Here is a 493,828-nt window from a genome sequence, read left to right on the forward strand (position 1 = left end):
TTTCAAGGTTTTTAACTTCTTTGCCATGGGTTCGAACTTCCTTCTTTAGCTCGGAATAGTTTGATCATCTGAAGCCTTCTCTTAACTCGTCAAAGTCATTCTCTGTCCAGCTTTGTTCCATTGCTGGTGAGGAGCTGCATTCCTTTGGAGGAGGAGAGGCACTCTGATTTTTAGAGTTTCCAGTTTTCTTCTCTGTTTTTTCCCCATCTTTGTGTTTTTATCTACCTTTGGTCTTTGATCATGGTGACGTACAGATGGGGTTTTGGTGTGGATGTCCTTTCTGTTTATTAGTTTTCCTTCTAACAATCAGGACCCTTAGCTGCAGGTCTGTTGGAGTTTGCTGGAGGTCCACTCCAGACCCTGTTTGCCTGGGTATCAGCAGCGGAGGCTGCAGAACAGCGGATATTGGTGAACAGCAAATGTTGCTGCCTGATCGTTCCTCTGGAAGGTTTGTCTCAGAGGAGTACCCGGCCATGTGAGGTGTCAATCTGCCCCTACTGGGGCGTGCCTCCCAGTTAGGCTACTTCGGGGTCAGTGACCCACTTGAGGAGGCAGTCTGTTTGTTCTCAGATCTCCAGCTGCGTGCTGGGAGAACCACTACTCTCTTCAAAGCTATCAGACAGGGACATTTAAGTCTGCAGAGGATTCTGCTGCCTTTTCTTTGGCTATGCCCTGCCCCCAGAGGTGGAGTCTTCGAGGCAGGCAGGCCTCCTTGAGCTGCGGTGGGCTCCACCCAGTTCGAGCTTCCTGGCCACTTTGTTTACCTACTCAAGCCTTGGCAATGGCAGGCGCCTCTCCCCCAGCCTCGCTGCCACCTTGCAGTTTGATCTCAGATGGCTGTGCTAGCAATGAGCGAGGCTCTGTGGGCATAGGACCCTCTGAGCCAGGCGTGGGATATAATCTCCTGGTGTGCTGTTTGTTAAGACCGTTGGAAAAGTGCAGTATTAGGGTGGGAGTGACCCGATTTTCCAGGTGCCATCTGTCACCCCTTTCTTTGACTAGGAAAGGGAATTCCCTGCCCCTTGTGCTTCCTGGGTGAGGTGATGCCTCGCCCTGCTTTGGCTCGTGCTCGGTGCACTGCACCCACTGTCCTGCACCCACTTTCTGACATTCCCCAGTGAGATGAACCCAGTACCTCAGTTGGAAATGTAGAAATCACCTGTCTTCTGCGTCGCTCACGCTGGGAGCTGTAGAATAGAGCTGTTCCTATTCGGCCATCTTGGCTCCCCAGGCTGAAGTTTTAATAGGATGGTTTTATTTTATTTTAAATAGGATAGTTAGAAAAGGTTTTTCTGAGGAATTATCATTTTAGCTGAGTACTAAAGAATGAGAATAAGCCAGTTACTCTAGGCACTTTTAGGCAAAGGGAATTGCAAGAGTAAGGGTTCCGGGTGGAAGAAGTTATTGGCATATTCAAAGAACAGAAAGGATGTGTTTGTTGTGCAGTAGATACTTGAGGTAGTATCATGTGATAAGGAATGAGTAGGGAGAAGCCAGATCATGTGAGTCTTTGCAGAACATGGTAAGGCATTTGAATTTTATTCTATAGGCAATCTAAAGACGGTACAATTTTTAAGCAGAGAAATGATATTATTTGAATTCAAAAGTCATTTTGACTGTCATACGGATAATGGATCAGAGAGGCATAAAAGGGGAAGAGAGGGACCAGTTAGAAAGCAGATTGGAAGAATGTAAAAGGAGCAGGTAGAGAGAAGTAGGTGAATTTGGAATATATTTGGGAGGCAAAATTGGCAGAATTTTGTAATAGAATGGATGGGGGGAAATGAGAAAAGGAGGAGTCAAAAATGACATAGTTTTGAACTTGAGCAAGTTGAGTCAATGGTGGTGCCATTTGCTGAAATGGAGAAGGTTTGGAAGATGAAGCTTTGTCTTCTTGTTGGACATATTAAGTGTTAAATGACTGTTAAAATATCCACAAAGGTATCTCAGGGAACAGATAATTGTACATAAGTAGAAGGAGTCATTATCCCAGTGGGTCTACTCACCTGGAGGGTTTGTTAAAACATCAGTTGCTGGGGGCCACCCTTAGAGTTTCCAGTTCAGAAGCTCTGAGATGAGAGCTCTGGAAAACATGCTTTTCTAATAAGTTCCCAGGTAATACTGATTGTGCTGGTCCTGGAGCCACATTTGAGAACCACTACATTAATATGAAAGTGGATAAGATTACCTAAAAAGAGAATGTGGGTAAGGAAACAAAAAGGACATGGGATCAGGCCTAGGACCTTCGGAATTTAGATGCCGGGACAGAGAATTGTCCAATTTTTGACATTATCCTCTTCCAAACCTCAAGCAAACTTATTTCTCTGGGTCGCTAACAGCTAGAAAAAAACAAGAAGTTCTTAGCTTTAAAGTAATAATTGAGGAATTTTAACAGTTTGAATGACCCTCATCAAAAAATGATTCATTTGTAATAAAATTGATATGTATTTCATTGCATTTCAATCCTTTCAAAAGAAATTATTTATGTAGGAAAACTTTTTAGCCAAACAATATGAAAATGGCCAGAATTTTTTTTGCTTGCTCCAAATATTTTGAACAGAGAGGTTTTGAATTTTGATTTACAAGAGTGTGGGAGATAATGTTTTCCCTGTTTTACCAGAGACCAGTGAAGGAGTTTGTGTTGCTTTAATGCCTGTTTTCTCCTGTGCAGAATATTTGTTCAATTTCTTTCCAGTTGGATGTGATGTATTAAAATCAACCTGAAAAGCATAGATTTGTCTCATTAAGGGGGATAATTCATAATGGATATGTTGGCAGAAATGAAATATTTAATCAACTATTTAAAATAAATCCAAATCATCAGTGATTATTACACTGATTACAAAAGAAACATTATGTTATGTAGGACAGAATATTTATGAAAGCGTGCTTTCAGTTATTTTGAATACAGATATGCATTTATAAAACATTTCAGATTGATTAAGGTTTCTCTACCCTAAAGGACCAGTTTTAGTTATTAAATTTCTCATTATCCTCATCCCTTTGATGGTGCACATTTCAAGGAGATCTAACAATATTTCTAAAGTGACTGCTGGCTATAAAAAGTTATTAGAAAATTTAAGATATTGAAATGAATAATGGGAAAAACCTTATATTTGCAGATGTAAATAAACCTTGCTTTTAGGTTCTTGAACCGTATGCTTTATTTTCTAATTAGAGATAAGTATAACTACATAAAATCAACAAAAAAGTTTCATTGCTATTATCTCTATTTTATGAGTTATTTTGCTATTTCAGTTTTCTTTTGAAACCTGGTATATTAAAGTCATTTGTAGCAAGTATCAAAATACCAATCTAGACCGGTTTCCTAACTTAGTCTGAGCTTGTCCTTATAATTTGATATCCTTCAATTTCTTGAGAAATTTGGATGCTTTGCATTTATGGGATCAACTCTCACAGGAAAGTGTTGATCATCCATGTTTTGAAGAAAAATGCTGTGGCTTGGTAGAGACCCTGCCTGAAAGTTATAGGAGGCTTTGTTAGTTTAAAATAACGCACAGAAGAAGTCAAAATATACATGGCCAATTTCTCTACAGAGTTGAGTTCTCTGCTACTTTATTGCTAATGCAACGCCAAGGAAAATATATGAAGTCTATTTGGCAGAAGCACCGTAAACAGGCACTGTAAGAATACCAGCAATATGAGAATAATTTAGAGAATACAGGAAATCCACACCCCTTCCTCTATCTCTAAATTATTCCCTTTTAGCCATCTTCTTGGTGTTTGAAACTATATTAGTATACAAATATTTATTTCTTTGAATTAAGATATCATATGTACAGAAATCCTTGACACATGATAAATACCGTTCAGTAAATGTTTTACAGAATTGTCTGTCAAACACTACAAATTGTTGGGAACATAAAGTTGAATGAGGTAGCATCTTTGTCAATGTTCTCACTGTCTAGTAAGGAAAGGCAAACCTGTTAAAAACTGTGTAATGAACTTTTGTATGTGATATGATAGAAGTGCAGAATATTGTGAGGGCACAAATGAGGGTATGATAAACTCTATTTGTTGGGATGTTTAGAAATTCCTTCATAGAGGAAATGACAATTGTGTGTTGAAGGATTAATAGGTATGTTCCAGGTAAACAGGGATCTAGGGTATCCTAGACAAGAAGAGCCTCTTAAATTGGGAAGGCCTGGAGATGGAAAGCAGACTGCATTATTTAAAGAGATTGCAAGCCGCTGGACACACGGGGAATGAAAAGTGAAAGTGAAGAGGTGGTGAGGCATGGACAAAAGATGAAGTAAAATAGGAGAGTAGCTAAGGGTTTGAGTGTGGAAACATTTTATACCATGACAAGGCATTTGGAATTTATCCCATTATCCATATGGAGATATGGAATTATTTTAATCAGGGAAATGATATGATCAGTTTTGTGTCTTACATAATTCTAGTCATGTTATGGAAGATGGAACAGATGGGAAGACTGGAGACAGAGAGACCCTCAGGGCATCATTGCAGCTGGGGAGCTCAAGTATGAGAAGGAGTTGAACTAAGGCAGCAATGCAGAGGAGAGGAGCTATTGAGAGTTGGGCAGTGCTTTTCACAGAAATAAGGAGTACATCAGCAGGTCCGATTTGGAGAGAAAGATGATTTCATCTTTGGCTGTGTTGAGGCTCAGGTATTGGTGAACACCCATTCACATAGGGGCACTTGATTTAGATGAGTTGAATGAATAAATGAATAACTACATGAGCATGGGGCTAGCAGAAGCCTGGGCTGGAAATAGAGATGTCATGAGCACATAGTTGGTAGTTGAAGTCAAGGGAAAGGCAAAGTAAATCAGTGACAACTTGTAAATCAGGAAGTGATGAGGACTAAGAATAGAACCCTGGGGAACACCACTAAATAAACAGCAAATTAGGAGCAAGAGCTTAAATGGAGATTGAGAAAATATGACCTGAGTGATAGGATGGGAAACCCAGAAAGCATAAAGTCACAGAAACCAAGTGGGGAGAGAGTTTTAATGATGAGGGAACAGTCAGCAGTTAAATGCTGGGGAAAGGTCAAGTATACAGGAACTAAAAAGATCCTATGGATCTTTTAGGAGGCCATTGATGACTTTTTTCTTGGAGAATTTAAGTAGTGGTAAAAGGAGAACTTGCTTGCAGTAGGGCTGAAGATTGTTTAAGAGGTGAAGACAAGGGGTTGTCCAGTGTAGAGTCTTCTTTCTTGGAGATGGTTGTGAGAGATACAGCAAGAGATGAAGAATCTAGGATCAATGGAAGAATTTTTGTTTATGTCTTAAATTGTTTATTTTAATTGGGGAGAATCTGGAGAATGATTATAGGAAGAGGCTCGAGGGAAAGATGCATCAAAGAGAAAAGTTGAAAATAAAGAGAGACGTCCTAGAGCTGGTATGATGCAAAAGCACAAAAGGGAACAGCCTAAAATATGATTTCTGTATTATTCTTGCCGGAGTTTGAAGTCCATTTCTGCCTTCAGCGCCACGGTCTTCCCAAATAGGGATCCATCCTGTGCTACTCATTCCATTCCCAGGCAAATCTACCTAAAACAAGCACTGAACTAGGAATGAGGAGACCTGGATTCTAGTCTCACATCTTGTCCCAGTGAGTTTTATAATCCTGGGTAAGCCACTTAACTTCCATGGCTCTCAGGTTTCTTATTTTTTGAAACTGTACCAGTTGAGTAGGCTTTTTCCAGGTCTCTCTTTCTGTTTCTTTGACTGTTCTTGCATACTGAAATGTAAACATATCTGTTAACTGAAAACAGCTTAAAAGGCATTTGTCTTCAGGGTCATTTGTATTGTAATAGTATTCAAAACCTTTCAGAAAAGTTCTAACAATGTGGATTCCTGATACAAATAAGAAGTGGGAGATTTTGGAGGGCATTATAACTTCCTGGTACCCTGGAAATCATACCATGTAGACACTTTTTCTCATGTACGTAGAATTGGCCCTGCTTGCTTCTGTTTAAGATGAGAAGCAAGCTAAAGAACAGTCATTACAGTTTGTTCCAGACCTTGATAATAGGGTAACTTTTCAAGCCTACTGGTAGTAACAGCTAATGATAACTACATCTTTCCAAAAATTCCTTGTCAAGCCAAAAGTGTTGGAGTCATCCCTGATTCTTAATTTCTTAAATTTCATCCCATGTTCAGAAAATGCTTTTGGCTTTACCCATAACATACGTCCAGAGACTGCTCATTTCTCACTATCTCTACTGCTACCAGCCTGGTCTAATTAAGGCACCATTATCTTTTGTCTGGATTATTGTAGTAGTCTCCTAACTAGTCTCACTGCTTCCACTCATGCCTTTGTTAAGTGTATTCTTATCAAAGCAGCCAGAATTATCTGATTAAATCATAAGCCGGATCTTTCCCCTGTTCACAATCTTTCAATGGCTTCCCATTTGAAAAAAACAAAAAACAAAAAACAACAACAACCAAAGAACCAAACAAATCCTAATGGCCTACAAGGCTTTACATGAACTGGTTTCCCATTTGCTTTCTGACCTCATTCCCTACTGCTCTTTCCCCTACTCTCTCTGTTCCAGACGAAATGACTTCCTGGCATGTCTTCAGTCACATCGGGTACCCTCAAGCCCTAAGGCCTGTCACTGGATGTTTCCTCTGCTTGGAATACTTTCACCGATGTATTCTCAAGAGTAACTCCCTCAACCCCTTAAAATCTTTGTTCAGATGTCACCCTCTCAATGAAACCTGAATACCCTTTAAAGTTACCTCCCACTCTATAGTGTCCACCTTACATTTCTGTTCCCTAACCTACAGTTCTTAGTTTCTCAAGAGTACTTGTAGCATATTATGTAATTTATTTATTATGTTTAGTGTTTATCTTCTGTTTCTCCTTGGTAGAAAGAAGTTAGAGGTTTTTGTGTGGTTTATTCATTGATGTATCCCAATCACTTAGAAAAATACCTGGCATATAATAGGTAATCAATAGATATTGATCATTGGTAAATTCATAATAATAAAAATAACAATGGTCACTTACATTTACATAACAATTCAGAGTTTTTAAAACACGTTTACTTTATTTTTAGAATGTTTTAGTAAATATAGAAATATCTTGGGAGAGGGTAACCCAATAAAACCAGGTAGAATGAGCTTCACCAGGGAAAGCAGAGCCCCAAGGGACTGGGAGAAAGGGTATATACATTTGACAAGCAATGACCCTGCAAAGTCCAATATATCCAGATGCTTGTGTGAAAAGTAGCCAGTTGAATTAATGATTTGTTGGTTAGGGCTATAGAAAACAGGAAGATCATTCCAGAGGTGAGGTTAAGAAGGCATGAAAAATTACCATTGCCTAAATCACAATTTCATCTACATCTGCACCATTTTTGGACATTATAATCAGAGAATATTGGTGTTGATTGGTAAAGACAACAGTTAAGAAACAGAAAAATTGGTTTACTTTTAAGTCATGCCCAGATTCATGTATATGTGGTTTATGCATTGAGCATACAAGAGGGAAAATACTATTTTGCAAGCAATTCGAGAATAACAACATAGGGGAATAGATACACTGGAAGACTGGGGCCTTTCTTTTTGAATGAGTACATTTTGTTTGTGATATATAGCTTAATGATTCTTTAGTGGCAACAGAAAAAACATCCCAAACCAATTTTGTTTTTGAAATATTAGCAAATTTGAGAATACCAGCATTGGAATTATCTGTCTTGTATACCTGTGGGAAACAAAAATGGCTTCAACCTCCTTCAACAAACAAATATTTTATTTCTCCCTAGAAAGATAAAATCTCCAACCAGAGAATAACTATTCACTTTTAGCTGCAATAGCTAGACTAGGCTATGAAGCAACTAGACAACTGGGATAGCTCCCTGGGTTAGAAAGACCTAATGCTGTATTTTATAAATTCTACCTGTGGTTATCTATCACACTTAATCAGTTTAATAAAATGAAAAAAACTGATTTTATAACTAGAACATGTGCTATGAATAAATTAAAAGTAAAAGATAATTCAATATATGGTTATATGCCACTTTTTCTCCAAAGTAAATCTGAATGTGTGTGTAGTTTGTAGAAAGATATTATTTAAACTTAGATATTCAGTTAGAATATAGAGAGTAACATCTAAAAATATATCATAAATGTATTGAATTAACCGTTGTTCTTTTCATATATGTGATAGACTAAATTTAATTTTTAAAAAGCTTTTCCTTGAAAAAATGTATATGACATAAAACTGTTCTTGTAAGCTATTCTAAAATATTTTGTTGCCTTCACCTGCAAAGAAAATTTTTTTAAAGTAAGAATTAGAACCATGTAGTGATTTCTTCCAAGTTTAATAATCTATACCTCTGAAAAGACGGATGTTCAAATTATTGAATTCTTTTTATATGATAACCTTAACTCCAAAGGTTAGTCCAACTCTAACTTTTCCAGTTGTAACACACCCTTTAGAACTTTATTTTATTTTTTCATTGAATCTGTATTCCCAACTCTAGGAACTAAATGTTAAATAACTTGAAAATAAAATGTTTAGTTGTTTGTTTTAAAAAAAACAGTTGTTCATTCCCAATCCTTTGAAGTCACAACTATTTAAGACAATAAGACCAATCAATAATTATTACAGAAAACAATATTTAGCCTCTCACAATGGTAGAGAGATTATCATCAAGACAGAGTGCATTTGCATATCCTGATATCTCGAAGGAAGTTATTCAGAGGTGAATATAAGTTTTAAATAAAAAATGCATGGCTGTTAATAATTTAACTGTGAATTTTTTAAAGCATGAGTTATCTTGGTTAGGAAGGATTTTACATGCAATTAACAGAATTCCTGATGAATTTTGGCTTAAATAATAAAGGCAAGAAGTCTGGAAGAAAGTGGCTGCAGGTTTGCTGTAGCAGCTGGTTCGTACATTTCACTTTGTTTGCACCTGCACATTTTCGTTGACTTTCCCTTCATGACCTCAGGATGGCTACAGCAGCTCTAGGCAGCAAAACCACACACTAGTATCTCAAGTAGAAAGAAATGGGCAGGGGCACAAAACTTTCTTCTTGCAAGATCTTTGTATCTTGAAACAAAATTTTCCCGAAAAGTTTCCAAACAGACTTTCCTTTAGGTCTCATTGAATGTAGCTGTTGTCACATGGCTATCTCTAGCTCCGAGGAATATGGGAAGGAGAGTTTGTAATGAAGGAGAATAGGAACATGGGATTTCTGTGACTGGTTTATATTAATCATGGGTCATTTTCTAGGGCTAGCAAAAAGTTCTACCTTCCCTCACATCAAGGAATCTTAGCTACCTGAAAACAGCTGAGATCTTTTAGCTAATACTTGACAAGATATAAAGTAACATTCTTCCCTGTTGCCCCCAGTTAATGGCTATGACCAAAAGTTTAAAATAAAACTAAAATGTATTCCTTCTATTACATTCCAAGACCCACCAGCAGTTGGGGCCAGCCGTCATTCTTTAGGGCTCACTGAGATGTGCCAGTTCCAAGAAGAGGCTCTGACACCACATCCCTGCCCACTCGTTCATAGTCATTATAAGGGAGAGGTAGTGGGATTTGGAGAAATGCTGTGATCGTGAACAAACTGTGTTATCACCTCTCTCTCTCCTTAAGGCCTCAGCAAGAAGAAGATTGGCATTTCATTTCCTGAATGGTATCCACTCACATCTACCTCTTAGATTTCTTGAATCCTTTGGTAGCATAGACACAAGTGATCAAGTGAGCTCATAGAAACGACTAGTCACATTATCTAATTTTTCTCTTCTCTCTTGGAATATATGCTTATTATTTGGGATTATTTCATTGACTTGTGTGCCCAACAGTTCTGAATAGTTTTGTGGGGCACAGTTGTTAGAGGTTAATGGTGATACAGTTGGGTGCTATTTGGAAGTGTTTCAGATTGGGACTTAGGAGTATCCAGATTATCTCTTCTGTCCTTCTCCCCTCCTTAAGGGTTTCTACACAAACTGCGTATCTAAGAAACAATAGCAGAATGGGGATCCAAGAACCACATAAACAGTTACCATGCATACTTCCAATAACCCTTTGGTAAAGTAGAATTGTGGTATGCAACTTAGACTCAAGCCCTAAGCAGTGATCATATTATATTTTCTTCCATTCCTCATATGGTTCAGGTATGCTCAATAATGACAGAATCAGCACAGGGAAGAGGCAAAGAGAAAAAAATATGTGTGAAAAATAAATATTTCTGCCAATAGAGCCACAGCCCTAGCTTGGGTTAGGATAAGGTTGTAAGAAGGTCTTTGAATCAAATGCAGAATTAAATTTTAAAATGAACACAACCAAGTTTAAAAAATCAAAATCAGACTTTTAATAACTCAAAGCAGCTAAAAAGATATATAATCTAGATAGGATAGTGAGAGGATAGTTCCTCAGAAGGAAAAGGAAGTTCAACAAAAGAGATTTGGTATAGCTTTATTAAAAAAAAATTCATCTTTGTAACTCAATGAATTCTCCAATAACCCAGTCGTATAGGTCTGTTTATTGTGTTGTTTTTATGTCAAGTACATGGTTGTCATATCTGTGTTGGAGTGTATGCTTTTATATAAGCATATATTGTAGGTACTTATGAATTAATTTATTATTAGTTAGAAACTCAGTAACTAAAATAGAAAATATATTAAAGGGCAGCACATTATTTAAATGGGCACGCAGCACAGGAACCCTGGTCCTGGCCCATGAAACCATTTTTTCCTTCTAGGCCTTTGGGTCTGTGATGGGAGGGGCTGTTGTGAAGACCTCTGACATACCCTGGAGATATTTTCCCCATAGTCTTGGGGATTAACATTCAGCTCCTTGTTACTTGTGCAAATTTCTGCAGCTGGCTTGAATTTCTCCTCAGAAAATGGGATTTTCTTTTCTATTGCACTTTCAGGCTACAAATTTTCCAAATTTTTATGCTCTGCTTCCCTTTTAAAACTGAATGCCTTTAACAGCACCCAAGTCACCTCTTGAATGCTTCACTGCTTAGATATTTCTTCCACCAGATACCCTAAATCATCTCTCTCAAGTTCAAAGTTCCACAAATCTCTAGAGCAGGGGCAAAATGCTGGCAGTCTCTTTGCTAAAACATAACAAGAGTCACTTTTGCTGTGGTTCCCAACAAGTTTCTCATCTCCATCTGAGACCACCTCAGCCTGAACCTTATTATTCATAACACTATCAGCATTTTTGTCAAAGCCATTCAACAAATCTCTAGGAAGTTCCAAACTTTCCCACATTTTCCTGTCTTCTTCTGAGCCTTCTAAACTGTTCCAACCTCTGCCTGTTATCCAGTTCCAAAGTCGCTTCCACATTTTCAGGTATCTTTTCTGCAATGCCCCACTCTAGTGTTACCAATTTTCTGTATTAGTCTGTTTTCATGTTGCTGATAAAGACATACCTAAGACTGGGCAATTTAGAAAAGAAAGAGGTTTAATTGGACTTACAGTTCCACGTGGCTGGGGAAGCCTCACAATCATGGCAGAAGGCAAGAAGGAGCAAGTCACATCTTACATAGATGGTAGCAGGCAAAGAGAGAGAGCTTGTGCAGGGGAAGTCCGCTTTTCAAAACCTTCAGATCTCATGGGACTTATTCACTACCATGAGAACAACATGGGAAAGACCTGCCCCCCATGATACAATTACCTCCCACCGGGTCCCTCCCACAACATATGGAAATTCAAGATGACATTTGGGTGGGAACACAGCCAAACCATATTAATAGTCATTGATTATTGCAAAATGTTTGGAATATATATAAAAGTCAGTGTTTAAAAAATATTTCTTTAATGAATGAATGAATGAATGAGGGGCATTTTGCTTTGAGTCATTCAATGGACTGACTCCTGGACTTCCTAGTATTATGTCTTATTATGTCTCAGACAAAATTTGAGCTCTTCGTGTTGAAACAGAGACACTTAGCAATAAGTTTTCAAAGCAATTTGAATGCTTTAAAAATAACACATTCAAAAAAAAATAACATGTATGCAGGACAGATATATGAGCACACAGCAACCCTTTTATTTTTAAGCTTCAAAGTGAAATCTATAATTACAATAAGGACCTGACCACAAATTAAGAACTGAAAATACTTAGCAGCCAGTCAGAAGAACAACATATATCCAGAAGCTATTTTTCTTAGCAGACTGTTTCTATGTTGAAATCTGTAATTGGCAAAAACAAAATAGAACAAAACTACATACGGAGAGGAAAATAGCCAGTTGCAATTCCTCTGTATCTTATAGACTTGTACTCCCTTGTTTTATGCACCCTGGAGCAGACTATCAGAACTTGGTAAAATTTCTGACTTGGAAATCCTAAAAACAAATTAACTATAAGCAAAACAAGATTGTGCTAATTTAGATATAAACTTTGTTGGAGACAGTAGATAGTACAGATGACCTTCCCCGGTCACATCAACACTTGACTTTATCCCGAAATATAAGTCCTCCTTTTCTTCCAAGCTAATCTTGTTTCCCATTCCTGTAATGCCTTTTAGCTCTCAAATATAATATGTCCTATCTGGAAAGCCCTTCTCCCTGAAAGACATGTGTATCTTTTGACTAACTCATGTTTCTTTCTCCCCTTTTAAAACAAACTCAAAAATTGCCTCCTCTCTCAAGTAATCTCTGACTGACGCCCTTTGACCAGGATCCACTGCTAAGTGTCATTTTAGTTCCTATGTATCTAAGAAAATATTTGTCATTTATGGTGATGTTGCTTTATGTTGTTCTTACACTTTTCTGGCATTTTTATATTTGGAATTTTCATGTGATTTTTAATAGAATACTTCAAAAGTAATATTTGAGAAGAAAAAGTGATGTAGGTAATTTGCTTTTCTAGGATGATCTTATCACTTGGTTAGCATTAAAATGACTTGATTTTGCCAGGCATGCTTCTCAGAGTATATTAGAGTAGTGGTTCCTGATCAGGGATGCTGGGAGCATTAGAGTCTTCTTAAATATCATTTCATGGTCTATCAGAAAAATTTATATTTTAAAAGAAGTCTGGCCGGGCGTGGTGGCTCATGCCTGTAATCCCAGCACTTTGGGAGGCCGAGGCGGGTGGATCACCTGAGGTCAGGAATTTGAGACCAGCCTGGCCAACATGGTAGAACCTCATCTCTACTAAAAATACCAAAAGTTAGCTGGACATGGTGGCAGGTGCCTGTAATCCCAGCTACTCGGGAGGCTGAGGCAGGAGGATTGCTTGAGCCTGGGAGGTGAAGGTTGCAGTGAGCCGAGATTGCACCATTGCACTCCAGCCTGGGTGACAAGAGTGAAATTCTGTCTCAAAAAAAAAGTAAAGAAATCTAATGGAAGTTTTGTTTCCCGAAGGAAAGGCCACCACTTAGGCTAACTAAACCATTAGGGTTCTTTGCTTTTGTCTAGATGATATTAATTTAACAGGATATTTTTGCATTGTTGTAAATGAACTGGTGCAATTCTTTGCATCCATGAAGGTACTATAAAATACATCTTGGTGCTGAAAGGATTGGTTACCATTCAAATAGACCCTCATCAGGACTTTGTTATGGGCAGCACATATTCTGCAGTTTAGATATCTTATATATGATAATTTATATTTAAAAAGATGCTTCAACCCAATTTTTTTTCTGTAAATACAACAATTAGAATAACAATGCGACTTTAGACTGCTTTCTCAAATAACAATGGTTACGTATGTGGTGTCTTATGTGTGATAGGCAGTCTTTGACACTGTTCATTCACAATCTCATGAATCTTCAAAACTATTTCATGAAGGCATTGTTTGTATTTTAATATTAAAGAGATGAAGGTTGAGAAGACATGAGTAACTTTTTCAAGGTTAACAAGTAGGTAAGCAGAAGGGCTAGGATTTGAAAGCAGATCTGTCTGAACCCACAGTGCTTACTCATTCAACTATTATATACTTATATACTTTCTTCCTTGGAAAAGTAAATAGACAAACTTTGATAGGATTTAGAAGAGATATAACATGCAGACAAGAGGGTTGTGCTGTTAGCTGTAAATTTTGTGTGTTTTTTTTTTCCATGGGTGGTTGGTTGCTTTTCTGTCAAGAAACTTGATTTGAATTCTATTTTTTGCATTCTCTGCTTCTCTAAAAGCATTTCTTTATCTCTGCCTTTCCCTGGATTTTGAGCTGTTTAGTTCATGAGTGATGATTTTAACCTCATATTCTTTCTAACTAGTGATTAATTATATCTGAACCCTGTATATAGCATCCTATTTCTCAGTGACATTTACGAACTGTTTTGTTCTCCTGTCAATGAAAACTGAAAGAATAGAAAGTTAAAAAAAAAAAGTATATTTGGTCTCACTCAGTATTGGAGCAAGCTTTTGCTACTGTAATTATGTCGTCTAATAAGGTCAGGGTTATTGGATGACTAACATACCCATGGAAGTATTTATTTACTTCCCAAAACATTTGTTATACTATCTTTTCTGATCTTTTCCTCACCAAGTCATTATTTCTAGGAAATGTGGCTCTATTTTAAAAATGAACATTTTCAGCGCATTTGGAGCTCAACTGTTCTTAATGTTGAACAATCTGCCTTCTTCTGCCTTCTTTCAGGTTAATTGAGTATTTTTATGATTCCATTTTATGCTCACTTTTGGCGTGTTAGTTATTCCACTTTTAAAATTTTTAAATGATTGTTCTAAAGTTTATAATAGACATCTTTAACAGCCTGTCTTCAAATAATATTGTAACACTTCACAGAGTACGAGAACCTTATAAGAATATACGTCAGCGTATTTCCATTTTCTCCCTTCCATCTTTTGTACTACTGCCGTACATTTTCCTTCTACATTTGTTTTAAACCACCCAATACATCATTTTTATTTTTATTTTAGACAATTATCTTTTAAAGATGTTAAAATAAGGATAAAATTCCTTTTACATTTGTACTTATTTTTGCCATTTCTGGCATCTTTCCTTCCTTCATGTAGATCCAAATTTCTATCTAGTCTCATTTCTTCTACCTGAAGAATTTTCAACATTACTTGTAGTGCAAGTTTGCTGAGGTGAATTCTCTCAGCTTTTGTTTGTGTGACAAAAGCCTTTATTTTGCTGTTATTTTAAAGGATATTTTCCCTTGGTGTAGAATTTTAAGTTGACAATGTTTTATTGTTTCATTTTGTGCTTCAAAGGTGATCTTCATTGCGTTTTGGCTCCCTATTTTTTATTTTATTTTATTATTATTATACTTTAAGTTTTAGGGTACATGTGCACAACGTGCAGGTTTGTTACATATGTATACATGTGCCATGTTGGTGTGCTGCACCCATTAACTCGTCACGTAGCATTAGGTATATCTCCTAATGCTATCCCTCCCCGCTCCCCCGACCCCACAATAGTCCCCAGTGTGTGATGTTCCCCTTCCTGTGTCCATGTGTTCTCATTGTTCAATTCCCACCTATGAGAGAGAACATGTGGTGTTTGGTTTTTAGTCCTTGGTGATAGTTTGCTGAGAATGATGGTTTCCAGTTTCATCCATGCCCCTACAAAGGACATGAACTCATTCTTTTTTATGGCTGCATAGTATTCCATGGTGTATATGTGCCACATTTTCTTAATCCAATCTATTGTTTTTGGACATTTATGTTGATTCCAAGTCTTTGCTATTGTGAATAGTGCCACTATAAACATACGTGTGCATGTGTCTTTATAGCAGCATGATTTATAATCCTCTGGGTATATATCCAGTAATGGGATCGCTGGGTCAAATGGTATTTCTAGTTCTAGATCCCTGAGGAATCACCACACTGACCTCCACAATGGTTGAACTAGTTTACAGTCCCACCAACAGTGTAAAAGTATTCCTATTTCTCCACAACCTCTCCAGCACCTGTTGTTTCCTGACTTTTTAATGATCGCTATTGTAACTGGTGTGAGATGGTATCTCATTGTGGTTTTGATTTGCATTTCTCTGATGGCCAGTGATGATGAGCATTTTTTCATATGTTTTTTGGCTGCATAAATGTCTTCTTTTGAGAAGTGTCTGTTCATATCCTTTGCCCACTTTTTGATGGGGTTGTTTGTTTTTTTTCTTGTAAATTTGTTTGAGTTCATTGTAGATCCTGGATATTAGCCCTTTGTCAGATGAGTAGGTTGCAAAAATGTTCTCCCATTCTGTGGGTTGCCTGTTCACTCTGATGGTAGTTTCTTTTGCTGTGCAGAAGCTCTTTAGTTTAATTAGATCCCATTTGTCAATTTTGGCTTTTGTTGCCATCACTTCTGGTATTTTAGACATGAAGTCCTTGCCCATGCCTATGTCCTGAATGGTATTGCCTAGGTTTTCTTCTAGGGTTTTTATGGTTTTAGGTCTAACGTTTAAGTCTTCAATCTGTCTTGAATTAATTTTTGTATAAGGTGTAAGGAAGAGATCCAGTTTCAGCTTTCTACATATGACTAGCCAGTTTTCCCAGCACCATTTATTAAATAGGGAATCCTATCCCGATTGCTTGTTTTTGTCAGGTTTGTCAAAGATCAGATAGTTGTAGATATGTGGCATTATTTCTGAGGCCTCTGTTCTGTTCCATTGGTCTATATCTCTGTTTTGGTACCAGTACCATGCTGTTTTAGTTACTGTAGCCTTGTAGTGTAGTTTGAAGTCAGGTAGCGTGATGCCTCCAGCTTTGTTCTTTTGACTTAGGATTGACTTGGCGATGCGGGCTCTTTTTTGGTTCCATATGAACTTTAAAGTAGTTTTTTCCAATTCTGTGAAGAAAGTCATTGGTAGCTTGAAGGGGATGGCATTGAATCTATAAATTACCTTGGGCAGTATGGCCATTTTCACGATATTGATTCTTCCTACCCATGAGCATGGAATGTTCTTCCATTTGTTTGTATCCTCTTTTATTTCATTGAGCAGTGGTTTGTAGTTCTCCTTGAAGAGGTCCTTCACATCCCTCGTAAGTTGGATTCCTAGGTATTTTATTCTCTTTGAAGCAATTGTGAGTGGGAGTTCACTCATGATTTGGCTCTTTGTTTGTCTGTTATTGGTGTGTAAGAATGCTTGTGATTTTTGTACATTGATTTTGTATCCTGAGATTTTTACTGAAGTTGCTTATCAGCTTGAGGAGATTTTGGGCTGAGACGATGGGGTTTTCTAGATATACAATCATGTCATCTGCAAACAGGGACAATTTGACTTCCTCTTTTCTTAATTGAATACCCTTTATTTCCTTCTCCTGCCTAATTGCCCTGGCCAGAACTTCCAACACTATGTTGAATAGGAGTGGTGAGAGAGGGCATCCCTGTCTTTTGCCAGTTTTCAAAGGGAATGCTTCCAGTTTTTGCCCATTCAGTATGATATTGGCTGTGGGTTTGTCACAGATAGCTCTTACTATTTTGAGATACGTCCCATCAATACCTAATTTGTTGAGAGTTTTTAGCATGAAGGGTTGTTGAATTTTGTCAAAGGCCTTTTCTGCATCTGTTGAGATAATCATGTGTTTTTTGTCTTTGGTTCTGTTTATATGTTGGATTACATTTATTGATTTGTGTATGTTGAACCAGCCTTGCATCCCAGGGGTGAATTTTCCCTTTCAAGTGTGTATTTATCTCAGTGGTATTTCAGCCTTTCTCAACTCTTCTCAGACATTCTTTTAGGAATTAAGGATGTGATCAAACACAGTCATTCACCTCATAGAATTTTCAAACTAGTGCTAGATATTAATTGATCAGATTGAGCAATAGCACCTTATATTTGCCATCCCTGACTTCAGAGTAGCATCTCCTGCTTTTCTTGTACCCAGCTGTTGTGGTGTACTAAGTGTTGCTTTAATTCAGAAATTTTCTTTAGCTGGAATTTTACACTCCTCCTCTTCATTAAATAAGAGTAGGTGGAGTTTATTCTGGATTGTGTGTGTGTATGTGTGTGTGTGTAACAACAGAGAGAGAAGCAGAGAGGAAGGGAGGTAGGGAGGGAGGGAGGGGGAAGAGAGTGAAAGTGGGAGAGAGAGAGAAAGACAGAGAAAGAGTAAGAGAGAAAAAGAGCAAGTGATAGAGAGAATGTGTTATAGATAAGAGGGACTTGAACCTGTTAATGTGCTGAAGAGGGATGAGTAGAGAAGGTATAATTCGTGCACTTGGGACTTTTGGGAGAAAAGAGGGAATGGAACCTAAGATATAGAGGACTAATTCACCCTAGGAGAAGAGTGGGACACTATACCTCTGAGAAAAATTAAAAGGGAAAATAAGGATGGATTTGTAGATGGGTGAGAAATATTGAATAGGATCCTCTCTGATAGTCTTTATATGGTGGGGGGAAAAGTCAACTGAGATTGAAATAATGTTATGAGATAAGGATTCCAGACATACTGATGAATTTTATTTATTAGTATTATAGGAGACTAACTGGGGCCAAACAAAAAGATTGTTGATCAGTGATGAGGGACCGCTGAAGTTGGAGACCATGATTTTAGATAGCACCGATTCATTTCATATATGTTAACCAAATCCATATGTCTGTATGTCCAGCTATGACCTCACCTCTAAGCTGCAGACCCACATTTGCTACACACATGCACCCATCCCCTCACGCACCCCCTCAAACACACACACCTGAACTTTTCACAGGCTTAACATTTCCCAAATAATTCATTATTTAACGCTTCAAAAACTTCACGCTACTTTCTAAATTCCTAATGGTGATAAAGGGTAATTAAGACCTATCCAGTCTCCCAATTAAAAAAAAAACTAATTCATCTGAATAAATATTTATTGAGCAGTTGATTGCTCCAAGAATAATGAATTTATAGTAAAAAGAGAGGTTTGAATCCTGTCTTCAAAGAGCTTATGAAATTTATAACCACATCATAGACAATTACAATGTCATTCTTGTTTGTTGTATTGTAGTGACCTCTTAAAACAGTAATCAGCAAACGGCAGCTCATGGGCCAAATCCAACCTACTGACGGTTATTGCATGGATTGTGACTTAAAGCTTTTTTCTTCACTTTTTTTATAAGAGTGAAATTCACATTACATAAAATTAACAGTTTTATACTGTACATTTCAATTTCATTTAATACATTCACAGCTACTACCTATAGCAACTTCTAAAACATTTTCGTCAACTCAAAAGAAAGTACCACATTCATTAAGCAGTCATTCCCCATTGTTTCCCGCCACCCCTTCTTCCCTGGTGTACTAGTCTGTTCTCACGGTGCAAAAGGACATACCCAAGACTGGGTAATTTATAAAGGAAAGAGGTTTAATTGACTAACAGTTCTGCATGGCTGGGGAGGCCTCAGGAAACTTACAATCATGGCAGAAGGGGAAGCAATCACATCTTTCTTCACATGGCAGCAGGGGAGAGAAATGCAGAGCAAAGAAGGGAAAAGCCCTTTATAGAACCATCAGATCTCATGAAGACTCACTCACTTCATGAGAACAGCATGAGGGAACCACCCCCATGATTTAATCACCTTCTGCAAGGTCCCTCCCCCAACATGTGGCGATTACAATTCAGATTACAATTCAAGATGAGACTTGGGTGGGGACACAGAGCCAGACCATGTTATTCTGCCTCTGGCTTTGGCCAAATCTCATCTTTCTCACATTCTAAAACACGATTATGCCTTCCCAACAGTTGCCCAAAGTCTTAATTCATTTCAGCATTAACCCAAAAGTACAACTCCATAGTTTCATCTGAGACAAGGCAAGTCCCTTCTACCTATGAGCCTGTAAAATAAAAAGCAAGGTAGTTATTTCCTAGATAAAATGAATGATGTACAGGCATTGGGTAAATACACCTATTCCAAATGGGATAAATTGGCCAAAACAAAGGGGCTACAGGCCCCATGCAATTCCAAAATCATACGAGGCAGTAATTAAATCTTAAAGCTCCAAAATAATTTCTTTTGTCTACATGCCTCACATCCAGGTCATGCTGATGCAAGAGGTGGGCTTCCAGGGACTTGGGCATCTCTGCCTCTATGACTTTCCAGGGTACAGGCCCCCTCCTGGCTGCTTTCACAGGCTAGTGTTGAGGGTCTGCAGCTTTTCCAGGCACACAGTGCAAGCTGTTGGTGGATCCACCATTCTGGGGTCTAGAGGGCAGTGGCCCTCTTCTCACAGCTCCACTAGGTAGTGCCCCAGTGGGGACCCTGTGTGGGGGCTCTGACCCCACATTTTCCTTCTGCTCTGCCCTAGCAGAGGTTCTCCAAGATGTCTCCACCCCTGCAGCAAACTTCTGCCTTGATATCCAAGTCTTTCCACATTTTCAGATATGTTTATAGCAGCACCCACTGTCTGCGGTACCAATTTACTGTATTAGTCCATTCTCATGCAGCTATGAAGAAAGACCCAAGACTGGGTAATTTATAAAGAAGAGGTTTAATTGACTCACAGTTCTGTATGGCTGGGGAGGTCTCAGGAAACTTACAATCATGGCAGAAAGCACTTCTTCACAGGGCAGCAAGAGAGAGAATGAGTGCCAAGCAAAGAGGGAAAAGCCCCTTATAAAACCAACAGATCTATTGAGAACTCACTCAGTATCATGAGAACAACATAGGGGAACTGCCTTCATGATCTAATCACCTCCTACAAGGTCCCTCCTCCAACATGTGGGGATTACAATTCAGATTACAATTCAAGATGATATTTAAGTGAGGACACAGAGCCAGACCATATCACCTGGCAACCAGCATTATGTTTTCTGTCTGCATAGAATTACCTCTTCTGGATATTTCATATAAATAAATCTTGCAACACATGACCTTTCGCATCTGACTTTTTTCATATAGCCTAATGTTTTTGAGGTTCCTCCACATTACAGCATGTATCTGTACTTCATTCCTTTTTATGACTAAATATCATTTCATTATATGTCTAAATCACATATTATTTACCAATACATCCATTGATGAACATTTGAGTTGTTTTCAGTGTCTGGATGGAGTGTGTGTGGAGGGGATGGGGCAGGCAGGAAGGAAGAAATTGATTGTTATGAATGGTACTGCTATGAATATTCATCTACCTGTGTTTGTTTAAGTCTCTGTTTTTAATAATTTTGGGTATATACCTAGTGGGGGAATTGCTGGGTAATTTGGTAATACTATGTTTAATTTTTTGAGAAACTGCCAGACAGTCTTCTACAGTGGCTGCAGCATTTTACATTCCTGCCACCAATGCAGGAATGTTTCAATTTCTTCACATTCTCACCAATACTTGTTATTTTCCATTTTTAAAACACCATCCTCCTGGGTGTGAAGTGGTATCTTATGGTTTATATTTTGCATTTCACTAATGGCTAATTGTGTTGAGCATCTTTTCATGTACTTGTTGGCCATTTGTATATCTTCTTTGAAGAAATATATATTTAGGTCCTTTGTTTGCTTTTTAATTGGTTTTTTTTTGTTATTGAGTTATGAGTTATTTAGCTATAAGAATTCTGAATAGTAGATTCTTATCAGGTATGTAATTTGTAAATATTTCCTATTATTCTATAGGTTGTTCACATTTTTGATAATGTATATTGATGCACAAAAATTTACAATTTTAATAAAGTTCGACTTATCCATTTTTTCTTTTGTTGTTTATGCTATTGGTGTCATATTTAAGAACCCATTGCCAAATTCAAGGTTATGAAGATTTATCCCTATGTTTTCTTCTGTTTCATAGTTTTAGGCATTACATTTACGTCATTGATCTATTTTGAGTGAATTGTTGTACACACTATGAGGTAAAATCCAACTTCATCTTTTGCATATGAATATTCAGTTGTCTAAGCACCATTTATAAAAAGACTATTGTTTCTTCATTGAATAGTATTTTAGTCCATTTGCATTGCTATAATGGACTACCTGAGGCTGGGTAATTTATAAAGAATAGAAGTTTATTTGGGTCACAGTTTCGCAGGCTGTACAAGAAGCATGTTACTAGCATTTGCTCCTGGTGAGGGCTTTAGGGAATTTCCACTCATGCTGGGAAGCAACTAAGGGAAGAAGGTAAAAAACAGGAGGGAGACGTGGAGCAAGATGGCAGAATAGAGGGCTCCACCGATCCCTGCTTCCCTTGCACAAGGAAATTCTGCAGCTGAAAAATGCAAGTGGTACACTGAAGAATGTATCAGAGCCTTTTAATTGTCGAATTGATCAAGTGGAAGAAAGAATTAGTAAGCTTGAAGACGAGCTATTTGAAAATACACAGTCAGAGGAGACAAAAGAAAAAATAATAAAAAACAATAAAGCATGCTTACAGAATGTAGAAAATAGCCTCAAAGGGGCAAATCTAAGATTTATTGGCCTTAAAGAGTACATACAGAAAGAGATATGGGTAGAAAGTTTATTCAAAGGGATAGTATCAGAAAACTTCTCAAACCAAGTGAAAGATATCAACATTCAAGTACAAGAAGGCTATAGAATACCAAGCAGATTTAACCCAAAGAAGACTACCTCAAGACATTTATTAATCAAATTCCCAAAGGTCAAGAATAAGGAAAGGATCCTAAAAGCAGCAAGAGAAAATAAAACAAATAGCATACAATGGAGCCCCAAAACACCTGGCAGCAGACTTTTCAGTGGAAACCTTACAGTAGAGGAGAGATTGACATGACATATATAAAATGTGGAAGGGGAAAAAAAAACTTTTACCCTAGAATAGTATATTCTATTAAAATATCCTTCAAACATGAAGGAGAAATAGAGACTTTCCCAGACAAACAAAAGCTAAAGGACTTCATCAGTACTAGCCCTGTCCTACAAGAGATGTGAAAGGAAGTACATCAATCAGAAATAAAATTATGTTAATGAGTAATAAATAATCACCTGAAGGTACAAAACTTGCTGGTAGTAGTAAATACATAGAAAAACAAAGAATATTATAACATTGTAACTGTGATGTGTAAACTACTCTTATTCTAAGTAGAAAGATTAATGAACCAATAAAAAATGATAACTACAACTATTCAAGACATAGTACCTTAAGGTATAAATAGAAACAACAAAAAATTTAAAAGCTGTGGGATGAAGTTAAGGCTTAGAGTTTTTATTAGTTTTCTTTTCATTTGCTTGTTTATGTGAAAAATTTTAAGTTGTTACTAGGCTAAATAATTTTTTAATTTTAATTTAATTTTATTTTATTTTGAGACAGAGTCTCACTCTGTCACACAGACTGCAGTGGCGCAATCTCGGCTCACTGCAACCTCTGCCTCCCGACTTCAAGGGATTCTCCTGCCTCAGCCTCCCTAGTAGCTGGGATTACAGGCATGCACCACCATGCCCAACTATTTTTTTAAAATTATTTTTAATAGAGATGGAGTTTTTCCATGTTGGCCAGGCTGGTCTTGAACTCCTGACCTCAAGTGATCCACCCATTTGTAAGCCTCATGGTAACCTCAGACCAAAAAACATACAATAAAGACACAAAAAATAAAAATCAAGAAACTAAATCGTATCACCAGAGAAAATCACCTTCACTAAAAGAAGACAGGAAGGAAAGATAAAAGAAGGAGAAGAACACAACACAACCAGAAAACAAATAAAAAAATGGCAGGATTAAGTCCTCACTTATCAATAATAATGTTGAATGTAAATGGAGAAAACACTCCAACCAAAAGACATTGAGTAGCTGAAAGAACTTAAAAAATAAGACTCAATGATCTATTGCTTCAAGAAATAGACTTCATCTATAAAGACACACACAAACTAAAAAGAAAGAAATGTAAAAAGATATTCCATGCAAATGGAAACCAAAAAAGAGCAGAAGCAGCTATACTTAAATCAGACAAAATAGATTTCAAGAAAAAAACTATAAGAAGAAACAAAGAAGGTCACTGTATGATGATAAAGGGGTCAATTCAGCAAGATGATTTTAAATATATGTGCACCCAACACTGAGGCACCCAGATATATAAAGCAAATATTATTAGAGCTAATGAAAATGATAGGCCCAACACAATAATAGCTGGAGACTTCAACACCCCACTTTCAGCATTGGACAGATCTTCCAGACAGAAAATCAACAAAGAAACATTGGATTTAATCTGCACTACAGACCAAATGGATCTAATAGATATTTAGAGAACATTTCATCCAATGGCTGCAGAATACACATTCTTTTCCTCAGCACATGGATCATTCTCAAGGATAGACCATATATTAGGTCACAAAACGAGTCTTAAAAAATTCAAAAAAATTGAAATAATATCAAGCATCTTTTCTGACTACAATGGAATAAAACTAGAAATCAATAACAAGAGAAATTTTGGAAACTATATGAATACATGGAAATTAAACAATATGCTCCTGAAAGACCTGTACCTGGAAGACAATGAAGAAATTAAGAAGGAAATTGAAAAATTTCTTGAAACAAATGATAATGGAAACACAACATACCAAAACCTATGGGAACAACAAAAGCACTGTAAAGAGGAAAGTTTATAGCTATAAGCACCTATATCAAAAAAATAGAAACACTTCAAATAAACAACCTAAAGATGCACCTTAAACAACTAAAAAAGCAAGAGCAAACCAAACCCAAAATTAGTAGAAGAAAAGAAATAATACAGATCAGAGCAGAAATAAATGAATTGGAAATATAGAAAACAATATGAAAGATAAATGAAAGAAAAAGTTGGTTTTTAAAAAGTTAAACAAAATTGACAAACTTTTAGCCAGACTAAGAAAAAAAGAGAGAAGACCCAAATAAATAAAATAAGAGATGAAAAGGGAGATATTACAACTAATACTGCAGAAATTCAAAGGATCATTAGTGGTTACAATGAGCAGCTATATGCCAATAAATTGGAAAATCTAGAAGAAATGGACAAATTTTAGACACGTGCAACCTACCAAGATTGAATCAGGAAGAAATTCAAAACCCAAACAGACCAATAACAAATAACAAGATCAAAGCCATAATAACATCTCCAAATAAAGAAAAGCCTGGGACCTGATGGCTTTACTGCTGAATTCTACCAAACATTTAAAGAAGTTCTAATACCAATCCTACTCAAACTATTCCGAAAAATAGGGAGGAAGGAATGCATTTAAACTCATTCTTTGAGGCCAGTTTTACCGATACCAAAAACCAAAGACACATCAAAAAAAGAAACTTACAGGCCAATACCTCTGATAAACATGGATGCAATAATCTCCAACAAAAATTTAAACATTCTCAAAAAAATACTTGCAAACCAAATGCAACAATACATTAAAAAGATCATTCATCATGACCAAGTGGGATTTATCCCTGGGATTCAGACTGTTGAGCATATGCAAATCAATCAATGTGATACACTGCTCAACAGAATGAAGGACAAAAACCATATGATCATTTCAATTTATGCTGAAAAAGCATTTGATAAAATTCAACATCCCTTCATGATAAAAACCCTCAAGAAACTGCGTATAGAAGAAACATACTTTAACATAATAAAAGTAATATACTGCAGACTCACAGCTAGTATCATACTGAATAGGGTAAAACTGAAAATCTTTCTTTTAAGATCTGGAATACAACAAGGATGCCCACTTTCACCACTGTAATTCAACATAGTACTGAAAATTCTAGTAAAGCAATCAGAAGAGAAACAAGTAGAGGACATCCAAATTGGAAAGAAAGAAGTCAAATTATCCTTTTTGGCAGATGATATGATCTTATATTTGGAAAAACCTAAGGATTCCACAGGAAAACTATTAGAACTGATAAATTCAGTAAAGTTGTAGGATGCAAAATTAACTTACAAAAATCAGTAGCATTTCTATATGCCAACAATGAACCATCTGAAAAAGAAATCAATAAAGTAATCCCATTTACAATAGCCACAAATAAAATTAAATACTTAATAATTAACTTAACCAAAGCAGTGAAGGATCTCTATAATGAAAATTATAAAACACTAGTGAAAGAAATTGAAGAGGACATATGTTCATGGATTGGAAAAATCCGTATTGCTAAAATGTCCATACTACCCAAATCAATCTACAGATTCAACACAATCCTTATAAAAATACCTGTAGCATTCTTCATGGAAATAGAAAAGACAAACCTATAATTTATATGGAACCACAAAAGACCTAGAACAACCAAAGCTACTTCTAAGCAAAAAGAGCAAAACTAGAGGAATCACATTAACTGACTTCAAATTATACTACAGAGCTATACTAACCAAATAAGCATGATGCTGGCATAAATACAGACACATAGACCAATGGAACAGAATAAAGAACCCGGAAACAAATCTACACACCCACAGTGAATTCATTTTCGACAAAGGTGCCAAGAACATGCACTGGGGAAAAGACAGTCTTCAATACATGCTGCTGGGAAAACTGGATATTCACATGCAGAAGAATGAAACTAGACCCTATCTCTTGCTATTTACAAAAATTCAATCAAAATAGATTAAAAATTTAAATCTAAGACCTCAGGCTATGAAATGACTACAAGAAAACATTGGAGGAACTCTCTATGCAAGACATTGGCCTGGGCAAAAAATTTATTGAGTAATACCCCACAAGCATAGGCAACCAAAGCAAAAAAGGACAAATGGGCTCACATCAAGTAAAAAGCTTCTGCACAGCAAAGGATACAGTCAACAAAGGAAGGAGACAACTCACATAATGGTAGAAAATATTTGCAAACTACTTATCTGACAAGATATTAATAACTAGAATATATAAGGAGCTCAAACAACTCTATAGGAAAAATATAATTATCCAGCCAAAAACTGGGCAAATGATCTGAATAGACATTTCTCAGACAAACAAATGGCAAACAGGCATTTGAAAAGGGGCTTAACATCATTGATCATCAGATAAATGCAAGTCAAAACTACAATGAGATATTATCTTACCTCAGCTAAAATGGCTTATATCCAAAAGACAGACAATAACAAATTCTGGAGAAAAGGGAACCCTGATACACTGTTAGTGGGAATGTAAATTAGTATAACTACTATGGAAAATAGTTTGAAAATTCCTCAAAAACACTAAAAATATCACTACCGTATGATCCAGCAATCTTCCTATTGCTGGGTATATACTCAAAAGAAAGGAAATCAGTATATTCAAAAAGATATCTGCACTCCCATGTTTGTTGCTGCACTGTCCACAATATCCAAGATTTGGAAGCAATCTAAGTGTTCATCAACAGATGAATAGATAAATAAAATGTGGTACATATACACAATGGAGTACTATTCAGCCATAAAAAGAATGTGATTCTGTCATTTGCAACAACATGGATGGAACTGGAGGTCATTATGTTAAATGAAATAAGAAAGGCAGGAAGAAACATCATGTATTCTCACTTATTTGTGGGATCTAAAAGTTAAAACAACTGAACTCATGGACACAGACAGTAGAAGAATTATTATCAGAAACTGGGAAGGGTATTGGGGGTGGATAGGAGGTGGAAATTGTTAATGTGTACCAGAAAATAGCTAGTAAGAATGAGTAAGACCTACTATTTGATAGCACAACAGGGTGACTATAGTAAATAACTACAATTTAAAATAACTAAATGAGTACAATTGGGTTGTTTATTACAAAAAGGATAAATGGTTGAGGAGATGGATACCCATCCTCCATGATGTGATTATTATGCACTGCATGCCTGTATTAAAACGTTGCATGTACCCCATAAATATATGTACCTACTATATACCCGCACTTGAAAAGAAAACATTTTTTAAAAATCAGCTAATTTTTGTGTGTTGATCTTGTATCCTTCGACTTTGCGAAATTTGCTTATTACCTCTCGTAATTTTTTGTGTGGATTCTTTAGAATTTTTTTATGTATGTATTTTGTAAATATCCATTTTTTCTATGCACAGGAATAGTTTTACTTCTTTTTTCCCAATTTGAATGATTTTATTTCTTTTTTCTTGTCTAGTAGTCTTTGGCTAAAATTTTCAGTGCATTATTGAATAGCATTGGTAAAAGTGAGCATCCATGTCTTGTTCCTGATCTCAGGGAAAAGGCTTTATGTTTTTCACTATTGAGTATAATATTAGCTTTTTTTTTCTTTTTTAAATAAATGTGCTTTATCGGGTTGAGGAAGTTATATTTTATCTCTGATTTTTAAATTAAATTATTTTAATTATTAAAGGGTGTTGGATTTTGCTAAATGCTTTTCCTGTATAAATTAAGGTGATAAATTTTTAAAAATTTCATTAATGTGTTATATTACATTGAGTGATTCTTGTATATTGAATAATTTGCGTTTCTGGGATGAATCATGCTTATGGCATATAATCCTTTTACTGGGCTCCTGTATTCAGTTTGCCAATATTTTTGAAAATTTCTGTATCTATATTCACATGGAATATTAATCTCTTAAACTAATAAAAATATATTATGAATTAACACCACCTTATCTTCAATAGTATACAAAAACTTTGCTCCCTAGAGCTCTACCACCCCCTTTGTGTTGTTTTCACAAAATACATTATGCAGTGGGTGTGCATTGACATGGATTTGTAATTATTGTTTTATACCTGTGGCATTAAATCATATAGGAAAAGAAAGAAGAGTTCCAAACCAAAAATACAATAATACTAATCTTTGAGTTTACCTATGTGGTTATCTTGACCAGTAACATTAATTCTTTGTATGGCTTCAAGTTACTGTCTAGAGTCATTTCATTTCCATCTGAAGAATAGAACTCCTTTTTAGAATTTATTATAGGGCAGTGCTACTGGTGACAAACTCCCATAGCTTATGTTCATCAAATAATATCTTAATTTTGTCTTCATTTCTGAAAAACAGTTTTGTTGAATGTACAATACTTAAATGACAGTATTTTCTTTCAGCATTTTAACTCTGTCATTCCTGTTTTCTGGCCTTTATAGTTTCTGCTGAGAAACTGCTAATATTGTTGAGGATTCCTTTTAACTGCAAATTTGCTTTTCTCATGCTGTTTTTAAGATTTTGTCTCTATCTTTTACTTCTGACAGTTTAACTGCAATGTGTTTTGGTATGGAACTCTTTGTGTTATCCTTTTTTTGAGTTTGTTCAGATTCTTGGATATCTGCATTTGTGTCTTTATCAACATTGGGAAGTTTGTGACCATTATTTCTTTAAGTATTCTTTCTGTCTCTTTCTTTTCTCCTTTTGGAACTCCTATTATTTGTATTATTGTACACTTGATGTTGTCCCATAGTTGTTTGAGGCTCTATTTATTTCTTTTTTGTGCACCTTGGACTAAATCATTTCAATCGACCTATCCTCAAGTATGCTGATTCTTTCTTCTGCCTGTTCAAATCTGCTATGCAAACACTTGTGGATTTTTCATTTCAGTTATAATACTTTTGAGCTCCATTTTTTATACTTTTGGTACCTTTCTTTTATAATTTTTATCTCTTCGTTAATATTCTCTACTTGCTGAGACATTGTTATTTTCGTTTCATTACACTCTTTTTCAATGGTTTTCTTTAGCTCTTTAAATATATTTAAGACAGCTGATTTAAAGTTTTTTTCTAGTAAGTCCAACGTTTTTGCTTCACAGGGTCAATTTCTGTTAATTATTTCTGTGATTAGGGCATATTTCTTATTTTTTTCATACTTTGTATTTTTTGTTGCAAACTGGACATTTTAAATATTATAATGTGGTACCTCTGGAAATCAGATTCTCCCCTTCATCAGGGTTTGGTTTTGCAGTTTTTTTGTGGGTTTTAGTTGGTTGCTTGTTTAGTCACTTTTCTAAGTTATTTTGCGACTTCTGTATTCTTTGTTGTGTGTAGTCTCCAATCTGTTTCTTTAGCTTCTATTCAGCTAGTGTTTTGACAGAGTTTTCCTTAAATGCCTGGCTCCAAAAACAAAATGGAGCAACAATAACAAAAAAGAAAACAAAAGAAGGAAAGAAGGAAGAAAATGTAAAAAAGAAAATAAAGAAATCCTCCTATACTTTGCACTTTTGCTCCTTTGGGACACTCCAACTCAGCCAGGGTGTTTACAACACTGCCTTAGCCTTCACTTCCTGCTTATGCTAAATCTAGACATGAGTCAATGGTGAAAACCTAGAGTGTTCTCAGATCTTTTCTAAGTGTGTGTTCTGCCCTGGTCATATGCATGGTTTTCTAAATTTTCCTGTTTACATGGGTGCTTTTCAATGCCCTTATTTCCCAAGAATACTCTCCTTCTTTTCTTCTCATGCTTTTGAAATGTCTATTGTTTACCTCAATTGGAATCTTGCCTCAGGTGGTAGTAGGTTGCTCATTTGTCTTACAATGTTTTCAGAGAATTCCCTCAGCATGGCTCCTTTTCCACCTGAGAGCATTCCAAGTTAGCTTAAACAAAGGCAAGCACCTTGTATCAGTCCTTTGGTAGCCCCTGGAAAGTCCAAAACTGATAAACACAATTTTTTGAGAACAGGGTCTTCTCTGCTTTCTTACAAACCAGAGGCCAGAGTCCCACACTGGAAATGTGGGCTTCCTACCCTTTTCAATATCATCACCAAGCTTAAGAGGGAGTTGGGCAAGAGCAGGTACAAGTGCGCTACCATTTTCCTACCATTTTAGTGATCCTTTTTTTTCTTGATTAAGTATTTGCTTGATTGATATAAATTGTTATCTGTTTTTCAGAGTTCTGACAAAGTTGATTTTGATAGTTTTACTTGATTTTTTGGTGTTTCTATGCTGAAATTGGCCCTTGAAGCTAGCTATCCTTCCATTTTGGCTAGCATTATCTCTATAAATGGTTTTATATTTTAAGACTTAAAAAAACCTTTTATTTTAGGTTTGGGGGTACATGTGAAGGTTTGTTACATAGGTAAACACATGTCATGGGGGCTTATTGTACATATTACTTCATCACCCAGGTATTAGGCCCAGTACCAAATAGTTATCTTTTCTGCTCCTCTCCCTTGTGTCTCTCTCCCTGCAGTGTCTGTTGTTTCCTTCGTGTTCATAAATTCTTATCATTTAGCTTCCACTTATAAGTGACAATATGCGGTGTTTGGTTTTCTGTTCCTGTGTTAGTTTGCTGAGGATGATGTCTTCCAGCTTCATCCATGTTCCTGCAAAAGACATGATCTCATTCTTTTTTATGGCTGCACAGTATTCCATGGTGTATATGTCCCACATTTTCTTAATCCAGTCTGTCATTGATGGGCATTTATGTTGATTCCATGTTTTTGCTATTGTGAATAATGCTGCAATGAACATTGGCATGCATGTGTCTTTATGGTAGAATGATTTATATTCCTCTGAGTATAAACCCAGTAATAGGATTGTTGGTTCAAATGTTAGTTCTGCTTTTAGCTCTTTGAGGAATTGCCGTACTGCTTTCCATAATGGTTGAACTAATTTACACTTCCACCAACAGCATACAAGTGTTCCTTTTTCTCCACAACCTCACCAGCATCTGTTATTTTTTGACTTTTTTTTTTTTTTTTGAGATGGAGTCTCGCTCTGTCGCTCAGGCTGGAGTGCAAGTGGCATGATCTCGGCTCACTGCAAGCTCTGTCTCCCGGGTTCATGCCGTTCTCCTGCCTCAGCCTTCCCAGCAGCTGGGACTACAGGTGCACGCCACCACACCTGTCTAATTTTTTTTTGTATTTTTAGTAGAGACGGGATTTCACCATGTTAGCCAGGATGGTCTCCATCTCCTGACCTCGTGATCTGCCCGCCTCGGCCTCCCAAAGTGCTGGGATTACAGGCATGAGCCACCATGCCTGGCCTTTTTTGACTATTTAGTAATAGCCATTCTGACTGGTATGAGATCGTATCTCATTGTGGTTTTGGCTTGCATTTCTCTGATGATTGGTGTTACTGGGTTTTTTTTCATATGCTTGCTGGTGGCAAGTATATCTTCTTTTGAGAAGTGTCTGTTCATGTCCTTTGCCCACTTTTTAATGGGGTTGTTTGTTTTTCTCTTGTAAATTTGTTTAAGCTTTATATAGATGCTGGATATTAGACCACTGTCAGATGCATAGTTTGCAGATATTTTCTCCCATTCTGTAGCTTGTCTGTTTACTCTGTTGATAGTTTCTTCTGCTGTGCAGAAGCTCTTAAGTTTAATTAGATCCCACTTGTCAATTTTTGCTTTTGATGCAATTGCTTTTGGTGTCTTTGTCATGAAATCTTTGCCTATTCCTATGCCAGGATGGTATCGTCTGGGTTGTCTTCAGGAGTTTTTATAGTTTTGGGTTTTACAATTAAGTCTTATCTTGAGTTGATTTTTGCATAAGGTTCAAGAAAGGGGTCCAGCTTCAATCTTCTGTATATGGCTAGCCAGTTAACCCAACACCATTTATTGAATAGGGAGCCTTTACCCCATTGTTTGTTTTGTCAGCTTCGTCAAAGATCAGATGGTTGTAGATGTGTGACCTTTTTTTCCAAGCTCTCTATTCTGTTCCATTGGTCTATGTGCCTGTTTTTGTATCAGTACCATAGGTAACCAGGGAGGTGAAAGATTTCTACAACGAGAATTACAAAACATTGCTCAAAGAAATCAAAGAAGATACAAACAAATGGAAAAACATTCAATGCTCATAGATAGGAAGAATCAATATCATTAAAATGGCCATGCTGCCCAAACCAATTTACAGATTCAATGCTATTCCTATCAAACTACCAATGACACATTCTTCACAGAACTAGAAAAAAAACCAGTTTAAAATTCATATGGAACCAAAAAAGAGCCCAAATAGGCAAGGCAACACTAAGCAGAAAGAACAAAGCTGGATATATCAAGTTACCTGACTTAAAACTATATTACAAGGCTACAGTAAGACATTTTTAAAAATCAAAAGAATACTATTTTATGGCCTGTGAAAATTATATGAAATTCCAAGTTTGGTGTCCATAAATATTTATCGGGAGATGTCTACATTCATTCATTTACATATTACCTATGTCTGCTTCAGTGCTACAATAGCACAGTTGAGTAGTTTTGACAGAAATAATGTGGTCTGCAAGCCTAAAATATTTACAATCTGACCCCTTACAGAAAAAAATTGCCAGCCTGTTTTTAAGCCTCTCAGCTTCCAGTGTCCTCTACCTCTTCTAGCCTCCAAATTGTTGTTGTTGACATCTTCGTTCAAAATAATTTTAATTTGTCTCAAATCTTTTTAATTTGATCTACAATGTGCTTCTCAATTTAACCCAACCTGCTGCTTAAGCCTTATCTCCCATCCCTTCTCTAGGTTCACTCTAATTACATTACACTTCTTACTCTTAAATGGCATGTTTTTTTTTTTTCCATAAATGTTTATGCATTGGCATATGCTTTTATTTCTTGGGATACCCTTTTAGACTTTTTTAACCTGTGAAATCCTGATTGTTTCTCGAGTAGGTTGAATAGTGGCCCCACCACCCATCCCCCAGCCCCAAGAGAGAAGCCCACCTGGAACCAGTGAATGTGATCTTATTTGGAAAAAAGGTCTTAGTAGATGTAATTAAGGTAAAGACCTTGAGGTGAGATCATCCTGGCTAGGCCCCATATCCAATGACAAGTTTCCTTATGAGAGAAGATAAGCGGAAAGGACATACAGAGGAAGAGGTGATACAAAGACAGAGGCAGAGATTGGAGTGATGTGCCTACAAGCCGGCAGCCATCCTGTGTTAGGAATGACACATGAAACGTGTTCTTCCTCAGAAACTTCAGAAGCAACCAAGTAAGCTAACATCTTAATTTCAGATATCTGTCCTCCAGAGCTATGAGAAAATAAATTTCTGTTGTTTTCAGCCACTGTTTATAGTGATTTGTTATAACAGCCCTGGAAAAATAATGCATCCTCTAAAAAACGCAGCTCAAATGTCATTTTATGAAGGATTATCTGATTATGTGCTGATTCCTCTTTTGTATTATAGCATTTACCAAATTTTATTTCAATCTATTTCTTCAACTCTTTATCTTCTCTAAACACTCTGAACTTGTCCAGGCTAAGAATAAGCACTTAGTTTTATTTTATCCTTCACACTTACCATGGTATCTAGCATACAGTGACTGCCCCATATTTATTGAATGAATGAATGAATAAATAAATTATAATAGAATATCAGATGATATAGTAAGCCTTGCTTAGAGTCTGTTTATTGGTATTCTATATTTGGTTCTGCTACTTAAAAGTTTGACCACATGACACTTTGATCCTCAACTTGCCCATCTGTGTACTATGAGAGTGGAACTAAGACTTTTCCCAGCTGTGAAATTTTAAGATATCTCGTTTCTTTTGAGTGATTTCTTTCATGTCAGTTTCTGTTTTTGTGATTGGATATGAAGAAAAATATCTTTTAGATTCTTCAGGGAAAACTATCACACTTCTAACATGTTTATGAGATACATGCATATCTATAAATGTAGTATGTTTAAAAAGATTTTAATGATTCCTCTCCCTTTCTTTTGTTTCTGGAGCAAACCCAGAAATAACATGATAAAAATATATGAAAGAATTTCTGTTGTTACATCCACAGCAAACAAATTTTGTGGCTTTAAATGGTGAACTTGTACGTTTTGATAGTGAATCTAGTGTTGAAACTAAAATTTTTTCAGGATACAGTTTGTAATAATTATTACTCATTTGAGGTGTACATATTACACAATAATACAAAAATAGATGCATATAAAATACATATAATTTATTAAAAATATAAATTCAATGTAATGTGCCAAACTAATTTATTGTTTGTAATCAGCTCTGAAATTAGTTTTCTTTTTGTATATAGCTCAAACTATTTATTTTTTAATGGTCTGTTTTCAATATTTCCGGTGTGGTAAAATGCTAATGCATCAGTCAGTTGATGATATAAGCACTTGGGTATCTACATGTGAGGAGAGCAAGTTAAAAGCCAACAAAACATATTGTTTGGACATTATTTGCATCAGTGAAGATGCACCTTTATATAGGCCTTTCTTCAAAGTGGTATTAAAACTTTGACTCAGCAAATCACTTGCAAGATAATTACTCCCACAAAGAGATAAGAAAATAGAAATGTCAGTATAGTCATAGAATGAAGACTAAAAGTAAAATTACGAGATGAATTGGAGTCAGAAGTTGAGAACCCAGCTTTACAGTGTAGCGAAGTCTTGTTTTGAAAGAAATTAGGAATCCTCATAAAAGCTAATTAATTTGGAGACCACTTAAAAACCACCCTAGAACTTAAAAAAAGCACTACTTGCCTAAAATGGAAGAAAACCTAGAAGTCCCTTGCATTTCAAGCTTGAATCTTTTCTCGCATGCTGGTCATAGAATTCTCCTTCGCCTTTTTAGATACAACTCATTTTTATTGAGACCCTATTGTGTGCGTGGATCTGTACCATTGATTACAAGTATACAATTTGATCTGATTCTTAAAACCAACAGTTCTGTAGTCTTTCTTCTTGATTATGTGAGGCATGTACGATGCAGATATTTTCTTGGTGCTAATTGAAGTGGCACAGTTTAGAAGGGATCAGAAGCAGCAATCAGTAAAAATCGATGTTTTCTGAAGGCCTCCAAACAGAAGATGGGGCTGGAGCTGGGCTTTCCAGGAGGGGAGAGACCAACCAGCATGGCAGGGAGAAGACAAGCCTGAGATAAAGAGGTAGGAATAAGAGGAACATTCGTGGAGGGAGTGGAGGAATGCATAGGTAAGTAAAGTGGAGTACAAGTTAGGTTGGAGAGATCCACATTTAAATCTTCCTAGAAATATCATGTTGTGTTCTATAAAGTCTTATGGAAGAATAAACTATTAATTGAAAGGAACTCATGGTTCTTTGAAGTAGAAAATCCCTTTATGAAATCTAACCCCCTAATTTATAAAATATTGGGAACAAATTATTTGGTCTATTTCGATTTGCACACATACTGCATATATCACAAGTCTCCCTATACAGGTATTAATATATCTCAGCAGCATTAGTACTGATAACTTCATTTTCGAAGTTGGAATGTACCTTAGTTCATGTAATTTCACTCTCATACAATGTTTAAATTACTTAATTAATTTTGGCATTTATTTTTTATTTATCCTGCAGCTATACCAGCATTTGTATTTTCTTATCTCTTTATGGGAATATCAATTGATAGGTTAATCTACTAATGGACTGATTGATTTTCTGCAGTCTTTCCCAACACATTCTCCAATGGTAGTTGAAGACATTCTTGGGAGTTACAGGACTTGAATTAGGAATCATGACCTATAAAACTTGTATATTCCATTAATGTCTCTATTACATTTGCTTTTTTTGCTTCCTGCAATAAGAGAACAATTTTCATCTAAAGCTTGAATTGCCTCAGGAATGCAATAAGAGTTGATCTAATTCACACTAATGGGGAAGAATGAGGAGAAACAGATTTTTTTTTAAGGTCATTCTTAAATATAATGTAATCTCAACCAAAGTTTAAAATGGGGATGTCCTATGTAACCAATGCTTGCTAGAGTTGAATCAGTAGAAATAAAAATCTCTCAGAGAGCATTGGCCCTATTTCCTTAAGACAGTTGCTCCCCTATAAAGATGTTATAGTTGCTCACTTTTACTGTTGCAGATATATGTACTGAATTTGACATCTACTAATCAGGAGACAAAATAAGTCTGAATTTACCTTGTAATCCCTGGGCCACAGAAGAATACTGTCAGGACTATTTTAAAATCTTTCTCCAAGCTGTGTTGTGGACTAAATTTACCTTCCCTTCTATCCTTGGGGCCATTGGTCATTCAAATCAGGACACTTTTGAGAGTGAAAGGGAGTGCTACAAAATAAAGCCATGAATGAATCTATAAGAGGTATACACTGAATCTGTTCTGGGCAAACCAGAACATAATTCTGTCCAAAGTAGAAGCCTCTTCTGTTATTAATTATCTCCCATATTATCTTCTGACAGCTATGAATATGAGCTACACTGGCTCAAATTCCGCCCTGATCCTCTCAAACTCTTCTAAAACACATTTTAGATTATAAATCCATGATCAACAAGCTTCCTTCACACTGTTGTAGGGGTCTCATCCACTAAAAAGCTGATCAGACACTTCAATGATCATTTGACATTCATCTGTGATACTTACTGCAGGGTACTTTGGCTTGGCTTTTCCCTTAAGGACCCTCAATATAAGCATAGTTTATCTTTCCTTTGGACCCATCGGATTATCCAGAGAAGCATCTTCTAACTGCCTTCACAGAAGGTATTAATCTATTTGCTAATTCTCAGAAAGATGAATAGGGGAAGAGGGCAGAGAAGTGGATGCAATCATTAGTATTTGAGTGTTCATTTAATCTCCTTGTTTTCAGTATGACACCACCACACTCAGCTGTGCCTGATGTCTCCTGTGCAGGCACTCTTTGTTTTACCCTATCCAGAGAAGAGATTTCTAGGTTTTCCTGGGAGTAGGAGAGTTACTTGGCTATATGGAGTCAGTGAGGCAATCTGAGGATCTATTTGTTTTTCAAACTTCCAACCAGTTCTCTTATTTTTGCCTTCACCCTGACCTCTACTTTTAGAGGTAGCTGATGCTACCAATTTCTTTTATCTTTTTGAGATGGAGTCTCACTCTGTCACCCAGGCTGGAGTGCAGTGGCACGATCTTGGCTCACTGTAACCTCTACCTCCCGGGTTCAAGTGAGTCTCCTGCCTCAGCCTCCAGAGTAGCTGGGACTGCAGGCGCTTGCCACCATGTCTGGCTAATTTTTGTATTTTTAGTAGAGACAGGGTTTCACCATATTGGCCAGACTGGTCTCGAATTCCTCACTTGTGATCTGCCTGCCTCGGCCTCCCAAAATGCTGGGATTACAGGTGTGAGCCACCATGCCTGGCGCTACAAATTTCTTAATGTGGGTTCTATGATATAACTGAAATTGCTTGTAAATTTTCTCACTGCCAACCTAGAATTCACCTTGCTTGAATCTTCTCAAGCAGTCACTTTTTTATCATATGTGTTTTTGGCTTACTTTCCCCCTGTTTTCTGATTTCCTTTTCTCTTTCCCTTATAGATTCAAGCCTTAAAAACCTCTTCATTATCATTTTAATGACAATACAATAAATTTATTAAGGGAACATAAGTAAATGAATATGTTTGATTTTTCTTCTTTTTCCAGATTCAAACAGCATTTTAAAATTAGATTATGTTTTACTACTTACTAGTATCTAGGAATGCAGTCAGTTTGGTATATTGGATTTATATGTAGAACCTCTGCTGACCTCTCTTGTTAATTCTTAAAATTAGTCTGTAAAGTCTCTTGGGTTATTCTGTATCCAATTCAGTATTCAACCCACCCCAGTCAGTCTTCACTCCCAACACTTGACCAAAATTGCTCTTGCTAGGGCTACCAATTTTCCCTATTTTGCTAAATCCAGGGGACTCTTTTCTGTTGTAATTTTAATTGGTGCATTTCAGCAACATTCCATACAACTTACTCATTCCTTCTTCTTGAGGTTCCTTTTCTTCTTGACTTCTTTAGCATCTTATTCTTCCAGTTTCTTTTCTGTTTCTTTGGATGCTTGATCCCCTTTGATGGATTCTCTTACTTTAGCCACTTGGAGTTCCTTATTTTGTTCCTTGGCTCTGTTCTGCTATCATTGTTCTCATCACTATCACCAACAGCAACTGTCATTGACATCATTACTAATATATAATTAGCTGTCGCAACTGCCACTACCCTTTCAGATTTCTAATCCTTTGAGCTTGAAAAACCAACTCTACAAATTTCCTAATTGTTCAAGCAATTGACAAATCTACAGGCATATCATGACTTGTAGGGTAGGAAAAACAAGGTTTAAGCCCAAATATGTTAATTACAATAAATGCAAAACATCTGATAAATTCTTATATTTTAATCATCAAGAATTATTCTAGTAATAAGCTTACTTCAAATTTTCAGTCTGGGTTATAGGTGGCTAACTAAACTAGACAGTATGGTTTGGTTGGGTCAGACAGCAGAATCAAAATGGACAATTCACGACTATATTAATTATACAGCATCATTTATTGATTATTAAATACTTATATGGTGAACTGGGTTGGCTGGTTTGATTATTCTAAGGCAATGTAGTAGAAATCCAACATATCTGGGTAGCTGAAAGGGTCTTATTCAAGTATGAAAATAGCTTTATTATTAAGCCTGCAAAGCAATTCTTTCATTAAAATTTGGACCTTAGTGAATTTTAGACCTTTTTCAACAAGATACTACCTTCTCTATCACCAAAGAGCATCATTGTCCTTATATAATAATAATAATTATATCTGCCATTTATATTGAAAACGATCAGTCTACGAAGCACTTCCATTTAATTCTCAAAATAACTTATCAGGATACGCATGATTATTTCCATTTTATTGAGGAAAGTGGGATTTAGAGATGCTGTCACTTTCTCATTTGTTTTCAGTATGACACCACCACACTCAGCTATGCCTGATGTCCCCTATAATAAGTTATGTTCATAATAAGTTATGGAGCTGGGATTCAGACATAGGTCTGATCTGACTGCAATCATAGATCTTGTTTGATTGCAAAGTTACTTGAAACTCTGAAGTAAGCTTATCACTGTATACATATATATATAGAGTGCATATATATATATACTGTGCATATATATATACAGTGCATATTTGTGTTTGTATGTATATATGTGTGTGTGTGTGTGTGTGTGTGTGTGTGTGAGCGAGAGAGAGAGAATATTTTCCACTTAATCTTTTATAGCTAAATTTTCTATTAGGGTTCCCACTTGCTTGTATTTTCCTTCTGAATTAATATCTATCATTTGATCTTAATTTTGTTTCTTGAAAATAACCTAAATTTCTTGGTAATCTTATGGGCACATGTCATAAATGATACTGACACAATTTTCTTCTTGGAATAAAATTTTTAATTTTTGGCATTTATAGAAGTATGATTCTAAATCTCAAACAATAATTACCATTTGTGTGAAGAATCGTGTGCATCCATGCAAGTGTGTATGTGTGTACATATGTACCTGGTTGCAATAATTCTTGTTATAGTACACATATTGGTAAATAAATATAAAGGCATTCAGATGTTTAAAAAACATTGTAAGATGCATTTGCTCTGTTTCCTAATTCTCATGCCCTGCAATCTTGTTTCCGATGCTATTCCTCGTCATAAAACTGATTTGATAATATCACACAGGCTACATTTTGATAAATTTAATGAACTATTTTTAGTCCTTTGTGTTCCCACCTCTTCCCTCAACTCTTACACCTTAGCCACTCCCTCCTTCTTGAAGTACTCTTTCTCATTGGTTTATTGACCTAACATTTGTTAGTTTTTATCTATTTCTGTTGCTTCTCAATGAACTTTGTGGGCTCCATTTTCTCTGCTTTTACCGTATCTAGGATTTTTTTTTTTTCTTACCCTGGATATTCCATGGGTCACCTTATCAATTTCTGTGATTTATTTTTTTCCAAGATTCCCCACAGATATTTCATTGATACATATCTCATTTCTGACCCCTAAACGGGCACAAAATTACTTATGGGAGCATTTCCTGAGTCTCAAATGAAATTCATCGTTTCCCATTACCTTGCAACTCTTCCTCTCCTATATTTTCTATATCAGTAAATGGTACCACTGTCTGGTAACTTGTGCCAAATTCCAAACTGGGGAGCCATTTCTTATTGCTTTTTCATTCTCAATCTCTATAACATCTCATTTTTTATTGCTATCCTTCTAATTTTTACATGTTTATACATTGTCACTGCCAACGCCTTAGTTCAGTTCATCATGATCTCCCACTTTGATTACTTGTAACTTATTTTAAAATTAATTTTATTGATGTGAAGTATACTTTCAGTAAAACAGATACATTTTAGCATACAATTCCCATAGTTTTGACAAATGTATATACCTGTGTAATAACACTCCAATCAAAAACAGGAACATTTATATCACTCCAGATTTTCTCTAACTCCTTTCCAGTTGATCTTCCTAATCTCATGCAAAGGCAATCACTCTTCTGATTTCTATTTGTGTAGATGACTGTGACTGTCCTTGAACTTTATATAAATTGGATCAAAGAGTATGTTCTCTGGTGTCTTTTAGTCAAAATAATGCTTGTGAGATTAATCTATTTTGTTGCATGAATCTATAATTTGTTTTTTTTATGGTGGAGTAGTGATCCATTGTGTGATGATATGACATTTTGTTTATCTATTCTCTGGTTGATGAAAAGGATAAAGGATGTGTTTCAGGTAGGACAATATTTTGGTAGTGTGCTGATTGTATAACAAGTATGTTGTAGATTTTTTGTTGCAGTGAAGTAGGAATGCAATATATTTCTGTTTAAACAGGAATAATAATTAAATTGGTTGTGTAGCTGAAACTGTAGTAGGAAAGTCTTTTTTACTGAAGGCTTTTATGGGATTTGAAAATTTAGATACTTTGCTTGCTTAATTGTTCAAAAGTTGGCTGTGAGACTGTGCAAGTAGGTTACTGCCTTTATTAGAACTGTTATAAAAGATGGCTATTTTAGGCAAATAGAACAATCACCTGTAATGTTTATGCCCTCAACAGATGAAATGCCCAAGGGAAAGGAATTCAAATTCATTTTCTTTATTACTTAAGCATTTTCTGAGAAGAGCATCAGTTCGAAGCTTAAGGAAAAATACTTAGCTCAGTTTATATGTTTTGTTTTTATTACACTCAATTTATGAATTTGGAATAAAGATAGTGTGATGTGGCACTGCCACTAATTTATTATCTAAGCTCAGGTATGAAAACATTCTTGGTGTCTCAATTTTTTCATCTATAGGATTCCATAACATGCCTATTTTGCTTATCTCATATGATGATTCTGAGAACATTTTCAAATAGTTACTTTCAAATTATATAGCCACAACATTAGGTAAACGTTAGCTTACATTTAATTATCTTCTTTTTACTTTTATAAAATTTCATTTTCTATACACTAACATATGCAGCACAGTGGTGAAAATGGTTTTATCACATTGGGAACACATTTTAATACTTCAAATATAATGAAGTTTGTAGTGGAAATATGGTTCTAAAAGGTTTAATATTAATTAGGCTAGTTACTTGCACTTGAGAAATAGTTGCAAAATAATTACTCTTTCTACACTATATTAAAAATAAATGAGAAAAGTCTGTAAACTGCTTGACTTTGATATTCTTAGAGAAAGGCATTGACATGAGATGACAATTTTAATGTTCAGAAAGAATGTATCCATTCATTTATTCAATGGATATTTGAGCACCTATAATGAACCTGACAATAGGCACTGGGGATACTGCAGGGAATAAAACAGACAATAGTTGCAGCCTTCACAGTGCTTCCAGAATAATGTGTTTGTCTTATTATCCTTAATTGTAATTTTAGATCAATTTTTAAACTTATTTTTCTTTCTTTTTTGAAGTAAAAAAGTTTTAAAAATTGATACATAATAGATGCACATATTTTGAGGTACATGTGATACTTTGATACATTCATGTAAATGTAAAGATTAAATCAGTGTAATTGGGATAGCCATTACCTTAAATATTTGTCTTTACTTTATGCTAGGAACATTCAATTTCTTATCTTCTAGCTATTTTGAAATGTACAACATATTATTGTTAACTATAGGCACACTTCTGGTCTATCAAACACTGAATTATATTTAATACTATAAACATAGATGTTTGGACAGTTGTGGCAGAACAGTATGTGGCCAAATGTATGTGTCCCAGTCAATCTGCATGAGTCCACAGAGCCATTAATGATTTTTATTCACTTAGGGAAGTTGATGCTTTTGGTCCTATCTCTAAATATAGTCCTATGTATAGTAATAGCCTAATTAATCAGGCCAATACAACAACTGAACACATAGTAAATTTGGCTTTAGTCCTTATCTTTTAAAGCATTTTCTTTACTTTGTTAATCATCCAAGTTTTATAAAAATGTTTCCAGTTTCTTAAAGGAAGAGATTTTATCTTCCAATTGATTTTGGTTCAGAGAACAAAGTCCAATAAAGCTATGGCTGTTTCTCCCTTGATTGAAGCAATATAGATAGCCAAATTAGATAGATAAACTGAAAATTCTCAGTGGGGCTTGAATTATCTTGTTGACACTATGAATTAAACATAAGAATGTAAGAAATGTTATACTTAATTAAATTAATTGTCCATGGAGCATGATAGTTTATGGAAAAGCATAATATTTACTCTCCACAACATTGATCTATCTTGAACATCCGTTATATTCCCTTAGTAATACACTACATATCAATGCTCTACAAATCAATTTTCTGCAAAGACTTTTTGATTTCATTTCTATTTTCAGTCACTACTACCTTTTTAGCAACGAGTTTATTACCACTTGTGTATACTTCATTTGCATATGTAAGTAACTCCATAAATTTTACTTTTCAAAATACCCACTAGAGTGTACCATAATTTGAAATACAGGCTTGATATTGTTTGGCTTTTTGTCCCCACCCAAATCTCACCTCAAATTGTAATCCCCAGGTGTTGAGGGAGGGACCTGGTGGGAGGTGACTGGATCATGGGGGCAGTTTCCCCCAAATTGTTTTCATGATAGAGAGTTCTCACAAGATCTTTTGGTATTATAAGTGGTATTTAATACACTAAATTGTGTATTAAATAAGTGGCAGTTTCCCCTGCTCTCTCTCTCTCCTGCCACAAAGGGAAGACATCTCTTGTTTCTCCTTTGCCTTCTGCCATGATTATATTTCTTAATAGCAGTGTGAGAAGGGACTAGAACGGAAATGGGTATCAAGAGGCAGAGAGGGGGCACTGCTATAAAGATAAACTGAAATTGTGGAAGCAACTTTTGAACTGGGTAAGAAGCAGAGTTTGGAACAGTTTGCAGGGCTTAGAAGAAGACATAGGAAGAAGGAAGATGTGGGAAAGTTTGAAACTTCCTAGAGTCTTGTTGAATGGTTTTGACCCAAATGCTGATAGTGGTATGGACAATGAAGTCCAGGCTGAGGTGGTCTCAGACGGAGATGAGGAACTTACTGGGAAATGGAGCAAAGGTCACTCTTGATATGCTTTAGCAAAGAGACTGGCAGCATTTTGCCCCTGCCCTAGAGATCTGTGGAACTTTGAACTTGAGAGGGATGATTTAGGGTCTCTGGCAGAAGAAATTTCTAAGCAACAAAGCATTCAAGAGGTGACCTGCTTTTTCCTGAAAGTGTGGTTATGTGTGTTCCCAAATAAATGGTTTGAAACTGGAACTTATGTTTAAAACAGAAGCAGAGCATAAAAGTTTGGAAAATTTGTACCCTGACCATTTGGTAGAAAGGAAAACCCCATTTTCTGGGGAGAAGTTTAAGCCAGCTGCAGAAATTTGCATAAGTAATGAGGAGCTGAATGTTAATCACCAAGGCAATGGGTAAATGTCTCTAGAGCATGTCAGAGATCTCCAAGGCAGATCCTCCTATCACAGGCCCAGAGGCCTAGGAGAGATAAATGGTTTCATGGGCCAGGTTCAGGGCCCCATTGCTCTGTGAAGCCCTGGGACTTGGTGCTCTGTGTCCCATTTGCTCCAGCTCCAGCTGTGGCTAAAAAGGGCCAAGGTACAGCTTGGGTCATTGCTTCAGAGGCTGCAAGCCCCAGGCCTTGGAAGCTTCCATGTGGTGTTGAGCCTATAGGTGCACAGAAGTCAAAAACTGAGGCTTGGGAACCTCCACCTAGATTTCAGAGGATGTATGGAAATGCCTGGATGTCCAGGCAGAAGTCTGTTGCAGGGGCAGGGCCCTCATAGAGAATCTCTGCAAGGGCAATTCAGAAGGGAGATGTGGGGTTGGAGCCCCCACACAGAATCCCCACTGGGGCACTGCCTAGTGGAGCTGTGAGAAAAGGGCCACCATGCTCCCGACTCCATAATGGTAGATCCACCAACAGCTTGCACTGTGTGTCTGGAAAAGCCATGGGCACTCAATGCGAGTCCACAAAGGAGCTGCCCAAGGCTATAGGAGTCTACTCCTTGCATCGGCATTCCCTCGATGTGAGACATGTGAGACATGGAGTTAAATGAGATTATTTTGGAGCTTTAAGATTTAATGACTGCCCTGTTGGCTTTCTGATTTGCATGAGGCCTATGGCCTCTTTGTTTTGGGCAATTTCTTCCATTTGGAATGGGAACATTTACTTCATGCCTGTACCTCCATTGTATCTTGGATGTAACTAACTTGCTTTTGATTTTGCTGGCTCATAGGTGGAATGGACTTGCCTTGTCTCAGATGAGACTTTGGACTTGGACTTTTGGGTTAATGCTGGAATGAGTTAAGACTGCGGGGGATTGTTGGGAAGGCATGATTTGTTTTGAAATGTGAATGGGACATGAAATTTGGGAGGGGCCGGGGTGAAATGACATGGTTTGGCTTTGTGTCCCCATCCAAATCTCATCTCAAATTTTAATCCCTAGGTGTTGAGGAAGGGACCTGGTGGGAGGTGATTAGATCATGGGAGCAGTTTCCCCCATGCTGTTCTCATGATAAGTGAATGAGTTCTCATGAGATCTGATGGTTTCATAGTGGCAGTTTCTCCTGATCTTCTGCCACTATGGGAAGCTGTCCCTTGCTTCCCCTTCACCTTTTGCCATGATTATATTTTTTTATAGCAGTGTAAGAATGACCTAATACAAGCCTTAATTCATCCTATTGTTTCTTTTGTCTTATTCTTGCTTGCTTCTTATCTCTCCCATTTGAAGAGTTTAAATTTCTAGCTGATTTTATGTGGAAAACTTTATATCCTTTTGCTCTTTTATAGCCTAGACTCATTCTTCCATGAAATACTTTATGATGGAAAGCAATGATAATTATGCATACATTCATAAGGAGGTGACTACAGTTTTGTTGATGGATATTATTTACCTTATTACCATATAAGGATGGTGAGCATTCTGTTCTTGTTACAGCGGCACATTAAATCATTGTTTTGAGATAATAGTTCAGATATTGTTTTGATTTTGATCTTGATCTCCACTAAATAGTGTATTAAATAGATTTGCCAAACCTAAATACTGATAACACTTTTTTATCCTGCTACAAATCACATACTAGATTAGATATTCTTTTGATTTTGATCTTGATCTCCACCACATTGGGTATAGATTTCCCAAACCTAAATACTGATAACAGTTTTTTACCCTGCTACAGATCACATACTGATTGTAATGTGATTTCATACTAGTACTGAATATTCATACTAACAATATTTCTGGATTCATGAACTTTTAGCATTCTTTGAACTCTTATAGATTACTGTATTTACTTGTATTTGCTAGTTTGTATGTAGCTCATTGTTGCAGTAATCCTCTTCAGTCCTACTGGGAGAACCACCCCTTAGATGTCTGCACATGTGTTATACCCTGCCTCCTATGTGAAGTCTTCATTTATAGAAAGAGAAAGTATATTTGGGTGATCTTGTCTTCTTTTGTCTCAATGCCTTCTTCTTTGATTGTTTTTGTCCTGGTACCTTCTATAGTTAACTCTTAAATAATTATCAGTAAGTTTAATTGATCATTTCAAATTAATACATTTGAAATTATTTTTTTCTTTAACACTTTTTGTATATGCATGCATCTGGCATGTTATAATCCTCAAATTCATCCTCTTTAAAATGATTAGTTTCAGCCAGCCTGAATGTGTAGTTTTTACTTGGACTGTAAAATGAATTTGAGAACCAATAAATCTGAACATTTAATTATTCCTTCAGTACAGCAATGTGATATATTAAAGATGTTCAGCTTTAGGAGCACATATTGAAACTAAATGTGGACTTCGGAGACATTACTTTCTCTAATGCAGAAAATGATAATTAAGGGGTATATATGCACAGAAATCTTTGCACATTCACTATATCTATGAAATATTCTAGGAAAGTAACGTTTAGAGCTTATCACACTCTAATGGACTTATCTAAAATTGAACTTAAGTGGCTACTAGAGGAAGTCAGATACTATGGGACACTGTGCATACCTGTAGCTTGCTGTTCTTAGAACAGACATATTCCTAGGGTAGAAGCGGAGAACCATTTAGTCCCATATGTGATGATCAGAACTTACCTCTTCCCATTTTCCTTATGTAAACATGTGGCTACTTCCCAAATTGAGATCATTTAGTCTAAAAAATGTGAACGTTGTTTAGTGCATTATTTGTGGAAAAAGAAAAAAATATATTCTCTTTGTGCTGTCTAAAAAAAAAATCCAGAAAACTCTGACACTTAGGGAAAAAAAGATCAGAACCGGAATGAGAAAGACCTTTTGTTATTGACTAGCGGTATTGTTTTCCTTCCTAAGTTTCATGGAACACACTGAAGAGTATTTGAAACTGCCTCATGTGGCTTGTCCCCTCCAGTCTGACATGGCATCATTCCATAATATAATAATGACCTGAGCAAGGCGATTATAAACTGACCCATAAGGGACCAACGTAAGCTGATCTCTCTGCTCTGCAGATGACACAAATAGAAAGCTTTGAACAAGAGTAGAAAGACACACTGCCACTTGTCTTTTCCCCTGAAAAAGCCGGGCCACATTCTGCTTGGCCAACATGTTCTCAGAGGAATGTGATTTAACTTCCACTTTTCACACAGTCAGAAGCAACACCATAGACCTGTAGGGAAGGTGATGGCCACCTGGGAGAAATTTGGATAAGTGTTTGTCACTCCAGTGTTTTCATGTGACCTGACTCTCATTCTCAATTTAGTTACATCTTGACCTGAAAATGCAGCCACAATATGCCTCTCTTCATTTGGCATACCTTAATTCATAATGGGCATGCCTGTCCTTTCCCTTCTCCCACCCTATGCAGCCTCTTCCTGATTTCCCTTGCAATCTACTAATAGAGCCTTTCTTTAGATGTCTATACATGTATTTACACTCTGTTTCCCTCTGTAGGGACTTTACTTGCAGAGAGAGAAAATATATTTGAGTCCCTGAGATATATACAAAGATACCTACCCCAAAGCAGCCTAGGCAGTTCTCCACTTCTTTGGCCAGATTGTCTGACTATTCACATATCTGGCAGCTTCTATACGACCCCTCATATAGTAAAGGAATTAATATTCCCCACTTCCTCCTAGTTTGTCTCCCCTCCTCCCTCTATCAAACGACTGATTTTTATGCATGAGATAATAGACAAGCCTTGGGTGACCTGTTTTTTTCTTTTTTTCCTTCCCTCCCCCTCTTTTTCCCTTGCGGTAAAATAGTGCTGAAGAAAGAGGGCACTAGTGTACAGCCCAGATCGCATCCTTGCACCGTCTGGATTAGAGCTGAGGCGTCTGCAAGCCGATCGTGGCCACGGTCCTCTGGCCCCGGGACCATAGCGCTGTCTACCCCGACTCAGGTACTCAGGTATGTCTCAAGTCCATGTCCTCCAAACAGACTCAGGTGAGCGGACACTTCCTCGGGTGAAACCCACCCACAACGGCAGACAAAGTCCCAGTCTATCAGATTTTCCTCCGGGTCCCAGGCGCATTCTCGCTTATGTATTTCTTTTCGTCCTGTATCCTCAGGAAGAGTCGGGACCAATGGGTGCCTGGGTTGTCTTTCTCCTTTTTCTGCCTCACCTCCTGTGCTCTCCTCGCCCGCTCCCATAGCCCCCTTTTCGTCGACTCTCACCTTGAGAAAAGGAGCAGGGGAGGAACGGGAGAGGGAGCCAACTTCAGCCCCGCAGGCGGCTGAGATTTGGCGCCTCTGTCCCCAAGCGGGTGGGTTTGGATATATACCTGCAGAAGCGGTGCAAGGTAACGAGAATGAGGGCGGAGGGGCGGTGGGGACTCCAGTGGAGGGGAGTGTGTGTGTGTGTATGTGTGTGTGTGTGTGTATGTGTGTGTATGGGTAAAGAACTCAGAGGAGGGAGGTTGAAAGAGCAAAGCAGGTCAGGGAATTGCAACTCACTGGTCAAAGCGTCCCTTGCAGGCCCTGCCAGGGAATGTCTGGCTGGACCGAGCACTGTCCAGGGTCCTGAAGGAGGCAGAGCTCAAGCTGCCGCGGCGAGAGCAACCCGGAAGCTCCCCTCCGTTCCCTTTCTAGCAACTATGCAAACCCCAAAGCAAGCGCAGGACCCCCTCTAACGTGTCCACCCACCGCGGGAAACAAGTTACCTTATCTGCTCCCCTTCTTCTTGAACATACACAGCAAGCCTGACTTCTTAGGGGGAAACATACCAAACTCCTCCATACGGAGACTTTACCAGGCGTTGCCTTAGTAACTAATGTGGATTTTCTTCAAGCTGGCAAATTTATATTTACAGCTGATTGTATGTCAGGGTTTCTTCAACCCCTCAAAATTAAAGTAAAAGGTGCACCTTTGTTTACGTTTATTTTAAAGTCGCCCTTCCACCTTTACAATGAGTTTCCAAATTTTCTTCTGAAAAAAAGTTGATCTTTTCCAATCCGGAAAGTTCTCTTGGGTTGAAGGACCTAGCTCCTCCCCTCCTCTCTGCTCACCTTCTCCACCGCCCTCCAAGTTAGAAAGCATGATAGGTTTTAGGGGACCAGGAAAAGACTTTAGGCTGGAGGAGCGGGCGAGTTGGCGGGGCTCTGCGCCGCCCGGACCCGTGAGGACAGAGCGGGCAGGACACTCCGCCTTCCTCAGTGACCACGGCTGCGTTCCAAGCTGTTCCTGCAGCCGATATCAGGATGTGCCGAAATGAAACGGACAAGGCAACTGTTCACATTACAGACCCCAGAGTTTTAACATAGGTCCACTGATGACAAGGTTGTGATTTTTCTCTGTCTTTTGTCAGCAGCATCTAGCTCACCGCTGCCAACACGACTTCCACTGTACTCTTGATCAATTTACCTTGATGCACTACCGGTGAAGAACTGGGATTCGAATTCCCTTACAAACGCCTCCAGCTTGTAGAGGCGGTTGTGGAGGACCCAGAGGAGGAGACGAAGGGGAAGGAGGCGGTGGTGGAGGAGGCAAAGGCCTTGGACGACCATTGTTGGCGAGGGGCACCACTCCGGGAGAGGCGGCGCTGGGCGTCTTGGGGGTGCGCGCCGGGAGCCTGCAGCGGGACCAGCGTGGGAACGCGGCTGGCAGGCTGTGGACCTCGTCCTCACCACCATGGTCGGGCTCCTCTTGTTTTTTTTCCCAGCGATCTTTTTGGAGGTGTCCCTTCTCCCCAGAAGCCCCGGCAGGAAAGTGTTGCTGGCAGGAGCGTCGTCTCAGCGCTCGGTGGCCAGAATGGACGGAGATGTCATCATTGGAGCCCTCTTCTCAGTCCATCACCAGCCTCCGGCCGAGAAAGTGCCCGAGAGGAAGTGTGGGGAGATCAGGGAGCAGTATGGCATCCAGAGGGTGGAGGCCATGTTCCACACGTTGGATAAGATCAACGCGGACCCGGTCCTCCTGCCCAACATCACCCTGGGCAGTGAGATCCGGGACTCCTGCTGGCACTCTTCCGTGGCTCTGGAACAGAGCATTGAGTTCATTAGGGACTCTCTGATTTCCATTCGAGATGAGAAGGATGGGATCAACCGGTGCCTGCCTGATGGCCAGTCCCTCCCCCCAGGCAGGACTAAGAAACCCATTGCGGGAGTGATCGGTCCCGGCTCCAGCTCTGTAGCCATTCAAGTGCAGAACCTGCTCCAGCTCTTCGACATCCCCCAGATCGCTTATTCAGCCACAAGCATCGACCTGAGTGACAAAACTTTGTACAAATACTTCCTGAGGGTTGTCCCTTCTGACACTTTGCAGGCAAGGGCCATGCTTGACATAGTCAAACGTTACAATTGGACCTATGTCTCTGCAGTCCACACGGAAGGTAGGCATTATATTTGGGAAAGAAGGGTACTGAGAAAGTCAGGGCAATGCATGATGTGCTCCTGGGATCATAGTATTGTTCCTGTTTATTTCTAGCCCTGTGGGGAATGGAGTTTACCCTTCTCAGTACTGCCCACCCAGGCATTGCCTTTTATCCTCATTTCCTTACAATTATAGTGTAGGAAAATTGTACCCCATAGAATATCTGAGGATAGTAGGAGCTGAAAGGGTATCAAACTTTCTATGCAAAGTGTCCAGCAGTAGATTTGACCTGAATACTTGTTTGCCCTCATATTTTGAGTTTGCGTTTGGAAGGCTTATTTGTCCAAGGTGTTATATTGCCCTTCAGTGACTGGCTACGACTTTCCAGGTGTAGTGAGTTAATTCAGTGTGAGTGATTGGCAAAAAGAAGTTACTGTTCCACAAATAGGACTTCAAAGCTTTATCTTTCTTGAACAGTTGAAGGTTTTTTTTGTCCTCTTGTACCCCTTCTTACATATCCAAAACTTTTCTGTGAATGGAGGATTAATGCAGTCATCTCCCTCAGTATATCACAAACTTATATTTTTACTTCTGGAGTACCTTAGTTACAAAGAAAAAGTAAGTAATTTAAATCATGTATTTTCTTCTTACTTTATAGGCTAAAATCATCCAGATTCCCTCATTTCCCCAAGAATTATCTTGTTTTATGAGAAATAACACTGGTGACCACTTGGATTTGAGTTTTGGTTTCTAGTCTTTTTTCTTCTAACACAATGAACTTACATATTAGAATTAAAGTTAGATCAGTTATAAAATACTAATGAATGGATAACAGATATTAGGTTTATAATGTCTTTCTAAAATGCAATAGATTAACCTAAGGTTAAAAGTTTTGATTTTTCCAGAGACTTATGGATGTGAATTTTCAAAAATATTTTTATATAAAGATTTTCTATACTCTCTTCACCTTAGGTTATATACATTTTTTAATAAAAGGGGATTTCTGAGCTCAGCTACTCTTAAGTCCCCCAGTAGGTTTATGAAAAAGCTGAAGCCCTGGTTATAAATTAACATCTAGGACAATTCACATGTATAAGCTGGCATAAGAAGACAATCTTGCTGGTATATCTGTATTCATATTTCTTCAAGTCAAATGATTTTCAAGAAGCCATAGACATGGCTCCATGTTCTTTTAATATTTCCATAATATTCAGTTACTGGTGTGAGGTCTGATTATAGAAATTGACAGCATCCATAGTGAAGTGATTATATGGTTATCATTATTGAAAACACATACTTTATAAAGGGAACAGAATTTTCAGAACAAACATAAATGATATAGAATTACACATAATTTCAGATTTTGCTTTTGGAAAAAATTATCTGCTGTGATATTATAACTTTATAACAACTGACTTATGCTTCTGAAGCTTGATTTTTAATCATGAACTGCGTATCTCTTTTTGAACAAAAATTCATTACTTTTTTAAGACTCAAAGTATTAGTTCCTTGTATTTTAATATTTAACTTTACTACATGTTAATGTTTAGCATAGTTTCTTTAGTGCTTGCTTAAATGAAACATCCTGAAAGAGCAAGTTAAAATGTGTTAAATATCATCATTGGATAGATCCAAAGATGATGGCAAAGAGAATGGCAAAATCTAGATTGAATGTGATTTATTTAAATATTTAATAATATTTCCCCCATTGAGCTAGATAATTGATTATTAATATTGGAAGTATAAATTCTTTCTTCAGGAAGAAGTAATGCTTCATCATTTTTAAACAGTAGTTTTATTTTCCATATTTTATTATAAGATTGTTTTATTTGGTGAGAGGTGGCTAATAGTGAGTTGCTTTCTGAGGAGTAGAATTGTTTTTGGAAAATGAATTGAACATGTTTTCACTAATTTTGCTGCGAAAGGACTAATATTATAATTTTGCCCATGTGTTAGTTTGGATTACTATGTTTCCTTTCTGCCTTCTGATTGGTGTTGTATGGCAAAGACGATGTCTCTGTACTATTATAGTAATTGATTCCAGACTACATTGTGTTCACAGAACAGCATCATAGCAATATGTGGGGTTTATTTTATTACCAAGCAGTTACACCATTCACCTTGCCATTCATATATAATACCTTGTTTCTTCTCAAAGGGAATTAGTTACTTCTCTTATTAAACGTAACATGTGTAAAAACCGAACTGCATTTATTTCCTTCTATCTGGAAAGGAATTTTGTGTAAGCTCCCACTGAAGATTCATTTTTCCTGAGGTTTTGCCCTCCTGCTTTTCAGGGCCCCATAGTGTACTGGTCTACAGGCACTTTCTTGGATCATTTAGTAATTTTACTGCTTTCAGACTGATGGGGTCGCTTACTGGTGACAGTTCCCTGTCAAATAGCAGAGAAGACCACATATCAGGGTTGTCTCTGTCATCTGAGCACTATTCAGCAAGGAAGCCAGTTTGTCTGGATATTGGCAACTTAGGGCTTAGAAATTCTGGGGCCTCTCATGACCTTCATCTCTCCTTTCCAAATCAGCCATTCCCTAGTCAATTCATTATCATCGTTTCTTGTATTAGAAGTTAACCAAGAATAGTTAATACCAAAAGCTAAGTGACTGGACTAGTGTACCTTCATTTCTGTAGTTAATTGTGAGATTATCTTGAAATCATATTGTTTTTGAATGGTACAGTTGTTTTTATATTACTTTTTTTTATATTGAAGCTAAACTTGCAGATATTTTCTGTTTTGTTTTGTATTTTAACCAGTTACGATTTAGTTTTTATATTCTTTTACATTCTTTTCAATCTTATATCGTATTATTTGTACCACACTTGATACATGACAATTATTAATTTACATAAAATGAAAGAAAATCAGTACACATAAAGTTACCTGCAATGCAATAGACTCTCCAGAAATTGTTCCTGATTGGCTCTGGAGGCAAATGTTAAGATGAGTCTGTCGAGGGGGAGGCAGGATATTGGAGTAATGGAGCCTTATCCACAAATAAAGTTTGAATGCACTTTGGAGCCAGCTGCCTACCTGGAATGTGAGTCTTTAAATATGCTAAGTATATAGTAGAGAAATAGCCTACCGCCGATAAGAATATCTCAGCCAAGGACACTGTATTTTGTTCTTCTGATAAAATAACAGATTCCTCATCAAAAAAACAAATTTATCATTTCAAATGATTTTTGAAAACAGTACTTAAAAATAACTGTAGTTAATAAAACTCAAAGCATTGAACAAGTCCAATAAAAATGTTCTTTGAGCTTGTAGCTACAAGAATTTTTTTTGAGTGGATAAATTTTCATTTATTACTTTCATGTATTTATTTATCTTAAGCCTTTCTTCTAGTATTTTGTCTCAGATACTTAGATAAGTATTGATATAATAATGAATTTAGTGATGCTGCTTCCCTTATTAAAATATCCACTTTAAGGTAAACTTTTCTTTCCAGTTAGATTTTGATTTTGGTGTAACATTTTTTTGACATTTGCTTACATTTTGTATAAAATTGGCCTTTTTGAGCTTCTTTCCAAAATCTGATTTTTTCCTTTTTAAGTACTTTTTAATTTGATATAAAACAATTAAAAAGTCTAATGACATCAGAAAAAAGTCCTCCTAAGTCATAAATACATACTTTGATTAATGCAATTACCTGCAATAATTTTATATCTACTAAATATCATATTTCCTATGTACCAGTAATTTTCTATATATCTTTCTTGTCTTGATTGCAACCTACTTCAAAGGAAATTATCTTAATACATTGCTCATTTTATCATATAGTAAGAAATAGGAGTGTTTTGAAAGGTTATTCAGGCCAACTAATAAAAGATGCTTAGAACATCACATTACATGCTTGCCCACGCTCAAAGCTTTCTAATTGTGATTAGGGTTTCTAATTAGAGTAGGAGTATATCGGAGTTAAACTGAGAGCAGAATTTCACCTGACTTTTAGTCAGTTCTTCTATATAATGACCTAAAACAGATTTCTTGAAGTTTCCACGAATCCTTCATTGAAGACTAGGAGTCATCCAAAACATTCAAGCTTCTTTTCCATGTGACATTTATCATTAATTAATAATCTCTCTTTTATAGTATAGCTCTCCAGTTCCTTCACTCATGCATTTCATTTTTTACTTCCCTTACCATCATAGCTGACTAGAGTAGATCTTACATCAATTAACATCCCAAGGTCTTTTCAGAAGTGCTGCTATTAAGCCATATCTCCTTCCTTTTATGCTTGAACAGTTATTAATTTTGTTACTGTTACCATTAGATTCAAGAGGAGGACTTGAATTTTTTCCCTTTAAATGTAAAATTATTAGCTTCCATCTGCCTTTCTAACATCAGTAAGTTCTGGGATTTTGATTGTTTAATTTATCTTAGTATTCCAGCTTTGTGTCTCCAGGATTTAACTGTATACGTTAAAACCTAAATAAGATAAGGGTCGAAAGTAAAATCTCAAACCCTTTCACGAGCGAACTACCTGGCTAATTCTGGTGTTCACTCAGCCTATTATGAATTCCTTCTATACAGTGTTTTTCCTCCTCATACTATACTACCTTGCAAATGTATAAATGGCTATATGTAATTTAAATGAAAAGTCATCACAACAGATGACTTTAAGTAAAGATTTACTGCATAAAAACTTTAAATAACAATTTTGAAGACTTAATTTCAGTTACTAAGTAGTTTTTACTTTAAGGGGAGTGCAGTTTAAATACATGTAAAGTAAGTAAAAGCAATCACAGTATAGACATTTATAAACATGAGTTTATTCAATTGTAGGGAACTGAAAGAATATATTAGTGGTGCAATTATCTAGAGAAAACCTGGAGAAAAGGGAATTTTGGTTAGGGTTTTGTTTGGAAATATAGCATTTGTAAAAGAGGCGGTATTGAAAGTGCTGTCATGGTGTGAAAAAAAAACAGATTTGCTTATCTGGAGGAAAGAGTCTGGGCTAAGAACTAATAATAAAAACAGAAGTAGGTCCTAATATTCTGTGATTACATCAGTCTTTATAGACATGAAGGACAAGTAATGGAGAATCTTGAAGTGTGTGACAAAGAGTTTTGGTTTCAAGAAAGATACATCCAAGCACAGTTAGACATATGAACTTTGGCCAAGAGAACATATATTATTGGCAAAAGTTGGTGAGTGGACAAAAGAAAAGCCAGATATTGTTACGAGATACTTTATTTGTAATTTTTTAACAAGTGTTCATATCCAAGTAAAACCTTGTTTATCCATAACCTTGATTCTCTAGCTATCTACTTTATACTTGAGAGTTAGTCTCTTTAAACAACAACATTTACATTTAAAACATTTTATGAGGTGATCTTTGCAAACACTACTGTAAAGTCCCCTAACTTCTTTTAAAGACAGTGCTCAATTTAATGGACATTTCCCTTGAATATACCAACTTATTGTGAACATAAATTGTTACCTTGTGCTGGAATATGGTGGTAATCTTGGAGCCTGTTAAAAAAAATAAGGCCATTTATTATTGCTCAAAATGGCCACAAATTGCCATACTTAAAAATTTTTATCTTTATTTTTTTCTTTTATATCTTGGCTGGATTTATTAAACTCATTTTTAAAGTCATTAATCAGTATTTAGCAAACAGCTATTATGTGCATAGAATTAGAGTGAAATCCAAAGATGAAAAAAATGACACTTTCATTATTTTGAGTAAGCTTGAACTCTTTGTGATTCCTTTGCCACACAATCACCCTGTGACTACATTTATCTTGCTGCAAATTTTATAAGAAGCTGTCCTTCATAGGGTAGGTGGTGATGGCAGCTTCCATTTTATGTTTCTACCATGTGGCTTGGCAGTAGCTGTCCTTCTATAAGTATTAAAATTTTTGCCCTTATGATATAGGGAGCTAATATACAATAACTGCTTTTGTGGATTTTCAATAACTGTGCAGTGACTGGAGTGATGGGTTCACAAAGAGACTTATCAAAAGTCGTGTTTTCAGCATACACTTTTTTAAGAGCACAGAGGGCTGGGGAACCACATCCAGAAAAGAATACTTTGGTGAACACCTACAACCACTAAAAAAACTCATGGCACATGCTGTTCTGATATATGTTGGAAGCAGCATGTCAGTAGGAGAAGGTTGTCAATTTTCAGAGAAGCTGTAGTTGAAAACCAGAGTCAAGACAAGGCATAAAGCCTTGTCAAAATGTCACTGTCTTATGCAACAGAGAGTTATCATTAGATTCTAAATTTATATAGAAATATTTGCTTCTTTTTTCTGTTTATTCTCTGTGAATGTCTACAACATTTAAAATCTTAACTTACATGAGAAATTATAATTTTAATTACCTTCGGTATTCCAGAAAGCTTTACTCTCTTAAACTTAAGGCATTGTAGTACCAAATAGAACATTAATGTTTTTATGAAGAGGATTGCTTCTCAGAAATCTCCAATTATCAATTTTAGGATTATATATTTTATTTATTTCATAGCCAACAAATTAAAGATTCAAGGCAATTATCTAAATATCCAGGTAAAAGCCTTAATTGATAGTTGAAGCACAGGATTTTGAGAGGCACAAATTCTTTGATTACCTAGTAACTTATTTGCCTTCTAATAAAGACATTTATAAATAAACACATGTGACTATTATGCATCACATATTTTTCTTGGTGCTAGTAACACATAAATTAAAGTAATAAAAATCACAATAATAGTAACTATTATTACTACTATTATTAATATTATTTTCCTCAAGGGTCCCATATTTGTTGGAAGAGACATAGAAATATATAGACAGTTATAGGCTCATGGGTTATAAAGAAAATGTTTAATTACTGTTTTGAAAAATGCACAAAACATATGGGAAATACTGTATGCATGCACATCTCAGTTTCATTTGTAAAATGGGAATTCTAATCACTACCATGTTATATTCCTCACAGCAGCGTTTCAAAGAATAAGAAGATGGTACCCATAAATACATTTCAGCTGTTTTTCTTAAACTGCCACCAAAGAGATGACTTCTTCTCAGCTGATGAATATTAAGCAAGTCCAAGAAGCCAGTTAATTGGATACAGATTTTCGACCCTAAACCTAGTAATATAAGATTAAAACGAAATTCGTGATTAAGATAAAGGTGTAGCATCTACCATAGATTTTAGGAAACTTTCTTGTTACAAATGAGAAAACAAAAGCCCAGAAAAATTAAACAAAATGAGATGCTCAAGATCATAAAATTCATCAGTAGCAAAGCTAGGACTAATTTAGCTTTGTTTTAGATACTTTCTTAAGCCAAAGTTTTCTTTCTTTCTTTCTTTCCTTTTTAACCCTCATGCACTCCTCTCATGTGAGGTCCATACCATTTAGCTCAACTGTGTCTTTCCAACTTTGGTGCTGTCATTTGGCAGCTTCTAGGAGACTCCTCTTCTGAAAACTCATTCTGCTGTTAGTCTTCCTCTTAATGTCAGCTCTTGACTTAGTTTTGGATGACTCCAACATTCATGTGTTTGCCCCATCAATACCTATCCTCATAGCTCATTGATCTCAGCTCTGTGTTCCTTGCCTTCTCTTTAGCAAACCACTTACCCTGACCACAATCTGGTACCCTGGCCTTGCCAATAACTATTTTATCTATAAATTTTTAAACATGAGAAAGTCACTGAAAAATAGAAGCCTCTCCTTTTCTTCAACTTCTTTTGCTCCCACCTCACCTGCTGTCCACATTTCTCTGGAAGGTCTGAATAAAGCCATTTTCTCAGCTGATCTGGTTTCCCTTCTGCATCTGAGCAACTCTACTTCCATATTTGTGCTTGTTATCATCTTGTAATAAAGCTCCTTTCGCAGAGAAAATAAACTTTCAATGTAGAGTGACTACTCCACATGAAGCTCTATTTCAGGAGATTATAAATTAGCCATTTTTTTTTTCTCCAGCTCCTTCAGGACAGAAAGGTAAAATAAGACCAGAATTAAACACCTTGTTAAAATGAAAGAAGAAAGGATGCCTTCTCTGTGAGGGTTGTGGTTAACAGTGGGAGATGACACATGGTCAGGCATCTCTGTGACACCATCTCTACCACAAGTAACTAGAAGTGGTATGGAGTGGATAAGGATGAGAAAATTAGAGAAGGGTGGCTAGAGTTGAAATCCAGAGGTCTGGAATAGGATTGACTCAAGGGATTCATAGAATTAGGCATGCTTAGAGAGCTATCAGGGTGAAGTATACAGAAAACAGTCCCCTAAGTTTATTATACAGATAAGATGCAACAGTGCTCCATATAGGGCTAGGTAGATGTAATAGATGTAAGATGTCATTATTGTTGTCATGCTATTCTAACCTTAATTAGGAAGATGCCCTTAGCTTAGATGAGCCTGTGTGAAGTAAATACAGGGAAGTTCTGGGGTGGAGATGTGAAAATAAAGAGGAAAAATGCTGATTTACTAACACTGAGTGGCGCATATTCAACTTCTCATTCTCTCCCTTTATAAAAATTGCACTCACAGCATGTGGCCCTCAATGCAAATCTTTTGATTGGACAGCATATTCCACAGCTATTGTTAAACAATCAGGGGCAGTTTCCTCTGTTCTCTGTGGTGCTATAACACATTTTATAATTTGTTTGTTATAAAAGGTAGAACAAAAAATAAACAAAATGCTGATAGTATGTTCAAGAGAAAAAAACTTTATGAAAGATTTTAAAAGTTTATATGAGGATATTGAAATAGTGGAAACAGCTTATAATAAAGAAATTAAATATCCCTTTTTTTGGATAAATAAATACATTGTTTGTTATTTTCAGGTTTTGGTTAACAGGTACTACTCTACTGGCAGAGAAGAAGTCATGTCCAGATTCCTATCTCAATTTTTATGTTTTGTAGCACATTCTTTGGTTTGACCAATGCTATAGTCATTGAGGAGTAGAGATAGTGGAATTATAGTCTTCCTTTTAAGAAGTTCACCACATAGTGATTACTATTCAGTTTGCTAAGTGCAACCATAGGAGTAGGCATGAGGTAGAGAGACAACAGAGAGAACTGTGATTAGCTCCCTCTGGTCCAGGGAAGAAGTGAGGGAAAGCTCATAGAAGGTCCCCAGAAAAGGTGACATTTGAAGTTCACTATATCCGAGGAAACAAAGAAGTAAATTCAGTAAAAGCACTGACATAGAAAGCAAAATATACTCAGGGACCTCTAAGAATATCGTTAACTCTAAAGTATATGTCCTGGGAAAATGAGTGGGGAAGATCAAACTGAACAGAGAGAAAGAGCCTAGGTCATGATGGGACATACTTATCAAGCCAAGAAAATTAGACTCTTGGAAACATGGTGAGCCAGTGAAGAATTTTATGCAGGAAGAAACCAAGATCAGATTATATTTTGGAAAGGGCATCTGGAAAGCTTTGGAGAAGACAGATTAAGAAAAGGAGTCAAATTGGAAATTAGGAGACAAATCTGAAGGCCATTGATGGTTGAGGGAAGTGGAGAAGGAAAGGCCAGTTCAATTAATTAATTTTGTCAAGAGATCATTAGAGTTTTACTAAAGAAAGTGTCAATGGAAAAGGAGAGGAGAGAGTGAATTTGACTTTCTATGTAGCAGGGAGGTTAGTGTTTAGTGAATGGTTGGTTATGAGAATCAAGGACAAAGAGAAGTCTAGAATAAGCCCCACATCTCTATTTTGTTGGAATAAATAGGGAATAAAGAGAAATCGCAGACTGGGAAAAAATTAGTTTAGGCTGTTTGAGTTTGTGGTATACATTGAACAATAAAGTCAAGGGATCCCATAGACCACCTCTGGAAAGAGAGTTATATTTGAAATTTGTCAGAAAATATCTGGTTAAAACCATGAAAATTAATGGGATTGCCAAGGGGGTAAGATATAAAACACAAAAAGATGGTCAAGGGCAGTACTTTGAGGCATGTGAAATGAGAAAGAGTCTACAGAAAAGGGAAAAAGAAGGACAGTTTAAAAAGTGGAAAAAGAAACAGGAAGAACCTCATGTTATGAAAGCCAAGGGAGGAGACAGTTTTGATAATAGAACAGTGAAAAAGAAAGCTGATGGGTAAAAGAGGAAGAACTATAGAAACAGTGTTCTGTACTAGTAGCGATACATGAGACTGTGTAATTTATATGCCACAACAAGAGTATTAGAATGTTCTGAATTTTTATACTTACTTTTATCCATGAATTTTATGCCTTCAGATGATGTTCTTATTTCATGTTAGTGTCCTTTTCTTTTAGATTGAAGAACTCTCTTTAGCATTTCTTCTAAGAAAGGTCTGGGGGTGATGAATTCCCTCAGTTTTTGTTTGCCTGGGAAAGTATTTATCTCTTTTTTATGTTTGAAAGTTAGCTTTGCTGGGTACAGTATTCTCAGTTGATAATTTCTTTTCTTCAGTGCTTTGTCATCCTGCTCCCTCCTGGCCTGTGGTTTCCACTAAGAAGTCTGTTGCCAGACAAATTGGAGCTCATATATGTTGTTTTCCTTTCTCTTGCTCCTTTTGGGATTATCAACTTTTGAAAGTTTCATTATTATATGCCTTGGGGTAGTCTTATTTGGGTGAAATCTGTGTGGTGTTCTCCACCCTTCTTGTACCTAGAGATTTATGTTTTCTCTAGGGTTGGAAAGTTTTTTTGTATTATTTCTTTATGTGATCTTTCTACACTTGCCCTTTCTCAACTCCTCCTTGAAGGCCAATGACTCTTAGATTTGCCTTTTTGAGGCTGTTTTCTGGATTTCAGAGGCATTCTTTATTCCTTTTCTTTTTTTTCTTTTTTCTCCTCTGAATGTATTTTTAAATAACCTGTCTTCAAGCTCATTAATTCTTTCCTCTGCTTCATCAGTTCTGCTGTTTTAACCCTCTGATGCATTTTTTTGATTCAACTAAAGTATTTCTCAGTCCAAAATTTCTGTTTAACTTTTAAATTAATTATTTCAATCTCTTTGTTAAATTTCTCTGATAACTTTATAAATTGCTTTTATGTGTTATCTTGGAGTTCACTGAGTTTCTTTAGAATTCTTATTCTGGATTATTGACCTGAGAGCTCACATATTGCCATCTCATTGGAGTCAGCCACTGGCTCCTTGCTTTACTCGTTTGGGAAGGTTATGGCTCCCTGTTTGCTGGTGTTTTTTTATGAATGGATATCTGTGTCTTCTCATTGAAAGGTTAGTTATTTATCCCAGTCTTCATTCCCTGTGTTGGTGTGGTCTGTCTAGTGATGTGTATTTACAGGTTCTATGCTGGTTGCCTGTTGAGTCCCCTTAGCCCTAGACAGCTGCCTTTATTTTGGCACTAGATGGTGCCCTAGGGCCAGGTTTCCCACAGCTCTCACACAAGTTGGAAGCACTGCCCATTCTGGATTGGGGAGAGGGGTCTCAAAGCGAATATCTCAGCTGTTTGGGAGGCTGACTAGGAGTTTATGCCCAGAAGACTCATGAATGTGCCTCCTACAATGTGGTGCTGCTGAACATTCTCTCTGACTTGGTATCTCCTTTGTCTTCTGCTCACAGTTTTTCACTTCTCTGTGGCTTCAAGGATCTTCACAGCCTCAGCTTTGAATTCTGGGTTATTGGTGATGATAATCTTGACACTAGATAGTTGTTTTTGGTTTTCTGTGAGGAAGATTGAAGCCAGATTTCTTCTACTACACCATTTTGGTGATGTTGTACCCATAGACGGAGTAGCTTATAAATAATAGAAATTTATTCTCTCACAGTTCTGGAGAAACTGGCAAGTCCAAGATCAAGACACCACAAGTTTGGTGTCTGGTGAGGGCTGCTGTCTGCTTCCAAGATGATGTCTTGTTACTGTGTCCTCCAGAGAAATGAACTCTGTGTCCTCATGGTGGAAGGAACAAAAGGGCAAAGGGGGCTTAAGCTAGTTCTCTCCAGTTGTTTTAGAAGGCACTAATCCATTTTTGAGTGCAGGGCCCTCAATGACTCAATCAAATTCAAAAGTCACTATCTCTTAATACCACCACAATGGGGATTAAATTTCAACACGTGGATTTTGGGGGATGTTCAGACCATAGCAAGTAGCCTTCTCTTCCTCCCAGCTCTGTCTTTCTAGTAGTGTGTCAATTTATAAATCAATTGGAAGGGCAGAAGCCAGGAGGAAGTGGAGGCTGCTAATATACATCCTTGTTCCTGAGAAAGGAAGATGAGAGATCCAATGATAGCTACAGACAGATGTACTTCTAAGTAAAATAATTCTTTAGGAGGGGAAAAAATTAAGCAGTTTTAAAGGCTAATGAAAAAGAGTGAGTAGAAAAGGAAAGTTTGAAGATAATTGATCAAGCAAGGTTGCTGAGGATCCACGACAAAGCTGTGGCAGGGCTAGCCTTGAACAGAAGCCTTTTCTTGGCGTGGTGATGTAGTGAAGTTCGGGAAAGAGGAGAAAAGAGTATTTGAAAACAACATTTGGTAGCCTTTATTTTCTGAATTATTCAATGAGGGAAATAGAAAGAGAGAAGAAACAGGTCAAATACAAATAGAGCATATTTTTAGAGGAGCCAACTGAGATGAGAAACCACATATTCCTAGTAGTGTTGGTTCATACTATTTTGACATTCTCTTAACTATTGTACAGCCCTCAGTTACAAGCAAGAAGTCTCAGCTTTCATAGCAATTAATTAACTTGGCCACCTACTGGCCCAATGTCCAAAACACCAGAATCTTTCTTTAATTTACTACAAAGGCTACTAGGTGCCCATCAGAGATCAGAGCCAAGAATTATCCTTTATCCAGATCCTGTCAAAGGGCCAGATAAGAGAACTGATATTTAACAGTGTCATCTGAGAGATCATTACCAACCTCTCTGTATGAAAGTAGGTTTCCAGGGGCCACCCACAGTGGCTCGTGCATATAATAGCAGCACTTTGGGAAGCTAAGGTGGGAGGCTTGAGGCCAGGAATTTGAGGCCAGCCTGAGCAATATAGCAAGACCCCATCTCTAAAAAAAAAAATTAAAAAATAACCGAGCATGGTGGTGTGCACCCGTAGGAGGCACCTGTAGCTGGAGGCTGAGGAAAGAGGATTACTTGAGCCCAAGAGTTTGAGGTTGCAGTGAGCAATGATGCATTCCATTGTGTTTCAGCCTGGCCAACAGAGTGAGACCTTGTCTAAAAAAAATTAGGTTTCCAGAATATTACATACTTGACTTTGTTTACTCTTCCTGAAGAATTGCCTTTTCTAAGTTACATGTTAATATTTTACTTTTTCATTTCTTAAAGGTCAGAACAGGGATTAAAAATTTAGACAATGCTTTATCATTTTCATCTATTTTTTGTTGAAGATATTGCCTGTGCTGCTTAATGCAACTTGTATAAATTCATCAGAAACATATTATTTTTAGATTTAAATGTTATGATAGTATTTGTTTCTCTTAAAGAGCTAACATGTTTCATCTTAATTGGTAATGAGAACATTGCATTTTCTGTTTATCTCTTGCCTACCAGGAAGCCCAAAACTAAAATTAATTCTCAATCACAGAACATATTCTAGCTTATGTGCATAGATACTAGCTTCTTCCACCTTACTTCAACAGCATTAATTTATACTTTTTTATAATTGTAAAATATCTCAACTCCATTTTTGGAAAGAGTCAGGTTATTGATATATATATATATATATATATAAAGGGAAGTGACCTCCTCGTAGGTGTATATCTCAACGAGAATTTCTGTATGCTATGAAGCAGATGGTAATGACAGGTGGAAAGTTTTTTTTAAACTGTGGAAACTGGAAGTATCTTACACTCATAGTTTAATACGCTAAAGATGAGAAGATCTAGTGTGTACAGAAGAATCCTTGAGTGTTGATCACATAACAGAGGAGAATCATACTTTTTCAGATTATTTGAAATTCCTTTCTTGGCTCAGATGCTCTCCCGTTCCTGCCATCTCCTTCTTAGTGCATTCTGGGACCTGCCATGAGGCTGTGTTTGGACATTTTGTCCCTTTTTGATAGGGCATATGTGTGGCTGAAACATTCTGTCTTTCTTCCATGTTCAACCTCGATATGGGTGCCTCTGTGGATTTATAACAGTCTCCTTTCCTGTTTTCCACTTTTCTCATCTTTATAATAAAAATAAATAAAATCTGGGAAAGGCAAATCTGTTTGTAAAGTGATTGCTCAGTGAGAAATGGAGAGGAAGCTTGCTTTTACCCATCTTCTAACTTCTCCTGGTGTTCTCATGCACTTCCCTGGCCATAATTACTTGTAGTCTGGCAGCCAGTTTTGTTGAATGTTCTAGGTGGGCTCAGTACCTATGATGCTGTCTTCTACTTCATTCTTGTTTTCCTTAAGGACAACATGATGTAACTTGATATAGGATGAGAAAACGGAAGACACCCTATGTCTCTTAAACCTGTTAATAAGATGGTGATTCAATCACAGAGAATAGGGGGAGGTGCTGTGTGTTGATACATGTGAGGGATAAATTACTCTTTGGCTAGAAGCACCAAATTTGAAACCATGAAAAGGCAAATTCATTTTTTTGGTCTATGTCGGTACATGCTAAAGGAAAGTTTAGTATGAAATATCTTTGATGTGCCATTTTAAAAGTAAAATCTTACTTGAAAAGAAATTGCCTCTTAAAAATGAAAAACAATATCGAGTGAGTGATTAATTTTTTGAGGTGCTTATATTCTGCCTTTTACAAGGTTATTTTAGGCTCTCCTTGGTACAGAGGAATGCAGTCAAGGAGTCTTCTAAAACCTTATTGTTCATACAAATCACCTGGGGAGCTTCAATTACAGATTCTGACTTAGTAGATCTGGGGTGGGCCTGAGCGTCTGTCTCTATAGGCTCTCAGGTGCTATTGATGCTGCTGATTTCTGGACCGCAATATGGACTGAACCTCTGGAAGCCCCTTCTCATAATTTACTTCTTATGACAGTGTATTGTAGATGCTTTCTCATACATTTATGAATTATTTCCTGCACAATCATTTATATATGTTTAAGAGAAATGTTGTTTGATTCTCACATAGGCAGAAAATGGATTTTAAAATGTGCAAATTTAGAAAATTATAGAAAAGATATTATCTATTCATTTCTTACATTTGATGATTTTAAAAATATGCATTAGCTAACCTGAATAATTACTGAATGTAGCATTGTAGTTAATCAAATTTCTGGTTACATCAGTGCTTTCTCCCACTAGAATACTTTGCCTCCAAAAAGTATCTGTCCTGGTGGAATATAAACTGCTGGAAAGTAAGATCTTAGTTTTGTTTCATTCACTGGTATTTTTTCAGCAATTAAAGTAGGGATTCAGACACTGTAGACACTTGGTACACATTTGTTCAACTGAATTAAGTATGGAAGGCTTTTGTTTCAAATGCCTTTTCTGCCTTAGTAAGGGGTTTGATGATTTAAGAGCTTACAGGGCTTCACATCAATTCTTAGTGCCTAGTACTGTAAATGTAAATGTAAATGAAACAAGATGATGGATTATTTATTCAACTTCCAAGAACTAACAGCATTAGAAGTTTTTGGTTTTTACTAAATTTGTTGTAGATAATTTTTCGTTTGCTTCTTTCCCACCAAAGTGGAATAAAGCAAAAAAAAAAAAATCAAATTAATTGCATGTTTTGTGGGTAGACTCTACTTATTATCACTCTTCCCTTTTTCCCTTTTTAATCATTGAAGGAAAAATCATTACATTTACTGGCAATTAAAGCTCACAGATGTTATATTTTTCTCAACCTCTCTCTTTATATGAATACTCGTATCTAGTACCCTCTCTTCCTTTTACACTTTAGCACCCATGGGCAGCAAGAGGTGTACTGAGTAGGAGGACCTGGATTTGATCTCACATCCTCTGAGAACAACCCCCATGACTCCGGACAAGCCAGGAAACTGCTTTAAGTCCGTCTATCTTCTCATCTGTAAAGAGTCTGTCTTGCCTTTGCCTTTCTTACACGCTTCCTGTGAGACCCAAATAGTTGATGTGGAAGCACTTTGGAAACTGTATACTTTTATATACATAGAATTAGCTGCATTATATTCTACTATAGCTTGTATTGTTATTTTTTCATTTTTATATTAATAATTCCTCCTAGCCTCTACATTTACCAGAAAGTTATAAAAAACCACTATTACTCAGCATTTATTTAAAATGATAGATTTTATGCTAAAAGAGAGTATCTAAGTCCTTGATTTGAAAAGAAAGCTTAGATGTGAGGTTACACACAGCTAGTTACTACAAGATGCATGATGCATGACTATCATTGTAGCCCAGCTTTTTCTCTCTACAGCCTCTGAAGGATCTCCTGATCATTGACATTCATTTCTTCACATGCTCTGCCTACTGTCTGATTTTCTTCCACCCTTACTCTTTGTAGGTTGGCTTGAAGGGTAACCCTCATATTCATATCAATAAGCCAACAAGTTAGTCAATTTATTTTATAAAAACTGTTCAACTAATTATTAGGCAGTGCACCAGGCATCAGATATTAAAAATGAATCCAGGTGTGCAGAGGCCAATAAAGTTTGGTAACATAAGCAAATATCCGTAAAAAATTATCCAGATATTATATTACAGTACAGTAAAATAATATTTTTTATGTTTCAAAATTTTATGGGTACCCTGCAATTCTTACCATTTGTTTTTAGTCCAGATGGAGGGCTAGAGAAAGAATTATTGCCACATCGTTGTGAGAGGGTGTGAGGTCCAAGGGAGGGACAGGTTACTTCCAGTGGGGATATTGGGTAGGTATTTGAAATAAGAGGCATAAAAACTGGGTCTTACATGATAGCTAGTGTTGCAAATGCAGAGCTATATGGAAAAAGAATCTCACATCAATAAAATCATGTAAATCAGGGATCTGAGTAAGGTGCTAACAAGTATGCAGAGAATGGTGAGTGGTTTAATTCATCTGGAGCAGAAGGTAGTTACAGGAGAGTTGTGGAGCTGGTTGGAAAAGTGGACCCAGATGTCAGAGTGCTGAGAATGTCAGAGTTTGAATTTGTCTTCCATCTGCTATGTTAGTCAAAATAGAGTAGACCCTCTTTTGCAAATTTCTACCAAAGACTGATAAATAGGGATTTATTTTTAACATTTCCTGCCCGCTCATTTTTCTGGTTCTTTTTTCCTCCTTGTAGCATTTGTGTTAGAAAGCGACACCTTTGCAAGGAAGCCACCTTCTTTGTTTGTCTAGAAAAATGTCATTAATCATATAGTCCATTTACATTTCCAGAGCAACATAAATATTTGATTTTAAGAAGGATACAGGCAAACGTATTGCAATGTTTTGCAGCTAGAGTTGCAGCCTCTGTGGACATGTGGCCCGCCTCTCAGTGAGGCAAAAGGCATATCACAAGCTGGTTTCTCAGCTGTGAAATGCCACTACTTAGGTCGCATGCCTCAGGAAAAAAAAAAAAAAAAAAAAAAAAAAAAACCTGCCAGGAGCAACGCCTTCTTCTTGGCAGAGAGGCGTGCCACCTGTCACCCAAAGCTGCTGTCCCCTCTAGCATCATGCACAGATAACTTTGCTTCACTTCTGCACGTGGGGAAGTTGTGTTCTCTGCCTTTTGCAGCGTATTTCTCCATGGCATTTATCTAGTAGAGAATTTAGTTTGATACTTATTGAATTGGGGATTATTGCCCATACTTATTGGACAAATCTTAATCCAGAAGAATGGTTATAACCTAGAATGACACTGGGTGAAAATTTGAATTGTGTTTCACATGAAAGATGGCATATGACAGGCATATTTCCACCTGACACCTAGCTATGATGCCACCCTTGGTGACAGAGCAAGATCACACCTTATGTCACTCCTTAATAGCATGCATGGGTTCCTGGAAATCAGCCTTAGTGAACACATTCTGGATCCTGAGAACCATGCCTCATCAACTCTTAAGGCATAGAAAACAAGGAACATAATTCACATATTCACAAGCAGGTAAAGCACTCCATACAGCATGTACCATATTTTAAATTTCCTCCATATCTTTGTAAGGTCTGATATGGAGTTAAGCACAAAGTGCTTAATTAATATTTGTTGAATGAATAAGCAAATATTGTTTTGTTAAGAGGCAATCTAATAGACATTTGGGCTGGCCAGGGTATTGGAATTCCTTGGCTTCATGTTTCTCTAGGAAGGACCTATGTAAAACCTCACTGGGACTTACTTTTAGGAAGAGATACATGTTCTTACTGCCATAATAATGCCATCTTGGCACAAGTTTAATACTTAAGAGTTAAAGCATTTTCCTTTGCATTTTTGAGTGATTCCAAAACATATGCCATTAAAACCATTAAAACATATGCTTTTCCAAAACATTTCAAATATAATTCTTATTTTTGCCCTCTGTTTTTGTTATGGGTTAATTGTGTCCCACCACACCCCCCCAAAAAAGTTGGAACCCTAATGCCTGGTATCTCATAATATGAGCTTATTTGAAGATACGGGCTTTACAAAGGTGATTTAAATGATAAAGTTAAAATGATATCATTAGGGTGGGCCCCAATCCAACATGATTAGTGACCTTATAAAAAGGAGAAATTTTGATACAAAAAAAGACATGCACACAGTAAGAACACAATTTGAAGATGAAGACGGAGATTGGGGTGATGCATCTGTAAGCCAGGGAATGCCAAAGATTGTCAGCAACCACCAAAAGCTAGGAGAAGGCATGGGACAGACTCTCCCTCACATTTGTCAGAAAGAACCAATTCTATCGACATCTTAATTTCAGATTTTTAGCCTCCAGAACTGTGAGAGAATAAATTTTTGTTGTTTAAGCCACCCAGTGTATGGTACTTTGTTACAGCAGCCCTAGAGAACTAATACAGTTCTTTTGAGGCTATTATATTGTAAAACCTGCTCTAGGTTTTGGTACTTTCTACATGTGCTAAAAAAAAAAAAAAACTAATGTTCACGGTGCAACTGATGCTCATCTGTTTATCAACTATTAATTGCTTAACTTTTACCCTCCCCCTACCATGTGACCCACCACCTTCTACTCATAAATGGTAATATAACTCAGATGTATGTTATTGTGATGGCTAATTTTAGGTGTCAGCTTGACTTGATTAAGGGATACCTGGATAGCTGGTAAAGCATCATTTTTGAGTAGGTCTATGAAGGTGTTTCCCAAGAGATTCACATTTAAATCAATGGGTTGAGCAAGGAAGAGCTGCCCTCAATAATGAAATAAGCTAAGGGCCTGGATAGAACTGGAGATGGGACCCCCCCTTTTCTCCTTTTCTTACACGTCAGAACTCAAGGATTCAAGACTTTGAACTCCAGGACTTGCATCAGTAGCTGCCTGGATTCTCAGGCCTTTGGCCCTGTACTGAGGGTTATGCTATCATCAGCTTCCCTGGTTCTCAGGCCTTTGGATTTAGACTGAGTCACATTACTGGCTTCCTTGGTTCTCCAGCTTGTAGACAAGTTACTGTGGAACTTCTCAACCTCCATAACTGCATGAGCCAATTCCCCTATGAAACCTCCTTTCATATCTATCTATCTATCTATCTATCCATCTATCTATCTATCTATCATCTCATGTTGGTTCTGTCCCTCTAGAGAATCTTGACTAACGCAGTTATTATTATTAAAAAATAACAACGATGGCAGTACCATGGATTGAGTATTTATTGTGTGCCAGGCACTGTACAATTGTTCAATGTTCATTGCCTCATTTGGTCCTCTCAATAACCCTAGAAGGTAGGTACTATTATTATTCTTGGAAGTTTAAAAATGATCATTTAAGTCATACAAGTAACAAGTGGCAGATGCAGGGTTCAAATCCAGTCAGTCTCATTCCAAAGCCTTAGTGTCTGATCACTACATATCATCTCCTGTATAAGGAGACACTAAGATTCATAACAGGCTTATGACTTTTGAGCTAGATATTGTCAGCATTTTTAATATCTAAGTGAGTAAGGAAAATGTAAATAACCAGTGTAAAGACTGTATTACCATAGGTGAGGGCAAAGCCTTTTTAAAAAATCAGGTCCTGGAGCTATATTGCATTCAACACACCTGTTCTTGTCAACCAGAGGGACATAGCCCAACTCATTACCAATTCAGAAAAGGATAAAATAAATGCACACTGGGTCTTCCTTTTCTGTTTTCTTCATGTTCCAAAATGTGTGTCTCTCTAGAAAAGGCAGTTCTACTCTAAAGCTTGCTCCTGTTTGGCTGCAAGTAACAGATAGAGGGAGGCATTGTCAGAGGGTAAGAGTAGGTACACACTGATTTGTTTTAAAGCACACTTGATCTTTGAAAAACCTTCAAACACAGTAACTCCTGGAAATGACGATAAAAAGACATGCCTTCTTTTCTTCTGTATTTTGAACAATTCTATAATTAAAAGAAACAAACACATCCATATTTCTAAAAACAAGGGATATTTTTAAGTGGGGGGAGGGGAAGAAAAGCTATATCTTCTCTTTGGAAATTTCCAGGGCATTAGTAATGGGAGTTTACTGCATTTTTAAAATTGACAATACTCTTAACTGCTCATTCTCCAAAGCAGAATCTACACACTGCCAATTGATTTTCCATTGTAGTGTTAGTTCATGCAGAAGCCAACCTCTCTTATTTAGTCCCTAGTGTGATTATGGCATATGGCTATGAGATTCCTGTTTGTTTGTTCATTTGCTTTTGTGAAAGGAATTCCAGTATTAGGCTCATTTGGTTGGACCAAATAAAGCTGATGACCTGTGAACCTGTGATCCAGTGAGGAGGATACATAGAGTCTATGGTTTCATAACAGAGCATTGCAATCAACCCTTCCTGGGAAGGTCTACCAATGACTTTGGCTTACCAAAAGAGCTACTAGCCTTTTAAATTTTGGTTCCTCCATTTGTAGTTATAGTTCAAGCAGACACATAATAAAAAGTTTGGGTATGAAGGAGGGGGATTAGTGGTTAATAAGGAGACTTGGACTCAGACACATCTGCTTTCTTACCCTATCTTAGAGCTGTGTGATTTTAGGTGAGTCACTGAGACTCTCTAAACCTACTCCTCAAATCTGCAAACCAGAGATGATAATTGTACTTTCTTCTCATGCAGCTAACAAGATAATGGCTAGCATATAATAAGAACTCAATAAAATACATATACATACACACACAAGCTAATAAGGTGGTGGTCTGATATTGTGTATCCTACAGTAGTTAGCTTCTATTGGAAGTGACTTCCCCTCCATCTGTAAATATGATACAGTGCTCATCCTAAGTCTTTTTCAGAGACCTACACTGGAGCTAGCACATAATTTACTGGTAAAGGGGAAAAGAGGAGGTTTCATAGAGAGAATAGTCTGAGAGGCTCTTAGGCATCTAACTGCTCCCATCCCTTGACTGCTTTGCATCTGAAAAATTTGGAGTGTTTAATATGCTCCTGTTAAAAGGTAATGCCTTTGGAAAATATAGCACTTAAAGCTATGATCAGTTATGACCTCAAGATTTTCAGATAAGTGTTTAGGGGGTCATGGCAGAGTAGTGCCTGCAGCGGGGAGCCAGTCCTTCACAGGCCAGTTGGGAGACATCAAAGGTTATTCCTATTTCATAATTGTTAGTTGATTTTAGCTATGAACATATGTATAGCATTTCCTGAAGGTTCCTGAGAATCATCTTTAATCATCATCACTATTGTTTCCCAAGCACCCTTATATAGTCTTCTTGGTTTATATAGACTAATGGCTTCTACTCTGTACAAGGTTGCCATTTGAAAAGGCACTGGGAAGAAAATACCAATTGCAAAGGATGGTGCAGGCTGAAGTCATGTCAACAAGATCATAAGGCTGAAACCAGATATTTGTAATTCTGCTTGTAACTTTCTCGAGAGTAGGATATATCTTATATCTCTTCTGATTTATATAGCACCTATTACAACTCCTTGTACATAGACTGAAAATGTTAGTTTAAATAAATTGACCATTACAAGTAGAAATTTTTAAAATTTTAAATCAGAGTTGTGAGGCTGTGAGGAAAACATATTCTTTATTTGTCTGAGGGAAGGAATTAGAGATTGGGGGCAATTTCTGTAACCAAACTTTCCTCAATATTGTATTTACTTTATTACATTCCATTTTCTTAGTAATTTATGGGCCATAAATTCAGCCTCTCTTTTGTTTATAGCTTAAGTTTTTATTTTTTAATTTTTGTTTAGGGCACTGGTTGTCACTTCTGGCTGCTCATTAGATTTATCTAGGGAGCTTTAAAACCTATAGATGCCCAACCCCAGCCATGGAGGCTCTGCTGGAGCCTGGAAATCAGACTCAGGTGTTCACAGCCCTTCCCATGGGGAGAAGGATGGGGAGTTAGGGAGAGAAAGGGGTAGAGAGTGGGTCTAGCATTGCAAATGTATAGGGTGAGTCTGCCTAGTATCATCTGGTATCACCTATCCCATCCCACTCAGCCACGGGTCTCCTTGCCATCCTTGAGCAATGAAGGATGTACCCTCATTAATGCCTTGGTGTTGGCTGTTTCCTCCAGCTGAAATCCACTTTCTTCCGTTATTTTTGTGGCTGGCTGCTTCTTTTCATTTAGATCTTAATTCAAATATCATTTCCTCAGGAAGCCCTTCTCTATATAAAGTATAACCCTTCCCCTTTCACTTTCTATCCTGTTGCTTTGTTTTCTTTACTTTGTGCCATTTCCTACTATTGGAAATTATCTCATTTATGCAATTCTTTACATATTTGTTGTTATACTCACCTACTAACAGGACACCGTCGTATTTCCAGAACCTAGAACAATTCCTGATGCCCCAAAAGCTTGCAGTATACATTTTTGAAATAAAAAACCCGGGGTTTTATGTTTATAACAGGAAAGACAAATATGTGACTAGACATTGCTAATTGACTTACGGTACCCTTTCTCCCAGATTCTGTAACATAGTTCTCAGCACCATTCTCAGTTATCCATCATTAGCCTTCAGATGAAAACTTCTTTTATACCCCTGGTTTAAAAAGTAATTTTTTATACCTAGCTTATTTCATTTAGGAAATTAAGGCTCAAATAAGTTTAGCAAATTTTATTTTTTTATTCTTTCTTTTAATTCATTCACTTCACAAGATTTATTGAGAATTTAGAATACAACAAACAATATTTTGTACAAGGTTTTGCCCAACATGTCTCCAGAACTTTGATTTTGTGCTATGCTTGGTCATAATATATTTTTCAATATATATTTGCAGAATTTAATTCAATAGAGAGCTTAAAACTGATACATAAATTACTTTATGTAAGGCATATATGACAAATGTAGGTGGGATGATTATAGTGTAGATTATAGGATCGACTTAGAGGCTGAAGGGATTTCAGATCATCTATTCCAGGAACCTCATTTTGCAGATGAGGAAGTTAAAAACCAGAGATATAATAGTTTGTTTTTCATGCATGCTTGAAGGATGAATAAAGGACTGATGGACTGAATCCTGCTGAACGTTATGTGAGTTTTTTGTGGCACAGCAGATCTCTGAACCCAGTTCTCGGTCCAGGGCTCTTTCATCCCCACCTGTGATCCCCAAATACATGCAATTAGAAACATCTGGGGATATTGCAAAACATGCCGGGAATGGTGTTCTGGGACTCAAATTTGTATAATCCCCTTCCTCCTTAGGTAATTCTGTTGCACAGCCAAATTTGGGACCATTATGTACGTGATATTGTTAGTATATGAATGTGCCTCAGTTTTAACCGAAGAGGTAAGCAGGTTCCATATAATGTATGGAGAATCCCATTTGTAGGACTTTCAAAGAAACCCTCTACTTTTTGCTTAGCTACACAGTACCAGTCTGAGCTAAATCTCAATAAACTAAAGACTTGCTTCTGACATTTAATTAAATCCAACAGTTATTGATTATGAGAGATAAAAATGAATAAGATATACTTCTTAATACAGATTCTTTAAATCCTGCTTAAATAGAGGACAATAAATTACAGAACCTTGATATTCCCCTGAATTTTAGATAATCATGATTTGTTGGGCTGTCAGCAACGTGTCTTATACCTTGCAAGGTGCACAGGGATGTTTGATTTGTTCTGATTTACTCTTACATGAAAGTATCAGCTTTTTCACTTAAACTCTCATGGAATTATCTACCAGTACTCAAAGTACTCTTCATTATTTACATTCTCTGGATGATTGGAAGAAGAAATGGAAAACAAGCATCATATTTTGTCTCTCCCATATTTTCAGATTGAGCAGTGATATATTTCATTATATAAAATATAATAATTATAAAACAGATTTAATTTTTCTATGGAGGTAGCAAGCTGTTTCCATAGCAAGCTCTGCTTTTCCTGACCAGCTTTCCCTTTCTGTACCTTATATTTTATCCAAAAGTATCTGTCAGCAGTAAGATATTCTATCCATAGACAATTCTCTATATGCTCTTCACAGAATGTTGGGCCTAACATAGTTTATGTCAGGGGGCATAGACATTCATTTCTCACATTTATGGAGAAGAGAAAGGGAAAGAAACATTTTAGACAGTTGTTAGACTCCAAGAGCCATTGGGAGATCCAATGTGCACTGGGTGCAATATATATTTTTATATTTGTTTTTTAATGCTCTACCAGAAATGTTTTATAGAAAGAATAGGACAAAGATTCAACTGACAGAACAACATATGTGTGTATAATTTTTCCCCAGAGGAAAAAACTGGGGATTTTAAGGAGAGGGATGTCTGTGTCATTGTTAGGGTCACCGACAGTTGTCTCTCTTATCTGCTATGGCAGGGAAGATGCAGGGGTGGGTGTGGAGGGCAAGTGATGGGTGCGGGTAATAATTGGGAGTGGAGGGGAGCTGAGTGCTGGATGAGTGAGGAGATAGGAATGGGGAGATTTGCCTTGGGTTCACACTAAGCTTCCAATAAATGTAGGAATCTGCATTTCTTGTTCATACTGTGTTACGGGCAATTAAAACAGTACCTGGCATATATGAGCTATTTTTTTAAAACATGTTGAATAAATGTATACTTGAAAATGTATGTTGAATATCTGCTTACAGAATTATGCCATACTTTTTGGGAAAAATTAAGCTTAATAAATAGGATGAGTGATATTTAGATGTGTGTATTGGTTCTAGCATAATATTATGGATATAACTGGCACATAAGGAAGTTCTGTAGCCCAACCTCTAGCATGGATGTTGAGTTAAGTCTTACATATTTTAATATTTTAAATACATTTGAAATAACTAACCACACCTTTTTTTAATTTTTAGGAGAGCGTGCTCTTATTTTCATTTTCCATTAAACAATTTTTCCTGAGAATGAGAAATTTCATCCAAAATCAAAGTTATTCCAAAATCATGACTTTCAATTCCTAACATGTCGTGTTAACTTTATTATTCTTTCTTTTGTAGATATCAACTCTTGGATTGAAATTTTAAATGCAAATTCAATGAGTCTTTCACTGAGTGGTATGTGTTTGTGTTTGTGGGAACAGAATTGAAGGGCTGGGGAGGTGTGCTTCTTTTCTGACAGCATGTAGGCAGCATGTAGAGCAATAAATAATTTCCCTCGGCAGCTGTAAAGTTGGGTAATATGTGGTTTTACATTTATAAATCAAATGGAATATAAATGATTGCCAACTAAAATGAAAACATAACTGTAATGAAATAACTTGAGGAAATGGAAGCTGCATTGCCAGTAGGGAAAGAAATGTGTATTTACTTTATTTAGTGAATTTTAATGAATTGTATTTATACACATAAGCTTATTAAATAAAAAGTCAAAACAATTGAATTTACTCAATTACTAAATTGATTTGAAGGGAAGCAGTTAGAGACTAATCAGTGAGAAGAACCCTCCAACTGATTCATTGGTTAGTTAACATATTTACTGTTTATATGAATTCAGTCTCACTTAAAACCATACAAAGAATGCTTTCAAAAATAGCCAGATTAGAACTCATATTTCTCATCTTGGTGGCATAATGGGAAAGTTGACATGTTTGGAATGCAGTATCTTTCTATATAATTAGCTATTTTAAAAAATTTATTTTTCTAAAACCATCTCGCACAGGACAATCTGGACACAGAGACCACAAGTTCTGACATTTACAAGGACACACAGGTGAGGCTAAAAGGGTAACTGCAAGAATCTGAGTTAGTGGCAACCAGCACCCTCTCCAGCCAACTGTGGTCATAGGAGAAGGTAGACCTGCTGTTGCCAGGTCTCTTATTTAAAGAAAAAAATAGAAATCAGAAATTGTATGTGAAACGTCCCTGTCTTTACATTGCAGCAACTAATTAATTTTTTGAAACACCATATAGACCCATCAAAGCCTAACTGTGCCCAAGCTGCTAGTTTGAGAGCACCGCCTTAGATAGTCAAGTGTAGTGGCAAGAATACAACCATTAGAACTGGACGTCCTGGGTTCTAACTAAGCAAGAATTTAATGTAGAACCTTGGGCATGTCACGCTTTTACTCAGGGCCTTCTCATTTTTAAAATTAGGGATTTGTGCCAAGTGATATGTAATTGAGTAGCTTTTAAACTTTCACAACATCTGTGCTTTCACAAGGAACAGTAACTGATCTTCACAGTCATTAACATTTTCGTTTTCACTGTGAACTATGCGATTTCTCCAAATATTTGAAATCTGCCTACTATTGGCTTCTCTGAGAGTTGTTTATGAACATTTGTTGAAACTGACCAGAGAAAATACTGTCAACTTGTCTCTGAGTCTAAGCAAATTGTTAGCAGAGTTTCAGTACTTGGCTATCTCCTGCTGTAGTAAACATATTAATAAGCTCTCACCAGAAGAACTGTGAACAGATGCAGTTCTTGAAAACACAGTGTCCTTGTCACATTTACTTGTCTGTCTCTCCTAGTGAGCAAGGCTTGCTTGTGGTATCCCAGTAAATATTCTGTTTTTATGTCATAGCCAGATCATAGTTCAATTCAGTACAAAAATCATTGTAACCAGTATCTTTGATACACAGAGCCTAAGTCATAAGGGAAGATACACAGCGCCATGTAATGAGAAGACTTTTTATCTTTTTCATCCTGTCACACAATTTCTTGTATTCTGTGACACAATTCCTTGGAGCCAGAAATAAGAATAGTACATTGCCTTTGTAGCTACTTTTCAATGTAGAACTTCAGATGCTTCAAATACAATAAATGCCTCTACACAACATCTTATATCATAAATTGGGAACTATCCCCAGTGTAGTGGAATAACCTGGGCATCACACTTAAGCACCTCTGTCTTCACTGATAACTAGCTGAGTAACCTTGAAAACGGCATACCTTTTTGAATTTCCATTTTATCTTTTATAAAGATGCTACATTAAAAAATGTGATAGGGTAGTTGAGAGGATCACAATAAAGCAATTAGATATGAAAGTGCTTTGCGAAAACATAGAGCACTGTATATCAGTGAGATAACATACCAATCAATCTCTTAACTCATTCAAACCTAAGGAATAGAAGTACAACTTGAATAAAGCAGCTTCTTGAATCCCAAAGAATTACAGAATTCTTTGGGATTTGGAATTGACCTCCTTGTTCTCTCCTACCATTCCTTCTTTCCCCATTTTAAACCATGTCTTATTTCTCAACCATTTAATTAATTTGTGACACTGAGTATGTGGAATCAAACTTAGAATCTCAGAGAAAAAGATTTGATATGTTCCCTGAAGAACTCTAAAGAATATTACTTTGGTTTGACTTTTTAATTTTTTTTAAGAAATTTTTTATTTTCCTTGGTTTTTGGTGAACAAGGAGTATTTGGTTACATGAGTAAGTTATTTAGTGGTGATTTGTGAGATTTTGGTGCACCCATCACCCGAGCAGTATACACTGAACCCAATTTGTAGTCTTTTGGATTTACTTTTTTAAAAGAGTTATATATTTAATATTCATTTTTTCCTTCTCTCTGGACTTCTTCCAGTTTTTCCACATTAGTGTTAAAATTGAGGACTTCGGGTGATTGTAACATCACATACAGAATTATGTAGATAACGAGCTGTCATCTTCTTTTTGCGTATTCTTTCATGATAAACAGTTTCCTAAGTTTCTACCTAGTCTCAGTATTCATGATTTAGAGTGGTGGCATTATATTCTATAACTGGCTATACAGGCATACCTCAGAGATGTTTTGGATTCAGTCCTAGACCACTGCAATAAAGCAAATATTGCAATAAGTAAGTCACACCTATTTTTTGGTTTTCAGTGCATATTAAACTTATGTTTAGACTATACTATAATTTTCTAAGTGTGAAGTAGTATTATGCCTAAAAGTGCATACCTTAATTAAAAACAGTTTAGTGCTAAAAAATGCTAATGATCATCTGAGCTTTCAGCAAATTTTAATCTTTTTTGTTGGCTGAGGTCTTGCCTTGATGTTGATGGCTACTGACTAATCAGGGTGGTTGTTGCTGAAGGTTGGGGTGGCTGTGGCAATTTCTTAATATAAGACGACAATAAAGTTTGCCACATCAATTGAGTCATCTTTTCATTAAAGACTTCTCTGTAGCATACCATGATGTTTGATAGCATTTTACCCATATTAGAACTTGTTTCAAAATTGGAGTCAGTCCTCTCAACCCCTGCAGCTGCCTTGTCAACTAAGTTTATGTAATGGTCTCAATCATTTGTTGTCATTTCACAGCATCTTCACCAGGAGCAGATTTTGTCTTAAGATTCCATTTTCTTAGTTCATCCAGAAGAAGTAACTCTTCATCTGTTCAAGCTTTTTCATGAAATTGTATTAATTCAATCATATCTTCAGCCTCCACTTCTAATTCCAGTTCTTCTATTGTTTCCAACACATCTGCAGTGACTTTCTCCATTGAAGTCTTAAACCTCTCAAAGACCTTCATGAAGGTTGGAATCAACTTCTTCCAAACTCTTAATAATGTTGATATTTTGAATTTTGATCTTCTTTAGTGAATCCCAAATATTCTTAATGGCATCTGGAATGGTGAATCACTTTCATACGGTTTTCAATTTACTTTGCCCAGATCCATCAGAGGAATCACCATTTATGGCAGCTATAGCTTCATGAAATGCATTTCTTAAATAAGACTTGAAAGTCAAAATTACTCTTTGATCCATGGGCTGCAGAATGGATGTTGTGTTAGCAGCCATGAAAACAACATTAATCTTCCTGTACGTCTTCCTCAGAACTCTTGGGTGACCAGGTGTTTTGTCGATGAGCAGTAATATTTTGAAAGGAATCTTCTTTTTTCTGGGCAGTAGATCTCAGCAGTGGGCTTTAAATATTCAGTAAACCATGCTATAAACAGAAGTGCTGTCATTCAGGCTATATTGCTCCATTTATAAAGCACAGGCAAAGTAGATTAAGCATAGCTTTTAAAGGCCTCAGATTTTCAAAATGATAAATGAACATTGGTTTCAACTTAAAGTCAACAGTTGCATTAGCCCCTAATAAAGAAGTCAGCCTGTCCTTTGAAGCTTTGGAGCTAAGCATCGACTTCTCCTTTCTAGCTTTAAAAGTCCAAAGCTTTATGTAGTTTGTCTGCATTCAAAATCACTTGTTTAAAGTAGTCACTTTCATCAATTATCTTATGTAGATCTTGATAACTTCCTGCAACTTGTACATCAGCACTTGCTTCTTCATCTTGCACTTTGATGTTATGGATATAGCTTCTTTCCTTAAAAATGGTTTCTTTCCTCAAGAACCAACCCCTTCTAGCTTCAAACTTTTCTGCAGAATCTTTCTTACCTCTTTAAGCCTTCATAGAATTGAAGAGAGTTAGAGCTCTGCTCTGGATTAGGCTTGGCTTAAGGGAATGTTGTGAATGGTTTGATCCTTCCAGATCACTAAAACTGTCTCCTTAACAGCAATAAGGCTGTTTCACTTTCTTGTCATTCGTGTATTCACTGTGGAGTAGCACTTTTAATTCCTTTCAAGGACTTTTTATTTGCATTCACAACTTGGCTAACTTTTTGGTGAAAGGGGTCTAGCTTTTCACTTATCTTGGCTTTCGTCATGGCTTCTTCACCAAGCTTAATCATTTTTAACTTTTTATTTAAGTGAAAGATGTGCAGCTCTTCCTTTCACTTGAACATTTAGAGGCCATTGTATAGGTTTCTGTGTTTGTTTTTAATTTTTATTTTAGGCTTAGGTGTACATGTGCAGGTTTATTATATAGGTAAATGGCGTGCTGTGGGAATTTGGCGTACAGATTATTTCATTGCTCAGGTAATAAGGATAGTACCCAACAGGTAGTCTATTGATCCTCACCCTCCTCCCACTCTCCACCCTCAACTAGGCCCTGGTGTCTGTTGTTCCTTCCTTGTATCCCTGTGTACTCAAAGTCTAGCTGCCATTTATAAATGAGAACATGTGACATTTGGTTTTCTGTTCCTACATTAGCTCACTTAAGATAATGGCCTCTAACTCCATCTACGTTGCTGCAGAGGACATGATCTTGTTTATTTTTATGGCTGTATAGTATTCCATGATGTATATGTACCACATTTTCTTTATCCAGTCTATCACTGATGGACATATAGGTTGGTTCCATGTCTTTACCATTGTGAATAGAACTGTAATAAACATATGCACGTGGGTGTCTTTATGGTAGAATGATTTATATTCATCTGGGTGTATACCCAGTAATGGGACAGCTGGGTTGAATGGTAGCTCTGTTTTAAGTTCTTTAAGAAATCACTGTGCTGCTTTCCACAGTGTCTAAACTAATTTACATTCCCAGCAGTAGTGTATAAGTGCTCCCTTTTCACCACAACCTTGCCAGCATCTGTTAATTTTTGACTTTTTAATAATAGCCATTCTGACTGATGTGAGATGGTATCTCATTGTGGTTTTGATTTGCATTTCTCTAATGATCAGTGATGTGGAGCAATTGGCCTAATTGTAATATTATTGTGTCTCAGTGAAAGGAAAGGCCTGTGGAGAGGGAGAGAGATGGGGGAATGCTGAGGCAGTGGAGCCATCAGAAAACACACAACATTTATTGATTAACTTTATTGTCTTATATGAGCATGGTTCATGGTGTCCCAAAACAATTACAATAGTGACATTCAGGATCACTTATCATAGATCATCATAAGAGATATAATAATAATGAAAAAGTCTGAAATACTGCAAGAATTACCCAAATGTGACAGAGACACAAAGTGAGCACACACTGTTGGAAAAATGGCACTCATAGACTTGTTCTATGCAGGACTGCCACATACCTTCAATTTGTAAAAATGCAATATCTGTGTTTGCACTTTGATTTATTGTGCATCACAGATATTGCATTTTTAATGCCTGTACTGAAATGCCCTTTATTAAGCCAAAATTGACAAATGGGACCTAATTAAACTAAAGAGCTTCTGCACAGCAAAAGAAACTATCATGAGAGTAAACAGGTGACCTACAGAATGGTAGAAAATTTTTGCAATCTATCCATCTGAGAAAAGGCTAATATCCGGAATCTACAAAGAACTTAAACAAATTTACAAGACAAAACAAACAACCCCATCAAAAACTGGGTGAAGGATATGAACAAACACTTCTCAAAAAAAGACATTTATGCGGCCAACAAACGTGTGAAAAAAAGCTCATCACTATGATGATGAGTGATGAGAAATCACTATGATGATGAGCTTTTATTAGAAATCGAAAACACAATGAGATACCATCTCATGCCAGTTAGAATGGCGATCATTAAAAAGTCAGGAACCAACAAATGCTGGAGAGGATGTGGAGAAATAGGAACGCTTTTACATTGTTAGTGGGAGTGTAAATTAGTTCAATCATTGTGGAAGACAGTGTGGTGATTCCTCGAGGATCTAGAACCAGAAATACCATTTGACCCAGCAATCCCATTACTGGGTATATACCCAAAGGATTATAAGTCATTTTACTATAAAGACACACACACATATGTTTATTGCAGCACTGTTCACAAGAGCAGAGTTGAAACCAACCCAAATGTCTATCAGTGATAGACTGGATAAAGCAAATGTGGCACTTATACACCAGGGAATACTATGCAGCCACAAAAAGGGATGAGTTCGTGTCCTTTGTGGGGACATGGATGAAGCTGGAAACCATAATTCTCGGCAAACTATCACAAAAACAGAAAACCAAACAATGCATGTTCTCACTCGTAAGTGGGAGATGAACAACGAGAACACAGGAACATAAGGAGGGGAACATCACACACCAGGGCCTGTTGGGGGGTGGGGGGCTAGGGGAGGGATAGCATTAGGAGAAATACCTAACGTAGATGATGGGTTGATGGGTGCAGCAAACCACCCTGGCACGTGTATACCTATGTAACAAACCTGCACATTCTGCACATGTATCTCAGAACTTAAAGTATAATAATAAAATAAAATAAAATAAAATAAAATGCCCTTTGTTTTAAGAATTCAGGATGTTTATAGTTTTTGGTTTGTTTTTGTTTTTCCTTCATTTTATCCAGTAGTGTGCATATATTTTTTAAATTTTGTTTTATTTTCTCATCCTTTCTAATCTATTTTTGTTCTGTATTCAGGTTTGTCCACTTCATCAATTTATTTTTCTGTAATGCCTATTTTGCTAGTTTTCTTCCTCCAGTGTGATTTGTTTTTGGTCAATTACTCTGTTTTTCATTTGTCTACAATCTGCTCTTGTTCTGGCCTGCCCTCAAATAATACCTGCTTGAAAACCTCATTTTTGAACATTAAGTAGATACTTTCTAAATTTATTTTATATTTCTTCAAAACACTATTTTTGAGGTTCTCCCTCACCTTTGCCATGCCTTTACAGAGTTTTTCCTTTATTTTTGTGCTATAAATGTTCTTTTATGGAACCTTGCAGGCTATTTTTTCTTTTTCCTTTGTATTCATCTTTGAGTGAGGCTAAGTCCAATCGGATGTGATAGTCCAAAGCAACCAACAGTCAGCTTTGCTTAGACTTTTCTTAGAGCTACCATTGTCTGCTCCTCTAAGAGCAACCTCCTCTGGCAGATTTGAGGTAGGAGAGCAGGCTGATTTCAGCGCACCCAGCATAGCTTCCAGTGCAAAGTACCACCAGAGCAGTGCCTCAACAAGTTTTAGTTTATCTTCCTGGCTGTGAATGAACTAATTAGAATTCAAGTTAACAGGAACATTTTTTGAAATGGGTTAACAGAACTCTGATTGCTAGTTATGCTGTTTTTAATCAAGTCTCATCAATTTGGTAGTTTGTAGAAATGTTGATTAGATTCAGCATTGAAGTTTATTGAATTGAATGTTCAATTCAACATTGATATTGATGTTGAAGATTATTTTATTTGTGTTAATTGTTTTCAAGACTTACTAAGATTTTTTCTCAATCCAGACATTTTCTTGGACATCTTAATAGGCATTTGGGAAGGGAGCTTTCTTACTTTTATTTTCTTGTTTCTATAACTTAGTTTCTACATAATAAAAAAAACAGAATTTCATGTTTGCTTTTCTATGTCACATTGTGATTTTTTTTTCCTTATTCAATTCCACACGCACAGTGAAATCAGGTCATTTCTTAAGGCTATAGTTTAGGCTTTTGAGCACTGAAGCCATTCATAGACTACATGATATTAATACTATGTATTAATATCAACATTATGAATCCATATTGTAGCTCTTATGTTGCATACTGAAGTCATGGGCAGTCACACATATCACATCAGAATCATTGCAAATCCTGTTTAATGGAATAGGAGTTCATGGTATTTAAATATATTGCATACCCAAGTACAGCCAAATTATTATCTATGCTAATTAAGAGATGCAAAGTCACAGAAATACAATGAAATCTGGAAACTATGCATTATTTTGGATTCATTTGCATTATAACTTTTGACTTTCTTCATATTTAGATAACTACAATCTCACCTAAACTTACATGCAAATTAACTTGGATTTTCTGAAAATATACCAATTGCCTAAATTAGCATGTTAGTTTGCAATAAAAAATAGAAATCCAGGATATATAATTTGAGGTAGATAATTCTTAAAATAGATAATCCACAAATAGTTAAGAATTAGCAAGTCTTCTTTATGAATCTGTAAAAATTCCTGGCGTGATGTGCATGTGTGTGCACATGTATATGTTTATGTGTATCAAAAGTACAATTAATGTGAGGATTGCAGCTGTATATTTTCCATAGTGTTAAGTTGAACAATAGAACTATTACCTGGTTTTCATCTTAATACTTTAAGTCTACTTTTATAGTTACTTTAACCTAACTTAAATTTATTTCATAAATAAATACATTAACCAATATGAAATTTAATACTAAACCCTGCAATTCTGTACCAAGGTTTTAGCCATGCTTTCTCCATTTTCAGAAAATATTAAAACATGACAACATTTGTGTCCAAATCCATTTGGATTATTCTTTTTGCTAAAATATGATAATACTTTTCCTGATTATCAGTATATAGTATCTGTTCTACTTCCTTGATCCACTGATTTTTAATTTCTCACAAAGAAATCAAAATATAAAACAAGGGGTCAGATTTGTTCTTTTTTTTTTTTTCCCCAGCTACTGGAGAGGTTGAGGCAGGAGAATCGCTCGAACGCGAGAGGCAGAGCTTGCAGTGAGCCAAGATCGCGCCACTGCACTCCAGCCTGGGCGACACAGCGAGACTCAGTCTCAGAAAAAAAAAAAAAGATATTTGTTCTTTTTATATCTTCTCTTTTTCTTAATGAATATTTGATGAGCCTAATAGTTACAGAATTTTTTTCGATATTGAGTCTTATACTTAACAAACCATCAATATCTAAATACTAGATGGCAATTTGCACACTGTTTTACCTTATTGAAGATAATTGCCAAAGTTGCTAGATAATCTTCAAAGCCCTGAATTTTTATATTGATTTACACTTAAAGTTTTTCCTTATAAAACTGTTTTAATATTAAAAAAATATAATCACTCCCTAAGCCTGTGTCATCTCTCAGTTATGAACCCTTCCTTGAACTCTAAACAACTACTTTAAATGCAGAAGAAAGCCTTCTTAATGTGTACCCTGTAAAAAACATAGTCAAAATTTTCTTTATTATTATGTTCTCTATGAATTCCTGGTGTTGATTTTGGCGGAAAATGTAATGGTCTTGTGCTGGTGTAGGTTCAGGCTATGTGTGAACCACATTCAGATCTAGCTGTACTCAGTGTCTCAAAACCACATTAATAAGTAGCCCTGCAAAGTGGTAACGAGCAGTTTCTGAACCCAGGTGGCTTTTGGTCCAAATCCTGACCCTGCTACTTACCAGACAAGTTCTTGAACTTCTCTGTGCTTCTGTTTCTGAATCTGTAAAATAGAGATAATAATCATGCTTATCTTTTAGGGTAATTGACTGACAAGTACATGAGATAATACCTGGCACACAGTATATTGTTACAGAGTTTGCCGCCATGATTACTACCCATTCAGTGCAAGTGAGGTACCCTATATAAACTACATAGCAAAAGAGGACATCTGATGCTGGGCCTGAGCTGTTCAGCTCTGTAAACAAGGATAGAAGCAGAGTAGACCCCTCCTGATCCACGTGGAGCAAGATTTCCAAAGTAAAAGAAGGGAATTGTTCAGATAGGAGAAGGCAGAAGGAATGTTGGGTAAGTACAAGCAACAGATGTCCACTCCATATGGGGAAATGTTGAAGGAATCATAAAGGGGAAAAAGACTGTATTGTCATTTTCATTAGCAGAAGTACTATTTTGCAAAAGAGATGTTAGTCGTGCTCCATGTGGTTGTATAAGTTCAGAATAGGACATGCACATAAGACGGGCAAGAAGTCAGATTCCCGTGACTCAAAGGAAAAAAAAAAACCTGACTAGAATTCGAAATTGAATGAACTGTATTGTAAGGCTGTGAGATGCATGTTGCTTGAGAAGGCTTTTATTTCTTATTTTTTCTTTTTCCCTTTTTCTAACTTTTATTTTGGAATCAGGGGGTACATGTGCAGGTTTCTTACAAAGGTACATGTGCGTGATGCTTAGGTTTGGAGCACAAATGAATCCGTCACCTAGGTAAGAGAGTATATTACCCAATAGACAGTTTTTTCAACCCTTGTCCTCCTCCGTCCTTCCTCTGTCTTGTATTCCCCAGTGTCTATTATTCCCATTTTTGTGACTATGTATACTCAAATTTTAGCTCCCATTTATAAGTGAGAACACATGGTATTTGGTTTTCTGTTTCTGTGTTAGTTCATGTAGGATAATTCTTTCCAGCTACAACCATGTTGCTACAAAGGACAATTTTTTTTAATGGTTGTATAGTACTCCATGCACTACATTTTCTTTATCCAATCCACCATTGATGGGTACCTGAGTTGATTCAATGTCTTTGCCATTGTGAATGCTGCTGCAATGAACATATGGTTGCATGTGTTTTTTTGGTTGAACAGTTTATTTTCTTTGGGGTAGATACCAGTAGTGGGATTGCTGGGTTGAATGGTAGTTGAACTCTCAGTTCTTTGAGAAATCTCCAAATTTCTCTCTATGGTGAATGAACGAATTTACATTCCACCAACAGTGTAAATGTGCTCCCTTTTGGAGGAGGTTTTTAAGCAGAGGTCTAAATCACTCCTTAGAGAACAGGTTTTACATAATAATAGACAGACAGACAGAGAGAGAGAGAGAGAACACAGTAAATGCATAGTAAATATGCCTAAATCTATGACTTCTACAAATGTGGGACATTTAGGGAAAGAGCTCAGATCTTTGACAACTTGCTCTGTTATTAATGGTTGTATGATACTCAATCTTCCAAATTTCTAGTAAAAATGTTAACATATTTATTCAGTTCTTGACTTTTCTAAGCTATAGTCTGGATGTAATTTTATTTTTGTCTTCACATTTAACCACATAAGTATAATCCATGCTTACTAGAGAGTTCAGAAACATAGCTAATTCTCAAAACCCATTTTAGTTAATATTTCCAATTGAACTGGTGAGTTTCTGTATTACACCCCTCACTCTGGCATTAATGAATTTTGCTGAGAGAACAATTTGATTGATTAATTGATCTCACGTTAGCAAAATAACTAAATTTGCTCATCAGCAATAAGAATGGCTGTATTCCTTACATAGAGTAGCACATGAATTAGAAACTTGGTTATTTGTCTATTGCTTATCTATGTTTCCAATATGATATATGCCTTAAATCTCCTGTGAAGGTAGGCAGTGTATAAATTAAATTTATGTTTTATTTTAGACACATTCCAACCACTATTATTGTAAAGTCTTAGACATATATTTTGCTTCTGGGTAATTATTTGACAGTAATTTAGAGAGTCAATTACTAAACATATAAATATCCTTCTGGAAGTGTTTAAATTTTTTTGGAATGGAATAGGACAGTTAAAGAAATTAACTATTATGCTTATCTAAGTAGGAAAGAGTTAATAAATAAATAACCAAACATGATCCTTAGTAAAGTAATTTAAAGTAATCTTAAACTATTAAAATGGTTTCAAAATACCTATCTATCACAAGTTCATTGTTATACAAATAAAAGCCTAAGATAAGGACTGGGCTTAGATTTTTCTTATTTTTTAAAAAAGCCTTCTTACATTCTTAAAGAAACAAAACAAAACAAAACAACAAAATAAGTTTCCAAAGATAAAGATTTTGAAAGAGAATTCCTCAAGTTATTATGCAAATAATTCTCAAAATGTTGTGAAAATAGTTTCCCAAACCTGATAAGTTTATATTGTGACATGATAAAATGAAATATAACTTTTAGAATTCTCATAACAGAGAAAATAATCTGGTTTTATTTTTCTTTTCACTGATTTTATTTTGATCAGCTCTAATCATGTAATTTCAGGGTTTTAGGGGAAAAGTTGTAATGCTCTTCGAATTTTAAAAGGTCGCTTATAGCTTACCTACAAAACAGCTCTGATATTTGGCAATAATTGTTAGAATTCATGGAATGTGTAGATTAAATATCATTGAACCTTCAAATAATTTTTTTTTTTTTTGAGACGGAGTCTCGCTCTGTCCCCCAGGCTGGAGTGCAGTGGCACAATCTCGGCTCACTCTGCAAGCTCCACCTCCCGGGTTCACACCATTCTCCTGCCTCAGCCTCCCGAGTAGCTGGGACTACAGGCTCCCGCCACCTCGCCCGGCTAATTTTTTGTATTTTTAGTAGAGACGGGGTTTCACCGTGTTAGCCAGGATGGTCTTGATCTCCTGACCTCATGATCCGCCCACCTCGGCCTCCCAAAGTGCTGGGATTACAGGCATGAGCCACCGCGCCTGGCCTCAATTTTTTAAAAGACTTTGTCATTGTGTTAAATGATGTCGTTGCATCCACAATTTTAACTTTATTCCCCCATTCTCCTGAGGGTAAAACTAAAATCTGCCCACAAGATAGACAGAGAAGACCAAGGAATGTGGCAAGTCATGAGGAGGGTCTGTTTAGAATTAAATTTCAGGCCAGAGCTAATCTACAGAATGAATAATCAGATAATTGTTAAATGATTTGTCTTGGAAAATAATAATTGCTGCAAACCTATGGTACAGCCCATCCAGTTGAGAGTAATATCAGAAAAGTCTCATTTATTTCATGAATCAGAATAAAGGCAAATAATTGGCTTGAATGTCTTGAGGACAATTAAAAAGTAGCTAAATGCTACTTTGTGATTTTAATTACTTATCTGAACAAAATAAAATTTTTACATAATAGTACCTCCTCATTTAAAAAGCTACCTACTTAATCCAGCAATCCTTGAACATCAATTGATACATATTTAAAAAATCATACTTTGAAAATGTAAGCCACACTTTCTTTTAAATTTTTAATATGAAATTTATGTTTCAGATTGGCTATGTGAATTTTTCTGCTTCTTGATCTATGTGTTTGTTATGAAGCTTCTAAATTCCTAAATCTCTGAACTGGTAAACTTATGATCTTTTGATGTCAGTGGTCCCCAAACATCAAATCACATTTGACTTTTAAAATATAGAGATTATCAGACTTCTTTGTGGACCTATTGAAGGAGAATATCTAGAAGTTGAGTCCCAGCGTTCTATTGCTTTTTTATGTTTCCTTGTGACTATGATCACTTATATTTGGGAGCCCTTGATCCTGTACAACACTGAGCATCTCTGAACTTACTGGCTATTTTGAACATTTTATTCAATATCTTTCATCAGATTGTAAGCTTCTGAATGACAATGCTCATATTACATTACATTACATTACATTACATTATGACTGAGTTTCAAAAAATCTTCTAAAGTAACTTTTATATGTTAAATATTTTAAAAACTTATGACCATCTCTAGATTGTGTTATGAGCAATAGGAATATGAAATCTTTTTAAAATATACAGATAAGGTTTTGATATGTTTGAAATGTCTTTTATTTTATTTGTAATTGTTAACGTATTATTCTGACTCCCTGGAGGCCAGTTTTCAGCTGTAGTTGCTACCCGATCCATAAAATTCTTTTCAAAAAGTCCATGAGTTAAGTACTCTTGGCTGTGTTTAAATAACACTGTCAATTCCAAGTTGAATTTAAAATATGCCACAACATTTTCATATGATGAAAGATTCCTAACATTAGCTTAGGAAAGTTATGAAAACTACTGGAAAGCCAATGAAGCAATCTATGTTGTGCCTTTTTTGTACTACCACCGCTATCATCACCACTATTTCTACGACCACTATTTTTTACTGTATGCCAAATGCTACGCAAGTTGTTTTAAATATACAAACTCATTTTATCTTCATAACGACTCCACTCAGGAGGAAGAAATTGAGCATTAGATAGTTTCAGTAGCTTAGCCAAGGTCATTCAGCCATAAGATGGAGATGGGATTTAAACTATATCTCCAAAGCACACTTTTATCTTCCATAATAAATACCCCAAAAGTCTAATAAAAATGTTTATCTGTTATGTGCCAATTTCTGTGTTTGGCTTTGGAGAAACCAAAATAAATAGGACCTGGTTGCTGCCCTTGGGAAGCATAAATCTCAGAAAAGTTTCTGAAAACACTTCTTTATCTTTCCTCCAGTGCTCTTAAAGTTATTTTTTTTCTCTAACAAGTTTACTGCTCAGTGGTGGTCACCAAGTCCAATTTTTTAATGTTATTTAAAAATATCCAAGAAAGCTGTCATACAGCTGAAAGCATGCAGAATATAAGTGAGAGAATTACATTAGGAAAAAAACTGGGCACATTTTGAGCACTCAATACGCATGATTTTATTGAATACTTATGACAGTCTTATGGTATGCGCTTTATATAAGATTTATGAAGGGGAAAAATGAGACTCCTAGAGGTTAAGAGATATGACCAAGGCACCTGACTTGTAAGCAGAGATGCCAGGATTTCAGTCTTATCTAGTGATATCCAAAGCTTTTGCATTTCCAATTGGATCACGGCATCTCCCACATAGTTTTGGTACCTGATTTCTAGTCTGGGAGAAGATTCCCTACAGAACCTGAGGTTTATAGAGCAGCAAATTTTCCTACTATACCAGGTAGATTAGTAGAATCTATGTTAAAATAGATTCACTGTACAAATATATAAAATTAAGAGGTAGCAAAACCAGACTTAAATAAATTTGGTTAGAAATCCTTCCAGTAAGGAGTGTTTCTTAACCTATTTTGTCAATTATTGGCAGCAGAATCATGACCTTACTAGTCATTCAGGAATCCACTTGAATTATCAGGAAAGACTTATTAGCTTGGGACTTTACAACAAAAATATTAGTTGAAAATGGCTAAACCCACACCCTGTAATAACCATTAACACTTCACTGAAACATAATAACTTGTAGTAATTAAAGTACTACAAGGCGGTACCTATTAGCAGTATAAACTGCTAATTTTAATTCACTAAGAAACTATCGAAATAATTAGCCTATGGGGCTTGGGAATCACCTGCTTTTTGTGTATCTGGATTTCTCTTCCAAATTTGCGAGTCATTCTGTTTGTTCATGCTGTTCTTGTCTCATCCTGGTCTGCTTCTTTGCATCAAGTTTATTACTACATTGACAGGAATTTCTTGGGTTTTGTCCACGTGATTATTATTCAAAGGTCACTTAAGTATAGTCTTTGTCTCTTCTCTTTAAAAGGAAACCTTCTAAGATACTTTCTGTTAGACAGCTTCTGTCTAGTTCTTCTGTTTGCTATAGTGCACTAGCACTAACACTGTGCTGGGTTTGTTACCCATGGCCTGCATATTCTTTTCTGTGGTAGAAGGAAGAGACTTTACTCTGCTTATTTTCTGGTAGAAGAAGAAATTCCAAATAGAAATCTAAGCTAGAAATGGATCTGCTGTTATCAAGAACCATGGATGCATTATCAACTTCATGCTTAATATTGTTATATATCTTCACTTACTTAGGCAGTTTTACTCTTTAACCATATTTCTCCTAAAATCATGTAGGCTTGAAAGGCAAGACTTTTTGGAAGGGCATGGTTTCTTTAGAAGGCATGAAGCATTACTAAAATCTGTTACTTTTTAGTTGTCTCATCTTGGGTCTCTGAGATGGAGATTAGCCTGCAGGAAACTTAATAGGAATGTTCTTGAGATCCACACATACATATTGGGGACGGGAAGGAAGGGAGACAGGATAAGGTAAGGGACTGTGATACAGTCATGACAAAACCTTGACCAACCCAATAGCAAGCTCTGAAACTGAAATACTGTACCCATCAGATCGTATTTGGTTAGGGCAAGCAGCTGGGCCTTTAAACCTGTGTGTTTACCAGTCATTCAATGGAGGCTGCTACTGAAGTTAGTGTGACCTTGGCTGAGGCAACTTTTTCAATGGAGGGAATTCTGGAAACAAATTAACAGCTGAGAGCCGTCCCAGTAGCTGGGGAATAAATCCCTCAGTGCTAAAGACAGGATCTTGGCAGCACAATGCAGCATTCGTGACACTAGCATTTCATGAAGAGGAAATAATGACATAGATTAGGCCAATCTGTCTCAACCATTTCAAACCATTCTTCTTTTTGATAAACATAAAACATTATTTTGATAGTCCTCCCTGAGGAAGCAGTGGTGTTGCTCTGGTTGATAATCTGCATTCTTTGTATCTATCCACTGGACAAGAATACACCCTGAGCCCTGGTATACGTTAAGAGATACTTCTTTTCCTTTGCTTTCCTTCTCTCCTAACTGACCTTCCCAGATACTTCCATTAGGGTGTCTGAGCTGTAACATTTCCTAATACTTTTCTGCAAAATGACCAGGATAAAATCTGTACAGTGATGTTGTGATATCCCTCCCTCCTTTCCTGCATTATTCTATAATATCCTGCACTAAATGCTCACAGAAGATCAAGTGATTGATGTATAAAGAAGAACCAATGGATAAAATTTTTTACTTTCAAAAGTTTTTAGCAAGATTCCGCATCAAAAGCAAAGTATATAAATAAACAAAACTTAAATGTTATTGTCCTGAATAGAGTACTAATTCTTTTTTTTTACTGTATATATTTAAGGTGTATGACATAATTTGACCATATTTGTGAGGTCAAATGGCATATATAGCTATTAGATATATATTATGTAGGAATATATGTTGAAATATGGGGATTATTAATTTATGCCAGATAGAGGAAGGAAGAGATTGTGTGGGTGAAAGAATTAATTATAAAGCAAAAGACAATAAACTGCTAAGGTTTCAAAGGAAAAATTGGTGATAAAAGCAGAAACTGTCTATAAATTTCTGAAGACTCTTCATATATTCACCAGCAAACATTCATTAAGTTTTCTTGATGTGCTGTGGTATATGCTAGGTGCCTGGGATATGAAGATTAATAAGAAACGGGACTTGCTGCCAACCAAATTACTATTTAATGATAATACACAGGGAAGATGTGCACAGGGGTCTCAGTGGCCACCTGAATATGTATACTCAGATGCTTATACTCTTAGGTAACGCTCCTCAAACTTTGCCAGCTTCTACTCTATCTTTTTTTTGGGGAGATGATGATGATTATAGGTTAGTTAATTATCTATAAAGGAAATTGAATATTATATAATAATTATAATAACATATCTCAGGGTGTGCTTATTGGGACAGGATATGTATTACTCTGATTGCAGAGACTAGGGGGAAATGATGGATCTGTAAGCAAGAAGATAAACTCATCAGCCTGCCAAACCCTATGGTAGTTTGTTGTCTTTGTTGGCTGGAAGGGGGCTGAGGCTTAAGAAGTCAAAACATTTTCAATGTGGGTTAGAACACACATAGTTAAAGCATCCTTTCTTGTAAAAGGAGAGGATTGGACTTTAAAGTAAGGCATGGTGTGGTAAAATGTGGATCTGAGATAAGAGTCAAAAGACTCTACCACTTGTTTTCTATGCAAATGGCCAAATTGTTAAACTTTACTTTTCATTTGTATTTTGGTACTAATATTTGGCCTATTTATGTAAGAGCACCAAAGGACACAACCATATACAAATATAATTTAAAAATTTTTAAGTATAATGAAAATGCAATAAATTATAAAATTATAGATTATAACCCACCAAGTGTCATCAAAATCCAAGTGGTATTGTAGAGTGGTGTCTGCAAAACTGGTGATAATGGGGGAAATATGACAAAAAACTTTACAAGTATTGTAAGTGATCATTAAAATGGCCACAAGAATATTAGGCATTATTTGGAAAGGCACAGGGAAAAATAGCTACAACTGAACAAAACCTTGTGTATCTGTATCTGGAATGATGAAATTCTGGAATTGCATTGTGAGGAAAAAATAAACGTGTGGATCACAAAAGTAACTGGCCACGAATGTAATCAGGTAAACGTAGAGATGTCCATATGTGGAGAAAAAAGAGACATTGACACTATTTAGAAATATTGATCCTAAATAATCTCAAAAAATGGTAGTTAACATAATGTATGAATTCAAATCTATAAAAATCACCAAGATTAAGGATCATGTGAATGTTTTATCAGTACAGGAGCACTGGATTTGTGGAACAGCTATCCCTTGATGTCTGAAAGAGATACCGAGATAAAAAGACCTACTTAACACAGGAGGTCATTATCCTGGAGGAAGCAATGTACCAAATGTTGATGGATGAGAGATATCAAGACCACATTGCCTCACATCTCTTCTCCTCCTCCCTAGAGTGGGGTTGGAGTGGTGTGGGCAAGATTGTGCAGCCTTCATCTCGAAAAGGTTGCAGGGTGTACATTTCTGTGTTTTTGCCTGGTTGTTTCCTAGTCACCTGCTTTTCCGTAGGAGGAGTTTAAGAAGAGTAATAAGGCTGATGATGTGTGACTTCCGTGCTCCCTGGCCTTTCAGTCCTCAGGCATCCCCCATGCCTGAGAACTCACAGGGTTATTGGAATTCCCTCAAATTCAGAGTCATAAATCCGTGCCTACATTAGACTCCACCCAGAGACCTGGAAGTCTTTTCATCTCAGAATGGATTTGTCAGTCGTGGGATATTTTGTGAGCTTTTCTCCTGTACCCAGGATTGCAGTCACCTTTGGCTTGGGTAGCCACTTCCTGGCAGGTTTCTCTATTAATAAATTTTTGTTTGCTTATAGAAGTTAGTCTCAAGCGAATATTGCCCAACAAGCCTTATTCTTAAATTTCTTTGGCCCCTTTTGCTTTTGGCTGGAATTACTTGGACTTTTTGTAACAACAATTTTTATTGAATAGTAGAGAGTCATAAATCCGACATGAATATCTCACAGGCAATGCTTATTTACTTTCACATAACAGTTTAATGACCTTAAACCATGGTTCTGTGACAAGTTAGAGAAGTCCAAAATGTCTGTGCAAATTACATATAATCAAGGGCTGTGGCAGCTTAGTGAAATACAGTTATGCTGCCAAATAAGAGCATTTAATTCATAGAAATTACAATTTGCTTTTCTATGCCTATTTTACATCTTTTTGCCTTTTATCATTTGAATGAGGATCAATTTTCCAGAGTTTGTATGCTATGAAACGATGTAATCATATATCATAAACTGGGTTTCTTTGATCTCAGTGCTCTGTTCCTTCCTGATAGTGTTCCATCAAGAAGAATTAGATATTTGCCCTTTGCAAATAACAAGGAGATATTTGATATACTCCATAAAAGAAGATATATTATTACCTTGATTAACAAAGCAAACTCACAGCACAATTATTGTTAGAAAGCCCAGTGTTACACTCTAAAATAATAAAAAGCACAACAACTGTTCCTTACTTATTTAACAAATTATTAATTGATCATCTACTCTGTGTCAGGCACTGTGCTAGCTCTGACAGTTCATCAGTGAAAAAAATTGTTTGTCCTCAGAGAGCTGATATTCTCCTGGAAAAAGACAATAAAATAATAGATAACTAAATTATATGGTATTTCAGACACTAAATGCTGTGAGACTACAGGGCAGGGTGAGGATGATGGGGAGAACTGGAGTGGATTACATTTTAAGTAAAATGGTGAAGATAGCTGCATTGAGGAGATAGAATCTGCATGAAGGATTGGAAGTGAGTGTATTAGTTTCCTAGGGTTGCCATAACAAAGTACTACAAATGGAATAATTTAAAATAATAGAAATGGATTGTCTCACAGTTGTGTAGGCTAGAAGTCTGAAATAAAGGTGTCAGCAGGGCCATGACTCCTTTGAAACTTGTAGGAGAGAATCCTTCCTTTTTTCTTCCCAGTTTCTGGTGGCTCCTGGCACTTATTGACATTCCTTGGCTTGTAGCTGCATCACTCCAATCTCTGCTCCATCTCTTCACATGGGCCTCTAATTCTCTGAGTGTCCACTCCTCTTTTTATAAGGACACCAGTCATATTGGTCTACTTTAGTGACCATAACCTTGATTCGATTAAATCTACAGAGACCCTATGTCTAAATAAGTTCACATTCATAAGTACTGGGAATTAGGACTTCAACATATCTTTGTTGAAGATCAAACAGTTGTGTCCCTGTGGGGGACAAAATTCGATCTATAACTATGAGATAATTAGCCATGCAGGTATTTTTGTTTGGGGCCCAGGGACCAGTGCAACGGACCTGAGGAGGGTGCATGACTGGTGTGTTTGAAAAACTTCAAGGAGCTCATTTTTCTTGCGTAGAGTTAGTGACGAGTCTAATAGAGGGCATGAAGTCTGAGAAGAAGCAGGAGACAGCCTGACCAGGGACTTGTAGGCCACTAGTGATCTTGGCTTTTTAATACAAGGTGGAATAGGGAGCTTTAGGGATTTGATTTATGTCTTAAATGCTTCACTCTGTCAGCTGTGTTGAGAATAAATTACGGACGTGAAGGAAGATGCAGGGAATGTGATTAGAAGCAATCTGATCGCAGTATTCCAGTGAAGGATGATGCGGGCTTGGATCAGGGTGGTGGCAGTAGAAGTGGTAAAAAGTTACAGGATAGATTCTGGGTAGATTTTAAAGATATAGCTCGAAGGTTTGCTGATTGTTTGGATGTAGGTGTGAGAAGGGAGTCAAGGGTGAATCCAAGGATTTTGACATGAGTAACCGGAAGGATTGAGTTGCACTGAGTGATATGCAGAAGCCAGTGGAACAAGTTTGGAGGCAGGATTAGAAGCTCCATTTAGGTCAGGTAATGTACAAGATGCCTTTTTAACATTGGAGTGGAGAGATTGGATGGTCAGTTTTGCATAAACAGTTGAAGTTGAGGTGAGAGATCTGACGGAAGAGCTGCCTCTTGCCAGATAGTATTTGTGCAAATTAGCACCAGGCAGTTCTTCAGGACCAGTGACTCTCTGGGTCAAGTACATTAACCCAGCTTCTCCTTTGCCTGAAAGCCTTTAGGCTGTGTTATCCCTGCTTATACCCTCCATGGGAACTATATCCAACAGGCCTCTTCTTTCTTCCCTTCTTCACAGGAAACCAGGTCCTGGCTTTTTATCCCTCTAGTCAGAATGACCTTGGACGAGTCTAGAGAGGGTAGGCCTGTAAAGGCAGTGGACTTCAGAGACTGATAGTAGGATATTTCTGTTATTTTGGAATTTGAATGAAAAATACTAATTAATTTACTTTTCTCATTTTCAATTAAATTTGTTATGCATTTTGTGATTGAAGCTACAGTATGGAGTGATGGATACATATTCAAAACAAAAATATTTGGGGCCTGATTTTCCAATCACTAGACTTGAAGACCACTGTGAATTCTGGTTCAAATACAAACATGAGCTATGTGTACCACCATTGCTAAGGCATACACAGACAGATACATGCAACACCTCTATTCCTTCCAAATTTTATTTGGTTGGGGCACTTCCTGGTGGTACAGGATGGTTAGCTCCACCTTGGTGGTTTCAGTCAGTGGCTGCTTTGTTCTAGAGGCACCCTTCTGCACTCCTCTCCTTACACTGCTTTTTCTGAACTTTCCTTTCCCATCTTCAATTCAGCACTCAGGAGACAGACATTTTCCTCAACACAAAGACAAATTATGAAGCAGAGTGGTGCGGTAGAACAAGCACTAGCCGGACTGAGCATCACAGATGTCAATAGATTTCTGCTGAACTTTGGAAAGGAAAAAAATAATAGCCAATTACCCACTGATTACAAATATTGGAAAATTAATTTTATATCTGGATAGTGAAGGGGGAAAAATCTTACTTAGCCTTTATTACCAGGCAATTCAGAATAAATTTCCTTATCTTTAAAGATTATTTCTAAATTATCTAGCTCATTCATTTCCACAAGTATTTACTAAATGCCCTCATACACCAGGCCCTGGTATGGGCATAGAGGTAATTCTCTATTTCACTTCGGCAGAAGGACTTGGTCTAAGAGGTCAACACAGGGCAGAGGCAACTCAATGCTGGCTCTGCTGCTTCAGGTGAGCCAGGAGGGCAGCTAATGAAGATGGCAGAACCAGAGTAGAAGTGAAGCTGAGAAGAGGAAGGAAATGTAGACAGCCTGATAAAGGTGCACCATATTAAAATGAGACACTGAGTTTTGTTTCAACTCCTTTGACAAAGCAGATGTTAGCTTAGTTGACATATTCAACAAAATATAAGCAAATGAACACTATTAGAAAAAAAAGATTTCCTTTGTCGCTCTGTGTGATGAGAGGAGTAAGCATTGTCAGCAGAATTTTTACACGGGCTGGGAATGTTTCCTAGTGTTTAGTGTAACATCACATTGACAGCATCTTCATTATTATTCAGGCTGAGATCTGCTGATGTGATGGAAGATGAAAGACAGGATTTTTGTTGCTAAATTCTTTGCCTGTGCCGTGTCTGAACTGCCTTCCTTGTGTGTTGTTTTTAATGGCAGTCTGAAAGACCTCAAGATGAATAACTCACTTGAAATAGCAGCTGTGGAAATACATTGTTAAGAAAGAAAGAGAAAAAGAAAAAGATTCTGGCTGTTCAGCACAAGTGCTAGCTAGAACTGGCATTTGGATATGTAGGGTCCACTGGGCATGGTTGATAGTTAATATGCTGGGACAGAAATATTAAAGAAGATGAAGGAGATGTATGTGTTACCATTCCACTGGCATAAAATGTGGATATAGAGGTTAAGAAAGACTGATTATCACTAGATAATTTATAAATATATTTGGATACATATACGTGGGTAAAATTGTTCTATTATTGTTTATAGAATGTTATACAGTATTTAAAATGAATAATTTCAGCAGGAACTTAATAAAACAGTGTGGTGGGATCACTTAAGTGATTCCAATCATGTAGTTTGTTCTTGTAATTTTACGATACTGTTAGTACATAGACAACGGTGTGTTCTCCTCTCCCTGTAAATAGGCTCTTTCTGGCCTTCCCTTTCCCATCCCCACCATCCCCACTGTTGTCGGAAAAACCAGGTTCTTGTCACACTACCAGGAAAGATGAGGCTCGCAGACACTTTGAAGGGTGGGGGAGAATGGAGTTTATTGGGCAAAAAGGAAAAATCTCCACAAAGTGGGAGGGGTTCCTGTTAACAGGCCCCCATCTCACAGATTGAATCCCAGGTTAGCACACAGGAACCGGAGGGGCCAGGCTCCTCCTCCCTGCAAATTGCATGAACTTCCTGAGGCACCACCCTGTCTTCCCAGTGCACAGGCCAGTTGGAGATGATCAGGGGAGCCCTTTTAACTTGGCTGTCTCAATACCATAATCATTATCACTGTGGTTGCCCAGAAGCATTTGTTGCAATGCCTATGGGCTGGAAATTAGGTTGAGCAGCATGCAGTTTCAGAAGTGATTTTTAATTTAAAGGGAGCGTTCCATTTAGCGCCTCGGATGTGTGATATGTGAGATCCAGCTTTGAGGGGATAGGTGGGGATGAGAAGGCCATATCCATTGAATGCAAGAGAGGAAAGGGTTAAAGTAAAAAGGGGATACTCTGCCAAAGAAAGGACCCCAAATTTATCTTCTTTATTGGAACAGATGGATGGAGAACAGCTTTTGTGTTTGTTTTTAAGTTGTTGAAACTTTATAAGAAACACATCCATTAGTAAAAATTTATTGTCCTGTCCCAATTATTGAAAAGATGATACTTTTTTTTAACTCTATGAGGGAAAACTTTGGTACAGATGAGAGTGTGCCGAACCTCCCTCCTCTGATTTTGTATGGTACCTGGGCATGGAAAGCAAGTACTCCAAGGCATTGGAATGTCTGTTTCTTCCTAAGCAGTCAATGAAAGAGCCTTGTCTTTTCAATCACGAGAATATAGAACATTAGTAGATCATGAAATGTCAAAAATGAAAACCAGACTGATGTTTTATAAAGCCAGGCGTTGTAGAGGAGCTATCAGTGGAATTTTCATTTTCATTGCCTGTGCAGGCAAATCCACCATTTCTCTTCACAACTATGGGTGGGTTAAGAGGTTGTTAAAGGTTTAAAAGATGCCTGGATTTCATTTTGTATTTTGCTCTCATTCTTTTCAGTGAAAATGGGGCTTGGGAGGCTTTCAGAATTCTTCACTATAGGTTTGCCCCAGTGACAACCCATAATTTTAAAGTGAGCATGCACTGGCAGATTGTCACCAATAAAGTAGGTAAGTGTGAGATTTTGGTGGCCCAAGGACTCGGAGCATCTTCAAGAAATTATTAGTCAGAGGCAGCTTTATAATTTTCATTGGGGATGGTGATTTGACTCTGTTACTGTGTAGAAGAGGCTGATGTGGAGGGCGATATAGCAATTAAGTTTACCTACCATGTTAGAATTGTGAATGTAAGAATTTTTTTTTTGAATAGAAATTAGGCTTAAACATGCAGAATGTAAGAATTTTATGTACACTATCCTATGGGTTGCATAATAATACTTTGAAATATTACTTTCCTCTTTTTTCCTCTTCTGAATATGCTGTCTTCTGCCTTCACTGCCTCAATGAAGGGATGATACTACAAAACACAAAAACAGAGAAATCAGGTCTTACTTTTTGTGTTTCTAATGCCTAGGTCCTGGGGAGACAGAATGTAAAAATACACGTGACACAGGGAGAGCCAGTTTTTCATTCCTCATACTAGAAAAGGTCCTTAACTGATGAGAGAAGGGAGGAAGTTACAAGGTAAGCAGAAGAGTAAAAGATGTTGAGGGTTCCCTAGCAAGGGGCCCCTACCCTAGTTCCCTGGTCAGAGTCTGTGGTCCTCAGGTAATTCGGGGGAATCTGAGAGCAGAGAGGATCCAAGCCTTGTTGGTGTGGAATGGGGTTGGGTGGGAGGACAAGAGCAGTAAAGGGAGTAGAAAGGGGAGGAAATGCAGGTAGCAAGACTAATTTTTTGTGTGTTCCCAACTGTGGATTGGAAGCAATAAAATAGAAGTGGCTGCACGTGGTGTCTGGGCAGACACAGCTTAGATAATTTCATAATTCTCTGTATCCCCCAAAGGATGGGGACAGCACATGGCTGTGCATGTGCCCAAACATAGCCTTACACATTCCTACTGAATTTCCCACACCCACGGTGGAGTGGGAACAGCTAAATGTTTCCCAAGTGCCCAAGGGGGATGTGGGAATGGCTCAGAGACGGCAGGCCCTGGAGCAGCCTTGTTGCTGGCAGTGAAGCATGATGGAGTAACATCCATGAATAGATGACCCAAGTCCAGGAAGAATAAGGTCCGTCTCAGCAAAGCATCATTTAAAAGCTATGGAGTCTCCAAAGTACTTGGAAATAAAAGGGCATCTTGACTGCAACTTGCTCTAAGTATGAGAGGGTGTGGGTGGGAGAATGAAAAAGCAACTGTGATAAAATGTTAACATTTGGGAAATATGGGGAAGGGGTATGCAGAACTTTGTATTTTCTGTAAATCTGAAATTATTTCAAAATAACAAGTTAAGAAGCTACAGAGAGAGGCCAAAAAATAAAATAAAGCAATGTATTTAGAGCAGACTGGGTCGTGTTTGAGATCTGCAGAATATCATTTATTCAAAAAGAGAAGCCCTACAGTACTGAATTAGTAATAGCTGGGGGCCCACCTCTTCACATCTGAAAAGTGAAAAAGAGGAATGGCTCACAGAAGCTTGGGGACATGTCACGGCAAGAGTGGAAGCAGAGTGTTAATTTGTTTTAAGTTGAAGTTAATATAAAGTGAAGTGAATGGCTTGGAGCAGCCCGTAGTTTGCAGAAAGATGAGTTTTGGAAAATCTTGAGCTTTTGGTAAGTAAGTGGCAAAATGTCTGATTTTACCTGGAAGCACTTTTTCAAATTAAATTTAATGCCTTTCTTTATTATTTAATTCATCGATGAATTGTACATTAAGCAGTGTATGATAGGTGTTGTGCGAGCTTGGATGAGTAGAGCTAGGTTGTAGCTATGAAGATTTTCTTTCAAGATGTCTTTGAGTCTCTGGGGTGGCAGACATATGAATCCAACCGTGAAACAATAGAATTTAATAATAACTATACAAAGTTTATAAGTAAAATACTGTGGCAACAAAATAAAAATTATTTTTATTGGAGGGACAAGAAAGGTTTTGTGAAGAGGTGACATTTTAGCCAGATTTCGAAGGTCAGTAGGGTTTTAGCGAGTAGAGACGGGGAAGTTAAAGTTAGTTCTTATGAAAGGAATAACATATGCTGAAATGCAGGCATCAAGAAATGGGTAGATGGGGGCATTCTTCATAATGCTGCTTTGAGACTAGAAAATAGGTAGGTGGAGTGGATCTCAAATCTAGAGTCGTTAACTCCCTTAAGGAATTCTGTGATTTTTTGTTTGGTTGGTTTCTTTTTTTGAGACAGAGCCTTACACTGTCACCCAGGCTGGAGTGTGGTGGTGCAACCTCATCTAACTGCAACCTCCGCCTCCCGGGTTCAAGCAATTCTCCCATCTCAGCCTCCCATGTGGCTGGGATTACAGGCACCCACCACCATGCTGAGTTAATTTTTGTATTGTTAGTAGAGACAGGGTTTCACCATGTTGGTGAGGCGGGTCTCGAACTCCTGACCTCAGGTGATCCACCTGCCTCGGCCTCCCAAAGTGTTGGGATTACAGGCGTGAGCCACCGTGCCTGGCCTGTGGTTTCATCTTTTTAAACATTTACCTTCTTTCCTATCTGGGATTTATTTTGATATCTGTTTTGAAGTAAGGATCCTATGTCATTATCTTTAACCCCTTCCTTTCTCTACCTCTTCCCATAGCCAATCAATCACCAAGTTCTATCAAATCCATCTCTAAATGTTTCTCAAATATTTTTATTTTCCCTATCCTCATCCTCACCTGTTCAAGTTGCAATCATTTTTTACTGAATTGCTCCAATGGCTAGAACTGGCACTCATATTTCATCCTCCTCTGATCCATAATAAAAAGTAGTTTTTTTCTAATTCTGTGAAGAATGTCAATGGTAGTTTGATAGGAATAGCATTGAATCTATAAATTACTTTGGGCAGTATGGCCATTTTCACGATACTGATTCTTCCTATCCATGAGGATGAAATGTTTTTCCATTTGTTTGTATCCTCTCTTATTTCATTGAGCAGTGGTTTGTAGTTCTCCCTGAAGAAGCCCTTCACATCCCTTGTTAGCTGTATTCCTAGGTCTTTTATTCTCTTTGTAGCAATTGTGAATGGGAGTCCACTCATGATTTGGCTCTCTGCTTGTGTATTGTTGGTGTATACAAATGCTTGTGGTTTTTGCACATTAATTTTGTATCCTGAGACTTTGCTGAAGTTGCTTATCAGCTTAAAGAGTTTTTGGGCTGAGATGATGGTGTTTTCTAAATATAGAATCATGTTGTCTGCAGAGACAATTTGACTTCCTCCCTTCCTATTTGAATACTCTTTATTTCTTTCTCTTGCCTGATTGCCCTGGCCAGAACTTCCAATACTGTGTTGAATAGGAGTGGTGAGAGAGAGCATCCTTGTCTTGTACTGGTTTTCAAAGGGAATGCTTCCAGCTTTTGCCCATTCAATGTAATAGTGGCTGCGGGTTTGTCATAAATAGCTCTTATTATTTTGTGATACGTTCCATCAATGCCTAGTTTATTGAGAGTTTTTAACATGAAGGGATGTTGAATATTATTGAAGGCCTTGTCTGCGTCTATTGAGATAATCATGTGGTTTTTGTCATTGGTTCTGTTTATGTGATAGATTGTATTTATTGATTTGTGCATGTTGAACCAGCCTTGCATCCTAGGGATGAAGCCGACTTGATCATGGTGGATAAGTTTTTTGATGTGCTGCTGGATTCGGTTTGCCGAATTTTATTGAGGGTTTTTATTTTTTTTATTTTATTGAGGGTTTTTGCACTGATGCTCTTCAGGGATATTAGTCTGAAGGTTTCCTTTTTTGTTGTGTCGCTGCCAGGTTTTGGTATCAGGATGATGCTGGCCTCATAAAATGAGTTAGGGAGGAGTCCCTTCTTTTCAATTGTTTGGAATAGTTTCAGAAGGAATGGTACCAGCTCTTCTTTGTACCTCTGGTGGAATTCAGCTGTGAATCTGTCTGGTCCCAGGCTTTTCTTGGTTAGTAAGTTATTAACTACTGCCTCAATTTCAGAACTTGTTATTGGTCTATTCTGGGATTCAACTTCTTCTTGGTTTAGTCTTGGGAGGGTGTATGTGTCCAGGAATTTATCCATTTCTTCTAGAGTTTCTAGTTTATTTGCATAGAGATGTTTTTAGTATCATCTAATGGTAATTTGTATTTCTGTGGGGTCAGTGGTGATATCCCCTTTTTCATTTTTTATTGTGTCTATTTGATTCTTCTCTCTTTTCTTCTTTATTAGTCTAGCTAGCAGTCTATCTATTTTGTCAATTTTTTTTTTTCAAAAAACCAGCTCCCGGATTCATTGATTTTTTTGGAGGGTTTTCGTGTCTCTATAGCCTTCAGTTTTGCTCTGATCTTAGTTATTTCTTGTCTTCTGCTGACTTTTGGATTTGTTTGCTCTTGCCTCTCTAGCTCTTATAATTCGGATGTTAGGGTGTCAATTTGAGATCTTTCTAGCTTTCTGATGCAGGCATTTAGTGCCATAAATTTCCCTGTTAACACTGCTTTAGCTGTGTCCCAGAGATTCTGGTACATTGTGTCTTCGTTCTCATTGGTTTCAAAGAACTTCTTGATTTCTGCCTTAATTTAATTATTTACCCAGGAATCATTCAGGAGCAGGTTGTTAAATTTCTATGTAATTGTGTGGTTTTGAGTGAGTTTCTTAATCCTGAGTTCTAATTTGATTGCCCTGTGGTCTGAGGGATTGTTTGTTGTGATTTCAGTTCTTTTGCATTTGCTAAGGAGTGTTTTACTTTCAATTATATGGTCAATTTTAGAATAAGTGCCATATGGCACTGGGAAGAATGTATATTCTGTTGATTTGGAGTGGAGAGTTATGTAGATGTCTATTAGGTCCACTTGATCCAGAGCTGAATTCAAGACCTGAATGTCCTTGTCAATTTTCTGTCTCGTTGATCTGTCTAATATTGACAGTGCATTGTTAAAGTCTTCCACTATTATTGTGTGGGAGTCTAAGTCTCTCTGTAGGTCTCTAAGAACTTGCTTTATGAATTTTCCTATTTTTTTCTAGATTAGCCCACAAATCCTCAGGATTACACAAAACTCTACTTTGAAGAGAACTGACAAATAGTTACTTTTCTCTTACAGAAGCATGTTAAGCGTCTCCATTTAGTCATGCCATTCTTTAAGTCTCAAAGGAATATTTGTAATTTTTGAAACTATAAGAAAATATAAGTGCATGTTTATTTAATCTCTGGGCAGAAAATGATTTTCTAAATATTAAAGCAATGGAAGAACCAACAACAGAAATGGCTGATTGATATAACTACATAACAATAAAAATATCATATTTTTAAATACAATAGTGCATGTTTAAATACATTACAAAATAAAATTAAAAGAAAAGGGAGAAACTGGGAGAATAATTTAAGGGTGATGCTAAATGGCTTCTGCTTTGTCACATAAATAAATGACATAAAACAATAAAAGAAACACTAATGCCTCAAAGAAAAATGGAGAAAGAACTTGACCAGTTTTTGGAGAAGAAATTTTAGATGGCGTAGACTATTCTTTCACATAATTCTGATTCAAACATGCCTCTGCATGACCAGCTGTTTTTAGATCACTCGTAATGCTCTTTAGGTGAATAACACCTACTAGGTTTTTAAGCTGACTAGACCCTTTGTTAAATGTAAGTGACAAGCTTTAAAAGTTTTACTTCAATATCTTCTCAGTGCTTTTTAATTTAGATCTCTTGACAAAAAGAAATAGAGGGAAGTGGTATCTTCTGTATTTCATAAAAAGAGGAGAAAAACTTTGCTACTTAATCGACTGTAGACATGTATAAACCACTGTTCTTTTCGATTATACATTAATCTCAACACCCTAAGAGTGTACTGGCATTTTTCTTTATTGTCATCAATCAGTGGGTTACACATTTAGTTGCTTTGAGGAATTAGGATTTAGTTGCTTTGAGGAATTAGGACTTGAGTTTTTTTGGATAACTTCTTTTTAAAGCTGAGAATTATACTCTGATATGACTGCTGAAAGTTCATGGAATCTGTGAATTTATTTAATAGAATTTGAGAAAGTTGTTGCTTTGTGCTGGCATACTCTATGTGATGGGGATATAGAAATATAAGCTGTGCCAGCTACCAAGACAATTCGGGGTATCTGAGAGGAATAGAGTGCATTCTTATGTAGGTGATTTGATAGTGGAATAGTATGTATTATTATTAGATTTGAAAGGAGCCCACACATAATAACTCTCTACCTCTTTCTAGTTTGGAAATGATTACCAAGGAATGAGGGAGCCAGTAATTAAAGTATCATTTTCGTAAAGGCTAAATTAGTTATTTGACTTGACCTATGGTGATAGCTATACAAACTCTGATTTGCTCCTCTTGCCCAGGTCATTTCACTGAATTGCATATGTCTGTTTAAAACTTCAGCTTTCTCTCTGAAGGACAAAACCTGTCCTCATGTTTACAATATAAGCTACAACACAACTTTACAACAGATTAGTGGAAAAGTATGTGTCTCAAGGCCAGACTACTCTGTAAGAGAAAGGGTGCTCATTTGCTCATTGCCAAAGCTGCTAATCAGGTAAGTCACTCCTCTTATTTTGGAGAGGAGTGAAAGAGGGGCTGGGTATTATTTACACCCAAGGACTGGCATTTTCTATCCTGGATAGGATATAAAAAGTAGGAGATAAATATATTGATTTTAATACCTAAGTTTCAGGTCATCCGGGGGTGTGATGTCTCTCTCTCGGGGGAGGAGATCATTAATGCGTCCTGCTCTTCCCTTCATGAACTCCTTTTCCCAGTACCAACAATTGACCCTTAGTCTGTCTTCTGGGACAACTGGTAGGCAGTGCAGATATGCAGTGGATCAGAACTGCACATTAGTTAAATCAATTCTCAGACCTTGCTTTAGCCAGGGATAGTAGTCATTCCCTGTTCTAATTCTCATCCCAAGTATGTCTAGCCTCGTGATCAATATAGCTCCAGGAATGTTATTCAGGGAGATAAATGGCAGCATAAAGTACTCCAGTAATCTATTATGATGGCAATATATAAATGTCCCCAAGTGCAGATTTCCCCCCTTTAAAAAATTCCCATGTCAAAGAGACATGAAAATTATCTTTCGTCTGAAATTTTAAGATCCAAAACTTTTATGTTAAGTTTAAAGAAATCAACTTTCAAAATTTATGTTATCCAGTTTTTCTTTCTGTCCAATCTCAGATAGTGGCATGTATTCCACAGTCTAGACAGAATTCAGTTTTTTAATCAGCTTCAGTTTGAGCTGCCTTGTATTGGAATGAGTAAGGTTCTTTCAATCCTAAGCCTCTCCTGTGTCTTAATTATTCTGTCTTTTTATTTTGACTGAATTGTAGATTCACACGCAATTGCAAGAACTAGGATGAAGAGGTCCTATCTGCCTGCACCTAGTTTTCCCCAGTGATAAATACTATCTTACATAACCACAGTACCATGTCAAAACCAGGAAACTAACATTGGCATTGGTAAAATCCATAGACGTTATTCAGATTTCACTAGCTTTACATGCACTTGTGTGTGTGTGTGTCTGTGTACGCACACATGTGTGTAGCTTTGTAAAATTTTGTCGCGTGTAGATTCATGTGGCCCTCACCACAATCAATGCAGATTGCTCCACCATCACAAAGATCCTTTGTGTTTGTCCTTGGTGGTCACACCCACACCCTCCACGCTTACCTCATCTCTAACCCCAGGCAACCACGAATCTGTTTTCCATCTCTATAATTTTGTTATTTAAAGAATGTTATATAAATGAAATCATACAGTATGTGACCTTTTGAAACTGAAGTTTTTGAGTCGGCATCATGCTTCTGAAATCTATTCAATTTGTTGCATGCCTCAAAAGTTCATTCCTTTTTTTGGTTGAGTGGTATTCCATCACATGGATTTACACAGTTTGTCTTAACCATTCCCTGTTGAAGGATATTTGAGTTGTTACCAGTTTTTGGATATTACATGTAAAGTTGTTATGGACATTTGTGTGCATGTTTTAGTGTGAACAAACTGTACATTTCTCTAGGATAAATACCCAGAAGTGCTATTGCTCATTTGCATGCTGAGTATATGTTTAGCTTTTTAAAGAAACTGCCAAACTATTTTCCAGAGTAGCTGTATCATTTTACATTCCCACTAGAAATGTGAGTGATACGTTTTCTCTACATCCTACCAGCATTGGTTCTGTCACTATTTTTTATTTTAGCTATTCTGATATGTGTACTAATAATTCATTGAGGTTTTGATTTGTGTTTCCCTAAAAGTTAGTGATAGTGAGCAATCTTTCCCTGTGCTTATATTTTATGTGTGTATTCTTCCAGTATAATGTCACAATATATTTTTTTCTGATTTTCTAATTGGATTGTTGATTTTTGTTTTCTACTGTTGAGTTTTGAGAGTTTGTTATATATTCTAGAAATATGTTCTTTGCCAGGTATGTGGTCATGTACCTCATTTTTAAAGTTCGAAAATAATACTGAAACACCCGATATTTCAAGACCAACTCCATAGCCATGAAATTTTAAGAGCCAAGCAAAAATTTGAGTGATTGGAGCTATAATCCCAGGCAAAATAATTTTCCAGAACCCAGTGTTTAGTCTAGAGCAGATTCCTGTTATTGTTGCCAAAGATCCTAATGGAAATTCCTTGATATTTGAGGAAAGGAAGGTGGACAGAGGCAATCTTGTTTTAAGTCTTACCAGGATGCCAGTGGATGTCATTGGTCCAAACACCATGATCTAAAAATTTAAACTGAATGCAAGAAATTACTAATCAAGATGCATTTACCATAAATGGGGAGAAAATCCACCTATCTATGAGCAGGTCTCCCACCACAGTAGCTGCCCCCGTGCCTCTGGCTATAAAAGAGGCCTGTGAAATCTTCTTCCTAGGGGCAGTTTTCCCTTGTCCCCACATCTGTTAAATCAAGTGCTACATCCCTAATGTATTATTTGTAATACTTTATAGTAATCAATATAAATATAAACACATACCAATTTACCTAGCCTCCCTGAATCAATGAAATTTAACTTTAGTGGAGGTGCAGACCCATGATGGCCATTCTTGATGTCCCACCTTTGTGTAATTTCTTCTTCTTGAGTGTGGGCAGGGTCTGTGACTGGCTTCTAACCAACAGAATATGGCAAAGGTAAAGGGAGGTCACTTCTATTATTGTTCATTATGTAAGTCTCTGTCTGGCTGGCAGACTCACTCTGAGACTCTCCTTGCTGGCCTGATGGAATAAGTGGCCACAGTGATGAAGCCCATCTGGCAAGGCACTGTGGACCTACTACAGGTAAACTTTGAGAGGTGAGGGCATTCTCTAGCCAAGAACCAGCAAGAAGCCAGAGAGCTCACTCAGTCCTTCAGTATCAAGGCAATGAATTCCGCCAGCAAACTGAGTGAGTCTGGGAGCAGATTCTTTCCCAGTCAAACCATCAGATGAGAATGTAGCCTGGATGAGACCTCAACTGCAGCCTTATAAGGCCCTAAGCAGAGGCCTAAACTGTACCTCTCAAATCATGACCCATAGAAGCTAAGGGATAATGTGTGTGTGTTGTTTCAAGTCACCACATTTGTGATAATTTGTTACCCAGCAATAGAAAATCAATACAACTTCACCCCTACCCAGATTTTATTTATTTTTGCTGCTGGAAACAATACTGAAAAATATTTTTATTCATATATCTTTATATATTGATGCCTTTATTTTATGGATAGATTTTCCAGGAGTGTGGTTACTGCATGTTCTTTTAAATTTTAATAGGTGATGCCAGGTTGCTTTCTAAAGAAGCTCCAATGATTCACATGCTACCAGCAATGTGTAAGAGTATCCTTTTTCTTTTATTCTTACTAGCAATGGGCCCTAATAGAGGTTTATAAATCCTTTCAGTCTCAAAAGAATAAAGAGATATCGCGTTGTTACTTTAATTTAAATTTCACTGCCTACCAGTGAGTTTAAGCATTTTTTAATGTTTCTGGTTACAGGGGTTATCTCTTCTGCAAATTGCTTTTTAAAACTCTGCCAATGTTTCTCCTCCATTTTTTTGTCTCTTTTATTGTAATATGTATTATAGATATTAAACTTCCGACCTGTATGTTGCAGATTTTTTATTCAAATCTACTTGTTTTCTGTTGACTTTGTTTATGAAAAAATTTTTATGGTAAAAATGAAAATTTTTGTTAATGGCATCCATGTCCCTTCTGTGTGTGAAGCTATAGTAAATCTTTGAAATCCAAGCCCTGTTTTTTGGTTATTCCAACAGCAAATTGTAGCCTTCTTGAGGCCATGGGTTTAGAGAGCAACTCTTAAAACCTTGCCAGCAGTCTTCATGATGCCAATAGGTTAATTTATCCTAAATTCTATTTTTAACTCTTGTTGTATTTCAAAATAAAATACAAGGAAATGCAATTTGGGGCAGCATATTTAGTACTATTTACCTATTCATGGTATGAGAGAGACAAACTTTAGTAGAACTCTGTGGACTGTAACGTAGCTGCTTCTGCATTTTAAGACCCAGCCTACAGATCTGACTAAGAAATGCAATAAAATCAGCTAAGCTTGAGCTTCTCATAAGTGCCTACAAAGTTTTTACACTAAAATGCTGCCTACATTAAGGTTAGCCTTTATTGCAGCAAAAGAAACTCTCTTAACTGTAATGTAATCCCTGCCCCATTGGGTGGCTTTAAGCCATAGCTGTGCCAGCATGAGTCAGGGCAAGTTCAGTCACAGAAAATCACACAGATTATGATTGCTAAGCCCCACACTCCCTCAACAATTAAAAATCAGCCACATAGTGACGATAAAAGCCACAGAAATCCAATGAAGCCCAAACCCAGGTGGCTTAAGGTTACCAAGGCGTTGAGAGCTTCTAGCCTCCTTCCCTTTCTTTCTAAGCGTGGCCCACATTCTGGTCCATTGTTTCTCGCTGACAATTTCCAATCCCTGAACCTTTAACTTAGGGATGAAGAGAACCAGTCAATGACATTCCTGTTCACCTCCTGAGTTTGGAAAAAAAAAAAACAAAAAGAACATACAGGAGTCAAACAGATGATGGGGAAAATATCTGCTACTTTATTGATGATAAATTAGAGAATGCCACTTGACCTATAGCCACACTCAGTCTTTCTATTCTGCTCCCCCAACCTGTGAATCAAACTTGTCTACTCACAGTATCAGGCCTTAAAAAGACAGAACTGCCCTGGTCAGGAATGGGAAGAAAAGATGTGTGTCCTGAAGACTTTGCTGTCTGAAAAAGAGAAAGAAGCTGAACTCTTTGTCTGAGTTCCTTCTTCCCATTGGCAGGATCAAAGAAGTCTTTCCTCCCTTGGGCTAGTGTAGGGAAGGAGGCAAAGAGTACCCTTTCAGGAAATAGAGCTCCCTCTCCACTATGGGAAAGTGAGGAGGCCAGGGTGAGTGAGTGCCCCTCCTAATATTTTGATAGTGTATTCATGAAAGGATCGTCATAGCTGATGGAGTCCTTAGCTCTAATAGGGATTAAGGTGGATGGTTGGGAACAGATGTGTAACATTGAAGCTGAGCTTTAACAGATGAGTACAAGTGTGCTAGATGTTTGGTAGCTAGAGTGGCATTTTAGACAGAAGAACACCATAAATAAAGGGAGAGCCATAAAATTGCCCAATGTGTACAGGGAGCAGCCAGGGAATCCAGTGTGGCAAGGACACTGGGGAAACTGGCTGGAGCTGAAGTTTTGAGTAAGGAAATCATTTTTACAGTATTTATGTTTTTGAAGAATAATTAGTAGCTAGAGTGATGAAGGACAGCTTTTAAATGTAGATGTGGAACTCAGCAGTTTGCCATGAAGAATTGTGAAAAAGTCTATCTGAAGAATTGTGAAAAAATCTATCTCTGCAATCTTAATAGAATTCAGAAACAAAAATTCAGATTAATTGGGGGGAGTTAAAATAGTTAATAGTATCATATGTGATTGGAGTTGCTTTGCAAACTCAGAGAAAAGTCAAACTCAAGAAATACAAACATGGTGGCATCTTTGGATTGTTGAGATTCCATGCTGTCATCTTTCATTTATCCAGTATCTCATCAGTCAACCAGGCTGTGAATTTTTCTTTGAAATAATTTCAAAGACATGCTTCACTTTCCCATTCCCCAAATGTCTTCATTGTTTTGGCTGCTATTACAAAAATACCATAGTTTGGGTGGCTTAAACAACAAACATTTATTTGTCATAGTTTTAGATGCTGGTAAGTCCAAGATCAAGGCTCCAGCAGGCCTAGTATCCGGTGAAGCCCTGCTTCCTGGCTTGTAGTAGACAGCTACCTTCCCCTTATACCCTTACGTGACCAGAGAGTGAGCTCTACTGTATTTCTCTTATTATCAGGACACTAATTCCATGAAAGGATTTGCCTCCTGACACTCCTACTGGGGACTAGGGTTTCAACATGATTTTTGGGAGAATACAGACATACAGTCCGTAACGTCAACTATCTTCACCTTTTGCAGGTATCCATTACCTCACACCCTGGTCATTTTTGCCTGCACTAGTCATTTTAAAATATTAACATTTTTATGTGGTTTTGGTATTGTGTTATCTTTAGAGATTAGACTCATGGTACAGTCTGTCCTTCCCTTCATAGAACTGGTTGAGAATTTACACATACACAGTCACATAGGCATGGAGTATGGGTATTTGTTTTACTCAATGTGTGCCTGGATCAAGGACACTGGCAAGCTTTCTGACTCTCCCCAGACTGAATTTATCCATCTTGTCACAGGTCAGAGGCTGTGACGCACATCTGAGAGGGCTTACTGCATGGAAGCTGGAAGCCTGACCCCTGCTGCATCTGAAGAAGCAGAACCAAGAGGAAGCAAGGGAAGAGCACAGAGCCTATGTCTAACTTTTGAGGCAATGTGACTCCCACTGGAAACATTGTTCAGTGAAAGTTAGGAACTTATTGATTTCGCCAAATTGATTTGTTTTTCTCTCTCCAAGAGGAGGAACAATTTACAGAGTAGAAATAGAGTATGAAACATTGCTGGTAACGTCACTGGTTCTTTCTCCTTTAAGAGATCAGAATATAATTTTAAGTTTTGGTTGGGGAAAGAACGTGGGGTGAGCAGAACTAGAATTTTCCACCACATTATTCATCTTAGGTATTATTCTCTAAGTTTTAGGTATATGCGTTTTATTTCTAATTTGGAATCTTCCTGAGACTAGAGCCCATGTATATTGCTTCCAGTTATTCCCATATCAATAAATATTCAGAAAAGAAACAGATTTAGCTGGAAATATGCAAAATGCCATGTCAGATGGGAAAGCCTTGCTGTCACTAAATATCTATGTAAGATTGGCTTGAATCCAATGCTTCCACATCTTTGGAAGATTTCTGTCAGTTTCCCTCTTTCTTGTGATCTCCTCTGACTGCCAGACTCTTGTTTCCACCTTTGCTGTCTTGGGTGTGCATGCAGTTAATTCAGAGATGATTCTCAGAATATTGGTTGGTTGGTTTACACACACTCAGAGCATTTGTGAGTACACTGGATTTTACTGTTGCTAGTTAAAGGGAGGAGTCCCTTGATGCATAGCTCAAAAACAGTCCATATTCTGGATTTCTCCTCTCTAACATCCTTTGTGGCTGGCCCTCACTGAAGTTTCCTGTCTTAGTTCTAGCCCCATACATCACACTGTTTTATATCCTTTTGTGAACCCCTCTTTTTTTCTTTTCTTGTCTCCCATACCCTCTTCTCATTTTTTCCTAGAAATTCTAAATACTTCTGTCTCAATTTTACTATGAAAGTGAGCTTTCTCCAGCTCCTTTTCTCAAACATGCATATACAAATCCATCAAGGTGCTCAATAAAGGACTGCCAGGAACAAAGAGCCACTCTCTTTAGGTGCTTATACGCCCTATGAATATAATTAGCAGGTTTTTCTATTATAATTAGAATATTATCCTCACATTTCTAAGTCTATTTTCTCCTACTTGAATAACAGGGGAATGAATATTAAAACTGTATTAAGAAGTCTCAGAGTTCATATCGTATCAGGCCTCCTAAAATATAGGAAGAAAATGAGTTTGATAATAAGTAAAATTTTGCAGAATTTTGTTTAGAGGCTCAGAATTTAAACATTCCCTTTTGTTGATAGTGCTTATAAAAACAACCCCTAAAACTTTTCTGATAATAATTGGCTACATGACTTTCTTAGATATAAATAAAACTAGGGACAATGAAGTCTTTAACAAAAAAGAAGAATTTGTTAACCTTATTAAATTAGGATTAAACACAATGAACACCAGGTCTCTACAAGCTAGAGAAAGTGCAAAGTATGAGAATGCAGCACAAAATTGTTGAGAAAGTGTGAGTGCTTGGAATGGTAAATCTGTGGTGACTGTCCCTTTTCCTGGCTGGCGAGCCTGTCCCTCTAGATTATAAGCAACCAGTAGTCCTGGTCAGGGGCATAGCTTTTCCTGGTCATTACTACATTAACATGGAACTGAGGCCTTACAATTCTCTCTCTATCATACTTGTAATTATTAGCATTTCTATGACATACGTTCTGGAATCAAACACAAAATATTATCTTTGCATGACTGCTACAGGACATATTACTCAATTTTCTTTACTATTTTAATTATACTATTTGGTTATACTAGCAAGTCTGAATTTTAAACAACTTCCTTAGGTTACCCTGTGTATGTATAATTAATCATTTCATTGTTAATGGTATGATGACAAATACTGAAAAAAAGTTATTCTAAATGGAGCACAGTTATTCTAAATGGCAAAGACTCAGAGACTCATTTTAGACTGTAATTATAATCTTGCAGTGGAATAGGAGAATAATCAATACTCATTAGATATGTCATTGAGGATCTACTATAGATTCATGACTAAACTCTCAAATCCCAGAAAATGTGCTGAGAATCATGCACTAGTTTAAAGAGGGAGACCAGGGCAGTGGTTATATTTTTTAAAAGGCTGAAGTCATATATGAGCTGCCACAAGACAATTCCTCCAAAGATCCAAAAGTAAAGTTTCATAGATAATCAAAATAAAAGGCTATTAGTGAATTCAGATGTTCATAGAGTTGTATATTATTCAATAAATGATCAAGGGGATAAAAATGCACATATGATCAGCACTAATATGAATGTATATGTATCACTGAAATTGAAGTTTTAAGTCACTGTCCGTAGAGTGAGTTTTAGATAACCCTATAATGTCTTTATAAAACTCAATCTTGCCATTAAAATTGCATGTGATGCCTTAAGTTTGCTGGCATCACCAAAAGACAACCAACATGTGATTCTGATTCCACACCAGTGTGAACTCCTGTTCAGGCCCCAGTTCTTCTGACAGCAGGGTGTTCCCCACTGGCTCTTACCTATTTAGTCCCTTGTGGTCAAATGGTGAGCAGATTGATCACTTTAATGCAGGGGGAACCAACATATCTGTGCTCATTTTCGTGACATTCTTAGCTATTTAGTGAAGCACATGGAAGCTCAGGAATGGCAGGGTTTTAGAAGCCATTTGTTTTCCCTCTGCTCCCTTTGCTTTCCTTAAGGTGTGGATCCATCTTTCCTATCTTCCAAAAACTCTGCATGAGTGTTGCATCCTTGCTCTGTGAAGCTAGAAATAGTATCTCCTTTTCTTGGAAATATCTTCATATTTCTTCTGTGCTTCTTCTTTATCACTTATCACAACCTGCCTGGTAGCTATCATGTTCCTCTCTCATCCCTCAGTATTACAGTGTATTCTCTGAATCATCTTTGTATGCCTGATAGGACTTGCACAGTGTCTGGCCCAGGGTAGGTTTCAATAAATGTGTTGGATGAATGATGAGCTGCATTTCTGCCACGAGATTCATGAGAGTAATGAACACTGAATTATTGTAAGCAGCTTACGGTGGCATTTTATGCTCTGTTGGAGGGAGCTTGACTTAGAAGCTTCTTAGCATCTCTAAAACATTTCTGCCAAGTGATCTCCTAGCTTTTTCTTGAACATCTCCAGTGATGGTTAACTTGACTCCTCTAGAGGCAGTCTCTTCCATTTCAGACATGTTCTAATATGTCTCTCTTCTCCTCTTTCCTGTCAATATATTGACCTCAAGACTCAGATTTATTATCAACTCAGCTAAGGGTACTTTAACTTAATAAGGCTGAAAGTAGTCTCTTGTTTTAATCAGTCTCAAGCCTAGAGCTATCCAGATTCTTCCTGTCTTTGCTGAAATTTTCTTCAGATACTTTTGTTTTTGTAGTTTTGTTTTTTCAAACAGACTTATGGAGCTATATTTGATTTTATAAACAAAAACCTGCACACATTTAATGTATACAATTTGATGAGTTTGGAAATATGCATACATCTGTGATACTATCACCATTCTTCTTAAACTGTTATTTCCCTTCATAGATTCAAAGAGTTGGAAGAGACCTGGAGATTAGCTAGTTCAACTTAATTTTCTGATGATCCAATGGAGCCTAAGTAAGAGGAAGGGACTTGCTAAAGGTCACACACCTTACTTTCAGCCATCAGCTATACAGGAAAGGAGGGTGTATTCCCAGCTGCTGGCCTGCTTAAAGGACCCAGTGGCTACTTATTCCGTGTATTTCTTATATGCAGTAATACCGTATGCTCCAACAGAAGCTTTTTACTTTATAGCTATGATATTAATCTCATGAACTTAATCACAAGCATAACAAATGGTTTTTCCCTCTTAATCCCTTACTTGTTCACATGCTGATGTATCACCCATGACCAGGCAGACAACTGTTTGTCTTCTGTCAACTGATTAAGGAGTGATATTGGGTGGGTGCTAATTCTTAGGAAGATGAGAGAATCAGAAATTCATCATAGGAACATGCTTGAGTAATAAGTTTGATGATATCATTTTTAGCTGTGAGATAGTTTTGGTTCTCATAAAAAGGAAAATTTGTTATAATTTTAAGTAGCATTTAATGTTATATACTGAAATACATTTGGGTTTAGTACAGGAAACAGATGATATTTGGTCTGAAAACACTCTGTGAATTTACTTTTTTTTCACAGATTGTTGCTTACTTTTTAAAAAAATTTTATGTTCTACTATGCCAGGGAATGATAGTTATGTTAGATTATGTAACTTGCAATAGTAAATTGAGGAAATAAAAGATTTGGGTTAAAAAGTGGTTCTGCTTATGAGGAACATACTCCAAAAAAGTTGATATTGTACATACCTAAACTTTATTCGGGAACTAAAATACAGACGATCTGTGGGATAATATGATAAATTAAATTTTAGGGAGATTTTGCTTAATGGGGGGTTTCCAAAGTAAATTATGATTTTACTCTTTTCCTCATCTTTCAGACATGCCACTTCAGAAAACTCTTTGTATCTGCATTTTAAAATATTGCTTTATTTTAAATTCATATTCTGGATAAATTAGTTGATTTTTGATGATTCTAAAAATTTTTAGTAGAAACCAGTTTTAATCCTGTGAATAGAAAAATATGTATGAAGATGTGGGATAGGTGTTTGCTAGTACAGGGTAGGAAGTACCTAAAATAACAAGTAAGTGTCAGTGAGGAAAATTTGTTAAATAGAATTTCATAAATAATTCTGGATTGCATTTGCAAAACTACATGATGGGTCATATTTTTTCTGTTTCACGTTATAGGCAGTTTAACCCTCTTACTCTAGAAAAGCTAGAGCTATTTCTGTGTTCTCAAAGTTGGGTTCCAAATTACCTATCCAGTATCTTCTCCCTCTACATTTTCCACAAAATGAATGCTCCAGCTTCATCAATCTCCTTTAAGATCCTTGAACATATCTAGAACTTTTGTCCTCTGCTATCGCAGTTTCCTCACTGATATGCCCAAGGAGCTTGTTCAAATTCATGCAGTGTTGAGGGCCAAATCTGGATCATCTATCAGTCTCATTCAATGACAATCTGTCCTGATTTACAGAGTCAGAATTAAATATTCCTACAGCATATTACTAACACCTCTATTTATTGCTTATACCAGCTTTGCCTTGTGATTTGTTATTTCATATTGATCTACTGAACTTGAATTCTGTGATCTCCTTATTGGCCACAGATTATTCCTCTGTTTAGCACTCCTTATCCTTATCCCTGTTACAATTCTTATTATGGTGCACAAGCTCCATAAATATTTATAAAACTTATATTAATTGAATAAAATATTGTCTATAGGTCTCAGTCATTCTTCAATAAATCAGAATGATTATTTTAGCTGATTTGACACCATTGTACCAAATTAATCTCCAAAATTGTATATAAAAGAACCAGGGAGACAACGAAATATCTAAGATAGAATCATTTTTAATATATTGGCATGCTAAACTTTAGAATGTATGATCAAACCACTTATTTCAATAGGATAACATTTAACCAAATGCCTTGGTAAGTTGCTTATCCATCTCAAAAGGATATTGATAATATTGTTCTATAGAGAATTTACATAAAAAAGTCTATGATTACTGTTAGCCACAAATAGTCCTAAGTAGTAAAAATATTGCCTGAAGTATTTTTGAGTTGAAATAAAACATCCAGATTTTAATAACATTTTTCTTTTTTTTTTTTAGGTATGGTCTTTTAAAATAAATACTTTACTATTATAATTGTCATACATGTTGTTTTGTGTTAGATGTATAACTAAACATGTTGTATAGATTATGGTCAATAAGTTATTGGGTAAATGTTATTTTCCTACTATTACCTAAAGTTAATCTTACCACCTAATATGGTTTGGCTGTGTCCCCAACCAAGTCTCATCCTGAATTGTAGTTCTCATAATCTCCACATGTGGGAGGGACTCGGTGGAAGGTAATTTAACCATGGGGGTGGCTACCCTCATGCTGTTCTAGTGATAGTTAGTTCTCATGAGATCTGATGGTTTTATAAGAGGCTTTTCCCCCTTTTTCTTGGCACTTCTCCTTCCTGCCATCATGTGAAGAAGGGGTTGTTTGCTTCCCCTCCTGCCATAATTGTAAGTTTCCTGAGGTCTTCTCAGCCATGCCGAACTGTGAGTCAATGAAACCGTATTCCTTTATAAATTACCCAGTTTCAGGCATTTTTTCATAGCAGTGTGAAAATGGACTAATACCCCACCTATACTTTTTTCACAGTTTTCATTGAGAAATGTAACTTTCACAAAGAAAAGTACATACAACTCATATTAACAGTTTTACAAATAACTATAAAGCAAATATCTGTGTCGGTTGGGTGTGGAGGCTCATGTCTGTAATCCCAGAACTTTGGGAGGCCAAGGTGGGTGGATCACTTTGAGCTCAGGAGTTTGAAACCAGCCTAGGCAACACAGCAAAACCCTGTCTCTAGGAAAAATACAAAAATTAGCTAGGTGTGGTGGCGTGCACCTGTGGTCCCAGCTACTCAGGAGGCTGAGGCTGGAGAATCACCTGAACCTGGGAGACAGAGGTTGCAGTGAGCCAAGATCACTCCTGTGTGGGCAACAGAGCAAGACCCTATCTAAAAAATAAAAGCAAATAATCTGTGTTAAAACTTCCCAGACCAAATAGAACATTTCATTTAAAAGATTTGGAATATCTACTGAGGGCAGAGGGAGAGGAAGCTAGCCAAGCACAAGCATCTCCCTGATTATCCCTGCCAGTTGCAGACTCATTCCTTTCCTCTACTGCTTATACTATCCTGGCTTTTATAGTGTTAATGTCTTCTCTTATCTTTATAATTTCCCTAAGGAAAAAAGGTAAATTTTTCTGTTTTTGAACTTTATATAAGTGGGACCGTTTATATGTATTCTTTTGTGGCTTGTTTCTCTTAACCTTAGGTTGGTAAAATATATTCATGCTGTTGTACGTGACTTTAGTTTGTCCATTCATTTTTAATACTATACAGTGTCCTTTAAATGAATATACCACAGTTTATTTATCCATTCTACTTCTAAGGCAATTTGGATTGTTTGCAGTTTGGGGCTATTTTGAACAATATGTCTTGGTGCATGCATTTCTTTACGGTATATACTTAGCCGTGGAATTGCTGGGTCAAAGGGTATGTGTGCCTCAACTAGGCTAGAAAACACCACACTGTTTCCAGAGTGCATGTATAAATTTATATTTCTACCAGCAGTGTATGACAATTCCTACTGCTCCAAATCCTGACCAACAACCGGTATTTACTTTTGCATTTTTTCCCAATCTTAAGAGTGTTTAGTGCTAACTCATTTTGTTTAATTTCCATTTACTCTATTACCAGTTAGGTTGAGTACCTTTTTAAAAAACAGAAGTTCATTGGTAATTTGGATTTTCACTTTTGCGAAGCTTCTGTTCAAGTTCAGTTCTTTGCCTACTCTTCTACTGAAGTATTTTTTACGTGTATTTCTCATTGAGTTCACTGTGTATTGAGTATTGTTATAAAGTCCTATGATAAGCAGATGTTCTTAATTTTAATGTAGTTAAAATTATCTTTTTCTTTATAATGACTACTTTTTCTGACTTATTAAAGACCCCCTGTCACAAAATTATGAAGATATTTACTTTTACTCTCTCCTCAAAGTTTAAAAATTTTGCCCTTTCCACTCTGGTTTTTAACTGATTTTATATATGGATACCCATTATTACAGTTCCAGTGATTAAAAAGTGGCCTTCCCCATTGCTCTGGAGTGCTAATTTATTATAAATCAAGTGTTCTTGTGTGTGTGAAGTTGTTTCTGAACTTAAAATATATTTCTTTGGTCTAAATATCTATTCCTGCAATAAACATTCACTGCCTTGATTACTATAACTTTATATAGGTCTTGATAGCTGGGCAAGTCCTTTCTACCTCGTTTTTCTTGGCTAACTTTGGCCTTTTTAACATACATATACATTTGAAAATCTACTTGTGAACTTCCACATGCACACTAAAATAATCTGCTGGTAATATGAAATTCATTGAATCTATACATTCCTTTCAGGAGAGAGTAGGTGCACACATATAATCCCAGCACTTTTGGAAGCCAATGTGGGAAGATTGCTTGAGGCCAGGAGTTCAAGACTAGCCAAGGCAACATAGTGAGACCCTGTTTCTAGGAAAAAAATGTTTTTAAAAAGCTGGGCATGATGGCAGGCTGCCAAGTACACAGGGGGCTGACATGGGAGGGTGGCTTCAGCCCAGGAGTTCAAGGCTGTAGTGAGCTATGATTATGCCACTGCCTTCTAGCCTGAATGACAAAGTGAGAACCTATCTCATAAAAAAAAATTCAGGAGAAATATTTACAGCCACAAGTTTTTCAATCTGTGAATTTGCTATATATTTCATTTTTCTGAAGTCTTCTTTAATGTAATTTAATACCATTTTATGATTTTTTTCTGTAGTAGCCTTATACATCCTTGTTGGACTTTTTCCGAGTCACCTGATATATTTTGATACTGCTATATAAACCCACCTTTGTCATTGATCATAGCTTATCAAAATCTTCCTAGGCTTTGCTTATCATTTCTTTTCACTAACTTGTATTCTCACTGTTTTTTCTTCCACTGAGCTACTCTCTTTATTACATGAACATAATTTGAACCCATTATGTACCCACTGTTAAAAGCCCTTCAGTAGCTCCCTATATACTCTATGTCTTTTTCATTTCATGGCCAATGATTTAGGCATGATGGGCCACACTTCTGTCTCTTCCTTCTTACCTTTCAGCCAGTCATTTTCCAACCTGCTGCGATTTGATTGCTTCCACCACCACACTGCAACTGCTCTGCCAGAGGATCCTCTCACAGTTAAAGCCAAGGACTATTTTTCAAGGTCCTTATGTTGATTTTTCTGCACTATAGAACATTGCTATAATGCTAAAAGTATTAATAGTAGCCATAGTAATTATAACTGGTATATATCACTGGTAAATATCACTGGTATTATTATAACTATACTTATAGCTATAATTATCATTATAGTAATAATAACACTATAATTATATATTATTACCATAATATATAATTACTATAATATAATTATAGTAATACATAATTATATTAATGATAATATGAGTGATAAAATTAATACCAACTTTCTGAGTATCTTTTGTGGGGCAGCACTTTAGAGCCACTACTTTTAAAAACCAGATATTGTTATCAAAGACGAGATGGCCTTTCCATTGTCCAAGGTCATGAAGAGTAAGTTCTACGGGGAAGTCAGCCTCATGCAAGAGTCTAAACTCTGCCCAACACTTGTCTCTGCCTTAAATCCACAGATCTCGCTCGCCTCTCGGTCTCCTTTAGTCCATCCTGCCTCTTTTTCTTACTCTTTTTCTCTGGGTTCTCTTCCACTGCCCATATTCTCAATCTGGCTCCTCACCAGGGTCTTGCCATTGGTCCTTTTCTCACTCTTCCTATCCTTCCTTGTATGATGTCCTCTCCCACAACACAAGCTTTCACTTAACATACCAACTTCATTATATCTAAGAGCTAGCATGGTGCCTGTCTTCTAACTATTGAATGGTAAACTATCTTATATCTTCATTGGTTGGAGTCTAGACATCCCAGCTCAATATTTACAAAACTGAGCTCATAAATCTTTTTCTCCTAAACCTCCTTCTCCTCCTGTGTATCTTATCCTGGTTAAAAGCACCACCCTTTATCCATTTGCTCATTCCAGAAAACTGGTAATCATAGAACTGTTTTTATCATGCCAGCCTCAGAAATCTCTTCTACCAATGCAGATTTCTTTGCATTCTGGTCTTTAATGACCCATCTCCTGGTGCTGTCCCATTTGGAGCGCGTATCAGCTTGATATGCTGATGATTTGATGAACTATTCTAGAAAGAATAAAATAACTGCAGATTTTACCCTTTTTGGGATACAGTAACTATTTCTTCTTCTTCTTCTTATTATTATTATACTTTAAGTTTTAGGGTACATGTGCACAATGTGCAGGCTAGTTACATATGTATGCATGTACCATGCTGGTGTGCTGTACCCATTAACTTGTCATTTAGCATTAGGTATATCTCCTAATGCTATCCCTCCCCCCTCCCCCCACCCCACAACAGTCCCCAGAGTGTCATGTTCCCCTTCCTGTGTCCATGTGTTCTCATTGTTCAATTCCCACCTATGAGTGAGAACATGCAGTGTTTGGTTTTTTGTCCTTGCGATAGTTTACTGAGAATGATGATTTCCAATTTCATCCATGTCCCTACAAAGGACATGAACTCATCATTTTTTATGGCTGCATAGTATTCCATGGTGTATATGTGCCACATTTTCTTAATCCAGTCTATCATTGTTGGACATTTGGGTTGGTTCCAAGTCTTTGCTATTGTGAATAGTGCTGCAATAAACATACATGTGAATGTGTCTTTATAGCAGCATGATTTATAGTCCTTTGGGTACATACCCAGTAATGGGATGGCTGGGTCAAATGGTATTTCTAGTTCTAGATCCCTGAGGAATCGCCACACTGACTTCCACAATGGTTGAACTAGTTTACAGTCTCACCTACAGTGTAAAAGTGTTCCTATTTCTTCACATCCTCTCCAGCACCTGTTGTTTCCTGACTTTTATTTTTTCATATATTGAAAAATAATTCTTTCAGTTTAGCAGCTTACATTTTGATATTGCCCAACAGAGTATCATAGAAGTACTCACTTACTGATTTTTTTCAACACTTTTAGGTGTCTAAAATTGTGGAAAAGAAAACTTGTAAAGAAACTGATATTCAAATACTTTGGAAGTTAGTTGAGATTTTCGCAATTTCTTTTTCAATGTTCACAAAAGTGTGGCTGAGAACATCAAACTGTGCACTTCTTTAAAGTTAATGGGTGAACAACCAAATGTTTGGGGATACCTCAGTCTTTTCAAATGGAGTCACATTAAATTCTTGCTGTAGACGTTTCTCTGTGCAGTTTCTGTGATGGCTTTTAGGGGTCTCTTGGATGGTGTGGCTGTCCTTCTGCAGTGCCACAGGGAACAAAACCGAAGTTGTTAAGTTAGAACAGATACTTTTATACCAAACATGGTGAAATTGGCAATTGGCATTTTTGCATAATGATATAAGTATATTTGACGGCATTGGAAATCCTAACCAGCATTATATATAACTTAGGAGATTGGTTAATGAAAAATTTTTAAATGTTTTATATAGTGAGGGACACCATGATGTGTAGTTTGCTATTGACAGTGTCACTCTTAGCTGTCAGAGCCCTTCAGGGATTACCCGGGCCAAAGGGGTCATGCTTTGCTTTGAGACAGGTGAAGGGACACGAAGGCCCAGCTCTGTCACCCTCTCTTGGCACGTTCTGTCCTCAGAGTTCCCTATAGTGTCAGCTAAGGTTTCTGTTGAGACTGTCACAGCTTGACATCATCCTCTGCCCAATCTTCCTTCTTTCTCTTTCTTTCCATTTCCTTCCACAGGCACTGATTCTGTAATAAACATCCTGTATGCTAATCTTCATCTTAGAGTCTGCTTCCAAGGGAACCTAACTTGCAACTCCCACCATGTAAAAGTTTGATGCAGCTTTGCCAGAGAAGCATAACATTAATGGGAATGCTGTGAGGCTTTTCCCTAGAACAGGAAGCTCACAAAAGTTACCAAGTAAACAGATTCATTCATCCTGGCAACATTTACACATCATTCTTAGGGATGCAAAGATGATTAAGACAAGATTCCTATTCTCTGGTGAGGGAGGTAGGCACAAACAAGTGTTCACAATACAACATCATAAGTGCTATTGTGAGGATTGCACAATGCACTTAGGGAACACAGATGAGGGGGCAATTAAAATTGCCCAGGTATCCTGGAAGATGAGGAAACATTTGATCTAAAGTGAAGAAAAAAACCATCTGATCTGAATTCTCTTTCCTAGGAAAGAGAATGGTTTGGCAGTAGCTTGTTTTGCAGCTGTGTAAGATGTCTGGGGAGAAGCAAAGAGCTAGGCTGGGATGAAGATGAACAATGGCAGGAAGTAATGAAAACTTGAGCTAGGAAATAGTTTGGGGCCAGAGCTAAAGAAAGAGTGGTTGCCGGCTGGGCGCGGTGGCTTACTCCTGTAATCCCAGCACTTTGGGAGGCCGAGGCGGGCGGATCACGAGGTCAGGAGATTGAGACCATCCTGGCTAACACGGTGAAACCCCGTCTCTACTAAAAATACAAAAAATTAGCCAGGCGTGGTGGCGGGCTCCTGTAGTCCCAGCTACTTGGGAGGCTGAGGCAGGAGAATGACGTGAACCTGGGAGGTGGAGCTTGCAGTGAGCCGAGATCGCACCACTGCACTCCAGCCTGGGAGATAGAGCGAGACTCCGTCTCAAAAATAAAAATAAAAAAAAAAGAAAGAAAGAATGGTTGCCTAGTGACAATGTGTAAAATGAGGAGATAACGAAAGATACCTAAAGAAGACCAATGTTTCATATGGGGAGCATTAAGGAAGAGCAGCTGGTGAACCACTGGAGAACCATCAAAGTGGAAGAAGGAAAACTGGAACATTGCTGGAGAGTAGAGAATTTCAGAAAGGCACAGGTCAACACTGTTACATGCTCTAGAGATGTTCAGCAGGTTGAGAACTTCAAAATAAGAAGCCCTTGAGCTCTAGCAAAATGAACACATAAGTAGTGATATATTCATAAATGCAATACCATACTGTAAAAAATGACTACAGGTTCATCTGAGAAAAAAGGATAAATTTTGCAATGTGATATTGAGTGAGAAAAGTTAGATCTTCCACAAAGATGGGTTTAGTTAAACCTGTAGTGTTTGGGGATACTTGTATAGGTGACACAAATGTAAAAGAAAGCTAGAAAAATGGGTCCTTGTAAGGAGAGAGTGGGTAATGATCTGAAGTAGGCATGAGGGGATCTGCTGGGTTCTGGTAAAGTCCTCTTTCTTGAACTGAGTGATTTTTTATGGATATTTCCCTTGGGATAAACCTTTGGGCTGTATGTTTCTGTTTTGTAAAGTTTTCTGTGATGCAATTCATATTTTCCAATAAGTAGGGTTTTAAAATAAGCAATTGGAATGATTAATTTCAGAATCATTGTGACTTTAGCTGAGAAGTTTGGGTAGAAGGTTTGCTGGTAGAAGTCTGATTGTCCTGGGTTGAGAAACTGAAAGAACAAAATCCAGAAATGTGAATTATTTTTTTTGTATGTTGATGGGAAGTAGAAAAAGATAATGTAGCCCTTTGGAGTAAGTAGCCTTTAAACTAGTAAACTTAGTACTCCCAAGGCAAATACCCTTAGTTAAAATCTATAACACATACAAGTAGATAGGAGTAAGTTATAAACAACCAAATGAAACATTAGTAGTAAGTGATGAAAATGCATGGTGGCAAGCAAATAACAATTTTTTAAAAATCAGGTTTTTGAATAAACTTTGTTCATATTTGTCATTTTGTGAATATCATAAATGATTCCTAGAAACTTGGAGTTGTAACATGGGACTGCTTGAAAAAAAAAGATAAACTATCTAAAAGGACAGGCAATTCAATATATGTCACTAATCATTTCAAGGCACTAGAATCTTTGCTATATTAGTGTTTTTATAGTTTTAGCATAGTATATGTATTTTGTGATATTTTGGATACAGCAAAATATGACACATTTAACTTCATTAAAAACAGAATTTTGAAGTCCACACTTCAAAATTTCTTTAGAGTCAAGAAATTAAGAATAACAGGAGACCTTTAAGATAATTCATTTAACTTGCTTATTTGACAGATTGGGACTCCACAGGCTTGGAGACTCAATGTCAGCACCCAGGTCACACAGTTAGTGGAAAGCCTAACTAAAGCTTGGGCCTTTCACCTCTCAGTCTAGTGATAATTCCACTCAGTACCTTTGAGCAGTATCTCATAAAGCAAATCTTCTTGTTACCTAAGATTCTAAACAGGGTATAGGGCATTGTTATAATAGAATTTGGTCTGTACCAATATAAAATGTTCTGTATTTGGAAATTGTTTTCTTTCAAGTCATAATTCTAAAAAGGTTTAATGCATTGTTAAGCATAACTTGTATTTTGTCATGGGGTGGTAACATTTATTTAGGGGGAATTATCTCTTTTGTAGAATGTGATTAGAACACCACTTGATTAATGGCAATCCTCTTTAAACGCAACTCATAATACAGGCTTAAGTCCTGAGACAGAAGGTCAACTGCATCATCTTGTCACTTTCTATTAATATTACAATATGAGAACTATTGTGTTGCTTCATTACAGACCCTTAAGATACCTTTGTGGATGGCAAGTGCTTCTGCTTTCATCATAGATAGGAGGAAATGAATTCTTGGCTATAAAGGTGGTGGGCCCCAGACAATACTCCCCATACAAACTGTAGCCTTCAGAGTTTATTTACAGTCTGCCCCTATGCTTATAGGAAAGTTATCCTCTTTGAACAGTAGTGTCCCACGTGACACATCATAGAATGCAAGGCAAAACTTACCAATTCAGTTCACATCAGGATTTTTTGGTAACCATTGATTTTGTCATAAGGGGCTACGTCTCTTAAAATGAGAAATTTGTATTCAGCAGCCTGAAGATCTTTATAGCCATTGACCTTCCCAGTGACTGCCAACAAAATCCTTTAGTTTATCACTTCACTGAGCCATGTCATCACTGAGAATGCTCAACTCATTTAAATTTAGTTGACCTCGTGGTGTCATTCCTTATGTATAAGAACTAACAAACACCTTTGCCACACTGTAGGTGCCTTGAAGGCAGGTGATGAGGCTGGGTAACTCAGCTATTTAGCATGGTGATATGCACAGAGTGAGCTCTCAGTAATTATTAGCCAAACAATGATAAGTGCTTTTTACTTGTATCACTTTCTTGATTCTCTACTTCCAAGAGTAGCGAACTTACTCTTTGACCTCTGGGTAGCATTTGACAATAGGATTATAAGTGCTTTCTCCTTTGGCCTCAGTGGCCATTTACTATGCCTTTAGTCCAGTAGGTTGAATTTGCAATCTCTCCCTTGACATAATTCCTGCAATGTTGTGTGCCTGTTAGCAGGAAGATGGCCTTCTATGACTCCTTCTGTTCCCCCTCCTCTAAGATTAAAATGCATTTAGCACATTCTTGAATTTTTTCTATGAATATTTATGTCAAATACTACTATTATTGTATATAAGACAAAATAAAGAAATATAATAAAGGTACAATACATAAAATAAATAGAAACATCCAGGTGTAATGTAGTAGTATGCTCAATTAAATACATATTTTGTTGTTGTCTTTCCAGGTATTTTTTCTTTTTACAGTTTTAACATTTCTTTGCTTACTTACAATCCTTTCAGACACTGAAAAACAGCCACAGGGCCTGGCTAGGCTGAGATCCCTCAGAGGCTTCCTGCAGGCAATTGCAGCTTTGCCTATTACTGGCCTGAGGTGGCTGTTCTTACTGGAGCCTTCACCCCTTCAAGCCCAAAATGGAACTGCAGTTGTCCCCAAAATTCTGAGCTCTCCTGGGAACTCAAGAAATCCCTCTCAGTAGTTGTTGATTTCTGTTCCTTTTAGTCATCTTTCATTTGCATTTATCTCATAAACCAGTAGATGTTTGCACATTTTGACAGGTAAGTTTGGGGAAAATGCATACTTTAATGTATCCATGGAGTCTGCGAGGTACCTTCCTATTCCCCTCATCTGAGGGCCTCATTTTCCTAAAAAGACTTGGGATTATCTAGGAGGTTACTTCCCTAATATAAGGGAATGCTTTTTCCTTCCTTATAGGTCTCTCTTTTTGATTCTCTAATTATTGGGTCTTAATCATAAAAGTTTCTTATTATGAAATTATTTGCTTACATCAGCTGGCATTAATTGTTTTCTACTATCTAGTTCCAATTCATTTTCTCTACTTTATGCTGAAGATGTCTTTGGCTTTCAGAGAGATTTACATTTTTCAGAGCGCTTTCAAATATAAATGTATGTAAATATATGTGAGAATTTCTCATTAACCTTCACATTGACAGTGTGAAATAGGTAGAGCAAGTTTTACAAATGTGAAAATTGAGAGTCAGAGAAGTTATGTAACTGCTAAGTTGCCTAGCTGATAAATGGATATGTTCACGCTGAAATTTGGGTGAAGGATTCAGAACACAGTGTTCTTCCATCATCTTCTACCAGCATGATCTCACCATTATACAGTCTTGCTGTGTCCCCACCCTAATCTCATCTTGAATTGTAACTCCCACAATTCCCATGTGTCGTGGGAGGAACCTGGTGGGAGGTGATTAAATGATGGGAATGGGTCTTTCCCATGTTGTTCTCATGATAGTGAATAAGTCTTACAAGGCCTAATGGTTTTAAAAATGGGGGTTCCCTCCACAAACTCTCTTTTCTTGTCTGCTGCCATGTGAAATGTGCCTTTCACCTTCTGCAATGATTGTGAGGCCTCCCCAGCCACAGGGAACTGTAAGTCCAATAAACCTCTTTCTTTCATAAATTGCTCAGTCTCAGGTATGTCTTTATCAGCAGCATGAAAAATGGACTAATACAGTAAATTGGTACCAGTAGACTTGGGTGCTGCTGAAAAGGTATTCAAAAATGTGGAAGCAATTTTGGAACTGGGTAACAGGCAGAGGTTGGGACAGTTTGGAGGTCTCAGAAGAAGACAGGAAAATGTGGGAAAGTTTGAAACTCCCTAGAGACTTGTTGGATGGCTTTCACCAAAATACTAATAATGATATGGACCATACAATCCAGGCTGAGGAGATGATGAACTTGTTGGGAACTGGAGTAAGGTGACTCTTGCTATGTTTTAGCAAAGAGACCGGTGGTATTTTGCCCCTGTCTAGAGATTTGTGGAACTTTGAATGTGAGAGAGATTTAGGGTATCTGGCAGAAGAAATTTTTAAGCAGAAAAGCATTCAAGAGGTGACTTGGGTGCTGTTAAAGGCATTCAGTTTTGTAAGGGAAGCAGAGCATAAAAGTTTGGAAAATTTGCAGCCTGACAATGCAATAGAAAAGAAAATCCCATTTTCTGAGGAGAAATTCAAGCCAGCTGCAGAAATTTGCATAAGTAATGAGGAGCCAAATGTTAACCCCCAAGACAATGGGGAAAATGTCTCCAGAGCATGTCAGAGGTTTTTATGGCAGCCCCCCAAATCACAGTTCCAGACACTTAGAAGGAAAAAGTGATTTTGTGGGCAGGGCTCAGGGTCCCCATGCTGGGTGCAGTCTAGGGACTTGATGTCCTGTGTCCCAGCCACTCCAGCCTGGGCTGAAAGGGGCCAAGGCACAGCTTGGGCTGTGGCTTCAGAGGGTGCAAGCCTCAAGCCTTGGCAGCTTCCACATGGTGTTTTGTTGAGCCTGCGAGTAAACAGAAGTCAAGAATTGAGGTTTGGGAACCTCTGCCTAGATTTCAGAAGATATATGGAAATGCCTGGTGAACAGGCAGAAGTTTGCTGTAGGGACAGGGTCCTCGTGGAGAACCTCTGCTAGGGCAGCACAGAAGGGAAATGTGGGATGGGAGCCCCCATGCAGAGTCACTACTGTGGCACTGCCTAGTGGAGCTGTGAGAAGAGGGCCGCTGTCCTCCAGACCCCAGGATGATAGATCCACTGACAGCTTACACCGTGCACCTGGAAAATACATAGATACTCAATTCCAGCCCATGAAAACAGCCAGGAGGGAGGCTGTACCCTGCAAAGCTACAGGGGTGGAGCTGCCCAAGACCATGGGAACCCCCATCTTGCATCAGCGTGAGCTGGATGAGAGACATGGAGTCAAAGGAGATCATTTTGGAGCTTTAAGATTTGACTGCCCTGCTGGATTTCCAGCTTGCATGGGGCCTGTAGCCCCTTCGTTTTGGCCAATTTCTCCTATTTGGGATGGCTGTATTTTCCCAGTGCCTGTACCCCCATTGTATCTAGGAAGCAGCTAACTTGCTTTTGATTTTACAGGCTCACAGGCAGAAGGGACTTGCCTTGTCTCAGAGGAGACTTTGGACTGTGGATTTCTGAGTTAATGCTGAAATGAGTTAAGACTTTGGGCGACTGTTGGGAGTGCACGATAGGTTTTGAAATGTGAGGACATGAGATTTGGGAGGGGCCAGGGGCAGAATGAAATGGTTTTGCTGTGTCCCCACCCAAATCTCATCTTGAATTGTAGCTCCTGCTGTTCCCATGTGTCGTGGGAGGAACCTGGTGAAAGGTAATTGAATCATGGGGGTGGGTCTTTCCCATGCTGTTCTCATGATAGTGAATGAGTCTCATGGGATCTGATAGTTTTAAAAATGGGAGTTTCCCTGCACAAGCTCTCTTCTCTTGTCTGCCGCTATGTGAGATGTGCCTTTCACCTTCCATCATGATTGTGAGGCCTCTCCAGCCACACGGAACTGTTAAGTCCAATAAACCTCCTTCTTTTATACATTGCCCAGTCTCAGATATATCTTTATCAGCAGCAGGAAAATGTACTAATACACCCTACTATCCCACAGATGGCATGTGGCTTCCCATCTGTTTGTGCTCACCTAGCTCCTTCTCTCAATGAATCAGAAGACCCACTTTCCAAGGCTCCATTCAAGTCTCCCTCCTTCCTAAAAGCTGTTCCTGACAAAACCAGTCTAGAGTTATTTTCTGTAAATGCTCATTATTTATGGCATTTATTTTGTATTTTCTCATAGGCTGTTTTGTATGGTTATTTAACTATGTCAAACTAGACGTTTAGAGATAAGGAATCAAACTGAAATGAAACCAGGCAAGAAGCACCTAGTTACTGTCATTTATTAGGGGTCTTAGGAATTGCAATTTGGGAGACATAAACTCAATATGAAATTGAATTGTGTTCCTAAAGGAGGAAGGAGAGAGAAGGGTTTTAAAGAAGAAAGAAGGTAAAAGTTTAAAACGTTACAAAAGTTGCTTTTCAAAAATTATGATTGGCTAGGGCACTGTAAAGTACATGATTCCATACACAGCTGGCTGCAAGAGTGGTTGGCTAAATTCAGCAATGTTCCAGGGTGCTGTGGTCTTTGTGATTTGGACCAGTTCTAAAGTTCACAAGAAGTTCCAGGTACAGCTGTCTGTGAATGTGCAGCAGTTTCTCAACAAAATGGCTCCAGGCTCAATTTTAGATGTTCTGAATCATAGCATAGCCATTTCGGAGATAAGATTTTATGGGGAAAAAAAGTGGAATTTGGAGCCATCTGGGTTTGGGTTCAAATCCTGACTGTTACCTACCAGCTTTCATGACCATGGGTCCCTGCTAACTGATTTGTAAAGTGGGGATTTATTCAGAAAAACATTTACTGAATGCATACTATATCCCAGGTATGCACACTGATGAACAAGACACACAAAGACTGTGAGAGAGATAGGCAAGTAAAACATTGTCAAGAGTTGCAAGCAATATTAGATTTTAAAAATAAAAACAGTTGATAACATAGCCACAGCAGAAGGAATCCACATTAGAGAAGGTGGTTGTAGAAGGCCTCTCTTTGAGGAAGATGATACTTTACCTGAGACCTGACTGACGTGCAAAGCCAGCCTTGCAAAGATGTGATGAGGAGTTGTTCATGCAGGACAACATAAGGCTTGAGATAGCCTGGTTTATTAGAGGAATAGAAAGAAGGCCAGTATGGGTGGTTGCTGAAGAAGGAGGCAGCATATCTTGTGGGGATTTTAAGCAGTAATTAGGAGTTTGGGTTTTATTCTAGTTGCAATAAGAAGTCAATGAAAAGGGTAACAAGGCTCTCTTGCTGTTGGGGGTGATGAATGGATTAACACAGAAAAGCATGTGATACAATGCTTGATAGTTAACACTTTAACTGTTTAACATATTTTTATTCTGCTTTCATATGTGTTTTATTATTAAAACTACACCATTAACTTCTCAAATACAGGGCCTATATATCATGCTATTGCATGCACAATGTGGCACTCTATGACACACATGACTTGATCAGGCTTGTTAGATGTGAGTGTTACCCCAGTGCGCCACTAGGCAACAGCTTTTTCCATGCAGATGACTTGGGCTGTTCTGAGTAATTCAGCTAAGCTGCCTGATTCTGCCCATTTAACATCATCTCATACACATGAGGCTATCTGATGAGTCTGTAATAACAACTTGCACACAGTAGAGTGTGTAAGCATGCATAATTCTCAGCTTGATCTATATTTAATTACCATTCTGGAATAACATTCACTTTTGTATGATTATCTAAAAAAAAAAAGAACAACACAAGTATAAGGAATGAAGAATTTACTTAGCATTTTGGAAAGGGACTATCTTCAGAAAAGTTTTTTTTTCTTTTTATTTGCCACACCATCTGCTTTTGAGATAAGCAGAACTAGTGAGTTCTTTATTGAGATACATACTGTTACTTAGACTTTGAAGGTTTATTTCTTCTTAGAAATGCCAAGTGTTTAGATTTTTCTGTGCTTTAGAGCATGTATTCTTTTTGTGTCTGAGAGAATAGAGATCAAGATAGAGACCCCTCTATCTGGGCTCCCTTGGTAAAGGTTTCTTCCTGAATGGAAGTTTCCCAAGAGGTATTTGTCACTGTTTCTATGCATAAGAAGTAGGAAGATTTTTATATTTTTCCTTTGTATGTTCACATTCAGATCACTCACTCAGGGACATGCACTGATTTTTAAATTGTCTGCTGTTTGGAATTAGAGATGCCTCTTGGGTTTTATGCAACTTCAAATCTGAGCCAATTCAGCTCCCCTTGAATTGGTGGCCCTTTTTGTTGTTTATTCTCATTTTCTTCATAGAAGGTCACCTTCAAATGATTAATACGTGTACTAGCTTGAGCGTCAACACATATTTAAAAACATTTGTTTGATTTTCAGCCATCTAGCTCACTTTGGAAACAATCGATAGACAGGGTAAAACTTTAATAAGTTAAAGGCAACCCAGTATTTTATATTATTCTGTTTTCCTCCTCTTAAGTCTTCAAGCTCCATATTTCCTTTCGACAAAAACATCAAATAAAGTCCAATAGTAAGAGCAGCAAAGAGACTAAATTAAAAGTACTCTTATTCCTTTGATATACTCAGTCTTTAATTTAAGTGTGATTTAATTTAACTTTTGTCTTCTAACTGCAATGGAAAATTCCTGGGGGAACAGATCATGGCATGTCCTCGTGTTTCCCCTACACTGCCAAGAAACACATCGTAGATTGAATAGACACTCAACAAACACATAGTAAATTCAGTAGAATATTTTGAGACACTAGATTTGCATTGTTATTTGATGACTCCCTGCTGCAACTTAAAGCTTCATGATATTCCACTTGTGACAGTAATTAAACTATATTTAACTTCTGAGCCCTTGAATTTGGCATGCTGCAAGGATAGAGCACTAACAAGGCCTTATCTTTTGCTAAGTACGCTGCTGCATTTATGCTGTATAATTCAGGCCCTCCAGAAGAAAGTATATGTACTCCTTATTTTAAAGATTGAAGACTTCAAAAGTGAGAATGCAAATGAGGATAGCTTCATTTTGTTCCTCTTAAATCTGTGTAGTGCAATACAGCGTTTTTTGAAGCCTTTTACTGAAGGTCACTCAGTGTGAGGCTAGTGATGTTTTGATGTCTAGAGCACTGACAGTTTTTCTCTCCAAATTTTTGCAACAAAGCCTATAAGTGACAGTGAAACAAATTATACTTTTCAGAGAAGAGGTTTCATGAAAATAAAAATATGATTCATTTCTCTCAGACGTATTGTGATAGATAGATTTTGACAAACCATTAGCCTGTATCTTTTTCTCAGAAGAATGGGTGAGTTCATGGCTGTTTGGGGAGAGGTTCTTTGGGCCACCAGTCCTCAATCCTTGCTTAATTCTTTGCACACTGAAAAACACTGTGTGGACATGATTTCTTGCCCTAAACCTTGAACTGAGCTATGTACTCCTCCCGAATCAGCTTCCCTTAATACAGTTTTGGATCTACATGCATGAACTCCTCCTACATAATTACCATATTTGTTGACACATGTGTTGAAATTGAAAAGGGAGAGGTAGATGATGCATATTTAACATTTTGACCTGTGGACTCTGATGCGTAGTTTTTCTACATCGAGAATTTGGAAAAGATGATCTCATTTATTAAAAACAGTTATGCTGTTAGAAGCATTGTTTTTAGATTTCATAATAGAATAGTAATGGTTGTTTAGAATCTATTAAATAGGCAAAAAAACTTTAAATAATCAATACTCAAAGTTACAAAGAGTTTGAAGATGGTATTTTTGTATATTGATGATATTATTGCTTTTCTAATAATTGGAAATCAAACTGGGATATGTTCTAAAGTTAAAAATGTGTATAATCTTTTCCCAGGAATTCCATTTTCTGAGGAAATAACTGAAATTATGGAGAAAACTATAAGCATGAACAAACTCTGTGAGGTGTTATGTGCAATTGCAAAACCAAACCAAATCAAAATCCAAATAAATAATAGTTGTAGAATGATTATGAAAATTAAGATGCCTTCACTCAGTCGTACATTATGAGGCCTTGAAAATCATGGTAAATTGGTATCATAAGCATGGTAAAACTGTTTATTGTACAATAGTAAGTAAAAGCAGGCTGATTTTCAAACTGTATTACTCTAATATTATAAACATCAGACTGGCTAGAAAGGAATGTATTAAAATTATAATATTAGTTGTGTTTGGGTGATGGAGTTGTTCATTTATTCATCCAACAAATAGACTATATAAACTACATATATTTTCATTTAATTCTTGTAAGAGCTCTGCAAATTTGCATTGCTATCCCCATTTTAAGGATTAAAAATACACAAATAATAAGAAATTTAGATTAGATGTTTAATGTTCAAGTTTGTTGTTCAGTGATCATTCCAATACTGCGGATATAAGGTTTATCAATGGCTTACCTAAGGACTAAAGGACATGAAAATTCCTTCAAACAACCCAGAAAATCTACACTTTCAGATACTAAGATTATAATTCGGGTCAAAAATCTGATTGAGACAATTGCTATTTGAGAGAGAAAACTGAGTAACCTCCTTCAAACCTACAGATTTGAAAAGTAATTGCTGTTTGACTTTAGGTATGTTATTTCTCTATAGTTCAATTTCCTCATCTTAAAATGCTGATAAGAATCACAGGGCTGTTTTGAGGATTAAATGCATACACACACACACACACACACACACACACACATACACATATACTATACATGTACTGTGTAGTACATATGTAATATTTATAAATATAGACTTTATATATAAAATATTATATATGTATAGTTTCTCACACTAGAGCAGTGCTTGACACATAGTATGTTCTCAATACGTGGCAGCTAGTATTGCAATTCTGTTGCTCTAGTTGTAGCTTTACTTTATAGTATGCTATGCACTACCATTCTTTATTCAATATTTCTTGATTAAATTATCTGCTTATTCCTCAAATTAACTTCAGTCCTAACTGCCAAATTTCATTTTAAAACTGGGAATTAAGCTATGGAGCTGTTAAAATACTGTTTTAACAACTCTATACCTTAATTACATAAATATATAATTTTTTAATACCGTCTTCCCATTCATATAGGTCTGGTACATTTTTGGTGTTTATTTCTAGGAGTTACAAATTTGCTACTCCAATTGTGAGGTGGAGATTTTTCATTGTATTTTACATTGATTTATCAGAAAAGCTATTGATTTTGATTGGAAATTCTTGTATCTGGCCACCATTATGTGCTTTCATTTCAGTTCTAGTTGGTTTTTGAGATTATTTGTTTGTATTAATAAATAGACAAACAAGTGGTCTGCAAAATGACATTGATTTTCCTTTGATATTTAATGATTGATCTCTCTTCTTGTCTTACTGTGTTGGCTATGTACAATTCTTTGTAATTGCATTCGTAGTAGATATATTTGTTTCATTTAAAATATTTTCTGCCAAGGCTGGAGTGCAATGGCACAATCTTGGCTCAATGCAATCTCCGCCTCCTGGGCTCAAGTGATTCTCTTCCCTCAGCCTCCCAAGTAGCTGGGATTAGAAGCATATGCCATGATGCTTGGCTAATTTTTGTATTTTTAATAATAGTAGAGACAGGGTTTAGCTATGTTGGCCAGGCTGGTCTTGAACTCCTGGCCTCAAGTGATCTGCCCACCTCGGCCTCCCAAAGTGTTGGGATTACAGGCATGAGCCATTGCACCTGGCCCCCATTCATCAATTTAAGAGAGATTTTTATTTATTTTTTAATTCAGTGTAAAGTTTAAAACTAAGGAATTAGCCTTGAATTTTATCAAAGACTTTTTCCTCACTTCCAAATGATCATGTCAGTAAACAGTTACAACACTGAATCATATTAATACATTTTTAATGCTAAATGATCATTATATTTCTAGAATAAACCCTATTTGATAATTGAATAATATTCTCGCAATATCCTTCTATATTTGCTTTGCTCATATATTGTACTTAGGATTTTTTCATGTGTTTTTCATAAGAGGTAAAATCCACAGTGAATTGAGTGTGTATGTGTGTATATATTATATTTTTCCAGTTTTGTTATCGGTTTCACATGCTTTTATAGAATCAAAGAATGTATTAACTTTCATTTCTTACCATTAGTTGAAGACTGTAGCATTGATAAAATTTACCAGTTAAGTCATCTGATGTCAGTACATTTTGTGGAGAGATAAGTCTTTTACATTTTTCAATTTTTTCTACCCATAGTGATCTGTGGTCACTAATCTATGAAAAATTTCCAACTTTTGTTTTGTCAATGTGAAAATTTACATTATTTTTTGTACCATGTAGAATTTCTTATTTTGGCATAAAATTTTATCTAATTTTTAAGCACTTCACTATCTTTACCATAATATTTCTCACCACCCCCACTCCCATTTTTATTTCCAATGTGGTTTACTTGCATTTTCTTTTTTTTTTTTCCTTGAGTAAATCTGGAAGAAGTTCAACAGTATTTTTATTTTTTTAAAAAATCTTCTATTGGTTTTATTTTTGGTGTGTTTATTTTGATATGTTTTTTATTCTATTCTATGAATTTCTGTGTTTTGTTTATAAATTTCTCTTTCAATTTTTCTTGGATTTATTATTTTTTTAGTTTCTTGAGTTTTATGCTTATCTATTAATATTTTGATAACACTCAATTTGGATCAAAAATTATATTTATTGTATTCTCTTCTATATTTCAATGAGGAATATAAAATATTTATCTTTCTATATAATTCTTTTTGCTCTAAACTCACTTTGTTATTAATATATGGCTATTACTCCCTTTTTAAAATTGTTGTTGCTGGTATTCATCCAGTGGGTACATCTAACTCTTCATTTCTTACCTTTCTGTAACATTTCATTTTTTATTGACGTATTTGTTTATTTATTTTATAACTTGCATATAGCTGGATGTTTGTTAAGCCAATGAAGAAGTTTCTGTTTAATAGGAACATCTAATTTATTTGTTTTTCTTGTGATCACTTCTATATTTTATTTTCTTTTTGCACTTTCATTTTATGACTTCTCTTTTTGTTTATTTTTACTTGTTTTAAGGTCAAACTGATTATGTTTCACTTACTATCTACTACAAAATAGTTTAGGTATTCTTTTATTACAATTCTGCTAATGAATATATTTGTATAAACATACTTAGTTTTCCTATCAGTTTCAAAGCTCAATATCTATAGCCTCTATAAGACACCCCCCATTTGCACACGTACAATAGAGCTTTAACATATTTATTTTGCTTTAACATATTTATTTTCCTTTCCCTTTGCTCTCTTCAGGATTTTGTCCAAAATCAAGAATTTAAGTTCTTGATTGTCATTCTTTTACATTATAGATATTTTACTTTATGACTATTATTTTAACATGTAACTACTTATAAACAATTATTTATTTGGCTTTGTATACATATTACACAACTTGCTTACCACTATTACTTAATACTCTGTCTCCTTTTGTTTTGAATTCATTTTTGATTTTGCTGCAATGTAGCATAAATAATTTTATTTTTCAAAAAAGACGCATGAGTAGCAAACTTTGTATGTCTTTATATATCTGACATACATTTATTTATTTATTTTTTACTCTTTTTTTGTTCTTTTCTTCTCTCTTTTTATTTTTTTTGAGAAGGAGTCTCTCTCTGTTGCCCAGGTTGGAGTGCAGTGGTTCGATCTCAGCTCACTGCAAGCTCCGCCTCCTGGGTTCACGCCATTCTCCTGCCTTAGCCTCCTGAGTAGCTGGGACTACAGGCGCCCACCACGACGCCCGGCTAATTTTTTGTGTTTTTAGTAGAGATGGGGTTTCACCGTGTTAGCCAGGATGGTCTTGATCTCCTGACCTCATGATCCACCCACCTCGGCCTCCCAAAGTGCTGAGATTACAGGTGTGAACCACCGCGCCTGGCCTATTTATTTTTTATTATACTTTAAGTTCCAGGGTACATATGCGCAAAGTGCAGGGTTGTTACATATGTATACATGTGCCATGTTGGTGTACTGCACCCACCCATTAACTCGTCATTTACATTAGGTATATCTCCTAATGCTATCCCTCCCCACTACCCCCACCCTGCAACAGGCCCTGGCATGTGATGTTCCCTTTCCTGTGTCCAGGTGTTCTCATTGTTCAATTCCCACCTATGAGTGAGAATATGCAGTGCTTGGTTTTTTGTCCCTGCGATAGTTTGCTGAGAATGATGGTTTCTGGCTTCATCCATGTCCCTACAAAAGACATGAACTCATCCTTTTTTATGGCTGCATAGTATTCCATGGTGTATATGTGCCACATTTTCTTAATCCAGTCTATCATTGATGGACATTTGGGTTGGTTCCAAGTCTTTGCTATCGTGAATAGTGCCGCAATAAACATACATGTGCATGTGTCTTTATAGCAGCATGATTTATAATCCTTTGGGTATATACCCAGTAATGGGATTGCTGGGTCAAATGGTATTTCTAGTTCTAGATCCTTGAGGAATTGCCACACTGTCTTCCACAATGGTTGAATTAGTTTACAGTCCCACCAACAGTGTAAAAGTGTTCCTAATTCTCCACAACCTCTCCAGCACCTGTTGTTTCCTGACTTTTTAATGACTGCCATTCTAACTGGTGTGAGCTGGTATCTCACTGTGGTTTTGATTTGCATTTCTCTGACGGCCAGTGATGACGAGCATTTTTTCATGTGTCTTTTGGCTGCGTAAATGTCTTCTTTTGAGAAGTGTCTGTTCATATCCTTCACCCACTTTTTGATGGGGTTGTTTGATTTTTTCTTGTAAATTTGTTTGAGTTCTTCGTAGATTCTGGATATTAGCCTTTTGTCAGATGAGTAGACTGCAAAAATGTTCTCCCATTCTGTAGGTTGCCTGTTCACTCTGATGGTAGTTTCTTTGGCTGTGCAGAAGCTCTTATTTTAATTAGATCCCATTTGTCAATTTTGGCTTTTGTTGCCATTGCTTTTGGTGTTTTAGATATGAAGTCCTTGCCCATGCCTATGTCCTGAATGGTATTGCCTAGGTTTTCTTCTAGGGTTTTTATGGTTTTAGGTCTGACATTTAAATCTTTAATCCATCTTGAATTAATTTTTGTCTAAGGTGTAAGGAAGGGATCCAGTTTCAGCTTTCTACATATGGCTAGCCAGTTTTCCCAGCACCATTTATTAAATAGGGAATCCTTTCCCCATTTCTTGTTTTTGTCAGGTTTGTCAAAGATCAGATGGTTGTAGATGTGTGGTATTATTTCTGAGGGCTCTGTTGTGTTCCATTGGTCTATATCTCTGTTTTGGTACCAGTACCATGCTGTTTTGGCTACTGTAGCCTTGTAGTATAGTTTGAAGTCAGGTCGTGTGATGCCTCCAGCTTTGTTCTTTTGGCTTAGGATTGACTTAGCAATGTGGGCTCTTTTTTGGTTCCATATGAACTTTAAAGTATTTTTTTCCAATTCTGTGAAGAAAGTCATTGGTAGCATGATGGGGATGGCGTTGATTCTATAAATTACCTTGGGCAGTATGGCCATTTTCATGATATTGATTCTTTCTGTCCATGAGCATGGAGTGTTCTTCCATTTGTTTGTGTCCTCTTTTATTTCCTTGAGCAGTGGTTTGTAGTTCTCCTTGAAGAGGTCCTTCACATCCCTTGTAAGGTGGATTCCTAGGTATTTTATTCTCTTTGAAGCAATTGTGAATGGGAGTTCACTCATGATTTGGCTCTCTGTCTGTTATTTGTGTATAAGAATGCTTGTGATTTTTGCACATTGATTTTGTATCCTGAGACTTTGCTGAAGTTGCTTATCAGCTTAAGGAGATTTTGGGCTGAGACAATGGGGTTTTCTAGATATACAATCATGTCATCTGCAAACAGGGACAATTTGACTTCCTCTTTTCCTAATTGAATACCCTTTATTTCTTTCTCCTGCCTGATTGCCCTGGCCAGAACTTCCAACACTATGTTGAATAGGAGTGGTGAGTTAGGGCATCCCTGTCTTGTGCCAGTTTTCAAAGGGAATGCTTCCAGTTTTTGCCCATTCAGTATGCTATTGGCTGTGGGTTTGTCATGAATAGTTCTTATTATTTTGAGATATGTCCCATCAATACCTAATTTATTGAGAGTTTTTAGCAGGAAGAGTTGTTGAATTTTGTCAAAGGCCTTTTCTGCATCTATTGAGATAATCATGTGGTTTTTGTCTTGGTTCTGTTTATATGCTGGATTAAGTTTATTGATTTGCTTATGTTGAACCAACCTTGCATCCCAGGGATGAAGCCCACTTGATTATGGTGGATATGCTTTTTGATGTGCTGCTGGATTCTGTTTGCCAGTATTTTATGGAGGATTTTTGCATCGATGTTCATCAGAGATATTGGTCTAAAATTCTCTTTTTTTGTTTTGTCTCTGCCAGGCTTTGGTATAAGTATGATACTGGCCTCATAAAATGAGTTAGGGAGGATTCCCTCTTTTTGTATTGATTGGAATAGTTTCAGAAGGATTGGTACCACCTCCTCCTTGTACATCTGGTAGAATTCGGCTGTGAATCGCTCTGGTCCTGGACTTTTTTTGGTTGGTAAGCTATTAATTATTGCCTCAATTTCAGATCCTGTTATTGGTCTATTCAGAGATTCAACTTCTTCCTGGATTAGTCTTGGGAGGGTGTATGTGTCCAGGAATTTATCAGTTTCTTCTATGTTTTCTAGTTTATTTGCGTCGAGGTGTTTATAGTATTCTCTGATGGTAGTTTGTATTTCTGTGGGATTGGTGGTGATATCCCCTTTATAATTTTTTATTGAGTCTATTTGATTCTTCTCTCTTTTCTTCTTTATTAGTCTTGCTAGCGGTCTATCAATTTTGTTGATCCTTTCAAAAAGCAGCTTCTGGATTCATTGATTTTTTGAAGGGTTTTTTGTGTCTCTATCTCCTTCAGTTCTGCTCTGATCTTAGTTATTTCTTGCCTTCCGCTAGGTTTTGAATGTGTTTGCCCTTGCTTCTCTAGTTCTTTTAATTGTGATGTTAGGGTGTCAATTTTAGATCTTTCCTGCTTTCTCTTGTGTGCATTTAGTGCTATAAATTTCCCTCTACACACTGCTTTAAATGTGTCCCAGAGATTCTGGTATGTTGTGTCTTTGTTCTCATTGGTTTCAAAGAACATCTTTATTTCTGCCTTCATTTTGTTATGTACTCAGTAGTCATTCAGGAGCAGGTTGTTCAGTTTCCATGTAGTTGAGCGGTTTTGAGTGAGTTTCTTAATCCTGAGTTCTGTTTGACTGCACTGTGGTCTGAGAGACAGTTTGTTATAATTTCTGTTCTTTTACATTTGCTGAGGAGTGCTTTACTTCCAACTATGTGGTCAGTTTTGGAATAAGTGCGATGTGGTGCTGAGAAGAACGTATATTCTGTTTATTTGGGGTGAAGAGTTCTGTAGATGTCTATTAGGTCTACTTGGTGCAGAGCTGAGTTCAATTCCTGGATACCCTTGTTAACTTTCTGTCTCGTTGATCTGTCTAATGTTGACAGTGGGGTGTTAAAGTCTCCCATTATTATTGTGTGGGGGTCTAAGTCTCTTTGTAGGTCTCTATGGACTTGTTTCCAAAGATCAAAAGAGACAAAGAAGATCATAATGGTAAAGGGATATATTTATTTTTTAACTTAAATAATTTTTGTTTAGATAAAAATCTTTTTCCACCGGAATTTTGTAGTTGGTCTTTGCCCCCTTCTAGGCTTTTATTTTGGAGATTATACAATAATTCTGATGCCAGTTTGATTTCAGTTCTTTTGTAGTATTTTTTTCTTCCTTGGCAAGTTAATGTATGTTTCTCCTTATCTTTGGAGTTTTCAAATTTTATTAGGTGGTATCTAGATTGCATTCCACAAATTTGCCCCCCTCCCACTGCAACATTCCTATAAAAATTTTATGAAGTGCTCACTCTCTGAAGATGTTAGTGTTTCATTATTTCCAGTAAATTTTCTTTTATTAATTTCTTCATCATTTTCTACTTCTTACTTTTCTCTTGAAAGGTGTTAGTTCCTTTGTCTCTCCTCTGTGACTGCTTTTGTCTTATTATTTAATGTTTTCATTCTGTTGCATTGAACACTGGAGAATATCTCAGCACAAACTTCCATTTCACAAATTAGCTTTAAGCATATATCATTCTGATATTTGGTATTCATTTTAATTTTACATTTAAATTGTCTTATTTTTAATTGCTTCTTTTTAAGGGTAACCTCAATCATTTTTGTGGGTGTAATTCTTTTCAAATCTCTAAGAATTCTATTTAGTTTAAAGTTTTCTGTGATTTCTTTTTTTCTTTTTCTTTCTTTTTTTTTTTGATGGAGTCTTGCTCTGTCTCCCAGGCTGGAGTGCAGTGGGGTGATCTCGGCTCCCTGCAACCTTCGCCTCCTGGGTTCAAGCTATTCTCCAGCCTCAGGCTCCTGAGTAGCTGGGATTACAGGTGCACACCACCACATCCAGCTGATTTTTGTGTTTTTAATAGAGATGGGGTTTCACCATGATGGCCAAGCTGGTCTCCAACTCCTGACCTCGTGATCTGCCCACCTCGGCCTCTCAAAGTGCTGGGATTACAGGTGTGAGCCACCGTGCCCGGCCTGTGATTCCTTTTATTAACTTTGTTTCCTCAGATATTAGTTCCTTGGTTTGGTCTAACACCAGTTTTCACATTGTTAGATTTTCTGAAACATACTTGTATTTCTAATTGAAGGCTGAGATTGGTAAGCAGTGATGGTTAGAGATGGTCTTCCTAGCAAAAGTGATTACAATTCTTTCAGAGAGTGAATTTATATTCTAATTTTAGAGCAGCTTTGTAGGAAGAGAGAGTGCATGTTTGGACCAGGCAAACCTTCTTCTAGGTTACCCAGAGAGTTTGCTTGATGGATGCAGGGACTGCCTCTTCACAAAAGGACCAGAAGTTATCTGGAGCACCACTGGAGTGCTCTTGCTCTTTTGCCCCCATAACACTTGTAAGTTTTCTATGGTAGAATCTCCATTTTATTTACAGAACTCTAGGCTAGAGGCTTATGATACAATCAGCAGTACAGCAGCTCTGCATTTCACCATCGGATACCCAACTGTGCCTCCAGTCCCTGCTGTCTTTGATCTTGGTGTTCTTCATGAATTCTGAGAGGAACGCTCACTTTGTTAGTAGCCTTCCTTCATGTCTTTTCAATGCTACAGGTTCAGCTCTATTTGATTTTTACCACCAATCTGATCCCATCTGCCTCAAACCTTCTAGAAATTCTCCCACTGTTCTGGTCTCTGGCTGGCATCCTTCCCAGGTTTCTAGCGCTACCATGGATTCATCCTTATTTTTAAATCTCTGCTGTTATTTGAGCGGCATCATGGAAGCAGGCAAGATTGATACATATGCTCAGATATCCATCATGAAGCAGAAAAACTCTGTTTCAAGTTTTATTAAGAAAACTTGATTTCTTCTAAGGAATCAGCATAGTTGAGTTTACAAAACTCATCATTTTTCTTTTGATTTCAGCTTTGAATAACAGTTTCAGAAATATTAAGTGTTTTGTCACATGTTTGCACATGTATTTCTATATCTTCATAACTATGCAAATTCAATATTTTTCCATTTTACAGATGAAAAAATAAATACTTGGAAAGTTTTAATTAGTAAGTGATTTGAACAATGTAATGCCTTCCAAAATCATACTTTTCCAAAGGATAAATTGATTCAAATATAAAACACTGAAGACTTCATAGCATAACTTAAACTACTAAGTTTTATAGTTTTGTAATTTCAATCAAGACTAGTTCTATATAATAGTTTAGTAATAATTTCTTCATTGCTGATTTCAAAGAGGACATTAAATGTTTGCACTGATTTTGGCAGAGATTGTCTCTAAATTCATTAAATATTTAGTTTTTCCAGACACATTATTCTATTGACCATTTTTCTTATCCTTTTAGAGACAATGATCACTACAATACATTAATAAATGTGTATATGCTTATGACATTTATATCTGTATCACAGATATAAGGTGATATATTGGCAACAATTATCTTCATGGTCTTAGTATCAACTATACCTATTTCTGTGGCATAAGAATTGGTTATACTACAATATGGTACAACTATATACCTATATACTACAAAATTGGTATATATTACAATAAACATTTCTGAAAAACTAAACAAAACAGTTAAATGATAATATTCATCAATAGAAATAAAACAGAGCATTTTTATAACTTCAAATGCATGCTTATCTTTTTAACAACTCATCTGTGGTTATCTAAAACTTCAAGAATCCAGTGCAATGCACTTCTGCAGGTTGACATCAATAACCACAGAGCTCTGGGAGAGAAATATTGCTTAGGTTTCTTGAAATATGAAAATTTTTAAAATTCCAGTTCCTCATTTAAACTGGAGAAAACTGTTAGTGATGTGACTAAAAATTGTGTTAATTATGAAATGTTGATGACATCATGTAAGTGAGTTAAAAGGATTCTTTTAACATTCTTTACCATTGGTGTTACTTGTTGTCACTCCAAATAGGTTTGAGATCAAGAATGACCCAGGCTAGTTTTTATATGTCTTTGGTAACTGCCACTTGCCAAATCGTGGAATCTGGAATTAGGCTTGAAACTATTTGCACATTCTCTAAGAAAAAAAAAATGGAGTAGAAGAAAGTATCTTTATCACTCCCAACACCCAAATAGTTAACTTTTTATTTTCAATTGATATTTCAACTGGAACAATTAAACATACACAGGAAACATATCTTAATTTAGTTATTAAATGTGACTATATGTTTTCTCTGCTTTCTTGTCATGTTCAGCCATTTTCAAAGCCCTTTGTGTGGGTATAGCTGGTATTTAGAACATAGGGATATTTTTTCCTCCTCCCTTCCTCTATTCCTTCCTTCACTCTTCTCTCTTTTCTTTCTTTCTCTGCCCTCCCTCAACTTTCTCTCACCTTTCCCACCCTTGTGTACTTTCTCTCCTTCTACTTTCCTCCCATTATTTTTTATTTCTGGCTGTCATCATTTGATTCTTAGACTTAAGGTATAAATTATAAATTAAGAGTGTAGGTCTATATGCTAAGTATATTTGAGGACAAGGTAATCATTTTGTGTTTATCACCTTTAGTAGCACTTTAAGCATCTAAACTCTTTTATTCTTCCCCCCTCCTTTTCTCCATTCTGAGTTGCTATTTATGTGAGTGCTTAGGCTTGCATGTGTTTTTTTCTAATTCGCTTACTCAGAATCCTTAGTAGTGGTCAATTATTTCTTCTTTATATCACCTGGTTCTTGAAGGAAGCAGCCTATTCCGAAAATGTTTAAAAGAAATGAAAATCAAAACATAACCTGAAAGTGAATTCATGATATAATTTGACGGATCAGGGTATTATTTGTCTTATTTTCTTAAAGTTCAGATTGTTTTCTAATTACATTTTTGTTTTTAATCTGTTTTTTAAAATTCTGAAGAAGTGATATATTTCTATTCATTTCTAGTTACAGCCAGAAACTAGAGAAAAATGATTTTCAGAGCCAAAAATTTCTGCTTTATATTTTTGTGGAGACCTTTAGGGAGGCATCTTATACCAACAAAGATCAAACGTTGACCAAAATTGTGGAACAAATGGAATTAATCTTAATGTAGACTGAACTAAACACAAATATTCGAACCACCACTTGAAAAAATACATTCTTGACAAAGAATGTTTATCTTTTATTTGTGATTATGAACATAGTTCATATTGATGACATAATGTTTCTAAAATAGAGAAAAATATAAAGGAAAGAAAGAGCAACCATAACTTCATCATCAAGAGATATTTACTACAACAATTGGATATGTGCTTTTCTATATATTTTTGGTACACATATGTTTGTATACAAGTATACACATATTTTAAAACTTGCTGTGTATATAGCCAAGCCTTTAAAAATTATTAATATAATTGATTCAACTGGAAGCAAGCTTGTTTTCTAAAATCACTAAACCAGAGAATCAAAATATTATTTGAACTAAACAATTATTTCATTTTAAATCTATCTACTACAGATACATTTTTCAAATTCTTAAGTATTCTTCTAAATAGTCTCATTAGTTGTATCATATCATTGTAATTTTAATCATTAAGGGACAGAAGAAAGATTCTCCTGTGTGTTTGGTTGTTGGAATCCTAATTTTATTCATTAATTTTAGAAACTCTTTTTAAAAAAATTGTTATGAAATCTACTGTTGAAGAAAGTTTTAAATTTGCTCTGAAGAAACTATTTTAAATTTGCTGCTGCCAAACTGTTCTAAGATCTCAAACTAATGCAATAACCCCTCTTATGGAAATAAAACTTAATAGCTGTAGTGTGTGATCCATTTCAGCTAAGCCTCTCAGGAGTAGGTGTGGATTCAAAGTTGTTAGGTGTGATTTGGAGAGCCTTTTAAAATAAAAATATATAAAATTATATTACACTTGGTGAAGGTAATAAATAATATTTCTGCAGGTACGTTGCTAGGGCCCCTCCCAGTGTCTTGAAAAGAGCCCATGTAAGTGAGCAGCCCTGAAGCTTAGAGCTTTCTTCATATTAAATTTGCCTTGGCTCCGGAGTTAACATTAGTTTTCATTTCAAAAGCATAGTTACATTTTACAAACTACGTTACTGAAGATGGATTTATAGTTTCCGTGGAAAGAAATGGTGAGGGCATGGTGGGGAGAGCCAGGGGCTACACTGAACATCCTGCAGCCTAGAGTAAGAGAGGGGTTATGTACCCGAAGTTTCAGGTGATGGCCTCATCAGTGACATGTTAATAGAGAATGATTGGCAAATGTTCAGAAATCAGAAAAGGCAGTATAAGCTGGTAGTCAAATGAGGGGGAAGATCTGAAGCAGAAATAGAAATGCCCATCTCAGGATTTCAGAAAGTAATCAGAAAGGCCTTTCCCAGGGAAATGCAGGTGATATTGTTCATGGCTGGTGCTCACTCCTGAGGTTTGATGGGTGGGAGGTCCACTTGGGCTCAAAGGATCAGAGATGGGATGCAATAGACCTGCAATGTAACAATGAACCAGAAATATTCTCAGTTTAGCTGGGCATTCTTGAGTGAGACAACTTTCCAAATTCTAAATTGCTGAAGAAGCAAAATTTGAAATCAGAAAATCTGGGTCTTAGATCTCCTGCTAACTCTTAGGAGCTGTGTAATCTTCAGCAAGATTTCAATCTCCCTGAGGTTCAGTTTCCTTATTTGTAAAATAATGATATTAAGTATTTTTCTGGTTGTCTATTGATATGTAACAAATCACTCCCGAATTTAGTGGTTTAAATGATAACATGCATTTTTGTCATGATTGTGTAATGTGGGCAGGGCTCAGTGGCATAGCTTGTCTCTGTGCTACTGAGAGTTAGCTGGGGTGGCTCAAAGACTGGGGGTTGGAATCATCATCATTTGCTGAGTTTGCTCACAAGCCTCCCTGGCAGTTGACACTGGCCGTCTACTGGAACCTCAGAATGTGGCTGGAAGGCCTACACATGGCCTCTCTACGTGGCTGCTTGGCTTCCTCCTAGCATGGTGGCTAGTTTCCAAGGGCAAGTATCCCTAGGTGTACAGGAAAAACCTGTAGCACCTTCATGACTTAGCTTCAGAAGTCATCCAGGTCACAGTCACAGACCCACTATCATTTAAAGGGAGGGAGCAGAGTCTATGTCTCAATGGAGGAGTTATAATTCACGTTGTAGGAAGAACATGTGGAAGGGGATATATCCCTGGGGCCATCTTTAGAAAATGCAATCCTGCTGGTAAGATAATAATAGGATACGTTTATCAAGAGCATTTAATATGTATCAAGTGCTAAGAGATTTACATACATACATCATCTCCTTTAATTTATCACCAAACACTCTGAGGTAGGTACTGCAATTATCATCTCTATTTTCCAGATGAGAAAAATGCAGCATAGGGAGTCTTATTTCACCAATAATATATTTAAGGGGTGGAGTTGAGATTTGAACCCATGTCTCTAGAGTTTGTACTTTTAATCCTTCGCAGCAGTTATTTTCAGGATCAAACAAGAACATATACATAAAAATGCTTTGTGAATTCTAAATTTGCTATCCAAATTTAAGTCTTTTTAAAGGAAAAATTTTGGGAAACTTTTTCAGAAATATTAATATTTTAGATTTCAGACACAAAATGAATGTGTGTCTGGTTGGCTACAAAATTAATATAACAAATAATATTATAATATTATTGGTGTTTCCAGAGGTAAAACTTCTGAGAATCTTTCCTTTAAAAGAATTGTCTATGATCATTCCACTCTCTCGTCCGAGCATCCTTGGCCATTTCCCTAAAAGTACAGACCACCCCTTGCATTTTCATTATGAAATCAGAGAATGTTAGTTAAAGCTGTAAAAACCCTAAGATTTTACATGGCCCAACTCGCTTTTGTATTCCTAGAGTCTTTAGATGTGGTTTCCAGAAGCTGAAATGACTTTTGAGAATAAATAATTATTTCAATCACTTTTTCTCCCTGATTTTTCCAGTAAATGTAAAATTTCTAGCAGTTTAACTTTGCAGCCCTAAAGAATGACTGACTTGGGGTGAAAATTTTCTTTTTAATTTCTTTTGATGGTTAAATATTTGAACATTTTATTGGAATTTTTCTTTTTTCATCTATTAATATTTAACCAAATAGCAATATGTGTGTAGTACGGGAAGGAGAATAGAAGATAACATTCCCATGTTCCTACAGCTTGTGTTATATAGAAGCAGCCTCCAGAAGCAGTGACTGGTTTCAGAGTAGCAGGCACTTATTATCTAGGATATATGGCCTTCTTCTTGAAGTGTAGTGTTTCATTAAACAAGACAAAGAATTCCCATGTGTGTATATGAGTATGTTTGTGGCAGGGAAATCAATTCCAATTATACCACACAACACCACATTCTTGTCCTACGTGAAGCCTTCTATAAAGAGTTGTGGGCAGGAAAAAGCCAGAACCTCCATGGTAGGTGTTACTGCAGTTCACTGAGAGGCTGCACAGAGCAACTTGGGAAGATGACAAGGATTTGTGGCCTTTGATTCATCTTGAGCTGAACCTTAGGCTGAGGTCTTAGTGAAGCTAGGCCACTCTAAGGCTGTTTGAGATAGAAGGTTGTGATTTGATGGCAACTGCACGTTGTTAAAGGTCCCAAACTCTAGCCTGGGTCTGTTTTGCTTGGTCATTATTAGGATCTCCCTATGGCAGACACTTCTGCAACAGAAAGGGCCCAACTTGATTTCTGAATGTTGTGCCAGTTGGGGCTTCTCTGACTCCCCAGGGAATTCAGGTTATCATCTTGGTATCATGGTGTGTCCTGAGCCTGGACTCCTAAGGCTAGAATCACAGATGTTCAGATTTTTTATTTTGTTTTTCTATCCAGAACAAAAATATCACTCAGAGCACCATTTTGCAAACTAGACATTCTTGGTGGTCAGACTATAAAATTTCAGATGTTTTGGCTTTAGAAAGGCAATTGTAGGAAAAAAATGCCAGTCGTCAATACTCAACCCAATTCTTCATTGTATAATTAAGATGATTAGTGTAATTGGAAGTCATGGAGAATTCTACCACCATATAGTTTTAACTCATGCTGCAATGGCTGAAGATCCTGATACTTCACTAAAATTTTACTTTTATTCCCACTGTTGTTTTCTGAGACTCTAGGTTTAGTTTTTTTCTTTCCCTCCCTCCCTCCCTCCCTCCCTCCCTTCCTTCCTTCCTTCTTTCTTTCATAAGAAAAAGACAAATAATTTTGTGAAGAATTTTTTCTGTCGGTACACTTATGAGTTTTAACAATTGTGTATTTCTTGAAAGTAAATAATGAAAATAAATTTCTTAAGAAAAATAGGTGGAGGATGTTAGATAGTTAAGAGAAAGTGAATATTGAACAGTTGAGAATTAGCTAACTGATTTAATTTTATATTTTTTAAGTTTTAATATTTTTATTTAAAGTACCATGGTAGGTAAAGCTCAATACTGTGCTAAGATTTAAAGAAAACTTTATGATATGCTTTTCATTCACCTCAGTGAACTCACTGTTTACTATATTTCATTAATAATAAATTTATTCAGTATTTCCAGAAGGTAAAACTCCAGAGAATCTTATTATTTTTGTACTAAAATTTCACTAGTTTCACCAAGAAAAGTCTGAGAAAGGAGACACCTAATTTTTGAGAAATGCAATATTAGGAAGCAAAAGGTTTTATCTGAGTTCAGGCTGTGACATTGTAGTGCAAGAGTGACACAACTGTAAGGCTAGCCCCTCTCTCAAGTTCCTTCTAATTTCTAGAAGGAGATAAATATATGCACGAAAATTTATCTACCATCATGGGTCTTCAACCTTCTTTGTTAAGTAATTCTTCTTAGAGTAGAATTAGCACCATCAGCACTACTGATGATCACAGATGGAAGTTCTTGCCACTTTTTGAGTCAACCTAACAATAGTAAACTGGGAGATCCAGGTATGTTCTCTTTCCCCCAAGGCCTACCTTTTCTCCCTGGAGCAAAGTTACTCCATAGTAACTATTAAAATATTACATAATGTTTCAGGAGTTAGAATAATTAAACAATGTCTACTTCTCTAGGTGCTGATTTACTCAGTTAAGACCTAGGCGCTAAGAAGACAGCACACATTCCATTGATTATGTCATGGAGCAGTGGCTGATGATGAATTTGTCTGTACTGTCCTAGAATGTTGTAATTCTCAAGTAGACTTTTAGACTTTTTTTTCATTTGCTTTATTTCCCTTTTTGTATAAAGTTCTGAATGATAACCTAGAATTTTTTGTGTGGCAATGTAGTAGAAAAGGTGTTATCCCCAAAGTTAGGAGCCCTGGGTTTCAATGTGATCTTGGGCAGGTTTATTTTTCTGCACCTCAGCTGTAATGTGAAGATTATGGATAAAATAATCTCTAAGTCTCTTCAAGTTTTAATATTATATATGATATGGTATATATATAGATATAATTTTAATAAAATGCAGAAAATACACACATACACACTTCCACTTGCAGAGGCTCTAGAAGGGCAGTGATACCTCCACTCGGACAAAGAGTTTGTCAGGCAGACTAATCATATATTTGCTGACTGAATTGGTCAACAATTGCACGAGAGTGAATTTATTCATTCAACAGAAGTTATTGAATGGAAACTTTGTTTAGGCACTGTTCTGGACAAAGGTGATACAGACATGACCCTTACCTTCAGAAAGTGCACATACCAGTGTGGTATGCAGGCATCAAGCAAACAACCACACATACATGGTTATATATTTATCTATATCCAACCATAAGTGCTGTAAAGAGAATAAACAGAGTGTGGTGAAGAAGCCAAGATAGGGGACACTTTATATAGGATGGCCAAGGAGGACCTCTATGAGGAAGAGACAGAGCTGAAACCTGAATGATGAACAGCAGTAAGCCTAGCAAAGCCAAAGGAAACAAATGAGTGAAGTCTCCTAGCAAGGAAAGAACTTGTCACATTTGATGGTTAAAAGAAGTCCAATGTGGCTGTAAAAGTGAACTCACAGAGCGGAAAGAAGTAAGGCGGGCAAAACAGGGATACTGGAAGTCACATGGAACATTTTAAGCCATAAAGGAGTTTTGGACTTTATCCTAAGTGTCAGGGGAAACCACTAAAGATATCTGAGCCAGTAAATAAATTGATCCAATTATGTTTAAGATAGCTATGATTTCTAGCTTGAGAATGGATTGGAGAAGAAAAGCAGTGGATGTGGGGGGGGACCATATTGAAGGATATGGCAATAGTCAAGGAGAGAGCCAATGAAGACTTACATTAAGGTAAGATAGTACAGATAGATTCAACATATCATTAAGAAGTTGATAGATTATAGTGTAAGGAAGTGTAAGGAAATAAAATGATTTAATCATGAATGGGATATGAAATATATCTAAGTTAACTTCCATTAAAGACAACTTTTTCATGTATCACATACACAGGTGTGTGTGTGGTTGTATTTGGAATTGTCCCACATTTTATTGTGTATTCCTCTCCTCTTGTTTTGTTAGCTGAAAAGATCTGTAATTTACTCCTGTTTTAGAATGGGTCCAGGAAACAGACATATGATGACGGTATAGTTTTGATGACCTTATTTCGTAATCCTTCAGAATCAAGACCTACTTTAAAACCTAGTATAGATTTTTTTCCCTGGGGAAGTCTGTCTTATTCTTAACTGGGTATAGATATTCTCTCCTCTGGTCTGCACTTCAGCACCCTGTACACAGCTACAATCATTCCTTTGCAGGTCTCACTCTTCCAGAAACCTATGAGTTTATCTAGTGCATGGGATTTCTTCCATTTGTTTGTCTCCAAAGGCCTAGTTATACCTGGCATGTACATGCTGGAAGACATTGAACAACAAAGAGATCATATTGATTTGTGGGATGTAATAGTTGTCTTTCTATGTCCTCTGGTGATAGTGTGAAAACTGAAGACTAGAGAGTGGCTTACCTGAGTTTTTTCATTTCTGCTGTCATCTCTCTGAAATGAGTCAGAGACATTAGAGGCTATCATATGGCAGGCAGTCATAGAGCTTGGCAAACTGTCCTTGGAAGAGCTAAATCAACAATACCTATGTGGTTCATTAACTTAAAGCTTTTGGAATTGGAAGGAGCCTCAGAGGAGATCTAGTCCTACAACTGACTCACTCTGTACTGCAACATTACAGCCAAATTTGTCTAAAATGCTGGATTCCTAATTTTGGGCTTCTCAGAAATAATGTCTCTTTTCTTAGTTTTTATTGGTGAAAACTAATGATGACTTAATAGCAAAAAGGAAAATTAGACACTAACACATTCTCATTTTTTGGCTACTAATTAATTAAATTGCATTTGTACACAAGGATAGGGGAAAAGATATGGCATATAGATGAGGGGAGATGACAGAGGATGATTTCCGTTCTGGTTCGTTGTGAACTATTCCTTTCTATTTTATTTATGTATGTCTTTAACCCTCATATTCTTATTAAAAGTGCATGTCTTCCTTGCCCATCTTGTTCCCTCTCAGGAGTCCTCTTGTCAAAATGTGCTGTGAAGATTTTAAATAATAGACATTAGAACTTACCATCAGAGAGTGTTTGATAATGATCTAAGGATGATCAAAGCACCTGGGACCCAACTGTATGTGGAATTGACAAAATCAACCTTTTGTGCAATCCTGTGCTTTGCAGCCCTCACCTCCTTGGCAACATGATGCCTCAGCTGCCCGCTGCCTTCAGAAGGATCTGTGGAACCAAAGCACATTTGGATGTCAGGGCTTTAAGGAGTTACCTCTCCTAGGATCATTTTTCTTTTCAGGGGCAAGAGAAAAGTAATATCTTGCTAATGGTAGAATTTCTTAGGTTAGAAGGGCCTCTGCCATCATTTTCAATAGCATCATATGTAAGTCTTATCCTCAAAATCCTGGCCTGTGGAGCAGATAAGATGCCCAGTGACATTTACTGGCTTGTATTCTTGGCACTTCATTGACTTGGACTTGCCCAGTGTTCCACACAGGCACAGTGTGTCACCCCTCCCTGTGGTCTACCCACTATAGATGCCTACTCATATGTCTCATTCTCCTGCAGCATATTGAATACCACTGTGGGCTCTGGAGTCTCACTGCTTGGGCTGTGTTCTCCTCTCTCCCATTTACTGTATGTGGGAACATAAGGAACCTTTCTGAGCCTCAGTTTTATTGTATGCAAAATGGCATGTTGTGGGTTTCTGAAGACAAACGGAGATAATGAATGTAAAGGGCTTAATTTGGTACCTAACACATAGAGCTCATTAAATGTTACCAAAATAAATAATTACAAACTCTCATATGGTACTGTATTAGTCCGTTCTCATGCTGCTAATAAAGACATACACAAGACTAGGTAATTTATAAAGGAAAGAGTTTTAATTCACTCACAGTTCGAGGTGGCTTGGGAGGCCTCAGGAAACTTACAATCATGGCAGAAGAGGAAGCAAACATGTCCTTCTTCACATGGCAGCAGGAGAGAGTAGTGCAGAGCAAAGGGGAGAAAAGCCCCTTATAAAACCATCAGATCTCTTGAGAACTCACTCACTGTTAAAAGAACAGCATGGACAAGGCGCAGTGGTTCACATCTGTAATCCTAGCACTTTGGGAGGCCAAGGCGGGTGGATCATGAGTTCAGAATATTGAGACCACCCTGACTACCACGGTGAAACCCCGTCTCTACTAAAAATACAAAAAATTTAGCTGGGTGTGGTGGCAGGCGCCTGTAGTCCCAGCTACTCGGAAGGCTGAGGCAGGAGAATGGCGTGAACCTGGGAGGCGGAGCTTGCAGTGAGCCAAGATGGCACCACTGCACTCCAGTCTGGACGACAGAGTGAGACTCCGTCTCAAAAACAAAACAAAACAAAAAGAACAGCATGGGGGGACCACCCCCATAATCTAATCACCTCCCACTAGGTCCCTCCCTCAACATATGATGATTACAATTCAGATTGCAACTTAAGATGAGATTTAGGTGGGGACACAGAGCCAGACCATATCAGATACTTACTATATGATAATATTTGCATATATAAAAATTATTTAATTCTTAATGATTACCCTAAGAGGTGGTTACTATTATGCCCATTTTATAGGTGAGGGAGCCAAAGCACAAGGAGATTAGCTGACTTACCCAAAGTCTCATAGCTAGTAAATAGTAGGGAGTTAGAATTTGAGCCCAGGACTCTCTGCTGCCAGAGCGCCTGCTTATCACCATTCTGCAAAGCTATCTCTCCTATAGATGGATGATATCACTCCAAAAGTATTGGCAAAGCCATTGGAAAACTCCTTTGCACAATCTGAATCCAAGTGAAATGCAGGTTTGACTAAGGCTCTGTGATACGAAGTGGTGTGGAATGAGCCTTTCCTACCATGATGCAAAAAACCTGGGCTAGACTTACAGACACATAGTAAGAGATGTCAGAGATTACTCAGTGTAACTCCTTCACTTTACATATAAGAACACTGTAACCCAGGGCAGTGCAGGAACTTGCAGACAGTCATAGTTACATTGAGGCAGAACCAACCACTGGTTAGGTTTCCAAGGGCTTTTATTTTATTTTTAATTTTCGTGGGTGCATACTAAGGGTATATATTTATGGAGTACATAAGATATTTCGAAAGAGGCATATAATGCACAGTAATCACATCAGGGTAAATGGGGTATCCATCACCTTAAGCATTTATCCTTCGTGTTACAAACAATCCAATTCTACTCTTTAAGTTATTTTAAAATGTGCAATTAAATTATTATTAACTGTAATAACCTTGTTATCAAATACTGGATCTCATTCATTCTTTCTATTTTTTTGTACCCATTAACTATCCCCACTTTCCCCTCACCCCCCAACTACCCTTCCCAGCCTCTGGGAACCATCCTTCTACTCACTATCTCTAAGAGTTCAATTGTTTGAATTTTAGCTTTCACAAATAAGTGACAACATGCAAAACTTGTCTTTCTGTGCCTGGCTTATTTCACTTAAGATAATGATCTCCAGTTCCATTCATGTTGTTGGAAATGAGGATATCTCATTCTTGTTATGGCTGAACAGTACTTCATTGTGTATATATACCACATTTTCTCTATCCATTTGTCTGTTGATAGACACTTGGATTGCTTGCAAATCTTAGTTATGGTGAATAGTGCTGAAATAAACATGGTAGTGCAGATATGTCTTCAATATACCGTTTTCTTTTCTTTTGGGTCTATACCTAGAAGTGGGATTGCTAGAATATATGGTAGCTCAGTTTTTAGTTTTTTGAGGAGGCTCCAAACTGCTCTCCATAGTGATTGTGCTAATTTACATCCCTACCAACAGTGTATGAGGGTTCCCTTTCCTTCACATCCTCACCAGCATTTGTTATTGCCTGTCTTTTGGAAAAAGCCATTTTAACTGGGGTGAGATCTCATTGTAGTTTTGACTTGCATTTCTCTGATAACCAGTGATGTTGAACACCTTTTCATATACCTGTTTACTATTTGTATGTCTTCTTTTGAGAACTGTCTATTTCGATCTTTTGCTAATTTTTTAAAAGGACTATTAGATTTTTTTCCTGTACAGTTGTATGAGCTCCATATATATTATGGTGATTAATCCCTTGTCACATGGGTAGTTTGCAAATAGAACTGATAAAAAAATTCAGTAAAGTTGTGGGATACAAAATCAATATTTAAAAAATTAGTACTATTTATATATGCCAACAGCAAATAATCTGTCATTGTGTGGGTTGTCTCTTCACTTTGTTGATTGTTTTCTTTGTTGTACAGAAGCTTTTTTTTTTTTTTGAGACAGAGCCTTGCTCTGTCACCCAGGCTGAAGTGCAGTGGCGCAATATCAGCTCACTGCAATTTCTGCCTCCTGGGTTCAAATGATTCTCTTGCCTCAGCCTCCCAAGTAGCTGGTATTACAGGCATGCACCACAACGCCCGGCTAATTTTTATATTTTTAGTAGAGACAGGGTTTCGCCATATTGTCCAGGCAGATTTTGAACTCCTGACCTCAGGTAATCCACCCGCCTTGGCCTCCCAAAGTGCTGAGATTACAGGTGTGAGCTACCACGCCCGGCTGCAGAAGTTTTTAAGTTGATGTATCCCATTAGTTCATTTTTGCTTCAGTTGCCTATTCTTGTGGAGTATACTGAAGCAATCTTTGCCCACTACCTCTCCTGGAGAGTTTCCTCAATGTTTTATTTTAGTAGCTTTATAATTTGAGGTCTTAGATTTAACTCTTTAGTCTGTTTTGGTTTGATTATTGTATATGGCACACTGGGGTCTAGTTTCATTCTTCTGCATATGGATATCCAGTTTTCCTAATGCCATTTATTGAAGAGACTGTCCATTACCCCATTGTATGGTCTTGGCATCTTTGTTAAAAAATAATTTATTGTAGATATATGGATTTGTTTCTGGATTCTCTATTCTGTTACATTGGTCTATGTGTCTGTTTTTATGCCAGTACCATGCTGTTTTGATTACTATATTTTGTAGTGTATTTTGAAGTCAGATAATGTGATTCCTCAATTTTTTTTTTCCCTCAGGATAGCTTTGGCTATTCTGGGTCTTATCTGGTTCCATAAATGTTGTAGGATTGTGTTTTCCATTTTTGTGAAGAACATTGTTGGTACTTTGATAGGGCTCACATTGAATTTATAGATTGCTTTGGGTATATGAACATTTTAACAACGTTAATTCTTCCAATTCATAAACATAAAATATTTTTCCATTTTTTGTGTCCTGCTCAATTTATTTCATGAGTGTTTTATAATTGTCATTGGACAGATTTTTCACTTCTTCAGTTAAGTTAATGCCTAGGTATTTAATTTCATTTGTGACTACCATAAATGGGATTACTTTTTTTATTTCTTTTTCAGATTATTTACTGTTGGCATACATAAATGGTACTAATTTTTTAAATATTGATTTTGTATCCTGCAACTTTACTGAATCTCTTTATCAGTTCTAATAGTTTTTTTGATGAAGTCTTTAGATTTTTTCAAATATAGGATTGCATCATCTGCAAACAAGGATAATTTGACTTCTTCCTTTTCAATTTGGATGGCTTTTATACCTTTCTCTTGTCTGATTGCTCTAGTTAGGACTGTCAGTACTATGTTAAATAACAGTGGTGCAAGTGGTGTTGTGTTCTAGATCTTAGGGGAAAAGCTTTCAGTTTTTCCCCATCAGTATGATACTAGATGTGCATCAGTTGCATATCATTTTTATTATGTAGATGTTTCATCCTTCTATACTCAGTTTTTGAGATTTTTTTTTTTATTATGAAGAGATGTTGAATTTCATCAAATGCTTTTTCAGCATCAAGTGATGTGTTCCCTCCTTCTCTATTTTTTGGAATAGTTTGAGTAGGATGGGTATTAGTTATTTAAATATTTGGTAAAATTCAGCAGCAAAGTCATCAGCTCCCAGGCTTTAGTTTTCCGGGAAACATTTTATTACAATTTTGACCTTCTTACTTGTTATTGGCCTGTTCAGGTTTGGGATTTCTTCCTGATTCAATCTTGGGAGGTTGTATGTGTCTAGGAATTTATTCATTTCTTCTAGGTTGTCCAATTATTGGCATATAGTTGCTTATAGTAACTTCTAATGATCCTTTTTAATCTCTGATTTTATTTGAGTCTTATCTGCTTTTTTTTGGTGTGTCTAAAGGTTTGTCTATCTTTTCAAAAAACTAACTTTTTATTTTATTGATCCTTTGTATTGTTTCTTTTGTTTTAATTTCATTTATTTCTGCTCTGATCTTTATTATTTCTTTTCTTCTACTAATTTGCAGTTTGGTTTGCTCTTGTTTTCTAGTTCTTTAAGATGCATACTTAGGTTGTTTGTTTGAAGTGTTCCTTTTTTTTTTTTAATGTAGACACTTACAGCACTAAAGTTTCCTCTTAATACTGCTTTTGTTTTATCCCATAGATTTTGGTATGTTGTGTTTCCACTATCATTTGTTTCGAGAAATTTTTCAATTTTATTCTTAATTTCTTTATTGACCCACCGGTCATTCAGGAGCATACTGTTTAGTTTCCATTTTATATAGTTTTCAAAATTCCTCTTGAGTTCTAGTTTTATTTCATTATGGTCAAAGAAGATACTTGATAAAATTACAATTTTTTTGAATTATTTAAGATTTGTGGCCTAACAAATTCTATCCTTGAGAATTATCCATATGCTGAGAAGAATATGTATTCTGGAGCCATTGGATAAAATGTTCTGTAAATATCTATTACATCTATTTGATCTATAGTGCAGATTAAGTCCAATGTTTCTGTGTTGATTTTCTATATGGATGATCTGTCCAATGCTGAAAGTCTCTAGTTATTATTGTACTGAAATCAATCTCTCTCTTTAGCTCTAATAACATTTGCTTTATATATCTGGGTGCTTCAGTGTTGGGTCCATATATATTTACAATTGTTATATCCTCTTGGTGAATTGACCACTTTATTACTATATAATGATCCTTGTCTCTTTTTATAGTTTTTGTCTTGAAATCTATTTTGTCTGATATATCTATTTCTGTTCTTTTATGTCTTCCATTTGCATGGAATATAGTTTTTCTTTTTTTATATATATATTTTTTTATTATTATACTTTAGGTTTTATGGAACATGTGCACAATGTGCAGGTTAGTTACATATGTATACATGTGCCATGCTGGTGCACTGCACCCACTAACTCATCATCTAGCATTAGGTATATCTCCCAGTGCTATCCCTCCCCCCTCCCCCCACCCCACAACAGTCCCCGAAGTGTGATGTTCCCCTTCCTGTGTCCATGTGTTCTCATTGTTCCATTCCCACCTATGAGTGAGAATATGCGGTGTTTGGTTTTTTGTTCTTGCGATAGTTTACTGAGAATGATGATTTCCAATTTCATCCATGTCCCTACAAAGGACATGAACTCATCATTTTTATGGCTGCATAGTATTCCATAGTATATATGTGCCACATTTTCTTAATCCAGTCTATCATTGTTGGACATTTGGGTTGGTTCCAAGTCTTTGCTATTGTGAATAATGCCACAATAAACATACGTGTGCATGTGTCTTTATAGCAGCATGATTTATAGTCCTTTGGGTATATACCCAGTAATGAGATGGCTGGGTCAAATGGTATTTCTAGTTCTAGATCCCTGAGGAATCGCCACACTGACTTCCACAAGGGTTGAACTAGTTTACAGTCCCACCAACAGTAAAAGTGTTCCTATTTCACCACATCCTCTCCAGCACCTGTTGTTTCCTGACTTTTTAATGATTGCCATTCTAACTGGTGTGAGATGGTATCTCATTGTGGTTTTGATTTGCATTTCTCTGATGGCCAGTGATGGTGAGCATTTTTTCATGTGTTTTTTGGCTGCATAAATGTCTTTTGAGAAATGTCTGTTCATATCCTTTGCCCACTTTTTGATGGGGTTGTTTGTTTTCTTCTTGTAAATTTGTTTGAGTTCATTGTAGATTCTGGATATTAGCCCTTTGTCAGATGAGTAGGTTGTGAAAATTTTTTCCCAATCTGTAAGTTGCCTGTTCACTCTGATGGTAGTTTCTTTTGCTGTGCAGAAGCTCTTGAGTTTAATTAGATCCCATTTGTCAATTTTGGCTTTTGCTGCCATTGCTTTTGGTGTTTTAGACATGAAGTCCTTGCCCATACCTATGTCCTGAATGGTAATGCCTAGGTTTTCTTCTAGGGTTTTTATGGTTTTAGGTCTAACGTTTAAGTCTTTAATCCATCTCGAATTGATTTTTGTATAAGGTGTAAGGAAGGGATCCAGTTTCAGCTTTCTACATATGGCTAGCCAGTTTTCCCAGCACCATTTATTAAATAGGGAATCCTTTCCCCATTGCTTGTTTTTCTCAGGTTTGTCAAAGATCAGATAGTTGTAGATATGTGGCGTTATTTCTGAGGGCTCTGTTCTGTTCCATTGATCTATATCTCTGTTTTGGTACCAGTACCATGCTGTTTTGGTTACTGTAGCCTTGTAGTATAGTTTGAAGTCAGGTAGCGTGATGCCTCCAGCTTTGTTCTTTTGGCTTAGGATTGACTTGGCGATGCGGGCTCTTTTTTAGTTCCATATGAACTTTAAAGTAGTTTTTTCCAATTCTGTGAAGAAAGTCATTGGTAGCTTGATGGGGATGGCATTGAATCTGTAAATTACCTTGGGCAGTATGGCCATTTTCACGATATTGATTCTTCCCACCCATGAGCATGGAATGTTCTTCCATTTGTTTGTATCCTCTTTTATTTCCTTGAGCAGTGGTTTGTAGTTCTCCTTGAAGAGGTCCTTCACATCCCTTGTAAATTGGATTCCTAGGTATTTTATTCTCTTTGAAGCAATTGTGAATGGGAGTTCACTCATGATTTGGCTCTCTGTTTGTCTGTTATTGCTGTATAAGAATGCTTGTGATTTTTGTACATTGATTTTGTATCCTGAGACTTTGCTGAAGTTGCTTATCAGCTTAAGGAGATTTTGGGATGAGACAATGGGGTTTTCTAGATATATAATCATGTCGTCTGCAAACAGGGACAATTTGACTTCCTCTTTTCCTAATTGAATACCCTTTATTTCCTTCTCCTGCCTAATTGCCCTGGCCAGAACTTCCAACACTATGTTGAATAGAAGTGGTGAGAGAGGGCATCCCTGTCTTGTGCCAGTTTTCAAAGGGAATGCTTCCAGTTTTTGCCCATTCAGTATAATATTGGCTGTGGGTTTGTCATAGATAGCTCTTATTATTTTGAGATACGTCCCATCAATACCTAATTCATTGAGAGTTTTTAGCATGAAGGGCTGCTGAATTTTGTCAAAGGCCTTTTCTGCATCTATTGAGATAATCATGTGGTTTTTGTCTTTGGTTCTGTTTATATGCTGGATTAAGTTTATTGATTTGCGTATGTTGAACCAACCTTACATCCTAGGGATGAAGCCCACTTGATCATGGTGGATAAGCTTTTTGATGTGCTGCTGGATTCGGTTTGCCAGTATTTTATTGAGGATTTTGGCATCAATGTTCATCAAAGTTATTGGTCTAAAATTCTCTTTTGTAGTTGTGTCTCTGCCTGGCTTTGGTATAAGGATGATGCTGGCCTCATAAAATGAGTTAGGGAGGATTCCCTCTTTTTCTATTGATTGGAATAGTTTCAGAAGGAATGGTACCAGTTCCTCCTTGTACCTGTGGTAGAATTCGGCTGTGAATCCATCTGGTCCTGGACTGTTTTTGGTTGGTAAGCTATTGATTATTGCCATAATTTCAGCTCCAGTTATTGGTCTATTCAGAGATTCAACTTCTTCCTGGTTTAGTCTTGGGAGGGTGTATGTGTTGAGGAATTTATCCATTTCTTCTAGATTTTCTAGCTTATTTGCGTAGAGGAGTTTGTAGTATTCTCTGATGGTAGTTTGTATTTCTGTGGGATCAGTGGTGATATCCCCTTTATCATTTTTTATTACATCTATTTGATTCTTCTCTCTTTTTTTCTTTTTTAATCTTGCTAGCGGTCTATCAATTTTGTTGATCCTTTCAAAAAACCAGCTCCTGGATTCATTAATTTTTTGAAGGGTTTTTTGTGTCTCTATTTCCTTCAGTTCTGCTCTGATTTTAGTTATTTCTTGCCTTCTGCTAGCTTTTGAATGTGTTTGCTCTTGCTTTTCTAGTTCTTTTAATTGTGATGTTAGGGTGTCAATTTTGGATCTTTCCTGCTTTCTCTTGTGGGCATTTAGTGCTATAAATTTCCCTCTACACACTGCTTTGAATGTGTCCCAGAGATTCTGGTATGTTGTGTCTTGGTTCTCGTTGGTTTCAAAGAACATCTTTATTTCTGCCTTCATTTCGTTATGTACCCAGTAGTCATTCAGGAGCAGGTTGTTCAGTTTCCATGTAGTTGAGCGGTTTTGAGTGAGATTCTTAATCCTGAGTTCTAGCTTGATTGCACTGTGATCTGAGAGACAGTTTGTTATAATTTCTGTTCTTTTACATTTACTGAGGAGAGCTTTACTTCCAAGTATATGGTCAATTTTGGAATAGGTGTGGTGTGGTGCTGAAAAAAATGTATATTCTGTTGATTTGGGGTGGAGACTTCTGTAGATGTCTATTAGGTCCGCTTGGTGCAGAGCTGAGTTCAATTCCTGGGTATCCTTGTTGACTTTCTGTCTCGTTGATCTGTCTAATGTTGACAGTGGGGTGTTAAAGTCTCCCATTATTAATGTGTGGGAGTCTAAGTCTCTTTGTAGGTCACTCAGGACTTGCTTTATGAATCTGGGTGCTCCTGTATTGGGTGCATATATATTTAGGATAGTTAGCTCTTCTTGTTGAATTGACCCCTTTCCCATTATATAATGGCCTTCTTTGTCCCTTTTGATCTTTGTTGGTTTAAAGTCTGTTTTATCAGAGACTAGGATTGCAACCCCTGCCTTTTTTTGTTTTCCATTTGCTTGGTAGATCTTCCTCCATCCTTTTATTTTGAGCCTATGTGTGTCTCTGCATGTGAGATGAGTTTCCTGAATACAGTACACTGATGGGTGTTGAGTCTTTATCCAATTTGCCAGTCTGTGTCTTTTAATTGGAGCATTTAGTCCATTTACATTTAAAGTTAATATTGTTATGTGTGAATTTGATCCTGTCATTATGATGTTAGCTGGTTATTTTGCTCATTAGTTGATGCAGTCTCTTCCTAGTCTCGATGGTCTTTACATTTTGGCATGATTTTGCAGCGGCTGGTAACGGTTGTGCCTTTCCATGTTTAGCGCTTCCTTCAGGAGCTCTTTTACAGCAGGCCTGGTGGTAACAAAATCTCTCAGCATTTTCTTGTCTGTAAAGTATTTTATTTCTCCTTCACTTATGAAGCTTAGTTTGGCTGGATATGCAATTCTGGGTTGAAAATTCTTTTCTTTAAGAATGTTGAATATTGGCCCCCACTCTCTTCTGGCTTGAGGGGTTTCTGCTGAGAGATCCGCTGTTAGTCTGATGGGCTTCCCTTTGAGGGTAACCCGACCTTTCTCTCTGGCTGCCCTTAACATTTTTTCCTTCATTTCAACTTTGGTGAATCTGACAATGATGTGTCTTGGAGTTGCTCTTCTTGAGGAGTATCTTTGTGGCGTTCTCTGTATTTCCTGAATCTGAATGTTGGCCTGCCTTGCTAGATTGGGGAAGTTCTCCTGGATAATATCCTGCAGAGTGTTTTCCAACTTGGTTCCATTCTCCCCGTCACTTTCAGGTACACCAATCAGACGTAGATTTGGTCTTTTCACATAGTCCCACATTTCTTGGAGGCTTTGCTCATTTCTTTTTATTCGTTTTTCTCTAAACTTCCCTTCTTGCTTCATTTCATTCATTTCATCTTCCATTGCTGATACCCTTTCTTCCATTTGATCGCATCGGCTCCTGAGGCTTCTGCATTCTTCACGTAGTTCTCGAGCCTTGGTTTTCAGCTCCATCAGCTCCTTTAAGCACTTCTCTGTATTGGTTATTCTAGTTATACATTCTTCTAAATTTTTTTCAAAGTTTTCAACTTCTTTGTCTTTGGTTCGAATGTCCTCCCATAGCTTGGAGTAATTTGATCATCTGAAGCCTTCTTCTCTCAGCTCGTCAAAGTCATTCTCCGTCCAGCTTTGTTCCGTTGCTGGTGAGGAACTGCGTTCCTTTGGAGGAGGAGAGGCGTTCTGCTTTTTAGAGTTTCCAGTTTTTCTGCTCTGTTTTTTCCCCATCTTTGTGGTTTTATCTACTTTTGGTCTTTGATGATGGTGATGTACAGATGGGTTTTTGGTGTGGATGTCCTTTCTGTTTGTTAGTTTTTCTTCTAACAGACAGGACCCTCAGGTGCAGGTCTGTTGGAGTACCCGGCCGGCCGTGTGAGGTGTCAGTCTGCCCCTGCTGGGGGGTGCCTCCCAGTTAGGCTGCTCGGGGGTCAGGGGTCAGGGACCCACTTGAGGAGGCAGTCTGCCCATTCTCAGATCTCCAGCTGCATGCTGGGAGAACCACTGCTCTCCTCAAAGCTGTCAGACAGGGACATTTAAGTCTGCAGAGGTTACTGCTGTCTTTTTGTTTGTCTGCTCTGCCCCCAGAGGTGGAGCCTACAGAGGCAGGCAGGCAGGCCTCCTTGAGCTGTGGTGGGCTCCACCCAGTTCGAGCTTCCTGGCTGCTTTGTTTACCTAAGAGAGCCTGGGCAATGGCGGGCGCCCCTCCCCCAGACTCGCTGCCGCCTTGCTGTTTGATCTCAGACTGCTGTGCTAGCAATCAGTGAGACTCCGTGGGTGTAGGACCCTCTGAGCCAGGTGTGGGCTATAATCTCCTGGTGCACCGTTTCCTAAGCCCGTTGGAAAAGCACAGTATTCGGGTGGGAGTGGTCTGATTTTCCAGGTGCTGTCTGTCACCCCTGGAAAGGGAACTCCCTGACCCCTTGCGCTTCCTGAGTGAGGCAATGCCTTGCTCCTGCTTCAATTGGGGCATGGTGTGCTCACCCACTGACCTGCACCCACTGTCTGGCACTCCCTAGTGAGATGAACACGGTACCTCAGATGGAAATGCAGAAATCACCCGTCTTCTGCGTCGCTCACTCTGGGAGCTGCAGAACGGAGCTGTTCCTATTCGGCTATCTTGGCTCCTCCCCGGAATATAGTTTTTCATTCCTTTATTTTTAGTCTGTGTGTGTCTTTATGGGTGAAGTGTATTTCTTATAGGCAATAGATCATTGGGTCTTACTTATTTTAATCCTTTCAATCATTCTATATCTTTTGATTGGAGTGTTTAGTCAACTTAACATTCAATGTTATTATTGATAACTAAAAACCTACTCCTGCCATTTTGTGATTTGTTTCCTGGTTTCTTTGTTCCTTTCCTTTCCCTTCCCTTCCCTCCCCTCCCCTCCCCTGCCCTCGTCTCCCATTCCCTCCCCTCCCCTCCACTCGCTTCCCCTCCTCTCCCCTTCTCTTCCTTTCCCTTCTTTCCTCTCTTCTCCTTTCCTCTCCTCTTCTTTCCTCCTTTCTTTCTTTATTCTTTCTTTCATTCCTTCCTTTCTTCCTTCTTTCTCCTTCCTTCCTTCCTTCCTTCTTTCCTGTCCACATTTTAGTGAATGTGATTTTTCTCTGGTGGTATATTTTAATTTCTTGCTTTTTATTTTTTGTATCTGTATTATTATTATGATTATTATTATTTTTTGAGACAGAGTCTCACACTGTTGCCCAGGCTGGAGTGCAGTGCACGATCTCAGCTCACTGCAACCTCTGCCACCTGGGCTCAAGTGATTCTTGTGCCTTAGCCACCCAAGTAGCTGGAATTACAGGCATGCACCACCATACTGGGCTAATTTTTGTATTTTTACTAGAGATGGGGTTTCCCCATGATTGCCAGGCTGGTCTTGAATTCATGGCTTCACGTGATCCACCCACCTCAGCCTGCCAAAATGCTGGGATTATAGGCATCAGCCACCACACCCAGCCTGTTATATGTTTTTTGGTTTGAGGTTACCATGAGGCTTCCAAATAATATCTTATAACCCATTATTTTAAACTGATGAAAACTTAACACTGATTGCAAAAACAAATTAACTAACAAACAAGCAAAGTGAAAACTAATAAAAACTCTATGCTCCAACTTTTATCTGCTTTTTAACTTTGTTGAAAAAGTTTTTTAACTTTTTTTAACAGAAATTTAAAACCTTTTTGACTTTTTGTTGTTTCTATTTATATCTTATTGTATCATTTATGTTTTGAAAAGTTATAGTTATTAATTTTGATTGGTTCATATTTTAGTCTTTCTACCTAAGATGTGAGTAGTTTACACACCACCATTACAGTGCTACAATATTCTATGTTTTTCTGTGTGCCTACTAGTACCAGTGAGCTTTACACCTTCAGATCATTTTTTATTGCTCATTAATTTTGTTTTCTTTCAGATTGAAGAACTCCCTTTAGCATTTCTTGTAGGACATGTCTGGTGTTGATGAAATCTCTCAACTTATGTTTGTCTGAGGAAGTTTTAATTTTTTCTTCATGGGCGAAGGATATGTTCACTGAATATATTATTATTCCAGAGTAAAAGATTTTTTTTCATCCTGCATTTTAAATTTGTCATGACACTCTTTCCTGGCTTGTAATGTTTCCACTGAAAAGTCTGCTGCCAGACATATTGGGACTCCATTGTATGTTATTAGTTGTTTTTTTTTTTTTCTCTTGCTGCTTTTAAGATTTTTTTTTGTCCTTGACCTTTGGGAATTTGATTATTAAATGCCTTGAAGTAGTCTTCTTTGGATTAAATCTGCTTGGTGTTCTATAACTTTCTTGTACTTGAATGTTAATATCTTTCTCTCGTTTTGGGAAGTTCTCTAATATTATCCCTGTGAATAAAGTTTCTACATGTATCTCTTTCTCCATCTCCTCTTTCAGGCCAAAAGCTCTTAGATTTATCTTTTTGAGACTATATTCTAGATCTTCTAGGCATGCTTCATTGTTTTTTATTTGTTTGTCTCCTCTGACCATGTGTTTTCAAATAATCCGTCTTCGAGCTAATAAATTCTTTCCTCTGCTTGATCAATTCTGCTATTAAGAGACTCTGATGTATTCTTTGGCATGTCAATTGTGTTTTTCAACTCAGATTTCTGCTTGATTCTTTTTAATTATTTCAATCAGTTTATTAGATTTGTCTGATAGGATTTTGAATTTCTACTCTATGTTACCGTGAATTTCATTGAGTTTCCTCAAAACAGCTATTTGGAATTCTCTGTCCAAAAGGTCACATATTTCTGTCTCTCCAGGATTGGTTCCTGATGCCTTATTTAGTTCATTTGGCGAGGTTATGTTTTCCTGGATAGTTTTAATGCTTGTGGAATTTTGTCGGTGGCTGGATATTGAAGAGTTAGATATTATAGTCTTCAAGGTCTTGGCTTATTTGTCCCTGTCTTTCTTAGGAAGGCTTTCCAGGTATTCAAAGGGACTTGGGTGTTGTTATCTAAGTTTTTGGTCATTGCAGCCATGTCTGCATTAGAGGGCACCTCATGCCCAGTAACACTGTAGCTCTCATGTAAATACCACCTCATAGAGGTACCACCTTGGTCATCTTGGATAAGATCTGGAAGAATTCTCTGATTACTGGTAAGAAACTCTTTTTATCTTCCCTTACTTTCTCCCAAACAAATAGAGTCTGTCTTTCTGTGCTGAGCTGCCTGGAGCTGTAGGAGAGGTGACACAAGCACTCCTGTGGCCACCACCACTGCAACTATGCTGGGTCAGACATGAAGCCAGCACAGCAGTGTGGAACTCACACAAGACCCACTGTAACTACTACTTGGCTACTGCCTATGTTTGCTGGGCTCACAATCAGTATATGACAAAGCAAGTCAGGCTTGTGTCCTTCCCTTCAGGGTGATGAGGTCCCCCAGGCCTGGGTGAGTCCAGAGATACCATCTAGGAGGCAGGACCTGGAGTCAGTAACCTGAGGAATTTACCTTGTTCTGTAGTCTACACCAGCTGTGCTGGCACCCAAGCCACAAGACAAAGTCTTTCCCACCCTACCATCCCTTTCCACAAGCAGAGGCGTTTCTCCCCATGGACCACCATCGCAGGCCTGCAGGCAGTACTGCCAGGCTACTGCCTATGTTCACTCAAGCCCTACAGCTCTTCAGTAAGCTTGTGGTGAATGCTGTCAGGCCTGAGACTTACCCTTTCAGGGCAGTGGGCTCTCTTCTCACCCAGGGAAGGTTGAGAAATGCCACCCAAGAACCAAGGCCTGGAATCGGTAACCCCATGAGCCCGCTTGGTACTCTAACCCACTGTGGCCAAGCCGGTACTTAGGCTGCAACACAATGTCCTCTTCACTTTTCTCTCTGCTTTTCTCAGGGAAAGGAGTCTCCCATCACAGCTACCACAGCTGGGAATGTGCTGGGTCACACCCGAAGCCAGCACATCTCAGTCTCTCCCAAGGCCCATGATGTGCACTACCTTGCTAGCACTACTGATTATTCAGGGCTTAAGGGCTCTTTAGTCAGCAGATAATGAATCCTCCAGGACTGGGTCCTTCCCTTCAAGGCAATGGGTTCTCCAAGGGCTTTTAAATTCACTACATTTACTTCAAGAGGTCCTCACGTTCTTTGAATTAAAGGAAACTTTTCTTCCATACTCTAATTTCCTTTTGACCCTGGGTAAAATCTATTTTGACTTAGCTAAATGTTATTTTCTACTGATGATGTAAAAGATATATAAAATGTGGGGTTAAATAGGAGGAGACTGAGAGCTTAGTAAGAGGGCTGAATTGATTCCACCGAGCATAAGGTGGCTAAAAGTAGCTACTTGGAGGGATAGGAGAACAGCTGGATCCTGATGAATGTCAGTCCAATGATGCTGGGCAGTATGTCTTTCTGTTCATTCAGGTTCACCTGATAAGCTTGTTCTGGAAGTGGTCTCATTTTGTCATATGTTGGCTGTTTCTGCAGGGCAGTATCTTGTTCCCTGTTTTTCAGTGACTGCATACCTAAAAATGAATATTGGCAAAAATGAATCTGCCGGCAAGATACATTTTAAGTGGTTGCACAACAAATGCTTTCTTCTCCCCTTCAGTAATGCACTTGTAAAGGAAATCAGATTGGGAAAGAAAAAAGCTGTTGAAAAAAATCTGCTAAGCAGGTGCTTACTTTGAATACTGAGAATATGAAAAATGTTTTGACATGAGGCTACAGATTATGAAAGAGTGCTGATTCATATTGCTCTAGAATCACCAAATGCTTATGCTATAAGAAACCTTAGAGATTTCCTAGTACAAACCCTGTATTTTGAACATGAATAAAGAAGACAGAATGATACCCAGCTCAAGGTCATAGCTAGTTAGAGGCAATCAAGACACTCCTGGCTCTCATTCTGAAAATTTTATTGGGAAATTTCATATTGTATTAGCCTGCTTGGGCTACCATAAAAAATTATTACAGACTAGGAGGCTTAAACCATAGAAATTTATTTTCTCACTGTTATGGAGCCTGGGGAGTCGAAGATCAAGTTTCCAGCAAATTTGGTGTCTGGTGAGGGCTCTCTTCCTGGCTTGCAGATGGGTACCACTTGCTGTGCCCTCACAGGTTCTCACATACTTGGTTTCCTCTCATAAAGAGTGTGAGCACTTTGGTGTCTCTTCTTAGAAGGCTTCTAATCTTACTGGATCAGGGCCCCACCCTTATGACATTATTTAACCTTAATTACCTCCTTTTAGGCCCAATCTCTAAATACAATTACACTGGGTTTTAAGACTTCAACATATATATTTTGTTTGGGTTATGATGGGAGTGGAACTCGTGGCTTTATAAAAAGAAGAGAGACTTGAGCTACTACACTCAACCTCTTCACCATGTGATGCCCTGTGCTGCCTCAGGACTCTGCAGTGTCCCCACCAGCAACAAGGCTCTTACCAGATGATGCTTCTCAACCTTGAACTTCTCAGTATCCATCATTATAAGAAATAAATTACATTTCTTTATTAATTACTCAGTTTTAGATATTTTGTTATAAGCAATAAAAAACGGACTACAACAGAAAATTGGCATCAGGAGTGGGGTTGTTGCCAATAATGAATACCTGAAAATGTGGAAGTGGCTTTAGAACTGGGTAAGAGACTGGAAGAGTTTAGAGGAGCAGGCTAGAAAGGTCTCTATTTTTATGAACAGATCATTAAGAGTGATTCTGATGAGGGCTTAGAAGACAAGAAGATGGGAAAAATCTGATACTCCTTAGAGGTTGGTTTAGTGATTATGACGAGAATGGTAATAGAAACATAGATTGTAAAGGCCACTGCGTTAAAATTTACAAGGAAACTGAAGAAAAAGGTATAGGAAACTGGAGTAAAGGCTATCCTTTTTATAGATTGGCAAAGAATGTGGTAGAACTGTGTTTATGCCCAAGGGCTTTGTAGAAAGTCCAACTTAAGAGTAATGATCTAGAATATCTGTCAGAATAAATTTCTAAGCAAAACAGAAGAAGCTCCATGGCTGCTTTTGCTGCTAATCCCGAGATTCAGGAAGAAAGGAATGATTTAAAAACAAAATACATAATTAAAAGGAAAGCAGAATGAAAAGATTTGGAAAACCCTCACCTTGGCACATAAAGAGTGAAAAAGTATGTTCAGATGAGGAAACCAAGGTTGTAGCTCAGCAACCATATGGTGAAGATATTAGCACAGATAGAAGGAAGCTGAGTGCTACTCCTCAGGACAATGGAAGAAAGACCCCAAAGGTATTTCAGATATCTTTTAGGCTGTCCCCCCATCACAGGCCCAGAAGCCTAGGAGAGCAGAATATTCCCGGGGGACAGGCCTAGGACTATCTCTATGAGCTAGCTGCCCACGGCCACTTCAGAACTCTACTCCCTGTCCCCAAGCACACTGCTCAGCTGCTCAGCTATGGCTCAAGTGGCCCCAGGTACAGCTTGCACTGCAGCTCTGGTAAATATAAGTTGTAAACTTTGGTGGCGTCCACATGGTGCTAATTCTGCAGGCTTCTAGAAAGCAAGAGCTGTGGTGGCTTGGCATCCTCCACCTAGATTCTACAGGATGTCATGGAAAGCCAGGAGTTAAGGCAGATACTTGTCACAGGGATAGAGGCACTGCAGAGATACACCACTAGAATAATAATGAACAGAAATGTTGGGTTGGAGCTTCTGCAGAGTACTCACTAGGGCAATGCCCCGTGGAGCTATGAGAGTGGGACTGCCACTGAGACTTCAGAACTGTAGAACTACCAGTGTGCAGTGCCAGCCTGGGACAGCTAGGTGTACTGAGCCCAGTCAAACCATAGGGGCAGGGCTGTCCTAGGCCTTGGGGGCCCAACTCCCCTCACTAGTGTGCAAAGGACACTGGACATATGGTTAAAGGAGATTCTTCTGAAGTCTTAAGATTTAACGTCTGCTCTCTTGGGTTTCAGACTTTCCTGAGGCTCTTAACACTTTCTTTTGGATTATTTCTTTTTTGGAATGTAAATATTTGCCCTGTACCTATGTACTACCATTTTTTTGTTTGTTTTTGTTTTTGTTTTTTGAGACGTGGCGCCATCTCGGCTCACTGCAAGCTCCGCCTCCCGGGTTCACACCATTTTCCTGCCTCAGCCTCCCTATCAGCTGGGACTGCAGGCACCTGCCACCACGCCCGGCCAATTTTTGTATTTTTAGTAGAGACGGGATTTCACCGTGTTAGTCAAGGTGGTGTCGATCTCCTGACCTCGTGATCCGCCCACCTCTGCCTCTCAAAGTGCTGGGATTACAGGTGGGAGCCACCGCGCCCAGCCTATCATTGTATCTTGAAATTAGATAACCTGCTTTGATTTCACATGTTCCCAGATGAAATTCTAGACTTTGGACTTTTGAGTTGGTGTTGGAATGAATTAAGACTTTGGGGTGATGGGATTGGAATGAAGGTATTTGTGAAGGACATGAGTTTTGGGGACCGTGGTGGAATGTTACTGTTTGAACATCCCCTCTGAAACTATGTTGAAACTTAATCCCCAATGTGGTAGTATTGAGAAGTAGAGCATTTAAGAGGTGATTAGATTAAAAGGGTCTGCCCTCATGAATAGATTAAGTCTGAGCTAGCATGTTAGCACACGAGTACACACAAATTACTCACCATGTGATGCCCTGTGCCAACTTTGGGACACTGAAGTGAGTCTCCACTGGTAAGGAGACTCTCACAAGATGCTCACCATAGACCTTGGACTTCTCAGACTCCATACGTTAAGAAATAAGTTCCTTTTCTTTATAAATTACCCAGTTTCTGGTATTATTTTATAAGCAACAGAAAACAGAGTAATACAGTCTTCATATTTGACCCTTCGTTGTTACCACATGGCTGCTACACCTCCAGGCTCAAGTCCATTTACTGGCTAAAAAAAGAAGAGACAAAAGGCTTAAGAAGCAGACCATCTGCCATCTGACTTTTTCAAAAATTTCCCAGAAGCTTCACTTGACAACTTCTGCTTAAATCTCATTGCCTGGAACTGGGTCACTTTGCTTCTCTGGCTACAAGGGCATCTGGGCAGCTAGGTGTTTTTGGCTATGCCCGTTCACTCCAAGCAAAAGTGAATATTTTTTGTTAAAGAAGAGCAGAGGAATAGATAATGTATAGAAAACTACCAGAGTCTGAAACATAGAATGTGTTGTAGGTAAGTAATTAAGAGCCATATGCTTTAGAGTCAGGCACATCTGAATTCAAATCCCAGCTCTGACAGTATTTGGGCAAGTTACTTAAGTTCTCTAGTCCTCAGTTTCCTCTGTAGATGGAGAGAATTATGACAAATAAAGCGACGAAGTTGTGGTAAAGATGAAAGATGATAATTAAGACATAAGGTCTCCATAAATGCTAGTGTTCACATTATACCACCGTTTTAGGATCACAAGGCATTTGTGTTTCTTATCCTCCCTGGACAGAGTCATACTTTAATTTCTTTTAACTTTAGTGAGACAGAATGTTCAGAATACCAAGACACAGAAGCTGGTGAAACAGGTTTTATGCAGCATTATTTCCTATTAAAAATAATTATTCTCTCTGCTTCTAGCCCTTCGCCTAAAGGGAAGTCCTCTATGAGCCAGCCATCCTGTCCTCAAGCTGAAGTGCTTTCTTGTGTTGGAGAAGAGGTGACTAGGCCTGCAGCCTAGCCCTTGTAGGAAATTTGCAACAGAGAGGGTGTCCTGAGTCCTGTATATTTTTTCTTAAGGCAGAGGCTCATAGATCAATAAATCTACATCTCCCAAACTCAGTCTCATTGAGTCTTCAACTTAAAAAAAGAAAGAAAGAAAAAGAAAAAAAGAAGACAAATTGCTTCTTTAGTAAATTAGAGCTCTCACATCAGATTTCAGGATTTCTATCAAGAAATCTGTATGTATTACACATGGTCTTTTAATCTAAGTATGTAGATATCACAGAAAGTGGCACATAGCCTATGGCCAACTTTACTTAAAGGCAGTCACTACAACATTAGTATTTCTTATTTCCTTTGGGAAGAAAAATTGTTATGTAGGCATTATGAGCGGTTCAATTCCCTTCTGGAAAAATTTCCCAAATACCCTGTAATAGCTGTGCTTGGCATGGCATTCAGTTTTCATCCCTATGTATTTTTATTTCAAACTTATTTATATTGACAAATTAATTCCTGATTATTGTAGAGAACTTAGAAACAAAAATATTAAAAATATAAAAACACAATTACATATAATTCTATCATCTAAATAAAACTATTGTTAACATTTTTATACTTGTTCTTTAAATTTTATATATGTAAATGTATTGATATATATTTTTAAAAATTGGATTTATATTTTGCATTCTATTTTAAAGCATGCTGGCACTTAAAAATATGACATAAATATTTTCCCTGACTTTGAGTACAATTTTATATCATCCTTGAAAATGTTTGCATGCATTATTTTTATAAATACATACCAACCTCATATTGTTGGACACAAATTGTTTTCTGTTTTTATTATTTCTAATATGTGCTGTGATAATTTTTGTGACTGAAACTTCGTGGAAAATGAAATTATTTTCTGAGTCAAAGGATATGAACATAATTTAACATACTTCATTGTATTGATATTACTATTACAAATTTTTTACCAAAAAGATGAGAAAAATGTATTACACCGTTAACATGAACTCTTGCCAACAGTGGATATTATCATTAAAAAGTATATATAGTTTTGTGTGAGCGTGTGTGTGTGTGTGTGTAATTTGGAGGTAATTTTTCTGAACTTGTTGTTGCTGTATACGACCTTCCTGTTTTTGATTATATACCAATACCACATAGGTAAGGATAGTGGATAGGTGAGATAGAATTTCTCCTGTGAACCTGTTTCTTGCATGTGGAAACCACAGTGGGAAATGCTGGGTTTTTTTCCAAGAATGATGACTCCTTTTGTATTTTTATACCACTTAGATTTTGCCTTCTCTTCTTTCTCCATTTCATAAATAGCTAACTGAAGTTAGAGAATCAATGAAGTGGGTCATTGTATGAAGCTCTAAAATGGATACAGTGAGGCATGAGTGTTTGTAACTTAAAGAAGACTCAATGACAGAGGCTGGACATAGATAAATGTAGACATTCAATACATCTTTAAACCTAAACACTAAAAGCCCCAAAATAAAAAAGAGAAGGACTTTCTTTGTGCAAGTGTGGCAGAAAAAAATATAGGGACAACCTGGACACAAGGTGACCGTGAGTGGACAGTGAAGCACTGCAGTAAAGAAACAATCATGAGCTTGGGTTTTATAAATAGGAACATGGGCATAGAGCTAAAGCTATTGGGTCAGTGCTAAAGCCTTATGTCCACTTTCAGATTCTACAGCTGTAGAAAGATGTGGAGAATATTCCCTGCACTTTTCTTTGTTCTGGGAAATTTAAAGTCATTATCACATATAACTTAATAATCATGATGAGTTTTTTGGATGTGCGTTATGACCTCCATTTTACACAAAAGGGACCAAAACTTAGAAAAGAAAATACTCTAGGGTTATCCAGATCTTTACTGAGGATGCAGGATTCAAACCAGGTTGATTTGCCTTTAAGTCTCATCCTCTCAATCATTTAGCTGTAAGGCACAATGAGAACACGATGCTGAGAACACAGTGAAGCAAGAGGACAAAGACTACTTGGCCTCTATGCTATTACCTAAAGAAAACACCCAATTTGTAGTAAATCTCCTTCTTCTACTTGGGTGCTATACTTTTGCCTGCCAAAGCTGGAACAGAGTTGAGGCTGGAAAATTGCTTGTAAGATTCTCTTGTTCTCTTTGATTGCCCTTTGTGAGGCAGTTCCTGCACTGACCTTGAATATAAATTTCCTTACATGCCACCACCTGGGAACACCAGGACAGGTGATGATTCACTCACCTCTGACTGACCAGACCCATCATGCTGACTGTGTTAGAGGACTCAGCAGATGTTTGGATGGAGGCAGGAAACCCATAACATTTTCTAGGTATTAAGTGGCAGAGAAGAACCAAACAAATTAAAAGGCTGCCAGGAAAAGTGAAAGTAATAGGGGTTGTTTCTCTGCTGGGGAAGAGAAATCTGAATTATGACTTCCAGAAGGACCACCTCCCCTCTCCCCAAAGAAGAATTTAAACCAGCTGATATTTGTCTGCACTGAGAATAAAGAGGAAACAAACAAATTTAGGTTTTATCATAAGAAATTTAGGTGAAAAAGAATTTCCTGATAGTTACAGATGTTGAGTATTAACAATAGTTTTCCAGAAGGGGCTGTGAAATCAATTTTATTCACAGAAATTCTTATTTTTGTTTTACCTTTTATTACTCATTTAAAAAAATTTATTTTTATTTTTGGATACATAATAGTTGCTCATATTTATGGGGTACATGTGATATTTTGTCACAGTCGTACGATGTGCAATGCTCAAATCTGGGTACTTGGGATATTCGTCACTTCAACCATTGATCATTTCTTTGTTGGAAAGATTCCAATTTTACTCTTCTAGTTATTTTAAAATATACAATAATTTTTGTTAACTATAGTCACCCTATTGTGCTACTAAATAGTAGATATTCATTTTATCTAGCTGTATTTTTGTATTCATTAACCAACCCCTCTTTATCTTCTCTCCCCACTACCACTCCCAGCCTCTTGTCACCATCCTTCTACTCTATCTCCATGAGATTTAACTTTTAACTCCCACAAATGAGTGAGAATATGCAATACTTGTTTTTGTATGCCTGGCTTATTTCAGTTAACATAATGTCCTCCAGTTCAATCCATGTTGTTGCAAATGACAGGTTTCACTTTTTATTGGCAGTATAATATTCCTGTATAAACACTCACACACACACACACACACACACACACACATTACATTTTCTCTATCCATTCATCCAAGTGAAATTATACTTCAAATATGAAGGAGAAATAAAGACTTTCCCAGAAATATTTTTTAAATGGGACATTCTCTTGTTTGTCCAAGATGTCAAACAAAGTAGTTGGCAAAGTAGTTGGTTGATAGGTAGTGATCTGTAACCCAAGGGACCAGACCAGGAATGGATTCATCATCACAGGAGAATGAGAGAGACTACATGAAATAACCCAGGAATTAAGAGTGTCTAGAGTATAAGATAGCAGATTCTCCAAAGGGAAACCATTTATTTTTTAGTGAAAGTGTACAAACAAATATCTACATATTTTCTCTATATGAATGTTTTTCCTGGTATAACCGATGTGTAAATATGCAGGAATGAGCAATGTTGAATACAGTTGTTTGACCAAGAAAGTATTTGAAGATGCACTGACAGGATTTGAACTAAGTGCTACATGATGGCTGAAATGTTACTTGAGCCACCAAATGGAGCTCAGATTGTTTCTTAAATATATCCTCAATATTTTGGGAGTGGAAAAAAAATCAATTTAAAGCCTAGTTTTCAGTGCCTACCTTTTTACCGTGATGGCAGTTCATACAGGTGATTATGAAATGCAACACAATCTATTTCATGGCTCAATGAAACTTAGTCACTAAGTCACTATAAATCAATTTTTCTGAATACGTTTCCATTTTTCCAGTTGGATAATTACGTCTGACTTTTCAAAATCATACATAGTTTAGAGAACTCAGAGTTGCAGCCGTTATTTTCTCTCCTGAGATCCCATTTTACCCCTATTTTCAGTGCCTATCTTAACTTTACCCTGGTATAAATAATCATGTCCACTTCTATTATTTTAAAATATTTTTATGATTATTCAAATAATAGGATTTCTTTGTAAGCTCCATGTGTTCTCCTTCATAAATATCCCATCAGTTCTGTTTAGAAGTTAGTTTTAGAGCATATCTTGATGTAACCTATCCTCTGTAAATATTGTTGTCACATAACTAAGATAAAAATTAAGATTTTTCAACACGTTAAATTGTATATGTTATGGACTTTGTCAGACGCTGCTCTTCCCTTTCTCTCTTACTCTCTAGGTTTTAGGCAGGATCTTAACAGTGATAAAGTCTGTTATAAAATCTTCTACAATGCAGCAATATATAGCACATTACCACGTTGCAATCTTGTAGTGTTATGCCAGAGGCCTCACTAAAGATCTTTAAACAGAGTGTCATTCTGTAAATCGTGAACCTTCTGCTCCAGTGGGTCTTCTCTACTCACTGCCTCTAAAAGTACCTCTTATGTATTCACATTCACTCCATTCACCCTGAACGCCAGTGCCTTGCTTGGCATCAGGCTCATTTTCCTTCTTACTTTTCTGGAGAGGTGTTCTCTGATTATCTCTACTCTCCCATCCTTAAATCTAGGATGATGGTAGATTTTATTTTTCATGTAGCATATATGGCTCAGTACTGCTGCTGTATTTTGTGTGCTTGTGTCATGCCTTCACACCTATACTGTAAGTCCATGGAGGAAGCAGTCAAAATGGTGGTTATGAGCAAGAACTTCCAATTAAGATCCTAGGTCCACCACCATGTCCCTTTGGGTGAGTTACTTAACTTCTTTGAGCTTCCACATCCTCACTTGTAAAAGAGGGGTTATAACTTCTATATGGAGTTATTATGATGACTAAATGAAATGCTTAGGTGTTTATCCCAGTGCCAGACTCATGGTAAATTTTCATCAAATTGAAGGGAGAATCAATGTCTAACCTTTCTTGGCAACTCTTAAAGGGCAGAGCACAGGGAATTTTTCAGGTTAAGAGTTCAATAAAATATTTGCTAATCCAAAGAAAATATGCAGCTCTCTACCAGCCCTGAGTGTTTACAATTACATAGCCTTTTTATTTCTTAAGTGTTTTATTACAGGTCACTTTCTTATATATTCACAACTTTCTTTCAGAGCTACAGATACTAGACACAGAGAATTATCTAGATAAATTCTTCAAACCAGCGAAGGCAGGAAGATAATTGCAGTTGTCCTTGTCATGTCATTAGTTCTGTTTTTAGTAAATGAAAGTAATAGAATGTTAAGCTCAATGGGAGGTGGTTTCCTTTTCAGTTTGTATGCTCTTTGCATCTAACACTGTTATCAATACGATGCGTATAACAGGGTTGTTTTGAGAATCAGATAAGATAATGTGTACAAATACAATTTTTAAAGTAAAGGTTGATAAAAGTTCAAGTTCTTTCTACATTAGTGCTGCACTCATGGGAATTTATATGTAAGTTTGGAGCCTTTTAGGTATCATGAGAGAAATGGGGAATTGAAACATAGTCAAATGCAAAATACTCAGCTCTCTATCAATATGTATAGTTAAGAATTGCTGTTCAGATGAGAACACATGGACATATGCTGGGGAACAACACACACTAGGGCCTGTCATGGGAAGTGGTGCAGGGAGGGAGAGCATCTGGAAGAATAGATAGTGGATGCCGGGCTTACAAGGTGATGGGTTGATCTGTGCAGCAAACCACCAAGGAAGGTGTTTACCTATGTAAGAAACCTGCATATCCTGCACACGCACCCCTGAACTTAAAAGTTGAACAACAACAACAAAAAGAATTGTTCAAACAAGAACATATAAATAAAGAAATTGGGACAAACATTTCATGAAACCAGTTAACTCATCCAGACATTTTAGATTATGAAACATACATGTTTAATTGTTTTTTGCTACTAACAGAAATAAGAAGTAACCTAAGAATCAGGACAGAGCTGTTCCAGTTCTCATATCAATAAGCTTCGTGCCCATTGGTGAGATATTTCACCTCTCTGTGCCTCAGTTTCCTTGTCTGTAAGCTGATCTGTTTTTCTGAGTATGCCTAAGGGTCTTTATTAAGTTTAAAACACAAGGATTTTCTTATTCTAATGCAAAGAGTATTCTTGTTCATTTAACCTGCATGTGTTTTCAAAAAGGAGCAACATCTTTTTTTTATTGAAGTCCAAGGGTGGGCACCCTGCAGTAAACTCATTCTCCTTGTAACACAATCTTCTGACAGGCCGACAGTGACTTCTGCTGAGAGGGTCTGCTAGTGATGTCTATTTACCTTGCAGATTCCTGAACCTGCATTTATTGTGAGAAAGTGGCATCTGACCTCCTTCCTTGCGCCCTCTTCTGCAGATGAATTAGCCATTCGCTGGCCAGCTGTGTGTGGTTTTCTCCCTTGTAATCAGTCAATGCCTCTCTTTTGAGTCATGACATGTTTCCACAGTCTTTGGAGCTGAGGATTTTGTGATGTGTTAATGCTTCTTTTGGGCTTCACTGGACTGAATTAGGTTACTGAAGATGGTTGAATTAAGAGAAAAATGCATTAATTTGATCATTTAATGTTATAAAAAAGGAAACAAGAAAGCTTCTTTTAAAAAATACAGGAACGTCTTATTAGATTTAATTACAATGCTCATGAAACTTTTACAGATGTTGACATTTAAGTCCCAAGTCCTTTCTGAATACTGTCATATTTTTACAATTATTTTCTTAAATAATTGCTGCATTTACCTGATATTTATCTTAAAAAATTTTGAAAGCTACTGCCAAAGTGTGAACCAAAATTTAGAACTGCTTTCACAAACAGTATATGTACTTATACCTTGCCAACACTGAATATTATTAATCTTTGAACTTCTAGCATTCTATTAGGTAAAAAAAAATATTTCATTTTAAAGGTACTCTATTGATAACAAATAATATTCAGTGATTTGTTTCATATGCCTGTTACCCACTTTTACTTATTTTGTTTAAATTGCTTTTGTTTATAACTTTTGCCCTTTTTCCATTGGGCTGATACAACAAATGCACCTTTGCTGTGCATTTAAGTATCTGGAACTATCATGAGTACATCACTGAAAAAGCCATAAGAATATTTTCTCGTGGAGATTACATTCTGGGGGAAAAAGAAAAATAAACAAAACAATCAGTAATATGTACAGTAATGCACCAGTAATGACATTTTGGGAAACAATGGGCCACCCAAAGATGATTGTGGTTCCACAATCATAATAAGATTATAATATGGTACTTTTACTGTACTTTCTCTATGTTTAGATACACAAATACTTACCGTTGTGTTACAGTTGCCTACAGTATTCAGTACAGTATCATGCTGTTCAGGTTTGTAGCCTAGGAGCAATAGGCTATTCGATATACCATGGGTGTATAGTAGGTTATGCCATCTATGTTTGTGGAAACACATTATAATGTTTGTACAATGACAAAATCGCCTAACAACATATTTCTCAGAACATATCCCTGTGGTAAAGTGTCACATGACTATATTGAGATAAAAGCATGGGGAATGACCAGGATTTACTTAGAGGTTGCTTTAAGCTAACTGATCAGGAAAGGCTTTTCAAAGGAGGTGATATTTCTTTCATGATATGACTGATAAGATCACCCAGTAGCAGAGCATCTTTTCAGGTGATGGAAATAGCATGCATGAGTTTGGGGTATTCCCCCAACAGAAAAAGAGAAAAGGCTCCTGGGATGAACCTTCCAATTTCTCCAACCTTGTCTCTTCTCACTTTCCCTCCCTCACCTTCTCCAGTCTTATGGAAGAGCCCATGCACAGCCTGGTAGTCAGGGAAAGGAGTTTCCATTTTATTCCAAGCATGTTGGAATGCAAATGTAGCTTTCTGTAAAGGAGTGACAAAATCGGATTTACACTTTAACAGATTACTCTGGTTGCTAGGTGTGAAATCAATCACTGAGAACAAGAATGGATGCAGGGAGGCCAATCAGGAGCCTACGGCACTTGTCTAGGTAAGAGCTAATATTTACTTGGTGTAGAGGATACTATACTTGGCCCACCCAGATTTCCTTTACCTGCTGTGTGTGCCAGTCTACTAGCTACCATGAAAGTAGGCTTCTATCGGCCAGGCACAGTGACTCATGCCTGTAATCCCAGCACTTTGGAAAGCTGAGGCAGGTTGATCATCTGAGGTCAGGAGTTCAAGACCAGCCTGGCCAATGTGGTGAAACCCCGTCTCTACTAAAAATACAAAAATTAGCCGGGTGTGGTGGCACATGCCTGTAGTCCCAGCTGCTCAGGAGGCTGAGACAGGAGAATTACTTGAACCCAGGAGGCAGAGGTTGCAGTGAGCCAAGATTGTGCCACTGCACTCCAGCCTGGGCGACCAAGAGTGAGACTCCGGCTCAAAAAAAAAAGAAAGTAGGCTTCTATCAGTCCCAGTTGCCTGCTTTCTGGGAGGCGGTACCTGGTCTTCCTTCTTGTAGACCTTAGCCAATGATTGACTGACAAGGGGATCCCTTGCCTGGAGGTGGGGTTAACTCTCTGGTATAATGTGCTCTAGCACTTTATTGTGTTGTCAGTCTGAAGCTATTCTTTAGCTTAAATGATGTTTCTGCTTAGCTGTTTCCTACTGTTCTTCCCTGCTTCTCTTTGTCTTCCCTTCCTCAATAACTTACTTGAAAAATAATCCTCATATTAGGCTCTGTTTTTAAATAACCTGACCTAAGACACAGTTTAGAGTGGCAGAGGCTGAAATAGAGGAAAGAGAAAGGATTAAGAATGTTCTAGAGATAAGGGCTACAGGAATGGTTCTGGAATGTGAGAAAAAGACAGAAATAAAAGTAGTTCTCAAATTTTATTACTGCACAACTTGGTGGTTAATGGCATCATGTACTAATAGATGTCTGGAAGAAGTAGATTTGCAAAGTGGAGAAGGAAATAATTTTATTTCAAATATGTTAAAGTGTCTACAAATGGATACCATCAGGTAGGCAACTAAATAAACCAATCTTTTTATCCAAGGGGCAGTTCAGTCTGAAGATCTGTATTTGGGATTCAACAGTGGCATTCAAATATCATTTGAATGCATGTGACAGAGTAGGAGTACCTATGGTGAGAGTATAGATGAAAAAGACAAAATTTCTCAGGATTGAGTCCTGGTACGACAATTGGAGCAGAGAAAGAAAATCCAGCAAACATACTGAGGAGTGACCAGTGAAGTGAGGAAAACAGGAGAAGGCTGTATCACAGAAATAAATGAATAAAATGTTTCCAGGAGGGTATGGCCAACTGTTGAATGCAACTGGGTGGTTGATGAAGACAACAGACCACAAGATATGGAAACAGGGAGATTATTGCTGATCTTGACAAGAGAATATTTTGATAAGAGAAGATTCTGAGGTGATGGGTATGCCTATGTCCAAACTCATCAAGACGTATACATTAAATGTGTACAGGTTTTGTATATCAATTAGATGTCAACTAAGACAAAGAGAAAAAAATGCTAAAAAGGAAAGAATAGAAGAAGCAAATACATTGACCTAGGCAACTATTGTTGCTATAAACAGGAGCAATGAATCAGTAACTCAAGAGGGACAATGAGGTCAGGGGTATTTTTCTTTTTGATTAACACTGATAGGAAGGAGAAATTGATTATCCAAGAGAGGGAACAACTGTAGGAGAAACTCCTTGAATAGACAAAAAGTGATGGGATCTAGTGTCCGTGAGCAGGAGTTGGCTCTAACCTAAAGTAGACACACTTCAAATTTACAACAGAAAGATTGATAGATAATATAAATGCCAGTGAAGAAATGTTTATAGATGTTGTAGTGGGAGGCAAAGCTAGTTTTTGATCGACTCTATGTTCTTATTGAAATACGAAATGATGACCAAACCGAAATGGGGAGTGGGAATGGTTTTGGTAGTTTGGAAATTTGAAGAGAGAAGAGTAAGGATGAAATAATTAATGAAATATTTAATATTTAATAATTAACAAAATAATTTCTTACTTCTGTAAGAAAATTTACTTACAGGGGTGATGTAGTATAATTTCCTTGTGCTATTGAATATCCCTTTTGGTATGTGTACTGATGAATTTTAAATAAAACCATTCAGCAAGGTTGTGTCTTTTTTAGCCATATTTAGGTGCTCAGGTGTAGACATGGAATAGGCAGATGATTGGGTTTAACTAACATTAATGTCAGGAAAACATAAGAGAGTTAAGGAATTTGCAAGAAGCAATTAAGAGGTAGACTATGAAATCTAAGCTGGGCTAGGAAGGAAACAAGAGGAAGGATGGAAGGAAAAAATAGGAAGGTTAATGGATTTGAAATTTTGATGAGGTTGAAGAAGTGCTGTGGTAGGGGTAGTAGAATATATGAGTTTGTATGATGAGATGAGGTAGCAGAGACGGATGTTTGACATCCACATTCAGGGGTATTAGAAACATCTGTGATAACAAGGTCAAAAGTGTGACCCTGGAATGTGTGGGTTACAGGAAACATCAGTGGAAGTGGGGAGTTTGAGAAATCGTGAGGGCATGGTATCAGATGTATCATCCACATGCAAGTGAAAATCCCCAAACTTCGGGAGAGGAATAGAGACACAGAGCCTCATAAAATGGAGGCTAAAATCATCAGTGGAATAGAGAGACAGGGAACTTGTAAAGTGTGATATTTATCTCATTGATTTCTATGAGTTTTCAGTTTTTTGAAGTGTATTTTATTACAAGAATGCTATAAAAAAATCAAAATATAAGACACAAACCTCTCATAATCCCGTCACTTTGTCAGAGGATGGTGGATTTTGACAAAGCCCTATAGCTGTTTCTGGTCTACTGATCTCTGGCCTAGCCAGGTGTTCCATTTATTTTGCTTACTCATTCTTCGTGGAAACGTTGCAGGACTTTATGTCACCAAGAGCGTCTGCCTCTTAACCTGGCAGCCAGCTGAAGCAAGTCCTCAAATAAACAGAGCTTCTCTTCGTGCTCCTTTGACCTCCCTAGTCCAATGCACTGATCTCTCCTACGTGGTTAAAATCTGGGACAAGAACTATTAATAATGGTTGTAAAATAGGACAGCAATCCTTCATTTTATAAAACATGTCTCATTATACGTTCCCTAGCTCAGATCGTCTCTCATTATTTCCACAGAGTTGATTGTCTGGTTATATTTGATTACTCTCTTTAATCCATCCAGATCTTCCTTCAGTCTCAGTCATATTTACAAATTATTTGGCAAGTCCGTTCTCTCCATTCCTGTGACTAACAAGTTGTTATTCCATTGTGTAAGTAGTGTTATTGCCACAGTTGTCTTGAACATCTGCTGATTGTTTCTGGACAGGGAATTATGGGGAGAGCGGAATGGACGCTTTCAAAGAGCTGGCTGCCCAGGAAGGCCTCTGCATCGCCCATTCTGACAAAATCTACAGCAACGCTGGGGAGAAGAGCTTTGACCGACTCTTGCGCAAACTCCGAGAGAGGCTTCCCAAGGCCAGAGTGGTGGTCTGCTTCTGTGAAGGCATGACAGTGCGAGGACTCCTGAGCGCCATGCGGCGCCTTGGCGTCGTGGGCGAGTTCTCACTCATTGGAAGGTAAGTTTCTCTCTCTCTCTCTCTGTCTGTCTCTCTCTCTCACACACACACACATGCACACATACACTTTGAAACACATATGCTTGCTTTCACAAAACTAGACTTGCTAACTCCAAAGTGGGAGAGATGTGCAGTGCTGAGCTGAACATTAGTTTTGGATCTCACTGATAATGTGAATATTGGCATCTTCCTGCTAAACAACAGCAGAACAAGGCTCAGGAGGGAGGATTGGTTAAGCCCAGGAGTTTGAGGTTACAGTGAGCTGTGATTGGTGCCACTGCATTCTAGCCTTGGTGACAGAGTGAGACCTTAACTATATATATATATAAAAAAAAAAGGAAAGAAAAAAACAAGAGCACAGCAGCATATAACAAGATACTGATACTTTTTCAGAAAAAAAAAAAAGATGGAAAGCTGTTTGGCAGAATATGTCTTGATCTGGAGAATTATTTGTTTCACTTGCTTTCTCCACACCCAAGCCGATGCTTACGTCTTCCTACCTCCTAAACATGAGCATCTTATTGAGATATCAGTGGATAAAGGACAGCAGTGAAAATGGAAAATATGTATTCAGATTTGAAATTTACAGAGTTGGCTAAAGACAAGTGAAGATATGCAACGGAACTGTAGAATTTTATAATACATCATCTTGTCACATTTCTGAGATAGCTCATTTTGATGCTTTCTGCATGTCATTTCTGGAATTGCTGGTGGTGGCTCCCAAAATTTCTGTTCTCTTTCTAAATCATGTGTACTTGTTTGGCAATAGATGGTCATCATCACTGGATTTTTCGTAGGGCTTTTGACCTAACAGATATCTTGTTTAATTTGCCAGCTTCTAATATTGCATAAATAACCTGCTCAATTTTCCCCAGGAACCTACTGAGTTCACCTGATCTTTACTGATCTTCAACCCTATCACACTCATCTTCTGAAGCTCTTTGTCTCTTCCCATCTCTTCTTCTGGGTACACGACAATCATATCACACCCATTAAAGAGCCTCAACCACTGATCTTCTTCTCTTGGAAGCTGGGTAGTACTGGTGTGGACATGCTCACTGGACCTTTCCCTTCTGTCCTTGTGTTTATAATAATGACTGCAATTCTAGTAATACTAACTTTGCCATCACCTGGAATTAGAGGTATAAGACACTTCAGGGACTTTTTAAAAGAAAATAGGATAGAAATACAAATAAATGAATAAAGAAACAGAGATACTCTCCAAGCATGAGGAGGTGTGGAGCCAAGGTCAAATTGTAATTCATGATTAAGATAATTATTCAATATGGGCAAAATTGGCACACTGGCACACAGAGTCAACTTGGCGTCTTCAACATGGTGCAGTTTTTGGAAGCCAATAAAATGTTCATAGGGAAGCAGGTCTTCTAAGGAGTATTTAAATAAGAAATGTTATTTCTTTTAGGAATGAAAAGAAGGTAAGCAATATTGTTGAAGTGTTACATGGAGTAATATATGCACCAGGACAGAGGGTGTCCAGACATTCAGGCCTTTCCATTGCTCTGTAACATGACTGCTTTTAGGAAGGTTGCTTGTTTTTAAAAAATTCTCATATTTATAATTTACAAAACAACAATAGTCTGTTTTGCAGAATTTATTCTTTTTATAATATCCTCAAAAAAGGCTATCTACCTGGGTTCTGGAGATATTGAAAAGATGTGGCAAACCTGTGAGCTTTGGGGCATATAGGCTACCTAATTATGAAACGTAATTACACAAAATTGTGAGGTGTGTAATTGGAGTGTGAAAAATGTATCCTGTCACCATTGTGAGCTGGACAAGAATGATAATGGCAACTTAAGACTTTCTAGCTCTTTTATTTTACCTCCTAATAATGCAATTGAACTCATACAAGTATTTCTGAGAGTCTCACATGTGTTTGTTTATGTGCTTGTCTATGAAGAGGTCAGCTACATGTGATGTCTACCTCTTTTATTCCTCTTATCTGCCCCACCTCTGCTGGATTCCACTGACATATCCGAGGGAGCTATTGTCACAATGAACACCTGAGCTTCTGAGGACACTGCTTCCTGTGCTAATAGTTACGGTCACTGATGCATGGAATCATTGAGATGACAAAGCTATACCATACTCTTTGCCAAGTGAAAGAAAGTGTCTCTCTGTTCTTCTGGGCTACTTTCCACGAGTGTCTATCAAAATGGTGTTGGCTTTTAATCTCGAATCTTAGAGAATTTTAATGAAAGCAGCCTTTAAAATTTTTTTGCTCACAATTTTCTCACCCTTCCCTGACATCCAGATATGAGTTCATAAGGAGCTGAGCTGGGGACAGAGCCAAGCAGTGAGATGATGCCATCCTTAGAAGTAGCCTTCCCTTCAAGTGACTGATTCCCTCTCTTTATCAGGGATGGATTCTATCCTAAATGCTGCTCTGTCACTCATGTCAATGGACATGTGGTGGGTTTGGTTCCCTCATTTCAGCAGACATGTCCAGAATGGCTACAGTTTAACCTCAAGCTATAACTTCTAGCTACATTAGTAATGCTGTCAAATATATCTCCCTTCCTTTCTAAGGGATTTTATCTACCAAATGTTGAAGTTTTTTGAGATCAGAAGCCATTGTTTGGTTTCTTTCATAACACACGGTATGATTCTGGCTACTGCCAAAGTCACAAGAGGGCATTGGGTAGGTGGTCATAAACTTCTTTTCATATAGTAAATCATGGTGTAGGTAGCAGCAGGAGAGATTTGGTTAAAAAAATTAGGACTTTTTAAATGAAGACCTACATGCCCTCATCTCCATGTCTGTTACTTTCTCTAACACTTCACATGCAATGTGTCTGGAACTCTTCTTGGCACTACCATCAAAACATATTCAGATGTGGAAAACTTGTCACCACTTCCTCTGCTATCATCCTGGTCCAAGCCACGATCATTTTCCCTTGGCTTATTGTGATAACCTCAAAATTGGACCTCTTGGCCATCTAGTCTTAACATAGAAGGCAAAGTGATCTTCTAAAAAATTAAGTCAAGTAATGTCACTCATCACCTTACATGCCTAATGCCTTAAAATGACCCCCTATTTCTTTCATAACAAACTCATTACAAAGGCCTTCAAAGCTCCATATTTGACCACTTGGAATGAGTTGCTTAGAATGGAATAATGAACTATACTGATAGAAAAATAGACTTTTAAAAAAAGAAGTTCTCATAGAGAATAAAAATATTATATATTGAAAAAATGTGGTGGTAATGAAAAAACAAAACAAAACAAAACATGGACTAAGAGCTCTAGCTATGCCATGAAGCAATTATTTTATCTTATTTACTTAGTAGCTTTTTGTCTTGGAGCCTATTTTTTTCTATTAAAATAAAATATTTGGCTCCACATCATCTTTAAACATTTTTCCAGTCCTAGAATTTGTAATATATTGAGACAATATAACTAATCTAAGATCAATAGGGATGTATTTATAGATTTATCTAATATTATTCATGAATTTGGGCTGATCAATTTTCTCACCACCCACTTTGTTAAAACCAGAATTCATAGAATAAGCTGGTCAGTATTAGGATAAATCTGTTGTTATGGAATATAGCCAGCAGACCCAGGGGAGAATCAAACCTTTGACTTTGAATAAATTGGCATAGTATTCTCACCAAGCAAATTAACTAATCACAATCAAGTTAATCATAGTGCAAAAGAATCTTTTCTTCTTGTCTCTATGAAAGCTTTACTTAAGATGCTTCTCAGAATTATGCTCACTATAATAATAATTGTAATAATGATTGTGATGCTGATGATGCACCTGCATCTGATAATACCTGTTTAGGACTTACTATATATAAGCACTGTTCTAAGAACTTTGCACATAACTCATTTAATTGCCACAACAATGTGATAAGATAGGTACTAATATTATTCCCCTTTCAATGTATGGAGTACAGTAACTTGTCAAAAAGTGCTGCAGTGCCAGTGCTGGGATTTGAAGTTAGGGACTGCAACATCAGAATCTGTGCTATTAATTAGTAAATTTGTGGGGTAATGGAAAAACAAAACAAAATGTGAGATAAGAGTTAGAGCTTTTCCATGATTGTTTTGTTTAAGAGATATTGGCATTAATCTTAGTTTCCTTTTAACTTGCTCTCTCTTCCAGAGATTTAATTCACTGTTTAGAGTCACCTTCTTTGGGAAAATCAGCTAAAGTATCTCCCATGAGAAAATTATTTTACATTTCTAGTTATTCTTTATTTCTTTTCATTCTTTTATTTCATGCTTAGTTTTAAATATTTCCTGTGATAATTCATTAAAGGATAACTCATTTAACCTCTTTTCCAGCTCATTTCTTTATCTTAACATGAGACTTTACAATATCATTCTCTTTGCACACCAGGCTTTATCTATAGAACTATATTTATGTAGAAGTCAACTTGGAATGAGTGCTATTTCTCTAAAATTCTAAGTTACAATTATTAAAATTCTAATAGTTAACTGATGGATCTGTTCTAATTCTTAAATTTTTTTATCTGAAGAAAGTAAAACAGAATAATTTATGTGTATGAGCACAAAAAATAGCTACCATTTATTGACGGTTTGGTAGGTACTAGGCTATTAATATATGTTGTCTCTAGTTCCAACAACAACCCTGAAAGGTTGACTTGAAAAGCAGAGAAGTTCAGTAATTACTCCAAATTCCTAAGTTTAATAAGTGGAGGAGTCAATATTCAAACTTACTACTGAACCATATTATCATATACATATATAGGTATTGAATTGTAACCTCCTCAACTGTAGGAACCAAGTTTTATACAGCTGTTTATTTTCCTTCATGCCTAGCATAGTGTTTTGGTATGATGACTTTTTAATAACTACATCAAAAAGCTTGGTAGCTAGTAGAGAGAGCATGTAGCCTCATTATGTGACCCCTGATTTCCCTTTGATAGTCTAGAATCAGTAAATTTTACCTGGTTTGGTAAGGGTTGATGCTCTTCAATCAGCCTGTATCTCCACAATTCATCTGTAAAATTGGAACAACAACCCATTTGGGTTGTCTTATTTGTCTGATCACAAAATGCCTGCTTGCCTGGTGAGTCATCACTGGGTCTCACTAGTAGGTCCCTTGGCGGTACCTTAGCTCCCCTAAAGACACACTATTCTTTCAGGGTGAGTGAGAGCCTCTGACTTTAGTCCTTTTCCTAGTGTTGGCATTATCCTGAGCCTCCACCCTGGTTTCCTCATCTTGGAAAGCCTTTACTGTAAGTTCACATTCTGCCTTGTTAGGAGTCTTTGACTAGACATATTAGGTGTACCATATTTATTTATATATTTTCTAGCCCTTTTTACTGGATTATGACTACATCTTTTTTTTTTTTTTTTTTTTTTTTTTACAGTTCTTGCATTTCAATTGCTTGTCCCTTACTAGTGTGTGCTCTTTTATCTATTGTTTCTCGCAACTCTGTGATCTTCTCACTCATTAGGTCAACTTTCTATCACTCCTCACTGCAGAGAAACACAACCCCCAGCCCTTTAGCTAAAACTTGATCCAAGAAAATTTTAATCTCATGCTTTTTTAGTTGAAACACAACAAACACATCAAACACACGTATAAAAAAATGGTTGAATGGAGCAATTGCTTTATTTGGAAAGAAGACTACAGTTTCATTTAAAAGCAAATGAAGTACTTGGTTTTTACTGTGTACCTTTTGGGGTCTTTTTCTTTCAGAACACACATTTGGGAAAGTGACCTCTATATCCTTGAAATATAAGATTATATACCATGGTGTTATGTTTCATATACTTTTTAAAAATAAAATATGAGTTATTTTAGCTTTCATGTTTCCACTATGGAAAAAAAATGGGGAAAAATCTAAAGTTTGCAGCATTCAGGAAAAATTGCAAAGATTTTATTTTAAAGAGAATGTGGACTTTCATTGAAGTGTGACATCTCCAAAAATGGATTATAATCAGAAGGCCAGCAAGGCAGATAAGCATTTTCTGATGCATAATGGTCATGACTTACAGATATATGACTTGGCCTTTTCTCAGCTCCCAAGGGCAGGAAATGATTACAAACCTGCAGACAGGCTATACTTTTCTTAAAACACTCCTGCTCTACAGCAGATTAATGAGAGCTTTGTGGAAAATTACACTGCTAGAAAAAGACTGAGAAATGTTGCTTGGGAAGGAGAAGGAATTTTGTTTAGAATACTCTGGAGAATAAATATTATTTGTAAGATATCAACAGGTATCGTGACTATAGATCTCTGACGCAGAATTGCTCAGGATTTCCATAATAACTGAGGTGGCTGATTTACCTCAAAATTGGTAATTATAAACCCTTCCTATATTCTAACACCTATAGTCTCATGTTTCAGATACCGGACATCTGAAACATGAAAGATTCCACTTTCATGGTCTTTACCTGCCTTTAGGGTATTAAAACATTGAGGAAAAGGATTTCTGGTACTGTCTGCGTCTGTATGGCACTACCCAATTTGAATAGATGGAAAAGGATGTCATTATCATTCAGCTCATTTTGTCTTTGATGCTGATCAGAGACAATATGAAATTTATCTTAATATGTTCTTGTAGCACTTGTGGCAGTTCCTACCTGGGTTTGAATCAGAATCAGCAGACACACTTAAAAATAGATTCCCTGATCTCACCTTAGACCATCAATACAATTTCTTGGTCAGGACTTCGGATCTTATTTCTTTTTTTATTTTCCCCCTCTGATGAATTAGCTTTCAGAATCACTGCCTTATGATGCCTGGATCAGGGATTTGCACTCATGTGGCATTCACTATGAATGAACTACTTATAGGGCATATTTGAAAGGGAAGACAAAGTGAAAGTTTAACTCTATTGTCCATTATTCTACCATTTCAGCTCTGTTTTTTTCTTTCTTGAAATCTACTTACCTTCAAGGTTTTTGTCTTAAACTACAGATACATTTGAGATTAGTAAATAGTAGTAGGAGTAGTAAAAAACAATTTGCAGTTCTCTTTATTTCCTGTGTTGGTGTCTTCTCCTGCTGCCCAAATTGGCCTACTGACCTGCCCTCCTAAAACATAGTCATGTTCCAGTTTTCTGACTAATCAAATTGCAAAGCAGGAGCATTTAAACATAACTCAAGGTTATGAGTCTAGAGTTGCCTGGGGCCTACCAATGAACTGTCTCTTGCTAATTACCAGAATGGGGTCTGATGACTGCATTGTTCCTTAAGTTAGACTCTCTCCATAACCACTTATCTGTCTACATCACAAAACTGGGGAGGTTTAAAAAACTTTAGCTTTTGGGCTCCACCTTCTTCAGATTCCAGTTTAATATGCTGGGGAAGGGACTTAGTAATTTGTATGTGCTCTTCAAATTAGCTTTATTAAATTCACCAATTTTATGTGTTTATTTGATGCATTTTGATAACTCTATACAGTGACATAAGCACCAAAGCAATCGTGATGTGGAACACTTGCACAGTGTTTCTTAGTACCGCTTTGCAGTCTCTCCGCCGCAACGCCTGGAAACAGGCAACCATGGCATTACACTTTGGCTTTTTCTAGAATTTCACATAGAAGGAATCATACAGAATATAGTCTCTTGTGTCTGATTTCTTTCAATTGACAAAATACTTTTGAGATTCCTTCATGCTGTTGGGCATATTACTAATTTCCTCTTTATTGTTGAGTAGTATTCCATGGCATAGATACATCTCAACTTGCTTATCCATTTACCTATTGATAGACATTTGGATTGTTTTTAATTTGTAACTATTTGGAATAGTCCTGCTGTGAACATTCTTGTACAAGTCTTTGTGTGGACACGTATTTTCAGTTCTCTTTAGGAACTATCTAGAGGTGAGATTATGGGTCATAAGTGTATGTTTAACCTTGTCAATTACCATATAAGAAATGGACTATTTTCCAAAGTGGCTGTATAATTTTGCAGTTCCACCAGCAATGTATGAGAGTTCTAATTCCTCCACATCCTCACCAAAATAGTATTGTCAGTCTTTTTATTTTAGCTATTCCAGTGGGTGTATCGTGGCATCTCTTTGTGGTTTTAATTTGCATTTCCTAATGACTAATAATGTTGAGCATTTTAATGTACTTATCTGACATTTTAATATATTTTTTGGTGAAATATCCTACACATCTATGTCCATTTGGATTTTCAGGTTGTTTATCTTCTCATTATGGAGTCGTAAAAGTTATTTATAACTTCTGGACACAAGTGACTTATGGTATATGTGTATAATACATATTTTCTCTCAATATGTATCTGAAATTTTTATTCTGCTGAGTGTCTTTGGAAGATAAAACATTTTGAATTTTAACAGTGCAGTTATCAATTTCTTCTTTTATGGTTTATACTCTTTGTGTTCTATCAAAAATATTTTACCTCCTCCAAGGTCACAAACATTTTCTAAAAGTTTTATATTTTTTGCCCTCATATTAGATATATGACTCATTTGGGCCTAATTTTTGTATATGTTGTGACATAAGAGTGAATGTTCTTTTTATGTAAGAATATCCCAGTCGTTTGAGAACATTTTACTAAAAGAAATATTATTTCTTCACTAAATTAACTTGTCATTTTGTTAAAAATAATGTAATATATGTGTATGTATATTCTTATTTTAGATTAATTGAATTTTTAGCATTCCATTTTATCTCTATTTTTGGCTTACTAGCTATGACAATTATTTTATGAATAGTTGATCTAGGGTTTAAAATATACTTTTTTACGTTGTTATTGCCCGTGTCCCAAGAACATTATACTGCATCACATATGATATAAGAAGTTTATGGTAGTAAATTTCTATTTCTCCCTGACTTTTGATTCTATTGTTATCATATATTTTATTTCTATATCTATTCTTAAACTCAAAATACGTTGTTATTTTTGCTTAAATAGTGAATAATCTTTCAAGAAATAAAAAATGAGAAAAATTAGCTTCTATATTTACCAGTATAAAAACTATTTATGACCTTCTTCATTCCTTTGTATTAGTCCATATTTTCATCTGGATTTTTTTTTCTGCCTAAAGAATTTCGTTTAACATCACTTGTGGGGCTTATCTACTGAGACAAATTTTCTTATACTTTTTGTTTTGCCTGCAAATGTTTTAATTTTGTCTTAATGAAAAAAAATCCCTAGTATAGAATTCTAGGTTGATAGTTGACTTTTACTGTCAATACTCCAGAGATATTACTTAATTATACTTTGACTTGCATAGTTTCTGATGAGAAATCTGCTGTACTTCTTTTTACCTTTGTTTCTCTAATATGTATTATAACTGAATGCTCTTAAGCATGTTTCCTTGTCACTAGAATTGAGTCATTTTATTATGATAAGCCTTGATGTAGTTTTTAAATATTTATGGGACTTGGGGCTTATTGAACGTTTTAGATTAAGTGTGATCAAATTTGGAAAAATGGCCATTATTTCTTCAAATATTATTTCTGCCTTTGCTGTTATATTCTTTCTAGCTGAGATTCCATTTATATGTATTTGACTTCTTGACATTTTTACATAGAAAATTTATCTATTTATTTATTTTCCACTTTTTTCTTTTTCATTTTCAACAGTTTCTATTGCTATAACTTTGAGTACGCTGATCTTTTGTTTTGCAACATCTAATCTGCTGTTAATCTCATCACGTAACTTTAAAATTTCAAATATTGTATTTTTCATCTCTAGAATTTATACCTGAGTATTTTGTTTACTTTCTGTTTCTTTTCTTAACGTGGTCATTCTTCTGGGATATATAAAAACATATTTAGAGTAGTTGTTTTAATGTCCTTCTCTGTCTTACCAGGCAGGCTTTCCACTGCAGTTTATGGGGTACGTGCTGTTCTCAGTGTTGTGTACGTTCCAGGATTTGTTTGTTCTATGTTTTCCAGTGAGTGTTTCTCCCGCCTTAGATATTTTCTTCTCAGATAAGTGTACATCAGAACTTAGCTAAAGACTGGAGGGAATCCCTCCAAAGATTTGTTTTTCAACCCACTTTTCTCCTTTTCAGTACTCTGTCCCAGTAAGTCTACCTGCTTCAACCTTCCCAAACTCTGATCCCTGTTTTCTTATTTTTTGCTGAATTTCCCCCTCCCTGTTCTGCAGCCTAGAGACTACCACCAGACAGTAACATGGGCAATTTGGTTCATCTCTTTGATTTTAATTTTCTGGAGAATTATAGTCCTATATTGACATTTATACAATGTCTGATAACAGTTGGTTCATATATTTTATTTCGTGTTCTAGTTGTTGAAGGCAGGAGGCCACCATTTCACATTCCCACTAGCAATGTATGAAGCTTCCACATACTAACCAAGGCTTATTATCATTGTTGTCCTTTTTATATAGCCATCTTAGTGAGCATAAAATGATATCTCATGTGGTTTTGATTTGTCTTTCTCTAATGTTTGTTTATCTGAGAGTATCTTTATTTCACCTTTAATTTTGAAAAATATTTTTGCTGGATACGAGATTCTTGGCTAACAACTTTTTTTTCCCTCCAGCATGTTGAATATGTCATTCAACTGTCTTTTGGCCTCTCTTGTTTTTCATAAGGGATTACTTCTGTATATTATTGTGGTTTTCTTTTTATATGATCAGTGGTTTTTCACTTGCTGTTTTCAAGATTTTTCTCTTTATTCCCATGTAACCATTTTTACTATGCTGAGCCTTAATCTTCTTGTGTTTATCTTACTTAGAGTTCATTCTTGCATATGTAGGTAAAAGATTTTTCAGCAAATTTGGAAAGTTTTCAACCATTACTGCTTTAAATATTTTTTCTTCTTCTTTATCTTTCTCCACTTTTTCTGGTACTCTTTTTATATGTATGTTGGTACACTCACTTAAAGGTATCTCACATTTCTCTGAGGCTTTGTTCATTTTTGTTTTTATTGTTGTTCTATTTTCTGTCTGTTCTTTGGGTTTTGTAATCGTTATTGATTCACTTAGTATTTCTTCTGCCAGTTCAAACCTACAGTTGAGCCCTTATAGTAAACTGTTCATTTTGTTTATCTTTTCAACTCCAGAATTAATTTTGGTTCTTGTTTTTTAATAACTTCTGCCTTTTAATTGATAGTCTCTATTTAATTAGACACTGTCATTATATCCTTTTTTTACTTCTTTAAGCATAGTTTCCTTAGTTCTTTGAATATATTTATAATAAATACTTTTAAGACTTTGTTATAGCTGACATCTGGTCCATCTCACAGGCAGTTTTTTGTTGCCTGCTTTTTTTTTGCATGTATGTGAGTCACACTTTTTTTTTTTAATATCTCATTTTTTTGGTTAAAAACTGGAAATTTTGTTAATATGTTGTAACAATTCCAGATACTAATTCTATTCCTCTTCTCTGGGGCTTGATTTTGTTATTGTTTATATTTTTTATCTTGGGTAGATTATTTTATTGAAGTCTATTTTTTGCAGTGTGAAATCACTTGAATAATCTTTTTTGAATTTGTGCTATGTACTAGGGGCATTTTATATATGAGAAAACCATGGCTCACTGAGGTTTGATGACTTATCCAGAGCCACTTACCTAGTCACTACAGCAAAGATATTCAAATAAAAATTTGTCTAGCTTAAGAGTACTCTCCCGTGTAAGTAGGGTACCATGATGAAGCTTGCAGAGGAAGTGTGTATTTATTTTCTATTTTCTACTATAACAAATTACCACAAGGTTAATGACTTAAAAATACGAAATTTTAATATTGAGTTCTGGGCCCTCACGTGCCAAAAGCCACCTGGCGTGGCAACTGCACACCACTCTACATCCTACAGAGTGGATCCTCTGCATGGTGCCTTTGGGAGGTGAGCTCACTGAAATGGCCATGTCCAGTCAAGGACACTTTGAGGCAAATTTTGAGTCTCTGGATCTTGCAGAATTTGCTTAAAATCAGCCATGGAGGAATAAGATGTTGGGACAGGAATCTGAATCTCTGGCTAAAAAGTATCCTGTGGCAACCCAGCTCTTAATTGGAAGCTTCAACTGGATGATGCATGGGGTTCATATTCCAAAAGGTTGAAAATTGGCTGCAACAGCTGTGGGGGGTGAATTTTTTCTCCTTCAGCTTGCAAGTCATACTGAGTACATCAAAGATGACTGGCAACAACTGGAGGAGGACATGAAGAAAGCAAAAGAACAGCTGAAGATCCATAAAAGCAATCAGATACCTACTGAGGTCAAGAGCAAAGCTGAGGAGGTGGTGTCATTTGTGAAGAAGAATGTTCTAATGACTGGGGGAATTTTCAGAGGTCTTCTGCTTGGCATGGCATCATAAGGAGGATGACCTCATTTCTATTGTTCTTGTTTTTTTTCCAGCCACCAGCCTCTATACTCCATCATAGGGCATAGAGCCCTGCCTCTTCTTTTCCCATGACTTCCTCCCTGCTGTGGCAAATTCAAATGGCTTTGAGAAGCATCTGTTGGTATAAGTTAATATGGTCCTACCATGAGCTTGATGGTGGCAGAAGAGACAATAGATATTACTTCTCCTTCCAGTCACTATTAAAGATATGCTTTACTCAGAAAAAAAAAAAAAAAAGCTCTGGATGCCAGAAGTTTGAAATGAGTGCTACTGGGCTAAAATTAAGATATTGGCATGCCTTTTCTACATTCCTTGGATTGTAGAAATCTGCCTACATTCCTTGGATCACAGCCTTCTTCCTCTATTTTCAAGCCAGTAGCATTGGGCTAAGTCTTCTTCACACTGCCATCTCCCTTGTTCTGTCTTCTGTTTCCCTTTGCTACTGTTAATAAGCATTGTATTTACATTGGGCACACCTGTATAACTCAGGACATTCTCCCTAATTTCAGACCAGGTGAATAGAAGCCTTTATTTTTATCTACCACCTTAATTTCTCTTTGCCGAATGTATTCACTGGTTCCAGAGATTTGAGCATGGACATCTTTGACTGGCTATTATTTTGAGCGGAAGGTCAAAGAGAGGACAGGTGTCAGTAGTCTGTGGAAAAAGCAGTATCTAGGAAATATTTGGTAGAGGAGTGAGGAAGCCTTAAGAGATTGGTAGATTGAGGGAAGAACTTGATAGAAAGTAAGAATCTTAAAGCTATATGAAGTGAGGGATAGCCAAGAAAGGTCTTAGCTCAGTGATATTCAATGTGGGGTTGGGATGAGGGCACTATATTTCCACAAGGCAACATATGAGTCTTAGAGGGTAGGTTAGTGGTCTGAAATTAAAACAGTGTTTTTTATAGTCCTAGAATTTATTTTTGTCATATTTAATGTTATTTGAATTTAAAAAATTGAAAAATGTATAACACTTTATACTTTTCACAGAAAGAGATAGATTTTGGAAGAGTAGAGAAACACTAACTGATAAGTTGATCAGGGAGATAGGATCATAAATAAATATGTAAGGCTGGATTTTGAAAAGTGAGGCAACATTTCTTCCTCTGACCCAGGAGAGTGAGCGAATGAATGGCTGGGTAAAAGTTTGGATGGACTTTGGTAATAAATGGATTCAGAAGCAGGTGTACTGCAGTATGCAAGTTCTTTGACTAGAAAACTCTTGATTTCGGCCTGATGCAGTGACTCACGCCTGTAATTCCAGCACTTTGGGAGGCCAAGTGGGTGGATCACCTGAGGTCAGGAGTTCAGGACCAGCCTGACCAACATGGAGAAACCCCGTCTCTACTAAAAATAAAAAAATTAGCTGGGCATGGTGGCGCCTGCCTGTAATCCCAGCTACTCAGGAGGCTGAGGCAGGAGAATCGCTTGAACCCGGGAGGCAGAGGTTGCAGTGAGCTGAAACTGCACCATCCCACTCAGCTTGGGCAACAAGAGTGAAACTCTGTCTCAAAAAAAAAGAAAAGAAAAGAAAAAGAAAAAGAAAGAAAGAAAAGAAAAAAAGAAACTCTTGACTCTTCCAATCCTATCATATCCCATCTCTTTTTGTGAATAAACTAATTTTGATGAATAGTAAAATAATTAAGAGCCACTGCCTTAATCATTCTAGACAGTAAAAATAAACAACTTCTCTCACTGATGGATGATTCCAGAGTTTTATCTAAATTCTGTGGAGTGGTTGAAAATTGCAGAATAATTTTTTTTCCTGAGGTTCTTTTTTTTTTTTTTTTTTTTTTGAGTCAGAGTCTCGCCCTGTTGCCCAGGCTGGAGTGCAATGGTGCGATCTTGGCTGACTGCAATCTCCACCTCCTGGGTTCAAGTGATTCTCCTGCCTCAGCCTCCCGAGTAGCTGCGATTACAGGCACCCACCACCACACCCGGCTAATTTTTTGTATCTTTAGTAGAGATGGGGTTGGCCAGACTGGTCTCAAACTCCTGACCTTGTGATCTGCCTGCCTTCGCTTCCCAAAGTGCTGGGATTACAGGTGTGAGCCACCGCACCTGGCTCTTCCTTGAGGTTCTTACTCAGAGTTGTAGTTTCAGTTATGTTTATGTCAGGTGTGTTCACATATTTGGAAGAATATGAATCCTTACTTGTTATCTGACATCTTATTTCTTAGAGATAAGGTATATTCCCTAGAAAGGTATATTCCCTAGAAATTGCCATAGGCATTTTTTTTTCCAAAAGGTAGACACAGCTTCAGGGATGTGTGGAGACACTACACAATAACTACTGGATATGACTTTATGGGCTTCTGGATTTAGCATTCCTTTCTAATAGAGAAATATGAATATTATTTTTTTCTCCTTGCTCATCAAATATAGCACATTATATAGTTTTTAAATTTTACTCTAGTCCATGCCTGTGGGGATTTCAAACCTAGATAAGTGCAAAGGAGCTGGAATAGCACAAATTATGTCAGTAAAGAGGTATACTGTGTGTAGTTTGCTGGTATGTTTTGCCAAAGTAGAATATTGAAAATTATTATATCAATGTACTGAGTTTGGTCACTACATACTATTGGAAAATTTTATGTTGTTATACAATCACTTAATTAAGCTTATAATTTCCGAAAGATAAACAAGAGCTTGTTAACTATGTTTTGGGTTATTAGATTAGGAATGTTTACACTTGTATCCCCAGGGCTTTGTGCCTTGAATTTTCTTTAAAGAGAGGAAAGTCTTGGCTGAGGCTGACTTTCTGTAGAGAAAGACTTGTGAAATGCAAATGGTTTTCATCCAACCAAAATCTCATTATCTCAAGGCTCAATTTGGGAAAAACTTGCTTTCAAACTCATTCACTTTGCCGTTGCCATGGCTCAGATTCTTGCTGGCTATTTGTTGGAGCTAACAGTTTCTTGCCATGTGGACCTCTGTGTGGGGCCAGCCCCGGTGAGGTCTGGCTTCCCTGAGGTGGGGGACGGATAGAGAGAGAGAGATCAAGAGAGAGAGAAGGGAGAACATCACAGTCTTTTGGTAACTAGTTGTGGAAGTGATATCCTGTTACTTTTGCCATATTCTATTCATTAGAAGTAAGTCACTAGGTCCAGCAATTCAAGGGGAGGGGATTGCACAAGGGAATGAACACAAGGAGGCAGGATCATCTTAGAGGCTGCCTATTATGGTGGTAGAAACAGACCCATAGTATTTGCATTTGGAAATCACTTTTTCTGATTAAATGTACTTGGCTGTTAGTCATTTTATAGTCTTGCTTTTAAAGCTATTTATGCTAATGAGTTTAAAGCAGAAATCAGAATGAAAATTTTTCAATGATACCATTGGAGGACATACCTCCCCTGTGCTAGTGTTATCACTTGAGTTTTCGAGACTTGTAATAGATACTTGTTACAACCTCTACTTTCCTTAAATGTCATCTATTTTAAAAGCTTCAGGTAAAGCCTCTCACCAGTTGTCTGGACATGTCTATAGATGGTGTTTCTTTGTTACGTTTATTATATTTTCCATGTGACTTTGAGGAGCAGTATATGAAAAACAGGAGTATTTTGCTTTACAGAAGTTAGTTTTTCCCTCAAAATGGTAAGAAGTAAAAATAAAACAATACAATACACATAAATACAAATGCGGAATCCATCCCATAAATCCAAAATATCCTCCTCTGGGTCATTGAAAGTTTTTCTTTTTAAAGTCACAAACTGGAGTTTTCAAGTCTTCATGCACAATTCATATGGTAAGGAAAAAGAAAGATGTATATGCTATACCTTACTAGCCAGATGAGAAAGGCCCACCATCTTCCCTATAGATGATAGGGTATGGGTTACATTAGGTTATAAAAATATATTGGTTGTATTTCACAGAGCTTACAATAATACTTGGGTTGTCTAAACCTGTATGTTATAATAGGCATTGTGGTTTTGGGGAAACCTCTAACCCTCTTTCCTCACTTTAAAAGAGAGACAAAAATTCACTAAATGTAGTAACTATCTCCTAAGTTATTCTGAAGATTAAATAATAAAATATAATCATGATAAGGGCACGGTTTTGTTTAGCTAGCTTTTGAAACTCTAGCGCCCTTTCAACAGTGCTTTAGGCTTCATAGGTATTCAATTAATTCTTAATATCAAATAATGTGTCCAGTTCAGTACCTGATACACAATGAATTCTCATTAAATGTTGACAATTGTGATTATTCAACAATAAAATAGATTTCTCTAGGTGTCAGCAAGGATCCTTTAACTAGCAATAGTCAAGCAGAAGTTTTGAAACACCTCTTAGGAACTGGAAGGGATTAATAAATTAGGAAATTTATTGATGTGCTTGACTTTAAGCCATGATGTGTTATAATTGCTGTTTTAGAATTGTTGGGTTAATATCTTACCTCTTTTTGAGGATTAAAGTGAATAGCTATAATTTGAATGTCTCCCCATGAGCTTCTCTGGTCAATTGAGGTAAGGAAATCAGTAATAAAGACTCAGAGATCTTAATATACTAAAATTTTGGTTTAGTTCACTTGGCTCTGTCTCCTGTAGAATCAACAGCTCAAAATATTTGAAAGGAAAAAAGAAGTCTGTAAGTTTTCCTTCAAGATATATTAAATATTGTGTATTTTCTAAGCAACAATGAAGTTGTACTATTCTATACCAAAATAATTAGTTGATTCAATAAGTTCTTAGAAGAGGATTAAATCTTTTAACGAGGTTACTTCTCTAAATAAGCAATAAATTACATCAGATAATTACTCATAGAATAATTTTTAACTAGCCTCCATAATAGAAATACCTGCATTCTAACTACGGATTCCCCATTCATTACTAAGAGAACTTGAGTAAGTTACTTAACCTTTCTGTAAAGTGATACCAATATTAACATCTATCATATTAGGGCTATTGCGACCTTTATGAAGAAAATGGAATTTAAATGTTTAACAGAATTCCCCTGCATTTAACAGAATTCCCCTAATATATATTAGTTATACATTTTAGCCTTGTATTACTAAATGGACTCAGCCTGAGCTTTCTTTTCTTCTTTAAGCCTTAAGTATTTGGCTTCAAGTTTGTATCTCGTTTTCCTAACAGAGGACCAGGAAAGGAAGCAGCAAAGTAAAGTAAGTGAGCCCTCTATGTCTGACCTTTTGTCCATTGTTTCAATATATGATTTCCTAATCTCAACCCAGGGGAATAACAAGAACTGACGTGTATTCCCAGAGTGACTTCCTCTGACAACTCACAGCAGGCTAGAATAGAATAGAATAGCCTGAGTTAAAAATTTTAGATTATTTTCATTCTCTTTCTGCTAGATATGTTCTGAAAATAGTTTGTACAAGTTAAGTTTCACTTCTTTCCTCTAGGATATTATTAAAAGTGTGTTTCTTTTAATTTGGCTCTTTGATTTTTTATATAGCTTAATATATGTATTTTTTATACTCTTAATTTTCTTAAATTCCTGGCATTCAATTTCAGAGCTTTTATATCACACTAAAATCTGATATTCACATATTTGCAACTTTTTGAAGCTGGATAACTTATGAGTACTGTTTTGAAAAAAAAAATGAATTGCATTCCTTTCTCAGTTATCATTATTTAAATGGCATCTCTGCCTTCACTGAATAATTTTCTTTTGCTGTTGCTCTCAATAAATGCATTTTTGCAATTTGAGTTTGACCATTTCTTGTCTCTGCCTTAAAAAATGCATTTTAAAATTGTAGACAAAAAAAATGCCTGTGAAAGATCACAATCTCGTAGTCATATAAGCACTTGCTCATCATAGGTCTGCAGAGATTTTTTTTAATAACAGGCCTACAGAACTCTTTATTCTGTGTATTAGTTTGATAAATTTTACTTTTTAGATGAATTTTACTATTCTTAGATTTACAGAAAAACTGCTAAGATAGGTCAAGAAAGTTCCCCTATACTCAGCACTCAATTTCCCTTAGTAAGCTTTAGTAACATATTTTATTAGTAGAGTACATTTGTTACAATTAATTTGTTACAATTTTGTTATAATTAATGAATCAATATTGATACTGCATTATAACAAAAGTCGATGTTTTCTGCAGATCATAGTTTTTACTTACTGTCCATTTTCTGTTTCAGAATACCACATTCTCTTTAGTTGTCATGTCTCCTTAGACTCCTTTTGGGTATGACAGTTTCTTAGACTTTCCTTGCTTTGATGACCTCAATAGTTTTGAGGAGTACTGGTCTGGTAGTTTGTAGAATGTCTGTCATCTAGCACTTGTCTAATGTTTTTTCTCATTAGTAGACTGATGTTATGGATTTGGGGGATGAAGACCACAGAGGTAAAGTGCCATTTTCATCATATTATATAGGCTGAGTATCCCTTAGCTGAAATGCTTTGGGATTTTGGATGTCTTTTTGATTTGGGAATATTTTTTCTAAACACAATGAAATATCTTGGGGATGGGACCCAAGTCTAAACATGGAAATTAATTTATATTTCATATATACCTTATACACATAGCATGAAGGTAATTTCATACAATATTTTAAATAATTTTGTGCATGAAACAAAGTTTGTGTACATTGAACTATCAGAAAGCAAAGGTGTCACTATCTCATGTCTTCTGTGCTCAATAAGTTTTAGGTTTGGGGACATTTTGGATTTTGGATTAGGGATGCTCAACTTCTATCAATATGACTTATCCCTGCTGATGTTGATGTTGAGCATCTAATTTTTATGTATTTTTAAAAATTTCTCATTTAGAAGCCATTCTTATTTGGATACCAAATGTTTATGCTTATATATTCATGTTTGGAACTATCTGCCCTAGACCAACTTGTGTACTGTTCATTATGTACATCACCCACTGGCTGGCACTGCTAAGGTGAAGCTGGGTTAGGAACATCCCTGTGATTTAATTCAAAAATGTTAATCTACCCACAACAAGGCCTCTAATCTGGGCTGGTGGTATAAGAATGGGAATTGATTTCAATGTCTTGGAAGAGAGTCCTGTGAGAAATAGACAGCGGTCAGAACCCAGACATATGGACTTTTCGTCCTGGAAGTAATCCATTTTCAGATAGGAAATACAGAGTACCAGACTATAAACCACTGGAGAATCTCAAATATACAAATCGGGAAAAAAGGGTATATTGAAGAACATAAATCAACACTCTCACGTGCACATGTGTTCTCAGGACTAACACTGACTAGTGCAATCCAGACCTAAACAGCAAGATTCCTTTCAGATCCCACTGCCTAAAATGCCATGTCCCTGCTGGAAAAGATGAAGTTTTACTTTATCTTGACTTTATCTTGACTTTGAGCTTGCAGAGAGATGACCTGATGACCCCAGCCAGCTAAGCCTTTGTAGAAGAAATGGGTGGGTATCAGTGTAGGGTCAATTGATTGAACTTTCTGCTCATTCATTTATATGAGAGAAAATTAAAGGACAGGGTGCCTGTTGTTTAAATTGTAGAGTCAGTAGCATGCCCAGAATTAGAACTCAGAACTTTTTTTTTTTTTTTCTGAGACGGAGTTTCGCTTTGTCGCCCAGGCTGGAGTGCAGTGGTGCGATCTTGGCTCACTGCAAGCTCTGCCTCCCAGGTTCACGCCATTCTCCTGCCTCAGCCTCCCAAGTAGCTGGGACTACAGGCACCCGCCACCACACCAAGCTAATTTTTTTTTTTTGTATTTTTAGTAGAGACAGGGTTTCACTGTGTTAGCCAGGATTGTCTTGATCTCCTGACCTCGTGATCCGCCCGCCTCGGCCTCCCAAAGTGCTGGGATTACAAGCATGAGCCACCCTGCCCGGCCGAGAACTCAGAACCTTTAAATTTTTTTTGTTCTTTATTCCTTAATCTTTTAAGAGTTTGAAAAACTCTTCTTATCCTAGCACTTTGGGAGGCCGAGGCAGGAGGATTGTTTGAGTCCAGGAGTTCAAGACCAGCCTGGGCAACACAGGGATAGTTTGTCTCCACAAAAAAAAGTAAGAAAAAAATTAGCTGGAGTATAGTGGTGTGCACCTGTGGCCCCAGCTACTAGGGCGGCTGAGGTGGGAGATTCGCTTGAGCCGGGGAGGTCAAGACTGAAGTGAGCCGTGGTCACCTGGGTGACAGAGCAAAACCCCAACTCACCAAAAAACAAACCAAAAAAACCAACCAACCAACCAACCAACAAACAAAAAACTCTTCTTAAAAGATTATCTGTATTTTTCTATCATTTCTTAATTTTAAGTTTATTTTATGCAGATACTAACTTCTTTTAATATTATAGACCAAATCATATAAGAGATTTGCTAGATTTTGTTGCTGCTAGTGTTAGGTACCATATTTTCCAATTAAGGATAGTTTATTTTCACTGACAATATGAAGTAAAACTAAGATTTGGTTTATTTCTATTGATTATGCAAGAAGAAAAGTTACCTTAACTGATTTTTATATAATGAGGTTATACTTAGATGATTATCTCTTTTAAAAGCAGAAGAACTTTTTTTTTCATCTTTACATACAAAGCAAGTTAGAGCTCTTGGAGGAATAAATGTGGAATATATATTGTGTGGAGTGATCGTTGATGAAATTCCTTCCTGATTATTCTATTTAAGAAAGAACTAAATCTTTTCTTCTCTTTGTCATATAGGTTTTGCAACCTTGATCATTTTTCTTCAATTTTTTTTTTCTAAATCCAAAGGGATTGTAACAACCAAATGTCATGAACTTAAACTTTATTAAAATTGGTTTTCTTCATAGGACTTTCATTAGCTTCTCATAGTTTACTCTTTCCAACCCATAGCCTGGTTTTACTTTTAACACACTGCACTTTAGGTTTAAAATGATCTAATAAAATAGTGCTTCTCTAATATGTGACTTTAAGCAAAGTCAACTCTTGAATAAGAACTCACTTACAGTGAATATTTTTAAAAGTGGACCTTTCTGGTTAGCTGTAGGTATAATGGCAGGAGATATAATCTTAGTATAACTAGAAATAACCTCAATGTGATAACACACTTAAAACCCATAGGATTATGAAACGTATAATTATAAGAGAAATTCTGCTGAGGAGCATTTGTGCCAAAGAAGAGATGACACTATTTTCACTGCCCATCAACTGAGGATAATTGGCAATAACACACCTCAGGTACATAAATAGATTTGCAGTGCCCATGGATAACATGCATTTCAGCAAGAGATTGCTGTGAATACAAAATGAACTTAGAAAGAGGCTAGGAAACTTGAAATGTTCACACATAACTTGCCACCTTTTAAAAAAAACAAAAAAAACACAACAAAAATCCACAAATTCTCCAAAGAGTAATGGTGAGAAATGAAGTGTTTGAGGCACTGAATAATGAAGTCTTTGTCATAACTTCAGTTCACTAAATAAAATATGTCTTATGCCACCATCCTAGGATATGAACATATTCAAGATTAGGAAGAAAACTCAAAATAACTTTCAATCTTCAAGTGAGAAAAGAACATTCAAAAAGAAGATCAAGGTCCTTAACTCCTTATTGTATTGAATGTAAGTTCACTCTGCCATGATTACTGTTGTATTTTGAATATACCTACAGCACTTGATATATAATAGTCACTTAATATATTTTGTTGAATGACTTCAGAAGGAAAATATTGATAGAGAACTGAATTATGGCATAATGTTAGAAATTCATAGGTTGATTCAAAAGATTATTATAGCTCAAGCTGTCAATTTCTCCTTCCTTTCAAATAACTAGCAAGTAGGGTACTTTTGTCTCCTTGTCATTTGTCAGTGTACTAAGGACTAAGTGCCTGAGTCTATTACCAGGTAAGAAAGAGAGGTGAATAAATATGGGATCAAAATGATTAACAATGAAAATCATTAGTAATCATTTTTCAATAAGATTTATTAATTATAAGCAGGATGAAAACAATATAGTTTATAAGAGCATATAAAAGATTATTCTTGGAACACACAGCAGTGGAATTTTAGGGATATAAAATAAGAGATCATTAAAAAGGAAAAGCAATTGAGAAAGGGTAGTTATTTTATTAATAAAAAAGTTGTGAAAGGTTATGTCAAACATTTCCACAGCTTACCTAAGAAGTTCTTATTTTACTGAAAGTAAAGGAAATGGATTGGACATAACATGAAAATTATTGGCCTATTTTGTTAACCTTTTCATCCACATCTCATGTACATAGAATATAGCTTAAAAATTATTTTGTGGTGAACTTTAAGCTTTTACAACACAGGGTCTGCAAACAGATTTATTTCATTAATAAGAAGGAAAGACAAGAAGCTTGATTAGTAGATTGTTTTTTCCCCTAGCAAATTGTTTCTCTTTGAAATACATTGTCTAGAGTTATTTTTAGTAGAATTTCTAAACTACAGGTGGATGAAACTTTTTCTTTTTTGAATTTGTCTTGATTGCAAGAAATTATCTAATTTCATCCCTCAGTTCCCCTGTCAGTTACAGCTGTACATGCAGTGTTATCTGAATTGGAAATATACTTCAAAACTCATTCATTTGCATGTCTATTAAGAGAACAGGCAAAATTCTAATGACAACAATTACTTGCCCTTTCCCGATGCTCTTTAAATAAAGTACTTTGCAAACTGTACGTAAATTTGCCTTAAAATGTCGTATTACCCATACATAGTACATTCTCAGAAAGACTTCTTAGATTAGATAAATGGAGTGCTACCTCCGTCATTGCAGATTTGAATACAAGTTATTGTTGTTTTTTTTTTTCTGGAGTGGAACGAGATGCAGTAGTTTACAACATGAAACAAGACATACATACTGGGGTTAAGTCAATAAAACATTCCACTCATGTTTTCTTTGAATAGAGACACTAACCAAAGATCAAATATCCTAGACAACTTGGGTATTAATATTTTCTCATAAAATTAGTAACAGAAATACCTGCTTTGTCAGGTGTTTGTTGAATTTGTTCAATTTGTCAGGTATTCTGTGAATTTGTTCTTAATTCATAGAATTAGGCTATGAATTTAGTTACTACAGTAGAAATGAAACTAACGTAACAATCTGGAGGCCGGCAGTTAAGGGCTGGTAGGAGAGCTCTACCTCATGAGGTCTTCTAAAGATTCAGTCTCCTTCACATTTGTCGTTCCATCATCCTCTCTGGAGTTGTTCTCATCTGCAGGGTTCAAGATGGCTTACCATATCATCTATGGTCTAGTCACTGGAAAGAGAAAAGGAGACAAGTGGAGACCCCCTTCCTTTAAAAGAAGGACATGAAAGTTCTACATATTCATCACTTCTTTTCACATCCCCTTGACAAGAACTTTGTTATAACATGCCACATTTAGCTCCATGAGAGATTGAAGAGTTTATTCTTTCTTTTGGTTGTCCATGTGCCCAACTAGGAACTCTTATTATTTCAGAATAGGAGAAAAATTTTGGGAGACAACTATCATTTTCTGTTCCACTTCCCAGTTCTTAGGATTGTGATGAGGGTCAAATAAAGTGATGGAAGGAAAGGAGGTATATTAACTAATAACACAGTAAAATAAAAATGGTAGTCACTAGTCCTGAAATCAGCTACTAGGACCTGGGTGGGAACACAGCTCTGAATTTTAGTTTCTATCTATAAAAAGACGGCCTGAATAGATGATCTCTATGTACCTTTTCCATGCCCTGTATTATGATCTTAAAGTTTTTTGTGTCTTTCTTAAGTAACTCTGTGATTCTCCTCTAGAACCTTCATGTATAGGCTGATTGGTTGGTTTTATCTTGTCTAATTCAGGTACGTTTCTCTCCTTCATCAGTTTCCACTCCTTAGTCTGACTCCTAATGTTGGTGGTTCCAATATCTACCCTGACTTCTATCTCTTGCATATGGCATAAATCCTCATATTTTTCTAAGTTCTTTGTGCAGTTTCTGTAAAGATAGGAACACAGCTGAAAACAGGAAGATGTATCTCAGGAACTATGGCAATAATCAGGCCACTTAGTCTGTAAATCACACTTGGAGTGGGCAATTAACTAGGTCTCCTCCCCACTGAGAACCCTGAAGCATTGTAAAATGTAGGACCTGGAACACTGCTGGATTTAGCCAGGAATTCAATATTTAAATGGGTCACCTCAGACATATAATAGCACTTGCCAGATGATAAAAAAAGGTTTAACAGTATGATCATAAATCTTGGGTCCAGCCTGGGCACTTGGTTTTTCCCTAACTTGTTTTAAATCAGTTTGAAAAAGACAGAGGGGGAGATAATTATGATCACAGAATCTTTGAATCAGAAGAAAATATAAAGGTCATTTCACTTAATTTCCCTCCGGAAGAAGCACTCTGTCTCCAACTTCCCAGACATGTTTATTCTATTTTTGCTTGATTGGAAACTCACTGCCTTCTGAGACAATCTATTGTTCTATTGTTTACAGTACTGAGAAATTCTCTAATTGTGGCTGATATCTTTTTTCTGTTTTTTTTTTTTTTAAATTAACTATCTGTGGATTATCTGAATGGGCCTCATGGACTGCTGTGATAATATACTAAATTTTATTCTCCTTGAATCAGAATTTTGTTACTTAACAGTAAAATGCCGGCATGAATTCAGTACCATTAACTAAATTTTTATTGAGTCCTGTGGTAAGCAAAGCACAGATTTCCTATACCTCTCTATCTTGTATTAGTCTGATAGGCTATGCTATGCTGCAATAAAAAACAATCTTAACATTCTAGAAACTTAAATCGATAAATATTTATTTATTTTTCATGTTATATATCATCTCAGGTGTGTGGGGCTCTGCTTCATCTCATCCTCATGCAGGGATGTAGCCTGATGAAGCCTTCATGATCAACAAGATTGCTCTTTAACATAGAGACAGGAAAGGAATGTGTCACAGTATTTCTCTTAAAAACCTTTACCTTGAAAAGACTACATAGCTTCCACCCACATTTCCCTGCATAAACTTTATTTTATGGAAAGGAAATGAAATAGTACCATGTGTGCTGAAAGGTGGAGAACCAGAAATATTCATTCTCCAGTAAAATGTTAGTAACAAACATGTAATATCTGGTCAACAAACGGTCAGCTTATTTTTATTTCCATGTGCACAATACATTAACCTCTTTAAAAAGGAGGTAACCCAAAAGTACCACTCAGTGACATCATGAATCTTCTAAATCATGACATCTGGATGATATGCAGTAGCCTTAATATCAGGTCTGAATATAACCCTTTTTGATCTGAACACATATGAATTAAAAATGTACATTAATTTCTTCTCACAGTCCAATATACACTGACCAAAGTAGAATAGGATAATTTGAATAAACATTCCACTTTGGAAAAAGAATAATAAAAGAACATGGGGCTAGTCTGGCCTAGAGCAATTGTGCTGTGCCATACAGCCAAGACTGTGAAAGCTGCCTACCTTGAGGTTGAGAAATGTTCCTTGCACAGGCTCTGATTTGGCTACCTGGGAGTAGCTCCCTTGTCCTCTGCTCTCTGTGACCCTCTGAAAGATTCCTTCCTTTCTGTTACCCTTCGTAGGCATCTCTGAAAAACTGGTATTGGAAAATATGCCTTCTTTCAGGCCTGGGCAGCTTTCCATATCCACTTTCTGCTTACAGATGACTGACAGCTCAAGGATTAATTTAAACCCAGATCAGTGGCATTCTCTTTCAGTCCAGATTGGTGATTTGTGGTGATTTGGGAGTAAAATTCTCTGAAAACTTTGTGGGTGTCCTACCTATTTGATTCCAATCAGCGTTTGATGCTAGCAATCCCACCCACAGTTCTTCTTAAAATACATTTCTTAGGACAACTATATTCTGTAATTTTCTTATCCACATATCTCTAACTATTGTCCATTGCAGATACTTTGAGCCACTTAGGCTTAGAGAGAGTAATACCATTAAGCTCATTTTCTGGTATGCATACCTTTAGTTAGATCTCACGCTGAGATACCTTATCCACTTAGTGCTATAGATAAGGTAGACATATATTTTTTCTTTTTTTTTTAATTTTGAGACAGAGTCTTGCCCTGTCACCCAGGCTGAAGTGCAGTGGTGCGATCCTGGCTTACTACAACCTACACTTCCCAGGTTCAAGTGATTCTGCTGCATCAGCCTCCCGAGTAGCTGGGATTACAGCTGGTTTTTTTTTTTGTATTTGTTTTCATTTTAATTAATTAATTATTATTATTATTATGTTTTTTAGTAGCGACGGGGTTTCATCATGTTGGCCAGGCTGGTCTTGAACTCCTGACCTCAAGTGATCCACCCACCTTGGCCTCCCAAAGTGTTGGAATTCCAGGCATGAGCCACCACACCTGGCCTATAGATATGCTCTCAATATGACAATTGCCTCTAAGACTGATTTTACTTTGCCTTTGTTGTTCAAAGACTATGAATTTTACATTTTTGCTGTTTGGGCTAGAAATCAGTTGTCTCTGTATTCCTAAATTCAAGGACACAGATTTCTTTTTCATTCTTGATTCCAAACCATTTTGTTTTCTGACCGAATTTCTTATAATCCCTTGCCAAATGCAGCCAATAGCTACCTACACAACACAGATACTGTTTCTTAGCCTCTTTTCTAAGAGTCCTGAGTTTACTGGGTACATGATCTATTTACCAACTTACTAAAGGTTAACAGTTTTACTAGATGTTTTCCTACTGCTTAACTGATAACAGTTTCTTCCCTACCTACTGCTTAATTGCAAGCCACAGATCATAGGTTTTTTTGTTGTTGCTACAGCTGTCTCCTTTTCTTGTACAAATGTCTACATCAATCAAAATGTACTAAATTACTTTCTGGTAACAAACACCCAAAACATTTTAGTGATTTAAACCCACAAAGGTTTATTTACTGTTTGCACTATATGTACATTGGGCTATAGGGGTTATATTGTACATTGTCCTAACTCAACTATCTAAGAAGGGAGGCTTCCTATTTGGAGTGCAACTGGGAATTATGGCAGATGGAAGGGAACTTTAAAGGTCTCTGCCTAGAAATAACAAATGTCAGTTATAGTTACCTTTTATTGGTCAAAGAAAGTCACATGGCCACGTGATTTAAAGGGAAGAAGAAATGCAATATTACTATGTATTTAAAAGAAGGAGAACTAGAAATATTGGTTATCAGCATTAATGACTACCCTGCTTCTTTTAATTTTGATAAAAGATTGGTTGATTGTGTTTAAAGTCTAGAAGGTCTGAAGCTCTGAAATGCTAGTGTTTGCACAGGTAACAACCAAGTGTGATTTCATTATTCAAATGTCTGTAGGGCTAGAATATATTAATCAACTATTATAAAATATTTATATAATATCTGCTAAATTTCAGAAGAAAAGATGAATCCATTATAAAATAAATGAAGACTGCATCAGGAATATTTACTTTCTAATACAGACAGAAGATGCTTTGTTTTCCAAATGAGGACATTCATAACTCATACCATATCACGAAGTTTTTGATCAACTAGAATTTGCTTCTCATTTTCTGCTAATCCCCTTACTTGTATGAGAGGTATGCATTAGGGCACATTTATAAAGATGTCATTTAAGTGTCTTAGAACTTTTAAAATTTGTCCATGGCAAAATATCATATTCTTTTGAATGATCTATGGTACTCATCAATGCACCAAGTACAGGGGAGGCAAAGACATATTTCACGGACAACAACAAAAATGGATGTTCTCTTATTACTGGGTTAATTTAATTGAAATGTAATTTATATTTGCTAACAAACCAGAAGAAAAATATCTACAACAACTAGGCACAAAACATATATATATATATATATATATATATATATAAAATTAGCTATTTTGCTTTTTTATAAAACAACACAAACAACAGAAAAGTAAAACAATACAAAAGAAGCCAAATGAATAGATGAGGTTTTGGAATAATTTTCTATAATCGGTAAGAACAACCAGGCAAATGCAGCATCTCATGAGGTCTAGTAGAATAGTTGTTTATTTATTATTATTTATGTTCTTATTTACGGTTAAAAACTGAATATCCAGTTGGTAAAATAGCAAGCCTTTGTCCTGTGCAGAGAGTGCTTTCTTTTTAAAACTAAGGTTCATTATGTTTATCTCTGCACATAATTATCACAGTCATTTAAAGTGTTTCAAAAAAGGTTTAATTTTTCTCTTACAGCTACCATACATTATAGAATTAATGGGAATCTCAAAAACTCCTGTGGTCACTGTACCACTGAGATGACTGAAATAGCCTTTTCTCTGATTTTCTTTCTTCCAGACATCTTTTCTTTCAAATCCATCCTTTATCCCACTGTTAAATCATTCTGTCTACGCATCTTTTTTTCTAAAAATCCTTTTTTGTCAATATGAGTTCAAGACACAAACAATTTTGATGCCCTATTTTTTGTAGCATACAGTCTAGACCTCTTGTAGTAGCACTCAGGATCCTTCACAGACGTTACAACCATTGCTTTTCTCTTCCAAGAGAATGGCAATTCTCTATTGCTTCGTCAATTGCCACAGGCATCCCCATTTCTGGACTGAAATATTGTACCTTCCCTTGCAATTTGTACTAAAACTCAAAATCCGAGAAGACTCCTGTGAATATTATCCTACTTTTAAATTTTAATGTCAGAATGTTTAATTCTCCCCATACCCCAATAACTTAAACATGCCCAATTATTAAGTAATGAGATGATTTCATAAGCCAAAGAATACATTTTTAAATTTCTTCACAGGACCAAGCTTACAGTGAATGCTGACAAAACATTTGCTAGTTTTTTGACCATGTAGCATTGGCTTATTTTCCATCTCCCAGCAAATTCATAAATTAGCCACAAAATTAGACTACCCATTTTAGTTTCTCATTCTCTAGAACCAGAAACTTTTTTAAATCTAGAACTTGCTGCCTCACTTCCAAACAACAGTAGTAGTTACACATTTCTTTTTTCCCTGGCTTTCTGCCCTCACGTTTTTTACCAGTTTTCTTATTTGTTCATTCACAATCCAATTGTTGAAAACATAGTCTATGCTAAGCTACTGTGCTAAAAGCTGGGAATGGAGAAACTATCTCCTTCTTTAAAGAGTCCGTAATGTGGTTGTGAGAGAGAAGCTAAACCAATATGCACAATAATGTTATGAGTGTTAGACTAAAATACAATTGAGTATAATGGGAAACATTTGAAAGTCAGCAAAAGAGTTCCAAAGCTCCTACTTCTTAATTGTTGATTTTTTCCCTAAGTATCATTTTCTCATTGTTTCACTTCATTAAAGAAACTTTTAAGCCCTAAGATCCTTGATCTGGTTCCTATGCAATGGACTATTTTTCCTGTTTTCCTCAGTGACCTGGCCTGCTTTTTGCTTTCTGTGGCATTCCCACCAGCTTTTTGAGCCTCGCTCAGCTCTGAGTTAAGCCACTATGACATCCTGCTGCTTTTTCCATCTGTCTATAAATTCTGTAGCAATTCCTATTCTGATTCTAAATATGAGCCTAATGCAATGAGTGAGTTGACTTCTTCGACTCTCTTGCCTCTGAACTCTTTTTTCATGTAGTGCTTTCTATGAGCATTCTGGTCTGTCGACCTGAAATATTGACACTCCCACTTTCATATCATTATCATTATGCTTCACATGTTAGAGGTCTTTATATATCCCAAAGTCATTTACATTCTCCTCATTAATAAAAACCTTCAGTACGAGTGAAGATAGGCACTTGGTTGCAGTGTTGTAATTAGTAGGAGAGTTAGGATTTAAATCCAGGTGTTCTGATTTTAAGCTCCATGAATCTACCACATTCTCTGCAGAAGCAGCATCATGGCTCTTTCCACTACAATTCTATCTGCTGTGAAAACCTTCTCTAGACATTGACCTTCCACCGAGGTAGCATAAATCTTTCTTCTGCTAATAACAGATAGAATTCATGGATATATTTTAACTAATCAAAATCCTCACTGTTAAATAAAGGGAAATCCCATGGTGCCAAAGTCAAAGGGAAATTTAAAACCAGAATTCTATGTTAGAGTGTTTTGCTTTGGCAACTCAAAGATGGGAGGGCAGGAATGTTAGATTAAGTTCGGGTATAGGGCCTTGGAGTTGTTGATTGGAGTTCAGTATCCATTGGGGAACAGAATCTGTGACCTTGGATTCAATTGAAGAAATGGGAATGAATAACCATGCTAAAGCTGGACCTTTACAAGAAATGGAGTAAAAGAGGAAGTGGGGAAAATTTTCACATCTGCCTGAGAAGCAACAAAGAACTTGACTCTACCAAAATCCTAGGTGGGAAATAAAATTTTCCAGTGAAAAGCTGAAATCCTAGGCCAGAGCCACAAATAAGCGTGGAGTCTGAAGTTAGTTTATAAATGTTTTGTTAGACTCCTCAAGCCAAGCTATTAATTTTAAAACATTTTGAACTAGTAAACATCCTGGGAGTGTTAAGAAAGCAAAGATGAAACAATTATTAATAACCAAACTGGGGTACATGAGATTCTTAAGGGAAAAAAATTTCAATAAAAACGAGCTCGTGAGAAAAAGTAGAAAGCACACCAGGCGATATCACACCTTGCCGGCCAACATGAATTCAGGAGGAGCAGCTCTCTCAAAACTGGAGATTATGGAACAACCACAAAGAGGCTAGGTAATATTTACTGCACAGTTGAAGTAATTTAAAAAGTAAAAAGAGGAATAGAATCACAAATAATAAGAAAAGACAATTTTTGGTCACCATGTTTTGTTGTTTTTACCTCTTCAATGGTTTTTTGGCTCTGTCTCCTCATCTCCATCCGTATTGCCACTACTTCAGTTCAGGCCTTCATCATTTCTCATTTGGATTACTGCCACAACCTCCTAATTGACTTTCTTGGTGGAGCATTACAATTTTCTCTCTCCCCAATCTTGTTTGCATTCCCACTTGTTCTTCACATTGCTATATCAAAACACATCATCCCTCTGATTTACGTATTATAGGCTGATTTTAGTCTTTGGGATGTAGTTCAAGCTCCTTGGAATTGTATTCATAGCTCCTTAAGATTGGACACAAGACCACCTCTTCAATATCATCAGATAGCTGCCTCATCCTCCATGCACTTGCCATTCTCTCTCTCTCACCTCTGTGCCTTTGCATGCTCTATCTCTGCTGTTTGGAAAGGTATCCAAGTCCCCTTTGCCTAAGTCAGTTCCCCTTTCAGGAAGTTTCATTGATTCATCTTCTCCACAACCTCTTCCTTAGTCTGGATTAGGCTTCTTGCCATCGTGCCCCCATTCCTTTCAGTGTCTTCTCTGTCATGCATTACCACGGGTGTCATGATGGTCTGTGGACCAGGGTGATCCCTACTGGATTGTGGGTTCCTTGAGGGCAAGGACCAGGTCTTGCTTGTATTTGTTTCCCACACATTCGGCATAATGTCTGGCACAGGTGATGAAGCCTGTGCTATTAGCGAGTGAGGTGGTTTACTGGATGGTTTCCTCTTTGGTGATTCCTTTCTGTTTAACCCTATTACTGATTTGATTTCCAACTTAAGCTGAAGGCTTTCTCAGCTATCTTTCTTAAGTATTAAAAGTGGATTTGATTTGCTTCAAAGAGTCCTCCGTCCCTAGTTTCAGGATCACATCACTGTCCCTTTATGCTCCTCTACAAGGAGTCACACTTGACAGTTTTACCTAAATAATAATGTGAAGGGAGAAAATATTGAATCCTTTCTGTTTTCTATCTTGTTTCTTTAATTAATCTTTTTGTTTTGTGTGATCTCTTTTGCTTTTCCCAATTTCTCTTCTTTTTTTCAGATATTTTCTTCATTCCCATATGCATCTTTGGTTGGATCTTTTCTGTTTCCTTTCTTTCATGCTGACACTAAAAGCAATCTATCACCTTTTGTTCTTTCCTGTCAGTCAATCTCTTGTCCGTGACAGATTAACGTTGACAAGCTTTTGTGCTGAATATAAATGGTTTCTCTCTGTGTTTAAAAGGGAACACACAGCACACAAACAAGCTAGGGAAAGGACTATTTATCACATAAGAAGTTGGAAAACTTGGGATAAACATATTGATCTATTGCAATCTTTTGTTTGTGCTAAGACCAAGTAAGTAATTATTCAGACTACTTACTAACCTCTTCACAATTGAAGATTGCTTAACTTTCAGTGTAAACAAATTTTATTGTGGTCTAAGACAATTTCCAAATGCTAGCGTTCACTTATTGAAAAGGGGAAAGTCTGTGGAATAATAATGTTCTGCCATCCTCCTTTTAATGAGAATGGTTATGGTAATGTTTTGAAATAAATATATCATAACAACTATATGACAGTATGTTGAAATAGGAGAAATGGGATTATTATCTGGGTTTACAATTAGAGTAACCGAACTGTACAATAATAATGGGGCATACATGGAGGAAAATGTTATCCTGGTTAAAGAAGCTGGGCACTAAAATCTACAGAGCTGGGTTAGAATTCTGGTTCTGTAATTTATTAGGCACTTGGCCTTGTACAAAACCTCAGGTTTCTCATATGTCAATTAGGCTAAGGATTAAAAAGAACAAAGTATTATTTAGCATGAATTCCTGGCATATAAAATACCCGATATATGTAAGTATAAAATTAAAATAATGATTGTCGTTAGCTTATCTCTCTCATCCTCCTGTTCCCTTCATTATTGTCATCGAACTTAAATGCCTACTTTGAAAATTCTCACTATTCTTACTCTTTTTAAACCAGTAACCAGTACTTTTAAACTGTGTTGTGACCCATTGGTGGGTTATGAAGTCAATTTACTGATCTATATTTTTAAATGTAATACAATAGAAAATATTAGAGTGAATTGTATGTACTAGCAAAAAGTATTTTTGTGAAACATTTTAGTTATACATATGGTCTGACTGACATTTTAAACAGGCTCTTTTGCCTGCTATATGGACTGTGGACTCTAGGTGGGCACAGCTGGAAGAAGGAGCTTTTACTATCATCCAAGTGAGTGATTGTGAGGAAGATGACCGGCATGGAAGGAATAGTTGTGGGTGAAAAGTGGCCAGATTATGGATAGAGTTCATGGTAGAGGCAACAGGTTTTGTTAACTACTGGATGTAAGGTAAAAATTTTTTGTTGGACCAAGCGACTGGAAAAATGGATTTGCCATTTTCTGAGATGAGGATGCCCCTAAGTGGGGTAGGTTTGTGGACTAGAACAGAGAAAGATAAATTTTGAGTATATTAAATTTAAGATGCCTATTATTATGGATGTGTAGATGTTAAATAGACAGTTAGATATACAAGTCTAACAGACACTTCTCAAAAGAAGACATTTATGCAGCCAAAAAAGACATGAAAAAATGCTCACCATCACTGGCCATCAGAGAAATGCAAATCAAAACCACAATGAGATACCATCTCACACCAGTTAGAATGGCAATCATTAAAAAGTCAGGAAACAACAGGTGCTGGAGAGGATGTGGAGAAATAGGAACACTTTTACACTGTTGGTGGGACTGTAAACTAGTTCAACCCTTGTGGAAGTCAGTGTGGCGATTCTTCAGGGATCTAGAACTAGAAATTCTGTTTGACCCAGCCATCCCATTACTGGGTATATACCCAAAGGACTATAAATCATGCTGCTATAAAGACACATGCACACGTATGTTTATTGCGGCATTATTCACAATAGCAAAGACTTGGAACCAACCCAAATGTCTAACAATGATAGACTGGATTAAGAAAATGTGGCACATATACACCATGGAATACTATGCAGCCATAAAAAATGATGAGTTCACGTCCTTTGTAGGGACATGGATGAAATTGGAAATCATCATTCTCAGTAAACTATCGCAAGAACAAAAAACCAAACACCGCATGTTCTCACTCATAGGTGGGAATTGAACAATGAGAACACATGGACACAGGAAGGGGAACATCACACTTCGGGGACTGTTGTGGGGTGGGGGGAGGGGGGAGGGATAGCATTGGGAGATATACCTAATGCTAGATGATGAGTTGGTGGGTGCAGCGCACCAGCATGGCACATGTATACATATGTAACTTAGCTGCACGTTGCGCACATGTACCATAGAGCCTAAAGTATAATAATAATAATAATAATAATAAAAAGAAAAAAAAAAGATGCTAAAAAAAAACAAAAAAAAAAAACAAGTCTAAATTCAAAGGCGAGTTCTGGGCTGAAGATGCACATTTGGGAGTCATTAGGATATATATACTATTTGAAATCATGTGTCTGGATGAGATTGTCAAGGGTGTGAGTGGAATTTAGAGAAGGGATGTGGTCCAAGGACTGAACCCTGGGGTACTGTGACATCTAGACCATGAGAAAATAACTACAAGCAAGTAAAGAGACTGAGACATTGTAGCCAATGAGAGGGAGATTAACACCTAGGAGAGTGTGGTGTCCTGAAGCCGAGTGAAAAAAGTACAACTGGAGTGAGTGGTCACCTGTGTCAAGGGCTGTCAGTGGATCACAAGGTGGAGATGATATATTTAGCCACTGATGGTTATTGATGATGCACACAAGCACCATTTTCGTAGAGTGGAAGCAAAAGTGTGAGATACATATTTTGTGTGTGTCAGGTTTTACAACATGTAATTGTTATAATGCAATACATTTTTTGTTCTTACCTTTATTTTTTAACATCATGTTTTTAAAATGCATTCTAGTTCATACGTCTAGGTTGTTGCTTTTTACTTGTGCATTCTACTGTATTTTTAACTCCATTTGTCTGATGATGGAGACCTATGTAGTTTCTAAGTCACTGCCCTAGTGAACTTTCCTGTCCCCTTTTAGTCTTGTGCTAGTATTTCTCTGGGGTACGTACCTAGGACTGTAACTACTAGGTCTTAGGACATGGACATTCTTCATTTTTATGAAATACTGCCAGTTTTTTTTTTTTTTAGTATTAGTAGCTGAACTTGTTTACCTTCTCTTCAACAGCATATGGAAGTTCAATATCTTCATAACTTTTTTTTACACTTGGATCTAACCCCTTTTTCTTGATATTTTTATTATTCTAATGGGAATTCTGTGGCTTCGCAATGTTTTAATTTGCATATCTCTCATTACTAATAGTTTAACATTTTCATATTGATATTGGCAATTTGGGCTTCTTCTTTTATGCACTTGCCTACTCATATCTTCTTTGTCCAGTTTCATGCTATCTCCATTGAACCAGCTTTCTCCTTTTTAAGAGTCTTCGTTATCCACTAATGACATCTTCTTTGTTGTTTTTTTGCCAGTTCCCATGACAAAAGCTGCCTCTCTTTATGATTCCAGAGTCTGTGTTACAGTTCTCTTCAGTTACCTTAAGCCTTCAAATCAATGATTTAATATCCAGCTAACACTGTAATGTTATATTTCCTTAACTTTCTCGACTTCACTTGCCAAGTCTCTAAATGAGCCAACATCAGGGACAACTTTTGCAATGTTCCATTTTTAATCTTTCAAAATAAGAGTATGTTTTTTCACAACAAACATTTTGCAGTAATGTCTGGAAGCAGCACTCCCAGTATTTGACTCCCTGCTGAGCTTCCCAACACATGCATCAACATTCCTTAATCCCCATTTGACACCCAGTTGCAGACACAATTCTTTCCAGAAAGAATGTAAGGAACCAAGCCAAATGTTTTCCTCTCCAAGAAGCCACACATACCTACACTGAACTCACATGGCACTAAGTAGATATTGTCCCACAGGTCACTCTTTGCTTCGGTTCAACTCTCCTATAAGGTTATCAATTGTTGGAGGGCAGGCATGTTAGCATAAACCAATATAACATGGGTGTAAAGAACTCGGATCTTAGGCCTGGTAGTCTTGGTTCAAATTCTGACTCTGCCACTTAACAACTTAGTTTCAGAGATGTTACCTACCCTCTCTGTGACTTGGTTTATTACATTATTGTTGTAAAGAATTAAGTGAGTTACTACATGTAAAACACTTAAAAGAATGTCCAGAAGATTGTAATCGCTCCATAAATGTTACCCATTCCTCTAAATGTTGATATCCACTCCACTTCCATTCCAGTGACATGTTGTACATATTAATAGTACATGTTTTTAAAATGATTTGAATATGAAAGCAATATACTACAGATAGTGGGTGAAATGAGAACTGGAAGTAAAAACAGGAACAGGAAGCTAAGAAAGCTTAAGAAATTTAAGATTAAAGTGGTAGTTTAATTTTAAATTATTGATTTGAAGGCTCAAGAAGAAAAGCACGAAGATGTAATTGCAACCATCTTTTATTATTCGTTTTCTATTTTAGCCTTGGCCCATAAAAATGAGAACTTCACAGATAATAGGAGAAAACTTTTCACTTATCTCTTCACCTCCTCAGACCTGCTGTTTAGGAGGAAGGCTCTACTGATGGGTGAGATTGAAAGGATTACTAAGTATGCCTGCTTGAGCCCTGTTTTTGCTCTCTCTTTTCACCCAGTTTTCCTGCAGGCAAAGTCTCTTCTCTTCTCCTCCAACAGTAAGTGCACAGGGGCAGGCCTTGACCCTGTGTGGGGAGATACCCATGCCAGGGGAAGTAGGAAAGCCTGTGTTTGCCCCAGATGCAAACTAAATTCTCTAATACAAATTTACTAGCAGTGAGGCTGATGTTTTGATTCTTTTCTGACTTCTGTGTTTTATCACTTAGTTTGTCCCTTGAGAAGTCCCAATAAAAGGGAAGATGCACAGCAAGATAAAGAAAGCCGATAGAGAGGGAATAAACATGGAGAGACAAATAGAAAGGAGCTGGACAGTGGTAAATGAAAGGATGGAGACCTCTTCATTTGTTTCATACAGTAGGAACATTCATAGAATTGCAGTGCTGGTGACTGATGAAGAATAGATTCAACAGCAGGAGGTACTGAGAGAGGGATAGCTACAAATAGGGACCACAAGTCCTAATTTGGCTGGGACAGTCCAGGTGTATGTCTACAGTCTTAGCATTTTGTTCAGTTTAGTATTTTCCTGAACAAAGGTATCCCAGTTTGGATAATTAATCATATAGTCACCACAGGTGTGGTGGAAAGACCACGGCTGTTGGTGCATGATAATGGAGCAAACCATAGATGAGCAATTTCATGAGGAACGTGATTTTTAAGTGATGGGTAATTATATGCCTTTAGTTTTAAATGCCATCTGAAATTTGGATGTCATAACCCTCCTTTGAGGAAACGCTGTCATTAACACAAAGATAGTCAAAGAGACTATTTCCATTTATCTAGTTCAGTGGATTTTTTTTTTTTTTTTTTTTTTGATGGAGTCTCGCTCTGTCGCCCAGGCTGGAGTGCAGTGGCACTATCTTGGCTCACTGCAAGCCCCACCTCCCAGGTTCACATCATTCTCCTGCCTCAGCTTCCCAAGTAGCTGGGACTACAGGCGCCCGCCACCATGCCCGGCTAATTTTTTTGTATTTTTTTTTTTTTTTTTAGTAGACAGGGTTTCACCATGTTAGCCAGGATGGTCTCGATCTCCTGACCTCGTGATCCGCCCACCTTAGCCTCCCAAAGTGCTGGGATTACAGGCATGAGCCACCGTGCCTGGCCGTTCAGTTGTTTTTAAAGTGTGATCCCTTTAAGGGGACCCATATTAATGCCACCTGGAAACTTGTTAGAAATGAGGATTCTCAGGACCCATCCAAACCTACTGAATCAGAATCTTTGAGATTGGGGCTTAGCCATCTATGTTTTAAGAAATTCTCCAGGTGAACCTGATGCACAGGAATGTTTAAGAGCCAGTGGTTTCATTTATATGTAATAATTGTGAAGGCAGAATATGATAATGCTATAATCTGTCAATCAATCATCTGTTAAGAATCTATACAAAGCCCTGTGTTGGGTGCTTTATTCTGTGAAAGATACAAAAGAACACAAAGATAGTAAAATAAGCATTCTCTACCCTTGAGAAGATTGTAGTTGGCTTGGGGAAATTGCACCTACACCCATAAGAAGTTGTCTAATAATAGAAAATGATAAATAAGTAGGCAAGCTAAAATGTCTATTGGAGTTCAGGAGAGAATTCCCAATGGGAGAGCACAGATAGGAGATACTTTGTGGAGGACATACAACTCAGAAACGAGAACAGGTAGGAAATAGCAGGAACCAGGAGAGTCTAACTGGGGAGATAAGATCAATTTTCAGCAAACAATGAGTAGCAACTGAAGAGAACAGTATTAATGCCAATAGAGCTCTGTATTGGTCTTATTGAAAAAAGGTTCCAAAGTGAAATGTTTTCAAAACTTGAGATTAGACAAAATTAAACAAGTTTCTTTTACTGCATATATTTCTCGGAGTCTTTAAAATGCTAAAGAGCAATGTGGTGCTCCAAGAAGGATTCTGGCATTTACCAGTTGACTTATGGTCCTTGAAGCAGCAGATGCCAAAATGGGATAAGATCCCTGAAAACACCTCTGAAGTGGAAAGCTCTTGAATCATCTCAGCTCTCATGGGGTTTACCAATGCATCCAGCATGCTGGCCATCTCTTGCTTATCCTGCTCAACCCAATTATGTCATTGATCAAATGGATCAAAATGATGTTCTGTGGGATGTCCAGACAATCCAGATCTTTTTAGACTTTATTATAAGAAATGAAAGGAGAAAAGTCTAGCCTTGAGGCACAACTATAAATGAATAGTATTGTTCATCCTCTGTGAATGATAACTGTTTGTGATTTTCTTTTCTATTTGTAATGAAAAACAGTACATTTACCAAAAGAGTGTCAACATATGACTTTTAAGGAGGTATCTGTAATAGTCAAACTCATAGAAGCAGAGAATACAGTAATGGGCACTGTCACTTAATGAGTATAAATTTCTTGTTAGAATAAATGAGTAAGTTCTAGAGATCTGCTGTAAAATATAGTGCCTATAGTTAGCAATACAGTATTGTACACTTCAAAATTGTTAAGATGGTAGATCTCATGTTACGTGTTCTTACCACAATAAAAACAAAAAACAAAACAAAGGGCTACAAGGACACTTGAGGAGGTGTTGCATATTTCTATTACCTTGATTGTAGTGATGGTATCACGGATGTTTGCACATATTCAAACTCATCAAATTGTACACATTAAATACATGCAGTTCTTTGTATATCAATTATACCTCAATAAAGCTGTTTAAAAATCAGCAAAGCCTTTCTAATCTGCTTTAGCAATGCCACATCCAGCATAGCAGCTGAGATAAGGGCTATGACCTGGTGGAGTCTGTGGTAGTCTATAGTCATTTTCCAGGTTCCATCTGGTTTCTGCAAGAGCTAGTTCAGGGAATGAAGTGGAGACATGATACAGCATCAACCCTGCCTCCTTTAGGAATTTAGTGATGGCAATCAGGTCTAACAGTCTCCCACCCCCAGGATAAAAAATATTTTTAATTTACTAAATTTTGGCTAGAGGTGGGGGAAAGTCTCAGTGGTTGCTACTTGGTCTTTTCCAAGACCAGAGATCTAATATAGTGGTAACTTCAACTGCCAAGTATGTCAGTAACAATTGTACACTCAGGGATTGAAAAAATCACCATTGGGTAGGTCCATAGACCTAGTGGGCCTACCTTAAAATGGACCTGAGATAAGACTTTATTTATTACTTGGTCATCACAAGCCCCTACTTAAACAGAGAGGCTATAATAATGCTTTGGGTTTCTGAGTATCAACTTCAATTCAGACCTTATGTTCAATTATCCTTGAGATGTATGGGCATTTCTTGTCCCCAGTGTACCATTATATGGATATATGGCAGAAGGACCAGGGAAATGCTAAGTCTTTCCTCCTAGGGACCCAGCCAATTCCTCAGTAAGATGTTTCTAGATCTGAAAATTGGCTCAAGTCTGTGAACTGAGCTAAGGATGGTGACTTTCTATTGAGATAATTCGCTTCGGCCATCCAATCCTCCATTCTTACTTTCTGCGTTTGTTACTGTAATTTCAGCTTCCTGGCTTAAGAGGAAAAGCACTCTTCCATGGCCTTTATTATTCGGAGCCCTATTATCCTCATGGATATTAACAAGCCCATCTCTGTGACTCCTCTCCTAGACCAGGTCAGCAGAGCAGAGTTACCATTGAACAATTTTTGTGATGCTAGTGTCCCTCTCACTAGTGTATTCCTGATAGTGGTTGGTGTGTCCACCAGGCTTCCGATTGAGCTCAATTCTCTGAGGGGTTGTCTAACTGCACATAATATATCCAGCATAGCATGCCCACTTTGCTCAGCATTTTATTCCTTTCTCTATCATTTGCCAAGGCAACTCAAGCAACACAAGCACATTCAGCATTGGTCATTGCTTTCTCTAGGCTTCTAAGAGCTACCCTAAAGTCAGTATTCCCTGTCCCCCAGTGTCCTTGCTGGGATAGTAAATTCTGTGGACCCAAGTCAATGAATTCTTACTTATTCAGCCTTAAATTATTACCCTGTCAATTAAGTTACCTCAAAATTCAATTACCCAGAGGTAATTCCCAGGCTCCTGCCAGTATAGGCTAGCTAATTCTTTCAGCTTTTTAGTATATCATCTCTTTCCTTGCTTATCAGACTCACTGTATTCCTAGCAGAGTTATACTGGGACGTAGCCTATTATCTGTCTGACTGCCAGTAGAGGAGGTATGGGGCAGCCCCTGAAGTGGATATGACTGCATTGTTGGTGGGGAGGTCTCTGCTGCAATTTTAAGCACAAGAGAAGTGCTAACTCTCACCGGGCATGGTGGCTCATGCCTGTTACCTCAGAACTTTGGGAGGCCAAGGAAGGCGAATCATCTGAGGTCAGGAGTTTGAGACCATCCTGACCAACATGGAGAAACCCCGTCTCTACTAAAAATACAAAATTAGCTGGGCATGGTGCCACACGTCTGTAATCCCAGCTACTCAGGAGGCTGAGGCAGGAGAATCGCTTGAACCTGGGAGGTGAAGGTTTGGTGAGCCAAAATATTTAACTGTTTCTCGGGAAGAGTGTACTACATCAGCAAACTTTAAGGTTTCAGAGGGTCTGTAGAGCTCATGTCCTCAGAGGCATCCATCCAAATGTCTTTATGTTTCATGGTTCCAGATTTTCCTGGAACTAAACTAAAATTTTCCTGGGACTTGAACTAAACATAGATTTGCCTTGGCTGAGCATTAAAACATTTCTGGAGCTCTGCAACTCTAACAGTTAAGTCTTCAGCCTGCTGCTCATCTGTTTGTGCCGTTCACTGCAGGAGGTACTAGTCTCTTGGCAAGCTACCAGTAAAGCTCCCTTGCTCTCATCTTTTAGCCTTAAACTGCTTGTCATGGTTTTCAGTTTCTCATTATCCTTCTTCAGGGCATCAATCCAACTTAGCAATAACCAGACAATGCCTTATTCTCTAGAGATTGTTCCCATGATCTCTATCAAATGCTTTTGTGCTCACACCAGGCGTATTGCCCCATACATTTTTCCTAGATCACCATTAATAGTCTTCAGTCATTGGGTCACTACCTCCTTCCAGGAACTCTGCGTTGGCCATATATCATGCAGGAGCATGCATATATTCTTGGTCTTCTTGGCAGTAAGTGAACCAGCATCCAAACTTGATTTTTCCATCTGTGTTCTCGTATTACTTCTGGGACCCCCTGTGATAGTTCAGCTGCTCCAAGAAGTACATGCCAAGATGGGATTAAGTATGCAAAATATTTTTTTGGGGGGGGATGGTGAAAGCAAATGAAGGATAAGGGGAAGGGAGCATAAGGTGGAGAGAGCCTTCAGGCCACAATGCAAATCTGAAATCTGTAAAAGAGAGAGAAAGAGGAGAACTGGGTAAAAAAAGAATCAAATTGCTACGCAGTTCAAATAAAGTTTTGGTCAGGTTCATTTGTAGCCTTGAGTCAAAATTGTCCATTAGAAGCGTCCTGTGTCTTGTATTAGTTCTTTTGCTCTGCTCATTTCTTGGCTGTTAGAAACTCATAAGGAAATGAGATTCCCCATGTCTCAGTGCAGACGTGGTGGTTGATCTGTGTCCCCACCAGAGATCTGAGTGGTGCATTTCATGGCTGCGAAAGATCTTGCATTTTCAAACTTCTTTGATCATGGACTTTACCTGTAAAACATCTTTAAGGGATGTTCAGTGAAATATACTTTTTAAAACTCTGGGCTTTATGTTTGTGTTAAAATTTGAGTTGCTGATATAAATTAACTTAGGAGTGCACATGATACCTCTTTTAATGTCTGTGGTTTTCACTGCTTTTCTTTGGTCAAGAGAGTGCTCTGTATTTTTACTGTATTTTAAAACAAAGGTCTATATAATAGATTACTATGTACCAGAAAATGTTCAAGGATTCTGTCTCAGTCAGCTCAGGCTGCTATAACAACATGATAAACTTGGTGGGTTAAATAACAGGTATTTTATTGCTCACAATGGAGTCTGAAAAGTCCAGGATTAAAGTGCCTGCCAATTTGGTGTCTGGTGAGGACCCTCTTCTGGGATTGCAGAGGGCCATCTTGCTATATCCTCACATAGCAGAGACAGAGATCATCTCTCTCATATCTCTTTTAGGGACACTAATTCCATTCAGAAGGGTTCCACATTTATGACCTAATTACTTCCCAAAGGCCACGCCTCCAAATTCCATCACATTGGGGATTATGGCTTTAGCATAAGAATTTTGGAGAGACTCAAACATTCAGTCCATATCAATTGTTCTATATGTTAACTTGTAACAGTACATTTGAGACAGGCACTCTTATTATCACCACTTTACAAGTGAAGAGGCTAAGGCTTCAAGAAGTTACATGACTTGCCTAAAAATCACATAGCTAGTAAGTGATTGTGCCACTTGTAAGTTGTGCAACTTGTAAGTTGAACCCACAATGTCTGGCTCCAGAGTCCGTGCTCTCAACCACTGTGCAATGCTGCCATGTGGGCATTCCTGTGTTGTCTATGGCTCTGCAGAAGAGTTTTGGAAGCTAATGCTGAATGTGGCTTAGCAGGTTATTGTTAATGAAGGACCCTGAGTGGCTGGTGCAATGTAACTTGGATGACTCAGATAAGTGGGACTCTGATAGCCAGAGAGTGCATCCCCTAATGAACACATGTAGAAATATGCACTCCATAATTACATATTATTTTCACCATGGATAAATACATATATAAACCTGCATGCACATGCTTCATACACATCAATATATCATGTAGCTATCCCATGCCTTATAATATGTTAATTTTAAGTATACACTGTCAGAACATTTTTAGTATTCCCATAAATGTATTAGTAGCTGGTTAGTATGGGATCTGTCGGGTTTGAAGCCATACAGACTTTTACTCTTATTAGCAGTGGGATCTTCAGCAGGTATTTTTACATCTTTGAGCTTCAGTTGTCTCATCAATAAAAGCAGCTATCATCATACCTGTCTCACAGGGTTGCTCTGAAGATCACATGAGAGAAGAGAAGTAAAACTGCCTAACACAGCTCCAGTACTCAGGAGAGCAGTGAACATTGTGTTAAATTGAATTAAATATCATTTACAATTCTTAACACGATGGAGGTTTCTAATGATTATTAATAAAATGAACGTGGATTATGTTAACCTGAGCTGGTTTCAAAATATGTACCCTGCAGTTTCTACTGTGAAGTCCAGCCTTCTTGTTTTTTTCTAGGCTAAAATCATCAGGGGTCCTGAATTATCTTCTTAGCACTCTCACTGGTCAGCTGTGTGATTCTAGACAAGCAACTTTCCACTATTGTTTCTGAGTTGAGATTCTCAGATTCAGTACCATGGAGAAGTGCTGGGTTGGCTGCAAGAACTTCTGCAGAAAACTTTTTAAAAATTAGTCGAAGGCTCTACCTCAGTGATTCTGTCTGATAGCATTTTATTCCTTAGGATAATGCTAGCTACTGTAAGAAATAAATCCCTGAATTGGCCGGGCGCGGTGGCTCACGTTTGTAATCCCAGAACTTTGGGAGGCCAAGGCGGGCAGATCACGAGGTCAGGAGATAGAGACAATCCTGGCTAACACGGTGAAACCCCGTCTCACTAAAAATACAAAAAATTAGCCGGGCGTGGTGCCGGGCGCCTGTAGTCCCAGCTACTCGGGAGGCTGAGGCAGGAGAATGGCGTGAACCCAGGAGGCGGAGCTTGCAGTGAGCCAAGATAGTGCCACATCATTCCAGCCTGGGGGACAGAGAGAGACTCTGTCTCAAAATAAACAAACAAACAAATAAATAAATAAATAAATAAATAAATAAATAAATCCCTGAATGTTAGCGGTTTAATGCAGAGGAGTTTATTTCCTTGTCATGTAACAGTCTGGTGAAGGGGTTACTGCCATTTGTGCCGCTATTCCCTCTGTGGGGGTTTCATCTTCTTTCATGTTGTTGCTCTGTCCTCCACCAGGGCATTAGAATCCTCTGCTTCCAGCTAGCAGACATAGAAAAGTGAATGTAGGAGTGCATGCAAAGTGAGGCACATCTCTTTCTCTTAGATTCATCGACTAGAACTTAGCCTAATTGTGCACCTAGGCTCAAGGGGCTGTGGGAGATGTAGACTCTGACTAGATAGTCCTATTTCAGGGACAGTTTTATGCTCAAAGGAGGAGAACTCATTTCTTTTGTGAACCACCAGCTTTCTCTACCATGGCCAGGCTTGTGACTCAGTGAACTTGATGGCACCCAAGATAATCAGACTATATGCCTAAAGCACAGTATGTATAGAGGAATCTTACTTAACTGTTGTTTAACAAGGGTTGTAAAACTTTTGGAAATTCTGAAACTTGAATTTGTGTCCTACATTTGAATTCCACGGCAAAGAGAAAACCAGAAAATATGAAAAACTTTATCTCTCATGTAAATTCCCACAATGTTGGATGTTGGAGCATTAATTGCTGTCACCCTTTGCTAATTCCCTTATTCTTTGGGTATGTGGATAGCAAAAATCTTTTCAACTAAAAAGAAGTATTTTTTTTCAATCACTATACCAACGTTTTATAAGAATAAATTCACTTGTTCTTCAGCAAATGTAGATTGTGTTATTTTTGAATATAATGTTCCTATTGAGTGTTAATTGCATGCACCTACAGCTTTCAAAGAAGTGATAACTGGATACTGTCAAACTGATAACAGCCAGTCTTCTCTCTAGCTTTATGCATGTGTTAATTTATAAGGTGGATTAGCAGGAACTTCACAAGCCCTTTATTTTTGGTCTGCTTGGTGATGAGAGTGTTGAAAGAAAAAAATGCAGATATTTTGCTTCTGTTTAAAATTTTGTAATAAGACAATGGGCAGAAGTGCTCTAGCACAGAGGTTTCTATTGATGAAAGCATTTGCCAATTTACCCTAATTTCCTGAACTTTTACGGTTAGCAAAGAAAGTACACATAAGCACAGAAAAATCTATTTTTATTTTTCTATAATTTTCTTAATTTACACCCTTTAGTTTGGAAAAGACCCATTCAACTGTGCTTAAAATTATTTGCAGGGCACAGTCTATTGTTAACATTTTCATGTAACTTCATAGGTTCCAATGAAATGGGTGCAGAAGGTGTAGCCCAGGTATCACATTTATAGATGGGCCTGGTATTAGAATATGCCATGTCCATGTTCAGAACTTCATTTTTTAAATAAATTTCTTGAAATTTGTGATGATTCAGAAGTAACTCAGATTTAATTTAAATGTTTCTTGTAAGGTTTGCTAAATAAAATACTGCCAAAAAGGTTAGAAGAGAATATTGAACTTTAAAACAATTTAGAAGCCTTGGTTGTGTGCTTTTGGGATGCTCAGGTTCATGGGCAAACACAGCAGGGGCACTTTTGTGCATGCAGAGTTCTGAAACAGGGCTAAGGGAACAGACCCAATGTGTAAGGCAGGGCCCTTATTTTGTGCCACTCTATGGCTGCCCTTGAAATTCATGTAATGCTTTAAGATATATCCTCACATTCTATGAGGACATGGGCTTTGTTTCATAGGGTCCTTGAATTTCAGTAGAGTTGGCCCCTTTACAGTGTTACGTAATATTTTGTTATTGAATGAATATATGAAAATGCATGCATTAAAAATGTCCAATGACTTCATTTATATTCTGCATTTAATCTATTTCTAATTAGTGAACTTTTAAGTAATGTGAAAAGTGGCTTCAGGATAGTTTGGGGTTCAATTGAGGACATGTTTTCAAGGAAAAAATATCTATAATACTCAAAGATTTTGTTAGAAAATGACAAAGGAGGTCATTGAGTTATGGTCCCTTTTTCCACAAAGCTAATTGCTTTCTTTATTGTAAACTACTATTTAATATTCTTTTATAGCATACAAAATTTATTTTAAAAGGTAGTGTTCATTTTATGGAAAACTTTATGGTGTTCTGGCTTTTTCTATTTATTTTCCTCATTCCTTTTTGAGGACTGATTTAACTCAGCATGTATGTTTCAGGTGAGTGAATATTTAGGAAGCAAATTCTTAATAGCTAGATGATCTGACAGTGAATACTCGAAAGGGTAAAGCAACAGAAATAACATGGTGAACATTTCAGGAGCCTGGTGAATTATTATGGGGAAAGTTTTTGAAACTTTATTTTTTGTTAAGTTAGTCTGAACCTGAATTGTTATCATAACAATGCAGCATATTCTTCTGTCTAAGGAGGTAAGTGAAATCAGATTTAAAAACTCAATAACTATACTTAGAAATGGCACATTAAAACTTAATTTTATTTTCTCCCTTTTAAGCAAGACTCAGCCCTTTGTCTACTTTCAATCCTGTTCTGGGGCACACACTTTTTCTGAAGGCAAGCTGAGAGCACTTTGCATCGTAAGCAAACTGAGGTTCAGCCTTACCCTGCCCCTGCCCTGATTAATATTTGGACATTTACCTGGTTCTCCTTTTCCCACATGCTCCAAGCAAAAACTTGCAGGCATGTGCTCTGCAAAAACTTGCAGGCAGGCTCTCCCAGGGAGGTGGGAGCAGAGGTCCATTAGCAGGCAGCATCATCATGTTCTGTTGATCTCTATAGGTTCTGGGACCTTTAAACCTAGGTGGAAGGTGATTAAAGAAAGGAACAGATTGATGTATGTCGTAGCAGAGAAAGAGAAGTGGGGACATCTGCCAAGCATGGTCAGCATGGTTTCCTATATCCTAGGAAAGCTAATCAGGACCGTTTCGGTAGGATCTGTATCATTTGAAATCTTTTCTGCTTTTGAATACAAGGCAGAAAGATGTAGTCAGGAGGAACAGATAGAGAAGCAGGAGGTAAGCCCAATGGCATGTGGGGGAAGAGAATGTTTACAGTGTACACTTGATAGGGAAGGCAGTTTTATTCCTGTCTTCCCAGATCATCCCCACTTCTAGTTCCTTACTTTGTTGCTGGATGCTCCCATGAGAGGAAGGAGGAGTTGCTATCCCAGGCCTGGGATCTTGATACTATCAGATACTATCAGGGTTATCATTCCTTAATAATTACAAAGTTATGCCTATTTATTATTATTTTCCTGGTTTTATGCAGCAGAGTGGGCAAGTGGTCTTAGGGTCTCAGGGAGCTTGATTAAGAAGCAGCCTCATTCTTGTATTCTCTGGCTCTCTCTCTCTCTGTCTCTTTTTCCCCTTAAAATCTACTTGATCTTAGATACAGACTTGGACGTTTGTTAGTTTCTTCAAATAGTGTTTTTTTTTTTTTCTTTTTAAGTTTTATTTTAGGTTTGCTGGTACAGATGAAGGTTTGTTACATAAACACGTGTCATGGGGGTTTGTTGTACAGATTATTTCATCACCCAGGTATTAACCCCAGTACCCAATCTTTTGGGTACCCAGTTATCTTTTCTGCTATTCTCTCTTCTCTCACCCTCTCCACTAGAGTAGACCCCAGAGTCTGTTGTTTCTTTCTTTGTGTTCATTAGTTCTTATCATTTAACTCCCCCTGATAAATAAGAACATGTGGTATTTGGTTTTCTGTTCCTGCATTAGTTTGCTAGGGATAATAGCCTCCAACCCCATCCATGTTCCCACAAAAGACATGATCTCATTCTTTCTAATGACTGCATAGTGTTCCATGGAGTATATGTGCCACATTTTCTTTATCTAATCTGTCATTGATGGGCATTTAGGTTGATTCCGTGTCTTTGCTATTGTGAATAGTGCTGCAATAAACATTCATGTGCATGTGTCTTTATGGCAGAATGATTTACGATTTATATTCCTGTAGGTATATACCCAGTAATGGGGTTGCTGGGTCAAATGGTAGTATGTTTAAGCTCTTTGAGGAATTCACCCTACTGCTTTCTACAATGGTTGAATTAATTTACACTCCCACCAACAGTGTATAAGTGTTTGTAATAACAACTTATTGTGGTTTTGATTTGCACTTCTCTAATGGTCAGTAATATAGAGATTTTTTTTTTTTTTTGCTTCTTGGCCATATGTATGTCTTCTTTTGAGAAGTGTCTGTTCACATCCTTTGCCCACTTTTTAATGGGATTGTTTGTTTTTTCTCTTGTAAATTTGCTTAATATTTGTTATAGATGCTGGTTATTAGACTGTTATCAGATGAATAGTTTGGAAATATTTTCTCCATCAGAGCTCTATATTAGGTACTTGCATAGTTACTAGTTAAGTAGTACTTCAATTCCTATTTTTTTGCAAAGAGAAGGAGTAATGGGCAGGAAAAGCTAGAGACACTCCCAGATATTTGGCGATAATACTATCACACCACCCAAATCCCATCTTTTAAAATAGGCAACTAAAAGTGTAGAAAGACAATTTGTTTTGATGAGAGGGGGTAAAAGATATTTGGGGTCAAAAAGACATGTGTTTGAATCCTTGCCTAAACTTAGTGACTAGTTATTTATTACATTTTAAGTTGTTGGTCTGAGCCTATTTTCTTATCCTTAAAATGGGGTTTGTAATATTTTCCCTGAAGAGTTGTTGCAAAAGTCGCAGATAATACATTTCATTCTTTGACATATAACAGACATGAATTTATAGGTATTTTTATCTAATCAGCTTCTGAGATTTTTCCCTCTTTTCCCCTCTCCCGAAAGACCTCTTTCTCTCTTTCATACACAACAACCCTCAGGCCGCTTGTCATCTTTCTCTGACTTCTCCTTTTTTCTTAAAGGTTGCCCTGATTCACTGTCATCAGACTTCATTTGTATATACCTAGAGGCAGTTGAGGGTTAAGTAAAATAGAAGGACATAAGTCTTGTGGGGTTACAGTGACTTAGATAATACAGGCATATGACATAGGTCACCTCTCTGTCAGACTTCATGATCCTTGTTGGTAACCTAAGAAGGCTAATGGCATAACATGCTTTCAAACTGATAATTCTTACATATCTTTTCAACTTTTATTTAGAGTGAACAGGTGAAGTTTCTATTAAAAATGTATATTTTTTTCTGTGTATAGTGTAGTTTGTTGTATGTAATGAAGCAGTAAACATTGTTTTAGAATTATCTTTCATTTCACAATTTTAAGTCATTCTTAAACAAGTAACATTGGTTATTCATACAGACAAAGTGTTAAATATGTTCCCCTTTCCACCTCTTTATCTGGCTATTAAAAATATCATCTAAATAGATACTTAACCTTATTTCTGGACTCTGCCAATCTTTCTTCATTCTACTCACGTCGGGGTCTTGATCATTTATTGTCATTATGCATTTTGAAGTTGTTAGGAATTTTACCTTTGAACTTCACATATATATGTATTTATACATATATGTATGAAATGCACACACACATAAACAGACACACACAAATAGTTCTCCCTAGAAGAAAGATAAATTACTGGCAGTATTTTGTCAATAATAGTAATTCATTTTGTGTTGCAATTTTGAATAGTCTCCAGCTCTCAGTTTAATTTTTCCTCTTAAATTTTTATAAATGCCAGTGATTATAAACAACATAGTTTATTTCTTTAAAAACCCAGGATGACCTGACTAAATAAATGAAATTTTGAAAATCTGTAAAAATGATATAAAAATGTCATCTATGAGTAAAAATATTAATGATATATACTAACCTTAATATATTACTTTATAATTTCTTTATAGTTACAAAACAATATCATATTTATTACTCTATTCCTGACAGCAAACCTATAAATTAGTTATTATTAATATTTTAGACAAGAAATAGAGACCTAAGTCATTTCATTTATCTAAGAGTCTGAAGCTAGAGGTTGGCATGACCAGGACTGAAATCTAAATCCTTTAGATCCAAATCCTGTGCTCTTTCCTGTGACCATGTTGCAGGTAACAGATATTTTTATTTTTAGAAAATTGAGCAAATGCTCCAAATCTTAGGTTAAGAGTCAGAGAGGCAAGAATAGAAAATCGTCCACCTGGGATGATTTGTCCTAGAGAGTGCAATTAACTTGCTCCCAAAGTGCTTTAAAGATCTGGGACATTTTTGATTAAGTAGGTGAAGGTTGGTAAAATTTGCCAACTTTTTCCATTGTGACTTCATTCACTTCTTTGTACTTTAAATGTGATTTCATAGAACCAAGAAGTAATGAACCATCATGTAAAAGGCTGACAGTCCATGGCTTCAGGCACATGAGATACCTTTTATTCTACTATATAGGGTTTCAGAAAAAAAATTATGTATAGATTTGAAAGATTCATGGAAAATGGTTTGGAGGCAAGTTACACAAAACAGAATGATAGTTAGGGATGGAAGGGTATATTTCATTCATGGAAGGGAGATGTCTGAGACGTTATCATTGAGATGTGATATCAATTAATTAGGATTTTGTACATTTACATTACAAATCAAATTGGTATTGTTATTTTAGATTCAGTGATTCAATGAACCTTAGTGTTACTGATGAGTAGTAGATACTTTACTCTCAAAACACTTTCAGATTGTTAGGCAGCAGTGGGGAAGATTGCAAGGAAAGCAGAAGTTGAAATAAGCCTTCCAGGTTTAAGGGTCTTGGTGCTCTTAAAAAATGTAGTGGTACTACAATAAAATATTTTAATAGAAAGGAATCTCAAGGAGTAAGGCATTTCTACTTTACACATGGGATTTTATACAAAGAACAACCATGCTATATTTCCTGAAGGTAATGTTATTTTTGAATGCAGGATGGGGTCAAATTATTAGCAATTACATTTTCAGATGCAATATCATAGGAGTCTCTTGGCTTTTATACTCTTAGAATTTTTCAGTGACTCAGCAGATTGAGTTGCAATGTCAAAAGGAAGGAATTGAGAAGCATGGCCTTGAGGGACAAAAGAAAGAAAACCAAGTCACGGAAGATTTGCAATTTGTCCAAAATTTTCAGCTTCTAAATCTATGTTCTTGAACTGTATATCCTCAGAGTTCTATGAAATCGGGATAATAATAACCCGAATCCATAATGTTACTGTAGTATTAAACTAGAAAATAAGTGATAAGTGCTTAACACAGTAGGAAGCAGACACACTGCAAGATGCTGTAAGGTTACAATGAAACTAATTATACTTATTAAACATCCTATGCCTTCTTTACCATACCACACAGTAGTAACACAGACAATTTAGTACTGGGACCAGAGTTGGTAGAAAAGTTGCTGCTCCTTTGTTCTTGTAATGTCAGGGAGTGCTGGATTTTGGGTAGGTGTTGCAGGAACAGGGATAGGAGTTTGAGGTAGGTGGCAGAGGGAGGAAACAGAACGAGACCCAGGAGCCTGCCCATGACACTGTTGTGAAAGTTAACATCCTTTTACCAAATACCCTGAGTCCGCCTACTACCCCAATGTTAGGAAAAGTATTTGAAAAAGGGCTCATTCATTTACAGATTCTTTATTCTGAATTGATAGTTCTCCAAAATAAGGGAGACTAATTTCACGGCAGTCCCCCAAACGCAGGGGTTGCTTGCATGGCATTGAGAACCATGCTTCTTGCTCCAGTGGCACATGGGCAGGCTTGTGTACGTTAAAGAAAGGAGATTAATAGCAGGAATGGGGAGAGACCTTTAAAGCTCACAGTAAGTTGAACATATGGGTAAAATAGACTGCCTGTTACACACACCACCCTCTTATGTGACCCTTTCGGAAAAAAACTTCTCAATATAAAGAAATTATGACCTACTCAAAGCAATCACCTCCCTGCTTTCAGCTACATTGAGTTATTCAACTTTTGTCAGTGTAACTTTCTATTTGAGTTATATAGGGAAGAAAAAAAAAAACATTTGGCTTAACTTGGTATGTATTTTTCAAAATTCAAGCATCCCTAGAGTTCTTAGAAAGTAATGAGCATTGAGTTTGTCTTTGGCCCAGAGAGGTTTTATCCACCGTCTTGGAAGAAGTTGACAGTTCTGACACTTGATCATTCACACTTGGTGACTTGTGTGTCTCCAGTGAAACTCGAAGAGACAACCCAGTCTCTAATGATAGAAAAAAAAAAAAAGGAAAGCAAAGAAAATGTGTTTTCTTAACCACCATTATAGGAGATGGACAGTTCATATTTTAAGGTAAAAAATGAAATTTTTCTTGGGTCTCTTAAATGGGGGAAGTTTGATATTTAATCAGGTTAAAACTATTGTCAAATAAGATCATTTTGATTATCAGGAGACTTTTTGTTATATGACATCCATTAGGGGTTCAGTTTAATTGCTAAGTAATGTGTTGGTGGCTAGAACATATTAAGATCTTATTTGAAAAAGCATCTGTAAATTTTCATCAAACATCTCAAATTACATCTTTCAGAAATCCATGACTATACTTAAATTTCTATGAGCTAATTGCTCAGAAAATAAACAACAATAAGTAATGAACAGCAGTATTTGTTTCTAATCTTGTTTCTAAATGTTAATTATACAGTTCTTTTTTTTTTTTTTTTTTCAATTTCATTTTTACATTCCACTGACTGGCTTGGCTCTCAGGAACTGGGCTAACCCAGAGAACAACACGTGTTTCAGGCAGGGCTCAACCAGAGAAAGATAATCATTAGGAGAGGTACGTATTAAGAGATTTATTGCAGTGAATTGATTGACACAGTTGTCAGGGCTGGCTAGGCGAATCAAAAATCAACAGGACAGGGCATCAGGAAGGGCAGGCTGGAACTCTTGGGAACTAGCAGACGTTGCTGTCCACAGGTGAAATTTATTCTTCATCAGGGAAGCCTCAACTCTACTTTAACATCTATTAACTGAGGGAATCAGGTCCACTCAATTATCTAGGAGAATTCCCTTACTAGAAGTCAATTGATTATGGATTTTGAAAATATCAACAAAATACCTTCACAGCAACATGTGGACTGGTGTTTGATTAAATAACTGGGGACTGTAGCCTAGCTAAGTTGACACATCTAAAGACCATCACAACATGTCAGCATATAACCGATCCATGTGAATAGCAAATAATTAATACTAATTGACTGTTTTATTCAAACAGGGCTTATCTTTGCATTCCCAAAAAGATTTCATTTTGAAGATGCTTCAGCATTGCCTTCTAATTCTCAGTATAACCTCAAATAAATAAATCAGTAGGTGATGTGGGTTGGGTTTTCATCTGGAGACAATCTCTGAGTTATCTAAACCAGATATTAATGCTCCAGGCCTATAACTATCAGCACATAGCTACTATTTGGAGGACATGGGATTATCTTCTTTTCTTTCTCCAACTTCTTTTTAGTCTTAATAGGGGAAACCATTCTTTCATGGAATTGATTATTTGATGCTATGGTAAAGAAGTAATAGGATTTTTAAAAATGTATAAAATAATGTTGAATACATGATGGCTAAGTTCCCGGGCTTGCCCCTACAAACTCAGTTCAAAGATCAAAAACTGGACCCTTTAGCTGTATACCCCCATTTGGAGAGTTCTTCCTTAAGGCAACTATACCACAAATTTACAGCTAGTTTATGAAGTATATATACACCCAACTGATATCGCTTCCCTGTGTACTCATTTGTTAAATTGTTGTATTTTTAGTATAATAATTATTTCTAATTGTTTCTCATAAGGTAACGTTTATCGAGTTTCTACTACATGCTAGACTTGATGCCAGAGGCTGTGGTATAAAACCACAAAGGTAAAGGAAACAGCCTTACAGAGCTTAATTGTGCATTCAATTTGGGGTAGTTGGTATAATAAGGGAAGTAGAAAATTCTATAAGAGAATATATGGGGGAACCAGGGGATTTCTAATGATTTTTTTTTCTAGAGGAATTAATAGCTAAACTGAGTTTCACTTGGTTTAGGGCAAGAGAGAATGGAAAGGGCAGGAAGAGAGGAAGCACATACATGAAAGATAAGAAGTGAGATAGCATGGTGGATTATGAGAGAGGTTATATCAGGTTGAAGCATAGAATTCAAAATGAGAGGGTTGGAGTGTCCAGAGATGAGACTGGGTGGGAGGCGGTATTAGAAGAAATTAATTTTAATCTTCACCTGTGGAAAATCAAAAGGCATCAGAGAGCTGGAAGTGAAAAAGCAAGAAGGGGGCAGATTTGCATTTTAGAAAAATCTCTCTGCTTGTAGTATAGATGACAGATTGAAGAAAGGGATCCTGTAAATCAGAAAGTAATGGATGTTTCAATTTTACACATTATTGTACATATATTCCCACTGACTAGTTCAGTGCTTGAAATACAGTAGGCATTGATTTATTAATGTATTCCTTCATTTCATTCCATAAGCATTAGTCGCTTAACTGCTGTGTTAGTCAGGGTTCTCCAAAGAAAGAACCAATAGGAGATAGATAGATAGACAAATAGATAGATAGATTGATTGATTGATAGATAGATAGTTGGATGAAAGGGGATTTATTGGGGGAATTGGGTCACATGACCAGGGAGGCTGCGAAGTCTCATGAGAGGCTGTCTGCAAGGTAGAGATCCTGGGATGCTGGTAGCATGTCTCAGTACAAGTATGCAGGCCTCAGAACCAGGGAAGCTGATGGCGTGACTCTTAGTGTGAGGCAGAAAGCCTAAGAACCTAGGGGGCCATTGGTGTAAGTCCTGGAGTCCAAAAGCTGGAGGGCCTGGAGTCCCAATGTCCGAGGCAGAAAAGAAGAATGTCTCCTAGCTCCCAGAGAAAAAGAGAGAGTCCAATTCACCCTTTTTTCTATTTTTTTGCTCTATCCTGGGTCTCAGCTAATTGAATGGTGCCTGGCCACTTTGAGGGTGGATCTTCCCCCAGGCAGTCCTCTCAGACTCATAAGTTGAGCTCTTCTGGAAATACTCTCATTCTAGATATTCCTTAATCCAGTCAAATTGACACCTAAGATTAACCATCACAACTGCCCTGTATAATACTCCGTGCTATATGCAAAGAAGATAGTAAGTACTAAATTAGACTGGCATGGTCTAAGCCATAATGGGTCTCATGGGAGAGGGAGATAAACAATAAATTAATGAATAAGATAATTATGTATTGTGCTAAACTCCATGAAAGAAAACAAAGATTGCTCCGATAGAGAACAGCATGTGCTGCTTTAGGTAAGATTGTCAGAGAAAACCTGCTTAAGGAGGTGGTAGCCTTAAGATATAAATTGGAAAATGAGTATTTTAGAATAAACCACAAAAAGTAAGATCAGGTGGGAGCTATTACAAAGACCCATAAAGGATATGATAAGTATCAATACAATAGGTCAGTCCTCAGAGAACTCATAATTAAGTAGGGGGTGGAGGCAGACTAGGGGAATATATTTTTAGTACAACTGGAAGAATAATAGAGTTATGTCCAAAATGCTACAAGAGAATATAGGAATAAATACTTCATTTGGATATATATAGAGGAAGTCTTCACAGAGAGGGTGGAATTGGATCTGCTTTTGAAAAATAGGTAGGACTTCACCAGAGAGGGAAATGCATGAAGTTCAGTGAGGAATGGCCAGTGTGAGGGCTGAGCTTGAGTAAAGGCATGAGAGATGCAACAAAAAAACATGGTATTCATGGGAACAGTGACAGGACTAGATGGGCTTTAACGTAGAGTCTGTAGCAGACAGAGGGCTTGTGATCTACCTTGCTCTGAAAGGATATTCTTACTCTGCTAACCCAGAAATACACCTTATAATAGAGCTGGGCTAAAATAGACCCATTTTATGATGGTGCCCCATTTGACTCTTCCATGGTCTGACTGCAATGCTCAAAGTTTGTCACTCCATACTTGTTATTGTTTTATATAAAGTCCACTCAAACCACCATTTTTGCCTTTAAATAGTTGTCTGGCTTTCCAGAGTAACCAACATAATACATTACTAAACACGTCCATTAATAATTTCAATTTAGTTTTAAGAGTATAAAGGGATCTCAACATCTTCTAATTTGGTCTCTTCCTTAATGATAGCTAGTCTTGGGATGATCAAGCATGTATTTATTTTTCCATCTATGTCAGTATTCCTCTTTTTTTGTCTTTTCTCTCTGGCACTTGTCTCTTTTTTCTCAACCGCTCTCTATCTTCTTTCTGAATTGCTTTTCTCCATTATACTTCCTAATATTACAAATCTCTAGCTGCCTCCCTAAAAAACTTGTCCTTGCAAGAAGCAACAAATAGATGTGAATAATGTTCTAGAGACATCCTGATTTTTGTGCCCTTACTCTTAGGTCTTATTAGAATAGTGTTCCTATAAGCAGTGGCCTTTTAAACATATTTTTAATAATATTTCTGATATTTTAAAAATGTGTTTTATCATTAAAAAAAATTTACACCACCACCAAAAAGTCTCCTCCTTTATGATGTGCTTATTTCACAGCGCATGCCTGTATCAAAACACTTCATATAGCCCATAAATATACATACCTATTATGTATCCACAAACCTTTTTTTTTTTTTTTGAGACAGAGTCTTGCTCTGTTGCCCAGGCTGGAGGGCAGTGGCGTGATTTCTGCTCACTGTAAGCTCCGCCTCCTGGGTTCACGCCATTCTCCTGCCTCAGCCTCCCGAGTAGCTGGGACTACAGGCGCCTGCCACCATGCCCGGCTAATTTTTTTTTGTATTTTTAGTAGAGACAGGGTTTCACCGTGTTAGCCAGGATGGTCTCGATCTCCTGACCTCATGATCTGCCCGCCTCGGCCTCCCAAAGTGCTGGGATTACAGGCGTGAGCCACAGCAACTGACCAAACATTTTAAGAAAATACTGTATATTCTAGAAAACTTGTTCTAAAATTGTTCTGTAAATCTGACTCTATGTATGTATTAGATTATATATATGTGTGTATATGTATGTGTCAGACTCTAGTATGTATTAGATTTGTCCAGTTGAAAAATGTGCTAATACCATTGTGCCTTAGTTTTGTTTTCTTCTTAGGTAAATGTTATCAACTGTAGAGACTGAAAATTAGGAATATACCAAACATCATTAAGAATTTTAATGCTTTTTTCTTTCATTTAAAAAAATATATTTTCAATAAGCTTATATCCAGTTTATAAATCTGAAATAGATAATTAGTGGTAAAAAAACATAGTAGACTTCTGCTTTGAGAACAGCATCAAACATTGCTGTTTCAAAATGCCACTTAAAATCATCTGACCTATATTGTCATCTTCTTTTGAATGGTTTTTGTTGCCATGTTAACAGCTTGATCTGAAGTTTGTCTTCTTTGGCCTCCAGTGGAAAAATATCATTTGGCTGACTGGTTCTTAGAAAAGTTAATTAAAGTTGGCTACACAATTTAACAGTGTAACAGAAACTGGGGCTAATGGAAACTGTGGCTTGAAGGAGCAGCATTTAGCATGAAAGAGTCCTGTTCCTCTAAACTGTAAAACATTCACAGCAGAGTCACCGTGTACTTTCAGGAGCCACCTCACACGCTGAAGTCAAGTTATCACTCAATAAATTGTTGAGAACATTTCATTGGCAGTGAAATCTTTTAAGAAACCTTTTCCAACTAAGCACCACCTGCTGGAGGCCACCTGTTTTCTGAGCAACAAGATACCCAATCAAGGAGCCCAACTTGGTTTGGGTTTCTAAGGCATCTTTCCAGATCCTATAGCATTGAAAAGCTAGAGACAATTTGGTGCAGGTGAAGTCTAAATATTATGAACAATGATTATTTATTGAGACTCCATTAGTAGCTCCATTAATAGACATATATGTCTATCACTATGTTATAAAAAAGTGAATAAGACTGGAGGAGCCTTGTGGGATCTATACTTAATTTGAGAAGACAAGCATATATAATTACCTAGTTATATTGATTCTTATATTTAAAGAGTGCAAATGAGCCATAGGTCAGTGAGGTAGGAGAGGAGAAAGCAAAGTAATGAAAATTTCTCATCCATTGTGACACACAGAATACCTACTAGAATAAGTTAACCTTTGTGTATGTTCTTGTTGGGAATCTCTGTAGTGTTGCTGCTAAATGGTAGCATGTTCATTGTCAAATTTGTTGCCCAGAGAACAATACCTTGAGTTGGTGCATTGACTTCACTTGCGTTCTTCTCGACTGATAACATTGTTTTATTTACCAATAAAAATCATGATTCATAAACATAGCACAGGTTCAACAGAGGGCTGAATTAATATTTTAAGGCATTTATCTGAGCAACTAAATAACGACACAGCCTGTCTTGAAAGGTCTCTAATATTATTATGCTCTCATAATATTTAGAGTAAGAGGCAGATTATGCCAACAATAGAGTCATTCATTTATTCAAATCAAGAGAGGAATGTAGGTGCCTACTGTGTGCCAGGCACTGTGGTAGGAGCTGAAAGGCAACATTTACTAAGAAATGGCCTTTCTTTTGTGTGTTTTCAGCAAGAACATGCACGCAGAGCCCATAGTCTATATGAAGTGATAGATAACATTCTTAATTACAATATAAAATGAAAGCATTAATAGGTACAAGTAAAACATGTCTGGGAGCATCAAGAATAGAGGAATATTTGCAAGGTGAAGGCTTCCCAGAGAAAGTGACTTTAGAGGCTTATCTTGAAGGAAGAATAGATGTTGTAAGGCAGATAGGCTGTATTACAGTACAAAATCATTTTATCATGTATATTTTGCCAACTATTTTGTTACACATATCTTTTTTCTTACAATACATTTTATTAATTATCCTAATAACTCTGTGATTCAGGTACCATTGTCATCTCCATTTTAGAGAATGAAAAAAGTACCAAGTATAGAGAGGTTAGTAATTTGTCAAGGTCTCCCAGCCCGTGTGTGGAGAGGGATCACTGCTGAGCCTGATCTCTTATCCACCTAAATGAAACCATGTGTCACTGTGCTGGTGAGAGGAATAGACACAAGGGTTGTGAAAAACTTAGCATGATTTTCTGGCCCTGGCTATTAGAATTCAGTTTTGGTGAGATTGTGAGATCTTGAGAATAAGGTCCAGATCGTATGCTTCTTTGACATTCCTTTCAATGCCCTATATAAATTTCCTAGATAATTACAGACATGAACTCTTTTTGTGTGTATGTGTGAAAATACTTTTGAAGCAGAAAGTCATTTACAGATACAAAGTAGAACTTTTAAAATATTTGGGATAAAGATGTTCTCTGAAGCAAGTTCCTTGCCATTGATTCATGAGTATTGAGTCTTTACTAAGGAAACTTTGCAAAATCATAAATGATACATAAATCAGTGATGTGCTTGCAAGATTCTGACAAAGTCAGTTAGTATCAAAAAAAGAGACATAAATAAATTAGTTCCTTGTTGAATAAAATGTATGAAAAAAATCAGAAGAATGAACCTTAAAGGATTCAGATCCTGGCTTAATTATATGGGTAGTAAAATCTACCTGCCATAAAACGTCAGCTTCTGTGAATACATCCACAGTTCCAGATATAACAGCCTGTCTTTTGCTGTGACATTGTTTATCAATTTCTGGAGGCTCACTAGGTGCATTTAATATTTAAATACAAGGGAAACCAAGAAAAGAAGACATTCTTCCTGCCACATGTATAGCTTATAACATATCGTTGTGGAAATAATATTATAAAGACAACATCATGGCTGCACCACCATTAAATCTGTTCTCTTAGTTCTTTAGTGGAAAGATGTGGAGTCACCTACCCACGGTTTGCTTGATTTCTTCATCTTTGAAGAGCTAAATTATGTTATGTTTTAGAAATGATTTTTTGATTTCTCTTTTCTCCAAATCCCTTGATTGCTCAAGCCTGGGTTATTTTTAAAAGCTTTAGATTTTCTTTGCACTCATTTCTCATTTAGAGTTTGAAATGATATGATCAAGTACATCTGCCTTAAGAAATAGCATTTAAATCAAGATCTGGATGAGTTTGAAGTAGTTTTTTAAAAGTAGAGAGCATTTTATTAACTAAGTTTCTGCCCATGGGAATATTTTAAATGTGTGAGGATAAAGAGAATATGTTATCTTCCCAGCAGCTGGTGTGAGAAAGCTTGTTGAGAAGAGGCTTTGATAAAGCCACCAGGGGGTGAGAACAATACTTTGGAGTCTTGGGTAGAACTTATGCCTAGGTTTCATGTAAGGAAGAGAGTAGCGCTGAAAAATGAAGAATGAATGAAATAAGAGTTAGAATGGTCAGTGTGTGGGACAGCCCAGAATGGCAGTTTTGAAACTGTAGGACATATCCCATTAGTAAGTCATGGAATCAGTTAATGGATGTCAACCAGCCATTTAAAAAAAAAGGGGGAGGAAGAGAATAGGAAATATTGGTATGTAAGACATAGTGAAGATTAATAATTTTTAAGGAAATATTTGCATGTCACATATAGTGAAGATTAAGTATTGTTTTGTAAAATGTTTCAATTTTATGTGTGTGCATATGTATTGGGTAAGTATATTTCTTATAGAATCTTGGTAAAAATAAATTACAAAAAATGATCTACAGAGAAAGGGAATGTGAATTAATGGTAGGACAGGGGCTTTCTTTGGGGAAGAATAAAACTAAGAGTTTATAAACCCTTCCTCTCTCTCTGGCAAAAACTTCAGTAAATTCTACCTTGTTACAAATACCTCCAATAAAATGAATCTTGTTGTTGTTTTGTGTGTGTGTGTGTGTGTATGCACTTGTACACACATATGGGAGTGTATAAGCTTAGTATTATGAATAGGGAAGGTATCAAGGAGGTAGAAAAGAACAGATGGCCATGAGTATGTAGAATTACATATCTGTGCATATGAATATGTAGAATTACGTGTGTGCGTGTGTCCATATTTGAGTGTCTTTAATGTATCCACATATCATGGATACTGCATTTAAATTTTTGGATACATTTAAATAATATCATCGGTAGGTGAGAAACTAATAAATTTCAAATAGCTTTACTGAAAATGGAAAGCAGTGTAAATATAGGTAGTTACTTAATTATTCAATTTAATTTTGAATTCTGTCACTTGAAATGAGATGTACGATTAACTAAATGTGTATTATCAGGTCCAATGCCAAAAGTCACTTTTTTTTAAGAAGTTTTTTTACATTGCTGAATTTCAATGTGCTATCAGAAAGATTGTCAGAGTATGCCATTTTTAATATTTTTTTCACAAAAACATTAGTCTGAAAAGTCCACCTATGTGAGAGAGTGTGAGTTCCTCTGCATATATGTCTCAATATTTTGTGTTAGAATTTAATGTCATGGTTTACTATGTTTTCTACAATTCATAATCTTAATCTGTAGATTAAGTAATTTTAGGAGTATTTCAGAAACTGCTGAATATTTTTTAGCATCTTCATTAAGACAAATATTTTTCCTTTTTCCTTCCTCTTACCCATTCTTCCTTTATATTCTTTCCTTCTTTTCATATATAAACTGAGTTTCTCGCATGTGCCATAAGCTTGGAAGACAGACACTGTCCCTGTCCTCATAGAGTTTCAGTAAAGAGGAAGGACAAGGTGTGAGAGCGCACATCGGTGGGCATCTAGCATAGAAGTAGGGGGTTGGAGGAATTCGCTGGGTCAAATGACATCTCAGATGCTACCTCAAGTATGAGAAATGCATGACCAGGTAAGTCAGAGCTGGGATGAGGTGAAAGTGTTATAGGAAGAAGAAATAGCATGTGCATAAGGTGGGTGACAAGATGAACATGGGAGAGAGAGGTGACAGACGACCACAGAGAGGTGGGAAGGGGCTACATCTCATTATGAAATCTACTGAAACCAGATAAGGGTCTGGTTGTATTGTAAAAGCAATGGGGACTTGTGATGGCATTTACCCCAGCTCCACTCAAGTAGGAATATATTTCTGAAAACAGCCCAAAGCCACCCAACATCCAATGCAGACTTAGACCAGAGGTCCAGAAACTTTTTTTTAAAGAATCAGAGATTTTTTTAAAAATTATACTTTAAGTTCTGGGATACATGTGCAGAATGTGCAGGTTTGTTACATAGGTATGCACGTGCCATGGTGGTTTGCTGCACCCCCCAACCAACCGGTCACCTACATTAGATATTTCTCCTAATGCTCTCCCTCCCCTAGCCTCCCACCCCCTGACAGGCCCCGGTGTGTGATGTTCCCCTCCCTGTGTCCATGTGTTCTCATTGTTCAAATCCCACTTATGAGTGAGAACATGCAGTCTTTGGTTTTCTGTCCCTATGTTAGTTTGCTGAGAATGATGGTTTCCAGCTTCATCCATGTCCCCGCAAAGGACATGAATTCATCCTTTTTTATGGCTGCATAGTACTCTATGGTGTATATGTACCACATTTTCTTTATTCAGTCTATCATTGATGGGCATTTGGGTTGGTTTTAAGTCTTTGTAAATGTGAATAGTGTGTCTGTGCCTTTATGGTAGAATGATTTATAATCCTTTGGGTATATACCCAGTAATGGGATTGCTGGGTCAAATGGTATTAAATAATTTAGGCTTTATGGGCCATGTAGTCTCTGTCACAACTACTAAACTCTGTTGTGCTATGCACACAGCCATAAGCCATATGTATACAAATGAGTGAGATGATCTAATAAGATATTACTTACAGACATCAAGATTTGTATTTCACATAATTTTTATGTTCCACAAAATACTCATCTTTTCATTTTTTCTCAACCATTTAAGAATGTTTCCTAGGTCATAGACCATACAAAAGTAGGCTCTGAGTCAGATTTGGCCCACAGACTCTAGTGTGCTGAACCCTACTCTAGAGAAAAACTCAGGTGTGTAACCTAGGTAGCAACATTTGGGTGGTTCCTGAGGACACCTACAGAGTAAAGCACCTGGTTAATCCCTGCTTCTAACTCTAATTCTAATGGCTGAATGCAAAGGTACTTTAAGTATTATGTACAATTGTAAAGAGTCTTAAGATGATGCCTTGGAGGGACAATACATATTTTTTATCTGTTCTGATATGTTTAAGGAGAATTAAGGTTTTCTAAAACAAATCAAGTCTTCAAGTGTTTTCACATGCTAATGATGGAAACAGGCATTATAAGAAAGACATACACGGTAAATGTATTAGTTTGGGTTCTCTAGAGAAAGTGAACCAATAGAACATGTATATTTCTGTGTGTTTGTGTGTCTGTGTGTGTGTGTGTGTGTGTGTGTGTGCGCATGTATGAAAGTGGCTCACATCATTATGAAGGCTGAAAAATCCCAAGATCTGCTGCTGGAGACCCAGGAGAGCCAGTGTTATAAATTCCAGCCTGACTCTGAGTCTCAAGGCAGAAGACTGATGTCCCAACTAAAGACAGGCAGAAAGAGAGAAGAAAGTTGAGACAGAGAGAGAGAGAATTTTTTCCTACTTACCTTTTTCAGTCCATTCAAGCTGCTGATGGATTGGTTGAGGCCCACTCACATTGGAAAAAGCAGTCTGTTTTTCTCAGTATACTGATTCAAATGTTAGTTTAATTGAGAAACGCCCCCACAGATGCACCCTAAATTAATGTTTAACCAAATATCCAGGTACTCTGTGGCCCAGTGAAGTTGACACATAAAATTAATAATCACAAAAACAAGTGAGTTTCTAAGTCAGAATGAGATAATTGGAAGGTCTGGTTACTCTGAAGAGTAACATTAAATTGGGACCTTCAGATGAGTTAGTTAGGTAGTGGAGTCACTGGGGGTGTTGAAGACAGGTAAGAGAAGTTTAGATGGGGGAGTTATATATATTTTAATCTAGAACAATATTAGAGCATAGGAAAGATCAGAAGAAGCACCTTATTTCTATCTAGTAATGTAGAAAGCCCAGGAACTCTTGGTGTCTCTCTATTATCTGGCCAGAGTAGAGCCAGCTGTAAGCAACATATAGCTGTAAGCAACTTACAGCTGGCTCTACTCTGGCCAGACAGCAGAGAGATGCCAATACTCAGGTGTTGTAAAGAGTAGATCACTGGTGCTATTCAGTTTTTCAAAAACAAGAACTCTTTTTAAGTAATGAGCTTCCTGCACCTTTGTACACACTTATGCCCCAGTCTTATCTGAATAACATCTAAGAGAAAAGAATAATCCACAAGAAAAACTTTCCATCTAAGCCATATTTGTGTCCTGATTTTATCCTTCAGAGCCCTTGCTCCTTGAAAAACACTCCGGGAAGAAGTCATGATGTTTTTTTTCCACATCATTCTTTCCATTAGAAAGGTAGGGTAGACCCATGACCGACCACAGGCAAGTAGTTTAAAGACTTTTCATCTGCAAGCTCTAACTTGGTTTCGCTGACCTCAAGACATGTGTTTGAGAGACCATGAACAGAGGATTTCATGCCAAAAGGAGGAAACAATAAAAAGTCATCTCTATAACAGCCTTGACAAATGCCAATTTTTTTCAGGAATATCGCTAAAATATACTTGCATAAAAACAGTTATTACTGTGGAAAAAGCAAAGCAATTTCATTGCCTTGGCACCACCTCTTTAGCATCAACGGAATCCCCTTTCTCCACCACATATTTCATGTGCTATAGTAAAAGAAATCTACTGTGATTCTAGGTTTACATTTACAGTCTTCATACACCACATGCACATTCTGATATTCTTTCATAGATATTGTACCCATTATAACTCGTGTCCCATCACAAGAAAGTGAGTTTTAATTTTAAATATTTTAAATATGAATATCATAATTTACTGTTTTCATGTAGTATTAACATTGTTCCTTAGAGCCCAGGCATATAATGTAGTTTCCTGACATTATGGCAGATCCATTTTTAAAGGTGGAAAAAAACCCAGTATCTTCATTACTTATGAATAATTTGGGCCCTCCGGAAATCCAGCTGTGTTCCCATAGAAACCTCATTGGCCTAGATATGATGTCATTGGCCAAGAAAAGCTAAAATTCAACCACTCTATTACAAATTGTTAATTCAAGTAAATATTGAATCATCTAATTACTGATTACAGATAAAACTTTCCCCAATTCTTTAAGAAGTTCAGAAAATATCCATTAAATATGATTGGTCAATAATGAAATACCAGAGTGAGGTGGGAAGGGTTGGCTGAAATGATGAAATTTACTATTTTTTTAAATGCAGCAAACAATTTCTGAAAATATATCTTAGTGACAAAACTATTTTAATGATGGTTATAAAAGCTAAGTACAACTTGCTAAATTAGTTCTAATCTTATCCTAACAACAGAAGGGGCTTGTAGCTATTATGTTTTCTAGAGAAAACTCAGAGGGTGCCATCATAAGGCAACTTTATTTTTCACAATGGCTGTTATCTTTAAACTTGCATTAAAGAGTAATAATTTTCTTCTAACCTTAAGTGACAGAATAAGCTTTATAGCTTAGATAATGAAAAGTCCTACTTTCACTTCTTATCACAAGAGTCTGTGTTTTGTAACATGTCCAGTCCAGTGTAATAGTAAACAACTTTGTATTTTGAGTAAGCTGAAAGCTTCTGCCTTCCCTTGGAGAGAGCCTTTGTAAAGTCAAGAGTCCTCAGTCTGACTTGCGGAGGGCTTTAGGCAGTTTTTTTCCTTAGACAGTACTATCTCTTCAACCAACAACTAACAACTACTGCTTGAAATGGGAGGAAGCAGGGAGAAAAGTCACGAAAACATAAAAGGTCTTCTTAGACACTGGTCAGTTAGTATCAATCCTCTGTAAAGCTACTAGGACTCAAAGCTGACTTTTCTCTTGGGACACTTTCATGGGTTCTGTGGAGACCTTCTCCCCACCCGAAATACAGGAGATGCATCCCCTCCAAATGGTTGTTTATTTCCTCCATCATCCCTGAGCATCCGGATACTCTTCCAAATTTTTCTGTGCTAAATTCTCCTTAGCCCTCTAGGTAGCACTTGTGGGAAGACTTAAGAAAATTTCTCAGCCTTGTTTTTCCTTTTGTATGACCAATATCTGGTCCATGGGAATCATAGTGGCTTTGAGTCATCATGTGTGGGAGTGCGATCCTCTTGTTTCAGCTCCTTCACAGACAGCTCCAGCTTTTTACCTATGAGATGTCTCAGATATTGTAGCTAAAAAGATTAAGGAACATATCTTGAGTAATCCTGCTGTTCCCTTGAAGATCTCTCACTAGTTTAGGAAAAAGACCAGGAAGACAGGGGAGGTACCACAGTATAATAACCTCCAGGGAAGTCCTCCCTTTGATATTCAGCATTCTGTGGCCAATTCAACTGCAACCATATCAAACTCCTGATATGAAAGAAAGGAAAGGATAACAAAACTGGTTTTTAAACAACACTTTTAGAAGTCTTGCACAGGCTATACTTCATTTTCATTTTGGAGTACGTATTTAGAATCTATTTCCTTGGGACTTCAATCAGAAATATAAAATAGTTTCCCATTTTGACACTCAGGTATAGTAGCCATTAATATTCTTATTTGGAAAATAAATTACATTCTAATAATAAATTAACACCAAGTTTAATAATGAAAACAAATTTAAGTTCTGTGTAATTATGAAACTATTTTATGTGGGCACTGAGTACGTTCTTAAATAATGGGATTATTAGAGTATTTGGATGTTCATCAAAATAATAGAAATTTTATGTAATTAAGTTAACTTCACTTACCAAAACAAATTAATACAGGATATTTTTAAACCATGCAATATGTTAGTATAAATGAGTGTGGCAAATCTGAACAACTAGATAAATTTCCTTTCTTTGCCTACAATGACTCAACCAGATGTTTGGCTTCTGCTTTGTTATAACCTGGAATGCACCTTTGTTTGCTCCCAAATCCCTTTGTGATAACTGTGTTGTAAATATCCTTTAGAGATGAGTGTGAAGGAATGACTCTACCCTGAAACTCAAGGGCAAGTTCTGCTTCATTTATGCTGACCAGTAAAGCCATTTCCTAGCTTCATGATTGGCTAAGGGATAGGGATAGGAGACAAAATTTGGACTAATAGGGCAAAAGGAGAAGGTCATTGGTGATTTCTGGGAAAAGCACTTCCTCCTTCTTTCCAGAGAGCAATTCAGGGAGTTGCTTTCTCTTCCTAATGGACATGAACTGAGGAAAACTGTAGCCCTAGTGTTATTTTGGTAGGCATGTTGCAATTTCAGGAAAAATCAACTTCAAATGATAACAATACTGTGAGAAACAAAAAAGAGATGAAAAGAAACCAGAATTTTCATGCCTTTTGGAGTGACTGTAATAAAACTAGCCCAAAGTATGCTCTTTCTTTGGACTCTAGCTATCTGAGCAAGTAAACTACCTTTGTTCTTCAGGAAAGATATAATAGATTTTCTGTTGCTTGCAAATGAAACCATTTGGAGTGACACAATGCCTGCTCAGAACATTATCTGTGTATCAGTAGCAAGCTCACTATTGGGAGTATATTTGGGTGTGCATTATTTCTACCAAAGGCATGTGAGTGGTCTTAATTAAAATCACTTCTGTATTTGTGTTCTGATCATTTATTTCCTCTGCAATTGATCGGTAGGTGGTTGGTTTGACCAATTACTGCTCATGCTATTTCTTCTACAGTCATTGTTAAAAATGCTCTAATGGACAGACTTGCAATATGGGCACCTGTGATTCTATGCTAACTTTGCTGTTGATCTCTGAACACAAGTCCTAGATGATTCTTTTTCACTCACTCCCCAGGCTCTGCCACAGTATCTGTTACTGCAGTTGCTCTTTTCTTCAAGATTGTACCATCGAGAGATGAAGTTTACCCTCAGTAAATAGGAGACCTGTTCATTTAAAGAAATACACCCTGAGGTTATATACAAATAATCCTCCAGACATTTTAATAGAATAAGATTATCTCAGTGTTTATTAATTTTATCATTTCACTAAAAATCTATCATTTATCTATCTTTAGTGAAATTATATAAATTTTATGTAAAACAATTGTATATAACATATATAAATATCTAAAATATCTAAATACTCAGAAATATCTAAAACATGCAGAAATATATGTAGTATATAATGTGTGTGTGTGTGGATACACCCATGCATTATACACACACACACACATACACATATTTATTACACAGAAAGGCTTCTGCTTTCTGGCCTCACTTTCACAGTGGGGTTTGGGGGTGAAGCTATATTGACACATCATCACCTTAAGTCTGTAATTTACATTAGGGTTCACTCATGGTATACATAATTTACATTAGGATTTACTCTCGGTATACAATCTATGAGTTTTGACAAATGTATAATGACATGTGTCCAGCATTGTAGTATCACACAGAATAGTTGCATAGCAATATTTTAAAAATAGCATTTATTGCACTAATTAATCTGGCTCCAATTTTTGATTTGACAAATAGGAACTAAGAAATCTTAGAAGAGACCTTAGAGATCCCATCAACGGACTATGGTTCTGATTCATGAATGCTTAATATGCTACCAGTCTATCAATTCTTCATATGGACCAGTCTCAGTAATAACAGAGATGCCAATTAAATAAATTGCAACTATGGCTTCTTATGAAAGGAAGCAGAAACATAGATAGCCTCCTTTACAGGATGGGGAAATCTTTTTATTTTGAAGGGAAAGCATATAATGCAGAAAGAAGCACAATTGAATATCCATTGCATCCAAACTGAAGTCATTGTGTAAATGAGTTGTGCACCACTATTTATTTATAAAGGTATTGAACATTCATTCTGGCAAAACAATTTATTCAGTTTTAGGGGGCATTATTATGAGTTCATTAGATTTCTATAATCTGCACTCCTTAGAGATTTTTTTCTTTTGTTGTTGTCAAGCGAGACCACGATTGAAACACTTACTCTAAAAGTTTTCTCTGACATTTATCTCTTCCATGGTAAATTGTACAAAATGTTAAGTCCTCATATATACCTACAAAGTATTTATCAACTGTTGAGTAGAACTAGTGCTTTGTCCTTCTGGTATCACCTTCAGAGCCTACGGTTGCTGAAGAGGATTGCTTTTTGATCAGTGTTTTAGTCTCTTTTCTTTCGCTGTGACAAAATACCATAGACTAAGTAATTTATAAAGAAAAGAAATGTATTTATTACTGTTCTGGAAGACAGAATGTCCAAGAGCAGGTGCTGGTGTCTGGTGAGGGCCTTTGTACTGCATTATCCCATGGCAGAAGAGCAGAAGGACAAGCATTTGCCTGCAAAAGAGAGGAGCACCAGGGGTGAGGCTCACTTTTATATTATAACAACCTGTTAATGTGATAATGAACCCACTCCCAAAATAACAAATTAATCCATTCATGAAGGCTCCACCCTCATGACCTAATCACTCCTAATGCTGTCACAGTGGCAATGAAATTTCAACATGATTTTTTGAGGGGACATTCAAACCATAGCAACCGGGAACCAAGGTTTGTTTCTTAAGCTTAATTATTGCAATGAAAGTTGTAACTCTGAAGGATATAACTCTCCTTCAACTGACAACGTAGATAAATTGCATTATAGTAATAGTATATGTAAGATAACTCAATCATAAGTTTATTGCAGTCCACACTCTGTCAAAGACTCTCTTGAGATGCCTGATATTTGACAGTCTACCTCACGTATGAACTATTGATTCCTGTAGCTTCTCCAATTTATCTTTTTATCAATTACATAATCTATAAATGCAGCATCTAAACTTTATTAACTTTATGCTAATTCCATACTCCTTGCTTTATTGTGATCTGCTTACTGTCCTCTTCAACTCCAATAAATACCTTTGTTTATAATTTCTGTCTGCCAACCTAGGAAACATAATCATTATGAAATGGTAAAAGAGATTTTTAGTATGAGGGTGAGGGTGTAGAGAATACATAAACATCCTTTCTTTATAAGCTTATCCATGTTAGCCTTTAAAGGAGGAAATATGCTTTAGTAGCAGAAAAAAGTCAATTCTAAAATTGTATTTATTTTTAATTTTTGGAAAATTGTGTTCCTATGACACTAATGTATAGAGTTAGGGATGGAGTTTCTCCATGTTGGTCAGGCTGGTCTTGAACTCCCAACCTCAGGTGATCCACCTGCCTCAGCCTCCCAAAGTGCTGGGATTACAGGCGTGAGCCACCATGCCCGGCCAAACTTGTGACATTCTGAATAGTATTGCACAGGTTAACTTCTCTGGGTACCAGTGTCTTGGTCTGTAGAATTAAAAGGGTAGCTAGTGGTGATTTTCATACTAGGTCAGTGATTTTTGTGCCTCTTGGAGCCATACGGGCCGGAAGGAGCCTCCTATTAGCCATTAAGAGAGAGCAGAGTAGAGAGGGCATGAGCTGGAGCTGTTGTGCTGCTTAACTTCCTCACCACCTTTTCACAAAAGTAACCAAAGTCACATTAAACTTTACTCACTAAGTAAACTTTCTTCAAGATTGTTTTTGAATAAGGGATTCTTCAATGTTTACAAAAATGGAATAAAAGTCTAAGAATTCTTCTAGAGTCCCATAATTCTATGAATTTATGTTTTGTCCTAAAAATCTCTTCTACATTATATTCTCCAAAAATTATGGGAGTAAGCAAAATGTTATAGGGATAACACCCAAACAAAATAGTGTATATTTGTAATAAAAATAACTATCATGTACTGAGTGTTTATGCTAAGACTTATACATGCACTTAATGAATAAACCCATTTAGTGCTCACAACAGCCCTATAAGATTGGCACTATAGGCATTATTTCTAAGATCACATAAATATAGGAGGTAGGATTTGAACCCAGGCTGACTTGCTCTAGAGCTCTAACATTTAACTACAATTCTGTATACTTTCTGTCTAATATAAGATATTAGAAGCTCAAGACAACATGTCAGTTGCTCTCAGGAATAAAAAAAAGGACTGAATTATTTGGGAAAGTTATGAAAAAATGCTTAAAGTGAAGCTCTGTAGATCAAATATTATTGGCATTACAAGACTGAAAGTGGTTGATACATTGTTTACAACACTTTGCATACATTGTTTTCTACTAAGCTGCTGAAAAGCAATAAATAAATAAATAAATAATAAAATTTCAAGAGAATGAGAAGACAAGTTATATACTGGGAGAAAATATTAACAAAAGACAAATCTGATAAAGGACTGTTATCCAACATATACAAAGAACTCTGAAAACTCACTAATAAGAAAACAAATAACCCAATTAAAATATGGGCCAAAGGCCTTCATAGTCGTCTCACCGAAGAAGATATACAGATGGCAAATAATCGTATGAAAAGATGCTTCACATCACATTTCATCAGAGAAATACAGATTAAAACAAAAAAGATATATCACCACAAACCTATTAGAATGGCCAAAATCCAGAACACTTTGACAACACACAATGTTGGCAAGGATGTGGATCAACAGGAACTCCCATGTTTTATTGGTGGGAATGCAAAATGGCACAGCCACTTTTAAAGACAGTTTGGCAGTTTTTTACAAAACTAAACACACTCTTACCATGCAATCTAGCAGTCACACTCTTTGGTATTTACCCAAAAGAGTTGAAAATTCATATCCACAGAAAAACCTGCATATGGAAGTTTATAGCAGATTTATTTATAATTGCCAAATCTTGGAAGCAATCAAGATGTCTTTTGTAGTGAATGAATAAACTGGCACATCCAGACAATGAAATATTATTCAGTACTAAAAAGAAATAAGCTATCAAGCCATCAAGACACATGAAGGAAACATAAGTGCATATTTCTAAGTGAGAGATGTCAATCTGAAAAAACTACATACCGTATAATTCCAATTATTTGACATTCTGGAAAAAGTAAAACTATAGAGACAATAAAAAGATCAGTGGGAACCGAGGGTTGAAGGCAGGGAGGGATGAACAGAAAGAACATGGAGGATTCTTAGGGCAGTGAAACTATTCTGTATGCTACTGTAATGTTGGATACATGTCATTAAACATTTATCCATGCACATACAATGTGCAACACTGAGAGTGAATTCTAATGTAAACTATCAACTTTTGGTGATTATGATGTGTCAACATAGCCTTATCATCTGTGACACATGTACCACTCTGGTGGGGGATGTTAATAATGGAGAAGGCTAAGCACGCGTGGAGGCAAGGCTATATAGGAAATCACCATACCTTCCACTCAATTTTACTGAGGATGTAACATTGCTCTTAAAATAGTCTTTAAAAAGAAGTGGATTTAAGGGCAACACCTTTAAATGTCTTTCCACAGCAATGCCAAGTCAAATTCCATTGACCGGAATCTGCAGTACTATGTTGAATATGGTGAGAGTGGGCAACTTCACCTTATTCCTGATGTTAGGGGAATAGATAATTTCAACAAAGAGATGAAAACTATAAAAAAATCAAATGGAAATGCAAGAAATCAAAGGCAAGATGACAGATTTAGTTTTTAATGATTAAATATAATGTTAGTTGTGTCATGTCACATACTATATCAGGTTCAGGAAATTATCTTCTGTTCCTAGTTTCTTGAAAGTTCTTTCCATGGAAATCATCATATCTTTGTTTGTTTTCTTTTGTGGGTTGATATGGTGAATTATATTGACAAATCTCTGAATGTTAAACTAGCCTTTTTTATTATTTCATTATACCTTATTTTAACCATGATATATTATTATTTGTATATATTATTGGATTTTTATTTGCTTATAATTTATTGAGGTTTTACATCTATATTCATGAGGGAAATAGGTCTGAAATTTTGTTTTCTTGTAATACCTTTGTCTATTTTTTCTGTAAGTGTACATGTTAGCCTCATAAAGTGAATCAGGGAGTGCTGTCTCTTCCACTATATTCTGGGAAAGTTAGTGTAGAATTGGTATTATTTCTTAATTAAATGTTTGGTAAAAGTCACTGGTAAAGCCACCTGGTCCTAAAGTTTTCTTTCTGGAAGTATATCACTTACACATTCAATTTTTTAAATAGAGATTAGACAATTTAGGTTATTTATTGGGTAAGCTTTGGCAGTTTGTGTCTGTATTAGTTTGCTAGGGCTGGCATAACAAAGTACCACACACTCGTGGATTAAGCAGTGAAAATTTATTTTCTCACAGTTCTAGAGGCCAGGAGTCAGAGTTCAAGGTGTTGACAAGGTTGTTTCCTCTGAGGCCTCTCTTCTTGGCTTGTAGATATCTATCTTCTTTGTCTATCCACACATCATCATCCCTTAGTCCAGGTGGTTTATGTCATAATCTCCCCTTGTTTTTAATTTTTTTTAATTTTTAACTTTTGTGGGTACATAGTAGGTGCATATATTTATATGGTACATGAGATGTTTTGATACAGACATGCAATGTGAAATAATCACATCACAGAGAATGAGATATCCATTCCCTCAAGCATTTATCCTTTTTGTTACAAACAATCCAATTATGCCCTTTTAGTTATTTTTAATGTACTATTAAGTTATTGTTGACTGTGGTCACCCTGTTGTGTTATCAAATAGTATATCTTATTAATTCTTCTAGTTTTTTGTACACGTTAACCATCCCCACCTGCCCTCCAGCCCCCCAATACCCTTCTCTTACTAGCACACTAGTTATATTGCATTAAGGCTCACCTATATGAGTTTATTTTACCTTAATTATCTCTATTAAGGCCCTATCTCTAAATGTAGTCACATTCTGATGTACTGGGGGTTGGGACTCCAACACATGAATTTTGAGGTGACGCAATTCATTCCATAACAGTGTCATTCAAGGAATTTGTCTACTTCATCTAAGTTGCCAAAATTATGAGTATAGAGTTGTTCATAGCATTCCTTATTAAACTTTCATTCTGTAGAGTTTAGAGTTGTGCCTCTTCTTTTATTCTTGATGGCGGCATTCTGTGTCTTTCCTTTCTTCTTGATCAATAGGGTCACATATTTACCAATTATACTGTCTTTTCCAAGAAACAGCTCATAGTTTATTTTCTCTATTGTTTTTCTGTTCTCAATGTCATTGACTTCTGATTTTATCTATATTATTTTCTTCTGTCTAATTGCCCTGGGTTCAGTTTTCTCTTGTTATATTTTCTTAAGCCTGAAACTTAGATCACTGATTTGTAATCTTTTTAAATATGGATACTTAATGCCACAAATAGCCCTCTAAGCATTGCTTTAGCTGCATCCAGTAGTATGCTAGGTTCAACTTATACTGGCTCGTGAGAGCTAATTGTGGAGTCTCTGCCCAGCTCCATTTTCTGTGATATCAGTCATGATGGAAACATTTACAACATGAAAACTGGCAAATGCTACAAATCAGTATCTTTTTTTTCCCAGAGAGCTGACTGTTGAACATTTACTATGACAGTGTTCTCATATGTCCTATTAATTTTGGTAGATCATGTTTTTATTTTTACTTAAGCCAAAATATTTTCCCATTTCTCTTTTGATTTCCTCTTTGGCTCATGAGTTATTTAAAAGGGTGTTGTTTAATTTGGACATATTTGAAGATTTCCCCAGATATCCTTCTGTTACTAATTTCTAGTTTATTTTACTCATAATCCAAATACATACTTTGTATAATTTCAATTTTTAAAAATTTGTTAGGATTTGTTTATAATTAATATATAGTTTACTTACAGTCTAGAGTGTTCCATGTGCATTTGAAATAATAATATATCAAACTATAGTTAGATGGAATAAAAATATCTGTTAGACCAAGCTAGGTCACAGTGTGGTTTAGTTTTCTATATCTTTTAAGTTTTCTTTTTATTTGTTCTATTAATTACTAAGAAAAGAGGGTTGAAGAATTCAACTATGGGCATAAATTTGTTAATTTCTTCTTTCAATTTTAAAAAGTTTTTGCTTTATACATTATGAGGTTCTATTATTAGATCCATACACATATAGCATTTTTATATCTTCCTTATGGATTAATCCCTTTATCATTATGTAATGTTCTATATTTCATTTGTTTAGTAATTGTTTTCAAGGTTCACTTATGTTATAGTTGTACTTCATTTCTTTTTATGGCTGAATATTATTTCACATTTTGTTTATTCAGTAATACATTGATTGGCATTTTGGTTGATTCAACTTTTTATTTTTTTTACTTTTAACCTGTTTCTTTCATACTGTAAGTGGGTATCTTTCAGGTAGCATATAATAGCATACAAGTGTATCTTGCTTTTATATATTCTGGCATTCTCTTTCCTTTTAATTGGTTTATTTTCATCATATTAATTATGGTATAATTGTATTAACATTTGTCATCTTCTTAGATGCTTTCCTATTTGTTATATATGTTTCTATTTCTCTTATTTCTTTGGGATTGGGTTTTCAATGATTCATTTGTCTTTATGATTGTCTTATTATTTATATCTATCTGAATTTTTTTTTTAGTGGTTGCCATTGGATTTATAATGCTCATCTTTAATCAAAATATGGCTTCCAATAATTTTCTACTACTTCATATGCAGTGTAAGGACATTATAACAGGAAACTTCCACTTCTTTCCTCTCATATTTTGTGTCATATTTCTCATAAATTTCTTTTGACATATTTTATAAATTGATTGCAACTATGTTTGCTTGTGACAATTACCTTTTAGAAAAACTAAAATAATAAAAAAATGAATTTTATGTTTATCTTAATTACTAGGTGTTTTTTGAGACAGGGTCTCACTCTATCACCCAGGCTGGAGTGCAGTGGTACCATCTCAACTCACCACAACTTCTGCCTCCCAGGCTCAAGCAATTCTCATGCCTCAACCTCCCAAGCAGCTGAGACTGCAAGCATGGGCCACCATGCCCGACTCATTTTTTGCATTTTTTAATTTTTATTTTATTATTATTATACTTTAAGTTTTAGGGTACATGTGCACAATGTGCAGATTAGTTACATATGTATACATGTGCCATGCTGGTGTGCTGCACCCATTAACTCGCCATTTAGCATTAGGTATATCTCCTAAAGCTATCCCTCCCCCCTCCCCCCACCCCACAACAGGCCCCAGAGTGTGATGTTCCCCTTCCTGTGTCCATATGTTCTCATTGTTCAGTTCCCACCTATGAGTGAGAATATGTGGCGTTTGGTTTTTTGTTCTTGCGATAGTTTACTGAGAATGATGATTTCCAGTTTCATCCATGTCCCTACAAAGGACATGAACTCATCACTTTTTATGGCTGCATAGTATGCCATGGTGTATATGTGCCACATTTTCTTAATCCAGTCTATCATTGTTGGACATTTGGGTTGGTCCCAAGTCTTTGCTATTGTGAATAGTGCCGCAATAAACATACGTGTGCATGTGTCTTTATAGCAGCATGATTTATAGTCCTTTGGGTATATACCCAGTAATAGGATGGCTGGGTCAAATGGTATTTCTAGTTCTAGATCCCTGAGGAATCGCCACACTGACTTCCACAAGGGTTGAACTAGTTTACAGTCCCACCAACAGTGTAAGAGTGTTCCTATTTCTCCACATCCTCTCCAGCACCTGTTGTTTCCTGACTTTTTAATGATTGCCATTCTAACTGGTGTGAGATGGTATCTCATTGTGGTTTTGATTTGCATTTCTCTGATGGCCAGTGATGGTGAGCATTTTTTCATGTGTTTTTTGGCTGCACAGATGTCTTCTTTTGAGAAGCGTCTGTTCATATCCTTCGCCCACTTTTTGATGGGGTTGTGGAGAGACATGGTTTTGCCATATTGGTCAGGCTGGTCTTGAGCTCAGGCAATCTTCCCACCTCAGTCTCCAAAAGTACTAGGATTACAGGAGTGAGCCACCGCCCCTGGCCATTTATCCAAATTTCTTTTTGTCATCATATTCCTCTGCCTAAAGAACTTCCTCTAACATTGTAGTGCAGGTCTGCTGGCAATGAATTCTCTCTCTTTCTCTTTCTCTCGTTCTTTAATTTTCCATTGTATTTTTGAAAAATGTTTTCACAGGGCGTAAAATTCTCACTTGACCATTTTTTTGTCTTTCAACACTTTAAAGATGTCACTCTATTGTATTCTGGATTGTAAAACTTATGATAAAAATGTTTTTGTTATTCCTATCTTTGTTCCTCTAGATGTAATATATTTTATTTTCTGGTTGTGTTTGATTTTTCAGAAGTTCGAATATGAAATGTCCAAGGATTTGTGTGTGTATTATGTGCTCATTCCTGTTGTTAGTCTCTGAGCTTATTGTATTTGTGACTTCGTGGATAAAAAATTCTCTGCCATAATACCCTCAAATTTCATTTGTTACTTTATTTTCTCCCTCCGAGATTTCAATTATGCATGTTAGGTTGTTTGGTGTTCTTTTCACAGATTTTGAATATTCTGTTTTTTTCTTCCTTGTGTTCAGTTTGATTGACTTTTATCCTTTATCTCCAATTTTACAATTTTACTTTCAATTTCACTTCAGTTTTCAGTCTAATGACGAGCCATCAAAGACATTTTTCATCTCTGTTACCTTGTGTGTGTGTGTGTGTGTGTGTGTTTCGGTGGTGGTGTTAGCATTTTCATTTGATTTCTTCCTTATAATTTCATCTCTTTGATGAAATGATCTATCTGATCATGTCTGTTGTCCACCTTTTTCACTAGAGCCCTTTACATATGTATCATCATTAAATTAATGTTCCTGTTGGATAGTGACAACATCTGGGTCATGTCTGTGTCTGGTTCTGTTATTTTTTTCTTGCTTCCTTGTGTGCCTTATACTTTTTGTTGAAAGACATGCCATTTTTGGTAGGAAATGCAGAGAAGTAGCATTTTTGCTTGGAAATGGGTTTGCCTTGTTTTATAGCAGGCCTTTATTAGTATGAGTTATGTCATTCCTGTTTGGAGTTGGACAGAATACAGGCTTCTAATTCTTCCAAAGCAGTCCTCTGTAATAGAAATATAATACATGGTACATACATGATTTTAACTTTTTAGTAGTGTTATTTTCAAAAGTAAAATAAAAATGCAACATATCCAAAATACTGTCATTATAACATGCAGCTCTACTCACATTTCAAGTACTGAATAGCCACATGTGGTTTGTGACTATAATATTGGACTACAAAATTTGAGTATTTTCTGTTTTAGAATGGAGGTTTGTTTGCTAGAGAGTTGTTCTCAATGGTTTTTCCACCATCACCTTTAGGTTTTCTTTTAATACCTGTCCTTGGAGAAGTGTTCGTTCTACATTTCTGACGTTCCCCTAGGAGTATGCTGTTACTTGTTTCTCTGTGACTGGTGGTAGGCCCTAGGGGAAGGTTCTCCGGTATTCTGGTCTAGCTTCATTCTTAGGCAATCACTTTGTCCCTGCATCTCAGGGATAGAGCCTTCTCAAGGATTCTTCTTCTCCCTTCAATAGGCTCGGCCCAGTGTATATTTCTTTTCCTCCACAAGGGTGAGGGAATTTTTGTTGTTGTTGTTCCCTTCCCTCAACAACACTGGGTCATTATCTGCACCTTAAGGATGATGATATTTTCTTCATTCTCCAGAGTCTTAAGGTCTTTGTCATGGAGAGATAGGAGAGAAGGATCCAGGTAGGCCTTCATGCCTTTCTTGCAGGGCTGCTGTTCTGTTCCTACAGGCCCAATAGAGACATTCTCAAGATTTTCGCCCCGCCCCCAGTCAAGTGTGGTGGCATCCAGTGAGATTTGTGAAGAGTCTGGAAGTCGGTCAAGCTCCCCAAGTGTTTTTGGTTCCCAAGGGCTGTATGCTGTCACAAGAGTTCACACTTCACCTTCAGCAAGCTGCTCAATTTTAGTAAAATTTGTCTCACAGGCTTGTACCGCACTGGGTGTCTAGCATCTGCCTTGGCTCATCAAAGGCTAGTGTGCTCCTTAGAAACACTTGTTTTTCCTTAGATTTGAGGTTAGTTGGTTGCTTTGTGACTCAGCTATCTAGTAAATTCAAGAACCATTGTGATTTTTGCAGATTTTCCTATATATATTTTTAAACTTAAAGGTGAAAGTTACACTACTTTCAGCTTTCTGTATAGCAGGAGGAAATGGGAATTCCTTGATGCTTATTTTTGATAAGTATAACTCTCCTATTCCCAAGGAATCTCTCACGCATTTTGCTGAAAATCATGGATATGCAGAAAGTAAAGCCTAGCTTTCAAAGGATTCCTTAAGTCATAGTTTATTATGCTTTGCTGTATTAAGAAACAATGTGCTTTTGTTTGTTTTTCAAATATAAATTATTTGTAAAATATTTTTACAAATGGTCATTTATAAAATAATTTTATGAATAATTGTTTATTTATAAAATAATTGTTTAACAAATAAGAATATTTGTCAAATATTCTTTTTTATCTCATGCTTTCTCCTTCAGAGAAGCTGATATCCAGATAAAAGGAGGACTGTCCCTTACCCCACTTCCAGATATATTAGAAATCAATGATACAGACATTTCTTTGTGACTGGAGAAATGAGAGTTTGATCAGTGTCATTGGTGAACAAGCAAAGTAAGACAAAGCAGTGTCAACCTTTGTATCCTCTTAGACATCTGAAGTCATGCCATCTGATAGGGTGACTTATGATTGGGTATTCAGAGTTGATCAAATTTCATTGTTTTACAAGGGCGTAAGCACAGACTACGTACTCAAGATTTGTGTAGCCAGCTATGCTGGGGCTGAACATAAATGTTTGAAAAGTATTTGGACAAATTGTTTCTTATCTGACACATTTCATCTCCAGGTATTGGTTGTTGCAATGACCCCTGGTTACAAATCACAGCTGCTAACTAATGGGCACTATGAGCCTGTGGCTTCACTGACACCATCATTTTTTGTGTGTATTTTATGTTGTTTTTGCTGGAGCGTGCGTGACAAGTTAGATCCCATCTGTCTGCTCAGCAACAAGCAAAACGACAAACACAACATAGGAAATATTGTTCACATTTCCAAGATTGTTTTCTATCATTTGGTTTTAGTAATATGCTAACATTCAGAACTGATAAATAAACGAAAAATGGATAGGACCTTGAAAATGGATGATTTTTATGATAACTATAAGCTGACAGCATTATTTTTAAGTGGACAGTTGTTTGCATTCACATTGCTTGTTCATTTTATATTTAATTCACTCACCTCTCTCCAAAAGGTTCCAATGCTGTGAAATAAATTAGCTGTCACATTTTACACCAGTAGGTAGTAGAGGAGCTGCCTCCCTTTCTGGAGCTGGGTTTTATAGAAAGAGGTGGACATGTGATATGATTGGTATTTTGTTTCATTATCTAAAAAATTTTTTTAGAAATGAAGAGAAAGGGTATGTACCCTTCAGTAGACAGTGTTTTTCCCACTACAGTTGCTGACATTTTGTGGAAGACTTTCTCTATAAGTTAGAGGTGAATTTCTGTGAATTGTATATCCTTAATTATTCCTATTGGGAGGTGTAACGTTTTCTTTTTCCCTATGACTGCCAAATCCCTTTTCCACAGTGGTGCAGCTGTGCTTGGGAGATGCTGTATGTTTGTTTCTTTAAGTTGAAGTGAAGTGGACAGATTTATGAATTTAATGAAATATCTTAAGCACAGGAAATATGCATTTAACACATTTTATGCTCTTTCCCTAATATACACCCTTGCCTCTCCCACTTTTCACAAAACTCCTTGTAAATAGAAGGGTAAACCTAAAAAATATGCTCCATAAGTGCACATTGCATTAATAATTCAGTTCACCTGAGTATAGGAAACTCTCCTAATGATAATATTTGACTATGAGATTCTTCCTTAATCTTCATACCTTTCCAAAAACCTCCTAACTTTGACTCCAGAGAATGCATGAACTAAAGTATCATGCCATTCTTCTACAGAAGACTTATAAATACTCACCATTGTGGCTGTTATTAATATTCTTTTGTTTTAAAGAGAAAAGTATCAGCTCCTCTCATTTCAGAGCAAATAACACAACTGTAAAAGCTGTTGCCAAGCAACCTGAATTCACAGCTCAGATGGGCTGAATTGTTTATATTCATATGTGGATAAAACTGACCCACTCCTTCTCTAAAAAATGTATCTACAAAGTCTTTGAGATATTTCCACTAATATTTTAGGCTGTAGGTCATGGCATTACTATTCTGTAGGAGGTTCTGAAATTAACACACCCACTATCTATACTGTGGCATTGCAATTGCCATATTACATTATAACTATCTGGTTTGGGGTCTGTTTCCCCATTGAACTGTGAGTTCCTTGCGGGCAAGTATTGTGTTCTACTCATCATACAGGCAGGTTCTTTATACATAGCCAGGACTTCATCAGTGTTTGACGGATGCATGAAAAAAAATGATTTTATGCCAGTGTCTGTGCTGTACACTTTCTACAAAAATATTTTCTTACTAGAACCTGAAAGAAAGAAGGAAACTGTTCAGTTTAAAAATCTACCAATATGAAATTATAGTAAGCACAAACTGAAGCATTCAGGTAAAAATATTAGAATTATAAACACATTTTAGAATTAAAAGAAACTTTGTGGGACATTTAATCTAATGGTTCTCATCTGAATCACACCTGGAACTTATAAGTTTTGAGTGACAGTTTGAAATGAGGTATCCTTTTTTTAAAGTTCCCCCAGGAGATTCAGGAACTGAAATATCACTGATGTAGTCCAACAGTCTCCATTTGTGGTGGAGAAAATGGCCCCAGAAGAGTGAGAACCGCGAGGTCACGAGAAGAGCACAAGCTCTTGGGTCACCTGCCTATCAAGTGCTGTCTGACTGTAGCCATCTGTTCCTCACTGTCTATAAAATGGAAACAATACTTGTGAGATGTCTGGGGAAACTTAATGATATGACCTGAGTAGTGCACTTAGAACCATGCTGGTGGGAACCTGGCAAGGACCATCTCTTCTCTTCACAACATCCTCTGAGTTGCAAACACGTTGTGAAGAGAACCTTTGTTGGCTGACTTCCAGACACTTTAGGGCCATGTAGAACCGCACAGGATACCTCTGGCTCTGATGTTTTGACTGGAAAGGAGCAAGCATTAATCATATCTGTCAGGATCCCTGCAGTATACTCATGAGGCATCATCCAAAAGGGTAAATTAACAGTGTTTAATAAAAGACTTTTCAAAGGTGTGGAGAGGTTAAGGGAACCACCAAGAAACTGTGAGGCAAGGCAGGGTTACCAGACCAAGGGGTCAGAGTGGTTACTGGAAACTGGTGCTATCTGTGGCTGCAAGAAATGGATTCCTGGCAGGAGCTGAATCCAAATGAAAGGAACAGAGCTACTGGCCAGACTGCAGCCTGGCAGGAAGGGAGCCAGGAAAAGAATCTCCCTCTCCTCCTACTCTCTGATTTTCTACTGGCAGTCACATTGACTAAGTTAGAGAAGGAGGACGCCCATCCGAAGCAATTCTAAGGGTCAATCTCTGGTGACACAGAGCAGGATGAAGAAGGATGGAGAAGGCTCTGGAAGGGAAAATAGAAGATATCTAGGCAATTTGCAGTCTTCTACTTTATGCTGGGTACTTTTTAAGCAAGATGTCTTTACAACACGTTTTGCTTTGAGGCTTATTCAGTTGAATATAAATTACCTAAAAATGACTGACATTGTTTGTGGTACAGTCTTCCTTGCCAGGAATTTACACATATACCTACTAACTCTACCATGAATAAATGTTCCCAGGCAATGAAACCAAAACTTGACTACTGAATGTGGGTCCCCTGGAGAAGAGACACAGTTTTCAACTGAACACAAGGCCCCTTTGTTGGAGTAGATTCAGGAGGGAAACCAGCCTGCAGGGTCTACTTGCCAGGGATGCAGAATAACCAAAATCTATGCCTGCCTCAGCAGCTGCCTGATTTTCCTCAGCCTTCTGTTCACCACTTTGTTTTCAAATTTATCCATCTAAGAAATGAGAAGAACACCTGCGCCTCATTACAAGATTGAGATTTTTGAGGGAAATGAGGATCATTCTCATGGAGGAAAGATACTGTCTACTTAAATGCAAAGTTGAAGAGGGAGGCATTCTGCTGGTGCTAATTTTCTTCAACAAATGAGACATGTATAAGATACCGGATGCTTTGTTACCTTTACTAAACCTTTCTTGAGAACCTGGAGACTGAGAGATGAATAAGGTTGCCTCTACCTTTGAGGAGTTCATGGCCTCGTGGAAGGAATCAGAAGTGAAACATTTCTTAAAAGGGAATAATATTGGATTGAAGATCTTGGTATTCTTTTGTAATATTTTCCTGCATTTATTTTATTTAATGATACATGTATTTATTCTTGTAAACGATGGTCTCCATACACTCTTTCAGCACTGCAGATGCATTGGGGTTGCCAAGCAATCCCTCTTGGCTCCACTCTTCCCTGGCAATTCCCTCCCTTAGGTTCCCAAGGTTCACTAACTGTTTAATATCCATGCCTTGGTTCATTTCTGACACTATTTGATTCTCCACCCGCTTTCAGCCTTGTTCTGAATAATTTATCCTAACTCAGTTTTTTATTCTTTTATGTTATATTTCTGTAAGAGCCCTACTCAGTATCTTCATCCCCATTTCCACTTGGAAGAAGAGAGATTTTATATAGAGATTTTATATAGTGGTTTTATAAGCCTATAAAATACCTACTGGGCACCTGCAGATAGTAAATATTCTGTTACTCTTTTCTTTTTGTCTAGTGGTGACGGTTTGTGACTGTTCAGTAACTAGGATGTTAGGACCAATAACCAGGGAAGACTTAGGCTTCTAAAAGTTTAGTTATGAAGTATCTTACAGCAATATCAAAAGGACACAAGGACCTGTTCATTGATTTGAATGTGAGCTGGGGCTGAAAAGGAATAGTATTCCAAGGAGCAGCATGTGTAAAGCCTCAGAGTCAGGAATAGGCAAGCTGTGTTCAGGAGCACAGTGACAGCATCACCCTATATGGGGTAAAGAGCTCCAGGTGAGATGTGATTACACCACCTACAATGTATTGTGTGACTACCATGTGTCTAGAGCTTTGCCAGATTGTTTACATATATGAGCTCTAATCCTCACAGCACAGAAACCTGTGTCACACAGCTAGCAAGCAGTAGAGCCCTCTTCAATACTCAGCTCTGTCTGCTTTCAAAGCCCAAAATTACACCACGGCAGTTTGCTGCCTTATTTCCTAAGTAATATAGGATTGATGAAGAAGGGCCAGATGTTGAGGATTTTTGAGAACCAGAAACAGAGTATGGAAAAGACCTGGTAGACCTTAGACACCAATATTCATGTGCATAATTTATGGAAGAATATTTTCTAAAATGATCACATGCCACCCACCCAGATTCTCAAATGCTTAAACATTTTCCAGTTTTTCGACTTTGAAAATACTTTTCAATCAGCTTCTATAAAGCCAGTTGCATGAAATTCCTGTGCTCTGTCGACACCCTTCTGAATCTGGTCATTACTTTTCTCTATTAATTACCTGAGAGGTAGTAGGGAAAATACAGAAAATGAACAATGGGTAGCTTCCACCATACCTCCCTCTATATTGCAAGCTCTTTGTTGTAATGCCTTTCTATCTGAAGACCTAGAATATTTTCCCTTCTCCATTTCCCCTCCTCTTTAAAAAAGAATTTTACAGCACACCAGACATGCGAGACTTTGTAATGATTCCATCTGAGATATAGAAATTGCTTAACATAGAGAAGTGAATGCTTGTGGATTCATGTTAGCATTCTTTATCTATGGAGAATACGTATGCTATTGTGTGTGTGTTATTTAGGTTAAGCTATAACCCATGTACTTCAAGTGTTCTAATCAGTTATGCTTAGTCCCAGAGAGGTCACCTGACCTTTAATTAAGTAAGCCAGAGGCAGCAGCAACAAACCTTTCAGCAATCCAGATCTTAACACAGGAACCTTGGCTAAAAGACATATTGAATGCAAGCCATGAATTTATATTAGTGAAACTGTTGTCTTAATTAGCATGAAGAGTCATAAATGGCCTTTCATCAGTGAAATAAAATGTATTCACAATATATGCATCAGCTAAAATATGTTAAAGATGCCCTAAATAGGGTTTAAGTATCTAGTAATGTCTGTAGTCAGGACCTCAGGAAAGTTCCTGTACTCAGTTCCTAAGTGGTACTCTGTCCAGCCATTACTTTAGGAGTGTTTCTGTTTTCTTAATGGAAACCAGAGGAGTAACAGAATCCTATCTCTGGAATGTTCTTGTGTCTGCCTTGAGTAATTCTTTCATGCCAGAATTATAGAATAGTCAGAGCACCTAAAAATGATGAGAATGGGGGCTTCTTTTACAGAATACAATGTAAGAACAGTTCTGCCTTCTTCGTTATCGGGAGTGATTTTCAAAGGGGAGGGAGTGTACGAATAGGGTGTGGGTCACAGAGATCACACGCTTCATAGGGTAATAAAATATCACAAGGCAAATGGAGGCAGGGCGAGATCACAGGACTGGGGTGAAATAAAAAATGCTAATGAAGTTGCATGTTCCACATTGCATGGGCACACATTGTCATTGATAACATCTTATCAGGAGACAGGGTTTGAGAGCAGACAACTGGTCTGACCAAAATTTATTAGGTGGGAATGTCCTTGTCCTAATAAGCCTGGGAGCACTACGGGAGACTGGGGCTTATTTCATCCCTTATCTATATCCGTGTAAGACAGACATTCCCAGAGCAGCCATTTCAGAGACCTCCTGCTAGGAACACATTCTCTTTCTCCGGGCTGTTCCTTGCTGAAAAAAAGAATTCAGCGATATTTCTCCTATTCGCTTTTGAAAGAAGAGAAATATGGCTCTGTTCTGCCTGGCTCTCAGGCAGCCAGACCTAATGGTTATCTCCCTTGTTCCCTGAACATAGCTGTTATCCTGTTCTTTTTTCAAGGTGCCCAGATTTCATATTGTTTAAACACACATGCATTATGAACAATTTGTGCAGTTAACACAATCATCACAGGGTCCTATGGTGACATACATCCTCAGCTTACGAAGATGACAGGATTAAGAGATTAAAGTAAAGACAGGCATAGGAGATCACAAGGGTATTGATTAGGGAAGTGATAAATGTCCATGAAATCTTCACAGTTTATGTTCAGAGATTGCAGTAAAGATAGGTGTAAGAAATTATAAAAGTATTAATTTGGGGAACTAATAAACGTCCACGAAATCTTCACAATTTATGTTCTTCTGCCATGGCTTCAGCCGGTCCCTCCATTTGGGGTCCCTGACTTCCCGTAACACTTCATAGTAAAAGTCTGTTCAGTAAATGTCTAGGTGTTTGTCAGAGAGAGGTAACCCTCAAGCACCTCAGATTTTGTGGGTACACTGTTACAAATAAAACGAACCCAAAAGTTGTTCAATCAGTTGGCAACAGTTACCTTTCCTTCTATTCCAGCTACTTCATTGACTAGGCAGGGTTTTGGGGTAGCCTACGAATCAGACCAGTACTGATAAATTCTTATAGGTATATTTGTTTTAAGTGCTAGTTAACCGTGTGTAATAGAAGTTTTGTATCAAACTCCTTGCTAAGTTAGAGACAGCCCATAGTAGCAAATTTTTTATTTCCTAGCAACTCCTAATAGTCCTGATTAGCAAGCTCTCATTTATTTACTCAGTTTGGGAAATAGAGCAAACCAGACATGCAGCCGTGAATTCACTAATCATTCTCTACTGTGGCCATCAGCAAACCTTTGGGTAGTTCTCAGCTACTGCTGATAATTCAGAAGAGAGCAGTTAGCTACTGCAAATTTGATGACTGTGCCTGTTTTGCCACTTCCGTTCTCAATTTAATTGATAGTTGCTGCCTTTATTATGAATTATTAACAATAAGAGTGAATTTTGTTGTTTGGTAAAGTGATAAATTGTTCTTTTGTTCTCAAGGTTAATTGCAGTCCCTATGCCCTGTTTACACTTTAACGACTCCTAATGGGTGCAAGCAAACAAACAATTGAAAATATAAATTTAATTGTATAGAAATGTAGTGTAAAATAAAGATAAAAAATTCATTTGTGTTCAGAGGCAAGAATGGTAATATAAATGTTCAAGAGATAGGTTTAAGCTCATAGAAAAAAGTAGGAAGTGTGGCGGCAACAAAAATCATTTCTACTTCTTTTCTTCCTGAACTGTTCAAGTACAAACAGTCTCTGGGCTCAACAATTATACCAGGCAAAACATTAGGCATGAAATTGATGTTTTCTAAAATTTCAAGGTTTCTACAAATAAACACCTTGATAAAGAAATGAATATTCTATGTGCTTAAAAATACTTATTGTAATTACTATTTATTGATACTGTTACCAAAAGTGATGCAAAGATTGAAATAGGTGGTTTTAAAAGTTAAGGACAGATGATCAGATTTTATAAAGGTTGAGATAATTATAGCAAGATTATAAAGAGTAGTTAAATATTCAAAACCTCCATTTTCCCACCACAAACATATAGTGAATACATTCATTTTCTCAGAGTGCCTACACTTCATAATTTCAAGATTAATGCTCATATGGCAATTATTCATTATAGTTAAAAGTAAAATATTATTGAGAACCCTCTAAGAACAAAATTCTTTTCTAATAGCTATAAACCAACTGTTTAAATCTTACAAGAAAGAACTTTCATTTTCAAGTGTCTATTATTTGTGGTCTTAGTGTCTTTCAAAGGATGTGACTTCTGAATATTTCTCTTAGCAATACAATAAGAGAGAATGGCTATTTTATTAAATTGTGTTCTGCAAGCCCTGTTTCAGTAGCATAACTTGTCTCAATCTTCCACAGTTCCTGCTGTTAAAAATATGTAGCTTCTGATGTACACTCTTATTCTAAACATAGATAAATTAAATGATGCTTATAAATTTTAAATTCTACAAATATTAGAGTCAACAACAACAAATGAACAAGGCTGTCTCTTTGTGCTGTCTCTTTGTGCTTGAAGTCTTAGCCTGTAACATTCCAGGAGGAAATTCTTGATCACTAGCAGTTATACTCCAGAGAGCAGGCATTTGGACCAATTTGCCTTCAACAACTTAGCAACAGATGAGTCTGTACCTGCTGCTCAGATGACACTGCCAGGGCTTGACCAGAGTAGTTTGCTGTAGCCGAGAGCTTTGATGACAGATTCTTTTGATTGGAAAGTTGGTAAGATTCCTAGATCAGGCTGCTATGGAGGGGCAGGTCTCAATGGGGACCTCCCCAGCCAGATGAGGTGGCTGATGGCTCTTTGTAATAGCTTTGGAAGGTACAGCTAATGATTTGTAGGAGTCAGTCTATGGATGTACACTTTCAGCAACAGAAGATCAAAGGCTGGATTATGCTGAGAGCCAAGGGTTAAGTACTATTTATTAATAGCTATACCTTGAACAGAATCCACAGAAAGGTCAGGGACTCTCACCGAGAGTGGGAAGTTCACCATGTTCTATCACAGTCTATCTGTTTCATCTCTGCTATTTCTAGAGAAATGTGTCATCTAAAATGCAATGCAATAAAACAATGCAGCCTTTGCTTTATTTTTTTAAATCCAATACATGAAATAGGTATCTGGATAATAGCAGGTTCTTGATACATATTGTACTTTGATGAAACCAGATATATTAACAGAGACTCTTTTGGTTCCAAGTTATAAAAGTTTTTGAGCTAACAGGTGAAAATGGTGAATTTACAAGGTATCTGGATAATAATAGGTTCTTGATATACATTGTACTTTGATGAAACCAGTTATATTAAAGGAGTCTGTCTTGGATCCAAGTTATAGAAACCTGTTTGAGCTAACTGAGGTGAAAACGGTGAATTTATAATATGGGGGAAGGCCACATCCAGGAATCAGGAAAATAACTGGTATGAGGGACATCAGTATCAATAGGATGTTCTCAAATTCCTGCTCCCATGCAATATGCTTCCCTCTCTCTGTAGGCCAGCTTCTCTTCTTCTTCAGTCCACAAGGTGTAACATACGGCCCTCAGTAGGCACCCGTGTTTACATGAGACAGGCAGGGTCAATCTGCTGCTGAGAAAAGATTACTTTCTCATTCCTCATTCTAAATTCTCTGGGGAGGGAGGCTGTGTGTTACATCTTGGGATCAAATACCCATCTGTGGGGCCACTTATCTGGCAAGGGTCATATATCATTAGTGACCTGGCTGCCACTAACCTAGTGATACAGCTGCATGGTACAAGGAGCGGGGAGGCAGCTTTTAGAAAAAGGCAAGTGAAACAACTTGAAAATAAGTAGCCTGCTACTTTAGAGGAACCAGTGTTAAAGCAGTTTAAGAGATGTACATATGGCCGGGTGCAGTGGCTCATGCCTGTAATCCCAGCACTTTGGGAAGCTGAGGCGAGTGGATCACTTGAGGTGAGGAGTTCAAGACCAGCCTGGCCAACATGGTGAAACCCTGTCTCTATTAAATATACAAAAATATTAGTCGGGCATGATGGGGCATGCCTGTAATCCCAGCTACTTGGGAGGCTAAGGCAGGAGAATCATTAGAACCCAGGAGGTGGAGGTTGCAGTGAGCCAAGATTGTGCCACTGCTCCCTAGCCTGGGTGACAAAGCAAGACTCCATCTCAGAAAAAAAAAAAAGGAAATGTGTATATATATATATATATAAATATATATAATATATATTATATGTAATATAACCATATAACAATATATACTAATATATTATATATTATAATATGTTACAGTATGCTATATCACTAATATAGTATATATAATATATACATATATGATAAAATCAGCCTACATTTTAGAGCCTCATCAAGTTGTACTAAGAATGAAAGAACCTCTATTAGATGTTTCCCTAGGAATCTTTTGTTGGATGCTGGGTCTTAAGAATTAGGAAGGATGCTCTGTTATGGGGGAAATACTAGATCTTTAGACAAAAGCTTTCTGCTTAGTAAGCCTTCCTCCTTTGCTTCCTCCCTTCCTTTCCCCTCCCTTCCTTTTCTTCTTTCCTTCCTACAGGAGCAACCCATACCAGTGTAGCTGCTTTCATTCTAAAAAGCCATATTGTGATAAGCCCTTAGGCATGGTGAATGAGAAGAGTTACAAAGATTCAAGAAAAGCTGTTTAAATTACATTGCACTCTGGGGACTGTTGTGCGGTGGGGGGAGGGGGGAGGGATAGCATCAGGAGATACACCTAATGCTAAATGACGAGTTAATGGGTGCAGCACACCAGCATGGCACATATATACATAGGTAACTAACCTGCACATTGTGCACATGTACCCTAAAACTTAAAGTATAATAATAATAAAATGTAAAAAAAAATTACTGTCAAGATAGGTGGATTGGATTGTGATATGGTTTGGCTCTGTGTCCCACCCAAATCTTATCTCAAATTGTAATGTCCATGTGTTGAGGGAGGGACTTAGTGGGAGGTGATTGCATCATGGAGGTAGTTTCTCCCATGCTGTTCTCATGATAGTGAGGGAGTTCTCATGAGATCTGGTTATTTGATAAGTGTCTGGCCCTCCTTGCCCCACTGCTGCCATGTGAAGCAGGTCCTTGCTTCCCCTTTGCCTTCTGCCATGATTGTAAATTTCCTGAGGCCTCCCCAGCCATGCAGCACTGTGAGTCAATTAAACCTCTTCTGTTTATAACTTACCCAGTCTCAGGTAGTATCTTTATAGCAGTGTGAAAACGGACTAATACAAAGAATTGGTGCAAGGAGTGAGGTAAAATGTGGAAGCAACTTTGGAGCTGGATAACAGGCAGAGATTGAAACAGTTTGGAGGGCTCAGAAAACAAGAAGATGTGGGAAAGTTTGAAACTTCCTAGAGACTTGTTGAATGGTTTTGCCCAAAATGCTGATGGTGATATGGACAACAAAGTCCAGGTTGAGATGGTCTCAGATGGAGATGAGGAACTTATTGGGAACTAGAGCAAAAGTCACTCTTGCTATGCTTTAGCAAAGAAATTGGCAGCATTTTGCCCCTGTCCTAGAGATCTGTGGAACTTTGAACTTGAGAGAGATGATTTAGGGTATCTGGCAAAAGAAATTTCTAAGCAACAAAGCATTCAAGATGTGACCTGGCTTATTCTGAAAGCATTCAGTTATATGCATTCACAAGGAAATGGGTTGAAATTAGAACTTACGTTTGAGAAGGAAGCAGAGCATAAAGATTTAGAAAATTTGCAGCCTGACCTTGTGGTAGAAAATAAAACCCCATTTTCTGGGGAGGAATTTAAGCCTGCTGCAGAAATATTCATAAGTAGGAGCTGAATGTTAATAGCCAAGACAATGGGGAAAATGTCTCCAGGGCATGTCACAGACCTTCACAGCAGCCCCTCCCGTCACAAGTCTAGAGGTCTAGGAGGGAAAAATGGCTTCATGGGATGGGCCCCTGACCCTGCTACTCTGTGCAGCTTTGGAACTTGGTGTCCTGCATCCCTGCAGTTCCAGCTCAAACAGTGCTTAAAAGGGGCCAAGGTACAGCTCAGCTGTGGCTTCAGAGCATGCAAGCTGCAAGCCTTGGTTGCATCCATGTGGTTTTGGGCCTATGGGTGCACAGAAAACATGAATTGTGGTTTGGGAACTTGCCTAGATTTCAGAGGATGTATGGAAATACCTGGATGCCCAGGAAGAAGTCTACTGCAGGGGTGAGGCAGAGACCTCATGGAGAACCTCTACTAGGACAATATAGAGGGAAAATGTGGGGTTGGAGCCCCCATACAGAGTCCCCACTGGGGTACTGCCTAGTGGAGCTGTGAGAGGAGGGCCACCATCCTCCAGACCCCAAAATGGTAGCTCTACTGACAGCTTGCACCATGCACCTGGAAAAGCCAGAAGCACTCAATGCCAACCCATGAAAGCAGCCAGGGGGTGGGTTGAGGGGGCTATACCCTGCAGAGCCACAGGGGCGGAACATCCCAAGGGCTTGGGAGCCCACCCCTTGCATTAGTGTGTCCTGCTGACATGGAGTCAAGGGAGATTATTTTGGAGCTTTAAGATTTAATGACTGCTCCACCAGGTTTCAGACTTGCATGGAGCCTGTGGCACCTTTGTTTTGGCCAATTTCTCTCATTTGGAATGGGAACATTTACCCAATGCCTGTACCCCCATTGTATCTTGGAAGTAACTAACTTGTTTTTGATTTTATAGGCGCATAGGTGGAAGGGGCCTTGTTGTAGGTGAGACTTTGGACTTGAATTTTTGAGTTCATGCTGGAATGAGTTAAGACTTTAGGGGACTGTTGGGAAGGCATGATTGGCTTTGAAATGTGAAAAGGACATGAGATTTGGGAAGGGCCAGGGGTAGAATAGTATTGTTTGGCTCTGTGCTGCCACCCACATCTCATCTCAAATTGCAGTCACCATAATCCTTCCATGTCAAGGGAGGAACCTAGTGGGAGGTGACCAGATTGTGGGGACAGTTTCTCCCATGCTGTTTTCATGATAGTGAGTGAGTTCTCATAAGATCTGGTTGTTTGATGAATGTCTGGTGCTTCCCCACCAACCATCCTTCCATTACGTGAAGAAAGTCCTTGCTTCCTCTTTGCCTTCCACCATGATTGTAAGTTTCCTGAGGCCACCCCAGCTATGCAGAACTGTGACTCAATTAAACCTCTTTTGTTTATAAATAGGCCCTAATTGTATTAGTGTGTTTTCACACTGCTGTAAAGATACTACCTACTCAGCATACTTCTTTTTACAGAGGAGAAAACTGAGTGACAGATAAATAAAACAGCTTGACCAACATCATATGGTAAAGCCAGGATTGGACCCAGTGAGTCTGGTCCCAGAGCCCATTCTATTATGAACCCCATACCTTTTCAGTGTAGGTACAGTGGCATGATAATTATGTAGCTGACAGATTTAAGGGTGTATTACTGGAAATGTTTGAATAAATCAGAGCTATAAAATTACATAAAGGTGAGAAAAATTACACCATAATTTCCTGCACTTCTTTTGGTTCTAAGGTGACAGATGGGACTATTTTAGCAAGACAAATGTCTTAAAGAACTTCGAGGTTTCTGACATTTTACTTTTCAGTCCAGATGCAATCCTTTGATTAATGAAGTACTGGTTTTAGTTTCCCTAATTTTGAGGCTTACACATAAGGTCCTTGGAAGAATATACAATAAGCCTAAGTGAAAACGTTAGTGGCCATCTATCTCTTTCTAAATGGGACCATTTAAATGATTGCAGACAGATAATTGCCTACATTAAAACCATAAAATATATTATGAAACTCCCTTCTTTGGTCCTCTTACAATCAGGTGCCTTAAATACTGACTCCATATCTATTATCCCTTCTTTCTCCCATTCTAATTTAATTGGTGTAAGTTCCTAAAGCTTCATCAGAAAAATAACTTCCAAATTTTCCCAGCCCTCTTTCATCGTGCTTTTCTAACCCCGAGGTCCTTTTATGTTTGTCCCTGCATTCATTCCATTTTCAGACAGCAGTGCCACATTCACAAATCAGCACACCTAGAGAAAGTAGATCATATATTATTCCCTTCTGAATTATTTGTGACCTAAAATTTAAATATTAGAAGTGAGGGGCAGCCTTGCTGTATTTATCTGGCAGGTCCTACTTGAAACTACCTTAGGCCAAAAGCAGCAGATGCTGTGTTTCACAGCTGTTCAGAAGCATGACATTTAAGTAAAGACACCTTGTCCATCTAATCTGTTCTCAGCATTTGACTTGGGTGCACGGATAAGGGCAGAATTTGTGAGTATGATCCTCATAAATCAACTCCAACCATATCCCTTATTTACTTCTGTCCCTTCAATGGCTTCCTATCTCATTCACAGCTCATGCCCAGATCCTCTGTGACCTCGTCTCCACTGATGGCATCTTTCAACCTTGAATCAATTACTCTTTCTTGATTTTGCCCAGCACATTCTTACCAGGATGCCTTTGACATTGTACCTCTCTCTGCCTGAATTGCTCTTCCTCATATATTCCCAGGGCTCATGCCTTTACCTCCTTCATGGATTTTTCTCAAATACCTCTCAGTGAAGCTTTCCCTGACTACCTTCATAGAATTGTAACCCTCTGTCCTGACACTTCCTTACATCCCTCTTTTTCCTTCTAAGAAGTTATCACTATTTAACATTTTATGTATTTTACTTATTTTTCCTTATTAGTTTGCTGTCAAGAAGGCAGATATTTTTGTTCATTTTATTCACCGGTATATCTCCAAAGGCTAGAAAAGTGCCTTGAAAAGAGTAAGCAGCAAAACCTTTGTTGACTAAATAAACAAGCAAAGATTATATGTGCAAAAAACAGAGGTAATAAATAAGGGTTTGATTCACTTTTTAATAATGTTTTAAAAATATTTGGGGAGACTTCCTGAAGGAGGTGACATCAAAACTAGGGTTTTAAGGATAAATTAGGCTGGGTGTGGTGGCTCACGCCTGTAATCCCAGCACTTTGGGAGGCCAAGGTGGGTGGATCAATTGAGGTCAGGAGTTCAAGACCAGCCTGGCCAACATGGTGAAACTCTATCTCTACTAAAAATAGAAAATTAGCCAGGCATGGTGGTGGATGCTGAGGCAGGAGAATTGTTTGAACCCGGGAGGCAGAGGTTGCAGTGAGAGCTGAGATCCCGACACTGCACTACGGCCTGGGCGAGAGAGCAAACCTCCAACTCAAAAAACTAATAATTTTAAAAAAGGATAAATTAGAGTTTTAGCATTTTCCAGCAGGACAAGTGAGAAGCGGAGATTTTACATAGTTGGAAAAACATGTGCAAAAGCACAGATACAAAACTATATGGTGCATTTAGAATACCTTAAGTTTAAAAATATTGATAAATTGGTTGGGCGCAGTGGCTCACATCTGTAATCCCAGCACTTTGGGGGGCCGAGGCAGGTGGATCATGAGGTCAAGAGATCGAGATCATCCTGGCCAACATGGTGAAACTCTGTCTCTACTAAAAATACAAAAATTAGCTGGGCATGGTGGCGTGTGCCTGTAGTCCCAGCTACTCAGGAGGCTGAGGCAGCAGAATCGCTTGAACCCGGGAGGCAGAGGTTGCAGTGAGCTGAGATCGTGCCACTGTGCTCCAGCCTGGTGACAGAGCGAATCTCCATCTCAAAAAAAAATATTGATAAATTGTATGATATTAAAATAAAAATATTAGAATTTATTATTTAAATCATGGAAAGTGCACTGGGAGTTTTAAGCATGAGTGATAGAGAATTATGCTCTGTTCTGCTTTTATAAAGATCCTTTGGCAGCAATATGAAGCATAAATTTGCAGAAATTGAGGATTTGTTTAGAGATTTAAGTTAAAAGCATTAGCAACAGTCCAGGCTTCAGTAGATGAGGACTATACTACAGGATGAAGGGACAGGGATGGTAACAAAAGAATTAACATTAATAAATGATTGATTGAATGATTTTCTGTGAATATGTGCATGTTTTGGGGGGAGGTTTAGAGGAATGAAGGAGCTGAACTTTATTGTTGATGAAAAATGGGGTTGTTCAGCTGAATTATTCAGTTTATCTCTTGTTTGTTAACATTGATATATTTCTTGGGGTAACTCCTAAGCTGTTCACATTCATTGTATATACCTTAAGAGTTCCAGAACTCTGGTTTATTGGTTAGGGAATGCAATTAGTAGGATAGACCCTTGTTTCTTAAAATCAGTGAAAAGATCAGCAGAACACCCTAAGCTGTATTTTTTCTCAAGGTGCATAATCTGAAGACCTTGTGTAAAATCTTGACTCCTGAACTTTTTCCTGAAGTCAACAGAAAATTATTGATTTTAGTTCACTCAAACAAAATAAGAACTGTTCACTGACAAATCTTCTGCATAAAATTATTCTGTATGTGAAATACATGGCTGTCTGCTATTGGCCGCTCAGTGTGCATTGTTCAGTAGAAAAGACATAAACTTTGAGTCATAGGGACATGGACTAAATCCCATACCTGTGAGATAATCTTTGGCAAAATTACCAGACCACCATGAATCTTACTTTTCTCTTCATAAGACAATATTTTACATTTTTTTTTTGAAAACCCTACATCCCAGGATAGTTAGGAGGTTTAAACTAGACAGTATCTATGTATAAGTTTGAGGGTCCTTTGATTCTGAGTATAAACAATTTTGGCTAATTAGGAAAATAGGATTTATTGGAAGGAAATCAGGACTTAAATTATTGACATGAAGCCAGAGGATAGGCAGAAACTACGGCAGCAAGAATCACAGAAACAGTCTCATAGCTGAAACAAACTGGTCTGGATACCACCGCAAGAAAGAGTGCGTGCCAGCTGTTCCTGTTTTTCCTCTTTATGTGACCTGCTTGAGACTCAGTCCCAGGAGAGAGTATCAATTTGGCAGATTTGACCCCTTCTAGCTTCCACACTGGAAGGAAGGCCCTGGGGTTTCCATCCCAGCAGGACTAGACGTTCAGACAGAAATAATTCTGCAAAAGGAAATTGGGATACTGAGAAGGAAGAATGGGTTCTTGCTAGCCAAAAACATGAAAGTGATGCCTTTAAAGTGATCTATTAAATTGATGACTTTTGACGTGTTTTGATCACAATCCATAGCAAGAAATGCATTTTACATCATGACCTAGGAGTCACATATGTATATGTATGTTTGTATTTCTTTATAACCAAGAAAGATGTTTCTTTTCTTACCAAGGTTATTCTTCCATATGTGTTGCTCTGTTTTGTTCTATTTTATTCTATCTCACTGTTTAAAAGCCCAGTCATGCCCCACTAAATTGATTTCATAACTTATGAATGGTTTACAATCTACAGGCTGAACACATTTTGTTATAATGTATATAATATTAGTACATTGTACCAAATATTGGCAAACTGTAAATATCAGTTTTCATATCATCTTCCCCCTTTATTTTGCCTCCCACTCTCCCATGAAATAAAATTACAGTCAGTGACTGAATGACCAAGATATCTGCAGCCTCTCTCATTTTATTGGCTGATGGCATAGTTTTAGTCATAGTTTCCTGAAGAATAGAGTTGTATCAATTTCAGAACTTTTAAGAGATGTGGCATATAAATAAAAACAGTATGAATAAAGAAATAGTAAAATGAAGAATATGAGATTACTTAAGCCTCAGCAAAGCTACAACTCCCTTCTTGAAATATCATAGTTTTCTGCTCTGCACACAAACATCCGCTGTTGCTCCCTGAAATGAGATTCCTGAGGCTAAGCACACCTTTTCTTAATCTTGACTGTATTGAAAAACCTATTTGGATATTTTTGGTACAAACATATATTTTGGCCTAAGATGTTCAGTTAATTGATTTAGATGTTTGAGGCTTGAATTAATGAAATAATTGACTCAATTCTTTATTTTTTATTTTAGTTAGTCTTTCACCAAAGCATTATTAGACTCATAATACATTTGACCAAAGATCTTCAATCTAATTGGATAATTTACTGTAATTATTTCATTTTTAATGATCCCCTATCCCATTTCCTAGGAGAACTGTGGCAATCTCTCTCTTCAAACCTTTAGTGCTTGATCTATCCTTATCAAAGCAGGGGGTGATTTCCCTAACTTGCATTTGAAGCCTTCCTCCCTGAGATTTCTCTTTAGAATCTCTCAAATTTTAGGTATACAATTTCTCCTGTGTCTGGATCTCATTCCTTTTGGCATCTCCTGGTACCCAAGTTCTTGAATTTGTCCACTTTCATTTTCTTCTTCAAATTGGCCCTCTCTTTTGGCAATATCATCTCTTTTTACAGATGTTCTCTGATGCCCTAGCAAACTATCTGAACACTATTGCTCAACTTTCCTGTTCCCACAAGCTACCATTCCATAACTCCATCTTTCTTCACACGCTACATTTTTTGAAAGTACTGTATGTACATTTTGCTTCCATTTCATACTATCCACTCATTCCTGTGTCTCTAATCAAGCATTCACTCTTCAGTCTACTAAAACTCTTCCCTGAGTCTCTCAGGACAATATCCAAGAGGTGTATTTGTTTCAGTTGGTTTCCTTGTTGTGACACTATTCTGGTGCTTTGACTCAAGCTGTATCCTAACCAGTAGGCATTTCCCAAAGCCCTCTGCTGACCAACCTTCTTGTTGGTAGAGGGGCGAGATACACTTACGTCTACTGGCTCGGATACAGCTTGAGTCGAAGAGAATAGGCAAATAATTGAACTTTGGTTCAATCTGGGATCTGCCACTGTGAGCTATGCCATCTTGCCTAATTGTCCTACCCTTCTCAGCACTGTGCAATGGAAATAATAGAGCCCATATCCTAGGGTCTTCTGAATATTAAATGAGAAAATATTGGTAAAGTGCTTAGAGAGTCCCTGGCTGGTTTTCAGTGTCAGTTATCATTTTCCCACCAAGGAAATAGAGGCCCTTCTGTTGCAGATGGAAGAACACGTTTTTCAAATTCATGAAGAGTGAGTTCCTCCACTTTACCACCCTAGGCCTCTATCTGGCCCTTCACTCCTCCTCCAGTGTGTCTGGGGAAAGAGTCCTCCTATGCAGCTTAACTCCTTCCATCTTCCTTTCTCTCCACTCTCCTCCTTTATGCCCTAAATTTTGTAGAGGACACTGCGTATGATAAGTTTATCTAAGGCTAGGGCTGTATATTAGGAAGTTGACTGTGTTGCACTCCTAAGCCATAATCTTCAGCACTGTTGGATTCACCTGCCATCTCCTTTATCTATTTCAGTTGATGAAGAATTTGAGCAGAGAAAAAAGGGTGGTGACCCTGTGGGCCTTCTCAAACCCCAACACTTATTGATTTTTTTCCCCTACTCCATTGGATTCTCAACTCCAGGCTTTCTCTACTGTGGCCCATCCTATACAATGCTGCTTGTCATATTCCTAAAGTTCTCACGAAATTGTTTCCTTTACAACCAGAAAAACTGCTTTCTGTTATTTACACAATTGCATGTGGATTTCCCAGGGGTGTTCACGGCCCTCCACTGCAAGGTCTAATTTCCCCACTGCCGCTTTTGTGTTACTCCACGCTCCAGATGAGCTAGATGAGCACATAAGTTTTCTGTCCCTGTGTTTTGTTTTATGCCATTTTTTCCACCTAAAGAATAGTCTCTCATCCTTCTTTATTTTTTGAAATTCTGGAACTTAAGTCCATCTCTTCTGCTATCATCTTTTCAGTGAAGGCCTTCTCTATCCCCATTCTGATATAATTCATTCGTTAATTAGCATGTATTTTTCAATTCTCTTATGGCATATAGACACATAGAAGTGTATATATAGGCATCCTAATTTTAAAATTTATAATGGGACTGGTTTTCACCTTACACAATCAGATCATAACCTGTTTAAGGACAGGAAATACAGTCTCTTGTTTTTAAGCTCCGTAGTGCCTGTGTAGCATTGAGTATTCAGCAGGGAGTCCTGTAGTTAATGAGTGCTCATTAAGTCACTAAGTATTTTATGATTTAAATTGAAATGAATAGTCAGTGTATTATTCAGTGTTCTCCAGAGAAACAAAACTAGTAGAATACATACCTATATGTGTGTGCGTATGTGTGTGTCTAATATGTGTGTGTGTGTGTATATATGTGTATAATGTATATGTGTGTGCATATATAATATATATATTACATATAATTTCTTATAAAGAATTGACTTATGTAATTATAAAAGTTAAGAAGTTCCATGTTCCACTATCTACGAGCTGGATACCCAAGAAAGCTGGTGATATAGTTCTGAGAACCACATGAGGGCAGGAGAAGACTCATGAACCAGCTGAAGCATTCAGGTGAAGACAGCAAATTTCCCCTTTCATCTTTTTGTTCGATTCAGGCTCTCAATAGATTGCAGGATGCCTACTCACAGTGGGGAGCAATCTGCTTACTGATTCCCCTGATTCAAATGCAAATTTTATTGGGAAACACTCCTCAGAGACACATGCAGAAATGATGTTTAATCCGAGCACCTCATGTCCCAGTCAAGTTGACACATAAAATTAACCAACACATACGGGATGCACATGGAACACACTTCCCATCCATTTGTTCTTTCGTAAAAAAAAAAAAAGGTTTTTTTCTAAGAAAATACTTGTGGTTTTAGTAGCAGAATTAACTAAACTGCCCAGTAGTTACTGTTGTATGAGCAATTTTCTTCAGGTTTTCAGGTTGAAGAAGTTGGTTTAAGATTTTACAACTTCTTTTTTTATTTTATTTTATTATTATTATACTTTAAGTTTTAGGGTACATGTGCACAATGTGCAGGTTAGTTACATATGTATACATGTGCCATGCTGGTGTGCTGCACCCATTAACTTGTCATTTACCATTAGGTATATCTCCTAATGCTATCCCTCCCCCCTCCCCCGACCCCACAACAGTCCCCAGAGTGTGATGTTCCCCTTCCTGTGTCCATGTGTTCTCATTGTTCAATTCCCACCTATGAGTGAGAACATGTGGTGTTTGGTTTTTTGTCCTTGCAATAGTTTACTGAGAATGATGATTTCCAGTTTCATCCATGTCCCTACAAAGGACATGAACTCATCATTTTTTATGGCTGCATAGTATTCCATGGTATATATGTGCCACATTTTCTTAATCCAGTCTATCATTGTTGGACATTTGGGTTGGTTCCAAGTCTTTGCTATTGTGAATAGTGCTGCAATAAACATACGTGTGCATGTGTCTTTATAGCAGCATGATTTATAATCCTTTGGGTATATACCCAGTAATGGGATGGCTGGGTCAAATGGTATTTCTAGTTCTAGATCCCTGAGGAATCGCCACACTGACTTCCACAATGGTTGAACTAGTTTACAGTCCCACCAACAGTGTAAAAGTGTTCCTATTTCTCCACATCCTCTCCAGCACCTGTTGTTTCCTGACTTTTTAATGATTGCCATTCTAACTGGTGTGAGATGGTATCTCATTGTGGTTTTGATTTGCATTTCTCTGATGGCCAGTGATGGTGAGCATTTTTTCATGTGTTTTTTGGCTGCATAAATGTCTTCTTTTGAGAAGTGTCTGTTCATGTCCTTCACCCACTTTTTGATGGGGTTGTTTGTTTTCTTCTTGTAAATTTGTTTGAGTTCATTGTAGATTCTGGATATTAGCCCTTTGTCAGATAAGTAGATTGCAAAAATTTTCTCCCATTTTGTAGGCTGCCTGTTCACTCTGATGGTAGTTTCTTTTGCTGTGCAGAAGCTCTTTAGTTTAATTAGATCCCATTTGTCAATTTTGGCTTTTGTTGCCATTGCTTTTGGTGTTTTAGACATGAAGTCCTTGCCCATGCCTATGTCCTGAATGGTAATGCCTAGGTTTTCTTCTAGGGTTTTTATGGTTTTATGTCTAACATTTAAGTCTTTAATCCATCTTGAATTGATTTTTGTATAAGGTGTAAGGAAGGGATCCAGTTTCAGCTTTCTACATATGGCTAGCCAGTTTTCCCAGCATCATTTATTAAATAGGAAATCCTTGCCCCATTTCTTGTTTTTCTCAGGTTTTTCAAAGATCAGATAGTTGTAGATATGTGGCGTTATTTCTGAGGGCTCTGTTCTGTTCCATTGATCTATATCTCTGTTTTGGTACCAGTACCATGCTGTTTTGTTTACTGTAGCCTTGTAGTATAGTTTGAAGTCAGGTAGCATGATGCCTCCAGCTTTGTTCTTTTGGCTTAGGATTGACTTGGCAATGCAGGCTCTTTTTTGGTTCCATATGAACTTTAAAGTAGTTTTTTCCAATTCTGTGAAGAAAGTCATTGGTAGCTTGATGGGGATGGCATTGAATCTGTAAATTACCTTGGGCAGTATGGCCATTTTCACAATATTGATTCTTCCTACCCATGAGCATGGAATGTTCTTCCATTTCTTTGTATCCTCTTTTATTTCCTTGAGCAGTGGTTTGTAGTTCTCCTTGAAGAGGTCCTTCACGTCCCTTATAAGGTGGATTCCTAGGTATTTTATTCTCTTTGAAGCAATTGTGAGTAGGAGTTCACTCATGATTTGGCTCTCTGTTTGTCTGTTATTGGTGTATAAGAATGCTTGTGATTTTTGTACATTGATTTTGTATCCTGAGACTTTGCCGAAGTTGCTTATCAGCTTAAGGAGATTTTAGGCTGAGACAATGGGGTTTTCTAGATATAAAATCATGTCATCTGCAAACAGGGACAATTTGACTTCCTCTTTTCCTAATTGAATACCCTTTATTTCCTTCTCCTGCCTAATTGCCCTGGCCAGAACTTCCAACACTATGTTGAATAGGAGTGGTGAGAGAGGGCATCCCTGTCTTGTGCCAGTTTTCAAAGGGAATGCTTCCAGCTTTTGCCCATTCAGTATGATACTGGCTGTGGGTTTGTCATAGATAGCTCTTATTATTTTTAGATATGTCCCATCAATACCTAATTTATTGAGAGTTTTTAGCATGAAGCGTTGTTGAATTTTGTCAAAGGCCTTTTCTGCATCTGTTGAGATAATCATGTGGTTTATAACTTCTAATAGAATTGAAGGCATTGAAATGCTGGTTTGAGGACTTGCCTGATTTCTATCAGCAGCAGTGATATTCATGCAAAATTTTCTTTGAAAATGAGCTCCTAAGCACTTTAAAAATGCTTTGGGGTGCACATTTTCCTGAATTCATCCTATAAAATATGTATCATGTGTCTATATGCACATGACTGAGCTAAACTTGATTTTAAAAATCCTAAATGCAAAGGTAGGCAGCCTGCTCTACCTGAGAGGATTTTTCCTGGCACTTTGCCTTTATCAACCACAAATATGCTCATTCTTTCCTCTTTCTCCCTTATCGCAGTTCACTTTCTGCCTCTTTTTGTTTCTAAGTCTCCTTGATATCTTGCCCTCTTTTGTTCCTATGTATTTTATTTTATTCACCCCTTTTTTTTGAGATAGGGCCTTGCTCTGTTGCCCAGGCTGTAGTGCAGTGGCATGATCATAGCTCACTGCAGCCTTGAAATCCTGGGCTCAAGAGATCCTCCTGCCATGGCCTTCCAAAGTGCTGAGATTACAGATGTGAGTCATGGTACTGGGCCTTTATTTTATCCCTGACTTACCTGCCAGAGGGTTTGCTCAGGGGCCCCATGTGTTAAAATGTTTCACCAAATTTACCTCAGTTGTGAAGCCTCTGAGAATACCAGAGAGATCACTGGAACCAAATAGCCTAGAAGTTGACCTTAATACATGCAAGACACTAAATCCATGACAGCAGGGGTCATACCTACCCTACTTACTATCCTAACTGCAGCATCTTGTTCAGTGCATGAAATAATAGATACATTTGCTGAACAATGACTTGACAAAAATGCTAATAGATGAAAAAGGACTTTGTATCCCATCTAGAATACTGAAGAGTTCTTGCCCTGGCTGTACTCCTGGGGCTGGCAAAGACTTTTCTGTCTAAGCTTCCATGAGCTGTCTGCCCAGTAAATTTGGACTGGTCCCATCACCTGGGCATATTCATGGTTAAAGGTTAATACTCCTAGAGAACCCTTTCCCTTCCACCTCTTTCCTTGACTTACTCTTATTAATCCATCAAGTCCTAGTTTAGACAGTCAATTTTGATGAAATTTAAATCTAGGATGGTGGCCTGATCTCAGGTACTACTGTGTTTTTCCTCTCTCAGTGCTTATCACACTGACTTTGGTTTTTAATTGTGTAAGAATACTTAAAATAAGATCTACCCATTTTACAAAAATTTAAGTGCATTATATAGTATTGTTAACATTAGGCCCGATGTTGTATGTTGGATGTTTAGAACTTATTCATTTTGCATAACTGAAACTTTATACCCATTGAGCAGCAACTCCTGTGCCCTGCAGGCAGTGGCAGCCACCATTGTACTCTCTGCTTTTATGAATTTGACTATTCCAGATAGCCCATATTAGCAGAATCATGCAATAGTTGTCCTTCTGTGATGGCTTATCTCACTTAGCATAATGCCCTCTAAGTTCATTCATGTTGTTTCAGATGGTAGAGTTTCTTCTTTTTAAAAGCCAAGTAATAATCCATTGTATGTATATATCCCATTTTCTTTCCTCGTTCATTCATTGATGAACATTTGGGTTGTTTCTATATCTTGGCTATTGTGAATAATGCTTCAAAGAACATGGCATACACTATCTCTTTGAGTTCCTGATTCCAGTTTTTCTGGATATATAACCAAAGGTGGAATTGCCAGATCATATGGTAGATCTATTTTCTTTTTTAAGAACTTTCATACTGTTCTTCACAGGGGCTGTATCATTTTATATTCCCATTAACAGTGTAAAAGCATTCCAGTTTCTACACATCTTCACCAATACTTATTTTTTTATATATATATAATAACATATATATAATATATAATATATATAACACATATATATATAAAATAACATATGTATGTTAGTGACACTATTTTATTTTTGTTATTTTTTATTATACTTTAAGTTCTGGGGTACATGTGCAGAACGTGCAGGTTTGTTACATAGATATACATGTGCCGTGGTGGTTTGCTGCACCCATCAACCCATCATCTGCATTAGATATTACTCCTAATGCTATCCCTCCCCTAGGCCCCCACCCCCCAACAGGTTCCAGTGTGTGATGTTAACCTCCCTGTGTACATGTATTCTCATTGTTCAACTCCCACTTATAAGTGAGAACATGTGGTGTTTGGTTTCTTGTTCCTGTGTTAGTTTGCTGAGAATGATGGTTTCCAGCTTCATCCATGTCCCTGCAAAGGACATGAACTCATCATTTTTTATGGCTCCATAATATTCCATGGTGTATATGTGCCACATTTTCTTTATCCAGTCTATCATTGATGGGCATTTGGGCTGGTTCCAAGTCTTTGCTATTGTGAATAGTGCTGCAATAAACATACATGTGCATGTGTTTTATAGTAGAATGATTTATAATCCTTTGGATATATACCCAGTAATGGGATTGCTGGGTTAAATGGTATTTCTGTTTCTAGATCCTTGAGGAATTGCCACACTATCTTCCACAGTGGTTGAACTAATTTACACTCCTACCAACAGTGTAAAAGCGATATTTTTAATAGTAGCCATCCTAAAACGTGTGAAGTTGTACCTCATCTCCATTTAGATTTGCATTTTCCTGACGATTAATGAGCAGCTTTTCATAAATCTGCTGGCCATTTGTATGTGTTCTTTGGAAAAATGTCTTAAGTCCTTTGCCCATTTTTTAATTAGGTTATTTGGGTTTTTTTTTTTTTTTTTTGCAATTGAGGTGTAGGAGTTTCAATTGATTTTTCTATTTCTCCTTTGACTGTTAGCTCTATTTGGGAAGAAAGCTTCTCTTTCCTGCTCACCTCTATATTTTTAGCATCTAAATACTGCTTGGCAAAAGCCAGGGTAGAGACGTTGAATGAAAGCCATTAATTGAAATTTTTAAATGGGGACTTTGGCTTAACCTGGCTAGTCATTCATGCTGTTATCTAAACTTAGTTGAAAAAACAAGTGGAATCCCAGGGCGTTTGACCAAGCTGGCTGTACTGTGAGTGAGGGGTCAGCGAGGTTTAACTAGCAAGCTACAGACTGTGGAATCATGGAAAATCTGAAGGACGGTGTTCAGGGATGAAGCAAAAATAAAATGCCAAGGAGAAAATCCAACTGAAGGATCTGTCTGGAGTTGATGAGCAGAAGTGGGTGTTAAGCAGTGGGGACTGAAACGAAAGACACAGTGACATTGTAAATGAATAGGAAAGGAGGGTAGGCTGAAGAACCCAAATGCCTTGGAACCTGGTCTAGGAGTTGTTTTGTGGATCTTCTAATCTGGAGCATAGAGTGAAGGGAAGGAACTGTTTAAATGTGCCAGTTCAAACAGGATAGATGTTGCGGTTCTCAATTTCCCAGAAAATGCTCTTTAACATGGAGAAAAAAAATCAAGATTTTCTAAACTAATTCTGACTGTAAACCATTGTCAATCTTGGCTAAATCTTCATTAATTTAACATTAATTTAATTGAGAACTAGTTGGCATCTGACAGGTATTTTCCCACCTGGAATAGACCAAAACCTAGAGATCTGTAGGAAAGTAGCCCTAAGCCTAACTGCCTTATTATTATTATTATTAAGTTTCATGTGTGATTTGAATTAAAAACCAGTGTTGAGAACTGCTGGCATAGATGATCTAATTTAATCTAATTTTAGCATATGGTCTTGAGATGGTCTCCCAAAATGCAGAGAAAAAAATCAAATAAATAAAGTGAAGCAAAAGCAGATTATAGATATGAAAAAAATAGAAAAGAAATGTAAGCTACAAATTATAGTTATTTTCTCAAGAGAGGACAGGGCATTAGAACAGAAGCAGTGATTTGAAGCATAATTTTAGAAAGTTACAAAGGAAAGCCCCCTTGAAAGGGCATGCCATGTTTCAAGTGAAATGAATTTAAAGAGAGGCACCTGGGCACATTCTTGAAATATCTAGGAATTTCAAAACATAAAAAATTCTAGTAGGAAACAAAAAAAAAAAAAGAAGAGAGGAAAAGACACAAAGGTATAAACCTGAGCTAGCTTCAGGTTTTTATGATAGAAGAAAATGTAAAAATGGCCAAGAATTTTGTGAAAAACAGTTTGTTGTTATCTGCACCCAGTCAAGATGTTGTCCTCATGTGGAAGAAAGGGTAAAAAAATTATTTAAAATCTTATGTAGAAAAAATTATCTTGACAACCTGCTGAAAAACTGTATAAACATATTTGCCATCTGACTAGATTTTAGGAGTCATTAGATTTTCATCTCACAGCATATACCAAAAGTATCTTAAGTAAATTAAACTATATGTGTGTGTCTCTATTTATTTATAATTTACTTCATATATATGTATGCTAACAGAACAATGAAAATATACATAAATATTTCAAGGTAATGCATGAATCAAAAAGGAAAGTATTCATAACACTGACTCTTTAAACATCTGTTTACAACAGAAATGGTCATAAACAAAATGTTTTAAAAACCAACAAAAGGAATGTATACATTATACTCTCAACATGTATATATTATACTCTCTCTGTGTATGTGTATGTATATGCATATCTATATACACATATATAGACACAATACACACACATACATACATCCAAACTATAATAATGTAACAAATATAAAACATATGGAACCTTGATGTGGGCAAATGACATGAAGAGGAATTACAAATCTAAAAGTAAGTATATTGATACATATTTGTTGAGTAAATATTTAAACCCCAAATTTAAATGTATACATATATATATATATATATATTACTCGTAATGAACAATTTATCTAGTAATAAACAAAGGCAAATTAAATAAATGACCTAATGCAATTTTTCACCTATTAAATTATCAAAGATTCAAACAACCATCCACATGACGTTTCTCATGTTGGTAACTGTGAGTAGATGAACACCTTCACGGTACCACAGTTACTGCTGCTGAATGTAAATAACACTATCAAACTGGCAATATGTATTAAGAACCTTTAAAATATTTATTTCTTTTGACTCAATATTTCCCCTTCTTGACTCTGTTCTTAGAAATGTATCAGGATACTGATCAAAATGCATGAAAAAGGGTGTCTACTTCAGTGTTATTTGTAGTATAAAAAAATTTAGAAATGAATAAAATGTCTAGCTATTGGTTAGGAGAAAATATTTTTGTTACAACCATAAAAACATTTAAAAACAATTTTTCATGATGTGAGAAATAGTTTATAATATAATTATAACTAAATTACTGAATGTGAAATTATTAGTATGATTGCAGTTTTGTAGAGGAAAATAGATTATGTTTTTAGGAGATTGGAAAGAATTAACCAAACATAGTGCTATTATTCTCTAAATGGTGAGATATTAGGTAATTTATATGTTATTCTTTATGCCTTTACATATAAAATTCTAAATATATGTTCAAAAAATTATAAAATAGCAGGGAAGTATTATTCAGTAAACAATGCGCTGATAAATAGCAATTTAAAAGCAATTCAGATTAGATCTTTATCTCATACACAAGCATACATTTGTTTATTGCTTTAGTACAATATTTTCTGTCTGTCTGAATGCCAGCACTGCAACATTTTGTAGCTTGATTATTTTGCATTTCAATTACTACAATCTCTACAGTGCTTTAGGAAAAAAATAACAGAATGGCTAGTTTAATCTATTATACAAATCTAAGTACACATTTATAGAAAAACCAAGTATTTCATTTATAGAAAAATCAAGTATTTCATTTATAGTTGGATCTTTAATTTTCTCACGAAAAAGGAACTAGGCTAAAGCATAGGTTCTTTGCTTCTTGCTGTAATGACATTAAAAATCAATTTGAGAGAATGTGTGCTAGTCTTTTACTGTTGGGAATATACAGCAATTGCATTACCTTAGAACACTGTTCTTTGCAGAATGCATGCTCATTGGAGAGTTAAGTAATGTTAAATTAACATCTTCATGAAAATTGTATATTAATACTGCTCTTGTTCCTAAATAGTCATTTAATTCTGATAAATCAAGGAATTCAATTTTTGCTAAATAAAAATCATGATCTTGGAAAGCATGATTCTGCAACTGAACATTTGCTGTATTTCTGAAATTCGGAGCTACTATTAAAGAGAAAATACATTCAGTTTGAGGACTGTATGGTTTGGAAATTTTGCTTACTGTCCTACAGAAGAAATCAAATGGTGTTTTCAGTGTTCTAAAATGAGTCATTAGATACTCCAATTTAGTTATAGATATGAAAATGGTATACTGTATTGCTCACATGATAGAACTTTAACAATATTTCTATCATAAATTTAATAAAAGATTTAGCCCAACAATAAAAACATGATAGTAAGATTCTTAATGCACAGTATAATAGTAAGAAGATAATTTTTAATTAAAATTTTAATCCAAATGAATTTAAATTTTTCAGTACAATTGAAAATTAAGTATGAGTTTTTTGTTGTTTTTGTTTTTAGATTCGGGGGTTACATGTGTAGGTTTGTTACATGAACATATTGCATAATGGTGAGCTTTGGACTTCTACAGTACCCATCATCCAAATAGTGAACATTGTAACAAAAGGCAATTTTTCAGCCCTCATCCCTCCGCTACCCTACCCTCTTTTGGAGTCTCCAGTGTATACTATTTCCATCTTTATGTCCATGTATACCCATTGCTTAGCTTCCACATGTAAGTGAAAACATGGAGTATATGATTTACTGTTTCTTGGTTATTTCACTTAAGGTAACAGCCTCCAGCTCCATCCATGTTGCACAAAAGACATGATTTTATTCTTTTTTATGGCTGTGTAATATTCCATGGTATATACATCCCTCATTTTCTTTATTCAATTATCACTTGATGAACACTTAGGTTGACTCCATGACTTTGCTCTTGTGAACAATGCTCTGATAAACATACAATTGCAGGTGTCCTTTTTATACGATGATTTATTTTCCTTTGGGCAAATACCCAGGAGTGAGATTGCTGGGTCAAATGGTAGTTCCAGTTTTAGTTCTTTGAGAAATCGCTACACTGTTTTTCATAGAGTTTATACTAATTTACATTCCCACCAACAGTGTATAAGCATTCCATTTTCCGTGCATCCTCACCAACATCTGTAGATTTTTGACCTTAATAATAGCCATTCTGACTAGTGTAAAATGGTATGTTATTGTGGTTCTAATTTGCATTTCTGTGATGATTAGTAATGTTGAGCATTTTTGTATGTTTGTTGGCCACTTGTACATCTTCTTTTGAGGAATGTCTGTTCATGTCCCTTGTTCACTCTTTAGTAGAGTTATTTGATTTTTCTTGTTGAGTTGTTTGAGTTCCTTGTAGATTCTGAATATTATTTCTTTGTCAGATGTATAATTTGCAAATATTTTCTCCCATTCTGTAGGTTGTCTTCTTACTCTGTTGTTTATTTCTTTGGCTGTCCAGAAACTTTTTAGTTTAGTAGTCTCATTTGTCTATTTTTGTTTTTGTTGCATTTGCTTTTGAGAGCCTAGTCAAAAATTATTTGCCTAGGCCAATGTCTAGAAGACTTTTTCCTGGGTTTTCTTGTAGGATTTTCATAGCTTCAGGTCCTACCTTTAAGCATTTAATCCATCTTGAGTTAGTTTTTGTATATTGTGAGAGATAAGGACCCAAATTCATTCTTCTTATGGCTAGCCAATTTTCTCAGCACCATTTATTGAATATGGCATTCTTTGCCTATTGTTTATTTTTGTCAACCATCATTGTATGTGGCTTTACTTATGGGTTGTCTATTGTGTTCCATTAACCTCTGTGTCTATTTTTGTTATATACTTAAAAAAAATACATATTAGATGCCGGGAGTGGTGGCTCACGCCTGTAATCCCAGCACTTTGGGAAGCCGAGGTGGGTGGATCACGAGGTCAGGAGAGCGAAACCATCTTAGCCAACATGGTGAAACCCTGTCTCTACTAAAATACAAAAAAATGAGCCAGGCATGGTGGCGCATGCGTGTAATCCCAGCTACTTGGGAGGCTGAGGCAAGGGAATTGCTTGAACCTGGGAGATGGAGGTTGCAGTGAGCTGGGATTGCACCACTGCACTCCAGCCTGGTGACAGAACAAGACTCTGTCTTAAAAAAAAAATACATATTAGAGAGTTAACTTTTAAAACTACACTATATGTTAGTAAACATAAAATAATCCAGCATGAAATGAGCAAATAATATTTACAATAAAATTTAAATATTTGCATGCAATATTTGATTTGGAATTATAATTTAAATATAATTTAACAGGGTGTTGGTAAAGTTTTAGTTTTCTTAATACCTTCAATTCTCATTCTCCTATTCATTTTTTTCCTTCCCTCGATCTTCCAGGAACCCCTTTGTCTTAATTAGTTCCATCATATTTTGACCACTGGAATTAATCATCCAACAAGAATGAATTGTCTGTCGTTCTTCAGTCTTTTCTTTAATACCAGCATTTAATGAATCACCAGGTTCTACAGGAAACTCCTCTTTCCCTGATCTCCCATCTTCACTTATCTCCATCCACACTCCCGCTGTCCTAGTGAAGAACCCTATAAATTCTTATCCAATTATTCTCTCTTTGTAACTTGTTCAACTTGGTAACTTTGTAACTAGACTGACAGCAAGCCCTGCTCCCATCCATTCACCCCGTGCTAACGAAGGGCTCTGGCTAGAAAACCACTCTGCTAGTATCACCACCTTATGTCCATCCTTTGATGGCTCCCCATTCAAGGTCCCTGTTGAATAGCCTTCCAACTGTTAGAGATAAAAAGCAAATTCCAGAACAGGATTTGTTTTTAATTTCCAACTTTTATGTTAAGCTTGGGGTACATGTGCAGCATGTGCAGGTTTGTTACATAGGTAAACACGTGCCACAGTGGTTTGCTGCACAGATCATCCCATCACCTAGGTATTAAGCCCAACATCCATCAGCTATTCTTCCTGATACTCTCCCTCCTCCCAACCCCCCACCCTCCAACAGGCCCCAATATGTGTTGTTCCCCCCATGTGTCCATGTGTTTTTATCATTCAGCTCCTACTTATAAGTGAGAACGTGTGGAATTTGGTTTTCTGTTCCTGCGTTAGTTTTCTGAGGATAATGGCTTCCAGCTCCACCCATGTCCCTGCAAAGGCCATGATCTCATTCCTTCTTATGGCTGCATAATATTCCATGGTGTATATGTATGGCATTTTCTTTATCCTGTCTGTCATTGATGGGCATTTAGGTTTATTCCATGTCTTTGCTATTTTGAATAGTGCTGGAACGAACATATGCATCCATGTATCTTTATAATAGAGAGAGTTATATTCCTTTGAGTAATATAGTTATGTATTAGTCAGGGTTCTCTTAGAGGGTCAGAACCAATAGAATATATATAGGGGAGTTTATTAGGTATTAACATACATGATCACAAGGTCCCAAAATAGGCTGTCTGCAAGCTGAGGAGCAAGGAGAACCAGTCTGAGTCCCAAAACTGAAGAACTTGGAGTCTGATGATTGAGGGCAACAAGTATCCAGCATGGGAGAAAGATGTAGGCTGGGAGGCTGGGCTGGTCTCGTCTCGTCTCGTCTCTTCATGTTTTTCTGCCTGCTTTATATTCACTGTTGGCTGATTAGATTGTGCCCACCAGATTAAGGGTGGGTGTGCCTTCCCCAGCCCACTGACTCAAATGTTAATCTCTTTTGGCAACAGGCACACTCAGGATGAATACTTTGTATCCCTCAATCCAATTAAGTTGACACTCAGTATTAACCATCACTCAGTAATTGGATGGCTGGGTTGAATGATATTTATGCCTCTAGGTCTTTCAGGAATTGGCACACTGCCTTCCTCAATGGTCATAACAAAACATTTGAAGCCCTGTGAATTCTGATTCATTCTTGAAATTCACTCCTTTTTTGACCACTTCTGCTAACCACTTTGCTTTCCACCTCTACTAAACACATTCCTCAAGACTTGACATGTTTTCACTTATCTCAAGATTTTTGTTTTTACTTAGTAAGGTGTAAGTAATTGACACACATTTTTTAAAATGACTAAACATATAAAAATGTTAAGCCCCCGACCTACAGTAACTTTCCATTGCCACCTCTCAGCACTTTACGTCACTGAGTCCTATTATGTCCACTTATGTTTACGTTTAAGAAGTTCACTCCTTCATGACTTCTTTTCCAAAGGGTTTCTTAATTCCTGGTGCTGTTTCTTCTGGATAGGAGCAATATTGCTCTATCTATACTGACTACATTTGTATCATTATCCATTTACTTATTTGTCTTTCCTGCATTCCTTGATTACAAGTATTTATTAATACTTGTATCTTCAATGCCAGTCACATGCTTGATAGTGTTAGGCACCCAGTAAGGGTCTGTTGAATAATGAGATAAATGAAAACTCTGGTGTAGAGATTTATAAAATACTCTATTAAAATCATCCTTGACCACGATGAGTCAGCTCACATACTACCTCCTACAACAGAACTTTTCTGATCCTTCACCATTGTCAACTGGATATGACCTTTCCTGCCTTGCAGCCCCTGCAGTACTTCAGTTATCCTCTCTTAAAACTCATAATGCTCTAAAATTGTTATAGAACCACAAATGACTTCAAATAGCCAAAGCAATTTTGAGCAAAGAGAACAGAGGCATCACACTTCCTTGACTTCAAAATATACTACAAAGTTATTGTAGCCAAAGCATAAAAACAGACATAGACCAATGGAACACAAGAGAGCCCAGAAATAAACCCACACACTTACAGCCAACTGATTTTTGACAAAGACACCAAGAACATTGAATAGGGAAAGAACAGCCTCTTCATTAGAGTTCTAATTTTTTTCCCCAGACTTACAAAAAGTACTCAAGATCAGTAAGTACAGAAAAACAAACAAAATATGTATTCCTTAAGGAAAGAGTCTTGTTTTATCCACCCTGACTGTTTCTTCTGAAGCAAACCAGGTGACATGAGTACATGTGATGTTAAGTAAATGATAGCATTATAATTTTATCAATTGACCTATAGAATAAGTATACCTAATTTGGATTCTTAAGGGGAGTATCAAGCCAGATTTCATGTTATAATTGAATGAAAATTCAATAATCAATGTATAACTTTGCATGTCTCTAATGTATATTTACACATCCTTTTATAGTTAATAAGAGGATTCATGCTTCATATGTCATTTAAACCTCATAAAAATTCTATGAATTAGCACAGCTTTAAAACACTGATAGAAAGAATGGAGTTCACATACACACTTCACAGAGAAGGAAATCTGGATTTAGGCTGGTTGTTTCAGAGGACAAGTACCAGGCTGTTTTATAGCAGGGGTCCCCAATCTTCAGGCTCAGGTTGGTACCAATCTGTGGCCTGTTAGGAACCAGGCTGCATAGCAGGAGGTGAGTGGCAGCAGTGAGCAAGCATTACCACCTGAGCTGGCCTCCAGAAGATCAGCAGCATCATTAAATTCTCATAGGAATGCAAACCCTATTGTAAACTTCGTATGCAAGGGATCTAGGATGCATGCTCCTTATGAGAATCTGATGCCTGGTGATCTGATGTGGAACAGTTTCATCTAAAAACCTCCATGGAAAAATTGTCTTCCATGAAACTGGTCCCTGGTGCCAAAAAGTTTGAGGACCATTGTTTTAGAGGACAAAGTGTCAGAGAAAAATGACCAGGATGGTGAGCAAACTCATTAGGAATGATTGAAGCTTGTGTCCAATAAATACTTGCTAAACTGGATTAAATGGAATAATGTAATGTTTAAATAAAAAAGAACAAGAAATGGGGGATCCATTTGCATGAAATTCAGACACAAAATGATGCTGAGGATGCCTAAGTTTACATATTTGCTGCATATAGTATATTAAGGTTTTATGTTTTTGTCCATCACAATGGCCTGCTAGCTGGAAAAATTAGATTTAAGTAGGTTGAACTTTTTCCTTAACTGTACATATTTCCAAGAACTCCAAAGAGAAAAGAGAGAGAGTGTATAAGCAAACAAGTCATTGTGACAATTATTTCCCTAAAAATAGATTCAGGAATCAACACTTTTTTCTTTTAGTTTTCAAAAAGAGATGATCAGCGTTCAGAATATTTTGAAAATAAAACAATTCAAAACTCAGTAAGTGTGTTTTATCCAGTTCAATGTCTGTAAATCTTTTATTAAAACTTCTTCTGCCTCAGACAGAAGAACCTTCTACATTATGTCAGGATTTTAAGAGCAACATTGGAAAGTTGCTTTCAAGTGATTTTTTTCTCCCTAGTTAATTTTTATAGGGAAGACTTTCAGAACAAATATAGGAAAAAGATCAATCACCAAAGGATGAGTTGTGTTCTGGACCCAGGGCAGGAGTTGCTGATAACTCCCCATGACCCCCAACCCAAGGTTTGAACTCCTCCAACTTTCCTTCTCTACTTTCTCTTTTGTGACACTTGAGATAGTTGGTCACAATGTTGGTGACCAAGAAAAAATTAACAGCTCTAAACCACTTGGAAATTGAAACTACAAACTAATTTTCATTAACACCGTTTCAGGGAGGAACATACTTATGGAGTCTCCTAATTGCAGAGTTTTTAATATTGTACCCACTGAAGATTTTCTTTTCTGTCTTCCTTCCTTCCTTCCTTCCTTCCTTTCTTTCTTTCTTTCGAGATGAAGACTCACTCTGTCACCCAGCCTGGAGTGCAGTGGCATGATCTCAGCTCACTGCAACCTTCGCCTCCCAGGTTCAAGAAATTCTCCTGCCTCAGCCTGCTGAGTAGCTGTGATTACCGGCACATGCCACCATGCCCAGCTAATCGTTTGTATTTTAGTAGAGACGAGATTTCACTATGTTGGCCAGGATGGTCTTGATCTCCTGACTTCGTGATCTGCCTGCCTCGGCCTCCCAAAGTGCTGGGATTACAAGTGTGAGCCACTGTGCCTGGCCAGAGTTTCATTTTTTTAAGTAAGCTCTAGTGATATCCAGTTGAGAGGTTGCCAGGGCTCCCTGGCCCAGAGCCTAGAATCAGACTGTAATGAGGTAGGAGGGTTTTACTATGGTTCAGGAAAGAGACTTGCTGGGAAGCTGGTGGAGGTGGACAGAGGAGGAGGCTGTGGAAAAGGAGACAAAGGGGCCTCTGAGGGAAGCCTGGAGAGGGAAAGAGGACTAGGAGTTCAGAAAGGCTTCTGAGAGGTAGGTGGTCTTTTGAACATTTATCTTATTCCAACTCGAGTTCTAAGTCTTTTGAGCTTTGCCTGTCATTAACTTTTGTAAGCATAGTATTGCATTTTCTTAAATCTAGGCAATTTGTCACCTTAAAAATTTCTAGCCTTGTTTGTAGAAAAGGATGAAGAACAGCTGCCCAAGTGAGCCACCTAATTTTCTCTGTGTGTGAGGACAGTCCACTAAATGGCCATGTTCAAAGGAATCTCACAATTCACAGCTATTGCTTCATAATGATTTATGAGCCAAATCACTCACCCATTAGAAGAATGAGTCTTCAATGGTCAGATCCAACATAATTTATTATCTCTAACATCTGGTAGTCTTATATTTTTATAATACTTTGCAGCTTTTGTCAGGGTATGTATTCCTGCCTGTGGCCACAGCACTGAAGAAAATGGCAGTTCCTTTTCAGTTTTGTCCAATAATTCTCCACATTCCTGCATTTCATCAATGTTTTCAGTGTTCCAAGACTGTGTCCAGATACACAGTAGTGTTAGCTCTGCCTTCCCTTATGGATACACATAAATACCTCCCTTATGGATATAGATACATAAAGTAAGCATTTGGCCATTTTCTTTAATTAGAAAATATTTAAGAAAGCCCATTTTGCCAAAAATATATCACGCAAGGGTGATTGGGGATTCTTTTGAGCTCATCATTAGGAACACCATGAGAATATTACAAATATTTTGGCAATGAGGAGAGACAAAAGAGGATTTGTAAAGGCTTCATAAAGGATGTTTCATTTAGCTTGATTGTTGGATAGAATTGAAGAGGCTTGCGTGAAGAGGTTGTGGGAATTTCTACTGGGGTCAAGAGTACCAAAAAATACATAGATAATTTTTTTAAGGGTAATCCTGTTTGGGAAATCAGCTAATGCCTGTAGTAAAGCAGGACAGGGAATGAAAAACAAGGATTGCAACCATGAATGGAATCCTGGGAGTGCCTAGTGAAGGAACATAGACATTATTCCTAAAATAAGCAATCAGGAGCTCCTGAAGGCTTTTCAGCAAGATTATGACTATCACAGTAACAAAATGAGATCATTGGGTACCAGAGAAGAAAATACAAAAAGATTTGGGGGCAAAAGACAGGTCTTTCTTCCAGCATGGTGGACAAAATTGGCCTAGAGCTCTGTGAATCCAAGAAGAATGTTGTGTGACTTGTTCTTTGAATGCTAAGTGTCTACATAAGAAGATATTCTTGTGCCAAATATACTTTTTCACCAAAATATAATGCCCTATCCTTTTTGGTCCTCTGGTATTTGAATTAGCTAACACCTTTGGTAAATGTATTCTGATATATAGTATCCTGGTGAATAGTATGGGGCTTCCTTGGTGTAGGACTTTTAAGGTGAACAACCTTCAGCTGATGGATTGAAGGAATGTGGAAGATGTGAGGCCTGCTCTGGAAAAGACATGCCCCAGCGGAGAAGGAGAAAAAACCCATAGCTTTTATTATGTGAGAAAAGAAGTCAGTCAAAGGAGGTATTCTTCAAACACAAAGCCAAAGCACTGCAAAAGAATCTATGATTATTTATTAAATAACTTTTTGTTAATGCTATTCCCTAGGTGTCCTAAAATCTCAGCTAAATGTTTTGAAATCTGGCCATGTTGTCAAAGAGCAGAAACACCCACAGAGTTGATTCTCACTCTTACAAGCTCTAAGTGGTGCCTAGGGCTTAAGATGCACCATTCTTACAGTTACAATAGTAGTCACATGATCTCTGTTAATTTCCCATGATGAAGACTTAGAAAGTGTTTCTTTTATAAACCAGAGGGTAAATACAAAATGTCCCCTTTAAAGGAGGCTGCTAAGAGGTACAAATGATTGGACTCAGTGTTTTGGAACTTGCTCTATTTTTTTCCAGATGGATAATTGTTAAAGGGTTATTACAAGTAGTTACATGAAAAGGCAATTATGAGGAGGCTATGAACAAATCTGCCTTCATTTTGATTTGAATATTGGAGCAGTCGTGGTATTTGTTGTGTGTTCCTGGTAATGGAATTCAACCTTTTATCTTTTGTTAAAATGTTCTTCAATAATATGTGATTATGCAGATGCATAGGAATAAAGCATGTATTACAGAGTCCATCACTCTGCAATCGTTTTTGTATTATAGCAAATTTCAAGTCTTTCTTACTTTATGTAGCTACAATAAGAATGTATCTTTGGATTTGCATAAGATAAGTATATGAGTGCTTTTTATTTATTAAAGCCATTCAAAGAGGAACCAAACACAGGAATATCAATAAGATTTCTTTTGAATAAGTAAAAACTTGGGGAAAAATGGCAAATAATCTGGCACCTTTTTATATTCTACATAATTTTATCTAAATGTTGTCAATTCAATTAACATAATTTTTTTTAAGTTGCATAATTGCAATACATATTTTCCAGACTTGTGAACTATTTTCAACAAAATCAATTTATATAGGCTACTTTCTAAGACTATTGCAAAGAATATCACCTCCATACCCTGAAGAAATCAGTAAAATAATTTGTGGAAGTGATGTTTAATTTGACTGTATACATAACATCTAATTTAGTTCCAAAATATTCTCTGAGTAGGACAAACTCTTGTCAATTTTGTTAATTATTTTTATTCTCACAGTATTTAAAATATGCTTTAAAATTTTTGCAAAAGAGAGATGTTTTTAACTATTTTAAGATTAAATGCAGAAAGCAGAGATTGCAATTATGAAGCTTGTTTGCATGCTTCAGAATGTTGAATATATATTAGTTATTAATATTTATCTCATTTCAATGATATAGGCTTGAAATAGTAAAAGAATGCCTGCTTTATGAATGAAAAAAACAAAAGGATAACTTAGCTTAGCTCCTGATAAGACCCTTTGCTTTAATAGTCACGTGACACAAAAATACATCAGGACCAAGATGTCAATGTCTATGCTAAGAAATTAATGTTCAGACAGAAGACACTTAGCCAACTAAAAATTAGCCGGGCTTGATGGTGAGCACCTGTAATCCCAGCCACTCAGGAGGCTGAGGCACAAGAATGGTTTGAATCCAGGAGGTGGAGTTTGCAGGGAGCCAAGATCATGCCACTGCACTCCAGCCTGGGTGACAGAGTGAGACTGTCTATCCAAAAAAAGAAAAAAAAAAATTAAAAAGAAAAAGATGGCACTTGGCCAAAAAATGTCTGTTGAAGGACTGCAGTGAGCATTGTGGAACTTAGTGGATGCTTATTTCAAAAAGCGAAACTGACAGAGAGAGAAAAACAAAACAAAACAAAACATGTAAATACCACAGAGCTTCAGAGGTGGGAGGTGTCACCACAAATTGCAGTGGGCAGGGCACAATTAAGCTAGACCTTTTAAGGTGGGTGAAATTTGGATTACAGGAGGAAAGAGGTAAGGGCATCTAAGTGAGTGAATGATAACTGGGGGTTGCTAGGCATGTACATGGGACAGTTTGTACATGCAGGAACTCCAGAAGATGGGGAGAGCTGGGTGAGAAGTTGTGGGAATCAAGTTCATTTCATGGACTCCTCAATCTCTTTTGCTCTAGTTTCCCCCCACCGGGCACCCCTGTTGTTTATTTCTCTCTCTCTCTCTCTGTCTCTCTCTCTCTCTCCCCCATCTCTTTCTCTCTTCCCTTCCTCTCTCCTTTTTCCTATCTCTATCCCTATCCATAAGTCTATCTTTAGCTCTAGCTCTTACTAGAATCCAATCAGCCTCCAAAGCCAAGACAATTCCTTTGTTTAAAGTTTCACTCTTTCATAAACAAAATTCATTTTTTTCTGCTCTAAACATTTTTTCTCATTATTTTCTCTTCTAGCACACCATTCTCGCCACCTAATATTGTCAGTGTTTTACTTTAAAGAGTCAGCACAGATGATACTGAAATTCTGTACTTTAGTTTTATCATTCCATATAATTTATTAAAAAGTATTCCATATTGTGGTTTTGCACACATTGCTGGAATTTTCTTCTGATCAACCAATGAGTCTTAGGTCTGTTGAAAATATTATTTGTACATCTTTTTATTTTCCAATAGATGAGGAAGAGAAGAAAGAGGAGGAGGAAGGCAGAGAGAGAGAGAGAGCACAAAGGGTAAAATCGTTAATGTTATATCAAGCAGTTTAAAAGTATTTTAGACTCTCTGCCAGAAGATTGTGAAAATGTAGTTCAAGGTTTATTATTATTATTTAAGTAACACAGTCACGTTATTGGCCTAGGGCTATCTTAAAATTTATTTTAAGCCCATTATTTGTGGTTATTACTGGGTACCACCAGTATAGTGAAAAGAATATTAGAATAGGCATAAAAATGGATTGTAATTCTTTATTCACCACTATGTGATTTTAGTAATATAAATTTATCTCTCAGAGTCTTGGGTAATACCATCATTAAAAGAGAAAAGAAATTATGGCATTCTTACATTAGATAATCTAAAAATTTCATTCCAGCCTCGATATTGTGTAACAGAATTTTTGTTCCCATTCCTCTAAAGCAAATGCAATTTGCAAATAATTTATATTAGGAATTCTATCCTTCCAGTTGTTATTATAGAACATAATTATTCCTCATACATTTTATGTTAATGATTTTAGTGCATGAATGGTTTTATTCAAGACTCATTATGCCAATAATTTTAAATTATAATATGTAGAGACAAAGAAAAAAATTAACAGGCAAAAGATGAAAGCTATCAGTCTGTCAAGTCTAGACACCAGAACAATTGTAAACACTTCGATTTTTTTTCTTCCAGAGAAAATGAATCGTTAGTTAAAAATCTTGACTAAAGAATAAAATAGTCTAACAATTACATCGATTTGTACATTTTATCTTAATGTTCTTGAGGGTAAAGTTCTCCAGAGGCAGGGCACGGTGGCTTATGTGTATAATCCCAGCACTTTGGGAAGCTGAAGTGAAAGGATTGCTTGAGCCCATGAGTTCGAGACCAGCCTGGTCAATATAGTGAGACCCCCCCCCATCTCTACAAATAATACATTAATAAAAATTAGCTGCGCATGTTGGGGCAAACCTGTAGTCCCAGCTACTCAGGAGGCTGAGGTGGGAGAACAGCCAGGGAGATTGAGGCTGCAGTTAGCCATGATTGCACCCCTGCACTCCAGCCTGGGCAACAGAGTAAGACTCTGTCTTCAAAAAGATAAATACAATACAATACAATATAATATAATACAATACAATACAATACAATACAATACAATACAATACAATACAATACAATACAATACAATACAATACAATAAAGTTTCCCAGCGAGTTTGGTGTGTGATTGTTTGCACAGTGAATTCTGTAATATGAGTGTGTGCTCAGGAAAGGGTTAATTTGTTCATCTTGGGTTAACTCTGGGTTGCTCAAACCCTGCAGACTCCTAAGAAAGGCCTGTCTGCCTTTGGAATGCCCCTTGGTATCTCCTGGGAGATGAGCTAAACCCTTGGAATATTCTGCCTGACAAAAGTGTTTCTATTGGCCTAAGGCCTTGGGCCACCCAGCACCAGTTAGATCAAATAGTTTAGGCCAACAATATGATCTATGGTGAAAACTGATTTTGCTTTTGAGGGGTTAGAGACTGAGTAGCCGAGGTCACCTGACTGACTCCCAATTAAAAACCTTGGACATCAAGATTTGAGTGAGTTCCCCTGGCTTACAGACTTTGGCAAACGTTTTTACACACTTCGAGGAGAGTTAAGACTATCCATGCAACTGCCTTGGGGGAAGACACCTGGAACCTTGCTCCTGGTTTCGCCTGGACTTGACTTCTTACACTTTTTCCCTTTGATGATTTTAATCTGTATCCATTTGTTACAATATATTGTAACTATGAATGTTAACAGTTGTTCAAGTCTCATGAGTGATTCTAGTGAATAGTTGAGACTGAGGGTGAATTGTGCCTGCCTCACCCCAAAGTATGGTTCAAGACAGTTCTTTTAATTAATAATATCACTTCAGAAAGCTTTCCTAAAATGCTTCTAAAGTCAAGCAAGATGTTTTAATTAAAAGCTTAATAGTTAACTTTAAATTACATTAAGAGAAAAAAATTTACTGAAAACATACTATCTTTAGGCTATCTGAGATTTTTAAATATCCATTACCAAGTTTTCAACTTTCAGTGATTCCAGATCGTTTGGATTCAAGATTAAAGTGATTATATTTTTTCTCTTTGATTCATTATTATAATACCCATTTGATAAAGAACCCCAAAAGAAATATCATTATGTACTTTCAAATCATATTTATTTGGGAGACTCATTAAAAACCAGAAGCTATGCTGTGTACTTTAAATATATTATCTTTAGTTTTTAATTTTCAGCATAATCAGGTGATATAATATTAATGTTGCTTTATATGTGAGAAAAATTGGGCTTAGAAAGTTAAAGAGATTACTCCAGGCATACAACTGGAAGTGGCCTAGAGAGTATTTGGATTAGGGTCTATTAGGAATTAAGTTCATGCTTGTTCTATTGTGTTACTCCATATATTCACCCTTAATGACATGTTACTATTCTCTCTCTGGTAGTAGAGAGAGTAAGCTGCTTGTACGTCAATTTTGTTTCTTCCAGCTGGGCGTGGTAGCTCACTCCTGTAATCCCAGCATTTTGGGAGGCCAAGGTGGGTGGATCATCTGAGGTCAGGATTTCAAGGCCAGCCTGGCCAACATGGTGAAACCCTGTCTCTACTAAAAATACAAAAATACAAAAATTAGCCAGGCATGGTGGTTCACGCCTGTAGGCCCAGCTACTTGTGAAGCTGAGGCAGGAGAATCACTTGAACCTGGGAGGCTGAGGTTGCAGTGAGCTGAGATCACGCCACTGTACTCCAGCCTGGGTGACAGAGTGAGACTCTGTCTCAAAACAAAACAAAAACTTTGCTTCTTCCTTAAATATTTAATGGAAACCAACAGGGAAGTTATATAGAGCTAGAGGTTACGCCCGGCTAATTTTTTGTATTTTTAGTAGAGACGGGGTTTCACCGTGTTAGTCAGGATGGTCTCAATCTCTTGATGTCCTAATCCACCCGCCTCGGCCTCCCAAAGTGTTGGGATTACAGGCGTGAGCCACCCCGCCCAGCTGAGAATGTTTTTTATTGCAAATTCATTTTTATTAACAGATATTGTAATTGTAACCATTAAATTCTTCCTGAGTCCGTTTTTCTATTGTGTCTACCAAGGAATTTTAAAATTTCTTTTAAACTGTCAACATTATTGGCATAAAATTTTTATAATAATTTCTGTTCCTTTTAATGTGTATGGAATCAATAATGATTTTTAATTCATTGCTATTATTGATAATTTATATCTGCTCTCTGTCTCTCTCTCTGTCTCTCTCCTTCAGTATATCTAGAAGTTTATAAATGCTACTAATAATTTCAAATAATGACTTTTGGTTTATTTGATTTGCTTTAACTTCTGTTACATACCTCTTTTTTTACATACTTTTGATTTAGTTTGATATTAATTTGCTAGCTTACTAAAGTTGAAACACATTAATTTTAAATATTTTTATTTATCTTTCATATGCATTTAGAGATATAAAAATTTTTTAACCACTGTTTTAACTGTATCCCATAAATTCGAATAGATTGTGTTTTAGTTATTATTCAGTTAAAAAATTTTCTATTTACCTTTGACATTTGTTCTCTAACCTGTGAATTATTTATAAGTGTGTTGCTTACTTCAAAATATTTGGTGATTTTCCAGATTGTGTTGTTATTTATTTTTATGTTTAATTCTGTTGTGGTTAGAGAACATTATTTGTATCACTTAATCCTTTGAGTTTTAGTGAGCTTGTGGCCCAAGATTTTACTTATATAAAAACACCATTTTTTTGCCATCATTTACAAATAATATTATACTGACTATGGAAATTTAGGTTGATGGGTTTTATTTATTGATTTTTTTTTCATCACTTGCCTTCTTGCTTGCATCATTTTTCTATGACAAGGGTGTGATAATTCTTATTTATTGTTCACCAGTATGTAATTTATCTGGCTGCCTTTGAGATTTTCTCTTTTACTTTGGTTTTCAGAAATGTGGTGGGACTAGGTGTGGTTTTCTTTGTATTTATCCTGCTAGGATTTTATTGAACTTCTTGGGTGTGTGGGTTGATTTCTTTTGGTCAAAATTGACAAGTTTCATCATTATTCATTCAAATACTTTTTTCATTCTAATTGCTCTCATCTTCTTGGACTTCAATTATGTGCACATTTCTGCCACCCTGAACTATGGATTTTATTTCTTTCACCCACCAAGACCCCAGCTCTCTGGGCTCCTGTGTCTAGTGCTGTGATTTCGATAATGATTCCTGGCAGAAAGCTGAGGTTAATGCAGAGATCATTTTGTGCAGCTCCCCTATCCCAGTGATCATAGCCCTGAGTTATCCATTGTTCCATGCTTGAAAATAGCTACTGTAGATATTTGTCCAAGTTTTAGTGTTATTTAAGGGAGAACTTAACACATGATGACTATGATTCTTTCATAACTATTGCTCTGATTAGTATCATTCTGTTTGGAATCTCAGTGTTTCTAGTTTGCTAATATAACCTAGTTGTAAGGGACACAACTGGATTAATAGTTGAATCCCTTAATATACACAGAACGCTATGGGCCCAGAATTGTATAATTTTTCTTATCTGAACACATGCACATTTTCTACATAATGGATTGTATCTCCTTTCTCTTATTTTTACTCATTACTTCACTTACATTTAGTTTGCTTGAAAGCAAGTTCTCATTCTCTCACTCAGGCAGGAGTGCAGTGGCATGATCGTGGCTCACTGCAGCCTCAAACTCCTGAGCTCAAGCAATCCTCCCACCTCAGCCTCCCTAGTAGCTGGGAGTAATGACACTAACACCACCTAGCCCAGGTAATTTTTTTTCTTTCATTTTTTGTAGAGATAGGGTCGGACTATGCTGCTGAGGCGGGTCTTGAACTCCTGGTCTCAAGGGAAGTCTCCAGCCTTGGCCTCCCAGAGTGCTGGGATTATAGACATGAGCTGCCACACCCAAGTAGCATTTTTTATGTCTTCATTTTTTAATACCAACCTCACCCATCCTTTCTTTTCTTGCCTTTGGAAGGTAACTTTATACTAAGAAAGCTACTTTTTTGTTTATAGGTAACTTATTGTCTAGTTAAGAACTGACTTGCATTTCAAAATAATGCTCAAAAATTTAAAACATACAACAATAAAAACATTTGGAAGAATTATTTTCTTATTAGCACTGCTTTTCTACCTTCTTCTTGATGGTAATTTGTATTGAGCCTAACTTTTGTGATTGCTAATTTCATTATAAACCAAATTCTCCTGCTCTTTTATGACTAGTGTAACAGGAAGTAAACTAACCAGAGACTCAGGGACCAGGATTCCAACCACAGCTCGGCTCCTGACCAGTTGTAAGATTTTGGTACATTACTTAGCACATTTGGTCACAGCATTCTAACCCTTAGTAAGCAAGATGCTTTCTGATGTCCTTTCAACTCTAAGTTTTATCTTTAAGGATACAATTTGAAATGTTTCTCTTTTCCCACTGAGCGAACTCCGACTCCTAAAGAAATTGTAATTAAAAATGGCCTTTTGCTATGTTTGACAAAGGACAAAATGTGATAATAAGTATTAAAGCAATTTGAAATAGTTTTAGCAATGTAATTTTAGATTATAATTATCATTTCTGGAGGCTATATTCATTTTTTATGTTCCTTGTGGTACATTATATGTAATAGATCTTGAATACTTTCTTAATTTTATGATTAATATACTTCTGGAAAAGGAGAATGACAGTTGAAATCACTTAATGTGATGAAATAAATATGGCTTTCTTCTTTTCAAATTGTGGTGTTTTCTGTGATTCACTACTCCATTCATCTATTCATCTGTGCTCTAAGTGGCTTGATCCCATCTTGGCACACACCACCATCGATTCTTAAACTATAAGAAGCTGCATTCATGCATGTGTACATTTGTTGAACAGAGCTCTGCATTTGATGCTGTGGATAAATAAACTGTTATGATACTGTATCTGCACTAAAGGAGCTCAAATTCCAGTGGAGGAGGTTGACAGGGCAGTCAATAATTCTAAATCCAGATGAGCAGTACACGGGCTGCTTGGGAATCATAAACAGGAAATCAAATTTAGGAAATTTGAATGGGTCTTTCAAGAGTGGAGTGGATAATACTGTTGGCACCAGTGCCTTTCTGTACCTTTAACAGGCCACACTCTTTCCTGTCTGTCTTTGCACACACAGCACCTTCTGACTAGAATGTTCTTTCCCTGTATTTTCACTTCCCATTATCTAATATTTAGCTGAAATATCATTCTATTTAAGGCCTTCATTGTCCACCTTCTCCACAATTGTATTGCCCTTACAATTTAATTTCCCTAATATTTTACTTTGTAGCCCCACTTACTTTTATCCACAACTAACTTATTTATTTGTGTCATTGTTTATTGTATGTCTGACCAGATGGTAGGAACCTGTTTAGGTCACTGCTACATATCTGTATAATCTAGAATGCCCCTGGTTCATAGCAGCCACTCAAAAAATAGTTGTTGAATGAAAGAAAAGATGAAGGAAGGAAGGCATTAGAAAATTACAGAATGAATGTCTCTCCTTCCAGCCCTCCACACCCCACCAAAAAAAAAAAGGGTGGAAAATGAGTACAAAAAATTACTCTCAATTATTAATTCAGAAAATATTTATTGAGTCAAATGCTATTCTAGGCCAGAGTTCATGATGTGTAAAAAATAACATTCTCCCTTATTAAGAAAAATATTATTTATTTCTTTCTACAGATGGTCAGCAAACTAGAACTAGAAAGAATGTAATAAAAAAAGATGTAAAATGTTAGGTCTCGTTATGAATCGTTTCAAACCTAAGTATGTGTACGTATAGTAGTGACTTAGAGCATTACCAGCAGCATGATCTGTTCTAACAGACTAGATAACTGAGAAGAAATAACATTTAACACCCTAATTCCAGAAATATTGCATAATCCCTGTCCCTTGATTTGGGGCTCTGCCATATCACTTGCCAAGGCCAGTGAAATAATAGCAAACCCCCTACAAGAAGAGAGGTGCAGTATTTTGCACAGTTGGTCTTGTCTCTTGCGCTTCTGCCATCACCACAAATAGAGCTTCCCTGAAACAGATGCTGCTCCCTCAGCCCCAGGCCATGTCCACAAGGAATTTATAAGGACCAGACCTGAGCCCAATGCATAGCAAGTCCAGCTTGAAGCAGAGCATCCCAGCAGAACCCAGCCTAAATCAGCTGAACCCCTGCCATCTGCAGATGTGTGAATGAGCATAAATGATTGCAGTTTTAAACTGCCAATTTTTGTGGTGGTTTGTTATAATTAAAGAATGAAAAATCAGCCAGATACAAGCCCCAAACCCCTGTCGAAGTCCTGAGTTAAGAATGTCAAATACATATGTGCTTTGTTTTTATGCTGTTGGATATGTGGAAGTTTTTTAGGAAAACATCGGGTGGTCCTGTGAGCTAGCAAGGCACAAGAAGCAGGGTTTTATGGGCATACTTCTGCAAGAAACGAAGCAAGTTTTGCTCTCATTAGTCATATTCACCTTGCAAATTAAAACCAATGTCTCATGTTATAAAAGAACTTTGGATTTGCCTGTGGTGTTTATCTCCTGTGTTAACTCATGTATCCTTAGAAAAAGAGTGGAAGAAAATGATAATACCTCATATTTATTAAACACTTGCTATGACAGGTATAGTTCCAGGAGCTCATCATTGATGTTAGACTCTGAAAAATATGTGATAAATATAATATTCTCATTTTACAGATCAGGAAAGTAAGGAGTAGACCACTTAAGTAATTTGCCCAAGGTCACAGAACTGGACAGTGACATAGCTGAAATTTCACATTTATAGGCTTCCAGGATCCACCTGCTTCACCACAATGCAGAAGTAAAGTATCTCTGGCCTACTACTCATGTATAACTCACGTATGATAGATAATACAGAAACAGTTGGCTTCTCAATACTATTTCCTTTAAAAATTATAAGTACTTCCAAATTGATTTCAAATACTGCAGTTTTGGCAATTCATGGTTTTGTAAGTCCAGATGTTCTGTGTCTATTTGCCTGAGTCTTATGGAAATGGGCTTGGGCCTCTATCTGTGGAACAGAGCAGACAGCAGAACACCAAAGATCAGCACACAGGTGATGAAAACCCAGGGGTGCTGGCTCTGAAAAGCATGTGGGAAATATATGAGAAGACTGATAGTCACACATCTGATCCAGGAATGCTGGCTTAACAATGTTATTACTATTAGTAATAATATGAAGACACCAGTTTACTAACAAAGATAGGCAATGGCAACCTTGAAGTTATCTTTTAAAAAAGAAAGGAAAATATCATCCAAAGCCATTATCTTCCTTTATAGCATAGGTACAGTTGTTTTGTAATCTACATACATGTATATTAAAGAGAGCAACTGTGCATAATTGAATGTTCTTTGTGCTGGATTCTAAAATTATAATGAATGCTTCATTACATGAGTAATGCAAAGAGAGGCTTTTAAGATTCACTTCTGTGAATTTTAATCTATGTGTATGATATGGCTTGGCTCTGTGTCCCCACCCAAATCTCGCCTGGAATTGTAATCCCCATGTGTCGAGGGAGGGACCTGGTGGGAGGTGATTGAATCATGGAGACGATTTCCCCCATGCTGTTCTTGTGATAGTGACAGAGTTCCTACGACATATGATGGTTTTAAAAGTGGCAGTTTCCCCCATGTGCTCTCTCTCTCTCTCGCTGCCATGTAAGACATGCATTGCTTCTTCTTCACCTTCCACCATGATGGTAAGTTTTCTGAGGCCTCTCCAGCCATGTGGAACTGTGAGTCAATTAAACCTCTTTTGTTTATAAATTACCCAGTCTTAGGTAGTATCTTTATAGGAGTGTGAGAATGAACTAAAACAGAATATACTGGAAATTTTAGCTTCATCCAATCTGCTTTTTAGCTAGTGATGGATAAGTCCTTGAAATCAAATGAAATTAAAATGCACAAATTCTAGTTCCAAGCACCTCACCCAATGAGAGCAAATTTAATAGTTCATGACATTCCCTTCAGATCACTCTTCTTTCTTCCTTTCATACAATCTTAGAATTTTAAAAATGGAGGGGACTTTCATGTCATCTAGACAAATTTCTGTTGGATTCTTGAATTTCCTCTGATGGAGGCGTGTACCATTTCTGGAGTATGCCCAGCCTCACAGCTGATACACTTACTGGCTGTCTCAAACTGAACACATTTCAGGCCAAACTCTTGACTTCTCCTTTCTTGATTTTCTCCATCTCTGTTAACATCACTGCTATCCACCTGTTGCTTGAGTCAGAAATAATCACTGTCACCCTTTCCCCTTAATTTTTCACATCTGCTCCATCACCAAGTTATGCTGAGTGTAACTCCAAACAAAGCTTCACTTCTCCGTGTGTCTACTGTCTCAGAGTGACAAGCACCATAACCTGTAGTCTAGACTGATTCACTAGCTTCCAACTAATTTATCTGGTTTTGCTTCTACACACTTTTCTTCTGTTTCCCTCATGGAGTATTTTTTATTTATTAAGATGAATTAGATCCCTTCCTTTCTTCTCAACCTTTCATTAGATTCATACTGTGCTCAGGAAGAACTATAATCTTTGACCCTGAAAGCTATGCTATTCTTATCTCTTTGCATAGTGTTTCTGCATGGTGACCTCTGTTGATTGCACTATATTCTATTTTCATTCATACTTCAGGTTGTTGTAAGAGTTGTGATACAGTACATGTAAATCACTTAGAATAGTGCCTAGCACATAGGTATACAGTTAGACATTTTTATTAGCTTTCTCCTGCTGTTTATTTATTTCATGCTTGTTCCTCTGCTAGAATTTGAGAGCAGGAGCTGTGTCTATTTTGCTCAATAGTTCATGGCTTAATAGCTCTTAGCACACCTGGAAAATTGGATATGCATATTTCGTATTTTTAATATGTTGAATGAAATCTATATTTAATGAGTTCTAGCCTATAGGAAGTTATTTTTTGCATGGAGTTGAAACTTAGCTTCTATCCAAATGTTGAGCTTCCCACACCTTTAGAACATTCAAACTAAGTTATACTGTCATTGTAATTAAAAACAGTTATATCTATATCTGTCCTGCTATCACAACTGAATCAACATCAAATTCATCAACACCTCTTTTAAAAATATTCAATTTAAAGTACTTTAAACACTAAAAATTTATAAATCCTAGTTATTTATAAAAGTCATTACTGACACCTAAATATATAACTATTTTAAATTTCCTCCAAATTTCCAAAGCTGTCTATTCTAAGAAAACTCAATACATATAAAAGTACAAAATGGAAAGGAGCTAAATGAGGAGGTACTTTTAAATTTATGAAATGATATTTTATTTTTGAAGAATTTTACATTTAAATAGCATGTGACTTTAAAAAGCATATCTACTTGCCTATTTTATCAGAAAGTTAATTGATTAGATTAGATTAGATTAGATTTAGATAGATTGCTAAAATGTCAGGATTATCTCTATAAACTAAATCAAGTACTTGTGTTTTATTAATGCAGTAACTGCAAGTTCCTAAATGAATCACAGGAATCTTTGCAAGAATGAGTTATTTAGATTTTGCCATGTGTCAGTGGAAAAATACACTTTCAGTTAAATTACAAATGTGGCAACTGAAAGGGCTTCATGTTTAGATATAAGGAAATAAGTGAACAATTGGAAAGCACAGTTGTTAACAAGTTTTTGCTGCAAGGAACTTGAAAATCCGCTTTTAAAAACCTGGTTCAACTGACATTGATGACCTCCACAAGTTACAAAAGAACCATAGTGATAAAAAGTTCTGGGAGAATGTGCTGCTTCTGAAAAATGTCTTAAAACTGACAGCCTCTTGTATAGATTTTTATGAAATAGTAAACAACCTCAAGTGAAAATAATGTTAAATGGCAGGCATATTATCCCTCTAGGGGAAAATATAATGAAAATAAATGTTTTAGAAGTGCATAAACATTAAGCAAGATGGCAAGATGAACAATTATGCTTTATTTTTGATTAGTGTGGACAGGCAATTCAATCATTTGACTCAGGGAGAAAAAAGAATACAGCTTCAAAGTTTTTGTGGCAGATTATTGCTCAAATAATCTATAGAGTGCTGCTTCAGTTTTGATTATGAAGCCATTGGCCATTGGCCAAGAGGAGTTTCTTTTTAACAGAAAGAGGAGTTTTCTGTAATAAGTAGGGTTTAGAGACCCTTCCCATAATTTTGGCTTGGAGTTGTGAAGAAATCAGTCCGGGGCAACCTTCCTGTCTTATTCTACTGATAACTTTTCACCTTATATAAGAGATCAGAGTCCTAGATAAGTCCTTCTCCGGGACGTTTTACTTTCCTTTTTCTTACTGCATTTACATCATTTAAGCATGAAATTATTTCACCACATTTAGGAGGGTCTTAAGGTACAGATATAAAGTTTCATTTCTTAAACTAACTCAGCTTGTGTACTATTTATGGCTGTTTGTGTTGGCTTCGGTTTTCTCACTCCTTCGTTTATCTCCTATACTTCCACCAAAGCTATCTCTAAAAGAGATTTTATGTTGGCCTTTTTCATCAAAATATTCAATCTCCGCTGAATTTAGCATTCCCCAACAGGATGTGCCAGTCCCTTGAAAATATTGACCCAACTGACGTTTACAATATAAATTTAGCCTCTCAGCTTTACAATGGGTTGTTATAAGGGAAAGAAAGAGGCAAGGGAGTCAGAGAGGAAAGTGTGGTAATAGAAGAAGAGGTCAGAGTTTTACAGCTTCTGGTTTTGAAAAGGGAAAAGGGCCACAAGCCAAGGAATGCAGACAGCCAGTGGAATCTGGAAATGATGAGGGGGAGATTGCCTCCTAACGTTCTCAAAAGGAAGACAGTCTGTTGATATCTTTGTCTCAACCCAGTGAAATGCGTTTTGGATTTCTGACCTCCAGAACTGTAAGATAATCAATCTGTGTTGTTTTAAGACATCAAGATTGCAGTAATTTGTTATAGCAGTAGTAGGAAACTAATACAGATTTGGCTGCCTGGAAGTGGGTTGCTGATGCAACACATACATAGAAATGTGAAATGATCTTGGTACTCGGTCAATGAGCAGAGGCTAGAAGAATTTTAAGGAACATGATAGAAATGGCTTAGATTGTCTTGAGCAGACTGTTAGTGAAAACATGGCTGTTAATGACCCTGTTAAGGAGAACTCTGGAGGATGTGAGGAGCCTGGTAGAGAATACCCAAGTCATCATGAACAGATAGTAGGTAGAAACAAGGATGTTACAGGCAATGCTGGAGAGGGTGCAAATGGAAATGAGGACCATGCTACTGGAAAGTAGAGGAGAGAGGATCCTTATTTTACAGTGGCAGAGAGCTTAGCTAAACTGTGGAAAGCAAAACTAAGAACTTGGATATTTAGCTAAGGTGACTTCCAAGCAAAGTGTTCAAAATGCAACTTAGTTTCTTTTGGTTACTTATGCAGTCATGAACCATAGAACAATGGCTTTTGTTTTTTGTTTTTTTGGTTTTGTTTTGGTTTGGTTTGGTTTTGAGATGAAGTTTCGCTCTAGTTGCCCAGACTGGAGTGCAAAGGCGCGATCTTGGCTCACTGCAACCTCCACCTCCTGGGTTCAAGCGATTCTCCTGCCTCAGCCTCCTGAGTAGCTGGGATTACAGGTGTCAGCCACCACGCCTGGCTAATTTTTGTATTTTTAGTAGAGACGTGGTTTTGCCATATTAGCCAGGGTGGTCTCCAACTCTTGACATCAAGTGATCTGCCTGCCTTGGCCACCCAAAGTGCTGGGATTACAGGTGTGAGCCATCGCGCGGGGCCAGAACAACATTTTAGTCAATAATGGACCATGTATACTACAGTGGCCCTGTAAGATTATAATAGAGGTGACAAATTCCCATCACCTAGTGACATCATAGCGGCCATAATGTCTTAGTACAATGCACTGCTCACATATTTGTGGTGATCCCGGTATAAAAAAACCTACTGTTGTATAAAAGTGTAACACTTATAATTGTGTACAGTGCCTAATACTTGATATTGATAATAAATGACTGTTACTTGTTTATATATTTACTATGCTATATGAATGGTTATTTTGGAGTATCCTCCTTCTACATACTAAAAAAAAAGTTAAGTGTAAAATCGCCTCAGGCAGGTCCTTCAGGAATTGTTCCAGAAGAAGGCTTTATTATCATAGGAAATGACAGCTCCATGTGTGTTAATGCCTTTGAAGACCTTCGAGAGGGACAAAATTGGAGGCGGAAGATGGTGATATGGAAGATCTTGGCGCCGTGTAGGCCTAGGCTCATGTGTTTGTTTGTCTTCATTTTTAACAAAAAAGATTAAAAAGTTTAAAAAGTGACGTAATTAGAAAAACGTCTATGGGATAAAGATATAAAAATTTTTATATAGCTATACAATGTGTTTGTGTTTCAAGCTAAGTGTTATTATGAAATAGTCAAACAATTTTTAAAATTAAAAAGTAAATAAAGTAAAAAGTTACAGTAAACTAAGGTTAATTTATTATGGAAGAAAAAAAGTACATTTACGTAGCCTAAGTGCCCAGTGTTTATAAAGTCTATGGTAGAGTAATGTACTAGGCCTTCACATTCACTCACCACTCACTCACTGTCTCACCCAGAGCAACCTCCAATCCCACAAGCTCCATTCATAGTAAGTGCCCTGTACAGGGGTACCATTTCTTAGCTTTTATACATTATTTGTACGTATATTTTCTATGTTTAGATGTCCTAGCATTGTGTTACAATTGCCTACAATATTCAATATAGTCACAGGCTGTACAGATTTATATGCTGGTAACAATAGGCCATATCATACAGTGTAGGAATGTAGTAAACTGTACCATCTAGGTAAGTGTAAATAATGCATTCTATGATGTTCACACAATGACAAAATCACCTAAGGATGTGTTTTTCAGAATGCATCCCCACTGCTAAGTGGAAAATGATTGTACCTGTAGCGAAGTGTGAAAGGAAGGAAATGAAAGAGATGTTAGGCAAAAATAATGGATTTGGGAAATTCTCAGCCTGTCCAGATTACAAATATGCTAAAATTAGGAGAATAACTGTAAGGAAAACATGATCTGTAGGGAAAGCCAAGGGTGTGGCTGGACAACCTTTCGTTACTGCATTAAAAAGATCAAAAGGTAAGTGTATTCAGTCATACAAGGGGCTCTTTGAACAGATTAGTGCACTTTATGGATCTCCTTAGCCATCTCCAGAGAAACCAAAAATAGAGATCAGATTATCTAGGAAAGATCCATGGATGCAACTCTTGTTTAATGGGAAACATTTTCTTGACGTACACGAGGTTCTTGAGAATTTCTTAACAAAGTAAAAAACTGACAGCTCTGACTGAAAGGGACAGAGACTATGAAATGAAGCATAACTGTCAGACTCACAAAATTATACAGGCAGGAAATAGACTGATAAACTATTCAGTTGAAAACATGTGCTACCATTCATAAAAAAGGAAGCATGACTCAGAGAGCCAAGTCGCATGACCAGAGGGCAGAGCCTGTAACCATAGGGAATTATTCCCAGGCTTTGAAACCCAATATTGTCTGGCCATTTGGGTTTTGAAATTGCTTGCGATTGGTGACTCATTTTTCCTTTCAATTTTCTCTCTTTTTGAATGGGAATGTCTATATACTGGTACTCCATGTCCGACTATTGTATTTTGAGGAGCAGATAATTTGTTTTTTAATTTCACAGGCATAGACGGAAAGGAGTTTGGCCCCAGGATACATCATGTTTCATTCATAGCTGCTTTACATGATTGAGGTGATGAGACTTGGGAATATTGAGTTGAAGAAATGTAAATGAGATTTTGGACTTTGAGTTGATGCTGTAATGGGTTGAGACTTTTGGGGATGTTGGGATACAGTGACTGTATTTTGAATGTGGGATTGATACAAATCTTTATGCACCAGAGGGCAGACTGTGGTAGGCACAATAACGACCCCCCAAAAATGTCTACATCATAATTTCCTGGACCTGTGACTATGTTATATTACAAAACAAGGGAGAACTAATATTGCAGATGGAATTAAGGTTGCTAATCAGACGAATTTCAAATAGGCATTTGCCTTAAATTATTCCTTCTCTGATGTTAAAATTATGTTAGTTGGTTTCTTTTTGTTTACATTTCCCTGGTATGCTTTTGCATATCATGTTATTTTCAACTTTTCAATCTGATAAGTTTTATTTTAGGTGGGTCTGTTGTATGCAACATAGTTTTGGTTCTTTGAAATCCAATTTAATATATTATTTTTATTATAATCTGTGAGTTAAGCCAATATTGCTTTTTTTGACAGATATATCTTTTTGACAGAAATATATATATATTATTTTGAACAGATATATTATATGTATATTTATTTTATACTTTGTAAAGCCTTCCTTGAGGTGTTTTATCTCTTTGCTTCTGTAGTGTGCATGTGTGTATGTAGGTACCCACATCTAGATCTTCTGATATTTAGGAAAATTTTTGTTATTATTCTAAGAAAGTCCCCCTTATCTTCTCTTTCAGTTGCTACCACAAATACTTCTTAAACATAACCATGAGGAAGTGAAAGACTTTTTCACAGGAAACTACAAAAGATTGCTGAAAAAATTAAATAAGACACAAATAAATGGAAAGATATGCATGGATTGGAAAACTTAATATTCAATATTTGTGGATTAGAAGATTTAATATTACTACTATGATAAAACTATCTAAACAAATCTGTAAGTTTCAATTCAATCTTTATCAAATTCCAACAACTGTTTTTGGAAAAATGGAAACATGGATCCTCAAATTCATATGTAATTGCAAGGGGTCCCAAATAACCAAAACAATATTGAAACAGAAAAAGAAGTTTTAATTACTCACATTGTAATACTTCAAAACTTACTACAAAGCCATAGTAATCAAAACAATGTGGTACCAGCATAAGGACAGATATTAACATATAGTGAAGTGCAATAGAATTGAGAATCCAGAAATAAACCCAAGTTATTTTCAGTGAAGAAGCCAAGATCATTCCATGGGAAAAATAGTCTCAACAAATATTTCTGAGAAGACTGGATATCTGTATACAAAATGATAATGCTAGACCCTTCCCTCACACTATATACAAAAATTAATTCAGTATAACAATGACCTAAATATAAGAGATGAAACCATAAAATTTTAAAAGTAAACATAGGAGTAAATCTTTATGACTTTGGTATTTAATTCTTAGCTATGACATCAAATGCATTACCAATGAAAGAAAAAATAGATTAATTGGACTTCAAAATTTAAAACTTCTATACATGAAAAGACATTATCAAGAAAGTGAAAAGACAACCTACAGAGTGGGAGAAATATTTGCAAATTATATATCTGTTGAGGGCCTAGTATCAAGAATATATACATCTTACAACTTAACAAAATACAATTAAAAATAGATGAAGGCCACGAATAGACATTTCTCAAAGAAAACATACAAGTGACCAACAAGCACAGGAAAGTAGTCACATCATTAGCCATTACAAAAATGGTAATCAAAATCACAATGAGATACTATTTCATATCCAGTAAGATGGCTAGAATTCAAAAAATGTAGATAACAATAATTAATGAATTTGTACAAAAATAAACCCTTGTACATTGCTGGTGGGAATGTAGAATAGTGCAGCTGCTATGGAAAACCATTTGGTAGTTCCACAAAAAGCTAAACATAGAATTACCATATGACCCAGCATTTTCATTCCTGGATACATAACCGAAAGATTTGAAAACAGATAGTCAAAAAAATACATGTATACATATGTTTATAGAAGCACTATTCATGATAGCCAAAAGATGGAAACAACCCAAAAGCTCATCAGCAGACCAATGGATAAACAAATCATAGTATATGGATACGATGTAATACTATACATCCGTACAAAGGAATGAAGCACTGATATACACCACAAAATGGATAAATCTCTAAAACATCATGCTAAATAAAAGAAGCTGGATGCAAAAGTTCATGTACTGTGTGATTACATTTGCATATGAAATATCCAGAATAGGTACATCTATAGAGATAAAAAAGTGACTTGATTGCCGGGGACTGGGGACAGGGAGAAATAGGAAGTAACTGCTTACTGGGTATGGGGTTGTATTTTGGGGTAATGAAAATATTTTGGAATTAGATAGAAGTGGTGATTGAAAAACATTTTGTATGTTCTGAATGATACTGAATTTTTCACTTTAAAATGGTTGATGTTATGTAAATTTCACCTTAAGTTTTAAAAATAATTGAATAATTTTTTAAAAAACAATGGAGAGGAGATGCTTGATGCAGGTGAATTGTAAACATCAGCCTGAGATGACGTCTCTACAGGACTGATTTTTGCTAGTCCTCTAATAAAGCCAACCAGGTATAAATGCAAAAAACAAAAAAATTCTTGCATTACTTGATTAATTAAATATGATTGTAATGTAGTCTCTTTTTATATCTTCCTTAATTTGATTTTATATATTTTTTACAACAATGTCGTGAGTGATATTGGCATATATTTTCAGAAATCTTTCAGTCTTTGACTGGTTTTAGTATTGTTATAATATCCTTAATTGGAAAGTTATAATATCCTCAATTGGAGAATATTCATTTTTTAAATCTCTGGTTGAGTTTATATAAGATAACAATTATCTGTTCTATGAACACTTGTTAAACCATCTGGTAAATCTAGTATTATTTTAGTGAGTACATTTTAAACTACTGATTTCATTGTTAAATATACTATTGTTCAGATATTATATTTCTTCTTAAGTCAGGCTTACTAATTAAGCTTTTCTAAGAAAAGGGTTAGGATTAAATTTTATTGGCTTGGAGTTAAAATTTATTGGCATGAACTTTTTCATAGTATTTTAAATAATTTTTTAAAAAATTTATCCTGTATCTGAAGTTACATTATATTTTAATTTTATGCTAAATATTGTTTTTTTGTGTCTTCTCTCTTTTTCATCCATGACAATAATCTCAGAGGATTGAATATTTTATTAATGTTTTCTAAGAACCAAGTTTTAGGTTGGTTGATCATTTTTATTACATCTTTCCCCCAATTTTATGATTTTTTGCTTTATTTTATGTTTATTCTGTGTTCTTTTCTATTTTCTTAAGTTGAAAATAAGCTCATTTATTTTCAGCTTTTCTGTTTTTTAAAAAATATAAGCATTTCTGGGAATAAATTTCCTCCTAAGAACTCTTTAAGCTACTTCCTATGAATTTCAATATCTGGTATTTTTCTTTACATTCAAATAATATGTTTTAAGTTTCATTTATGACTTCTTTAACTTCAATTTCCTTAGAAGTTTAAAGTTTTTAGTTTCCAAGTAGTTGGAGGTAGATTTGTCGGTTTTTTTAAAAAAAGATTCTAATTTAATTTATGATGCTCAGAGATGTGGGCTATATATTAATTTTTAAAATATGTTGAGACTTACATTATTAACTAGATTAATTTTTAAATTTCCATGTATGCCATCGAAACACGTTCTCCTCTGTTAAGGAGACCCTACACATGTTCATTAGACCAAGCGTCAAGCATGTTAATTGTGTGAAAATATTCTAAATCTCTAACAAATTTTGCCAGCTTCTTCTATTAATAACAAAGTAGTAAGTTAGACTACAAAGAGAGAGATTCACATAGAGGAGAGAGATTTCTTTTTATCAATTTACTTTCTATCTTGCTATGTTACTTACTGTACAAATTTCAAATTATTTTATCTTCAGAGACACTGACTTTCTTTATTCCTAATAAAGATTTATGCCTGAAAATAAGTTGTATCTTACATTACTATAACAACATCTACTTTGTGTTGGTCAATATTTGTTTGGTTAATCTCTTACTATCTTTTACTTTTAATTATTCAGTACATTCATATTTTAGAAAAACGTGTTACAAACAAGATACAACTATTGATGTTTTTCTTTTTAATTTAATAGAAAATCTCTGTTTTTTTTTTTAACCTGGTGAATTTACATATAATCACTGATATATTTGGAATTAGTACCATCAGCTTATCTTGCGCTTGCTGTTTGTCTTACCTTTCCAGTGCCCTCCCCTACTTTCCTGCCTTCTGTTGGAGAGTTTAGATATTTGATTGATTGTTTAGGATTGGATTAGTTGGATATTTTAATCAGTATTTAATTTTGTTTTGGTCATTTTTCTGAGAATAGTATCATCTATCCATTTGTTTTATTTTTTTTCTTTGAGACGGAGTCTCACTCTGTCACCCAGACTGGAGTGTGCAATGGTATGATCTCGGCTGACTGCAACCTCTGCCTCCCGGGTTCAAGTGATTCTCCTGCCTCAGCCTCCTAAGCAGCTGGGATCACAGGTGCCCGCCCCCATGCCCAGCCAATATATATATATATATTTGTAGTTTTTAGTAGAGACGAGGTTTCATCATGTTGGCCAGGCTGGTCTCGAACTCCTGACCTCAGGTGATCCGCACACCTCAGCCTCCCAAAGTGCTGGGATTAAAGGCATGAGCCACCGCACCCGGCCTATCCATTTCTTTTAACTATTCCTTATCACTATGTTTTTGGAATTTCTCAAAGCATAGTGCTAGGTTTTGTATCTAGTTTTAGAATAATTGTCTTTTAAAAGTAAAGTTTAACTCATTTGTGAATCTAATGTTAGTTTAGTGCTCTAGTGTGTGTGTGTATGTGTATATTATTGAGAGATTATCTTAGTAGGTATATTTTCTTTTTTAAAAAACTTTAGGTTTGAGGGTCATGGGCAGGTTTGTTACATAGGTAAAATCGTGTCAAGGGAGTTTGTTGTACAGATTATTTCCTCACAGAGGTACTAAGCCTAGTACTCAATTGTTCTTTTTTTCTGCTCCTCTCCCATCCTTCACCCTCAAGGGAGTCCCAGAGTCTGTTGTTCCCTTCTTTGTGTTCATATGTTATAATTTAGCTCTCACTTATAAGTGAGAACATCCAGTATTTGGTTTTCTGTTCCTGCATTAGTTCACTAAGGATAATGGCTTCCGGCTCCATCCATGTTCCAGTAAAAGACATGACTTCATTCAGTTTTATGGCTGCATAGTATTCCATGGTGTATACACATTTTCTTTATCCAATCTATTATAGATGGGCACTTAGATTGAGTCTGTGTCTTTGCTATTGTGAATAGTGCTGCAATGAACATTTACGTGCATGTGTCTTTATGGTAGAATGATTTATATTCCTCTAGGTATACACCCAGTAATGGGATTGCTGGGTTGAATTGTAGCTCTGTTTTTAGCTCCTTTTACTTTTAATTGACAAATACTAATCCTTTATATTTATGGAGTACAATGTGATGTTGTGATACATGCATAAATTCTGGAATGATTAAATCAGACTACTTGACATATCCGTCACTACACATACTAATCACTACTTGGTGGTGAGAACATTTAAAATCTATTCTTTTAGCAATTTAAAAATACACAGTACATTATTATTAACTATAGTCACCAGACTATGATACACTGCTAGAACTTATTATTCCTGTTGAACTGAATTTTGTACCCTTTAACTAACATATCCCCTTTCTCCATCTACCCTGCCTCCCGGAATGATAATTCAGAATTCCATTGATTTTAAAAGTGTCTTTAAATTTTGACTTATGATGGCATTTCATTTGGATCCTAGGGATTTTCAATAATGTTAGATGAGTTTTTATAACAATATCTAGACTTACGGTTCTTATATAGGCTGTGTAAATTCAGACATCACTCTTGTGCATGGTGACTTTCCTTTATTACTTTTTCTACCATAGTCCTTGGACTGACTTCAAGCCTCCTCAGGCAACACTTCCAGTTCCATTCTATTGGATTTTGTAAGACTTCAAATATCCCAGTTTTCTGTTTTGGTCTCAGCTTCAGCTGTCTGACTTCTACGGTTCATGAAGCCATCTTTCACATCACCAGACGGGTGTTAGAATTGATTTCCAGTCTCCAGGGCCTTACAGGCTATTGTTGATAAGCATTCCCTGATGCATATCATTTGGCTTTGATTTCTCTCATCATTGCTAGCACCTGGGAATTACTTTTTGTTTCTTGATTATATTTCATTTTTTATATATACTTCTGTATTCAGGAGAATATCTGCATTAACTTAGTTGACTACATTGTGAAACGTGTAAACAATTTTTTTTTTTTTTTTTTTTTGAGATGGAGTCTCGCTCTGTCGCTCAGGCTGGAGTGCAGTGGCGCGATCTCGGCTCACTGCAACCTCTGCCTCCCAGGTTCAAGCAATTCTCCTGCCTCAGCCTCCCCAGTAGATGGGACTACAGGCGCGTGCCACCATGACTGGCTAATTTTTTGTATTTTTAGTAGAGATGGGGTTTCACTGTGTTAGCCAGGATGGTCTCAATCCCCTGACCTTGTGATCCGCCTGCGTCGTTCTCCCAAAGTGCTGGTATTACAGGTATGAGCCACCACGCCCAGCCAAAAAGTCCAAACAATTTTTTTTAAATATTCTACTTTTAATGCAAAACATCAGGGGATACTTTGGATACTTAGAGTGAGTTAGCAATTCATAGAACTATTGACCCCAAACTGATGAGGATATTTTTGTTTTTCTTCAAATGGCAGGATCTAGAAATTAGAGATTAGAATCACTTGCACTGGGTCTGTTAAGGGAGATTTGTTAATGAGTTACTAAACCATTGGATTCACGTTTGAAAAGCCACAAATTGCTGTGCTTTGACCTTTTGTTCAAATAAGAAAAATATATCAGTTTTTAAAAAGAACTAAAAGAGATTCTGACAACCTGGTTGGCATCTCAGAATACAAGGGAGCAGCCCTGGAAAATTAACCCTGTATATGTGCACTGCTGACTGTTCTGCTACCATGGTCTTTAGATGCTCATTTCTTAGTCTCTCTTTCCCTTTCACTCTGTGTTCTTTTCTTCCTTTCTTCCGCAAATTACTGAAAACATACAGTTACCTTCTCTGTGGTGCTGCAGAATTATTCTTGTTGCCTGAGGCCGCTGAGCTGGGAGTTTCATTTTAGCCATTGCAATGACACGGCAACCCAAGAAACTGCCCAGCCAGGTATGATTGCCAAGAATAACTCAATATCCTCACAATTTAGTCATAACTCATTCATTCTCTACATTCATTTTATAAACCCCTGACTTATTATTATTCATGATACCTACCCTCCCTGACTCCATATATACTTTTGTGCCCTTTTCACATATGACTTTAAATTGGCTGAGGGTCAGACGATCTATGGTCCTTACTAAAGAACACTTTTTTTTCTCTTTTTTACCGAAATTGTGCATAGCTCTTGCTTCCAGTCCCCTGTCTGAAGCAGAGCCCTACTCTGAACTCCAGAGCTGCTTCAGAATGAGAGATCACTAAAAAATAGGTGGTAATAGAAATTTTAGTAACGAGGCTGAGCCTATTGGATGAGTTCACTTTGGGACCTAGTGAAGCCAAAGTCTAAAACTTCAAATTCCACTCAAACCTTGCAGAATTTCAACTTCAAAACTGGGTCCGTTCTAACAGAATCCTAGTGAAGTCCTGTAGCCAACAGTTTGCAATAACACAAGATGATTTTGGGGCCATATGGAAAACTCTCAGAACAAAATGTTAAGACTTTTCTGGAGGGGACTTTGCATATCTTTGTGAGGTGTTTGAACAGTGAGGTGTTTCTGAGCTCATAATGACATAGAAATAGGGTCTACTGAGTAAGGTGTGAGGAAGAGAGCTGTAGCTTGCTCTAAGCCCTGATGGGGTCATTTATTTCTCTAGTTTTGCTCTCAGAAGTGACTCATTCATCTAGGTTATCAAAATGGGACCGTCTTCTCATAGAAAATGTCATCTTCACTTCCTAACAAAGACTTTACAAAAGCTATGAAAACACATGGAAAATTTAGAGTATCAAATATACAGTAGATAGCTGAAAAACAAGTGTCTACTCAAATATCCTCTCTTCTGATTAACGTAAACCTGCTTAGCCTGGAGTTTCATGGCAATGGGTAATTTTCAGTCATAACTGCTTTTTCCTGTCTTAGGACCTTTGCAGAAGCTGCCCAAAGACTTCCTTCCCTCTGATCTTCACCTGCTCGAGCCTTCATGTAGCTCAGATCTTAGTGTTAAGTGTTTTCTCTTAAAAGTTGCTTCTCAAAGCACTTGATACTTTTCCTGGCCACCCAATCAAAAATATATTCCTCTTCATTCCTATTACATGACTGTTTAAAAATTCCTCTATCTAACCTACATCACCGTGTGATAATTTATTATAATTGTAACTTTAATATCACTTTCTCCTTCCATCCACATATGGATTTACATGCATGGTAATTTTTTATTGGATGCTAAACACTGAGATTTTTACCTTGTTGAGTACCAAGTATTTTGCATTAAAAAAATATTCTGGAACTAGTTCTGGGAAGAAGTTAAATTATTTTGATCCTTTTATATTTTGCTTTTATGGTTGGTTAGGCAGGCCCAAAAGCCAATTTTTCTTCACTATTGAGGCAAGACCCTTCTTAATACATTATCCAATTCTCATTGGAATATAAAGTTTTTCACTCTAGCTGTTAGAAACAGTTACTATTCCCAACAATACATGGCCTCCAGGTGCTACTCCTTCAAATCATATTGGTTGATTATTCCTCAGCCTCAGGTAATTTCATTAAATAAATGGCTAATATTCATCTGAATACTTGTGGGAGATGTACTGCAGACCATTCTCTTTTGCCGTAGCATCTCTTCTGCAGCATTTGCCCTGTAAACCCTGGCCACCCTAGCTTTGCTAGACTTCCAGCTCCTTTTTCTCAACTCTGCAAATCCACTGGGCTGTACCTGAGTTCCCCACAACCTCAACCTTGTGCCATGATTTGAAAACATCCAAGCAGTAAGCTAAAAAAAAGTAGTGTTCACCTCATTTCTTGCTCAATAAATTAATAAATTTATTCATTTGATAAATGTCAAATGAATATGACACGTGCTATATTTCTTCAACCTTTGTGAATATGGTTAACGTTGTAAATAAAATAATTTCATATTTGTTTACATATGTTTTAAAAATATCGTTTGATTATGGTTTTCATCTTTTCCCTATTATACTGTGATCTCTGGAATATTTTAAATAATTATAATTTTATTATCAGGTACACACAATTACTTGAACTCATAACACAAATGAAATTGCTTTAGTACCTAGACTGTAATTATTTTAATTGAAAAATAGGTTTTTCTAAAACGTTTTTGCACATTTAAAAAATACTATTGCATTTCTGTTTTTTACTGTCAGTTTGCTAATTAAATTAGTTTAACTGATATAATGCAAAAGTAACATTCATACAGCCCCTGTCAAATTGTAATTGGTGGAAGCAGAAATAGTATTTTCCTGCTGTTAATATTAGAATGTATAAGATAGAAGAAATCTTCTAACTATTCAGGTTTGAAATGTGAAATTTTATAGGTTGATTGGAAAATAGCCTCATGAAGAATTGCTGTATAAAAATATTGAGGGGGAATAGGAAATAAGAATTCTTGTATGTTAGTGAGAAATACTTAAGACATACAGCTTTCTGTTAAACAGTTCACAATATATAGTTTTATTTCCAGACCCCAGCTAGAAAAAGGAACTCATAACTGAGAAGCAGATGGAGCAGCAGAAGCTGCTAGAGGCAGTGAATCTGCTTCACAGAGAGTCCAGTGCTGTCTGAGGCTGGGTCACTACCCAGCACAGCAGGATTCACTCCAGACACTTGGCGAGTGACCAGGTACCTGCAGGGCATCTCAGGTCAAGCATAGTCTGGTTTACACCCTGCCACCACCATCTAAGAAAGATCCTCTACCAGGAATCAGATTTGTTGCTGGTTTGCTGTTTTAAAGTGTACTTCAGAGAAAATTCATCAAAATAACATCCTCACACAGAATCCCAATGCAACGAAACAGCAAAAATCCTTTAAAATTTTCTGAAAATGCATTTGACAGGTGATGCAAATATGAAACACTTTGAAAATATAAAAACAGAGGATTGCTTTAGAGATGTTTTCTAGCGACTTTTTTTCGTGATAGCATTCTCTAACACCTTATCTGTGATAGATTTAAGATCTCATACAAACCTTTAGCAATTAACTCTTTAAAACATATCCACCAAGTAATCCTACTTGAATATTTTCCTTGTATCCTGGTTCTCCTTGATTTTATGACCTCTTAGATTTAACAACAACTCTAATTTCTGAAAGAGGAGGCACCTATAGTGAGGGTGAAGGTCTTTAACTAGTGGTTAAGGAGACTTAGAATTCCAGACCACTAAACCATGTGACTTAAAATTTCTACATATTCACAGACAAAGTTTTCATCCTATAAAGTGCCGTTCAATGCTGGTGGGCTCAAGGGCAGGAAGTCGCACTTTTCTCTCCTTCTAGAATTGACACAAAGCATTTGCCTTTACAAACTAAGCTGTTATGTGCTTTTAAATTGCACATGAACATCACAGCAAGTTCATTTCGTACACATTTTTATGATGGTGACTTTCTTGTATAGACTGTAAACAAAACAAATTTCACATATTATTAAACCTTAGGGAGAAACAGACTTCAACCCTAACCTTTATGTCAAAAGCAGTTATTTTTTTCAAGTTATGTCATTTCGATTTTTAAATATTTACCCTTAGACAGAATTTCTTCAAAGTCTGGTCTTATTTTTATCCTCCTTTGTGTCATGAACTATAGCTCAAATCTTCAAATTGCTGTAGGTATAGTTAAGATGTAAATATAAATACATTTAAATGTAAATAAACCGGTTTGAGCCTTTCTGAGCAGACCGAACATATGAAAAAAATGAATGAGTCAGTCTTTTTAAAATCAATTTGACTGGCCATCATATTCAGGGATGGTAAGCAGAGGACTCACTAGAACAATAGGCAGGTCATTTACCATGAGGGAGGAGAGCAGAATGACCTGACTGAGTAATAGGCTTACAACACTTTGAGGACTTCCCGTGGTCTTCAGACTAACAGTGTCTAGGCTGGGATTTACGCACCCACCCCCATCGCACGCCATACTTCTTTCTATTCTCTAGCTATACTAACTCTTTCTAAGTTCCTTGAATGTGCCAAGCTTTTTCTTGTATGTTAATCTGCCAGGAACCTTCTATACCAAACCCTCCCCTTCTCCTCACCTGACTAAGGCTGACTCCTCTTTTGGGGCTCAGCTCAGCCACCACCTTCTTAAAGAAGCCATCTCGAATTACCTCTATCCCCCACTACCTTACACACACAGGTGTGCGTGCACACACACAAGCAGGCACACATGTCATATCTACACACTAGATTAAGTTAAACCCCTCAAGCTATCGCTCCCCATGATACTGGTTGCTTTTTTTTTTTTTGAGACAGGGTCTTGCTCTGTTCCCTAGGCTGGAGTGCAGTGGCAAGATCATGACTCACTGCAGCCTCAGCTTCCTGGGCTCACAGGATCCTCCCACCTCAGCCTCCCAAATAGCTGGGACCACAGGTGTGGACCAACACATCCAGATAATTTTTTTTTTTTTTTTGTAGAGATGGGGTTTTTCCATGTTGCCTAGGCTGGTCTCAATTTCCTGAGCTCAGGCAATCTACCTGCCTTGGCCTCCCAAAGTCCTAGGATTAAAGGCACTTCTTTTTCTTTAGCCTCATAGAGTGTGTAATTCTTTTTTAGTGTGTTTTCCCCCCAAGGCTGTAGCACCGTGGGGGCAGAGGATAGTGAACTTTATTCTCATTTGAATTCATAGCAGAACATCTGGCACACAGTGACTGCTAGGAACACACAGAAGTAAGGAAGAAAAGAAGAAAGAAAAAAAGAAAGAAGGAAGAAGGAAAGAAGGAAGGAATGAAGGGAGGAAGGAAGGGAGGAAGAAAGGAAGGAAGGAAGGAAAGAAGGAAGGGTCTATACAAAATTGTAGAGTCTCTATCCTAGTGGATTTGGAAGCATATAAAAACACATTCTCTGGTGTGGCTAGACTCTACTGTACCTCAAAGTCCCTTTAGTTCTGGGTCAGGTTAAGTCAGGTATATCTTCAGCAACCCCTGATCTGTTGAAAATGCAGCTCATGTGTGGTTCAATGGGAAGATTCTAGAGAAGAACTGCACTGCTTAGCTCAGCTAAGTGAAGAGTACATTTATCTCAGTTGATCTCAGGTAACCAAGGGTGAGATACGGTCACTAATGTTTGCCCAGTCCCTTCTCTGTGAGAATCAAGCAATAAAATGCTTTCTTTGGCAGAGACTGCATCTTTATGTTCCACAAACTTCAGGGCACCACTCTGTGCAGAGAAGAATAAATCCATCCCCTGACCAAGACAGCCTTAATATTCTCTTCAGCTTGACTAAACTTTAGACAGGTTTCTTCCTGAGTACAGGCCCCTGATGTCCCTTTTCTAAGAGCATTTACTTTGGAAAACCTAAAACTGTAAATTATTTCTCTGCCTTGTTGAGATGTAGATCGTCTAGTTTCTTGCTAATTTCAGAAACCAGGGAAGTTTTACTGAAGGACAAGGACCTGACAGCCATCCCTTTAAATGTAATCATCAAGAATAGTGGTAAACCCCTCCTTTCCAGTTTCTGTGGGACGGTAGGAGTCTAATGTGACAATTAGCAAACACAGATGCCTAATCACATGGGCCGACCTCCTGCCAGTGGCCCTCCAGTACTTTTCCACTAGCTCACCTGGGACTAAAAACCTTCCCATCTTTTATTTTAGCAGAGTTGGGTTCAGTGTTTCTCATATATTGTAATAGTCTTGAACAGAGTCTTCTTTGCGTGTTTAGCTTTGTCTAGTGCAATTTGTCTTTGATACCCTCATAGGCCTGGCTCACATGTGCACCTGAATTAAACTGGGGCTACATTACTTCTGGTAGATAGGAATGTTCTAGAAAGTGATCACATTTCAAAAATTCTGTCTCACTGAATAAAATGTCAGTGTGCTCCCATTTAGTGAGAAGGAGAATTCTTTTTATAATTTGAGATGAGATTGTTTTTCTTTAATGCTGCTATTTTGAAGTAACATTAAAAAAATGAAAATATCTGGCTACTTCTATGGGAGGCAGATTTGAATGATGTCCCAGGAGGAAAAACTGTGTGGTTGGCACGTTTCAGAACTATATCAGTTTTCTACTCTATGTAAGGTAGCTCATGTAATGGTCTTCGTTGCAATGCTGAAACCTTGTTGAGCTCTTATTTTGAAGGTCAGCCTCTGAGGTGCCTAGATTTTATTTTCTTCTGGTTTGGAGAGTGGCTGATAGGCTTTGTGGTTGAACGTCTTCCCTCTCAGTAAAAGTGAATAGCACAGAATCTGATGACTAGTGAATACTCATCGAACTTTAATTGTAAGTATTGCTGTCATCATTTCATGATCACTTTCACAATTGTGAAAAACAAAGAAACAAACAGGATATTATGCTTTCAAAACTTTCTACTCTCTACCAAAAAAAAAAAAAATAGTTGATGGGTAGTAATGCTGGCTTAAAATAGACTGTAGCCTTTTCTGGATTGCTTCATTCATATATAACTCTGAGCTCTATTTGTGAGATGTTTGTCTTTCTCTCTCCCTACCCCAATCCCTGCATTTTTTAGTGATGGATGGGCAGACAGAGATGAAGTCATTGAAGGTTATGAGGTGGAAGCCAACGGGGGAATCACGATAAAGCTGCAGTCTCCAGAGGTCAGGTCATTTGATGATTATTTCCTGAAACTGAGGCTGGACACTAACACGAGGAATCCCTGGTTCCCTGAGTTCTGGCAACATCGGTTCCAGTGCCGCCTTCCAGGACACCTTCTGGAAAATCCCAACTTTAAACGAATCTGCACAGGTAACTCATGTTCACAAAATAACAACTCAGAGGTTTGGTCATCTCTTCTAGATTTATTGCAGCTTGTTGAATGAGAATAGAAGGTGCCAGGGCTAGAGATCCAAAGGCAAAATTGCCATCTGTGTTTATAAAATGCTAGAATAAGGAGGAAGTGTGTATTGCCCCAGGGATTCGTGGCAATCTGGAAAGTCAACTTTGGTCTCTGTTGGAGCAAGTGATACGAGATAACAGAAGTAAAGGAAAAGCAAACTGAGGAGTCAGGTATCTAGTATTTAAGACAGAGGGAAGAGATTTTATTACAAACATGTTTAGGAGACCTTAGCCATAGACATAAGTCAGCAATACTGGTTAGATCCTCTTTTTTCTTTGTGGCTTGTATAGATACAGAAGTCAGGAGAAGGTGAGGTAATGTGATCCTAAGCCACACCGCCAACAAAGGTGTTTGTGGGCATAGGGGCCAAGAAACTGCACTTTGATCTTTCAATCAGAACAATGGTTCACAGCTGGACAGATGAGCGCCATGGTCTGCTCACTGATGCCATGTCAGGAAACAGCAGCACATTGTTCCAAGTTCTTCAGGGGCGTGGTGAAATTCACAGGATGTCCTCCTTGCAACCCCTGGTACTACCATAACCCGGATTCTGAAAACTGTAACTTTTATGAGTATTATTATTACTGCATAGGGACATTGCTGTCCCCTGTCCTTTTCAGTATTTTCTATGCTGCCAAGATAAATCATCTATGTCCTTTCATAATGCCATTCAAAGCCAGTTGTTCTTACTGGGTCGATAGCATAGAATAATGGAGCACTCATGATAATGGGTGATGGAATCTATCTGTGACCTAATTTGTATTGTAGAACAGTGGTGTGACATGTATATCCTGTATGTAGGCTAAGCAGATATTATTTATAAAAGTATAGAATCATATTACACCCATGTATAAAACACTGTATATGGCAAAAAAAAAGGGGGATAGAGAAGCGTATAATCTATGACTCTTGACCTAGAGAGGCTTGCCGTCTCTTTGGGCAAATCAAAACAGATCACATACATGAAATAGACAAATAACAATAGAGGACAACAAGTTTTTACAGGGGATGGTAAGAATATGGCTAAATACATAAAATATTTCTATTTTAAATAGTATTCATAGTTTGATGTTAGAAAATGCTTTCAGATACCAATATATGTAAATGCATCAATGTATGTTTGGCTTCATAAGGTTCAGCAGAGTTCAATGGGAAATTGCCTGGTATGGATCTATTTTGAAATAAGGAAGTTTCAATCTTTTAGAACTTCCTCAGTGTGGCTTCTAGGGAGGCGGAGAAAGGCAGGAGAAAGGGGAGACATTGCTAAACAGTAACCCACTTCTGCCACGTAGGTGTTTCTACTTTCTCTGAAATAATAGACATCTCCTTTCTCTGAAATAATAAATAAACCAAGAATAAGGATTCTAATGAACCAATAAATCATCCAGGACAGTCTCCTTATTTGCAAAACAGAGGTGATGAGGGTGAACAGGGGAAACAGTTTCCCTAGGCTCATACAGTTAATGGCAGCAAAGAAACGAGAACCCACACCTCCTAGACACCATAGTGCCTATTTTTAGACTTAGTATTTGGTAATATATTATCTCTCATTGCTTTCTAATTGTTTCCTAAGAAATGTTTGCCATCTTCAACTGTAACATCTTTGTAGTCAAAGCATCCTTACTTGCTTCATAGAACCCTATACAACATGGATCTCTGGGAGCTCAGTCAATTCTTGTTAGCTAATTGATCAGTTAATTTACATTTTTGTTCAGGGTAGGGAGTTTTGCTGAAGGGCCCAAGGAGAAGAGCAGTGAGGAGCCTACTGAAAAAGCAGGTGAGAGTGGTGAATTGGACATGGTAGTGGGAAGCAAAGTGGAGAGAAGTGGTTTGATGGTGAAGACATGTTGAGTGAAGGTCGAGATTTGCTGACAGAATTGTCAAGAATAACTGTAATCTGAGCAACTGGAAAGATGGTGTCACCATTGACTGAGACAGAGGAAGACTTCAGGAAAAAAAGATTAGGGAAAGTCCAAGAGACTGATTTTGGGTAAATTAAGTTTGAGATATCTGATGGTGGTCCAACTATAGATGTCATTTTGTCATTGTGTTTTATTAGTAAAATTCAGGATACTACTTATTATACATGCTTAGATCATTTATATAAGGATTTCTAGGAAGATATTTTGTTGAGCTCTCAAAATAAGTTAAAACTCTGCAACAAGGTACACTAATATTCTGGGTTTTCAATTGTGACAGTACATAAATGTCAAGGTTAAAGCTTAAACTGGGTTAGTATTCACAGCAAGAAATAAAAATTCACAAATCTTGATTTATTCTTATGCTGTGCTTGAATCTCAAAGCTATGTTTAAGAGCTTCTTATATGATTACAATCTTTGTGAAACATGTTTATATTTGCATTTTATTCTGGAGTCAAGTTCAGCAAATATTTCTCTCTTTTTTAGGTCTAAGGAAGGTAGGAGGTTTATTTAACTTTTCTATTTGAAATTAATTCATAAAACTTATTTGTCTTTTCTGCAGCAAAACTCTTATACTTTTATCTTTAGCAGTGTTTATCTATATTATCTATGATGTATACATTCATGTATACCTACCTTGTTCTTCGGTTTTAATCTCTATATTTCTGTGAAATGGGCTTCAATGTTATTGAAGAACAATACACTTTCACTTCATGTATTATTCTTATCCATTTGAGTTCCTTGAATATCAAATGAATTCCATAATCTTCTAACAAATATGCAGACACATATATGAAAATTAGTGTGAGGAAGTAGAATTAACCTTTCCATACTATTGATAGCTACTGTTTCTGTCACTCATTTTTACCTCTTCTAATTGGGTCACTTCTAGTGGTTTGGAAAGTTTTGATATTGCCATTAGTTTCCATAGAAACCATTATTGAACTTAATCCCAGATGTCACTATTTAAATAAATAGTTTATGTGCACTAGATTGCCAGTTTCAATATTAAAGGTCCCAAGCCCAGGCTGAGTAGTTTAGGAATCACTGTGGCTAATTAAAAAGTATTTCATGTAAAGTACACATCACTGCTTAATTAGTTGAGTATATCAAGGGATTGGAGGTGTGTTAGAAAAGCACTAACTGAAACATCAAAATGTAACTTCTAAAAAATTATTCATTGTAGGGCAGTGGAAAGAGCTGTAAAGGAAATCAGAGTCACTCTATGTCTTAGCTGCTTAAAAGATTTGTATCATGTTTGCAATGGCATAGTGCTTTTTCATTCCTGATGAGACTCATTAGAAATTCCATAGAAGCTGATAGGGTGTAGCATTTTGAAGCACTATCACTGGGTCCAATACCAGTTCAGTTATGTATCAGCCGCATGACTTGCATGACCTCACTTAACCTCAGAACCTCAGTTTTGGTAACATGACAACAATATCCACCTCACACAGAACTCTGCATGAATTGAATGAAATAACACAAATGAACTACTTTACAATAAAATAATACGAGTGAAATACTTTGCAAACTGAAAATACTTAGCATAAATGTAAAATGTTACTACTAGTGTCATGTCTTGTTAGAAAACAGGGCATGACATAGATCATTTCATAAAAATTATATATTTTGTAATTGTAAGTTTAACTTAACTACATCCCAGGATGTGGAAACTAGAAAAAACAAGACAACAATCTTTAATCAATCACCCTTACATAGTTAGTGTCAATATAGATATTTTCTCTTATATTTTACCATGCAGTTTTTTATAGTTTTTTTCTGATGATGAAAGTAATACATGCTTAATATGCTATTGCATGCACTTGGAAATATACAGAAGCATTAGAAAGCTGAAGAGAATTAAGAATTTGCTCTTATCTAAACATCATTAGTCACTGTTAAAATTTTGGCATGTTTTCATCTTTCTCTATATAGTTTTAAATTATGTATTAATATTATTTTATATATTGCTGTATTAAAAGAAATGTTTTATACATTGATACATTTATCTTTGTCATTAAATTATTTTATTCTTAATGGCTGCTTAACATTTTGCATTCAGATAAGCTATAATTTAGGCATTTCATTCTTTCTATTTAGGCTGTTCTTGGTTATTCACAATTTTTAAAAATGTTGCAGTGATATAATAAAAAATTTTCATTCTAAACTTTCTCTTTTTACATTTGGATAATTTTCTTAAGTTGTATTTCTAGAAGTTAAATTTCTAGAAGTTTAATCAAAAGATATAAACATTTCTGGCTGGGCGTGGTGGCTCATGCCTGTAATCTCAGTGCTTTGGGAGGCTAAGGTGGGCAGATGGCTTGAGGTCAGGAGTTCGAGACCAGCCTGGCCAACATGGTGAAACCCCATCTCTACTAAAAATACACAAATTAGCCAGGATGGTGGTGGGCACTTGTAATCCCTGCTACTTGGGAGGCTAAGGCAGGAGAATCACTTGAGCCTAGGAGGCAGAGGTTGCAGTGAGCCGAGATCGCGCCACTACACTCTAGCCTGAGTGACAGAGCGAGACTCTGTCTCAGAAAAAAAAAATGAACATTTGTAAGCTTTTGAAAAGGAGTTCCAAAAGGCAGCTCCTACTAACGCTGCTTGAAACTCTATGCATTCTTTTCCATTTTATTTTGCATAATTGTCATGACAGTATGCATACAATTCTATATCTTATTTCACTCAGGATTATATTTTACATAGTTTTGATGTTGCTGCATGGTCTTTATAACCACCATTTTAATAGCTCCATAATATTCTAACCAGTTAAAATACTATAACTACTGGCCATTCTTATGTTGTCAGTCATTTAGACGACTTTTAATTTTCCTTCTTACATAAAAAAAAAAACACTGAATATGGTACACAGATTTTTCACAGTTGTTGTTTCTGTTTTGGGATTGTTCCTTTATAGTAGATTCCTAAATATAATTATTAGTAATAACTTGATAAATTTGGGGTCCCTTACAAATATATACTGCATTTTCTTGCAATATGGCCATATTTGCATATTTAATATTTGCTCCGGCTAGCAGTATATTAACTGTATGAGTTCATGGGGTTTATTCTGTCCTTATCAGCCTTTTTCACACCTCAGTGAAGTTATAGCCATTATTTTATTTTCTCTCTATATTCTTTGTACCAATTGAGAACAGATGGATACAATGCCTTTTAAAATTAGTCTATATTACATTTGGCTATTTTAGAAGACATAATGAAAGAATCTGGCTGGTATCTGTAATTCTCACCAATAGCTCAGGACTGGTAAGATGATGATAGCTAGTCTAGTGAAAACATTTTAAGACTTTCAAGCAAGGGGACTCTTACTCCAATAGTTTGGAGGCTGCCATTCACAATTTTAGACTGATACTGATTTTCATAATATATTTGCCTTATTAGGTTTCAAATTTTATGGACTCCACTTGGAATTAACTTATTTTGTAAGGCTAGATAAGATCGGTCCATTACAGTTTGATCCAGATTAAGATGTTCCATAAACTGAGATGGGTTCCAGTTTACTTCAGCCCATTAAGTCCTTTGGTAATAACTTCTCTTTATCTCAGGAAGTTTGACCCGAATGTTAATATGTACTCCTGAAGAATATCATTTGCTTTCAACCCAGAAGTTGGTATTATTAGTTGGGATTTGTGGAAGACATTACATTTCTTCACCCCTTTTTGTATCCATGCTCTCTGAAATATGGCTTTGTAGCATCTCTCCTCGAGAGGCAGAGTTTTGTTCCCTACCTGTTGAATCTGAATTGACCTTACCATTTATTAACTCCAAGTTTAGGCCTTAAGAGACTTGACCTACTCTCATTTTCTTTCCTGGAACCTTACCTTAGCCATATGAATAAGCCTGAGTTTATCTGGTAGAAGATGAGAAATAACATGGATCAGAAACAGGATGTCCTCTCAGTTGAGAATGTCCTAGATCAGTCAGTCCCTGGCCAACCCACCACCTGATAGTTGACACCTGAGTGAGCCAAGCTGAGATGAGTTATGTCCAACTCAGAGCAGCAGAACTTCCTAGCTAACTCTTAGATTCATGAACTAAATAAATTATTATTGTTTTAAACCACTAAGCCCTGGGATGGTTGGTTATGCAGCTTTTTTTTGTGGCAATTGATAACTGATAAAGGTATTCATAGCTTTGTAATCCATGGAGCAATAGTTGGTTTAATTAAATTATGGGACATATTTACTCAACCCAATAGTAGAATGTTCAGTCTTTTCCTGTCATAAGAAGAATGGTGCAATATTGCACCCAGGATCTCGTCGAGCAAAGCCAAAAAGTTTTATAGATCCTGCAATCAAAAGAATTGTAAAGCCCCCCTGATCCAAGGCAGTTAAACTATGCCACTTAGGAAATCTGCTGTGCATACAGGAAGTGCTGGAAAAATGGGGTACAGTTATAGCTTAGTCAAACAAATACTCTCAAAATAAAACAGTCATATGTTCTCATACAGTGCTGTTATAAGTTGCTTTATGGAAATAGGTTTTACAAGTCTTAAATGTGTTTATATATTTTAGTTGGAAGAATGAATGGGAACTGACCGTGTGTCTCATCTGGACCTTATAATTTCTCAGACAAATCTGATTATCACACAGATGAAGCTCTGGGAGTAACTATTCAATAGGCACAATATTGGCCTACCTATCTCTTATTAACACTTTTGATTGGCACTGACAAATGTGTTGGCCACTAGCCACATGTGTCTATTTGTATTTAAATTTCAATGAGTGAAAATCACGTGAAATGAAACCTTCAGTTCCTCAGTTTCACTAGCCACAGTTCATGTATCAATACAGGTACTAAAATATACATTTTTCTGTTTAAAATATTTTATTACTTATAAACATAATAGTAACAGTGATACATGAGTAACAGCGATACGTGAGTAACAGCATGAACTTACAAACTGTGAAAAAAAATACTTTTGGTTTCGTAGTTTTACATAGCATGATAAGTAACAATACTTTGTTAATGTGCTGTTTTGATTGATTGTATGATTTTTCCTGCTCTATTTTCTGGAACCTTATTTATTAGGTCATTGAAATTTATACTTTTAGTAACCTCATTTTCATTACATATGATTGAGAATGTTATCATTTGCTCTTGGAAAATGCAAGATCACACATCATTTTTTATTTTAATTTTGAGAAGGATCTTTCTGCTGATGCAATTGTTACAGTAACTGTTAAGAATATTTAGGCCTGGTGCGGTGGCTCACGCCTGTAATCCCAGCACTTTGGGAGGCCGAGGCGGGCGGATCACGAGGTCAGGAGATCGAGACCATCTTGGCTAACACAGTGGAACCCCATCTCTACTAAAAACACAAAAAATTAGCTGGGCACGGTGGTGGGCGCCTGTAATCCCAGCTACTCAGGAGGCTGAGGCAGGAGAATGGCATGAACCTGGGAGGCAGAGCTTGCAGTGAGTTGAGATAGCGCCACTGCAGTTTGGCCTGGGCAAAAGAGCGAGACTCCGTCTCAAAAATAAATAAATAAATAAATAATTTAGTAAGCTTTGACTCCATTGAGATAAATTTTTTGATAAATCATCCCAAAATACAAATTTTAGCATAGAGTTGATGATTATCTTCGAACAATTTTTCTAAAAAGATTTAACTCTTCATACAGATGAGGTTTTTGCAAATCTGAATTTGAGTGTAAATTTATAAAATAACCATTTTAATGTCATTCTTCTGACATTTTCTGTAATTGATGACTACCATATTGGACAGCATAGGTACAGAAAACTTCTACTACTGCAGAAAAACCTATTGAACAATGCTGCTCTAGACTGTGTTCTACTTTCCTAACTTCACAAATGCAAGTTTGATTGTTTCTGTAGTATTTGGATATAATTCACAAGTTAGTGATTTGAGACTGATCAACTTGTTGAATATCCTGAGGAATTACAACAGCTGAAAGTTGACTCACTCTTTGGTATGAGCCAAGGCTGCCAGCTTTCCTGGTAATTCCTACAGAGCTGATGCCCAACATAGGGTGGACTGGTTCCCACACAGACCAGGCATGTCTCAACTAGCCTAGTTAAGTTCTTTAATCCATATCATTTTTAATATTGGATAGAATTAGAGAAACATGCACATGTTCTGTCATCCAAGAATTATAAAGATGCAGGGGCATGAGTTATTGGTTCTTTTACTTTATATTCATCTTGATTTGTTTCCCAAAAAGCTCAAATAATTTTTAGTAGCAGATACAGACTTGAGGTATAAAAATGGAAATTATCTGAGGCATCCGATGGCATTGAGGGAGTGAACAGTTACTCATTTATCTTTTATATGCAAGTGAATTTTATTTTTACTATGCCTGCAAAACAGTTACCTAGAGATTGATCTAAGTTTCATATACTTTAGTTATTACTAAACTATTAATAAAGTATTTAATTAGATCAATTTTCTTCTTATTGAATAATGTATGTATTTCTGAAGTTGAATGGTCTGTCATATGGTTCAGCTTTCCTTCTGAACAAGTTTGAAGTGAGTGTTTTCAATGATTAAAATCTATGACTGTTCCTAAAGATTTCACCCTGGATGAGTAGTGGTTATTATCTATTTAGATTGTTTATATGGCATTTTTCCACGTCCTCTAAAAGTGTCGCTTCTCATCAGGAGAATAGTTTTGTGTTTCATGCCTTGTACACATTTGCTGCCGGGAAAATTCACATAAAATAAAGTCATATTTTCAGTCATCATAAAAAGTAACAGTTGTTCAGGATGGGTGTGACCCAATATACTTGGAGTCTGGCCCATTTACTCTTTTTCTCCTTTTTATAGTTTTATTAAGGTATAATAGATACATTACACACATTTAAAATGCACAATTTGATCAATTTTGATGTATGTATATGCCCAAGAAACATTTACTACAATTAAGATACTGAACATATTGTTTCTCAAATTCCTTGGTGCCTCATTGAAAATCCCTCTCTTCTACCCTTCTTCATCCCATCTCCAGGCAGTCACTTATTGATTTTCTGACACTATATTTTATTTGTAATTTCTATACTTTAATATAAATTGAATTTTTATAAAAGAGTACATTATAAACTCTTTTCCGCCTGCCTTCTTTTACTCAGCACAATTATTTTGAGATTCATGATCGCATTGCATGTATCAATAGTTAATTCCTTTTTTTTTTTGGAGACAGAGTCTTGTTCTGTTGCCCAGATTGGAATGCAATGGCTGGATCTTGGCTCACTGAGACCTCTGCCTCCCAGGTTCAAGCGGTTCTCCTGCCTCAATCTCCCAAGTAGCTGAGATTAGAGGCATGTGCTACCATGCCCGATTAATTTTTTTTTTTTGTATTTTTAGTAGAGAAGGGGTTTCACTATGTTGGCTAGGCTGATCTCGAACTCCTGACCTCAAGTGATCCACCCGCCTTGGCCTCCCAAAGTGCTGGAACAACACTTAACTCCTATTAATTGATGGGTAGTGTTCCATTATTTGTATATATCATAATTTGTTTATTTATTCACCTGGTAATGAGCACTTGAGTTGTTTCCAGGTTTTGGTTATTTCAAATAAAGCTGCTATGAATATCTTTGTACAAATCTTTGCATAAGCATGTTCTTTCATTTTTCTTTAGTCAATTCTTTGGAGTGTAATGGCTGTATCATGTGGTAAGTGTGTGTTTAACTTCTTTTAATTCACCTGTTGGTCCTATTCACTGTGGAGCTATATGATTGGGAAAATAGCATCATAAAGGGATTGAACACTGAGAAGATAAGTGGCTTGTTAAAGTTCAAATACCAGTGAGACTTCTGAACTGCTTCTTGAAGAGTGTATTCCATCATTCCATTACTTTTTTTTATTTGCAGGTGGCAGTGAAGGTGAAGGGGTTATTTTATGTTCATATTATGAGCCAAGTCTTGGGTCATAATAGCTTCTAAACATGATTTCTTATTAGCTTGATTTCTTATTAGCTCAATTTCTTATTAGCTACTATGGAATCAAGGTTGCCGTATCTCTGAACAATTTCCTGAGTATGTTCCCTAGTGATTAATTCTCCAGTGACTGCTTTTCCTAAAAACTAACCTCTTACCCAAAGTTAAAATATTCATTTGTGCCCTAGTGACTGGGAGATTGCCTTGTATAATCAGCCACAAGTTGTATCTATGGTCTAGTTCCTATGTGTCTAGGCCACAGTAATGCACTGGGGAGTTATATTTTATATCCAAGAGCTATTTGTCAAACTTCACACCAATGAGCTGTGTGAGGCCAGGAGTTCAAGACCAGCCTGGGCAATATTGCAAGACCCTGTCTCTCCAAAAAGTTAGCTGGGCATGGTGACATGCACCTGTAGTCCTAGCTACTTGGGGGGCTGAGGTGGGAGGATCACTTGAGCTCAGGAGATCAAGGCTTCAGTGAGCTATGATTGTGGCACTGCACTCCAGCCTGGGCAACAGAATAAGAATCTGTCTCTTAAAAAATAAAAGTAAAAAAGAAATGCCAGTGAATTGAATCCATAGAGATGTAAATAGATCTGGACTGAATACTCCAGTCAGCTTAATACTATTATGCAATCCATTTGGCTAAATTAATAGCTTAAGCCTTTGAATGATGTAAATAAGAATCTGGTCCTTCAGAGCTGTAGTTCTCAAGCATGGCTTATTAATACCATCAGGAAAGCTTTTACACAAAACTTTCCTATATTAATCTGGGTCCTACGCCATACAAATTGAATCAGAATCTTTGGAGTGAGGCCAAGCATTTATTTTAAGGACAAGAAGAAATTCATACTTAAAATTTATGAGCCATTTAAATTTTCAAAATTCAGAACCATCTGTCACTGTCCAAGTTGAGAGCCGGCTAAGGTTTTGGCCCTGGCTGTGGCATCTGAGAGAGCTAATGAGATTTTAGTAATTCATGATCTGAATCAGTCTCTTTTGTTTGTTTTATTTATTTATTGGTAGGCTTTTTTTGCATTTGAAGTATTGGCATTCCGAAACCAATAAGTCATAACCAAATACTGTGTGCCTCGCTGTCCAGATTGGGTAATTCTTGGATATATTAATTTTGTATTGCTGTCATAACAAATTACCACAGACTCAGTGGCTTGAAGCAACACAAATTTATTATGTTACAATTCTGTAGGTTAGAAGCCTATGACCTAACCTCTAAGACCCTGACAAGAGTCTCCCTGGGGTAACATTAGAGGGTCAGCAGGCCTGCATTCCTTATGAAGGCCCTAGGAGAGAATGTTCTCTTGCTTTTTCTAGCTTTTAGAGGCCACTCACACATCTTGGCTCATGGCCCCATTCCTTAATATCCAAAGCCAGGAACATTACATCTATCTGACTTTTCTTCCTCAACCACACCTCTCTCTGGACATAACCAAGGAAATTTCTCCACTGTTAAGTATTCATGTGATTGAGACCCAGATAACCCAGGATAATCTCTCCATCTCAAGGGAAGATTAGTCACATTCACAAAGTCTCTTTTACCATGGAAATGAATTTATTCACAAGTTCAGTGACTAGGACGTGGGCATCTTTGGTGGAACCGTTATGTTGTCTACCACATTAGGTGTCAAGACAGCAGGGCATTAGCCTCTCTAAGTCCCTACCGGCTGCTTCTTTAGTGCCTTCTACTGCTGCAGCCTGATTCTGTAGGATATAACTCTTTGGAAACAGAGTTTAAAAGTCATTTGTATTGTGTTCCTGTGAAAGGTAAAACATCCAGGCAGTTGACGACATATATTTCTTGCATCCAGTCTCAGGGAAGTCTCTTATTTCCCATCATCATCATCCTTGGCATCCTCTGATGGAGCATGCTCTTCTGATTGGGGACTGTCTTTTTGAGGGCCTGGGGACCGTCTTTTTGAGGGCCAGGCGGCTGTCTTCCTCTACTACCTGACCCTAAAATGTTGAAGGCCCAAGGTCCATTTCAGATATCTGATGCTCACGGTCTCTTTTAGTCTAGGCTGTCAGCTTTTTAATTTTTCTAAGAAAAATCTTATTATAAATGTAGTTTCCTTTTTAACTAGTTTATCAGGCACAACCTGCATTAATAGCCATGCCTACAATTCTTGTTAGACAAGCCTTGCCTTCCAGACTTACTTTTAGGTGCATTGAACCTAACAGACTCCTAGTGAAAAGCCACAGTCTTAGTCTCTTGTTTCTTAGACATTTCCTTCATCTGAAAGATTTATGTGTGCCAAATTATTATTTTCAGAGATTTTTAACAAAAGAATATGAGTCTTGATATGGTTCTTGCCATTAATCTGCGTTTTCATGGGTCTTTTGTGGTACAAAGACCTTGTCAGCTTGCTCTTTAAGAGTTCGAAATAAAAATCCATTTCACTTTTATCTTTGCACATTTAATTTTTCTACTTCCTTGCCTAAACATATAAGCTCAGTTGATAAAACTGCTGCCTTCCAAGTTATTGCAGGTGACAATATTAATGAGTGTTTTGCCACTGCATAATAATAGAATAATTATGTCCTTTTAGACCCTGGTCACAGTTTCTTTGCAAATTACTTCCTGTATCTATATGCCTTGTATTTTATGTTTCATTGTTGGTTTCGTTGCTGTTATAGCAATCCCCCTACTTTTTTATCCATATTTGTCAGGATAGGCTAGGATATACTGTGACAAGAAATTAAAAATAGTTTAATGCCTTATAACAATAAATAACTATTTCTCATTCATGCAACATGTTCATTATATGTTAGTTAAAACTCCCTTATGTTTTCTGGAAGCCAAACTATAGAACAGCTTCTATCTGGAACATTGATAGTTGCAGCATAAAGAACCAAACATAGCCAATGTGAACTTAGTTTAAAGCTTCCACTAAAAGTTATATGTGTCACTTCCACTCATATTTCATTGACCAAAGCAAGTTTCATAGTCAAGCCAGATATTAATGGAGAGAGGAAATATAACCCATCGCAGGGGAAGGTTACCTAATATTTGGGGGCAATCTTCAATCTATCAAACTAATAAACCAGGCTTAGTACTATAGCCATTTATTCATAAGAGGGCAAATCTTATGGTTGGAATCTTTAAAATTTTAAACTTTTTTAAAAATTATACTTTTAAGTTTTGGGATACATGTGCAGAATGCACAGGTTTGTTACGTAGATATACATGTGCCATGGTGGTTTGCTGGACTCCTCAACCTGTCATCTACATTAGGTATTCCTCCTAATGCTATCACTCCCCTAGCCCCCTATTCCCCCAACAGGCCCCAGTGTGTGATGTTCCCCTCCCTGTGTCCATGTATTCTCATTGTTCAACTCCCACTTATGAGTGAGAACATGCAGTGTTTGGTTTTCTGTTCCTGTGTTAGTTTGCTGAGAATGATGGTTTCCAGCTTCATCCATGTCCCTGCAAAGGACATGAACTCATCATCCTTTTTTATGGCTGCTTAGTATTCAATTATGTATATTTGCCACATTTTCTTTATCCAGTCTATCATTGATGGGCATTTGGGTTGGTTCTGAGTCTTTGCTATTGTGAAAAGTGCTACAGTAAACATACGTGTGCATGTGTATTTAAGGTAAAATGATTTATAATCCTTTGGATATATACCCAGTAATGGGATTGCTGGGTCAAATGGTATTTCTGGTTCTAGGTCCTTGAGGAATCACCATACTGTCTTCCACTGTGGTTGAACTAATTTACACTCCCACCAACAGTGTAAAAGTGTTCCTATTTCTCCACATCCTCTCCAGCATCTGTTGTTTCCTGACTTTTTAATGATCGCCATTCTAAATGGCAAGAGGTGGTATCTCATTGAGGTTTTGATTTGCATTTCTCTAATGGCCAGTGATGATGAGATTTTTTTCATGTTTGTTGGCCACATAAATGTCTTCTTTTGAGAAGTGTCTGTTCATATCTTTCACCCACTTTTTGATGGGGTTGTTTTTTACTTGTAAATTTGTTTAAGTTCCTTGTAGATTCTGGATATTAGCCTTTTGTCAGATGGATAGATTGCAAAAATGTTCTCCCATTCTGTAGGTTGCCTGTTCACTCTGATGAATAGTTCTTTTGTGTGCAGAAGCTCTTTAGTTTAATTAGATCCCATTTGTCAATTTTGGCTTTTGTTGCCATTGTTTTTGGTGTTTTACCATAACGTCTTTGCCCATACCTGTGTCCTGAATGGTATTGCCTAGGTTTTCTTCTAGGGTTTTTATGACTTCAGGTCTTACATTTAGAGTCTTTAATTGATCTTGAGTTAATTTTTGTATAAGGTGTAAGGAAGGGGTCCAGTTTTCCCAACACAATTTATTAAATGGGGAATCCTTTCCCCATTGCTTGTTTTTGTCAGGTTTGTCAAAGATCACATGGTTGTACATGTGTTGTACATTATTTCTGAGGCCTATGTTCTGTTCCATTTGTTAATATATATGTTTTGGTACCAGTACCATGCTGTTTTGGGTACTGTAGACTTGTAGTATAGCTTGAAGTCAGGTAGTGCGATGCCTTCAGCTTTGTTCTTTTTGGTTAGGATTGCCTTGGCTATATGGGCTCTTTGTTGATTTCATATGAAATTTAAAGTAGTTTTTTCTAATTCTGTGAAGAAAGTCAATGGTAGCTTGATGGGGAGAGCATTGAATCTGTAAATTACCTTGGGCAGTATGGCCATTTTCAAGATATTGATTCTTCCTATCCATGAGCATGGAATGTTTTTCTATTTGTGTCCTCTCTTATTTCCTTGAGCCATGGTTCGTGGTTTGTAGTTCTCCTTGAAGAGGTCCTTCACATCCCTTGTAAGTTGTATTCCTAGGTATTTTATTCTCTTTGTAGCAATTGTGAATGGGAGTTCACTCATGATTTGGCTCTCTGTCTATTAATGGTGTATAGTAATGCTTGTGATTTTTGCACATTGCTTTTGTATCCTGAGACTTTTCTGAAGTTGCTTATCAGCTTAAGGAGTTTTTGGGCTGAGACGATGGGGTTTTCTAAATATACAATCATGTCATCTGCAAACAGAGACAATTTGACTTCTTCTTCTCCTATTTGAATATCCTTTATTTCTTTCTCTTGCCTGATTGCCCTGGCCAGAACTCCCAATACTATGTTGAATAAGAGTGGTGAGAGAGGGCATTCTTATCTTGTGCTGGTTTTCAAAGGGAATGCTTCCAGCTATTGCCCATTCAGTATGAAATTGGCTGTGGGTTTGTCATAAATAGCTCTTATTATTTTGAGATACGTTCCATCAATACCTACCTTATTGTGATTTTTTAGCATGAAGGGGTGTCTAATTTTATCAAGGCCTTTTCTGCATCTGTTGAGATAATCATGTGGTTTTTGCCATTGGTTCTGTTTCTGTGATGGATTACGTTTATTGATTTGTGTATGTTGAACCAGCCTTGCATCCCAGGGATGAAGCCGACTTGATCATTCTGGATAAGCTTTTTGATGTGCTGCTGGATTCAGTTTGCCAGTATTTTTATTGAGGATTTTCCCATCGATGTTCATCAGGGGTATTGGCCTGAAATTTTTTTTTGTTGTTGTGTCTCTGCCAGATTTTGGTATCAGGATGATGCTGGCTTCATAAAATGAGTTATGGAGGAGTCCCTCTTTTTATATTGTTTGGAATATTTTCAGAAGAAATGGTAGCAGCAACTCTTTGTACCTCTGGTAAAATTTGGCTGTGAGTCTGTCTGGTCCTGGGCTTCTTTTTTTGGTTGGTAGGCTATTAGTTACTGCCTAAAGTTCAGAACTTGTTATTGTTCTATTCAGAAATTCGAGTTCTTCCTGGTTTGGTCTTGGGACGGTGTATGTGTCCAGGAATTTGTCCATTTCTTCTAGATTTTCTAGTTTATTTGCATAGAGGTGTTTCTTTTATTCTCTGATAGTAGTTTGTATTTCTGTGGGATCAGTGATGATATCCCCTTTCTCATATTTTATTGTGTCTATTTGATTCTTCTCTCTTTTATTCTTTATTAGTCTGGCTAGCAGTCTATCTATTTGGTTAATCTTTTCAAAAAAGCGCCTCCTGAATTCACTGATTTTTTTTGAAGGATTTTTCATGTCGCTATCTCCTTCAGTTCTGCTCTGATCTTAGTTATTTCTTGTCTTCAGCTAGCTTTTGAATTTTTTTGCTCTTGCTTCTCTAGTTCTTTTAATTGTAATGTTAGGGTATTGATTTTATATCTTTCCCACTTTCTCATGTGCATATTTAGTGCTATAAACACTGCTTTAGCTGTGTCCCAGAGATTCTGGCACATTGTGCCTTTGTTCTCATTGGTTTCAAAGAACTTATTTATTTCTGCCTTAATTTCGTTATATACCCAGTAGTCATTCAGGAGCAGGTTGTTCAGTTTCCATGTAGTTGTGCGGTTTTGAGTGAGTTTTTAATCCTGAGTTCTAATTTGACTACACTGTTGTCTGCAAGACTGTTTTGATTTCTGTACTTTTGCATTTGCTGAGGACTATTTTACTTCCAATTATGTGGTCAATTTTAGAATAAGTGTGATGTGGTGCTGAGAAGAATGTATATTCTGTTGATTTGGGGTGGAGAGTTCTGTGGATGTCTGTTAGGTTCACTTGATCCAGAGCTGTGTTCAAGTCCTGAATATCCTTGTTAATTTTCTGTCTCATTGATCTGTCTAATATTGACAGTGGGGTGTTAAATCTCCCACTATTATTATGTGGGAGTCTAAGTCTCTTTGCAGGTCTCTAAGAACTTGCTTTATGAATCTTGGTGCTCCTGTATTGGGTGCATATTTAGGATAGTTAGGTATTCTTGTTGCATTGATCCCTTTACCATTATGTAATGCCCTTCTTTGTCTTTTTTTTAATCTGTTTTGGTTTAAAGTCTGTTTTATCAGAGACTAGGATTGCAACCCCTGCTCTTTTATTGCTTTCCATTTACTTGGTAAATATTCTTCCATCTTTTTATTTTGAACTTATGTGTGTTTTTGCACGTGAGATGGGTCTGCTGAATACATCACACTGATGGGTCTTGACTCTTTATCCAATTTGCCAGTCTGTGTCTTTTAATTGGAGCATTTTTGTTCCCTTGCTGGAGAGGAGCTGTGATCCTTTGGAGGAGAAGAGGCATTCTGGTTCTTTGAATTTTCGGCCTTTTTGCACTTTTTTTCCTCATCTTCGTGGATTTATCTACCTTTGGTCTTTGATGCTGGTGACCTTCGGATGTGGTTTTGGTGTGGATGTTTGTTTTGTTGATGTTGATGCTATTACTTTCTGTTTGTTAGTTTTCCTTCTAACAGTTAGGCCCCTCTGCTGCAGGTCTGCTGGAGTTTGCTGGAAGTCCACTCCAGACCCTGTTTGCCTGGGTGTTACCAGCAGAGGCTGCAGAACAGCAAAGATTGCTGTCTATTCCTTCCTCTGGAAGCTTCATCCCAGAGGGCACCCACCAGATGCCAGCTGGAGCTCTCCTCTATGAGGTGGCTGTTGACCCCTGCTGGGAGGTGTCTCCCAGTCAGGAGGCATAGGGGTCCGGGACCCACTTGAGGAGGCAGTCTGTCCCTTAGCAGAGCTCCAGCGCTGTGCTGGGAGACCCGCTGCTCTCTTCAGAGCTGGCAGGCAGGAACGTTTAAGTCTGCGGAAGCTGGACCCACAGCCTCCCCTTCCCCGAGGTGCTCTGTCCCAGGGAGATGGGAGTTTTATCTATCAGCCCATGACTGGGGCTGCTGCCTTTCTTTTCTTTTATTTTATTATTATTATACTTTAAGTTTTAGGGTACATGTGCACAACGTGCAGGTTAGTTACATATGTACACATGTGCCATGTTGGTGTGCTGCACCCATTAACTCGTCATTTAGCATTAGGTATAACTCCTAATGCTGTCCCTCCCCCTCTCCCCACCCGACAACAGTCCCCAGTGTGTGATATTCCCCTTCCTGTGTCCATGTGTTCTCATTGTTCAATTCCCACCTATGAGTGAGAACATGCGGTGTTTGGTTTTTTGTCCTTGCGATAGTTTGCTGAGAATGATGGTTTCCAGTTTCATCCATGTCCCTACAAAGGACATGAACTCATCATTTTTTATGGCTGCATAGTATTCCATGGTGTATATGTGCCACATTTTCTTAATCCAGTCTATCATTGTTGGACATTTAGGTTGGTTCCAAGTCTTTGCTATTGTGAATAGTGCGGCTATAAACATACATGTGCATGTGTCTTTATAGCAGCATGATTTCTAATCCTTTGGGTATATACCCAGTAATGGGATGGCTGGGTCAAATGGTATTTCTAGTTCTAGATCCCTGAGGAATCGCCACACTGACTTCCACAATGGTTGAACTAGTTTACAGTCCCACCAAAAGTGTTCCTATTTCTCCACATCCTCTCCAGCACCTGTTGTTTCCCGACTTTTTAATGATTGCCATTCTAACTGGTGTGAGATGGTATCTCATCGTGGTTTTGATTTGCCTTTCTCTGATGGCCAGTGATGATGAGCATTTTTTCATGTGTTTTTTGGTTGCATAAATGTCTTCTTTTGAGAAGTGTCTGTTCATATCCTTTGCCCACTTTTTGACGGGGTTGTTTGTTTTTTTCTTGTAAATTTGTTTGAGTTCATTGTAGATTCTGGATATTAGCCCTTTGTCAGATAAGTAGATTGCAAAAATTTTCTCCCATTTTGTAGGTTGCCTGTTCACTCTGATGGTAGTTTCTTTTGCTGTGCAGAAGCTCTTTAGTTTAATTAGATCCCATTTGTCAATTTTGGCTTTTGTTGCCATTGCTTTTGGTGTTTTAGACATGAAGTCCTTGCCCATGCCTACGTCCTGAATGGTAATGCCTAGGTTTTCTTCTAGGGTTTTTATGGTTTTATGTCTAACATTTAAGTCTTTAATCCATCTTGAATTGATTTTTGTATAAGGTGTAAGGAAGGGATCCAGTTTCAGCTTTCTACATATGGCTAGCCAGTTTTCCCAGCACCATTTATTAAATAGGGAATCCTTTCCCCATTGCTTGTTTTTCTCAGGTTTGTCAAAAATCAGATAGTTGTAGATATGTGGCGTTATTTCTGAGGGCTCTGTTCTGTTCCATTGATCTATATCTCTGTTTTGGTACCAGTACCATGCTGTTTTGTTTACTGTAGCCTTGTAGTATAGTTTGAAGTCAGGTAGCATGGTGCCTCCAGCTTTGTTCTTTTGGCTTAGGATTGACTTGGCAATGCAGGCTCTTTTTTGGTTCCATATGAACTTTAAAGTAGTTTTTTCCAATTCTGTGAAGAAAGTCATTGGTAGCTTGATGGGGATGGCATTCAATCTATAAATTAGGGCTCTATTCTGTTTCATTGGTCTATATCTGTTTTGGTACCAGTATCATGCTGTTTAGTTTACTGTAGCCTTGTAGTATAGTTTGAAGTCAGGTAGCGTGATGCCTCCAGCTTTATTCTTTTGGCTTAGGATTGACTTGGCAATGTTCTTTCAGAGTTGCCCTGCCCAGAGAGGAGGAATCTAGAGAGGCAGTCTGGCTACAGCGGCTTTGCGGAGCTGCGGTGGGCTCCACCCAGTTGGAAATTCCCAGCAGCTTTGTTTACACTGTGAGGGGAAAACTGCCTACTCAAGCCCCAGTAATGGTGGACACCCCTCCACCCACCAAGGTCTAATGTCCCAGGTCAACTTCAGACTGCTGTGCTGGCAGTGAGAATTTCAAGTCAGTGGATCTTAGCTTGCTGAGGTCCGTGGGGGTGGGATCCCCTGAGCTAGACCAGTTGGCTCCCTGGCTTCAGCCCCCTTTCCAGGGGAGTGAACAGTTCTCTCTCACTGGCATTTCAGGCTCCACTGGCGAAAATAAATAAATAAATAAATAAATAAAATAAACTCCTGCAGCTAGGTCAGTGTCTGCCCCAACAGCCACCCAGTTTTGTGCTTGAAACCCAGGGCACTGGTGGTATAGGCACCTGAGGGAATCTCCTGGTCTGTGGGTTGCAAAGACAGTAGGAAAACTGTAGTACCTGGGCGGGAGTGCACCATCCCTCAGGGCACCATCCCTCACAGCTTCCCTTGGCTAGGGGAGGGAGTTCCCTGACCCTTTGCACTTCCCAGGTAAGGCAATGCCCCACCCTGCTTCAACTCGCCCTCCGTGGGCTGCACCCCCTGTCTAACCAGCCCCAGTGAGATGAGCCGGGTACCTCAGTTGGAAATGCAGAAACCACCTGCCTTCTGTGTTGATCTTGCTGGGAGCTGCAGACCTGCACTCTTCCCATTCAGCCATCTTGCTAGCCACCTAAAATGTTAAACTTAATTAAAATTTTAACTGTCAAAATTACTGCGTTAAAATGCCTTGAGAAATTTTTACCAAAGATGAAGAGAAATTTCCTCCTTCTCTATCAAGACTCCAGTAAATTAATTATAGGTACTTTATATTAAGGCAGTGAATGAAATATTCCAAGCTCCAAGACAGAGTGACATTTGTCAGAAGAGCTTATCAACAAAATGTCTTTATTTTCTAATCAAAGTAAGATTAAGCAATAATCAGGCATTACTGTCCTGAGTTTCATGTTTCCACTAGTGAAGTCTTCTTCTCTGTTTAAAGGTTTTGGGTAGGACTGGAGCTTATTTTCATCATAAGAGGTACAAAAAGAAAGGAGTTTATACATAGTCCACCCAATATAATGACCTTCTTTCTACAGGGGGATACCAACTTCCAGATCTATCCTGAGATAAGTGACACCGATGAGCAGTTGTAGAATTTCCTTTCTTGCATGGGTGTGAGAAACCAATATCATCTTTTCTAACAACAGAGATTGTTCTTGCAAAAGAACAAGCATGTACAAGTTATTAGGATATAGTACAAAGATTGTTGAACACCTCAAGTCCATATTTCATCCATTTGAAACGGATTTATTTACACCTTACCCTAGGAATAAAATGGCCTCAGCCTGGCTGTACCATGCTCTCTTAGTGACAGTTTTCCAAGTCTACATGTGCAGAGGTTAAGGAAACATTGTTATGTAGCAAATGGCTAGGAATCCCACATTCTCTGATCCAACATTCTTCACAAAATTGTCCAAGGGTCCTTGGAACACTATTATTAGGCATTATACTTTTCAGATCCTTAAATTAATCTGTGAAGATCTCTGTCACATTTTAATTTATATCTTTTTATATGTCACTGAAGCTGAATATTTTCTCAGCTTTTATAATTTTATCTTCTGTGAGTTTCTTTGCTTATGTCTTTTGTCAGAGTGCCTTTTCTTGAAATTAAAATTGGTTTTATTTTAAATTTCTTATTATAAAACATCTACTTTCTTATATTTAAACCCTTAAGTCATATAGAAAATTAGTTCTGGCCTTTGAGTTTTTAAAACCATGTCCTTAGTGCCAGGTTTGGTTTGTAAGTAAGAACACATTTAGTTATGAGAACATAAGTGTTGGACTCTAAAATGAAGTGAATAAGTCAGAGAAGTGGTCATAAGCCAATAGAATTCCAATAGGAATTGACTTAATTGAAAACAAAAATAGAAACAAAAGTTAGATTGTGTTTGAGGACATGCCTATAAATCACAGTTTTTCACAATAGCAACGACGTGGAATCAACCTAAATGCCCATTAAAGATAGATTGCATAAAGAAAATGTGGTACATATACACCATGGAATACTACACAGCCATAAAAAAGGATGAGGTTATGGCCTTTGCAGGGACATGGATAGAGCTGGAGGCCATTATCCTTGGCGAACTGACACAGGAATAGAAAACCAAATACCACATGTTCTCACTCATAAGTGGGAGCTAAATGATGAGAACACATGGACACATCGAGGGAAACAACACACACTGGGGACTTTTGAGAGGCAGTGGGTGAAAGGAGGGAGAGGATCAGGGAAAATAACTAATGGGCACTAGGCTTAATATCTGGCTGGTGAAATAATCTGTACAATAAACCCCCAGAACACAAGTTTACTTATGTAAGAAACCTGCACTTGTACTCCTGAACTTAAAAGTTAAAAAAAAATTAAAAGTGATATGAATAAATAATAGTAAAATTAATAAGTAGAAAGTAAATCAAGATATAGGTATAGATACTGTGCAGCAATCTCACTGTTACATGGCATAGTCCACATTAGCTAACAACATTATAAAAAACTTTACTGAAGACTATTTATTTAACCAAAAGTTTATGTATATATGCCTGGATATGTTTTATGCATTAATACATAGCTGTTTTCCAAAATATACTTAAGGCAATGTACAAAAATCCTGACAATATGACTGGGGGTTGTTGAGTGAACAGAAAATAAGAATACCAGGAAGTTAGCTGTGGTATAATATAAGGTTCCCAATATGTGCCTTGATTTTCTTTAAATAAACTTTTAATTTTAGAAAAGTTTTAAAGATTTACAGGAAAATTGTGAAAATAGAATAGAGTTTCTATATACTCCAGAATCAGTTTCCCCCACTGTAATATGTAACATTAGTATGTTAGATTTATCACAATCAATGAACCAGTTTTGATACATTATTAACTAAAGTCCATCTGCTATTCATAGTTTCTTAATTTTTATCTAATGCCTTTTTTTCTGTCCCAGGATGCCATCCAAAGGATACCACTTTGCATTTAGTCATCACATCACCATAGGTCTCTTGGCTATGATTCTTATGGCTTTTTAAAATATTGAAGCTTTGTATAATAAGGGTTGAGTAAAATCAGATAAATTAAAGGTTGTGTTTAGAGACAAAATAGTTGTTATGAAATTATGTTCTGTGTCTAGAGGTGGGCAACAAATATGACTCTGAATCCACAGTGTCCAAAAGAAATACACCAGTTGTTTACAGTGCTTCACAGAAATGAAACTCTTCCTGATACTGAGTCCTGAGATAACCTCCTCATACAGCCTTCAATAAGAGACCACTTTGTAGTGTCCTAAGCATTTTCCTTAATGTACTTTTATGTAAAGTAAAAAATGGCTTACAAAAGCTATTTTCTATAGCATCTTTGAGGTCAGCCAAGGTCCTGGTGACTAAGTGCATTTCAGGTGTGGGGAGGAAGGATCAAAGTGGAGTCAAGGCATGAAGCTATGCAAGTTCATCAGAGGTCTGGGAAACTTCCCTTAAATAATAGGTAGATGATCCTATAGGGCTCTTCTCCAGGCTTCTGGAAAAGACTATCCAACTCAGTCATCGCCATTCTATTTCACAATACAACCACTGAGTCCACCTCACCCCCTACTTTCCCTAGTTTCTTCTTTGATGCAATACAAGAAAATTACGTTTAAACCTAGCTGTTTGAAGAGAGATTTCAATGGGGGATTTAGGGTCAGTGGACACCAGGTCAGGTACTTGTTGAGGCTGGTGGGACTATAAGGGACTGGATTTCCACAGGCAAGGATGCGAGGCACCCCACAGATTGTAGGATAGCTGCCTGCTCTGTTTTTTCCTACATCACAGTTTATTTGGTCAGGGGCAGCTGCTCATAAAAATGAAACATATTTTCTTTAGCCACATCTGTCTATAGCGCACGGTTGCCAAAAGTTTGAAGCTACCTTCTGTATGCAGTTTTAATATGCCAGAAACCAGATGGGATTTTCTGTAATTGCAATCATTTATATTGTTCTCTAGATTTAGAATTCCTATGTGAACAGGATTGTCAATTAAACCATCTCTGCAATTAAAATAAAAGTGTTACCCACTACGCCTAAGCCCATACACACACACATATACACACTGACAGAATACATACACATAAAGACACACTGATACAACAACTGTTATCACTGACCTAGGTCTGTACCCTAGGATTAGTAGACTCTTATTTGATTTCTGGCTTTACTCCTTGGTATGTGTGGCTTTGGAAAAATAAAATTAACATCTCTGGGCCTCAGTTGCCTCATATGTAAGCAATGTGCCAATGTTAAATAACAAAGTGAAATAAATTATGTGATCCTCCTAAAAAACATTAAATAGTAATATTATCTTAACTATACTTTTTATCTCTTTATATATACATACAGAATGTACATATATTCAATACTATTTTACTTATCTAATCATGACATATGATCTGTATCTTCTATATCACAATTAGAACTATGTGTCCTTTCCTTTGTGATATTTGTCATAAGGTTCCCCTGGTATTTCTTTCTGTTCTTTTGAGTTCTTCACCTTTCCAGTTGTCGGATCTATGCACAGGCTCTCAAGATACTCATCTCAGGGGAAATTTTTATTGATTAGGTGCAATTGGGAATTTGTTTCGATCTTCATTTGATCCTTACCTAGGGAGAAAGGACCCCATGACCCTGCAGAGGACAGACACTACTGTGGGGATGTTATCCTTCATCCTCAATAGGGCAGGCTATGCCAGTGGCATGGGGCAGCCAGACCTGTCCATCTATCAGTAAATGCCACTAGTGTGAACCCTCCTAACCCCACCTTACCACACCCTGGGACCATCTGTTACCATCTGTTACCAGCACCTCTTTGATCTCCTCCTGAGAAGCCTCTGCTTTTCTTGCTGCCATTGTCAAACTTTTCTCTTAGATCATAGATTCCTTAAAGATTGTGAATGTAGGATACATTTTTCTATTCCCTCCCCAGCAAGCACAATGAAAAGGTGAGTGTGTGATACACAGAGTTGAAAGATTGGAAAAGAGATGACATTGAGCATCCCTCAGAAGTTCCCTGGCATGGATCTGTCACTGCCTCAACGCTCCTATTACCTATTATAATTCAAGTACTATTTCAGATGGGGCACCTTACCAGCTTTAATGCTGCTGCAAATTCCACAGTGGAGGACAGGGATCTGAAGGACAAGCTCATGTGTTTTGTGGAGGATTGAGGTCATGAGCAGTTAGGATCTTGAGACCCCTGTCTTTCTTGACTAAGGCAGGGTGTTGCGAGAGAGAGGACACCATGAAAGCAATGACAAGAGTTTGGGTTCCTTAGAGGGAGTGGTCAAAGATATGTAGATAGAAAGGCACCAAAATCAAACCTTGTTACGTTTCTAAACATAATTTTATGTGATTTCCTGCAAATCACAGATGCTCCTTGACTTATGATGGTATTACATCCTGATAAGCCTATCGTAAGTTGAAAGTACTGTAAATCAAAAATGTGTTGAATACACCTAACCTGCCAAACATCATAGCTTCGTAGCTTAGCCTAGCCTGCCTTAAATATGCTCAGAACTTTTACATTAGCCCAAAGCTGGCCAAAGTCACCTAATACAAAGCCTATTTTAGAATAAAGTGTTGAATATTTCATGTAATTTATTGAATACTGTACTGAAAGTGAGAAACAGAATGGTTATGTGTACTCGAAGTCCAGTTTCTTCTGAATGTGTATATCGTAAGTCAAACTGTTGTATGTCGGGGACTGCCTGTATTTCTCAAACTTCCCAAGAATTCTTACTGACAGGCCTAACATGCCAGTGTTGATTAAGTAGGCTTTTTGCTAGTTTCAGAGGAAAATAAATGTGTAAAACTATAAGAAAGAACCCAGTTGACCAAATTGAGCAGTAGCAAGTTTCTTGAATGGCAGAAAAGATGACTGTGTGGTTATGACTGAACAACTCAAAGAACCCTGGACCTCCCTTTAATTCTGCTAGCTGGGAGGGAAACATAGTGAAGATTCATGCTGCATTGGTTTTCTTTTTTCTTGTTAAATGGATTTTTGTTGGTTGTCTTAGATACAATTAGTCGATTTAGCTTGGAAAGTTACTCAGGATCTAAAGATAAAAGTTTCCGGAGAGAATTGGCGTATTTTTAATGAGTTTTTACTAGGGAAACAATGTAAAATTATAATGGAAACCTACTGGGAATTTTCCCACACTCCCATCACTTTATCAAATTTGCCATCACATGTCTTTTTATATTATAGACTTTTATCCTATACATAACAAACTCCTACATGTTATAGAGATATTTTTGATCCAGTCTTGTAATCTAAATTTTCAATTTTATATTGGATTTTTAAAAAATCTTTTTCTCTTCCCATTATATCTGTAGCCCTTCCCTTATCTTCTCTTAATTCTGGCAAGTCTGAACAATACATCGTCAGCGTGGTGTTATCCCCAATCTATTGGTTACTTTTATTTATAATGTTGCTTTGTTTTAAATTCTTTAATGTTTTGAGGAAAACTAACAGGGCTTAATACATATATTCTGCAATAAGGGCAGGATCAATCAACTACTTAAGTAAATCTAGCAGATGTTCATTATATACTATTACATCATAATTAACTTGTGAGTGTGTAAGGACCTGCTATGGGCTGAAAAAAAATATTGATATCTGTGCCCACAGAAGTTTATAGTCAAGTTGAGGTGTTGGGGCATACTCACATGATTCAATAACTAACGGGACCTAATCATATATAACAGCAAGATAAGCTGAAATAATAGCATGCCAAATTGTGAGATGCAGAGACTGATAGGACAAGGAAGCACATACTATACACTATGTGCTAATTGTGAAGTTCAGATCCATGCAGAAAGACAGAGAGTGCAAGAGTCCCCTGTAGCCTTCTTGTATCATCAGGGAAGGAGTCTCAGAAGAGCAGCTGATAGGGGCTGCCACCCTGGCAGCATTCAGAGAGGAGCAGGAATGGATTTCCAGTCACTATTGGAAATGATCCATGAGCTATACTGGGCTGTTTGGTGGAATGTGCTTGTCTCATGCCCTCTTAGAGCTATGTCTCACCACGGCCATGGCTCTGAGAGTTTGTGCCAGCCCTGAGAGAACACATTAGGGAAGAAAGAATAAATCTCTGTAGAACAAGACATTCTTGTGTTTTTACATTTTTACTAGCTAGAGAAAAAATGGATAGTAAACAAGAAATAATGGAAAATGATATTGTATAAACCAAAGAAAAGAGACCATTTCACTATATATATATCACAGAGAATGTGAAGGGTGTGTGCATGTATAGATTTAAAATCCTGATAATAAATTTATAAACCTGTCATAAGCAAGGGATATCATTTGTTGCTATCAGGAAGACTAGAGACTCCTGTTAGGAAGCAAACAGAGTTAATTTCCATCTCTAGCATGCTGCTTACTAGGTATGGGTCTGGGAGCAAGGTCAATTTCATCCTCTGTAGAATGAGAGCTTTTGTATCTTCTTCATAAGATTTGAAGGGAGACAGAGTACAAACAGATGCTAGTTTGTCCTGTTTTCCTTTAAAAAAAATTCTAATCCCAAACATGTTTATTTTTGAAGATGACTTTGAGCTTGTGTTAAGTAGCACTAAAAAGTCTAGTCTGGCCATCAGTTGCCCTTGAAGAATGGCCTTAAGGTCAACTCATTGGTTGAAAAAAATTGGCCTTCGGAGTGAAACTATCGTGATAGTTTGGGAATCCGAAAGAATCATAGGACTAGTATGGAGACAGTACACTATCCAGTTATCATTTGAGGGACATGAGCACTCTTTATTTCTTAAACACTCAGAGGAAGTACTCTTAGACCATTACAGTATTGATCATAATGGTAGATTTCATGAAATGTGCAAGCCCATTGTCTTTTCCATGGAGTATCTTTTTATAGTTGGCTGGGAGCTAATGCATTGTGTGTATCTGCCAATGAGAGTTGTTTTAGTTTTCTCTGCAGCCTTAACAAATTATCATGATGTTAGCAGTTTAAAATAACACCCATTTGTTATATAACAGTTATGTAGGTCAGAAGTCTCAATAGAGCATGGCTCCATTGAGTCTTGTTTAGCATCTCATAAGGCTCTGGGGATGAATCAATCCTAAGCCTGTTTAAGTTGTTGCATGAATTCTCTTCCTGGCAGCTGTTGTCCTGAGGTCTCCATTTCTTTGCTGCCTATTAGCCAGCAGTTGTTCCTAGAGGTTGTTCCTGTAGGTTGTCTACATCCCTTTTCGTGCTTTCCACATGACCTCTCTGGCAACAGTGGACTCAGTCCCTCCTGTGCTTCCAATCGTTAAATTTGCGCCCTGTTTCTCTAATCCCAGGCAGAGAAAGTTCTCACTTTAATGGCCCATATGATTTGGATTTTGCCCACTTGAATAATCTAGAATAACCCCATTATTTTAAGGCACTTAATATTAATTACATATGTAAAGTACCTTTGCCATGAAGCATAACTTTCACAGATTTCGGAGATTAGGTTGTGGACATCTGTAGGGGGCCATTCTGCCCACCACAATGAGTTAAAAGCTATTATTCTGTATCAGTTTTTTAAGGTATTTTGTCCTCCTCAAAGTCACTTTTTAAATTTCAATTCCATGAGCTTTGCAACCCTGCCCTCTAATGTACCCAAAATATAACTCTCACAGGGTTAGTTCCTGATATTCCCGTGACACTGACTGCTTTGCCTCAAATATACACTTATTCGTTATCATGGATTGCCTCCTAACATGAGTACTGAGTATTTTCCCCCATCCCTGTTACATTTCTAGACTATCAAATTATAAGAAAGTGGTTTTTATTGATAACTATGCTTCATTACACTTGAATACTTGTCTGTGAATATTATATGGGACAATGATCAGGAAAGTAGTTAAAAATATATTTGACCACATTTCCTGGTAGTGATGTGGGGAAATGTAGATGCTGAGCCATCTGTTGTCATTTGGTAGGATTCAGCTGGCACGAGGCTCAGGCTGGCTGGTAAGAGACCATTACTAACATGGGTACTTTGAGACTCTTCCTCATATGGGTGCAAACAATGGCTCCTGGGATGTGGATGAACTCCTAAAGGACCAAGAAACAAAAGCCTACATCCTCAGGTGTTGATTCTTTTTTTTCCCCTATTGTTTACTTCCTTTAAGTGTAGGAAGATAAACTGAGGAAAATGACACATTATTACTGTAAGACTGTAAAATCCTTGTTCTTCAGGCTGCTTTTCTCTTCTACCTTCTTTTGGCTTACTTGTCCTTCAGCCATTTCACTGCTAATATAATTTCTACCAGCAAGTGAACTGTGGCAGAGAAATGACAGTTACATCTTACTCTAATTATCAGCCCGATGTACGGTTTGGAGCATGAGATGGTGAAAACCAGGGGCCAGAAGAGTGGGATCTTTAGTCATCATTACTTGTCCCCAGGATCCCAGTAACAATCCAAGTAGCCTATAGATGGCCTTTACTATAAAGACCTGGGCATACTTAGAATCCAAGTGGGAGCTGTTGGAGCTTACCTAGATAATCCTTTCTTATTTTACAAGATGAAAAATCTGGACCCAGAAATGTTTATGAGCTGTCACAGCCCAGAGAAGCCTAAAGAAACTAGGAAAATAAATGAAGTGTGGTATCCTGGATAGAATTCTGGGACAGAAAAAGGAAAAAAAAAATGATGAAATCTGAAAAAAAATGGAGTTTAGTAAATAATAAGGAAAATAAAGGAAGTCCTACCCTGGGACCTGCCCACTGAAGGGATGCCCACTCTGGGTACCCTCAGGTTGCTAGTGTCTGCATGACTCTTCCAGCACTTCCTGTTTCCAGTGTGCTAACCTGGGTTCTCCTTTTCTTGCTGAACTTATTTGCCTGTGCCTGTCCCTGTTCCTAGTTTCAGGAAGGGCTTCCACACTGCAGAACTCTAAGGGCACCATTATCATCATGTTCTTTGTTAATGACATCCACTGGAGAGGTGCAGTCCAGGCAGTACTCCTTAGGTAAAAGTTTCTGCCTCTGGACTAGACGTCTGCAGCAGAACCTGGCAGCCTACTGCCTAGACCCATCCTCTTCCAGTCTCTCTTATGTCCCAGGTTCTGCCTGGAGACAAACTATATGACATCAGGAATGCTTTTACTTCTCTGTGCCTGTTTCCTTCTAATACTTTTCCTCTGTTAATTAAAAAAATTCAAAAATCATAAGAGGCCATCAAATGCTTCTACACATTTGGCCAACCAATAACGATCTTCTGCATGGGCACAGAACACAAACACCATGTACATTTCCTCATACGATATTTAGAAAATTACCCCTGTGATCCTCATTCATACGTATGGTTCTCCATTTTGTCCTCAGAATTTGTTACGGAAAGTTGCATTGATCAGTATGAATAAACTAAGACCAGAATGCAAATCCACTGTATTTTCTCTGTACAGGCTTCCCACCAGCTTATGTCTGGCCAGGTTTTGAACAGTTGCAGAGAAACTGTGCTTACTGTAAGGGAGTGGCTAGGTGGGGCGGAAAGCACCTGGTGGATCATTATTTGCATCTTTATATGGCCTTTGTGTTCCAGGATGCCTTATTTCCCACTAATAAATCACCATAAGCTTGAGGCCTTTGTCTTGACAACATCATTTTCTCTCAGTCCAAGAGCATTTCATGGTCTTGGTGATATATGATGAGACCTCATACTCATGTGCATTCCTGTGTAAAGAATTTATCTTTATTGGATTTTTTTCCCTTTGAAATTTAGCCAAAATTTTATGAGAAAAAATTATCCATTATGGGGGTTTTGCTTTTAAAGCAAATATGACTTTCGAGTTGCAGGGGTCTTATACGTGCTATCTGCTTTCAGTTAAGAGCAATTTAGATATCAGATTAGAAACCCTTCCCGTTGACTGACATCTTATAAATGAAATCTGCAGCCTCTTGAACTTAATTATATCTTCATGAATATTGTAAGGCTTCAAAACTTGGCTGTGGTTTTGAAACTCAGCCAGGGAGGTATTAATGGTGTTATAATTTGTATTTATGTAATGTTCTTTCTTCCAGCTGGTTCAAAGTATCTAACGCATTGTTTCAGTCTATCTACATAGACTGAAAACCTCACTGTAGCCATTTATAAATAGGGACCCTAAGGGTCAATGAAGTGACACAAATTAGTAAAGGCCACATAAAACTCTAGGAGGTTTCTTTGTGCTCTGAATGCCTCCCTAGGAAAGTTGCGTTCACTATTGAGATGTGTTTTATTTATATCACATTGTGCTAAATACACATTCAATCTCAACTTCTGCTTCAGCCATCAATCCCAGCTCGTGTTCCCCTTTTCTCTTTCTTTGCCCACCCACTTGATTTCCATCAATAACTTCTTCCTACTCCAAGTCCTAGAACATCATTTTTAATCTTTAAAGTTCAAGACACTTTCCCAGGGCCCCCAAAATGGTAATTTTTTTTTATGTGTAGGTCTATGATGAGCCCAGAAATCTCCATTTTAACAGATACATTAAAAGAGTACAAGGCTTATAATTTTTTAAATACCTCATGACATGGTTTGGCTGTGTCCTCACCCAAATTTCATCCTGAATTGTAGCTCCCATAATCCCCACGTGTCCAGGAAGAGACACCGTGGGAGGTAATTGAATCATGGGGGCAAATTTTTCCCATGTTGTTCTGGTGATAGTGAACAAGCCTCAAGAGATCTGATGGTTTTACAGAGGGCAGTTCCCCTGCACATGATCTCTTGCCTGTGTCCATGTAAGATGTGCCTTTGCTCCTCCTTCACCTTCTGCCATGATTGTAAGGCCTCCTCAGCCACGTGGAACTGTAAATCCGTTAAACCTCTTTTTCTTTTTAAATTACCCAGTCTTGGGTCTGTCTCTACAGCAGCTTAAGAATGGACTAATACACCTCACAATCAGTTTGGATGTGGAGTTAGAAAGACTGTTAGTATCTTGAGCCTGAGCATTATGGTGTAGTAGAATCTAGGCCATCTATTCTTTCTTAAATTGAGTTCTCAAGAAGCAGAGCCAGAGGCAGAGATTCCTTTGCTAATGATTTGTTGAGGCGTGGTGTCAAGAGGAGAGGAAGTAGGCTAGGACTGGGGAGTAAGTTAAGTAATGTCTCAGCTGGAGAGAAGCTGCAATCTGATTCCAGGAAATCCTCTGAAACACAGATTGACTGAGAGTTAGCAAGGGGTCCAGCCTTTTGAACTCCACTGTCCGTCATTGGTTGAGTTCTGGCATGGGGCAAAGGATGGGGGAGCAGAGTCTTCCTGATGAAGCATTTCATGTTCATCTGAGAGCAATTCCGCACAGAAGATGGCAGCTGTGGGTTGATTTTAGCAACACTCCATCAACTGTGCTGTGAGTGTTCTAGTTGAAAAGGTGGTCTAGGCTGGTCACCAAAAGTATTGGCTACATCTCTCCACTCAACAAGAGTTACCTTTGCTCCTCCCCTTGACCTCCTGGCTTTTCCCTTTCTCCAGTATTGGCAACTCTTCTGATTTGATGCCAAGACACAGTCCCACCTTGAACCCAGTTCCAGTACCCGACTCTGTATATTTTTGTGCCTGAGTATCATAGAAGTCTTGGTAGCTTCTATGATACCACAACTAATTGAAAACTTGTTCTGAATAATGCTTTTCCTAAAGAGTGATGTCCTGCCCTGGGGCCTGCCATTGAAAGGTTGCCCACTCTGGGTACCCTCAGGTGCTGGCGTCTGCATGACTCTTCCTTTACTTCCTATTTCCAAGGTCCCAACCTGGGTTTTCCCTTTCTTGCTGAACTTATTTGCCTGTCCCTCTTCCTGGTTTCAGGAAGGGCTTCCATACCGCAGAACTCCAAGGGCACCATTATCGTATCATCATGTTTTCTGTGGATGGTGATGGTGCCCTCTGGAGATGTGCGGTACAGCAGTCCAGGCAGTACTCCTTGGGCAAGTTTCTGCCTCAGGACTACACTTCTGAAGCAGAACCTGGCAGCCCACTGCCCAGATCCAGCCTCTTCCAGTCTCTCTTATGTCCCAGGTTCTGCCTGGTGATAATCCATATGAATTCAGGAATGCTTTTACTTCTCTGTGCAATACTTTTCCACTTTTAATTTTTAAAAAATTGGAAAATCACAAGAGGCTATCAAATGCTTTTACATATTTGGCCAACTAATAATGAAATTAAATGTTTCAATCAAATCACTTGGGGGAGATATTCCTAAAATGTTCTTTGGACAGAGTAAACAAAGGAACTAACCTATATATGGAAAGTAAGGGATAGGGTATTAAGCCAGCTTCCTAGTCTCTGGGATTGCTGCCTGCACACGACTTGGCCTTCTCATGAAATTCAGGGTCTGTGTGCTGTGGCAGAAATTCAAAAAGCGCTGCTTCCAGCTTCTTCCCTGCCAGGAAATCTCTCTTCTAAAGATACAGCACAATGATGTACTTGGTGAATCAGACTCAAATTTTTTGTTTATTTACAGGAAATTAACAAAAGTGAAAAAATTATAATGACTTGAAAATACTATAATAAATGTTATCATTATAATTTTAAAATAATGAGGCCACAAACAGGAATACACAATTCCCCCAAAAGAAAATGGTTTACTTCCCCTAGTAACTAAAGAAAACAAAAAGAATAATTTTGCACTTGTCAAACTGGCATATATTTTACAAAATGATAGTATCTACTGCTGGTCAGGATGTGGTAAAATGGGCGCTCAGATATGCAGCTGATGGTAAAATACATGGTATGATTTTTCCTGGAGGGCAATTTTCCAATGTGGATCAGGAGTCTAAAGAAACATCTTAATTGAACAATTTTACTGCAAATGATTCATACCAAGGAAATGATCATGTTATGCAATGCTAGAAATATTTGTGCGCAAACAGGAAAAATAAAACTTCCTATATTCCTAATCTCCAACAGGTCAAAATATTAGATAAATGCTAATATATTTTTACCACGAATTATAATGGCTCCATTTTACTGGGCTATGTCAGGTATGCCATGAATCGGCTTTTTCAATGGTGATATAATCCAAGCTCAAAGATTCCTAAGACCGGCATGGAAAAGACAGAGCAGGGTTGAAGTTACTTGCATCTAACAAGCTCAGCCCCAACAAGTGCTCTATGTGGTCTATCTTATCCTGTTTGAATTCTGAATTTGGTTTGGGGCCCAAGCCCCAGCTAATCAGAGAGTGTTAACATTGCTTTCTTTGCCTCCACAGTTCACACATCCTTCTCAGGGCCTCATGCATGTCTATGGCTTAGAGTAGGACTTGTGAGCTTATGTATGTTTAAAATAGTCACTGTGGACTGAACACCATCTAGCAGATAAGGCCATCAAAGAAATGATAGTCCACTGAGCCTGTCTATGCTAAAAGTCTATAGGGGGTCCCTTTGACTTATTGCTTCAAATCTAAAGCCCTCTGATTTGTTAAAGTTCAATAAATATCTGTTATTATTCTCTGGCTTCCTGCAGTGGAATGTTATGGTGGTACAAGTTATAGAAGCCCAGAGTAGCTCTTTATTAACCAAGTTCATAAAGGCTTGGATCTGCCCTGCCCCCTCCACACTCAGTATCTCCTCTCTGTTTGCACCACTATCAATACTAATGCTACTTAGCAGCCCCTTCCTCCTTCTTCTCTTCTCTACTCTGTGTCTTATTCTTGCTTAATAGCCATCTTATGCCCAGCCTCCTCCATAAATCTTCCCTGGGATGCCACAGTGACTGCAGCCTTTCTTAAATCCTTGTCGTTATAGTTGGACCCACAAAGTTTGACTGTATTATATACAAACAGCACAGAGTTAGACATACGAAACATACTCCATGAACAGCTAAGTAGGCAATTTTCCAAATGGAAATGCAATCACTGTGGTATTAAATTCTTGTTCTCTTGAATAACTTCAAAGAATGAATCGGCATTCTCATTTTAATTTTATTCTAAAAGCAAGTAAAAATTCCTATTATATCAGGTGCTGACATTTTCATCCCATCAAATTGCTGAATGGACATGAGCATTCAACAATTCCTTTCCACCCAAACTCAATTCACAACCTTAACATGGAACATAATTTTTGTTCTATGTTAAAGGGACTTGAAGAACATCTCATAGTTTCAGATTAAAATAATAATCTGAACTTTTCCCTTTCATTTTTTCCATTTATACACAGCTTATTTTATTTCCACAGACATTAAGAGCTCTGAATTTGACTAATATACTAAATAGACATCTCATTTATATTACAGCTTTTATTCAATAATCTTGAGTGATAGCTTATAGTCATCATATCAGGTTTTCTTTTGAATATTCTTAAATGTATTGTAGTCACCATCAATAATAATCATGCTTCAGTTAGATCATCATCCTATTGCTGAGTTGTCAGTCATTCACTATGAGAATAATTGAGATAATATGAAAGACAATTGTCTAAATAACTTATTACTGCATGAAAATAAGCAAAGTGTGCTGATATCACAGAGTCTACACTGACAATACAAAGAAGGTTATGCAAATTGGTGGCAGGAATAGGGGAAGTGCTGTGCTGAATTTCTGGCAGCACGCTAGCCCTCAGCTATCCTTTCCCTTAACATCATAAGCTACGTTGGGCTTCTATAACTTGTACCACCATAACATTCCACTGCAGGAAGCCAGGGACCATGGAAACCCACTAAACTGCAACATCCCTTGGCACTCAAAACAGGCTTTTCCTCCTTAATGAACACAGTCTGAAAACAATCCACCAAGGAATTTTGTATGCTGTTTCGGTTTACATTAGCAGTTGCAGACATACCTGGTGACTATGACTCAGCAGTTCTTGAGGCAAAAGGAAATCATTTCTGCCTTCACTTTAGATTCTGTGAGCTTTCAGGGGGCACTACTGAAAAATCAATGCCAGTTATGTACTTAGAGAAGCTTCTGTTAATGGTTTTCCTGTTGACCTAACCCATAGAAGAATCTGTCATATTTAATTAGTGTGGCAGTGTCATACTGATCAATCTTTTCCCTGGCTTTTCTTTCTTAACTATATCTCAGCATATACAGAATTAATACACCTATCTTGGTACTAGTGCCCATTTTTCAGCAAATTAGTCTCTGCAATGACTTTCTTGTCCCTTGTTGAAGGCTGTAGTAATCTCTGCTGCTACATTTTTGTTTTTGTTTCTAGCTGTGTAAGAAATTAGTGCAGGGCCCATACCACCCTGAATGCTCCTGATCTCGTCTGATCTCAGAAGCTAGACAGGGTCAGGCGTGGGCCATACCACCCTGAATGCTCCCGATCTCGTCTGATCTCAGAAGCTAGACAGGGTCAGGCGTGGTTAGTACTTGCATGAGAGCATGGGACCAGAGCATGGGACCAAAGCCACATTTTTTTTGTTTGTTTGTTTGTTTTTTTTTTTTGAGACGGAGTTTCACTCTGTTGCCCAAGCTGGAGTGCAGTGGCATGATATTAGCTCACTGCAACCTCCTGGGTTCAAGTGATCCTCCTGCCTCAGCCCCCCAAGCAGCTGGGACTACAGGCATGCACCACTACACCCAGCTAATTTTTGTATATTTAGTAGAGACGGGGTTTCACTATGCTGGCCAGGCTGGTCTTGAACTCCTGACCTCGTGATCTGCCTGCCTCAGCCTCCCAAAGTGCTGGGATTATAGGCGTGAGCCACTGCGCCCTGCCCCAAAGCCACATTTCTAACCTAACTCGCAGCTTAGCATGTCCTCTTATTGAGAAGGTTGCCTCTTTCTGTGTTCAGTTCAGTTGGAGGATGCTACAAAACAACAGGCCCCAAAATAGTAGGGTCCTCTGAATGCACACATTCTAGTATTTAACCCAAAGCATGTGCAAACCCACATGCATGCACACACATGGTGAGAGAGTTCTGCTTTACTACTACTGCATTTTGTACCCAGAAGCAGGACTGCCTTCAACTAACACAGGCTTTGGCGTAAATCTAGTACATCAGTCTAGACTTCTTCCTTTATGTTGAGTTAAAGGTATCCATTGCTCATTCCTTCAATCTAGCCTTGGTTATATATGACTAACTATGGTCTATTTCTCCTGTTTTCTTGGTTTTGGTTAGAAAAACCAAGTGGTTAGCAGTATGTTAAGATTTCTGTCTCCCTCCTTCTCTTTAGAATTGGCTCCTTGTTTATGCGGTTTTGAGAATCAAATACATACAGTGAGGTGGTAGAGGGACCACTCTTATTTCATCTAAATTCCGAGCTCTAGTTGAAGATGTTTTCCTTGTAATATTATAAAATAATATACTTTTGGCACAAAAATGAACATGGAATAAGTGTAGACAAATAAGCACCTGACCACATTTGTGTTTGTCTCATCTCAAAATAACTAGAAACCATCAGGGAGAATCTTGATATGTTGCCCAATTAGTATTTTGGTAGGACTGAATCCCACGATGAAGACATCATCCAAAAAGGGAATAACACATGACTTTCTAGAAAGCAAAGTTCCCCAAAGCACTAAGAAAGTTCCACAGTCAACAGCAATATTGGCCCAGAGATGCTAAACTCCATATGTTCCTCAATCCCATTTCTGATGAGTGTGTTTTGGTAAGCTTGTGCAAGGTCACTTTGTAAAGACCTAACCCCAACGGTGCAGCCAATTTTAACGAGAAGCCTTGTAGGCATGGGCGCTACTTCTCTGAGATAATTCTTTGTGGCACCTTAGAGCCTCTTTAAAGTTTATTATCATTATTTGGGCTCTAAACTAATATTAACAACCATGACTGTATGCCTGCCTCAAGGGCCACTCATTTAATTAGAGTCTTAAGTTTACCTTTTTTGTATATTTACCCCTAGAAGAGAAGGTGCACTTGAAGCTTTTTAAGTGCATGAACAACGATTATGTTCAGAAGGAATGACCATGTAACAGTGTGGGAACTCAGACAAAACCTTAGGGAATCAGTTAATAGTTTATTGTGGCTGTGTTGGTCTGAGGGTTGTAGAATCTATAATACTGACTTTTAGTGGTGAGCTTCTTTCCAAATTAGTTTTGCCTGTTGATTTTTAACCTTCTCTATGCACTGATGAACAAAGCATCTATTTAAAGAGCTATGCAAAAATTCGGTCTCTGTATTAACATCATTCATGTGAAATAAATCACGGCAACATTACATGTGATAAAATGTTGTGGAAGGTCTCTTTATAGATTATATATTGTCTGCAATCAGGGACAAATTTTATTTTGCACACACAAATATTTGTTAATATTGTGACAAATATCACATCTTCCCATTAGCTTGCTGAGTGTAATGTTACTCCTGGACAGTAACTAAGCAAGAGACAGAAGTATCTCGTACTTAAGAGGGAGAGTTGCAGAGTCAGGCAGGCTGGGTGTTAATCTAGTGACCTCCACATCCACATCCAGCTGTGTGATCTTGGACAAGTTATTTGACCCACTAGTCTTTAGATTGTTCATCAATAAGTTGAGGTTAGTCCTATCACCCGTTTCATAAGTCCTTGTGAGATGAATAGAACGGCACATGTAAAGCACCTAATGGAGCTCCTATCACAGAGCAAACATTTAATCACATTATCACTTATTTCCTGACACTGGGTCAGATGTTAGACTAGTTCTTGGACATTTTTTAAAACTAAAGTTTGCATTTTAGAATACTGTTAAAGAAAAGTAGCAAAGATAGCACAGAGTTCTTGTATATCCCACATCTAGCTTTCCCTATTATTAATATCTTATATTGCCATGTAACATTTGTCATAGTTAATGAACCAACATTAGTGCATTATTATTAACTAAACTCTATTTTTTTCAGATTTCATCTTTTTTTTTTTCCTTTTTCTGTCCCAGAATTCTATCCAGGATATCACATTTCATTTATTTTCCTTGTTTCCTTAGGCTTCCCTGGGCTGTGACAGTCCTCAACCTTTCCTTGTTTTTGATATCTTTGACGGTTTGTAGAGGTACTGGTCAGGTATTTTATAGAATGTCCCTAAGTTTGACTTTGGCTAACTTATTTCTCATAGTTCGGTTGGGATTAGGGAGAGGAAGGCCAAAAGATAAAGCAACATTCTCAAATATATATGATCAATTTATCAGTGATGATGTTAACATTGATCACTCGTCTAAGGTCGTGTTTACCAGACTTACCATAAACTTACTTTTTATGGCTTTTTAAAAAAATGCTATGCTCTTTGAAAGCTACTCACTCAGTGTACGACCCACTTAAAGAATGGGGAGTTATGTTTCACCTTGTTGAGAACAGAGTATCTACATAAATTATTTGAAATTCTCCTGTATAGATTTGTCTCTTCTCTCTCATTTGTTTTTTACTTAATCATTTATTTATATCAGCATGGGTATTTATTTTATACTGTGGATTATAATCCACTATCATCCTTTTTATTTTGTTACTCAATTTTTTCTGTCTCTGATGGTTGGAAGTCTTTCAGTTGGCTCTTGTGTCCCTTTGACATATCTCTATTTTTTATTGTTGTTGTTTTTATTTATTGTTGTTATTATTATTATTATTATTACTACTATTTTTGAGATGGAGTCTTTCTCTGTTGCCCAGGCTGGAATGCAGTGGCACAATCTCTGCTCACTGCATCCCCTGCCTGCCTCCCGGATTCAAGCGATTTCTGGCTAATTTTTATACTTTTAGTAGAGACAGAGTTTCACCATGTTGGCCAGACTGGTCTCAAACTCCTGACCTCAAGTGATCTGCCCACCTCAGCCTCCCAAAGTGCTGGAATTACAGGTGTGAGCCACCATGCCTGGCCTCCATTGTTTTGTTTTTTGAGCACTTCTTTACTTTCTGGCACTACAAAGTGCTCTAGGCTCATCTTGTATATTTCCTTCACCTGCACTACACATGATTTTTTTTCTCCAAAAAGTCCTGATCCCTTTTATTGAAGAATTGTATTAGAAACCAAGATCTGGGCATTGGGTGTGCTTACTGCTATCGGAGTGTTGTTGATTCAGTGAAAAGAACTAGGTATATATGTATGCCAGACCACATGGAAACATGTATCTGTAATCATTTCTATATAAGTTTATCAGTTTATATACCAAACTAAATTTAAATTCATGCTGATGTTTCCAACAACCCTTTCCTTGTACCACATGGTTTATTCTAGCTTTCTCCTTTTGCTTATTTGTAACCTCCCAACCCAACAATGATAAAATGCTGGCTTCTACCACCTGCTATTCATTTATTTGTTCAGTCTTGGTATACGTATGTGTAGCTATTTAAAAATTATTAACACATACCCCACAAGAGACGACTTTACTATCTATAGTGCAGTGCTTATATTTCATTCCTGAGTGTCATTTTAATAGATTTCACTCAGACTGTGACCTCTCAAGGCGATCCTTCTTATTGTAGAATCTGTATTTGTCGTTCTTGTTTCTGTAAATATGCCCTTTACAATCTGAGCAGAGTGGCTGATATATCCAGATAGATTTGCATGAAGTCTGGACCCTGCATTTGTTTTATCAACAGATGTTACTAAGACCTCCTTGCCTGTGTGCTCTTGACAACATTAATCTTCCTAAATTCTGGGATAGATATTGACTAAAGTTTCGCTAGCCATGAGTTTTATTAGGCCCTCGGGAATTCTAAATTTGACTTTTTGCAGAGATGCTATTGGGAGACACCACACAAAAGGCAACATTAAAGAAATCCTCACAATTACAACACTGGGACAGAGTGTCATTGTTTAACTGGGCTGATAAGTCTACATAAAGTACCAACTAATAGAAGAAATGAACTTTAAACAAAAATCCACAGTATGTCTTTTTCCTTTTTTTTTCTTTTGAGACGGAGTTTCACTCTTGTTGCCCAGGCTGGATTGCAATGGCATGATCTCGGCTCACCACAGCCTCCACGTCCCAGGTTCAAGCGATTCTCCTGCCTCAGCCTCCCTAGTAGCTGGGATTACAGGCATGCCCCAATATGCCTGACACATTTTGTATTTTTAGTAGAGGCAGAGTTTCTCCTTGTTGGTCAGGCTGGTCTCAAACTCTTGACCTCAGGTGATCCACCCGCCTCGGCCTCCCAAAGTGCTGGGATTACAGGCGTAAGCCACCAAGCCCAGCCAAAATCCACAGTATATCTTATTCCCATGTGTTGCTGATACGGTAGTAAACCTTATGGCCTATATTTAAATCACAAAGTCTGTTCAGAACATGGCAGGCTTCTGTTCCTTGCTTCCATTTCATCTACTTGGCATATTAATTCTAGGAAAACAGCTGAAGGATACTCTTTAATATGTCCTAAAATAGACTTTTTAAGTGCAACATTTTGTCAAGTTATAGATATTTTGTTGCATTCATCAGGAGTCAGTCATAAAAGTGGATTTACAATGTTAATGCCATATAACATTTATGGTTTTGTTTTGTAATAAGCAAGACCTTATATTGGTTACCAGAAGATGTTACGTTAGACGCTAATAAAACAGGTCAGAAATAAGTAGAGCTTTTACAATAGCTCTTGTATTTCACTCTGTATTTTCCCTTTGTGTTATTAGCTCAGCCTAAATCACCGCAGCATGAAAATAGAGATACTCAGAAAGAACATACCATTGCTTGGGATTCAAAGAGGACCATAATAGCATAAACTTTGAAGCTTTCTTACATATCTAAAGGAAAGCATCCTTCCTATCACCCATAAATAAATAGAGGTGGTGCTATGAGCATAGATCTGCCTTCTTAGAGTGTGGGAGAGGCCAAGAGGAATAGGCTTGGCAAGGATTCTGACCCAGCAGGTTGTTGAGTAAGGAATTGGTTCTGATGGATTCTTACAACAGTCTAACTTCCCACACTGGCTAAAGCAGTCAGCTCTCTGTAGCATACTCTGTCTCTATGATTACCTGCCAAATGCCTACTGCAGACCTGCAAAGATTAGTTACTTCAGGGGGAGTGGTTAATTACTCCACAACACTGTTTTGAGCCAGGTCAATAATAACAGCAAAGGCACACAGCAAGCAGCCCTTGTTTTCTCTCTTAAAGAAACAAAGAGCCCCACAATTCAACTGTTACTGACTGATCCTCGGCATCACTTTAACACCCTTGTGATTGCCCTTATTTGTTTTCCAGATACACCATAATTTTTTGAAATATGAATCAGCTAAATGCAATTGTATTTTCAGAGAATCAAGATCTACCATACATTATTGTCAATTTGCAAAGAGCCTGCTGTTTATGTGTCACGCACATGATAAATTTCTGTTTTAACAATAGACTGGAATGATGCATTTAGAAAAGTGTCTGTATTGTTTGCACATGTAAAGCCCAGGTGGGGTTAAGCAATAGAAATTCAACTAATAATAACAGTGATAATAACATGTGCTTGATTAAATGATCTTTTCTTTCTTCTCTTCTATCCTACATTGGAGTTAATTTACATTTTAATAAACTGAATAGAAAATAATGGATTTGTTATATTTTTCTATGATGTGAGCAGAGATAACCTTTTAGGGAAAGAGTAAAATATAGTGCCAGAGGAAACAATTCCCAGGTCCTAGACTTGGGCACAGGCAAGGCTAGACAGTTCTGAATCTTATCTCAAATTCTCCCTGGAAGAGCATAAAGAAACTTTAGCAGCCAGGCCTCCAAGCAAAATTGAGGGCACTTTATCCCTTTGAGGTCATTATTTAAAAAATGACCTGATTAATCTTCCTTCAATAAATCTAAGACTCAGGCAATTTAAAGGAATGTGAATTTCATTTTCTTTGTTTGATATGTTAACAATATAAAATAATTACAGCCCTTTCTATTTTGATCTGAATTGAGATTGTATCAAATTAGGTATTGAATATATAATTCTGTCAGGTAAAAATAAGCAGTGGAGAGCTACAAATGTTGAGAAATCAGAAGAATATTTTCTCCGGGGGGGAGTCACGTTTACCATCGTTTCCCCGAATGCTTCCTTGCTTTATGAGGAGATAGAATAATGTGGTGTTTGTTCTTTTAATTTGAAGTTAATGCCAAGAATTTAGATTTGAAAAGGTACCACTGGACCTACATGCATAGTGATGGGGTTGCATTAATGAAATCAAACAGGCATCAACAAAGGTACTTTATTGGAGCTAAACATTCTTTCAATATTTTTCAATTCTGAACATTCAAACTGGCACAATATTACTAACAACTCAGAACAAACAAACACTAAGCTAATAATTTTTGCTAACAAATGTCCTGTTGTCTGTAATGGGACTGCTCCACTAGTTGGGTAGGGCTGCTGAGTGCATGCACAGTGCTACCTAATAGGCAGTGCCTGTATATGAATTCCTCATCTAGGGCTGCTGAGTGCATGCACAGTGCTACCTAACAGGCAGTGCCTGCATATGAATTCCTCATCTGTCCTTGCCGACTCCGTGACCTTGAATATAGGACTCCTGATGTTACTGGGCCAGCCAATGTATCTCCTTCTCAAATTTAGATCTGAATAAGAAATAGACCTAGGAATATACTTGTGAGTGTACATAGAACATTCAAAGGAATTTATAAAAAATTAGAATTAATACATACATTTAGCAAGCTTTCAGGATACAAAGTTAGTATGCAAATATCAACAGTATTCCTGTATACTAGCAACAAACAATTAAAAAATAAAAATATGCCAATTGTAGTAGTATCAGAAAAATCAAACACATAGATTCTGCACACTAAAAGACGAAAAAAATTGCTGGGATAAATTAAGAAAACTAAATAAATGAACACTTTCTTCTAGAAATGCTCCATACCATGACCTGGGCAGCAGTTACATGAATGTGTACATATGTAAAAAGTTTTTGACCTATAAAGATTTCTGCACTTCACTATATGTGATTTATACTTCAATGGAAAACAAAACTAACTGATAAACAAAAGACACACTGGATCGGGAACATGGTTTTGATATGTGCCCACAATGGAGAGCCTGTGTGCTGCTGCATTCAGGTAGCAGTTTATAGCCCTTTTTGAGCTTTCACAATAAGAACACGATTACTGTTTAGAATCAAGGCAGCTATTTTCATAACCCACTGTGAAGCAGTTAGGCAGGTATTCTTTTGAAAGTAAATAAACACAGTCAACTGCAATTATTTGGTTCCATTTAGCATATTACAAAAAGTAATGGTTCCATGATAGCCTGGTGGTCCCAAATAGTTAATGTACCACAGAAAATGATTCATAAAATCTCCTTCTCGCTAATAACTCTGAGACAAGTGTTATGAAAAGGCACTAAACCCCAGGAAACCAAAGTGTTTTCACCTTCCCACCAAGTGACAATGTTATTAGTTTATAATTCTCTATTCACTAGCCATGAAAATATAGGAGCTTTAGAGGACAGGGCAGCCTATAATAGATTTTGTTTGTTCAATAATAGATCCTTACAACATTATCTGGACAGTTGCTGTGGTAAAGGAAATGACCCTGTAAAAGCCACATGACTTTCCAACTTTATGTCACATGTCCCTACATGCTAGTTTATTAGACTTGGGGCCAGCAGGGCTGAGACTGAGGTAGTAGCTGAAGAGAGTTCTTCCTGACAGTAGGACCCCCCTGGGTGTACAGAGCCGGGGGACTGGCAGAGTAAGAGAGCATAGGTACTTACTTCAGATGGAAACAAACACACAAACTCTGTGTCTATTTTGGAAAGAGGTGTGAGCTATTACGTTGCAAATATTCCCCGGAAGCATGTATCTAGCCTCCCGGCTCTCTATATGACACTGACACAATGAGCTTCTTTGTCATCATTTGCTGTTGGTAGATTGGGTGCCAGTACTTGTAGTCAGAGAGACAGCTGTGCACATCTGGAACGATCCCAGAGAGAAGTCCTAAACCAGGCTTGGCAATGGTGCCAGGGCACTGAAGGATGGCCTGTCCTCTGTCACCAGAAAAGCGTCTCCTCTGTAGATTTCTATACCTGCCCCTGCATTGCCACTAAGTGTGACAGGAAGAACAAGGAGTAAGGAGGCATTTGGATCCAGGTTATACCCCATGCTTTCCTCACCTGTAAAATAGTGAGACTAATGTTTAGTTGGCAGGATTATGGTAAGCATTATAGCTCATTTATTAAGTATTGTATATAACAAACACTCAAGAAGTGGTAGCTATTATTATTATTATTATTATTATTATTATTATTATTATTTTTGAGACGGAGTCTCATTCTGTAGCCGAGGCTGGAATGCAGTGGCGCGATCTCGGCTCACTATAAGCTCCGCCTCCCGGGTTCACGCCATTCTCCTGCTTCAGCTTTTTTTTTTTTTTTTTTTTTTTGTATTTTTAGTAGAGACTGGGTTTCACTGTGTTTGCCAGGATGGTCTCGATCTCCTGACCTCGTGATCCGCCCGCCTCGGCCTCCCAAAGTGCTGGGATTACAGGCGTGAGCCACTGCGCCCGGCCATATTAGTATTATTGTAGATATGAAGCTATTGCCTTTACTTTAAATGCTCTTTCCCAGATATTTGCCTGATTCATTCTCTATTCTTCTTCAATTATTCACTCAATGCTCCTCTTTTGAGTGAGGTCTACTCTAACCGATCGACATGATACTGTCTCAACATACCCACTTTTTCTTTCCCGTTCTCTTGTATTTTTTTCTATAACACTGATTTGATTGTAATTATTACATAATTTTCTTAGTTGTGTTAATTTTTAGAAATTTTCTATAGCCTTTTACAAGAATTTAAGTCCTGTGACATCAGGTATTCTTGTATGTTTTGTCTACATAATACCTCATTGAAAAAAGCAGTGCCAGATGTATCATAGGTATGAATAAACATTTGTCAAATCTTTAAAAAATTATATAACTGTGAAATTAGGTAAAAAATAATGACATTCTACTGACTATTCTTTGTATACACATATGTATACATCTATGTACATATGTTTATGTGTGTCTATACATACATATTTGTACGTTAATCTTACCCATAATAACCTCAGAAGATATGACACAGAAGGCACCTGACTTAAGAGAGATGACACAATTTGCCTGGTTTGCCTTGTTTACACCTGTGTTCTCAAAATAATTGTTACTAACACTAACTTTCTCTCTAAAAAATGACCCAAGTCATAAGTTATATGATCACCCTAAATGAAGATCAAAAGGAAAACACTGATCTCACAGATATCCAAGAACAGTTCCTGTCTCAGTGCTGATGAATGAAGTATCCACTAGACAACCACTGGCACTAGCTTAAGAAATTTGTACTGTGGACACCAACATAATTTTTTATCTATGTAAAATAAATCCTAAATAGTAGTTATAAAAACAAGAAGAACAAACTCAGTGTCCATAAGGCTTGTGTCTAACAGATAATTTTTCATTTGGTAAAGAACATTGTGTGTTTATTCTGATCTTTTTCTACAGTTTGATCCTGGTGTTGGCTGTAATGACTGCCACTTTGGGTGATGGTTTTAGTATTGACAGGACACTTTAAGGGGCTGCTATCTTGAAGGTTATTTTGCCACTCAATTTTTGTCTTTTTTTTTTCTTTAACTCTTGGTAATTTCTATGATTCTAGTAGCTTCAATATTTAACATTTGGGGTTCTAGGCGAGCCTATAAGGGCTTGTTTAAGAGTTATCAGGCAGATGGCACAAATTTACCTCTTTTATGGTCCTAGTAAGTTGGAGAGGGAGAGAAAGAAAACCACCAGTAAGGGCCATGGGTTCTGGGTGACAGACATAAGCTACTCTGTTTAAATGAATCTGCAATTTTTGGAAGAAGGATCTTTGCTTTCTTTCTTATGTAACTTTCTATACTTATTTTGTGCGATTTGATTTTAAAATGCCCTTCCTCTCTATCTTACTCCTCATTTCCTCTTGGAAAATTTCCTTTCAATCAAGAAAATATTGCTTTAGCAAATTACACTTTTAACAATGTCCTATCTTGCAAAGCTGGAAAATGGATTAAAATCTAATCTTCTTCCCCTTTAACCTAGCCTGGGTATTTTATATGTCACTCTCAGGGTAGATATAAGTATACCTTTATCAAACTTTTGACTACATCTAAATAGGCCTTTAAATAGAACTCTTTAAAAATGTCCATTTTCATCCCAAATTCGATATCAAAGTCAAAACTCTTTACCGTTTCTTCTAAAGACTCAAACTGTCTAACTTCCTAAATATTCCTCTGCTAGTCTTAGCCTGGGAACCTTAGTGTCCAGTGACCTATTTAGGTTGGAACAAAGAGGGCAGCTGGCAGGGAGTGTGAGGAGCCCCATGTTGTTCTCAACCCCATATGCAGCTAAATTGCTGACTTTCCCACCTTCTAGTACTTCAAACACACATCACATTGACCCCCCACTATCAGTCAAATGAGGGAGGAAAAGCTCACTGCAGAGAGAAGCAAATTTCAGGAACCAACTAAAGTCTCTAAATTATGCCAGTGATGTTTCCCAAATATATTTTTTGTTTTCCAAACCTCTTACCTTTATTTCAGCAAACCCAGTTGGTCCCAAAATTTCTCATCCATATCTAAGTCCTGAAGTCTAGACTTCCAATATGGAGCTTATATCTAACACAATACCATTCTTGCAAACCTGCTTGGCAGTAGGGGAGTTTTTGATCACCTGTGACATAGGTAGAAATGATTGCAGGGTTTTTGAAATTCACAGGTAAAATCTAAAGGCTAAAATTAATGTGTAGTATGACTCTTCCATCAAGAAACATTTTACCTGCGTTTCCAATAACTAGCAAATCTGATTTAAATATTTCTGCCCCATCAACCATATATAAGAAGAGATTCATACTGACCAGTTCTAACTCTGGATTTTTGTGGCCCTAGAAATGAAAAAAACGAATAGTGGAATCACCAAAAGAAAATACCGTGGTTTAGATAATGCATAAACTGAATTGCTGTAAACTGTAGATTGTCATAAAGGAATCAAAAAATGTTTTTCCAGTACCATGATATAGGAAGATTTTTAATATAAGTTCCTGTGAACAAAGAGGGAGTAAGAGTTATTTCCATTACTCCTTCAGGATTTCTTTACAATATTCGAAAGTCCTTTATTTTCACCTCTGTGGAGTTTATTTTGTATCTCATAAAACCATTATTGAATAGAGAGAATAAAACTGAATAAACCATTTGCAGGTGGAATCCGCTAGAGCTAGCCACAAGTACAAAGCTTGCACAGGTGGGCGTGGCTTCTGCCAGTGTCATTGCTCATTCCCTTCCTCTGAGAACCCCCAAAAGCATTTGAGAATTAAACCTGGGAGCCTAGTCTTTATTACTGTGACCTTGGTAGTGATCTATTTTTATTGTTACAGGCAATGAAAGCTTAGAAGAAAACTATGTCCAGGACAGTAAGATGGGGTTTGTCATCAATGCCATCTATGCCATGGCACATGGGCTGCAGAACATGCACCATGCCCTCTGCCCTGGCCACGTGGGCCTCTGCGATGCCATGAAGCCCATCGACGGCAGCAAGCTCCTGGACTTCCTTATCAAGTCCTCATTCATCGGAGTATCTGGAGAAGAGGTGTGGTTTGATGAGAAAGGAGATGCTCCTGGAAGGTAATCTTTTCAGTAATCAATCTAAGTAACCTTGTGAGCCTTCCTGTGCCAGACAGATGGCAACTGTGGCTTCATCTGGTTCCATGGTTTCTGGGTGCCATGAGAATAGATACAACTAGGTAGCAAAAAGTCCAGGGATAATATCAGATGAAATTACCAAAGACCACACCACATTTTAAGACATTAAAATACTTCTTTTTCAACACCCAATACCCAGTATTCTACCAGTGCCACCCCCTTACTCAGCTATCCCTTGACCCTTTTTCCAGAATGCTTGGGACCTTCCTGCAAGCCCAGGAACCTAAAGAAATTACACTTGGCCAGCAGAAACCTCTCAGACCTTGCCAGCACCAAGCCAGCATCTTTCTGATCGATTGACTATATACCATTCTGGTTATGAAATATTTTGAATATTACACCTGGTTAAAGAGCTCAATATGCAAAGATAACTAAATCCTGCATATGTGTCCCTTCTCCTCAGGCTAACTTATGTTTGTGCTAACACGTCTCTTGGAGCAAGAAAGGAAACAACTTTCTTTTGGGGATTGAGTCCCTGTGGCTTACTAATCAAACAAAAAGCAGATGAAAAGTAAACCAAGGTATATACATAAAATCCTCTCCAAGCCGTTTTATATACAGTCTGCTCTGCAATACTTGTTTTGATACTACCAGTTAGCTCAAGCATAATTGGTACGTAGGAAATATTGTTAGTATCAAGAATAGTTGTGTTCATTCATACACAGTTTCTTAGGAAAGGCATAATCAGAATGGCAGAAGAATTAACACCTTCAGGAGGAAGGAAAAAGGCCCTCAGCTTGGCTACCACTCAGCAAGCCCAGGGTCTTATAGGCCCTGTCACCTGTCAGTCTACAATGTCCCAGACTTAGAGCTTTTTAGAAAAGCATATGCTGTGTTCAAGTGGAACATCAAATCATTTAATCTTCATTGCTGTAGGTGGATCATTGTCTTTCTTTTACAGATAATAGAACTGAGTATCAGAGAAACTAAGGAACTCACCTAATGTCCACAGATTGCAAGCGGTGGAGGCAAGTGCTCTCACTCTGAGGCTTCTAGTCTTTTGCAACATCACGCTGCCTTTTAGCAGATCCTAAAATTAGGCAACGTGGCTGGCAATCTTCTTTTTGGTTTTTGAGAGAGTCTCACTCTGTTGCCCAGGCTGGAGTGCAGTGGCACAATCTCGGCTCACTGCAATTTCTGCCCCCTGGGTTCAAGTGATTCCCCTGCCTCAGCCTTCCAAGTAGCTGGGACTACAGGTGTGCATCACCACCCCTGGTTAATTTTTTTGTATTTTTAGTAGAGATGGGGTTTCACCGTGTTGGCCAGGCTGATCTTGAACTTCTGACCTCAAGTGATCCACCCAACTTGGCCTCCCAAAGTGCTGGGATTACAGGCGTGAGCCACTTTGCCCGGCCTGGCAACCTTCTTAATGTCATTTCAGAAGTACTGTAAGGGACTGTTTGACTCTAAGTAAGTCTCCATGTATCTCTTTATGTCAGCTTGAAGTCCTGCACTTAGGGAGTAGCTTGTGAGAGCTAACTGGATTCTCCCTGTTAAAATCTGACAGCTCTAGGAAGGATAAATGATATCAGTCATTGTCAGCAATTAAAATGATCAATTTATCAGATTTCTTCCAAGCTGCTAGTTAGGTGGGAGCAGGTTTTGACTGGAATGCAAGTGAGGTAGATGGAATGATTCAGGAACTGGGCATGTGAAAAGCTTCGAGGAAATGGTACCAGGAGCAACAAGTGAGTCTGAGGTTCAGAACATTGACTACCTGCCTCTGTAAACCCTGTTTCATCCTATGTCCCACTGGACCCTAGGCTCAATAAGGGGTCAGAATTAGAATGTAAACCTTCCTTCATGATTCCCAAAGATAACATACAATGTGCCTAGCACAAGGCCAGATGCATTTTTGACACTTCATATATTCAAGTTTACTCCTCTTCTCTCTCTTTACAAGTTATCTAAAATGTAGGTGCATAATTTTAACTTGTTTCTTCTCCATCTTTAATTAAATATTCAAATGTTACTTAAGCTTTCCCCTGGGTCTTTTCTTAGGGATCATATCCTTCTGCTTGCAATTGGTTGGCATAATCCGTTTTCAATTTCTGTTTTGAAAATCTCCCTGTACTTCCTCCTCCTGTCATACCATCGTTCATGCTTTTGGTCCCTCTTGTAATTATTTCAGTTAATCATCACACAATGTAAACTGAATGCATTGAGAGGATGTTGTAAATATGTAATTTATAGCATAAAAAATTCCAAAATAAAAACCAACATGCCTGGAAGGAACCCTGGGGTCAAAGGAAAAGGGCAGTGTTCAGTAATACACACAGTATGAGTAAGGCTTTTTAAAATGAAGTCAGTATTTTTCCCTGGATATTTTTCCATAGTTTTTTTCCCAGCTTTTGGGACTTTTTAAAAAAATGTGTTTTATACCAAAATATTGTGAATTTTTTTTTGTTTCTAAATGCTAATGAAGTGTGAACTGACTTCTCTTACGAAAAAGCAAATGAGGAAGCTAAAATAAAAGTCTTTGGAAACTGATTTAAAGGAAAAAGACATTCTAGAGCCAGCATTGCAGCAAAGCCTTCTTTGTGAGTATGTGAGAAGCTGTAATAATGTAATCTGAAATAAAACACAAAAATTCCTGGAAATGAAAATGGAAATTACTCACATCAAGCACTCACAACAGCACAACAGGCTCTATAGCTCTAATGAATCTAAAATGGAAGGATATCAGAGGTGTAGATTAGTGTCATTGATCAACAGGATGAGTGTGAGCCAGCAGCCCACGGTTAATTCTCACTTGGATATCACTCAGAAAGATACTCTGAAGAACTTTCTGGTATGTCTAGCAACTGGGGGATAATAACTCTCTATTAGTCAAAAGTCAACACAGCAAAGAGATGAATAATGTGCTCTGGGTGTACCATTCTCTCTTCTCATTCTAAATGCGTTTTGTTTACCTGGCAAAGGAGAGCTTTCTTTACTTTCCCAGAATACCTTTTCTTTTAGGGGACAACTATTTGTAGAAATTGCAAGAATCTGGATGTGGAGAAGCCATTAGCTACCTGTGGGTGACAGAATGCATTTGCACATTAGGAACAGGCAGAAAACCCAATCAACTGACATTCTTTGTCTAGATTAAAAAAACAAACAAACAAACAAAAAACTAGGCCAGATACAGCCAATAGATTTCAGATGCCAACTTAGTTTGATTGGCTGTAGCCTCCTGGAGTGCTAGGCTGAGAGGGATTGTGAGCATGAGTCAGTTTAGAGAGAAAGAATTGCAGGAAGGATTAGGCAGGGGCGTGTGAGAGGGGCGAGGGATAAAGAGAGCTGATGAAGAAGAGTATGTGTTGATTAATTGCCATTTCCTTCAGTCAAGCACAAAGAGCAAGAGGCCGTGACTCATCTTCTAGTCCGGGAGGATGAGCACTTTGCATAGGTACTGCAGAAAAGAATCCCACTTTGCAGAACTAGTAAGGAGCAACCAAGCATGCAGCTTTGGGAAACTGCAGCATTAATTATAGAGTGAATAGCAACATGGAAAGCAGATGTAAGAATGCCGGAGTTCCCATGACTGAGATATAAATGTTTATGCCAGTACAGAGTTGTTCTCCAGTATTCGTATAGTAATGAAAATAACTAGAGTATTTTAGGGCATTAATAGTAATAGAAATATGAATGAAATCGTGCTATTGCCTTATAGATTGTCTTCCTTCATTTGGGATGCTATAGCAAAATATCATAAACTGTATGGTTCATAAATAACAGAAATTTATTGCTCACAGTCCTGGAGGCTGGAAAGTCCAAGAACAAGGCACCAACAGATTTGGTGTCTAGTGAGGACCTGCTTTCTGGTTCACAAACGGCACCTTCTAATTTTGTCCTTGTGTGGTGGAAGGGGCAAGAAAGCTTTTTAAGGCTGCTTTTACTAATCTCATTCATGAGAACTTTGTCGTCATGGCCTCATCACCTCCTGAAGGCCCTTCCTCCTAATACCATCACCTTGGGGGTTAGGATTTTCAGCATATGAATGGAAGGGGGTGAACATAAGCATTTCGACCATAGGACATATGCATTCGTCCTGATTATAAAGCAGTTTTTTACATGCCTGTCTTAAATCCCCACAAGAACCACATGAGGCTTAAAGAGTTTAGTGGCATTCTAAGTAGTATAATCTACTGTTAAAATGTTAGAAAAGAGACCAGCTTGTACATTCTGATGTTAGATCTTGTGTTCTTTAGATTGCATTGGAGAATGTCCTATACCATATACACATATGGTGTGTAGTGTATAACATGATGTTTTGATATACTGTATGTATATAGTAATGATTACTATAGTGAAGAGTTCTAAGTGTAGGTTTTGCCATTGTGTAGTGTTCTGGCATTTCAAATTACTGAAATAACTGATACCAGTTATTTGGCTTCAAAAATATTTATCCTAATCAGGGAAGAGATTAGTTTAAATGTCAGTGCACAAGACATTAAATCCTCAACATCCTTACTAATTAAAGATGCCTTTCTCAGATTTCTTGCTCTATTAGCACCTTAAAAAGGTTCCAGACTTGGTAAAACTCACCCCTTTTAATACAGTGTAATGAAAATGACAACTTAATGTGAAAAAGAAATTCGGATTAAAGTAATCGAATAAAAATTAATGTTCTTATTGATACTTATTCAAAGAATAACTTAATAAACCATAATTTGAAGGACAGGATCAACTTAGCAAACATAGCATTATTTTTTGGAGGATAAGCAGAGAGAAAAGTACAAGAGTAATTTAATTTTTAGTGAATATGGATGATACACAGAGATTGAAGAATGGAATATACACATTTGGGATAATCAGAGGAAACATAAGAAATAAGCTAAAATATTGGCAGTAGCTGATGTAAGATGATTCTAGCTTTCTCTTGTTTCTATTATTATCTACTTACCAACTTTCTTTGTTTTCTACATTATGTCTATATTCTATAAGACATGCATGTTGTGCTCTTTGTAGGTATGATATCATGAATCTGCAGTACACTGAAGCTAATCGCTATGACTATGTGCACGTTGGAACCTGGCATGAAGGAGTGCTGAACATTGATGATTACAAAATCCAGATGAACAAGAGTGGAGTGGTGCGGTCTGTGTGCAGTGAGCCTTGCTTAAAGGGCCAGATTAAGGTAAACCACAACTGCATTCTTGCATGGTATCTGTGAGGAGGTTGGCTGCCTGGACATTAGTAAAGAACAACACAGACAATTTTAAAAACATGACTGTCCAGAAAGGGTGTGCCAGGCTTACGATTTTGGCTCTTGAGTTTAGGTAAAACTTGAAAAGACAAAGATTAGGAAACAGAGTGAGTAAACTCTTAGAATATTTGCATAGTCTTTACTTGAATCACAATGATGGGCTGGAATCTTTAACACAATCTAGGCAGGAAACGGATGAGTAATCAAATTTAAAAAATCAAAAACAGAAGTAAATGTGAAAACCAAAGCCAATAATAGTGCTTAGTCGTAGTTCTAGCTATTGTTAAAGAAAGCAGAAGCTGAACAATGCTAAATAAGCAAATAACTAAAATACCAGAAGTTGAAATAGGGTAACACAGATTGCTTATCATTTTCCATTTCTCTACCAAGTCCTTTGATTCTTTTGAAACTGGCATTTTTTTCTACAGAAGACAGCGCCCCCACTTTCTAACTATTTTCAGGAGCTATTTGGAGGGTGGGGTGGGGCAAGTGAGTAACTATGACATCAGTATATACAGAAAATGACAACAAACAAGCATCAAATCCTTGGCGGGGTGTGCTAAAGAGGCTTCTTGATGAAGAAAGCATGGAGGCAACACTCTCTGTATCCCAGGCTATTTAAAACCAAACTGGGTGATGCACTAGGAAATGGAGCATAGGGGAGGGATTGTGAATGGCAGGGTATGGATTAGATGACCTAATAGGTCTTTCCCATCCCTAATTTTCTGTGATTCATCTTGAGGCACAGACAGGCTGTCATGTAAATGTCTCACAGCACAGCTGGAGCTGGGGTAGATCAGGCGTGAGGCTCTGGCTCCCGCCATGCTGACATGCTACCATACCATTCTTTGCTTGGGAGCTGCAAAAACACCCATGTAGGAGAGATGCTCTGATAAGTTCACTGAAGGGTCCCCAGGGCAAGAATCTAGTCATATAATGCTAAGTTTAGACAGAGGCTGGACATGCTTTATCTCAACTGACTAAAGAAAATGCAGGATCTGCAACCTGTGACATCTTTTGGCAGCTGAGAAGAGCTATCCTGGTAGACTCAAATTCTCAGTCGCTCCAGCCACTTGGACAAAGAAACAAACTTCCGAGATGAATCATCCTAGTTTTAAGTATCTTGTGCCTTCTCTGCAGAAGTTATATTAAAAATATTTGATAGTTGTTATGACAACCAGTCCATCAGCATAGACTCCATTCTCATGCTGTGACACGGTACTGGAGGCCTCATGCCATGGCTATGGTAAATCTTTGAGTTGGTGGATCATGGGAAGATTTGGCCAATGTGCCCTATGTGGCTGGGGTCAAGTGGGGGATTCAGGAGACATGGAGACACTGCTAGCTTCCAAGCAGTGCAGAAGTATTTCAGTAGTCTAAGAATGTGTAAAAGTAGTATGTATGGGCTGATTCCTGTCTAGGTGGAATATTTCCACATGAGGCTGCTGATGATATAAGGTATGTTCTCTGAAATCCAGAGGCCTCACATTTCTCCTTGCCTGTTATCATGAGATGCCAGACCAAGGCATTCTGGTTGCATCATCTTTTCTGGATAGTGGGAAAAAACAGGATTATCTGTGGACTGAAGTCATAAGTTGGGGAGAGGACAGAGGCTCTGAGCACATGCACTTCTGCCACCCAAAGGATGTCACATGTTGGCTCAGGCTGCCTCTCCAGTGTGGGTGTAGCATTGAGTCTATTGTGCAGACAATTACTGGGAAACAGTTTTTGGAACTGCAAAGTTCAGTTTTGCAGGTTATATGGAAAAAATAAAACCTGGCAGGAGAAAACAAATTGTTGCAAGGATTTGCTGTCCTCAAGCTCCCTTTCACAATTCCTTACTGTTATTCTGACTGCCAGGTGGCCATGAATGGGTGCTCACATACCACGTGTGCTCCCCTTTACACCTTCCAGAGGAGAGGCTTTTGTTCTCCCCAATTCAGGGGCAAGGCTGTCCGCATATGTCCCTGCACCTAGACACTGAAGTATTTCTGCCATCATGTTTGAGCTATGCCCATGCGTGTTATCGAAGGAGATCCCAGAAGTTGTTGCTGAGCCATTACAGAGCATTCACTATAAATGCAAAGCTCCTGAGGGCCAATTTTAGAAAATTGTGTACCCTGCAGAAGGAAAATATGCGTGCTCTCAATACCAACCTGGAGTGGAGGTGAGGGGGGGATGTTTGTTTTGTTTCTCATAAGCACCTTGGGAGGTATGGAAACAAATGAAATTTGAGTCCTATTTACCAAATAATATTATGCACATTCTAACATCACTAATTTGCCACCTACCAGGCCCAGGATGCATACAGCCAGATCAGTAGCCACTGTCAAGATATAAGAGAAACAGGCAGCTTGCAAGGTGATTGTAGGACATACACTTCTATTAACTGTGAAATACAGCCTTTAGGAAAGGGTTATTTTAAATATCAAATCCATTTAAACTGCTAAAATAATAATTTGATGTCTTTTCTGATAACCCACAGAACTTTCTTATGATCATTTCCTTTGAAGTAGTCAAAAATCCAGTTTTCTTATGTTATTGATATTTAGAATTATAAACATATCTTATAAATATAATATCTCATGGAAGAAGAGAAAAATTTTTGTCATACCACAAACACAGGTGAATAAAATAATACTTTTTATTGTTGTGTGTAACCTTAGGGTCCAGTCAGGAAAAAAAGCCCATGTCAGATGGTTTACTAGGGGAAATTTAATAGAAGAAAATGGTTACAAAAGTAAAATGGGGTACTGAGGCAACTCAAAGGTGACCAATAGCAGCATCTACTCCCACTCCAGAGCTAGAGGGACCCAAGGAAACCTCACAGCTACTACCTCTGAGCTATCCCTGAAGTGGGAGAGTGAGGGCACCCTGGTTTTTCTCTTCTCCTTCTCTTCTGCCTCCCATTAGTTGCTCCTATTTTACCAAACCCATCCAGAAGACAGCTGGCAAGAGATCCTAGAAAATGTAGTTCAAAAGTATCTTAGCTCAGGTTCCCTTGAACTCTACCAACTATGCAAGGATTAATTGCTAATACATTAATGGAAGATTCAATCCTAGAGAAACAAGAATAAGGGGGAAAGGGAAGTGAGATATGGAAGGATGGGGGAATGCAAAACAAACAAAGCAAGGTGACACGTTATTGAGCAGGAGATTGCTTCACTGAGCATAACTAATCACGTGGCCTCAAGAGGTCACTGGATAGGCTACTCAGACTATTGGAGGAAGGATGGGAGAGGAATGAATGTGTTCACTTCATCCTATTTTCTGCTTCCTGTGGCCAAAGTTTATGCTCACAGGAAGTTACAGGCAGCTACTGAGGAAGCCAGAGCCCAGGACTTGTAACACAACACTTCTTCAGATTCTGAAAGCAATGTGAGGAGTGAGAGTCTAGGTGGGTCTCCTATGGTCTGGCCTGGGTCCTGCTATGGTGAGTCCAACAGGGGCAGTTCTGGAGCCCAGAGCCTACTCAAAGAGAGGGAGAGACAGCTAGAGATAACAGAATATGAAGGAGCAGTGGTCGAGACTGCAGTAGCAGTCATAACAGCAATGTCTAGAACTCTCCGAGTGCTGATAGCCAAGGGCCCAAGACACAAGTGCAGCCAAAGAGAGTCTGGGGCAACAGATAAAATCTGAACAGTGTTATGCAAGCAAACATCAGGGGCCTTTTGTGTGTGCTGATCTCACATACAGAACCCACTGCTGTTTTCCTTGCTCTAGTGAAGGACAGGAAAGGGGTAGAAAGGGGAAGAAAGGTAAAGGAAAAGAAAGTGCTGGAAAGGAGAAGGGAAGTAATGGAGATCAGGGACTAACATTGGTCATGTATGTTCATAAGCAAGTATAATAGATGCTTTACAGACATCATTTCAATTACTCCTTAAAAGGACCCTTTTAAAGCAGGTATTATCATCCCCCCATTTTATAGACGAGGGAATCTGAGACCCAGAGGGATTGAGTCACTTGCCCCTAAGCTCTCTCAGCTAGAAAGTGCCAAAGCTGGGCTTGGAGCCAGCTCAAAGCTGTTATCATCCCACGGACACATGTTGTTCAACTATCTTCCATTATATGAACTGGCACATTTCCTTCAAATGCATATTTCAATTTCTAAGCCTTATTTTTTCAATAGCTCACAATAAAATCATAAGTAATAATCCACTTTTAAAATGCCGAGGGAACAGAATCCAGAATTCAGCAAGCAATATTTGTGAAGGAGGCTGGAAGAGTTTAATAGAGACTGAGACATTGACAGAGAAGTGAGGGAAAGGATACAGAAGATTGATTTCACTGGCCTCCTGTTTTTTCTTCCCCTCTCTCCTCTCTCTGCTCTCTTCTCCTGCTTTCTTTTTCCTCTTAAGTTTATATTTGAATTCTTTTCTCCAAGATGTTGGTTTTGGGTTGGGAGGTTGGGGTAAGAGAGTAGAGGTAACCTTACCTCTTCTTATCATCACCCAGCCAATCATGACAGAATTCTGGAGATATCAGGTGAATGTGGCATACCTCATAAATGTTTCTCTTCATTTACACATGCCCTATTGTTGTATAGTAAAGTGGCACCTTATTTATATAGAACAAAGTCCACTTACACATATCTTACACACTGTAGACTTTAGAATTAACTGTTTTCATTTATGAGATAAGACATTTCGGCCGGGTGCGGTGGCTCACGCTTGTAATCCTGGCACTTGGGGAGGCCGAGACGGGCAGATCACCAGGTCAGGAGATCGAGACCATCCTGGCTAACATGGTGAAACCCCATCTCTACTGAAAATACAAAAAGTTAGCCGGGCGTGGTGGTGGGCGCCTGTAGTCCCAGCTACTCAGGAGGCTGAGACAGGAGAATGGCATGAACCTGGGAGGCGGAGCTTGCAGTGAGCTGAGATAGCGCTTAGGCGACTGAGCGAGACTCCATCTCCAGAAAAAAAAAAAAAAGACATTTCATCTGATTTGTTGGAATTATCTACTAGAGACATAAAATTTTCGTCTTAAAAGGCATTAGAAATGTGGCCCTAAGAAAAGAAGACTGCTTAATTTAAACCTCTGGCGTGCTCCTTGCTCAATTTTAGCTTCTTATATGACTGATTTTTTTCCATGGGTGAGCAAAGAGGCCAAAGAGCAGATTCATTGAGAATCAAAGCAAGGGGAACATGATCATTCTCATTACGACCTAAGATACCCTTAAAAATGGATGGAACTAGGAGAGTCCACTAAGAAACCATTTATATTTGGCTGGAATTGGAACATTAAATGTGCTGCATTTCTGCTGCATTTCTGCTGCAAGCATTATTAAATAATACTTCTACAGGAGTTCGTATCTGGCTTTTCCTGTTATTAGGTATAGCTACTTGAGAGAAATTGCCAGTGGAGAAAACTTATAATTTCTAATAATAATTTATAATTTCTTATAACTTATAATTTCTAATAATAATTTTAAAAAATAAAATTGCTTATATTAATTTTCAGATTGACACCTTTCAACATAGGCCATTGATTAAAATGTAGCCAAGTTATGTTCGGTCATGTCTCTTCAAGCCTCTGCAGACATTGGGGTTAGGGTCTCAGATTCCAGAGCATTTGTCATCATCAGCAACCTAAGATCCTTCCTTAGCTCCCGTATTTTAATATCATTTCCCTCTTCCTCTGTACATTTTCCTGCTATTCAAAGAGCTCTCTACATTTACAGTTGCTTAGTTAGCCTAGCTTCTGCATTACTGGGTAAAGATGCTGTTTATCTGGAAGTTTGGATACCCGTTCTTGACCACAATAGTCAAGCAATTAGTACAACCCTACCTTTCCTTATAATAAGAAAAGGAATGCGATAAGGTGAAAGTTGATACTCTAGAACATAATATAAAATCTATGTGTATGTGTCTATGTATGTGTATGTATGTATACATATGTGTGGGTATATTATTAATATATTTCTACTATGTGTAATCAGTCCTTCCTGTTGCTTTATACAGAAACAGCTACATAAAATAGAGGTGTTCTCAGCTATTTAAATAGATGATGTCCTCAAGGAGAAAAACAACTTTAATAATGTGATAGATGAAACTTGTATTCTATGGAAATCAGCTAGATGAACTTTGAAAAGCCTTATCATTCCACTTTGCAGTGATCAAAACATTGCAACATGTTTGTCCAAATTTAGGATAACAAAAATATGCTGTAACACCATTTCCTGATAAGAGCTACCACTCAAAAGATATTGCCCCTCTGATCTCACTGGCAGTGGTTGGAAGGTTGAGGAAATGGGAACCTAAAAAGGCAGGGGAAAATGAGGTTGGGAAGAGGATAGATGACACATCTGCTTCCACCTTTCCTGTTCTCACATTGAATCCAAGTAGCTCATCTGCTGATTTGCTTCTAGGTCACATTGTAAATCATGCTGGGTTGATGATTTTATACTCAATTTTTCCATCTGCAATTGCTCCAAGTTCCGAGTTTAAAGTGTGTCACATTGTGGCTGTATTTCCTTTCACCTCTAGCTATTTATTTTTGTTTTTAGGGGCTACGCCATAGAATATATAAATAGTTTCTTTCTCCTCCAGTGCATGTGCTTCAAAATTGCTTGTATGCATTTGCTTTCCTCCACGACAGTGTGAGGAGGAATTTTGTCTTGAATGTGATAGCAAGAGAATTGTTTAGACCGAAATCTACCTCAAGTAAATTATCCTATTCTGCAAACAATCATCACTATCTGATTACTACCTGATTGGCACTGGCATATCATGACCCTGTCCCCATGACCCACTCCAGCCAGCCCAGCTGGCTATAGCTTAATGAGATTATTCCTTTTTCTTTAACTATTTCATGCCTACTAACGTGGATTATCTTTGAACACTTTTCACGTCTGTAATGAGTATTTTTATTCTTGTCCAGCTGTGTCTTAAAATTTTGACCAAGTTTTATGGTACATGTGCGCAATGTGCCATAAAACCTAAAGTATAATAATAATAATAATAATAATAATAATAATAAAAGAAAAAAAATAAAAAATAAAAATAAAAAAGAATTAAAAAAAAAAAAATTTTGACCAAGTTAATGAATACCTCTCTTTTGTTCTCATTTTGAAACATAAAAGAAAATATTAAAGAATAGTACAATAATTACTCACATATCCACCAATCTCATTCAAGAATTAGAAATCTTTTACCATGTCATGCCTCTCTCTCTCTGTCTCTCTTTCTCCCTCTTCTATTTTTTTTGGAACCATTTAAAAGGTAAAAATATCATCAAATTTTATACCTTAATACCTCAGCTTACATCTTCTAATAAGGACAATTCTCATATAATTGTCAAACCAACTAAGAAAGTTAACAATAACATCTTCAGCCATAACTGTCACATCCACCCCAGCTTTTTTCCCTCTTTGTGAATCAAAACAAACTAACCATCTAAATCATATAGTTAATGTAACCATTTTGGCGTCCAGTAAAACAATGATTCAGTTCCTCCACTGTGTAATGTCTTCTCAATTCTACTACAAAATGGCAAGTTCTGAGTACAAATTGCCCACAGGCATATCAAAGAATCGTGTACTTGAGAAGTCTATAATTATGTAATGATAAGATCTGCCTGTGCTACTAAAATTTTGAAAAGGAATTGAAGCCCAAACATTGTCTTTAGTGTCTTACTGTGAATGTAAAAAAAAATGAAATTACTATACTATCTTTGAATGAGGGGGAAACTTTGCAAACACAGTCATAGTGAAAAATTCCATGGAAATATCATTAATTTATCCACAACCACTATGAGTAATGCCCACACCTTCACCACTCCCACTCTGACCTATATCTGTGCTGTTCTCTTGGTCACTGAACTTTTTTGTTATTACCTCAGATCCAGCCCCTTCGTCACTTTCAGGGACAGATCCCCATGGAGAAATGCTGTGAATCATGGGCTATTGGGCAGAACAGGGGACAGAGCAAGGCTGACATATCTTTGGTGGCAGTGACGTAAGTGAGCCACATTTAATTTTTTAAGTAGACATTTATTGAAGTATAATATACACACAGAAAAGTAGCGGAGGACAGCACAAGTTTGAAAATGCAGGGTACTCAACCTACCTAGCCTTGCTCTAGCTGTCCCCTCAGCCTAGTACACTCTTTCACCAGATAGCTACGCCCTTTCCCTCCCTCAAGATTTTACTCAAATGGCACCATCTTAGTGGTACCTTACCTGACCACCATATGCAAAATGGCAACCCCGTATTTCAGGTGTCTTCCTATCAGGACGAGGTCCAGAGTGAGTCAGGCACCTATGGTACAGACTTCAAGGAGGCAGTCACTCTCAAGGTCCTGCAAGCTGGGTGAGGACTCGCACGTCCCTGAGGGAGAAAGTCACTTTAAATTTGGTCCCTAGACATTTCCCTTGCCTCATCTTGGTTTCTCCCCTGTGACCTATTCCTCTTTCTTGCTTTAGTTTTTCCAAAGCCTTTTTTTCTAGAATGACAGCTCCTCAAAGGTAGGGATATTATGTTTTGTTCACTGATTATTTTGAGCTTTGATACAGTGCCTGACACATTGTATGTAGGCTAGGCAATCAAATGAATATTTCAAATGAATGAATGAATGAGTCAATGAATGACTGAATAAATATGCTCTCCATAGGCATTTTTATTGACACATAATAATGGTACATATTTATGGGGTACACATGATATTTTAAAACATGCATACAATATGTAATGATCAAATCTGGGTCAGTGGGATATCCATCTCCTCAAATATTTATCATTTCTTTGTGTTAGGAATATTCCAAATGTTCTCTTCTAGCCATTTTAAAATATACAGTAAATTATTGTTAACTATAGTCCCCCTGTTGTGCTATCAAACACTAGCATTTATTTTTTCTAACTAACTGTATTTTTATACGCATTAACCAGTCTTTCTTCATTCACCCCTCTCCTTTTGCCTTCCCAGCCTCAGGTAATCAGCATTCTATTTTCTACCTCCATGAGACCAACTTTTAAAACTCCCACATATGAGTAAGAACATGCGACATATTTCTTTCTGTGCTTTGCTTATTTAACATGATGTCCTCCAGGCTCATTAATGTTTCTGCAAATAACAGGATTTCATATACCTATTGGTCATGTGTATATCTTCTTTTGAGATATGTCTATTTAGGTTTTTTTCCCCATTTTTAAAATCAGGTTATTTGTTTTCTTGCCCTTGAGTTGTTTGAGTTATTTACATATTCTGGTTATTAATCTGTTGTTGGATGGATAGTTTGCAAATATTTTTGCCCATCCTGTAGGTTGTCTCTTCACTCTTAATTGTTTCCTTTGCTGTGAAGGAGCTTTTTAGCTTGATATAATCTCATTTGTCTATTTTTGCTTTTGTTGCCTGTGCTTTTGAGGTTTTATCCAGAAAATCTTTGCCGAGACCAATGTCTTGAAATGTTTCCCCAATATTTTTCTCTAGTAGTTTCATAGTTTCAGCTCTGACATTTAAGTCTCTAATCCATTTTGAATTTACTTTTGCATATAGTGAGAAATAGGGGTTTAGTTTTTTCTTCTTCTGCATATGAATATCCATATTTTTCCTAGCACCATTTATTAGAGACTGTCCTTCCCCCAGTGTATTTTCTCGGAGTCTTTGTAGAAAATAAGATGGTTGTAAATATGTGAACTCATTTCTGGACTCTCTCTTCTGTTCCACTGGCCTATGTGTCTGTTTTTGTGCCAGAATCATGCTGCTTTAATTAACTACCTGTGTAGTATATTTTGAAGTCAGATAGTGTGATGCCTCCAGCTTTGTTCTTTTGCTCAAGATTGTTTGGTTATTAGGATTCTTTTGTGGTTCCATGAGAATTTTAGGATTTTTTTCTGTTTTTATTTTTTTACTTTTGTTTTAGCTTCCCAGAGGGTACAAAGTTTTTTACATGGATAAATTGCATGCCACTGAGGTTTGGTGTAGGGATGATCCAGTGGCCCAGTTAGAGAGCTAGTACCAGACAGGAAGTTTTTCAACCCATGGCCCCCATAGTAGTAGTCCCCAGTGTCTGTTGTTGCCAACTTCATGTCCATGTTTACCGAGTGTGTAGCTCCTGCTTATAAATGAGAACCTGCAGTGTTTGCAAGTTTTCTATTCCTGAATTAGTTTGCTTAGAATGATGGCCTCCAGCTACGTCTGTGTTGCTGCAAAGGACATGATTTTTCTTTTTTATTGCTGTGTAGTATTTTACGGTGTATATGTACCTCATTTTTCTTTATCCAGTCCACCATTGATGGGCATCTAGCTTGATTCTATGTTTTTGCTATTGTGAATAGTGCCACGATGAACACATGAATACATGTGTCTTCTGTGAAGATTGCTATTGGTATTTTGATAAGGATTGCATTAAATCTGTAGATCACTTTGGGTAGTATAGACATTTAAACTATCTTATTTCTTCAAAGCACGAACATGGAATATCTTTTCATTGTTTTTTGTCCTCTTCAATTTCTTTCATCAGTGTGTTATAGTTTTGATTGTAAAAATATTTTATCTCTTTGGTTAAATTTATTTATAGGTTTTTTTGTAGCTACTTTAAATGAAAAATGCTTTTTTATTTCTTCTTCAGATTGTTCACTATTGGCATATAGACATGCAACTAATATTTGTATGTTGATGTTGCATCCTGCAAATTTCCTGAATTCATTTATCAGTTTCTACAGTTTTTTGGGGGGAGGGTAGAATCTTTAGATTTTTCTAAATAGATTATTATGTCATCTGCAAACAAGTTCAATTTGACTTCTTCCTTTCCAATTTGGATTCCCTTTATTACTTTCTCTTGCCTAATTTCTCTGGCTAGAACTTCCAGTACCATGTTGAATAAAGATGGTGACAGTGGGCAACATTACCTTATTCTATATCTTAGAAGAAAAGGATTTCAATTTTTCCCTGTTCAGTAAAATGTCAGCTGTGGGTTTGTTCATATATGGCCTTATTATGTTGACAGACATTTCTTATATAACTAATTTGTCGAGAATTTTTATTATTAAGTGATGTTGAATTTTATCAAATACTTTTTCTGCATCTATTGAAATGATCATATCGTTTTTGTTCTTCATTATGTTGATGTGGTATTAAACCATCCTTGAATCCCTGAGATAAATCCCAGTGGATTGTCGTTAAAAATCTTTTTGATGTACTGTGGAATTTGGTTTGCCAGTATTTTGTTGAGGATTTTTGCATTTATGTTTGTCAGGGATATTGGCTTGTAGCTTTCTTTTTTGTTGTGTCCTTGTGTGGTTTTTGTATCAGGATAATGATGGCTTTGTAGAATGAATTTGGAAGAATTCACTTCTCTTCAATTTTTTGGAATAGTTTGAGAATAATTAGTACTGGTCTTCTTTAAAAGTCCAGTAGAATTCAGCAGTAAATTCATCTGATCCAGGACTTTTCTTTGTTGAGAGATTTTTATTACTGATTCAATCTTTTTACCCATTATTGTTGTGTTCAGGCTTTCTATTTCTTTATGGTTCAATCTCAGTAGGTTATATGTATTCAGGAAATTATCCATTTATTCTAGATTTCCCAATCCATTGGCATATAGTTATTCACAATGGTCCTCTGTATTTCTGTGGTATCAATTGTAATGCCTTCTTTTTCATCTCTGATTTTATTTATTTGGGTCTTCTCTCTTTTTTTCTTAGCTTGTATAGTTAAAGGTGTGTCCACTTTGTTTATCTTTTCATAAAACTTTTTTTTTATCTTTTGTAGTTTTTATTAGTTTCGTATTTCTACTTTGATATTTATTATTTATTTTCTTCTACTAATTGGGGGTTTGGTTTGTTCTTGCTTTTCTAGTTCTTTTAAGTGCATTATGAGGTTGTTTATTTGAAGTTTTTCTACCTTTTTGATGTAGGTATTCATTGCTGTAAACTTCCTTTTCAGTGCTGCTTTTGCTATATACTGTAGGTTTTGGTATCTTGTGTTTCCACTTTTATTTGTTTCTCAATTTTTAAATTTTCTTCTTAATTTATTCATGGACCTATTGGTCATTCAGAAGCATGCCATTTATTTTCCCTGTATTTTTACAGTTTCCAAAATTACTCTTGTTATTGATTTCTAGTTTTATTCTATTGTGATTTGAAAAGATATATGATATAATTTTGATTTTTTTTCCGATTTTGGGGTCTTATTTTGTCACCCAATGTATGGTCTATCCCAGAGAATGTTACATGTACTGCCTGTAAGAAGAATATGCACTCTGTAGCAGTTAGATAGAGTGTTCTCTAAATGTCAGTTAGGTCCATTTGGTCTAAAATGTAATTTAACTCCAGTGTTTCTTTATTGATTTTCTGTCTGAATGATTGGTCCATTGCTAAAAGTGGAGTGTTGAAGTCTCCAACTATTATTGTATAGCAGTCTATCTCTCTCTGTATGTCTATGAATGTTTGCTTTGTATATTTGGGTGCTCTAATGTTGGATGCATAGATATTTACAACTGTCATATCCTCTTGTTGAACTGACCCCTTTATCATTATAAAATAACCCGCTTTGTCTCTCTTTACAGTTTTGACTTGAAGTCTATTTCATTTGATATGAGTATAGCTATTCTTGCTCTTTTAAAGACTCAGCCTCTCTTGATGTTGTGCAAGTTTAAGTGAAGACTTGCATGTAACTGAAGGAAAGGTATCTAACTTTGTTCCCTAGGCCCTTTTCTTTCTTCACCTCTGTTTCTGCTCTGTACCCTATTTCTCTTTCTTGATTTAGTTTTTTCCATAGCCTTTTTCCAGAATGACAGCTCCTCATGGGTAGTGACATTATCTGCTTTGGTCACTGATTATTTCTAACCTTGACATATTGCCTGGTGCATTGTAGGCACTCAAATAGAATTTTGGATGAGTGAATGAATAAATGGTGAATGAAGGAATTAATGAATAATTGAATAAATATCTCTTCATTGGCATTTAATTTCCCCTTCTAGAGATATACTTAATCCATTGTATAAGATTTTTGAGCTCTTTAACTTCAATAATCGGGTCTTTCCATTTACTTATTCCCATGCATGACATCATGTGGGCCACAGTGGGTCACTAAACAAAAGTTGATTAATTGAATCTATATACGCCAACCCCTGAGATACAATTTTGGCTCTCAGCATAATCTGTCATCATGCTGGCAGCCATTGTGATACTGGGAAGAGCCTAATTCTTGGAAATAACTTGACTGAGGCTTGTGCAAGGTATTGAGTCCATCTACACGTGTCCCCTCATTTGCAAAATGTACATAATTAACTGCACCCAGTGGAGTAATCAAGATTCGTGTAATTCTATATAGAGTGCCTAGCACATAGTTTGACTTAAAATATGTCAACTTTTTGATCATTTTATGTTCTTATCATTTTATTATACTTTGTCGGTGATAAATTACAATGTAGTCCTACATTGTATGATATGTTTATGTAGTTCTATGTCTCTCTTTTATTCCAATTGAATTCTTCATTTCCATTTTTTCTTTCTCTCATAGTCTATATTATTGCCTTCCATTCTTTCACATACATTGTTGAGTAACTGATATGTGCCAAGAACTGTGCTAGCACTGTGAACGCAAAGGAAATAAATGTGACCTTTTCTTTTGAGGAACTCATAGTGTAGTTGGGGAAAAACAGATCAGTAATTAGATTCTATTGTTGCCCAAGCTCTCAAAGAGGATATGAAGTGCTATAGGGACACAGGCCAGTGGAGCTAGCTCCTTTCTCTTACAGCTGACTCTCCCACAGTTCTTTTTACTTTTTATTTTAATTTTTAATTTTTATGGGTACATAGTAGGTATATATATTTATGGGGTACATGAGATGTTTTGACACAGGCATACAATATACAATGAGTGCATCATGGAGAATGGGGTATTCCTCCCCTCAAGCATTTATCCTTTGAGTTACAAACAATCCAGTTACAATCTTTACGGTATTTTAAAATGTAAAATCCAGTTATTATTGACTATAGTCACCCTACGGTGCTATCAAATAGTAGGTTTTATCCATTCTATTTCTTTTGTACTCATTAACCATCCCCATCTCCTCCCCATGCCCCAACTACTCTTCCCAGCCTCTGGTAGCCATTCTTCTGCTATGTCCGTGAGTTCAACTGATTTGATTTTTAGATCCCGCAGATAAGTGGGAATATGTGATGTTTGTGTTTCTGTGCCTGGCTTATTTTACTTAACATAATAATCTCAAGTTCCATCTATGTTGTTGCAAATGACTGGATCTCATTCTTTTTTATGGCTGAATAATACTCCATTGTGTATATGCATTACCTTTTCTTTATTAATTCACCTGTTGATGAACATTTAGGTTGCTTCCAAATCTTAGCTATTAGAAAAAGTGCTACAACAAACACAGGGGTGCAGATATCTCTTCAATATACTGATCTCCTTTATTTTGTGTACTTAGCAGTGTCATTGCTGGATCAGATGGTAACCCAATGTTTAGTTTTTTTAAGGAAACTCCAAACTATTCTCCATAATGATTGTACTAATTTACATTCCCATGAACAGTGTACAAGGATTCCGTTTTCTTCTCATCTTTGCCAGCATTTGTTATTGCCTGTCATTTGGATATAAACCATTTTAACTGGGGTGAGATGATATCTCATTGTAGTTTTGATTTGCATTTCTCTGATGATCAATGATGTTGAGCACTTTTTCTTATGCCTGTTTGCCACTTGTATGTCTTATTTTAAGAAACATCTATTCATATCTTTTGTCCATAGTTTGATTGGATTAACTGATTTTTTTTCTATAGAGTTATTTGAGCTCCTTATACATTCTGGTTATTAATTCCTTCCTAGATGGGTAGTTTGCAAATATTTTCTTCCATTCTGTGGGTTGTCTTTTCATCTTATTGATTGTATCTTTTGCTGTGAAGAATATTTCTTACTTGTTGTGATCCCATTTGTCCATTTTTGCTTTGGTTGCCTATGCTTGTGGGGTATTGCTCAAGAAATTTTTGCCCAGATCAATGTCCTGGAAATGTTCCCCAATGTTTTCTTGCATTTTCATAGTTTAGGTCTTAGATTTAAGTCTTTAATTGATATTTATTTGATTTTTGTGTATGGGGAGAGGTAGGGGTCTAGTTTCATTCTTCTGCATAGGAAAATCCAGTTTCCCCAGCACCATTTATTAAAGATGATGTCTTTTTCCTAGTGTGTGTTATTGGTACCTTTGTCAAAAATGAGTTTACTGCAGGTGTGTGGATTTGTTTCTGGATTCTCTATTCTGATGAATTGGTCTATGTGTCTGTTTTTATGCCAGTACTGTGCTGTTTTGGTTACTATAGCTCTGTAGTATAATTTGAAGTCAGGTAATGCAATGTGGTTTCTCCAGTTTTGTTCTTTTTGCTTTAGATAGCTTGGTTATTCTGGGTTTTTGTGGTTCCATATAAACTTTAGGATAGTTTTTTCTATTTCTATGAAAAATGAAATTAGTATTTTGAAAGGGATTGCATTGACTCTGTCAATTGCTTTAGCTAGCTTGGGCATTTTAACAATATTGGTTTATTCTAATCAATTAACATAAAAATTTTTCAATTTTTGGGTGTCCTCTTCAATTTCTTTCATCAGCGTTTTATAGTTTTCATTATAGAGATCTTCCACCTCTTTTGTTAATTCCTAGGTATTTAATTTTATGTGTGTGTATTAGTCTGTTCTCCCACTGCTATAAAGAACTACCTGAGACTGGGTAATTTGTAAGGAAAAGAAGTTTAAATATGCTCATGGTTTTGTGGGTTGTACAGGCTTCTGCTTCTCAGAAAACTTACAATCATGGCAGAAGGTGAAGTGGAAGCAGGCACACCTTAACATGGCTGGCAGAAAAGAGAGAAAGTGAAGGGGGAAGTGCTACACACTTTTGAACAACCAGATCTCATGAGAACTCTATCATGAGACAGCGCTAGGAGGGATGATGATAAACCATTAGAAACCACCCACATGAGTCAATTGCCTCCCCTCAGACCCCTTCTGCAACACTGGAGATTACAATTTGATATGAGATTTGGGGATGGGGGCAGACACAGAGCCAAACCATATCAGTGTGGCTATTGTAAATGAGATTACTTTTTTTATTTCCTTTTCACATTGTTCATTGTTATTGACATATAGAAATGTTACTGATTTTTGTATGTTGATTTTGTATCCTGCAACATTATTGAATTGGTATATAAGTTCTAATAGTTTTATTGTGGAGTCCTTAGGTTTTTCCAAATATAAGATCATATCATCTACAAACAAGGACAATTTGACTTCTCCCTTTCCAATTTGGATGTCCTTTATATCTTTCTCTTGCCAGACTGCTGTAGTGAATACTTCCAGTACTAGGTTGAAAAGCAGTGCTGATAGTGAGTATCCTTGTTGTGCTCCACATCTTAGAGGAAAGGCTTTCAGTTTTCCCCCATTCAGTATGATACTATCTGTGGGTCTGTAATACATGGCTTTTATGATGTTGAGATATGTTCCTTTTATCCCCAGTTTTGAGGAGTTTTATTATGAAGAGAAGTTGAATTTTACCAAATGCTGTTTATGCATCAATTTAAATAATCATATGGTTTTTATCCTTTATTCTGTTGATATGATGTATCACATTGATTAATTTGCATATATTGAACCATCCCTGCATCCCAGGGATAAATCCCTCTCGTTCATGATAAATGATCTTTTTAATGTATTGTTGAATTCTGTTTGCTACTATTTTGTCGAGGAGTTTTCTATCAATATTCATCAGAAATAATGGCCTGTAGTTATACTTTTTTTATGTATCTTTATCTGGTTGTGATATCAGGGTAATACTGGCCTTATAGAATGAGTTTGGAAGTATTTTCTCCTCCTCTATTTTTTGTTATAGTTTGAGTAGAATTGGTATTAGGTTTTCTTTAAATGCTTGGTAGAAATCAGCAGGGAAGCAAACAGGTCCCTGGCTTTTATTTACTGGGAGACGTTTTATTATGGCTTCAATCTTGTTACTTGTTATTGTTCTGTTAAGGCTTTGGATTTCTTCCTGGTTCAATCTTGGTAGGTTGTGTGTATCCACAGATTTGTCTATTTCTTCTAGATTTTTAAAATTTATTGGCATACAGTTGTTCATAGTAGCCAGTAATGATCCTTTGAATTTCTTCAATATTAGTTGTAATGTCTCCTTTTTCATTTCTGATTTTTATTTATTTGGATATTCTCTCTTTTTTTATTAGTTGACTAAAGTTTCTCAACTTTGTTAACTTTTGAAAAAACCAACTTTTTGTTTCATTGATCTTTCATATTGTTGTTTTTCATTTCAATTTGATTTATTTCTATTCTGATCTTCATTATGTTTTTCTTCTACTAATATTGGCTTTGGTTTTCTGTTGCTTTTTTAGTTTTTAAGATGCACTGTTAGATTGTTCATTTAAAGTTTTTTCTCTTTTTTGATGTAGGCACTTATAGCTATAAACTTCCCTCTTAATACTGTTTTTGCTATCCACACTATCCATAGGTTTGGTGTATTGTGTTTTTATTATAATTCATTTCAATAATTTTTTCAATTTCCTTGTTAATTTCTTTATTGACCCACTAGTCATTCAGTAGCATATTGTTTAATTTCCATGTAGTTTGTGTAGTGTCCAGAATTCCTCTTGTTACTCATTTCTACTTTTATTCCATTGTGATCAGAGAAGATCCTTGATATTATTTAAATTTTTTGAATGTATTAATACTTGTTTTGTGACATAATGTGACTCATTCTCAAGAAAGAGGAAGAGAGGAAGTGCTGAGAAAGAGTATGTATTCTGCAGCTTTTAGATGAAATCTTCTGTAATTATCTGTTAGATCCATTTGTTTTATAGTGCAGATTAAGTCTGATGTTTCTTTGTTGATTTTCCGACTGAAAGATCTGTCTAATGCTGAAAGTGGGTTGTTGAAATCTCCAGTCATTATTGTATTGGGGCCTATCTCTCTCTATAGCTCTAATAATATTTCCTTTACCTATCTAGGTGCTCCAGTATTTGGTTCATATATGTATAAAATTGTTATATTCTCCAGTTGAATTGACCCTTTTGTCATTACATAGTGACCTTTTGTCTCTTCTTATAGTTTTTGTGTTAAAATCTGTATTGTCTTATATGAGTATAGTGACCGATGCTCTTTTTTGGTCTCCATTAGCACGGATTATATTTTGCCATCCTTTTATTTTAAGTCTAACCATGTCTTTATAGGTGAAGTATGTTTTTTGTAGGCAGCAGGTTTTAGTCAGTCTATGTCTTTTGATTGGAGAATCTAGTCCATTTACATTCCATGTTATTATTGATAAATAGGGACTTATTCATACCATTTTGTTATTTGTTTTCTGGTAGTTTTATGGTCTTCCCTCCCTTCTCTCTTTCCTTCCTTCCTGTTTTCCTCTAGTGAAGGTAATTTTCTCTGGTGGCACGATTTAATTTCTTGCTTTTCATTTTTGTGTATGTTTCCATTGTATGTTTTTTGTTTTAAGGTTACAATGAGGCTTGCAAATACTATCTTATAACCTATTATTTTAACCTCTTAACAACTTAACACTGTTTCAATAAGCAAACAAAAAAGAAAACTAATAAAAACGATATGCCTTAACTTTGTATCCCTGCTTTTAAACTTTTTGTTGTTTCTATATATATCTTATTATATTATGTCTTGAAAAGTTGTGGTAGTTATTACTTTTGATTGGTTCATTATTTAGTTTTTCTACTTAAGAGCAGTTTGTATACCACAGTTATAGTGTTATAATATTCTTTTTATTCCACGTACTATTACCAGTGAATTTTGTACCTTGAGGTGATTATTTTTTGTTCATTAATGTTCTTTTCTTTCTGATGGAAGTAATTCCTTAAGTATTTCTTGTAGGATGGGTCTGGTATTGATTAAATCCCTCAGCTTTTGTCTGGGAGTCTTTATTTCTCCTTTATGTGTCCTTCATGTGTGAAGGATATTTTCATCAAATATACTATTCTATGGTAAAAATTTTTTTCCTTCAGCACTTTAAATATGTCATCCCACTGTCTCCTGGCCTGTAAAGTTTCCACTGAGGAGTCTGCTGCCTGACATATTGGAGCTGCGTTTTATGTTAATTGTTTCTTTTCTCTTGCTACTTTTAGAATCCTTTCTTCATCCTTTACCTAATACTATAATTATTAAGTACCTTGAGGTAGTCTTCTTCGGGTTCAAACTGCTCAGAGTTCTATAACTGATATGGCTTGGCTGTGTCCCCACCCAAATGTCAAATTGTAACTCTCATAATTCCCACATGTCATGGGAGGGACCCAGTGGGAGGTAATTGAATTATGAGGGCAGGTCTTTCTGGTGCTGTTCTCATGACGGTGAATAGGTCTCACAAGATATGATGGTTTTATAAAGGGGATTTCCCCTGCACATGCTCTCTCTCTTGCCTGCCACCATGCAAGACGTGACTTTACCCCTCCTTTGCCTTCTACTTGGTTGTGAGGCCTTGGAGGTTGTGAGGCCTCCCCAGCCATGTTGCACTGGGAGTCCATTAAACCTTTTTCCTTTATAAATTCCCCAGTCTTGAGTACGTCTTTATTAGCAGCATGAGAGCAGATGAATACAGTAAATTGGTACTGGGAGTGGGGGACTGCTGTAAAGATACCTGAAAATGTGGAAGCAACTTTAGAACTGGGTGACAGGCAGACATTGGAACAGTTTAGAGGGCTCAGAAGAAGACAGGAAAGTGTAGGAAAGTTTGGAACTTCCTAGAGACTTATTAAATGGCTTTGACCAAAATGCTGAAGTGATATCGACAATAAGGTCCAGGTGGAGGTGGTCTCAGATGGAGATGAGAAACTTGTTAGAAATTGGAGTAAAGGTCACTTTTGCTATACAAAGAGACTGGTGGCATTATGCCCCTGCCCCAGAGACCTGTGGAACGTTGAATTTGAGAGAGACAACTTAGGGTATCTGGTGGAAGAAAGTTCTAAGCAGCAAAGCCTTCAAGAGGTGAAAGAGGATAAAAGTTTGGAAAATTTGCAGCCTGATGATGCATTGGAAAAGAAAAACTCATTTTCTAGGGAGAAATTCAAGCTGACTGCAGAAATTTGCATAAGCAACGAGTAGCCCAATGCTAATCACCAAGACTATGGGAAAAATGTGAACAGGCCATGTGAGATACCTTTAGGGCAGCCCCTACCATCACAGGTCCAGAGGCCTAGGAGGAAAAAAATGGCTTCCTGGGTTAGTCCGGTGCTGTGCATCCCAGCTGTGGCTAAAATGGGACAAGGTAGAGCTCAAGCCATTGCTTCAGAGGGTGCAAGCCCCAAGCCTTGGTGCCTTAAACCTGGTGTTGGATTTGTGGTTGCACGGAAGTTGGAAGTGTGTGTGCAGCCTAGGGATTTGGTGCCCTGCATCCCAGCTATGGCTAAAATGGGCCAATGCAGAGCTCAAGCTGTTGCTTCAGAGGATGCAAGACCCAAGCCTTGGTGGCTTACACATGGTGTTGGGCTTGTGGGTGCATGGAAGAGTTGAGGAGTAGGAACCTCCACCTAGATTTCAGAGGATACATGCAAATACCTGAATGTCCAGGCAGAGGTGTGCTGCAGGGGTGGAACCCTCATGGAGAACCTCTGCTAGGGAAGTGCAGAAGAAAAATGTGGGGTGTGAGCCCCCATACAGAGTTCCCACTGGGGCACTGCCTAGTGGAGCTGTAAGAAGAGGGCCACCATCCTCCAGACCCCAGAATGATAGATCCATTCCACTGACACTTGCACTGTGTTCCTGGAAAAGCTGCAGACACTCAACAGCAGCCTGTGAAAGCAGCCAGGGGTGGGGCTGTATCTGATAAAGCCACAGGGGTGGAGCTGCCCAAGACCATGGGAACCCACCTCTTGCATCAGCATGACCTGGATTGAGACATGGAGTCAAAAGAGATAATTTTGGAACTTTAAGGTTTAATGACTACCATGTTGGATTTTGGACTTGGATGGGGCCTGTAGCCCTTTTGTTTTGGGCAATTTCTTCCATTTGGAATAGATGTTATTTACCCAATTTTTGTACCCTCATTGTATCTAGCATTGTGTCTAGGAAGTAACTAATTTGCTTTTGATTTTACAGGCTCGTAGATGGAAGAGACTTGCCTTGTCTCAGATGAGACTTTGGACTGTGGACTTTGAATTAATTCTGAAATGAGTTAAGACTTTGTGGGACTGTTGAGAAGGCATAATAGGTTTTGAAATGTGAAGACATGAGATTTGGGAGGGGCCAGGGAGGTAATTGAATCATGAGGGCCAGTCTTTCCTGTGCTTTTGTTGTGATAGTGAAGAAGTGAATGATTTTATAAAGGTGAGTTTCCCCGCACATTCTCTCTCTTGCTTGCCTGCCACCATAAAAGATGTGATTTTGTTACTCCTTTGTGTTCCACCATGATTGTGAGGCTTCTCCAGCCATATGAAACTGTGAGTCAAACCTTTTTCATTTATAAATTACCTAGTCTCAGGTATGTCTTTATTGGCAGCATGAGAACAGACTCATACAGTACCCTTCTTGTACTTGGATATTGATATCTTACTCTATATTTGGGGAGTTCTCTGATACTACCTTTTAAAATATACTTTCAACCTCTATCTCTTTCTCTACCCATCTTTAAGGCCTATAATCCTTAGATTTGCCCTTTTGAGCCTATTTACTAGATACTGTAGGTGTGCTTTATTGTTTTTTTTTCTTTATTCTTTTGTCTCCTCTGATAGGTATCTTCAAATATCCTGTCTTTAAGCTCACTAATTCTTTTCTCTGCTTGACCCATTCTGCATTAAGACTCTGAAGCATTCTTCAGTATGCTAATTGCATTTTTCAGCTCCAGAATTTCTGCTTGTTTCTGTTTAATTATTTCAATCTCTGTTAAATTTATCTGATAGAATTCTGAATTCCTTCTCTGTGTTTTCTTGAATTTCTTTGAGTTTCCTCAACCTAGCTATTTTGAAGTCTGTCTGAAAGGTCTCGTATCTCTGTTTCTCCAAGATTGGTTCCTGGTGCCTTATTTAGTTAATTTAGTGAGGTCATGTTTTCCTGGATGGTGTTGATGCTAGTACATGTTCTTTGGTGCATGGACATTGAAGATATAGGTACTTAATGTAGCCTTTACTGTCTGGGCTTATTTGTAACCTCCTTCTTGAGAAGGCTTTCCAGATATTTGAAAGAACTTGAGTGTTGTGATCCAAGCTGTATCTGCTTTAAGGGGCTCCCCAACCCTAGTAACGCTGTGGTTGTTGTAGACTCATAGAGGTACCACCTTGATTGTCTTGGACAAGATCCAGGACAAGTCTCTGGGTTACCAGACACTCTTATTCTCTTCCCTTACTTTCTCTCAAATGTACAGAGTCTTTCTCTCTCTCTCTTTCTCTCTCTCTCTGTTCGGAGCCACCTAAAGCTGTGAGTAGAGTGACACAAGTACCCCTGTAGCCACCACAACTATGACTTTGCCATAGTTGTGCTGACCTCAAGTCAGCACAGTACTGGTTCTTTCTCAAGGCCTGCTGAAACCACTCCGTGCTACCTGTGTGCTCAAGGCCCTGGGCTCTACAATCAGCAAGCGGCAAAGCCAGCCAGGTCTGTGTTCTTGCCTTTGCGACAGCAAGGTCTCCCAGAGCCCTGTGTGGATTTGGAAGTTCCATCTGGGAGTCAACGACTAGAGTCAAAAAACTTAGAAGGCTGCCTGGTGTTTTATCACACTGCAGCTGAGCAGGCACTCAAACCACAAGATGCAGTCCTTCACACGCTTTCCCCCTTTCCAAAGGTAGAGGAGACTCACCCCATAGTCACTGCCACCCCAGGCCATAAGGAGTACTGGCAGACTACCCCTGATGTTCCCTTAAGGCCAAAGGTCTCTGAAGTCAGCTTGTGGTAAATGCTGCCTGGCCTGGGACATACACTTCAGGGCAGTGGGCTCCCGTCTGGCCCAAGGCAGATCCAGAAATGTAGTTCAAGAGTCAAGCCATGGAATCAAGGACCCAGGAGCCCATTTGATACTCTATCCACTTGTGGCCATGCTGGTACTTAAGACAAAGCCCCCTTTTCTTTCCCCTCTGCTTCTCCCAAGCAGAAGGAGTTTTGCCCCATATCCACCACAGCTGGTAATCTGTTGAGTCTTACCTGAAGTCATTCTCAGAGGCTCACTCAAGGCCCTCAGTGTGGTACCTGTGTATCACTGTTGGTTATACAGGGCCCAAGGGCACTTCAGTTAGCAGGTAATAAATGCTGCCAGGACTGTGTCCTTTCCTTCAAGGCAACAGGTTCGCTTCTGGCCCAGGATGTGTATAGAAGTGTCCTCTGGGAGCTAGGGCCTGGAACAGGGGCTTCACAACTCTGATGGGTGCCCTATCCTGCTGTGGCTGAGCTGGTATCCTAGATGCAAGACAAAGTCCTCCCCACTCTTTCCTCTCCTTTGCTCAAGTGGAAAGAAGAGGTCTCTTTTGGAGCTACCAGCTGTACAGCCTGGGGTTAGGGGAGGCGTGACGCCAGCGCTCCCTTAGCTGCCCTAGCTGTTGTCCCAGTATGCTTTCTGCCCCAACCATTCCACTGTCTCTGGGTCTAGTTCAGCCCTAGGACTCACCTAAAAGTTCCAATCCTTATGATCTAGACTGCCTTTTAAGTTTACTTGGAGACACAGTATCCTGTAGCCCTCGGTGGCAAGGTTTGTAGGCGCTTAAGTTCGAACCCATGGAATCAGCGAGTCTCTTCTGGATAGTGCTGGTTTAAATGCTCCCTCTGTGGGTGGGCATCAGCTGAGTTTGATCTGGTTTTCCCTTCTGTTCTAACAGGACAGCACTGAGTTCAGTGCCTCACAATTACTGTGTTTTCCCTCCCTCAGCACCTAGAGATGCTCTCTGCATCATGCCGCAGCATCTAGAGGGTGGAGAAAGGGTGGCATCGGTGATTCAGGACTGTTTTTTCTAACTCTACAGTGCCTCTTTCATCAATATGAAGTTAAAACAAGATACTGAGTGTTCACTTGATTTTTGATTCTCTGTAGATAGATATTTGTTGGTGTCCTTGGTGGGGGAGGCAGACAATCGGTAGAATTCTCTATTTTGCCATCTTGCTCCACCTAGAGGGCCAGAAACAGTTTACTCTCTCCTACAATTCTAATTAAAGTAGACCTGGTTCCTTTATTCTTTTTAGTCTTTCAGATGTTTCCCTTACAAAGAAAATTTTCTCTTTTACCTTTTTTTAGTTACTTTTCCACCATTATGTTCTCTTGAGGCTGTTTGCTTTCTTTCATCCATTCTCTAAATAAAATTTTAATTTAAACAAATCCATTTCTGGTTGCTTCAGAAATGTAGTCACAAAGTGGACATTTAATTTCCTATGGTATAACTGTTTTAAGACACTCACAGTGTACATAAAGTGAATCATAACATTGTGTGTAGCAGCAGATCACCTAGTCTCACTAACAAGCATAGAACCATGTACACAGGATGTAAACAGAATCAAAACAGGTAGGTCTTAGAAAGCCTTAGTCCTTCCAGGGAAGTTTCAGTGAAATGTCAAAACTTTTACTATGACTCAGAGATGACATAAAAAGCATTTTCGTGTGACAAAAATTAAACACTTACTCACTTATTGAATGTATACATCATACAAAAGAAATATCAGTTACTATGACAAATATAAAAATAATTTTAAATTTGTCACTTTGGGGAAACTAGAACATATATAAGAGATATAAGAACCTAAGATTTTTAAAAAAAAAAAAAAAACAACTTGTCTGAATGTAACGTATCTCCCACATATTTGTAAAACAATTAGAGGACAAAAGCTAACCTGTGGTAAGAAAATATCAACTATATTTTTGTTGATAAAATAAGGTTTTGAAAGACTCACTGCTCTAAAATACTCACTGAAGCATGTGACTTTTGTGTCTTATCTTGAAAGTAGTGACGTGGAGGGTTTTATGTAGGAAAGATGACATTCTAAATAGAAGGTAATATGCATTTAAGCATAGAGACTGCCCTTCCTTTTTTCACAGACATATGTAAGAAATTAATAACAGACAAAGTCAGGTACAGAAACAAAAACTAGGGGCCAAGTGAATGCCTGACCGAAGAACTTATATTTCAAAGGTATTAAAAGAGGAGGCACTAAATTTCTTTGAGTGATCTAATTATATTTTTGAAAAATATTCCATTCAACACTCATTTATTGGCTGTGTGTTATTGGTATATTTCTGTGCCTTGATGACTATGCTGTGAAAACAGTGAAAGGATGGCATAGTCCTTTCCTTTGAGGAGCTACAGACTATTTGGATGATCTTGGCAACTATGTGCATCTTACTCTGGAGTGAGAAGAAATTAGAGGCATGGTATGTAACTCCCTAGATATATACAATGGATGATACTATGGGGAGGGAGCATAATTTTAGTATAAAGTAATACAGTCTGAGTCTAGGGGGTGACTATGAAGATAGGATAAATTTCATCTTACAGATATTATATGGCAAAAGTACACATACTTGATGCACTTGGTGCATAAAGAAGGAGGATTAAAAAAGTAACTCCATTTAAGCATCCCAATTTTTCATTCTGTATTAAAGATATAAGCTAATAACTTATTCATTAATGTATTCAGTCATTCAAAAGCTAATGTCAAACACCTTCCATGTACTAGTTATTTGCAAAATCTACTTTCACCAGTCATCCTGCATGCATAAGTATATTTATTTAGCATTATTGTCTTTTGAATTTGTCTAATTAGCAGTACTAATTTTACACAGAGAGAAAGATACAGCTGGTTGAAGTGACATACAGTAATTCGTGATGGCTCTTACTGTACTGCTTATTCTAATTAAAATAAGACAGTAGCATTTATTAATTCAATTTTTTCTCATATCATTTAGAAAAGATATCTTTTATAATTTAAATTTCTCATGCCTATTTTGAAGATAGGTGTGAATTTTTTCAGAAAAGACTTAATTTGACTCTACTTTCAAAAGTTATCTGAAAGTAAAAGTAGGAATAGAAAACCTTATATACTTGCTGAAAATATTCTGTCATTTAATCTTTTTATGTAATTCTAAAACAGTGGTATAAATGTCAACCTGATGTGCGGGAAGATAATTTTATTTTTATGAAGGCTAGAATTTCTATCATTTTAAAGTATGGCAATAATTAGAGTTTAGTTTCTGATTTTACATATGGGAATATTTGATCATTTTTATTGTGTTAGAGAGGAACTTCTGCCCCTAGAGATGAGGGATTAACAGAGTCCAAACTTAGCCTTCTGCCATAAGCAACTAGAAATCTTGATGAAATATACAAAACAACTGTGTTCAGACATTGGAAAACAGTACATGACCTTGAGTTCATGGAAGTGAAGGGAAACAAACATGGTGAACCCTAAAATCACTCAGGCTTTCTGCCTGGAGACAGAAAGACAGAAACAATTTCCTGGTGGTTGTTCATTTGAGAGAGAAAACAAATGGAGCTTGGCCATCTTGCTAATTTAAGAAGACAGAATCAGAGTTTGGGAGGACCAAAACAGCTAGAATTTGTAGTGCCAAGTATGGAAGAAGATGGATCTATGCAAAAAAGGATTCACAGAAATTAGCATAGGCATTCTCTGGAGTATTTGATTGAATACTAGTCTACATGTCAGCCAGCTGGAATTTTGAGTCCAGGTAAGGAAACATAGTAGGGAGTTGGATTCCCAGAGCTGACATAGAGCCAGGAATTTTCCAACTTCCACCAGCTAGAGTAGAGATATCTTGTTGAATACATAAGGAATTAAGTAAAAGCTCTTGGAAGGTCATATCTTAATAATGAGGCTAAACTATTCCTCAAACAGTGACTATTCTAGACTTTCTCTAATAGTTTAAAATCAAAGCTCAAAGGGAACAAACTGAGCTGTAAGTTGCTTAACTGCATGCTCAAACAAAGTCCAACACTCATTTAAAAAAGGAAGAAAAATAAATCCGCACTCTACACCTTAATGCACACAATGTCTTGCATCTGGCCAAAAATTTGCAGATTTGACCAAGTGGCAAAATGTGTCACGTTACCAGGAAGAAAACCAAGCAATAGAAACAGTTCCAGAAATTACACTGATGTTAAAATTAGCAGTCAAGGGCGTTAAAACACAAGGATAAATATGTGCTAAAAGATTTAAAAGAAGACATAAATATAAAAAGAAGAAAAATGACAATATAAAAAATAACATAATAGAAGTTATACAGCTGAAAAATAACATATCTAAGAAAAAAACATTTTAATGGATTGGATTAACAGCACATTAATTGTTGTAGAACCAAAGGTCAGTGAACTGAAAAACATAGCAATAGGAAACAGGCAAATGAGGCACAAAGAGAAAAAATTAAAAGCTAAAAGAAATGAGCAGACTCTCAGTTACTTGCAGAGTAATACCCAGGGGTAGACTGTAAGTGCAACTGAAGCTCCAAAAGGATGGGAGAGTGAAGCAGGTCAGAAGAAAACCTGAAGAAGTAGTGGCTGTAAAATTTTAAATGTAATGAAAATGTAAGCCCAAATCCATAAAGCTCAACAAATCCTAAGCATGATAAACACAAAGAAGTCATTACAATTAAGTTGCTAAAAACCAGTGATAAAAAATTAATATCCAAAATAAGAAAGGGCTGATACATTCAGAGGAATGAAATAACAATTATGGCAGGCTTCTTATCAGAAACTATAGGTGAGACAAAAGGAAGTAACATCTTAAAAGCACTGAAAGCAAAAAATAATAATAATAATAATCTTTAACCTAGAATTCTATTCCCTAGGACAATGGAATGACATAACATGCTGAAATAGAATATATATATGGTCAACTTAAACTTCCATACCAAGTGAAAATGTTATTTTTGAAATACTAAGGCAAAATTAATACTTTTTCAAACAAATAGAAGCTGAGAGAGGTCATATTCTCAGGCTGACATGGCTGTAAATGTTAAAGAAAGGTCTTCAGGAAGAAGAAAATTATACCAGGCCAAAATGTGGACCTAAACAAAGTAATTAAAAGAGACAGAAATGTAAATATATGGCTAAATATAAAATATAATGTCTTTGTTATTTTAAAAAACATATTTCAGGAATAATTGACTGTTTAAAGCAAAAATAATAATTCATTTGGGAAGGGTCTATAAAATAAATATGTGGAAGTAAAACGTATACAACTATAACCCAAAGGACGGGAGGGGAAAATGGAAGAATATTACTGTAGGGTTCTTACATTATACATAAAGTAGTATAATCTTATCTGAATGTACACTGTGATAAATTAGTGGTGCATATTGTCAACTTTAGAGCAACCACTGAAACATAACAAAGAGGCCTAACTAGTAAGCCACTATGGAGATAAAATAGAATGCTAAAAAGAAGGCAAAAAACAGAGAACATATAGGACAGAAAAAAGAAAAATAAGAGATGATTGATTTATATGTAACCATACTGATTATTATGATAAATGTAAATGTACTAAACAATAAAAGGCAGAACTTGCCGGACTAGAGATAAATGCAAGACCAAATTGTGTGCTGTCTACAAGATGCACACTTTAAATGCAATGTGTTTTTATGTTTATTTTTGTACTATGGAGCGTGAAAGTGTTTACCAAACAAACTGAAAATGGGGGAAAGTTTAAACTGCTCAGATGTTAAGCAGCTCTCCAGTAATTTTGAACTAGTAATTTTGCTACCAATACTTGTTATGATCTTTTGAATTCACTAGAGAAAGTCAGGGAGGGCAATACTTGATTCTTCTTTCTTAGCTATCGTTCTGTTTCTATGTATATATAGATGCTCTTGAGTAAAATTGTCTAATAATTCAGTTTTTTTATAATTACAACAAAAATTGTATAATTACTTAGGTTTTATGAATTAATAAGGTTTTATTACAGACTTTTTTAGTAAAACATTACTTGCTTTCTCAGAGAAGAAAAATGTATACTTTTTCTTTTTTGAGAGTAATAAATATTAATATAAACAATGATTAAATTAGACTTTCATTTTTAACTCTGCAAAAAAATGTAGTCAAATAACTCTATAAAATAAATTATTATTGAAAAGCCTCCAAACCCAGCATGGAATGAATTGACAATTCCATCTGAACTCTAAGATAATCAAGTATATGCAAATTCACCTTCTTAAGATTCCTCAGCATATAAGATTATTTTCATAGTTAGTCTTTTTTTCTTTATTCATAATCTGAAAACAAGTCCTCATCCGAAATAGAAGCTTTTCTGGGAAAACTATCTTTAAAATTCATGAAATATCTATGTTATAGGTTATACGAAAAGGAGAAGTGAGCTGCTGCTGGATTTGCACGGCCTGCAAAGAGAATGAATATGTGCAAGATGAGTTCACCTGCAAAGCTTGTGACTTGGGATGGTGGCCCAATGCAGATCTAACAGGTAGGAGCTGCCTCACTTGGAAACCTTGTCCCTGACTATTCGCCTTTCCAATGTGTCCATCCCTCAAATGAGAATGTTTAGCTCATGTCTTCTCAATGTTAATTTACAATGCACACTTTTTAGTCCTCGTGTCAAACAGTATGCATAAACCTCATAAGTTTTCTATAATCTATATTGAAAAGAAAGTTCATGTAAATCTAAATAACAATGAATTGATGTGTGGGAGGCTATGCTATTATAGAATTGTTTTCTGTTTTTCCTTAAATTGTATTTGAAGGTATTTCTGGCCACCTGAATTTATATTTGCAATCATTTCTTGAACATCTACTATGGATGAGGCACTACTGTAGGCCCTAAAAATAGAAAGGTAAATGTCCCAGCTTTTATTTTGCATAAAATCTATCAGGGAAGAAACATGGAAAAATATAATAAAACATAACATAATTATTAAAATAATCGTCCCAGCTTTTATTTTGCTTAAAACTATCAGGGAAGAAACATGAAAAAATATAATAAAACGTAATATAATTATTGAAATAATAGAGATATCTATAAAGTGCATAAATTTTGTTAGGCAGGCAAGAAGATGAAAGGAATTTCAGGCCTAAAGTAGAACACGGGAAACATGAAAGTTTATGACACATTTGCAGAAAACCATAGAACAAGTATGTGGGGTTGGTAGGTAGGCACAACGGTCCAGTAGGGTAGCGGTCAGAAATGAGAATAGACAAGGACACTGATGGGATGGCAGAGTGCTTCTGTGTGACATTCTTCTACATGTTTGGACTTTGGCTTTAAGCATGGGAGACCACTAAAGAATTTTAAAGTGGTGAATGACATTATGATATCCGCATTTCTGGTATGCTTCTTGTGGTGGTATAGGAAGTTGTTGTATTGATGCAAGTGAGTTACTTGAAAAGGCATGGATTAGGACAGCTACGGTAGGAATGGAAAGGTGTAAACGAAACAGATGATTCACTAGTAAAACCAATGGAACTCAGGGATTGATTATATGAGTTTGGAAGTTTCCTAAGAGTGATGTTCATATAAATGAATTTTGTTTTTCACACACCTTGTTATGAGCTTACAGAGGAGAAATGATTCACAAAACTTTGCATAAATTTTAGGAGCCATAGAGGCTTTTTTTTATCTGAGTACATAGACACTTTGTCATCTGAATAATCTAGCCCCTCATCTTATCATCTTAGAAAGAGGGAGCTGAGGCCTAGAGAGGTGAAGTTGTATGGCCAAAGTGAGGAAAATAGTGAGAAGCAGAACCTAGTCCACTAACCCCTGACTCCATGTCTTTTTGGGTGCTGTTGAAAATCATCCGTAAATGTAATATTCTTGATGGTTGAACACTTTTTTACTTGTTTCCAAGTAAGAATATGCAACTAAGAAATCATGCAGTTTATTCAAAGTATATCAAAAATGACTAGGTAAGTAGAACTAGGTCACATAACTAAAATTATACTTACTAAGTGACAATACCTTGTAAAATGTTAATTTTGTTAAAAAAAAAGTTAAACTGAGCAGCAAAAAGTTTTTGTAAGTCACTAGTACAAAGGTCCTTTTTAAAGAGAAGAAAAGTAGATCAGAACATTTTTGAAGATATGAACTGCCTCTCACTCATCTTTTTTCATGCCTAAAAATTACCCAGGAATTACCCACCTCCAGAGATTCCCCTTTGCTCACGCTGGAGTGGAACTCAGCAGATCCTGATGCAATTACTCTCTGTCCCACCCATTGAGAAATACCACTTTCTGGTGCATAGCCTGATGCCTTGAACGTAATAGCTACTTAATACATGTTTGTTAAATTGAGGGAATTAGGAAGAAGGGACTCACCCAGGGTCATCGAGGTCAATGCAGTTGGTTAATAGAAAAACCACAGTGAGAATTCAGGATTGTTTGTCACTGGATCTAATGAATGCTCTCACTCTGCCATGGTTGCATGCAATGGCCTGGCTTGGAAAAGTTTTTCCAACCTCATTTTGGACTCATGCCTTCCCTCTACTTACATTATTTCTCTTCAAGTTTGTATCCTACTTCATAGTGTGTGCCTCCTGCCAGGCCTCTTTTTCTTGTATAAGTAGGTCCGCTTAGATGGCTATTGTGTTTGCGAGCTGGGGTTTACTGACAGTCATTCCACTCATCTGTTTGACTGAGATCACAGCTGACTAGGAAGAAGCTCAAAGACAAAAGTGACCTCTTTATGAGGTTAATCTTAGAAGTCAGAAGTCTTGGCTTTGAGGTACAAACATTTTTCTCTTGTCTACATTTTTTGGGCTTTCTCCAACTTCTCCTACTGCTCTACTTCATTTTCATTAGGGCTTGTCTCGCACATTAAAAAAATTTCTATCCTATTTTAAAACACTAAGATAAAAAAACTCCTTTGAAAAACCTGATATGATGTAATACTGGAACTCAAGTTCATACCTTGTATTCCCTGGAGATGCTCTATTGTGGGATTATTGTATATTTTCTGTCCACTGCCAAATGCTCATTTCCATTGATTAGGGACCTATAACTTGGTAAAATATTTTTAAAATTTTCCTTGGTTAAAAATAGATTAATATTAATACAATTACATTTCTAACGATTTAATATGCCATGATCAATCATATGCATAAAAGTCACTTTAACATTCAAATGAGTTGAGCCAGCAACTCCTCAGACCATGCCCTTAGCTAATAACAACAGGCATGCAGCTATGACTGGGTCATATATTCAGATGATTTTGCAAATCTCATCTTTAGGGTCTTTCACAATATAGATTCCTCATTCTAATTTATGCTAATGTCTTAATGATCCATATTGATTCTGCCTTTCTTTTGGTCTCATACAGGAAATCCCATTTACCACTTGCTTGGTGCCATGTCAAGCACAGAGCAAGGGCATAGTCCGTGCCAATGTGTTGTGGGTGTTACCATGGTAGCGGTAGTTGTGAAATTAGAAAACCTATGAGAACAGAATACTAAAAATCAGTAGAATTACTCAGAAAAGTAAACGCATTGCCTTTAAGTAGGTGTTTGATTTATGGGTAATTTTTTTTCACTAAATATTAGTTAAAATGAGAAATCATTCTTCTTTGAAAAATAGTGTATTCTACTGAAGTAAAATATACTTTTTATTTTTAATAGTTGGTTAAAATATACTTAAAATCACTTTAAAAGTTAGCTACTTTTAATGTATACTCCATACATTATAATGTTAATGAATAAAAACAGGTTTACTGTGGTTTTTATTTCCATTAAAATGTGTTTTTTTTGGCTATGAAGAAATTAGTATATTTCTTAGAGAAAGTGCTTTTTGAAGCTGTTAAAAAGTTTCTCATATTTTCTTCTTGTGAAATTGCACATTTTAATTCAGCACTTAAATTTCACACTTTATTTCTTGTGATACAAAAACAGGGATCTTTTCTACCATGATATACAGTTTGACAGTAGTTTAACAATTTGTGGACCAATTATATGTAATCCAATGCTACTAATTTGTTTGTAAAAATAAAATAAGAATATTCCTCAAAAAGACAGACTACACTACATTTTCTCATTAAAAAAAAAAAACGGAAAATGCTTTATAAGCATTAACTAATTTTAACAACTTTTTTTCCATCCCAACAGTTGTTGTAACCTCTTACACTAGTATCTACTAATTTATTTCATTCTGTAATAAACACTACCACCTGTTTTGTGCCAGGTACTTTTTAAAAACTGGGAATATACAGGTGAATTAAGCAATGCCTATATCCTAAGGGAGGAGCTTCATATGAAACTAGCCATGTAAACAGCCAACTATCAGTCCTACAATAGAGTTATGTGTAAAATGTCAGATAAATATGGAGCGGCTGTTTTTCCCTGGGAAGAAAAAAGACTTTGCAGAAGAAGGGACATTTGATCTGAGCACTGAATTACAAACAGAATTTCACCTGGTAGAATTTCATTGAATTGTAATAGAATTACTATTTATATTAATTTTAAAACAATCAGGGAAGCATTTTGATGAAGCTTTATATGATCATGATGTAGTATTGAAAATGTTATGAATTACCCCAAGACACTTTGCATAGAATTTTATTTCTTAATTTCTGTTAAATTTGACTTGACCTAATTGGAAAAAAGTCTGATAGTAAATTTCATCCTCCTCCAATACATCTGGATCTTATAAGCACCCTAACATTTGATTCAAAAATTAGAAGTAGCTACCAGTCCTCAGATCAGAGTTATTGCCACCTTTCTTTGATTTTGCTCAGTAATTTGTAGTTGGCTTGAAGGAAACTGACTTGTCTGATAGCTCTGAGTTCTCTGTGATAACCCTAACCATTAACACTTGCCAGGACCTCAAGTTCTCCGGGTTCAGATATGGAAAGCACAACTCTCACAAAGTCCCCCTTTTGAGTTCTGAGGTCAGGTGGACACTACTCACCACTAGTTGAAGGTAGTCTCCCCTCTTTCTAGTCATGGGATAACCAAACACACCTGGAGGTTGGATAACTTTTTTAAAAACTTCAAAACAGGACCTCAAAGAAAACCACATAACATGACATTACATAATTGGACAAAATTGACATTATAGCTAATTCCCTGAAGATGGCAAAGCTAATGTTTCTCAAATTTAGCATAAATTTAAATTTATCCTAAATAAATTTAAATTTAGTTTAAATTTAAATTTATCCTAAATAAAAAATAAAGAAAAGAAAGAAAAGAAAAAAAGGAAAAAGAATCTAAAACTTTTAAGAAACTTACTCAAAATATAAATTATTAGTCCCAGTCTTCAAGGGATTCTGTTTTGGATGGTTCCAGACTGGCATTGAAGAGCCTGGTTTCCATATATGAAAAAGAATCTAGGATCTTCCCAAGAGATAAAGCAATCATAGTAGAGTTGCAAGTATGTTTCTGGGTGCCATGACAAACTGCTACTGTTACAACACGAGAGGACTTATATCCCCTCTAGCATAACAACATTGTTCTTCAGTTGTATTTGATGTACTGTATAGGACAGAGTTATTTTATAGCTAGATTTGGACAACTTTATGATTATCCTTGGAGAGGCCTTAGTATCTGTCCTTGACTATTGTCCTCATTAGGGGAACTTGGATATACGATATGTAGTTTAAAGTTTAAAATGTGTTTGGTGGCAAGTAAATCCAGCTTGCTCACTGATGGATTTCACCTGAAATCACCAATTAGCTTGACTTGGCTACATGACTTGGGGGTGATAAAAAGCCTCCACTGAAACTTCTGCCCTAGCTAACCCAAAGCCAATATTCATGGTAGAGATCCTGGTAGTCCAATCCACAGATAAAGTCTATCCATGTGTGAATAAGAACCTAGAGAGCTTGCACCTGGTTATCTCTTGGTCCCTTGGTGTTGACGTGCACTGTCTTTCTCGCACCGTATTAGACCTTTTGACTTTAAATAAAATTGTTACATGAGTGTCTTCTGCTACAGTTCTTCTTAATCTTTTCAAATATCTAAACTCATGCAATCTTTGCGTATGCAGAGTATTGTTATTGGAAAAGTTAGCATAACATACCTTTATATTATTTCTTTTTATAAATTATACTTCAAGTTCTGGGATACATGTGCAGAATGTGCAAGTTTGTTACATAGGTATACGTGTGCCATGGTGGTTTGCTGCACCCATCAACCCGTCATCTACATTAGGTATTTCTCCTAAAGCTATCCCTACCTTTGCCCCACACCCCCTGACAGTCCCTGGCGTATGATGTTCCCTTCGCTATGCCCATATGTTCTCGCTGTTCAACTCTCACTTATGAGTGAGAACATGCAGTGTTTGGTTTTCTGTTCCTGTGTTAGTTTGCTGAGAATGATGGTTTCTAGCTTCATCCATGTTCCTGCAAAGGACATTAACTCATTCTTTTTGTATGGCTGCATAGTATTCCATGGTGTATATGTGCCACATTTTCTTTATCTAGTCTATCATTGTGGGCATTTGGGTTGGTTCCAAGTTTTTGCTGTTGTGAATAGTGCTGTGATACATATCTGTGCATGTGTCTTTATAGTAGAATAATTGGTAATCCTTTGAGGATATACCCAGTAATGGGATTGCTGGGTCAAATGGTATTTCTGGTTCTAGATCCTTGAGGAATCACCACACTGTCTTCCACAATGGCTGAACTAATTTACACTCCTACCAACAGTGCAAAAGCATTCCTGTTTCTCCATATCCTCTCCAGCATCTGTTGTTTCCTGACTTTTTAATGATCACCATTCTAACTGGCATGAGATGGTGTCTCGTGCTTTTGATTTGCATTTCTCTAATGACCAGTGATGATGAGCTTTTTTCATGTTTCTTGGCCACATAAGTGCTTCTTTTGAGAAGTGTCTGTTCATATCCTTTGACCAATGTTTGATGCAGTTGTTTTTTTTTGTTCTTGTAAATTTGTTCAAGTTCCTTGTAGATTCAGGATATTAGCCCTTGGTCAGATGGATAGATTGCAAAAATTTTCTCCCATCCTATAGGTTGCCTGTTCACTCTGATGATAGTTCCTTTTGTTGTGCAGAAGCTCTTTAGTTTAATTAGATCCCATTTGTCAATTTTGGCTTTTGTTGCAATTGCTTTTGGTGTTTTAGACATGAAACCACTACTCAAGGAAGTAAGAGAGGACACAAACAAATGGAAAAACATTCCGTGCTCATGGATAGGAAGCATCAATATCGTGAAAATGGCCATACTACCCAAAGTAATTTATAGATTCAATGCTATTCCCATCAAGCTACCATTGACTTTCTTCACAGAATTAGAAAAAACTACTTTAAATTTCATATGGAACCAAAAAAGAGCCTGTATAACCAAGACAATCCCAAGCAAAAGGAACAAAGCTGGAGGCATCATGATACCTGACTTCAAACTATACTACAAGTCTGCAGTAACCAAAACAACTTGGAACTGGTACCGGTACCAAAGCAGATATATAGACCAATGGAACACAACAGAGGCCTCAGAAGTAACACACACATCTACAGCCATCTGATCTTTGACAAACCTGACAAAAACAAGCAATGGGGAAAGGATTCTCTATTTAATAAATGGTACTGGGAAAACTGGCTAGCCATATGCAGAAAACTGAAACTGAACCTCTTCCTTACACCTTATACAAAAATTAACTCAAGATGGATTAAAGATTTACATGTAAGACCCAAATCCATAAAAACTCTAGAAGAAAACCTAGGCAATACCATTCAGGACATAGGCATGGCCAAAGACCTTTATATTATTTCTCGAATGATGTCCACCAACAGTAGCTTAATATAACTAAATTATTGAGTTAGTGTGATGATTGTCTCTAGTAATATTTAGGCTCAGATAAATTCCTCTTAGTAGTAAGAGAAATAATAAAGATGAACTCAGATTTTTATAGCTTTAAATCAGTAAGGAAAGAAGTATGAATAAGCAAGAATATACAAAGGAGAGTATGATATATACAAGAATTTTATAATGGTGATCTTGTGCAGAAGATCATTATATGGTTATCAGCATGCTCTAAGGTCTCTGGGTCAGCAGTTAACTTCCATGCCCTTTCTGCTTCTGGAGGCTTTTGCAGAGCTTCAGTTTAAAATTACTAATGGGTGTAATCATCAGTGTATCAAGGTTCCCTTTCATTTTTCTAGAGGGTTGGGAATGATGAGGTCATGAATAAATATTCCAGCGAAAATGTCCTCATATCACCGGGTTTATAAATTAGAGTGTTTCAGCTAAGAAATAAAAATCTAATTGTATTTTAGCCATTGTGAGGATTGTGGCTTTTCAGCAGGGGAATGCTTAAACAGTCATAAAATAAGCACACTATTTGAACTAGTACCTAGTAATAAATCATAGAGAGGGACAACCGTGTGCAATCCATCTGGAGATGCTCAAAGGTTTCTTTTGCGATTTTATCAATGTCCCATACATTTTTTTCCAAATTAATTTAATTACAAATGAAGCATGAGCTGGACACATCTTCTGCTATCCTGAAAATGTCTTTCCATTGCTGTTTAATTGGCCAACTTCTCCTTCCAGAATAAGTTGCCTAATTTTTCATGAGATGTACTGAGTTTTCACAAATATTCTTCAAATGAAACTTCTGCTTGAGAGATCTACAGATTTTCTTCCATAGGCTCCCAAACCATAGAGAACAGAGACCTTTTAGTTGGTTTACTGAAAGATCCATAATTATGTTGATTTGGGTTATTTACTTTTTAACTCTATCTGGAAATGTCAAGTCATGTATTAGATATTTTCTAAATTGGTAATTTTACATTTTAACTGTTTTTTCCTCATTCAATTCAAGTAATTCAGGAGGTCTAAGCCTACTTACAGAGGGAGAGAATACGGTCCTTTTTATGTTAGTTGTTCAGTCTATTTCAGAACTATTTGAAAGTTTCCTAAAGTTTTTTCTTCACCTTTATTTAGTTTACAACTTTGAATATTTATTGAAAGAAAAGCTTCTGAAAGTGCCTTATGCAATGCCTTTTCTATTTTTCTTTTTTAAATGTTACACCACTGGATTACTTTAATCTTCTCTTTTCTACTCTTGCATTTAAACATTTTTCTCCATCAAAGGTTAACAATTAATTGAATTAATTGTTACATACTTGTAGTATGGACAATAAGTATATAATAAAATTTCCAAATTCTATAGCAAACATTATGTTCTGTATTCATGAAGTTTAGGAAAATTATTAACTATAGGTCTTAATTTTGCTTTATGCCAGTTTCTTTAATTCAACTTCTATAGATCTGACTTATGTTCTAGAAAGTTTAAAATGTTATACTATTTTCTAGTAAAAACTCTGATGACAGAGTCATTTAGAGAGTCAGGTAAAGTTGCATAGAAAAAGAATGAAATGAAAAGAAGGTAGCGTTCAGAAGGTTACCAAAGCCTTGACAAAAATCATCATTGAATTGGAAAATTTGTTTGCAGAATGACAGCTAAGGAAACTGACAATTGACTGTGGTATTTTATCTCCTAATTTGTCTAGAGCTCCTTTTAAATATTTTAATTTATTGATTTCATCATATCAAAAGTTCCCATATAGCCATTGTTATTTTAAATATCTATTTTCCTACCTATCCGTCATGTATCTATCTATCTATCTATCTATCTATCTATCTATCTATCTATCTACAATCTATGTATCATCTGTCTTGCCTGTATTGGGAAAACAAAAAATATTAGGATTAACATGTGACTTTATACAGAAAGAATAAGCTCTTCCAGAAAAAGGTTTGTATTTAGACAGAGACAAATCCCTGATACACAAGGAAGAGAGCCCACCAAGTTCTGTCAAAAGTGTGTGCTTGCTAATGGTGTCTTAGATTCCCAAAGCAAACAGAGTGTAGGAAGGCAACACACAATCACTAAAATAAAGTGATCTTTCATCAGTTGACAACACGGGAAGTATTCTTGTAAAGGTTTTCTAAGAAACCTAAGGCTGAGTGACCTACCACTTTTGGCAAATTGGTTATCAATTTAAAGGATCTCCAAACATTAGCACTCAGGGCCAGCTTGGATTGGACACTTCTTAGGCTTACATGTTCCTCTAATGTTTATGAACTATCCCTTATATAGTCAACAGAAAAAGATGATTCAAAACAAAACAAACAAGCAAACAAAACAGAAAAATATGGTTCAAAACAAAACAAACACACAAACAAAAAAGACCCATAAAATAAGACTTTGTATATGTATGTAAATAACAGCAAAAGCAAAGAAACAGCAAGGGAATAAACAGATATGGAAAAAAATATTTATCAAATTGTGTATCTCTAAAGTGAACTACTTGTTGACATAATAAAAAGCTTATGTCTAATTACCATATGGTGCATTTCAAAACCAAAGGTTATATGACTTACTATATAAAGATACAGGTGAAATTACCTTACACAAAGACCTAAGTTTAATTGCCTTCTATATAAAGACCTACATGATTACAAATCCTAGGACAACTACATAAATTCAGCAACAAGAGCTCAGTAAAATTAGCCAGAATGAGAAAATTGTTGAGAATGACTCTCATGCTAGTACATGGGAAGGACAGAATGTGGGCACGAAGGGGTCCAGTGAGTGACCCTGTTGATCAGAGCATCTCTTGGAATGTTATCAAATAAGGGGTCTTCAAAATTATCTTGGTGAAGCCTCTAGAAATATGAAACATGGTGAGACTAAATACATAAAATTTTTTTTAAAAAGCACAAAAGCTGGCCTGGGTGTGGTGGCTCATGCCTGTAGTCCTAGCACTTTGGGAGGCCGAGGCAGGCTGATCACGATGTGAGCAGATCGAGAACATCCTGGCTAACACAGTGAAGCCCCGTCTCTAGTAAAAATACAAAAAATTAGCCGGGCATGGTGGTGGGTGCCTGTAGTCCCAGCTACTCGGGAGACTGAGGCAGGAGAATGGTGTGAATCCAGGAGGCAGAGCTTGTGGTGAGCTGAGATTGTGCCACTGCACTCCAGCCTGGGTGACAGAGTGAGACCCCGTCTCAAAAAAAAAAAAAAAAAAAAAAAGCACAAAAGCTAAACAAATTGCTTACTGTAGTAAGGGATAGTTATGCTAGGCAGATACATTTTCTCTGAGCAGAAGACTATTCATTTTATATGGAGCTTTTAGAAAGTGTGGAGTTTAGGGATTGAAAACCTTGCAGCTTCTGAGAGCTGGTTGACATCACCTGTAGCAATACAATTACTCATATGAGACTGTTGATTAGTTGGCACTCATTTATTGAAGTGATTCTGATCCTGCCTGAGTGATTATCAGAAGTAAGGGCTGACAGCGCTTGCTTGGCATCCAAACACATGTTCACTGAGGCAAGTTGTTGACTGACTGACAGGTTTAGCACTGGTTCTGGTGGTTCCCTTTTGCCATGGCTACAGAGCAATGAGTCTTTTCCTAAATTTGTGGAAATGACTTTATTCTCACAATTTGGGAAGTATTGGCCCAGACCAAATATTTTGTGATTACAAAATTCTGTGGAGGGGTTGTCCCAGAGCCTGACAAATTTTTCTCTCACTCTGAAATACAAAATACGTTTTATTCTCCATCTAGGAGGAAAAGATAAGCCAGGAATTTAGGAACAAATTCTAGTCTTTCCTTTCAAGAGATGGGTTAGGGGAGATTTCATTCTTCCTGGATATGTCCACTAGAGGTTACTAACTCAAAGGCCCTCAGGTTTCAGATACAGATCATTCATGCATGATTCATGAGTAGAGGAGTGAGATTTAAGGTATAATATAGAGTTATGCAGTAAACAGGAGAACGCAGATTCTTCTAAAGAAGTCGATGAAATTTACATTGAAAACACTCTGCTGGCCAAAAACGACTTGTCTATGAGCTGGACTTGCCTACAGACAATGAGTGCATCAAAAGAAAAGTTTTGTTAGTTTATTTCTTAATAATTTATTCTATCCCATTATCACCATTTAATCCTCACTGGAAATAAAGTTTTATTTGGGTGTTTTCTTTTTCTGAACATGTAGAACCGAGTGCCATTCACAGAATGGCATCTGTTTATAATGCTGATGTTAGAAGAAAAGATCATTTTTATAGGTTCAAGTATGTCACATTAGGCTTGTAATAAGATTAAGTTTGGGGACATAATTGTCCAGGTAAGACAATGATGTATCTTTATTTGTGTAATAGTGGGCATTTTTAAAAAAGCATTAAATGCTATAAATCATGAAGGATGCAAAGATGACTATGTCTCTAGTAATTAATAGGCATGTTGTTATTCCTAGCAGAAACCTTGGATTCATGCTAAAATGATTTTTCTCATCACAGGCTGTGAGCCCATTCCTGTGCGCTATCTTGAGTGGAGCAACATCGAATCCATTATAGCCATCGCCTTTTCATGCCTGGGAATCCTTGTTACCTTGTTTGTCACCCTAATCTTTGTACTGTACCGGGACACACCAGTGGTCAAATCCTCCAGTCGGGAGCTCTGCTACATCATCCTAGCTGGCATCTTCCTTGGTTATGTGTGCCCATTCACTCTCATTGCCAAACCTACTACCACTTCCTGCTACCTCCAGCGCCTCTTGGTTGGCCTCTCCTCTGCGATGTGCTACTCTGCTTTAGTGACTAAAACCAATCGCATTGCACGCATCCTGGCTGGCAGCAAGAAGAAGATCTGCACCCGGAAGCCCAGGTTCATGAGTGCCTGGGCTCAGGTGATCATTGCCTCAATTCTGATTAGTGTGCAACTAACCCTGGTGGTAACCCTGATCATCATGGAACCCCCTATGCCCATTCTGTCCTACCCAAGTATCAAGGAAGTCTACCTTATCTGCAATACCAGCAACCTGGGTGTGGTGGCCCCTTTGGGCTACAATGGACTCCTCATCATGAGCTGTACCTACTATGCCTTCAAGACCCGCAACGTGCCCGCCAACTTCAATGAGGCCAAATATATCGCCTTCACCATGTACACCACCTGTATCATCTGGCTAGCTTTTGTGCCCATTTACTTTGGGAGCAACTACAAGATCATCACAACTTGCTTTGCAGTGAGTCTCAGTGTAACAGTGGCTCTGGGGTGCATGTTCACTCCCAAGATGTACATCATTATTGCCAAGCCTGAGAGGAATGTCCGCAGTGCCTTCACCACCTCTGATGTTGTCCGCATGCATGTTGGCGATGGCAAGCTGCCCTGCCGCTCCAACACTTTCCTCAACATCTTCCGAAGAAAGAAGGCAGGGGCAGGGAATGCCAAGTGAGTTATCTGACCTGTTTGTCTCTCTTCTCTCTTCCTTTCTCTGTCTCTCTTTCTCTCTCTGTCTCTCTCTCTCTCTTTCTCTGTCTCTCATATCTTCCTCTAGTTTTCTGAGTTGTCTCTTCCATTTCCCCAATGTCTTTCTCTTCCTTTCTTAATCTTTTCTCCCTTTCTTAAATCTCACATTCTGTTGCAGTAAGAATGCAGAACTGAGGCTCCTCCCTGTTTTCATTTCTTTGAAAGAAAAGGAGCAGGAAACAGTCCTTATTCTTGCCTAGAAGTGGAAGCTTTGGTTCTGCCAGTAACTTACCCTTTCTCATGGGACCTCCTTCTATGGAGCATCATTTTGCCCCTGGGGGCAGGGTCAGAGAGGCAAGCACTAATTATAATGTCTAGTTCTGACCATGGTGAAGGTAGCTTCTGGTTTATTTTTATCATTCTGGAATCACACCACTTCTAAACCGGGGTGAAGGGGAGGAAAACTTAGCACCTGGAGAAATTGCCATTTCAAAATTTGATCACCACTGAGCACCAAGTATGTCCTAAAATAAGATCCTGCAAGCAACTGACTTATCATATCTCTCTTATTTATTGAACTGGAATGTACATTGTAATAAACATGTTCCATGATGTTATACATGAATTGGGTCATCTCTGCTACTGCAAAGTCATGATCAGAATAGTTTCTTAGTCATAAAGCACCAAAAAAAATAAAAATAAAAAAAAGGGAACCAGGTGATAAGCCCCAATCTTGAGACTTTGTGTGAACATTAAAGTCCAGATGAATTCCAGATGAATTCTATTCAAAGTCCAGATGAATTATATTTCTATAATTCTTCTGAGTTGTTTTTATAATGAGCACTTTCCTATCCTTTTTCTATTTTGAGAAGAAGCATATGTTAAATTTGCATATGCCACCTCTTTCTGTGACCCATGAAAACAAATTTCATGTAATGTTTTTTATTTCAAAAATAGCATGGATGCTTGAAGTTCTAAAGGTAACTGAATTATCCAAAAATTAAGTCATTTTCTCCACTAGCAGCATTAATTTTACTCTTTCAAGCAATCCTTTAAAAATAAAAGTTTTAATAATAATCATGATAAGTTACAGATCGTTTAATAATTATTCCATCCATCTGAACCTGTCAGCAGGAACATTATTTCCCCCCATTTTGTAGGTGAGAAAAGTAGTCTGCTATAAATTTTTATAACTTGTATTTACTTATTAGTATTATTTTCTTAATCCCAAAAGTGATAGTAGAATTTTTGTAACTTTTCAATGTAATTCCCCTTAGTTATTCTTTATTTAGGTCTTAACTGATATGATACCTCTCACTTTAACACATGCCAAAAATTTTACATCCTTTAAATTTCTTGGTTTTTGTATATTTACTTTCCAAGCAGCAACATGGGCATCTTTTGCAGAATTTATATACTCTGAGGATCTAACAAGGGAGTCTTTAGGAAAACATATCTTTGAAATCCATTTTACGGATTTCAAGTAAAGACATCCCTAATTTTTTCAAAACTAGGATGAAGCCAATAATGTATGCTTACATTTTGGTATATCAATTTTTAAGTTTGTTATAAGATGTTGATTGTAAAAGTGGTTAGCCTTTTTTTTTCTCTTGCCATGTTTTTTTATTCTAGCCAAACTCCCCTCAGGAGCAAACTCCTGGCAGGGAGTTATCAGGGAGCATGAAAGCAAACCAACAGTGCCACGAAATGGAAAAAAAAAATAGACAATTAGGCCAGATGTAAAATGGCATCACTAACAGTTTCCATTAAGAGGGAAGAAATAAGAGGAAAGAAAATGAAAAGAAAGAAGGCATTCCTTAAACTGGAGTGTTCACAAGGATTAAAAGATTCACTTTATTGCATCACCTACAGTTTTCTGAGGGTTCCATTACAACATCCACCATTATTCCACTCCATGTTTCTAACTACCTTGCCTTTATTATGGTTCTTCAGAAACTTCCTTGTAATTTTTGAGTATGTGTCATTTTTGAAAGTTGTTCTTCTAACCATTTAAGGTAAAGAGAAAACCTATATAATTAAGTTATCTTGTGTTGGTGCCCAGGAATATGCATTTTTGAAAGCTCTCCCAGTGATTCTATGTACAGACAGATATGGGCACCTGTTTAAGAGAACAGTGACTACTGAAGAGTATGCAGTGCTTGCTGCAGAGATGAGTTGGAGCTATCTGATGTCGCATTAACAATGCTGAGCATTTCTCTCGTGTCCAGGCATTGCTGCAAGAGATTACCTTCCCACACCTGGAACCACTTTCCTTATAAACTGAGAGCATCCCTTCACTATTAGAAATTTAGAAATTAATTTCATGTGGGATCTTGCTTTTGGGAGAAAAATCAGCATGGTCTAAATTAACTGGATTGATTTTCTAGGAAGTGCTGATTTCATCAGTAAATTGTTGAACTATTAGCCGTAATTTATCAAGCATTATTAAATTCATTTAATAAGAAATATATTTCTAATTAAAAATTATAACCCACAGCTTTCTGAGTACAATTTATACCGAGTTCAATATGCACCAAGCAAATGAGCTGACCCAGAGAGGGTATTTGAGGCTAACCTATGGAAAACAATCATCTGTTTACTCATTTTTCTCATTTATTCTGCTGTTTCTCCTGTTGTAACTATGTGAGACTGTAATTTTAGTACATAAAAAAGAATCTCAACGCTTATGTTTTTACCTTTTTATTTCCATTTTATTTTTTCCTAATTTGTCTCCAAAGTTACAAAAAGCACAAACAATCTAATATTTTTACAGCAGCAAAAATCTGCTAGAGTTTTGCCAACTGAAGCAAAGGGGCTAAAAACTCTGGAGAACACATCACCCAATGAATTTATTGCTATTTTGGATGTGTAATTCCTACATTTATGGTACACTGAGGGTGTTCAGCAGTCTGCATGTGTAGCTATAAACACAGAACAGATGCTGTAATGAAGAGCTTCCAACTGATCTATCTGTTTGAACATTGTTTTGAGGAGTTGCAAGTCCAATGGCATTCTCATGACAGGCTGTTTCTGAGATACGTGGTTGGAATGATGTTGCATGTCTGTTTTTAGCAAAGTTTACTTCAATTTTTTATTTTATTCACAGCTGAATATCTGACACAACCAAAGGTTTGGGCACTTGCTTTACATTTTCTGGAATATAATTTAGGAGGAGTTTAATCAATACACTGGGTGTTTGGGTTACTTGAGTTATTTATAATCAGAAGTCCCTTCAGGCATACTTGTATCCTGGGAGGTCAACTGAAGTTACCTTTGACTCTGCTCGTTTCTTTAGCTTTTTAAAAAAATGAACATGAATGGAAAAATATTCAGGACTCAGTAGATTTAAAAATATTGAAAAAATCAATTTATTGGCAATAGAAGAAAACGGAAATCCATGGACATTTATGAGGAAGTAAATTAATTAGATCCAAATAATTTAACACTTCCTTTTAAGGCAAAATGAGTTAACATTATTCAACTGAAAAATTCAAATACCATATAAATGACATGCTTCTTTAAAAAGTAATTATATCAATGATTACATGTCAAACTAACATCTCTACTTAATTCCTAGATAAGTAAAATCACTGAGTGCCAAACAATTTGATGGCACATGGAGCTGAAATGTGACAATACATTCCTATATTTTGCATGCAAAATTGTGTACAAAACTAAAAACAATTACAACCCTTCCTCCCTAAAGGCATCAGACTGACACAAGGAAGTAATTTTAAAATATAGGTTACTAAGTAAATGGATATGCTACCTTGATTATTTCTTGAGTATTTGAGTATTTTTTTAACTGAGTCAAGAACCAAGTGAAATTCTAAATGGAATGATGCTCTGAGGAAATTTTCCATTTTGTTCTCTGCTAGAAATATATTTTGTCCACCAGTAGAAGCAAATAAGCCCGCAGCATTAGTCATTATGTCCTGGGTAAGCATTTTGATTTTCTTTCCTCTGATTATGAAAAGAAATGTATTAGTGAGTTTACAGATATCATGGCCAAATAGAAGTGGCATGTTCTCCTCTTTTTATTTTTGATACAGTTCTCATTTATGTTTATAGCTCTGCTAAATTTTTATTATTTTTAATTGACACATAATAATTATACCTATTTATAGGGTACACTGTAATATTTCAATACCTGAATACCATGTGTAATGATCAAATCAGGGTAATTAGCACATCTATCATTTCAAACATTCATCATTTCTTAGTGTTGGGAATATTCAAAATCCTCTCTTCTAACTACTTGAACTGTTGTTAACTATAGTCACTATAGTTAACTACTAGAACTTATTTGAAATAACTCATTTACTATTCTGGCTCACAAACAGGATAATCTTGTCATTTTGAAATTATTTTTCTCTTAATCACACAATATATAGCTTTAAAAGCTATTGTAATTCTTCATGATATTTATAGTAAATATCAGAAGATTTATTGAAACATTTGTGGTAGAATTTTACTACTGGCTAGTAATATTTATTGAGGATCAGTTTCTCATTCATTCATTTATGCAATCAATCATTGTTTCAACAGTAAGCTTAAAAGCACTTAGGTACTTGATATGGTGCTAGGTAGTCAAGATAAAAAAAATATATATAAGAGGCAGGCACTGACTGCACCAATCTTGCAATATGGGAAGGGAGACACTAAAAAATATAAATAAATGTACTATCTTTTGTGCCATAGTAGAAAACCAATATAACATTCTCAGTGCCCTGGGAAGAAAGAGATTAAGTCCAGCTAATGGAGTAGTATCTGTAGAAGGATTGGAAAGATCTTCCAGTAAAAGTAGCATTTGAGCTTGACCATAAAGCATGTTTTTCAACTGGAGAAATTGTTCTATGCTAGACTACTTTATATAGAGAAAATAATATAAGTGAAGATTCAGAAATGTTAGTGCACTTTCATGCCACGACATAGAATTTGTTATGCGTGAAGCACATAGAGAGGTGTAGTGTTGGGCAACTTTGCAAATGCAAGAAGAGTATAGAATATAGATAATGGTTAATGTCCCAAGGGGAAGTTTCAGTACTTTTTCTATAAACCACAAGGTGCAATAAGATTTTTTGTGAAGTTTCATCATCATGTGTAAGCTTTAGGGGAAGAAACTGACTTATAGAAAGACCAGTTAATAGAGTGTCACAGTAATCCAGTAACAGGTAAAAATAAAAGCTTTAAACTAGAGCGGTAGAGTGAAAGTTGAATCCAAGACACGCATATGAAAAAGTTTTCTGAGCTTAATTCACTAGACTTGAAATACCAGTTATGCGAGGTGAAAGAAATAATAAAAAAAAGAATAGGACTCTTATGATTTGAGCCCAAGTGAAATACTGCTACTATTAAAACAGATAAGGAATACAGGAGCAGGACAGAGGAGATATTGACAAGTTGGGTTTCAGATTAATTAATTGAAAGTGCTATAAAGTCATCCAAATGGAGGTATCCATAAGGTTCTTAGAAATTTAAGTCTGGAGCTTAAGAGACAGGTCTAGGCCAGACCTCTAGATTTGAAGATCAATTGTCAAAATATTTAAAGTGCCCAAGAGGGTGGTTATGACATGAGAAAAGAAGAAATACCAGGAAGAACAAACATTAGGGAACTCTTACACTTAAGAGGTAAGATAAGGAAAATCTGAAGGCAGTAGACAAAGGTTATCAGAAAGAATGTGGGAAATAAAAGGATGCAATATTATGGAAACCAAGGAGACCTTGTATTAATGTGCTCAGGTTGTCAAAACAAAATACCAGCAACTGAGCTGCTGAAATAAAAGATGTGTATTTTCTCACAGTTCTGGAGGCTGAAAATCAAGATCAGGATGCCAACATGGTTGGTTTCTGGTGAAGGCTTTCCTGTTGAGTCACAGATAGCCACCATCTTGCTGTGTGCTCACATGACTTCTTCTTTGGGAGATAGAGATAGAGGATATAGATAGCAATGATAGAGACAGCGAGACACCTCTGTTGTGTTTTTTTGTTTGTTTGTTTATTTGTTTTTTACATGGGCACTAATCCCATCCTAGGAGCCCCATCCTTATGACCTCATCTAAACCTAATTACCCAAAGTCTCCATGTCCAAAACAATCTCTATTAGGGCTTCAATAGATGAATTTTGGGGAGAATGACTCATATATTCAGTCAATAACAGAATGTTTCAATAAGATAGAACTTGAGGTCTTATCCTTGGAATCACTAAGGATGGGGACTGTATGGTTAACCTGAGAGGTTTCAGTGCTATAATCTGGGTAGAAGTTATACTGCAATAAGTTGAGGAGTTTGGCATTAAAAGAAGTAGGAAATTCCAACAGTTTTTAAGGAGGTTGAAGAAGAGGGAGGAAGGGTATCATAGAGGAGAACTTTAAGCTTCTTTGTAATATCTGAGAAAAGAGGTGACAAAGAAGGAAAAGTTGGAAACATTAAGAGAGAGATCATCTGATGTGTGCTGGGAGGCCTGGCCGAGAGCTGGTCTGTTAGCAGAGCCATCTGACATTAATGGAGAACTATGACAATGAAGCACCAACTCTGAGGATGTGTGTGGGTGACACTTGTTCTCACTCAGCTGTGTTGATGTGTAATGGTTGATATTAAAATAGTATGAAAAATCAGGCTGGGAGCTTATCATCATTTTTATTAAAACTTGAAAATAAACCCCAATCCTACTGATTTTATTGGGCCTCTGGACTTATAAACATTGACAGTAAGATTTGAGAAGGGACAAATGAAGGAAAGCCTGGAAAGGAAGGTGTGTTCTTTTGGAATTACTGATGGGCTGGAGCACTCTCAGCCCGTAAGTAGGTGCCCTTTGTAGAAGAAAGAAGGGTAGGCTGGGCATGGTGGCTCATGCCTATAGTCCTAGCATTTTGGGAGGCTGAGGTGGGTGGATCACCTGAGGTCAGGAGTTCAAGACCAGCCTGGGCAACATGGTGAATCTCTGTCTCTACTAAACATGCAAAAATAAAATTAGCCAGGCGTGGTGGCGTGCACCTGTAATCCTAGCTACTTGGGAGGCTGAGGCAGGAGAATAGCTTGAACCTAGGAGGCGGAGGTTGCAGTGAGCCAAGATCGCACCACTGCACTCCAGCCTGGGTAACAAGAGCAAAACTCCATCTCCAAGACAACAACAACAACAACAACAAAAAGAATAAAGAAGGAGAAGGAGAAAAAGAAGAAAGAAGGGTATTGTGTATCCAGAGTTAGACTCTGTTGGGAATACAGCATGCACATCTGTTCTGTGTGATTGGAAAGAGTTAGAAATCCTTAGACCCATCCCTGACAGGTCGTAGTTCCTAGGTGGCCAGCACAAGGATATTTTGTTTGAGGTAAAGTCCTGTGCTCCTCAAAAAATCAGGCCAGAATGTTCTCACTTCCTGAAAGATGCCACACTTTTTCTTCACCTGAAGGCCCTTAGCATACTTTAGAATGAACATAGCTTAGTAAGTAAATGGCATGTGGAGGACAATGCTGCTGCAGGAGACCACCTGGAAAGCCACATGCTCAAGTGCAAGGAAGGGGCGAACGGCCCCAGGATAATGGAGATGCACATTCCCTGTCCCCAACCTGGTGCAGCAAATTTGCAGTCACCACCATTTCCTTGATTTTTCTCTTGCAAGTAACACACTTGCTCCACAAATAACACAGAAATAGCTACTTTTAATACTTTTAATACTTATGGCTCATATTTTCAAGCTCTCACCTGAGACAGACCATGGGCACCTATTATGCTATATCTTCAAAGGAACATAATTGCTTTTAAATATAGGTCATCTTTTATATTTCAGATTCAAATAAACTTGTATAGTCAATGCGTATTCAAGTTCTGAAACTTAATATTTTATTCTCATATGTTAATGTGTAGTTTCTAAACTGAATTCATAAATATTCCCAGATAATTATCTGTAATGGCTCAAGGTGGGTGCATTCATAACACCATTATGCAAATAAAGAATCTGAGGCTTGGAAGGCTCAATGCCATTTTTATAAGAGGAATAAATGGGGCCAAAAATCGTTGTTTTCCGGATAAAAATCATTTATTTTTATCATTCAATGGCTCTCTAAGTTTGTTACCTCAATAATGTATTTATTATTCATGCATTAAATTCAATTAATAAGAGATAGAACCCATTCCCAAAAAATTCATGGTATAACACATGGTTACAATCTCATTGTGTGCATGAAATGATAAACAGTATAATGTGGTGACTCATGTGAATGGGAAATTTCAGAGTCAGATGTTGTTTTTAGTCAGTTTGAACTGCTATAACTAAAATATCATAGACCGGGTGACTTAACAGCAGAAATATATTGCTCACAGTTCTGGAGGCTGAGAAGTCCTAGATTAGGGTGCTACAAGGTGGGGTCCTAGTGAGTGTCCTCTTCTGGTTTGAAGATGGCCATCTTCTCATTGTATCCTCCCATGATAGAGAGCAGAGGAGGGAGGAAGCAAGCTCTCTCCTGTATCTTCAATAGGGCACTGATTCCTTCATGAGGGCCCCACCCTCCTGATCTAATTATCTTCCAAAGGCCCTACGTCTTCATACTCTCACATTGGGAGATTTTAACATATGAGTTTTGGAAAACACAAACATTCAGTTCATAGCAGATGTCTATCGAGTCATCTGTTTTCTTTCAAATTACTAGTCCTTGGGCAAATTTCTTAACTTCTATGTATTTCAGTTATAAAAATGGATAATAATAGTGCTTATCTCATAGGGTTCTGGGGAGGATAAAATGAGAAAATTTGTATAAAGAGCACAGCACAGTACCTAAATAATTGAGAAAAATCTCAATAATTGTTAGCCTGTGACATTAAAATTATAAAAACATGGGAAGGTATATGAAAGTTCATATACTATACTAACATAAAATTCTTAATTACCCCTTCAAGTAAAGAGAGTTCTAGAAACTGGGGATATGCCTTAGCCTTATGCATTCATTATATTCATGCTATAAAAAATGGAGGAGCTGTAAGTCTGCTGGAAGTGGAGGCATGCAACTGTTACTCCGTGTGAGATGTGTGAAGAAGGACACCCTGTATGACACGGTTTGGCAACCTGTCCCTGCTTGGCCTCAGCTAAAGAAAGATGAGGTCATTTGCATCCCATCTGCTAGCCTTAGTGTCCAGTGTAAAGTGTTATCAACTTAAAAGTGAAGCAGACTGTGTGAACGTGTTGTAAAGCTAGTCCAGGAGCAAAAGTATTGAGAGTTTGGAGAATGAAGAAAATAAGAGGAAAGTCTCAATGGGTTTGGAAGCTTCAGATCACAAGAATAGAGCCTAAAGGGTCATTAATTAGAACATTTTGGCTGCAATTTATAGACGACAACTTAAGCTAGCCTAAGCAAATGGGGTGGGGTATTTAATGTAAAAATATGAGAAATAATATCAGGTATCGCATATGACATAGAGGACTGGGTCCAGAGTGGAAAGGCTCCAGATTTCTGTCTTCTTGCCTCCTGTCTTGCCCTATGCCTTCTTCATCTTCTCCTCAGATATCTTTATTTCGTGAGCACTCATAGTGAGTCTAAGGATAACCATGCCAATGCTCATGAGTTCACATGTTGTTATAGGTCCAGATACCCAAAGAGAATGACTGAATTCCCTCAACCCACAGGGTTCTGCATAGCACAGAGAGAAATACTGTCCATGGAGGGGGAAGAAAACTCCATGGCTCTGTTAGAGGATCCATTTGTTATGAAAGTTTGAGGTGTAGAGTCAACTAAGTTTAAAAGCCAGACCTTATCTTCACTTCTATTATATAGACTTCTGGCTATAAAATGCCTCTCCGTTGCCTCAGGATGAAGACTAAGAAAAGATGAACTTTAAGTTTTGTTTTTTTGTTTTGTTTTGTTTTGCTTTGCTTTGTCTTATAAAGAAAATAGATCATTAGGACATTGTCTTCTGAGTTAATAAAAATATATTATAAGTTACAGTACAACAATAAAATATTATTGTTAGCATTAGTTAATAGAATAAAAAAAAGAAAATCAGTGAGTATTTAATCAAGTTAACAAAAAATGTACCTATAATTACATTTTATTTCAACAGAGTAAGGGAAGCCTCCTATAACTGAAGGCAAGTTAATACTAGCCTCTATGCAGATTATCTGTAAGATATATGAGGAATTGGCTGCTAACAAAATTAGGCCGAGCCCCTCGGTGATGCTGCTCCAGGTAATGAAAAACAACTCTTTGAAAGAAATCAATAACAGTAGGAAACACTTTCCTTCCCCAGATTTTCCAGTTATAAAAATATATTCTCAAGTTACCATGCTCCTAGCAAATACCCTCAAATACTGTGGGAATTAATATCTTTTTCCACTTGATCAAACTTTATATTTCTTATATTATTTGGCTTAGATGGGTATGAAAAAATATAGACTTATGTAATAAAAGTACATTAAAAGAAATTATGATAATGGAGTTGGAGTAGGGATGAGGGAGAAGAGGGATGCTGTCAGCCAGTTCTGTGACTGTAGCTGTTGATTCCATTAGTGTCTTATTGCAAACTTTAAGTAAGGTTTTTATAATTCAATCCTTAATTTAAAAAAATTACAGAGTCAACTATTTTACAAACCGTGGACAATTTATTGGTAAAGAAAACAGCACAGTCTGTGATCTTTGCTTTGTCTTATAAAGAAAATAGATCATTAAGACATTGTCTCCTGAGTTAATAAAAATACATTATAAGTTACAGGACAACAATAAAATATGATTGTTAACATTAGTTAATAGAATAAAAAAAGAAAATCAGTGAGTATTTAATCAAGTTTGAGCATAGAGGAGTAGAGGAATACCAGCAAGAAACCTGGCCACAACCATGTAACAAGGTAAAGTTCTACAACAGAGGAAGTAGGGAATGTTTGGGAGGCACCTAGGGGGCCTCTAGTAAAGGCCTTGGAGGTAGGGAAGGTCTATGAAGCTCTAGGGACAATAGTTCCCATCAGCTAGACCAAGAAGGAGATTAAGAAAGAGGGGGTTAAGGTGGAGGAAGTGCAGAGAGAGTATTCTAGGCAGAGGGACCACGATGTAAAGAGATTTGGAGGCAAACAAGACCTCAGCTTATTAGGAAAATGAAGAAAAAAATAAAAGGTTTCAGTAGGGTTGGTATTCCTTATAAGGAATGTTTGTTTAGCTTCAAGTATGTGAAGCCAAAAGTTATTTCAGGGCTGATCCTAGTATAAAATCACTTTTGCTAGGATGGTTAGAATTACAGGCTTGGTTTCAAGGGCTGAAACATACCTCTTAAGATCCAGAAGATAAGTACTGTTGACTCATTCATTCAATAAACAACTTTCAAGCACCTAACTGTGTCAGGCACTGGGACAACTGCAGTGGTGAACAAACAGACCTGGCTCCTGACTTTGTGGAAACTGAAATCTAGCTAGTAGACTGGGCATTGAACAAGACAATACAAGCATAGCAAGTGTTTCTATGAGAAGTACGGGTGTTATAGGAGTGTTATTAGAAGTCTCCAACCAGTCCAAGAATGCTGGAAATGTTTGCAGGAAGCATTACCCTAGCTAAGATTTCTGAAGAAGGAGAAGGGGTTGGTTAAGAAAGGAAGAAGGCTGATGGGATAGAGCAGTCAGGGAATCTGGATGTAAAGACGGGAAAAAAAAGCACTCACAGATAATGGAAATGAAGCAATTCCAGGATGCCTGGGAGCAGAGGAAGTAAGAAGGAAAACATAGTGAGACAAGACTGGACAGGTCTCTAGGGCCAGATTACTTAGAACTAGTTAGAGGAAGTCTTATGAGCTTGGACCTTATCTTCTGGACAGTGAGAATCCACTCAGGTCACAGAGCAGGGTGCACTGTGATTGGTGAGATGTGTGTTTCAGAACTATCACTCTACCCCCAGTATGGAGGATGTTTAGGAGGCAAGCAAGATATGAGCCTGAGCTCTGGGAGGATACTGGTACAGGGTCCAGGGAAGAGATTAGAGTGGCCTGACCTGTGGCTTTGACAAGTGGGATGAAGACAGTGAACAAAGAGAAATACTTAAGTAAGAACAAAAGTAAAAGTAAAGTTGCTCAAAAAAATTCAATGTTAAGATATACACAGAGCCAACAGAGACATGCCTTTGCCTCAAGATTGTTGGGCTCCAAGACCTATGAAAGTTGAACTATAACCAGAATAAATGTATAAACATACTAAAACATGACTGATCTGGAAAAGGAGGAGAGCAGAGAAAAGCAGTCACCCAGGAAAACATTGGAAATGGCCACAGATCTCTGAAAGGTGGAGGTGGGTGAAGGGCTTGGTGACCAATTGGTTCATCACAAATTTAAGATGAACCTAACTGTCTTCATTTGATGCCATCAAATGTTTAACTATTGAACCTTGTAACCCTCCATCCCCTCCTTCTGCCTCCCTGTGAACAAGCAATGGTCAAGTCTTGTCTCCCCTTACAGGTCTATTGATATATGTTGCAGCACTGTCAACGCTGTATGTTATTTCCATTGCAAATGAAAGTGGAATGAATTCTGGCATGTGACAATCTTACTTCATGAATTGTTTAATGTAAGTCTTATCCTAGCTGACATATCGTTCTTTTAGGGGCAGACAAAAATACGCCCTGCATTTAGGATTGACCTGAGAGGTGAGTAGTGGGAAGGACAACAGCAAGACTGAGAGCCAGATCCTGGCTGGCCCTTGGAAAACCCTTCCTTAGGAATGTGCACTCTTTGGGGTTCACAGCAGCTCACCATGTTTTTCACATTTTTTTTTTGTAGAGTTCAGTTCATTTACAGTAGAGACGACAATACCCACATTCTGCTTATCACACTACCCATGAACATACTACATTCATATGGCATCATACTGTTCTAAGATATTGAATTATGTAGTAAGTAAATTTTAAGAATCAGCTCAAAGTTTGTTTCCCAAAGCCCACCTTATTATACCTGTGCTCAGCTTTTCTGACCAGAAATTCATAGACAGCTCATGTGTTAACATGTACTACATCTATATTTCATTTCTCCCACAGTAAGAATCCTAACTCCCAAGAAGACAGATGAGAGGGTCAGAATATCTCATAAGTATATATTTTTATTATTCCATGATAGTCATATAAATGTCCTAGAATAACTACTAATACTACCACTACCAACTCATTACTGAGAAGAATTAAAACAAATTTCATACTATCTTCCCATCTACTCCTTTTAAAATAGTTTTACTATATCTACATTATCTGAGTACAATACCATCTTTCTTTTAACTTTCATTTCATCTTAGTTCTACAATTAAGGATATGTTTAACACTTACCTCCTGTTCCTATGATGATGGTTCCCTAGTTATTTCACTAGTCTGAAGCTTATAATCTTGTTCTAGAGTAGATTTCTCAGGAAAAGTTCATGGGACTAAAACTTAGATTTTGCTTTTTGAAAACATTTTGTCTACAATCTTTGTCTCAAAAGCCAATTTTGCTGGATATAGTTCAGGGTGCACATTTTATTTTTCTTAAGTATTTTCAATATGTTGTTCCAGTTACCTTTAGTATAAAAGCTTTGCTGCCCCCAAATCTGATAATAATCTTTTTTCCCTTATAAAACACTTACTGATTTTTCCTACACATCCAAAATCTATTTTGCTTTTTCTATAAAGTCTAGTGATTTTATTAGAACAATTATTGGTACTGATTGTATTGGGTCAACATTCTTAGAAATGTAATGCTCTTTTTTTAACATGGATTTACATTTTTTTTTAATTTTAGGAAAGTTTTCTTGAATTACAGTCTTCAGCATTTGTTTCCTTGCTTTAGTTTTCTTTGTCAAGAATTCCTAGTATCTATATATTAAATCATCTTTTATACATTTTCCCTAATCCTTTTTATTCTCTCATTTCATGTACATGCTATTGAAGTATAATTATATACAATAATATGCATTAATATTAATGACAGTTTGATATATTCTACAAATGTGTAATACACTCATGAAACCAACATACAACCAAAACCTAGGGCATTGCCCTCACTCTAGAAAGTTTCCTAGTGTCCCTTTTTAATCTATCCTCCTCTCCAATTAGAGACAACCATTATTCTGATTTCTTGCCCCATATATTAATCTTGCCTGTTCTTGAACTTAATAAAAATGAAATCATGAGGTAGATATTATTATGTCTCTATTCTTTCACACAACATGAGATTCATCCATGTTCTTGCATGTAACAGGAGCTTATTCCCTTTAATTGCTGAGTAATGTTCCATTGCATGAATATACAATGTTTATTCTTCTGGCGATGAACGTATGGGTTGTTTCCAACTCTCACTATGACAAATAAAGGTACAATCAACATACATACACAAGATTTTATTAACATATATTTTCATTTAGTGTGGTTATATGCTTAGGAATGAAATTGCTGCATGATAAGGCAGGTGCATGTTTAACTTACAAGAAATTGCCAAACAAATTTACACAACACTTTTGTCATTTTGCCTCCTACCAAGAATGTATGAGACGCATTTGGTGTTGATAGTCTTACGTTTTAGCCACTCTAATGTGTATGTAGAGGTATTTAATTATAGTTTCCATTTGCATTTTCCTGATGACTAATGATCTTGAGAGTCTTTTTATGTGTTTATTGGCCATCTATACACCATCTTTTGTGAAATGTCTATCCAAATTCTTGCTTCTTTTATTGGGCCATTTGCCTTTTATTATTATCATTATTATTATTATTGTTATTGTTATTATTATTGTTCGTGTTGTCGAGATGGAGTCTCGCACTGTCGCCCACGCTGGAGTGGAGCGGCATGATCTTGGCTCACTGCAAGCTCCACCTCCCGGGTTCACGCCATTCTCCTGCCTCAGCCTCCCAAGTAGCTGGGACTACAGGCACCCGCCACCACGCCCGGCTAATTTTTTGTATTTTTAGTAGAGACGGGGTTTCACCCGGTTAGCCAGGATGGTCTCTATCTCCTGACCTCGTGATCCGCCCGCCTCGGCCTCCCGAAGTGCTGGGATTACAGGCGTGAGCCACCACGCCCGGCCTGCCTTTTATTATTAATCGTATAATCTGGATTTGAATTCTTTGTCAGATTTATGTATTGCAAATAATTTTTCTCAGTCTTTGACTTTTCATTTCTTATTGGTATTTTTTGATGAATGAAAGTTTTTAATTTTGATGAAGTCCAATTGATAAATTTTCCTTTTACAGTTAGTGCATAGTTCAGTGTAGAAACCTTGCCTATTCCCAGATCATAGAGATATTCTCCTATGTTTTTCTCTAGGAGGTTTATGGTTTTGACTTTTACATTTATTACTGTAATGCATTATTACTGTATTGCATTATTACTGTACTACATCTTGTAATACATAAGCAACATGTCTTAGTTTGTGTGGCTATAACAAAGCCATCCATAGACTGGGTGGCTTATATACCATAGAAGTTTATTTTTTACAGTTCTGGAGCATGATGTCTGAGAATAGGGTACCAGCATGGGTGGGTTCTGGTGAGGGCCCTCTTTCACCATGCAGACTGTTGTATTCTTGTATCTTCACCTGGCAGAGACATTGGAAAGCTCCCTGGGGTCTCTTTCATAAAGGTAGTAATCTCATGAAGCCTCTACCCTCATGACCTAATTGCCTCCCAAGTGCCCCACTTCCTAATATCATCACATTGGGAGTTAGGATTTCAATGCATAAATTTGGAGGAGGCACAAATGTTCAGTTCATAATAGAGTGGATTGAGGTTTTTGTTTTTGTTTTTTTCTAAATATACATTCAGTTCACCCAGATCAATTTTTTAAAATATTGCCTTCCCTCATTGAACGACTGGTACTTTTGTCCACATCAACTGAACATACGTTTAGTCCTGATTATGAACCCTCTATTCTGTTCTATCCATGTGTTCATCTATCTTTTTGCAAATACCACACTGACCTGATTACTGAAACTTTAGTCTGAAAATCAGGTAGCATGAGTCCTTCAACTTTGTTCTTATTTTCCATGATTGTTTTGGCCATTCTAGGTTTAGAATATCATTTTCGTTATTCAAAATTTCATCGTTATGTCTGATGCTATCTCTAGATTTTGCAGAGATGCCTATTAATAGGGTTGAAGATATTCCCTTATACTCTTAAGTTTGCTGAGAAATTGATCACAAATAAGCATTGAATTTTGTCAAATTCTTCTGTATCTGTTGAAATGATTATATTTTTCTATGTTACTGGGAAAATACATTGAATTATCAAATATTAATCAAACCCTGAATTTCTAATATAAGCTCTCCTTTGTCCTCTATATAGACTACTAGAAGCAGGGTCTACTTTGTCTGACATTAGTATAACTACTAGCTTTTATTTTCATTTGGTACTTGCATGATATACCATTTTCCATCCTTTGATTTTCAGCTTTCTAACCTTTTACTTTCACCTTTTGTGTTTATATGTTTAAGGATTGTGTCTTATATGTGCAGCATATAAGTTTGATTTTGCTTTTCAGTCAGTCTGATAATGTTTACCTTTAAATTAGAATATCTAGTTTATTTATATGTAATATAAATGCTGACATAATTATATTTATATCTACCACTTAACTATTTTCTATTTGTCTCACTGGATTTATGTTCCATTTTATCTTTTTTTTCCTTCTTTTGATTAGTCTAATATTTATCAAAATAATAATCACTAGTATTTTAATATTCAACTTTCTCCTGTATTAGTTTGTTAGCTCTACATTCTTTTATTATTTTTTATGGTTACCACAGAAATTACAAAAAAAATTTAATCTTTTACAGTCTCAAATAAATTAGTAGTTTTATCACTTTCCAAGCAAGGCAAGGATCATGAAACACTTAAATTTATCTTGCATCACTGTTGTGCTTTTTTCACACGCATTTCATTTCTACACATATTTTACATCCTATCTTATATTATTATTAATGTGATTGATTTGCATAATCAATATTTATGTATCCCCATATGTTTCTCCTTTATGTTATAATCCAGTTACAAACTGAGCTGATTTGATGTGGACTGTGGTTTTATAAAACTTGTTCTGCTTCACCTGGTGCATCCTGTTCTGAGGGTAGAGCTATGCAGGGATCCTGGCTGAGATTCTGGGTTCTGATTTAATCCTCTAATCCTTTGAAAGTCTTGACTCCAATTTTGATTCCTCAGCACCGTGAGACTTCCAGAAACTTTACTCTGATTTTCAGTGGCTTACTGCTTAGTTTTGTATCCTGTGCTTTGTGTAGCCTAAAATGTGATAATTTTTCTAAAGGGAAACCACCAAGTGTCAGTCTCACTTTTCTTTACTTCCCTCTCTCCAGGACCTCGGTTCCTCAAGTTCTAGCTGCCTTGGAGCACTTGAATTCAAAATTTTATGTCTACAGTCCTGTGAATGTATCAAAAATTTTCCTTGCTTCTTTGCCTCTTAGTTAAGACTCTCTGCCTGGATTCTTAGTCTGTTGTCCTGTATCAAGAATCATCAAAAATTCCAAGGGGAAAAACAGCTTGAAGATGATCCGCTTACCTCTCTGAAGTTCTGTTCCTTCTGATTTGTTGATCCATTGAATTCTGGTGCCATGACAGCTTCTCAATATCTTCCAGTGGTTTAAAAAAGATTTATCTGGTTTTTCTTGTTGTTTTCAGTGGGAGAGTTAGTTTGCCCTGGGGTACTACATATTAGCTGAAAGCAGAAGTGTTCTTATACCAATCTTGATCCCTCCCTTTTATATTATATCTACCACTTAACACTATTGGAGGATGTTAGAAAACCAATACCTTTCTCAATAGGCTGTGATGTGGCTATGATGTTCTTTAGGACTATAGTGATTATACTTGTAATACTATGAGAGAAATTGTATGATAATTGCTTATTCAGTTCTTTTTCAGGTTCCATGTGTGATGACATGAAGCTATTAATGCCTCTGCTTCAAGAGAAATACTAGTGTAAAATAAACCTTAGTGGAAGTAGGCATCTAATATTGAGGTTAGTGCTATAGCCAAGAATTTCAGAATCCTCACAAAATTTAGGTTTTTGTGTTATAAGTCCTTTATAATTATCATTTCATCTTCAGTTTTAAGCCTCTTACTAAGTAATTATTTCTTCTTTTCAAAACATCCTGAGGTGAAAATTTTAACTTTTGGCAAGTTGTTTTCATCATCCTTTTCTCTTCCCCTCTGTGATAAATCAAAGTAAGATAATAAAAAGTCTGACTTTGGCAGTTTGTCATCTAAAGTCTATCTGGAAGCACAGCAGGCTATTTTCCCTTTTGTGTAACTTGATTTACCTTTTTTCCTCTTAATTTTGAGCGTCGGCTTTCTCATTAGAAAAGATGCCTATGTGTGAGAACAAACACTTAAAATGTATGTACAATTAAATAATGTATTTACAACATGAAAAGTACTAACTGTACTCTACTGTAGAATTCTGAAGTAAGAAAAACTTCAGTAGTAATTAACTTAAAAATATTAGTACCGTGCCAAATTCTATCATTTAAATTTGGCATGTCTCCTTAGTAGCTGTTCATATCTTTTAATATATAGTTTTAGAATGTTTACATTATATCTTTTTTTAAGTGAAAGAAAATATGTGTGCAGCCCCATATAGTATCTTAGTTACTGGGGTAAAGCTAAGAGGAAAAGGAATCATAGCCTGAATTATTAGGTCATGATAAATTTATGTTTATAACAGAAGTTATTGCTTATTTTTATATTAAAAATAATAAATATTTACAGTGTGCAATTTGGAATATATTGGGAAGCACAAGGAAGCTAATATTAATTACTTCCAATTATACCTAGAAAGAAAAATCACCACTGATATTTTTATGTATATCCTCATTTTAACACACACATGTATACATACATGCATATACATACACATTATTTTTACTTTTTTTATTTAAATTTTCCTGGGGATATTATGACATTCAATATTAAATTTTAAAATAATTTAAGAATTTATAATAAAAATAATTGCTTTTGCTATCCCTTCAGTTAGCAAAGTAATAGAGAAGCTCAAAATTATTTCTTGCTAATATTCATATTTAGAATATTTCTATATTCTGTTTTGATTTATTCAGTCATTCATTTAACACTCATAATAAGTAGAGTGGCCATATGTCTTTGTACCTACCCAGGCAGTCCCAATTTATCCCTTTTTTATGGCTTAATTATAGAGAAAACTTCTTTCACTCTTAAAAGTAATGTTTGCATGAGAAATCCTATGGTTTTCTTAATTATTTGAAAAAATTGGGGCATATGAAAGCAGAATAATGTGGCACATAAGGTAATTCTGACATGAATTATGTCCGTCTTTAGAGACTATGGCCTATGGGAGATTAGAATTAACATTAATCACATATAAGGAGTAAAAAGGATCACAGGAGAGGTACAGAGATTTCACCTACACTGCAATGTGAATTGTACAGGAACTTGACAAACATGTTGGAATTGAGAAGGAAACATATGCAAGATCCCGTGAAGGCTAAGGATCCTTTAGGGAACCTAAACATTATCAAAGAAATGGAGGGAAGAAAAATATTAAGATATCATTTTACAACCCTCGGTTTGGCAAAAATTAAGAAATAAAGAATTCTGATAAGACTTTTGTTTTGGGTAGAATGAAAGAGACCATGGTGGAATAGCACCCAAGAAGAATAATTGGAAAAACAATAGGAAGGACAAAGATAATTTATTTACAGCATCAGGGAACTACTGAAATGATGAAGATTAATGAGACTCAAATTTCAGAGAAAGGAGAACTGAAAACTGAGACAATTATCTGCACAGTGTTTCCACGGAACAAACACTGATAGTGCAAATTTGCCAATTCAGGGCACTATATGGAAGCTGAGTATATTTGTTCATTCTCACACTGCTATACAGAACTACCTGAGACTAGGTAATTTATGAAGAAAAGAGGTCTAATTGACCACAGTTCCACAGGCTTAACAGGAATCACTCACGACTGGGAGGCCTCAGGAAACTTACAATCATGGCAGAAGGTGAAGGGAAAGCAAACACTTCTTACCATGGCAGAGCAGGAAAGCAAGTGAGTGAAGGGAAAGTGCTACACACCTTCAAACAACCAGATCTCCTGAGAGAACACTCACTATCACGAGAACAGCAAGGGGGAAGGGGGAAGCCTGCTTCCGTGATGCAATCACCTCCCACGAGGCCCCTTCTCTGACATGCTGGGATTACAATTCGAGATGGGATTTGGGTGGGACAGAGAGCCAAACCATATCCCTGAGTTTCCAGGCTTGGGCCCGGCAGACAGTCAATGGAAGGACCAGAGGAAACAGGAAATCTTTTGGTCACAAATGACTGGGGTGAGGAAATGAAAGGCCAGAGAGGCTTCACCACAGGTCCAGCTTCTCTCTCAACACATTTGCTGAAGTCTGCCATTGGGTGGGTCAGAAAAATTAAAAGATAAGCTGAATACATCTGACATACAGAATAGGTTTCCATGGAGTTCTCCAGTGCTGAGAGACAGACTCATCGAGGAGAGAGCTCAAAAACACTTTTGTAATCATGTGAAGCTAAAATGACAAAATTGAAGACTCAAAGTCATTCAAACACATGATCAAGGTTCCCTGACAAGATATTTTCCTAACTTTAAGATATCTGCAGCAGAAGACCAAAAATCTAAATAGAAAAATCTTTGAAAAGCAGGGAACATAAAGAAAGACCCACCAGATGAAGTGCACTAGTGCACAGCCAGGCTTTCTGTTGAAAGTCCTGAAGGGATATGCCCTGTGGTAGACGGATTTTTATCAAAATGACTGTGACTCAGCTCAGTCAGTGGTTGGATTACGTTAAGCAGTGCCCCTCTACTTAGGAGAGAAAATGGTAAAGCAAGATAGCACTTTCTAGGGCCTCTACATAATCTTATTTTATATGTTCACAGCGTCTCATCTGATATAAAATACTATTAGGCATACCAAAAGATAGGACCATATTACTGGAAAACCTAGGGAAACAGGTAATAGAAGCAGACCCCCATGTGATACACTATTGGAGAATGTTAGAAAACCAAGTCAGGATTCTTAACATTGGTAAATAAGGGAAAAGAATCATCTATTTGCCTTGCGTTTTCTGTTTGAACTGTATCTCAGAGGAACTAAATAGATGATGAGGGAGAGTTCTTCGTTAGAAAGGAAATACAGTTGACAGATACAAAAAGGATGATAGAATTGCATTACCACTTTGTAGTCTCATAATAAAATAATTTATCTATACTCTGATAATTAATGGCTGCTAAAACCACCAGAGGAAAGACTGATGGGATGTTTTACAAAGTGTGCATCAGGATAACAACATCTGATATCTTTGAAAATTGCCATAATAAAAAGTTAATTTTAAAAATGTCTAAAAACCAAGCAGAATGTCTAAAAACCTCATACACTAGTGTAAATTGTGCAAGAACTTTGCAAAGCAATTTGGTAATATATAAGAAAGATGAATGTGCATGCTCAACAATGTACCAATTCTAGTTCTAAGTAAATATCGTGGGAAAAAAACTCCCACGTTTCTGCAAGAAGACATACTTAACAATGTTTATTGCAGCATTGATAAAATAGCAAAATGTAGGGAACAAACTAAATGGTCATCAGTAGAAGAATTGATTATTTTTTAAAGTGTGGTATTTGTTCAATTTAGTTTAAGTGAATGAACTAGAGTTATACTCTAGTTATACATAATACTAGCTGTACATAATACTGTGCAAAAAGGGAAATTGTTGAATGGAAATGTAGAGTAATGTCAAGTATATAAAATATAATATGCTAAACACTATCATGTATTATTTACCAACACATATGAATATACATATTCAACATAAAATATGCCAAGTGACAATACATACCAATTTGTCTCTTTAAAAGGAGAAGATTCATATTTAGAATAATATACAGAGGGCTTCAAACATATCCTTAATATTTTCAAAAGAAAGAAGATTTTAATAGGGCAAAATGTTAATATTTGTTAAATCTATGGTGGTAACCAAACTGAATGTTATTAAACCATTCTCTGTAGTCTCTTACTAGCTTATGAATCTTAATAATTAACAATTTTGAAATGAAGCAATATTTTACACCTATATGGAAAGACTGCATTGTGCATATATACAAAGAGTTTTAATATACATGCATGCATTAAAAGGTAGGGTCGAAAAAATTTCCATTTACAGAGAGCCTACACACATACCCAGAGCTCCATTCTCCACTCCTATAAACAAATGCTGAAAAACAAATATTAAAATTCAAAAAACAGGCAAAAATGCATTTGGCTTTGGAAAGCAATCATAGGCACAAATTATGTATTTATCTATAAAAACAACATAAAATAGACTGTACCCTGCTAAAATGGTCTTGAGTGGTGGCTGTCATTCTTTATGATTACTTTGGACAGCTGCTGCATTATTATTTCCATGGTGAGCTTTCTGTATTTTTAAGACTGACCATCTGGAATTGTATAGACCATTTTATCTCTGCTAAAAAGTAGATTAACCTCCAAACCTCCAAAAACATGCAACTTCATAGACAGCTAACCTGACTGTGTGCCTCACCTGTTCCTGACAAATCCATTCAAAGTCACTGTTACCCAAATAAAAAAGTCCGGAAGAGAGAGAAAATGAAGTCTAGTTTATTTTCTACTAAAAGTTATTGACATTCTTGAGTAAGGAAAGTGGCTGAAGTCAACGAGTAAAGTGAAGGGAAGTTTGAGATCCTATGAAATAAGTCTAAGCTAAATACACACTGATATTTTAAATATCTGAGACTTTTGTCTGTGTCTTTATTTTTCCATCCTTCAAAATAAGGGTATTAATAGCAATGGCTTATGGATTAGGCTGGAATAGCATTTTGCTATTTGAAAGCATTTTCACACATACTTTTTCAACAGTCCTTCTTTATGAATGAAAAAATTGAGTCTGAAAGAAGTGATCATGCAATTGGAAAGTGCCAGGCCTCCTGATTCAATGTCCAGAGATCTCATTGCTAACATCATACTGAGTAAACTTTATTTGTAACGAATTCTGACTTCATTTAAAAAATAAATCTTTACATAGAAAGTGAAGAATGGGTGACCTGATGTAAATAAAATAACATATTAAAGCAAAGTCATACAGAGTTAAGTATCTCTCAAAGAGAGATAGGCTGTTATATCAAGGAAGACTATTTGGACAATGGAAATATATGGGTAAAGCTAGGCAGAATCCATCAGTGTATGACAAGCAGTGACTTTACAAAAGGAAGAAAGGAAAGGAAAAAGGAATAGGAAGAGGAGGGGAGGAGAGGAAAAGGGAGGGGAGGGAGGGAGGGAAAGAAAGGAAGGAAGGAGGGAAAGAAAAAAGGAAGGGAGGAGAGAAGGGAAAAGAAGAGAGAGAGACCTTTGCCCTTTAAGAAGAAATTGAAGAGGACTCTTTCTAACTAAACTACTTCTGGGGTTTCTTTAAATCCACAACTTCTGCCAAAAGATTCAAGCACAGATTTGGGACTTATATTTGACAAGCCCCCATATGCTACATTTTCCCTCCAAGCTTTTACTCTGGCTTGCTGAATCTGTGGTTGGTTGAATATGTGGTTTTACAATTGCTAAAAATACCCTGAAGTCAACCTCTTTCTCTCAGTTTTTATGCGGTTGATAAAATGGCCACTCTGGCCTCAGATTTTACATGGCTTGTCCTGTAACCTTTAATAAAACACTCCTTTCATAAAAGCAAGTTCTGTACGCAGGGTCATTTATGTTTCACTTCAATGCAAAGTGAAAGTCAGAGACCAAACAAAAGGGATCATAAAGGAGATGCTCTATTGCTTTTTTTTTTTTTTTTTCAAATCTCTCCATCAATAGTTAATTAGGGTGTCTTTGGGATTACTGAGTTACTGTGTGAAGCTTGGCTGTCAATATGCCGGAAACCGCCAAAGGAACCGCAGAACTGCCCCCTAACTGCAGGAGTAGGTTTTAGGAGGGAATGTAAGTCACAGAGGCCACAGAGCTTCCTGTCCAATTCCCAGGAGACACAGAAGTATAGATGCTGCCCGGGTACACCACACTGTGCAACTGTGCTAAGGTCAGTACACCGAGTTGCTAAGTTGTCAAGGCATCCCCCTGCCCCTTGTTTTTATCATTAGACATCCCCAGCAGGCAGGACCAGCTGCATTATTTGCAGGGCCCAGTGCAAAATGAAAACACGGAGCTCCTGATTCAAAAAGCAGGGGAAAAGTGTTAAAGGTACTACATTATAAAGCCACAGCTTCTCTTGATCTGTCATGGTGTTTTGTATTTTTCATTTAGTGCTGTGTTCCCTTGTGTGGGGCAAATGAAGTCCCATCAGACATGGCCACCCCCATTTTGTGACTGCACCTGCACAGCCCACAGGCTGCCAGGTTCCCCTCCAGCCAGTCACTGGGTAGAGGCCATAGGGAAGTTGAACCAGTTACCTCTCTTTCTCACGTCCCCTTTGCCTCAGTCCATATTAGACAGGTGACTCCCAAGGGTATTGCAATAAGTGCAGAGACACCTAAGGTATCTGGATGAAGGATGGGCAAGAGGCTTGCCACTGCGTGTTGCCTACCAAAAGTGCAGTGGCACTGCCAGTCCAGGGAGGAGACAGCCACTGCCATTCATTGCCTTGAGATAGTACAGGGCACATATGTCAGACCCTGATCTTGTCAGGACTTGTGCCCAACCCCTTGTCAGTGGTGGAAAGTGGTAGTGATTTCTAGACAGGAGCAGGTAGTGGGAGGCTGGACAGGGCTGGGACCCAGGGGACAAGAGTCCGAAAAGCCCAGGGCCTGTCCAGAAAGGCAGGGAGGCTGCAAGATGTGGGCCGTGTGTGAACTGAGGCTTCAATCTCCCAGCACATGCTCTATTTTCCCATTGACCATCACTTGCAAAACACAAATTAAAAGATAATGTTTTTATGAATTTCAAGAGGATGATCACAGAGCACTAAATGTTAAGTGCAGGGCTCTTCGGAGGGAGGGATTGTGTTTGTCTGTCTGTGCTGGTTCCAGGCCTGTGAAGCTGGTCCTGCCAGGGCCCCAGTTCCCAGTGCCAATTGAATAGGCCACATACAGACATTCCTCAAAAGTAGAATTAATTAGAGGCTCAAGAGCATGCAAACAAGGCAAAGCCTAATGCTTTGAGTGTATTTTCTATCTTCTTTCATGAGAAATAAAGTTGCTTGAATATCATTTTACATATTACTTCCCACTAACTTCATTTATATATTCAGATATACCTTTATTCCTGATCATCTCCTTGCTAACATTTTCATTGTTTGAATGATCTTTTGATTTTGAGTGGGCATCTTGAATGTCAGGGGCATATTACCTTGATAAGTTTGATAGCAAACAGTGTCTGTTTTTCTAATTTTATTAAATGAATGGATTATTGCAGTAATAATGAAGTTACACCAAGGTGTCTCAAATTCTTATTTTTGGATGAGGATTTCAAATTACTCTGGGTAGATCATGCACCTTTAAATGATTTCGTGAATGTTCCAAACTTGATGGAACTGTACGTATGGATTAACTTTGTTTTTTCTCTATTACATTCAATGTGCTATGGAAAATCTTTTCCTGCCTTATACATTCAGATCAAATCCCTTGCTTTCAGGTAGTGAACATCTGTTCCAGAGTATTCTTGTTTAAAATTTAAAACTCACAGCTCTTCTTCCCAGCACCTGTCAGGCCTCAGCCTGAAAGACTTGGAATGGGAAGGGGCATGGTCTCCTCCTGCAATACCTCTTCCTCTTCTTTCTTCCGAGTTTTCACTCTTCTGTCTACTTTGATGGGAAAAAAAGATAGAAGAGAAGGAAAACGTCTTTGACTTGCCAGGGGCCATTTTGGTCCTCTTCTAGGTTACCTGGACAGTTGTCACCAAGATCTTCTGGGTAGAGGGTCAGATGTTGACTCGTAGAGAACATTGATGAGTTTGAGGAGCCCTATAGAGAACTGCATCACTGCAGAGTCCCCTGACATAAGAGATTTCTCCCCAGTTGAACCAGCCTCATCCATACCACCTGTAGCATGTGCTGATAGTTCACCCTAAGCATCTTGTCCCTGAAATTCTTTTCTATGACAGGCAGCCCGCTTATGTGGCATGACAGCCAGACAGCTTTATCCCATCACCTTCTGCAGTGCTAGCTGACTCATGGGAAAAGCACTTATCCTTATTCCAACAAATGATGGAAAGGCCAACTACCCATGGCTGCCCATCAGCCTTGTCATGTCTAGCTAGTTCTCTTCTTCATCTGCCAAAGGGGCACAGAGGCCAGACTATCCTAGGTGCTGTATAAGGAGACATCCAGCTAGGGAATGAGATGATATTCTTCCCGTGTGCAGATTCTTCCAATCTCAACAGGTGGGTCTCTTGCTGCTCCCTTTCTCTCTACCATTGGACACTTTCTGTCTTGTGAATGCCAAGAGATAAATATATGAAGTGACAGCAATGCATTCATTTTGCCATAATATGCAGGAAAATTGACAGTGCAATTAAAAGTCACAGTGTCAGACAAACTCATGCGCTTCCTTTAAGAGGAGTAGAGGGTGGGAAGAATCAGCCTACATCAATGTAAGTAGAGATGAAGTCCACAGCCACCAGGGATAAAGAAGGGTGCCAACAGTGGAGGGAAAGAGCAAATCTGGGATAGACACACACACACAGAGCAAAAAAAGCATCTGCCACTTGGAAAGAGATGCACCCCACTGACATGGTTTTAAGAAATAGCCTGGCAATAAGAAACAGCCAGGCAGAGCAGGGACCATACAGGAAACGGAGGTGGAGGCAATACAGAGCAAGGCTCAGGGCCAGGCACTGCCTGAGTGGTGGACTTGCCATATCTGTACACATGTATAACCCCCTCGCTCACTGGGTGTCTTTTTCTTTTCAATCTTCAGGAAGAGGCAGCCAGAATTCTCGCCCACCAGCCAATGTCCGTCGGCACATGTGCAGCTTTGAAAACCCCCACACTGCAGTGAATGTGTAAGAGAAGCTGCATGGAAAATCTAGTGTTTTGCCCCTTGCTTTCTCTCTCCTGGGTTTTTCCACTTTCTAACATGGAAACAGATGTGGTGCATGCCATCAGAATGAAGAATTCATTTACGTGCCATGGTTTGCACGACTGCCTTAAATTGATTGTCCATCGTTCTTAAAAGGACACTGTCAAGTTGTTCATTTAGGCTTTTTGCTTTTTTATGTTTTGATGCACTATTTTTTTTTTCTGATTCTGGAGATTCACTTTTGTTTGTGACTCCCACTCACAAGCTCGAAAGTGAATTTTCCCCCTTCAGAAATTTGTCAGCTTCTCCTTGGCAAACAGAGCTCTTTCTTTTCTTTTCTTTTTTTGCCTTTTTGCAGTTGCACAAATGTTTGAAATGATGCTGTCTGCACTAAAGTAAAAGCCATAGCTTGAATTTATGGAAGAGTTCTATCATGTCAGTTTGCGGGGGTGGGTGCCAACATGAGCCTCTGCTGGGTGCCTCCCACACCCTGGGGAGCACAAAACAAAAGTTTTGTGAGTCCCACAAAAAGTACACTTTACAAAAAGGAAAAATCGTCATTTTCCTAACATTATGAGTGATTTTTATCAGATGTCCTCATCTGATAAAAATGATGCATGTTTGGTCCCATTTTTGACCTTTAGATCTCGACAGTGTCTTTTTAAGTTAACAAAAGAACATAGACCATGTTCAGTTCGTTGTGCACGGAGTCTGTGGTCATTTTCAGCTGTTCCTTTACAGCCCTTCAAACTCCTGGGAGAGTCAAAGGTACACATTCCTGCAGCAGGAGGGAGCCCACTGATGAGGTGTCTGTGGCTTGAATAGCTCTTCAGATGAGAAGAGCCCGATTTGTTCAAATGTCTGCTACTGAACCTGGCCATGGAGGCTGGTGAATAGGGCCGTAACATCTCTTCCCTTCACTCAGTGGAGTGCAATGGGAAGTCTGTTGTCTGCCTTTGTGCTATTCCTTATACAAACCCAAATAGAAAGAGTATGGTCTCCACCAAATCGTATTGATTCTTAGAGGAACAAATATGGTAGTCCTGCCGGTGTTCCAGGTAGTAACTGAGAGGTGTCTGCGCATCTAGGTCAGAGCCACTCTACTGTGGCTGGATGAATTCTCTGTAATTCTCCCAAGCTCAGAAGGCACTGAGTGTTTCTTGTATCATGGGGTGAGTCTAACCAAGGACACAGCAAGGAGATTCTAATTGTGAGAGCTGCTGGCTGCCTGTCAAAAAGGATTGATGGGAATGGGTAGATGTGCTTGTCTTGTCCTGACAGCAGGGCCAGAGAGAGAGGAGAGTTGACTGACATTTTGTGACTAAAAGGTGAGTGCCTAAAAGCAAAAGTAAAAGCTGAATGTGGTACATCCCTGGTGGGTGACAAAAAATAAAGTAACAGTCAGCAAAGCTAACAGATTGGCCGTTAAGAACTTTCAGAATAGGATCTATTCAAACTTTCCTTCCTCAGACCATAAAGGATTAGGAAGAGATAAGTAGGTTTAAATCTGTGCACCATAGACTAAACTAAGACTGGATATTTTTAGCCATGGTTGTTCCTGTTAAATTTGTTTTTTAAAGATACGTTCTTCTGTGACCTTCAGTTCCCACTGTTTTTGTGAATAGGCAAGGCAAGGAGATTAGTGATGACGGAAATAAAGCTGCCTACTGGACCATTATGGTCTGTCTAGATCTATCCTACTCCTGAGAAATAATCCCAACAGAGCAATGCAACTGTAATTTTTATTGCAATTAGAAAATTGGTGAATTTTCCAGTTGCAGGAAATATGGCAGTTGCATTTCTTTGTTGGGAAATTGGCAAATTGGAAAATTTACCAGTTTTCCCATTTCTCAGGGTGAATTGTGAGAACTCCAGGTAGAGCCGAGGAGCATAAAAATCTCTTACTATTAAGAGATTGTTTCTGGTAGCACAAAGCATAGAAGAAATAATAATGTTTGACCTGAAGTTCCTTTAAAGGGAGCATAATTTAAGTTCATCTATACTTCCTGAAGAAATATAATCATATTTGTTATACCTCTGCTAAAGCAACGCCATGGTACCAACATGTTGTCTTAAACAGACTTTGGTATGAGAATTTCTTAGATCAGCCAGTAATCATGATTAGGTTGAACCAAAGACCATTCAAACTGTCCTTGGAAAAATTTTAGTATCCATCAGAATTCTATTCTTTAATAAGAAATAAATTGGGCAATGTTCTCAGGAGAGTGGAGCCTCTACCCAGACAAATTTTATGGTGCCTTCCATACTTTACTGAATTTGATTAGGTAATTTTATCTCTGAATGTCTTTTTCTTTATTGATCAAATGAAGAAAGCACAGGTCTTAATAAAGGCAAACTGATTTTCTTTGTATTGTCTTTTATCTGGTGTCATGTAACTTGAGGATGTAGGATGTAATTGATCTAAAGATCCTAAAAGAAGAACTGCATATTTAGACTTTGTGATATTCTCTAATTTCAGCAAGCCAATGGCTCTCTGACTAGCTTAAGATGAAGGTAGAATTAAAGGGGAAAAGGCTAAGATTCACAATGCTATTTAAGATGTAATATCAACAGAAACTACCAAGTTCTCATATAATTAGAAAGCATTTGTCTTAAAAAACACACTCAGAAATTCTTTACCTTACAGCCAGTGGTGAGTCAAAAAGGTGAGAAATTGTAATTATGTTCAGATAGGCCCCCAAGTTTGAGAATACATTCTAAATATGCAGATTTTTCTGGAAGGCTTTCAAGAAGTGGAGCTGGAGTCAGTGGGAGTCCTTTGTATTGATGACAAACTTGAGGTTGCCTGGGAAAACAGAAGTATGATGCAACTGGTGTCAAATAGTTCCTAGGCCTGAGATTCTACAAGAATTACTTCTCAAGCTGCACTAGGGTACCAGAGGGCTGACAAATGTGAAGTTGAAATATTTGGACAGCTGTATTTCCAGCATTCCTTTGGGAAAGTCTTGGTGGGGTCAGAACCTCCCCTTCCTTGACAGGCCTCATGTTCTAGCTGTAGCTGCGGGAGCCAGAGCAGAACTGTCCCGAAGCCTGTGCCTTTTGATTTTTTTTCTTGGTGAGCCAATTGTCTCCTTGCTGGGACTCAATGGCATTTTCTGTTTCCATTTTCACTTTCGGAGAAAACAAGTGCTACCCTCCTCAGGTTCCAAGGAGTGAGCCTCTCTTTCTTACGCGAAGGTCTTGCATTATCTGTGGGCTTTCTGGATACTGTCTTTATATCTGTTGTGAAGCTATTAAGCCTAGAGGCAAAGACTTGATTTGGACATAAGAGAGACAGGTGTTGTGTAAGCTTCCCCTTCAGGCAGATTGTGCAGGAGACTTCCCTCCTGATGATCTCAAACACCCACCCACTGTTATTCCCATTTTAAACCTCTCTGGATCAGAGAACAGTGTACTCTGCAGATGTAACTCATACTTACTGAAACAAATAAAACAGACAGGATCACTGAATGCCAAAGATATACTAATCTGTTTACACCACCCACTCTCAACTATTCTCTAAAGTGCTGTAAATATTGGGTTTTCTGTTTGGGGGATTGTGATAGTTAACTAATGAAAGAAAAACCAAAGCAAGATCCTGAACCTGTTGTTGCTGGAACTGCAACCTCAGGCCTGCCTAGCTGTCCACACAGTAACTATACATTATCCTATACATCCTGTAGGCCTAACAGTGTTTTCCTCTAATTGAGCCACCTGAGATATTTACTCTAAATGCCTCTGCATTTTATCTTCAAATGTAAGATTGATTTAGGCCTCAGGTCTGTCTTTTGAAGTTGGAGCAAAAGGTTCAGGTGCTTTGTAACAATTATGTGGTGTTTTCTAAACCAGATTGCTTTTCCTAAGATTAGGAGGCCAAATAAAATTAAATAATAGGAGGAAGAAGCGGGTGGCAGAAGCAGAAACGATTACAGTTACCTGGGATTAAATAAATGTCATATTGTGAGATAATATTGCATTTTTATAATGTATTTATTCTTTTTTGATACAAACAGATTTGATTTTACATATTTTTCTCTTCTTAATATCACAGTAGTGGGTTCCCTGCCTTCTCAAATAAGATACTCTCTTTTCTCACCAAAACAGTTCTTAAGCCTTCACCCGAATCTATTATTACTAAATGTACCTCTATTCATGGCCATTTGAATACAGAACAAAAAAAAGCTTCCCAGAATTTAGTTACACATGTATTGAATAGCACACTTTATCATAACAGCATCTACATACATTTAAAAACAGCAGTGCATTGTCTACAAATACATAATATTTATTCAATCTAAAAGCAATGCTTAATGCAGGTATAGATGCATGGACCTTTCAGATTATCTATGGACCAAAGGTAAGAAATGACTCATCTTGAAGAACCAAAGTCTATACTCAGTGCTGCAATGTCTGTGAGATGATACATTCCTTCTACTATCTTTGGTTTTTAAAAAGCAATTTATTTTGTCCTCGAAAAAAGATTACACTAAATTTCTTAATCTGATAAATGTCCTGAGGTGTGAGATCTGTTTCCTAGTTAAACAGTACTTTACAGCAAATCTAGAGCAAGACTGAGGGGAACGAAAGTTACCAGTTTTGAAGGCCATAGTGAAAATGTCCCATCTCAACAATAAAAATTGGATTTAATTAAAATAGAACTAAATTATGATTATATCTGTCTGCAACATGATTAATAATACTGTTAACTTATGGGTGCTTTTGATTTAAAAAGAGGCCCACATAGAACCTGTGGACAATGAGGAAAACAGCCCATGTGAATGAGTGGGTGAAGTGGATCACATTAGGGCTTTCAGGAAACAAGGTACCTTTTTGCTATTATGTGTGGAAACTAAGGCAATGTGTCATTGGAACAGCTAAGCCTGCTGGTTGAATTAGAGGCAGACTATTTCTCAAGGGACCTGTTTGTTGTTGCTTTGTTTTTTTTTAACACACACACACACACACACACACACGACTAAATAGATACAGGATAACATTTTGTTTAAGCATTTTCCTGGTGAACATTAAGAAGGCATTTCCTAATGCCTATGAAGAAGTGGGAAGGTGGGGAAGGAAACATTTTTTTCATTGCAATTTAAAATGATGCAAATTATTGAGTTGGATGCTATATATAGTAAGGCATACTTAAGGAGGGTAAGAGGCAAATAAGTTTTATATTTGCCTTTCTAAAAGAGGCATATTGAATGCATAAAGAGAAACAAAGTGTGTATAGTGGTAGATGACGAGGTAGTTGAAAAAGATTAAGTGGAAGATGAGCTTACCTACAGTTTTAAGCGCAGAAGAGCAACTGTGGATTCTGGCGGTGATTCTGGCTAGCTGGTTGACTACCTGTTCTTGCAGGGACACCACTGGCCTGTTCTTTAGTTTACTAGTTTACCTCAGAAAAGAGTCAGCTACTCCAACAAAATAGTGTGGAAGTCAATGAGACAATTTTTAAAAACTTTACAAGCACTTACACAGTCTCAGATAATGTGTAAAGCATATATTTGAAAGAAATATTAACTTTGACATAACAGAGATGAGCTTTATTCTTAGACAATTAAAAATGCAATGTAGGGTATCAGATATATGGAGGAACTACCTATTTCCCAAATAATGAGGTCAAAACTTTAACTGTTTTATCTATTTTAGAGCCTTTATATCCAGAATTTTCTATAATGAATATCAGACATTTACACTCATCTGTACTTATCTGGCTCACTCTACTTTTCAAGATTATAAAATATGAAATGACAAAATATTACCTTCATCATAAATGATGCTCACATGTAATTTTTGAAGTATTCGTTCTTGTATTCTCAAGATGATTAAATAAACCATTATTTAAACTACTGATCATTTCCTACATTTTTTCCAAACAAAAACTAGAATATGGATTAGTCTATTTCACACCTCCACTTAAAGAAAAAAAAATGTCCATTTTTATATTCCTTTTAATGTCATAAATGTGTTACTATTATGCTACTTTCTCTGTCATTTTACTGAGTACAGAGAAAAAGCAAACTTCTAAAAAAAAGAAAAGAAACAATCATTTCCTGATTTAAGGATTCCACCATTGTTATTAATAGAAGGCTATGGTAAGGTACCAACATCTGCTAAAAGTTATACAGAAAAGAAGCTGAGTCCAGAAGTAAGATCAGAGTTATTACAATAGACAGAACCGAATTTGGGGTGTATGCCACAGTACATCTTCTTATTTTCTTATTCAGGGAGAAACTCCATATGGCTGGTTTTCTGTGGGTGCCATGAAGATGGGAGTTGATCAGGCTGGGATGCTGCTGGCACCCTAAGACTTTTCTTCACCAAGGCTCAATGAGTAGAGGTTTTTGTCTCAGTAACTTCTGCTTTGTCTCAATCATCATTTTCTCTTATTTGCATCAAACTATCCTAAAGCAGGATGTGGGCATTTGTATTTTTCCTGGCTTCCTCATTCTATTGCTTTTCAAACACAGCTATTTCAATGTTCCTAGTGTGAAAATCTCAAACTAGCTGCTGTGAGTCAGGGCCTTTGTGTGAATTGTGATCCACTGTATGTGTGAGAAATAATGCATTGAAATGTTTAAAAAAAATCAAAAGCTATGAAGCTCATAAATTGGCCATGAGTCTGAGTTTTTCTGTCATCTGCTTTTTTATCTTCCTTATAGGTACCCCGTGTGATCACGCCACCCTGGTCATGGGAAATACTTGCATATGAGAATGGGCAACTGAGAGGATCTATTTTATAATCCCACAACACAACGAGAGTAGCTTTTTATGTGGGTCTTAATTTGTCCCAAGGACAATAGCCATTATTTTGGTTTTCCATGTGCCATTATTTTGGTTGTCCATGTGTAACTAAGATTATTTTTTAAAAGTTTTCCTCCATCAGTTGGGAGTTTTTCAAAATTGTGTGTGTGTGTGTGTGTGTGTGTGTGTGTGTGTATGTCAGAGACAGAGAGGGAGGAGAGAGCGCAAGGGAGAAAAAAGAGAGGTTTGTGAAATCTTAGACCTAAATGAAAATAGCTATTTTTACAACAGACTGGCTTTTCTCCTCAACAACTTTTCTCAGGGTCAATATTTCCTTCAGCTTTTGGTGTTCTTTTTGTAAGAGGAGGTATGGGGTGCTGGTGCAAAGGCCTACAGCAGAGACAGCAGTTAAATCACATTGAGCTAGGTTTGCGTATGTTTTCTATGTATTTTATCCTGTGCGCATGATCTATCTGCAAATAAATCCATCTCTATTTTATTCATAGTTCTAATGGAAAGTCTGTGTCATGGTCTGAACCAGGTGGAGGACAGGTGCCCAAGGGACAGCATATGTGGCACCGCCTCTCTGTACACGTGAAGACCAATGAGACGGCCTGCAACCAAACAGCCGTCATCAAGCCCCTCACTAAAAGTTACCAAGGCTCTGGCAAGAGCCTGACCTTTTCAGATACCAGCACCAAGACCCTTTACAACGTAGAGGAGGAGGAGGATGCCCAGCCGATTCGCTTTAGCCCGCCTGGTAGCCCTTCCATGGTGGTGCACAGGCGCGTGCCAAGCGCGGCGACCACTCCGCCTCTGCCGCCCCACCTGACCGCAGAGGAGACCCCCCTCTTCCTGGCCGAAACAGCCCTCCCCAAGGGCTTGCCCCCTCCTCTCCAGCAGCAGCAGCAGCCCCCTCCACAGCAGAAATTGCTGATGGACCAGCTCAAGGGGGTGGTCAGCAACTTCAGTACCGCGATCCCGGATTTTCACGCGGTGCTGGCAGGCCCCGGGGGTCCCGGGAACGGGCTGCGGTCCCTGTACCCGCCCCCGCCACCCCCGCAGCACCTGCAGATGCTGCCGCTGCAGCTGAGCACCTTCGGGGAGGAGCCGGTCTCCCCGCCCGCGGACGACGACGACGACAGCGAGAGGTTTAAGCTCCTCCAGGAGTACGTGTATGAGCACGAGCGGGAGGGGAACACGGAAGAAGACGAACTGGAAGAGGAGGAGGAGGACCTGCAGGCGGCCAGCAAACTGACCCCGGATGATTCGCCTGCGCTGACGCCTCCGTCGCCTTTCCGCGACTCGGTGGCCTCGGGCAGCTCGGTGCCCAGCTCCCCCGTGTCCGAGTCGGTGCTCTGCACCCCTCCCAACGTATCCTACGCCTCTGTCATTCTGCGGGACTACAAGCAAAGCTCTTCCACCCTGTAAGGGGGAAGGGTCCACATAGAAAAGCAAGACAAGCCAGAGATCTCCCACACCTCCAGAGATGTGCAAACAGCTGGGAGGAAAAGCCTGGGAGTGGGGGGCCTCGTCGGGAGAACAGGAGACCGCTGCTGCTGCTGCTGCTGCTACTGCTGCTGCTGCCTTAAGTAGGAAGAGAGGGAAGGACACCAAGCAAAAAATGTTCCAGGCCAGGATTCGGATTCTTGAATTACTCAAAGCCTTCTCTGGGAAGAAAGGGAATTCTGACAAAGCACAATTCCATATGGTATGTAACTTTTATCACAAATCAAATAATGACATCACAAACGTAATCTCCTCTTTTGCACAATTGTGCATAAATATATATATGCCCACACACACTGGGCCATGCTTGCTAAGGAACAGCCCACGTGGACATGCCAGTCGGATCATGAGTTCACCTGATGGCATTCGGAGTGAGCTGGTGGAGCCAGACAGAGCAGGTGCGGGGAGGGGAAGGGCCCAGACCAGACCCATCCCAAACGGATGATGGGATGATGGGACAGCAGCTCCTTGCTCAGAAGCCCTTCTCCCCGCTGGGCTGACAGACTCCTCATCTTCAGGAGACTCAGGAATGGGGCCGCACAGGGGTCTCTCTTCATCCACCGCAACCCATCCAGTGCCAGCTTTGAGATTGCGCTTGAAGAAAGGTGCATGGACCCCCTGCTGCTCTGCGGATTCTCTTTATTTAGGAAAACAGGAATAAGAGCAAAATTATCACCAAAAAGTGCTTCATCCGGCGTGCTACAGGAGGAAGGAGCTAGAAATAGGACAATCTATCAGCATGAGACTTTGGAAAAAAAAACACATGATCAGCTTCTCATGTTCCATATTCACTTATTGGCGATTTGGGGAAAAGGCCGGAAAAAGAGATTGTTACGAGAGTGGCAGAAACCCTTTTGTGGATTGACTTGCGTTTGTGCCAAGCGGGCTTTCCGTTGACCTTCAGTTAAAGAACAAACCATGTGGCAAAATTGTTACCTTCCACTTACTGTAGCAAATAATACCCACAAGTTGAACTTCTAAGATGCGTACATGTACAATTTGGTGCGATTATTTCTCCTACGTATTACAGAAACAAATCCATCTTTGAATCTAATGGTGTACTCATAGCAACTATTACTGGTTTAAATGACAACTAATTCTATCCTATTGTCACTGAAGTCCTTGTAACTAGCAAGTGAATGTGTTCCTGTGTCCTTGTATATGTGCGATCGTAAAATTTGTGCAATGTAATGTCGAATTGACCTGTCCGTGTCAACCTAGTAATCAATCTAACTGCAATTAGAAATTGTCTTTTGAATATACTATATATATTTTTTATGTTCCAATAATGTTTTATACATCATTGTCATCAATATTTACAGAAGCTCTTTGAAGGTTTGAATACTGTGGCTCAATGTTTTCATATGCAGCTTGGACGGACATTTTTCTTCTAAGATGGAACTTATTTTTCAGATATTTTCTGATGTGGAGATATGTTATTAATGAAGTGGTTTGAAAATTTGTTATATTAAATGTGCACAAAAACTGAGAGTGAAAATAAAAGGTACATTTTATAAGCTTGCACACATTATTAAAACATAAGATTGAACAAAGCATTTAGGTTATTCCAGGTTATATTAGTTTTTTTTTTTAAGATTTTCCACAGCTACTTGAGTGTCTAACATACAGTAACATCTAACTCAGCTCATAATTTGTAAAATCTCTATCAATCACATTTTGCCTTCTTTTAATTTTCATGTTCATGGACTTTTATTCCTGTGTCTTGGCTGTCATAACTTTTTATTTCTGTTATCTGCTGTTGTGTAATATCCATGGACATGTAATCCACTTATTCCATCTTTACCATCCCTTTTTACCACCAATAAAAGGATTTTTCTGGCTGTTTTGATTTCTTCTATTATTTGTGGAATGAATTATACCCCCCTTAAATATCTTTGTTTATGCCTTATGTTCAGTCATATTTTAATATGCTTCCTTCATATTGAAGCTACTGATTTCTCAGCCAAAAATCATTTTAGAATCTTTAAATATCCATTGCATCATTTGTTCAGAATTTAACATCCATTCCAATGTTGGAGGCTTGTATTTCTTATATTTCATCATATTCTACTGCCAAGTTTAGTCAGTTCCACTCCAAGAATGAACTGCATTTCCTTTAAAAAATTATTTTAAAACACCTTTATTGAAAAGATCTCATGACTGAGATGTAGACTTTGGTTCCATGTTTTCATTGTAAGAAAGCAGAGAGCGGAAAATCAATGGCTCCAGTGATTAATTGATGGGTTTTTAGTAATTGACAAATTCATGAGGGAAAGCATATGATCTCTTTATTAGTGAATAATATTTATTTTTTACTCTTAATGCCACTAATATGCATCCCTAATATCACAGGGCTTGTGCATTCAGACTTTTAAAAAATTAGAATAGATAAGGAAACAACTTATATTCAAGTGTAAGATGATATCAGGTTGGTCTAAGACTTTTCATGAACACGTTCATTCAACTGTGATCACTTTATTACTCTGAATGCCTACTATTATCCTGATTATGGGGTCTCCTGAATAAATAGAGTATTAGTCCTTATGTCATCGTTGTTCAAAATTGGAGATGTACACATACATACCCTATACCAAGAAGGCCGAAACTCTTCACCTTAATGTATGTTCTGATACAAGTTGTTCAGCTTCTTGTAAATGTGTTTTCCTTTGGCTTGTTACTGCCTTTTGTCAAATAATCTTGATAATGCTGTATAATAAATATTTTCTATTTATTAAATGTGTATGTTCTTTCTCTATAGTCTTTGAGAGTGATAATAATAGAAATAGACCAGTGGAAGAAACAATTCCAAGGTTTTGATTTGACTCAGAACGTGTCTTCTGGGTGAAAGCTGGAGAATGCCACACAAGATCTACGGATCAAGTAGGTGAGAAGTACAATTTGACCATGAAGAAGTGGTACCTCATGTTATAACAGTTTTAAATGAACTCCAAAATTAAAATTTGCAGTGCCCTTGGCAGATATTGTCATTCGTCTTTTTGATGAGGGTGTGAGGCTGAACAAACTCCTGGCATTCTAGTGGAGCTCTGGGGGCAAAGGCATCCAGTGGTCCCAGCTTTGTTCCATTCATGCCCTACAAGGCTTTTCTTTCCACGGTTCACACTTTAGGGGGGCCTCGTTTCCAACCTTACTGCTACTCTTCTGCTCACCCTAAGTTCTATTCCTCTGCATTTCAACTGACACCTCACTGGTTCCCCAAACAAAGGAGTCTCTGTTATTCACATTTTCTGCTATGAGATTCCTGCAAAGTAGGGCATTTCCCAAGTATCACTTGAAAAGAGAATATGATGGTACAAGGACCACACGATGAGATTGTCATGCGTTTTGATGGCAGGAGCAAGCTCCGTACGGGAAGACTAATGTTAAAGAACCACACACAGGGGCTGGGACACCAGAGGTTTCTTCAGTGTGCCTAAAACATGCAATAATAAATCATGAAATGAGAGCTTTGTGTCTCAAGAGGAAAAGTTATAGGAGAGAGAATGAGAAACAAAAACAGGAAAGAAAAAAATGAAGAAAAGTGATAGAGAAGAAAAAGAAAAATGTTTAATATACGTAGTCCAAAGACATATCCAAATGTCATGATAGGTCACAAAGGACTCCATCTGGAGAGAGTCCAGAAGCTTTACTTGGACCATAAGGAAGGCATTTGGAGAGGCAAGGATTAGAGTCCAGATGCTGTAAATGATGTATGAGTGACTGCCCCATGATTTCTACAGAGAATGCCCTGTGAGGGAATCAAAGAGAAGGGAAACAACACTTTTATAACCTGCTGTGTGCCAGCCACTGTGTGCTAGGTTATTTGAATTCATTCTCATTTAATCTTTCCATTACTGCTGTCATATACAAACTTTAGATAACTGAACTAACCCACCTCAAATTTCTCAGCTAGTAAGTAGCCCTGCAGGGCTTCAATTGTCATTTTCATCCAATATAGAGCCTGTGAATTCATGTTCCTCTCCAGAGCCCAGGGAAGAATGAAGGACGTAGTTCCTTTTCACTTGGGATCAATTTTTCTTTCTGATTTCTGAGTTCAGGGCAAAGCACATATTCAATAAAGATTTGTTGAGAAAGTATTATAGAAAATGAATGTTATAATACCATATAGTTTCCTCAGCTCAATTCCCTGAAGATTTATTCCAAGATCCTTATGGGGTCCAGAGCTCTATATTTCCACCTACTAATTCTAACTCTGCCAGCTGGAACAACACATGCTTTCATCATGAAAAGCAAGCTCTCCTTTTGGCATCAGAAAGAGCTGGCCCATGGGCAGCAGGTCCCCCTTTCCTGCAGAGTCCATTGAGCCCAGCCAGAGATCAGTGCTGGGTATGGAAGACAGCATCCTCTGAAGAAGAACTGCAGGTAAGACATAAACTACTGAAGTGGGACATTTTAAGTGAGGGCAACATAAATCACCCATGGGAAAAGCAGGGGCAGGTTTCCTTTCTTAAAGAAATATGTGTCTTCAGACACAGGCAAACAAAACCAGTTACTAACAGTTGGAGAAATATGAGGGAGAGGAAGAGCTTAGGTAGGGACTTGAACTAATAACACCAGAAACCTTGATTTTGGGCTTGATTTTCCCAGGGCAGCTTGGGAAGAAAGACTTATTAGTTAATAAACAAGAGAAACAAAGCTTAAGAATGAAGATCACAAAAATCAAAAAGGAAAATAGTGACAGAGGCTTAGAGTTGGAAGGAAACTTAGAAGTCATTTAAAATAAACTTTCACCCTGTTTAGGATCCCATTCTCCTGTGTTCTGTTCCTCTTCCTAGACAGCGAGAAGCCACCACTGATGGGTTGGGCTGGGTACAGGGCCAACTACCTGCAGTTGCTGTGCCAAAGGAGAAGGCCGAGAGCCTTAGACACTGGGAGAAGAAGTCCAAAACCACATTGCTAAACCAGAATGCTGGTCAGAGAACAGAACTCAGGCCCAAATCCAGAATGGAGGCATGACAGGAACCAGGGAATCTACAAGGAAAAATCATCAAGGCAGGCAACAGAGTGGTAGGCTATGAAATTCTGCAGATAAAATGCTGGTGACAAAAATGAGCTTTTCAGAGGATTACATATGTAACCAGAGTTTATTTTAAGGGTCAGGATAGATTTAGGTGACTTTTTTTCACCTCTGCCTAAGTATTTCTGGAGACTAGAATCTTATATTTGATAAGGGAAAGCTTTACTTGTTAGAAAATTCTTTCCTTTCCTGAGTTGAATATTGCTTTTCTCTAATTTTTCCTGAGTTCTGCCTTTTAGAAAAACACTGAACAAATTTAGTCCACTGTGCACGTGACTTCCCTTCAGCTACTTGAATACAGTGATTACGTCATTCTTTAGCAGTTTATGCTCCAAGCCAAATAGCTTCACTTCTTTCCATTGTTACCTTTGTTATTGTCTTCCTAACCCCCTAATCAGGCCATGATCATATCCCAATTTTTGAATATGCTTTAAGAACATATTGTATCCAGACCTGGACACAATACCACAGATATACTTTGACTCTCTTTAATCATTATTCTCCTATTTCTGCCTAAATTTACGTTACTTTGTTCGCAGTCTTGCCACATTTTGAGCTCACACTTAGCTCAGAGCCAGCTATAACCCTGAAGCCATTTTTATATGAATTGCAATAATTGGATATGAATATGAATCTTTTCTTAAGTTGAATTTCTCCAGAAAGAGACCCTGAGAGGAGGACTTGCCCACAAGTTGTGTACTGGGGAAGCGATCCCTGGAAGCTCTGGTAGAAGAGCGGGCAAGACAGGCAGCAAACAATATGCAGGCAATAAAGGGACATTACCATGCAGGGTTGCCGCTGTGGGAAACAGGAGTTCAGTCCTGCTGGGAACTCTGGGAGACAGTGGAGAACATGCATCACAAGTGTCCCCACTCCCCGTGGGGCAAGAGAATTGAGGGTAGCAATTGGAGCAATTCCTGTCAATCATGGCTGAATGTTGCTGGGGAGGGAGGTACATGTCAATTTCTAGTTACTCCCTGTGTGTCCCAAGTACAGGCTCCTGTCTCCAGAGAAAGCCCTCAGGCAAAGAGTTGCAGATGCTGGAGGTTGGACATTTTAATATTGGTTTGTGTGAGGAAGGTAGGCACCAAGGGGATGTGGTCAGAGCAATAGCATACTACCTACAGATGTGATTATGGAGAGAAAGAAAGGTGGAGGCGGGGGAGTGCAGAGAGAGAGAGAGAGAAAGAGAGAAAGTGGGAGGATATTTCCACAGACATAGATAACACTACAGATAAAGACGTGAAAACAAAGACCTGAAGAAGTCAAAGCAAAGGTATATCTAAACATTTGTAGTGGGAACAGGCACTTCTAGAGTCACCCATAGAGACGACTACTCCTTCATAGCAAGGAAAATCACAAAAGAAAATTAAAGTGAAAGCTTGCTTTAAATAAGTGTGTTGTTAGATTCTGGATTACTTCCATGCAATGATTCCTTAAATTTAGTAATTATTGTATTACAAAAGTAATAAAATGCATTGTAGAAAATTGGGAATTAAAGAAAAAAACCTATAGTCACATGATCCAAACATTGACATTGTAGATTTTATTCTCCCTTCTAGTGACTTTCATATAAGTCTCATTTTAACAGAGTTAGAATCAGCTTTCATTTATATTAGGTTGATGCAAAGGTAATTGCAGTTTGCAGTTTTTGCTATTACTTTTAATGGTAAAACTCCGTTACCTTGGCACCAACCTGATAATTGGATTTCCTGCTCTTTTTTTTTTCATTTAGCATTGTGACCTACAGCAGGAGTTTCCACTTGATCAGATCTGAAGAATCACCCACTTACGGAGTTAGACAAATCTCCCTCTTCCACAGAATCCAGGAAAGCTTTGGGAAATAATTCATACCTGGTTCCTAACTGAGGTTCAAATGTATAGCACCATAGCCAATAGGCAGTAGTGTCATGGGGAAACCAGTTTATGGAGAGGGGCAACAGACGGTGTGAAAGAAGGAGAAAAAAAGAATCATGATAAATAAATGAGAGATCCCATTTCTAAAAAAAAAAAAAAAAAATTAGCTAGGCGCGGTAGCACACCTATAGTCCCAGCTACTCTGGAGGCTGACATGGGAGGATCCATTGAGTCCCAGGAGTATGAGGCTGCAGTGAGCCATGATCACACCACTACACTGAAGCCTAAGCGAAGTTACAGGATAAGACCTGAAAGAGGAAAGGGGAAAGGGGAAAGGGGAAAAGGGAAAGGGGAAAGGGGAAAGGGAAGGGAAGGGAAGGGAAGGGAAGGGTAGGGAAGGGAAGGGAAGGGAAAGAAAGAGAAGGAGAAGGAGAGGGAGAGGGAGAAGAAGAAAGCATGACATCTGGGCAAAAATCAGCAACAAGGCTTGGGTGGTGGGTGGACGGGAGCAATAATTAAACCCATTAGATCCTGGAGCAGGGATTAAACCCATCAGAATCTACCACATTCAGCAACAGAGAAGGCTGTGTGGCTCAACATTAAGAACGTATCACGGGGTGACAATAACAGAAATTGGAAGCAGAGGGTACCTGAGCACCTGAGCTCTTAATGACAGCAAGGAAGAGAACCTCATAGGACATAAGATGTCAATGCTGTGTAAGCACTACCTCATGGGCAGCTCAAGCCAGGAATAGATAGCTAGGTGGCTGTGGATAGATGCATGGAACAACCATAGGAGCAATAAAGTATCCACAGGCAAGAGCCAAAACAGAGCATAAAATTAGCAGCTGAAACAAAGATGGCAGAGATGCAGGCAGTATGCAAATTATATGAAGGGCAACACTCTCCCTTATCCAAAGACCCAGCACAATTGGGACATGCCATGGGCTTTGCCATGTGGCACATAGGGAGTTTGGGTAAATCATTAAAGTGACTTGCTTAGTATTCATCAGCTAAAAGGTAAAACATTGAAGGTATTTGTTACCGACATTAACAAAAATACTCCATAAACTTCATTATGTGAATATATCTTAATGTATTTAATCATTTCCGTATTTCTAGACATTTTGATTATTATAGTTTTCTGAATTCTGTAATTAGTATGAGAAATTATTTCATGCCAAAAGATTTTTCTATGTATAATATCATTTTTAGGCTAGTTTCTGAGATTATTATTTTATCAATTATTTAGTAATAATTATTATTTTTACTGTCAAACAATATATTTTTAGATTACAATTGACTTGGTAAAATCCTTTGAGATAGGACTTATTTTATAAACATGAAAACTGAGGCTCAAAAATATAAACTTGCTTAAGATCACAAGTCTAGTGAAGTATATCCATTGGATTGCAAAGCCCACACTCTTAACCACCATACTATGCTGAAAAGCTATACTAAAAACGCTATTCTGAAAGCTCTTGATACAAATAAACACGCTTAGTTTGAATAGCAAAATAATGGAAATGTTATACTGCTGACTGTAGAATCACCAGTTGGAAAGTGAGTATGAATTATCTCCCTAGGGGCTTCAAGATTCTATGGAATTGGGGAAGTTCATCTAACTACACAAGTAGAATTACCACCACACATTGACTTGCCGTGGAAGGCTACCACAGGAAAGCCCAATTCTACCTTTGAATCACAGTTTAATTGTGGTAATTTATAGATATATTAGAAAAATACTTGGAATAAAAAGATTTATAGTAATTATCTTATGGTTCTGCAATTTAATAACATACGCCATTCTAAAAGTAACATTTTAAAAAATAGGTCATTATTACTTCCAAAATATTTACTAAAGAATTTCAAAGTAAAAAAAAAAAAGTTAGAGAAGAAATTACTCTATCCTCAAAAATGTGAAGCTATTCCTAAGTTAATGTAAAAATAGTCAGCTAAATTCCTACTGAGAATCACCCAACAATTATAAAATTGAGACCAACATTGTGTGGGTATCAGTAAACCCTCACTGTATTGGCTATATTTTAAAAATAAACTCAGTTCTTATTTTTTATAGACTAACCTCACTCAGAATTAGCGTGTTTAAATATTTCATTCACTACGGCGGTACATCTGATTTAGGGGGAAAATCTATAATAAAAGAAACCTAGGTTAGAAATATTTAGCTGTAGTAAAAGTTAGCTGTTTGGTGGTGGGTAATCACTTGACTCCTTTAATCCTCAGCATTTTTATCTCGAAAATAATGAATCGATTATGTAAAATAATAATAAATGCATTCAGGGCTTATTACGTGTCCCTGTGTCTCTAGCATTATGTCTTTGATGTTGTTTAATCCATAGAGCTGAGTGAAGTAGGTATGAAGTGCTGTATTAACAGAATAGACTAAGCTAGGAGAGACGGAAGACAAAAGGGAAGGGAAGGGAAGGGGAGGGGAGGAGAGAGGAGGGGAGGGGATCTCAGTGCCTTCATAAAATAACGTTTATTTCATGCTTACATAAAGTTACATGCAGGTTGAGCTACATTCTTTCATGCCAGTAGCAACCCTAGCTGGACTCTGCAGTTCCTAAGTCACTACACAGGGCAATTGCATGAGCTGGAGGCTTGTGCAGGATGCTTGTAAAGACCAGAACCGGCAGTGGACGGCTTCACTTCACTTCTGCCCACACTCCCTGGGTGGAGCTCAGTCGTGTATCTCCTGAAACTTAACGATAAGGAAGGCTAAGAAATATAGTTGCCCTAATGTCTAACACCATAAATGGTGAACACAGTTCACTGCCTCTGCCATAGTTATTTGACCCAATCTATATATAAAAAGACTGGGGCTTAGATATACTAAGTAGTTTGCCTAGGGTCACACAGTTAATAAGTAATGACTATGAAAGACACAGCATCAAAAGAATCCAGGGCTTACCTTAACTAACCTCTAAATTATGCAAACCTCTAAGTCTCCTTCCATTTTCAGTATTGTCACCACCATGACTGCACCCAGAAAACAGAGTAATTGATAGCACAAATTCTTTTGATTTGTTTTTCTTTTTTCAGTTATTTGCTACAACGTATAATCTGTTTCCATGTAGTCACACAGATGAGCACATGGCAGAAATTTTTAGCACAGACTTTTGTAACCAGTTCTTTCTATTTATCAAAACTCAGTCTGATTGTGAAGACTTACATCAAGTCCACCCCAAGTAACTAGTAAACAGATGTATCTTAAAATAACCTTAATCCTCTCATATTGGAATACTGTATTTAATTTACCATAAGTAGTGTCATGGAGAGAAGTGTTTTTTCAATGATTGAAGGCATCAGTTGAGTTTTTAATTTTTAAAATAATTTTTAATCAATACAAATTAATTTTTGCCCAAAGTTTAAAATAACTAGTTAAAAAATATAAAAATATAGGGTAGGGATCAAATTATTCTTACACCTGCAGGGTTATAGTAGAACCTTAGTGATAAAATGAAAATACTTTTTTAGGAGAGAGGACTTATAATTAATGAGTGGTTTCTGCTCATTCAGGGTGATATTTTTCTTGATGAAATGCAATCTATTTCTCCTGTAGAAATATGTATAATTTACTACTTGATGAGATACCTTCTATTTCTCCTGTACAAAGCATATGCTTTGTGAAAGAATGACTGTAATGCCTGGCAGCCGAGAGCCTCAGAGGTGCAGGGTCTGAGATCCAAAGAGATGTGAGTAATAAAGAAGCTCTGACCAATGACTCACATTAGCAATACCAAGTGACCTGAAGACATGGTTATTCCCAAGATATGAGGAGGATGTAATTTATGGCATTATTTACACTTACGCCTCCCATCAGCTTGCTGCAATGGTGTCAAGATATTTCCTACCCATTATAACAGGTTATAAAATACCAATCCAATGTTGTAGAGCTTCAGCCTGTTTTACCTTCAGAAAGACTGTTGATCCTCATTTCTTCTTTTTTTAATCCCTATGTTTAAATCTCTAGATCTAAGGCCTGAAGTCCTAGAGACTGTAAATATTATCTACCTTCCCTTTTCCTATTAAACCATTCTAAATTTGCCTGAAATATAAAGGCTAAGCTAAAAGGAAAAATGCACTCATGAAAGATTTAGTTTTCCCTGATTATCATCTTTCTGTTTACCATTTCTGTTGGCATATGCAGGTAAAATTGAACGACAAACATCGTTTTACTCTTCCTCTTGTTTATGTTAAAGTAATGACATTGCAGAGCATTATGCATAATATATAAAGCAGTTTCACTTAAAAACAAATGTTATCTATATTCTACTTCCTTAAAACCAACACAAATACGTGACAGGTTTTAATTTTATCTCAAAATGTTTATGCAAAGTTTAAGAAACACCATCTCTGTATATTTAAATTTTTTAAAATATTATTTTCAAACTGGTTCTTCTTAAACTGTAGTCTAGAAAGAGTCCTGAACCACATCGGAATCTTAAAAAAACTTTGCACCCATTGCTAACGTTAAAGGAAGGAGAAGGTGCTATTTCACATTTTGAAAACCACAAATTGCAGCATCAGTCAGCATATTGGGAAAAAAGCCTGAATATTGGAGATTTATTTCCTAACAAATACCATTGTCCTTTATATTCAAAGTTGAAGTTAGAAAATGGTATTTTGTCTATACCACTGCATAATTTGACCATGTGAAAGCTCAGGGAGTTATTAAAGTTTCTTCCAAAGATTTTAAATAAAAAGGTCAATAGGTATTTATTGTGTCACCAATTATGTGTCACCTGGCCAAAGGCACTAGAATTGCTTTCTTTCCTGACCTTTAAGGTACAAAAATCCACAGTATTTGACGGTATTCATAATTTGTTGGTGAGAGTCACCAGTTAGGATAGGACCCTCATGATCTAATGGTTTGCGTCTATGCTTCTTCTACTACAAGAAATTCTCATTGTTGGAAACAGCTCACCAACCAGTATCATAGGAGTCTTTTCAGCCCCCAACATTTTGATAAATCCTCTAACAATAATAACCAATGAATTAGTTAATAACTGTGGAAATTTGGTGGAGTCCTTCTAAGGCCATGGTTCTTAATCTGGACTGTATGTTACAGCACCAAAGTAGCAAAAAAACAAAACTGATACCTGAGTCCAACCTCTCAGACAATTTGCAGCCTTTAGAAATACAGCCTATGTATCCATATCTTTCCGAAAGTGTTCCAGGTTTTTCTACTGTGCAGCCAGGATGGAGAATTATTGTCTCAAAAGTATGAGTAGAGACATTGAATTAAAAAAAATCCCTAAGAGTTGTAGAAAAGTCTACTTTAGAAAATTTTTACATTCCTACCTGTAATCCTGGCTCACAATTTGTATAACAAGCTGAGAGCTCGCCCATGGCCCCAGAGGCTCCCAGTAGAATTGGCCAAAGGGAGGAAGAAATGCTACATTAAGCATTAAAAAACAACTCCTAAGGGGATGAAGAGCTTTCTTTCCTCCTCCTCATTCTCTTCATCTCCCAACCAGACCAGTATCCTCCAATAAGAGTTGGTTTTGTACTCAATACCAAATGCGGCAGGGTGGGGAATGTGAGAGACAATGTCTGATATGAACTCTTTATGCCCCCAACGAACACAACCACAAAACCATCAGTTTTATTTGTTACAATTCCCTCTTCATGTAGACATGGACACACCTTTCTATTAAATTAATCTTTATTCCATCAGAATCCCCTTGGTTCTTGAAGAATCCTGTATTAGTCTATTTTTGTACTGCTGATAAAGACATACCCAAGACTGGGCAATTTACAGAAGAAAGAGATTTATTGGACTTACAGTTCCACATGGCTGGGGAAGCCTCACAATCATGGTGGAAGGCAAGTAGGAGCAAGTCATATCTTACATGGATGGTAGTGGGCAAAGAGAGAGCTTGTGCAGAGGAACTCCCATTTTTAAAACCATCAGATCTCATGAGACCCATTCACTATCAAGAGAACAGCACAGGAAAGACCCGGCCCCATGATTCAATCCACTCCAACCAGGTCCCTCTCACAGCACATGGGAATTATAAGAGCTACAAGATGAGATTTGGGTGGGTACACAGAGCCAAACCATATCATTCCACCCCTGGCCTCTCCCAAATCTCATACCTTCACATTTCAAAACCAATCATGCCTTCCCAACAGTCCCCCAAAGTCTCAACTCATATCAGCATTAACTCAAAAGTCCACAGTGCAAAGTCTCATCTGAGACAAGGCAAGTCTCTTCCGCCTATGAGCCTGTAAAATCAACAGCAACTTAGTTACTTCATAGATACAATGGAGATACAAGCATTGGGTAAATACAGCCATTCCAAATGGGAGAAATTGGCTATAGGCCCCACGCAAGTCCAAAATCCAGTGGGGCAGTCAAATCTTAGAGCTCCAAAATGATCTCCTTTAACTCCGTGTCTCCTACCCAGGTCACACTGATGCAAGAGGTAGATTCCAATGGTTTTGGGCAGCTCCACCCCTGTGGCTTTGCAGGGCACAGCTTCTCTCCCTGCTGCTTTCATGGGCTGGCAATGAATGTCTGCTGCTTTTTAAGGAGAATGGTGCAAGCTGTTGGTGGATCTACCATTGTGGGGTCTGGAGGATGGCCTTCTTCTCATAGCTCCACTAGGCATGCCCCAGCAGGGACTCTGTGTGGGGGCTCCAGCCCCACATTTCCCTTCTGCACTGCCCTAGCAGAGGTTCTCCACGAGCACCCTGCCCCCGCAGCAAACTTCTGCTCTTTTGAAATCTAGGCACAGGTTCCCAAACCCCAATTCTTGACTTCTGTGCACTTGCAGGCTCAACACCACATGGAAGTTGCCAAGGCTTGGGGCTTGCACCCTCTGAAGCCACTGCCTGAGCTTTACGTTGGCCACTTTCAGCCATGGCTGGAGCAGCTGGAACACAGGGCACCAAGTCTCTAGGCTGCACACAGCACAGAGACCCTTGGCTCAGCCCATGAAACCATTTTCCCCTATGCCTCCAGGCCTCTGATGGCAGGGGCTGCGTGATGACCTCTGACATGTCCTGGAGACATTTTCCTCATTGTCTGGGGGATTAACATTTGACTCATTACTTATGCAAATTTCTGCAACCAGCTTGAATTTCTCCTCACAAAATGGGTTTTTCTTCTCTATCACATTGTCAGGCTGCAAATTTTCCAAACTTTTATGCTCTTCGTCCCTTATAAAACTGAATGCCCTTAACAGCACCCAAGTCACCTCTTGAATGCTTTGGTGCTTAGAAATTTCTTCCATCAGATACCCTGAGTCATCTCTCTCAAGTTCAAAGTTCCACAAATCTCTAGAGCAGGAGCAAAATGCTGACAGACTCTTTGCTAAAATATAACAAGAGTCACCTTTGCTCCACTTCCAAACAAGTTCCTCATCTCCATCTGAGACCACCTCAACCTGGACCTTACTGTCCATATTGCTATCAGGCTTTTGGTCAAACCCATTCAACAAGTCTCTAGGAAGTTCTAAACTTTCCCACATTTTCCTACCTTCTTCTGAGCCCTCCAAACTCTTCCAACGTCTGCCTGTTACCCAGTTCCAAAGTTGCTTCCATATTTGGGGGTATCTTTTCAGTAATGCCCCACTCCTGGTACCAATTTACTATATTAATCTGTTTTCACAATGCTGATAAAAACATACATGAGACTGGGCAATTTAAAAAAGAAAGAAGTTTATTGGACTTATAGTTCCACATGGCTGAGGAGACCTCACAATCGTGGCAGAAGGCAAGGAGGAGCAAGTCACATCTTATGTGGAAGGCAGCAGGCAAAGAGAGAGCTTGTGCAGAGAAACTCCCATTTTTAAAACCATCAGATTTCATAAGACCCATTCATTATCATGAGAACAGCACAGGAAAGACCTGCCCTCATGATTCAATCATCTCCCACTGGGTTCCTCCCACAACATGTGGGAATTATGGGAGCTACAAGATGAGATTTGGGTGGGGACACAGAGCCAAATGACATTAAATCCCATATTTAATTCATTAAGTAGCCAATTATAAAAGATCTGCCGAGGGTCAGGCATTGTGCTCTTCTCTGAGTCCACAGCTGATTAAAAAAATAGACACATATACAAAATGCCCAGGAACACAAAGGTGAGAGTGGCCAGCTCTGGTGCTATTCAGAGCCTTCCCTCTGCTCAACCAGCAGGACAACTCCTGCCAGCATCTGCTGCATCATCAGCCTTTCTGACAGCCCAGAAGTAAGAGAGTTGTGCAGCAAGAGGTACCACAGTGAGTCCATAAGTAGACCACATCTTATCAATTTTTGTATCTCCCAGAGTACCTTGCACATATTAATTACCCAGCAAATATTCAATCAATAAATGAATAACAAATCTGAATTTCAATCCTGACACCCCTTATGAATTATGGATTTTCTTACTGTTTTGAAAGAAAAAAAATATTGCCAGGATCATGGTTGTGCATGTGTGTTTAACATAAGGTCTATAATAGGTACTTTTGAGGCCATGAAGATAAAAAAGAAAGAAACCCACCAACATTGGGAACTGTATGTATGGAATATTAAATAAATGACATCATTTAATTTAAATCACTAATTATATTTATTATTTTAATCTCATTTAATTTAATCCTTCACAATAACTCTTTGAATTTTGGTACTATTATTGTTTTTTAATTGATACTAGTAATCATACAAATTTCTCATGTACATATGTTATTTTGTGACATGCATATAACATGTAATAATCAGTTCAGGGTATTTGAGATATTCATCATTTTGAGCATTTATCATTTCTTTGTGTTAGAAACATTCTAAATCTCCTGTTCTAGCTATTTTGAAATACACAATAATTTATTGTTAATTATAGTCACCTACTACACTATGGAAAAAAAGAACTTATTCTTTCAAACTGTATTTCTAGATCCAAAGCCAATTTTTCTTTATCTCCCCATCCTCCTACCCTTCTCAGCCTCTGATAATCATCATTCTACTTTATACCTTAATAAGATCAACTTTTTTAGCTCCCACGTATGAGTAAAGATATGTAATATTTGTCTTTCTGTACCTGACTTATTTCGCATAACATGATAACCTCCAGTTTCATCTATGTCGCTGCAAATGACAGTTTTTGATTCTTTTTAGAGCTGAGCAATATTTAATTGTGAATATGTATCATATTTTCATTTCTATTGATGGGCATTTAGTTTGATTCCATATCTTGGCTATTGTGAATAGTACTATAATAAACATGGGAGTGCAGATATCTCTTCAATATATTGATTTCCTTTCTTTTGAATATACACCCAAAAGTGGGATTGCTGAATCACACAGTGGTTCTATTTTTAGTTTTGTGAGGAAGTTCTATACCGTTTTCCATAATGGCTGTACTAATTTACATTCCCATCCACAGTGTATAAGATTTCTCCCTTCTCCAAATGGCTGCAAACACTTATCTTTTGTCCTTTTAATAATAGCAACTCTAATTGGGGAGAGATTATGTCACATTGTGGTTTTGACTTGCATTTCCCTAATGATTAGTGATATTATGTATTTTTTCATATAACTATTGGCCATTTGTGTGTCTTCATTTGAGAATGTCTGTTCATGTTCTTTGCCTATTTTTAATTGATTTTTTTTTTCTGTTGAGTTGTTTGAGTCCCTTATACACTGGATACTTGATAGTTTCCAGTATTTTCTCCCATTCTGGAAGTTATCTCTTCACTTTCTTAATTGTTTGCTGAACAAGTTTTATAGTTTGATGCGATTTTATTTGCCTATTTTTGATTTGTTACCTGCTTTAGAGGACCTACCCCAGAAATCATTGCCCAGACCAATATCCTTAGCATTTCAACAAGGTTTTCTTCTAGTAGTGTCAGGTTTTAAACTTAAGTCTTTAATTCATTTTGATTTGATTTTTGTATATAGTAAGACGGAGGGGTCTAGTTTCATCCCTCTGCATATGGTAATCCAGTTTTTTCTGCACCATTTATTGAAGATACTTTCCTTTCCCCAATGTACATTCTTGGCACTATTGTAAAAAATGAGTTGGCTTAAATGAATGAATTCATTTATGGGTTCTTTATTCCGTTCCATTGATCTATGTGTCTACTTTTATGCCAATATAATCTTGTTTTGGTTATTATGGATTTGTAGGACATTTTGAAGTCAGGCAGTATGGTGCCTCCAGCTTTGTTCTTTTTGCTCAGGAGTGATTTGGCTATTCAGAATTTTTTGTCATTCCATAAAAATTTTAGGACTGTTTTTTCAATTTCTGTGAAGAACATCAACGGTACTTTGATAGAGATTGCAATGAATTTGTTGGTCACTTTGGTCAATATGGACATTTTAACAATATTAATTCTTCCAATCTATAAGCATAGAATGTCTTTTCATTTTTTGTGTCTGTATATGTTCTCTTTAATTTCTTTTATCAGTGTTTTATAGTTTTTATTGTAGAGGTATTTTACTTCTTTGTTTAAATTTATTCCTGGGTATCATTTTGGAAACTAATGTAATGGAATTTCTTTCTTCATTTTTTTTCCAATTATTCATTGTTAGTTTACATAAATGTTACTGACTTTTGTACGTTTATTTGTATGTTGATCCTGCAACTTTACTGAATTTTTGTTAGTGCTAACAGTGTTTTGGCACAGTCTCTAGGTTTTTCTAAATATAAGGTCATGTCTTCTGCAAACAAGGATAATTTGATTTCTTCCTTTACAATTTGTAGGCCCTTTCTTTCTTTCTCTTGTTTAATTGCTCTGGCTGAGACTTCAAGTAGTATGTTGAATAAACGTGGTAAAAGTGGGTATTCTTGTCTTCTGCCATAGTTTAAAGAAAAAGTTTTCAGTTTTCCCCATTCCATTAAATGTTAGTTGTGGCCTTTATTGTTTTAAGTATGTTCCTTTTATACTCAGTTTACAGAGAGGTTTTCTCATGAAGGGATGTTAAATTTTATCAAATGCTTTATGAGCATCCATTGAAATGATTATATAGCTTTTGCCCTTGGTTCTGTTAATGTGATGTATCAGGTTTTTTGATTTGCATATATTAAACCATCCTTGCATCCCTGGGATGAACCTCACTTGATCATAGTGAATGATCTTTTTAATCTGTTGTTGAATTCTATTTGCTAGTATTTTATTGAGGATTTTTGCAGTGATATTGACCTATACTTTTCTTTTTTCATTGTGTCCTTGACTGGTTTTGGTATAAGGATAATATTGGCCTCATAGAATGAGTTTGGAAGTATTCCTTCCTCTTCAATTTTTGTGAAGAGTTTGAGTAGAATGGGTATCAGTTGATTTTAAGTCTTTGGTAAAGTTTAGCAGTGAAGTTGTCAGATCCAGGGCTTTTCTTTGATGGGAAACTTTTAAATTACCATTTCAATCTCTTTACTCATTATCAGTTCTGTTCAGATTATCAGTTTCTTCATGGTTCAATTTTAGTAGGTTGTATGTGTTTCTTTCCCCAGAAATTTATCCACTTATTCCAGGTTTTCCAATTTGTTGATGCGTAGTTGTTGTTCATAAATGTCTCTAATGATCTTTTGTTTTTATTTAGTAACAACTTTCATGTTTCTTTTTTCATCTTGGAGTTTATCTATTTGGGTCTGCTCTCCTTTTTGTTAGTCAAACTAAAACTTTGTCAACTTGGTTTGTCTTTTCAAAAAACTCACTTTTCATTTTGTTGATTTTTTTGTCTCCATTTCATTTATTTCTACTCTGGTCTTTATAATTTCTTTCCTTCTACTAACTTTGGGTTTTGCTTGCTCTTACTTCTCTTGTTCCCTGAGGTGAATTGTTTGGTTATTTTCTTGAAGCCTTTCTACTTTTCCAATGTAGGTGTTTATTGCTATAAACTTCCTTCTTAGTACTATTTTTGCTGTAACCCATAGGCTTTAGTATTTTGGGTTTCCATTTTTATTTTTTTCAATAAATTTTTGAATGTCCTTCTTAATTTCTTGATTGATCCATTGGCCATATAGGATGACCTGCATGTTGTTCCATTTCCACATATTTTTACAATTTCCAAAATTTCTCCTGTTATTGATTTCTATGTTTATTTTATTGTGGGTCAAAAAGAATACTTGATATAACTTTGATTTTTTTAACTTGTTGAGACTTGTTTTGTGGCCTAATATATTTTCTATCTTGAAAAATGCTCCATGTGCTGATAAGAAGAACATGTATTCTGCAGCTGTTGAACAAAACATTCTGTAAATGTCAGTTAGGTCCATTTAGTATAGAGTGTAGTTTAACTCCAATGTTTCTTTTTTTATTTTCTCCCTTGATAATCTGTCCATTACTGAAAGTGGGGTGTTGAAGTCCCCTACTATTATAGAATCGCAGTCTGTTTTTTCCCTTTAGATCTATTAATATTTGCTTTCTATATTGTGGTGCTCTAGTGTTTGATGCATATATATTTACAATTCTTCTATCCTCTTGCCAAACTGACCCCTTAATCATTATATAATGACCTCCTTTGTATCTTTTACAGTTTTTAACTTGAAGTCTACTTTGTCTCATATAAGTATAGATACTCCTCTTTTTTGGTTTTCATTTGGTAGAATTTTTTTTTTAATCTCTTCACTTTTGGTTTGTGTGTCTGTTTAGTATAGGTGAAGTAGGTTGCTTGTAGGCAACGTATATTTAAGTCCTTTTTTTTTTTTCAATCCACCTCAGCCACTCTGTCTTTTATTTGGATAATTTACTCCATTTTTGTTCAAATGTTATTTTTGATAGGTAGGAAGTTACTCCTGCCAATTTATTTTTTTGTTGTTTTATGACTGTTTTGCAACTCTTTTCACCTATTCTTTTTCTTACTGTCTTCCTTTTTCTCTGATGGTGCATCTTAATTCCTTGTTTTATATTTCTAGTGTATCCATTATAGGTTTTCTGTAATTATTATGAGCTTACAAAAAACATAGTTAAAACCATTTATTTTGAACAGATAACAACATTGACACAAAGAAACAAAAAACTAAAAAATTTGTAATTTATCCTCCCACATTTTAACTTTTTGATGTTTTAATTTACATCGTTTTGTATATCCAGTTAACAAATTGTTGTAATTATTATTATTATTGAAATATTTGTCTTTTCATTGTCACACTAGAGATATGAGTAGTTTACACAATACAATTATAACATTAGAATATTTGAATTTTTCTGTGTACTTTTACCAGTGAGTACCTTCAGATGATTTTCTTACTTCATGTTATCACCCGTTTCTTATAAATGGAAGAATTCCCTTTAGTATTTCTTATAAGACATGTCTGGTGGTCATACATTTCCTCTGCTTTTGTTTGTTGAAAAAAGTCTTATGTATGTCTCCTTCATGTTTTCAGGATAGCTTTGCTGGATACAATATTTTCAGTTGGCAGCATGTTTTTTGTTATTTGTTTTTTATTTTATTTTTTCATTTAGCACTTTAAATATGTCCTCCCATTCCCTCCTGGCCTGTATGGTTTCTGCTGTGAAGTCCATGGCCAGAAGAATTAGAGCTCCTTTATATATAATTTGCTTTTATTCTCTTGCTGTTTTTAGGATCCTCTCTTTGTCCTTGACCTCTGGGAAGTATTATGTGCTTTGGGGTAGTCTTATTTGGATTGAATCTATTTGGTGCTCTTCAACCTTCCTGTGCTTGGATATTTAATATCTTTCTCTAGGTCTGAAAAGTTTTCAGTAAGTACTTCTTTTAATAAGCTTTCTACTCCTTGCTCTTTCTCCTCTCAAAGGTCGATTACTCTTGAATTTGTTCTTCTGAGGTTATTTTCTAGATTTTCTAGGTGTTCTTCATTCCCTTTTATTCTTTCCTTTTTTCTTTTCTGAATATGTACTTTTGAAAAGCCTGTCTTTGAGCTCATCAATTCTTTCTTCTGCTTGATCAATTCTGCTGTTGAGACCCTTCAATGCATTTCTCAGTTCCACTAATGTGTTTCTCAGTTTCAGGATTCCTATTTGGTTTTTTCAATAATTTCGACTTCTTTGCTAAGTTTCTATGATAATATCTTATTTGATTTTTAGTGTTATTTTGGAGTTCACTGTTTCTTGAAGACTGCTATTTTGTATTCTTGAGGTGAGAGCTCACACATTGACATCTTTTTGGGTTCTCTCACTAGCTTCTTGATTTGTGGATTTGAGGAGGTTATGATTCCCTGTTTGCTTTTGTTACTTGTGGATGTGCGTGTATGTCTTCACATGGAAGGATTAGTTGTTTATTCCAGTCTTCACTGTCTGGGTTTGTTTGGTCTCTCTAGTGTATATGTGTTTAGATGTTGTCTGATAGTCACCTATTAATATCCTTTGTCCTAGATTGCTGCCTCCTTTTCAGCACTAGATGGTGGCCTAAGCCCAGGTTTACCATGGCTCTTTCAAAACTTCAAGGCCTTGCTCATCCAGAATGGGGACTGGGGGTGTCCTGAAGGGGATTTCCCAGCTGTGTGGGTAAGCTGAGTAGGAGTTTTTCCCCAAAGGGCCCATGAAACATGCCTCCAACAGTGCAGTGCTGCTGAATTACTTCTCTGATTTGGCACCTCTTTTGTTTGAGATGGAGAGCAGCCCCTGAGTTTCATGTGCTGGGGCTGCTAGCTCCATCTCCACCATCTCCAGCTGCCCTCAAGGATCCCTCTCCCTACAGGCACTTATGATGAGTTTTTGTTAAAGTATTTTTGGAAACCCTCAGTGAGACAAAATTAAAGATGTTTCATTATTACAAAATACCTCAGAGCTTTCAAATGTCATGTTTGTAGGAATTCTCAAAGAGAGCAATATTTACTCAACATTACCTCAACTGATTTGACAATGGAAACCTTTGGTGCTATGAGCCTTTCTTAGAACCCAGCCTAGCAAAAAACCTTCTGTGTAGTACTGCTTTATCCTATACTGCCCTGTAGTCTCCAAAGCTATGGGCTACAAAGGGAGCTGGATACAACACAAATACCCATTTTAAAGATGGAATGTGGTCAGTGTTTTCAGAGAGGTAGAGATAGAAAGAAGAGCAGCTGAGATGAAGAAGAAAATGCCTCCAGATGCCAGAATAAGTTGCTCGGAAAATGTGACATTTGACATCTTCTCATCAGTGGCATCAATTTCCTTCCAGGATTTCACATTTCAAACCCAGTTACTGGCAATCTTACCTGCAATTTGGAATCCCTGGGAAGCTTTAAAAATGCTAATACCTGTATCCTATTCCCAGAAAGTCTGATTTATTTGGTTTGGGGTGTGACCTAAACACCAAGATTTAAAAAATTTACCCAGACAAGATTGAAACCATAGCTGTGAACCCTGGCAAAATTTGTGACTTCCTTATCCAGAATAAAGAACTTATGCTTTTTCTGCAACAATTCTCATGCCACTCTTTTCAGTTCTTCCCATGGCCAAAATCTGTAATGCAGGTATAGATTTTAAACTTATTTACATCTGTGCCAATACTGGAGATCCTTCCAGACTTACTTCCTTCTTTCAGATTTTCTCTCCTAGGTATGCCTAATATTTAAAATTAAGGCTCAGAATTATTTAAAAACCAGGATAATAGAAATGTTAATAGCACAAGCTCAGTATCAGGCTGTAAGAAGTCAAATACATATACAGATTTCTAAACTTCGGTAAGATGCCCAGCTTTTCAAGCCTCAGCTTCCTTATTTGTAAAGCAAGTTAATAATAATTTAAACCTTTAAATGGTTGTTCTGAGGACTTTAACAAGTTAACCCTGGAAGTCCTCAGCACAGTGTCTGGCACATATTTGGGACTCATTAAATAATAGCGATCATTGGCATTAGCATCATCGTTATTTCACCACATTTTCAGTTACCTTACATCCCTTTCCAGAAGTCACAGGTAAGCTTTTCAGGAGCTTGTTAGGAGCTGGGAGTTACTTAGGGATGCAGAATATCAGCCTCCAGCCCAGGCAGGCAGTTTTTCAAGGCAATTTGTATATATATTAAGGATAGAGAGACATTAACCTATGGATTAGAAATTACTTGGGGGAGATTTTTAAAAGTCTACCCTCAACCTGTTAAATCAGAATTTCTGGGACTGGGATCCATGCATCAGTATGTTTACAGTTTCATGGGTGATTCCAAAGTGCAGCTAAGGTTGAGAAACTATGGTTTCAATCTAGGGGCTACCAATGGCTTCCAAAGTCATTGGAAGTCCTAGGCTAGCCTCTTTCTTTGTTCTCCCTACCTCCCTTCCTCTTCTCCTTTCCTTCCTTTTCCCTCTGCCTCTCCCATTTCTCCTCCCATTCAAACTCTCCTCCTCTGCTCTTCTCTCTCCTCTTTTACTGCAGCCAAATTCTATTTTCCTTTGCATCAAATGTATATATATGCTTATTCTTTTCTCAAACTTTCTTACAAATTCTAAACTCTAACTTGATCATTTATAACTCCCTTATTTGCTAGAGGTTAAGCCAAGCCAAATTTCCAAACTCATTAACCCTTTGCCACTTCCTAGATGAGTCCCCACACCTGTGATTACTTTAATTCAGCACACAGCCTCATCAACACCACCTACATTTATGTCCTTTACATTACAATAAGCTAAAGAGAAGAGTCTATATCTATTTTAATTCCTGGTAAGTGAATGCTTCTTGACACAAAAACAAACAATAAAATCTCTATTTGAAAAAAAAAAGTTGTTCAAAACATATTACCAAGACGTTGGATTGTGATTCTTCTTTTTTTGCATAGTCTTCAGAGTTGTTACTTTCATGATCACATGTGATTCTCACAAAAGCCCTTAAAGTATTTTAAACCCCATTTTGCATCCAAATTAAAGTGAAGTTAAGAAAAGTTAAAGAAACAACTCACCGATGATTGCATAGCTAGTAAGTGGCTGATCCAAGTCTAAAACACTTTCCTTCTGATATATTAAGGCTATTTCTATCACACCATGCTCCAAGTCAGAAGGTACAAAGAGTGATTGCTTGAACCTAGTGTCAGGTAGTGCCAGCTAATGAGAATAAAGTGGGGAGCTGCATTTGTCGCTACCTTTGCCTAATTATGTCAGGGTGGCAAAGCAAGGCCTGCTTCTGAAGCCTAGAGTGCCATGTTAACAAAAAATAGAAATCTAGGACTCGAATCTTTCTATTTTTCCTCTTTCTGCACTTTCATTATTCATGAATGAGTTGTTCCTGGTCAGGCTTCTGTGAAAAACCACAACAATGTTTGCTTGGATAATGAGTTTCTGGTGATGTCTTTGACTTGACATGTACCCGTTTCCCGTAGGACCACTCAATCTGCTACCTCTCACTGAACAAGGTTCAGGAATAAGATGGAGATGGGAGGAAGAAGATCTTCATATAATAAAAATGCAAAACAAACAAATAATAAATAGGAATGTACATCACTCAGTTCTCAAGTGCCTTTTTGCTAGTGAATGATAAAACGTCACTAAAAAAGCAACAAACCATTCACAATAAAAAAATGCTCATGAATTCATGACATATTCCATTTGAATACAAACCAAATGTGACTTTTTAAGACATATGAATAAAACACATATCAATCCAGTTGTTTCTAGTATTATTTTGCCATTAAATTAGGACTTTAATGAAATAAAAGCTTCAGAGCCTTTAGTTAGAAACAATCTTGATCATTCTTTATATCAATAGAATTTCATCTGCCTTTCAAGTGTAGCACAGTTTGGTCCAGAAGGATGTGGGTATGTTTGTCCCAACCACCAGACTAAGATATCAAGAGGGCAGGTGATCTGTCTGATGTGTCTTTCTATCATAGTAAAGCCTTGTTCGTGCTTTGTATATTGTATACACACATACTAAATGAGGAATACTTTTAACTCAATTGGAAAGCATTAAAATGATTGTAGAGTTTTTACATCTTTGTTCCAATTTCTAGATTAGTGCCAGGCACCAAGTGGGGATTCACTGATTATTAATAAATGAATATCTGATTAAATGAATGAAAAATGATTTAAGTTTTTTTAAGTTAGTGGGCTTTCCAAAGAATCTAATTTATTAAGCAAACCTGAGGGCATGTAAAGCATTAAGACTTGCAAAGTAAAAAATCAGCCAGGCTACAAATAAGTGAAAAACTGTTAAGCCTTCTTATTTCTGATATTTTCTAGGAGTTTAATATCTACATATTTAAGTTTCATATCTAATATATTCTAGGAATTTAATAACTACCCAAGGCATCTATTAGACATAGGGCTTTCAGACCTTCAAAGTCCCCCTATATGTCAAAGACCAGGTCTTTTTGTTGCTGTTAAAGACCAGCTGGTAGTACCAAACTTTTCCAAATACTTATATTCATTCACAAGCAATTTCCTGCAAGAGATGGAAATGTTGGGGAGCATTTTGCGAATGCTGGGCATTTGAGTACGCATCTAACAGAACCAGGATCAGAGCTGGACCTTTAATAAATCCATAAAGACTCTTTTTTTTTTTTTTTTTTTTTTTTTTTTTTTTTTTTTTTTTTTTTGGAGCATGACGGATATATTTTTTGTCTTGATTGTATTAATGGTTTCCAAAGTATATATGAAGGGACTTCAAAAAGTTTGTGGAGAAATGGAATTAAAACATAAAACCATAAACATTATTTCAAAACATAAGCTCCATCAAGTTCAAGACACTTTTGTGAGTGATGATATCAGCCATTCAGTCCATTCTTTAAGAACTGAGGGTCCTGGGAATTTAACTATGTCAGTAGTCTTTTTTACTTTTTTTTTTTATTTTTTTTTATTTTTTTTTAAATTTATGAAGTATTTATTGATGATTCTTGGGTGTTTCTCGGAGAGGGGGATATGGGAGGGTCATAGGATAATAGTGGAGAGAAGGTCAGGAGATAAACACATGAACAAAGGTCTCTGGTTTTCCTAGGCAGAGGACCCTGCGGCCTTCTGCAGTGTTTGTGCCCCTGGGTACTGGAGATTAGGGAGTGGTGATGACTCTTAAAGAGCATGCTGCCTTCAAGCATCTGTTTAACAAAGTACATCTTGCACCGCCCTTAATCCATTTAACCCTGAGTTGACACAGCATATGTTTCAGAGAGCATGGGGCTGGGGGAAAGGCCATAGATCAACAGCATCCCAAGGCAGAGGAATTTCTCCTAGTCAGAACAAAATGGAATCTCCTATGCCTACCCCTTTCTACACAGACACAGCAACAATCTGATCTCTCCTTCCTTTCCCCACACTTCCCCCCCCCTTCCTTTCAACAAAACCGCCATCGTCCTCATGGCCGGCTCCCGATGGTCGCTGTCTCTTCGGAGCTGTTGGGTACACCTCCCAGACAGGGCGGCCGGGCAGAGGCGCTCCTCGCTTCCCAGACGGGGCCGCCCGGGCAGAGGCGCTCCTCACTTCCCAGACGGGGCCGCCCGGGCAGAGGCGCTCCTCACTTCCTCCCAGACCGGGTGGCAGCCGGGCAGAGGCGCTCCTCACCTCCCAGATGGGGCGGCCGGGCAGAGGCGCTCCTCACTTCCCAGAGGGGGCGGCCGGGCAGAGGCGCTCCTCACTTCCCAGACGGGGCGGCCGGGCAGAGGCGCTCCTCACTTCCCAGACTGGGCGGCCGGGCAGAGGCGCTCCTCACTTCCCAGACTGGGCGGCCGGGCAGAGGCGCTCCTCACCTCCTAGACGGGGTGGCCGGGCAGAGGCGCTCCTCACTTCCCAGACGGTGTGGCGGCTGGGCAGAGGCCCTCCTCCCTTCCCAGATGGGGCAGCCAGGCAGAGGCGCTCCTCACTTCCTCCCAGACGGGGTGGCGGCCAGGCAGAGGCGCTCCTCACTTCCCAGAGGGGGCGGCCGGGCAGAGGTGCTCCTCACTTCCTCCCAGACGGGGTGGTGGCTGGGCAGAGGCACTCCTCACCTCCCAGACGGGGCGGCCGGGCAGAGGTGCTCCTCATCTCCCAGACGGGGCGGCCGGGCAGAGGTGCTCCTCACTTCCCCCCAGACGGGGTGACGGCCGGGCAGAGGCACTCCTCACCTCCCAGACGGGGCGGCCAGACAGAGGCGCTCCTCACTTCCCATACGGGGTGGCAGCCGGGCAGAGGCGCTCCTCACTTCCCAGATGGGGCAGCTGGGCAGAGGTGCTCCTCACTTCCTCCCAGACGGGGTGGCGGCCAGGCAGAGGCGCTCCTCACTTCCCAGACTGGGTGGCCGGGCAGAGGCGCTCCTCACCTCCTAGACGGGGTGGCCAGGCAGAGGCGCTCCTCACTTCCCAGACGGTGTGGCGGCTGGGCAGAGGCGCTCCTCCCTTCCCAGATGGGGCAGCCAGGCAGAGGCGCTCCTCACTTCCCCCCAGACGGGGTGGCGGCCAGGCAGAGGCGCTCCTCACTTCCCAGAGGGGGCGGCCGGGCAGAGGTGCTCCTCACTTCCTCCCAGACGGGGTGGCGGCTGGGCAGAGGCACTCCTCACCTCCCAGACGGGGCGGCCGGGCAGAGGTGCTCCTCATCTCCCAGACGGGGCGGCCGGGCAGAGGTGCTCCTCACTTCCCCCCAGACGGGGTGACGGCCGGGCAGAGGCACTCCTCACCTCCCAGACGGGGCGGCCGGACAGAGGCGCTCCTCACTTCCCATACGGGGTGGCAGCCGGGCAGAGGCGCTTCTCACTTCCCAGATGGGGCAGCTGGGCAGAGGCGCTCCTCACTTCCTCCCAGATGGGGTGGCGGCCGGGCAGAGGCGCTCCTCACTTCCCAGACGGGGCGGCCGGGCAGAGGTGCTCCTCACTTCCTCCCAGACGGGGTGGCGGCCGGGCAGAGGCGCTCCTCACCTCCCAGACGGGGTGGCCGGGCAGAGGCGCTCCTCCCTTCCCAGACGGAGTGGCCAGGCAGAGGCGCTCCTCACCTCCCAGAGTGGGCGGCCAGGCAGAGGCGCTCCTCACTTCCCAGAGTGGGCGGCCGGGCAGAGGCGCTCCTCACTTCCCATAGGGGGTGGCAGCCAGGCAGAGGCGCTCCTCACTTCCCAGATGTGGCAGCTGGGCAGAGGTGCTCCTCACTTCCTCCCAGACGGGGTGGCGGCCAGGCAGAGGCGCTCCTCACCTCCCAGACGGGGCGGCCGGGCAGAGGCGCTCCTCACCTCCCAGACGGGGCGGCTGGGCAGAGGCGCTCCTCACCTCCCAGAAGGGGCGGCTGGGCAGAGGCGCTCCTCACTTCCCATATGGGGTGGCAGCCGGGCAGAGGTGCTCCTCACTTCCCAGACAGGGTGGCGGCCAGGCAGAGGCGCTCCTCACCTCCCAGATGGGGCAACCGGGCAGAGGCGCTCCTCACTTCCTCCC

General features: G+C 37.3%; 1 protein-coding gene and 1 pseudogene across 2 annotated transcripts; both read left to right on the forward strand.

The window, feature by feature from the left end:
* The first annotated feature begins 48,056 nt into the window (after positions 1-48,056).
* Positions 48,057-468,458, forward strand: GRM1 (glutamate metabotropic receptor 1). 2 transcript variants are annotated; one of them, XM_054490308.2, is made up of 10 exons: positions 48,057-48,201; positions 49,601-50,620; positions 186,248-186,497; positions 334,879-335,114; positions 382,885-383,131; positions 388,166-388,334; positions 417,633-417,759; positions 429,545-430,475; positions 457,365-457,449; positions 464,755-464,780. In XM_054490308.2, the coding sequence occupies exons 2-9, from the start codon at positions 49,921-49,923 to the stop codon at positions 457,423-457,425; spliced, it is 2,721 nt and encodes a 906-aa protein (XP_054346283.1). In that variant the 5' UTR covers positions 48,057-48,201; positions 49,601-49,920; the 3' UTR covers positions 457,426-457,449; positions 464,755-464,780. The 2 variants fall into 2 exon arrangements, with proteins under 2 accessions (XP_054346283.1, XP_054346282.1); XM_054490307.2 differs by lacking the exon at positions 457,365-457,449 and having other exon boundaries at positions 464,720-468,458.
* On the forward strand, positions 198,242-198,761 carry LOC129037937 (FUN14 domain-containing protein 2-like; annotated as a pseudogene).
* Positions 468,459-493,828: the final 25,370 nt, after the last annotated feature.

Source organism: Pongo pygmaeus, chromosome 5 (genome assembly GCF_028885625.2).
Source record: "Pongo pygmaeus isolate AG05252 chromosome 5, NHGRI_mPonPyg2-v2.0_pri, whole genome shotgun sequence".
Classification (NCBI taxonomy): Eukaryota; Metazoa; Chordata; class Mammalia; order Primates; family Hominidae; genus Pongo; species Pongo pygmaeus.

Excerpts from the sequence above, each read along its gene's own strand:
- GRM1 (XM_054490307.2), top strand. The coding sequence starts at position 49,921 with ATGGTCGGGCTCCTCTTGTTTTTTTTCCCAGCGATCTTTTTGGAGGTG. Across the intron at positions 388,335-417,632 it reads GCTTAAAGGGCCAGATTAAG|GTTATACGAAAAGGAGAAGT; the intron begins GTAAACCACAAC and ends TCTATGTTATAG. Across the intron at positions 430,476-464,719 it reads GCAGGGGCAGGGAATGCCAA|TTCTAATGGAAAGTCTGTGT; the intron begins GTGAGTTATCTG and ends TTTTATTCATAG.